The sequence below is a fragment of the Planococcus citri genome, chromosome 2 (assembly GCF_950023065.1).
Source record: "Planococcus citri chromosome 2, ihPlaCitr1.1, whole genome shotgun sequence".
In the NCBI taxonomy this organism is placed as follows: domain Eukaryota; kingdom Metazoa; phylum Arthropoda; class Insecta; order Hemiptera; family Pseudococcidae; genus Planococcus; species Planococcus citri.
The window spans coordinates 48980831-49397624 of record NC_088678.1 but is presented as its reverse complement, the minus strand read 5'-3'; the positions used below and the strand labels follow the sequence as shown (position 1 = coordinate 49397624).

At 33.6% G+C, this 416794-nt stretch overlaps 6 protein-coding genes across 8 annotated transcripts; 2 read left to right on the top strand and 4 right to left on the bottom strand.

Annotated features, from left to right (window-relative positions):
• Nucleotides 1–1843: 1843 nt before the first annotated feature.
• Nucleotides 1844–173983, bottom strand: LOC135836250 (mucin-5AC). Its single transcript, XM_065350964.1, has 10 exons — nucleotides 173412–173983; nucleotides 32264–33586; nucleotides 29149–29624; nucleotides 20136–21073; nucleotides 19188–19497; nucleotides 14104–14174; nucleotides 5897–6102; nucleotides 3389–3519; nucleotides 2801–2959; nucleotides 1844–2677 (listed from the first exon to the last, which is right to left on the bottom strand). Exons 1-10 carry the CDS (start codon nucleotides 173470–173472, stop codon nucleotides 2519–2521), a joined length of 3834 nt encoding a protein of 1277 aa, XP_065207036.1. The 5' UTR covers nucleotides 173473–173983; the 3' UTR covers nucleotides 1844–2518.
• On the top strand, nucleotides 38037–45781 carry LOC135836243 (uncharacterized). Its single transcript, XM_065350948.1, has 6 exons — nucleotides 38037–39550; nucleotides 40996–43570; nucleotides 43673–44299; nucleotides 44389–44795; nucleotides 44894–45234; nucleotides 45306–45781. Exons 1-5 carry the CDS (start codon nucleotides 39310–39312, stop codon nucleotides 45211–45213), a joined length of 4170 nt encoding a protein of 1389 aa, XP_065207020.1. The 5' UTR covers nucleotides 38037–39309; the 3' UTR covers nucleotides 45214–45234; nucleotides 45306–45781.
• A 977-nt stretch (nucleotides 173984–174960) lies between the features above and the next one.
• ytr (yantar) lies at nucleotides 174961–176147 on the bottom strand. Its single transcript, XM_065350947.1, has 5 exons — nucleotides 175953–176147; nucleotides 175757–175864; nucleotides 175591–175665; nucleotides 175436–175521; nucleotides 174961–175340 (listed from the first exon to the last, which is right to left on the bottom strand). The coding sequence occupies exons 1-5, from the start codon at nucleotides 175994–175996 to the stop codon at nucleotides 175141–175143; spliced, it is 513 nt and encodes a 170-aa protein (XP_065207019.1). The 5' UTR covers nucleotides 175997–176147; the 3' UTR covers nucleotides 174961–175140.
• A 177-nt stretch (nucleotides 176148–176324) lies between these two features.
• rig (rigor mortis) lies at nucleotides 176325–182925 on the top strand. The gene is made up of 21 exons (XM_065350942.1): nucleotides 176325–176510; nucleotides 176596–176944; nucleotides 177016–177250; nucleotides 177315–177582; nucleotides 177655–177780; nucleotides 177862–177969; nucleotides 178046–178201; nucleotides 178271–178379; nucleotides 178502–178679; nucleotides 178763–178840; nucleotides 178914–179034; nucleotides 179116–179425; nucleotides 179509–179677; nucleotides 179754–179828; nucleotides 179929–180294; nucleotides 180370–180517; nucleotides 180586–180837; nucleotides 180916–181123; nucleotides 181190–181375; nucleotides 181637–181832; nucleotides 181899–182925. The coding sequence occupies exons 2-21, from the start codon at nucleotides 176597–176599 to the stop codon at nucleotides 182732–182734; spliced, it is 4473 nt and encodes a 1490-aa protein (XP_065207014.1). The 5' UTR covers nucleotides 176325–176510; nucleotide 176596; the 3' UTR covers nucleotides 182735–182925.
• Nucleotides 182926–183054: 129 nt separating this feature from the next.
• On the bottom strand, nucleotides 183055–308562 carry LOC135836241 (uncharacterized). Of its 3 annotated transcripts, none has more exons than XM_065350946.1 (19): nucleotides 308410–308562; nucleotides 258681–258738; nucleotides 240900–241231; nucleotides 233721–233882; nucleotides 223740–223923; nucleotides 211792–211935; nucleotides 201160–201275; nucleotides 194908–195088; nucleotides 187621–187749; nucleotides 187379–187530; nucleotides 185359–185575; nucleotides 185042–185161; nucleotides 184737–184858; nucleotides 184479–184660; nucleotides 184123–184299; nucleotides 183886–184045; nucleotides 183662–183790; nucleotides 183442–183586; nucleotides 183055–183367 (listed from the first exon to the last, which is right to left on the bottom strand). In XM_065350946.1, exons 3-19 carry the CDS (start codon nucleotides 241042–241044, stop codon nucleotides 183184–183186), a joined length of 2649 nt encoding a protein of 882 aa, XP_065207018.1. In that variant the 5' UTR covers nucleotides 241045–241231; nucleotides 258681–258738; nucleotides 308410–308562; the 3' UTR covers nucleotides 183055–183183. The 3 variants fall into 3 exon arrangements, with proteins under 3 accessions (XP_065207018.1, XP_065207017.1, XP_065207015.1); XM_065350945.1 differs by having other exon boundaries at nucleotides 187370–187530; nucleotides 194908–195085; XM_065350943.1 differs by having other exon boundaries at nucleotides 187370–187530; nucleotides 308410–308561.
• Nucleotides 308563–328608: 20046 nt separating this feature from the next.
• Nucleotides 328609–361816, bottom strand: LOC135836239 (uncharacterized). Its single transcript, XM_065350941.1, has 4 exons — nucleotides 361280–361816; nucleotides 329678–329908; nucleotides 328906–329194; nucleotides 328609–328808 (listed from the first exon to the last, which is right to left on the bottom strand). The coding sequence occupies exons 1-4, from the start codon at nucleotides 361367–361369 to the stop codon at nucleotides 328774–328776; spliced, it is 645 nt and encodes a 214-aa protein (XP_065207013.1). The 5' UTR covers nucleotides 361370–361816; the 3' UTR covers nucleotides 328609–328773.
• Between the last annotated feature and the right edge of the window lie 54978 nt (nucleotides 361817–416794).

Here is a 416794-nt window from a genome sequence, read left to right as displayed (position 1 = left end):
AAAACGAGCTCCGTTATTAGGTGAATATAAGGTATTAGCAGGTCTCTATATCCACTTGAAAACGGTTCGCCATAATAAACTAAGGATAGGCAAACCATTCGACATGTTGAAATAGCGAAAACAGCGTTAAATTGGGCCAACAATATGGTCATGTTATTAGGAGAATATAAGATATTAGAAGATCCATGAAGATATTCTCATGGTCTAAATTTTGAACCGGGCCTGGCAGTTCATTAGAGTTTCAAGAGATGGCGCCTCGCAACCATGTAAAATTAAAATTCGAACTTGACACGCGGAGTGGCTAAATTCTAACAGCGAAATTGAAAAGCTGAAGAAATTTTTTAAAATTACACAATTTATTCTTATTCGCAATCGTGATTAATAGTCTGTTTAGCGGATTCAGAGGTGATTGGGTCAAATGAAGTGTCCCAAGGTAGGTTTCCGAACCTGTAGAATCCATTTTTGAACTTGCTTTGATTCGAAAAGATTATTTTGAGATAATAAAAATAAAAATTTTCAAAATAAAAATCTCGATTTAAAAAAAAAAGTGGAGATCGTGATTGCATATTTGAGATGATTGATGATCTATCAATTTGAAATTGAAACAGTGCTTGAATAAATTTCAAAACAGACCAAGTCATGTGAATCCCATTTTTTTTTTTTTTTTTTTTTTTTTTTTTAAACAACATCTTTGGAAAAATAGTTTTTGTTATTTTATACATCCAAAATCCAAAAAGTGAAAATATTGAAAATTGAATTTATGTAATTACCTTTTTGGAATGAACAGGGTGTCCATTATTTTTGGAAAGTCATTTTTTCTGACGCTTCCAGATTCTCCGGATCATTTTTTCCAATTTTCTATACTTACCCCATACTTTAATTATTGAAGAAGAAGTTGAGGGTGAGGTAATTTTTTTCATAATTTCTCTTCGAACCGGATACTTCTTCGAATATAAAAAACAGCTAAACTTTGATTATTAACTTTTTTAGTAAAAAAAAAATTGAACATGCAAGCAGTAGCGTTGCACTCCAAATTTTCGAGGGGGGGGGGGTGTGAATTGAGTACAAAATTGCCGAATGAAAAACCAAGAATGGAGAACAATTTTGACTGACCAAACTAAGAACTAGTACAATAAGAGCAATTATACGCTTTCATTTATTTTATTTCACTTTGAAAATGACAAAAAAATAGCAGAGCCGATGTGGGCCCAGGCAGATATCATGTTGGGCCCCATTTCTAAAATATAAGTCATTTTTAAGTTTTTAAGAGGGGGTGGTGTAGAATGAAAATTTGTGGATTGATGTGGTAGAAAAATATCAATTTTTCCATTTGATACAATATTCATAATATGCCTTACGAAAATAGTTTTCTTTTTTTTTTTTGATTTTTGGAGGCCTCAAAATGTGAAATTTGTTAATTTTAAAACGAGAAAAAAATTGGCCCAAGCGAAGCTCTTGTAAATTTGTACCTATTTAGAGATGCATAAAAACGATGTTTTTTTGTGAGGAGTTCATTTTTTAGCTTTATAGCTTGATTTTTATTGTATACGAGTAGAAATTTTCATCTTGTTCTTGAAAAAGAAAAGAAAAGAAGTCCGAGCGAAGCGAGGGCAAAAGCTTTCGAAAATTTGTGTTTCGAGATGCAAAAAATAATGTTTTTTTTTCATCACAGGTCCTTATCCGAAATTCGCGATTGATCGTTTTTTCAAAATTCCAGGGATTTTCCGTGAAAATTACGAAATTTCCAGACTTTTCCAGTAGAATGGACACTCTGATAAATGAAAGAGGGGAAAGAGACACCTCACATCTTCGATTGAAAACAAAAACAAAACAAACAAACTCGTAACAAAAACACTGATTTTATATTCAGAAAATAGTACGTACAAAAAAAGACAGAGAGAGAGACAGAAAACTTACACATTATCAAGAAGTTTTCCAAAACAATAAATATATATAATGATATGTTTAATTAATTATCACATAACAATAAAACTAGGTACATAAAACACGAGTATTCTTCTTCATTTCACAAAAAAAAACACGCTAAACAAAAATAATAATTTAATTTCTACTATATTTGAGCTTTCAAATTCAAATTTACACAAATACACTCTCACACACATTACACACAACGAAATATTATTTTATAAAACGACGTATAAAAAAAGGAAAAAAATGGTAATAAAATATACAAAGTATTGACAGAATAACGAGAGAAAAAAATCAAATGAAATAATAGTAAAAAAAAAATGATAAAATTCACACATTTAAGTACACAAGGCGTTCATATAATAGGTACTTTTACATAGAGTAAGCGAACTCCACTCTATAGCATTACTTAAGCACATAGCTTTAGCTATCTTTTCATAAAATCTCTTCCTATCTATACAGGTACCCGCCAAAATAGGTCCACAAAAATATGTCCTAAATCATCTCACATTACTTATGAACTTGATCAGATCAAGTATGTCAATGAGAATTTGATATCATCAAAAATAAAAATAAAATACCCAATTGGTTAAAAATTCGTATCGTAATCAGATCTTCTTCTAGAATATCCGCTGCGGATACTTCCATTGTAGTAACTATTACCATTATTACCGTAATATCCATTCCAACCTGATCTCCAGCTATCGTAGATATTCGGCATGCTGCCATCGTGATAATAACTAGATCGCTATTAAATAATAAAAAAAAAATACCATTTAGTACAGATAGGCACATACAATACGCAGGTAGGTAATACAATATTATTAGATATATTATTATTCGAGTACAAGGAGGGAAAAAATCAAATTACTTTTTTGAAAGGTTTTTCATTCCAGACATCTTCCATATTGTATAGATCATCAGCTCCGTAATTTTCGAAACCGCCCATGTGACTTTTATTCAATTCGTTCAACATCTCTTCGGTTAAGGCGGTCGGATGTTTCTTTGAATTTTTATGCCTGCTGATTACCTGTAATTTATCATTCGCAAAACCGTATATAGCTCGTTGACGTTGATTTGGAAATTAACATTTCGTCTATATGCAGATTTATCTCCAACATTCGTAATAGCGGTACCTAAACCTATGCTATATATACAAGACGCAGGTATTTTTTTTCCTTTTTATATATGCCAATGAAATCGCTCTTAGGAATATTGCGATCTTTTTTTCCCTTTCTATCTTCAATCTTGATACTTCGACTTCATAAAGCCTCTTTTTTTTTTTTTATTAACGTAGAAAAATAAATTACCATAAGTGTCTTTATACAGCATAGGCACTTCTCATAGATGATAAATAGATTTATTTTTCATTTTAGTATATTTATATTCGTTATTAAACTTTTAGCACGGTGGCCGCAGGCTTAACTCTATACGAATTCCTCGTCACTTTTCAACTTACCACAGTGATTCCAAAAATCAGCACGAATAACAAGGACGCCAATCCTATAACGATGACTGCAATGGCCCATTGAGGTATCCACATATCTTGTTCGGCCATTCGAACTGCCGGTGTAATTGTTTTCTGAATTACTGAAACAGTCGAAGAAGAAAAAAATACGTTTTCGTTACGTAATCGAATCTGAATCACGTTGATGATATTACCTACTTATATGTACTCGTAGGTAATAATATGAGGTATATTAAGTCGAATTTTTGGATAAAATTTCAAATTTATTAAACAAGTCGTGGCTCTAATCAAACTGCATCGTAACATAACGCAATTGTATCGAGTAAAATGATAACGTAATCAGCCAATAATGATACAGGTAACTAAACCCACGGCTCTATAATCGTCTACATAATTAATAAGCGCATATTCTGTAAGTCATTTTAATTATACGCTTTGTACATTTTTATGATACCGGGTAACTTAATACAAATTCTGCGTGTAATATTTTGGTAGGTGATTTACGACAGCTTTTCTTGTGTATCTAACCCGAGTTATTTTGCCATCTTCAAATACGAGAAAGTATATTGAGCAAATGAGTAGGTATACTGTGAGAATTTTTTTTCAAATAGACTGATGATAAACTCGAATTTTTTTCTTTCGTTAAACCTAATACAGCGTGAATTCTCACGAATTTGTTGAAATTTTAACCATTAATAAGAAGTTTTATTCAAACACGATATCGTATTTTTTTAAACCTCATTATTTAGTGGAAAATGGAAATGTCAATGAGGCATTTTTTTATGTACCTACTATAATATTATTTTTTTTAATTCAAAAATTTTTTAAAAAAACATGAAAAAAAGGGATAATGTTTCAAGAAAAAATAAATAAATTTCAGCTGAAAAAAATGATAAAAAAATTTTTTTTGGTAAATTTTGGTAATTTTTTGTGAATAACTGAAAGTTTTCAGTAGGTAAACTACTGTCATATTCCAAAAAATTGCAGACAATGATTTTTGGTAAATTACCAGTTATTTTTTCAATTAATGCCATTACCTAATGGTATGTATTTTTTGTCAATTTAATGAATTTATCGGCAACTTTAGGTAAATTACCAGAAATTTTAGGTAAAATACCGACCATTTTTAATGATTTGGTGAATGCCTGGTAATTTTTGATAAACTTTTGATCATTTTCGCCAAATTATTATCAGTAATTATTGGAAATATCAATTATTGGAAATATCCAATAAATTGAAATTGTAATTTCAATGAGGTAAATTACTGATAATTTTTAGATCATCTACACTTTTGGTTATTTTGACTCAATTATAATTTATAAGTAGCTTTCAGGGAATTTTAATAAATTGGAATTACAAAAACTTTTATGGTAAATTACTGGTAATTTTTGGTGAAATTACAGGTAATTTCTGGTAAAATTACAGGTCATTTCTGGTGAAATTACAGGTCATTTCTGGTAAAATTACAGGTAATTTCTGGTAAAATTGCAGGTAATTTTTGGTAAAATTACTGGTAATTTTTGGTAAAATTACTGGTAATTTTTGGAATAATTACTGGTAATCTTTGGTAAAATTACAGGTAATTTTTTTTTTGAAATTACAGGCAATTTTTGGTAAAGTAAAATTCAGGTAACTTTTGGTAAATTATTGGTTACTTTTGGACGGTAAATTAATGGTGATTTTTGGTACACTTTTAGTCATTTTTGCTTAATTATTACTTGTGATTTGTGAAGTTGTAAGCAGTTTTCAGTAAATTTTGATGAATCATTGAATTGGAATTTCTGGCAATTTCATAGTAAATACAATATACGAGTAGGTAACTAGTAATTTCTTGGTAAATAATTGGTTATTTTTTGATAAATTGGGTACTGGCAATTTTTTAGTAAATTGATGATAATTTTGTAAATCACGGCTAATTTTTTATAAATCACGAGCAATTTCTAAAAAATCGTTGTAGCCTTAATCGTTGGTAAATTACTGTAACTTTCGGTAAATTATTAAAATTTTCAATGAACAAGATACCTATCAATTCTAATTTTTGGTAAAAATTATTATCATGTTTTTTATGTACTAGTAATTTTTGGTAACTTCCCATAAATTAAAATCACTGACAATTTTCCAGTGAATTATTAGTGTTTTTTTGCTAAATTAAGTTACTAGATATTTTTTTGACATATTACTAATAATTTGAGCTCTGGGAGGATACGTGTCTACTGGTTGCAGTTAATTTGTGAAGGGTGGCTGGGGGGGGGTTGTTTGTAGAAATATACCGAATAAATGATTGAAATAATGTTTGATTCAACAAGATCTTATTTTTTAACATTTTCTGTCAAAAAAAAAATTGATTCTAAAGTTTTGAAATTAAATTTACAATATGTGTGTGATTTCTAGGTACTCGATCCTTGCTTTTTCAGAAATATATTCGAGAGTAGGTACACAACTTGTGAATCCTTAAGAGAAAAAATAAAAACGAAAACATAATTATAAGCTTCAACTTACCAGTGAAATCTGTATGTACAGGATCGATTACAAATTTTCCCAGCTTGAGTTGACGATAATCGCTGTTATTCGATAACGTAAACGTCTCGCTGGTCACCATTTCTTGGACTAGGGTTTCGTGGAAAAGTCTTTTCATATCGGCCGTGTTCACCGTACGGCCAAGATCGCTAAGTTCAACGAAATAATCCACGATTACGCTGCCTTCGCTGTAAATAAAACACAGTCGTTTAGATATTAGAATACATACGACTAAATGAATCACTTATACAAATAACTTGAAATATGGTAATCCTACAAAAATATTTGCTCAATAATCGTTTCAAGCACCTCAGTATCAATTATCAGTACAGAGATTTTCGAAATAACAGCTGGAGAGTAAATTTCTCCAGCTTCAGTAAAATGATGGAATGAAAGCAAAAAAAACCCAACTGATAGAAATAAGAAAGGTACTAATCTAAAAAATCATTTTATTCGAGAGACGATGGACAGTCTTTCCTTTCATAGGGAAACCATCCCAGCTAACTTCTCTGAATATAACTACACAAGGAGCCGGTCGAAAGAACGATTAATTCTTAACGAGAAAGAATTAAAAAGTTAATGACTCATTTCACTGCCTAAACGAACTTTCATCTCTACCTCTCACTTTTGGCTAAACAAATTAACTTTTTTTTTTGAAAAAAAAAGGTTGTTTTGACGAAAGCCTAGCACGATTTTTTGTCCATTAAAAAATATTCAAAACATCATCCAACTCGCGGACTGTTTTAATGTAGCAACGTAAATGAACGTAGCAGCTAAGCCACAACTCCAGAGCCGAATTTCTTCTCAAGAAAACCTGAATCATGCTTCTTAATTTCATAAATATTTTGTACCGAGGAACTGAATTTTTTTAGGATTGAAAAATAACATTCCTGTTTTCAAGATCAAAAATTCTTTGTTGAGATGTTAGTTTGGCGAGGAGAGGAGGGCGAGGGAGGAAGAAGGATAATTCTACTCTCTTTCAAAAAAATGAAAAACAAATAAATAAATAAATAATAAAAATGCGGTTCTCTTGCCAGTTTCTGGTTGCAGAGTAGGTACGAAAATGAGCTCAAAATTGAGCGTTCGTTCACCATTTTTTGCAAAATTTGATTTTTCAAGGAAAATCTGTATTTTTCCTATGACGGTCGCTACAAACTGACATTGAATTCGGACTCAACGACCTCAAAGTAGTCCAATAAAACACTTTTAAATACCTCGTTTTTTTTTAATTGAAAAAATTTTAAAGCGTTACAAAAAAAATACTCTTTACATTTTTTTGAGAAAAAACTTTTTGTCACTGATCAAGAAGAAATTTTGGCTATGGATGGGGGTTTTGGTACGGTAAACTCATTTCTGGCGTTAGAATTCTCCTAAACAGATCCGTTCTCACAGAAATGGACCATTTTTGAGCAAAAATTTCAACCGAAAGTTAATTTGGGAAAATGTAGGTACGTTCTTTTTATGACGTCTCATTACTATGTCGATATCGCTGAGAACGAAGATGAACTCAAAATTGAGTGTCAGTTCGCCATTTTCCAAAAAAATTCATTTCTCCAGGGAAAAGGAGACGATTACTGAAATTTAATACCGTACTCAGACTTTGCAGGGTTCATACTGAATTTTTTCCAAAAAAAAATGCATAAGTTTACACATACATAGTAGCCAAAAACGCTCAAAAAAGTAATCAAAAAACTAACCAAATAGAGGTGACCAAAACATGGATAAAACATTTTGATGTAGCAAAAAAATCATTTAAAAAAACCTAAAACTTTACAAAATAAAATGTTCCGGTTTTAATTTTTAAAAACTTGAATTCCCTACTTGAACTATTTAGCTACGTTTTGTTAAAATAAAAAAAAACAAAAAACGAGATTTTGACAATTCTAGCAAGAGGAAGGACTTTTCGGCAATTTTTGGCAAAAGCAAAACTTGAAAATTCTTTTCAAAAATTCAACTTTTTGTAATTTTTAAAAAATTTCAACTTTTTGTAATTTTTAAAAAATTTCAACTTTTTGTTATTTTTAAAAAATTTCAACTTTTTGTAATTTTTAAAAAATTTCAACTTTTTGTAATTTTTAAAAAATTTCAACTTTTTGTAATTTTTAAAAAATTTCAACTTTTTGTAATTTTTGAAAAAATTTCAACTTTTTGCAATTTAAAAAAATTTGGGTCAACTTTTTATAATTTAAAAAAAAATTTTAGCAATGTGGCTGAAAAGCGAGAATTTTTGTCAATTTTTGAAAAACGAGCACTTTTGACAATTTTTGGCAAAAAAGTGAGATTATCGAGTAATGTTTGGAAAAAAGGAGAGACTTGAAACTTTTCTAAAAACGATAATTCTCTTCAAAAAGCAAAATTTTTATAATTTTAGCAAAAAGCAAGATTTTTTGGAAATTTATTTGACAAAAAAACTACCCTTTTTTTGTAATGTTTGTTAAAAAAAAGCGGTACTTTTTTGCAACAATAAAAAATTGAGTAGAACTTTAGATAATTTTTGTCAAAAAATCTATAGGTTTTCAAGCAATTTTTTGGGGAAACAATGATATTTTTGTCAGCGAAAAAGCAGGACTTTTTGACAATTATTGTCAAAACTGATATCTACTTACTTTTTTACAATTTTTATCAAAATATAAACTTTTATTCAAGGTAAAAAAGCGAAACTTTCGGGAAATTTTGGTGAAATTTTTTAAGAAAAAGCGATAATTTGGCAAGAAACGAGAATATTTTGCAGTTTTGGCTGAAGGCGAGATTTTTTGCTATTTCTGACAGAAAACAAAACTTTTAAAAAACAACTTCATCTCGATTTTTTGAAAAAAAAAAAAAAAACTTTTGATCTCGAATTGTACAGAAATTTCAACTACCTAGCACTATTTTTGGCATGACGAATTCATTCCCTCAGACAGAATTTCACCAAACTGATCCGATCTCTGGGAAATTCTCAAAATTTAAGGTCGAGGGGGAGGGGTCTAAAATTAACAATTCATCGACTAATTGACTTCTTTCGCATTCCAAGTTTGTAAAAATCAAAGGTCATATCATATGATTCATAAAAAATAAACCTCATTACCAAGAAAAGGAACCACAAAAGCCCTCGAGTTAATGAAAACCTGTCGTTATATTACATATAACAAAGAAACGCAAAAACAACAACTGCAACAATCTCCTAAATACTTACCTCTTTTTCTCTCACAATCGCAACGCGAAGGTAAAGTAAAACCTACTAAATACGTTGGTAATTTTCTTAATGGTTGTACGCTTAATTACGCTGCAGTAAAAAGATATACCTATGTAGAATGGAAAACGATGTTTGGATAGAAATTTCAAGAATGAACATCGCGCCGCAGCGAGCTTTTCATCACCCTGGCGATGGCGGTACCTACGTCGCGTCGTCGGTTCATACTACGCGTATTACACCCACCATCTCATGCCTTTGCGTCTTGGAAATTCGCGGCCAAATATGGCTGTACTCGATGCCATGTTTATTTATTAGAACAGAAATACTCGAGGGATTACGGGCACACGCTTGTTCATTTCCTTTCACAAATAATTTGCTATTCGAATACACGCTGTAGCTTTGGTACGAGTACACATACCTCTATAGTCTATCTCTATACCTATAGCTATGTACATTTGGCTGCGCCAAAACGAAAGTTTACCAGCGTAAATTTTCAAACCGGGGTACTTTTATAAATCTCGCAGGGTTCGCCTTGTGCCTCTATGAAAATGTGTTTATCGAATTGCGAATATGTGAACACAATATCACGCCGGAGTACGAATACACTCGTAATAAAATTTTCGACTATAAACCCCTCGTTCGTAGCTGGCAATAATACTACATATATTTACGCGTACACCCCCCTCCCCTCTTCTTTGTTCCCATTCTGCGTATTCGTCGAGAGCAATTTGACTTTATTTCATAAGCGGAAATTAATATACTGCGCTAGTCTGACTTTCTCTGTCTGTTTTTGCTTCTGTCTCACTCGCACAGCCATTTTCGCCGCATCAAATCCATCTCATCCTCGTGTAAGTGTATATGCCACATAGATAGATATGTATACGCGAGTATACGATATACGAATGACTACAATACGTAAAACCAATTCAGTCGTATGGAATTTCATCTTCGACGATGCGGAGAAATTTCCAAAACGAAAACTCGCCCGGGTATTTATGAGAAAGTACATTAAAGCGCCGATATGATTAATCGAATATTTACAAAAAGCTTTTAAACAGATTCAGATTTATTTTCGCGCCCTTTTTCTCTTTACTCGAAGATTTTCTTAATAATGATGTCTGCTCGAGAGCGAAATAAAACCGAGGAATTAAACGTCGTCGATTAAAAAAACATCTATCAAATATTATCAAATTATACGGCGGTTCATTTGAGCCGGCTGCTGTGAAAAATGTCGACGCGTTTATTTCGAGTTCTGAAATTATCACCTTTAGGTGGATTTTTCCGGCGCGAAATTTTCGGATATTGCGCTATTGGTAGGATCAATTTCGAAGAGAACTTTCGGGTGCGAATGATGAATCAGAAATTAGTTCCCACTACATTGATCCTAATAAGGATCAACCGATGAGATTTTAGGAATTGGATTTCATTCGTAGATTTTTTGGCGGATTTTGAACGTTTCAATTTGGTTTTCTTCTCACGGTTCGATCTAAATTTTTCAAAATTATAATTTTTTGGTGAGTTTTTGAGATTTTAGGAAAATAAAATATCTTCAAGAATTGCAAAAGAAAGTTAAAATTTAGGACGAAGCAATCATAAAACAATTGCCATTTTCAAATTCATCGAGAAATTTTAATCTACTTCTATGGGTCGAAAAAGCCTCAAAAATTCTCGAAAATAATGGTTAATTTTTAGGGTCAAAGATCCATATTTTTGAGCGAAAGTAAAAAATCATTGCCATTCTTGAGTTAAATATAAAATTTTGATACTTTTCACTAGCTCACAAGAATGGTTTTAGACCTTAGTCCAAATCATGAAAAGTCACGAAAAAAATCAATCTTTTGAAACTAAAAATATCAGTTTTGAGGGTAACGTAAAAATCATCGTTATTTTTGAGTTTTATACAAAATGTCAATGTACATTTTCAATAGGTCACATAGTTTTTGTCTAGATCGCGAAAATTCACGAAAAAAGTTTCCATTTTTCAAAATTCGAACCCAACGTAAAAATTATGGTCATTTCTTAGGTCAGCAAAAAATCTGAACCCATTTCATCAATCAGTCCCAAAAGTAGTTCAGTCCCAGATAAATCGAAATCCAGCACACATTTTCAGTCACTAAAAAGGTCCACGCCATTCCTCATCCTCCACAGCCTTTTTTCAACTTGAAAAATTTTAGGAGAGCAAGTGAGGGAAAGAAGACAAACATGGAAAATTTCGACCTTTAATTTTTTTCAACAGAAAACACGAAAGTTTTTCAAAAACGGACACAAAAAATTAAAAAATTCTCGACTCTACGAGTACTTGATTTTTTTTGGTGAAATTGCAATTTCAACAACTCAGGAGGTCAAAAATACGAAAAATTGTTGAAAATTCACAAAAAAAAAAGGTGCAACGGACAAACTGTCATAAACACATTAAAAAACAGCAGAAACTTCTTAAAATACTCAATAATGGTTTTAACAACGAGAAGAAAATATTGAATTAGAATATTGGTCAAAATAAAACATTGAAAATCACTTAAAATCGAATGAATGAATGAATGAAATAATTTATTTAAGGACGCTTCAGCATCATAGGCTTTTTTGCGTCCACAATACATTACACTATATGGGCCATCAGGCAATAAATTAACAATGCAAATAAACAAACAAACGAATCAAGCACAAATAGCATAACAAGTAAAAAATAAAGTAACATTGAAAAAATAAAGTTTTAAAGAAGGTCATAGATTCCAGTCTGTTTCAAAAAAGTGAAAAATGCCTGACAAATAGTATAAAATGGGATTACCTGTTAATTTTCAAAAAAATAAATTTGAAAAAGTCGTAGAGAATATTGTGATAAAACAGAAAAAAAAATTGTGAAAATCAAAAGCAAAAATTGAAAATTACGTTCGACCCTGATTATTATAAATGCAAAAAGAAATTATAAAATTGATCAAAACAGTGTGGAAAAATCATAAAAAGTAAAAATTTAAGAAAAATATCATAAAAATTGCTCAAAATATTGCGTAAAATTGTTACGTGTAAATGGAAGAAAATAATATAAAATTACAAAAAAAAGAAGTTTTACTTTCTTCCTATAAGTCTGAGAAAAGTGGAAAAATTTGTAAAAATATCACTCGTGTTTTGTTTTTAGAAAAATAATTACCAAAAAAAAGCACAAAATATCATGAAATATCATTAAAATTAAAAAAAAATAGCTCTACGAGAATTTTTTAATAAACTGATCAAAAAATGTTGAAAAATTGAGAAATTTGAAAAAATTCATAAATAGATGTCATTTGTGTTTTGTAGTAAAAAAGAGGCTTGAAATAGGTATCATGAAAGTTGATCAAACATTTAAAAAAATAAGTAGCTTCAGGTGTGTTTTTTTCAGAAAATGGCCATGAAACGTGACCAAAAAAAAAAAAACAACAAAATAACCATAAATTATGCTTGCAATTATTCAAAAATGTAAGGAAAATCAAAGTATAAAGTCCTATTGAAGGAGGGAGGATCAAGATACTTTTGATTCACTCATTAAAATGGGGGCTTAGCGACACACTGAGGGGTCGAACACAAAATAAAATTATTTGAACTCAGCGACTTCAAATTATTTGGATTCGATAGGTATTTCTGTAACTTTAAATTTTCCTAATTTTGCATGGATTTCCCAAAATTGAGGACTGGAGGAATCGTCTTCAAAAAAATAGCTGAATAGTTGCCCAAGTATTTGTATTCAAAGGCCTCACCTTCCAGCTGAATATATGATTGTATCTGACCAATGATAGCTAGGTTAGAACAGATCTAATCTAATCAAAACTCTGATCTGATTATATCTGATCACTTGATTAGATCTAGTTGAGTCCGGGGAACTCCGAATCTGATCTAATTCCATCTGGTCTGGTCGAATCAATCAAGTCTGATCAGATCTATTTAGATCTCCCTCATTGAATCTGATCCGGTCTGAACAGATCTCTAATCCGATCAAAACATCGATCTGATCAGATCAGGTCAACTATCAAGTTAGATCCATCCAATCACTTTCCGCCAGGGTCACACGTCCGATCTCATTCAAGAACACTAATGGAAGAAAGATTTAAGAGGGTGGGAGGGGGGATTGGATCGAAAAAAATACCAATATTCGAACTCAGGGCCTTCAAATTAATCCCAATCAATCAATCAGCTATTTTTATTGAATTTTAATCAAAATTGGAGGCCCGTTCTTCCCTGCCCCTGTATTCCAATGGGTATCAAAACAAATCATTTTGAAAACTGATTTACCTGTTAAAAAGAAAACGAAATAATTTCCAACAGAAATTATTTCAAATTTTTTAATGACACTTTTCAGCTTTCGTGCTCATAGTGGAATTTCAGCTTTCAAATTCCAGTTTATGGATTTAAAATTCTTTAAAACTCTGCGAATAGATTCACTCTCAAGTTTATCCAGTCATGATATTACTTATATCGTTTTTAGTTTTAAAAGCAACTTGACACATACACAGAAACTCAATAAAAACTGTAGGCAAACATGAGGTTTAAATTGCTAATTTATTGGCCAATTGATTACTAAAAAAAAAAGAAAAAATCCAATACACTGCCACGCGTACTATAAAGTGCAATTTCAACGAGCACAACTTACATTGATACAAAATATAGAATGTACTCGTACCTCGAAACATACCTACTCTACATAAAATCCACCGGCTATAAAATACAGATACTTGCAAAGAGGTAATCCTACGTAGGTATTTGGTACCTTGTGCCGTGTACAAACAATAAAAATTTGTCAATAAATTAGATCACGCCAAGACCAAGACGACGACCAGTAATACCTTTCTAAACAAACGCAATTCTTTGGCTTATTTAGCTCGTTGTACGCGCGTTTAAATAGCAATTAATCTACACTATGTGCTTACTGCCTACAGGTTCTTACGAAAAAGATTCTACGTAGGTAAGGTACCTACGAGTACGATGCAACCATTATGTAATAAATTAGACGCCGTAATAATTAAGGATATCTAATTCGTTTAATTACCTGAATGCGTCTATCGTTATTCTCCTATACCATCTACTTAATGTTTCAGAGCTTTGGAATATGTGCTCGAGCTACAACATGAAAAAAAAACAAAATTTTAACAAAATTAAAACCACACCACAGGTAATTTTCCATAAATATACATCGATTAAGTAGGTAGGTAGTAGGTACATTATGCACATTATAAATAGGTATAGATATTATACGATGTACGAGTAGGAAGAGGTAGTTATTCGTGAATACGGGAGCAGGGTGTGCCTAATGTGAAGATGTTAAGCCTCAAGAGATAGATTCAACCTGGTAATACAGACAGAACGAAAAATACCGAGTGAATACGAAGCTCATCAGTTGATTATTGGATTAATAGCCACAAGATGGCTTTTGGAGAGACTGAAATGTTGAGAAATTTAGACAAATGTGTATTTCAAAGGCTCGATCATCCTTGTATGTATTTTAAATAACTTTCTTAATCAAAGTTTAAAATTTAAAAAAAAAATTGAAAAATTGAAAGAAAATTTCACAAGGGAGGTATCCAAACTAACAGAAAAAAATTGATAAAATATTTTTCAAAAGGTAAAATACACGTACGGACCATTTTTAAATTCAAAATGTGAAATTAAATTGAAACATCTAAAAGAACATTTTTTCCAAAAAGATGTGTAGGTAATTTCTCAAAACTCTGTCAAGTCACAGACTAATATGTAATGTGTTGGCTTTCCAAACACCCCAAGTTTATAATTTTCAAGTTTCACTAATCCCCTCCTCTTCAACCCTCCCTTGAGATCAAGAAAATATGACAAAGAACGATATTGTTGCGTAGGGTATAAATTCGGTATTTTTATCACATTTTCTCAAAAGCGTAAAAATTGAAGAGAAGCGTCTGAAAAAAAATTCTCTAAAGAAAAGACAATAATTATGAAAATTGGGTAAAATAGAGTGAAAGAAACTTGGAAAACTGAACAAATTTCACGGCGATAATTTTTTTGTCCGAAATCAAAATTGAACAAGCTCGATGACATTCGAAGTGAAAATGAATTACCAAAAGTTCGCTCGCTCCGAAAGTTACTCGACTCCTTCAATTTGATAATTGGATAGGAAAAAAAAATCATCGTAAGGAAATTTATTCAGTTTTCAAAGTACCATCGTTCCTACGGGGTCATGGTCAAAAACTTTTTTCGGAATTGGTTTTTTTCCCTCTGCGATGATCTGTCCTTTCAATTTGACAAGTTTTTCCTCGACAATTCCCATCAAGCCACCAGACACTGCGTAAGTATAAATAAAAATGAATAATTCAATAAATCAGCCAAAAATACCAATAGTCGTGTTTCTATCGAGTTGACGAATTTCGTCGCAGTATCTAACCTTGCAATAATTTTACTCGTCGAACTTCGCATTTTATAGATAGGTACACGTCGAATGCTCAATCAAAGAAACATTTCTGATTGCATCAAGGGAGAAAAAACTCTCGAGCACGAGGTTAATTTAAAAATCGCTACAATTTAGCCAAGTTCGTCGCGTGTAACGTTTCAAAGACGAGACAAAAAGCTGCGCTGGTAAAATCCTTTTTCACTATATGCGTCGTAATTTACTTAAAAGGGCTTATATTCTAGAACGTAACACTTTGGTAAACGATAGCATCATCGCAAAAACGAAATTAGGTATTTACCGAGCAGTTTCACGTGAGCTTGGCGCTTGGCTCTATATGTATGGGTGTAATTTGAACAGAATTACAAAGCTAGATTCGATGTTTTGTTCATCGTCGAACGCATACACATGCCAACGAATTTTCATCCATTTTCAAAATACATAAATGGTACATCAGACGTAGATGTTGTAGGTATAGAAATAAGTAGGTACAAGGGAGCTAGATATATGTACATACGAGTACGTATATTACGTACGCATTATACATGGAAATGGATACACGTAGGTATATTACGTATACTCGTAGTAAGACGTAAACTTTCAAATTGGTGCATTAACGTTATTCTACGAATAGATAACGTTATACCTATATGTTGTACTCGTACCTGCGACAATCACCGTCCAGCGTACTGGGATCGTTCGAGTGAGATTTTATATACATAGCTAGCATAGATACCCCCCTCCCCCCAGTCGCTGCTCTCTTATATCTACAGGAACCAATTTTACGCTTCGTAACACAACAACCTAGCAAGTCGCAAAGTTTTCAAAATACAGATAACACCGAGAGTCGTCTAAGGAATACCGACCGGCGACCGTGTTGATTTATTTATCACGTTTCAAAATCACACAGAATGTACAATTCGTCGTCCTGACTCGTGAAACTGTACCAAGAATGTAAGTATTCGAGTATTGGAAAATCCAAGATGAAATCGGTGTCCAGATTTTACATTGCACATTTTAGCAAAAATTAGAATAATTTTCAATTCGACATTTTTCGACATGGATATGTTTTTTGGGCCGAGGCGCTCTTCAAATCTTTCCTTTATTTCTTGTAAAATGTGTGTTTTTCCAAATTCTCATAAATTTTACAATTTTTTCAGTAGGTTTTGGTACCTACCTGTCTAGTTTTTTTTTAGTTTTTTTTTTTTTTTATTATTATTAGAAAAGTCTTTCACCTACTACGTTCGAAAAATTCTTTGATTTCATCAGATTTCAATAGATACGTAAAAACGTTTTCATTTTTTCAATTTTTATTTTGAGAATAGATATTTTTGAAATTTGTTTTGATTCTTTTTGACAATTTTGATAAGGATGAAGAATGATCAAGGGCATAGAAAAATACACCTCCAGGTCAAATTTCAGACGCTGGATTTCAATGTTCGATTTTTGGTAAATTTTTGGAAAATTCAAGTGTGGCCCGTTTCAGCAAATAAAATTCAAAATTTGATCAAAAACCTGAGAATAACTTTTTTTTTTAGTTTCAATAAATTGCCATAAAAGAGCTTAATTTTAAATTAAACACTTATTTCTTCGGATTTACCATTTTCGAGACTCTTTCAATTGATTTGGGCTCAAATTTTGAAAACTCATTTCTGTCTCACTGTCTGTACAAATAAATTCCCTTTTTTGATTGTTTTTTTTGGATAAGAGAGATGATTGGAAAAATTAAAAATCCGCTGGAGGCTCTAAAAAAGCTCAAAAAGACCACCATTTGATTTTAAAAATCGTAAATTAATTTTGTAACTGTTTCGATTTATTTGGGCCCAAATTTTGGAAAATAATTTCTGCCTGTACGAATTCAATCCATTCCTTGAAAGTTTTTTTGAGATGAAGAGATGATTGGAAAGTTCAAAAATATGCTGGAAGCTCCAGAATAGCTCAAAAAGACTAGGGGTACTAATATTGATTTTGAAGATCAAAAATAGACTTTGTGACCCCTTTCGAATTTGGGCCCAAATTTTGGAAAATAATTTCTCCCTGTAAGAATTCATTCCATTCCTTAATAATTTTTTTGAGATGAAGAGATGATTAGAAAATTCAAAAATCTGCTGGAAGCTCCAGAATAGCTCAAAAAGACTACTAATATCGATCTTGAAGATCAAAAATAGACTTTGTGACCCCTTTCGATCGATTTGATGCCAAATTTTGGAAAACTGTTTCTGCCAGTACGAATCTATTCCTTTCCTTGATTTTTGAGGGGGAGGGGTGGAAGAGATGATTGAAAAATTTTAAAAACACTGATGCTCCGGAATAGCTTAAAAAAACGATCAAAAATTTTGGACCATTTTTGTGACTATTTTTCTAAAACTGAAACCCCCACAAATTCACTGGGAGCTCCAAAACGGCTCCAAACTACCACGAATCAATTATGGGGGCCCCGGCTTAAGTATAAACCAAATTTCACTTTTCAACTCCAATTAGATCACATTTTCAATTTTTCATAAAAAATGAGACAAAGCTCGAATATTAAAAATTTTCCAAAAAATCGAAAAATTGAATTCGGGCTTTGTAAGTAAACTTATGTTGTATTTTTGAATCAATTTTCAATTATTTTTCCATCTGGTCCAAAATTTTTCTTCTGGTTGAAATCCCCCCCCCCCCTTTATCTCTTTAATACGTTGACAAGAAATGAAATCGTTGATCTGGACAAATAAAAGCAGCATGTAACGAGTAAAACTATAATATCACGAACTAAAATTTTAGACACTGTGGGGCATTTTTCGAATTTTGGTAATTTAAAAAAAATCAAATTTAGGCCAAAATGTGAAAAAACCAACATCTTACCAAATTAATTTGGACAGCTAAAATTTGGTAACTTACATGGTGTGGATGTGTACCTACTTTTCGACTCCGCGGATCGATTTGGAACGATTTTGAATCATTTTGAACAAGTCTGGAGCCTTCAGGAGATTTTAAATTTTACGCGGTGAAGTTGGTAAGCTAAAATTTACTTTGTACATTGTACCCTAATTTCAACAAGCTGAGTCGCTTGAAGATGGTTTCAAGGCGTTATGGAGGCTCCAGGGAAATTTTGGAAATTCCGGATTTTCAAAAGATGCCATATAAAAACTGTTCAATCAAGTTTAGTGCCTAAGTACGAGTATAAACTGCACGTTTGGTGCTTGTTAGTGACTTCATTTTGTCAAAATCATTTTCTGATGATTTGAAATCGTATATTTCTCCAAAAATTTCACGATTGAACCTTTGAAAAATCCACAAAAAAAATGAAATTCAGTTTGAGCCCAATTTTGGACATGCTGAATCAATTGAAGATGGTTTTGAACCGTTTTGAAACCTCTGAACCCATCTGGAAAAATTCCAAAAACATCCTATCTGTCCAATTCATTTTGAAACTTCTTTCAAATGTCTTTCACTGCGAGAAATTGCGCCAGCTGACCAAAAAAAATTCTACACCACCAACCCCTGCAGAGTCAATGCCAATAATACGGACTTTTCCTCTTTATCGATCTAAGATACCCATAAAAAAAATGTAAAAGATGCAGAGCAAATTATGAGTATAGGTAGGTAGGTACTTAAACCCAAAAGTAGACTGATTTGACATTAAATGACCCATACTCGTATGTATATTATTCTTCTCATAACGTATCTAAATTCTAAGTAACTATTTCAGCAAATAAAAATGATTCAAAAAAACTCACTTGATGTTGCACTTCATTAGCCAAACTCCTCCACTCTTTGGTATTATGATCCAATAACTCCGGCACCCATTTAACACCACTGACCAGTCTGATGGATCCGGCCAAATCACAATCATGGGAGCATATACCGGGAGTAGTCGGCTTACGAGTGGTTGTCGTAGTAGTAGAGGTAGTCGTGGTACTTGGCGCAGTAGACGTTTCGGCTTCAGCTTTCTCCTTAGCTGCTGCTTCCTTGGCAGCTTGTAAGAGTTTTTCTACAGATATAGGACTAGGGGTTGGAGTCGACCAACCTGTAAACTCCGTGCTACTCCTGGAAACATGCACATTGCCAAGAGTTTTAACTATACAAGCTCGACTGAATTATAAAGAAGAAAGTTTGCTTTACTTCGGTATAATGTTTAAGCTGCGAGTTATAAAACTCAAATAACTTTAAACAACTGCTTCGGTGTAAAGAATACTTTCTTTTTGCATAATAATGACAAGAAGAATTTCAACAACTTTTCCAACTCGTTCGCGAGTTTCGACTGCGCGCTGCGTGGTAAATATTTATAATACAATGTCAAAAATGAAGAAAATCGAAAGAATCACGGCTCAACTAACTTTCGAGCAAATAATCCCATACTTAATTAGGTTCAAGGTGAGAATGGAATCAAGAAAAGTTCGTCAGCCGAAATGAATCGATAAATATTTGAGATTTCTTTTTTCGCTATTCAAAATTCAACGATTGAAGTATAGTTTATAACATTTTTGCAGCACGAAATGAAAAATAGATACCTACGGGAAGTCAGATTGTAGATGGTAGAGTAATTTAATGCATTGGAAAAATCATCATAGGTAGGTTACTACATAGTTTTTCTTCACAAAATAGGTTAGGTATGTAAATGCCAAAATTCGAACGTTACTTCATCGCTATCTAATCAATTAAGTAAAATTAAATTATCAACTCACCTAACGGGCCAACCCTTTTGTATATTGGGTACTTGGAATGGTAACAAAGACGACTGTTTGGCCGGTCCGGCGGTTTTAGGAGTAACAGGGGGTGCTGGTTTTTTATTACCACCCGGTCTACTCGGGAATACAACCTTCGAACCGCTGCTGCTAGTTTCCTGCTTCGGTGTACTTTTTGGCACTTCGGTCGAAGAATAATTGGGCGGTAATAATTCGTTGGTTTCTTTGAACTGGATTTTACCCAAAACGGATTCCAATTTCGGTGCACCGGTCGTCGTCGTGCTTTCTAATTTAAATCCTGGAGGTAAAAAGGCGCTTATATCTACTGGTTTAGCTTTATTTAATATGGCAGTAGGAGCAGTTTTTGATTCGGTAGCTTTCGTCGTCGATTCAGCAGACTCCGTTGGTTTCTTAGGTTCGACTTTTTCCGTCTCCGAGGTGTCTTCTGCAGGAGGTTTGTATCCGGGCGGTAGGAACGAGCTAACGTCGTCGAATTTTATTTTCACTTTCAAATTAGATAAAGAATTCGATTTACTTTTGCCATCTTTTCGAGTGGTTTTTTCAGTCGTGGTCGTGGTCGTCGCAGTTGTCGTAGAAGTTGAGCTGGGCTCTGCAGTCTTCGAGCTTTTGGTCGTACTGGCTGGGTTTTTAGGCGTGAAACCAGGTCGCGCCTTGAAACCGTCCGGTAATAATCCGGTGAGATCATCGAATTGTATGGTATCGAATAGCGATTTATTACGATCGGTTTTCGGCTTCGTGGTGGTTCGTTTTGCAGCTGGTATGAATTTCCTGGTGAATGGTTCCTCGTCTGAGGATTCTGTCGTGGTTGACGTGGTTGACGGCTTCGAAGTTGTAGTGGAGATGTTAGGTATGTCTAGTGGTTGTTTATCTTGCGATGGGAAGGCGCTCAAGATACCGCTCGATAGTTCCGATTGTACCTGAAATTGAACATTTTAATTAGAAATTGAAGCACGGTTCTGAAATTCTGAATGTTTGAAACATATGCACATACGATGCTGATATGACTAATAAAATGGGATAAGGGTATCTGAAGTTGAAACAAATTACAAATAACTCCTTATCTAAAAAGGTGGGCGTGGGCTTATGAGGTAATTTTTTGTTTTCTTCAAGTTCCAATTAAGTATAAAGAATTTTTTTTAAAGCAGAAGAAAAACTGACAAGAGGCTTTTGGGAAAGTTCGGAAAATTCGAATTTAGGCCATAAAAAATAACAAAATTAGCGAAGGTGTTCGAAAAATTATGAAATTTCCAGCAAATTTTGGTAATATTTTGTGCCATGAAGGTCTTGACAATGTACCTTCTGCAAAAAAAGTTCGGTAGAGGCACCATACTTTTTCAGTCACTCAATGGCTTTGGCCCCTTGAATGTTTTAGTGACTCATTCGATCGATCCCAGTATAAAATTACCTATCCAAAATACATCACAATTTCTCAACACTGATTACTTTTTTTGGAAAAAAAAAACGCTTCAGAAACTCAAAAAAGCTGAGAATGTAAGCTCCCATTTCAAATAGAATTCGAAAAAAAAAATTATTGGAAAAGTACATTGATTATGAGCTGAGTTTGAATATTGCCTATGTTTTACGACCCGGACCCTCTCAACACCCCTTCCTCAACAATGCACTCGAACATGGAAAAAAATGTGTTTTAGGTGGTGTTTTTTTCACAGCAAAATTTGAAAATACAAAACAGTCCAATTTACTAGATTTTAAACAGCTATAGAAATTTTTAAAAATTTATCAAAAAATACCAGTGAGTTAATTTACTAAAAAAAATGGTCAGTAATTTTAAATTTACGAGAAAATTACTACTAATTTACCAAAAAAATTACCAGCAAATAGCAATTTACCAATAAAATAACCAGTAATTTATGGAAAAAAATTACCAGAAACGTACCGGAAAATTACTAGTAATTTACCAAAAAATTACCAATCATTCACTAAAAAATTACCATTAATTCGCTTAAAATGTTACCAGCAATTTACCAGAAAGTTACCAGTAATTTACCAGAAAGTTACCAGAAAATTACCAGAAAGTTACCAGAAAATTGACAGTAATTTACCAAAAAATTACCAGTGATTTACCAAAAAATTACTAGTAATTCACTAAAAAATTACCATTAATTCACTTGAAAAGTTACCAGTAATTTACCAGAAAGTTACCAGTAATTTTCCAAAAAATTACCAATAATTCACCAAAAAATTACCAGTACCTAACTTACCAGAAAATTGCTAATAATTTATTGGAAAAATTCTTGTAATTTACCAAAAAAATGACCAGTAAGTACCTAGATATAATTTACCAAAAAAATAACGGATAGTAATTTTGCAAAATTAAATCAGAAAAAAAGTCGAGGTTTTTCGAGGGTGCTGAGTTCAATATGTATTCAGTAATAAATTTTCTTTAATAGACCACTCAATACCCCTCCAACCTTCGAATTTTGAGAAAATTATGCTATAAAGTGCGATATTTTGTTTTGTACTTTGTAAGTTTGTAGTCGTCGAGTCAAAATTGGTTTATGCTCATTTTTTAAAAAATTAAATCTCTTTGGTTTCTAAGCATCTCCCTTTCAAAATAATTGAAGGCGATGGAGAACTGAATCAATTTTTTTTTAACTTTACAGAACTTTTATGATTTTTTAAACCATGTTTGACTATTTTCAACAAATATTCAACGTTTTACTATTCACATCTTTTCCTGTTCCAAAATAAATTATTATATTTACTTACATTTTTTTTAAATTTGAAGTGCGATTTTAGCAATTTTTTGAGAGAAACAAGGACAATTCATCACCTTTGAAATTTTTTTTCATCCAGCAACAAATATTTCAAACTTTATTTGTAACTAAACGCATTTTGCCTACTCAAGTTTTTTTTGAAATGGCCCATACTTTATTCTATCTATTAAACAACTTACTAGAATATTTTCGAATATGCAATTTTCTTTTTGATGTCAATTTTGGTCCAACTGGTAAGCTCAAATCACCTTTGAAAATCAATTTCGATTATTTTCTCAATCTCACGTCAAAATTGTCAAGGGAGTTGCAGAACATCAACATGCAAATGACGACAGAAACCTTTTTTTCGAATTTAAGAAGGATAGTAACCTAAAAAGCCATCAGTCACAACGAGATTTCAGCTTTTCAAGTAATGGAAACATTCACCTACCTAAAAGAAAGTTGGGCGATTCGTAGGAAAGGAGCAGTTTCCAAAATAGATTGTTACACTAAAAATAAGAAATTTTGAGAACTGGTTTTCTTCAATGATTTCAAGCAATTATTTACGTATTTATTCCATCCAAGTACATACATTGTTTCATCACTCAAACTCTAATTAAAATGATCCATAATGATGAATTAGAAGAAAAAAAAAGTAAATAGGTAACCAGGTAACAGAAAGTCAAGTTCGAATTCTATTTTCAGCATCAAAAAAAAAACTACGCAACGAAAAACCCTTCCATAAATATGTATAAGTTGAAAATAATATCCGCGACCTCAAAACACCACTCGCAGGCACACAGAGTAATTGTATAAACTCGAAAGCATCGAAGCCGAAGAGACCATTGCAAAGCTTTCTTTGATGAAAACCGATACGAAATTCGACGCACGTTTTTTGGCAAAATTGAAATTCAAAGTTACAAAAGTTTTATCAATTTTGGCGTTTCGTTTTCAAACATCTTACACTGTCGAAGCTTTTGACAAAACTGCGAGTTTCGTACTAAATTCAGCCTCAAGGATTCGTCTGCCTCTGCTTGCTGCTTATTCAACGTATAAAATGTTATAGGTATAGTTAAATATAAAGAGACATGGCAAATTTTAGTTTGAAAATTAACATTATAACACGACGGATACGACAGATAGAGACATGAAGTTTCAATCGAACCTATTAATAATTTCGAATGATAATTTTCATCTTGGGCTTTACATGTACCCCTGTTGACTCGGAGATATACAATTTTCGCTTTCACGACCGAATAAAGAGGCGGTCAAATGAAATTTGTTCGCAGTTGGAGCGAAACGTCGATTACATATTATAAGGCTAAAAATTAAATTACAGTCAAGTTTAACGAAAGTAAAAGTTTCTCTGCGCCGGGGGTTATTATATCAAAGGTTAATTACCAAAGTTGAACGAAATTGAATAAAATATGGCAAAATTTTCGCCAACTAGAAAATATAGTATACTAGGAGAGGACGCAGCCATAACCGTACAGTACGCATTCGAACGCTCGTGAATAATTTCATGGATTAAACGGCAATGTAAACTTTTAAAGGGAAGACCTTTTCGAAACATTTGACGGCTTTTGTTGTTTAAACGTAAAAGATTCAACCATAACAAAAGCTGCTAGCAAGTTTTGACAAGCTTTGATAATCTTCGAGGAAACTATAATAATATAGACCTAACGAAAATAGAAATATCGTTTTATGGAATACGTGATCGAGTTATACCCCTAGACTGGAGCAGGAGCTCGACTCGACTTCATCTGCTGTCCAAACTTGCAACGAGTAAATCTGTTTAGATATTTTCCAAAATGAACATCGCGTTATTCTCTGATTAATCTCCTCGTATAATCGTATTACCGGATGATTTTATTACATACACGGCTGCCCTTCGCATACTTACTTAGTCGCCTCGTGTAAATGTAACAGGTGTTTGCGGATCACTTTTTTCTACAAGTTGACCGTCAAAACTTCTTTTTTTCCAGCGCTCTTGGCAAAAATAACTATAAGGGCGTAGTCGATACAAATATTCATTTTTTTATTCAATTTTTTGCAGCGAATTCTTCTATAAATGATTCTTTTTCTCATTTCGCAAAAAAAAAAAATTAAATGAATAACAACTGCAGGAATGAGAGTGTAGACTACCTATGATGTGAGAATTTGAAACAAGTCCGAAACAATTGTTTCTTATGGGAACGTGGTGCTTTATTGGTATCTAAGTGAGTATTATTTGGATGTAAAACGAGGTCATCATTTTATCTAACCGATGTTTTGTAAAAATACTTATGAGAACAGCCGCGTAAAATATCTACAAATTGAGCAAATTCCCCATTCTTTTGAGACTCAAAAGTAATAACAGGTACAGTGTCCAAGTTTCGTAATTGAATGTACGTACCGACGATTTGTGTTCTATTTCATAAATATATGTCCATCTGTGATTCAATTTACAACATTCAAGGTCAGCCATGCAGAGAGTAATGTCCTCTCGAGACTTGAGAGACGAGATAGAATAGAGCTCAGATGAAACGCTTCCCAAGACGATACAAAACAACTTAAGCAGATACACATTTGAATATCCATTAGAAAGGAGTATAAAAAATGTTTTGAAAAGTTTGGAAGGGGAAGGGTTATCAAAAAAACGAAACAATTTCCTCTTCGAAAGAAAAATTTTCTAAATCATGAATTTTTTAGGTAGGTAGGCATTAAATTGTAAAACGGTGATAAGTATTTTTTTTAAATGTAGTTGGAAATTTTTGTCTCTTTCAATTTTTTATTTAAAATTTTAGAAATTACTCAAGAATGTTGACGGTTTTTTCAAAGGGAGGGGAGGGGGATGGCTCGTGAGAAATACATGCAGATTAATTGGAAAATTTCTAGAATAACTGCAGAAAAAAATAGTTTTTGGAATTTCCCAAAATGTTGTACGTATAAAAATGAGTCCGAAAATTGGGTCATATTACGTAGGATATTGGACTTTTAAAATCACAAAATTTAGTTGCTGTCTCTCTCAAGAAAAGTAGGTACCAACGATATTGCGCTTCGAAATTTTTGAACGCGCATTTCAACATGAAGAAGTGCTGAAAATTTTTTTTTAAATGTATGTACTACAGATGGCCTTTGAGTGAGTACAACATCTCTTCAAATTTCAAAAAATTTGGTTGGAGTTTGACAAATATGAAAAGTAGAAATATTGAAAGAAAAGCCAGTTATTGAGTCACCGAAGGCCTGGGATTATTTAGAGAGCCAAAAATTTTACTAGGAAGTTTTTAGAAGACCACAACGAGCAATTTCCACTAAGAAATTCATTTTGAACCGGCAATACTCTTACTCAACAAAATGGCGAAAAATAAGCTTATCAAGCAGATTTTACTTTAAAAAAAAACAAAAAAAAGTTAATAATCTGAAGTAGGTGGGATGAGGAATTGGGGTCTGAAGAACAAGCAAATGTGTTCGTTTCTTTTTCGAAAATGGCTCTATTTTGAAAATCTACAACTCCGTTTTCCTTCCAGGTAGAAGAATTAAATTTTCTGCAGGACAACGAACTCGAGGTGTGTGTGTGAGAGAGAAATACTCTTTTCTTAGAGAATTTTGTCAACATTTAGACATTTTTTCCACGTTCATCTACTGCACTTATTTTTTTGAGTCAAATACACAAGCGAATTTTGGAATTTTTAAAACGGATATTCTGTCATTTTCGAGCTACTTTAGGTAGGTACTCAATTTTTAGAATGCTGTGTAAAAAGATTGTCAAAAAACAACATTTCCGCACTTTCTTTACATATTTAAGAACTTCAAAATCAAAAGAGAGTATTCGATATGACAGCTTCTTTTTTTTAAAAATTCTGCTACCCAACTTATTAATTAGACTATGGAGCTCAATAAAAAATGGGTGAACCAGAAAATCCACATTTCAATCCCACTTCGTTTATCCACGTTCCAAAATCTTGACCTTGAAATGTTGGTATTTTTTTTAAACCACGAATAATTCCGAATATTATTTCCTTAATTTTCATAAGAAATTATGGCTTATTTCGATTTCCATTAATCGTTGAAAAAATATTTTCACACATTTCTTCGAATTTTTAATTTTAATGTTAAAAAAATCAATTTTTGGCATAAATTATGAAATTAGGTGGATTTCTTTGAATTTTTTTTTGGGGGGGGAGGGCGGGTTAACCTTCAGCTAAGAAATATCTACGACTACGAGAGTTGAAAAGTTGAAATAATGCCGAAAGACCTCAGGAAAAGTTTGGACTTTAAACTAACCTGAAAGCTTTCCACTCCCCACTCAGCTTGTAATTCAAGCATCTACCTATTTACTTAACCATTAAAATGATTGCTATTCGCTTTGAAATTTTGAAAAATTTGCATCGAATTCAATTTGAACAAATAATTTAAATGACACTGGTTATAAATAATTGATCTCAAGGGATACCAAAAAAAAAAAAAAAAACTAGCTCTAGCATACTTGAGCACATAAGTAAATCAAACCACGACTCCATTCTCAATTTCTCGTCATCAAACCGATACCTAACTGAAATACTCCACCATCATCTCGCGTTTTCCATTTCATATTACGAAATTGGAAACTTTCTCGAGCTTATTATCGATGGGAAAGACGAAATCGTAGGGGTCTCTAGTCTCTCTACGTGTTATAAGCTGCCGACTGGTCGTTATCGTTAATAGACAAAAAAATGAACAACCGCAAGAAACAATCGTAATCAATGAAGCATTTCGATTGTATTTGAAAGGGTCGTAATTCACCAAAGGTTGTCGAGTTATAGATGGGTTTGTTAAGAGATAATTAACTGGGATACCCTCCTCATCCTATAGCTAAACCCCAAAATCGCTAATTTCGTCGTTTCTCAAAGGAGCACTAGCACTCTATACTCGTAAACACAGACAGAGGCGACGATACGAAATGAAAAATCTTTAATTTTATTGTCTTCGCTCGAATAAGTACAAGTCGTCGTTTGACGCTGTCGTTTAATTATAAACGACAAAAGATGCCGTTTTTATTACAATCACGTCGTCACTTGCTCATAATCTTCATAACGCTGCCCCATTATTCCACGAATTCCACCATTTTAACTTGACGCAGATTATACCTTACTGCTATAAGTATACGACATACGTGTGTTTCCTAACCTAAAAACTGTAGGTAAAGTGTGTGTACCCCCTCTCTCTCTCCATTTCAGTTTATCCGAAACTTTTTCATACAGATACCTACATATACTTACACTTCGAAAATACCAACGGATGACTAATTTACAAATTTAATCGTCTGCTTTGGCAATTACAATCAGTCCACGTTCAACCAGCTTCGCGAAAGTTTTTACGCTCGAATTTACTCTTCGAGTTTTTCCAGTTTATCTCGAGAAAAAGTGCTCGAGGAGAATGAAAATTCAATGATGAAATGGAATAAGTTTCCTTATCAAATAAAATTTTACCGTGTCTTCTTATTCGATAAGTAATTGTAGCGGAATTTCAATTTTTTACGTACTGCCACTTGGCACTATAAGCCTGCTCCAAAGTATAGATACACCTACCACTTTTGAAGATGAAATAAAGTTCAGCGTTTCGAAATCTATATCTACCATTTTGACGCCGGGATCAAATTTCTTTTTTTTTCTACAATCAAAATGCGTCTAAAAATAAAAACCGTGGAATAATTTTTTTCGAAATATTTCCGATGAGAAATATCATTCCTAAAGCTATGGATTTTTCGCGTTTTAATTCTCTCATATGAGAGATTGAATTACAATCTTTATCATTATTCTATATGCAGCGTTAAAATTGCATCAGATACTGAGAGTATCAAATAGTGGAAAACAAAAAAGCACATTATATGCTCAAGAAGCGTAAAAATGAAAATCGAAGGAACACAGCATTCATCACGCATAAATTTAATAATATCGGTATCTCGTGTCGAGAAGAATAGAAACAGTATCAAATATACTCGATTACCAACGTGCATCTTGTTTGCCATTTTTCGAGCGTTATTGTGACATAAGCAAATTTTGAAACATGTCGGATTCTTCCTCCACCTATCATGGTTCTCGAGTGACGAAAGGCTAAAATTGTAAATGACGAGGGAGGAAAATACCCCATCACCTTTCCATCCCAAGACTAGGCAAACATTCATACATGAATTCAACAGGGATTGTCTACATATGTTACAGAAGAAAGAAGGTTATTCTGTGACAGGACACCCTGTAAAAATTAATCTAAAGTTTTAAGTACCTGGGTACTTATCTAAGAATGAAAAAATTACTAACCTGATCCAATTTATCAATGATGCTTTCAGTAGACAAAGTCGAACTAGTCTTCGAAGTCGTATTAGCCACAATATGGGAAGCTTTTGTGGACGTCTCACTAGGAGCACTATCATTCGGATGTTTCTTATCAACGTGTGTCTTGGCTTCTTTAATAGATTTCGAATCCAATGGCAAAGGATGCTGCTCTTGTTTGATAGCCGAAGATGGTATAAATCTAGCCCCCGAAACGCTTCTACTCGTTTGAACAGATGCAACAATTATCCAACCTTCAGTCGTTGATGGTGTGATATCAGCGTCTTTACGTTCCGTGGTACGTTCTTCGTGTTCTTTGGAGGATTTATCTGAAGACTGTAATACTTTCTTTTTGACTGAAGCATAAGTCGTAGAGGAAGGAGCTATGGTGGTATCTTCTTGTATTTGGAAATCTTCGGTAGTAGGCGGCTCAGTCGAATCAATTACCGCACTGTCAACAAAACCTGAAAAATTACAACGTCTAATTAGTTTGCGAGCAAATTACGTGGAAAATTTCGCCCAAGCTCAACATATTCGACATGTAATTATAAAACTCAACCGAGACATCGTTAAGCGCTAAAGTAAACGTTTCAAAAGGGTTAAATTGGCTAAAGTTCAAAGTACCTACTACTATAGTATTAGCATCGAAATGGATAGCATTTTTGGCGAAAAAAATACATCAAGTATACATACTCAAAGGTAGTAGGTACGTAGGTAGGTAGAGTACCTAGCTCACCTTTCATTATGGATGATTAATATTTTGCAGCATTTTTCTGGTATACTTGATAAACACTAGACTTTAGATAATGAGTAGGAAATAGGTGAATATTTAATTACGAGTAAATATTTTTCATTTTTCTGGCAAAAAAATATTTTTTTGTAGAGAATGATAGTGCTTTTCAACTTTTAACACTTTTTCGAACTTTACCCAACTCATTCCCTTTCACTAATGATGAAATGGTCAAAAATGATCACCATTGATTGAAATAATTGTAAGCTTGGGCCCTGGCATGTAGGTACTCTTAACGGGTATGAAATTACCCAATGAGAATTCCAAATAACTTTTAAGAACTGGGAAAAAATTGCGATAAATTCTAGACATGTTGGATTTTTAAAAACTGAAAAAAGATGAAAATTCAGAATGATATTGAAAAAGACTTTCCTGTTTCAAGTTTTTGAGCATGATTTTTGAGAATTTGAGGAATAAAAAATCAATAAATTATTTATAATTATTATGTCAAACTTTTAAAAGGCGGGAAGGGAACATGAGAGTCTTCTCTCTGAGGAAATTTTTTTTGAAAACACATTTTGGCCCCTCCCTTCTGAAAAATTGCGCTGGGTTACCTTTGGGGTGAGTTATGTCGAAATCCATCCTGGCCCAAATCCCTTCATTATCCTCTTATGCCTTTTGATATAAATATTAGTACTACAAATTTATCACACTGGTAAAAATTGGGAGTATTTTTAACAAATTCACACTTTAGGCAATAAAAATTTTGGTAAATTACAGCCCACAGGTAATTTTAGTAAATTACAGGTAATTTTGGTAAATTACAGGTAATTGTGGTAAATTACAGGTAATTTTGGTAAATTACAGGTAGTTTTGGTAAATTACAGGAAAGTAATTTTGGTAAAGTACTGGTTTTTGGTAAATTACAGGTAATTTTGGTAAATTACAGGTAATTTTGGTAAATTACAGGTAATTTTGGTAAATTACAGGAAAGTAATTTTGTTAAAGTACTGGTTTTTGGTAAATTACAGGTAATTTTGGTAATCTTGGTAAATTACTGGTAATTATGAAAATTATCCTGAAGTGGTAAGTTGGTAATCGAAAAAATGAATTCAAGAAAAGCAATTCAAGTAGCACCATAAATTGAGTTTTATAAATTCCATTTCCTGTAGTGTAGTCAACTTTTTAAAGATCATTCATTCAAAAAAAAAAAAAAATCTATAATCTTGACCCCTTAGAAAAGAAACTGACGAATTTGGAATTTCCCATAATACGAGTACTTGAGAGGAGAATTTTCAGACCCAAGTAAGGACCTGCGGTTGAGATAAACACAGCGGGTGTTTCAAATTCAATATTTCAAAAATTTTTAAAAACCAACAAGAGACCTACTTCACTTCTTAGCCAAAATCAAACAATCAGAATTGAAAACACCAGTGGTTGAGTCAGACACTGCTTCAACCAGTGGCTGTGTTCAGACCCAAGTAAGGACCAGTGGTTGAGACAGACACTGTTTCAATCAGTGAGTGTTTTCACGAGAAGTACTTACATATAGGTAGGTATGTTTTTTGAAAGCAATAATTCCATTGAAATAGAAAACTCGACAAACTAAAAATTTTCGATTGTTTCTCTTCAGAATCGCATTCAAATTCCATTGATAAAATCATTAAAATGAACTCACAAATTCACAATTCACAAACGTTTCAAAAATGTCTCCAGTCTCCTTTCCAAGGCATGCTTTCGCAAGCAAATTATGACAATTATTTCTTTCAAAATTTCGAACACTTTTCTAATTGAGCCCTAATCTAAAAACTTACATCACCAAAAAGTGCTTTAGTTATGCTCAGCGAGACATAAATTTTCCTGTCTTTCTTCTCTCAAAATAACGAATAGGCCAACTTTTTAAATGAGAGTAATCGATTGAAATATTTTACATTACCAAAGCACGCAATAACTTGAAATTCGACTCACGCGCCACCATTATAAAATGTTTTCTCGTATTTTTTTTTCTTTTTTTCATTTGATTAGGTGAGCAAGGTGTACCTACCTTATTTTTCCACCGCACATAACAACTAATTCATTGTGTTTTTAATTAAATTACACCAATGAAAAAGTACACGGAGGTTTTCGTAATTAAGAAATTTGTTCGAGACTAATGTACCTACTGCTTTGGAAAGGTTTCCTCGTCTAGCTTTGATTCTCTTTGTAACCCAACAAGAGTAGAAAAAAATTCTTTTGCAAAGAAAACCGAACAAAAAGCGAATTAAAATAATAGCTCAGAGTTTGAACCGAGAATTATTCGAAGGTGCCAACTTTATTTAGGTACTAGGTACCCATAGAAAACCAAGCCAGACACGAGATTCGTAATTAACCAACCTTTAAAATTATCTTCGGAGACGAACAGATGATCTTGGGACATGGTAACCACTTCGAAATTATCGTTTTCGTTTTCGCTGTCGTTTTCGTTTTCATTTTCATTTTCATCGTTTCTAAATTCAGCTTTGGCTGTGGTCGAGCTCGGGCTTCTAGTTTGAAGATTACTGGTGGTTTTAAGTTTGTTAGCGGGTTTGGTTGTTTTTTCAACTTCGCTAGGCGGTCTGCTGAATTTATTCCTTCCTCTGATAATACCTTGCGCGTTATTTCTAGCTAATATTTGCGCTTTAGAAAGATTCGAGAGTTCGGTGCTCGATTGGGTACTAGTCGACGGTGTGTTTCTAATCCTATTATCTAATAAAATGGGCGGCGAGTACGTCGTCGGCTGAATATTACTGTTAGTTTTGACTCGATTATTTTTGGCCGGCTTAATTTGCACTTCTTTCTTGTCGACGGTTTGCGTTTGAGGCGCAAAATGGCTATCGTGTCGGATTACTTGGGGCGTCGGTTCGTGTTCGAAGATCTGAGTAGGGCTGGATTCGGGGGTAGCCACCAGGAAAGTCTGCTCTTTGGGAGCGAATCGGTTGAATTTAGCGAATACATCTTCATTCGGAGTAGCCTCGGTTACTGCAGGTTTGCCAGAAGTGAATTGCTGAAATGGTACGTTTCTCGGCCTGAAGTTGCTGAAATCGTCTTGTGGGACGGGTGAATTTCGCCATCGGTTATTCTGCGTTAATGGTAACTCTTCGGGGTGACGTGTGGTATGATGAACGTTAACAAAACTATGAGTTTGGAGTAAATTTGGATTATTTGGGCTATCTTGACTACGGGTAACTTCGGATATGGCGACCGGTGGAAACCTGGCTATCTGATTACTTCGGAATTGTATCGGTTGTCTGTTGTCTGTCTGCGAGAATCTCGACTGTGGTTGGATATCGGCTGTAGCATCGTGGAAATTTGCATCAGAGTAGTCTTCGCCGTTCGACGTAAATGATCCGGGAGACGATATCAACGAATCGAATCTCGGATCAGAAGCTGCGACTTCGGTGTTGAAAGAAGGTGAACTGAATTGCTGTTGCGGTTGTTGTTGTTGCTGTTGCTGCTGACGTTGAAATTTATTAGTCGAAGCTAAGGTGTTCGAATCACTGTTCACTTGACCGTTCTGCAGACGAAAATCGGTCGCTCGAAAGGGTAGAAAAGGACCGGCGTTCGTTTGCGGAAAGTAATTCACGAATGATTGCTGAGAGCCGCTGAACTGATTTGCTGGGAAGGATGGGATGAACCTGGCTTGCTGTCGATTATCTGAATTGAAGAAGAAATTTTGACCTGAAATCACAGAAAATAATACGAATTACTCGTTGGTCAAAATAAACTAAAGGAAAGGCTGAATTTGCGGAAATAATTAGACTAAACATAAATGTGAATGGACGTGGGGGGGGGGTGTGGGAAATCGAATCTTCGTAATTAATTAATTATGGAGTGAATCATGCACAGTGTACTAAAAAGTAACACAAAACTCCGAAATTCCCAAGTTTGTGGCTTCTTATCAATTTTTCTCAACGGGTAGCCTTTTCAATCAAGTTTTTGAAAAGGTCGAAATACTTATCTAAAATAAAATTGTACTACATTTTTCACGATAATTTCGATCTAATTTCGTATTTTTACTCATTTTAGTAGGCGTTGGAACAAATTGAGCAAAACAGTGAATTTGGACAGTTTGATCGAAATTATTGTGAAAAGGGTAGACTCGGGGTATTTTGATCTACTGAACACCAATCCAAAATAATTTTTGGCGAGAGGAGTTTTTAATGACGGAAATGATGAGAAATCGTAATTTTTGTGACACGTCACCCTTCAAATAGGTGCTTGAATTTTGAATTTAATGGGCCAGGGATGTGAAATTGTTTTTTGGGGAGGGGGGTGATTGAAGGACTGCACAAATTACGAGTATACTATGCTATAGTGGCAAAAAATCGCGATTTTTTTTCAAAAATGTACTTTGAGAACTTTTAGCTCCGCTCTCTGAATGGCTATAGGAGTTCAAAATTTTTCTGGGTAGTTTCCCACTCAAAGTAAAATTTTTCACAAATTTTTGTGTAAATCCAAGATTTGTAAATTTTTCATCGATTTTATGAAATGTGCTTTAAAAAATGATAGGGTCTAATTATTATGTCTGATCAGATCTAATCAGATCTAAGATTAAAACTTTGATTTGAGTAAATCTGGTCAGGTCCAATTGGATTCAAGGAATGTCAAGATCTGATCAGATCTCATGATTTTCCGCTGAGGTTTGTACTATTTTATGCCATGCCAATTTCACAGATCTTATGATAGGAATCGTAACTCCCAGCAATTTAACAAAACTTCAACGTTTTTTTATTAAACGGAATTTTCAACCATTTTCGAGCTAATCTTATCAATATGCTGCTGATTTTAGAAAATGACATTACAATACTCGGAGCGTCTTCTGGAACATTTTCTGTAACATTTGATCTTTTTTTCTTTTTTGATTTTCAATCATTTTCATCCAAATTTAGCTATTTTTTCATAAATTTTAAAGAATTTTAGCTCCAATTTGTCATTTTATCTACATTACTCATAATTTTTGTGCTAATTTTGCAACATTTCATTATTAATTAGAGGGAGTAATTTTTTCAGATGTTTTGATACATTTTTGTAACATTTTATATTTATACAATAGTATTGTCTACCATTTTTTAAAAGACAATTGTATCGATTTGGCTCAATTCGTTCAAATTTTCAGGAAGATTTTGTCAATATTTTGTACCATTTTCGCAATATTTCATAAACTTTTACTTCATTTTTAAAAATAAATTTTGCGAGTTTTCACGAAATTTAATCGCACATTTTACAATACCTACTTATCAAACGCTTGGAAATTTTGAGAGAAAAAAGGTCAATCGTGCATTTCATAATATTTATCTAATGCTTGAAAAATTATTTCAAAAAGTCAGTAGAAAAATTCACAAATGTTTATCAGCTAAGAAACATGTATTTTTATGATTTCTCGGAAGAATTTCTCAAAATGTAAAACATTGAAGCATTTTTCGAACATCAGCGAAAAAATGGATGCAAACTTGGTAAATTTTAGGATCCAATTTTCTATGCACCCTAAAATTACAGGAAACCCATAACGAAGCATGGCAAACTCGTTCTGAATTTCATCCATGAAATTAGGGATGCTTCGCAATTTATTCAAAATTTCAAATACAAAGGTCAATAATGCCTGGGATATGTTTTATCTGCGTAATAAACCGAATAATCGTCCGGTAAAAATTAGTCTAATGTCATGTTCGGTGCATTTTAAACACCCTTTTCAATGGAAAACCCACATCTTTACATGCTTTTCTTCCGCCTTCCACTCACGCGCGCCAAAAAAACACCCAACATTTTTTTCTCCGCCATTGCGGTTGTGTTGGTGTATAATCTTTTTTTATACGGAATTATTCGGCGCAAAAAATCCGTGTTATTCGGTAATCTTCTTATTCACAATGGATTTCATATTTTCAAATCAATTCAATACGAAAAACGTGACAACGGTAAAGCTACTTCACCGCATCGAGCTATACTATACGATGCTGGTAAAACGTTAAAAATTCTACGCTATTTTTTGTTCGTTCGCTTCGAAAAGATGCTTTATTAAATTCGCCCCGCGCCTTAACCTTTAATCTTTGAAAACCCTCCAGTTATTGTAATATTTGCCGGCAAATATTCCGCCACCATTATCCGCCCTACCTGTACGTTTAACTTAGCTTCGTTTGATCGGTGAAAATCGCTTCGAGAAGATTACACATCGAAAAGCCTTTTTTTATGGTCAATTTCGCATTTACAAGGCGCACGTTTGGTAGGTACGAGTACTTCGCGCCATCATTAAGCAGCGCTTTTGCTTTTAAAATCAAAAAGTAAAAATCCTGCGACGAGCGACGACATCCATTGACATTCTCCGCGGCTATGTGAGGCGATTATCGCGCAATGAAATTCCATTTATCCGACTCCAGCCCGAGATATAATCTAAATTTTTCGCGCTAATGCGTGGTGTACATTAAGATAACAATAATTGCTCTGCCATACGCTCAAACGCAGAAAAATGACTTACGAATGGAAAGAATAATGGCGCAGCGTGCAAATCTTAGCACAATAAAACACCACGCAAAGCTATGTGACCGCGATGAACCACGTTTTGCGACAAGAGATTAATTACAAAAACCTGCTAACCGTCATAATTGCGGCTTAGGAATAATTTTTTATCCCATTTCCTTTTTTCTTCTACTCGTATAGTAAGTTGTAAGCTGGAATAAAAAAGAAAAGGTCGCGATATTACGTCACATTTAAGGCGTTTGTGGAAAAATAACAGAGGGGCGAATTTTGCATTTTTGAGCCCCCAAGAGAAATCAAAATTCTCCTTTCTAAAAAAAAAATTCAACATGATCCTTTTTTCAATACAGAATGCATTCAAATGGTTTTTTGAAAAAAAAATGAAGAGTGATATTCCAAAACTCGCTTTGTCCATTTTTATCAAAGTTGGGTTTTCAGTGGTACCTGGTAGATGACGTATTAACTCACATTCCTACATCATCATCCTACCAAAATGAGGTGTTAAACTCACCTAAATAGCCAATTCACTAAAAATTTAAAAAAAAATAATGTTCCAAAACGCGCTTTGTCCATTGTTATTGAAATTTTTTTCAGCAGTATTTAGTGGATGAAATGTATACCTACACTCCTACATCATAAATCCACCCAAATAAAGTGCTAAACTCGCCTAAAAAGCCAATTTATCCGTTTAAAGGGAAACTGTTTTTCCTCTCTCCTGAAAAGTTGTGAAAATGGACAAAGCGAGTTTTGGAATATCACTCTTCAAATACATTAAAGCGTCGACTTTTTCAAATTTTCTTGGAATTTTGTTCAAAATAAATTTTATTTGAAGAAAATAAATATGATATTACCAGTCTTTCTAAATTGATAAAATCATCATGATCGGTTGTTCACTATCGGTGTCTCATTTATAGTTTTGATAGATGTTGAATTTTGAAAAAGTTGTAAAGAGAAAATGATCAATTTCTAAGCATCTGAAAACAATTTTTGACCCGTTGTTTTTTTTTTTTTTTTTTTTTTTTTTTTGAAATGAACCCTAAACCTGAAATACTTGGAGATGTGATGTTGTTGCATTGTAGTGGGTCTCCCCTCTCCCCCCTCAAGGTGCTATTACAGGTGAGATAATGAAGCCTTAAAGAGGAGGAATTTTCAAAAAAATTGTGGTTCTTTCGCTCCTGTCGCTACCCAACATGTTTTAGGAAAAATGGACCAGTCCCAAATGAAATTATTTGAGATTTTGCATCGATCTATGCTATTGACGTGAAAACCCAAGACCACTTTTAAGGTTCTACTCAGGGGCTGAAAATTTTCAAATCGCTTACTTATTTTTGAATAAATTCGTGTTTTGAAAATTTTTTCTCCACAATAATATTTTGCACTAATTATGACAAAATATTGAAAGATGGAGGAATCGCAGGAAAATTTCAAAAATAAAAATCAACTTTAGACTCGAGTAACTTTTTTTATTCAAAAAAAGTAACCAAAATTCTTCCTTATAATAACCCTATTGCTCAAAGTCATATTCGTTTTCGGGGTGTTCGATTCATATGAAAATGACACCAACATTATGAAAATATCTGAACTTTCAATAAAGTGAAAATTGAAGTGGTGGCAGAGGCACTGGAGGGGTGTGGATGAGGGTAATATAAAATTGGACGTCAGTAGTTAAGGCGGGGATCTACGGACAAGGATTCCCCTGCGGAGTATGCAACCTGCACAACGCAACGCGTGTTCGCGAGACTGGTACAGGGTTGGGAATGCCATGGGCGGGGTGAGGAGGGGGAATAGTTCGCGACGTGACGTTGTGAGGGTTGATTTTTTTAATTAATTAATAATCAATCAGTGTACCTATGTTTAATTAATTTGATTAATTTCAACGATTAAAAATAATTACGTATGTCTAGTTGTATGGTTGGTACACTGGCTACATGCGAGTATTGCAAATTATATATGACCCCCCCCCCTCCCCCTTCGTTCTCGACCACTGTGAAATGCTGTGTAGGTATAACTTTATTCTCACGAGTCTTTTTGGGAAAGATTTGACTCTGCCACACACATAGCCATAGACATACGCGTATTTGCGAAAATCCACCCTATTATTTGTTCTAAGAGTCTTTAATGCTTTTTTTTATAGGCACGACTCTGTGACGCGCATATACTCGTACATGCCAAAATGCAAAGTGAAATTTTTTCCCACAAAGCTGTAGCATTTTTTTTAAAGACTTAACAGGATCGCACATACAATGAGATACTTACAAAGTACCGTTTTTATCTGTCTATGTATCTTAAGTGCTTTCTAATAAGGTTTGAAAAATAAAAGGATGGCGTCTTAAAAATCTTTTGACAAAATTAAGAGAGTTAATGGGAAAGAAAAAATAATGTGAGAACAAGAACGAAAATAGGTATATTCAACAATACAAATTATACATTTCTAAAGACCAGACATTTAGCTGGAAATAAGAATTAAACATGTCTGGACAAATCATCCAAATGAAAAAGACATTAACTACAATCGCCAATATAGTTACAAATGTGTGGTAGGTAGACCACTTTGCAAAAATTAGGCATAGAAAATTCTCGAAAATGTTAGAAATCGTGGGAAAAGATGTGTAAAAGGTTTCCAGGTTCGAAGTGTAGGTGTAGGGGATAGAAGATACCAAAATTAAGGGTAGGAAAAAGAGAAATTACGAATATATAAGAAAGTAGATGGTTGGTGAAGAGATCAGTTGTCTTTTGATTTTTCAAGTGGATATTTTGCAACTAAGTACATATCACATACAAAAATAGTGCTTGTGTGTGTTTTTTTTTTTGGTGCTCAAATCCGAACCTTGATAGTAGATACTGTGATTTTTTTCTAGTTTTTTTTCTGAATAAAATCGGAATAAACTGAACAATTATTTTTCGAAGTTTTTTTTTAAATTTTCAAAAATAAAATGGAAAATTCCGAGAATTTGAGTGGTTTGGAGCTCCCAGTAGACGAAGATGAGATGTTTAATATGTTACTTGATGCAATACCGAATTCGCCACCAGATATTTCAACAGCTGAAATCGATCAGATATTGCCTCAACCATCACCAGGACCATCTCACACCATACCTCAACCCTTACCTGGGCCATCTCACGCCATATCTCAACCCTTACCTGGTCCATCTCAAGCCCCCTCACAAGCAACTGGTAAGTTTTTTCTTTTTTTTTTACAATTTTTTTTAAAATTATGCTTAATGCGATGTTTATGTTTCGAGTATCATTCTGGGTAAAAGTGACAAATAAAATTAAGAAATGTGGATGATTTTGTAAAAAATCTAATTTTTTTCATTAAAAAAATGAATCAAAATTTGTATGCTTATTTCTTTTGAAAAAAATCAATATTACTATTTTAATTTTTTAGAATTTTGAAAATTTTTTTGGTGTTATAATACTGGAAGGTTTTTTTTTAAAAGTGACAAATATCTGGTTCTTTTTATGTGTTCTTCATTTTCAATCTGGGCAAAGAATGGTGAATTTTATTTTTTTTCAAAGTAGAAAAAAAGAAAATAACTGGTTAAATGCAGGCATAGCTTAATGCTTACCTAAGTCATATTTCAAGGTTTTCTGTACCTCTTTTTTCCCCACCCCCTCCCCCTTTCTCGCTATTACAAAAAAATTAATTTTTATCTTTTTTTTATTTGTTAACAGCATTTCACAATTTGACCCCCGAAATATTTTTTGAAATCATAGATCGTCTCCCTGGGGCTTCAATCATAATGTTAGCCCAAACAAATGATTTTTTTTGTGAAATTGTTGCTGAAAAATTCAAAGATGTCTGGAATGAAAAATTTCCAGAAAATTTCAACGAAATTGAAAATTTTATACAGGCTTATTTAAAAGAAAAATTCAAGAAATTCCTTCTTACCATTTTGCATTTTAATAAAGAGACCATTAACGTAATGGAGATTTTTCAAAAAACAAAATATATAAAATCAAAAAATTGGGAACAGTACACTCATGATGAAATTGCTCATGTATTTTCTCTTCCTCATTTTTATACTAAAATGGATTTAATTAAAGATTATCAAAAAGAAGAACATGCTGAAGATTTGAAATACTTTCTTGTAGATCCTTTTTTTGAAAAATGGAAGTTTTCTCAAAAAATTAGAAACGAGTTAAATTTACCTACATTATCTTGGACAGAATTCATAGAGGAAGTGCAGTTGCTGTATGCACCAGCTGAATGCTCTCTCGAGAGTTGGGGGAAGTGGTACAAGGAAAAAATAAAACCCTATGCATCGTGATTTTTTTTAAATAAAAAAAATAGGGCTTGGAAGAAATCATTTTTTCTTTGTGGTCATTTATAAACGTTTATGATCCTTTAAATTTGACATGTAAACTACAAAAAAAAAATGAAAAAACATTTTAAAAAAAAGTGGCACAACTTCGATAAGTATTTAGATTTTATTTATTTATTTTTCAAAATTTTATAAAACAGAAAAATAATTCCAAAAATCAGCACAATTTTGAAACAGGTAATTTTTTTGAAAATGTTACAAAAATTGATTTTAACATGAAAAAAAATTCCAAGCCCTACCAAAAAAAGAAACATTCAGTAAAAAAAAGTTTTTTTTCTTTCTCTATACCCACAGATGAAGAAGTTGACGATTTCTACGAAGTTTTGGGCATAACTTCAAAAGTCATCAGGAAATTCTCTGCCGAAGCAATAACATTGACTGCTAAATTAAAAGAAAACCTAGACAAAGAAAATCCCGAAGATTACTTGAGAAAAGCTCTGGATAAATTAATCAACGAATTTGTTATTAAAGATTTGAATCCTCGTGATAGAGTTGGTTTAGTTATGGGTACTGATTCAGTTGAGAAACCTATCTTCATTTCATACAGAGCACCAAGTCAATTTTCAGCCGATGTAATTATGAATGAATTTTCTAATGTAATTCAAAGCAACAAATCATTCTTGTCAGATGAACCCTTTAAAATAAAAGTAACTAGAGTTAGAATGCCTGATGGTGAAGGACGAAGGAGAAAATTTGATAATTTACCCTATGAACCATTCTGCAAGAAAAAAACCTCGATAATAACGATAGATAATCCTCATGATAATTTATGTTTACCAAGAGCACTAGTTGTGGGTCAAGCTCTGGTACATAAGGATGATAGCAAGAATTCTCAGAATCATTATGATCTCATTATTAAAAAAACTCGAGGAGATTACCAGCTATTGTGTGCTCAGAAATTATGTCGAAAAGCGAAGGTTGATATCAATATAATTGGCGGTGGCATTGATGCCCTCACTAAATTTCAAGAGCATTTGAAAGATTACAGAATAGTTGTGTTTGATGGGGCTGATACTCATGGTCGCATTGTATCCTTCAAAGGTGATTCGACTTCAACGGTTTATATTTTCCTATTCTATCATCGAGAACATTATAATGTAATCACTAGTTTGAAAGCAGCTTTTGGTTTTGATTTTTTCTGCGACCTGTGCTGTGTGGGGTATCATCACAAAGGCGAGCATAAGTGTGAATACGCCTGCTATCAATGCTTAAAATTACCTAAATGTGAGGTAAAATCATTCAACGACATGATAAAATGTGATAAATGTCACAGAGATTTCTATGATCAATTTTGCTATGACAACCATTTACAGCCTGGTCATTTTGAAAGAAATCTGAGTGTGTGCCAAGGTTTGAAATATTGCTACAAATGCAGTAAATTGTATTCTCTTAGATCACTAACTCAGAAGCATGACTGTGAATCTCATGTCTGCTCAAACTGTAATAAGAGTGTACCTCATGACCACGTCTGTTTTATCAAAAGGATCAAAAGAAATACAAAAGCAAGTAATGATTTATTCATCTTCTTCGATTTTGAGGCGAGAGTTGAAGAAGAGCCTTATATTGTAACTCCGAAATATACAGCGAGGCGTCATATTCCAAATTACGCTGTTCTTCAAATGAACTGCACCAAATGTATAAATAACGAAAATGATGATATGTTGGTAGATTGCGACTATTGCGGCAAACGTCACTTCGTTATTGAAAATAAGGAAGGTGACGCTTTGCTACATGATTTCTTCACCATCATTAGAGAGAAAACACCGCCATTTATGAAGACATATGTATATGCTCATAATGGTGGTGGATATGACTACATGTTTTTGATAGAGTACATGGTGCGGGAAATAGAATGGATCCCAAAGCTGATAATGAATGGGTCTAAACTGATTTCTATGAAGTACAATAATATTGAATTTAAAGATAGTTTGAATTTTTTCCATACAAAGCTGGCAGCGTTACCAGATATGTTTGGAATTGAAGATGCTTCTAAAGGATACTTTCCCCATTTCTTCAATACGCAGCAAAATCAAAACTATATTGGGCCCATTCCAGAGGAAAAATACTATGGTGTGAATGAAATGTTACCAAAGGATTTGAAAAAATTCCAGAAATGGTATAATGAAGAAAAATCAAAAAATGTTGTATTCAACTTTAGAGAAGAGATGAGAAAGTATTGCATTGCAGATGTAGAAGTTCTTCGAAAAGCATGCGTTAAATTTCGAAAACTCTTTTATGATTTATTACATTTGGATCCTCTGGCTGCTACATCAACAATAGCAGGTGCTTGCATGACTGCATATCGAATGAATTTTATCCCCCAAGACACCATAGCTCTAATGACGTTCCCATCTTACCGAATGCGTGATAACCAATCGTTGCTAGCAGTAAGATATTTAATGTATTTTGAAGATGCATATGGTGTTGAGCTGCAGTCAGCATATCGGGGATGGGAAAAACAAATAGATAAATACAAGGTTGATGCCTACCATCCTGCTTTCCCAATGGATAGGCTGGGTCCAGTGTTAGATGGTGAACCAAATATAAGACCTCTCATAATTGAAATCAACGGGTGTTATTATCATGGATGCCCTAAATGCTTTCCAAACCGGACTGCTACTGTGAAGTCAAAAAGTGCCAAAGAATATGTGAACATGGACATGAGGTATAAAAATACTATGAAAAAATTGCAACATCTTCAGTCTCTAGTTAGTTTGCCTCATATAATTTCAAAATGGGAATGCGATATTTATGCTGAATGTGCAGAGAACTCATCACTTAAGCAATATATGACCAATGCCCAAATACCCACACCAATATATTCCAACAGAGAGCCATTCTTTGGAGGCCGTACTGAAAACTTTTATTGGTAGGTATATGATGATAGAGTCTACACTTTAGTCAAGAAAAAAAAAACTAGAGATGTTCACTAATGCAATTTTTTTCAATTTTTTCTGTCTTTTCAATGCAGGTATTATAACGTTGATCCAGAAAAAAATGAAAAAATCCGGTATTTGGATGTGAACTCTCTCTACCCCTACGTCAACAAATATGGCCGCTACCCAATAGGTCATCCAAAAATTTTGCTTGGCAACGATATACCATCTGATCTGCGAAATATAACTGGAATTGCCAAAGTTAGATTAGTTCCTCCTAAAAATTTATATATTCCAGTACTTCCCATTAAAGCAAATGATAAATTAGTTTTTGCATTATGCCGTACATGCGCTGTTGAAGAGAATCAACATTCATGCACTCATACAGATGACCAACGTGAAATAATAGGCACATATACATGTGTAGAATTGAATAAAGCTGTAGAAAAGGGTTATATAATCAAAGAATTTTATGAATTATGGTCTTATGAGTCGACAAAGTATAACATTAGTACAAATACAGGTGGTCTATTTGCAAATTATATAGATACCTTTGTCAAAATTAAGCAAGAAGCTTCAGGGTTCCCTCCAAATGTCCAATCTGATGAGGAAAAGCAAAAATTTATCGACGATCTCAAAGAACGTGAAGGGGTAGCTCTAGATGTCGAGAAGATTATACCAAATCCTGGGCTGAGATCTCTCAGTAAACTATGTTTGAATAGGTAAGAGCTGATGGGTTTAATTTTTTAAAATGAAATTTTGCTCGCTTAGGAAAATTATTCTAACTCTTTCTTTTTTTCTTTTTTTTTAGTCTTTGGGGTAAATTTGGACAGAGGAATAATCCGAAACAAGTTACAGTAATAAAAGATGAATCCGAATTCTTCAAGACCTTTTCTAATCCAGCCATTGAAATTAAAGATACTACATTTGCCACAGATGATGTTGTGTACATTCATTGGGAGTATCTGGAGGAATCAACAATTGATACACCGTTTATAAATCCAGTGATTAGTGCACATGTCACAGCTGAAGCACGATTAGTTTTATACAGCTACCTTGAAATTCTACAAGACAGAGTCCTATACTGTGACACGGATTCGATAATTTTTGTGGAACGGCCTGGAGATAAAACAATTGAAACAGGACCATACCTTGGACAGATGGGAGATGAACTGGAAAAGGAAGGGGAGGATGCCTACATCACTGAATTCATTTCTGGTACGATATACCAACTTTACAATAAAAAGAATGCTTTCTTTTCACTCCTAAAAATAACTAGGGGGTAAAAAATTACATGTATTTTTTTATATTTTCAGGAGGTCCGAAAAACTATGCATATTGCATCAAAACTGGCGATGGTTCACTTAAACATGTCGTGAAGATAAGAGGGTTCACTCTAAATTGCAATACTTTGAAAAGCTTAAATTATGAGGCAATGAAAAATTTTATTCTGGCTCAACCTATTGATCATATTAATAAGGATCATAAAATAAAAATAAGGGAAGAAAATAAAATCATGAGGAAGAGACCTTTTCAAGTGGTTACCCAGCCTATGCCTAAAGAATATAAAGAAGTTGTCCCAAAAAGAAGACGTACAGAATCTTACAGAAGTTTACCTTATGGTTATGCAGCTTGAATGAATTTGCTTATGTAACTTGTTAGTTTAATTTTCTGTTTTTAAATAATTTTAAGTGAAAATTATGGATTTTAATGATTCTTTTCTCTTAGGCCTCGGTGCACTACCAACAGAGATTATTATGAAAATTTTTGACCATTCCCGTGAAAAAGATATTTACAAGAGGTTGGCTTATGTCAACAAGAGGTTTCAAAATATTGCTATCGAGAAGATTTTCCAAATCCGCCATCCACCAAACCAACCCCAGTGGAAACACCGTCAATATCTGAACCACTACGCCTACTGGGAACGAAATATACACCGGATGAAGGTAATGCTGGACACAGAGCGCATGGCGTGCGTGTGTAAGACTGAGCCAGGTAGAAGAAAAGAGAAACGTTATATACGCAAATTCCACATCGAAACCCAGTGGCACTCACCTTGGTTTTAACTAATGAAAAAAAAACTGTAATTTATTAATTTTTCTATTTTTTTTCATCTTTCAAGTTTGTTAAATAGTTTCTTATGTCTATGAACCCTTGATTTCTACATGTAATTTGTATATTTGATTAAACACACTGAAAGAAAATGTACTTGCCTCATCATTTTTTTTTGAAAAAAAACAAACATACACAGAAGATATGAGAAAAAATGTATATTTGAAAAATCTGAGCACAAAAGAAGAGCAATGGAAAAGTAAGTATACAATTAAAAAAAATTAAACTAAATTAGTTATATATGTTGAAAAAAAATATGAATACTTCTCAAATTAACATTTTGATTAAATGAGTAAAAATTTTACACACATCTTACAATTATGATATAATAATAATAATAATAATAATAATAATAATACTATGGAAATAATAATCCCTCAAAAATTAATTCTATTTTCAATACATTAAAAAAATCAAAATCAAAATCAACTATTTACAAATGTTCTGTAGAAGGGATTTGTAATTTCATAACCTCAATCATGCTTGGGTCCAAACGTTTAAAGTTTAAAATAAGATCATTTATAATATTCTCACCACAAAAGGTTGTTACTTCGCAATAAATCTTATCTAAATCATCATTATCCTTAACGTATTGTTCATTAAGTGTATTTGCATATACAGATCTAATATTATATTCTAAATTACCAACATCCCTAAAATTTACTTTTTCAAGACAAACATCATGAATTTTATTAAACATTTCATCATACACATCTTTACAGTTATCTGCCATTTTAAATAAATCATTCATTGTTGCTTGTACACAAACAAATAACTTAACAAGATTCTTCCAACTACTTTCTTGTAAAATGATATTATCAGTGTAAATATTTTTATAATAAGCCCTATCCGAAATTATAATTGATTTTTCGTTATAAAATTGTCTAAACTGTACCTTCAAAAACTTATTGATCATCAATACTTTTAGATTTTTGGCTTCATCCTTATTCATATCCTCGAAATAACCGTTGATAATCTTGACATTATCGGCAGACATGAGTTGTTTAAATGTCTCATTTGTTAGGTAGATGCCCAAACTTTTTGGTGGAGAATGTTTGGTAAAGTAAATGGTTGGTTCAAATCCATTATCTAAATTCAAACCTACATGAACTTGCTTGGTATTACTTCGATTAATGGCGTAAACTTGAGTCATAATTAGATTCTTTCGGGGGTTCCATGATTTAGTTACTGGTGAATCGGTCCCGCTTTGATCAGCAGATTCGTTCGTCTCATGTTTTCTTTTGACACCACCATCGATACGTGTTGGGGTAATGAAATCATCAATTGAAGCCATGGTATTTACAGTATGTATCTGCGCGAAAGCCATTGTAATTGAAAATGTTTTCACAAATTTTGTCGAATAAATCGTAATATAGTATGACTGTTATGGTAAGGTACTACACGGCACAACACGGTACGGCACTATACTATGATTTATAATAACGGAACTTCGCGTTTTCAACAATGCAACTTGACACAAGGCACAACCAAACAATAATAAACATACATCAGCCTGCATCTATCGCTCGAGCCAAGACCTGGTATCCCCACTCTCAGAAGGATAGTAAGAGGTGGAAGCTCTTAGCCAATGAGAAACAACCTAGATAACTTGCAATTACTTTTAGTGCCAAGATGTTTTAATAGACTATTCAAGAGAGGGGTAATTTCTGGAGTTTTATGTAGAATTTGCTTTAAAACTCGCTTTCTATTCTTTTCAAGTATAATCCTTGAATACAGGTAATCAACCAATAAATCATTATTCATCCTGTCATTTGAAAATAGGCCTAAGAAATCTTTCATTGTATAGTGGCGTGTTTTAAAGTACAGGTACATGATACAATATTTGCCACATACAGTAGAAAAGTAATCTTGAAGACCCAAAGTGTTATATGTCCAAACCTTGGAATTCTTCTGCATGAATGAAACAAATTCACGACGCATCGGCGGAAAACCATAGCTATCAAAATACTCTGCTTTTTCTTGGGCATCTATATGAATACATACCCAATGACTACCTTTTTGTTTGCTGGTATCTAAATTTACAACTACAGAGCAAGGCAGCATAACTTTTGAAAGAGGTAGACAATCTGCTGCATAAACATTTTCGTGACTGGAAAGAATGTGAGAGATCAAGTCTCTCTTTAACTGTATGGTATTCATAGTCTTTATCGTCGATCTGATGTATAATTTTTAAATTATTGATAGTGTATTCAAGGTACCAGGATTTATACTTTGAAACTGCTACCACAGAGCAAATGTATCCTTTATTCTGAACACTCTCAGCACTATGTCTTGGAAGAGGGCACATGTAATGCAAACCAGAACCTGATAATTGTTTGATAGTGGGGCACCCAATTGTATTCAAATCTAATGTCTTCTTCTTAGTTATTTTTTCTAAAAATTTTGTCCTCTCCACCCCCTTTGAGAGAACTAAACTAGCATTGCAAGTTATATCTTGTATAAGATGTATGGCTTCTTTCGCACTAGTATAACCATTTTCCCATAATATACCATGGTATTTCTTTGATAGCCAGCTTACTTCACGCTGTTTCTTTGTAGATAACTCTTCTAAATGAAAAGGTGATTTAACAATACAGTGCACAAAAACATCCGAATTTACAGATACTATAGCCACTTCTTTCAATATGAAATTATTACAATCGTCTTTAAATGCTTGGAAGTCAACCACGTACTCAACCATATCTGTTCACCTTGTTCGACCCTTATTTTCAAACTAGAATGGAAAACCATAAAAGTCCTACACTTTGATCATAATTTTTTTACCCCCTCCCCCCTCAAAAAAAACTTCTTTTTTTACAAAACCATAACATATACTTATTAAGAGGTTAATTTCCAAAATCGATTGAAACATTCCTCCTTTTGTCTATTTCAATAATATTATCATACTCGGCGTAGAGAATCATGTTAACTGGTTCTTCTATAGCATCCGCAAAACCCAAATCAACACGCACACTGCCATGGCGTACAAGATTCCAATGTGTAGGTAAATGAGCTGTTAGGTCCTGAGTGAGGTCATAACAGTATAGAGCATATCCACCAACATAATCATCTCTGGAAATTGTATGAGTATGGTTGGAGTAATGTATACCTGTACCACCAAACAATGTGTTGTAGGCTTCAGCATAAAGAGAATTTTTATAATCAGGCTTCAATGCTCTAGAAGGAACTTGATGTCCATCAATATACAAACACAGGTAGTTGAGATTATAGTGTTGAAAATTGAAAGGATTAGTTTTAAAATCCCCATTTGTAGCCTTATTATTAACTAAGCCCAAAATTATGCGTTTTGGTAGCTGTCCGTTAATGAGATTATCAACAGTGTAACTACGAAGACCTAAAGCCAACGTTGTAGTTTTCACATCTACCCTTGTAATAGGATATTTTGCGCTACATTTTTCCAAAGTTTTCGAATGCGCTATTAGTATGCTGGGATTCAGCTTCATCTTTCTTATACTCAGTGCTGCATCTAAGAATTGTATTTTATATTCATTGTTGGTGCTAGTCATTAGCGCAAATGAGGCCCTCGAACTAATTAAACGTAATCTAAGCTCAACACCATTCAACAAGGCTCTATCATGATTGAATAGATCACAGTGTAAATGTCCAACCATTTCAACAGCCTTACTGCCAGCAATGAGAGCTTGACGTTTTTTGAAACCATCATTCTGTGCATGCTCGTTCATTTTACTTGATTCATCTGCATAAAACATCACATTTTTTAAATGTGTACTTTTAGAATCTGAATTATAGTTGAGGATATTTTCAATGTAAGCTCGATACGCATAATTTCCAGTGGGAGTTGATATTTGTCTTTGATTTAGAAAGATATCAACTTGAGAAAAAAGAGAATGCATCCAGTTATTTACAGGTGCCACGACATCACTATCACTTATCGCTGTACCATCAGATTTTACCACTTTAACCTTCAAATACAGCAGCGTATGAGATAAATCCATGTATTCTTCACCAATACCGGGCACAGTAAACTCAATTTGAGGTGAGTCATTGTTGAGAGCAGATATAGGCTTATACTCAACCCATTCTCCACGTTCTATAGCAATTTGTGTAGGTGGCAATGCAAATAAATCTAATTCAGATTTTGTGCACTCACATGAATCGATGTGTAGGAATGACATATTGTAGCAGTGTATCTATTTATGAGAAAATATCTCCAGACAGGATTGCGTATTTATCTCTCTTGGCTTTCAAGTTTTGACGGCGTTTCACTACTTTCTTTCTCGGCTTTGAAGTTTTCTTAGTCTTCTTCTGCTTTCTAACCTTGGTATTTTTCTTATTGGGACGTTTAGCTTTCTTCGTCTTTGCACCACCAGCTTTACGCTTTGACTGAGTAGATTTTCTCCGGCGTTTAGTTTTATACCCTTTACCAGTCATGCTACCACCAAATACAGCATCAACAGCTTTACGCTTGAGATTCTTAACCACTTCACCAGTACGATTATTCACAGAATCCTTCAAATTTGTCTCAGGTAAATCATCAAGAACATTAATACCACATTGTAAAAGTTCTTTTCCAACAGCTCTTGCTCCTGATTTAAGTAACGGTAGAGCACCTCTAAAAAGGCCTCCAAGAAAACTACCAATACCATGACCCCTTTGATAAGGAGAGCCTTGAAAGTACGCCATACCACCACCACCAGCTTGTAGTTGATAGTATGCATCGTAACGATTAGTCGGATTTCTTCGATAACGCGCCATAACGCCTAAAATGCAACCGCACGTTCAGCTTCCCAGATAAGAATGGGACAAGATTGCCATTGTCTTTCCTTATATTTATTTCAACTGTCTCAAAATCTCGTTTCAACACGGGTATATAGTAAGGCTCTGTAAATGTTTGACAGATATCTTTTCCAATTTCTCCTATTTTTACTATTCGTAGGAGGGGTGCCATTACATCCCCTATTAAATTTGGTGCTACAATGTCAGAGTATATATACATATGAGGTGGTATACCAAATTCGAGGCTGGGAGGATAGGGAGCTTTCAGGATAACAGTTGTATTGGATGTCTCTTTTAGGCTTACCAAAATTTGGTTATGTATGTTTGAGCTAGAACTTTTGTCGAAGCCTTCATAATCTGTGTATAATATGAATGATACAATATTTTCAGCGTCAACAGGTAAAATAAATCCAAGTACTGTAGCTAGAATTGGACTCAAAGCTATTGTAGAAATTTTCTGAGCTGCATTGACTGCAAAGGTAGTCTTTATCCTATTAATTTTGCTTAAATATTCAAATTCCAAATCGATAGCGGGGATAGATTTAAATTTTTCATTGAGAAGTGATAGGAGGTTATCAATGGTATCATAAATACCATCTGGCATAGATATGATTTTCTTATTTTGAGCCTTATTATACTCGTAATTTACAGTCATCCAAACATCTTTTGTTTTAATGTTAGCAAAAACTGCTGGATATTGAATTTCAACTAGCCCAACTTCCCAGTCATCTTCCTTTAATGAGACTCGATGTGCCAATTTGTTTGTGTAAGATGCTAAAGTGTTTTCTGGGTAGAGTTGCATTGAGGCATTACTAGGTAATGTAATGTAAAACGAATTGTTGAACATATTTCTACTATTTTTTTCAGCTTTACACATTAACTAAATCTTTAGCATTAATCCAAGAGTTGAACGAATCAGGATAACCTCTCCACTTGACAAACACTTGCTTACTGGTTCCTTTTCCTTTAGTTCGCAATATTTTATCTATTTTAAATTCTACATCTGGATTAAACACAACCTTCTGTAGCTCAACTTCATAAAATTTTCCATCAACATGTTCACTACCTAAATCTTCTATTTCATAGGTGGGAAGGGGGTGGCCTATAACTTTTTTAACCTTAAACACTTCTTCTGTGAAATTTGTCTCATACCCTTTTTCAAAAGTTCCCTTTCCTTTCACCAGTCTCACATAATCTCCTACTTTGAATTTTGGTTTCTTATAAAGCGCTCTATTAGTTAAACTCAAGTTACCATAAGTGTTGTGATACACAGTTAGAATATTACCAGGGTTCACATTGTTGGGAGCCATATGTATAGTGCGATGATATGAACTGTTGTATGCATCCACCAAATCTTTCAAAACATCAATATAACGGTATGCATTCGTATAATGCAAGTAACGCCACATCCTAGTTTTCAAAGTTCTATTGAAACGTTCAACAACCGCTGCTTTAACATCTGCGTTTTGAGTTGTAAAATGATTGATATTATTTTTCTTGAAAAACGTTTGTACATCTTCAGCAATAAATTCACTTCCTTTATCCGTTTGTAAATTACGTGGTCTTGATTTTTCATGATGAATGATTCTCTCAAAGGCATCAACAATGTCTTGGGCTTTCTTTGTTTTCAAAGGTTCCACATAGGCCTTTTTACTAAATATATCAATTACTGTCAATAAATACTTCACACCATCATTGTGCTTGCTCAAACTTTGTAAGTCTACCAAGTCAGCTTGCCAAATATCATTGATGTTATTTACTATGTACTGGTTTCTTTTAAAATTTCGACGAGCTGGCTTATAAAGTGTATATGTGTCTTGACTTTGTAACCAATTCTTTATGTCTATTGGCTGTACTTCATGTTTGGCACATTTTATTAAGGGTTGTGCACCAGCAAATGCCACAGGGTCAGTTATATTGTAATATAATTTTTCTAAGATATTTGAAATTCTATCATTATTTGAGGGCGGCATTATTATAAGATAGCCACGGGTGTTTCTTTTTCCCAGTTATGAGATGTTTTTCTGAAAGGGAACTTCTTCTCTGAGCCCGAGTGTGTGGAAAGAGCGGCGAGTTGTCAGATATACGTTCAACTCCACTGTAATCCTCTTCATAAATGGGAGACATTTGAGCCAAGGCTTTCCATCTCAGAGTATTTCCAATGAAATCTCTAGGTACATTCAACTCTTGCAGGGCTTGACCAAAAGCATACCACCCATTTGCTGGCCCTACTGTAGTTCGATTTCTTAGATAATCACTCACCAGATCTGCGATGTTGGACCTAGGTATTCTTTTTCCTTTAACATACACTACCCCTGCATCATCCCAAGTAATAACATCTGTATCTCTTATCCAGTTGAGAAATCGTACTGCTTTTTGCCTAATTGTTTTTGGCAGAGGTGCTACCACTTGATGCTCTGACAAACTTCGACTACTTTCATGTATTGGTTGTTGAGCTTCTCGAGATGGAATAGTTCTTATAGAATTATAATCTGCAGGTTTTTCAACTATTGGTAATACTATGGGTTTTCTTGCTAAATTTGTTTTGTGAAAAAACTTTTGCAAAGTCTGATAGTAAAGGTTCCACTTCTCATGATCATTCTTATGGCCATCATTCAATACTCTCGACATTTCTTTCTCTAACTCATTTATAGTTAATTTTGCTGGTCCTGCTATAGAAGGTTCCTGGGTATACGTCTGTGTTATAGATGATGTAGGGTCTGGGGTTCGAACATTGTTCCAGGCTTCTGCCGGGACAAGCAGCATTTTCTTAACATTCTCCATATCACTATGTTGTAAAATAGTTTAGTAAAGTGTTCAATGCAGCACCAAGGAGAATTGGTAAAAATACTCCGTTACCCGTCTGAACCAAATTTTTACGCTTATGTTTCCAAGAAGATTTTTTTTGAACAAGCGCACGCATTAACTTCTTATAACGAGCTAAATTTTTCTTCTGATGAGAATTCAATGGTACTACGCCTTTTAAAGTATTTAAAACACATTCACAGATAGCATTTACCAAACTAATATCTGCATTTTTCAAAATATTTGAACGCTGAGAGCCATTTACTTTATGCAGAGCTCTTAAGAGCTCAATGTTGTTCTTTACGTTACGAGACATTTCTCTAAACTGATGAATTTGAAAAAAAAAATTGATATTTATTTATTTATTTACGACGTACATAAACATAACAACCATTGTCAGAAGGAAATATATTTGTCCGATAACGTACTTCCTCTGGAGTCGCTTGCTTCAAATCAAGTAAAAGATACCCATGTGGACGTGATGTTGCATCTGTATAGGCTCCTTGCAAAAATTTTGGATCTTCTGGACTTATTTGTCTAGCTAAATGCCGTATTTGCGCCTTATCTCGAGGGTTCTTGAAGTATATAATGTAGTGGGCATTCAAAGAAATATCACGTTGACCTTTCCCTTGGTGAAATAAATTCTGAGTTATGAAAAACACGCTGATATTTTTATGATGACACCCTTTGGTAAATAGGTCCACAACTCTATTATCAGATTCACGCATCAAATCGTCAATTATCACAAGTCTAGGGTTTGTATCTGGAAATGTTCCACTTGGCAACCCTTCTTCAAAACGTATATATGGATGTTGCGAATACCAGTGTTGCCACTCTGCATAGTACCAAACAATTTCTGTGAATTTTGTATCACACATTTCATCTACATGTTTTAAAAATTGCAACACAAACTGGGTTTTACCACACCCCGAGGGTCCTGCCACGATTGCTGAAAAAGGATGCTTCCATTGTACATCCATAGTAGACATTTTTGTTTACCCTTTAAGAACAAACGCTTTCAACCACTTCACATTCATCAATTAATTAAAAACAACTCCGGGCACTTTATTTATATCTAATTGTAAGTACTATGCTGAAGCGAAACATTTTTTTTTACATGGATACGTATAGTGTAGTGGGAATGTTGGGTGCGAAGGGGGGGGGGAGGGGGTTATTACTATGGTTTTATTCCATCCATAAAAATAATTAATCGATAATTAAAACCCTTTCATTAAATCATTGTAATCAAAATCCAGAATCTTCTATCATTCCATAACCATACACATGCCTATAATAATGCACACAATAAATACAGTATCGTCATCGCATTACCTATACAAACGTTTCGAACACAGGTACAGACCCCCCCCCTCGACAAACCATCACCGCCGTTATACCTGCATGTGTGCTCGAACTAGTTCCCCCTCCTCACCCCGCCCACGACTTTACCAACCCTGTACCAGTCACGCGAACGCGCGTTGCGTTGTGCAGGTTGCATACTCCGCAGGGGAATCCTTGTCCGTAGATCCCCGCCTTAACTACTGACGTCATATTCGTGTTCGGGTGGTTCGATTCATATGGAAACGACACCTCGTTTACCAAAAACAATAATTTACACCAGAATCCATTTTTACCCCCTCTGTAAGTTTTTTCAATACATTTTTTCCGAATACAAACGATAATTTTGATAGGTGATGGTCTCTGGTGATAGCTAAACTCTCAGACTACAAAATAAAACAAACCCAGGGTCAATATGTTGAGCAGTTCGGGAGATAGAACTCAATAAAAACTCAAAACGCGATTTCTTCCAAACCATGTTTTTGAAAATACCCCCCCCCCCCTTTTAATTTGCAACGTACGTTTTGCACATTTTTTTATTACACTGAATTATGAGTCAGATCTTTTTTTTTCAACAATTTTGTTCGGTTTTTTGTTAAAAAAGTAACTTTTGATTGAGAAAAGTAACCAAGTAGGTAACTAAAAAGTAACCACGTTATGATACCTGGAGATATCACTCCTGAAACTGGGAAATATTTTGGAACGCGTGGTGTCTAATTTTTAGTAATTATTACCAATTTAGAAAAAAAATTGATGAACTTTCGGGTACTTTTTTCGATTTTTTGAAATTGGCAAAAAATTAGGCACCACTGCGTTCCAAAATATTTCCTCAATTTCAGGAATGCAATCCTCTAATATTTTGCGATAAATAAATGCGAAATATTTGTGAAGAAAAAATTTTTAAAACACGAATTTATCTAAAAATAAACGATTTGCCAATTTTCAACCGCTCAAAAAATGGTATTGGATTTTAACGGTAACAGCAAAGATCGACGCAAAATCTCAAATACGTATTTTCATTTAGGACTGGGCTTTTTTTTCAAGTTGGGTAAGGGCCAGAGCAAAAAAAACACGATTTTTTTCTGAAAATGTGCTTGAGCTCATATCATTCCCTTCAGGGGCACCTCCGGAGCTAAAAAAAAATTTCTGAGTGATTTTCAACTCAAAATGAAGGTCTCTGCTAAAATTGGTTAAAATCGGTCGACCTTTTTTTTTCTCGCGATCCTTGACAAATTTTGAAAATTTCAATTTCGTTTCGAACCAATGAAATTTTGGTTTCGGGAGACGGGTTCAAAAAATTTCTGATCTGAGGCGTACGGTTGTAGTCGTTCCCATGTTAGTTAAATGAACGATTTTGCACATTGCGACTTCAGGGTTAATTGGATCGAAAGTATTCAACTTTTGAACCATTTTCCCAAAAGGTTACCAGACGTGTAGGGGAAGCTGATGATTTTTATTCATACGACAACGCGACGTGGAATTTTTCGTCGAGAATTTTTTTTCAAATATTGTTAAAATTCCTGAAAACATAACAGCCTCCGCGCATCGTTCGCATATAAATGCGAAACTTTTATACATACTAAACGAAAGGTAGCTATACTACCTATTTGAAACTGGAAAAAATAAATTCTCGTTATTATACGATGGTTCGTTTAACGAGCAATATGGCGTTAACACGCGGACAACAACGAACTTGGAATCTAATAAAATTTGTTATAGGTACTTTTGCTAAATAGGTACCTATAACTAAAAATATTGTAATACGATCGGAAGGATTTGGCATAGCGCGATGCTGCATCTGTATGGCGCATTTATAATAACATTAAAAAAACGAGTCGAACTAGTACCATTTATAACAAATTTATTTACATAACAACTTTCAAATAGTTACTACACACAGATATAGGTAGGTAAGGTAACTCTTCGCGGAATACTTTATTTTTGGCGACAAGTTGTTAAAATATATGGTGATGTAGCGAAAATTTGCTCGGTACTCGTTTTAAAAGCTGTCAAGACGCGGTGCGGCGCGGCGGTACGCGGTAGAAATCGCGAGAGTAAAATTCCGCAGTTTTGTTCAAATGTCTGTCTCATCAATTGTGTTTTGACATTTGACAAACATTCGTTTGAATATGCGGTAAAATGTATACACCGAGTGGTAAATTTATTATGAATTGTAATGTCGAAACGTATATATTGTTTAAAGTTGCAGCTTTTTGTTCATTTCAACTTCGAAAGCATTAAGTACCTTACTATAGTTACTATAGCGATGTAAAAAATTGAATTAACCGAAGTGCTTATTTTATCATTCGCCATTATAATTACCAGCATTTCTAGCGTATAAAATAAAAACCAACATTGTACAATTCGAACGAAATCTCCCCTTTTTTCGAATCACTTCGGTCGTCGCGCTACACAATTTTCAATATATGGGCCACGTCGTCGTCGTCGTAAAAAAAAGAAGGGAAAATTGCCTGTAAAATCCCGCCAAAATGTAGCTAGCGTGTTTTTTCGTCATTAAACGAGGCAATTTTTTTTCTTCCAACAGATTAGCACCCGAATACTCGCTGCTGTTTGCCAATGAGCTTTACGAGTTACACTAAACACTCCATAATAAATATTTTCCTACCTAGATATAGGTACTTAGTAGGTAGGTATGAAGAGGTATGTATACATAGTATACTTAACGAATAAAGGACAAACGGTGAAACGAATTTGTGTAAATTAATTAACGAGCTTTGCGAAAAACACCTCGTCCTTTTTTGAATTTTAATATCAAAAAAGGTAAAAATTTAATTTCACTTTTAATTCTTAAAAGATATTCTTATCTTTCGGATTCAACTTCCAAATTATTATACGCATTACGAAATTACAGCGAGCAAAAAAAAATACTTACTAAAAATAAATCCAACTAAAAGGAATTTTTAATTAGGTGTTTATAAAGAGAATTTGCGAATTGTTAGCTTCGTCTCCGTATTTTCTATATTATTAAAGCAGATACGAAAGAACGATCACCCGAAGGGATAAATATTTTTTTTTCTTATTCTTATATAAAAGACATTTTTTTTTTTATTCAAAATATTCCCTAAAAGTGGAAAATTCCAATTCGGAGACTTTGTGAGAAATAATCGTTCTTTTGTCAAACTAAAACGCACAAAATCTAAATTCAGCTTCTGGTAAATAGGCATAAGTATTCATTCGTTTCTGATATTTTTTCGATATGTAAATTTTGAAAAATGAAAAATACGTAGGAAGATATTGTGACTTTAGAAAATTTCGATAGGCAAATAATATGCATTGTAATTTTCGAAATTTAAATATATATTATCGTAGTAGCGATTTTCCCTCAAAACGAAAATAGTATCCTGAAAATTTCATCAGTGATCATTTTCAAAATCCTATACGTGGAATCATCAAATTTAAAAAATTAGATTCATTTCCACAGATGACACGCAGACGAACGTAATTAAAATTTTACTCACTTGACCAAGATGATAAATTTACGATAAAAAATTCAATCAATAAAATTCACCTGAAACAAATAAAAAAAAAAAGGTCACGTTAATAACTCGACTAGCACATCATCAAAAAGTCATTATAGGTAATCAGATAAAATTAAAATGAGTACAATCTACTTATTTACGCCCATAATAGCCTGCTATTGAAAATTGTCTCAATTTTTGCTCATTTTCATATTTACCACAGCTCTCAAAAGTAGAACACGACTTACTCTACATGATCGTTTTTTCCCCCAACATAAATACCCAACTAACGAGGTATTGTGATTGTGATTCCAAGGTACGTAGTGAGTAAAGCTTAAATTGACACAAAACATATTGAACCACAAGGTATTCATTAATTTGCAAAAAAAAACCAAACGAATATTCTTTTGAAATTTTTCAAACGTAACTTTCCTATACTCGTATACCTTTTACACAAACACATCACATATCTTTATAGGGCTTAAACGTTCGTTCATTCATGTGCCTTTTCTCCAAGTATACAAAACACGATTACCTAACAAGTAAATTGAACGAGTAAGGCGTGTGTTGGCATTTTGACAATTTCATTTCGATTGCACGTTTTCCTAAACCCTCTCAATTACGTCGCACTGTCGTAGATTGAATTTCGGTAATCTTTAGACTTCGAACGAGTTTAAAAACAAAAGTTTTCACTTCTTTCACACTTCACTAATCAGAAAAGAGAAAATCCGTTCGAATTGCGCGAAAATAAACATATCAATGTATAAGCCACGTTGGAGTTTGAAATCTTTTATCCTACGCGAGTTGGAGCTACATGCACAACCTTTATACCTACTAAAGTAAAAAAACCTATGTAAATAGGCTCTCTAGCAATCTCGCAAATAGGTTTTTTTTCTTCTTTTTTTTCAAAATCATCGTAGACATTAGGCTAATTTGAGTAATACGTATAATCTGATTACGGTAACCCGCGTTAAGGGAAAAAAGTTTGAATTTTTTATCATCTTTGGCATCGCTCCAAAAGTGAATTTAGAAATTAAATTCTCAAAAGTTGTATGAACTTTTAGTAAAAAGAATTCTGAAATTTTACATCCGAAATGAATACAATTATGCTTAAATATTTTCAACTCTTGAAAAAATAAGTATAAATTTCGATTATATTTATCCAGACCTTTTAATTATGCATAAGCCTTTAAAGCTACGTATAGTAGAAAATCTGAAAATATTCTAAAAACCATTAAGGCATATTTAGCCAAATTCAGTCAAACTACACCATCATTTAATACAAGATATTGGTCATTTTTTTCTTGAACCAAAGCACATCCATCACAGAATAAACTCAAAGTTTGAAGAAAAACTGATGGTCTCCAGAAATTTTGAGAACAAAAGTTGATCGTACTTTTTTCAGAGACTGGAAAAATTGACAAGGAAACCTCTTGAGGTGTCCGCCTCCGATTTGAATGGGACCGCGATTTTTGGAAAGAGCATGCTGTAAAACACCCAAATCCAAATTTTCAGCTGCCCAAGTTCATTTTTCGATTTTTGGCGAATTTTTGAAAATCCAAAATTGACTATTTTGGTGATTTATGCTTTTTTTTAAAAAGTACGTACTTGATCAGTAAAAATGTTCAAAACGAATCCTAAAACTGCTATTAACCCCCCTCCTCCCCCCAATCCAAATTTCGTCATTTCCAGCCATTCTGGAGCCTCCAGCACTATTTCACAATTTCTCCAGAATTTTGAATTTGCTCCAGAAGGCATGAATATGAAATTAGGCAGCTAAAAATCGAGTTGTGTGTTATATTCGATCTGTTTAACGAGTTTATCCACATTTGAGTCGATTTTGGGAGGGACACCTCAAGAGTGGTTTTTTGACCAGTTTTGAAAATAGATGGTCAAAAAACCACTCTTGAGGTGTCCCTCCCAAAATCGACTCAAATGTGGATAAACTCGTTAAACAGATCGAGTATAAAACACAACTCGATTTTTAGCTGCCCAATTTCATATTCACGCCTTCTGGAGAAATTTAAAAATTGCGCTGGAGGCTCCACATCGGTGGGTTATGGCGGAATTCGGTCTCGGAAGGTTAGTTATGGACGAAATACAGCGATTCGCGTAAATTTCAAAAATTTCCTCGCAAACGGGAAACTTTTGATTTTTTTGGATTTTTTATTAGAAAAAAACTGGTCAAAAAACCACTCTTGAGGTGTCCCTTCCGAAACCGACTCAAATGTGGATAAACTTGTTAAACAGATCGAGTATAGCACACAACTCGATTTTTAGCTGCCCAACTTCATATTCACGCCTTCTGGAGCAAATTCAAAATTCTGGAGAAATTGTGAAATAGCGCTGGAGGCTCCAGAATGGCTGGAAATGGCGAAATTTGGATGGGGGGGGGGTAATATCAGTTTTAGGATTCATTTTGAACATTTTTACTGATCAAGTACGTACTTTTAAAAAAAAACAAAAATCACCAAAATAGTCAATTTTGGATTTTCAAAAATTCGCCAAAAATCGAAAAATGAACTTGGGCAGCTGAAAATTTGGATTTTGAGGGTTCAAAACAGGCTCTTTCCAAAAATCGCGGTCCCGTTAAAATCGGAGGCGGACACCTCGAGAGGTTCCCTTGTCAGTATAAAAAAGTACTGTTTTTGGAAAAAATAGTAGGCATTAGTTTTATCAGTAGAGCTGGAATTTTCATGAAGAAATATACCTGATGAAAATATGCAATATTTCTTGCAATTTTTTCACCCAAAATATGCAAAAAATATGAAATAATATTTCAGTTTGAGTAAGGTATCCCTGAAAATGATTTTTCAAACCCAGTGATCAAAAAAATACATTTTTGAACAGAAAATGAAAACTTCATTTCGTTTCTGAAAAGAGTATGCAAACGTTATTTTTGGAGAGAAAATGCAACTTTCATTTTTGACGAAGGGGGAAAATGAAAACTTCATTTTTGAACAGGAAATAGGTACACACAATCGTATAATTTTCGAAGAAAAACTTGAACTTTATTTTTGAAGGGAAAATGGAAACTTCATGGAGCGAAAACTACACATTAAACTTCGCTTTTTTAAAAAAAAACAAGTCTCTAGTGAAAAACTTTCTCGAAAAAAAACTTCTCTACAAGAGAAAAAATCTCTCCAAAAAAATTATCTCAAAACAACATTTTTTTTGACCTCAACTTGAAGGAAACTTTTTATCTAAGAAAACCAATTTTTGAAAAAACTTTTTGAGAAAGAAACTTCGACAATGAATTTTTTTTTGAAAACAAAAATTATCATTTTTTGGCGGTGGAGAGAGACACTTTTACAGGGGAAAACTTGTGAAAAAATTCTGTTTTGTAAACAACTCATTTTCGACTTTGAATTATTAAAAAAAAAAACTTGCTACAGAGGATGGAAGGGGTGTGAAAATTTTCAGGGCCTTCATTTTTTTTTGCCTCCGGCCCAGATTGGCTCTCGACTGCACTGAAGAAGGGGAGTGGATCGTCGAAAAATACATTTTCCACTGGATTTTGACTCATCACCTTTAAATTGTAACTTTTTTTGTTAAATTGAAGTTTACTATTTTTTTATTGGGTTCTTCAGTTCATTTCATCAAATATCTATCTTACTTAGTACCTAGTTCTATTTCCATATCATTAAATTTATTCTTCGTGAAATTTAATTTTGGAATTTTTGTACCTCGTACCTTTTATAAATTATGAAAAAACCCGGTTATTTGTTTTTATTTTAAAACCCCGCAGAAGCGTTATCTTTCCAGACCATCGCTATCCAAATTCATATACTTATAACGATTGTGTTTTTCATAATGAAATTTAAAACTTACTTCAAACCGAAGTTAAATATTTTATCGCGAGTAAATTGTATGCAATAATTTAACTAGTCGTTTTCTTAGAAAAAATAGGTAGCTCCAAAAGTCGTAACATCTAGTTTAGTAAACATTTCGCAGAAGAACTGCGGGCCGGGCCGGTTGTTTTAAAAGCAAAAAAATGAGTCCTCTAACAAACTATATCTACGTTCACGAGTCGTGAATATCGTAAGTACGATCTTTTAGGGTTAAAATGTTTTGAAAATTACGACAAAAAAGAAGCCGCTCCATTAAGAAGTGAATTGTCTTTTAGAAAGTTCAACCAGTAGGTATACCTACCGAGTGCATTTTACCAGGTTGGCAGGTCTTATTAAACTATGTATCGGAAAGTCGTGCCGATAATTTGAAGTAGGTTGCTGTATAGTTCGACTGAATAGGAATTTTTATCGGGTTAGAGCTGAAAATATATTATTTTTTCCAAAGTTGAAAATCGATGAGTCGTAGGGTAATACTTGTAGAGGAGTTTGTATCAATTTGACGATGTTTCTTTTCCGCATAAACGGACAATTTTGGTAGCCCTGAAATACTACATATATAGTGCTCTAAATGGCGGCTATTTATATGAAAATTTCCAAAAATTATTACCGTATTTGTATAGCGAACGATTGGTAATATTTGTTGGTAGATTTGTGCGAGGTAAAAATGGCTATATGTTTTCGTATAGTATACAGGGGGTGTTATATGTTCGTATTTGCAATGTATATAGCGACCAATGAATTAACGAGCCTGCATGATAAATTGGTTGAAAGGTCGTACCGTACTGGTAATTGGGTTTTAAGCGATTTTTGCCTTACTGGACGATTCGATTGAACGAGGGTTTTATATTTTTTATTACATTGATAAATTGACAATTTTTCATGCTCCTCGAAGGCCACGAATGTTTTTTTCTCCATCGGATCGAGTTGCTTTGAAAACGGCCAACGGCAACCACGTCGAACGAAATTTTTTGAGTCCTTTGAGATGGATGGTTATTTTGATAGAAATGATGAAAAAGAAAGACGCGACGATCCAAGCCAAGCTAACGAAAAAATATAAGGTGATATAATAAAAGTCGAATAATTTTCACGAGAATTTACTTTATGGTAGTTCATTTTTCGTAATTTATTCGTTTTACGACGAATGGAAGTTATTTCTCGCTTCAATTTATTTTTCGGTATGTGTCGGTGTGTTTTCCTAGCCCCGACTAAAATTTCATTCTGTTTGTAATTTGTTTTTCGTATACAGCGAAAACAATCTTAAAAATATATAAAAAGAATGTCACATTGAGAAATGAATTTTTCAAAGAAAAATGAGCGTTTTTTTTCACTTGGTGAAAATTTTATTTCATTTTTATGATCGGCGTGCCGCATTGCGTTTTTTTTTTAACTCGGGGAAAAATAGAGAAGAAAAGAGAACACTATATCAAGGTTTATTTGATGAACACCAGTGAGGAAAAATGAGAAATCAACAATGGATGGCGGTTATTTTTTTTCAAGTGCCGAGACGTCATCGTCGAGTTGAAAAATTTCGTATTCATTGAACGATGAAATGGTTTCCTTTGCGGTAGGTTTACTTTTTGGTCACTTGTGCATAATTAATATTGCAAATTCTAAGCGTTTTCCCTTCGAAATTGCAGTAGTTGCGGTTAATGTGGTATAAAATGATATTTTTTCCCCGTCTGCTGGTATCCGGTAATGGTTGTACGTGTAAATAAAATAAAAAAGGCGGTGCATGTTTACTGCGCGATGCTTTTTTAGCGGAATTTTCCATACGATGTGGTATTCAACGAGCGTTTTTTCATTTTTATTCTTGTATAATATGATTTTTGTTATAAATCAGTACGAGAGATTAAAAATCAGGTGCAGGAATACGAGAAGTAAGAAAAAAGGAGACGAGGACATTGAAAATGGTCGACTCCTTGTTTGAGTATTTTCTAGAAATGACCATAAATGGGCCCTTCCTTTCAGAAAATTGATCGAAATAATTTTTATGTCAACAGGGTGGCCGATTTTGACTTTTTCTAATTTGGAGATAGGATTTAAAAAAAGTTGTGGGTGAACCTCAAAAGACAGTGGAGAAATTTTGGGTCTCAAACTTGTTCTATAGTCTTTGGAGGTCCTTCCACAACTTTTTAAACCCCATCTCCAATTTTCCAGAGAAAAAAAAACGGTCCACTCTAACAACCAATTATTGCTTTTTTCTCTACGACCAAAGTTGTTAAAGTAGTGGAGTGGCAAACAGCTGACAGGGGGCAGAGGGGGGAGGAAACCAAAAAATGAACCGCCAAAATTATTTGTACACTTTTCGAATTATATTTTCACAAAATTACATTTCCGAGTCTCAACGTCTTCCAGATCCACAATTTAGGGGGCTGAGTCCCACGCCAGGAGGAGAGGGGGAAGATGGCTTCAACGGTGAAAATAGAAAGTGCTGATCAATATCTAACAGCAGACACCATAATATTGGATTTCTGATCGAAACTCTATCCACAGGAATATTCTCAAAATTCTAAGCCCCCTCCTTCGAGGGGGGAGCTCGAGTGGCTCCCGGTCTTAAATACTTCATTTTGGTTCCAAAATTCATCATACCAAAATTCACGCTTCTTTCATCAAATGCCATTTTTTTTCATTTGCCACTTCACTAAAGTAGATATCTCGAAATTTGAGCAGCAAAATGTTGCAAAATTTTCCAAAATGACTTGAAAATCATCAAAAATGATGTGAAATTTCACCAAAATTGCCCAACATAGACAAAAGACTTTAAAATGATTAAAATGTTCAGACAGAAATTTAAACTGATATCTGTTATCATCAACATTCAATGATTGCCGGAAAATTGATGGAAAATTTGGCAAAATGAGCAATATGTTGTGAGAATTACATAAAAAATTGGTAAAATTACACAAAGTACCTCAGAATGATTTAAAATCAAGATAAAAATCACTGAAAATTAAGTATTAAAAATTGACGAAATTCCTGAATAATTTAATGAAAAATGTGAAAAAACAACAAAGACTATTGTGAAAACTTCTCAAAATTTTAGTAAAAATTCACAAGTAGATGATAGATTATTGAAATTGCATAATTGTTTTTTTACTTCTTTATAATTATTTTTTTGTTACGTAGTTTTTCATTTGATTTGGTGAAATTATTGCCTCATTTAACAAATTTTCCTAATTTTTAATGCTTGAAAAATACAAATTTAGACCATACTCGACTAAAAAATTGTTTAGCGATGATTTTTGTTGTTAAAAAAGAACTGAAAATGCGTATTATCTAGGTATTTTGCTCAATATTTGTGCATTTTTGCGATTTTTCACTTGAAATTCAGAAATTTTCAACGAATTTTCAAACAATTTTTGCTAAGTTTGCTCAATTGTGCTAATTTTAAAAAAAATCAATTCAAGTTAATTTTCAATAATTGAAAAGTCAGTAGGACAAATTTTGTACTACGTATTTTCTATAAATTTAACAAATTTTTATGTAATTTCCATCAATTTTTGACAACTTTCAAGTAAAGGCAAATTAATGGTAGTTTTCTTAGTTGCTGGATGGCCATATGCGAAAAATATTAATTCAAAAATGGTATTTTTTTGGTTGAGTTGACATGAAATGGCCAATTAATAAAAATTGAATTTTTCCAAAAATAAAATTTGGACGATGGAAAAAATTCAAATTTTTCTGAACGTTTATTTGCTCATTTTCAATTTCAAAATTCATCAGTTGAAGTCGCAGTCTAAATTTTCTTTCAAAAAATCACAAAGCATACAAATTTAATTCAAGAAAGATCTGAGCTAGCTAGTAGTATTTTTTTTAGCATGAGTAGGTACCTACATATTACCAACCTACCTAGACAACATTCAAGTACAGGTTTCGGTTATACCTAATTCCGTCACCACAATGTGTCCTCTTTAACTAATACAAAATACACATTAGATAGTCATCTACTAAGCCACATGATTCTTTTTTCTTCTCTCAACGTTTTTCAATATTCTTAATGCTTCGCTCAGGCTCGTGGCTCATCGCATCAATAATTTGTCTTCCTTTTACAGGGAAGGCAACTTTTTCAAGAAATTATAACGAATCAATAATCTTTCTGTTTGTAAAAGCTTTTGTTTTTCATCAAATAAAACTTTCATTAATGAGAGGGAAAAAAGTTTAAATTTTCAAAATACTCGTAACAGGAGGGTCTGGTACGATGCATCAATGACACAAGACATAACTTTCACAACGCGACGATAGGTTTACTCGTAGGGTACTTCGTATCGAAATAAATATTTCAAAACCTCTCGAAGAGTACCTAGTAGGTATACAGTTCACCTTTACCTTAGGTATATACCTTCGATCGTGAAATTTTTACTTCAAATCGACGTTAACGAAATTCTTCGCATATTTATTCACTTCATCAGTATGTGTATTCGTGGGATGACATCACATGGCCTAGATTTTTAAGGTAAAAACACGAACTAGAAAAAAAAGTTCACTGAACTAGACACCAGAGTGTCGCAAAAGTATTATGCATATCTATACCTACCTATAATGAGGGGAGGTGCAACTTTTTTCCAAGAGGTTATCTTGGTATACACACAAAGATTAGAATACGATACAGTCGGCTATTTTTTTATTTTATTTTTTTTTTACCTATGAAGATGTACTGCCTTTGACGAAGAACTAAGACGACCTTGGTCTCAACCTTGATTCTAGTGGGGGCCCGCATCGTTTATGTGCATCTAATCTCGCAGGTTGTTAACCCGGTTCAACGATCTTCCTTAATCGTTGAAATCTTTGTTCTGTTTAATGTGGGCGGAAACATTCACCATGGCGAAAAAAATTATAAATCTAAGGTAAAGTAAAACGCCAAAGAAAGATATTAAATCAACGGTGGCGATATGCACAGTTTGAATTTTACATATGCAGCCAACTCGGTTAGAAAAATTAACATTTTTATTGTTGCTTTATTAAACGATCTACTGCTTTGTACATAGATATGGCCTTTGCATGGCGTGCAAGCTTTTTTTTTCAACTATCTCTATCTCGTAGTTTTATTATTACTTAATGGCGGAAGTTTCGTCGAGTTGTTTAATTAATGTCACGCAGCGAAAAGTTTCGCCAAACTATCAATATTTAATTTTATACTTTGTTTTTCACGTTTTATACTATTTACGAGCGTTTGAAGATTAAGCGTAGATTTAATTGAATCGGGCTTTGGCAATTTGATAAAGTTTTACTATTTTTGCAAGCAGCCAGCTTCTCTCAAAGCTCTGCGAAAACTCAGCTACGTTTTCTCTTTATAGGGTTAGAAATACGTACCAGGAACTAGGCAGCATCACCTTAAGACGCACGAGGAAGCTGGTAACAACGAATTTTTCAGCCCATTTTGTTACGTTCCCCTCTACTTCTCGCGTCAACCACCTACCATGTAATTGAGAAGAGAAATTAAATTCTTGCGTAGGGTAGAAAATAGCTGCAGCGAACGCGTGTTTTTGGTGGTGAATTTTCATACGCGTACGTATACGCGAGTTTTTTCTTCCCTCCTTTGGCGTACACGCTACACGCCATAAAAATATATTCAAATACGAGCATATAACCTCGCCATTTTTCCATCTGTTTAACTCCATATCGACGATATTCTTTCGCAAATCCTCGATATATAGGGAGTATAGGTAGGGACTACGTGTTTGTTGTTACATTCGCAAGGGCATTTACGTCTTTGATGGAATTATATTTCTTCGACTATCAGCGAAAAACGTTCGTCATAAAAAATAAATGGCCGGATTTATTTTCGCCAACGGTTTTATTAGATTTTAGATTCGCGCGATTTTCATTCGTAGTATCTACGCGACCAAAGCGTCGGGGTGGATTTGAAAAATTTACGATTCTGTTAATGAACGTTATAGTATCGCAGATTTCATTAAAATTGCTATCAATTTTACTCGTTTTTATAGTAAAACTGCGCGTTCTTAGAGGAACGTGATTAAGGTGCAAATGTATTTGTACTAAAATTAATGTTAGATTTATGATTTACATAGTAAAGTTTTAGGGTAGAGAGAGGTACGTAATTTAAAAATTACTTTCTATAGTAATCAAAGAATGATTTGTTCATTTTCATTTATAATGAAAACAGTTGATTTGAACAGAATTTGAATTCAGATAAAAAGATGTAATTCTGATTAAAATTTCGATCCCCCACGAATTATTGAAACTTTTGGCAAATCCTAAGATGAGGCATGCGCAATTCATAAAATTGCTAACGAATTGAATTCAGCACAAGAGTCTATTTTGAAAAGTGGCAATGTTAAGATATACTCGTATGTACCTAGTACAGTAGGTAGGTTAGGTATTCTATTTTGATCTTAATCAGATATGGAGAAAAATTTGTTTTTAGAAAAAAGTCCCTTTTGAAGAGATGTGCAATTGATGGTGATTTATTGTTAATTTCCCATAAATCTTTTTTTGTCAGCATTTCTTCAGCTCATTTTTTTTCAATTTTTCTAAAAATCTTCGAGTACAAATTTGGAACTTTCAAAGTCATTTTTTTATTATAGGTATGTAAATTACCAAAATTTGCAAAAATATGATGTGACCGGTTGATTCCTACCAGTTTCAGGTCTTCAAGTTCCAAAATCGATTGAATTCCTCAAAAAGTCGCCCTTAGTTTCAAATGACCTCATTCTGTCCATTTTTTCAATTTTTGGATTTTTCTTTCAAAATTCAGGATTTGGAAGAGCATTGTTGTATCTGAACACAAAATAATTCGAATTTGTCACCCATAAATCAGTGGGAATTGACACATGCCACGCCACATTTTCATAATTTTGTACGTTTTTTTTTTCAAAATGGGAGAGATACAAAGGAGAGTTGAGGAATCAAAGGGTCGACGAAAATAATAAGCGAATATTCGAACTCAGCAAGCTCGAAAATTTAACAAACGACGCGCTACACGTCATTCGAAATTTCTTGGAATTTTAATCATGTTTGGAACGCCTAAGAGGAGGGTGGGGGGGAGCTCGAATGAATCAGATTAAAAAATGAGCATAACAATCAATATGTAGCTTTACTTTGAATTTATTTATTTATTTATGGTTTTGAATTTTGATAAAATTAAGGCAGTATATCCAAACTGGTACAGAAATTTTTGAACCGGACCAATCGGAATCGATAAAGAACCTCAAAATACCCCACCAGCCAAATTTTCAGAGGCTGAAATTCATTTTTTGATTTTTGGCGAATTTTAAAAACATCAAAGAGCCAAAAATAAGAAAATATCGAAATTTTACCAAATCGACCCAGAAAACTAAAATTTGGTTTATACCCTATTTTCAACCTCTCGAGTCGATTGCTTACGGCTTCGACCCATTTTAAAGCCTCCAGCGGATATTCGGATTCTCCAGTTTTCGAGAGAAAAAAACGCTGTAAGTGGAATGAAAATAATATTCAGTATCTAAAAACTTCGAATTTACCATCTTTGAAAGCCATTCGTTCGATTTAGGCACATTTACCATTCAAATATTATTGTGCTGGTTCAAATCCAAAATTTTCTCCAGTGATTGGGGACTTTTGAAAAAAAATCAAAATCCGCTGGAGGCTCCAGAACAATTTGAAACCATCGCCAATCGACTTGGAAAGTCGAAAATAGGGTACAAATAAAATTTCAGGTTTCCAAGTCAATTTGGTTAAATTTTGATTTTTTTCTCATTTTTGGTCCAAATTTGAATTTTTAGAAAATTCGCCAAAAATCAAAAATGAATTTCAGCGTCTGAAAATTTTGCTGAAGGTGTATTGTGCAGTCCTCTGTCGATTCTCTTTTGTTCGGTTCAAAATTTTTAGTGTCAATTTGGATATTTCCCATCTCCCTTCTCAGGAATGCCAAGATAAGTACAATTAAGACTGATTTTTTGGAAAAAAAAGTGTCCAAATTATAATGTCCTTAAATTTTTAAATAATAGTCTCCATATTTGGTAGTCGTTATGGAAAGATGAGCTTTCAGAGTAAAGGTTCAAATTCGAGCTTTTCTGATCAGTGGTCGTGATTATTGATTTTGAAACTCCTGAGCCCACAGACTCAAATTTTGAGAAAATTGAAATAATGATACCACCATTTTGAAGAAGAGGTATCAAACCAATCTTAGGGTGGCTGATGAAAAGGGGGTCTGACGGACCAATCGGCAATCACTGTTGCGAACCTGCATACGAAATAATGCAGTCATGGGTGTGTGCGGGACTGCGTGTGCAGAAATTAGGTTTCTTGAAGAAAGAATTGCATATCTGATCTTTGAAGGGGCAAAAATGTAGACTTGAAATTAACGCAAAAATTGAAGCTCTTTAGGTAATATTTATTAGGTTATCTGAAGGGGGGAGGGGGGATTTTCTACAAATTCAATTCTTTACCAACGTTCAAAATTGAAGGAAATGCAGCACTTTGAAAATTTTCAGCCTGCATAGCTCCTCTAATTTTAATCTTGGGCAACATACAATAGATCACATTTATTCAGTAAGTACACACAACATTTAATTTTCTACAAAATAGGTTATGTATCTTTTACCTCAATTAAACGGGATACGCTTTAAAAAAATCTTATAAACTTGGTCATCACTAGCGTGGGATTCGGAAAATTTTGGGAAAAATTCCCTATTCAGTTTCAAGACCATCAAAATACAATTTTACCCGCACTTAAGTACATCGAATTTTTTTCTTTAATTTCAGTTTTGTTATTCGATCCATCGTATTTCGCAAGTCTCATTCTCTCATTCAAAAATAAATACCCAAGAGTTACATTATTGTTTTCTTATTCGGTTGAAATACCTTAGACGCAGCGTACTACAACCTTGTTATTTTCTTACAAAGACATGTAGGTAATAGGTATCCGCAGGCCTATTCATCTCTTAACCAGACAACGTTCAAAAGCGCAAACTTGCGAAAAGTCACGACAAAAGTTGTGATGTTTTTCACGCAACAAAGACGATGAGAAGGAGAAGAGTTTAAAAATTCGACGAAGCTACAAGGATTAAATAATAGGACACACGAATGTAGGTTTTTGCTAAGGCAACGCTGCGGCGGCAGATGAGAGATGAAGATGAGCGACATCTTTGTATAATTTCTTTTCGCAAAGTCCCCAAGGTATACGTAGATACAATACAACTGATAGAAATGGAATATGCATATTTCCAGGTAGAGTTTATGAGACATTTGGTAGTTACGTCAGATACCTACATATAAGATTACATTTCGGATTATATCGCCATAGTGTACCCGTACCTGGCCTGTCGTCCATGCGTTGTTGTGTACTTTTCTATCTACAAGAGAGCAGAACTCTAGCATTAAGAAATAGCACCCACGTATACGATTTGTTTAATTAAACTGAAAAACTACAAGAGTTTCGCCAATACCACGTATAGGCCGGAGTGTGCGAGTGCGAGATTATAACGGCAGATGGACGAAGAAAGATATCACTAATTTACCAGCAACGTGTAGAGCACCACAGAAGAGCACCATATACGCATGGGAAATCTCGAATAATGATCATTATCGTCATTATCAAAGAGCACTATACCGTTATATGTATAGATACTTATTGGTCACTGAGACGTAACCATGCATTGTCGGTTCTTCTACAACAACTATCATAGACGAAATATTTTCCATATAGATAATTCCGAAAGTGGATTTTAATTAATCCTATAGCTATAGCTACCTAAACCTATTCGTGTATCACCTATATGTAGGTAGGCCTAATTAAAACTATTCGCTTTTATTATAATCATAATATGATTTTCGTTGACACATGAGCTAAATGGCATATCAAGAAGTCGATTAAGTTAACGTAGGTAATCGTTTTTGACAGCAAAGTATTTATTATGAAGAGCCGGGCGCCACATCCATCGACAGCGTCGGTATAATTATACGCACGTACATATTAGAAGAACACTGTGAGCTTAGCTATAGCGAAAAAAGGAATTCGTTTTAGAGACCTTGACTCAATAAATATACACATCTTGTATATACGAAGACCAATTCATTAAAAAGGAATGTCGGAGTCGGGACGAAAAATTTTCCTGCTTTTTTGCACACATATAACCACACCCATCGATGGTTTAAATTTTAGAGAAAAAAATCAACTCCGGTCATGGACGTTGCGCGTTCCAGGCAAGGGCAAATGTGTGACGCTATTATTATATCATTTAACTGCATCATGCTTTGAAAAATTTGAATAAGAGTAGGCGAACAGATAAACAACCGCATAACGGTAATAGATGGAACGGGATTAGGAAAGCCAGAAGTTACTTCTCTAACAATACACTCCACCAAACCGGTTACATGTTTTTTAGTCAACGTCTTCTTGTTTCGATACTCCAAAAAGATATGTACCTATGGCTATGGCTTTACATGTGACGCTCATCTTATGTGTACATTACATACATACCGTGTCCTATACCAGTTCCTTCATCTTTGATAATCGCAACAACTGCAACAAGTTTGGTAATGTTAGAGTTCACCTATGCAGAATACAATATACAAGGTGTCCCATCAAACGCTTACCATTTTCATAATCACAAAAACAGGTATTCTGAACTTCTGAAGAATGAGAACAAATAAATTTTCAACGAAGGGACAATTTTTGGATTTGGATTTTGGTATTACTGTTCTCAGTAAAATTTTGCCAAGTTTTGTTCCAGCAGAAAAATAAAAAATAACAATGCTAAACAAAATATCCAATGAAAAAGTAGGCAGGTACGATTTTTATTGGCTGACAAATGAAATGAAATTTTATTAAAACGTCCAAAAAATTGGAAGCATTATTTCTTGCTGTTGAATAGTCAAGGCAAGACCTTTGAAGAGTTCACAAACGTCGAAAATTCACCTAATTTCAAATAAAAATAAACATTACTTAGGTACTTAATCTGATCAATTTTGAAGCATGAAGCGTTAAGTGAGAAGGGGGGATCGAGAGGGTTAAATGCGTTTATATCTACGTGTTAAAGTAAATTTCAACAGCTAATATGGCCCTGTTTGAAAACCAGAAACTTCCAAAATATAGCCGACGGCTCCAACATGCAGCAACACAGCATGAAATGACATCATCTCCGATCGACTCAGCAGCATGTTGAAATTAAGGGTGCGAAGTAAATTTTAGCATTCCTACTCCATCTAGTAAAATTATGTAAAAATTTCAACTTTCAAAAATCTGCTGAAGGAGGCTCCAGAACAGCTCAAAACAATTCAAAACCGTTTCTAATCGATTCGGCAGGTCAAAAAGTGCAGGGTGACAAGTTATGGTGACGATGATCTTAATCAAAATGGCCCAGTGCACCAAAATTTCACTCTCCTAGAATTTTAAATTTGATTTTCAATTTTTTTGCAAATTTATATATTTTTTCCTTCAACTTAATTTGAGTCCCTTGTGCCCAAAGTACCATCAAAGTATTCATTTCAATTCACAAATCAAAAACTAAAAGACTCTTGAGTAAATTCGATGAAGTTTCAAATTTTTCAAAAACTAGTAGCAGTTAACTTACAACAAAAATGTTTCAAAATGAAAAAAAAATTCATTTGTATTCTCTAAGATTTATTTTTCAGGTATTTTTTGATGTTGGGTCAAAGAAGTCAGTGCTGGTTCCCCTCCTGCATCTTCCAAATCCTTGCGAATATTTTTTTTCTACATATATATACAGTTGAAAAATTCTTCAATTGATTCAATAATTTAATTTCGATCTTGCATACCACTAACGGAAACCGTCGATAATCAGGCACAATCGATCAGAAGGAAATCGAAAAGCCATCGAGCCACATACATGTCACGCGGAAAACCTAATTTTGTACGTTTTCGACTTCATCTTCGATATTTTCAAATAAAGAAATTCCAAAATTTATACCGTGCTTGGTGAAAATCCTCGCAGGGTTTGAAATTTGAATAGAAATGACATGCATTCGAGTCTCATATTTTTATCTACGTTCAAGGAAATCCGCCACAATGTGTCAATATTCAAAGCAACATAAACAACTTTATTGTGAAGATCAGATATTTATGAGTAGAAAAAAAAGTAAAAAAAAAAAAAATCATACGCAATCTACGTGCCATGAATTCTCACCGTATACAAACGATCAGTTCTTATAGTCATATCGTGAAATGGAATCTGGCTTTGGCAAACGAATCTATCATTTAGACGTAATCTGAACCAAAACGAAAATATATCTGGCCTATTGTTTTATTCGGCTAAATGATTTACAGCATTTTCTCAAAATTGGAAATCAAATGTATCTATAGACAATTTGCTAGTATGTATAACGAATTATCTACGTTGAGTCATTTTTGAAGAAAATGTCGATCGTTTCCTACATTGTGATAATTTAATTTAAAATTTAAAGAAAATTACCAGCAACGAAAATGCCTACGATATGTTTCCAAAGTGTGCTAAATCGACGAACCAAACACAAATTAAAATTACCAGATGGTTTTTAACAAGGGGTGAAATTTACCAGTTTGCTTTTTGAGCAGGTAGGTATATAGGATACTTCATAAATGATTCGAATCGCAGGTTTATTCCGCCACGAAACTAAGCCCACTAAAGAACGAAATTTTTTGACTATTGAATCTTTTGCGAGCAAACAATTCAAGCAAGGTAGTCATTAGAGCAAAACATAAAAATGAAACAGATGAGCAGGTCAGGATCATATACATCTTTTCTTTTGGAAAAAGAAATGTTTGATCAACTTACTTATTGTCATGAGTGACATGACACTTTCTTCAACACTTATGACAAAAATTTGCACTCACCTGAAACACAAAAAAGAAATAAAATGTCAACTAGCGGATTGTCAATAATTTGGTAAACAATTTATCTTACACATAATATTATATAGGTACTTTTATTTTAAGATTGACTTGGTTGACTATATGACCATAACATTAGAATACCATTTTTTGAATACAGTTTTTTATTAAGCACATATATAAAAGTCATCTCGTCGATTTATGTACCTACCTACCTACCTATTACGTTACTAACGTAAGTATTAAAATTCCACTACACTTTACATAATCAATCACCCTAGGTACAGGCAAAAAACTAGCCGCGCGAATTTCCATATCCAAAACACTTTACATTTTCAAAATCGTGTACAAAAACACAAAGCCATGTAGATTCTTTTAGGTAAAATTTTAACTGCCTTTGAACTTTTAATTCATTGATGCGCTTTCATCGCAACATGACTTTTTACTCGTACTACTTTCTACTGATTAGTGAAGCGTGTAGACTAAATATAGAAAATATCGATGATTGCGATTCAATCGAGTGAAATAAAGACGCAAAAAAAAAGTCATGCTATCTGAAAAATAAAGACAGCAAATTGCCATTTTTGATAAGAACCATTATAACGTCTTTGATGAAACTTTAACGTAAGTTTTTAATTAAAAAACGTCACGATTTGTGATTTTTCCGGTTAATGTCGAAATGATAAATGTCTCTTTTGTCGAATGTTTTTCTTTGGCCGGCTCGTCCATTAAGTTGGAAAACGAAAACAAAAAGCTGCGGCAAATTATTTTTGATCGATGTTGCCATTTCTTTTTCAAATATTTGTTCTTTTATTTTACAAACTGGTGTAAAGTTTTATCGACGTATTCGATTGCACCAATTAAAATCATATCTCTTTTACTGTTTTTCGAGAGTTTGTTTCGTATACAAGAAATATCTCTGTTTGTTCTTGTTGATGTTATTTTTACTTTGCTTGCTCTGGGGAAAATACTGTTCCTGGTTCAAGTACATACTACACGAGGCTACATAATACATTCTCCAAAAATCAGACGTTCATCGAATCGTAAAATGGCGCTTGAGATGTTTAATTAATTAAGTAGGCACTCGTACGTATAGATAGATTGCAGGTAAATTATACGACGATTTTTTCACTTGCATTGTTTTGATATGATATAACGCAAACACATAGGTATCTATATACATAGTCACAAACACAAATCGATGACCCATCGAGGCACAAATTCGGAGGTTGAATAATAAATCCACTTAATACTACGTTAAGATAACTTTTTAACCTGAAACTTGTCGTCGTTAAAGGACCAAACATGGACATTCACGCCTATTGTTACTAATACAAATAGGATTTGCGCGGTTGTTCGCATGACCTGCATCAACTTTATTTCCTTATTGTTTGCTCTACTTGTCCAACGTACTCCATTCCACCTTAATTTATCCTATGGTCATCTATTTTTAGTATTTCGTTCGACGAAAAAATAAATAAAACACATCTTCTGACAAATTTTTACAGAAAAGTAAAAACTTGAAATTTTGAGAAAATGAAAAATTGAATGAATAGGTACTTGCCAAGTTGTACCATTCGGATTCGAAAATTTTTAATCAAGTCCAATAAAAGCTGAAAAATTTTATGTGGATAGTCTCACAGCAACAAGATTGATGGACACTTTCGAGTAAATTTTTCTTTGAAAAAGCTTCCAATAAAGGAAAGAACTAATATGGGACAAGTTCTCAGTGAAATAAATTCGCAACCTTTTCATTCGGAATTTTTCTTACAGCGCAATTTTCTTTTCTGCTGCCATTCTTTTTGAAAAGTAAATTCCAATGTATCGTCTTTTGAGTAATTTAGTCGAAGCAGTAGGTATAGCCTACGTAAGTATTAGTGGGCTTCTGGCAGACCTGATTCAGTGATTCCCCAAGTGCACATTAATTTATGCCTTTTCAGCTAAGTATTTTTGATAAAGTCGTATATCAATTAATGTTACAGGACTCGAGAGACTGAAATTTTGACGGTATAATTAACTAATGCGTACTGCAGATATGGCTTCGTAATGTCTGCGATTTCAATTTTTTACCATATACCTTTACGTGTACCTATACCTACTTCACTAAATTTTTGAAAAATAAAAATTTACTACGAGGTCGAGGTTTTTATTTTCGTTATCAGAACTTACAGACTTTACTAAATGGAAACGGAATTTAAAAATTTCAAATCTTTAAATAGAAACTAAGCTAATTTTCAGAAGCTCTACTTAGTTGATCAATTCCGCGCAAATTTTTCTAAAATCAATCAAGATTCGAGATTGAACAAAACAAAAGTGGTTAATACTCAAAATATGACCAACGTTTTGAAAACTATTATGCTTATTCAGTTTAAAATAAAGTTTGAAGTCTTAGATTCGACACTCGATGTCTCTTCAGCTTGCGGAAGGGGTCCGCCAACCAACACCAAAACAAGTAAGACGAGTGACGAGTTCCCCACCTCTAGCTCAGCTCCAGCCTAGCTTTAGCTTGGATTTTGGTGGCACTCTTCAATTTGAACGAAACCGAGCTAGATCTAAAAATCATATCCTACAATCTCATAGCCAAAATTTCAAATCCTACGCGCCATTTTTGGGGTTTTGACGAATTTTATTATTTTTTTTTCAATTCAAAAAAGCAGTTTCGAGAGTTATTTTCAAACTTTATCATGAAATATACATTTTTTTGAGCACAGTAAGTCAATGTGAATGACTCCTTCAATTTTAACTTCAACACATCAACAACTACTATTTTTGGGCCATTTTGGAGCCCCCAGCGATTTTATAATTTTCTCGGAGAAGGCCAAAAATGAACTTGGAGCTATCACTTTGGTCCAAGGTCGGAGATGGTTACCCAAAATTCCAAAAAATTTCATTTTGAGACTTTTGGGTCCCTCAAGAGAGATTTGAAATTTCTGGAGAAATTTGAAAACTCGCCAGAGACTCCAGAATCACCCAAAAAAATTCACATTTCGTAAAAAAAAATTTTAAAATCATTCTTGAAACAATTTTTTTGATTTTTTCAATTTTTAAAAATTCGTTAAAAATCCAAAAATGAACCATGGAATCTGAAATTTTGATAGTGAGGGTTTTAGGACATGCTATTTAGATCTAGCTAGGTTTCATTCAAATCTGGGAGTTCTGGTTCTAATGATACATAACTCTGGTCTGGTCATTTTTCGTAAATTACCTGAAATTTTTAATATTTTGAACAGATGATTTCAAAATAGGTATTTTGTCTTAATTTTGAGAACTAAAAAAAATGACTAATGATTTCTAACACTTCGAATTATCCAATTTGAAGCAAAACTTTTAGATAAGTTCGACTTCTAAGAATAAGTACTTACCTATACATATGTAAGTATAAACAAATCAATGTTAAATATTTATATCAAATTCTCAAAATGATTTTCTGACATTTTTTTTCAGGCTTTTAACAACATGGAAAACCTTGATGAGTTCTTAAAATCATGCCAGATAATCTGTTCAATTTTTTAAAACTTGGAAAAAAATCTTGCAGAGTTTCTCACGATGACATTTCATAATCAACTTTAGAAAAAAACACACATCCGCGATTTAAAACTTTCCTCGAAGAAGAGACGTTATACCCCCCCCCCCCATTTTATTCAATATTTCCGTCGTCTGGCTCTTCAAATAATTCTAATCTGAAATGTATGCAATTTTCAACAGCCAACCATTAAAGATTTAGAAAATTCGATCTAAAAAAAAAAAAAAACAATGTAAAACTCATCTCAACCTACAATACTAAGTACACCCGAATGAAAACGTAAAAATTTCACCATTTTCACCACCATCGCATCTTAATGTAAACATTAAACAATAGACGTTTTCCTGTTCTTTTATCCCATTCTTAGCATGGTTTCAATTTTTCTGTTTTCATTTTAAAATCTTTTCTTAGGTATTGAAAAAGAAACGTGATCGATTTGAAAACACTTTTGTTTTATTCTCTACGTCTCAAGGTTGCAAACAAAGATCCTTCAAAAACAAAAAACAAAAATACATAATACCGCATAAGATTTAAACAAACTCGAAGAAAAATTGGAAAACCGTTCGCTCCTCATTCGATTCCCTTCTATACGAGTACATATATCCTATTCTCAGAACCAAATTCCATTTCAACTCGATGTCCTGAAAAAAGGATTATCGACACCAAAGACATATGCGATTTCACGAACTCCCGTGGACATTTAACCATCTAAATCCTTCCAAGATTCATATTTTTTTTCCTCTAAAAGAAAAGCTTCGACTAGGAGCAGATTTAACTTGGAAACGACATAGGTAGGTATAATCCGAAATTCCGAATCACGCGCTGAAAAACGAAAAATATACGTATATCACGATGTCTATGTTGTCATAATAATGCTAAAAATCCATCGAAGAAGGCAAAAAATCTACCTTATTGGTAACTTTACTCGAATAGCGGACCATCGAAGCAGAAAACCAAACATAAAGCGTAATCGCCTGGGTTGCCTTATAATTAAAACCATCGATACGAAAATATTAAACTAGTAAGGTGACATGTTAAAACATTGGCAACTCTGGTCTCTGGTCATCCGAAAAACCGATCAAGGTAACAAAGTCACCCCTCGCTGATAACTTCGCATCTCACATGGTCATATTTCGTCATTATGTACCTACCTAACATGCTTACTTTACTATAATGACTTTTTAATAACGACAACGATAAATTTCTGACATTTGATTTTACTCTTTCGTTGGCTTATTTTTCAGGAAAAAGGAACAAGAACAAAATAAATTTTTATGCCATCGAAACACGTGCACAATAGAAATCGAATGAGTAAGAATTTAATGCAGACGAGACGTCAATACGTGTCAAAAATCATTTAATATTCGTCAAGTTTGGCAACAGCATATCATGTTTTAGGTGGAAAAAAATATAAAAATTATTCAACGTGTGGGTCAGGTACCTGCCTATGCCTTTTCTACCTAGACATTGATTAGGTACACGATTTAGAGCGATGCGATGTCGCAAAAACGCGAACCCATGTTTGCCATTTGGACACACGTATTACGTACTTGTCATTATATTTATGGATAAACGAGCGTATAAAATTATCTCATAATGGAGCCATGTTCCTCTATATATTCCACAAAGTAAAGTAGGTACCTGTACGAGTGGGTCGATAAGTCCGAAAAATGCCATAATACCCTTTACCAATCGTATTTTTATACACGTTTTAATCACCATTATTCTAAGGTCCGCGCTTTTGTCTCGTTTAAACGCCAAAGAGCATATTTGCTTAGTGAGAGAAAACAAAACACACGCTGGCCGGGGGAAAAAAATGGAGAAAAATACCGATCAGTTAACCAATTCGCATTATATCCATCAACCAGCGTAAATATTTGAGTATTCGATATATACCAAAGAGAACGTGGAAACATAGTGCAGTGTGGAGCAGGGGCAATTCCTAGGTTGACGATCACCATACAATGTAAACAATCCCAAAACGTTATTGCGAATTAAAATGATAAACTGCGAGCTTGGTTTTAGCCATTTACATTCATTCTCGATAGTCGTCGGTTCTTTGTGGACTATAAATTACATAACCATGGTCGCAAAACGGTTACCTTTTTCTTTTCTTCCCTTCCATCGTGCAGCCCTCCTTTGACCCATACACAAAATACACAGAAACACCCAACTGACCGCTCTCTCGCTCTTTACTCTATTGTTGCCTGTATCTATAGCCAGTTAATTAATCAATATTTGTGTAATACCATAATATCTGAACCGCAAGTCGATTAAAAAACCATACCCGATTTCTTTTTCTTTCGCGTGTCTGTATGTTTCTACGATGAAGAAAAACCTCAACTCGACTCGACTCGAAATTACGAGTACACCTAATACTACATCAGGCACGTGCTACTGCTCTCGGAAATATCGTCTCGAGGAAATGGAGCCACAGACGCAAGCGGACGTACACGAAAAGTAAAAGGATACAGTAATTTCTTACGTGATAATTTATTCGGAAGTAATTTACGCCCGTGAAAATGCGTAACAAAGAATGCAAAAATATTTCAAGTATTTTATTCTCTACATACTCGTACCGCGCATAAGAACGGTAAGGTAACTGGCGCGAAGAGCTAACTAATTCCTCGAGTAATAATTATTTAAATTTAACACATAAGTCTTGTCGTTTTCAACTCGTGTACCACACCACACGTCCGACAATTTCAGATAAAATTATCCGATTACCGTGATAAAATATTTATCCGCACTATGGACATTATTTAAATGCAATAATAGCATTCCTCTCGATACTAAAATGTTAGGTAGTTGTCTCTATGTCCCTGTCTATATGTACTATAGGTACGAGTAAGTACCTACTATAGAGAGTTGTGTTAATTGTAGCCAGGCTTTTAAGTCTTTTTATTTGAATAACAAAGAGAGCTATTAGTAGAATTTACTGCACACGGTTTTACACGAACGTCTATGTACAAGTCTGAGTACTACCTATATGTGCATTTTTAACCACTGTTGGTGTTGGAAAATTCACGTCATTATGAATTGACCATCGCAAGAAGCATTCACAAATACACCTAATCGGTTGAGAAGAAAAATTTCACAACCCTCTATACGCTGTTTCATAATCAGCATACCTTGCACTAAGTATACAAATCACCACTTGCATAAGATTGCAATTGATATTGCCTTCACTTCAAACACTTGGGTTGTAAATCAATAATGATAATTTGTCATTAAATATTAGTTGATGGTAATTTTGAACAAATTTTATCAATTTATTGTAAATTACTATGTACTTACGTATGAGTAAATATCCAAACAGAAAATAAATTACACATAAAATTCGGGTTTGCAGACAAGAAAACTGGTGTTACAACTTTCAGAAGCAAAACTAAGTACTTTACCTACTACCCACGGGTACCTTTATAAGTGAGAAATTATGGCTAATTTCTTCAAAAACATCTTCACGACAAAGAAGACATCGAAGTATCTCCAGCAAGGCACATTAAAGTATTCCTTCAGACTGGTATAGAGCGATTAATAAGCACGTCTTGCACATCAAACAGACTTGTGAACAATGGAAAAAAATTGAATACAATAATACGAGTACTACGAGTAGTCGAGTAATTTAATTTAATTTTTAATTGTATGAACTAGTTGGATCAATTTTTGACCAAATTCTGTGGAAATTTTCATTTTGAGTTGAAAGTCACTCAAACATATTTTTTTAAACCCCGGAGGTGCCCTCGAAGGAAAGATATGGGTCTTCAAAGAACAGACATTTTTTTTTTGAAAAAATCGTGGTTTTCGTTTTAACCCCTACTCAACACAGATATCTCCCCTTCAAAAACACCTCCGGGGCTATAGAATTTTTTCTGAGTGACTTTTGAATCAAAATAAAGGCCCTCGACGAATTTGGTCAAAATCCTCTAACATTTTTTTCCGGCTCATTTCCATACAATTCCTATACGAGTACTGCAACAGCACCTGCACTTACAAATTTTAATATTTTACTGTTTTGTGGCGAACCGAAAAATGTATTTTAAATTTAGTCATCTTTGAGATTGAAAGGACTAAAACCAAAGACATCCATTGAAGAAGATCAAAGGTTAATTTTTCAGATTCCTATGCATCTTCGTCAATTTTGAAACTGATTTCCACCGGCAGAAAAATTTTTAAACCTATCAGGCAGCTACCTAAATCAAAAGAGTACCTATGGAAAAAAAAAAACAACCAAATTTTCAGACTCCGAAGTGCATTTTCCAATTTTTGGTGAATTTTTGGAAATCGAAGAACCAAAATACGAAAAAATTAAAATTTCATCAAATCGACTACCCGTTTTCGAGATCAACAAAAAGTAATATAATTATTATACGACATTGAAAAAAGTTTCAAATTAGATCGTATCTAACCAAAAAAAATTTTAAATGAACAAAAATTGTGTGAATTTTTCCAGTTTTTAAAATCCTACAAAATAGTAACTTCCCAACAATTGAAAAAAAAAGTACCTGCTACAAAGTACTCGTACATGCTTTTTAATTGTAATAAACACCGAAGAACGCCCAAAATCATTTAGGTACAATTTCCGTCATTTTATAACTTTTTGGATTTTTCCATTCTCAAAAACTTCCATAAAAGAGGTCTAAATGTCTTCTACTGACTTTGCCTACTTTTGGTCCATATTGTATTTTCTGCGGATTTTCGGTTTTTCCAGGTCTTGAAAAACGACCACACAACACAAACATATGGATTTGAGAAATGATTTTACGAATTTTCGCTTAAATCGATGGAGGCGGTCACCAGAATGGTTGATTTGAGTTTATAAAAGTGGATTTTCATTCGATTACTTTCATGTTTTCGTTTTTTTGGTTTTTCGACACAGACTAAATTTTAGATTTTCACTTTATTTGATCTTTTTTTTTTTTTTGATAAAAAAATGAACCAAATTACTTCCAAAAATTAAAAAAAATTAATTCAGCACCTAGGTAAACGTTTATCTGACAGTGTATTTATTTTTGAATGCTTCAAAATTTCTCTACGTCTAAACTAAACCAAACAATTTTTCATCGAATGGGATATACCTTCGAGGAGGAGAAGGGGGTAAAAAGCAATACCTTCGACGCTTTTTATACTCCTCCTCCTCACTTACTAACAAGATGTGAACATCAATATAGTAAGTGAATGACCTAAGATCCTAGTAAATATGTTGGTTTACATTTTGTTTTATAATGTTTTTTCAGTTTTATGGATAAAAATGGCTATAAAAATAAAAAATTGCGCGGACCTACGAGATGAATTATTACTGCTGCTAACCTTTTTGATTAGCAGTTGGTGCAATGAATTACAAATACGTTGGTGGCTGGAGCGTTCGATCGTTTCACGTCAATGAACCGTGTATGAGTTACAAAATAATATTTACACATTGGTGACGTAAACGATACTACCAGTTTTATATCCAGATCTTTAAACAGGACTTTGGGCATTTCGACTCATTATCATCACTAATCAAGAAAGCAGGAAAAACGCACAGAAGTTAGTATTTATTACCTACTTATGGAAATTATCTGTTTACGTGTCCATTAAAAGATCAACTAATCACAATTTATGATATTTCCTAGACTAATTTTTGCATATAACGAAGACTACTGCGGTTGGTTCAACTTTGATAATTCTTTTGTTTACGTTTTTGTGATCCCGTTAAGGCATGAAATTCGAAAGGTTTTAGAAAAATCGGATTATCTTTTTGCATAGGTATGTAATGTCAATACGTCTCTTTTTTTTTGCCACCGGTTATATTTTTTATGGACTCTGAAACGAACATCTATTAATTTAGTCAAAATTGAAACTTAGAATTGATATAGGTAACTTAATAAAAAATATGTAAAATCTTCAAAATACTTCAGTAAACACATTGATTCCATAATGTATCTCAATAACTACTGGAAAATTGAAAAATACTCGTATGTATACCTATGTATGTACTTTATTTATTTTTGAAAATGCTGACAATTTCAACCCTCAGTCCATTTACGAACTATAAAGATAAACAATACTCTACTCCCTCAGTGGATTTGTAATCAAAAATATGACTCTTACGTGACAGTTCACCTGCGACGAGATTTCTTTATACCTATATCCACTTCATGATTAAAATTTTATCTATCGCATTTGCCCAGCTTGCCAAGATGAAATACACGGATATCTTCACTATACGCGAAAATTCTTCAGCGCCCGGTTACTAAGCAACACGACAAATCAAATTTTACGTACACAATTCACTTTGATAATTTATTATCCAGCATAGTGTTTATCAAGCTTTCGTGTAATAATGCCATTATGGAAACAATACATGAGAATATCAGCTTTATACCAGAATTACGAATACCTTCATAAATTAGTCTAAAAGGAAACATCATCGTTTTCAATTTCAACCCTACGGAGATACGTACTACAAAACATTGCAGCTGAGTTCATATACTAGATAGATACATTTATACGTAGACAGAGATGATATAGTCATCTAAATATCCTTCATTTACCTCGCCAAAATTAAATAAGTACATACGAGTAAAATTACCTGATACCTAAAACTATACGTGACTTTTATCAAACGAGATGATTCCTGGTGTTTGGTTTTGGTAAGGAAGTAGGTCCATGAAACGTGAAGGCATAAAAAAAAGGGAGAGAAATTGTTTTTTGATGGTCAGGGATTTTTCTTCTTCATTTTTTCTGTCTCTACTTCCTCGGTTCTTATAAATTGTTGACTTTCATGGACCCAGAAAAAGAAAAAAATTGCAATATTAATGAGTTGCAGTTTTTCTAAGGAGAAAATCCCCCCCCCCTCCCCAAATAAAAACCTGTAATTTTCACTATACCAAAAAAACGGCACAAAAAATTCACTTTGTGTCCATGAAAAATAGGATGGAAGCGGAAGAGGAAAGGATGAGAGAAGGTTGAAAATGCGCGATACTTTAATACTTCAAATAAATTGAAAATGAGGTCTTTAGAGAAGTGGGGGCGGAAGACAGAGGGTTCGACTGAAAATTTGCCGACTGATATAAGCTAATAGGGGGAAAATATGTATCAATTTTGCCGATCAATATTATTTATATGTATGTACCTATCTATTACGTACAATTTGTGAACATTTTCATTTTCTGTTTTGAATTTTTAGGGGCTCAGATGTGAAGTTTCTTATTTTAAAATAAGAAACAAATTGACCCGAGCGAAGCAAGGGCGAAAGTTTTTTAAAAATTGATTTCGAGAGGCCTAAAAACGATACTAAAAAGAACATTTTTTTATGCAGTGTGTAAGTTTATTTTTTAGCTTTTAAGATTTCAGAATTTGAAAGTTTTTTTCTTAGAATGTTAATTTTGAAAAAGAAAAGAGAACAAGCCCAAGTCAGGGCGATAACTCTTGAAAATTTGTATTTTAAGAGGTATAAAAACGATACTTTTTACGCGAGAAGTTTATTTTTTCACTTTTAAACTTAAAAGTCGAATGATATTTTTTTTTACAAACAATTTTGAAAAAGAAAAGTATACAAGCCCACGTGAAACGAAAGCAAAAGCTTTCAAAAATTGTGTTTTTGGAAGTAAGAAAGCAAGGTTTTCTTCAATCACAGGCCCTTCTTTAGCGCAGGCCCGGGGCAAACTGCCCCCTTTGCCCCCCTCCTCGAGGCCTTGACAACCCTGATTCTGAAATTGTGGAGTCAAAAAACTTGAATTATCACAAACAAACATAATCTGTATCTCTCAGAATACGAATTTTTGAAAGCTTTTCCACTCACTTCGTTTGAGCTTCTGTGTTTTTTTTTCAAATTTCAAATTAAAAAATATAAGTACATATCATTCAAATTTTCAGAAATGTTTAAGTCAAAAAACTCACTTCTAATATGAAAAAACATCGTTTTTTACTTTTCGAATCAACCTTTTGCACTCGCTTCACTCGAATCTGTCTGCTTTTCATTTTAAAAATTGAAATTTTTAAAAACTCATCATTCAAATCCAAAATTTTGGATCAAAAGAAATAAACAAATTTTTAAAACAGTTTTTTTCACCTCTCGAATTCCGAATTTTTGAAAGCTTTTCACCTTGATTCGCTCACGCCAATTCCTATCTCTAAACTAAAAAAAAGTCCCTGTTTGAAGCTTCCATAAATTCAAAAAGGAAAATTACAATTTTTTAATGTGCCTTACTTAATTAATTGAGCATTGTATCAATAGTCAAAATTGTCATTTTCATCTTTTATTATTTTGAATTCCATCTTAAAAACTCTCAGTTTATTCGGTAAAATTGGTATTTTTTTCTCACACCAGTCGACCAATGTTCAATCACCCCCTCCCCCCCCAAAAAAACCTCCTGTTTTTTCTTGTCAGGTTGACTTATTTTCGCGATATTAAATAAAAAAGCAAAAAACAAAAAACAATCGTATAACTCGCATTCAAGTATCCGAACTTGAGAAAAAAAACAGAAGGAGAAAGATTCTGAGGGGAGGGGGTTTTTGCAGCCCTATTCGGTGCATCCGCCAGGGGCAGCCTCTAACCGACCCAATCCGCGCCTGTGGTAAACCCAAATTTCCAATTTTGTCACCAAATTCTCGGACACCCTGTATAAAGGTCATCTCACAAAACGATCTGTTGATAGAATTCTTCTCCAAGCGAAAATGTATTCACTGACGCATTTCACAGAATCACCGTATATGCCTACTTATGATCCACAGGAGTAGCCAGGTAACATTGTACCAAGTACCGGTTAAATAATTATTCACGAATCGCGATAAAACCTTAACGAGCGATTGTGCTACCATAAACATTTAACGCTGATCATTTACCAAGGTACAGAATGCGTCCGCCATCCCCATTCAATTTCAACGGCCAACGTCCAGTTTAAGTAAACGAAAGTGAATCCAAGATTAAGTATCGGTATGATCTTCATACAGGCTTTGTTCTGGTTCGCGTCGCGTCGCGCTGGTATTTTTCATTAAACTGAATTCATTATTCTTCGATCAGTCCTGGCGCTAGACCAAATCGAAGTCCATTTAAAGTTAAGTTTCATTTTGTAATATTATACCGTTACATGAAAGAGGTGAAGCTCTCCATCGTACAATGGCAGCTAATCTTCGGTACATAGTACACAACATACACGCGTATATAGATATTTTCCTTTTTGTGTTTGGAACACAATACGGTCTCTACTAAAAGGATTGTCAGAGTCGTTTCTAGGAAAATTATGCGGTCTCCGGTATCCATATATTTATGTATGGTACGCGTATAAATATTATGGTTATTGGTGCCCTAGTACATATTATGTAAACTATTGCAGCATACTACATGTGCATAGATATACTTAAACCATGCCATTTACTATCTCCTCTTTCGCGTTTCAACGAATTCATTATTTTAATTTACAATCTACTCTGTATTGCTAACTGGATTACTCTCTGTTTGATTTGAAATATCGATAGTGTTCTACTCGTATACGTGAAACAGCACACACCGACTAATACGTGTACCTATAGTACCTTACCTACTCAACAGTCAACTTTCAAATCTATGAACTTCATTTCGTCGTTTCTTCTTTTGTTCTTTGATTGTCAGTTTTTTGTTCACATTACGATTAAAAATACTTCCATCTAAATCTATAGCTATCGAATCGATGTTTACGTAATTTGAATCGTTTCCCTGAACGTTTCGCATCAACATCAGGGTATAAGTACGGTGTCCGGAGAATGAAGCCGAATATAGAAAAAAAAATGGACACGTCCATCGTCCAAGTCTATCAACAACTCAGCACACATAATCAACTCGTTAATAGAAAAGTAGTCGAAAGGTCGATATCAAATTGATCTCTATCGATCGATTCGTCATAAAGTGCTGCCAAAATCAAGGCTTCTTCGATATTCAATTTAGGCCTCTCGAGTAACCTTGATTAGTTCGATGAGAAATGATTCGTATTCACGTCTCACGTACTTTGAATTAATGATATGAAAATAACGCCAGAGATAGCAGACGGAGAAGGGTTAGGCTGCACTTAGAGAAAGGATAAATTACAAATTTGCACTACATTTCCTCCGCAATAAGAATAAAAATCAAACTTTTCACCACCGATGGCAAAATAAACGAAAATCTGTAAACGATCAATAATACCTCAACCACACCTCAGCTTCCATGCCTCTGTTTTGGGCAAAAAATTGTTACAATTTTTCAAAATGGCACATAATTGCAACTTGTATCGAATTTTTTACGAGAAATTAATCTGATCCGAAGAAAAAAAAGATTCGATTAGGAGAAAAGCGCTGTTTAGCAACTTTGGCTGTTTTAGTAAAACCTAAAATGTCGTGTCGAATTTCAGTCGGTTAAACGAAAAACGAAAAAGACAAAGATATATGAGGTATAATTTAGAAAACCGAAAATAATATTTTTCCAACTCGCAGAAGTAAAAATAGGCTACGGGGTATACGTATATAGGAAAAAGAAAACCTCGAAATCATCAAAGAATGCGTTTTCTCGTTGTTTTTCGATTCGACGTGTTTTTTTTACATTTTATTCGTCGAACTGAAATAAACAAATCATTTTCCGGATAAAATAAACTCGCGGGAAAGTTTTTATAAATTTCAATCCCGATATATGGAACGAAAGTAGATTACACAATGCAAACATGTTCGAACACCCAAGATTATGCGGTTTTATAAATGCAAATTCCTATACGTTTAAAAATTTTATTTCTATACTTTAATGTTATTCGTTGTTATGTAATAATTTATTTCGATGAGATTTTTTCTGCCACTCTGTATCCGTCGAATATACATACATTAAAGGATTGAGGAATGGCTATCAAACAGTTTTTTTTTTTTTTTTTTTTTTTTTTTTTTTAATACGAGCAGTACATTGCAATTCCGCCGATATACGAATTCATGTATTATGCGTTTTTAGCGCATTCGTTTATGATAAAATCTGCTCGTAAAAACAATTTCGTGTCGAAAGGGTAGCATTTTAATCAGTTTGAATAGCTGCGAGATGTTTATTTTTTCATTTTGCGGCGAATTTAATTTGATTACTAGATCTAATTTACCGTGTACGATGAAAAATGATTAATTATTCGCACTGATCGCGAATATAACTTCGCCATTTAAATTCTCCACCGTACCTAAATTATTATGGTATCTAACGGAATTTTTATTGAAAAAATCACTAATTTTTTCACTACTTCTTTCACTACCTTTTTTCAACTAAATTTCCAGAAAGCTATCCACTCAACCCCTCCCTCCCCTCCCACACACAAAAAATTAACAAAGTCAAATTTTTCACAGGAAAATTTTTAAAAAAATTGAAATTGGAAGAAAATTTGTATATACCTAAAGCATTTTTTAAATTTCAATCAACATTATTTTTAAAAAACAATACAAATGATGAAAGCAAAGCGAGGCCAAAAGCTCTCGAAAATTGATACTATTTTTTGACAAAATTTGTCAGTTAGATATAATTTTGAAAAAAATGTAGGTAGGTACTTCTGTAAATGAAAGTCCCCAATTTTTTATCCTGAAAATGCGGAAAAAGCATTCCTTCATTCGTTTAAAATAGTTTTTTTCCCAAAGATTTACTTACACTGCAACAACGTCAAATTTCATTTTGTTGACGAAGAATATAAATAGCGATAAGGGAGAAGGGTTTTACATACAAAATTTTTATGATAGGTATTTAAAATAAATCATAAAGTTATAGAAAACTAGATCAAATTAACAAGAACAAAACTATAGGGGACAAGGGGGGTATTTCGCTCCTAGGACTCTGACGACCTTGAGACATCACACAGACAGGTGAATGACCCGGCACAAAAGGCTAGATAGGTAGGCCAGTCACCTTCAGAGACCAGACATACGGGTGAATGACCTTAAGAAGCCAGATTGACAGACAGACAGGCAGGCAGACGGGTCAATGTAGAAATACAGATAATCTTGAGCGGCCAGACAAATTGTCGTATGTACTTCGTTACTATAATTTACTTTGAGTTTCAAACAAAAAAACCGAAGGCTTGGTTTTTGAAACAAATTTTTGCTCAATGAGACCAAAAACTTCGCATTTGGATTTATGGTGAAAGAACCATGTAGCTTCCCATTTGAGGGGTTTCAAAAATTGAAATTTGTCTTTCTTCGTAGTTTTTCTGTCGAAGTTTTCTGGTTACATATTTGAACTAAAAATTCGTGATTTCAGAAATTTTGGAAATCTTGAATTTTTCATCCTGTCTTGAAAATTTGGGCACTTATGGAGCAGAGCTTCTGTAATCATTTTTAAAATAGGTCATCACCTAGGAAGCCATTTTTTTTGCAAATTTCGATTACGTTACCTCTTTAATTTCCAAAAAATCCTCCTTCGTAATTTAAAAAGAAAAACACAATTGTGCCGAACAAATAATCCTTACGAAAGCAAAAGTCATTTGAATCGACGATGCACGTCTCTGTCCATTCTCGCTCGTTCCAGGATGCGATGATATGGCGAATGAGTCTATAGGTAAGTAAGCAGCACGCAGAGAACGCACTTTCAAAAAATATTATTTATTCGGCGTACGCTTTATTATTAAAGCAAAGCACGTCCTCGAGATCTGGCTTTCACGTATTTTTGAACACTTTTCAGTACCGTTTCTTATCCATACGCTTAGCAAACTAACTCCGATACAAAAAATCATTCCTGAGGGATTGCCGCGCTGCCACTGCCACTGTTACTCATATAGAATAAAAAATACTCCGTACCAACTCCGCCGCCGCCGCCGCCGCATCCTATCCGTTATGGCGATGCACGAAGGCACCTTCAGAGCCTATTGTTGGTGAAAACCACGACTGCTCGTCATCGCAAATACGTTAAAAAGTAAATATTTGCAACATATCAGCGAAATTTTTCTTGTCAACTTTGTATAATAAAAAGCGTGATACGAGTTTATACGCAGCGGAGGCGATGGGTTTTCTACATATTTTCATATATATGCCTACCTTATGGCATATTCGCCAAAGCAGCTCGATAAAAAGATCAGTTTCGAGCGAAATTACGACAAGAAGAACGACGGAAAACCCCTCGTCGTCGTGTAGTTTTTACTTCGTTAGCAGGTGACGCGACTTTTTCCGCACGCTCGCAAGTCAATTATGCCTTATGATGTCAAGCTGCTTGTAAAAAGTTGATAAAAATGTTACAAAAGGGAAATTTCCTCCTTTTTTCGGTTGGTAGGTACCGTAAATAGACAGATAGGTATCTGCTATCTAGGCAGTAACTGACGATGTTATTTTTTAATGGGTCTAACACGCTATATTGGTTTCGAGTTGAGATTGCAATTTTATATAGCTCGAATGTCCTCAAAGGCGAGTATGAGTAAGTAAGTAAATTTATTTAAATGAAAGTTAGTAAGATCGTGCATCGAATATCTGCCATATTTCTAATTCGAATTTGAGCAGTAACGGAAGGAGGAGGGGGAGTCAGGATGAGCAGAGGGTATCTGAACCAATATCTGGAGAAATAATTTTGAAGTTCTCAAGAAAAAAAAACGAACAACTACTTATTAAGAGTTCAATGCAATTTGAAATTATCACAGAAAAATGTAATAATCGTAGTACTAATTTTTAATTGATGACAAATCTTTCCAAATGAAAGCTTTTCATTGCATTTTATCAAATGACCTCACCTCATCTTCTTACTCATTCTCAATTTTTTCTCAAGGAAAAATTGGGAAAAAATTATCCACACCTGCCCTTATTTTATGAACGAATCTCTTAAAAGTTCATCTAAAAATAGCCAATAATAATAACTCAAAGAAGAGATAAAAGCGTAAAATCATAAAAGCAAACCTTGAAAATATGAATCAAGAAAAATGCTGCCTACACTAACTCCTAAAGCTAAACTATAGACTTATATAGTTTATCGTTATTTGCCCCCCTCATCGTATGGTGTCAAATATGTATTAGTTATCTTTCGACTTGTCAGGGTTTTCATGCCATTGTCGACTCGATGAGTGAAAAAGCGAACATTTTCCAGGTTTAAAATTATCGCTTTAATGTCAGTTCGACGTTGTCGGTTGAGCTCGTCTGTTTTGACACAATTTCAGCTCAATATGGCACCATTACGAGTCATGAGAACATCACAATCTTTATCTAATAATCCTAAACAATATACCAACGTGTGAAGAAAACGACTTTCCAAGCTTTACTTTTTCATTTAAGCCATAAAAAGATACACACAAAAGATTAATCCAGTATAACTATATACAGGGTGTCCAGTAAATATTTGGATACAACTGGGTACAACTGGAAATCTTTTTTTCTAATTCTGAAATTTAAAAAAATTTGAGAGCTTGGAAGTTTGTAAATTGATGAAAATTTTCACTAAATTGTCAATTTTAAACTTTCAAATACATTTATGTATGTACTTCAAAAATCGATCATACCAAAATTTGTTCATTTTTAGACGTACTAAGTATTTATTTTCCGCAATTATATTTTCATTGCTATTTTTCGTAAACGTAACATGTACTGCAAAAGCTATGTACTTCAAGGCTCACTTTAAAATTAACTGGTCAAAAAGCGTTCTCTAAAGTAAATTTGAATGATTAAAAACTTGAAAAAAATTTCAGAATTCACGTCAAAGTGGGGTAGAGGATTGAAATAGAAAATCATATTTGATATACCTACTCATTTTAAACGTTCTCTTTTTAAAAATTGGGAAATGCATGAATTTTGAACGTACCTAATTCATTCTTGATCCTAAATCTTTAATACTCTAATTTCTGAATTTTAACTTACTGGTTTGTTCATACATACAAGTTTAAAATATGCAGCAAAAATATTCATCCAACAATAAAAGAATTAATAAGAAACCCAAATCGTCTTCTAAACAGGACCACAACGTAGATTTCTTTTGAAGTGAACTAGAAACCCTTCATCTAAACAATTAGTACAGTCGTCAAACAAAAGCCAAAGCCGCCAAAGTTTTAATCGTAATCAAGCCTTTTACTTTTTAATTAACTCTGCAGTAATCGTGGAAAAATACCGACTCCTCTTCGCTTTACTGCATCTTTTATTAATTATAGCGGATGTCAATAGGAGTGTCGAAAATATCGCTATCGAAGAAATCAAACGATTTTTTTTTAGAGAGAGTAACATTTTTCCATAATTTTATCGCGAACTGATTAAATATTCAGATCAAATAAAAATGTCGTCTCTGGAGCTCTTTTTCCTGCAATACCTAATGATGATGTAGCGATATTTGATGCCCGTTCAAAAGCTACACAACGACGAGCAAATTGTCGCGTCTGTGCGATAATTTTCTCTGTAGAGTTTTCTCATTTTGGTCCATTTCCTTATCTCGAACGCAATCCATCTCGTGAAAACCGACGTGATAGAGGATTACCGATTGGTAATGTCGATAGTATAAGTTATATTGCAAATACGTACAACTTCGAAATTCTCAGCCAAAAGTTTCCGATGCCACGCACACAACGGTCTAGATAGGATACGAATACGACACGAGAACTCACCTGAAACAAATGAAATAAAAAGAAAAAAACAATTAATATTGGTAGATACTCTAATTGAAGAAAATTCAATGTTGATTTAACAGAAAAAATGCTATAATTTTATCAAAAATGAAATGGAGCTATTATTTCAAAATATTCAGGAATGGAAAGGAAAAATTGGGTATGGTAAGGCCCAATTTCGATGTTTCACCATGATTCGAACCTTTGATGGCATAAAACTGTTATGCAAGGATTCTCACACTGTGGTCAAAGATCACTCATTTCGTGCTGCTTAATAAAAACACCCAAGTAGGTACATATAAAAATTCTAATAAGTAAATATTTTTTTGAGGCTATTGACTTTTTTTTGTGATCAAGGGGGGTTCTTTATTATAATACATAGGTATAGGTATACATTTTTTTTTAAATACAAAAAGTCCTCATAATTCGTTTAAAAATCATCTAAAATTTTACACACATATTTTTTTGAAAATAACTTTTTTTAATTATTTGGAAAACTCAAACGACGATCGCTTCGCGTTTATTCTCATAGTAAAAGAAACAGTTTTGTGAAAATTCAAAAGCGGAAAAAATAGAAAACGAATGGAAGCGAGGGAAACGAGGGAAGGAACAGGAAAAGATCAGAATGAAAATCGAGAACGATGAAAGAAAGAAGGCAAGAAAGATGCGCAGAGAAAAAAAAAGAATTAACTAAGAAATAAATTCAAATAAAGAAAAAAATTTGAAACAAAGAGAAAAAAGAGCTGTAACTGAAAGATGAAAAATAATTAATGAGAAAAACGAAGAATACGTAAGAAAGCAATCGAAGATATAAAAGAAAGGAATGGAGTAAATAAAAAAAAAGTTTAAGGAAAGACGAAGGGAGACATTCATAAGGAAGAACAGAATTGAAATAGTAAGCACAGATTCACAGAAACAGATGAGCTGGTGAAATGACGAGATAGTCAGACAACAGTCATATAACGAGACAGCCGGGTAATCAGTAGGTATAGTGATTTGAGACTTGAGAGAAGAAGTAAATAGCAGAGGGATTATTCAGATTAATAACGATTACTGCAGTTTACCGATTATACTCAAATATTACCTACACAGTTGAGTAACATTACAATTTCACAAGTTTATTAATAGGTAGTAAACAGTAGATATAACCATGTATCTACTTATCTCAGCCATTAGGAAGAGTTATTTTTCCAATTACGTATATTAATGCTATTGCTCTACTTATATAAACGTACAAAATTCTACATGCATATAGACTAGGTAGGTACATAGGTAGTATAAATGGTATCCTACAGATGCAATTAACTATGCTCAAAACAAACACCACATAAACTTACAACTTTAAAACAGTTTAATTCAACTCATCAATGCATAATATGTACTATAAAGATATCTTCAATCCAAAACTTAACCCAAACAAATTGAGATTCTAAAAATTAGATTACATAATGCAAGGAGCCATTAGAAAGGTTGATATCTTTAAACACAAATTAATTCTCAGACATTTTCGAGATGCGGCGCGTAATCGAGTTTCCAGAGGAAAAATATGTACACTGAGTAGATATTACTGGGTAGAAAATTATTTTTCGAAAGTAAGTGCGAGTAGATATCAACCTTAATGAGACGTAAATTTGAAAATAACAAGCAAATGTACATTAACGGAGGTTACCAAAACAACCGAGAGAGAATTTAGCCTTGTCATTGAATATTATTTTAATAGTTTCGTACACTTTATATTACTTATCTACATTATGCACATTATATTTGCAGTCATTTACGCGGTTTAATTTCAGATCGTAGTCTTATTATTAACTCGACGATAATTCAGTTAGTTGACTTAACACGCTAAGTTGAGTAAAAATTACTCGCTCGAATGCGTTAATTCAATAATTTACCACAAAGTGTTCAAGAAATCATTACGCATCGAGTACACACATTATCATGAAATAAACTCGTTTTTCGATTTAAAAAGTTACCACAATCATATTCTGCGAACAAAATTTCAAAAATCAAGAAGAAAATTGGGGTAAAGTTTCCCTTGTAAGGTTGGTTTTAAAACATAGGCATGTTTTTTGCTTTAAAACTTGATAATGAGATATCATTGGAATTCCGCTTGATTTTTCTAAATTATCAAAAGTCTGACAAAATGTCAGAAGTCTTTTTAGAATTTTTTTTTTTTTTGAAATAGAAAATATACTTATACTTAATTCATTTTTTCACTCAAACATAATATGTAGTTTCCAAATTTTCACTACAAGTAGGTAATTTAGCTAAATTCTTCGTATTTACCCAATCAATCTCATTAGTTAAAATCTTTCCCCACAATCAATGATTTTTACCACACCCTGTATGGCTCTATAAGAGCAGTCCAAATAATAAAAGGTACCCAGATGTATATCGATAGAGCTTTATCATTTCTATGTGGAAAATGCTACGCTCGTAGTTTATTGGCTTTTAAAAGTATTAATGTTTCTAAATATAGCATTTGATGGCGTAAAAAAAAACAACCTAAAACGAGGGAAACTTTTCAACGAGCCTAAATATTTTATGGCGCCGTTATATGCGAATATCGCGACGGCATGTGCCAGCATATTGTTTAATATTATAGTGGTTACCAATTAATAATAAAAAAATATCTTCTACGACGCCAAACTATCCCTTTCAGAGTTAAGTTTTTCACCGCCGCTGATGTATTTCTCCACGGATACAAAGGTATGGCGGCTGCAATTCTATCTCATCTTATTCTCTTCCCTTCCCCCTCTTCATTCCCGTCAGTAATCATTTTGTAATTATCAACTTTCTCGGTACCGCGATGGAAGGCATTGCGTATACGAGTGTCAGAAGTAGGTACCTACTGGCAAGAAATTCGTATAAATATTTTGGTCACACTTGAATGAGTTTGACCGCGAGATATAACTACTAGAAAGATGTCATTACACTTTTAATTTCCACACAAAGCGGAGCAAAAAACTCTTTAATCTGTTTGAGATGCCATAAAAGGTTGAAACTTTTCAATTCACGATCACATTTTCTTTCAACCGTGAAACGCTAAATGTCATCTCAAAAAAGAGAAAAACAACACCGCGTATCAGCTCTGTAATTACAAATTTATTATGCAATAATAAACTTTGTATGCGATGAATAACCTTAAAAGTTGCGCGGTTATGTGTGCTTTGAAACTTTCGAGTAGTTTTTAATAATAGACGCGTACACGAGAGCGGCTTATTTTTCACTCGCGATGTTTCCTTTAACCGTGAATTGAATACGTTTCATTGTCTTACGTATATGTGTACAGCTATATGTACGTCTATGTATCTTGTACATGTATGTACCTACATTCACAGCGAGTTCTCAAAACCTTGAATTACTTTCTTCATTTTGTACCACCAATTAAATACGTACGTATAACATGTACACTATACAGGTAATAATGCTCACATATTGGTCTATTTTCAATAGAAGTAGGTACAGAATAAAAATTTCGAACTGATTTGAGAAATATATTTCCTGTATAATTACATCGATTTTCTATATACATCTCAAATAGATAGGTATTAGTACCCTTACGAAATACACGACCACGTTTTTTCCTATTCTTTCTTAAACACATACTAAAAATTCAACCGCAATTATCTCTTACTTATTGGTTGAGCATTTAAGGTCAAGCACTATTTGTCCGCCTACAATAAACGTTTCCACTATTATTTTACACGTATGTGAGCTTTTCCTAATTACTATCGCTGTCTCGATCAAGTTTTAAATCCTTGGGTGCAAACGAACAATACCAAACTGCCTTTTTGAATGCTATCGGTTTCACAAAATCAACAAATTTTCACATCCAGTTAAAGGGTATCGATGTGGTTTTGTTAACTAATTATCCTCATTTCCTGCTTTTCAACTTTGGTCTGTAGGTGGGAAAATTTAAAGAAATCCTCGACCAATGATTTATTCATTTATTAGATTAGATGGGTTGGGTGTTGGGTGCAATGGTTTCAATTATGAGAGGAAAACGAATAAAGGATATTGAAAAGGTGAAAGGGATGGTTTGGTGCTTTGATGGAGAAGAATAAAGAGGGTAAGGTGGAATAAAAAATAAATCCACCTACTGAAATAACTTATTTTCTCAATTTTTTTAATAGAAAATTTTCGAGAAGATAATTTCAATTTTTTGAAAAATCAGGCAACATGTCAACCGTTTGTTCAAAATATCCTTCGCCTTTGCATCAAAAATGGGTTTATTGGAGTCGTTCCACTCCTACCCACTGCGCTTCGAACTCCTCCCCACTTCGTTTCAACATTAATTACTCTTTCGAGGCTCCCTTTCATCAAAAACAGAAAAAACAGCACAAAAATAGAGCAATGTTCTGAACTCTCACAACCAAAATTTCAGCTGCTCTAATTCATTTTTTTTATTTTTGACGAATTTTTGAAAATCCTAAAATTTATTCAGTAAAAATGATAAAAATTATTCGTGAAACTAATACTACTTCCCCGAACCGAATTTCACCATTTTGGGCAATGTTGGAGCCTCCAGTGCGATTTTCGTATTCCCCAGAAGTTTCTCCAGAAGGTCTGGAAATAAATTTAGGCAGTTAAAAGTCAGGTTGTGACTAATTCTTGACCTGTGTTTGAGTCGATTTCCAAGCGAACACCTCAAGTGTGTTTTTTTGACGAGCATATTTTATTAGAATAACATTTTTGAAATAAGCACGAATGGCTGTGTCTTGTCGAAGACCGACCCCCTGAATCCAAAATTTCACCATTTCGAGCTATTTTGCAGCATCCAGCTTGATTTTTGACTTTTTACAGAATTTGAAAAATTTTCCAAAAGATGTGAAAATTAATTTGCCCGGCTAAAAGTTGAGCTGTGGTTTATTTTGTTCGAAGAATCATGTTTTGAGATACTTTGAATTTGGTTGGAAACTATTTTTGATCCAATTCTAATTCCAAAAAAACGTTCATCAAATCTGAATGGAAAATCCGAAGTTGTCTCAAGTTTTTTTTTGTGAAAAAATGTAAACAGCAATAAAATCTCTCAGAAACGATTTTTCAATGTTTTTTTTAAATGGTGGAGGGGGAGGTACCTACTTATTTTGAAAAAAAAATAGTTAGATAAACAATTTTCGGATTAAAGATCAAAATGTAGACTAGATACATACATTGATTTCAAGCGATTTGGTGAAATTTGGTCTGGTAATTTTCAGATTCGAAATTTAATCTAAATTAACAATCTAAATGTTGTGAAATCACATTTTATGATAATCAATTCAAAATTTGCGAATGCCTCGATGTAAGATTATTTTCATCCTAAACAAATACAAAATAATATGTTCAAAAATATGATTCTGACTCAAGATACAAATTCATTCATGTTCACCCAGATCCTGCCATCAATTTTGGTTAAAAATAAAAATCCCAGTATTATGTCTAAAATTAGGCGAATTTGAAATTGAAACAGGATCAATATTTCTAAATTGAAAATAGATTCAACGTTCTTTATTTTGAGTTAAAAAGTTTTCAAAAATAGAATTCGAGGGTCTTTCGATTCAACAAAACTGTAACCAGCGTTTAAAGGTTTATTTTTGAGTACCTAATAAAACATTTTGAAATTATTTCATGTTCAAAACTAGCAAATGCAGAGGAATGCAAGATATGCTCAAAAATATAAATAACGTTCACGATTCAGGATCCAAAGCTTCTCTGCTTGTTTGCAGACTTACTAAAAATTCAGTTACCTTCATTTTGAAAAAATTTCATGATTGGCTCAAATCTTAAGAAGAGTCAAATTATTTCAGAATTTTGAAACTACCCTACTCGAATTCTGTTCGAAAATGAAAAGAAAAATTAAAATATGGCTAGTTTTGATTCTTAGAATTAGCTAATGATTATTTTTTAAAAACATTCAGATTTGAGTAAATTGCTGCTTAATAACTTATGTAATCTAGATTCAAAATCCAAAATATCATAAATTTTTACAGAAGAACCTACAACAATACGAATAAAAATTGACACCAAATAAACAATCCAAATCATATTTTCTACTACACGCTCATGAATTTATCGTACAAATTTCGACCTCAATAACTCGATTTCTCAAACCAATATATACCTATAAGAAGGTATCGCCAACCATATGTTTAAAATTTCATCCGGTACGAATAAAGGTAGATATATTCACTCTATGCAAAAATCTACCCAAGATACTTCCGTACACCTATGTAAATCAAGTAGACCCTTCGGTGATAAACCGCATAAAACCCAATTCGAACCCAGAAACCTCTACGACGACGTGAAAAAAAAAATACAGACCCAAATAGGTACACATCTCAAATTACGAGAACCGTCCAACCGTCAAACATTGCCTTAAAACCCAAACAAACTGGCAAAAATCGCTCGTTTTATAATTTAATAAAAACAATACGCCGCGGCGCGGTTGTTTAAAAAGTGGTAAAATTTAAACACTTTACAGCGTGGAAATTTCAGCGCCGTCCTACTCGACGAATAACATTTTACTTTCTTCCACGTTATATTATCAGGAAATAAAGAGGTTACAGCTCTTATCCAGCATGCTTGTTTAAGCCAGGAAGTGCGTTAAAAGCTTTTTTTTTTTTACCAATGTGTGAACACAGAAGATTTAAAATTAGAATTTCGTTTAGTTAAAAATACCTTAAACGTAGCTTTCGTTGAAGACAAATTTGTGCTGGATTTCTTTTTCTCTTTTTATCGAACATATAAAAAAATGTCACGTTTTGCAATTTTTTGCACGTCCATTTATAATAATTTCCATACTAATAGGCGAAAGGTGTATCTGTATAGGTTACAAAATTACCCTCGATAGTATTTCTAAAGGTAATTAATCCACAGTTTGTCTTTCGTAAGATATATGCTATTTTTTACGTGAAATTCAACCATATACCTTACGTACAGAGCATAAAATACTCTAGCTATACTGCACACTACATATAACAAGGTGTAAAAAGTTCTCTAATTATTTAATAACTCCCATAATAGACAGGTATATTTGTAACACTGCTTGCTTACAAGTTATTTACGTGCAATTATTCGTCAAACGGAAATGGTCAATTGTCGCTTTACGTTGTGTTTTATTGCATTTGCACGTCGTCTGAGTAATTAGTATATCTATACTTGGAAAAGTACCACTATATAGAAATGTATCAAATGATCATAAATTTTCCGCTTCACATTACTTCTAATTCAAATTAAACTCGCACGTTTTTTATTTGAGAAAAAGATCAAAAAAATCATAGAGAAGATCTGCCTACAGCCTATTTGACTAGTTAGTTGAAAAAAGGGCTCATTACGTCAATTTTTCTTTCAAAAAAATACACCTACAAATTTACGGAACTAATTCGGATATACTTTATCTCGAATTAAAATTCCATCGCGGTTATTTCGGTGCCTTTTTACTCTCTTTATTCGTTCCAGTACAAGTGTGAAATGGACACAGCTATTAAACGTGCCAATTAAATAATTACCATTACGTAAACGACTCGCCATTATACGGATTCAATCTGTAGATTCGTCGATTCTGGCGTTGAAAAATTAATTCACTTTCAATTAGCGCTGTATTTTTATAAAAGCACGCACGTTCGTCTGTATAAACATGGCGGACATCAATGGAAGCTACTTGTATAGAAATTTAGGAAGTTCCAGGACGCATTTCCAATGAGCTTAGTTAATCACTGTATAGGTATGGTTTTCGTTATACGGATCACTAATGACCACATCGATGAAGCACCTATAGGTATTGGTATATAGTCGACATGAATGGTGAATTTCTTCTACTTTGATATTCGATACGAGTGCTGGCAAGCGTCGCGTCTATATTCTATGTATTCGACGAACAATATAAAATTTTCACTTCAGCCTCGGAACGTGTTAAACATATTATTCGAAAAGCATTCGAGATGAAAAGATCTACTCGGCGTACATTATTGGTGTTAATTTAAAGTCTAATGAACTGGTTGTGTAAATAAACTTACAAATTCGAATGTCTAGTGACGTGCGAATGACGCGATGACGCGAAATTGCGGAAATACCTTGTATAAATTTTCGTCAACTTAGTAAAATTGTACACATGTACATTATTGTGCTCACAGGTTATACTTTTCGTTTCGTTTCTTTTTCATTTTCTTTGTACAATTATTCTCGCTATTTTTGTATTTTTGCTTTTTGTTTGTTAGCTTTTTTATAAATACAAAAGGATATTTTACGAATGAATCCTTGTATAGCCGGCGGAAATTAGAACAGGACAATTCAAATAAAAATATATACATACCTGCGCAAATAAAGCGCGAAATTCGTCGTTTTTCAAATAACATTTTGTATTCGTCTTGCCTTTGCCTTGCCATTGTGTGCCTTTTAAATTCAACCTCGTTTTTCTTGCCTTTGTTTGAATTTGATTCAGATATGGTTTTTGATCTAATGAGAATATTTACTACGTAGGGAAATAATTGTTTGAGTTTTTCGAGCTGAAGGTGATCATTATATTACTCGAATCGACCAAAAATAACAAATAAAAAATAAATAATTTGGCAAAGAATTTTTCTAATTTTTCAACTAGATACTGAAAATTTGTATTTTATCAATTTCATTAGAATATTACATATAATGTGCTTATCAAGCGATCAAGTTTTAATCAAAATAGACCTTCAGGGCTCTTACTCATATTTTTTTTTTAAGTAACTTTAGTGACCAAAAACGATCGAAAAAGTAATCAAAAAAAATGACAAAACGTGAGCAAAACATTTTAATGTACATATTAGAGAAACCGCCAAAAAAAGAATATTTTACAAAATGAAGTGTTCTGGATTTCAATTTTAAATAAACGTTGAACTATTTCGCAAAGTTTTGATGAAATAAAAAAAAATATATATTTTTTTGGCAATTATTGGCAAAAAATGGTATTTTTTCTAAATTTTTGTCGAAAAATCGAGATTTTTAGACAATTTTTGTCATATTAACTTTTTTGGACAACTTTTGGAAAAATGAAACTTTTTGGAATTTTTTGCAAATACACGACTAATTTTTGTTGGTTTATGAAAAACAGAAAATATTTGGGGAAAAATACTTTTTGACAATTTCAGGCGAAGAAGAGTAACTTTTGGATGATTTTTGAAAAAGAAGTAAAACTCTACAGCAATTTTGTTAAAAAGCAAGAATTTTCTTAAAAAAGCAAAACTTCTACAATTATAGCAAAAAGTAGGGCATGTGGAAATATTATTGGCAAAAAAATGATTTTTTTTGCACCTTTTTGGTTAAGAAACAAAACTATTTAATAATTATTTTTGCCAATTTTTGGCAAAAATGCGAGGTTTTGAGCAATTTTTGTGAAAAAAAATCAAAATGTTGTTAAAAGCTTTTTTTTTTGGTAAATTTTTGGCAAAAAGAAACACTTGTCAATTTTTGCAAGAAGCTGAACTCATTTGGCAATTATTGCCAAAAAATGATACTTTTTCGCAATTTTCAACGAAAAAGCGAGACTTTTTTAAAAAAATTTTTGATGAAAAAGTGAGATATTTGGATAGTTATTAAAAAAACAAAAAATTCAGACTTTTTGAAATATTTTGCGAAAAATAAGCGAAAACGACAATTTTTATCAAGAAACGAGACCATTTTTTCAATTCAATTGCCTATTTTGTAAAAAAGTATTCACCAATGTACTCATTACATCAACAAATAAGAGATCGAATTCGAAAATACTCAAAATACGGTTATTTTTCCAGTAGTGTAGACACAACCTGACCCTTTGACACTCGAAAGGCAATGTGAGAAATTCGACTAAAAAATTAGATTGTAACATTTGAAAAATAAAAATGGATTTCTCAAAACGAGTTCCTACTTACATTTTTAAAGTCATTGGAAGATATCATTTTTCTTGTTTGCTTCATAGGATCCACAAAAGAAAAATCAATGCTCCAAAACACACAGCATTTTATTTAATTTTTTTTTTGAAACTTTGACAAATAAAGCAAACATTTTTACAACAAAATTGAAATTAAAAATATTCAAACGTCGAGTCGCAAAGGTTTCCAATTTAGAAAAAATTAATTTTGGAATTTTTGAAATTTTTGTTAAAATTTAAAAGTATATTACTCGTACTTCTATAGGCAGCATAAAAATTTATTTTTGAAATGCAAACCCTTCTCCCTCTCCCTGTCCCTCTTCAAAACCAACGAGGACAAGCTTACAAACGTGGGTTTGTGGCACTGTTTTTCAAAAAAATAGCTCTACTTTGAGGACCTCTGGCTTCATCTTCTGTTTGGCTAGGAGACTCAAAATTTCTCTAGATGGTCTGCTTCTAGGAGTAAACTTTTTCACCAATTTTTCATTTACTCTATTCTAATCCTGTAGGTATACAAAAACCCCTACAATATGCTGTATTTAATCGTTTTTCTGCTTTGGAAATGGAAAGCCTATTAAAATGAATAGACCTACATTTTGAACTTTTTTTCGATGGAAAATCCTGGTTGAAAGTGATTTTAATATTGAGGTAAACATGCGTAAAGATTTAGGTACTAAAAAGAATTGTTCATTTCTAATTACGTTGACCTATTTCCCATGATACATTTAAATAAACGTTCATAACTACGCAAATAAAAGTAAAATTTTTTTACAACACCGCATGGCATAGTATTTGGTGTAAATCTTCGATAATATGCGAGCTAATCTACGATCGCACGTAACGCAGACAACACGAGAATCTTCAGAGGAAAAAAAATACAAACCAAGCTAACAAATACCAAGAATTTCATACGATTAAGGAATAGACTACGGTATGGTGTATGTTTTTGAGCATTTATAATGGTTTGTGGAATTCGCCAAAGGAAACAGAAACTAGACTCGTATAGTCTGAGAAATACATAAGTATAATACGATTTAGATTAGGTTAAATCTCGCACAATAGATATGTATACTGGAAGTCCTTCTATATTTCCAGTACACAAGCATGCGGTAATTATAAACGGAAAAATTAATTGGTTGGGTTTAGTCTAAAGTGCGACTAAGCCAAGTACACAATAAACACGACGTGGATACAAATACGTCTACGATTGTAGTATATGATACATAAACTATATCGTCGAATAACACGATCTTCGATATAATTTTAATGTTGAGCCTCCTGCCGCCTTCTTGCTGCGCCGTTTATTGGAATGTAATGACATTGTTCGTGTTTCGTCGACGAAAAATAACTTTCACTTATGACGTCGCTGGGCTGATTGCTTTATATCATAATTTGTGTACCAGCGGAAATTGTACTTGTAAAGCACGTTGTTGAGTCGTTAGTTGGCAATTTTTTTTTCATCTCGGAGCTTTGAAAATTTCAGTTCCTTGTAACGTTAAACGCGAGCGACGTGACGTGGTGCCCTCGTCATGCCTCTTTGTTTCGCTATAGGACGAGGTAACATTTTTTTATTGAACGTTTAAAACGAGCCTTTCTTACTATACTAACTTTTTCGTTATTTTGACGTAACGTTCAATTTATCTGGTCGATATTTTATAATTTGATATTAATTCGAATTAATCTCAATTTACCTTACGCCCTTGAACATCTTACCAACTAAAAATTATTCCACTCTCTTAATTTCTTCGACGTGATTAATTTCGCTTTCATTGGCCTTTTAGCGGCGAAATGAAGCTTTTCGTCAATTTTTGTGGTTCTTCTGTTTGCGACAAAGTCTTCATTTACACTCGGATGAAGACGTTGAAAATTCACCCTTAATCGCTTACGTACCTATTTAATAAGTTGAAGCATACGAAAGAAAATTTCATTAAGTTTTCCCTTTAGTTGCAACAATATTCTTCCTTTTTTCTCTTGTCATAACGAATGTTTTAATTACATTTTGTTTTCGTTATGAAATGTGAGGTGCTGTGTTCCTGAGAGAATAGCGAGTGCTAGCTGTTTTTGAAATTAAAGCTATTGTAGAGGTAGGTACATACAATAGAGTACTAAAATGCACGTGTACAGATAAATGATATCAAAATGTAGCAGTTGAAAACCAAGATACAAAATTCACCAACATTCCAAAATTTGGAAGGATAGGTAAATATTAAAGCGGATCACAAAAAAAAATCAGAATGATTTTGACCAAATTTAGCGGAGAGATTCATTTTGAATTGAAAATTGCTCAGAATTCAAAAAAATCGTGATTTTTTCGCTCCAACTCCTATCCAAGCTGTTTTGAGAGCAATAGTCCAGTCTCAAAAGATGTTACGTATTCAAGATTCTGCGTCGACCTAGAGGCTATTGCCATCAAAATCCAAGACCACTTTTTTAGGACTCTACTAAACAGTTGGAAATTTGCAAATCGTTTATTTTTGGATGAATTCGTGTTTTGAAAATTTTTTCTTCTCAAATAATTCGCATTAATTTTGCCAAAACATTAAAAAATATCATTTTTGAAACTAATGCAATGGTGCTAATTTTTTGGTCATAAAAATCGAGAAAAATATTTAGCTAAAAACTTTATAAATTTTTTCGATTTCTCGCAACCAGCAATAATGACCAAAAAATTGGAACCGCTGCATTTCAAATCCGACTAAAATACCTGAATCAACGTCGTATTTTAGGCATCACTACCTTTTTCACTCTTTTGCGTCAATTTTCGCGAGAAACATTTACCGAAGTAAATTGAAGTAGAAGCGAAGTCGCAATTGCAATAAGCCTACATTTTGGTTTCAAATCAACGATGAAAAGTTTACACGGAAGAAAACTGCCCATAAGGAATTCAATCATTTGACACAAATATAATCTCGACTGGAAATATAAAAGGGAAAAATGTGTAACGAAGAAATGACGGCGTGTTTTTGTTTGACATTTTTATACAGGCGTAGATGTAACATGTGAATACATATTTTTGTATATTTCTGAGCATCGTTCGTACACGCGATACGTGCGCGGAATGTGAGAAATATGGTGTCAAAAAAATGACATATCAATTACGTGCTGCAGGTATAGGCCTATATGTATAGCTAGGCTCACAAGACGTACAGCTATTTTCATTCTAAATATGTAGAATATGAATTCAAAACGGTTATACGAAATACGAACTGTGCGAAACGTGTATCACCACGTGTATATTTTGAAATTACCAGACGATGAAAATTCATCAGCTTAGGTGCCTTTCTCATTTCAAAATTGTGATTAAAAATAAACAATAAATTACGGCGACATAAACGAAAATACATTTCGTCGACGAACAGAAGCTAACTATTAAAATTTCTCATTTTACAGCCTAAGTTGAAACAAAATTACGTATAATTATCTTGGTAGCTCCCCAACTTTTACCTATTTTCACTACACCGTGTAGCTATATTTTTGTTTCCTGTGTTAAGTTTTCAGATTGCGAAATTTGAATTAGAAAAGTCCTCGTTTAATTTTCTCATTTCGAATGTTATAATTTTATTTATTTTTCTTTCGCCACGTTTTCCAGTTCTTTTAAAATATGATTCGAATTTAAACGGACGAATAAGCGAACGATTGTAAAAATGAAAAAAAAAGGTTTTTAATTAATGGAAAACGTATAATAAACGTTTAAAATGTATTTAATGAGAATAAAGCCGGATAAGGTGATGAGAAGGCGTCGCTTTCGAGTACGTTATTCAATTTGTTTACTACCTTTTTACCAAGTTGATTTTAAATTGCGTAATAGCCGGGTATTCAAAAGGTGGTTTTTGTACGATTATTTTATATTATATGTAAATACGACGCTGTGTTTGTATTGAATTTTTGGCACGAAGTATACCCATACTTTATGCTATAAAAGAAAAGAATATTTTAACAGAATACAATTTTTATACTTACTAAAGTTTTCCATTCCAATTGTTTGGAAATTAATTTTTTCAGTTTTCTAATTACGACTGCGAAATTCTCCTCGTCTGTCTTAACGATAAAAAAATGAATTCGGAATCCTAAGATTTAATTATAAAAACGAGTGTCCGTGTTTATTTTTTCAGATGTCTTTTTTTTTCATTATTTTAATCAAACTTTACATTCGAGTTATTCGACATTCTGAAAACTTACTAATTTCGTTTTACAATCAGGTTTAAAACTTCATTAAATTTTTTCACAATAATAGTGTGAATTTCCTCAGAGAAAACTATACATCCGTGAAAAAAGTTTGTATTCGATTTTAAATATTGGAAAAAATTAGATTCCGACGGTGTTTCTTCACGAATGTACGTCGTCTGAGAAAAATCTCGCATTGAATCGTACTTAACTACTTATCTTTCAAATTCACGTTTCGTTTCGAAAAGTTTTTTATATTTGAAAAAAAAACGGGAATTGTTAACTGACCTACCCCAAAGTTTTGTCTTGAAGTTTTATGAAGCAAAAATATATGGAGCTTCCCCCCTCCAATTTCTTCGGACAAGGTTTTTTGACCATTTTTGACGAATTTTGAGCGCAAAAGTGGGTTATGATTTTTGGAACTTTTGAAAATGTGCCTTGTGACCCATGAAAATGGTATGAAGTTTCACAAAAAATCAAATATTTCCACGAGCACGTTTTTTGAGCATTTTTGAAGCATTTTAAGCCAAAAATTGGGGCATAATTTTTTGGGATTTTTGAAAATGTGTCTCTTGATCTACCAACCCAGCAAAGTAGGTTACGAGCATTTTTGAAGACTGCTCGAAGATGAGAAGAGCTTTCGATACAGTCAAAAATGTGTAGTTTAGGTTTCACGAAGTTGAATTCAACAGTTGACATTTCATGAAATTGTGCTTTTTCAAAGAACCTCCTTCGCCACTCTCACAGTTTAAAAAATAGACGACTTCCAAAAAGTAGTGTAGCTCAAATTTGATTATGCGATCCCTTCCTAATTTCTGCGAACTGGCAGTTTCACGATTCAAGAACAGGTACCTGTAGGTACATTATACCCACAATATTTCGATAAATGGTTAAAAATTTGTCGTTTACCAATTTCAGTAAACTTCCTAAGTAATCAAATTAAAACTGCGATATCAATTCTTCTGGAGCCATTTCCAGTCGATGGAGGAAGCTCAGAGTTGAACAAAGAGTCTCCAGAATGTCTGGAATATATTTTCAATCGATCTGGTATAGGTAGGCTGAAATAAAATATTACATACCCAACGAGTTTTCAACTTCCTGCATTGTAAAGCAACTAAATCACTGATAATTTTGAATTTTTGCCAGATTGTTTCAAAAACTCATCGAAAATTATAAAATAATCTTAGCAGCTTGTAATTAATAGGAGACCTCTCGGGGTGTGTCTCTTTGATCTGAACGAAAATAAGAGGTTTTAATAGAGCATGCTCTTTGAAACCCCCATAACCAAAATTGCAGCAAACGATCTTTAAATTTTTTTTACGAATCTTGGAAAATCCAAAATTTACTATTTTTCTATTTTTCGCGATTTTAGCTTTTTTTAAAGAATTATTCAGTGAAAATGGTGAAAATTAGTCGTGACTGCATGCCCTCTCACTTCCCTCCCTAACGTTTTGTTTGATGGTTTTTCAAGGATACCTATTCAGTTCTAATACCTATACCAATTTTTTGGAAATTGATTGCTACGTACTTTTCTGACTGTCTACTTCAGCACTTCTCCCTTTTTTTGAAAAAAAAATCGAAAATATGGTGTGATGATGTACGTAAGATTCCTATACTGATTTTAGGTCGCCTTGCGTCTCATGTAAGTATACATACCTAATTACCTACCAAGTAGCGATAAAAATTAATTTTAATTTGCAGCATCGTACGTGTAACATCTGTACCTACCGAGACCTATAACTGCAGCAATTATCGAATATTAATCCTCACACTTTATAATATTCACCTACATGTTCGCATAAATATGCTGATGAGATTATGAATTTAACTTCAGGTCATAGGTAATTTTAAATCGTGGACAATAAATTTCATAAATATACATGAATATCTCAAAAGACATCAATAGGAAATCAATAAATTATAATTTAATTACAATTTTCCAATACCCCTCGTTGAACTTGATCACAAACGGTACGAGAGAAATTATACGATTATGAATTGAAAAATATTATTCTTATCACGCCTAAATACTTATAAGTGGAAACATAAAGGAAAAAATTCACTCTCGTGTAACAAATTGTTCGGATATTACATAGGTAAATTATACAATAAATTGAATTTCAGTTTCACGACACATCTTTCCACAGCATACCACTATACTTGCTATAAGTAGAAGTATACATATTACACGCATTTACATGTATCGTGTACATATTTGAACATATGAATGAGCCTCCCACAGTCGAAGATTAATTTTCTAATTTCATAATGTTCGCGTTAATTTCGAAAGATGTGCTGTAATTTAACTTAATTGTGGTTAATATAATGTCTTGTGAGAATTATATCATTTACATATTCGCACGTAGTATAGAAAGGTGCAGATAGGAGAAATATGCTTATTCAATAATTGAAGATGAATCGATTGATGTACATATTTGCATAGGCGTATTTTTGATTAGCTGGAATATCGATATCAAAAGCAATAGTAAAATTTACGCAATTTCTTTCAACATGAAATTCACTCTACTGTCAACAGAGGTAAGTAATCATTCGTATAGGTGAATTTTTTTTTATATAGGCCTACATAGACGTAGCTATACATTACACAGGAAGAAGAACTATTCGATCTCGTTTTGATTTTATTTTTATATCGGCGCAAATAAAAATTTATTTCCAAAGGTACACCGTAAAGAATTTTTCGCCTGATATCGTCGAAACGCACGTCACATCATTGAGTTTACCATTTTAACGTTTTACTACGTCAGAAGAATCTCTCAAAGGAAATATACACGTGTTTTGAACCTTACATGGAACTTTTTTTTATTTGGTTTTCGGATGGCAATCGAGAGAACTGAAGGCGACGCAGCAAAGATATTAACATAACAACAATTTATATCCACGTAAAGGGTGGAAAAGTTTTTTTTAAAAAACTCGCAGATTTTTTTCTTCCTTTTTTTTTGTCTTCTCGGTCGTGGATTTTAATTCAACTGCGTGTACGCGGCGCGCCTATCCTTTGAGAAAACCGAGCCGAGGTCTTATCTTTTGTAAAACTTTCACGCCCTCGAAATAGGAAATCAAACGGAAGATATTTCAAAAATACATAAACCGGTCGTAAAAAAAAGTGCTAACTAGAATTTAGATGTATTTTTGAAATACTTTTACACGAGGTAAACATCGTTTCTGCGTTCCTCGGTGCGTACCTTTTGCGGTATACTTTAATAGAAAAAGTTTTCAACAATGGAGAAAAAAACTCGTAAAGTAGTGATAGAAAAGTTGTAAAAAATCATTGCACGAGTTATACCTTATTTAGTTACATTTTTACCCACGCTGAATTCCAAGCAGATAAGCAGAATCTGAAATGTTTGCGCGAAAAATTAAAGCAAATTGAAAAACCGACTTGATTGGCGAAAAAGCTATCGAAATAAGGGATTACGGAACGGGAAAAGATTTTAAATAATAGAAAGGATTAAATTTTCATCCTTGGAAAAAAAAGATTTCAATTGAAAAAGTTAAAACTAGACTTAGGGTGAATTTCGTCGTGATTTTCGTGCCAAGTATTATAATTTTCACGACGTGTTTTCGTACGAAATAAGTTTTTTTTTCAGCAACGAACGTTAAATTTTTATACCTTTATGAGAGTTGATGAAAAAAAGATCGTATACAGCGAGAATTTTTGAGTATGTTCCCACCTAGCTTTCAAGGAGTTCTCAAAATCAAAAGTACAATTCTAGAAAGGTTGAAATAATATTTCGAGTAAGTATGCCAAAAAATTATCAAGTACTTGGGTCAAATAATGTTTTTTTCTGATAAGTTGAAGTTGGTCAGAATTGAGCTAAGTGAAGAAAAAAAAGCAACTCTCTACCAATATCTAAGGCAAATTGAACATCAAATCGTAAGAAATTTCCAACAATTTTTCAATGCAAAAAGTCTTGCCATAGGATTAAAAACTCGATATTAAAATTCTAATGGAACGTAAAAATGACCTGGATTCATGTTTGAAGGATGATGCATGAATACTGAATACTTGATCAGTAATTACGTCACTTCATGAATCAGTAACTAAATTCTTCCATAAATCATAAAATGACTTACTTATTCTCTTACATAGGAATACCTAGTTGTATTCTACTACTGTTATGGCAAAAAGTCTTACTCACCTGAAACAAAACAAATTATAATTTTGGATTAGTTTATTTTCTTCGATAATTTGAACATCATCATAAGTACATACGTTGAATTTATTCACGGATTTAATCGGATACATAGAATCTGACAAAAAGATGTTCATGATTCAAAAATGGGGTCCTCCAATTTCGTTCAATAGATATTCTTCAAAAATTCTCATCAATTTTTTGCTATGAGTGTAATTCTTATCAACTTTTTCACGAAATACGTCAGAAAGAGGTCAAAATAAGACAACATGAATAAATTTAAACTTTTTTTGATGTTTGGAATTGAAAATTGAATTTTTTCGAATTTTGATTCATTTTTGTGATGAGATCATTTCTCCGAGTGAAAGGGTTCTTTCAACTTTTTCAACTTTTTCAACAGATACGTGAAATAGGGGTAAGATGGGTCAACTTCATCCATCAAAATTTTTTTTCATGTTTTAAATCAAAAAATCGGGTTTTTCCGCAAACTTTCAATTTTTGAAAAACCAACTTTACAAAATAACGCCATTCCAATTTTTAAATATTTTTTTCAGAATTTTTGAGAGTCGTAACGATATGAGAACTACGTTTCGAAACTTTTCGAACTAATTTTTCGTACGAAAAAAAGTGGCAACACTGATTTTTATGATATCACCAAAAAGCCTTTCAAAATCCCTAACTATGGGAAAAACCGAAAAAGTTCCATTTTGGTAAGTATCGCGGTTATCGAGTAATCCACTGCTGAAATGGATGATATTTCAAGTTCACTGAAAACTTTGACACCCCCTAGCAGCCTTTAAAAAAGGGCTAGAAGACTACGATTTGCGCCATTGATCATCCCTTCGGAAGGGCTTTCCATTGGAGAAATTTCAAAAAAATCGCAGACTCCCCCCCTTACCACTTTTTGGTCGAATTGACAGGGAATTACCCATATTAATAATTTGTCATTAATTTGAAGGATTTCAGTTCGAATACGACTTCGACGTATTTTTTCCATTCAACCTCTTTGAAAATGATCAAAATACTAAACAGTTTGTAATCTACTTAGTTTCAAAATTTAATTTTTTTGCACAAGCTATGCTATATGAATGGCTCTACCTCGTCTTCTTTTGGATGGAAATCTCTTTATCGCCACATTCGAATTCAGAGATATGTCAAATTGTACCCCAATTTTAAATATTTCCGAGATGATTTTTAGCAAAATTTTTCACCCTAAAATCCATAATTTTTCGTGAAAAATCATGTCAAAAAATAGAATGATGTGAAGAAGAGGGAAGGGGATGAGACGAGTTAAGTCCGAGATAATTAGTAAAAAGTAACTCCCAACATTTTTATTTGAAGATTTTATGGGACAAAAATTCGTTAATCCTTGAGACACTTTTCCAGTCCACCATTTTCAAAAAAAAAAAATTTTAAAATAAGGCATGACGCATGACATGTCCATTGTTTATCCCTCATTTTTCAGTGTTTCCCTACTTCTCATATAAAAAAACAGAGACTGGATGAAAAGTGCATTGAGCAATCGAATACAAAAATACAATTTTTCGATTGTTTTTCCGAAAAGAGGAGTTCAGGAGAGTACAGCACGTTCGTACTCAAAAGATGAGTAAATATTCCAACTTGGTAAGTATTTTCAATTTTTTGATATCTCGCTCGATTATGTTCAAGGCCCTCAGTGGGAGAGCTTTTGTCGAGTGTGGTTAAAACAAATTCAATTTTCACAAAATCTGAAATTTCACCTAGATTCATTATGGAACGGACTATAAGTTTAAATTGGGTATAAATTACAGATGTATAGGTGCCTAGAATAATAAAATGAAACATTTTTATTAAAATCAAGATGATAAAAAAAATATCTAATCGTTTAACAGATCTGTTCGTTTTCTCTTCTCAAGACTGCAATATACCGAAGCACTCGATGCTAGGTACTTTCAAATTTAAGCACACTGCCGTATCATATCAAAGCGCCGATAGCAAAACGAAGGAAAAAAAATTATTTCAAATATAATTTTCGCATCGTGACATTACATTCTAAAAATTACTCGGAATATGGCTTCGGGTAACGTTTAAATGACACTATTGTAGTACATTCTCCGTTGTACATGCGTTCTCTGTGGTACTGGTGCAGAGCAGCAAAACAGTAATAGTAGGCAATATAAAAAAAAGTATATATATTTAAACTCTACAGGATGGCAATTCAATTCTTTTATGATCCAATTTTAAACACTGCTTTTTATGACGCCATTTGATAGGAGAGAAGAAAAAAACAGAAACACATCGACATTTTCAGCCAGTGCAGTGGCATGTATCTCTACAGGGTATACCTATGGTACATCGACGAAAGAAAATAAAAGTCTTTACTCTTTACTCGTGTGTAATGTATAGATATAGTATAAATTATTCGTTATTTTTTTTTATGAAAACTTAAACGTATTTGAAATCTTTTTTATCACACCGTATCTTTTTTTTTTCTTCGCGTTTAGTTTTCATTTCGGAAGACGATTTTCAATAAGTTTTTAGCAAAAATATCCATCTGTTATGGAAAGTAAACATGACATTAATAGGTTCAGATTTGTGTGCAGATACGTACTACTCGTAGGTACATATATCGAAGCGGCGAAAGATTTGAACGGACAAGTCAGGTGAAGAAGCGGTACTATTTGTTCGTAACTTTCTCAACTTGTACTAGATATGAAAAAGGGTCTACGGTTCACCTTTCAATTTAATCTTTCTTTTAACATATCTGCCGGAAAGTATATGAAAAAGTACTGCCTTTTTTTTTTACAACGTGGCGAAATTTTATTTCAAAAGAAAACTTCAAATCAAAACGAAAAACTCGTCGATTTTCTTTTGAAATGGGTATTTTTTACGCGAGAGGAAATAAAAACGTAATTAAAGTCGATATAGGTAGTTGGCAAAAGGTTCTTCTTTATAGACGTTATATTCGGTTGCGGAAATCTAGGCTGGCCAAATTGCGCACGTCTAAAATTACGTAAAATTTTAATACTCGTACTTGGCTCGATGGTGATGGTGATGATGATGGTAAAGTATATAATGAAACATAGCGCATATACGAATCGACAAATACTATGTACTCGAAAGCTATTACGCCTTATCATAGTCAAACACATACTTTATAATCCAATCAGTCATCCATGCGTTCCACCATCTAATAAAGAGCCGTATTTGCACATCATTTATCCTGACAGCTATAAAACCATCAGCTAAAGAGAAGGTAAATAATAGCAATACCTATTAACAATAGCATCTGGGCCAATGAGATAATTCTGAAAAGGAGACGCATACAATGGACCATCGTCGCAGATACGAGTATTTTGTAATCTTATTAGGTAAAAAAATAACGCGTCGAGAGTTCTGAAAAATTAGCAATGTGCTTCGAGTTTCGATTCAAATTTTACCTTCTTCCAAAGTACATTGAAAGAAAAATTTTCATCTTGAAAACACTACGCTGCGCCCCGCCCGTTTAATTGTTTTGCGACGTTGCTAAGGCCTGGTTTCCGCGCGTAATACAGCATTTGAACGTATAGTAATTGATGAAAACTTTACAAAAGCTACCAAATAACATAAAGTAATTCCTTTGTGGAATAGTTGTGTAGACCTTATAACTGAGTTAGAAAGTCAAGTTATTTACTGCGGTATCCGATATTATTACTCTTGATAAATAATACGCGCTTATTACTTTGAGAATAGGGTATAAATTGGTTAGACATCCAGGAGGGAAAATTCCATTAATTTATATATTTTTTCGGTACACTCAACTTTTCTAGTATACGTGTAAGGATAATCATATCAAACGGCTCGATGCTCAGATTCAATTCGTGTACCTCGCAGTTATTCGCGAAATTGCCTTAGATAGGTATTTTGGTAGAAGGTAGGTTCAGATACAATCTTCTGTACTACCAGTTGCAGATTTGTACACTGTACAGCGTAAACTTGATATGACCCTCATGGGCCTGCTAAGAACCAAGAATGATGCTGCAAAATGAGTCTTTTCCAGAGATAGCGAGAAACTCTTGGTAATTAATCCTCCTGTCCTCGATGTACTCCACAATCTACACTCTACAATGCCTTATTCAGATCTCTAATTTTAAAGAATGTTGAAAAAGTTACTCTCCCCCTCGCTTTCACGCTTTCTCACCGAAATTAAAACATAAACCTAACTAACTAAGTACTATAAGTATACGAGAATCGATAATTCTAATTCATAGAAAAATTTTTTGAATAGAAGTCAAAATATGTATCATGGAAATTGGCATAATAATCATTGCAGAAAAAAGGAATGTATCACAAATTCACAATCCAACATTTCAGGTGCTTGAAAATAAAAGGCCTGAAAATGCGAAAAATCAACATTTTACCAAATTTACTTGGAAAGCTAAAAATTTGAATGTGTCCCATTTTTGACCTCATTGAATAGATCGAAAACAATCGGAGCTGTTTTGAGCAGTTCTGGAGCCAGCCGCAGATTTGTGAAAGTTTAAATATGTAAAATTATTTGGGTCAAAAAAAAGATCTCGTACTAAATCTCAGCTGATTTTTTCACAATTTTTGTGCAAATTATTTCTAAAAACTCATCAAAAATCCAAAAAAAAATGAATTTTGATACCTAAAATTTGGACTAATGAGGTACATATTTTTGCATGCTCTGTCAATGCAGAGAATGATCAGGTTCGAAAATTTTCTGCCGGTTTAAAATACTTTCCTTGTCAATCTGCGGCAATTTGTTAAAAAAATGCTAACCCCCCCCCCCCCCAATTTTAAATCAAAGTACCTACAGCAAGTTTTCCTAATTTTCCCTCAGAATTGTCTAGACTAATTTTTCCAACTTTCCAGGTGGAGTAGTGGAGTGGGGACGGATTAGCATGTTGTCAGATTTTTCTAAATATACATACCATCAGCGGAAAATTTCATCAATCAATTCCAAGGGTGTTCATTTGCTTAGGATCGTGAAAGGGAAGGGGATTCACGGTGGATTTCATTTTGAAAGTTTGGATTTTATCGCCCTCCTTCGCAGAAAAATCGTTCAATTCAAGAATTATTTCCAGTAAAAATAGATACATATGTATGTATTAGTATTCAAATTATATTTGGGGTGTCAAAATCTTGAGACGAACTGAAAAAGAGAAGGGATTAAATGTCCAATCAATTTTCTCAGTAGAATTTCAGAAATTTTTGAATATTTGGACATTTCACTAATTTATTTGGTACAAAAGCCAAAAAATATATAAAAAGCGAATCTCAGAGAAAAACTCTGAGTAAACAGCACCCATTCAAGGAAATCTACGCGCACAAAAAACTTGGAAAACATCGAAAATTTCTCTGATTTTATACCTTTTTTGGATTAAAAATGGAGGTAGATTTTCTGGAGACAGACGGCATACTTCAGATCGCAGGTGAGTTAAAAAGAAGGGAGAGGAGTTTGAAATGTCCCAATTTGAAAAATTAGGTACGTGCTTCATTCATTTTCAAACATTTTGTTTTCACGTCTTTCGTGTCGTCCCTTTGTAAATTATTCATGTACATAATATTTAAATTCATGTAAAGGTAAGTATATCAAAGTGTTTCTTCATACTTTGAAAAAATTTTGGGACACAAAACTTTCTAATCAGTTTCTGAGGCAACAATGCTCAAAACTGGAGAAAATACTGATCTTAAAAATTTTGGGTAACAAAACCTCGAAATGAAATTTTTACCAAGTATAAAGAACCTTGAAAAAACATTTTTACAGATACTTTTTTGTAAAAAAAAAAAACAACAACGACAACAAACAAACAAACAAACATGAATAGGTATGAATACTTAAGTAAGAAGATCTGTTTGAATTGCTACAAAGCTATTTATCAATTACTTGGCTATGTGTTTAATTTTATTTACAGTTTCCCTGATTTTGAAGCAAAAACTGCAACATTTCCAAAAGGGCCAAATTGCTCACTTTTCTCGGGATAACCTAAAAATTATAACTATAAAACCGTCGAAACCATTGCTAAAATACGAGTACTTATAGACAGTAAATAAGTGCAGAGCTATATAAACCCACAATAAAAAGTAAGAAAATCGATCAAACCACCTCACATTTCAAATTGATCAGATTTTTTATTTCACCCTGCATAAAAAAAACTTGCAAAAAAAAACTCGCTACAGCAAAAATATGAAAAATTTCCTCGACTATTATTCTCAATTGCAAGACATTCCGCGTGCCTTTTAATAATATTCATAATGCAGAACGAGAAACCGCCAACCAAAACAAAATGTGTAAATCGCAGTTCCAAAATTGTTAATCCGAACCGGAACGAAAGCAGGAAGTTTTTCATTTAAAATTTCACCAAGTTAATTTTAATACGGCTGCCTTCGTCATTAGATATTTTTCGAGCATAAAGCTTCGGCGATATTTCAAGTCGAAGCTTTTTTCAAGATTAGTACCCAAGCTCAACCTTGTATATCTGTAAGACGCATCGCGTGCTGGACTTATAAATCAGAAATTATTAACAACTTTTTGCAATTAATCTTAATTTCAAAGCAGCGTTTTCATTCGTTTTTAAAAAGTATCACCAAAAAACTCAACTTGGTACACTTGGAATAAAATATAGTAAAAAAATTTCAACGAGACACTTTATACCTACTTCGGAACAGGGATCTAAAACACAGCAGTGGCATACTACGAGTATATTATATGGGTACGTAGGTGCACATAATTTTCAAAAACCACTAGTTTTTCTTTGTAAATATAAATATATATCACAGAGACAAACTTGGAAGAAAAAGTTTTATACATTTTACCGTTGATTTTCATTGATGTAAAAGCTGAGGCTTTTGAACATTTATAAAGTTTATAAAAAGTTTATCATTTTTTTTCTCTCTCTTTTAAAATGTAACTTTCAACCATGGTTTAACTTTTTTTTCTCCCCCGACGTTAATGGAAGTTATAAAAAGAATAAAAATTGGTAGAAAATTGTATACTATTTGAAGTTTTTGTGCTCGTTTCGCATTTACATCTTTTTAAACATTTTCACCTATTAATTTAATTTCCCGGTGGGAGATTTTTATACACTGAAGTATTACACGAGCGCCGTTATTATCAATTAGTACCTTTATATTACATAGGTAACTAAGAGGTATCAGTTTTACAGAATTATTTAAACACCGAAGGATTATAAAAATTCGTCGTGTTTCGCCGGCGTGTTTTTTTTTTTCGTGGCGGGTACCTACTCTTTTTAAAATTAGTTTAACAGAAGATGAAATAAAAAGTGAAAATATACATTCGCAGGTCGACAGACGTGCTTGTGTTGTAGGCTCCGTAAATGACAAGAATTTCAGCACGTTTACTTCTCTTTTTACCGATTCGTTGTCACGCTGTTATGCATATTTAAGTAGCGGATGTGTTTTACTTTTCAAGAATGTATAAGTACATAAACGCAGCTAATTATTAAATTGTCAACCATGTAAAACTGTACACATATAAGTAAGAATTCGTGAAATTTCTTTACGTATCCATCGCACGTATATTTAATATGCAGGTAGCTAGATGTGAAGGTAGAGTTACCGACGATCCCTCTACCTATCGCGTGTAAGTATATGTTGGTGAAAAATTTAATTTAACTTTAAATTACATTAGCAAACTGATGTTTTCTCTTGGATTATCCTCGTTATGTGCTTATGCTGTTTGTTTTAAAAATTGGTATTTTCAAATGAGAAATGTTCGAGTAGATATCTCGCCGTCAAGTTGGGCCATTGTAAAGAATGTCATTTTCAACTTTTTTGTCAGGATTTGATCAAATTAATGTAAGTAAGTACTCAAAGCATTCATCAGACGAAAAAATGAAGGAAAAAAAGTTGGTAAAAGTAATTAATTAATTTACAAAATTTCAATCAAAATTAAGTTTTTGTTGTTGTTTTTTTTATCATTATAAAATTATCATTTTTTTGTTTTTTTTTTGGTTTTCTAATCAATAAATTGAAATTTCATCATGTTGTTCCTGATAAGCATCCTTTTCTGAACTAGACAGTTTTTCGGTTTTTTAAAACATGTCTTCAATTTTTTTTTTTCAGTTTCATTTTGTTTTTCTGATTTTTTTCAATTTTAAAAAAAGCTTCAATGGTCTGAAAAAAAATGTATTCAATTACTAAATGCATTTTCTATTATTGATTTCTGTCTTTTATGGTACGTATGTATTGAAAATTCGCCAAATTATGGTATCTACTACAGGGTGTCTAATAAAACTCCCACACAAAAAAAATCATGATTTTTTCATGACCTATTTTTAACATGTTTACCAGATGAAAATACCAACCCCCTCCTTCCTAAAAATATTAACTTTAAGCTGTAAGGAAATCGAACAGGATTTCCATTTTTTACGGGATCAAAAATTAAGTAAGTACTCGAATGGTACTATTTCAGTTTTTTCATTTTTCTGATTTTTTGAACAAATTTTTGATTTTTTTTCATAAAATAAAATTTTATGGGCTTCTTTAAAAAGTTTCAAGTGTGTTTCGAGCAAAATTCATGACTTTTTCATGACTTTCATGACCTTTTATGACCGTTAGACACCTTGTACTAGAATCAAAGAAGCAAATTCGTATTTTTATTTTATCCTACTTTAAAGAGCTGAAATTCAGTTTAAGTCAGTATACCTTATTTTTTACATGCCAAGTCAACTGAAAATAATTCTATACCATTTTGGAGTATTCAGCAATTTTTTGAAAATAGGGCCGAAAAAAGGATACAATCATACCAAACAATTTTCACGTTACTTACATACTTTAGTAAGATTTTGATGTTTTTTTTAATTTTAGGCTTAAATTTAATTTTTAAAAAATTCAAAAAAATGTAAGAAAATTTTTGAATTTTTTTTGGTCAAAAACCAAGACTTTTCGGTAATTATTGTGAAAATTATATTTATTCGCAACATTTTGTCAAAAAGGAGAGACTTTTGTACAATTTTTGAAAAAAATTGAGACTTTCTGGAACTTTTCACAAAAACCGTAAATTTTTAGCCTTTTTGATGAAGCACAAATTCATGTCAATTTTTAAAAGAGCGAAATTTTTTTACAATTTTGGCAAATATCCAGCAGGACTCTTTTGGTAATTTTTGGTAAAAATTGGTATTTTTTGTTTTGCAAAAAAACCGAGACTTTTGGATATTTTTTGGAAAAGATGTGAAATTCTTTAACAATTTTGCTAAAAAGCAAAATTTTTTTCATCACTTTAATGACAAAAATAATAGTTTTTCGCAGTTTTCGTCGAAAAAGTGAGATTTTTTCAATTTTTAGATGAATAGTTGAGATTTTTTGACAATTTTTGAACAATAAATGACTTGAAATTTTTTCAAAAAAGCTACAACTTTTAGAATTTTTTAGAAGAAAACTAGTCTGTTTGGCAATTTTAACAAAAAGCGAAATTTTTTTAACTTTTGCCAGAAAGCTGGACTTTTAACATCAAAAAAAGACGGGGCTTTGTAACCGTAATGCTGAAAAGGCAGTGTATGTACATAGTTGGAAAAATATGAAACAATATAGGTATTTTTTTTCAATTTTTGAAAATTTTCAACAAAAAAAAAATAACTTTAGCAACTAAAAGGATGAAAAAAGTAACTAAAATATTATTGAAATTCTTTGCCCCCTCTCTCAGCCCTATCGAGTAATTTTGAAAATTAGTACCTATTTTTTAAAGAAACTTTTTCACTCTTCTTAGGTAGACATTGAGAAAAACAAGAAACGTTTTGAAGAATTAACCAGTCTGTCTAAATCCACACAAGAAATGCCGTCTGCTAAGAATTTTAAAAATCACAGCATCTTTAAGCGGCAAAAAAAGAATTCTCGTTCACTTAAAGGGCCTTTTCATTCCAACAGACGCTCGAAAATGCTCGGTCGGGACACCCTGTATGCTCCTTTGTAGCTATTTAAACCCGCCAAGTGTGGCGGTTTTTACACCTGCTCGAAGCAGATACACCAGCACCTACCTACATTTGAAATTTACGAATTAAAGATAGTCGCTACTTTGAAATTTAAATCACTTTCGTCTCGGCGTCTCCACCGCAACCGTCATCATTCGCGAACAGCACGCGACCGCCAAATTTTGAAGTCGTCATCGCGGTGATTATACGAGTATGCGGCGCAGAGTTCGTCTTCGTATTCGTAGGTATTATGGTAGGTACTTCGTTATCTCATCGGCAGGAGCAGCCGGCAGCGACGACGGGGTACAAGAATCTCGTGCTAAATCGTTAATTTGAAAGTGAAATTCACGAATAGCGCGAGCATCGACCACCAACGTTAAAATTTTGTTACATTGCCATACAAAAGCGTTTGTATTCGAGATGATATTAGAATAATTCCCTTTTTAGACGTCATTACATACAACTCGGTATGCAGCTTCATTTACAAAACTCGGCAAATTACTCCACCAACAGAGTATAATGAAAAGACTCCCTCAGAGATGTCCCTTTATATGTAGTACATACTACGTACCCTCAAATCATTCGATGTTGCATAATTATCACATTCTACGTGTATATAAACGTTTCTTTTAGCACAATGAAACGAAATAACGATGAAGTTAATGCCAATTGATATACAAGTCCACGTACCTGCTCGATTTATGCATCAAACTAATGGCATGTTTAAAGTTAATCACGTAAACGACATACTTAAAAGTACAAAGGTACCTTACCATTGTGAATTCGTACAAATATACTATAAAGTTCCGGTACAATTTTAGAAAGTATACGCAAATGATGATAGAAAGCTACGCTTAATTAAAAATTTACTACTCGTATTGCTTGAAAATCGCATCAACAGTACGGACGCGACGGACTAAATTGGTGGGAAATTTCCATTAGGTAGGTATCAACTACGAGTATAGGTACATACATTACAGGTAAGGTGCCTAATATGAGTGAGTATGGTGCAGAATTTAATCAAAACCGACATCCATATTACTTCTCTCTTGATCGAACAAGTATAAAGTCACTTGGAGGAAATTGAATTTGCCTCGAAGTCAAATTTACGATCATCCTATGCTTGCTCAAAATCTAGATTAAATTCGCCTGCGTACCCACTACCTACCTATACTATTGAAAAACTTCAAAGGTTTTGTATCCTATTAACCGCGCCCAAGTTTACAATTCAAACCACAAAACACACAACCCGAGAGGTATTTTCCAAATTGAACCTTTCGCACTTGGCCAATCTTAAACATTCGTTTAATGAAATCGTGCATACTCGTATAATGGATCCGTTGTTGACGAGCTCTCCATCGCCACAGTTACTAAATCGCGAAACGAAGTTCGTCTTGTTGATTTATTGAGTAAAAAATAATTAAAAAGTAATTTTTTTGGTCAAAGAAGAGATACCTACTTCTTAGAAATTTTGCAACTGTAAATCTACTCGTAGATAAAAAGAATGGAAAAATTTGTGGAGGTTTTCAAAGGATTCGATTCGAATATCGAAAAGTTTCCTAGAAAGCCTCAGAGCGAAATGAGCTTGCTTTTTTCACAAAGATAGTAAGATGATCCGCAAGATATTCGTAAGTTTTCAAATGATATCAAAAGAAAGAAAGTGGTGCACCCACTGACTTTAGAATTTGATCCTAAACCTATCCTACCTGCTTCAACCCCTTTGGACCTTCTCAGCCCTTCCTTCAACCAGTATACGCTTAAACATAGTCAAAATGTTGAACAATTTGCAAATGACGAATAGTACGAAGGTAGCTCGTTCGTCAGATCTAAGAGGATTGCTGAGTAAAACTTACTTCTTTTTCGTGAGTAAAGCTGTAGATGTTTTCTACACTCGTATTATTCTTTATAAGCATATATACGGGAAATTCTTACTCACCTGAAACAAAAAAAAAAAATAAAGTTTTAGATTAATTCATTTTAATTAATTAGGTATTGTTTTACACTATTAAAATTGAATTTGCCCATTTCAGCTCAACTTTGAAAGCCCATACCTCAAGACTGAAGTGTACGAGCTAGGTTGAACTCCAAGGAGGTTTTAGAGAAAATGATTGGAAGATTCAAAATCAGTGATAAAAATTCGGAAAGCTTGAAACTGAACTTTCAAGATTTAAATTTGAAAACTACTTCCGAAAAAATTTTTAAAAATGTAATGAAAACCTTTTCAACAACGTAGTTCTCAAAAATAGATTCTTGACACTCCTTTGGAGGAGGTACTACGGTCTTAAATTTTCTTCGAAATTTCAAAGTAAGTAATAAATAAAAAATAAAAGTAATTAAACTTCCTGTCCCAGTGCCACCTCTACAAACAAGGTCAAAATGTCAAAAAAAAAAAAAAAATGTTAAATTTAAAGAATACGGAATTCTTTTTAATCATTAGATCTTTGCGCGCCCCTTCAGCTCCCCGTTTTTGAGAACAATACACGAAAAATTATGGAATGACGTATCCATTACATTGATTTGCTTCATTAACTGGAACACATTGAGTTTGAATTTCCATCCTTTAGATTCAAAGTGTTCAATGACTCCTGATCCCTCATAATTTTCCAAAAAGTTGACCCAAAGAAGGAACGTATTCAACAGGCAGAAAAAATTTTGCATCGGACAAAGCCAGATCAAAAAAAGTGTGCAAAAATCACCAGCCAATATTTTAGGTGCCGAAGAGCATTTTTAGTTTTTGACGAATTTTTGAAAATCTTTAGACTAAAATTGAAAAAAATAAAAAATAAAAAATGAGCGCAAGTCTCCTCTCCGAGGAAATTTTTGAATCATGGATACGTTTTTCGTTGAAGTTTAACGAATTCTTAAAATTCCAAATTGAAAAAGGGCTCAATAAAAATGAATTTTTGAAATGGAAGTAGGGATTTTCAAAAATCAGAAAATAATTTTTGAAAGTTTGATACGTACGTACCTAGTAGATATAATTTTGGCGATTCATTGATCCCCCCCCACCCAAGTCTGGCATAATTTCAGAAAATACACAAGTTTTTTTTTCGAGTTTTTGACATAATGTCAGAGAGTCATACAGATAAGATTTTTTTCTGATTTTCAAAAAAAAACTGACATAATGGAATAAGTCAGTAGGTTGTTTTTTTGTTTTCAAAAGTCACTTTCTCACTGATTGATCGATCGGTTTTAATTGTATTCCAAGTTTTTGAAAGTCGACCGATTTTTTTCACGTTTCCAAAAGTCTGTCGTAATGTCAGAAATTCGACTGAATTTTTTTTCCAAAGCTAAACGGCGTCGCGCGAATTTTGGAAAGACCCCCGGGCGCTAAAAAATATATCCAGCCAAAATCAAAATTTCACCAAATTAAGCTAGAAAGCTGAAATTTGCCACGTACTCTACTTTCGACCGCCGGAGTCAATTAGGAACTATTTCGAACCATGTTAAGCAATCCTGGAGCCTCCAACAAATTCTGAGATTTTATGGCATTTTTTTTGGGGGGAAGTCTGAAATCTCTAAAAAGCTGCTGGAGGCTTCAAAATGGCTCAAGACTGTCTTCAATCGACTCGGCATGTGAAAAATAGGGTGATAAGAAAATTTTAGTTTTTTGATTTCATTGGGTAAAATTTTGTGGAGATTTCAAATTTATAAAATCTGCTGGAAGCTCCAAAATTGCTCAAAACCGTTTGAAACCGATTCTAATCGAGTTGTAGGGGAGATGGTCGAAAATGGGGTGCATACCCAATTCTCTACGTCAATTCGATGACATTTTGATTTTTTTCATCATCAAAAAACGAAAAACGCACTTGAGCAGCTGCAATTTTAGCGGCTGATGTATTTTTGCATAGGCCTGCTCATTCAATTTAGCGTTGTCTGGTTTAAAAAATTTTCTGCACATTGGGATACCCCTTTTGCGAGATTTCTTTCTTGCTTCAAAAAAAAAAAATAAGTAGCCCCATTTTGAGAATGAACCACATACTCGTATACCTATCTCCTTCCCACAATGAAAGTCGGAAATATAGGTTCATTGAAAAATTTTCACTATTCAACTTTTAACATGGAGACGTAATAGTCATCATCAAAATTTCAAAATTAATTTCCAAGCTTAAGGATCGTTTATAATGCTAATACTGAAAAACATAAAATAAAATAATTGAAAAGTTACCCTGTAGCGTTTTTTAATTAAACCGTTTATAATCAGTAATTGAAATTTCCGTGATTTTTGATTGAAAAGTTGGTATTTGTATATTTGTATTTCAACTTTTAAATTACGTTTGCTATAGTTTTAATTATTATTAAAAACGAGCTTTAAAATATTAAACATAATTTTCAAAAAATAGATAGGTATTTGTACTGAGAACCTTCACTCAATATGTATCAAATTTCAAAACATTTGATCAAAAATGGCCAAGACCAGGCGAAATAGGTGAAAATCATTTTGAAGCCACATTCCTCTTTTGATCCTTTCCCAACACATTTACGTAAATTCTTTTCACCTAAAAATATTAAAAATTATATCGTTTTCGTTCTAGTTTTTTGAGCAGCAAGCTCGAATACAAACTCATTTTTTGATACGACCAAACCGAGAACTCTTTCCACACAACAAGTTAAATTCCACGACATTCCTAGGGAAACAAGTCGACGAACGACGAAATAAACCCGAAACCGTACATTTCTATATTAGCTAGGTACCTTTTTGTTTGTGAGCTATGTGTACACGATGGATGGTCTTTTAGTGTACAGCGAAATATTGTCCCATAAAAGAAAATACCACAGGGCAAGGAAGGATTGATATGAAGTAGTAAATTCTTTGCTCTTCATAATATACGAGACGACACGACGTCGTTTTTCTATCTCGTACTTCTACACCATACGAAGGTAAGTCTAGGTAACTGGGAATTTAATACCTATGTATATGTACAAAAGGACGAGTATTTTCGAAAGTGTACTTACTCTTACAGTATATGAATCTTTTACTGGCGAAACAAACTCTTTCAATAACCAAGAGAAGGTTAGTTGACCACTCGAGGGCGACTGGAATTGAAACACCGCAACTATTCTACGATCGAATGCCTTTCAAAAAGCTTCGCGTTTCTGTTTATAAACGACGAATCATTAATTTAAATCCCACCGAAGCGTCGTTATAGCGACCTTTTTGAAGAAGTTTACTTTAGAAATTCGTGTTCCTGGAGGATTAATTCAAATCCTTTTATAATATTTAACGCTAGCGATCGTATTCTTTCGCGAAAAGGAAAAGTTGAATAAAATTGACTCCGTATATACGCTTCTCCTATCAGATTTCAATCACCGCGTATTCTTCATTACCGAATATGTTGCAAATATAATTAAACATTTTTTAAAAGGGAAAAAATCATCATTTTCGCTTTACACTCTGGAGAATGAGAGAGAAAAAAAGGCTATCTCCACGTGCTCGGTTGTATGTACTATGCTATGTGTAACTTTAACACGCAGCTTTTGCGTCTTGTGTAAACAAATGAGTTTCGCTTAGTCGAGCATACCGATACTATGTAATTTATTTTGTTTCGAATTTTTCCCCCTTCTGGTTTTTTCTTTTCGAATTAATCTTGTTGCGAGCGCGGTAATTAATCAATTTCTAATTTAATAGCGAGTATCGACAAGTTCATTACAAGAATAAAACATTCAATGGGGTTGTAAATTTCGATCGAGATTTATCCGGTGTAGTATGTCGGTGGTGCCGATGCCGATGCCGATGCCGATGTCGGGTTAACCCGCGTATTCGAATTTAACAAATTGTGTGACGAAAGAAAAATAAATTTATTACATAAACTTTACTTTCTGCATCGCTTGTTTTGAATAACGCGCTTTCATTGTAAGAGCTATTTGTTTCTGTATACAACGTTACCGCAGTATAAGTATACGTCGTGCTTATAAAATTCCATTTACCAAACAGGGTGCTTGTACTTTGGCGAATTGAAATGGATACACGTGTATTTGCTGACCCATCGAAAATTGAACGGATATGATCAAAGATTGGTACCTACTTACATGTAATTCGAATCGAAACTCGTCGAGTTGAACAAATTTTTTCCACGTTCTTTTGATATCTACAGAATTTTTTCACATCTATGAAATGATTTTCTAAATATTAGGACTTCTTCGTCTGCTTTAATTTTTGATTTTTTCAGCACGCTTGAAGTTTCATAATTCACGTTCCTATGAATTTTTTACGCGTTTATTGATGTTTTCTTAACCTCTGTATTATCTAATGGATTTTTATTGAGCTTTCTTTTCGTGAATTCTATCAAAATTTAGTAAGTTTAATTTTAACAGAAAAAGAAATTAGAGCCGTCAAGATTCCAAACAGGCCCAGAGAAAATTCTATTTGCCTCTTCGTATCACTGATAATTCATCATTCGCCTCGAGCCTTTCATTTTCGGCCGCATATTCGAATGTACCGATTAGTAGAATACAATAGCACCACAGGGGGTAAAAACTGTATCCGAATGTCCGAAGCGAAATGATCGCAAATGTCCCAAAAGGTGTATCCGAATGTCCGAAGTAAAAAAAACCTTGTATGACTAGGGATTCCCAAACATATCTGGGTTTTGACGAATATGGAACCCAATGGAAAGTACAACAAACTACATACCTTGCATGTAGCATAAAAATACCTAGATAAGCGTAAGGTCGATGAAGATGGGCTCATGGAACCCCAAAATAGATTTATGAGAGGCCCCACTCCCAATCCTGGAATTATGATCGACTGTATAGCCTAAGCCTTATTGCATTTTTACTTCAGGAAAATCAGGCTAAAAACCATTGAGAAGGCACAAAAATGTACTTTTTTACAGCTGAAAAGTCTAAACCCCTAAAAGGCATATCAAGGACCCCCCTCAAAACGCACATGCAAATTTTCCAGCCTTCCAAGTCGATTTGTGAGGTTTCTCTTCTCCGAATTGCTCTAAAAAGTTGATTTTGATTTTTTTGACCTTTATCGCCTGCTTTTGTTTCTCCCTCTCAAGAATTTGGACATACCTCAATTTTTCAGCCAAAGTAATCTCCACTCATATTTTTCAAATCCAACGTAAAATCACACAAAATATGAAATTCCTCTGGCTAAAGCTGAAATGTTCTTATAGTCCAAGAAGAGGGGGAGGGATGAAAAAAAATTATTTAAAACGTATGTGCCTATAATCTTGATTGAGAACTGAAGAAAATTCTAAAATATCTTTCTTGATCTTACAATTACGAGTAGATCATTTCATGACTATTAGGTATACCTTTTCTCTGATATCTAACATTTGCCTATAAGTAGGCTAGTACGATTCATTTTAATAATCTCCAAATTTTCAAAACGTAAACCTAAATGTTCTTTTCTAATTTCAAAAATCAAAACAATTTCACAGGTAAGTTTTCAACTATTTTTTCAAATTTTTGAAATTGACAAAAATTATTTAAAAATTGGCACCACTGCCTAACAAAATATTTCCCTGGTTTCAGAAATGATATCTTTCTACAAAATATTTGGCAAGAAAAATTTTTCGAACTAGGTAGGTACATTATATTCAACAGATGTACATACCTAGACCTACTTTAGAAACCCCTGTAAGCGCAAAAATCCAAACGGACATTCAGATACACTTTTTGGGACATTCGCGGTCATATTGCAACGGACATTCAGATACAGTTTTTACCCCCCATGGTTCTACTGATAACCACTAATCGGTACATTCGAATATGCACTGTCATTTTCCGTGCCCACCGAAATCAGATCCGAAGGAAAATTCCTCCGTCTGCCTCCCTTCTCTACGTTCCAACTTTGGAAATGGATTTTGGCAGTAAAAAATTATTTCTGCCCGCTTCAGGGATGTCTAATTAAGAAAATTTACTGTTTCAGCCAATTTGAGCCATCACATCTCAAGTGCGTCATCCTTACTTAATTTAGAAGTCTGAAAAAATCCACCACTTTGAAATTTGTCAACTCGGGTGGGCGTTTTTTAAATGGGTAGATGGGGCGATTTCCAGACGGGCACCTTGAGTGTTTTTTTTTTGACCACGAAGTACAAGAAAAAAAAATCAAAAATTCTCTTTCGAGCCATTATGGAGTATCTAGCGTGATTTTCAATTATTCGAAAATTTTCAAATTTCCTAGAAATTAAGTTGTAGAGCTAAAAATCGAGTTGTGGCTCATTTGCGACATTTTTTATGAGTTGATCCAGTGACCCACATTTGAGCTGCTTTCCAGGCGGACATCTCGAAAACGTTTCTTAAAGTTGACCACAATAAATGAAAAAATTCAGAACGTTCGTGGAAAATTTTTGAAACTTGTACGAATGGCTGTATGTATTCAGACCAAAACCGATGCCTCCAATTCAATGATGGCTACAAATAGAAAATTTGAATTTTTTTCATAAATATACTGGTTCGAAAAACCAACTCGAGAAATCCTGAAAATCGCCTCAAATAAAGATAAGCCCATTAAACAGATTGCGAATCACATGTTCGTCTACACATTGATAAAATATTTCAAAAATGCAAAAATTTTCATTTTTTAGGTTTCTGATGGTACTTTTGCAATAAGTGTAAAACTTGTAATTTTTTTCTCCAAAATGAAAAAAAATGCCAGTCTAATTTTTTGATATCTATGTTATTCTACATAAAAAGGACTAAAACTGAGAATTTTTTCAGAATTTTTACATGGGGGACATCATGGTTATGTTTAAATTATAAGTTTTAAATCGATTTTTGTAGGGTTCTGAATGTGGCAATACTGATTTTGACATCATTCGTCGATTATCCTCTCAAAGTACTACAATTTGAAAAAAAAGTTCAAAATTCTATACCACATACAACCGGAGCAATGTGCAACTGAAATTTTTCATTTTCGGCTCATTTTGGAGAACTTTGAAGTGTCACAGCTCCGTCAAAAAAAAATCGAAAAAATGTTCGGTTTGCGTCATTTGTCATCGTTTGATGACCTCTACACATGATCTGATTTTGAAAACAATCGAAGACTCCCTCGTGCAAAAATCCGTCGATTTGGCATGGAATGACCCTCGGACCATGTCACCAATTTTCAAACCATGACCAGTGATCTGGTTTCTCAGCGCAACGATGAAAAAGAAAATTAATTTTTGGCGGCGAAGGAGTGGCAGGAGAAGGTTACCGCTCCTTTGCAGAGATAACTCGTGAGCTATATACTAATACATACAAGGAATAACTTTTAGTGTAGGGGAGGTCATCCTACGCAAATCCTTTGACAATCAGCTTTGCTCTAATTTCTCACACGTTCAAAGTTATAGCTGAACAGAGTTAAATTAGATACCATAGATTTTCATCGCGATTTCATTCTTCACGGTTATTTCCGTCGTGAAATTTATTCGCTGCGCAGTTTCTAATCAAGCTATATTGTTCGAGAAAATGTCGCATGTCGTCTGACAAATGTAAACATGGGTGAAAAATAAAAGAACTTTTGTTTAAAAAGTTAAACAACTTGTTGCCGATGTTTACCGTACAGAAACTACGCTACAGCTTGACGTGTCTAGTAATGGGTAAAAGTTGATGGAGAGCTTTGCCACGTATAAAAGTAAAACCACGAATTAATCATTCGCGGGGCGATTGTAGCCCGGCTCTGCTCTGTGCTCTCGCGTATACACTTTTTGTAGCTGCTGGTGACATTGTGTAAGAAAATTTTATTCACCTACTCGAGTATTCTTTACTTATGACGTTTTACGCATGATTAATGATCAAATACGAATGATTGAAGAAGATTTACACCGAGTACCTACTTTACCCAAAAAAAGTACTTTTTCGTCGCGATAATTCCTGTCGTGTAATTTATTATTACCACGGAGTAAAAAAAAGCGCAAAATTTGTTACTCATGCCTTTTTTTTTGTTCCAGTTTTACGCGTAAAAAAGTTGATAAAACTTTTTTTTAAAATTTAGCGCGAGTAAAAGGAAAAGTCGATAACAAAAAAGCCTCGTTGAAGCTCGAGGCGATTTAAAAACACCATAGGCTATTCTCCAGCATCAGCATCGTGTAGATTTATTCTAAACGATTGTTCGTTGGTAAAAAAAAGAACCGATCTGTGCGTAGGTCTACATGGGTCCGACGATGTAGAAATACAACGCTACGTAGGTATTTATTACCACGATAGTGGGACTGATTTCAAAAAAACTGCATGCGTTAAGAAAGCACCTCTACACGTACACACGTAATGTCGCACGAGATGAAGGAATCTGGTTTGATCTATATCGAGTTAATACCCATATGACTGTCAGCTTTGATTGAAATGGAAGGCTATGCAACTTAACACGAATCAGGTATGTATTCATTGGAGAGTATACGAGTTCAATTGTCGAGAAGCTAATATGGTTAAAAAATTTAGACGAATAGTAAACCACAAATACCACTTCCTCGTGACGATGTATAAAAGTGAAAACTTCAACTTGCAGGAAAAATCATGCAGAACCAAAGGTGAGGTGCACGATATTCAATAACAGTTTATGGATTCTCAGAATTGTAAATGATTGATTGAAACAACATTCGATACCTATTTTTTTCTTCTTTTGTTAGTTTGAGTTTTGAATTATTAGCTGATCTTTTATTTTTACTATGGGAGCAATGCTTCTTCAAAAAATTATCTCAATATAGGTATTAGATCAATTTTTCAATTTAAAAAAAATATATATCCCAGGCATTTTTTGAGAAATGTTTCTCAAATGTCAAATTCTACAGTATACATACTGTAGAATTTGAAACAGTGAAATTTCACTGCTTATCGTTAGCAGTCACGACATTTTGCCTTTTTAAAAGCAGTAGTTTTTTACAGCAAAACAGTGAAAAATCTACTGTTTTGCAGTAAAAAACTACTGTTTTTAAAAAGGCAGAATGTCATGACTGCTTAGCAGTGAAATTTCACTGTTTCAAATTTAGAGAGTAGGTATTATATCCAATGGGTGTGTTTCCAGGATTTTTAAAAAGAGAAACAAGGAGTCTAATTAAATGTCAAAATGAAAAAGAACTTTAGGACTTCGGTCACGACATTTCTCAACCACTTCAAGAGTTCTTTATGGGAGTGAGAGAGGAGAAGGGGGGTAGGTCAAAATTTTATACTTGCACTAATTTATCGTTTTTCCAGTGTCTTCAGATATTCTACGATTTTTCTGAAGGAGGGGATGTCAAGAATACTTCAACTACATATTTTAAAACACTTTAAAACGTATCTCTTCTTTTAGGGGAAGGGTCAAAATTTTGGTATATTCATTTTTCGCTTTTTCAATGGCTATATATATTTTTTTTTGGGGGGGGGAGTTAATAATAATTATTTTATCTCGTTTTTCAAATTTTTGAAATTTTGTTGAGAATTTTAAACGCAATTTTCATCGTATTTGGTTATTATTTTCAATCTACGAAACGTAAAGTTCTGAAAAGTTGGCTTTAAGTTCACAGTTTAGATTTGCGAGCTGAAAAACGGAGAATTGTGCAATGATTTTTTTTCGAAATTCAACAAGGAAATAATATACATATAAATATAATTGAAAAATTGAAAGTTCGACTGGGAAATAAGAAAAAAAAAGGACTTTTTGGCAAAAATCAGGACAAAAGTAGTACTTGCAGGATCAGTAAGACTGTTAGATAGTCGAATGCAAAATAAGATTATCAATTATGAAAAGGTCGACCTTTGAGACAATTTTATGGAAATCCTTTACTTTACGAAAATTCAGATAAAAGTGCAACCCAAGTAAAGCAAGAGCAAAAAATTTCCAAAAAATTGCTTCAAAAAGCAAAAAAAACTTTATTCTAAATTTAAATCAAATTTTCATCCGCTTTGGGAGGGCAATTGGTTCATTTCCGTGTCCTTGGCTACGCCATTGGTTTCATCAGCTTTTCCCATTTTCAACCGTTTTAATGACACACTAACCTATAAAGCAATATTTTTAAAAAATTCTATTCAACTTTGCTGTTTTTTTTTTTCATCAATATTTTATAGATGATAATGGATAGATACCTACACTGACTGAATTTTTGCGAGATTTTGCTCAAATTTTCATAGGTATTACACATTTTTTCATCTTTCAGCTGTTTTTAATGACCTTGATGCCATTATAACCAATTTCAACGATATTATTATGTTTCAAGAATTTTTGTCGTGTTTTCCTTCACGATTTTAGTGGAATTTTTCCCAATTTTTAGAAATTTTATGCCGAGTTACGATATTTACAATTATGTATAATATTTTGTGCTATTTGCAAAACTTTATTCAATTTTGATGATATTTGAGCAATTTTTGTTAATTTTCAACAATTAGATAACACAATTTTTTATGAGACTTCACTCGAATTTAGGAAAATTTCATCAGCTTTTAGTCGTTTCTAATTGCTTAAAGGTGATTTTAATAAAGTTTCATGCAATTTCTGCTGAATTTTGCTCAATTTTACCATAATTTTATGAATGTAAGTATGATGACTTGGATGAATTTTAAACCAATTTTACAGTTTTTATGTACTTTGATAAGTTTTTGAAAAATTTTATTAGCTTCATTTTTTCAGCTCTTCTTCAAGAATTCCTATCCATGAGCTAAAAAACCGAATTTCCACGCTTTTTTCAACAGTTATTGCTAGAGCGATTTTTAAAAAAAAACGCAGTTTTCAAGTTTGTGCCATCATTGAAAGCTTTATCTTAGCTCACTCAATAAGAGACAGGAACTTTGAACGCAAATTTATTTGAAGAATAGTGGACATATTATCTGTTTTTTTAGAGATTTCAACTTTTATCCCTCTCCATTTCTTCTGAATCTTTGAAAATGACGTAATGTAACAGGGGGCGAACCATTTCTAATCCTCACATGGAGCAATTTTCCAACTCCTAATTCGTCATTAATACTCCACGCAGCAATTAGGTAGCCTATATTTCTAAAATACAGCTACTTAAACACATATTAAATAGAAAATGCATTAATTCGACTAACCAGATTTGGAAAACTGCAGAGAAACTTTCAATATGAAGGTACGCGTACCAAAAAGCGAATAATTTATATCACGTAAAACGTTTCTGATCCGACAACTTGATAGATTTATCGGCTTAGCACCATTAATTCAACGCTGTATCGAAGCTTTTAGCATTAAAACTTGGTTTAAGCTTTTAAAAAACTTTATACCTAGTTTGGAGTTCGGTGAAGTATCTGCTCGTAAACAGACGTGTTTTGCGTGTTGTGCTCTCTAACGTTAAGGTTATTCGGTTTTACAATAGTGTTATCAATTGTGGGATAAATCACAAACAAGTGCGAACAGTGTTAGTGTTTGTATTCGCATTCGTACATACAAGTACGTATAACCAGCCATGGATGAAGAATTTATGCAGAAATTTAATAGCTTAATCGAGTCTGTCAATACAATTAAAACTACAGTATCAAATTCGGACTTAAAAATGGATTCAGTGTTGTCTCAGGTAGCCGATATCAAACAAGAAAATCTGGAGTTAAAGGATAAGATGGAAAAACTTTCGTCGGAAAACCAAGATTTACACAGGCGAGTAACTGACTTAGAACAATATAGTCGTAAAGAAAACATTATAATTAATGGCATCCCATCTAATAAAGAAGAAAATATTACGAGCATGGTTATACAAGTAGCTGAAGCTTTAAATGTGCCGTTATGCGATTATGATATCAGTGTTGCACATCGCCTGCCATGTAGCCACGGGAAAATACCACCTATTATTGCTAGACTGAATAATCGCTCGAAAAAATCGCTGCTGATAAGGAATTCTAAACGAATGAGGCTGAATGGTGCAGCATTAAACCTTGATCCAGCTGTTCCAATATTTATCAACGAACATTTAACCACCACCACCATGTCTTTATTTCGCAAAGCCCTCGACCTAAAGAAAGAAGGTATCATCACACAGGCTTGGGTAATAGAAGGAAAGGTGTACATCCGTGAGGAAGAAGATGGCATAGCTCGAAAAATCAACGACGAATCCGAGCTTACTTATGAAGTAATCCAAAATCAAGATAATCACTCAGAAAAGTCAGAGGGGTCATCGTCTCAAAAGGAACCAGCTGCAGCAAAGAAACAACCTAGAAGAGAAGTCAAAACCCTATCCCAGCTTGGACAACGTGTTTCAAACAGAAGAGGGAGGGGTAGCAACTCTAGGAACAGGTCGGGCAGATAGTCTCCGGACTCCGATTGCCCAGGAAAGTCTGGTCAACGTGGGCAATTTGGACCGAATAAATTCCGCCAAATACGTCAGTCAAAAAGCTACAAATGTATAGAGTATGCCTGTGTCGCCAGTTTTAATGCAAGATCATTAAAAGATGATCAGAGAATACTAGATTTGATCGATGCACAGATTCAGAACAAAATTGAAATCTTGGGTGTGGCAGAAGTAAAAAGGATGGGGGAAAAAATTATAAAAACAAAAGAAGGATACCTATTTTGTTATAGAGGAGACATCCCAGGTCAGAGGGGAGTGGGCTTTTTAATAAATCCAGAGTGGTCTAAAAAACTTATAAAATTCAAAGCACCTTCGGATAGAATTGCCATAGCGGAGTTTGACCTGGGTGAGAAGAACAGTCTCTCTCTGATCCAGGTGTATGCCCCAACAGCAGCATCAGAATTGGAGGAAATCGAGGAGTTCTATAACATACTCTCTGAGTGTTTAGATACTTATAAAAGCAACGCCAAAAGCCTTACAATAGTTATGGGGGATTTTAATAGCAAAATCGGACAAAGAGAAATAGGGGAGGATAAGGTTATTGGTCCTTACAATTATGGTACAAGGAATGAAAGAGGAGAAAAGCTAACCCAATTCTGTCACGAACATCAACTAAAAATAACAAACACTTGGTTTAAAAAGAGAAAAGGGAAAAAATGGACCTGGATCTCCCCAAATTTGGAAACAAAAAACCAAATTGACTATATTTTAACCCATCAGAATGAAAAATCAATCAAAAATTTTGATGTGATCAAAAAGTTTAGTTTTTTCTCGGACCATAGACCTATAAAATGTGAATTTGATACAAACTGGCGGCACAGACACAGATACAAAAAGAGACAAATTGAATCTAAAACAAAGTTGGAAATAGCTGATCATAAGAAGTACCAGTTGGAGCTTAGTAAAATGATAGAATCAACTGGCGTTGAGAGGCTCTTAGGAGAGGGTTCTGTAGATGGGATTGATGATTGGTTGGAGGATAAACTGGTTAAATCGGGTTTAATGGTAAGCAATCTCCACTGTACTGGGGGGGAAAGGAAGGTAACAGAGCTGGGAGTTGATCTAAAAAATTTGATAAAAAAGAGGGATAAACTGAGGTATAAAAAAGCTAAAACAGCAATTGACAAAGTAGAACTGAACGTACTGTGTAAATTAGTTAGGAGACATTTGAGGGAAAAAAATAAAGAAAAGGAACATAATCTAATTACGAAAATTTTAGAGTCTTCAAAAAGCACAAAAAAAATAAACAAGGTGAGATCACTTGGGACCCAATGGATTACATATATGTGTGACCAGGAAGGTAATAGAAAATACTCCAGAAAAGAAATAAATGAAGTGGCTACCAAATTTTACAAAGAAATTTACGATTCATCAAATAACAACATAACGATTCTAGAAACTGACCATCTGGAAACACCAGCTCCTTTCCTCAGCTCAGAGGTGGAGGAGGTATTAACAAACTTGAAAAACAACAAGGCCTCTGGGATTGATAATATCACGAACGAACATTTAAAATTTGGGAAGGGACCAATACTGATAGGCTTTTTGACAAAATTCTTTAATAAAATTCTTTATACTCAAACAATTCCAAAAAAATGGAAAGAATCAGAGATCATCTTAATTTACAAAAAAGGGGATAAGCACAAAATTGACAATTATCGACCAATAAGTTTGAGCCCCACTTTGGCCAAAGTTTTCTCAAAACTACTGGAGAATCGCATCAGGGGGGCTCTTCTACAGCAACAACCCTGTGAACAAGCGGGCTTTCGGAAGGGCTTCTCAACGTCGGATCATCTTTTCACGATCAACCAACTGATTGAAAAAGGTGCAGAATATCAAACAAGCCTCCACCTCGCCTTTATTGACTTCAGAAAAGCCTTTGACTCCTTGGAACACCAGTTTTTGATAAATGCCATTAAAAATCAAGGTATACATCCTATCTATGTTAAATTAATTCAAGAAATGTACACACAATTGAAAGCAAAAATTAAGACTGATATAATGGGTGATTTATTTGACATTAAAAAAGGAGTAAAACAGGGGGACCCTCTATCTCCCATTCTATTCAGTGCAGCTCTGGAACAAATCTTTAGGAATCTATCTTGGGAAGGTATGGGGGTCAAAATTAATGGGGTATTTCTAAATAATTTACGATTTGCGGATGATATAGTCTTAGTTTCTGAAAAGCCTGAAGAGTTGATTATAATGTTATCGGACCTAGCAAAGACAAGTAGGGAGGCAGGGTTGATGATTAACTTTGGAAAAACAAAAATTATGTCCAAATGCACTTCCCTGGAAGAAGTTAAAATTGAGGGACAACATATTGAAAAAGTTGATGAAATTGTTTACCTCGGCCAAGTCATATCATTAGAAAACAGTATGGAAAAAGAAATCAACAATAGAATAGCAAGGGGTTGGGGTAAATTTTGGTCCTTAAAACATATTCTGAAGGGTCAATTTTCTACAAAAAATAAAAAAGAAATTTTTAACAGCTGTGTTGCACCAACTATAACCTACGGATCTCAGACTTGGACACTCACAAATAGTCTAATCTCAAAACTAAAGACAACACAGAATGCCATGGTCAGGTCAATGCTAGGGGTGTCGAGAAGGGAAAGAATTAGAACATCAGAAATTTATAATAAAATTAGGGGTCTAACTGATATAGTGTTTGATTGTAAAAGAAAAAAGTGGGAATGGGCAGGCCATATTAGTAGGGTAAAGGATGGGAGATGGGGGTACAAACTGTTACACTGGTTCCAGACTGGTATAAGAAGGCCTGGAAGGCAGAAGGCGAGGTGGACGGATGATATCACTGACCTTCTAAAACATAAATTTTTCGAAAGAGTAGCGGATAATCGGGTCGAATGGGCTCGGTTGAAGGAGACTTTTGCTCGACAGGGGGCTTGGCATCGGAGATGAACATTTGTATATGTAACTGTTTACCTGTATATTACGTGCCAATAAAAGTTTTTTGATTTTTTTTGATACCTAGTTTGGTAATGACAGTGGGAAAACAAACGCGTATGTAGATGATTAACACAGCGTGAGTAATGTAGAAGTAGCATTATACGTAGGAGCAGTATCATCATCAACATCACGAGGAAATGCACGAGACAGACGTTACATCTAACTATCGTTTTCACAGCGGAATTTTTCGTCAAAATCGAATTGCAATCGCGTTAATCGCGCTTTAGGATATTATTTTGATTGCTCGGTTGGAGCAATTATTGAGTTCGACACAGCGAACCGAATACCACCTTTACCCACCTATTCCATAATATACATACAGCAGGCTATCAAATCTAAAGCGAGAGTATGTATAGTTTCGATATCACCCTCAGGCGATGACTAATAAAACATTATACGTTTATAGAGCGAAATCCACCATCTCTGTTACTTATTTTTTCGGCGATTTTCTTCGCTATACTTACATATTCGTGCGCATAATAATACGTTATTTATCACATCTCGTACGATTTTAAACTATCCAACCACTACTTGCTTCATGGCGGATCAATTTGGGTAAACATTGAAAGTGATAATAAAGTGGCATACACTACGGCGCGACAACAACAACCGTTGGAAATTTATCGACAAATTCAAAGTACAACTTTGAATGACAGCTCCGAGTGATGGATGCTACTAGTTGAAAAATCACCTGTCTCCGTTTTTCAACAACAAATAATTCAATCGTTTGCCGCATCACATCGATCCGCCTAGCTGCGTTTCTCCAATCTCCAGCACAGCATCTGCGACGTGTACATTTACTCTGCAATAATGAGCCTTGACGAAATATAAATCGCCGCGGTGCGACCATTTTTAATTTTTTAAAAGCTTCTTATTGCCGGTCCGAGGCACCGATGTAATTTTCATAATGCGTACTGAAAAAAAAGTACTCATTACGGGCAACGCGTGCAAATCGAATATTATTTTCTTAAATATTTGCACAGCTCCATATATTGACCTATTTATGCGTGTAACAATTCAGAAGAGAGGAAAAAAAACGTTGGTGAAACCTTTCACTACATTTTATTCTTCGTAGATATCCACTCCATGTCTATAACACACACGTTTACTACATAGCAAGGCCGTTTGTTCGTCATAATAATCTTGCCTACACGGTGCTCTTTATAAATATAAAGCGAATACTTTTACTACGGTTAAAAAATTACGCCGCCCTGCCCGGTATGTCCTGTATTGGAGACTAGAGGAGGTTCATCATACAATTAATGCGTTACATTAGACAGTTTTATAATTCGTTGCAATTCGCACGTTCGTTGTATTAATCTGTTAATAACCTGTTGGTCACTCGGAAACCTTTAATTTGGCGCGAACCGGTTCTTTTCAAAGTCTTCTATAAATACGGTTTTTGAATTTTAATCATACCCATTACGCAGCCCAAGTTACGCGATCGTTGCAAGTATATCGCAGAAAAAACGTGATTGAGAAATTTCGAAAATAAATTCATCTTCGAATTAGGTTCAAGATGCAGCGGAGTTTATCATATAGGGTCAATGGTACATGCTTCTGGGTATATAAATCTATAATGATTTTTTTTTTTTTGCAGTAAGATAAGAGGTTTTTGAAGGATGCGGAGATAATTATCCATTTTATCAAACTATAAGCTTAAATTATAAAATGCTTCAGTCTTTCAAAGAACGTACATACGAGTACATACACACTAAATTTCAAACATTGAACTACAGATTGAAAAAATCTGTCAGCTCCACTCAAGTGAAAAATTGATTTAGGTACATTGCCAGACGTATGAGAAATATAAGAAATAAAAAAATTTGTGTTTTTTGTGTTTGTCTTTCAGTGTTAATGCATTCACCCCCACCCCCCCCCCCCAAATCACCAACGAAACAATCAAAAATAAAAGTTGAAGAACCTTGTGTCAAAAATCAGCACGATTTCAAATGGAGTCTTGAAATTTTACTTAAAGTATTCATTATTCGATAGTTTGCTTTTTTGTAGATTTTTCCTAAGGGAAAAACTTCAAATTTTTCAACCTATGTAGAACACCCGAATTTTGGAATTTTTCATTTTTTACAGTTCAGGTGATTTTTTGATGTCCACTATCATGTATAAATGTGAATTAGTTTTTAAATTGTTATTATACTTGCCATCTTAAGGAGCATCACAAAATTATAATACCTACATGCATTGAAGGAAAGAACTGTTATTTTGAGAACTCCTTGAACGTAAAAAATGGACTTCGAACTTTTTTAATGGTTTAAACACAATAGTACAGAAGTACTAAAGACTTCAAAAGATGAACTTGACCAGAACAAATTTTCAATTGAAAATAGGTAAATATCATGAAAAAGAAAATTTTTTAAAATTTTTCAAAATGTAAGCTCTCCATCACAGTGTAAAAAAAAGTCACCCTAGTAAGCAAAATGCAATCATTTCAACTCAACAGGATCGTCATAAAATGGTTTTTATCCTTTTTTGGGGGCGGGGGAGGGGTTTCAAAGTATTATTTCTAGTAAGAAAAAAAAGTGAAATAAATTAACAAAATCCATTTCAATCAAAATAAGTAATTTTGACATTTCTAAAAATTGACTTCTTCTCCCTCCCCTGATAGTTCAATCGGGTGGAATGTTCAATTTCTACACTTCAAATTCAAATTTCTTCAAAAATACAATTTTTTCACGATAGATTTGGAAAATAGAAAGAAAATATGATCAAAAGTTCTTTTTTAAAAAAAAATTAAACTTCACAAAAAAATTCAATGTTTAAATGTTTTTGAAAAAGTCATTTTTGGAAGAAATAAAATTGAAATTCATAATTGCCTCAAAAATATTTTTTGCGCAAACCAATGTTTCTACTTATGTGAAAATTCAGCAATTTTTTTCAAAAGAAGAAAATGTATAATTGTTTAAAAGAAAATTAAAAGTAAAAATTGCCTCAAAAATATTTTTTGAAGCCGAAAACCTAATTTCCTTGAAACAGATCAATTTTTCCTTGAATAAAATTTTGTGTTTTTCTAGAATATTTTGAGTAACATTTTTTTTTGTTGCAGTGAAAGTTCGTTATAATTTCATCAAACACTGTTAAATTTGAAAATAATTTTTGAATCAAATTCATCTTAAAAACTAACGAAATATCATAGAATCCAACACTAACCATAAAATGTGTTTCATTTTCTATGTGCATTGTTATTTTTCAAGATGGTTAGAATTTGGATTTTTTTTCAAAAAAAGGGGACATAACATTTAAAAAGTATGCTCGGAAGTTGAAAGTGAACAGGAAGATATTTCTAATTCTTTCATCTTGGGAAATTGTTGGGTTTTCAAAAAAAAAAAAAAAAAAAAAACGAGTTCAGGAAGTAAGAAGAGAATCACAGCAGCAAAGTAAGGATAGTTAACTTTTCACCTTTGAAATTACTAACCAAGCTAACTTTTCCTACAAAGAATGTGTAACAGTAGGTACTTCGGGAAACTTTCCACTAGAACACAAAGCCTGTAGAAATATGCAAATCATCACAAAATTGTCAACTTTTACCAAGGCTTCAAATCCTTAGGGGAGGAACAACTCACCCTTCTCTTTAATACCTACATTCTCATCAGCAAATTTTTTCGGCAAAATTATGCGAAAATGTCTCGCTGAAGAAAGTTGGAGAAAATAATCTCAAGGAGAAGGGTGCCAATCGAAGCTCACGATCGCTCAGTTTTCATAATCATCACATTCACTAGCTCTTTAGATCAACAATAGAGAAAATTAACTATACCGAATATTTCCCACCCTCTTTCATCTGTCTGAAAATCTATAAAGTTTCATAGATACCTAAATTTGATTACATGAAATCAGTTCATCCACGAGGGAACTGAAAAATTAAACTTTTAATACGTTCGAGCACGCGATAAAATTGTTTCATTTTATAGAATTTTGCCAAAATCATTCCAACGCTAGGCAAATTCGATTAAAACGAATAAAGCTGCGAATTATTTCACACGACTCGGCTTGATCGAATTGAAAAAAAAAATCACCGCTGAGACTCGACGTGAAGTCTCTTTTTTTTCTATAAATTTTGGGAGCTTATAAAGGAAAAAAATTCGTTTCAAAGAAATAGCTTTCTAACAAATTACAATTATTTTTTCTTTACTCGTCAATTCGGCTAATCGTTCGGACAAAAGAATTTGGCAGGTTGCCGACGTGCACCAGATGAAAGATAAAGGTATAGCACGATTTCACAAAAGGGGTAATTATATAAGAAACCATTATCGCCGACGAAACACTCGAGAGTATTTTTCAATTTTAAAATTAATTCATGCCAACGAACCGACCGGCGACCTACCCAGCCCAGCATTGTATTGGCGATTTGTGAAAATGATACCAACACTAATTCCATGTTCGCGTTGTATTCTTATTCTGGTATACTACCTTCTATAACATAGTTCTATTATTTATTATTAAGGTGAAAAATAAAATTGAACCATTTCTGAGTTAAAAGAGCTGCTCGCATAATAGGTTAATTGAAATTTATTACGTAAAGTCCTATCAAGTTTTTCATTAATTGTTTTGGAATATAGGTTCGTATTTGTAATTATCCTTTCATTCGTCATACCTCGAAAGTGTCATTTTAAAATTTGTATCAGTTCGCTGAAAAAATAATATGTATTTAGAAATAAAAATATAGAAACCATCGTTGATTTCAAATGCTTTGTGACAATAGATGAAATTTCACGTCAATATAGTGGAATCCTATCCGTCATGATATGAATACAATACAATACAGTACTATAAAAGTATCTGTATTCGGTATGCTATCTACGCCATTTCACATTATCATAACCTATTCATATTTAAAACAGGAGTCGAATAGGTTTATTTACACACGAGCTATCGTTGCATTAATCTATAATATCTTTCGCATCCACCATTTACAGATAGGTACCATGTACCTAGTACCTACTACCTCTACCTACATCCAATGCTCGAAATTGACCATTAGACTTAATTTTTTCACGCCACATGAAGTAATCGGAATTTTATCATTGAACCTCCATTAAAAAACATCTAAATCACTCGACCCTTTGAAATGAAACCTATCTTCATTTCATTCAATGACAATTTACCTCGATTTTATGACACGATGCAGATCTTTTTTTCAGCAAAGGTTAAATTTTTCAAAGAACAATAGCCTACAAAAAAGTTACAAAATATTTTCAGTGAATTTGATAAATAGAACGTATAGAGAGAGAAAGTAACAGTGAGAAAAGTATTTATGAGAACATTGCGAATCCGAGCATGAACACCAATGAAAACCGGTTATCGTGTTCAGAATTGTTCAAGTATGCGACGGTATGTCACCCAATACGAATTTTTACATTTAATGAGCAATTTTTCCGGGTAACTTATCAACAAGTTGAGATCTTCAATGAAATATCGCTCTATATAAAATTATTATCGCATCCATAGACGAAAATATGCAAGCAGAAGCATCACGGTAGCATGTTTCATACGTAACTCGATCACGAGATGTACAGGATGTCTCATCAAACATCAGATATGCTTCAAGATTTACGTAGGTATATTCAGGCATAACCAGGAAAATTGAAAAAATATAGCGTGCCAGCAAAACAGGATGCCTATCTCGAAATTTCAAGGAGCAGCTATTTTGAAAACGTTAAAGAAATCAATTTTTCGGCATGAATTTTGGAATATTACTGGTACTGCAGATGACAACGAAGACTCGTGAAAAAATTGAACACCTTCAAAATTGTGGGGGGCTATTAAAGTAGTTTTCAATCGAATGAAATTTTAAATTTTGTTCAATTCGAAAATCAAATACGAGTCCTATAAAATGAACAGCAAAACAAGGGTAAATGACCTCATATCATCAAGTGCAAAAATTCGCTTAAAATTACAAAAAATAGCCTGAATTTATCAAGCTTTAATCGCTGTGATGGTGATTTCGACTGAGTGAGGAGGTGCCATTCAATAATGCTCCTTTTGCAGCGATCTTCCTTTCCTTCTCAGAAGTTTTCAGCCAACTTGAATTTGAAAGGACACCTTGTACGAAGATTTATCAAATCTCGAAAAGACTTCTATAACGCAATCAACTTTTAGAATGCGGAACAAAAAAAATTCTAAAATATCTACAGGCCTGTATCACGTAAAGCTATGGTACTTATTCGAATCCTCGCATTTACACTTTAAACGTCGGTGTACAGGTAAAAAGACAAAACTTCACAGCCCGCCAAAAGGAAACGAGCATTAATGTAATGAATTCAATTAACATATTAGAGCGCACTCAAAAGCCAAAGTACTTATAGCGAACTTTATTACGTTAATTTCAAACATCTAAAAGTTTACTCTGTCATGTAAATTATCATACGGAGCAGTCTAGGTTCATCAGACCTTAAACAAAATTGAATTTTATTCGGCCCGCCGCATATGCAAAGGTACCTTACCTACATATAATACTCTTCGTTCGAGCATTTATTCGGTATATTCGCGTAAAGCGCCCTGTGCCAAACCAAAGAGAGTATACATATCGTATGCATAGCGTACATATTTCAAGAAAGTGAAATTTAGTCTACACCACTTTGGTACAATGTGATGAAGAGCGAAAATCTTTAACTAAAGGGTAATTTAGATAAAATGTGCATATGGTAAAGTTTTACGAGCCTCTAAAGACCGAAATTATTCATGGTAAGTTGTTAGCTTAAGGCTATACTGTATTTATTTCGATTAAATGTACACCGTCAGTTATACAATGAACCAACATTTTGCGTAACTTTGTATACAGAGCCTCAAATATACAAAGTTGGATACTCAATTTTTTCTATTATTTTGCATGTATGAATGACGAAAATGAAAGAATAAAAATGAAAATCATCCCACTAACAAAGTAAGATTCTCAAGTCTCGTCATCCAACGAAAAAAAAATACCAAGAATTTTTTTTTTGTATTTCAGTAAAAAAGAACAAAAAATGGTCTTCAGATTTTAAATGACGCTTTTTACTCACATTTTGATTTTTTTAAGTTTTTTATTCTGTTTTTTTTCATATTTTATGGAAATTCAAATTTGAAGCCATAAAAAGAGCACAATACAATTCAAATTTCTGAGTTTTTGTTTTCAGAGAAGCTGGAAATCATCGAACTGACTCTGGATTAATTTTTCTACTCGCGCATGTACATTAATTTGGTCTCATTTAGTCGCAATCAAACACCAACAGCCAATTCTGTAAGTCTTCTTTTCTTCCATCAATTTTCAAAAAAAAAAAAAAAAAAAAAAAACACTCACGCATTAAGCGTGAGAATACCGACTTTTCTCTAAATAAAAATATTTTACAAACGAATTGATTCGTTTTTTTTTAAACACTTGTACAGCAATTGATTTGTTTACAATCGAATAGAATCATTTACAAACGATCGGGGATTGAACAAATTGATTCATTTCTAGGTGAATCACTCGCGAACGAGTTAATCAATAGTTACTGAATCATTCGCGAACGAATTGATTCGTATAAGTGACTCGTTCGCGAACGAATCGATTCATTTACTCAATTTTTGATGAATCATTCGCGAACGAATTGATTCGTATGAGTGACTCGTTCACGAACGAATCGATTCATTCACTCAATTTTTAATGTATCATTCGCGAACGAATAGATTCGTATAAGTGACTCGTTCGCGAACGAATCGATTCATTCACTCCATTTTTGGTGAATCATTCACGAACGAATTGAATTATTTTTTGTGAATTATTCGCGAACGAATCAATTCATATGATTAATTTTTGGTAAATCATTCACGAACGAATTTATCAATTGTTAGTAAATCATTCGCGAACGAATATAGTTGATAAATTTAGTCGCGAATGACTCGATTCATTGAATTATTTTTCGTAAATCATTCGCGAACGACTCGATTTATTCAATTTATTTTCGTTGAATTGTTCACGAACGAATTGACGGGTCTGTTAATCAATTGCCAATGAATCATTCATGTATTAATTTTTCATGAATCATTCGCGAACGAATCGAATTATTCGATTAATTTTTGGTAAATTATACAGGAACGAATTCGAAATAAGAAAATCGATAAATTTCAACATTTTCTGTCAAAAATCCATTTAATTAATATTTAATTTTTGGTTAATTATTCGCGAATATATCGAGTAATTATCGAGTCCAAAATTGATCCGCGTACATTCGAAATAAAAAAATCGATAAATTCCAACATTTTCTGTCAAAAATCGTTAAAAAAATTTTTAAAAAAATTTGCTCCTGGGGTAAGATTTGAACCGTGTACCACCCGCTCACCAAGCCAACTCCTTCGCCACAGGTCCACCGTTGTACATTTCCAAAATGCAATTTTAAAAGGTATACATGTTGACTACCTATTTGAAATAAGAAATTCGATAAATTTTCATTTCTATTTTCGTGAAATTGATCGATAAACGTATCGTTTAAACGTACATTGTATCAATAAAAATATCCTCGATTTTTTGTCGAACTCGAATTTCCAAAAATTCATCCGCGAATATTCGAATTTCGAAATAATACGAAAATCGATAATTTTATTTGGTAAAATGGCACATTGAAAAAATCATCAACTTTAAAAATTAATTACTCAAGAACAGCTAAACCGATTTTGATGAAATTTAAATTTTCACCCGTTGGATACTTGCCTAACATTTTGTCATCATCAGCATGTTTCAAAAGTTCGCAGATTCAGCGTTTATCGAGCGACAAAATTTGCAGGGTGACTTTGCACAAAATTCATTAAAAATGAAATTTCTCAGGAACGGCTGAACCGATTTTGATCAAATTTATAATCTTATAACTAGGTTACAAGCCCGATTTTTTGACATAACCATCATGCTCCAAAAGTTCAAAGTTTTCGAGGTTATTGAACTTTAAACTTTTTTTTCACAATTTTTCAAAATTCAATATCTAGAAAACGGCTGAACCAATTTTGATGAAACTTTGCATACAACTAGGCCTTTACCGTCCCTACAAACCAAAATTATCACCACGATCCAAAAGTTTACAGCTTTTGAGTTATATCGAAAAAACCAAAAAAAACTTATATATATATATACATGTAAAAACCATACATTACGAGATCCGTTTTATATAAAATCGGGCATTGCGAGATCCTGAGATCCTTTTGCCGGATCTCGCAAGTTCTTTCATATGCCACGGTACTCGCGAGATCCGGGGGACCCTGTACACCCATTTTCAGCCGGATCTCGTTTTACCTACTATTTATATACTTATATACAATTTTTGAAAATAGATAAACGACGCATCTTGCGAGATCCACCCCCAAATCACGTTCGGGCCGTTGGTGGATCTCGGTTTATGCGGATCGCGAAATTGATGGCGGCAATGCATAGAAAGGCACTGATTACACACTGGAACGTGCGTTCGAACGAAGTTGTAGGGTTATTATTTGAGTTTTTGGCATTTTTCGAAATTTTTTGGGGTGGATCTCGTAATGCCTGTGTATATGTCGGATCTCGCAATGTACTCTAAGACAGTATATCTATATATAGCCGCATACAGGTAAACTCATAACGTTTTGTATAAAATACAAACTCACGTCCCATCTGTAACTTCGTTGCTGTGCATGCGCTCAACGCGTCACCCCATAGGCCTGATAGTACTCGATGTTAGGCCGCGTTATATTCGTTAACTTGATTTTTGGGTGACCTGTGGAGAGTATCTCATTGCCAAAACATCAATTTTTCAGAAAAGCTTTTTTTTTAAAAGTCCCATACGTCTCTGTTTTTCGCAAATAGCTTTTTAACAAAGCATCCCACAGAAAAATAAACAGCTCTAAGCAGAAAGGAAATTTTATTTTCTACAATTTCCTTCATTGCATTTTTTTCCTAGGATGCATACTTTTCCCGTTAAATCAATGTTTAGACTGAAAAACACGAAAATTCGGACCTGCATAATCAACTCTAAATTAAAATTGAGCAGTCAAAAATTTATTTTAGACGATTTTTGACCACACCATGTGAAAGAGGACATCTTTAACCACCAAAATCACCAAAAAGAACGTAAAAAACGTAAAAAATGACTCTTGGCAATAAACACCTTTTCCTCATATCCTCATACCTATTAATTAGGCTATGTACTCATTTGAAAATTGAGTCAAAAGAGAAAGTGTATAAACAGCAATCTCACATCCCTGCTCAAACTTTGCCAGTAGACTCCCCACACCTTGTAGATTCATATGGCACATCATCGAAAAGTCACGTCCTAAAAAGGTTACGAGTTTGTCAAAACGTTATGAGTTTGCTGGTTAATCAAGAAAAAAGTTACGAGTTTACCCCCTAGAATATTTATCTATATATATATAAACCTTATATAAGGAAACCTGAATTTTCGGGAATGGTCGTATCGCGTGATCCCAGACCCTCAAAACGTAAAGAAAAGTCACTCCCCGACCCAACTTCCACCATCGCAACAAATACAGTACTCCACTTTTCTTAAGAAAAGTCGGTAAAAACTACAAAATACATATTTACAATTTATTTTAGCCCACGCTAATTTCTCAACCCACATTCGTTTCAATTTTCAAATCAAGCACACCTCATTTTGAAAAAATTGTTTAAGAAAAAAATGAAACCCCACATTCTTTAAAACATTGATTCCGATAAAGAAACCTACGCGCAAATACACCAAAGAAAAAACTTATAGGTAGTCTGCTAAAAGCCACCTTCCCATCAAACATCAAAGAAAACTCAACCTTTACTATTTCTTTAAAGACGTATAGAACTCCACAAATTGGCGAAACTGCTTAAAATTGTCTGATGAAAAATTCAAACACTAAGAAGTTACCTGATTGCTATTTAAACGCTAACGAAGGTATTACTCTCGATTTTCGTATCTTTTGGATTTTTCAACAAATCAACATACCTGCAAAAAAGCAAAAAAAATACGCAAATATTAAAACACAATTTCGAAACAAATCGCTGCTGTGAATTATTCATCGAATGTAAATTATTTCTGCCATCACGACGCGAGGAATTATTAATGAAAAAGATTTTTCGCGACAATTTCGGGGGGTATGCTGAATGCAGTGAAATTCTTTGATATAAATTAAATCGATGAGCAGACGTTTCGCGTTTGTGAAATATCAGCTCAACTGAATGTTGAAATATTCAAAACGTCGCCATCGAGCTGCGTTCTGCCTTTTTTCCCCTACATTTTTGTATTTAAAATTTACGCTTTTTACCCGGGGCAAATGTGCGCGCATTAAGTAAATGACATATAACATTATCGAAACGATATAAAAACTCATCCTTTCGGCGTTTTCGTATACATTATAGTCTAACCGAAACCCTGTATGGGGAAAAAACTGCACTCAAACGATAAAAAAAGAACGAAAAAAAGGAATAAATTGTAATACATACGTAAGCAATCATTTCCTTCTGATATTTCACAGAATATTGAAAGAGCATCTCATTAAGCAAAACGCTACACCATTGAGTCTAATCAGCGAACTATTGTTCACTTCGATAGCTTAATAAAAATCAAAAGGTACGCAGATACACTGAAGTTATGAATTTTCTTTAAAAAAACGATTGCAAATCAGTTTCACAAAATAATACCTATTCAATTTATTCTGCATAGCAGAAGAATTCGAATGCAAAGATTTCCGAAGCACATTCTTATTTTTTCTGGATATTTCTTCAAGGAATCGTATGTACGAGTACCTACCTACATTATATTGATTGATCAGGTTAGAAGAAAATTAATTTTTTTTAAAAGTTGGAAATCTCAGTTTGCCGGAGGCTCCAGATCGGTTTGAAAATGGTGGTAATCGATTGCAGGGTGGAGGGGGGGGGATCGATTTACAAATAATGAGCTGCTCAAGCTGAATCATTAATCTAGAGTTTTTGAAATTAGCAAAAATACACCCATTATTGGTATACGCAGGGCTACATTATTTTTTGCAAAAAAAATTAATCTTTCAAGATCTGAATCTCAAAATTGGTGTCCATGTAGAAGTCGACCTCTCAATCTCTCATCCTTCCCAGCATTGATTGAGACCATTTTCGAGCTGATCTAAAGTCGCCAGAAAAACTTGAATCTTTTCTATTGAAAAATATGTAGCATTCCTAAAACTGAGGAGATATTTTGGAATGCAGCGGTGCTAATTTTATGATAATTTTTGCCAACTTCAAAAAATCAAAAAAATCATATGTAAGTTTTTGTCCATTTTTTAAAATTTTTTGAAGTTGGAAAAAAGGATCAAAAGATTGGCATCACTGCGTTCCAAAATATTTCTTCAATTTCAGGAATGATATCTTTCAATATTTGCCATGAAAAAATTTTCAAAACACGAATTTATTCAAAAATAAACAATTTTCAAATTTTCAAATTTTCAACCGCTCAGTAGAACCCTTAAAGTGGTCTCGGATTTTGACAGCAATAGCACAGACAGATCGACACAGAATCTCTAATACTTTGATACTGGAACATTTTTCCCAAAACAGGTTGTGCAACGACAGGACCGAAAAAATCACGATTTTCTCAAAAATGCCTTTTCTCTGAGGGGCCCAAATCTCCCATCCGAGGGCACCTCCTAAAATTTTTGGTGTATAACTCTCAACTCAAAATGAAGGTCTCTGTAGAATTTGATCAAAATCTGCCGACTTTTTTTTAGGTGATCCACCCATCCTCATGTATTTATTAAATTTGAGTAGATAGTTTCTTTCATGGACAATTAGGCACATAAGATCCAGCTAAACAAACTTGAAAAAGTTTCGTTCTACACCAATGACGGACGATTCCTTCAGACATACGAATCCGGCAAATTATTCATATACTCGTAGAAACAACATAGAGATTAATTTTTAAACTTTAATTAGATTCAATTATCGAGCATACAGAACAATCGTAATTAAAGAAATGTAGGTAGGTAAGATGCCTACTTGTATATTATATACCGTTCGACTACGAAGTAGAAAATTAGCAACATTCGAACCATACAAAAACATCGACTGATTACATCTATCATCGAATTGAACAAAAAAAACATAGAGAGAGAAAAACATGCAGTACTAATGAAACTTTTCCACTGTTAATTTGCAGGTAGGTAATTCAATATACCTATGTACAACAAAGTGCAGTTTTACGAACATTCGCGAATAAAAAACTCATACCCTTTTTGCCCAATTGAAATTAATCTATCGTTGTATGGACTTTCAACGTGAACGGATTATTTTATAAACGAGATTTTTACAACCAGATTGCAGACGGTACGAATTACGATTCGTTATTGAAACTTTGAAATTATTACGGGCCATTTCGAATACCCTCGTTAATTTTACGCGCACACTTGCATATTATATCTCTTTTCTCTACACGTATATACGACTACAACCTAGCAATCGGACCCAGACCCAGACCCAGACTAAACCCAAAACATCGCATGTATTGCTCCACGATCCTGCGGTAATACTGTATACTTTTATCCGCCAAAGCCGACATTTTTTAATCCCTCGTCAACTTTTCTAAATCTAACCCAAAGTTGGTAATTGTTTTTTCAAAATTCCAATATACTACACGTGGAATCTGATAAATCGTTATTTTTTTCACACGATTAATCACACGTTTCGCGGTATGGTTGGTCTACACTCTCCCATTACCTCTTGGTTGTAAAATTATATTTATTAAATGCTACCTCGCTTACTTAAACGATGACTAGCGAAGTATAACTTGTATGTATGTGTACTGTGTAGTGTGTACCCAGACTTGTCTACTTTTCTCAAACTTTTTCTCTCATCGCTGGTTCGTCCACCGAGTGAAATAATTACACGGTGACAACACAAAACACACCGCGAGAAAATTTCATCCATCTCAACAAAATAAGTCTACTGACCTATAAAGACCGGCAGCCGATAGATTAAATCTGTTTTTCGAAAATTAACATTATTCATCGCGTTAATAACTGGGAGAATTTTAATTTCCATATAAGACACTCGCAGGTACCTAACTTTTACCGCCACATTGGGTAGCGTCGCGTTCGCCTACCTATATGCTTTGCTTTGTAAACAATTTAAACCATGATCGATTTCTTTAAAGAGTCGATTAGTCGGATAATTAAGTTTTTCGTGTAAAAGCAGAGTTCATAATATAAAACGAAGCTGCGCGTTTCTCTCTCTCTCACTCTCATACACACACACATAAGTGATGCGAAACATAAAAGAAGCCATTTTTTACAAAAGCGCGCTCTCGACTCGAGACCTGATTCGAGCCTCTTTGACGACGCCAAAGTTCTTAATATATGAGTACTTCTTATCTTCCAAATTGAAAAACACAATGAAAAATCGCTTAAATACCGTTAATTACTTCGTGCTTGGTCGCTTTTAATCACCGAGAGCTTCTTCGATATAATGTGCTCCTTATACAAACCGGGTTATTTTTTTCGTCGTTTTAAAAATGCTGCAGCTTTTTTTGCTGTTTCTGCATTTTAGTATGGCTCAGCGACGAGAAGAAAAGAAATCACTCGAATGAAAAAATCAAGTCTTCAGTCATCGTCTGAAATGAAGCGAATTTTTTGCAGAATGATGGATACCGCCGCGGAGACATAGATTGCGATTTTTTTAACGTAAGGTTTTATATAAAGTATGAATTTTCATTTTTTCAAGCCAAGATTCTATTTTTCTAGTAGTCATTTTGAAACCAATTACCTAATACTGTGGAAGTATCAATTTTTCTCATTTTTTATTCCCAAAACAGTCGTTCCTGATTTAGGTTTAGATACTTAAGTGGGTACTTAGACTATCAAAAATTAAAAACCGAAAAATTATTCAAAATAAAGCAAAAATATTTGAATTGAGTGAAAATTGTTTAAAACCAATTCAAATTTTAAAAAACTGATTCAAGCTGCAATTTCTAAAAGAATTTATATTTATTAAAAATAATGTATATCTGACGAAAAATCACGAATAACGTAAGATAAAAAATCCTTAGTTTAAATTCGAATCTTATCACAGCAAGAGAGAAAAAAAACATAATACGGATTTCATCAGCAGCGACACAATAATATGAAGTAAAACACGTATAAATCCATCAAAGTGGTTTTTTCTCACAGAAAAACCGCAAGCAATGGAAATACGAATTACATGGCAATTCTATGCAAATTCAGAGACCGAAGTCATTGCACCAAATTAACACCCATTCGCATAAAATAGTTCGACAAACATACAGCAGCATAAGAATTAAACCATGACAAAACATTTAGAAAGCGAACCGTATATACAAATATACTTTTAATCAGCATTGTGTGTGAAAAAAATATACCATATCTCATTTAAATATACGCACAAAACAACTCTATCTTTTTTTACGCCGTTGCGCTGTTCCAACCAGGGCTAATTAAACAACACAGATAATATGAAAAAAAACCTCCTATTTGTAGGGTCCTCGGTTTCAAAAAAATTACAGAAATATTTTTGCTTTTTTTTAAAGCATGCTAAATATAAGACCGAAGATATCTCAAGAGTTCATTATTTAAACCGACAGAGCATGCAAAATTAAGTATGTATCTACATTAATTATAAAAATTTCAGACGCTGAAGAGCATTTTTCGATTTTTGATGAATATCCAACTTAGGTCGAAAATGAGAGAAAAATCTAAATTTTACCAAATTGACCCAAAAAGCTGTAATTTGACAGGTGTCCTATTCTTGAATGACCTCTCAAATTGATTGAAAACGATTTCGAACTATTTTAAGCTGTTCTGGAGCCTCCAGCAGATTTCTGAATAATGAAGATTTCTTTACAAAATTTTACCCAATGAAGTTGTAAAGCAAAAATTCACTTTAAACCCTAATTTCAACCATGACGAGTGGGTTGAAGTTGGTTTCGAATTGTTCCAAACCCTCAAGCAATTTTATAGAAATTTTGGTTGCTCAAAAAATGTCATCAAATCTGTCGAAATGTACTGTATAGAGACTTAAAATGCGTAACGACCCAACCTGACCAATTGCACACCAATTTTCCAAAATCGGTTTCTGCCGGCTTGGAATTTTATATTTTTCAAATTTTCGATCATGAAATCGCTGGAGAAACATACGTTTCTGAACCGACAGAAATCGATTTTGAAGAAATTGTGTGTAATGAACTAATGAGTCAAGTGGGACACTAATAACAAGCATGCAATCGAGTTTATATGGACTGAAGTTGATTTGAACGGTTTTCATGAAACTTTCTAAAAAATGAGATTTTTAAAATATGGCTGGAGATACCAGAACAGCTTTAAATTACCTGTACTCGATTCCGTATGTTAAAATTATATGAGTTATAGTAATTTTAGCTTTCCTACTTCATTTTTCAAAAATTAGCTGGAGGTTGCAAATCTGCTCAAAATGGTTCGAAATTGTTTTAAGCGATTCCAAAGTGACCAAAAATAGAGTACCTCTCAAATTTTTTCGATTTTTAGTAGGTACAAATTGATCTTGAAAAAAAAATTCACTAAAAATCAGAAAACGGATTTAAGCATTCAAAATTTCGGCTGGCGATGTATTTTTGCTTGCTTTTTCAATTCAACTTTGTCTAGTTCAGAATTTTTCTACCAAGTGAAATACTTTCCATGTAAGCACAGGAAAAGTGAGCCAAGGATCCTTAAAATAGGACCATTTTTGAAAAAAACATGTTTTTTTTGCTACTTTCAGAAAGTGCCAGCTATGTAGCGCGTCCATCTCTTTCTCTTCCTCTTGAATGACCGCGATTTGAAATTCTACACCATCTTGACCCATTGACTTTTTGTTTTTTTACTCGCCTGTTCCATGTAGTTGGAGTTCGAGAAATCCACATAAAGAAGTAAGTTTGTACAATTTGGTCGGAATCGTCATAAAAAGTATGGTAATTCGGGGCAATTTCAACCTCTCGAGTACGTTAGATTTACAAAAGTGGAACTTTTCAGTGAACCAAATTTTTCACGACTCGAATTTCGATATGTGGAGAGAACCTAAATACCTTAAATTTTTCAGATCTGGGAATTGTTTTCGTAAATCGACATTCACTTTTTGGTGGGACGTAGTCGGAGAACGCTCCGAACAAGTGGACCCCGGTGACAATAATAGACTTTTCTCAAGCTATCCTCCTTCTCCTTCGTAACCCTAAAACATATAGGTATCCCTATGCAGAAAAACAAAGGGAAAAAAAGGCCCACACTCGTTGTAAAATGTACGACGTTTCATCGTATAAGAATTACAACCATCGCATTCGAGCTTTGAAGAAAACGTTTCGAAATTTAGAGGAATTTATTGTAAAGTAGATCGGTAATGTTGCTTTTCCGTCTTTTCACGCAGTTCGGAGCTCGTTCGCAGTCGAAATACCATCGAGTAATCTTTTCCAAACGATTACAAATCGTTTAGCAGCGCCATTTACAAATCAGTGAACTTTTTCGCGCGCTGTTTTCAGACTTGACAATTATCGAAGCTTGTTTCATGATGGTAAATGAGCAAATTTCAGCCTCGTCTCGGCTATACGATAACATACCTTTACACATTAACGCGCCGAATAAAACAACAAATCATTTACATACAACCAGGCCAGCTTATCTAAAGACCATTTACAATCTGGTAGCGTTTTAGCAGCCGGCTCGGTTGTTTAATTATTTACACATTGCTAAAATTTGTCCATTTTTCAAACGACTATTTCAAAGTGTAGCTTATATCGAATTAAACGTCGTAGAATTGAAAGGTTCGATCACACAACAAAGGGGAAAAAAGCCCATTTCAATCGTTTGCTCGTACTCGTGTGCTTTTTTTCTCGCGTAAACCTTTCGAAAAAATAAATAAAAAATTTACCATTCCCAATAATATGGAAACGTTTTCTCGAATAAAAAGTCCATTGTTAGGTAAACTCGACCGATATATTTTATCGCAATCCTTTTTCAAAATAACTTCACCATAACAAGAATTGGCAAAGATTAGCCTTAAAACGTTTCAAACCTATAAGAAGTTAAATACATTCTTAAATTTTCAATAGAAAGTATAAAAAATATATCAACTTGGCCCAACACGAGGAAAAATCAACCTCGTAAGAATCTTTTATCAGCATCGCAAGGCAAAAGTGGCGGTAACTTGAGAAATAATTTTTTTAGAAATATTTCTTTAAAAAAAAAACAGGCTAGGTAACTAACTGAATTATTTGGCAGTCGAGTAAATAAAAACTCTTCGCCATTACATATAAAAAGATAGGTACATCGAATCAGCAGAAAGGTAGGTACTAGGTAGATAGGTAACTAGGTATATAGACGACGAGTAAACCGAGCAGATATCTAAACAAAATAAATACCCGAGCTCCACCTTTTTCATCGTATAACATTTCCAACGAAAAGAAAAGATCGCATTAAACGTAAACACACACACGAATATACCTTTGCTGAAAAAGCAAATTTTTTAAAGCTTGTCAAGAAATTTATCTAGGGAACAAAGTGCCATGCCGTTAGACCGGATATTTTTTATACGTATTACATTGGCAAAGATAAATAATTCATAACAACTTTTTTTTCCTTCAAATTTTCAGCACTAAAGTGTAACAACTTTATTAGCATTTTCACTTTGTACGATACACGTGGCGCATTATCCGCTTATCATTATTCGCAATCCCTCACTAAAAAAATATCCACTCACACAACCTCCCATAGATCTAATTTTTTGTTTTAAAAGCTCGTCCCATTTTAATGACCGATTCGAATATAATTCTCGGAGCTGATTTTTTTTTACCACAATTCAGCTCGAGATTTACGAATTTCCTTTTTAGGTTAGTTACAAGCAACACAATTTCTTCCATTTTTTTTTTTATAAAATTTATTACGTCGAGGTTTCCTTTTTTTATTTCATTTTTTCATTTCCGTTGTCTTATTGTTGTATTTTATGATGTTTTCATTGTCGCTTTCGTGTTCTTTTTTCTTTTCAAACTCAACCAAGTTTTCTACGACGCGAATTGATTTAATTACCCATGAACAAAAAATACTCGCGATTCTTCATAAGCACGTGTAATTTCATCAAGAACTGATGAAATGAAAGTATAGATACCCGCAACAAAACAGATGAATTGACCGCGGGCACGTTTTGACATAGTTTCTTAAATAATATCATAGATACACGCTAAGTTTTGACTAAAAACAGGTTTTTTTAAGAAACAGGTAGAAAAATTATTCATTGATAATTAATATGCCAATTTTTGTTCGTATTAGTAGTTTATCTTCCTACTCAAATATTGCAAATCAGGCAAACGTTACAAAGTTCGACGCACAAAACATGACAGTCGACATTTTTCGAAAGTAAATAGAAATTTTTGGCATAATTTATACTATGCGTTGTTGATTTTTTTTGAATAGTTTATCTCATTTATTCGAATTTAAAACGCTTTAATCCTTTTTTTTCGCCCATGCATTGTAATAGGCACTTGGTGAAAATTTAAAAGTTTCTACAAGATTTGTAAGATAAATATTATGAGACTTTTTTGAATATTTAGAAGAATTTCGAATTAAAATAACATAAAAGAAGATAGGTAGGTAGAGGTACCCTACCCAGTTGCATTGTTTAGAAAAGGAGAAGTTGGTTGTTAGATACATTAGGCCAAGGCGTTTATTAAGGTTGAACTATGGAGGAAACTGAAAGGGATGGAAAACTTCCGAAAAATTCAAAATGCAGTATTTTAACAATTCTTTTCAAGGAAATGGAAAAGCAAAAACATTGTACATTAGATCCTCAATTTTGAAAAATGTGCAAATTTCATCTTGAATTGAGAATTTCAGATCCACCTACGTTGGTTATTTGCATTCTTATGCCTCCCCAATCATTTTTTTTTTATTAAATAATTTTTTACTGGCCGCCTTCGTTGTTTTTTTTATTTATTTATTTCTAGAATTAGAACACATCGAAAATTTTATAATTCCAAGGCCAATTTTCCATGAAAAAATCTGATAAAATTGAGGTAGAAAGTTGATATTTTGGTTTACAAATATATTTTTGAACCCCAAAAATTATTGAATTCAAAACTTTTCAGTTTTGGAAAAATTTCAAAAAAAAACCAAAAACCAAAAACTAAAAAACTAGCCCAATTAAAGTCAAATAAACCTTATTTAAAAACGTTAACATTTTTCAAAAATTGAAAATATCTTGAAAAAGTTGGGATTAAATTAGGTATAAAATCAAAAATTTTATCGAAACACCATTTCGAGGCGATTCAAAGATAAAATATGGCTCTACATAGCCTACTTAGGGGATAGTTAAAAAACAAATTTTGTTTATCAAAAATGTAAAAAAGTTGAAAAAACAAATTGAAAAATTTGGAAAAAAATGAAAAGAATTCAAATGGCCAAAAATTTAGATAACCAATCAAAAACGTTTTCAAAATTTAAAAATTTGAAAAAATCAAAAATGTATTTTAAAAAAATAAAAATTATTTTAAAAAAATAAAAATTATTTTAAAAAATAAAAATTATTTTAAAAAAATAAAAATTATTTTAAAAAATTTCTCAAATTTTCCAGTGTACAAGCTTAAAAAAAATGCAAAAACAATTAAAACAAAAATACAAAATTTTTATAAAACTTCTAAGACTGAATTATTCATCAAATAAGTATATCAAGACAGAAAAAATAATATTTAACAGAAATGTCAAAAATTGAAGTTTTCTTTCAAATTACATATACTTACCTACCGAAGAAAAATCAAAAAAATTGTTCAGGTAAAGAAATGAAATAAAACCTTCGAAGTGTCCGAAATTTCAAAGAGTTTCAAAAAAATTTTCACGTAGAAAGCCCAGTACAAAAACATTGTGACAAGTCGAAAAAATGCCCCAAAAACGAAAAAAATCATAATTTCCAGAAAAATTGAACATCATTCACTCGATAAGAGTAGAAAAAAATTGAACAAAAATCTTTACAAACATGAAAAAAGATTTTGAAAATATTTTAAATTGAAGAATTCAGTATCAAAACGAAATAAGGGATTGAAAAAATGAAAAAAATTTTATAAAATCATGAAAAAAGTGTTGGAATTAAATTGAAAACCTAATGTTATCAAGACAAAACAATTTTATTTTTAAAAATGTTTTTGAACTTATTAATTTCTTTTAATCAAAGGCTGAAAATTATTCATAATTTGACACATTTTTCCAAAAACTCACTGAAAAAAACAATCAAAAAAAGCGAGGAAAAAGTCTCAAAAACCAAACACATCATAGAAATCATTTAAATCTCCAGCATCCTCTCTCTACAAACCACCTAATCACCGTGCAAATGCTACCCGAAATTACTCTCATCGCCATATGTCCAACTACAAGTCAATCGATTTGATTACCTGGGCACATAATTTGTGCTGAGAAATTAACGTCGGTGATTCCTGCATGGCCAAGTCGTATCTTTAAATTACCTCTTTTGAAGGAAATCATCGCATCGTCCAAGGTACCATATCGGTCGTATAAAAAAATACCATCCATTTTCGTTATGAAATTACCGCTGGCTCTGAAAGTAGTTTATTATTCAGTTTACGAGATCGAGAGAGCTATAGAGAGACGTTGGAGGTTCGACGTCGAGAACAAGAGAAAACACAGTACGAACGTGACAACGCAACATTAGCGAGAAGATGTCGAGATCGATTTTTATCATTTGAAATTGCACTGCAAAATCATTACAAATCGTCATCACGGTCGTGAAAAATTAACGCTTCTGAAAATTTAACACTTTTTATTGTAAAAAATGCCGCAGTATTAGTAATACTGGCAATTAAACGCAAATTCGCTTTCTTTTTCGATCGCAAACGCATGCTCGTCTAGTCTTAGGTTTGGTACGTTTACGCGTTAATTTTTTGAATGATGGGCTTCTCCGAGAGCGATTTTCAGCTAATTTATCTTTACGTTTTTTGCCTCGTCTGTCGATTTTCTCATCTGCGGCATTCGATCTTCTCTTGGTAGCCGAAGGATAGTCGAGCAGTTTGCGACGTTTGATGATCACGATGATCCAAGATATGAGGATTTTCATCAGCCAAACGAGCAATCTGATGATTAAATATGCTAGGCAAAGCGTTATTAACGTAACGATTGCTCCAATAATGTATCTGTATTTATATAAAAAGCGTAAAATTCTCGTCAACAGAGGTGGAACATAATCGGGCGATCTATCACCTCTTTTTACTTGACATTTATGCGGTTCGACTTTCAGGTGCTGCCGATTTTCATTCATTTTCAAGAGAATACCTCCGCGTACTTTCTTATTTATCGTGTCGATTCGTTTATTATGCGTAAAATCAGTTCCATAGTAAAGTAAAATACACACGTATACGCGGATATCTCTAAAAACCCCCTCGCGTATAGTCACACTCTAATATATCCGAAAATTAGCGTCTTTTCGATGTAACGAAAACAATGATAAGCATCGTAAGTAATAAGTATACACACACGGGTGTAATTACACCAACACTGCACGAAGCGGTAATTTAACTTTGTAGGCTAATCTAGTCTAGAATTAAATATTTACTTTACTTTATTGTTTTGTTGTATATACACGAAGAACAAACTGGACCGTGAAATGTTCCGCGACAATATGCGAAATGTCTTGCGTAGGTACCAGGAAGCTCTACGTCTATAACGCAGCTCTTCCAACGTAATTATTTCTTCAATTCGTTTATTTATTTTCGGTTGTTCTGTTCTATTTTATATAGGTAGGTATTCAAACACCCCTCACGGTTATTATTCTGTTAGAATCGACTCATTCAGATAAATAACGCCGGCACCTTCTGTCGACGACGCATCAAATACTTCCGTTTTTCACTCGATAAATTAATTTTAAAACGTTTTAGCACCCAGCATGAAATGGAAATCTTATTTCTATGGTCTTTTTAACGCGGATGTATTGCTGCATCGACTCGACTTTACTATTGCTAATTACAAAATACCTAATCACGTGTCACGTAACGTACATACAAAAATTCCAATCGTCATTTTAAATTACCGTCGTCGTCGTCGGAGTTTCGTTTAAAATAAAGCTCGAAAGTCGAAACGCTGTAGGCTTTTTTGTAAATACGTATAAAACTAATCGTTATACATAAAACCTTAAGTAGGTACTGAACGATGAAGTGGAATAATATCGTATACAAATAGCGATTCTTCGCACAAATTTTCATACTGAACTCGAAAAGAGGTGATGTCTTTTTATGGAGATAATTCGCTGATAAAATTTACCCCAATTTTACAACGATTTTAGACTCAAAAGAGGCACTGCCAAGTACGTAGGCAGGGAAAATATTACCTTCTCGGTAGAGTTTGGAGTTTGCTTCTTCATTTTCACGTTTACCTAATTTTTCGACTTAAAAACTTGTCAAAGAAATAAGGTATAGTGTAGTTAGAAAACAGAAAGACAAACTCAATGTAAATGCAGTATTATCAAAGCCGAAATTTCAAAATTTTACCTACCTATAAGGAATAAATTTAAAAATTGTCCAAAATTTGTGAAAAAAAGGTCTCAACAATTTTTCAAACAAGAAAATTTTCTTTGAATGCATCACATTCAGAAGTGGTGGGAGAGGAGTATGATAAAAATCGAAAATGCAGAATTTAGAAGTGAAGGGAATGTGCGTCTTTCATCATCAGTTATTAACGATCCAAAAAATTGAAAAAATGCACTCAAATTTGAAAATTATTGAAGTTTTTAATGAATTTGTGAGAACTAAAAAATATAATTTTTTCTATACAAATTCCATTGAAGTAGAATTTTATAAAACGAGAGAGCGCGATAAAACCCGAGAATATGGGTTTTCTCTATCTCAAATTTTTTTTCAATTCGATAAATCTACCATAGAAACAAGATGCTGAGAGGGAGGGGGAAGAGGGTAACGTTGTCAGCTCAATCAATTATTAATGATCCAAAAAATCAAAAAAAAAACTATTTTCAATTGTACGAAAAACTTTCAAAATTTTCGATACGTCTTTTGTAATAAAAATTCTTAGACTAAATGCAAAAAATTTTTTAATTTTGCCAATATAAAACAGACAGGGATTCCGAATTTTTTAGGACAAAATGGAGCTAATTGTTTAATTGTTAGATTTTTTGTTTCAATGAAAAAACGTGCCACAAAAAATTGTAATATTATTTTCAATGTCTCGTGAAAATTTCAAGCGTCAGGAACTGAGCAAGCTGAACTAATTTACACACTCAATTTTTGAATTTTTAGTTCAATTTACTTGGTGGTTCCATATCGCTGGAGTTTTTCTGTATGAGATCAATTTCGGTGAATCCTAACAATTTAGCCAATTTTTAGCTCAAAATTATTTTTAAATGCTCAATAAATTCTAGTCAAAAATATGTACATGCTACTTTTTCAAAAATCCCAGAAATCATGATTCAATTTTTAGCTCGAAGTTCTTCAAAAAAGTTCGAAAATTTTTTAACAAAAAGTTTGATTTGTTACTGAAATTTCAACTCATTTAGACAGGTCACATGCCAATTTTTCAAAAATCTCAAAAGTTATGATCCAATTTTAAATTTGTATCGCCCGCATTTACAATTTTCTGTTTCAATTACATACATTTTTTTTTTTTTTTGAATCCAATCAATTCTATGTTATGTTATCAAATTAAATTAACCCAAAACAAGAAATAAAATATGTGCCCATTAGCCCTTGATTCCAAATCTGTCTAATAAACAAGACTTGCTAATTTAAATTTTTTAGGAAAGGTGGTGAGGGAAGGGAGCAAAGGGAAGGAGATGGCAGAAGAAATATAACAAAAAAGATAGGTAGGTACTGTCCACTGAATCCTTGAAAACTATTTCAAGAACACTCAGTACCTTCCATCCTATGTACAAAATTTCAACCTTCCAAACCTATTTGGAGTGATTCCAGTTTTGATGATTAAATTACTATACCTCGTCACTTCTCCAATAAAAAAAGGCCATCTCTAACATGAATCAATATCGTAGAGGTTTTTCTAACTGACGTAATGGGAATGAGTATTGCACGCGTGTATACTTATAAAAAACAATTGATTGAAGATTGAAATACGTGACAACAGAAAATGTATTTTCCAATAACATCATATCTATGTATTTGTAATAAGAGGAGCTGTTTAACCTCCTGGATGATATCGATGGAAATAGGTAGATTGAAACAAAAATTGAAACAAAATTCTCAATTCCAAAAAATTATTTTTTGATCCAAACTAGCCAAATTTTTGAGCATTCTTCGTACAGGCAATCATCACAGGCATGGCAAAAATTCAAATAAATACAACATCATAGTTTTTCTCAAGTGATCATACCAACCAAAAAAATGTTTTTCATTTAATTTTGACCCATCAAGTTCATTTTTCCAATTTTCGTAGCATTCTTTAGGTTCCACCGAAAACTCGACCATTTTGTACAATATTCATTTTTGGGAAATGCTCTAATCAACTTTGGGACTGGAAATTTGATACATAAGTACATATAAGTAGAGTTATGACAAAGTTCTTCCAGGAAAAAAGCACGCGATTTTATCAATGTTACGACCGTATTGAGCAAAGCCCTAGTGTTTTCAAAACAGACATTCTCGATTTGAAAACTGAAAACCTCGAAGTATTTAGTAATTTTATCAAATTCAACGCCTTTGTAGGTAACATAAACGAATAGATGAGTATGTATTTCTAGTACCTAGATAGCTAATATATTGGTAACCATCACAAGTACCTCCACATAGAGACATTACATTACACTCGACGCACCACATTCATTATTTCGTTACGTACTCCGTCGAAAGGGAAACTCTTGTAAGCTACATATAAACATTTACCTACCCCGACGGTGTCGGCAAAATGATATGAGAATTTACATGATAATACGGTCTCATCTTATTTATGGCTGCGTGTACATGACGGAACAACGCTCGAATATACTACAAGGCGTCATATTATTCGTATAACGAGCTTATGTTCCTCTTTCGAAATCATTAATTTTATGAAACAGCAAATTTGATCCTAGTATAGTGTACCTGAGTCGGCAAACTTTACCATCGTTTTTATGTTTTCCTTGTTTTTCACAGACTATAATACGAGTACAAAACGACGCGACGCATTCGTTTGACTATACGTAATCTGTATTATAGGCGTACCTATACGTTTGCGTATGTTTGTACGCGTATTTATATTGAATATATGCTAATGGTTGGAATGAACGAGAGATTTATCGCTACACTAGGTTAAGGGTGATCGGAGAAGTTTCACATTTTCCATCGTTTTATTGGTAAAGCGATTCTACCCTTCGGTACCTCTACCTATATCACCGAGTATATTCCTTTTTTTTACCCCGCTGCTCCTCCAACCATTAAGGACAAGCACATATGAGGCGAGCAATATGTGTTACATTTTTCTTTGTCAATCTTTCTCGTATAGTTTTTTCTTTTTAAAATATGTATTAATCTGTTTTATAAGTTCGAAACCATGGTGGAATATATATATCGGGAAAATGCTGTCAATTGAAATGTTTGACAAGGATATGTTTTTGGGCTGAGGTTGGTGCAAAAAAACGTCAAAAAATGAGTGTTTTTTGGGGGAATTATTTTAATGACGAAACGTTATCGTAAGAGTGTCTCTATATAGGTAAAGATTTAAGGACACATATCCCTCAAATTTTCCACAGTTGATCCAAAAACGAAGTGTCTTTCCTCCAGCAAACACTGCAGGACAGAAGAATGGGGCAGAAGGAATGGGAAACACCTTAAGATCTGATAAAAACAAATAATTTATACTTTAAATAAGAATTACAACACAGTTTTCCTATTAAAACAGTAAAACCTCCCAATTGCATTTTATACCTGCTAAAGTTGATTTGCAAAGATCTGATTATATTTTTTTTTTTTAGGAAACTGGAATTTCCAAACAGTCGCTGAAAGTTCTAAAACAGCTTAAAAATGTCTTCAATCGACTCGGCATGTATAAGATAGGGCATAAAATAAAATTTAATTTTTCAACGTCATTGGGTATATAATTTTGTGGAAATTTCAAGTTTCCAAAACCAGCTGGAGGCTCCAGAACTGCTCAAAATGGTTCGAAATTGTTTCCAATAGATTCAGGGGCTCGAAAATAGGGTACATACCAAATTTCAGCTTTCTAAGTCAATTTGGCAAAATTTTGATTTTTTTTGATTTTTGACCAGCACACTTGATTTTTAAAATTCATCAAAAATTTAAAACTGAATTTTAGCATTTTTGTATGCTGTTTCGATTTAGCTCTGTTCAGTTCCAAAATTCATCTGCTGGTTGAGATGCTCGGTTTCCAAATTTCAAATAGGAAAAAAATTAATTGACATTCGACAATCAGAGAATTATTCCTTAATGAGATATTAATGAAAAAATAATTTTCTTTATATCAAACGATCACATCTCACTTTGAGAGTCCTTGAAATAATCTCATGTGCCATAAATTACGACAATTTTTCCTTTTTGAATTTTTTACACCAAAACATAAAAAGACCCTATTAACATTTTTTCTTTCTCAAAACGAAATCATCAACCTTTGCAAAAGTTGGAATAAATCAACATAAATTTAAACCCATTTAAAGTAAATAATTTAACCTAATAAGTCAAATAGATAGGTTAGGTACTTGAGATGTAGGAGGATATGATATTAACTGCAACATAAATCGAATTCATCTTAATGATACATATTACGATATTACATCAGATGGAGAGATGCGAACACACAGCGAGAAATCGGTTCAAGGTAAAGTACGGACGGATTTGGCGAAGGTTTTTTTCATCCTCTTCGCCATACTCTGCGGACCATATCCACGCCTAAGAAGCTTTGATGACCAATGTATTTTAATCATATCGATAACCTTGGTGTTGGGTTGAAACAATGAAATGCCAACAAATGTATATCAGCTGATTAACTTACAGATACGCTCAAAATCTTGGCTACTTTTTTGCTAATCTCTTGCGATAGATTGAAATGAATGACACGTAAAATTGGGGGAAAAATTCGCTGATTACTTTTATCGTCGTCAAGTTTATGTAGTAGATAGCTTATTAATGCGATCCTCGCCTTCATCGTGAAACGAATAGAAAATTTTCTCGAGTGTTTGAACTCTGGAGTAATAATTTTATCATTATTCTTTTCTACTGTATAGATCAATATTCACATTTCGTGTTGAATGACAACTACTTGTATCATATTTTATACAAGATTCGTGTTGCATGCAGAAATGCATTCATTAATACGAGTTCAGATAGTTATGGTGGGCGTATCTTATTATACGAAATTAATAAGCGTGCATATTCCCTACTAATCGTCATAATGCTTGGAGAAAAATCATCATTCTACTTCTCAACGTTTCATGAATCACGTTAAATGATGCAAAAAATACGTAACTTTTTTTATCAAGGTTTTTTCGAACGTCATAAACGCAGGAGAAAGCATAGAATCATAGGGAGGAAAAAAAGGATTCACCAAATTTTTTCCTTCGTAAATTACTCATTAACTTCACCTCGCAAGACGGAAGTTTTCGAGGTGAAATGCTGGTTTAAAAAAAAATCTACGTATATATTTGAATTTCTAGCAATCAAAAAAATTTACGAGCAAACCAGCGTATTTTTTTAATTATTGAAAATTCTGCCTACAGAAAAGATTAAATGGATTAAAGTTCATTCGTTCGTTCTATTTATAAAATTCATGACGATGATTTACAATTTTCAGTCGTCAGTGGAGAAGGATGAGTTTGAGAAGTAGGATGAATTGATTTTAGATTATCAAAAATGATTTTCCTTGAAAATAAAAATCAGGAAATCTCCACCTGATGTGATTAAAATTTTTTTTCAAAAAAGTCACCCATTCGCTTTCTAAATCCTTTTTTAGGTATTCGCCACCTTCTAACAACCAAACGATATCGTTCCATGTCTTATGCAGAACGATGTCATGTCGCTCCTATATCTATACAATGGCAAAATGTCCGCCTATATCGCTAAATCTCTGTAAATCTGTCTATATCTGAACTATATTCAGAGACATTCAGAAATCTGATGAGCTATTTCTACCAGACATCGTACTGCTTTACTATATACCACATAGATATCTGAGGGATATAGTTTTGATATCCAGGGTATATCATTTGATATATCGCAGGATATCTAGCCTATGTCTGTAGATTTCGTCAGATTTCTAGTTGATGTCCATAAAATATATCGTATGTATATCTTTCTTGTGAATTTTTGTATAGAATTTTCAAAACCACATTGGTAATAGAATGTAAGTCTCAAAGAGAATACAGTGAGTTACAAAGAGTAATGTTTGATTTATGAAAAGTTTTTTACACTAGTGATATAACAGATAATTATTCACTTCAGTAGCTTTTCTTTTAAACAAAATTATTCTCTATAACTCACTGTATTAGCTGAAAGACTTGCATTCTACACCAATACAATTTTAATAATTCTACACAAGAAATTGACAAGAAAAAAGTACTTACATATAAATTATTTCAAGAAAATCATATCATTTTTGAAATCAACAACCTCTCTCAAGCCTCTCACACTCGCTTCACATTACTATAGCCAAAAGGTTGCAGAAATCCAGCTCACTAAAAACCTAAAAATCAAAAGCCCACTAGCCAGGGACCCTCACTTAGGGGCACCACCGGCCCAGGGAGGTGGTGCCGGCGATGAATTATTTATTTCTTGTGCCAAGTGGGGTATTATGAAATAATTAGTTAAAGTAAAATAAAGTACCTCAATGAAATCAAAATTGTAGTCTAATTGGAATTCACATTAGTAACTTCATTTGGTTCCAAAATTCATGATTTTCACATTTTTAGTTACACAATCAAACACAAACACACATACACTAATTTAGAAAACACATCTTAAAAATTCCAACATCTTTAAAAAACAAAAAACGGACACACTCATGAAACACCCAGGTGAACAGTTTGAAAATAAAAAACCATATTTGTCACTTTTCAGCCATCTTTGATACTAATTTATCTCTACACAAGGCACAAGTTACAGAAAACAAAAACAAAATTATAGAAGAAATCGTTCTATATCTTGGGAAATCTATAGGATGACCCTACTTTTACACAGAATCATCACAATATAGCAACAATAACCTGGAGATATTGCAAAAAATATATATTTTTCTAGATATCCAAACGATACCTACAGAAATCATGATAGAGAAAAAGGTGTTGAGGATATCAATAGATATACCTGCGACATAATCGATATAGGCAGACATACATACGATGTCATTGTACAAAACAGAATTTCATAAATCGTTTGTAAATCGTGAAATGCTATTCAGATATCCTAGTGACATAAAAACGCCAAGTTTGGTTTGTTAGGGATTTGAATGTGTGATTTGAAAAAGTTTTTTTTATTCCTTTAAAAATAAGTACCTACTCTGCATTCTTTCTAGAAAAAAAAACATCGATTTTATTCCTACGATAAAACAATTAAAATTCACAATAAATATCAAAATGATTTTTCAATTTAAACGTAAAAAATTAATTCCACGTCAAATAAATGATTAGACTACCTTGTACCTACATCTACCATGCTTCATCATAATTCAATATTCGATTCTCGTACATTTAATACACGTTGCAATCCAAACAGGGGTAAAAAATGTCAACCAAATGAAAAAATAATCGCAACCGACATTAAAATACCAACGCGACCAAACAAACCTGAAGAAAACCGCAGCATAATTTTTACACGTAAAAAAGCACCTTTCAACTTATACAAATTCAACGTTTACTATACTATACAAAAAAAATGTCAATAAAATCGTAAAAATAAATCCCTTTTTCCGGTTTGGAATACGAATCACGTGTAAATATTATAAAAAGCGTGGAAAATTAAATTTTTTAAATACTCAGGTAGTAGGTGCCTCTGTTTCAACGAGTGAAATATTTGAATACGACATCGTCACTTGGGACAGGAGAAGAGTAAGGAAAGAAGAGGAAAATCTAGAGATGTAAATGAAGTAGAATCGATGTATTAAGAAACCGCCGACACTATTTGTATTATTTATGGTGAATTTTGGCAAACCTCGAGCTCTTTTCATTAGCGATATTTACTTTTTGCTGAGTAAGTATTTCATTTATAATTAAAACTGTAAGATAAATCTTTACCACGTATAATGTTTCATCTCACATCTCGTAGGTATAGACTTCAATCGTAATGCGGTAGCTTGTATGTGTTTCAGTCTACATTTACTTAAGGGTTATTCAGCAAAAATGGTTTATTTAACGAGTATAAAATATTTAAACGCGAATACCTCCATTTGCATGGCCTAAAATACCACGATAGCTTTATGAAGAGACGCCGCCATCACCATCACCATCATCGTGGAATTCGAATAATAAGCGTATCGTATCGCGTCTTATTGTATTCAAATTCTACGTTTTTTTTGCTTCTTTCTCTCTTTTTTTTCATACCAATGTCTTTAAAGATTCGCTGATTTTGAATTTGAGGGGAAAAATCGACACGACGTATTCGCGAAACTGATACAGATACCATTTCAATGTCTTATTGTATGCGTATTGCGTACCTACAAATATATAAGATAGGAAAAGTTTTCGTCAAATGGACCTCGTTGAGGAAATGGTGCGCTGTGATAACGATAAGGTAATGAAATTCAAACCGAGTATTTGAATTTTGTTCCACAAATGTTCTAGAAGACGAGGAGTTGTTTTCCCTTATGTGATTAGGTACATGGAAAAGACATTTCAATTTTTTCCCTTATTCCTTATCGAATGTACTGCTTTAAAAATAGAAAATACCTTACAGACGAGGGTGAATGTTTTCACAATCATCATCATTTTGAAGAATTCTTTTTCAATTCGTATATTTAAGGAATTCTATCGCGAATCACGTAGTCTACCGGCGTTGAAATATTTGCAAATTGATTTTGAATAGAATTTCATGTTTTTTATCACTATACCATACATAGAAAGAAATTCAACGAGACAATTATTTTTTTCCCGAATGCCTACATTTTTTCATAATTTGAGAGAAATGTTGACAATTTTCAGAAATAAAATTCAAAAAGCAAACCTTTACTCATTCCGATCTCAGAACCAAATTTTGAACAAACTGAAGTTGGTTTTTTGCGAATTTTTGAAAATGGTGGAAACAAGTTCGACATTTTAAATCGATTATGGTACGAGTAGCTGAATTCCAAATTCGAAATGACGAGTCGAAAATGTGTAGATATTTTTTTTACAAGTTGAGAATCTCAATTTTTTTTTTAAATTCCAAGATCGTCATTTTTGTAACAAATTATCTACTCAAAACTTCTACTCCAGCAGTCAAATTAATGATAAGATTAAAGTTTCAGCAGCCGAAGTTGCTTGCAGTACCTTCTAGAGTGATTTTAAATTACTGAAAAAATGTCAACTTTTGCTGGATGCTCCAGATCTGCTCGAAAATGGTAGCAATCGATTAGGAGGATCTACTTTAAGAAGCAAACGAAATTCCAAGTAAATGGCAAAGTTTAATGATTTTGGAATTTTATTTGAAATTAGAGATTTTCAACTTACAAAAAAATACACCTCACAACTCGTCACCTCGGATTTGCAATTCACCTGTCCCAATCGATTCAAAATGTAGAATTTTTGACAGCATTAAATTTGCAGTTGTTGAAGTAGATTACAACGCCTCCTGTATCGATTTAAAATTACTGGAGAAAAGTCAACTTCTGCTGGAGGCTTCAGATCAGCTCGAAATCGCAAAATCAACTTTGGTTACTCGAAATTTTGTTCTGAGGTCTGTGTGACATGCTCTTTTAGTGAGTCAAATTTCAACTCAATCGGATTTGAGGGTTGCGAAATTTCACGCACTACAGCTCTGCTTATCTTCATTTTTTCCATAGAACACCTTGATTTTTCCAAAAATCGATTAATTACTCACATGTTGAAGGGGATAGAATCTTCTCAATTTTGTCATTAAATAATTTTTTCAGGATGGAGGAGGGGACACCCAAACATTATTGATAATGAATAGAATTTTAGAAACAAAGTTGTAAAGCATAAGTTTCCACTACTTTGTAGAATTTTATCATTTTTTTTTCTTTTTAGGTAGGTTTGTTCTAGTCTTATTTAAAGAAAAGTTATAAAGCTCAACTTTAGGCGACAACTTTTCTTTTCAATGAGCTTTCAATTAGGGCACCTAATACTTTCGATTAACGAATTCGTAAGATCATTATTCTATATTATTCTGCGATTATTGTGCCAAATTTTTATCATGCTTGGAGAAGGTAATTGGTCCTTTCATCATACCCTTGGCTACTTTACTGTCAAAGAGAAAGAATTGATTTTTTGCAACACGATCAAAATAAATTTTGCTCATCGAATCAGGTTTCAACGAACAACCTCAGCACACCAATCAAAGTTTGGTGAATCTTGGGTACCTAAGTAATTCTTCAGTAATTTTTCAATTTCTTTAATTTTTATCGAAGACATTTTCGAAGTGAACTTTACTTACATACAAGGAACTTTTGAAGTGAATTCAACAGCCAAGAGGGCCTTCTGAGATTACCTAACCAATTTCAAAAACCCTTTTCATCGATAACTCACAAAAAAAGTTCTATGATTTTTCAAGAGACTTTATCCAAATTGCGGTTGACAGCCTTGACCCTTCCAATAAATAGATTGGATAAAAGTAGCAGTAGCTAAACAGATTAAATTAGTCATTACGTAATCTTAAAAGTGTCTACATGTCTCATTAAGTCATTTTCAACAAGTTAACGCCCAATCAATCGATTGCCTGACTGCCAATGCAACTGCACATAAGTTGAATGTGTTCACATTTAACCCCCAGCTACTTCCTATACCTACCTCAAAATCTCATTTTCACGATTACAGGTATAATTTTATAATGCTTCGGACAGGTGCTAATTTGAAATAAAAACCATTCACTCATAATAAAGCAGAATGTTGATGCAAGAGTGAAACGAATTGCTTCTTGGTGTACAAAAAAATCGATCACTGGATCCGGTGCAAATGCAATAATATCAACATCAACGCATTCAACTCTTATAACGAATGCATAATTCATCCTTGAGCAAATTACATTAGGTATCATTTCAAACTATTTAAATCCGTCTTTCGATATCATCGACCGAAAACGATGTATTTTATAAATCCGGTATTTATCTATAGATGTATATAGAATGATCCAAGATGGAAAGATGATGCTGTTTAATTATACCACTCTCCAGTCGCGTCGCGTCGCGATGACATTAAAAATCTTCCATAACGCCGAAAAAGAAAACACAATCCATACCAAACTATTTGAAAATAATTTTCTTAAGTACGAGGAAATGTCAAATAGCAGTTTACGAAACGATTATCTAATACTGGATTACCGTATAGTAGACCATCTTTCGATGGCAAATTAAAATATTTGAAAGAAACCGGTTTACCTTGTTGAGAATTCGCAGTGTAAAGGACAGAAGTCAGCACCAAAAAACCAATACACAGCATTCTTCGATCAAATTAGAAATTCGACAGAGGAATATGGCTGGAACTACCTGTTGAAGTCGTTGATTTCTTGCAAATGCACAAACACGAATTTTTCACACACCATAGTACGCGCCACAATCACGTTACCGATTTCATGTAATTATTATTGATTATTAATAATATTCGAACGAGAACGATAACGAATACCGAACGATTTTTGCACTATTTGTTTCATAAAGATTGAAGATCTTCGAATTTACACTCCACAGGTGTCGGAAAATATCGAAACGTTGTCGGCGAGTTGTCCACTGATGCTGGAGAACTTTCCGGTAGATAACTGGGAAATTTTCAATTACCACTGATACATGGAATGCATTCTAAATTAAGATGGGGTTTCCGAAAATTTCAATTCTTATCAGTGCACAATTAAAAGAACGCGAACTTAAATTTCTTACGAAAATTATCACATCGCGACAGACGAACACAATTCAATACGTAACATCACACTGATGACTGACGTCCCGCACATTATACAAGAAGTCTGTTTACGTTTCAACAAGCGAAAGTAGACGGCTTGCGCATGCGCTCTAGCACGTTCGTGTTGCATTATGAAATATCTGACGATCAAGGATTCCAGATTCGCAGCTTCCAGCGCGATCATGGAATAATTTTTAGATCATATATTTTACTGGAAATAATAAAGGCTCAAGCTGGTTTGCTTGATGCAAAATGCAAATGACGTATTGCGAGCAATTAGTAAAATCATTTCACGGTTGAGGCTTTCCAATTCAAAGGCTGCCTATGAGAATTTACACCTTTGGAACTAGTAGGTAATGAATACGCAAAATGATTGAATAAATATAAAAACGTGCAGTAGGTATAAAGGTGAAGACATAGATTTTGACTGTTCGAAAGCAGAGATTCTCTTCATGTCACATCATCTTGACGACAGACATAGGTATTGTTCAATTTGTCACATTACCAGCACTTTATTTGATAGTTATTCAATAAAATTTTCACCGTTCTCGGTTTCTTGGAAAATATAAAAGTGAATAGTTGCTAGGAAAGTGAATGTTATTAATTTTCGAGTAAAATCAACTTCAACGTAAAAACATCAGAGATGCCAACTTGGGACACACTTTGAAGCCAATTTGCGCCAGAAAAAACTGACTCAACCATAGAACAATGTACCAAAGTGGATTTGTAACTTTAATTATGTACCTAGACCTACCTATTCAACGAATGTATCAAGTTGAAGCTTTTGTATCATGGAGTGAAAGTCTCAGACCACATAGATTTCTGATCTAATGGATGCTCCACACTATACGACTGAAATATCAACTCTAGGAATTATCCAAGCACGACTTGGAGTTGAAACAAAAGTTAGATCGCAAATTTTATAAATTCTCATTTTTGTCAACAATTCTCAAAATTTTTCAAAATCAAAATAAGCTTTCCTCTTACATAGTAGATTCGTGTTGAAGTATTTTTAAATAATCAAAGTCTTAATACACCGTAATATCTGTATTTCATTTTGTAAAAAACACGACCACAATAATACGTTTGTGTCAAATGGATGTACGTATTCTTTGGGATATAAACTATAAAAATTAAAAATAAATTCAATGAATATATAATTATTTACAAAACTAACGATAAATATATTAGCAATACGAATACATGAAATAATCACGCAACAAAATCCAAAGGACGATTGAATCCACCTTTCCGATTCATATATTGACGGTACTTTCGCTTCAAAATGACATGAACTTCTCCAACATCGTTGCCTTCAACCTTTTTACCTTTCGTAGTATCAAAATTACAAAATCCCATCATTTTCATCATTTCTTTCTCTTCATTCGATAAATCTCCGAGATTTGTGTCAACTAAAAACAACATTATCGATATTAATTACAACAAGAATACGATTAACGTAAAAATTTTTCTATAGAATAGACAAAGTGAAGTTGAAAATACTAACGTAATTTTTGAGGAGCATATGAACTTGACTGTTTACTATGTTTTCTGTCTTTAGACCTCTCTCTGGATCGTCTGCTTTCAAATGATCTGAAATCAATCACATACGTTAAAGAAGTTCAGATAAAAATAAGGTTCAATGATGAGCTTTTTCCATACCTATTACGAGGAGACCGACTCCTGAAACGAGGCGAACGAGATCGATGTCGTCGAGTGCGGTCACGAGATCGAGATCTGAAAATATTGAACGACGAGAATTAATTCATAGCTTATTAAAACTTGAAAAAATGACAAAATATGACGTGTATCATGGGATTCTGCTTACCTGCTCCGTGCTTCGTGTCTTCTACGATCACGGTCACGATCTCGATCGCGGTCTTTCTCTCTTTCCCTTTCTCTGTCCCTCTCTCGTTCTCTAGAGCGAGATCGCGATCTGAAAATTGAATGAAATTATTAAAATTGAATTAAAATCATGAACTTTGAATGATAATGTGTGACTGTTGATGAACTGATTTACCAACCTGCGTTTATATCTGTCTTTGCTTCTTCTCCGAGGAGGTGACATAATTAATCAGTAGGTGGATTCGTGAAGATCAAGTCGATGTTATGAATTCACAACACAATGGTAAAAATGTTCAGCAAATACTTCAAATATGCAGAAATTGATGAGAAATTTTGAAAAATTTGCGAAAGCAAAATAAAAATCAAAACAAATTTCTGAATTTTGTTTTTTGATTTGAATTTTGATAACACCGACATGGGTAACATTCTGATAACACAAAGACGTTCTGACTTTTCATTGGCTCATGAAGTGTTCTCATTATGACGTAACACATGCAGATGCAGTGTTGTTTCACTTTTGAGCAAAATTTTAATCATTTTTTCGCTCAAATTGGTAGCTTTGTATCAAACACATCTCTGGATCACCGTAGAAAAATACCGCTAAACATTGAAATGACTTGATTGTTTTTGATTCGAAATTAAGCATGAAATATTGTGAATAACAGATAGCTTTTCGATTTTTAAAGTGCTGTAGACGTTTCTAAACATCGGAAACTATCTCTCCGAGTATAATTTTTGTAAGTATTGTATTTCTACTTGTGATTTTATTGCGTATTCTGTGTTAGACAATCGTTACACCACATGTGAAATTCTATTTTTCAGCATGGTTCTTCAATCACAAAGCAAGATGGATCGTTTCAATTTCTTGCCCTCTGTGAATTGGAACATCTCTCACATGCTTGTTGTGAGTGAAGATGGTACAACTTGCGCTTTTGGTAGCAGAGGAGATATCATAATCTTGAAGAATGTCGATAAAGATAACCTGAACGAATATGAAACCAAATTCATTCCGAAAGCGCATAAGAATTTCAGAGTTATGGGACTAAGTTTCGTAAAGATCGAATTAGAAGATGAAATTGTCGAATCTTTGGTTTCTTGCGGTGACGATGGGCGTATTAAAGTTTGGAACATCGAGACTGGAACCACTACTCATAAATGTTTGTATAAAAAGGTGAGTTATTCGTGTAATAACAAGAAAATTTCATGTTATATTTTAGAATTGACTCATTTTCTTTATTTTAGAACGCTAATACTGGTATGAAACTTGTTGATCTCGATGTGTTTCCTCAAAATAACTGTGTAGTCACAGCAGCGGAAAATGGCAGTGTGCTCAAGTGGCACATTGAAGCGAACAAAGCATGGATTTACAACGTGGATCCTAAAATTGTGATAAATTGCGTAGCTGTGTGTCCACATGTTGAAGATTTAATCGCTATTGGAGCTCAATTCGGATTAGTTTTGATTTATAGTTTGAAAGGTGCGTATTTAATCGAATTAACTTATAAGTGTTTCTCCGAGTAACGAATTTTGTATTGTAACAGGCCAAGGCAAATTAAGACATCGAATTCGTTGCCACGATAACGCGGTTTTCTCGGTATCCTGGTGTCCAGTACCTTACAATGCTCTTCAGCTCAGCAAACTTAAAGAAGATGCTGATTTTGATGAAGAAGAATGGAAGAAGAAAGATAAAACGTTGCTTCTCGCTTCGTGCTCAAAAGATCGTAGCGTTTATATTTGTAAAGCTGGTACTAATGGATATTGTGAAGCTGTCCTTACGTTACCATCGAAACCCGTTACTAACGCTTCTCGGTATTGTACTAAGCACTTTTTATTGAGACGATTCTCCAAGATTGTGTTTTTATAATCACTTTTTTTTCGTAGGCAAGGGAATATTCCGAATTCAGATCGCGGCCGTTATCTCAAGTGGATTTATCCTTCGGTTTTGCTCACATTTTCAGATTTTAACGAAATGATCGCTGTTTATATGTTCGCGAAAAATGAGCAGAAGTTCGTATTATGTACTTGAATACAAAAATTATTTCGTGTCGGTTGTGTGTAATATTTTTGTATTTTATAAATTGATTATAGGTCAGATCCAAGGCAGAAAATGAAGGTGTCGAGTGTTAAATTTGACGTGAAACCACTTCATAATGTGCATAAGAGAAATATTAGTAATTTTGCTGTTCATTTGAACAGGTAAGGAATCTGTGACCACCGTATATCCAATATTACTGTATAATACATTTTTTTTATCGTATCATTCTTTTTCTAGTCTCGAAGAAGTGGATTTTAGAGTATGGTCTTGTAGTGCAGACCGCCTTCTGGTCCGTAGTGGGTATCGAGTTAATTATAAAGAAAGAACAGTTATATTACCTCTGGTCTCCGGTTATATCTTTTGCATGGATATAAGTCCACAAAATCCTGATTTGTAAGTGAATAATTTTTCGAATTATGTATTTCTATCCTACAATCTAAAATCTATACTTACCTTTTTCAGACTAGCTATCGGTACCGGCGACGGAAAAATATATGTTTGGAATTTGAGTACGGATAATTATGTCGATATTTCCACATTATCGAAAAAGATCGATAATAAAGTAATGAGTGTAAGTAAATTATTTTGCTGAATTACATATTTTATGTCGATAACTGACAACTGTGTATTTTGAAGTATATCAACTATTTACCACCTTCATTTTTTTATAGTGTTTTTTTTCTGTATCTGTAGATTCGTTGGCATCCTGTTTATGAAGGCGTCCTAGCATTTGGTACTTACGAAGGTAGAGTTGGAATTTTTGATTTATCGCAAGGACGAACCATACCAACTTTATTCAAATTATTCCACAATAAACCAATTTACAAGTTATGCTGGGCACTTCCAACAGTTTCGCAACGTACGAGCGAAAGTATGTTCACTTGAATGTACAAATAGGTAGTTATTTAAAAAAAAAAGAAATAATGAAAAATATATTTTTTTTTCGATTTATAGCACAAGCAAAGGAAATGCATTTGTTTGCTGTTGGTAATGGAGATATACTGCAGTTTAATCCTTCTAATCCGAATGAAAGTGCGTATCTTTTTAACAATTGATAAATTCATTTGAATGTATTGAATGTTTAATAATTGTTGTATTTTTCTAGTGCCTGTAAGTTTAAATGCTGAAGCACTTGTTCAAATAGATGAGGCTAGCAAGTGTAAACATAAAAGTGACTTATGCTACGATGCAGACAGAAAATTAGTAGCTATTGGATTAAGCAATGGGTATTTGATAAAAATTAAATTCATTTCTTATTTGATACTTGAAAAACTGCAATCTTAATATTTGTTTTCTTCGTTTTCCAGCGATGTTTGTATTTGCTGTGCTGAGTCTTTTAAATTACATCATACGATCACCGAACAACCTAAAGCTATTATGTCTCTCGCTTGGCACCCGAAAATTGTTTACGACTGTCCCAGTGAAACATCCCCTTATTCTAACTGGTTAGCTACTGCCGGAGAAAATGTAATCGTTTATAGCATCAATCCTGAGAGTAGCGACAGTCCGAGAAAAATAGCCAGTTTGGACGTTCATACCAGTAGAGTATTAGGTGTTTCTTGGAGTCCCCATATGAATGGACGTCTTCTCACATGTTCAGCTGATAACACTGCCATTGTAAGTAGATGAGGTACTGTTTTAATAATTTTTTTTTTTGCCAATTCATTAATTGATCATTTTTATTTTAAATAACGATATAGATTTGGGATGTTGTAAATCAAACTATTATTGGTCGTTATTCCGAACATTGTGCTCAAGTGCTATGTGGCGTTTGGAGTCCAATTAATAAAGATACAGTCATCACGGGATCGGCCGATTTTACGTGTCGTATGTGGAGCATATCGAAAGATACAGTGAATAAAATTAATGGTATTTATCCAGTATTTTTTTTCGTTTACGATTATTACGAATTTACCGATTGTTAATCGATCTCTTGTTTTATTAGATTCTAAAAAGAAGAAAGATAAGATAATTGAACCAACGATTTTGAACGCTTCTAGTCTCAATGAAAGTGTTACGAGTAAGTTTTCCAACACTGACCAAGAATTACAGTCCATTGTCTGAACTAACTTCATTTCAAGTATTCTAATGCTGTTTTTTTGTTTCGTTGTAATTTTTAGTTGATACACCTTCGACGTCATTTGTGAAAAATTCTAAAAGTCAGACTCTGTTTCCTTCTGTGAATCAAGATTTCCATCAAAGTCCTTTGTTAGAGAGAATATTTGCTAGTGCTGTACTAAATAAGTTATCTAGCGACGAAGTCCTAAACAAATCATCAACTTTGGACAAAAGCAACGAGGAACCAGTGAAAGTTACGTCAGATGATTCCAAAGCGATAGACAATGGAAATCATGATGAAGATGAAACCAAATCGATGAATGGAAAAGTTGACCAAAAAAGTGGACCGGAATCAAAAAGCGTAGATTGTGATTACGCGCAAGTGTTCGGTACTGACGATGAATTGTTGAAATTGGTTCTACACGAGGGTACGTAATTCTCAAACCGATAGTCTAATTAATGATAATCTCCTTTGTTCTTTTAATACGATTTTTTTTCAACAGAAAAAGCATTGGAATCTTCCGGAAATACGAGCGAATTTTTGATTTTAAATCAGGCTCGTTTCGATTTGAGCAATACAATTAAAGAAGCTATTAATAAAAATCAAGTTACCGAACAATTATTAGCTCTGGCGCCTTCAGTTTCTCCAAAGTATGCGTTATTCTGATCCATTTTATTCTCAATTTTTCCGGTTTAATGATTTATTCCTTGAATTGTAGATTATGGAGAGAAGCTTGTCAAGTTTACATCGAACAAATGATCAAATCTGATAATATATTCCAAGCAGTCAACTATCAGTTAGCTCTAAGCAAAGACGACGAAGCTATTGAATTATTATGCGAGAAAAATCGATTTAAAGAAGCTTTCGTATTAGCTAGATTACGTGCGAAAGATGAATCTGTGAAAAACGTTCTGGAAAGGTGGATCAGTTACTGTTACAATTGCGGATTGTATCGACTCGGAGCACATTGGTTAGTACTGAAAATTTTAAAAACTGCGTTGTAGGTTCAATTTAGGTATTAACTGGTTTTTTGTTGTTGTTTTTTCAGTTACATGTATCTTAACGAAGAAGAAAACGCTTGCACGATTTTAAATAAGTCCAAGCTTTCCAAAGATACAATCTTGGCGATAAAATTATTGAAATTTTATCAACCCGGCAGAGCCAAAGAATTAGCCATCGAATGTTTTAAGAAACATTTTTCGCAGCTTACTCCTACGGATGTTCAAATTCTTTTCGAGGAATTCCCCGAAATTAAGGTATCTATTTTACGCAACCTGATACAATTTTCACCATTCCTGCGACTTAATAAGATTTTTTTACAGTTTTTAGAACCTTGGTACTTGGCGTTCAAGTATTTCAAAGAACAAGCTCCAAATACTGCTGATGTTACCAAGTGGTTGCTTGGTATGTTGAGTGAGAATTCTTTGACCGTTTCAACAGCTGATGTAAATTACGAAAAATTACGTGCTGCTGTCGTGGATAACACATTTAACATGAATTATGATCAGGTGAGATTTCCATAGTCGTACTATTTAAATTTTTTTTTTTAATCAATAAAGAAATGAGGTTGATTTGAGCGGCGTTGCGTTTTTCAAAATGAATGCTTTTGGTTTCTAGAAATTCAACTTTTATTTTAAAGGAGCTCAGTAACTCGTCGTGACTCGTGAGAAATTTTAAAGCTGTCAAAATCGCCTCAAAAATTAATTTTATTGATTCGATGATACGTGCACGTTTTGTACCTTCAATACCTAATATGTTTTTGTCCACAGCTGATGACATATGTGAGTGCTCTGGCAGCTTTATATGTTAGTGGAATTTCCAGCCAAGAAAGTACGCCATCTGCGTTACGTAGTTTTATTCGAGGACTATCTCATTGCTATAATTATAAATTAATCAATAGTAATAGAACCTTATCTGACGCTGCTTATCCATTGATGCGTTTGCTGAAACTGATGTTCCCAGAAGGTCAGTATCAAAATAATCCGTTCGCTTCGTCCAAATCTTAGCGTATTAATTTTTTCTTTTTCGCAGGTTTATTTCAAAAATTCAACTCAGAGCAAGAGACTGACGACACTAACAAAATGTTGTGTAAAAGTATCAAAGCATACTATTGTGATTTTGTTTTCACCTGGCTGGTTCAATGCGAAGATTTACCAAAATCATTGAAGACCATAGTTGATCAAAATGAAGAATTAGGCGATGGAGATAAAAATTCCGAAAAGCAGACCCTTCTCAATGGTTTAGAACCTTTTAAAGATCGTTTCACCGTAATTTGCGATAAAAAAACCAAACTCCAAAAGGTTGTAGAGTTATTATCGTTGTACATTGGCGACGTACTGGATAGCGCTACCGTTGCCTATTTTAGAGAATGCGTTATGTTGAAAAAACTTGAAAATTCCCTAACCTCGAAAACCAGCTCGCCAGACATAAAGAAACCCGATGATATTAAAGCTGGCCGACAATCATTCGGCGATACAAGATCGAGAAAATCTTGGCGATTATCGATCGATGAATTGGAGATCGAAAAAGATTCATCTATAGCTGGTCTATCGTTGGATCGTAGCAACGTTTCAGAAGCGTTGGAAGATCTCTCAATTACGGATAAAAAATTGACAACAGATTTGAACGGAATAGCCTCATCGGGCTCTTATTCGAGCGAAAGTCAAATGGCCGAAATTAAAATGTTGAAAGATCTCATCGACGAATTCGAGAAACAACGAATATCCGCTCCTAATCCGTTCTATTTTCATTGCATCGCTAAAGAGTATTTAGAAAATAGTAAAGGATTAGACGACGAACTTACTTCCAAGTTGGAAGAATTGATAATGCGTAATGCACTGAAATGCGGTATTATTGATCAAGACTGAATATCTTCGTAAGAAAGGAATATTTCCGGTATGGCTGTTTTCTATTATTACTTTTAAAGTTTTAATCTTTTTCCTGTGAAATTTTTAACAAGTTTTTTTTTTCATTTTTTTTTAGAAGCGTGCCTTTTTTCATTTTTATTTTAATAATTTATTTCATTCTGTTACGATGAATAAATATTTTTTTATTTAAAGTCGGGCGTTTTTTTTTTCACTGGAATTGTACAAGGAGTAAAATTATTGTGTTCACGAATGAAAAATCTGTCGAGTTGTGAAAAGTTTCACGCCGGAGTTTTTCCTTCCACCATCAACAAAGTAGAAAATTAAAAATACCGAACGTTTAATCGAATGAACGAATTATATAAACATAAAAAACATTCAACATTTTTATACGACTAGATTGTCAACTTATTTACAAAAATAAAAATTAATAAAAAATATAACAACGAGGTCTATTTACACGCCAAAATGAAAAAATAAAACATAACATGACTAACGTTTAAAAAGATATGAAAAATTTTATAGGAACCCGAATTGGCGGAGACTTCAGGAGAAGATAATCTAGTATTCGTTCGCACTACTTGAGATCTCCATTTTATTTGGAATTGCGGTAATGTTCTAGTCATAGCAGATAATCTGAAATTTAAAAAAAAGAACGTAAAAATTCTAGTTTTATCTTATGATATTTTTAAAAAGTCATTGATGCTCACTTAATCGCTACTATATTTAATTTCCAAGGTAACTGGTAAACTTTGCCACTGTCTCTGGGACAAAATCGTTCTAATAATCGTCCTGTATGGTCTTTGGATTCTTCAACATACTCGTAAATAGTTATGTTCCAAGCCGAACAAGGACCTTGCCAATAACATCATAATTTTTAGACGATTCATAATAAAATTCTAGTAGGTATTGAAGGTACATAATACTTACGATCCTGTAAGCTGGCGATTTCTACGAATAATTCTCTTTCAATGTTGGAATTCAGAATCCACGTACATACTTGATTATAATAATAATTTAATACAGTATTTTGTTCCATATGAACGGGTGAAATCGCACCTGTAATGTTCACCAAACGTCATTATCAATTGACAAAATATAAAATTCTACGAAGATTGGTAAGTAAATGCGCTTGAATGATTCGTGAAATTTACCAGAATGATGATTAATCAGTCGATACCCGCAGGCACTATCGTAAATGAATCTATATTCAGCCTCAAAAGAGAATCCTTTTTCAGCCCAATTGTATTTAGCAACTGAATAAATAACCGTAATTGGAGACCAACTACGAATAATTATAGGTAACCATTCTTCCTAAATTATGAACAAAGTAGGTACGTTTAGTTTTATTCAAAGTGAGAAAGTTTCTTCACTGAACTTTCCACACTTACTTTATACGAACCACAAATGCATGATAAGGGTACATTATATTCGTTTAATATGAGCAAATGGTCGTAATCACCGACGTACTCAAATTCACGTTTGTTTTGCGTATTAACGCATTGACAGCCACTATCTCCACATTTTGTGTAACAAAGTTCAGACGAGAGCCTTTGTAAGGACATTATCTGGAGAAAAAACACATTATAGGTAAGTATAAGTTCGAAAAAAAAATATCATGGAGTATTGATTACCTATATTAATTGAAATTATATGCATTCATCTTTAAAATTAAAAAAAAAAAACAAAAATGCCCGTTAAAATGAAAACGTTTTTAGAAATAGGTAACTGATCCAAGTATACCTACTTTTAAAATAACACTTTGATTCGCCGTCGGTACAAATTTCTGCGAACATCTCAAGGGTCCTTCTACATTCCAAAATAAATGCTGAGACCCATGATTATGTATTCTACCCATCGATGAACTAGTTAATCCAAAATACGTAACATCACATAGAGTATTAGGCTGCAAAGTACCTTCAGCGTACCCTGTTCATAAAATGAAAAAAAAAATTACCAATCTCATCGTCACTTCATCAATCTAAAATGAGTTCAATATTCTTACCATCTAGAAAACTAAAAGCACCATCGATGTATTCCATTTCAGGCTGCGGTATCGGCTTATGCCTCTTAAAATGAATACTTAAATAGTTACCCGTAGATAGGAAAGTTTGTTGTTCGTGAAACCTAAGCGAAAAAAAACCACACCATAATTTCTCATCAAATTAATATTTCCAAGCCGAGTAATTCGTTATTAAAATTAATTTTACGGCACAAGCTCGCAAGTGTAAAGTATTCAAAATTTATGGAGCTGAGAGATGAAGCACATTTTTCTTAGCAAATTGTCCGAATTACGATAGTAGGTATTACCTTCCTTCGGAATTACGCGCATGCTTTATTAAAGGGCTGCATAATTTTTTCAACAATTTGAACGCGCTGGATCGAATGTCTCCGTCGATTATTTCGATATAAGAATGACACGAAGAAGCGCTGCAAAGGGTAGGAAAAATGTTAGCATATTACATTTTAGTATGTTATTTATGCATTGAACACAGTATGTATGTATGGTAGGCAATGAGCGAAATACACCATAAAGCAACAAGAATACGTCAGATTTTTATATCTTGGAATTATTCCAAAACGTTCAGACAGACTCAATGGTGCGGAAATTTGAATAAAACGCTTACTTTATTTGATAGTTGAAGAGGGATATGTGTATTAAATCCGTTGGTTGTCCGATAAATATAAGGATGCAATTGGTACTCCATGGTAGGGTTCTTGTATCAAAATGACCGGATCGAGTTATATTTCCATAGAAAAAATTTTGGCACGGTTTTTCACCCGATACCGAAGGTTGATGGGTATGCTCTCGTTCTACTTGTCGAACGGTGACTTCTTCTTGAGCTGGAACATTGAATGGAGAGGTTTGACTTTTTTTTTCGGGTCGTTCATTTTTGTAGCTTTCGGTGTTTCATTATTATTATGATTGGTAGGTTAGGTAATTCATTTTTACTGATATTTGGTAGTACAATAAGTCATAAACATGGGTTACAACTAAATGTGAAATAATTTTCCTTCAGTAAAATTGAAAGGGACAGAATATGTACTGTCAATGAAGAAAAATTATTCATCAAAATTAAACTGTATTTTTTCCATCATATGGCCTCAAGAATTAAAAAGCCAAAGTTCACTTGCAAATCCCCTCCTCTTCCCCATCCATTCCCACAATTTCTCGGTTATAAAATCCGTAAAAGCTAGCTAATGAATTCTGAGCGTGATAAAAGATCATTCATGATCAACTGTTCCGATGTTAATTCACGAGATATGGCTCGATAGTTTTTTTACGGCAAACTGGTTATGCAATTTTATTAACACGAATGACGACAAAACACGCTAATGCGAATTTGGCTTTGGCGAGATCTTCGAGAGCAGCGTCGAGAAAAACTATGAAAAATATGATTTGTATCACGGATCTCGATTCAGTGCTCGAGAAAAAAGATTCGACTAATTTACCTACTTACAAAAATTGATGATTAGTGATCATCGTAATTTTCGAATAATTCGCTGCTTTATTTTTGTGTTTGCAAACATGCAAACAAATTATAATCTTCAACTTCTTTTTTCTTTTTTAATATTTTTAAAAAATTGCACCATCCAGATTTTTAAAAAATCCAATTTGAAAAAATGCAATACATTAATACTCCAGAAAATTGTTTCAATTTAGAACTTTTTTTTTTTTTACAAATTCTGTTAATAAATTGCATAAAATAATGATTAGAAATTGCTACAAATTCAAAAATATCAAGAATATTGAAAATGGTTACAAATTGTAGTGAAACTTTACAAAAAAAAAATGCTGAATCATTTTATTAAAAGTCATAAAAACATTTAAAAAATAAAAATGAGCGAATTGTGAAATTTTTCTGATAGACTTTGGGAAATTTGAGTACAATTTCACACTAAACCTTGTAAGCATCTACAATTTGTTAAAAACTAAAAAAAAATTGATCAAATATTCATCAAAAGTAACACGAAATTTTGCAAAGACTGTGCACAGTCTAAAAAAAAAATGAAATCCGTTAAAATTATTTAAAATTTCATAAAACTTCGAAAAAATGTGTAAAATTTCTTTAAAAAAAAAAAAAAAAAAAAAACATGAAGCATTATTAAGAACTTAATGAAGTGTCGTTAGTTGAAAAATATTTCAGCATTTGAGTAAAAATAGCAAAACCGCTTTATAAGTTCATATTATCTTACTACCTAATGTCGTTTTCCAGAAATAATCTCAAACAGATATGTGTGGTTCCAAACCCTTCTTAAAAATATGTTTTTCCTACTAGCTTATGTTGTTCTTAAAAACACCTTGAAATGGAACTTATCCAACAACAAAATCACTTACTTAATAAACAATGTTCCTCTTGGTCAACCTTTTTTTTTTTTACAACTATGAAAACCGCAATTTACTCGTATATAAAACTGACAAGCTCACTTAAACTGTTACGATTTCTTTTCAACTAATATTGTTTTTCAAAAACCACCCCAAATAACTTCGATCCTCTTTTCTCCCTCTAACCGAATCCCAGGAAAAATTAAAAAAAAATAAAAATAAAAACAAGAAACCAGACCAAACCAATACAAAATAATATAATAATCTTAATAGGTAAGTATACGGAAATAATTGATGAAAAATGTGCTTACAGCGCTTACTAGATTTCTCCGAGGAGCTAGGAATCCTATTTGGATTTTTTAGAGTCGCTGTAGAAGTAACAGGTGTCATTTCAGTTGTGGTAATCGCGCCAACAAATTCCAATTTTGCTACAAATCCGTTATAATCATACGGAGGGATGGTTGCTCCTGACCTATAAATCAATTATGCCATTATTCTTGTCAAAGCCACGAAACTTTTTGTAAAATAAAATAGCAAAATAACAAAATGAAGGATAACTTACTTGAATTCAATCAATAAATTAGGCCCTGAGAAAACCAAATCTTGTTTTTTATTCGAGCACAATGTGGCCAGAAGGGTACTGCTTGAGGTTGGACCTTGATAAACATTGATGTAATCTGTAGCACAGTTACTGAAACACAAATACATAAAAATGATAGGTAGGTAAATGTTATACATAATATTATGTAATTTAAACAATTCGTGGGAAGAGCATTTAGGTAGGTACCTATCTTTGAATCAATTCGAATTTTCAAATGAAAAAAAAAAACTCAATATGGCCTATTCATGTGAATGTACAGTTTATTTCGGCAAACTACAAAATGAAATGTCATAAATGCTGATCTCGCGAAGTTATGACAACCTATGACGTTTGAATTGAAACATTACCTGCTTACTTTACTTTACCTCGCTTCATTATAAACTCAACATTTCAGTTAGCGACGAATTTAATTAGGTACCTACCTACCTACTCTCGCAGCTATTTCATTTATTTGTAGATAAGTTTAAATTGAGACCGACGAACTGAAATATCGAACTAATAACAACGCAACACTTTTTCATTATTTTATACTCGGTTATTTATAAGAAAGTTAATTTAAAACAAATTTGTTCGCCATTTCCGCTCATTTTTCGTTACAAAAACAAGAGAAAATAAAACTGATTGAAGTCTTAATAAAAGAAAGAAACATTTTACCCGGGCGAAATAATTCAAAAAGCAAATATCATGATTAGAATTTGGTGGGATTTTTCTTTTGAAGCTATTCTACGCTTAATAATTCGCGTATAATTGCCAAAGTTTGGGAATTTATTTAAAAACTATACCATTTATGTACTACTTTAATGGTACCTGCTTGCTTATACCTATACCAACTACACTAACTAATAAGTAAAAGTAATTTCAAAGTTATAGGTATTTATAATCGAGAATTTAACGAACCGAGTAATATGATTTCTCGACTAAATTGAACCTACCTGCCGTAAAAGTATAGGAATGAGAACCGATTTGTTAAAGGAATTTAAATTAATTTATCGGCTCAAAAGAATAAACACAAAGCATAGAATTTTATTTAACAAATTTTTGGGCTATAATAGTTGGCTTCATTTTCGCGTCTTCTTTACTCTTTCCTTTGAAAGAGATTTTGCGACGGATTAAAAGCAGATATTCGAAATGATAAGCCTGCTGTACCTACTACCTAATATCAAGAGGTAATACGCGCATTAAGTTTCCAAATAAAATCTGCGGAGGAATAATTAATCGGCGAATTTCGTCAAAGTTAGTATCACACGTAGTAAAAGGAAAATGTTGACGCGAAAAATTACCTGGCTCATATCGAAACGTACGTAGTACGCCCATTTTCACAATAAGACTATGCATAAATTAACAAATTAATTATCCGGAAAAGCATAGCTAAAGCAAGAAATAATCAACCAGATACCAAAGTAACAGAACAAAAGATTCGGCGAGTTTCTGAGATGCTAATTTAAATTAATCCATTAATTAACGAATTCTCATTTATTTTGTACGGGCAAAGTCGACTATTATAAAGTTACGTGCGATTTTAACGCAACAAAAACTCTTCATTAATATCGCTCTTTATTCTCTTGTCTTATAATTTGCTTAAAATCAATCTACGATCGATAAAATTTCAATAGACTCTGCAGGTACGAGTATAACCTTTACTTCTACACATTAGCAACGTGGTAGGTATGTGAGTACATTACCTACCCATATAGGTAAAAAAATTATTAGTTATGAAATTTTTTCACAAAAAAAATGTCCTGCGAAATTTTGTCTATGTTTTTCAGACACATTACCGCACAAAATTTCAAGACGAGAAAATTTTGCAACTGCAATTACATTTTTTATTTAGGTATGTACCTACCTATAGCAATGTAAAACATTAATTAAACGCTGCCTGCCTATAACATTAATATCTTCAGTAATTTACTTGCGCAGTACTAAACATATAAAAGCTCTTTTGAAAAGTTTATTTTAACTTTATAATGGGCTAATTTTATTTTGAACTCGAGTAACGTTTGTTAACATTTTTTCGACTTGGCTACCGTAGTTGTACCTAGCACCTACCTACTTGAAAAAGTGGTCTTCGTTAACGGAAGCGAAAAATATTCACTGCCGTGAAACAATTTCAAATGAAAGTTTCATTCGATGAAAATCCGGTACTCCGGTACGGTCTTTTTTTTTGGCAAGATTTGTTTATTTTTACTTTCGGTTGGATTTTTTCTTTGTGTGTGTGTGAATCATGAATGTGCATGGTTATTATTGTTGCACGAAGGTGAAAATTCGAGAAAATTATGTTTTCCTCTCTGGTGTATTTTGAAATAGGTACGTAGAACTACGAAGCTACGAAGCTGTAGTTTTACTTATCCTACCTACCTATTTGAATTTTGAAAAAATTAACATTTCTAGAAGGAAATATTTTTACACTTTTAATTGGTCTAAAATTTTAATTCCGTTTTCATTCGTTTTGTTATTCTTTCTCACTTATAATTAAGAAAATAAAGAACTACAAACAAAACACAAATGACAGAATAAATTTCCAATCAAAAATGAAAACTTGGTTGACTTTGTTGATTTTTAAAATAAGTAGTTGAATAATTTTCAAAAGCTGCTTCAATATGAAGTAGATACCTACCAAAGATTCATGAATCATGAGACAAAAATTTGCTGGAAAAGGCTGATTATTGATTAATTGTGTTTGAATAAATATTAAATTTTTGGTCTCATGTCTTTTTAGCACAGAAATGGGATCCTCTAGACCCTATTTTCTTTATTACTCCCACAGTAAGTAAAAAAAGTGTATGTTTTTAAAAATTAAATTTTTATTTTAGACATTCTTCTTTTATTTGTTTTACGCATAGTTTCAAACTGTCTTTCCTGATATTTTCAACATTAAAAATATAAAAATTCACAAAAATTTTGGATTAATACTTACAGAATTTTATTTCTTTTATTCAATTTTGGTTTGAAACAAGATCCAAAAATATATTATTATTACCTATGTAAATGTTTTTTTTTTTTTTTTTTTTTTTGAAAAACATTAAAAAGTAGTTTTTTTTTACAAAAATGGACCTGAAAATAAACATGTTTTTTCAAAATAAATGAATAAATAAATGAAAATAAAAGAATTTTAAACACTAGGTATCTGTTTTTTTTAAAATCACTTTTTATGACTGTTTTAAACTGATGTTTGAAAGGTCAACAAAACATGTATGATACATATTAGACATTAAAAATGAAAAAAATTAAATTTTTTTGTAGATTTTATTGATTTTAGTTTTTCTTGTTTTCTTGTTGAATTTTGATTGGGATACTGAAGGCTCAAAAAATTTAAATTATAAAAAATTTGAAATTCGGTTTCATCACATTTTTTGTTAGTCCAGGGTTCAGAGTTTTGATTTTTTCTCCTTTTTTTTTTTTTTTTTTTTTTGAGTAAAAAAATTCCAAAGTGAGGGTGATTATAACGACATCAGAACTTCAGAAAATTTTCCAACATTTTCAAAGCTTTGAAAAGTGCAAATTTGAACAAAACAAGTAAAAATTCAAATTGAAAAAAAAACTTTCAACATAGTAAATAGGCTAGGTATTTTTAAAGAAAACTGAGAGCTGTTTTCGACACTGAAACAGATTGAAAAACATGCAGTGCACAGTGCACCTACAGTTCGCCACTTGTGCTTTTTTCATGTTATTTTCACGTCATTTGACTGCTTTTGGTAAAATATTTATCTATATTTCTTCAGCCAAACGTATATTATTATACATTTTCAAACTATTCAATAAACAATACACCACTCGACTATACTTACTCGAGTGAGAGTAAACAGCAGCGTTTTAGTTGCAGAGATATCATTGATAAAAAAGTACCATCAAGTTTTAAAGTGTATATCTGAATAGCCTACCGCAAACTAATAAAACAATTTAACGAATAATAAATAAAATGAAACAATAATGAAAGCATCGCATATAATGTTGAATGTATCAAGATTTACGCTCGGTTAATAGAGAAATGAAGTTAACAAGAGGCGTTCGTTCATCAGCTTAAATCCTATTTAAACATAAGGGCGTACTTGTGTGATGGAGAAAAGGCGCAATTTTTTAATACTAAATTTCGTTGAAAAACTTCTATCTTTGTGTAAAGAACGCTAAGAGTTTTGTTAAATGGTGTAAAAATATTCGTACTACAGCAGCCAGCCAACGATGATGAAAGATAGCTATTTTTTAAACTTGTATATAGTAAGTATAAAAATAAAAAATAAATTAAAAATACGACTAAAAAGCTTGGTATTTTTAAAAAAGTTATACCCGAAATAGACAGATAGACGGTGCGGGGAAAAAAGCATAACGGAAATAAAAAAGGAAGTAATAATATGAAAATGATTGATGACGTAAAAGAAACATTATTTCTTTCCGTTGGTAGCTGTTTTTTCTACGCTTTTCACTGTACTCGTATACTGCGGTATACGGTGTGGTACTTTTTAAAAGAATTTTTACTTCTTGGTATGACAATTGTCTTAGCATTAACGAGCATAGTTTTCTTTAGCCTTATTCATGGTCTTCTCCGCTAATTAAAGCCGAGTCGAGTTCCATTATTTTGCGTTTTCTTCGTTATACTATGGTTCGGTTGCTGTCTTATTAGAAGGCTTTTAACTAAGATGTATAACATTTTAATGTTAATGTTGTTAATGTGTTTCCATTTACAGTTGGCCGCGTTTTTGCCAACAATACTTACAAATGCGCCGTACCATAATTTGCTTATGCTTTTTTATATGTTTGTTTGATTCTCGCGTATATTCGAGGGGAGTAATTCCATTAGCTAATTTTACAAGAATTGCGTCCGTCGAGCCGCCGACTGGACGTCCTTTTCGACGTGTTTTTTCAAACGGAACCTTTTCGAGGTGTTTAATGGGTTATAATGCCGCGAGGCGCGAGTTTTAGGGGTTTTTACGTATACTGAAGGCAGTGTTTTTCTTCTTTGAAATTTCGACAACAATATTTTCATCTCTGACGAGACTCTAATTTAATTTTTTAACATATTTTTTCACTGTGTAAACATCAACGTTTATTTATCATACGACTAATATCAAAAATAAGGGACTGGGTTTGAAGGTAGAGGTGGAGGTAAGTTGTAGCATGGGTATTAGGTCGTTAGTTAAAACCTGTCAATAATTTACTGTAGAACATTAATGTGGTTATTCTAATTACGAATTTAATGTCAAAATATGATATTGATTATGCATTATAAACTGAAACCAAAGAGAAAATAGGTATTCACGTGTGACGTAGGTAGGTTATTTTGGTGAACATATATGTACCTACATAAAATAAATGTCAGTCTAGCTCCCGATGAATTGAATATTATAGTTGATGGATTTCTTACAATGTGCATCTGTATTATGGAAATTCAATTTGACTGAATGACGGAAAAAGAATAAAGTAGGTATCCGTTTTTCATAAATTCGTTGTTTTGAAATGGAAATTTAATTTCGATTTCAAGAAGATGAATAATGGTACCTACCTATAGTTACCTATATAATTTTGTTACTTATTTCAATGTTTATTTGATGAATCTTTTTTTTTTTTTTTTTTTTTTTTTTTTTTTTTTTTTTTTTTTTTGTAAAATAAGTAGATAGGTATATTTTTGAAGAATTGTTCTGAATGACTGAAAAATGAAAATAATCAATTTTTTGTTGGCAATTTTTACCCAATATTTTACCATTTTCCATATTTAAGCGCTAGGTAGAAATGACAATTCTAAATCAGAAGAATGGTCAATAAAGAAACACTTTTGCACATTGGACCGCTAGGTCAATGACCTTAAAAATTCAGATACACGGGTCAATGACCTTAAGAAGGAGCCAGACAGATAGAACGACAGACGACCTTGGAAAGCCACATAGATGGGTCAATGACCTAAACAGGTCAGTCAGACGAGTCAGTGACCTTGAGAAGCCAAACAGGTAGGCAGACAACCTTGAAAATCCAGACCGACCAGTTATAGTGACCTTAAGAGACTAGATAGACAGGTAGACAGACGAACTTGGGATGGTGGACATGAAGGTCAATGACCTTAAAAGTCCAGGCATGCGGGTTAAGACCCTTAAAAAGTCAGACAGAACGATAGACAACCTTGGGAAAGGTGGACATGTAGATCAATGACCTCAAAAGTCCAGACACGCGGGTCAATGATCTTGAAAAGTCAGCCAGATAGACAGACAGAACGACAGACGATCTTGGGAAACCGAACAGACGGGTCAATGACCTTAAGAGACCAGACAGATAGACAGACAGACAGACAGACAGGTCAATGACCTTAAGAGGTCAGTCAGACAGACAGACAGACAGACAGATGCATAGACGGGTCAATGGCTTTATTGAATCCAGATAGCCACTCAGACAACCTCGAGAGGTCGGACAGGCAGACATACGACCACGAGAAGGCAGACAGGTAGGTCAGTGACCTTAAGAGACCAAAATTGAGTCAACAAAATGTGCTTGGTTAGTAATTGAATGGGTTTAAAAAAACTGAAAGTATACCTAAGTATGCAGTAGGTACATAAGTACCTAGGAATAAATATCAAAGAATTCAAGTTTACATCATAATTTTCAATTTGAATTTTTTCATAAAATAATTTCCAAACAGTCCGAGTTTAATTAAAAACAAAAAAAAAAACACTCATTGAAAATCACAATTTTTGTGTCACTAAATTTTTACACAGATTTTCATTGCTTTTTTTCTCTAACAAAGACCATGCATTTTTCGAGCATACAGGAAAAATTACTTTCTCCCTTTAGTCGAACCGGCGAAAAATAATGAATGAAAAAATGTATCGGAGGAAATGTTGACAGCGCGAGATGAAAGGTCATCTCGTCGCATGATGACTTTTAATATACGAGTACTTTAGGAAAAGTGTTAATTATTACACCGGCGAATTTTATGATGCGAACGCGACACCGCTGATTCTATATTTTTCATTATCTATCTGTCGTATTAAAAGTTTAAAACACGATGGTATTGTTAGAGTTAGGCGAAAAACACCAATAAAAAGTTCAAAAGGAAACCACGACCACGAGTTTCGCACTCTTTCAAATTAATGCGCTGCGGCATTTTATTATTTTAGTTATAAAAGTCGTTATATTATTTTTGGTGAATAGCCATAGTTTTGCAGCGAGCAGCGAGCAGATGGGTTATTGTACGAATTAATATCTAGTAAGTATATAGAGACGAGTATAACTTTTATATCGTTTTCGCCATTCATTGGTTGTACTTACTTATGTGGTAAGGATAACGTGGTAAATACGATTTTCACTTTTGTTCTCAGAGAACTCATGGTGATGTGGTAACGACAGGTAATATGCGATGGGTATAATCCTGGAAATCCTGGACTGGCTAGGACGCAGCCGGTAGCTTCTTTGATGCAGGAAAAATCTTGATACAGCCAGTCACATCCTGCTGAATAAATTAAATATGTAGATTTAGTATTACATAGATGTTGGAGAGAAAAAAAAGTTGAAAAATTGGCTCATTGGTTTGTCTCTTTGCATACCTACCTAGTAGAAATTTGTAAACAGTAACGTAGGATTCTTTTATTTTTTTTTTACTAATAAAACCGAAATAATTTTTCTTCTCAAAAAACTATCTAAAACAGGCTTAATTTTCTTCCCATTAACTAAAACAAGGGTCTTCTACTCATAAAAGCCATTTTTTCAGTTTCACGAGCTCACCTGCTACGAAATTTTCAAATATGTATGTTAATTTATTCTCTTTATCACTTTTTGCGATGATAAAATCCTTCCTACGGAAAGAGCCAGCTACTACGGCCTACAACTCGGGTAAAAGAAATAGCTCACCGTGTAGCTATTAAAATAAAATCATCAAAACGTAGAAAATATCAAACATCGAACAGGTGGCTGTTCTTCAAAAATGGTTTACCCTGGAAATAGAATTCACGTAAACGCGAAAAATTTCGTTTTTTAATAACTGCGAACCACCTAAAGGAATTTTCAAGTTTTCTTTGCTTATCAACATAAATATAAGACCATAGTGCAAAAGGCAGAAGCACATCACGCAATCGGAAAGGCTGCCAGGATGAGAGGGATGAGAAAATTTTTCAGCAACGTCGAAAAACATTCTTCACCTCGAGTACAAACTTATCATTTAGTTCGCCTTTAGCTATATATGATTTGAAGTTTCAAAGCAAACTTTTCGTTTCAAGTGAACGATTTCGTAAGCTTGAAGCCTATTCTGTTAGCATATAAGTGAATTACGGCTGCGAAGATTCCATGTCGTCGTCACATAGCTATGTAAAAGGTTCGTCGCATCCGGGAGTCCTCTTCCGATAATATTTAATTTTCAAATAGACTAGGTAAAATAGTCTCTACCATATGTGTTGAGCGAACGCTGTACTCTGCTCCTTTTTTTCACATCGTTGATTTCATGTCGTCATTTTTTTCAGCCGTTTTTTTTTTACTTTTTTAAAGGGGAAGCTTTTTTATATATGTTTTAAATTTATTAAATGATTTGAATTTTTACACGTGTGTGTCTGCTACGTCGCGTCGCGTCGTCGTGGTACAGTGCTAAATCAAAAATACTGGTTCTTTTTAACTTAGGTAAGTATACCTACCTATGTCTATGTACGTTTTCCACGTGAGATGGTTTTATATTTGATTCAGAAAACCGTTCAAGGTAATTCAAAGGACTCATAAAAATATCATAAATGAATATAATGCGTAAGAAATTGATCCTTATTCAATCTGTTTGGATACGATGGAATAAGGAATCATATCCAATTTACAAATTGTTATTCGTTATTATAATCTCGCATTCTTTTTTGTGTTCTGGGTACAATTAATTGATTAGAATCACTTTCAATTGAAGTAATTGAGTATGAAATACTTTTGAAGCTTTGAGACACTTTTCTTCTTTTTCTTTTTAAAAAGAATTGAGGAAAACACTGAAAAGTAAAATTCGGATTACATTAGATCTCAAAAAATCATATGTACTTAACACTCATGACGAAAAAAAAAAGTTTGCAATATTGCAATATTGTAAGTAGGTACCTAGGTATCTGTCAAATCAAATTTTTAATTTTCATTTCATCATGTCTCGAAATTTCTTCAGGTAAGTACATATCTTAAGCCAACAAAATAGGTACCTACACCTATCTACATATGCATATTAGCAAAGGAACCTTTCGAACTGGCACGATCCAATTTGAATGAATTCAAATGATGTACATATGTAGATTGGAAGAGCATGCTCTAAAACATCTGTACTGCACCCAAAATTTAATGTGCGAATGCATGATGGTTATCTTCGGATTTTTGGCGAATTCTTAAGTAGGAACTTTATGAAAACTGTTTCAGAAGTGATATTAAAATTGTTTGATCGTATCCTAGTTGATTAATAAACTGGAAAAGTTCAGTAAAATAATCGATCTTTCCCTTCGAGTTTCTTTCGACTTGTTTGCTTCGAGTTTTTTTATCGAATTTTTATTCTTCGTGCTTTTTACATCGAGTTTATTTTTACTTCGAATTATTTTGCATCGAAGTTATTATTATTCGAGTTACTTCGAGCGTTTTCGTCGAGCTATTCTTCGAGTTGCTTCGACCGATCAGACCACCACTGACTGGGTTTACAGGAGCGCGCCACCACTCCCGGCCAGTAGCGAGCATGTGAAACGATATTATTAAGTGTTCACAAAAAAAAATTTTTCAGGTGAAAATTTTTTTATGATTTTTTAAATTTTAAATGACGTATTTATTGATTTCAGTCGATTTGTAATGATTATTCCTCTTATTTTCAGTGTTCTTAGTTATGTAATTTTGATTTCAAGGATGAATTGAAAGGAAAATCTTACTGATTAGTTATTTTTCGTTTTGATTTGAATAAGTTGCTGTGATTGTTTTTCTTGTAGGTTCTGGGAATCAACTCATTTAGCTATTTCAAGTTTTTTTTAAAAAAATAACCAGATTGTTGTGAAAAATCTGCAACATCTTGCTTAATTAGTAAAGATGCAGTGGGTTTTAATAGCACTTGAGTTAAAAATATTTGATTTGATTAAGTAATATTTTTAAAATATTGTAAATTAGATAAAGATATGATAAGTGAGCATTTTTATAATCTACATACTCGTACAATACATGTTAAATAGGTATCTGCCACCTGGATAGGAATACTTTTTTGAAAAAGTTTGCTCGTGCTTCATTATCTTAATTTCTTTAAATAATATTTGTAAGCATAAAATCTAAAACTTTGAAATTTTTTTTGAACTAGAAAATCTGAAAACTTACTGGATGCTTCAGAACAGCTTGAAAGTTCGAAACCAACCGTCACCAATCAACTCAGGAGGTTATAAATAAATCATTGGCCAAATTTCAGCTGTACGGTATTTTACATTTATTTAATCAAATTTTGATGTTTTAGGCGAAATTGAAAAATGAAAATTTTAAAAAATCACCAAAAATTGAGAAATGAATTTCATTTTAGCAGATGAAACTTGTGCTGGTGGTACATCTTGGAATTTTCATGTTTTTCACGATTACTTTTTGTTTTTGTCTTTTGTACAAAAATGTTTGTACCAGTTGGCGGTTTCAAAAATTGTAAATATGTAAGTAAAGAGGAGAAGGTACAATTATGGACCCAGGTACAAATATGGACCCCCCCCCCATGGTTTAGTGTACAACTACTAGCGCTACGGTCATGCTGGGGTACTAAAAATTATACTAGTAAGTGTAGTATCGATGATACAAGTACTCATTTCGGATCCATGCAAACTTGGGTGTCTCTCACCAGCAATTGTTTTTTTTGCGCATTATTTTCTTCCCAATGGAAAATTTTACAAGTTTTTCATTCGGTAATTCATCAACTGCAAATAAAGTTTGGATAAAAAATTATTAGCGAATAAGTAGCTCACAATGTGTACTTTCAAAATATACTTTCATATTTGTCTTTACTTTAACTGATTTTCATAATTTTTTTCATTTTTCATAAACTGAGCCGATTTTTTGCATGGGTATAAATATGGACCCCCTAAATTTTTTTACCTAATTTTGATTCAGTATTTTTTAGAATGTCGAGAAAAGTGTTATTAACAAAGAAGACAAGTCCAACGTGTCTAAAATGGGACCATGATTTTTTCATTTTTCACAAACTTAGCCAATTTTTTGCATGGGTATAAATATGCACCCCTAAATTTTTTTTTCATCTAATGTTGATTCAATGGTTTTTAGAATACAGAGAAAAGAAGACAAGTGCAAAGCATCGAAAAACATTTTTAAATACAGTTTTGTACAATTTTCTGAAATATTTATTCATTTTTTGAGGGGGTCCATATTTGTACCACTTTATGTCACTTTTCTAAATTCCAAATTTCTCTGTGAGTTTTCTACAAACATTTTTTTTTTTTTTTTACACAATATACTAGAGTCTTTGGCCTTTCGAATGGTATATTCGAAAAAAAATTTTGATAATTTTTTCTACCCTTTGAAGCCAAAAAGCTAGAGGGGGTCCATATTTGTACCTTCTCCTCTAATGAAATTTTTAGCAAATCAAAAATTTTTGAGCTTTAAAAACTTTTTAAATTTTAGAATAAGAAAAAAATGATCATAACAAAATTTGTTTCATTTTTGACGTAGTATCCATTTCCACATTCATTTTTTTTCATCATGATTTTTTGAAATTAAAAATCATTCGTAGACCCTTCAATTTGCAAGTTGGGCAGAAAGTCATGATAGGTAATTTTGTTCAGTTTTCAAAGTACTACCAACCCCCATGGTCAAAATTGGATTTTGGGTCTTGAATTTTTAAAAAGTGTTTTGCCCCTTCAATTTTGAGGATGGGCCACATCTTCACATAACCTTTTTTCATAGTTGTACCTGGTTGTATCCAAATCTGAAGTTTGTACCACCACTCCTGTATAAACATTGAGCATGATCAACTGACTGGACCAGACAGGGACCAGACAGGAACCAGACAGGACCGCACTGTTTAAAAGCTCAAAACAAAGACCTTGATTTTGGAGTGACAGCAAAACCAGAGAGGTCCAACAAGCCTGGTTGATATGTAGCTAAGCGGAAAATCGATGTGACCAAGTAAGTAAATGACTGTCGATACAGCGTTTTCAATTTTCATCATTACAAGAATGAGGTTCTTCGAACCTCTGGATTGAAAAAAGATCGGTTTTTGGCGCGGTTAATATTTAGAAAATATATTATACGGCGTTGTTGGCAATGGTACCTAATTTAGAGGTGCATACGTCTCTTCTCTCTTTGAATTTCATCCTACACTAGGACGACCCGTCTTTACACGAGAATATTATATAATCGTGTAAGTATCTATGTTAATTCAAGTGGGAGCACAAATACTTAAATTTGAGACAAAAAGGAACAGACGCATTCTCGAAAACATTTAAAGGCTTTGAGTAGGCCTAAGTAATTGTTCAACAGCAACACAACTCAACGATGATCTACAGTGACAAAAAAAAATTACGTTGCTTAGCTTTACAGCTAGTATACCAGCTGAACATTCAAGTAATCCTTTATAAAGGTACGAAACTTTTTACAGTGAAAAAAAGTACACGTAGCTCTAACAAAAGAGCAAAAAAATGTCGGTAATTTGTATTCTACGCGTTAATCGTATGACCTTATTCAAAAGAATATAAGAAAAAAAAAAAAAAAAAACTTAAAACAGAAATTTCGCCAAGTTCAAATTCACTTTGGAGATACACTCGTTTCCGGTGATTTTCGGAACCATTCAACTTGTAAAATGTTCCATTGTGTTGGTAATAACGGTTTACTTGAAACGATTACCGCTTCCCGTTTATGTAACAAATAAAGACTTCTGGGTTACTTCTTTTCTTCTTTTACTTCATAGGTACCTACTCGAGAAACGTCTTGCGTGAATTTTTATTCGATGGTTTCAATGAATTCGACCTCGGTTGAATTTCTTTTCTTAAAAATTACTTTCTGTAATGTAAATTTAAGGAAGCTATTTTTTTACCCTTTAATGCACCGAGGATAGGTAATATTGGTCGTTGCGATTGCGTTTCAGTCTCTCGTGATGTTTTGTTAAAAGTCACCCTATGGTCAAGTAGACTTCTTTGTATTTATGGAAAACGGTGTTTGGCTCCTTTTTTTTCACATTCTCGTGTAGATAAAAACCAAGTACGCAGATTCGAGTGCCAATGTTGCTGATGTGATTTTATTTCTACTTTCTATTTCTTTTTACCATACCCTTCTAGTTTTTTCTTTCATTTTTTTTGCATTGATTGTTTTTTTTTTCATTTTTTCACTCTATTTATATTTTTTTGCATATTGTGGAATTTTTAGACTGAAAATCGTACTCAGGGGTACTCAGTTTTTAAAATAATATGAGAGAAACTTCAAAAAAAAAAAAATCATCGAGTATGTAAATTGGAAGTTATAAATGAAGAAAAAGAGACACATTCTCAGATGAGAAACCTCGAGCCAATCCTTCAAAAAAATGTTATAAAACAATATAATACATCTATGATAATTACTTACCAGTATTTTCAATACGTTTGCCACCGACTGGTCGAAATCCAACACCTTGAGTATTGTTATAGGGTGTGAAACTATAATGAGCGAGAAACTGTGACCTGGCAGTGGCTTCTTCAATTCTACACAAAAAAAAATTCAAACATCATTTCAATTAATTGGCCATGTTCATAAAATGTCCAATCCACGATACCATCAAAACCAGGCATTAGTCGCATATATTATAAGCTAAAAAACCGTCTCATCGGATCTCTTTTTTCACGAATTTTTACGAGTAGTCTCGTTAGACCAAAATAATAGAAAAATTTCCCATCCATATATACGAGGAAAATACCCACCCGACGATTTATTCAAAGGATACGCCAACTCTATACTAATTACGAGCAAGAGAGATGGGAAAAAAGTAAACGTAATTAAACACAATAAAGATAAAGAGCACGACCGTCATCAACATCAAGATCAGCAATAAAATATAAATTAGTTCTAATCTCTATTATCAAAGGATCGAAAACGTAACGCCAGTTGAATTACCTATTTTTTTGTTGCCAAAGTAAAACTTTTCGCTTGAAAGGACCTTCGAACGTAGTTTTAAAAAAGTTGGTATTGAAATTTTTTGATTGATTATGTAATTTATAGAAAGTTTCTGGTGTAAGTAGACTACCACGTAATCCAGATAGAAAAGTTGCGATGGGATGTATAAACATTGATGACAAATGATATTAACAAAAATCACGCTCGGCGAGGTATTTTTAGGGAAAACGTTCACTTTTACAATCCGTATGATAAAGTGCGCTTTGAATGATGAAGATTGAACGTGGTACATTGTACATTCAGGTCAGTGAAGCTATTGTTGAACGGTGATCATATCGTAACGTGGCAAGAATCAATACAATTTATAAACCGCCTGGAAACTATTTCAACCGTTTCAGCATGTAGAAAACATATGCACTTGAATAGTGCATTCATAGTGGGTAGAAGTAGGTACCTACTCGTACCACACAAGTGCAATGTACCTACATGTACATTTACCCCGAATCGAAACAATATAATGTACATATAAAAAATATGTTACCATTAAAAATTTATTGCTATTTTTGCAGCAAGAGATATTTTCCAGCGTTGCTGGATTCCGCAAAGAGCAAGAAAAGAATTCATATGTTCATTACTCTAGTATAAAACCTCACATCAGCAAAAATTAACCAACGAACGACGAAAATTAATTTATTTTCTACGTCGATTAATTTTTTTTTTGGTCAGAAACCATATTTGCACGCCGTGTTGAGGTCGAACCGCACAACGAATCGAAGCTGGTCAAGAAATAATTTATATCCTAAAATTTAACGAAATGAAAGGGTGCAGCTGTAGAACGTTATTATATGAAATCCTGCAGTTGTTCCATGTTTTTTTTCTTTCATTGCGGGAGAAAATTTATAATCGTAGGTTGCTAAAAATATATACCTAATACAATATTGCTGAATACTCGAAATTGAATATTAAAATCAAAAATCTGCAAGAGAAGGTAGAGACTGATTTACCTACTTTTTTAATCGAGTCGATCAAGTCGTTCCGCGTTCTGAAGCTATTCAGTTGTGGCATATTTAAACTGCAGATTTTCAAAAAGTGTCAAAAAAACTGTCTAAATTTATGCATTCATTCGTGATTGATGCTCCTAAGTGAACCACTTAATTGATCCAGAACTGCTCAAAAGGGTTTAAACCCGTTTCCAATCGAATGGGGGGGGGGGGCGAATATAGGATACGGTTTTTTGCATGTTGAGGTGGCTCCCTGGTTAATTCAATTATTCAAATGTAAAAATTGCCAAAAATTTCTGAAAAATCTTTTTAAAAAAAATCACTCCTCTTCATTCTGAAATAATTTCTTCGTTGAAAATAAAATTGGGAAAAATTCCATGTTTCCTGATATTATTGATGAAAAGTCATGATATTTTGTTCAAATTGCTAGAAAATAGAAAAATAGGCTCACATTTCGAAAATTTAAATCAGAATGGTGAAATTTAATTTCCTCGTTAACATCCCTTTTCTCATTATTTTATACTAAAATTTGAAAAAATAAAAAATTATGGAATACTTAACGAATTCACTCAATTTGAAATTCAAATATAAGTTCTATTTTTCCATCAAATAGCGCGAGAAATTTCACCATAACTGCAAAAATCAACGCATAAGTTACATTATTATAGGTTTAAGTAGGTACGTATTTATGTATAGAGACCATAGGAATACAAGGCCTATATACTTGCAGAGCAGCTCGTGAGCTGCAAAGGAAACGCCAGCGAGCCTTGTTCGGGTAACCGTGAAAATCCGAAAATAAAGCCTATAATACATAAGTGATGAAGAAATGGTGAATTGTTCAAATAGCTACCTAAAGTAAATATTTTACAGCTTCCTTTTTGTCCGAGCGTAAAGTAGGCTAGAAAATATGAAAGCGAAGGATTCCCAATAACCGCAGCAAGTTTGATTTCTGCGAATACGTACGCAAACATTGCAACGATGAAAAGGCGAAACAAAACAAAACAAAAAATACATAGCTGGGGGAATACAGATAGAGTTCGATGCCACAAACCAGTGATAATTAAATTACCACTATACGTAAAAAATTTTCGCACACTGGCAAATATATAAGAGGTGAAATTCAATTTTCAAGCTCACCTTTCGATGATAAACTCCAACGTGAGTAAACGCGGCCAGGACTGTACCTGTAAGTTGGTTGATTCTTGAAAATAATTATCGTTTTCGAAGTGTCAGCTCTCTACTAGGGACAATAATATGACAATAAAGTCAAGCTAAGAAACTTTTGCCATCGCCACAGAGTATTTTCCGCATACTAATAAATCCGTACTCCGTACCCGTTCCCATCTGTCTCACCTCTGCGACGTTGTTGACAAATGAAATTTCGTACGTCCGCGTCGAAACAAAATTAACGAAATTAAATCCATTTCAAAAACAATTTCGGCTACCTTCTCGTTCACCAATTTTAGTTCCTTTAACGAACACAACATTAGAGGAAAAAAACTCAAAAACCGCCAGTTATGGCGACAAAAAAAAATTAAAACAGCCTTATGAAGAAAAAAGGAACGAAGTGTTGAAAATTCAACTAAAAAAAAAAAAAAAAAATGATAATTACGTCGTATAAATATCCTTTTATGTTATATTTACCCCGTTGGCAACATTCGAATAAAAATAACATTCAAACTCGGTTCCACTCCATTAAATGGTCTGAAACCGTGAAAATGATAACGTTACAATTTCTCTCCACTTCTTACTCCATTACATACTCATTGGTCTAAACGTCTCGAATAAATATTAAACACAATTTGTAAAATCTTCCTTTTTTTTTGTCTTTTCAACTTTAGAGCATCTTTTGAATTGTGATGTAATTTGTTACTGATGATGTCTAATGAGTCATTAGCTTCTCTCTTTTTTTTTTCATTTCAAACTTTTATTCAAAGGGTGATACTTATTATACCTATTTAATTTTCTTTTCACTGTTTCACTCCTCAAATGTACCATTATTATTTGACAGCGTATTTTAAACGAATCAGTTTTTAATTTCTCTTTGATAGACTTTGAACAAGCCTTGACTATTTTTTTATTAGTAGGTATAATTTAATACCTACATTTTAAAAAAAATACATAGGTATATAGTTGATGAACCGTTTGCTTTCTATCGTGTATTTCCCCCTTCGTTTATTAATTAAAATAGGTAGGTAATAACTGTAATAAGAAAATGTTACTTTTTTTTTTTTTTTTTTGTAATTTGGGACCTTATGGTATTGTGGGATTTAGGAGGTTCGTATCATGAAGATAAAAAATTCTAAATCAAAACCTCTGAAAACTTTAACCTTACCAATAATCAGGTCTTTTTTTGGTATTTTCTTCCTTGCGGTCGCCACTGTGTTGTGAGAAAAAAATCGAAGTAGCTTACCTGAATTATTTTTTTATTGTTCAAAAAAATTGTTGACTTTTTCGAAATGAAAAAATTTTATCATTTTTTTGGCTCTTCAAGTACCTAATGATGTTTCATAATTCAAAAATTTCAATGTGACAACTTTGACAGATTTTGTATTCAAATAATTTTAACCTAAAAAAAATCAAAATTTTTTGAAAAAGGTGCCAATTTTTTTTTATTTTTTAAAAATTGTTTTATTTTTTTAGTTTTTATGACAATTTTTCAATATCTTCGAAATTTTCTATGGGAGAACGCAGTCCCCCTCCGTGCTCCTCCACAAAAAACCCTGCCAATGAATGATGGGAATTGGGCATGTCACACTATTTTCAAGTTTTTCCCTGATTGTCTAAAGGCAGAGTGTTTCCAGCTGTTGAATTATGCCATAAATCGGGTACTTTAATGGACCGTTCTCATATTTTGCATTTTTTGGAGTGTCCCCGAAATATTGAGATGCCATGAAGGGAGAGGGGAAATAAAAAACTTCGAACTTTAGCCGGCCTCCTTCTATGGGTTGAGGTCCAATTTTGGTTTTTGAGGTCAGATGGTTCGCACAATTGATATTTTTGACATTTTTTTTTTACTTTTTTCGCTCCGAATGCTTCAATCTTGCATACCTACTGTAGGGGGAGGGGGAGTGTAGATGATCACGACTCAGTTGGGAAAAAAGAGTACGTGGCTCTGGCCAATTTTAAAAAAAACAAAACAAAGTAAGTACTTAATTTAAAAAATGGATCGATTAATTGACCACTTTTGGATGAAATCGAAAATAAAAAAATCGATTTTTTAAAGAAAATTGCTATTTGAGTGGAGAAATATAATTTCGGTCAGTTATCGTCAAACAAAAATGAAGATGACAAAAATTAAAAATGAATCGATTTTTGGAGTTCGATTAATCGATTTTTGATCAAAATCAGATTGATATTTCATTACGAAATGATTGATCATAAAAGCTCGAAAATAGAAAATGAATCGATTTTTGGAGTTCGATTAATCGATTTTTTTATCAAAACCAGATCGCTGTTTCATTTCGAAAATGATCGATCATACAAGATCAAAAATAGAAAATGAATCGATTTTTAGGGTTCGAGTAATCAATTTTCAATAACGATCGACATTTGATAAGGAAAGTCAATTTTTTGGCAAAAATTGATTTTTTATTTCGATCACGTGATATCAAAAATCGAAACTCACTTGATTTTCGATTATTAATTTTGAACACGATTGTTCATATTGTGTAATCAAAAATTGCAAATAACTTGATTTATGATTATGATCGATTTTTGATCGAGTATCCGATTAAAAATTTATCCGAAGGAATCTAGAGTTCTGCATTTTAAAGGTTGAAATTTGCTATACAAGGCTTTTTGATGGCACGTGATTCCATTTTTGAAGATTATTTGACCTAAAAATCCAAAATGTCACCCTCAGGAAAGGCTCCATTCAGAAAGTTTCCAAAAAATACAATGTGTCTATCATAATAGGTATTGTGTTTTATTGTGTACCTATGTATGTATTCATTTTGTGAACATTCGTGTTAATAAAATTGCATAACTAGTTTGCCGTAAAAACGATGTTGAGCCGTTCCATTATTATTCTGTTGGTAAGTAACTATTTTCAACATCTCAACGGTGTACTTTCTGTTTTCTTCAGGACCGATTTTTAGGGTACATTTTTTGATTTGGATAGGACAATAGATGGTCATTTCTCTATCGTTCTTTCCCCTCCCAAAATTCAGTACCTATTTTCAAGTTTACTAAGAAATTGAATTTTGATGAAAATATTACGTTAAAATTGAAAAATACAATGATGACGTCGCACGAAGATAAATACACGGGGAAAAAATTATGCAATTATAAAGCAGCAAAATAATCTGTTAGGTAGCGATTTCCTTTTAGGAGGAAAGAAATGCGTGCGTATTTACAAAAGGAAATGAATTTTGCAAAAATGCCAAAAAATAAATTATTTTTCAAAACAACTAAACACTAATGGAGGGGTTCCATATTGCGGTCGATTGAATATATAGGAAACAAAACAAATGGTTATCATTTAAGTCGCACAATGTGCCTTTTACATCGACCTTTCCCATGGATTGTAAGATGGCTGGATTAAAGTTCGATAAAACGATGCAGAAGGAGGTCAAATGATAAAAGATAACTATTACTACGCCTTCACGATGCCCATCTCCGTGTATAGTATATCGTTGCTAAAATACATCGCCGTATACTAACCCGGATATATGTTTTCGGTACAAATGGGCCGAGTCGAAATCAAGTTATACGATTGAGTATTTTGATGTATATTTTATACGACAAAATTCTTCATCGTTGACTAGTAGGCAACTTATCTAATAACGAATTATTTTATTTTTCGGCCGATATTTATATACTTTGGGAATCTTACTGCAAAATATCGTCCATAATTTGACTCGGGTTTTGAAATTTACCTATTTTAGCTCGATAAATTTTCTTTTACCGTCGAAACGTGACTTCGGAGTGGATTTGGAGATTATGAAGAAATATTTGCCATTAGGTTATGACAAGAGTGCAGTATAAATTTCACTGTTTAGTTTTCATAACGGAAAATATTTTGCAGTTTTTTTTCTCTCTCTTCTTTTTTTTTTTTTTTTTATTCTCTCGGTATTATTTTTAAAAGGAAAACACGTCTTCGCGCCGATATTTAAGTGGATACTGGAATACTACTTGAGAAAGTTTTTCTTGTTCAAAATTCAAGCAACTTTGCGATTATTAACACTAACGAGTTAAGGAAGGGATTCCTCATCTCTGTATTTTTTTATATGTAAATTAAATTTTCAATACAGTGTAATTCTAATGCTTAGCGAACTTCTTGTTTTTCCCCTCTTATTCGACGAATATTTTTGTGGCAAATTTTCGTAGTTTTACTTTTTACCGCAGTTATTTGAAATAATGACCGGTTTTTTTTTCATCGCGGAGTTTCATTTAGAATTTTTTTTCTCCCGGTTTAATTTAAACGCAATCAACATTAATGAGATGGGGATTTAAGTGTTTCTCTATCGCGATAAATATTCCAAGATAGATATTCGAGTACCTCTAAATGGAGATTACCTACCCGATTTTGTATCTGTCACTGTTTGAAATTTTAATGCAGACGTTGTCAACGCCATCGCCACTGCGCCGCAGGCTTGATATTTTTCCTCCGATGGGAAATATCGTAAAAGAAAATAATGCCTTTATATTCAATTTTCTACCGAGAAAATATTTTCTTCGATATGAAATTCAAACGAGACCTGTTATCTGTAATACTTATACATACCGTGCTGGTCAAACTTTCACCAACTGTGAGTTTATTTTTTACCCAACTCGAGTGCTGAGAAAAAAATTGATTTGTAATTTTTATCGAGTAGGGATTTTTTTTTGGAAAAGTTTTGCCTCGCGTGATGTCATCGTTGAGGTTATTTTTTTTACTTTCTTGAATTCGTTTTATGAAAACATAAGGGTTATAAAAAATACCCATTGGATGTTTTTGAAATGAAAAAAAGTTCCTTGATGAGGTGGAAAATTCGTGTAGACCTATTGAAATTTTCATAATAAGAAAATATTTAACGACCTACGCTTTATTTTTGGGTAAATTACCAACGAAACTATAATTAAAATTCGAGTAGTCAAAATTGAAATTCGAAACGAAATTCAGTCTAAAAATTAGTGCCTCTTCAACCTTCATTATTGAAATCGAAACTTAACCTATATAATAAGCCTTACATAACGAGTTTATTTCGCAGCTCCTGTGCCTCCCTTTCCTTCTCTCGTCTGTCTCTCTTTCTGGCTCCGTTCGATTGTGAATTTATTACACATTGATTTTATCTGACGTCCTCGAAGCATTGTTGAATATAGATTTTGGCTTTTGACGTACCTATGCATCCTGCGTACATAGAGAATCCCCCTGTTCAATCATTTTCTTTTCAACGTAGGTATTTGAATATTTTTTGTATTCGCAAAGGAACGTTTGGAAATTGCATAGGGATGAATTTGACTGGACTATTTACTATACAGGGGAATAAGGGAATTACCCAATACGTACCTACCATTTTTAGAAGTTGGGTATTTTTCTTTTATGTTTGTATGGTTTGGCAGTATGGAGTGTCCGGAGAGTGAATGACTATAAGCTGAACATTTGGATAAAATCGAGATCTGATGAAAAAGAAAAACTTCAGATGAACATCATGCCTATATGGGTAGGTACCTTACCTATCTTTAATATTGAAAGGGCAAACTAGGAATGCGTAAAATTGAATTAAATTTTGGTAAGTACACGTAATTAAAAAATAATGACCTTTGAAAGCATCATTTAAAAAAATTCGATATGGCCATTGGATCGCAAAAAAAAAAAAATGTTGGAAGATTTTTATCAGATTCAGTGGATGCCTTAATTTCGAGTTGAAAGTCACTCAGAAAAATTTCTAGTTCTGGAAGTGCCTCTGAAGGGGAGATATGGGTCCTCAACAAATTGTTTTAGGAAGAATGGTCCAGTTTTAAAAGATGATATTTGAGATAGACCGCTCTTAGGGTTCTACAGAGCAGTTGAAAAATTTTCAAATTGCCAATTATTTTGGGTAAAGTGTTTTAAAAATTTTTCCTCCTGAAATATTTCGCACTAATTATGTTAAAACATGGAAAGATATAATTTCTGGAATTGAAGAATATTTTGGGAAAGCAGTGGTGCCAATTTTTTTGGTCACTATTGTCAATTAAAAAATCGAGAAAAATAGCCATACCTAAACATATCCAATTTTTTCGATTTTTTGAACAATAATGACCAAAAATTGGAACCACTGCGTTTAAAAAATGATATCTTTTTATGTTTTGGCTGAATTAATGCCAAATAAGTATTTGAGAAAAAAAATGTAAATAAACGAATTTTTCCAAAAATTAACAATTTGCAAATTTTTAACAGCTCAGTAGAACTCTAAAATTGGTCTTGGATTTCCCATTTTTCTCAAAATATGTTGTGTGAGAAAATGTCTGCTCTTTGAGGACCATAAATCTTCTATTCAAGGGCATCTCCAGAGCTAAAAGTTTTCCCAAGTGAATTTCAACTCAAAATGAAGGTCTTAACATAACTTAATCAAAATCCTGCGACAGATAGTCATTCTGAAATTTGTTGAATTAAAAGCAAAACATCTGCTCGTGGCTTTTTAAAGAGAGTACGATACATGAATCAATAATTAAAATTTGATTTTAAAAGGCTTAAATTTGAGTTGTGAAAATGACAACTGAACTTTTCATAAATAAGTAAGTAGGTACAAAAGTCTAAAGTTCACAGCTACCATTTTAATTTTGAAAAAAAAACGCGGAATTCTTTTTCATTCTCGTTAAAAAAAAACTAATTTTCAAAATGGGACCTCGAAACTTGGGGAGGAAGGTTTTTCCCCTTTTCAGGATTCCCCCCCCCCAATATTAGCGTTTGTGGACGCCTAGAACGAATCTAATGTTTGAGAACATAAAAAGTATTATAATGATTGGCCTAATAATATTTTCAACTTTAGTAGGCTCTTGTCACGACTTGAATTTATTGTCCCAATGCGAAAAATTTTTGAGATTTTTTCCCAAACCACTCAACAAACACCCCTACCAAAGTTGTAAGTGCTGAAGTTCTTTTTCGATTCATCCAGAATAATTAGAAATTCCTACAAAGAATAAGCATTTAAGGCCAAGTGCAGAGGACTTTGGAATTACCTGAAAATAGTTTTTATTTCAGAAGGAGTTGAAATAAATTAATTTTGTATATTGGCATTTCCTACTTCACTTTTTCTAAAATACGAGTAAAAAAACACCATTCAAAAATATGCCAAAAATGCAAAAACGAGCTTTCAAAGGTGAAATTTTGTTGTTTTTTTTTCTCGCGGAAAAAAGACAAAATATTTCATTAGAAAATGATAAAAAAAGTGCTTCAACTCATCTTCGATACAATTTCGTAGCTTAATTATCTGCAAGCCTTTCCCTTTTTCTTATCGCTTCAAATAATTGAACAATTTATATAGGGATATCTTATGTATCTTGTATCCGTACGATTCGATATCATAATAAAATTGACCTGAAATGAGGCGAAAACGAGCATGACAAGCCACACTGCATTAAAATGGAAAAAGATGGTCGAGCTGCGTTTCGCATCTGATTTGATACTTAATGGATAATAAAATCTATATCTACAACACACAAAAGACCACTAACAAACTTTTCTAAAATGATACAAGCTGCTGGATTCAAACAAACGTAACGAATTTAGCGCTTGAATTTACCATCATTGTTGAAAACTTTTCGTTCGTATACGAGTAAATCTTATTTATTTACGAATTTTTCGGTATAACTTTGCATATTATTTAGATGCCTTTTTTTCTTCTAAATTATTACATTTGGTATTACGTATCACATATTTCAGCATATTTTTTTTCTCTTCGTTTGCGATAATTCACCATTTCATGTATTGTATTAAGTTAAATCAACATATAAGCGATAAACGATGCAGGAAAAAAATATACTTTCGGGTCGATTTAAAATTCAAATACATTCTTCGGTATATTCGCCAACTCGACTCATATTCCGACTTCGTATATTTAAATTTATAAAACTGCATATACTACGTTGGTACCTATTGTTAAATATGCGTATATCGATAGTAGATCTAGGTACCTACCTGAATGTTAACGTAGCTGTTCCTTTATCGGCGAATAATACAACCGGTGGCGCGAATCGTTCATTTTCGCCGCATATTTGCACGCCTATTGATCCAGATTTTATATCTACTTCGTCGACCAAATGAACGTAGCCGGACTGACACCTAAAAACAGCAATGATATTCGATTAAATTGCATAATCGCGTAGGTACTTTTGGAAACATTGTAAAATGAACTCTATAGATAGCTAGGTACATTGAAAATGCATCCCTTCGGCATTTAAACCTATTTATACACAATCGTCTGCGCTATTTTATTAGCCCCAAGAAGTCACGTATTATAAACTTTGTTTTCTCAGAAGCTAAATTAAAAAGTTTTAAATTAAATTAGATACTATTTCAACTTTTTCAAGTCTACCCCAAAGTATATACGCTCAGGTAGAGGTATTACGTGTACTTTCCTAAACGAAACACGCCGCAGAGAGAGAAAGAAAAAAAGAGTCCTATAAACTGATAGTATCTCAACAACGAAGCTCTCGAACAACTGCAAATAATTTTTACAACCTACAAAATTAGTGTAAAAATTCTTATCGACTCTTTTGAGTAAGTACGTACATTGTGCAACGTTCAATTTTTTCATCGCTAAAAAACATCAGGTAATTTTAATGGCAGATTGTAAGAAACTGTTTAATTTCACGGTACCTTTAGATACACTCTTTGCTGTTTTGTTCAAGTACGGCAACTCAACTCGAGCTATAGGTACCGAGTTTGCTGCGTACAACGAATTTTCTAAAGACTTCAAAGCGTACGAACAGTTCGATTTTCTCCAAGGGTATTCTACCTTATATAACGACCTTTAAGTTGGAAAATTCTCATTCAAAGATGCTTTTTCAACGACGTATCTGAGAAATACGTATTTTTCTTAACGTAAAAATGAGCATAAAAAAGCGACGTAAGATGAAAAAAAGATTCTATTTTTTATTATGACGTCATGTCGTGATTAAAATAAAAACCGAAAAGAAACTGGACTGACTGAAAGATTTTTTGAATAGAAAAAATTGTTGAAAAATTTCTATAGAGAACCAAACAATTAAGTTAGAGAATTGTAAAATTATATAACTTTTTCCCCAACCTATTCGAGTAAGTATACAGGTACCTACTTAATTGGGAATCAAATAAGAACCTTCATGTACATTGTACAATATGTACCTAGGTTGAGTCCATTAAATTAGGCTCGTCGAAATGTACCTATACAAACTTGCCATTTGTCTTGAACGTACATGAATTTTCACAGGCAAAGTGGCTAATATTGAAGAAGAGTTAAGCCATTTAATTCAATCACTTCGGCGGTATTTTCCCAATTCCTTATAGACGCTTTAGATAAAGTTACCATCAGTGACGAGAGAGTTTTTCTGCTAAAAACGGATTAAGCTCTACTTGGGATTCTGCGAGAGAAAATAGATAAAACGGTTTAGCTTTTCTCTCCGTATTCATCTTCGAAGAAAGAAAAACACAAAGGATTTTATTGATGATGAAAAAAAACAAACAAACAACAACGCCGAATATCTTTTGGAAAATAGAAAAATCATTCGAAATAGACCTAGATGTTTAACGATAGCAAAACAAAGCAAATTATTATAAGTTAATTCGATTTCAGTTTATAATTGCATTGATTTAGCGGCTTTTACGTTCATTACCATGAGGGAGCACCTCATTTAGATGATTGGTGTCGGAAATTAAAGTCCGAGGGGTTTTTCAAAAGTTGATACGTATACCACATCACACTTTCGGCATGCGTGAAGTGGACCGGACGGGGGGGGGGGGGTTCCAAACTTGAAACTTTACCAGTAAATATCCAACCAAAAGTTACCAGAAGATGACTTGAAATTACCAGATATAAATTACCCAAAAACTATCAAAAATTTACAAAAAAATTATGAGTAATTTACCAAAAAAATTACCAGTAATTTACCAAAAAAATTACCAGTAATTTACCAAAAAAATTACCAGTAATTTACCAAAAAAATTACCAGTAATTTACCAAAAAAATTACCAGTAATTTACCAAAAAAATTACCAGTAATTTACCAAAAAAATTACCAGTAATTTACCAAAAAAATTACCAGTAATTTACCAAAAAAATTACCAGTAATTTACCAAAAAAATTACCAGTAATTTACCAAAAAAATTACCAGTAATTTAAAAAAATACCAGTAATTTACCAAAAAAATGCCAGTAATTTATTTTAAAAAACTACCTGTTTGGTAATTTACCAAAAGTTACCCGTAATCACCAAAAACTTATAAGTGATGGCATTATCATTTGCAGTTACCTAAGAATTAATAAAGTAATTACCCAACAATTACCATAACTTTGCCAAAAGGCTCTTTGTGTTCAAGGAGGGCTTCAAAATATTGTATTGAAATTTTTGAGGTGGGTGAACGGCGGGGAATCAGTTGATTTTAGTTTGCAAAAAGCTCTTGAATGTACCTATCTATGAGAAGATTATTTTTAAGTTTTGAAAAATTTTTACGAGTGAATCCTGAATAAGAACATACCTATCCAGAGAAAACGTTTTTTTTAGCTTTGAACGTCTGAAGTAAGTATATCCCTCAAAAACGACGAGTGAATATTGCTAATGATTTTTCTCCACGTTATTCCTTCTCAAGACATCACATCCATAAAAATTCGAAAATGAAGGCTGTAAAATCGCTCACCAGGACAACAACAATTGAGATGAAATTACAACTTCGAACTTACGACGATTTACATTTCATTGCTTCGAAAATGGAAGATGGACAAACAGGTCAAATATTACCTACCTACCTGCGAGTTAGTTAAATTTTTACAACTCCTGAGGGTGAAATAGTTGGTTTATTTATTATCAGATAAAACTACGAATGAGAGGAGTACTTCATTTCATCTCATCCCCTCGAATTTGTTCCATAAAGATAAGAGAGTTTCGCCACAATACCATAAAAACTTTCCTCAGCGCTTTAGAATTTCACAACGCATGTATACTTTTCTTTTGTATTAACCGTATCTCTCAGCTTAATTGGCTGTCCGGATCAAGTTTTTTTTTATATAGGCAATAGAGTAACTTCGAAATGTTGAAAAAATATATAAGGGAAGAATCACAATACGGAGACATTTCAGTCGACGATATTTACTGTTACGGTACCTAAATCTTATCAGACAAACGTGTCGGTGAAATGTCTTCATTTCCTGCCTTTCGAAACCATTTGACAGAGATACCTATACAGAAAAATTATACTGCAAAAAAAAAAACTGGTTTCGATTTGATCGCATGGTAAAGAAAATTTCAAATGCTATGTCAACGTCATTTTTTGTGGTACAAAATTTTTTAATTCTGACTCTTTCTAAATGAAATTGTCAGTTTCCAATTTTTTAATTAATCTTTTCCAGAAAATGAACTTTAACCAAGATACATAACTTACATAAGTATTTGCTGCTATCAAAAGATTAGAAAAAATTAATACTTCGCTAAAGGCTCCCCAGCTGCTCGTAATATATGATTGATCACAATCACTCAAAAAATTGACTTTAAAAATGTGATTCAACATACTCCTCACTTTTTAGAATTGTTAGATGTACCTAGCAGAATTTTTAATTTTCAAAAATTCACCCCCTTGGCTACAGAGAATTAAATTTTGAGACAATTTTCACGAACTGTTGCCAAAAAATCCATTCAATACAACAAAAGGTTCAAAAGATTTCCTCGTAAGTAACTTTCATAGCATTTTATTCAATTATGTACCTATTTCAGGCGCGATGAAATTCATATTAAAGCTCAGATATAAAATAATTTTCTCCTAAAGAATACATATTCTACGCTAAATTCTAATTTTAAATACTACAATAACCGCAAAATGTTTTCGGCCTGGTAGTACGACGATGGCATCAGGACCATAGCATATACTACATGGAACCAGCACTGCGGGGGGAATTATGAAAACATTGTCGATGTAAATTCAACCTTTACAAAATTAGGTATTACCAGCGGTTAGTTAAACATTCGCAAAATAATTTAGCCTCTGCCTTGGAATAATTCAGAGGCTCGGTTATATCGTATCGTACGAGTATATATAGAAGGTGTACGAGCGTATCATATCTATCAAAGGAATTCCAAAACGTTGTTAATATTTTAATACACGTTAATCTAGGTATAATTTTTTACCAGCTCCTGCTAAGAATTACGAGTAGTGTTAAAATGGTATTAAGTAAAAAGGTAATAAAATATTTAGCCATAAAAACATGATTAATATATACGCGAACAAAGCAGTGGCCAGGGAATAAGGGGTGAAGGAGAAAAAGGACGACGAGAGTGGAGTCTGGGTTACAGTTGAAACAACTATAGCCTAGGTTTTGAGATGAGTACAAGATACATAATTTGGTAAATCGAGTAAAACGAAAATTAATATGGCAAGCGTGTGCTGTTAACTTATTAGACCAAGATACAAATAACATAAATTAGAGTGAGAATGTGTGCGTGTACATTGGCGCACCTCATAAATTAAACTCGAAAATCGTGTGTGCCTGTGTATAGTGTATATGTGTTTGCAGCATCGGACGCCTTGTATGCTACACCTTACCTACGAGAATACCTTCGTTTCTGAAATATTGTATAGGTAGTTGTGTAGTATCTCGCCTACTTGTACTTATACTATACATCTACTATGTGTGTATGATTTTGAGAAAAGCAAAAGGACCTGCGAATGTGTATTAGAGAGGAAAAGTACACATACGTGTAAAGAGGGTTGCGTTCATATACTCGTATTTCGCTGTGTTTATTCGCCCAGCACAATGGCACACAACATCGGTATTCAAAATACGTGTTTTCCCCTTCATTCGGATACGTATACTACCTCATCCACTCCATACACTAGTGCGAACAATACATGGCGTCGTTCTCGCGCGTCTGTCTACGTATTCGTACTATATTCTCTCCTCTACTCTTGGCAAAACGAACGATCTGTTACTAATTTATTTTCAATATTAATCACTACCATAAATCAGACTAACCGGCGATACTTAATCCAGTAAACATAATCTGAAGCGTGTTTTCGCCTGGCACCGCGTCGATGTGCATCACATTCCGCGTACGTACCACCGCAAAATGAACCGCGAGAATGAGTCGCTGATTTATTGCTGACGAGAAAACAATCTGCTGCGGTGGCTTTTTTTTACAACCTCTAAATTTCCTTAACAGAATTATTTGTTTGTTTGGGTTTTCTCTATTTATCTTGGGTCTTTTTATGCGGATCGCAATGTACCTATTTATGTATGTGACCCGTTGAGTGATGCCATATAGGGACCATATGTCGGAAGAAAAAATTTTGAGATGGTAGGTACCTAATCGTAATTTTTAAAAAAATATGCAGAATTATAAACTCTGCGAAACGATATAAAATTGTGAAAAAACGAAAAGAGAATGGTGATCATATTAATTTCTCAAAATTTGCCAAACAAAACAACGCGTTTTCAAAACTTTCAATCATACCAACGTTTTTCTCAGCTTTTTAATTTTATGACATAGAAAAACTCAAAATTATTTCTGTACCTATCAGTGTAAACCATTTTTTCAATCAATTTTCACCATTCGAAAGCTCAATTAAAAACAAATTCCGACGATCTGGTCACAATGATGATTACAGCTTGTATCTAAGTTGACTCGACTAAGAGTATGGAAGATGCTGCGGTCTATACGATAAGAAATCCTCTCCTTTAAAACTTTCATATCAGGTAAATTTATAGATAGAGGTACTACACCGCAGCTTAATAATGTCCCGTTTGTTGCGGCGCAGTAGAGCTGGCCATAAAAGCAACAGTTTCTTTTTTTATATACTTGAATTTCACGACACATCTGTTGATGAAATAAGAAAGACAAGTGTCGTTACGTATAGCTACATAGTGCCCAAGTTTATAACCCAAATTGCCATTTTATATAACGAGATGGCTGCCTATAAAAATACGTACTCTTCATTAATTCGCTCGTCCGTTTTTTTCCTGGCTTTACCCAAATATTTTTCTAGTCTGTTCAAGAGTAAGTGATCAGTTTAGTGGCTGGAGCATGTGGCATATCGAGAATAATAATTTTAAGGACTCTAAAAAACAAGGAGAGGCGTGACTGAATGAGAAGGAGTTGGCCTTTCTTTAGTGATTGGAGAAATTAAGGGGGGAGTGGAGTGAGAAAAAATATGTACCTATTTTAAATTTTGACAAAAATTGGCGAGAAAGCTTGAGCCTCCCTCCTTAAAAAGTATTAATTAAATACTTCTTTTTCGGAAAAACTTATTTTGGATTTGTGCTCAACCGATTTTTTTCAAAATCAGATCATGTGTAGAAGTCATTCAAACGATGACGAATGACGCAAACAAATTGGGCGAGGGGGAGGGGAGATTTTTTCACATGTCTGTCTACTCTACATATTGGTGAAATATTTCAAAAATTACAAAAATATTCATTTTTTAGGTTCCTGCTTTTGTTTAAAACGGCGGCGAAATTTTTTCAATATGTTTTACTCTTAAAATTATAGCACGAAAAATGGCATTTTTAGCCAATTCGTTGACAAAATGGGGAGAGGGGGATTTTTTTCACGTTTTCGTCCACACATTGGTAAAATACATACCTCAAAAGTGCAACAATTTTCATTGTCTAGGTTTCTGATGGTAATTTTGCAACAAGTGTAAAAACTTGTAATTTTTTTCTGTCGAAAATGAAAAAAAATGCCAGTCCAATTTTTTGATGTTATCCTACATAAAATGGACTAAAATTGAGAATTTTTTCAGAATTTTTACTCGCCGAGATCAATGGTTACATTTAAATTACCTATATATAAGTTTTTAAATCAGGTTTTTCAAGTTTTTGAAAGTGGCAGCACTGATTTTGATATTATTCGTCGATTACTCACTCAAAGTACTACAATTTGAAAAAAAAAAGTTCAAAATTCTATACCACGTACAACCGGAGCAATTTTACCTCTGAAAATTTTCATTTTCGACCATTTTAGAAAACTTTGTCGAATGAAACCCGAGTTCTGGAAAAAGTGGGTTTAATAGAAGTCCGCCATTTCTGTTAAGGAGATGTAAGCAAACAATTTTTTTTGTGCTATACGAGCTTCACACAACACACTATCAACACACACTTGCACCCTTTCGTTGACAAGAGTAGACGAATGATCATGAAAGGCCGGACAGGTGCACAGGTCAATGCTCATAAGAGGCCAAACAGGAATACAAACAACCTTGAGAGGCCAGACAGATGAGTCAATGACCTTAAAAAGTCAAATGGAAGATTGACAGACAGACACACGACGACCTTGAGGGACCATGTATGTAGACAGGTCAATGACCTTCAGAAGGCACCCAAGAAGCCAGGCGGGCTTGAACAGCCAGTCAGACGGACAGAGAGACACAACTTTGGGAAGGCAGGAAGCTGGGTCAATGACCTATAAAAGGTCAGACGACCTTGGTCAGCTAGACAGATGACCTTGTGAGACCAGGCAGAAAGGCCAATGACTTTAAGAAGTAACACATGAGAGAGGCCATACGTAGACAGACGATCTTGAGAAGCCAGACAGACGGGTCAACGTGACATTAAGAGGCGTGACAAGCAGACAGACAGCCAGACAGCCACCATGAGAAACCAGATTGGCGGGTTAATGACCTTAAGAAGCCAGACAAACTGATATATGATCTTGGGAATCCACACAGGTGGGTCAATGACCTAAAGAAGCAAGTTAGATGAGCCAGTGACCTTAGGAGGCCATATACATGAACAGACGACCTTTAGAGGACAGACGAGACGGGTCAGTGATCTTAAGAGACAAGACAATCAGACCGACAGACGACCTTGAGAAATGAGATTGGCAGGTCAACGACCTTAAGAAAAAAGAACAGGCGGACAGATGATCTTGGGAATTCACACTGGCGGTCAGTAGATACCTATGCTGCTAGGACATCTATTTTAAGTCGCTTTCTAAGAAATTTTCAATATTGGCCCAGAGTGATGATTTTGTTTTTACTGGTAGGTAAGAATAGGTTATAGACGACGTGTCGGTCAGCAAGCTAATTCACATTCACAAGTGAATGATTTTGTTTTCTAAATTGGATACCACAATTAAGTACCTACTTATTCTATATTTTCATAAAAAATTTTCGAATACCTACACATGCTGCAATGCTGCCCTTCAAATTTCGAGATGGACATTACCTAAGTCTATTCTACTTTTCTCCCCACTTATAGGTACATGAATCTAAATCACAAGTATGGCGAATTGGCGATGGCTTTCGTTTCATTTTGATAGAATGAGGAAACTGTAGCGTAGCTTACAATGGTACAAAACACATTGATAGTTATAATAGGTATCTTTCGTGAGCTAAAGAAAGACCGATTCGGCTTCTTGTGCATCATTAATTGCCGCTTTTAAAGTACCTCTAACCGATATCCGCTGTAAACGAAGCTTTTCTATTTAGATTTTCAAAGGTACCAATTTATAGCCCATCTACTCGTTGTATCGGTTTCACTCGGCTGAGGAAAAAAAATCACTTTCTTGTTTCCGCTCGGGTATTGCGATTAAATGCGTGGAAATTATTTCTCTTTGTGATACTTACAAAACGCGGTGGTAGTTTTTGATAAACCTCTTAAAATAGGCTTTCGTCTTACAAACGCGAGATTTTTTTGAATCGTATTAAGGTATTTTAACACAAATCGCAGACGTTTGGTAAAAATAAAATGATATTTTACAATTTTCATAAACAAATAAAAATACGCGATATTCTCCTGTCAATAGGCCTACTAAATTATGTAAAAAATTTCAACCTGTATTTAAAAATCTACCTATACTATATACCCACAAAAGGAAGCTAAAAAAACTCTATTTTTAAAAATGTTTAAAAAATCCACTCGGCAACGTTTTGTAAAAAATATTCGCTAAAAATTGATTCGAGTTTTTAAATCTCGGTCGGAAGAAATTTACGTTTCGCAATATCGCCAAACCGAAGAAACGAACGACATGATTTCCAGTTATTTTTTCCTTCGGCCGTCCATTAATTCTATTTAATTTTATTTGTTCGCTTCGAAAAATTATGTTACCGCAACGTCGTAAAATTCGTTTAAATTTTATTTTGGCCAAATTCATCGTTTCGCTGCCATCGCGCGTATATATACACGACAAAACTCCGCTGCTCCAGATCAGTTTAATCCCAGTGGAAATAATGTGAAATGTATAAGGCTTAATAGCAAAATAAAATGGGATTTGAGTGAAAGTCAACAGAATAAAGGATGTATAATACAAATATCGTTGCTTTCCGGATCCCTTGGACTGCGAGAAATAAAAACGCATAAATATAAAATCAGTTTTCAAAATCACTTTATGATGATAATTGCGATTATACGTGGGAGCATTGGCGCTGGCTGGCGTTAACTTTGTTGCTGTGTATATAGCGTTTCATTTCCTTTGAAACGTGTACATGTATTTTTTATTCCGCAATTTTTTTACCAAATTGAAATACTCGTTTAGTCTCGTACATAGTACAATAGTGTATAATCTCGCTCTAGCTGTAGAATGAAAGGATGCAGTGTTGCCAACTCACCAAAATTTAAAATAAGAATAAATTTCATCAGATTTACGACCTTTTTTTTACTTTTGGTTACAGCGTAGCAAACTTTCAAAGAATCTGGTTTTTAATCAAATTGTAACTTTTTTATGGATATGTAAAATTTATGATTTTTTTGAATTCAGCTGCAAAAAATTTCTCGTAGATATCTTTGTAAATATTTTCGAAATATTGCAATTCTCGTAAAACAATAAAAAGCAGGAAAAAAGAAAAACTTTTCGAGATAAAAGAGATGTGACATTTTTCCAAATTTCAGTGGTAGGCAAGGTACTATTTTAATGCTGAAACAGCGAGAATCCATCATTAAGTGACTTCACTTTTTATTCCAGATTGTATTTTAGCGACTGGTCGACAATCGACATTAGGCCAACTAGATTTTTAGGAACTGATCATTTATTCAATTTTATTCATTTTTCATCACATTTGAAATGAATTTATCAGAAATCATCTAGCTGTAATTTTTAATTTACTCCAAATTATCCCAGTAATTTACCAAAAATTACCCTCAATTTACCAAAAATTATTCGTAATTACTCAAAAATTACCCGCACTTTACCAAAAATTACCCGTAATTTACCAGAAGTAACCAATAATTTACCAAAATTACCAGAAATTTCCCGTAATTTACCAGAAATCACTCGTGATTTACCAGAAATCACTCGTAATTTACCAAAAATCACCCGTAATTTACCAGAAATTTCCCACAATTGACCAGAAATTACCGGTAATTTAGCAGAAATTACCCGTAATTTACCAGAATTACCAGAATTTTTCGTAATTTTACAAAAATCACTCGTAATTTAACAGAAATTTCCCGTAATTTCCCAGTAATTTTCCATAATTTACCAAAAAAAATTTAATTTACCCAAAATTCCCCACAATTGACCAGAAATTACCCGTAATTTACCAGTAAACACCGTAATTTACCAGAAAATAACTGTAATTTACCATAAAATACCCGTAATGTATCAGAAATAAACCGTATTTTTTTTGTAATTGATTACCAACCTCTCAGCAGTCAGCAAGCATCTCTCTGTTCTCCCAATTTCGGATTTTTTCCCCAAAAATTATGCAAGAGCTTGGATTTTTATTTATTTTTTGAATTAGAACCATCATTTTTTTTTAGCACTTCTTTTTTTTTCAAAAAGTTTGGTCAGCAGACACCGATCGATGACTCAGATTCAAAAATAAATATTTAAGTACGTATACCTATAACTATACGTATCAGATAAGTAGTTGAGGTTTCGAAGACGCCAATTTGATCCTAAAACATCCTCCTTTTAGTGGTAGGAGAAGTTTCAAAATTTTGATAATTTTATGTATGAACATTTCTCGAGGACTCTGATTCAGATTATTCTTGCATTCAATATGCAATCCTAGGCATAAAAAAATTCCCACGAGGAAATTTTCGTCTCAAAAACCAACCAACCAAACAAACAATACACAAATTTATTCCATCTCAAAATACGCCACAAAGTAGGTAGGTAGGTATTATACGCCTACGAGTTACGAGCCTACATATGTAATATGGTAATATAATATTCATCATCCTTGTCTGGCATTTACATCTTTTGAATAAGAACATTTTGACACGAATGCATACAAAGGTAGGTATATATTCAGGTAGGTACGTGGGTAGTCAACCAGGTATACTTGAAAAATTTCAACTAAAAAGATGTTTCGGTTATAAGATAAACGTTCTTTCTATTCAAATTCGTTTTTTTTTTTTTTTACCGAAAATAATGTCTTATTTAAAAGACCCTCGAAAGTGAAATTTTAAAAAATACTGCACGTTTCGATAAGACATCATTAGTTACACGAATGTTATGTTTATAAAGGAAAAATCTTTAAAACGTGCGAAGCGTTTCAACGTGTATCTTTAATCGTATTTCTTGATTTGAGAAAATCTATCAAAATTTGCATTCGACAACATTTCCACTCACCATTAGTTCGCATGATTGAAAATTAAACAATTTTTTTACTCTTTTTCTCTTCCTTAAAAACACGCTGATATTCGCGCAATGATTTTTTCTCTGCAAATTTTACTCTTCTAACTAGTTAAAAATTGACGCCGTTGTAAAGCGTTGTTTTTTCACGCTTCATTGGTATTCGAAGAATGTAAATGGTTTTACAACGTTAGGCTAAATTGATGAAATTTTTAAATCGGACGAGTTAATAAAGCTAGTTTAAAAAAAGAAATCTGTTCATTCCGACGTTGAATACCAAGCGTGCTAGCAAACGCGTGAAACTTTTCCACTACGCCGAAATACGCAACAACGTATACGAGTAAGAGTATAAAGTACTAAAGTATAGAAAAAAAATCACTATTTACCCGGTTCCGTTGAATCGTCCCACATTAACCAGACGATATATCTGCAACTCTAATCGATGGCCCGGATCTGGTTGCAATAAATACCAACACAATGCGGGTCCTTGTAGAGAAGGTGATTTAATTTGACCAACAGTACTTCTCGATTCGGAAAATATACTTTGCTGACTTATCGTTACGTTACACACTGTAAAAAAAAATGTTTCCATTATCGTGAAAAACTCTTTGATAATGTAATTTATATTGTAAACGGATTGCGTAGGTTGGGATAGGTGTTCTATGCTAGTACTACGTGTTTTTTCCCTCCCTTAACCACACTTTTTCGGTTAAACAATCCATCAAATCTATCACACGGTGCGCCTTTTTTCCGTGTACCTACCTAAATTCCAAGCTGAATTGTTTTTGTTGGTTTTACCAAAAATCGTTTTATTTTTACACTTTTAAATCTCTCCGGTGACAATTCGAAATGGAAACGTGGCTGTAGAGGTCTATACATACATATACTATGCAGATTAACTCGCGCACAGAATTCTAGTTACTTTTTAGATTTATAGGTATGCTTTGTTGCTTTCCCATTATTTTAGTTAGACCTGGAACATTTCTCAAGTAAGTACTGTGAAGTTTGAGGAAAGCAAATCGTACCAGAATTTAGATTCTGGGGCAATCCCTCGACTCCATTATACCCGTCATCACCCTGAATGACCATTTCCTCGAACGTTTGTTTTTTTTATAACGACCACTGAATTTTCAAATTCTACTTTCCGAGTTGATGTTCCCCGAACGACATTTCCCCCAAATTAAAAATCCCTAAAAACTTAATTTCCAAAATGTAAGAATTTCTTGAATTTTAATTTTTAGTACCTAAACCATTCAGGCAGTTTTCAGAAATAAAAAGTCTTCCCTGGAATTTTGATGAAGTAGGATTTTTTTTGAATTTTAACAAACAAAATGTACCTAAAGACTTTTTGGAAAATTATGATAAGAAAAAAACGAGTCTTTTTTAAAAAGGATTTTAACAAAAAAGCAGTCTTTCTGGAAGCCTAACTTTGGCAAAAAAACAGGATTTTTAGGATTGTTATCTACTAGAAAAGTAAGATTTTTGCGACAAAAATAGCAAGACTTTCTGGAAATTTTGATAAAAAAGAACCAGTCATTCTGATATTCTAACACAAAAAGATTTTTTATGTCAATTTTGATTTACAAAATAGGATTTATTTTCAATTTTGGCAAAAAAAAGACTGTTGACAATTTTGAAAAACTGTTGGGAATTATTAGCGGAAAATTACATTTCTTCACAGTTTCTTTTTTCGAGCAGTGAGACTTTTTTAAATACATTTCTTAGATTAAGAAAACGACATTCCTGGGAGATTTTTGGCTATTTCAAGTGAAAAAGTGAGACTTTTTAATTGCTAAAAAGCTAGAATTTCCGGCAGTTTTTGACCAAAAAGCAAACTTTTAGGCAAACTTTTGGAAAAAGTATGATTTTTTGAATTTTTTTTTCCAAAATAAACGAATTTGTGACAAAAGAATGATACATTTTCAAACATTTTTGTTGAAAACGGGAGAGTTATGTGTTATGTGAGATTAAATTGTGAGATTTTTTGCCATTTTTTTTTGTTTGTAAAATAACAAAACCGTGGCATGATTTTTAAAAAAATCAGGAGTTTTTGAAATTTTTTGCGCAAAATTGGAAATTTTTAACAAGAAACGAAACTATTGGCAATTAATTTTGACCAAGGGTGAGATTTTTTGCTTTTTTTTTTAGGAAAAAAGCGAATCTTTTTGGAAATTTTGATAAAAAAAATGATCAGTAATTTTTATTTCTGACGAAAAGTGTTTTCTTGGAAATTTCGATTTAAAAAAGGAGGCAGCTAATGCAGATAATCGACTTTTCGGTCAATCTTATTTTGACCATGAAGGTGAAAAACGTAAATAATCAAACATTGCTGGTCAAAAAAACATACCTAAGATGTCCGCCTGGGAACCGTCTCATTTGTTAGAACTTCGCAAACTCAAACTGGCCAAAAAAAAGTTATAATTTGATTTCTAGTTTACCAAATGAATTTTTGCATCTTCTGGAGAAATTGAAAATTACGTGCTGGAGGCTCCAGAATTGGGATGGAAGTGATATTATTTGGTTTAGTGATTTGATATTGATTTTAGAATTGATTTTCTTCACTTTTATTGAAGAACTACAGATACATTTTTTTTTCTTTTTAAAAACATACTTACCTAAATTCTCGAAAATCACAATTTTTGGATTTTCAAAAATTTGTTAAAAATTGAAAAATTACAATGAGCAGGTAAAATTTTAGGTGTGGCAATTTAATTCAAAAATCGCATTTTCATTTACTAATCGAAAGTGGATATCGTGAGTGGTTTCTTTGCCTGACATTTTCATTCATCTTTGCATCCAAAAATATACAGCTGACTAATTAAGAAATGAAGAACTCTACAAGAGAAATATGTAAATTTCGAAAAATTTACCCAAAATCATATTACAGGTACGTACATATTGATAGATGAATAAATTATCTCCTGATCTGATCACACTTCAATTTTAACTATAGAATCACTTTTTGAGGTTTTATTTTTTGGGTTCAAGTTTTCTATGAAACTTTGTAAGATGTTGGGAGAATGTTATTGGACAGCTATAATGGAAATATATATAAATGAGGAATCAAATGTGGTAAAATTTTCCTCGATAGAAATGTTGGCTCATATCTGGAAAGAAGAAGAAGAAAAGAGAAAAGAGACAAGAGGAGACAATTCTATGGAAAATCAACAGTTTAGTACAACACGACTTTTGTTTGTACATGTACATGTACATAATATAATGTTATCAAGAATTTAACCAAGTACTTATATTGAAAACATTCATTAAACGTCGATAAGCACACGCCGCTTTATTCAATTTATTTCGAGAAATTTGCATTTTCACTTCGGTTTCCTGTCACGCAAACAACGTAAGTCAGCTAATTAAAAAATATTAACACTATTTCAATAAGAAATCTCGTCTCACAGGCTCGACATCGGAAACCATTACACTCGACATCATCGAGAAAGTAGATATATTTACGCGAACGAAAATTCAATATTTTCGCATCCTTTGGAGGAAATTATCGACGAAAATGTAAAATCGCATCACGCAAATTCCAAAGGCGAAGTCACGCCTTAATAGTTTAGTTGAAGTAAAGAAAACACATATTTATAGGTCGGCGTTCAGTCTCGATTCCGGCTCAGGGGATTCAATAATTTATGCATAAACGCTGATAAAAACAGATGTTTATAAGGTATAAGGTAATTCACTTCGAAAGCGCCGCGTCGACTGTCGAGTTCACGAATACGAACGTAATTATATTCTCGGGAGGCTGAAATTATATTTTCAATGATGTTGAAACGTCTCCCACTTAAGAATGAAATTTCAACTTTTAAAATGCTTTTAAGTTCTCGAGGAATTTTTTTCTCACCTAAAAGATCGATCTTATTTCAAAAGCTTTGACATTTTTTAAACATAAAGCGCTCCGGCTTGAAATGAAAAATATACCGGGTGGTTTATTTTCCTTCTCGCATAATAATTCACCTATACACAGACGCACGTTCGCGTTCGTTTACCGAATAATGAATTTCTGATTAAAAATTACCAACAAACTGCCAGAAAAACTAGCGTAGTTTTCGCAGAATTTTTAATGAACTTTGCTGGCTCGAGTTTTCATTCGCATGCATTTATTAACGTGTACGCCGAATTATCTATTCTACGTATATGACCACCCTTCATCGTTGCTGTATATCTCTATATGGCATAAACGTGAATACGAAATTTCGTCCGTTCTTTGCCGACAACATCGAAGAGGCAACAGGTAAATAAAATGTTATTATCGTTTTATTGTTGCCGATTCGTCGAAAAAGCCGTCAGCTTTTTACAATATGTCCTCCGTTATTCATTATATATTCGCCCCACTCCACGTGCTTTTACACCCTTTGCCTTTATTATGCGATATGTTGAATGAGACTAAAAAGTAATTGTTTGTTTTATTAAATCACATTTTTCAATATTCGCTCCAACGATGGAATCATTCTAGCGTGAATAATTTCGCGAATTTTTTCGTTACGTACGTAAACAAGGGTACCTAATTTTGCAAACATAACGTAAAATCCGTTTTAGGCTTCGTTGAACTAAACTTGAACGTGTTGGTGAAATGGGAAATCATACGTCATGAAACAGTTTCAAGAAGCAAGTTGATTGAACTGATAAATTTTTAAAAAATTGCTGATCAGTATTTTGCGATTGATTTGACTTATTCAAATTATAATCGTTTGTTTAACTGGTCAACTCAATCTGTTGCTTTTTGAATAAATTTTGAATGTATTTCCTATTTTTAAACATTTTGACTCCAAGTTTTTCATTCGAGAAATGCTTATATGCCAAAAAAAGTAAACAAAAATAAACCCTCCTGGCGCAAAACTCACAAGAGATCTTTCCGGTCACTCTGACATAAATTTTTCCTATTTTTTTTGTTACTGGATCGTGGGGACTCAAGAGGATAGCTCACAAGAAAAGTTTAGCTGCCCAGTTGAGTAATTGAAACTGCTACAGGGCGCCGATTTTGAATTTCTCAAAATGGTAGCTCAAAAACGTCCCAAATGAATGAAAAATTGAAAGGCCAGTAATCACTTCGGAAAATAACGTTTCTGGTAGTATTTTGACTACAGTAACTTCAAGTAAGAAAATACAATTTTTTTAGTCCAAATTTTTCATGTTTTCTCATTTTGAGACACACTTGCTCCCAATTCTTAGCTTTTAAAATTAAATTCTCAGAAAATTATTCCAAATTGTAATATTTCTTTTTTGAAATGAAAATTCTCTCATTTTGATAAAAAAAAAGCTACGATGGCTTGAAAACCTTTTCGTCGTTGATACCTCCATTTCTTCCTAATTACTGTTTCACTACGTTTGCTTTTAGGATTAAGAAAGAAGTACCTATAGCCTACCATAGATTAAAAATTTAGGTAGGCATAGCTAAATGTAGGTAGGTAGTGATTTTGATGCTAAATGTGAAAATGGGTATTAAATAATTCACTATCGCATTACGTTGACAGAGTGACATTCTATACGCGTACAACATTCGCATCGAACTTTAATTGACCGATGACAGCGGATCTCCTTGCTATGCTTTTCCAGGTCTATGCCTATCCCCATCATCCCATTAACCATCGTCGTCGACTAAAACGTACACCTATCTTCAATTTACATCTCGAAACGAAACAGCAGCAGCGCGAAGAATACTCGAACGAATTCCGTGTCGCATTATTTAGGTACTAAAAATACTATGTAGCAAAACGATGATAGGATAAGTGAAAAAAGTAGGTATTATTCTCACGTAAATTTTTTCTCCACAATTTCGCGCAGGCTTTTTACATTTGGCGATTTTATTTGTAAGTCGACTGCTTATATTAAAGAAGATTATCTTTCTTGCTAACGTTGTCGTTTTCGTTACAACAACGACGACTACGACGACGACGACGACGTCTCGGCCATGCTCAACTTTTATATATACGTTCAAGTTGAAACGGTGAAATGTCGCTTTCTTCACCGGTCCTTTTTTAATAATTAACTCGGTAAATGTTGATTTTTCAAAAACTTTTCCTTGTCCGTTTTAACGCCCGGCTTCTTTCTAACTGTCACTTCGTTTTCATTATCGCGGTTGCCATAATTTGCTCGACGCCTCTATTCTTTATCCTTCGTCGACATGTTATTTTTAATTATTTTTTCAACTAGTAAGCCGCTTAAAGCTTGTCTAAATTCTGATAAAAACCGAATCAGCATTCAACCACCGTGTGCTCCTAAAAGTGCATCGATGTGTTTTAGCTGTCGTACGTTGTTCTTACTCGATATATTTTTTTTCAGTTGTTAAATTTGGTTGGATTTTTTGATTTTTTTTCCTCTCTGAAATGTGCGGTTTATATGAAAATGATAGTCGACGAGTTGATTCTCAAATTTCGGCATATTTCTGCAAATTTTATAGTCACGTGTTGAGTTGGAAAATGTAGATATTCATTTTTGGACATTTGAACCATCAGTCGATGGCTTGGTATAAATACCACGTAAGTCCAAAATCCTAAATTTTCAGGAGAACAAAAAAATGTTTAAAACATTCATATCTTGTTACTTGCAGTTTTAGATTGCATTATTATATTTTAGAGGTCTTGATGGTATGGCCTGATGATATTTTATAGGTTGATCAAATATAATTAGTTGGTTAAAGTGCTTTGAAAGGACATACGAGGTTTCTAGAGACGACATACGAGATTTTCATCGTACTTACGTACGACTTACGTGGTTTTTAACAAGGACTTACGAGGTTTTCAAATTTACAATTGATGAAATTCTAGTACTTACCTCGTATGTCGGACTTACGAGTTTTTTAATGTTGGATTTTCGCCGATTGAAGCGCTAAGATGCGTTTTAGACTTACGAGGTTTTTAAATTCGGATTCCTCGTTTTTTTTTACTAAAGAAACCACAAAAAAAGCATTTTCGAAAAAACCTGGACTTACGAGGTTTTTATACCAAGCCATCGCAGTGTTTCCTTAGGTCTCCAATTTATATAAAAAAGGGAAGGACTCGGACCTTCCCTGTTTCAAAACATGCTTTACCAAAAAGTTTAATCCAAAAAATAAATACACAACTGAACTCAGCATCGCCGAATTTGGGAGATTCAAAATAATTATCACAGGATGTTGTCATATAATTTCAGTTTTTTTCCTTCCAAAATTGAAGGAGTGCAGGGCATAAAGACATTGAATCAAAAAATGACTAACCATTCAAAGCAGTACTCTTAAAAACTTGAACGACATAATTCTCTCAATTTTCATTAATTTTGACAATTTTTCGGAACGGGGGAGGAGGAGGGTGGGATTGAAGGGCCTAAAATACATAAACAAACTAACGGTTGAGGTACCTCAACTGACACTTAAATTTTTTGACGGATAAAAATGAATTGAAAAGGTAAATTTTCGCAGCTGAAATTCATTTCTCAATTTTTGGATGATTTTTCAAATATCAAATTTTACCCAGTTCCCGTGAAAAAAATTCAAAATTTGATCAAATGAAAGTAAAAAGCAAAAATTTGAGTTATACTCCATTTTCGATCTCTCGAATCGATTAGTGATGATTTCAAGTTATTCATAAGCCTCCAGCCGATTTTCAGATCCTCCATGTTTGCGAAGGATTACTTTAAATACTTAGGACCAAACTGAAATTCAGCACCTAAAACTCAGATCTACCATTCTTGCGACTTTTTTGATCACTTTTGACATATTTTGTAATTTCAAAGTTGAAATTATTTCAGAAAAAAATTAAAAAATTCTGGTTAGCGAATGTCACGTAGTTCACGGTGTCGAAATAAGGTAAACGAATGCTTTATGAAGTTATTACATTTTATTTTTATCACACACGACACAAATGAACAATTTCGGACAAGATGGTATTAGTCCTACGACCCATTTTACGCGACTGGTTTTTATCGATCCACCGACGGTTACTCGTCGGTGGTCGATTTCCGCTGAAACTGCTGATCAGCAGTTTCAGCGGGAATATGGCGTGATCGCCTCATCGAGCTGTGTGCAACTTTGTCCATACAAAGTTGCACGATCGGCGGATTTTGTATCCGCTGATGCGATGGCGTGATATTTTAGCCATCGCATTGGCGGATGTTTTATTTTTCAAGAATCAAGAATCAACCAAATTTCATTCGACGACTCGTGTTTTCGTGAAAACACGAGTCGTCGAATATGGCGCGATTTACGACGCCACACGAATGAGTTAACGAAAGAAGCGGGAATTTGATTCGTAGGTACATACTGCTGTTTTTAACATACCAAGTTGTAAATTTTAGTGTTACACGAGCAGAATTTCATTTTGAGTCCATTTATGGGCATCATTTTGTAAAAACTGTGGAATTCGAAAATCCATGAGAGGCTTCCAAACGGCTCGAAACTATTACTAATCGATTTAGAAGGTCAACAATAGGGTAAAAACGAAGCTGCTGCAGTCATGTTGGTTTTCTTGTTTGCAAATCGTAAATTTTTCATTTTTTTCCTATTTTTTTTTCAAAAATATCATTAATTGATGGAGAAAATTTTGGTTTAAAATTTTGAACCAGCTCAAACGGATTTTAAAAATATGTGCTAAAATCGATCAAAAAATCCGGTATAAACCAAATTTCAGTTTTTTACCTTAATTTTTGCCAATTTTCATATTTCTTTGTCATGGGAAATAAGCCAAATTAAAAATTTTAAAAATTCGCCAATCATCGAGAAATGGATTTCAGCAGCTAAAATTTTGCACTGCAAGTTATACCTATATTTTGAGGTCCATTCCCTGTATAGACAAATATTTAAACTTAGCGCATCCAATAATCAATTTATGCCACTTCATTGTATATTTTTTTTCCCTGAATTTTTGATAAAAACTGAAGGTCCTAACGCAATCACCTCCCCCAAGGGCGAGTTCAGATTCTCTTCTGGAAATAAGTGTATTGCAAAAAATAGTTTGATTGCAATTTTATATTTTGGTATTCTCATGAAAAGTCGAGCTTTCACCATGAAAATTATTCAAATTTTGAACTCTCGCAATATTTCAACTATTGGTTTTTGAATCGCCTATCCAGTTTATTTGAACCCTGTAAGTGAATAGATTCGCTGCAAACTCAACTGGATTCAAGGTATGAACCTGTAAAACTTGACAGTTTCTTAATAAGCCGGTATTCAAAGCAACAAATTTTGGTCCTTCGGGCCGGATACACAAAAAAAATCGGTACATCATCAAGAAAATCGCCTCCAGCTCTCGATGACGGCAGAAACACCAACGAAATGAAACTATGGAGGAGTAGGTACCTACATAAATAATGTAATTTGGAGATGGATGCTTAAGAAGTATAAAATATCAAAAATCTTCAAATTTCAAAGCATATTGATAAGTCATAAGTCAATTAACACTGAATATGGAAACAATGTTTATTTCTTCGAATGAGCTGATTTTTGAAGGACCACTGCTCCTTGTTGTAGGTAATTATGTTTTATAGGTATGTACATACAATATTGTCGGCCGTCCGGCTCGAAGGACCAAATTGTATCTCGATTGAATGAAATAGTTGTACTATGCAATTTATTTGAGGGTAGGTACTAGACCTACCTACCTAATTTATAAAAATTGAAAACTTGCAGTCAAATACGTAGGTATTTTACTATCTTACCCATATTTTTAAGCATACTCAACTGCACACTTCATTTTTAGCCATTTAAAACTTTTTATAACAATTTTATTCCGTCGTAAAAGTTTTGAGCGTTAATCCATTAATAAAATGATTCGTTAAGCATCACAACAAAAATATCGAATATCTACCTTGGAGCACATTCCACAATTAAAAGACTTCTACATTCGAGACGATCAATTTTTGAAAGTTTTTTAATTACCTTCAGTTTCTGTACATTATGTACTCGAAGTATTACGAGTAGAATATTAAAGTTTTGGTAGGTAACCAGTCTTAAATATTCTACATTCCTGCATTAGACGTTTAGTAAAACGACTAGAAAAACAAGACGTTTTCTTAACTGGCGTTTTAATAAAACAGCCTTACTTATGTACTTGGGTACTTTGAAACAATTAAAGTGAGAAAAAAAAGACAAATGAAAAAGCTCTAATACTTAATACTGTGTGGGAGGATTTTTTAAACACACACTAGCACGATTCACACGCATTTATTTTCCTTAATGTTATTTCCCAAGTGCATATAAATTGCACAAAAATTGGACACGAGATGACAGCCATTAAAAACATCATAGTTCATTTGCAAGTTTATCTTTATAAATAACAAAATTAATATTTAGAAAATGCGCCAAAACAGCAGCAAAACTTTTTTCAACATTGGCAAATTTACGTTTGTGAGAAACTTTCAAGATGGTATGTAATTTACAAACTTACTATTGTTGCAGTATTGCTGTAGGCCGCATTGAGCGCACTTATTCGGAGCCGAACTTCCGCATTGACATCCTCCAGGCTTCACACAGCAAGCGCAATCCTTTCTAGAGGGATTGAACTGACACTCGCATCCTTTTGATTCTTTCGTCCACATGTCGACTTGATCTGTAAAAAAAAGAAGGGTAAAAATCAGTACTTCCATATCTATAAATTCGAGAATTTCTATTTATTTTTACTTAAACGAAAAACATTTTCTAGAATATTGGACTAGTACTTAAACATGAACTACTCTCTCGATTTTATTTTTCAAGAACCACAATCGCATTCCAGTTTATTTACGAGTAAAATTATATACCTAACATTGAGAAAAATTTAAACGGCGTTAATTTGTAAACTATACTACTACTGCTTCGATTGGAATAAATAAATTAGTTTGGTAAAATAGGTAGTTACAAGTATTTAAATGTTAGTTGTTAGTTATCATTTGAATATTAAATTATTTACACGATGGAAAAAGGTGAAAATTTTTCAAAACTTAGTACACCACGTTAAACAATATTGCCAAGTTTTGAAATTCAAATTCGCCATCACACCGAATAAATTACATTAAAACTTCTACTCGCTGGTAAAAGTCGAAAAACAAAACAAAGAAATATGAATTTCAACAATAAACTTAGCAAGGTATACTTTGCTGATTTTAACATTGATTAAAATTAAACCAACTCGAAAGAAGAATTTTTTGGGCTTATGTTTATACCTGTATCTGCTCACAGATTTGCTTCTTACTTTGAAAGTTATACTGATTTATCCGCGAAGGAGATGAGGGAAAAAAAGAATTTTAAAGGATTCCATTCAATAGCGTTTTGCTGTTGTTTTGTTTTGAATAGGCGCTTAATTAAGAAAGGCCTTAAGAGAAAAACTTATTTTAAATTTGGTGTCAGTTTTAAAACATCGTCGTCGCTGGTTCGTAAAAAAGCTCCCTAACCTGCTATAACAATTCACCAGTGAAATTTAATCCGTAATTGAAAACTTTGACTATTAAGCTTATCTAATTAAAATTATCAACCTATGTTAATTTCAAACATTATTATGCCTGAAACAAAATGGCAATAAATTAAATTTCACTTTTTAGGGTGGATTTTTAATCGGTGTTTTTTTTAGTTATTCTATTTTTGATCAACAGAATGCGAACTGTGAATTATTATTATTTTAAAAAAACCTAAACTTTGCCACACGTGGGCGAAAATTTTTGTGAAAAATATAATTTTCAATTCATATACCTACGAGTACCTACCTAATCCCACACAATATTGTCCTATTTACATTTTTTTAATATAGACGGCGTCATATTTAATCATTAGGTACCTATTTCACTGTTTGATAAAATTTATTTTATTTGATAGAGTTGGTTGAGTTTTATTCCCACCTGTCCGCGAATTTCTTATTCACGTCATTTTGTGCGAGCATCAGCGTGAATTTTCAAGCAACGATGGTAAAGAAAAAGGCCTCGGTATAACAAATCTCGTTTTTTTTCCTTTTCTCGCTGACATGAGTAATGCAGCCATTTTTCAAAATTCTCAGCTTCCTGTAAATAACTATTCGTTTCACTTTCTTGCCCGTTTTAACGCCATTAATTTAAAATCAAGACTGAGGTTTGAATTTCGGTCATAAATATTTTTTTGCTTTTTGTACCAGGGAACGAGGCAGCGACGACGACGGTGATATAATTTTATAAAAACATTTTTCATTAGGTACTAATTTACGGTTATTCGACGACAAATTACGTTATAATTAAAAAGTTCCGTCGAATTATTTCGATAAGAACAGTTTTAAAAGCCGACGTGTTCAAACAATAGACGAAAAAATTATTAAATTTCAATTTTTTTTCAACGCTTTGTTCTTGGTATATTTTTTTCTTTCCTTTTCTCTCGACACGGCGCGGCGGTTGTAAAAAAATTTAAATGTTCGTTCTCGCGAATTTTCGATTCAAATTAAAATTAGCATGAACGTCACGTTTGTAACGTAAAAATATTTCTTTATTACGGTGTTACCCTACCTTGATTTCATTTTTTCCTCCATTCTTCGAGTTTTTCATTTAAGGAAATAGATTTTTTATTATATTATACTCAAAATGAATTATCATCAGTTTGAAGCTATAAAAAGAGTAGAAGGGAATGAAGAAAAAAAAGAGTAAAAGCCACCATTTTAAAGCGTACTAAACAGTGTGAAGGAGTCGAGTTAAGATTTTACTAAAATGAAGGGGTTATTAAAATTTGTATCTAATTTTTATCTCAGGATTAAAACTTTCACTTTAATTGTTTTATTGCGACCAAGCCGACAAACGCCTTTAGGAGAAGATAAATTGATTTTTAGCTTTATTTCACTCGGGACTTTGTAAAACAATTTAAAACTAATTAAAGATTTATATTATCGACGATTTTTTTTTCACAAGAGAAGATAGCGTCTGAGCGAAATATTTTATCGTTGACTTATTTTTACCGATACAGGAGGTAGGTACTTGGGTACCTAATTCTGTGGGCAATTTGTTTCGAAAGTTTCAATTTTTATAATTTATACTACGCGAGTTTTTAGCGAACAGAGATTAAGTGGGTGGTATTGGCATTTTATAAAACTTTAAGATGAGATCAATTTTGAATGTTTATGTAAGTACCCACACAAAACAGAAAAACTTCTCGTTCGTTGAAAAAAATATTAAAATTCGTGTCATGCTGTACATACATGAGTCAAATGTGAAAATAAATTATGATTGCCATGCGTAGGAAGTCATTTTAATCAATATCTACCTAGTAAAACTAAATGAGATCGTGATCCAATTTTTTCGCACAATCTATGGTGTTTATAGATACCTAGGTGGAAAAATTTGCTAAGTAATTCAAGTTAATTGGTGATGAGAAAAATTCTTCGGTTATTAATTTTAAAACTTTATGAACCCCTAAGAACAGGAAAAAATGCTTGTGAAAAATTACAATCTCCAGAGTCGCTTGTAGAGGACTAAAAGTGGTATCGAATTTCAAAGTCAATGAATCAGGGAAGTTCAGAAACTCAACCTCAGCTGTTTTTGAGGAGAGGAAGGGATGAACTCTGCACAAGTGACAGTTCAAGAATAGGAAATACACATTTTTTTTTTGTTGCAAGAATGGCTTATTACTAGTTACTTTGAAGATCTTTGGCTCAGTCAGGTACGGCTAAGGAGTTCAAAATTGTTCTGGGGAGTCTTCCAATCTTCCATTCAAAGCAAACTTCCTCAGAAATTTAAACTTTCTTTTGGTCGAAAATTTTGAATCTGAAAACTTAAAGGGGGGGGGGGGACTTCATTATAGATCGAGATCCAGGATCTATCTTATAATGTTCTTTTGGTGTGGTCAACATAAGTTTTTCTTCAACTATTGCTCCCCTTTCACTCAAACATGTGTTGTTTTTTTTTCAAAAACAACAACACAAACTTCCCTAATTTCCTTCTCGAGGAATTCAGAAAAACTGAAGAGTTTGAAAATTACGCTGGAGACCCAAAAATGATGAAATTCGGTTGGAAGAGTCAATATAAATTTCAGAGATAATTTTTATCGGACAAAATCGTGTCTCTCGTTTTTTTCCATTCAAAATCTGAGACTAAGGGACTACTGGCAGATTAAATTCAGAAAATTATACAACCTATTTAAACTAGTTAACCTCATTTCCCAATTTACAATTTTTTCCCTCAAAATTATGAGTTTGTAGGGAGGTTGATAAGTGTCAATCAAAAAATTAAGTGAATATTTTGAACTCAGCGTTCTCAAAAATCCTGAAAACATCGCGTCACACGTCATTTTTAAATTTTAGGTATGGGAGGGAGAGGAAGAGAAGTTCAGGGAGACAGGACAGAAAAAAATAAGTTGACATTCAAACTTAGTGGATGGTTTTTCACTTTTGCGTTTTTCTCGTTTTTGGACCTTTGGGGCCTTTATTGTTACTCCAAGGGGTATTGAGACGCCATTTTGAAAATTAGTTTGGTACAAAGAGAATAGGTAAATGAATGTCTATACTTACCTGTCTTCGCCGTAATTTTTGTCGAATTTTCAAGTACTTTTAAACTTAAATTTAGAACTTGCCATGAAAAGTTGAACTACTTTCACCTTAAAAATTATTCAATTTTGAGATTTTAAAATTTCGCATCAGTACCTACTGATTTTGATTTTCATTCTGTTGTTTAAATAATTCGTTAAAAAATGAACGAAGTTAGAAGACTCCTATCGACTTTCTTCTTGGTTCGAGTTCTGCCTTTCATTCGTTTCCAACCTATATACTTGATCATTTGTGTTAATAAAATTGCATAACCAGTTTGCCGTAAAAAGGATATATCAAGCTATTTCAACCATCAAGCATCTTCCGTTGAAAAAATCGTGAAAAAAATTATGCTGGGAGGTCTCTCTCTACCATCTTTTTAACAAATCAACTTTTAAAATGGAATTTCGATCCTTCACTGGAGCAAGGGGCAAAAATGCTCCCAATTTCCACCAACATTTGAAAAAAAAAAACAAAAGTGAAGAAGCACATTGATAATTGCTAATTTGAAGGTGCTGAGTTCGACGATGAACATATTATTTTTTCGATTCAAATTTTCTGGAACCATCCATGTCCCTCCCCCTCCACAGTCCAGACCCTGAATCCAAGTGAAAATGACAAAAAATTAAAAATGAATTTTTGAAAAAATGTAATGTGTGTCAGGTTGATTCGTACAAAATTTGAGGTTATAATTATAATGAATTTAAATAGGTACCCATTATTTTCCTGATTCAACTGCTCTGCGTCTTTTAGGTCTCCCTCTCCCATTTTACAAAAAAGTGTCCAGCAAAGAAAGCCCTGAAGGTATAATTTAAAAAATAAATAGATAGGTATCTGCTGTAAATAACTGAAAAGAGTTATTTATCCTACATCCAATTATTTTCATCGTTTCATCTCCTCAATACTTGGCTCCTTCATTTGCCGCATTGCCCTAATAAAATCACGAAAATCCGAAAAATAATAAAAGTAGGTAAATACCTAGCTTTTTTCCTCTTTTACACCACATTTTGAAGTTTTATCAACGTGTTTATCGTTACACGTCGCGATTAAATGAATGCGTTCTGATACGACGCCAAGAATACTTCTTATTTGGTAGTCTAAAACGATTAACCCCTTAATATAGGCTCTGAAAGTTGCATCTTTATAAGTTGTACAGCCATAGAAAAAATACCAAAGCATAGAAACAATAAATGTCCAAATACACATTAAATTAAATTCTCCGCATACGAGGGCATTTCTCGGCTGTTCTATCGTTGGTTTTGCATATCCTAAAAGTTGGCTACGTGTACTTACTCGTATTTGAGTTTCCTTAACTTTCTATAGCACAACTTAGGTTATTACTTGTTTCGATTTTCAATGAGTATGTGCAACGTATACAACAATAGCGTATACCTACTTACGTTTAGCGAGGTACGTACGTATATTTTCCCTAGATGCTTGGTACGGTACACTTCATCTTATGTATAGTGAAAAAGGGGTTCAGTAAAGTACGTACGTATACCCTGTTAACCATGTCAGAGTGTCAGAATGTACATATACCTACGTATGTGTATCGAAGAAATTGAAAATACTCAACATTCGTTTTACATTCACTTACGTTTTACCAATAACATTGTACATATATAGCTTCATGGTCCCAATTACATACCATAATAGGTAGTGATATACCAACACCTACAATATGGGTCTAATTATTTGCACGTGTGTTTCCAAAAAAAAATCATCATAGGTACCACGTATGGGTGTAATCCTTTCGGCTGGTAATAGAGAATGTGTATTTTGAAACTCGCTAATTTTCAAATCACATTTTAATCCCAATCCACCCTATATTTGAACGGTTTTAAAAGGGATAACGTTCGAATAATATTGCAAGATTTGTTTGAAACCTGCTATGTTATCAAAATGGCATTCGCGCGACCTCTTATAGAATTAATGATGTTGCTCGCTGTTGCCCTCGTGTTATTACACTTCTAGAGCTGTGCTGTGATTCATTGCAAAATTTAATAGCGACCGTTGATACATCTCAATTCTAACTAAATAATTTACACGGTTCATTTGGAAATTCTATATGGAATCGACCTCCCCGACGCGAAATAACCACCGGTGTCATTTTTTTACCACATTAATTATTTCCATCGCGCCTTCATTTTAATAAAATATTTTCGGCCACGAATTATCGAGCTGAGTGAAAATTGGATTTTACGTTGACATATATTTAGACGAAGGTAAAAGTCTAAAAAGGTGTCGAATCGAGGCGAAATTTCATGAATAATTCTAAATGAAAAAAATGGCGTTTCGAGCGAAAAAATACAGATATTTTGATATATTTTAGCGTCGTCGGGTACATTTTTATATTATTTATTTTGGCGTTGAATCTGCGTTCGTGTTATTTTCTTATTTCGTATTGCATCTGCAGAAATGAATTCTTATTTTATACAGGGTGTTTCGAAATATCTCGCATGGCAAATTTATTTATTTATTTTGTTTCAAGTGTGTAAAGGATCTTGAAATTTCCTAATTTCGAGATACCGAGTAAAAATAGGCAAACAATTTTTACTTTTGGTTTTTATCCTGGATTTAAAATAAAATTTAAAAAAAAAACAAATCTCATAAGTTTCATCAATTCTACGCCGCAATTGAAATATTCTGCACGTATTTCCTACTTCGATAAACAATACTGGTTTGTTAAAATGATTTGAAAACACCACCACGGTCCATTTGCGCTGTCAACAAAAACAACCGAAACGTTCCCCTAATTGTCGTCGTCAACGCAACGACACTCGACAACGCACAAGTTGCACAATGAATATGTAAAAGAAAGGAGAAAAAAAACAATTCCAAACGAAAGGTCTAAAGGAAACTGAAAGCAAGTTAAGAGCTCTAATCGAACCATTTTAATTAACATGCTAATGGTCCAGAAGAATCGAAACGAAGGTCGCATTTTCAAATTAGAACGAAGGGTTGAAAGCAGTTTTATGTTAATACTTCATTAACGCGCGACCGTTCCCGCATACGAAAGGCCTTTTTCCACTTTGCAAAATTGTTTCATAAATCAACTAAAAAGCCGCGCGCGTCATTCTTAGGATATATACGAAAATAAAAGCTACCTTAATTACTTACTATTTCCTCCAACGTAGATAGGTGACCAGTTCAATTGCCCAAGCATTGTTGCTGATATCGGTATGAAAATTAACGTTCCGAGAGAACACAGAATCAATACATTGGAGTACATTTTTTGCCTAGTGAGGTTATGTTGAATTATCATTTATGTGAAGAGGGAAGAGGAGGGAAGATGAAGCGTTAGATAATTGGTGATATGAAATCACCGATGGGTAATCGTGGTTCCAGCGGCATGATGAAGCGATTGTTTCGAATAAAAATGTGTCAGTGATGCGTGTATACTGATTACCGTGTTCTCTGCCCCGGTAACTAGTCTCTCATATCAGCCAAACCTGAAACCAAAAAGGTATTGATACAAATTAATTAATGGAACTGGGAACATGGACCACATATGTAAGCTGATAGGTACCTACATATAATGAGTAAGGATATGTATAAAGTACCAATGTGATACCAAAGCTAAACAGAGCGATACCTACAGTGAAAGTGAAGAATTTGATTTTGGGTGATCGATATTGTTTTAAAAAATAATCTTTGTTTCAGACACCTAGTTTGACATTTTACATATGAATTTAAACTTTCAAGCTACCAAGAAAGTATAATCATAAATCATAGCTATGTGAATCAATATCGACGTTTTCAGAACGAATTTAAAAATTTTGAAAAAAAATCTAAAATATGTATCACTAAGATGTCACCAGACCCACTAATATAAATGTTTTATGTGTTAGTAACTTCTTGGTGACTGCAGATTCACCAAAAGTCACCCAGATTCACCAAAACTCAACCAGGTACAAAATCGAGCACATTATGGTCATTGCTTGGTGAATCTGTCACCTAAAAGCCACCTGTCAGTGAAATTTGAATTTTTTATGAGCTGGTGACTTCTTGGTGACTGATTCACCAAAAGTCACCAGGTACAAATTCGAGCACATTATGACCAGTTCTTGGTGAATCTATCACCAAAAAGTCACCTGACAGTGAAATTTGAATTTTTAATGTATTGGTGACTTTTTGGTGACTGATTCACCAGAACTCACCGGGTACAAAATCAAGCACATTATGGTCATTGCTTGGTGAATCTACATACTTATTACTTTTGATTTTTCAACAAGAAATTTTAAATCTGACAAAAAATAATGCTTTTTAAGCTAAATTCCTTTCCAGGTCGGGTCGTTTCCCCGCTTCACTCAAAACGCTCCTGAACCCTCACTTTTTCTTTGGGATAACTTGCCTCTTCGAAACAGGTAGTTTTAAAAACGGAATGGCTTTTAAAATGTCGGTTGAGCTTAAATTTTTTTGATCAGGAGGGTCAATGAGGGGGAGAGGAGCTCCATCGTAGACCAAAAATTGATGGTCTTAGAAAAAAAATGCAAATTGGGCATACCTATAGGCAAAAATCATCCCTTAGTGAATGAATGCATGTAAATTGGTCACAATTACGTCTTTTGAAACTCTAATGTTCCTGTTGTTCTGCTTTCGTCATACTTTTTTTCAGCAAAAATCGCTAAAAAGCCCTGCTTTTTACAATTTTTAATCAAACTTTGAAATCTTCACTTTATTCTTTTTTTCTCAGAAATCAAAACGTTTCAGTCTAAAGATTGTTTGAAAAAATGTTGACCTCACTCCCGCTCTTCAAAAATTGAAATAAGTATAGGTATGTATTAGAGAAGAGAACCTTTGAAAAAATTTTTTCCTCCTTTTTCATTAATTTCTTTACCTTTAAAACTTTATAGCAATACGTATTTATATTATCTTTCTTTGAGAATTTTGTTTTCAAAATTCTTTAATGAGTAATTTATAGAACTGAAATCAAAAAATTAAAAAAAATCTCCCTCTTTCTTTTCAAGCAATTAAAATATCTAAAAAATTGTTTGCTTTTCCGTTTTTCAATCAAACTTTGTAATTTTTTGTGTATTTTCTATTTCTTTTTGAGTTTCGACTTTTCTTTCTTTGGTAATTTAGAACTGAAGGCATCTTGCATATACAATTTGTAAGTTTCATATTTCTTATCTCTTTCTTTTTGAAATTTCAGTTCTTAAAAATGTTTTCTCAATGTGAAGAAAAATTATGAAAAAATTTTGAAAATTTAAAAATTCTGAATTTTAAAAAAAGTTGAAATGTTTTACTTACTGAAAAAAATCTGTAGAAAAATTGTCCCCCCCCCCTTTTAAAATTAATTATCATGAAAAAATGTTCTGCTTTTTGTTCTTTGATCAGAGAAAGGAAGGAACCAGATAAATATCCTATAACTGAATAAGTAAATTGAATACCCTGGGGGCCAAAAACTAGAGAAACAAGGCCAAAAATTCCATTTTTTTCGAATCTTAATTTTTGAAAAGCACTTGTGGCACTTTGCTCTAAAAAAGCCAAGTACATACACAGATAAATTAACAGAACGTTTACAGAAATACTTATCCGCCAAATTTTACAGAATTCAGATCTTTGAGTCATTATTTTAAATTTCTCAAAATTCAAAAAAATCAAATTGGGACTGAAAAGGAAAAAAAGTCCAGTTGAATTATAGAAACTGAAATTTAGAACGTATGTTCTGTTCTCTATTTACAAAGTGAAGAAATTGATGTTTGGCATTTGAATTGTAAGATATTTGAATCTTCCAAGAGATATGGCAGCAGTTGCTTCAGTGATGTGGTTACCTAATTTACAATTAAGTCACACGAAAATAAATAAATTACCACTACCACCCACGTATGTGCTCAAAAAATTGCTCATTGCTCAAAAAAACCACACACACCAAACAGCATTTTAAAAAAAAAGTAAAAATAAAACGGATTAATCTGCAACGTCGTAATGGTGATAACCTTAAACTACTACACGCGGAGATTTGCTCATCACAAAACTGAACAAAAATATGTACATCTGAAATCCTCGAGGAGAGTATACCTACCTACTAAACACGGTACAGCTTTGATAAGCTTCACTAAAGCTTTATTGCTGCAAGGATTACCAAGCAATAGTGTGGCAGTGACGTTATTAAGGTGTAAAAACATTTAAAAAATCCATTTCCATATTTTTTTACGAGCGCTTAATCGAGATATAATTCGATATGTTAGGTATAATAGAGATGCCATTGGAAACGAAAAGCTCGAAAAAAGAAAGCTCTTAATGTATTCAAGTTGGCTAACACGTAAAAGAGTAAAATTTTCATGAGTACACCACAAACGTACTAATCATTAATCAAAGTTTATTTTACTCGTGTAGTCTCTCAACTCTCTAGTGCCATGTTTTAGGGTAGAGGATGTGCAATGTTATCATCTCATATCTGTCTAGAATAACGCCGCGAGTATACGAGTGTCATCGAGTAGGTATCTACTCTAATGCGTATTTTTTGTCGTATATTTTTTAATGTTTATTTTAGGCATGCAACATCTTCGGCTTACCATGTTCTGTGAAATAAAAGCATCATTTCCGCATGAAAAAAGACGACGTTTTGTACCAAAAATGCCTTACATACGTATAATGTTAGACGATCTGCATTCGCTATAACAAAAATGTACCTAGTACGACTAGTCGACGTAGTTTGGAAATTTATCACGGGTACGTTACCTACGTTTAAATTTTCTAAACCATGTAGAGAATTTGCATTAAAATTTCCAAATACTTATGAACAAGATTACCGTGTACATGAATTATTCATGGTATGAATCAAACAGCATCGGAGGTAGGTATACACAGGTATTATTATCGTTGTTAATTTGTCTTAATTTCTGGTAGGTAAATTATTATGCATTAATGATTTGCTTGTTGAACGTATAAGTAGATATTTGGATTGTTTTCTCCTTCATTTTTATCATTTCGTAATACATAGGTAAATACTTTATTATACGACTAAAGCCTACTTCTCTTTTTAATCTTCGGGTGCGTACTTGAAAGAGGGTAGTTTTTTAATCCTCCATTATTTTTTCGAGTTTGTGAAATATTTCATTTCGACCCGAAGAAGTCGTTGAGTTTCGAGTGTTGTTCTTACGAAAACACTTTCTCCAGTATACAAGTTCGAAGTGGGGATGTTTGGTGTTTGACGATCATTCCCTTCCCTAGTTTTGAAAAGATTTCCCCATGGTAATGATTGGAGTATGAGGGAGTTTCGAGTTCTTTTTTCGATACCGTAATATTTTGGCATCAGCATTTAGCAGTTTGAAAAGCAAGCTTTTTCCGAATAACCGCCGTCACATTTTACTTTAATAAAACCTCACAGTTTAGAATAAAATTATGCATATCGTATATACCCAACAATTAGAAAATCAAAACCCTACTCAGAATACTGAATTTCGATTAACAATAGCAACAAATAAATTTAGCCACCTTTTCCTTGAACCGTAACTGATTCTCTCGGTAAGAAAATCTTAGGCGAGCGAACTAATTGAAGTGCTATAAAACACCAGCAGCCAGCGTCGCGTCGTTAAACCAAAGCTCAACAAACCGCAACACAGTTTTGACAATATCGAATAATTAACTTCTTAAAAACATCGATATTAACAACAGTACGCTTTGTAAGAACTTCCTCCCTGTCCCTGTGCCCTGGAACTTTTCGAATCACCCCCATATAATACGAGTATCTCGGTATCTTCGGAAAAACACTGCACAGCTCAGTAGGAAACGTACTCTATAGTAGTATTTGGCTCAAACGAGTCACATTTTTAATGCGGTTATACACGAGAAAAAGTACGATAAACAGAGCGTGTTATTTTAACTCCATTTATTTCAGTTATAAATACCCTTTTGTAGGAATCAAGCGTGACTCATTATCCGGCGACTACTCCCAGCACAACCCTGTATAAGTGTATATATAGCGGACACTTTAGTTTTTAATGACCGGTCACTGTAGTATTATTCTCGAAATAAAGTAGCTTTTTTGTTTTATTCATCGAAAAGGTCATAACGTGAAAATTCAGTCGGGATACATTCAATTTTACGTTTTGATTGTCAATTGAATTCCTTATATTACAGCGATACGAATACCTGTTCATGTTTGGTTGGATAGGTAGTACCGGTACGACAACATACCCATCAAGATAAATTCAAATTGAAAACATTATTGCATTTTTTATCCAATATAAATGCTGTTCTGGTTAAAGTAGAAATCAAATACCTTGAAAATCAACTTTCTTTCGCTGCGATAGAAAAATTGCCACGACGTCAAAATGAAGTTTAAGAAAAACGTCTTTTACTCGCGTTATAAGGGTTGAAGGGATTCTTCGACGAAATTTATCTTCGAGTTGAAATCTAGAAAAATGTAAGGGTGATGTGGTGATCTGTCGTCCACCAAACCGCACACATAAAATCTTCGCCATTGAAGGGAAAAAATGAGCGCCAATTTTTTTAAATTTCACCTTATTTGACGTTGGTAGGTACCTATAGACCAGTATCTATCTACATCATAAGAAGGTGAATTTTTTTTATACGTGAGGTAATTTCAAATATACCTAGGCTCGCGTATATTTGGTGCGAAAAGCGTCAAGTCTGATAGAATGGAGCAAAAAATGAGCTTTCGTAGTAAGTAACTTGAACTGGCAAGTTGAATGCTCAAATTTATCAAAAATGGCCGGACATTGCAAAATTTAATGAAATGTCAAAAAAAAGTCTCATAAAAATTATACTTCAAAACCAAAAACAAAAAAAAAAGATGAGATGCCAACATTTTTCCAACAATTGTTGAGAATAACAAAATTTGATACAATCAAAAAAATCCTGGTAATAGGCAGTGAAGATATGAAAAAATTTGCTCAAAGTTGCCAAAAAATTAATGAAACCAACTTATACCTAAATGTTATAAATAGTTGCAAATTTAGAAAAACGATATAAATTATAAAAATGTTGAAAATTAGATACAAAAATTGATGTAAAAAAAATTATAAGAGGTCATAAAGACGGGTCAATAACATTAAGAGCCAGACAGGCGTCTGTGGACAGCCAGACAGGCACTCAAATGACCTCGAGAAGTCAGGCAGGCAGACAAACAACATTGGGAAACCATACTAACGGGTCAATGGCCTTATAAGGCGAGACAGACAGACAGACAGACAGACAGACATACACACGACCTTGGGAATCTGGACATGTGGGTCAATGCCCTTGAGTGTCTAGACATCCGGTTCAGGGACCTTGTGAAGCCAGACAGACCGGCAGACAACCAAGAGTAGCTAAACAGGTGTTGGTGACTTTGAAAGGTCTAGTACATATAAACAGATAAATGACATTGGGAAACCATACTGACAGGTCAATGATCTTGAGACACCAGTCAGGCAGACTGACACCTTGGGAATTAAGCTAGACAGGTACGTCAGTGACCTTGAGAGACCATGTCATGACAGGTCAGTGATTTTGAGAGGCTAGACCGACAGGCAAACAAAGTTCGAAAGCCAAACTGACAGGTCAATGATCTTAAGAGGCAGATAAACAGATACCTATATGACTGTGGAAAGCGGTAGGTCAGTGACCTTGGGAGTCAAGACACCCGTGTAAATGACCTGGCATTGAAAAATTAAATTAGTTAAACGTGACATAGGTACCTAATTACATACAATTACCTACCTTCCTCCTAACCAAACTTGATAGTTTCAATCCCACGTAGGTATTATTATCATCAGAAATTGGATTCAATTCGTCCCCGAGTGGCTTGCTCAGAAATTATGAATCAGTCAAGAACGACTGAATCACTTAGAAATCAAATCTGACTTATAAGTCCCATACACTATAAAACAAAACAACGTATTCTTTACGCCATCGATGAAATCTGAGAGCGATTCGTTCGCAAATAATTTCCTCAGAGGAGAAAATAATATCGTTCGCGAACGAATTAATCACTGAACAATGAAATTAGGTACCCGGTACCCATAGATGGACTATGGACTGATGAAATTGGACTCAATTATTGTCCGAACATGATTTGCTGAAAATCGACAAATCTTTTGAGAACACAGATAGGTAAGTAGGTACGAGAAATCAGATCTAAATCACAGATTTGACTTCTTCAAATCCATCAATAAGAACTGATGATGATCTTTGCGTAAATGATTCACTAAGAAATGAAATAATCTTTCACTATAAGGATGTCTGGTGAGTGGATGTCAGAACTTCAGATTTGGATAATATTTTATAAGAAACAAATATTTCTGGCCCCTTCAATTTCAAAGTTGGGCGAAATTCGTAATAACAAAATTTGTTTATTTTTAAAAGTACTACCCATTCCCAAAGTCAAAAATGAATTTTTTGAAATTTTTTTTCAAATGTCGGTTGGCCCTTAAATTTCAGAGATAGGCAACTACCCGGTTATATGTATCCAAATCTGAAGTTTTGTCATCCACTCACCAGAAACCCTGTAGGTACATATATAATTTAATCATGTAATCACTCAGAGTTTTTCAACGGATGAAAAAAAAAACTAAACTTTTTACCTACCTATCACTCGAGCCTTGCATTCGCAATTCAAAATTTGGTTCTGAGTTGTGAGTGACATGCTCTCTCCGAGAGCCAAATTTCATCTCAATCGGAGTTGATAGCTATTGAAAGTTCACTAGTTAAGCTGATTCACTTATCTCACCCCGTGATTTTGGTGCTTTTGTATTTATTCTTGAACATCATTATTACCTATGTACCTACTTAAAGATACTGAAAAAATGATATGTTTAAACTCTTTTCCAGAAATTTGTTAGAATAGTACAGTATACAGTTTTTAATAGGTAGTATAGATAACTCTAAAGTAAACTCAAACTGAAAATTTAGCTGTCGAAGTTAATTTCCACTCGTTCAGCAGTTTAAAATTCCTTGAGAAAATCGATGTTGCGCTGGAGGCTTCGAAACGGCTGGAAATTACGTAAAGCAGATTTGGTAGGTCAATAAGTTATCAAATAGGTAAGTAAGAACTGAAATTTTAACAGTCCAAAATTTCAAAAATCAATCTACCTATACTTACTCATTTTCAAGACCAAAATGTTTTTATTTCCTGGCACCTGCTCATCTATATTACGAGACTTGAAGCGACGTGGGAAAAATCCCAATCAGCAAAAGAGTTAAAATTGAAAAATAATTTTCATTTTTAATTTTAAATAGTAGCATTCCATTAATTTGAGCATCTGAACTCTTGGAAAAATAGCCCAGAAGTACCTCAGGCGTTATTTAATTACCTACGTTGAAGGAAGATAATTTGAGAAAAATACGGCACTGCTGTAGTAGGTACCTACTCATATTCGAGTTTCATACACCATCTAATTAGGGTAAGTTATTCAGCTCTTCGAATGCACCGTGTACATGAACATAGTTAGGTAGGTAGTCATATTTCAACCCCTATAACGTATCACACGTACGAGCGGAAAAAAAAACATATCTATAGCGAATGTGAAAAGGTTTTGAAAGCAAACGTATACATAGGATAAAGAGGTTGAAAGAAGCATCTTTATAGCAAGACCAACGAAATTTTTCTAACAACGTCATTCGAACAGAAAAACTCCAAGCTAAAACACCTTTATCCTAAACAACGTGTTCTTAAAGCAAACATACGTAATACCAAAAAAAAAAAATATTCTCATAACACAATACAAGAGCGTATAGGTAAGCCAGATATTCAATTATTCGAAAAAGTGTCGACTATAAGCTCTCTCTTTTTTTTTTTTTTTTGCTTTTTTGATTAAAGAAAATTTACGATTGATACGCTTCAATAAAGTAGGCATTGAAACATGAGATTCCAATATAAATTTGATCAAACGGACTGAAAATATCGCTAATGAATAAGTACATTCGTCTCGACACGATAATGTCGTTTTGTGATGAAGGTCGATTTCGCTTCTCTTTGTTTCGGGCAAAAATGCCACGGGTATTTACTTTGGAGACTGCATTCTTGTAATTATCATTAAGTCTTTGGCAACATTTCACGAATTTATTTCATCAAATATTTAGATTACCTATAATAATTTTCTTCTTTTTATACGAAACGTGCTGTTAATTCGAGCGAATAATTTTCTATGAGAAACTAAGTAGGTACCTACACGAGACTCGCAAAAAAAGAAAGTTATGCGTTTTTTTGTTGTTGCTGTAAATTTTCAAATGTATTTGAATGTTTAGATACACGAGAGTTCAAACAATGAGACACTCTAAAAGAATCACGTAGGTACATTATATGTACAAACCAACCCTTCTGGACGCAGTTGGCATTATTTTGACAATATCTACGCAGAAATGAGACTCGTCGAAATGTCAGAAATGGTATTGGCACCAGCATTTCAAAGATTTTCAAACATTATTGTACCTAACATTTTCAATATTATGCCGAACAGGTAAAGCTCTCAAATCACATATTTGATAGACAAAGGCAACGATGACATAACGAGGAGATGAGACTTCAGACTTTCACACTTGAATGGCTGAAAAAATTTATTTTAAGGGAAAAAATTCAGCCTTCGTAAATTTAACAAGACGATATTTTAAAATAGCCTGTTTGCAAGGCCACTAGTTACTTTTTTCTACGTCTTTCGGTATACCTTTCTATCCATTTCAAAATTTTAACACGTATTTTGAATTAGGCCACCCCAACAAAAATTCGTTGAATACAATTTCTTTGTAATTCATTTTTAACATTGACAGTTACTTACTTATCCAAATCACAGTGTGTTCGAAAAATCTGTACCGATATTCAAAATATTTTTACTGCGGAGAATGGACTTTAAATTTAATTTCAAAGAGTCCGAATTTGAATGACACCAATGGCGAAGTTTCAATCTAAGGAAAATTAAAGGGAAGGGAGAATGAAAATTCAAAAAATACATCTACTCTCTCAAAACTCAAAAGTGAGGTCGTTGAGTACCTACGAATAAGTATGTAAATTTATTTTTTAGATTCGATCCAATTTGAATTCTTACGAGGGTTTCTCCGGAGGTACAATTTTTTCCAAGTGACTTTGAACTCCTTCTAAAGTGTCCGCTGAATTTGTTTAAAATACTTCAACATTTTTTTTTCGCGATCAATTTTGAATAGGTACACTTGTTTTGTTCAAGTCAAAACTTTTTGTTGACATAACAGAAGAATATTAGGTAATGTTGATTGAATTAGTATAGGTACCTATCTTAATTTTTCAGCTCCCCATCTCCCAAGTATTTTTCAAAGTCATTATAAACCCCTACAAAATCAATTCAATAGGTAGGTATACACAAAACACTCGATAAAAATTAATTAGCCCAAAAAAAATTGCCTCAGGAAGCACCGCCGTAGCTCCACAGGCATCATGGATAGTGAGAAGCTTCCGAGAATACCGCAAATGGTAGATTTATGTGTGGAAATTCACGCAGTCCGGAACGTGTAAAAAATACTTAATCTACTTAGATTCGATTTTCGAGGGCGTTTCGTATTCGTATAGAGACGAGCAAAGCTTCATATAAACGGTCTAAGCGAAAAACTTTCCAACCGTAAATCAGTTTAACATATTAGTGAAGTTTTCATTCGAAAAACCATTATATATAGTGTTTTTGGATCACATCGGTACATCGAGTTGCTTTTTAAAGGTATACGAGTAGTATTTATAAGGTGCTCACACCGGTCGACGACGGCGGTCGGTTGAGCACTTACTTCGCAAATGTCAAAGGTGTCAAATTCGAAACAATTTTTACGAACGCGTTAAAAGAATAATATATGGCTTGTTTTATGATTTAAGTAGCCGCGCGCCTTTAAATGTGTGACGGTAAAAAATAATAGACAGCAAAAATATGGCCTTGTTATAAATATTGAGGTGTGCTTGTGAGCTTTGCAACAATACTTCCGCATTATCCGCGCGATCTTTTTACGAGTCCCAATAGACTTTACACTTTTCTGCGATGGTAAAAGACTGATTTATCGGCGTAGCTGAGGATAAACTCGCTACGTATATTTCTCTTTTTCTTCGGTCTTCGGTGCCGTAGACGATTATTTGGGATTTTCGCAAACAAACCCATACGACCGATGAGGGTACAGATCCGTAAATTTTACACATCGAAATTAAATTATCATTGTAATGAATTGAAGCCGGAGCCCTGAATCTTGTCTCGTTGATGTTTTCGTTCATCTGTATGGCCTACGTCTTACTAAGTACATATTATGGTATGGTGTATGGGTCGAGTCGCAGAATCGAGTCTCGACTGAAATGTCTTTAAATATGAGTTATTTGTCATTCTTATATGATTTTTGGTGGAAGTTAAAACTTTCAGAGCTTTTATTTTCACAACAATTCAACATTCAGAATTTAATATACCATGTCGTCTTCCCCCAATTGTACTACCTATCATTCATAAGTAAATACCTACCAGTAATTTTTCATCGGTCTACATTTTTTAGACCAATTAGTCCTGTGCGTTCAGAGCTTGGACAATTCATTGATGTTTTGAATCAGGATTCAGGATTCGTATTGCGTTACAAAAACTTAATGAACCGTTTTCATTTTCGAACTGATTCAGTAAAATTTCGTCTCTTTTCGGTGATCTAAAATCATCGCGATTTGGTGGGAATTTTCCCTAATTTTTTTTATCCATTAGGTACCTACATATGCATTTGAGATTTACGATTATAATCAATTCAATTTATGTTATCGAATCAAAATGTCGAATTTATGATATAGGTATAAATAGGTAATTAAATTTTTAGCTGCCGATGCAGAACTTGTTCACAATGTCATCTGGAGAAATTTGAAATCACTGGAGAAAATTCAAGTTTTCCAGGTGGATTCATATTTACTCGGAAATGGTTGCATTCAACCGATACGGCGATTCCATGCCAAAGCAGCCAAAATTGTAGGGTTGCAATTTTTGGCGATGCGAAAAATCAGTTAAAAACGTGTAGCCTATAATGAAAATAAAAATATGAAAGTAAGTGAGAACCTCTTGAGGTGTCACCTTTCGATTTGAACTGAACCGCGATTTTTGGAAAGAGCATGGTCTAAAACCCCCAAAACCAAATTTTCAGCCACCCAACTTCATTTTTTGATTTTTGGTGAACATTTTTGAAAATTCAAAATTGGCTGTTTTTGGTGATTTATGCTTATTTTTAAAAAAAGTACATAGGTACTTGATCAGTAAAAGTGATCCAAGTAAGTCCTAAAACTGATAAGTGATATTAATTCTTTAAATCCAAATTTTGTCATTTCCAGCCATTCTGGAGCCTCCAGCGTGATTTTTAAATTTCTCCGGAATTTTGAATATGCTCCAGAAGGCGTGAATATAGAGTTTTGGGCACCTAAAAATCGAGTAGTGTGTTACACTCGATCTGTTTAACGAGTTTATCCAATCCACATTTGAGCTGATTTCAGGGGTGACATCTCACAGTGGATTCTAAATTCTGGAGAAATTGAATATCGCGGATGAGGTTCCAGAATGGCTGGAAATGGCTAAATTTGCCCAGGGGGAGGTTAGTTCGTGACAAAATACAGCGATTTACGCAAATTTTGAAAATTTTCTCAAAAAAGGCGTACCAGTAGAGATTGCGCCCTTCACTTCCACCTAAAGGGAAGAATTGGACCAGAGGGAAGTGGCTGCACTGCTGTGTAGTAGTTTCCATAAAGCTCTTTAATACAAGTATGGAAATAGATTGTGCTCTTAAGATAGTAAACAAATTTTACATAAGTTTTATGTACTGCGCACGCATCAAATCTGTCCACATTGTACAACGTTGAACCCCATTGGTTGCCCTACCGCGTGACGCCACCAACCTGCCATGCGCAGTACATGAAACATACGTAAAATGCTTTGACTATCTTAAGAGCATAACTATTTCCATACTTGTATTAAAGAGCTTTAAGTTTCCTCTACAGGCAGTGTGATCTATAGGAACTAGTTTCCAAGCCACTTCTGAGCTATGTAGAAGTCTTCTCTTTAGTACTTCGACCATATATAATGGACGAATAATTCAAATTGGAGTAGGTATGTGACAGCCACATTTTGGATGCAGAATCCACAAAACGTTCTGCACATGTGCCAGTTCACTAGTATTGGTAAAGTAGTTGGTTGTGTTACGAGTGAAGTCGACTGTGTAATAATTGCAACGCTGAACCATCTCTCTCTCCAGGTCTCCACCAGCACCTGACCAATCAGGACACTATATAAACATCATGTTTGGCGCGTGAGCAGAAGGTTTCCTGGATTCTGCATCCAAAATCTAGCTGTCACATTTTGCCTCATTTTCAAGGTTGAATTATTCATCCATTATATATGGTCGACGCTTTAGTATTATAATTAACTGTTGATCCATTCGCATGTGATTGTAATCTCACAGTTGGGGAAATCGTTTTAGCCAGTATGGCAAGTACATTTTATATACTTAAGCCTTTGTTTTAGTCAATTGATTGTATCATCATCATCATCATCATCATTGAGTCATATAACCACTCGAGGTGGTATCGCATACAAATCAACGCATACCCTTATGCTGAATTGGGTATTTGGGCTAACATCCTTTATGTTGGTATTGCCTCTACTGCGTTGATTACGTATCCCATGGAAATTTATTTTCAAGCTTCCACTAGTAGTTTCCCGCTTGCTTACTAGTGACATCTACACAAGCACCTTGGAGCTCGCTGGGTTGTTTAGAGACCCTGAGCTCCTCAATGTTGATCTCTATAGATGCTCGAACCAGTGTAAGCTTTTTGATTCTGCTAACAGTTGGCGTGCATGATCTGTTAGCTCAGCTAATAACTGGTGGTCCCTCTGTACTTGGCGTGTCACACCTTCGTGTATTCTTATTGAAGTGTTTTCTACACCCCAGAATCACCTATGAGCTCTTGAGCCTAGGAGGTGAGTTGGGTTCTGCTCAACTCACGTATGTGAAAGTAGACGTCATCTCTCTTTAGGTAGAAGAGGACTGTCCCCTACTCTACAACAGAAAACTTTTGATTTTTTTGGATATTTTTATAATGAAAAAAGCTGGTTAAAAAAACCACTCCTGAGGTGTCACTCCCAAAATCGGTTCAAATGTGGATAAACTCGTTAAACAGATCGAGTGTAACACACTACTCGATTCTTAGCTGCCCAAACTGGATGTTCAAAATTCTGGAGAAATTTAAAAAACGCACTGGAGGCTCCAGAATGACTGGATATGGCAAAATTCGGATTTAGGGAATTAAAATCAGTTTTAGGACTTATTTGGATCATTTTTACTGATCAAGTACTTACCGTATTTTATTTTTTTTAAAAAGCATGAATCATCAAAAACAGTCAATTTTGAATGTTCAAACGTTCGCTAAAAATCGAAAAATGAAGTCGGGCAGCTGAAAATTCGATTGTGGAAGTTTTAGATCATGCTCTTTCCAAAAATCGCGGTTCAGTTCAAATCGGAGGGTGACAACTCAAGAGGTTCTCTCGTGAGATAAAATTCTGGAAAAGTTGTCTATTTTGCTTCCCTTAATGAAAAAATAATCCTCCGCGGACCTCGAGCTCTGACAATCAAAACCCGTTAATTATAATCCAGATATTCTAATAGCAAAATGAAGAAAGATTTCAGAATTCGTGCAAACAATTCGAACTCACGCATTTGCTGAAGTGTAACGAATAGCTTAATGTTGATTTTATAAAACAGCGATAGGATGCTGATTGGAATTGGTTTACATAGAGCATACCCGTACAATGTTAGGAACTGCACATAGAGCAAATATTTACCAGAATATGTACGTGTTAGTATTGACACTGCTTCAATCAGCGTGTTATTTTTCTAGTTATGTTAATATAGGCGATGGTGAGGTATTCCTATCCATTCGTTTTTTATTACTGCTCCAATAATCGTACCTAGACCTAGTACATGGTAGACATGTAAGTAAGTACCTATGAATAAATTATTTCAACGATTGCATATCTCTGCTAATACATATAATAAGTGTTTCTCTTTGGCTAGGCACTTTTATTACAGGTACTCGTATTGTAATTTTGCAAGTGATACGAACTTATAAAACTACTTATATTTTGATACGTGGGTATTCATCAGTTGGAAATATATTTACATTAAAAGTTATTGTTCGAAGAAACAACTCGATATTTGTGTTTATATTTATACCTATCTGCAACGTACACTTTTATGGATACTTCAAGTTCAACATTGTATAGGCCTATATCCCATTTCACAGTGATTTCAACCTGAATGTTTTTTTCTCTCTAACCAAACAATGAGCCGAAATCGTTTTCAAGATGCTCAAAGCTAAAAGCGTACAAATACTTGTCGTATTATATAACTGATTTTTTTTCCCTTTCTTCTTGTAACAACGAAAACCGTAGAAAGAACAGTATCTCGTACGACGAGAGAAGATGCGTAAAAATAAAGTAAATCGTACCGTCGAAAGTTTTTATCCGGTTAAAGTGTGATTTTACCGAGAAAAATGTCTTTTAACATGTGCATCCGATGAGAAGGTGGTCGAAGCAGTTTATCTTTCGCGGCTAAAAATCGCAAAGCGTGGTTGGGCCACCATAAAATACACTCGCGTTTGCCACCATCCCCTTTGTTGTACTCGTACAGCTTCGTACCCCTTGGTAGAATACTGCTGCTGTGCAGTTCGTCGTATCGTCGTATACTATACGTACCATAGTCTTGACATATACGAGTTATATTAGTATCTAAACTGCCGGTCAAAGCGGAGCCACAATTTGTCAAGCCAAACTTCTATAAACTTTTTTTTTTTTTGAAAACGAACATCAAATGCGGTATTTAATTTCACCTAAGAGGAAATCGCGTGTAAGTTTTGTTTTGTGATAAATGTACAGCGCGGGCTAATTTTTTTATTACAGTCGACCGCGTATGGGTTATAAAAAAGTTATTCTCCAGTGCTTTTCAATAAGAGAAATATAAAGAGAGGAAATGATCGAGGAAAAAATATATAATTCTGATTTTTCGCCAGATTTCCTCAATTTCTTTTGAAAAAATCTCACTCTGTTTTTTGCGATAATTTTACTCAATTTTTCTAGATTCGATTTCATATGGCCATTTAAGTTATAAAAAATTGCGAATTTTGGTGCAAGAAAGCACGCTATGTAAATCAGCATGGAAAGAGAAAAAACTTTGGAAAATTTGACTAGCTGAGTTCAAATATTACAATTTGAAAAAAAAAACTATTGAAATGAGCCCACTCTTAAAATAAAACCTCCTCTAGTCTTTCAATCTCTTATTACATGGAACCCTCAAGATTGAAAAATTCAAAAAAAAATAATAATAGGTACGTAATACCTATCTAGATTGAATCAAAGTCAGTGATTTTTTTTTGAAGATTTCCTATTCTTGTGTCAGAATTCTTCTAAATAACACTTTTTTGGAAGAAAAAAATCGTCCTCAGCCCCCCCTCCCAAGTGTTAATCTTGTACAGAGCCTCAAAAAATTGGAAAAAAATAAAATAAAATTGATGTCTGTGTTTTTCTCTTCTGGAGAGAATTTTTTTTGTAAATAACTCCATTTTCATAGAGAAACTTCCCCTTAGGCCCCCAAACTATATTGGTTCATGGTTCTTTTCTAAAAAAAAAAATAAATTAAAAAAAAGCGTTCACCTAGGTATTGAAGTTTGTAAAAATTTATTTCATTTTTTTCATTTTAGATCAAAATTGTCTCAAACAACCTCAAACTTCTTTTCAAGAAAAATCTCCCTTTGGTATCCATAGCATACCATACGTTTTGAGAAGGGGTACAAAAAACAATTTTTTAACAATTTTTTAAAATAATTTCAGACATGGTCCTCTCCATTTTGTCTACAGTTCTTCAAAAATTTTCAATCTCTCTCTATCTCTCTCTCCCTTTCAAAAAAAACCTCAAACATTGGACTTTTTTTGAAAAAATTGCATATATGTATCTACGCGCCTCTGTCTGTGACTATTTTCTATGAAAGTATCAACATTTTTGGACCATCTTCTGCTGGGATAAAAAATATTGAATCTTGAGCACACACGAAACACATTTCCACGCCTCTCCTCGAGAAATTTCAAAATTTTGCAGAAATCGAAAATCGCGCAGGAGACTCCAGAACGGCCACAAGGGACAGTTTTCGGTTTTGGGGAGTTGATATTAGTTTCAGGACTTTTCATCATTTTCTCTAAATAAGTAGGTAAAATACCCATGTATTTTTTAAAAGCACAAATCGTTGAAAATGGGCAATTTTAAATTGTTTAAAATCCACCAAAAATTAAAAAATCAATTCGGGCAGCTGGAATTGTGGTTATGGGGGTTTCAAATCATGCTCTTTTCGAAAGTCGTGATCTCGTTCAAATCGCAAGCGGATACCTTGATAAGTTCTTTTTTAAAATATCGATATCAATCAATATCACAATTCATAATGTATTATTTACCTACTTGAGCAAAACGCAGAAAAGATTTGGAAATTTATGTTTCAAAGTGAATTTTCATTTCAACAGAGTGGAATTTTTTGTACAGCATTCGAAGCTGTGCAAGTTGAGTCGCATTCATTATTCGCTTCAGCTCAAAATTGAAGGCCCCAAAACAGTTTTAAAATTTAAGCACTTAAAAATTAATTTTGTATTTCTGAATTTTTCAAAAAACTTAAGCACCTTCAATCTATAGTTTATGCAAAATGAATACACAACTCGACTTGAGGAATTTTGAATATTCTAAAAAATAGACTACGTTCATGTTTTGCCCATCTTCGAAATAGAACTGGTTTTAAATCTACAATTGAGGAATAAAACCAAGAAGAATCAACTTGAAATTGTTCTTAACTTAACCCCTTCAGCTCTTTGCGTAAGCAACCTAAATTACACTTAAGTAATTTGGGGTTTTCTATTACTAGAGAAAATATTGAAGTTTTGAAAAAGTTTAATGGTTACTCACATTTGTTTATTTCAGTATGAAGCTGCTTCTTCGTTTTATTGTACTTTTTAATAAGAACCTGCAAAAAAAATGATAAAAAATAAATTAGGTACTAAACTAAGATTAAATTTCATAACCTACTCAACAGAGATTTCAAAGGCAAAATTAGTAATTGAAATCACCATCAAAAAAGATAATCTTCAAAGAATTTTTTCTTCTAAGAAATAATTCACCTACTTAATATTAAAATGGCAAGAACTGATTGAAATTTCTAACCACACCTTCATTGATTTTTCTACATTATTTGAATGAAAAAAAAAAAAAAAAAAAAATACAATTTTGATGTACGAATAACATAGACGCTTGTACCTAGGCAGCAGGTACATAGGTACATTAGCATACTAAAATACCTATATTTTGAAACTATGAATACTCTAATGTAATAGAAATTGGTCCACACAAATGATAAAATGAAACATATTATGACATTTATGAAAGAATCTCCCACAAGACCACATACCTATTACCTACAATATATATAAAGTTAACCAATCAAATAGAGAAAAAAAGGAGGTAGGTAGTAGGTACATAGGTACTATATCCGGCACAGTCATGGAATGTTTTCTTCTTTTTTAATCAAAATGCTGCGTACAAAGAAGATACATAGAATTGTGTGGCAAAAAGCAAACAATTTTTATTGGCACATATATTTCACGATTTCAGCGTAAACAAACGTACAAACGAGTTGCGAGCTTAAAAATAAAGATATGCTAGAGTTGTACGAGAGATTTTTTTCTTTTATCTCGACACATTGTAAATTACAGTTTCGACCTAAAAATGAAAGATAACCGGTAGAATGAATGGGTACTCTATAATCGGCATTCATACAATGAAAAAGTTAGCACAATGTTTGAAGAAAACTTGCACCTTGAAGAAAAGCTACTCACATAGCTTTACTGGTAAACTTTACAAATTAGGTACCTTACGTTCAAGTTGTTTAAGTTAATGAAATTAATTCGATAATGTGTAAATTTTCACGCAAACTTGAGACATAAATGAGCCACAAATTTACCTAAAAATTGACAAACTTTTCACTACAACGCGAACGACGTACATACATAATAATATAGTAGGTACACGTAAGGTATACTCAGATAAAAAGGTAAGTATTTTTTATTTTATTCCCTTCTTTTTTTTTACGTACACACGTATCTATGAACATAAGATGGAACGCTGTTCAGTGCTCGTATAGGTTAACAAACTTGAGCTTTGTATAACGGATAAACCATCACCATTCACCAATTCGCCTTAAGATCTAACCGAGAGTTGCCCGAAACGGGATTGAAAATATAACAAGATTTCGAAATCCGCCATATCACAACTAAAATCATCCCCTATAGATGGAACAAGTTTTTTTTTTTTTAATACGGACGCATTCAATTTTCCCGCACTTTATTTCCAACGACGTCGTCTACTCGCTGTCTCCTGATTACGTCATTTTTCATATAATAGAGATAAATGTAGACTGAAAAAGAGATAAAATCCTATTTTTTGTCCATAGAAAAACATTCATTGAATTTTGATTTCTTCGTCTCTGTCGTCTTACCCCTTTCGGATATTTTTCTACATCTACACGCCTGTGCCAATCAATTGCAGCAGAATGTAAAAAAGTAAATATTGTAAAAAAATTTACGATATTATGACTCTTTTCCTCCTTATTTTTCCTCTTTAACACGAATGGTATATTTTAGATTGTAAACTATCTTTTCTTGGTGTCAAGTTTTCAACACTGAGCCAGGCAACGTGGTATATCTATATTTCGAGTATCTCGCGTTGTGTTTTTTCCTTTATTTCTTTTTGTTTCAATAGCTTTTCCAATTTGTTTTTATTCGCATGGTTTCGTTTAGGCCTTATCGGCTGCTATGTGCCTATACTTCCATGTATACTGATTTTTGTCAATGGAGAAGATTAAATTTACTAGCAATTTTCGTTCTGTCTCGCGTTCTATTTGTTATTGTCGTGTAATCCTATATTTTGGGGCGTATATTTTTCATAACGGGATAGGTCTTTAGTAGGGTTTGGACAATGACAATATAGTGATCACAGGGATGCAATTTTTTTAAATTTATTTCTTTGTTGCGAATATATGTATCATCGCATTCTGTAGCAGTAGCATGAGTTGGGTGTAGTTTTCATAAAATTTGGGTAATGAGAGGAGAGAAACCAGGAGAATGGAATGGGAGGAGGCATTTTAACTTTTTGCTATCCAAAGGACTCACATCTCTATAATGCATATAAGATTACTGAGAAGACTAGTGAGTTGAGCAGTCAAATTTTTAAGGACCTGCTTATCATTAAATTGCTCCGCACTCGTTTCAAACGAGTCATTGCAGTTCTTGTTAGCTGAAAGTGGCGATGTATCTCAGTTTCACATCTACCAGATATTCTAAATGATGGATCCAAGAATGAAGAATCACTTCACAACTTTGGTTCCATCATCTTGCGGTACTTAAGTCTTGCTGGCGAGTTGTTGGTTGAATAGTCAATTGTCATAATCTTTGTTTTTGTTCTACATATCAATCAGAACTTCAGAAGGTCTATCTTACACACTAGAAAAAACACATAAAAACTATGAGGTCTCATTTTTACACAGCTATCAGAGCTGTGGGTGCGAAACAATTTTGGGATTGGATTTCAGTTTTGGGATCAAAATTTCTTCAATTCGAGATTAAATTTGTTTTAGTTTTTTTCTTCAAAATTTCTATTTCTGTTTTGGAATTGAAAAAATTGTTTTAATTTCATATGATTGGAAAATGTTGGATTTGTTTTAGTTTTGTTCTTCTAAATTTTCTATTTCTGTTTTGGGATTGAAAAAATTGTTTTAATTTCATATGATCGGGAAATTGAGTAGTTTCCTAGACAGTTTTCTGGTTGTAAAATACGTCTCTAACGCAATCTATCTAAACAAGCGCGGAAAACAGTGAGGAAAGTAACTGTTTTCCACGTGTGTTTACAAATTCTAAATTAACAATTTTTAAAAAGTTTAGCATCTAAGCATTTTCCTCTCATATGAAATTAAAATAGTATACACAACAGGATTGGACAGTAACACGATCAACTTGTGCGATTTAAGTCGCATGTGTTAATCACATACTTTCCGCGCCTGTCACATAATGTACTATTGGTTCTGGGACGAATCAGTTCAGGTTTTGGGATTTTCATTTCAACCAATTTTAAGCCCAAATTGAATAATGGACCCTGCAAGGGGTCTGTAAAATAGGAGGTTTTGACATGGGGAATCTAAAGGTGTAATTAGTTTATAGACACTGGAACTACAAGATGCACAACTGCAGGTCACAGCAGTAAGGGGTGTCATGTAAAAATTTGTTAACCATTTTTCCAAATGGTTCCTGTAGAGGCGCTGATCATCATCTCCCTATGGGCAACGCGGGTGTTGGTGCGACAAGGGGAAGTATTTGTGAGCAATAGTTTCAGTGGTATACTCGCTAGGGGCGCTGATCGTCGTTTCCCTACTGGACAATGTGGGTGTTGGCACCGTAAGGGGAATGGGATAACTTTTTACCAGATCCCCTAACGTCTGTGCCCACCAGTTGTTTATCTTGTAGTTCCAGATTTCCAGTGTCTATAAATTAGTTTAATGTTTTAAATGCATTATTTTGCTCAATTTGCTCTGATTGGTTGGTGTATAACTGGTTTGAATCTCGCGTGACCTCGAGATTCAAATCAGCAAATCAGATGCTTGTGGTAAAATTTAGTTTCACTCCAGACTGCTGGGAGGATAAAACACCATTTTTCAATGGAGTGGCCAGTATTGTCAGTTGATAGTATTTTCATAATAGGTACATGCAATGAAGCATCGGTATAACACACTCGATAAATGTTGAAAAACACTAGAATTACAACAAGTTCAAACTAGCATTGAAGAAAACATACCAATACATTTGAATGTATTTTTTCCCAACTTGTTTACGTTTTAACGCGCTATGATTGGAGAAAAAAAAACACCCAAGGGAAGGAAAAAAGCAACCGGTATTTTTTCTTCCCTGGGATCAAGTATTTTGTTAATTATTTAAGTAAATCGGTTTGTTTCATTGCATTTATTATGAACAATTTCCTACAATGCAAGAATTTAAGTGGAATCATTACGTATTGAGTGCATCTGATTGTTGAAAGAGTGAAGTGAGTGAAGCAAATACACGAAATATGTAATTATTCCAGTTCGACCCTTGTATAGTAGGTACATAATATACTATTGATACCTGTATATATAGATTGCCTCCGTACATTATGCAGCCCATGACATTTCACTGACTTTTTGCGGACTGACGTTTGGTTTGCACTAGCAGAGGCGCGCTTGATTTTTTCCATGTGTTCTCAAAGCAGCTCACTGCTGGGCTATGGAAAGATGGTATATACTCCATCGGGTTGGAGAAAGACTTATATTTAGGCTTGTAATTCAATTTTCAATATTCAAAGAGGGCTCCCCACTCGAGTGTATGTTTTTTAGATATTCCCCAGACTTTTTCCTCTATCAAAAAAATGTTTTCATTCACTTCCAGAGAGGTGAGAAACTTGAATAGCTCGTGCATGCAATGCCAAGTTCATAAAATCGGATAATGCAGGTCTTTAATGGTATTCTGCCTCATATACACACTGCGTTGGCTTGTTTTTGAATGTCTGTGACGAGTGAAAACAGAACAGACTTTTTGCAGCTCGGTACTGGACTGCAAAAAGTCCAGATGGGCCGCAAAAAGTCTGAGGTTTATCTAGTATGGGCTGCGTAATACCACTTCTCATGTGTATGGGTACATACAGGTCTTGTTTCATTTTTTGGGGTATGGGTATGGGTACAGAATTTTATGGATTTTTGTTTAGGTATTCGGGTAATACGGGTGTGGGTATAGGTACAGGTTTGAAGCCCGGATTTTTTCAGTTTCAAGATCAAGAAAAATGATGATTTTCCTTTTGGGGTAGGTTTTGGGATTGGATTTGAATTGGGATTAATCAGTTCCAGTTTCAGGGTTATTTTGAACCCATCGCTCTCTGCAGCTATTTTTGTAAACAGTGTAGAAGAGATGGTATGCAACCTTCGCAAACTCCTTTTTCTGTATGAACTCTAGACATTAGCTGATCCTTTCTCATACAGTTGTTTGATTAGCCAAACCAAATGTTTTGGACCACCCATCTCCAGTAGGATCTTCCACAGCTTCTGCCACTGAACACAATCAAATGTTTTTTTTTTCATAACACTGTAGTAACATGCTCTCAAGCTTTCTCAATGAGCATTCTGAGGTTGAAAATCAGCTCTTCTGTGTCCCTTCCTTTGGTAAATCCTGACTGTTCTTGAGGGATTTGAGACTGCATCAGCACAAACAAACAAGCATTAGATAATCTTCAGAAGCACATCGCTTGAATGTGAGATCTGCTTAGTCTACCATATCCAAATTATTAAATTTTATCAGATGTGATTTGAATTTTGATTCTCAATAAAATGTATTATTCAAATCACCAATTTTTGCCAAAATTAACCTAAACTTGTTATCAATATTTTCTCTTAGCCACAATCATCTTTCAGTTCCGCTTTCCTACTTAGTTCATCAGAATTTAGTGGGATGGACTTAATGGTATTTTTTAAATTCAAAGGAGGATGAATTTTCATTTTCTTACCTATGTCTTTGACTAATTTTTAGTCAGAGCATGGGGAAGTTATTGTCTTTTTTTTTTTTCAATTCATGTGCATATATTTCATTTTGTTAATTTTATGTTATTATACCTCTACTTCTGTTCTCTTTCACGTATAAAATATGATCTACATATTCCATTCGAGACTTGTTTACCCATATTAATTAAAGTAATGGTTTAATTACAAGCTGAGTATCCTTACTCGGTACAATTTTCTTAATATACGAACGAATAAAACGAGCAAATACATAATAATATCAACCTATTCAAATATGCTTTATTCGTTTCTGGAAAATATACTTAGTACATAAGTCTAAGTATATAACCTAATACTCTTTATTTTCTCAACAGCGAACTCGACTGCGTATACAGAGCGAACATGTGTAAATTATATTATTAAAAGCTATGAATTAAAATGCACAACCTAGCGCGGCTTTCCATCATATAAGGTAGAAAATTAACTGGAAAACTGGCGATGCATGAAACGGAGAACGCCTGCTTGTTTTGCGAAAGACAATCTAAAATACTAGTGTATTGTAAAAGTGTAGATATACTACAGTACTGGAGAGGCCGGAATGCCAGCGCAGAGGGTAAATAACAAAGCGAAAATTTCTGCACAGCGTTAAAAACAGTAGGTACGCAATTGAACAATATACCTACTCTGAAGGTTCTTACTTTAACAACATTATTAAGAAATTGTAAAACTTCATTGTTTTCCTTTTCATACGCTAATTTTTTATTCACGATGAGCAAAAGCTCGAATCTCGACAGTCGAAGGTAACGTTTTGAGGCGCTGCTTGCGGTTTTTGTATCCAATTTCAATATATATGTTCAGAGGATTAACTGTTTTCACAAACGATTCAATATGTAACGAACCTTTGACAGCTTTACAATCACAAATATTTCCACATTGATGAGCTAAGATGAAAGTGACACGAAACACGAAGAGCCTGCGAGCAAAAGGCAAATACCTGCAGATTATATCTAAATTAGGTACCAATCTAAAGTGTATTTACGTCGAACAGTGCGCCATAAATCACCACGTCTTTTATTCGCAATTTTTTTCGCATTTTTGTACGTAAGCTTAAATTTGAATAGCGAAGTTTTGCCTTTTGCCGCTCGCAGTTTTCATATCGAATGCAGCATCGTTGTGTGAAATATACTCGTTCAAATCGAACATATTTTCGAGGTCAGATTTTGCTCTATAAATCGAAATTTCATCGCTATAATAAAATAGGCATCGTTCTCTTTGAGGTAATTTTTTCCACATATAGACGAAGTACGGAGTACCTACCTATGCAGTATCGCGTAATATTTCATGCGAATATTGGCATTTTCAATAAGTTGAAAAAAGTAGCTTTTCATATTAAGCACAGATGGCTAACCTTGTTTTTTTTTATGTGAGCCTCATTTTAGTTTTGAAAAACTCGTGTATCGTGGCTGAATTTGTTTGAAATAAAATCCAATCAATTTTGAAACAAGTGTGATGAAAATTACGATTGTAATTTTCTATGTTTGGAGACTTTTTTTTTACAATTTTCATCGTGTAATATCAAGTTAATCCGACGATGAAAGCGTTTATATTCGAATTCATTATGGGAGTAAATTTTACATGATTGAAATGTAACAAATGTTGCCAACATGCCTATTATGAAGAAGCCATCCTACAATAATTATTTCTGAACACTATTGATAGAGTGTATTAAGCCGAAAATTCCAGATTAATCACACTTCACTGAATCGAATATGATATCTTGTGTGGATTTTAGCAATGTTGTAGTTGGTGACCTATCTATTTCTCCTCTTACCTGTCAATTATTCATAGGTAATGTGATTCAAATCTAAATTTTTTCTCAAAAAAATACAGCTATATTTCATCTGCAGTGTATTGTGTAGGTACACACCTACCTATAAAAATATTTTTTCAATTGAAAAGATATCAGCGTCCAGAACAAAAGTATTATAGGTAAGGTTTATTTACAACGTAAACGGTTCGAAAACGTAGAAACCTACAGTCCTCATTATTTTCTGTTCGTGTTGCATTTCTGTAGTCTTGCTATCTACCTTTGTTATTTGTAGTGTTTATTTTGAGTATCGCTAAAGCAATATCAAAAAGCAGCTTAAATCTAAAACTATTCTCTTATTTGAACATTAAATTGAAATTTTGTTTATTTTTAATTAATTCCGTATATTCGCTTAATTGAGAACAAATGTTTTGCTGTTTTTCGCCATTTGAATAAATAAATAGGTTTCTATTTTGAATTCGAATGGAAAAACACGTTTGAAGTATTGTTTTTAAGAAAATGTGGTGTTTGGGATTTGTAAATTTATTAGGTAGTCGAATTTTTGATGGATAGATAAGATTGGAAAAAGGAGTGGATACTTTTTTTTTTGTATTACGTTTCGAAATTGCCTTGAAATTGTTGTCATTCAATAAAATTTAAAAATTAATATAATAATCGTCGAATATATGAAAATAGCACTGTTAATTGATTACCGTCCCTCTCAAGAGAAACCGAAACCGAGGCCAGGAAAAGGATATTCTTCAGACTCAAATTCAACAGTGAGTATCTTCTGAATAGTCTTAAGTAGATCAAAGAAATTTAAGTACATTTTGAAAGACTATAGGTAATAATAAAGTTTTTAAAAAATTCAGTAGATTCTCTAAATTAAAATACGAATACGTAATCGATGAATAATATCGAATTCGATAACTTATCGATTGTCAAATCCAATTCAGATTTGAAAAGATGGTTAAAAATTATTGATTATGAAATACATCCGTATTACGAGATACGTATTGTCGCTATCATAAGACCCTCACATGTACTTCCCTCTTTTTCCAAATGAATCAATATCTTTTGCCGCAGTTTTCCTCTCTATATTTTCACAGATACGGGGGAGAAAAAAATAGAGGAAAACTTACACGGTTATAGCGCGAAAGGGTGAAATTAAATTTTTACAAGTATACCACACGCTGTGTATGCTTTTTTCATTCCTTCGACATAAATCTTTACCATTTTCCAAGCCCATTACGTATATATGTATGTAGTTAAAAATTATACAAAAATTTAGTTAGAAACTGAGTAGAGATATAGTCTATGTGTGTGTGAATTTCGCAATGTTTGCATTGAGCATTTAGGGATAGAAAAAATACCCACTATTGGGAATTCGCGCCACTCCGAATAATAATAAAAATGAACCTAAAGCTCTCCATAAAAAGTAAAATGGGTTTTCGATAAAAGTAAAAACCCAAATGCATTGCAAAGTTGGTCGTAACTATAAAACCGAATTTTTTTCCTTCCTTGTTTATAAACCAACTGCGTCCTTTATTACACCTTTTATCAGGTACAATATGAAATTCAATGTTATACAACGAGTGTAGATATTTTACCCGACCACATTTTCTTCGATAATAACGCGCTAAATTTACCACTGACCTGAAATTTGTTCCTTGAGAAATGAATTTTAAATTTTTTTCAACAGAAATACAAATATATCGTGCATAGGTGATGATGTCCTTTTTATTCGTATTTTTAGATTTGTAAAGTATCTACGGGTATTAACTCGATACAAAAGGTAGAAATATTCGAATATGCACATCTTTTCGAAGTAATTCCATTTTTTATGAGGAAATAATATTTTATAATTTTATTTTTACAGTGATGCTTTCCATTGTTGCCATTTTTGAAAATACTTGAAACAAAACCCCGAATAATTAAAAATTAAGCAAGAAATTAAATCACATCTTCCAGGTTCTCCAGAATAACATAGAATTACTTTTGCAACTACGAAGGGAGATGATTTGGAAATTGGAAAGTGGGCTGCACAAAAGTCAAGCTTTTCAATGCCCAAACATGACCTCATCTGTACAATTTCGGTGTCTATTGGGTACCTACTCAGCTTCATTTCGGTGCATTAAAAAATGCTGTTTGCTTATTTACATAGGTAGGTAGTTGGACGACGTCTCTAAAGTATAATTCGACCAGTTCGATATCCTAGCGCAATACTCATTATAATTAAAGTTTAGAGTTGGGATTGATGCATAATACATGTCTGATCCGAATTTCCAAGTTATTCCCTAAAGAATAAAGGCGTATATAAATGAAACATAACGTCATAAGGAGAACTGTTTGAATTAAAGCTTTCGTTTTCATAAGGTCTCTAATAAGAATTGTCGAAAATACTAATTTAGAAAACTATATTTCTTTGAAATTTGAGGTGATACTAGCGTTTTTTTTTTGGTTTTGGAACAATTTCAGATTTTTTTTTTTAGCTATTTGGACGACTGATTGGGAGATTTTTTTTTAAAACTTGGGCTTAAATTAAAAATACTTGAGTATCTTTGAGTAAAAATAGATTTTTTCTTTCAAAAAAAGTTGCCTAAAAACTCCAGAATTGTCTCAGGTTGTTATGTAGGTAATTTTTTTGTTTCAAACAATTTAATTCTACTCAAAAATTTACAAAAAAAAAAAAGAGTTTAAAGGCATCGACTCGAAGTAGGTGTTCTTTTCACTATCTGCCACCAACGTAAATTCACCAACTTACAAAGTATACACTCGTATAAATTAAAAATCGTGTATTTTTATTTTTTAATTTTTCGTCAAAATATTTCTAACGTTGGTAAATTGAACATCAAAAAGGAATTACGACTACGACCGTTTAAAAATTCCACTTGAAATGGGCTAAGATAGGTACTTACATATTTCTACAAACGACATACATACTTCTTTCTCCACTTTATAAAAACCTAAAATTTCACAACACCATAATTTTTTCCAACCGACGTAACAATTAAGGTCAGTCTGGTGCTTATAGGTGGGTAGCTCTATAGGTAGGTACTTAGAAAAAGGTCTTAAAACACGTAGCAATGGGCTATACCCAAAAGCAGATTCATAAAGTTGGTTTAAACTTTGGCGTTCGTTTTATAGCTATGTTTTTAAAATTTTTTTACCTACTTGGCCAAAGGAAAACGACTACTTAAAACTAACACCGGCACTTTGACGTTTATATTTGCGGTCTCTCATTGCAAATTCGTTCGTTTTCTACGTATTCGAGAGTAAAAAAAAAAAAAAAAAGGATATTTAGGTAGGTAGAAATCAACATAGTGGAAATTATTTAAATTTTATACTTCTTGAAAATAAATTACTCGTAGCGACATGGATACTGGATAGGTATCTACATCTGTTATTTCCCATTATTATTAAAGAAAACAATTTTTAACGAAGAAAAACATTAACGACCTTGTGACTTTTGAAGGACGAATTAAGATTTGCGAAAAGTTTTCGAAAGATTTTGTAAAATGTGTATTCTAATAAAATTACGCGAAAATTCGATTAATGAACGAAATAGGTACCTACTTTGTTATTGTTTTTCCAATTCTCGTTTTACTACGCTTCAGAAGAGTAAATACGTTACTTATACTTAGGATCTGAAGGCCATCATAATATGTACCTACCTATATATATTTTAGAAATGCAAACGAATCAAAAAAGACCTTGAGGGCACTGATTGTGAGTTCAAATATTCCGTGTGTTTTTTTTTTCAGTAGGTTCCCTCGGTTTCCCTTCAACTCACTCAATTTTGAATTTAAAAAAAAAATGTTAAAAAAATGAAAAACCATTTGGAGCCTTGTGAGCAATCGCTCCAAAAAGCGTTGTATAATTAACTTCAGCTACTAAGAATTGTTCACGAGTTTAAAATCTCAAAATGTAAGAAATTCTAAAATTGTCAATTTTTGAAGGTACCTACTTACCTAAATCTCTTAAAAATTTCTGCTCTCTAAAGTCGATCCCCAAAATTTGTCGAACTCATGATTAAATTTTCAGTAGGCAAAGTTAATTAAGTACAACGTCTTCAGGAGTGATTTGAAATTGCTGGAAAAAAGTCAACTTTTTCTCTGATTGAGAGGGAAAAAATGTAATTTTGATTGGGTAATTTTCAGTAAATAAGAACAAAGATGAAATACGTATGACAATGCATCGATCAATCGAAAATCGGTGAGATCGATTTTTGGAGTTTGATATTAGTTTTCAATTATGATCTGTGTATTTTTGATCAGGAGGTCCAAGTCATTATACTTCAATTGATTTTGCATTTCGAACATGATCGATCATATGAAATTAAAAATCATAAATTGATTTTCAAATTTCGATTAATCGATTTTTGATCTGGAGATTTGAGTCTGGGTCACAATTGACTCTTAAATAAATCGATTTTTGATCATGATCGATTTTTTATTAGGAGATCTGGGTACGAGGCTACAATCGATTTTTTATATCAAACACAAAGCATTACAATATGGAATCAGAAATCACAAAAAATTGATTTTTGGAGTTCTATTAATCGATTTTTGATAATGATAGACGTTTGATCAGAAAGTTTTCAAGTCTAGAGGTATAATTGATTTTTTATTTTCAAAATGATCGATCGTATGGTATCGAAAATGCCCAAAGAATCAATCGATTTTTGGAGTTTGATTATTCGATTTTGGATATTGATCGATTTTTGATCAGGGAGCCTACGTCTAAGATGATAATTGATTTTTCATTTCAAACATACGATCGATAACGTGTGGAATCAAAAGTCGAAGTAATCGATTTTTGGGATTCGATTAATCGACTTTTGATTATAATCGAATTTTTATCAGGGGGTCCAAGCCTTAGGACACAATTGATTTTCATTTCGAGTATGATCGTGATTCGTATGGTATCGAAAATCGTAAATAAATCGATTTTTGGGGATCGATTAATCGATATTTGATAATGATCAACTTTCGATTGGAAAATTCATTTTTGAGGCTAAAAGTGATTTTTTATTTTGAAAATAATCGATCATACCTAAGGATCGAATCAAAAATGCCAAAAAAAGTCGAATTTTAGGATTCTATTAATTCATTCTTGATCAATGATCACAATCGATTTTTAATAGGGAGGTCTAAAATGCTGAATTATTGAGTTCAAATGAGGTGATAGGGGGAACTGGATTATTAGACCACAAATCTAACTTATAGATGTTATGCGACAATGTTTTCTCAATCCTTTTCCTGGCTTCTTTACTGAAAATCAGAAATTACTTTATGAACCTAACCGTGTTCATGACCAGTAGGTATTATTAATGGAGAAAAACGTTTCCATTAGACTCTTAGGCACCTACGTAATAAAATATCGGAAAACCTCAAGGTATAAAAATAGTCAACATTTGTAAAAAAAAATGTCGTATTAGCGATCTCAATCATTTGAAATTCAAATTTCGATAAACACGAGACGACGAACAAAAGCTCAGCGTTATGTTTTATCGCGTATAAGATTGGTAGGAAAATGCAGAAAATGCGAAAGTAATTTTGACTTATATCCGATTCGAGTTAACATTATTCGCAACATAAATTCTTAGAATTATTTTACATTTGATACGAGAAAAAGAGCATTCGAAGAAGAAATTTCATTTTACCGAGCTTTTACGCAACGTCGGTCGACGTGGAAAAAAACACAAGCGAGATTTCGTTGGTTGCCATAAAAATATGAAACTTTATAATCCGAAAGAGGCGCCATCGCCAATACCGATGGTTATTTCATCACGTAATGATCTTATTTACCCATAAAGCCAAACCACGTACATAAATCTATATAATTTCCACCGCTACCTTTTTATATTAGACCTGTTGAAGGGAAAACCATAAGTGCCATTTTTCAAACTCTCTTTTCCCTTATTAAAAATGAATAAGAACGTTCAAGTTCCACCGGCGCGGCAAACGGTTTACATTCTTAACACGGTGCTTTTCTTAAACAGGCAAAAAAACATGTCTACGTTGTTAATAGCGCAATGTGGTTCGTATAGTCGTACAAACTTGCACATACATAAATACGAGAGAATTTTCGCTAAAAATAATAAAAAATTAATCGAAATTTTTCACGCAAACTTGGTTTTAACTTTTCTCAAGGGGAATTTTCCTTTTTTTTGTCGTTACATCGTATTCGTAAACGAGATATATTCGGCCAAAATTAAACCATATCAACAATAAAATAATATTTTTTCTCAACCAATAGACTCGAAATAAATATAAAATGTTGTTCTTTTTTTTTCATTCGCAAACTTTTTTTATTTCGTACAATCAAAATTATTAGTTTGTAACGAATGCGAGATTTTTAAAGAATTACCAACATATCGACGTGAAATTTCCTCCATTCTGATTTTTTTTACGCTCGATTTTGCTGTCGAAATGAAAATATTTTTTTTTGTCAAAGAATTAAATTACAAATTGATGCTTATCGCTGTACATTTCGATTGTTCTGTCAGCTGTTTCGGTTTCTTCAACTTTCTAATAATGTTTCTGCCAGTTTCTTAATACCGATGGGATTGCCATCTATAAATCGAACGAATTTTAAACTTTAGTTTTATTGAGATACATCTGGGAATTTTTTTTTCTATTTTTGTTCGACAATTTTTCACAAACTTGCGAAGGTGTTGGGCTAAAGGAAAAAGTATATAAAACCTCAAAAGTGCGGTAAATCAGTTGCTTTTCAAATACGAAGTCAATATTTTATCGACTCGAGAGTGAACTACCTTCAAGCAGAGTTTAACCAGAGGCTTGAGAAAATTTTAGCAAAATTATCTAGGTCGTGAAATGGTGCTATTTTTTTAAGGAATATTCCACATTCAAAACTCAAATGGCCATTGGAATGTACTATCGATACCTACACTTAAATTCTCAAGGTAATTACTAATTAGTAGTAATCTTGAACTATTCTAAAGACTCTACAGATTTTCATAATTTCTAGTTTTCCAAGAATACGAAGTAGCCTAACACGACGCATGATCGTTTGGAAGAAGTTCTGCACCAGGAGCACCTCTGCAGAAGAATCACCAACATGAGAAAGTATCCCAACCGACACAAAAATTTTTGACCCGAACAAAAGGAAATCAATAGAAAACCTCAAATACACCATCAGCTAAAATGTCAGTAGCTGAAATTAATTTTTCTATTTTTGACAAAATGAAACGCTGACTTTTGGTTTATACCCTATTTTCGATCTCTCGAATTGATTGATGACGGTTTCAAACCGTTCTGGAGCCCCCGGCAGATTTGTAGATTGTCCAGTTTTGAAAAAAAAACGCTATAAGTGGAGGGGGGATGAAATGAAGTACCTATAAACTCATATTTACCATCTTTGTCACCCTTTCGATCGATTTCAGTGCATATTTTCACAATCTTTGTGCGCCAGTTCAAATCCAAAATTTTTTCGAGATAACTATTTAGAAAAAAATGAAAGATTCATCAGCCTTAAACGAATTTTGACCCCCCCCCTCACCCTCCCAAAAAAACAACTACTGGAAGAAATTTTCAATTTAAACTGGCATGAAAATAATTTGAAAATATGCCTAAAAATTGATCGAATAAGGGTCACAAATATGGTGAATTCGTTTATAGGTGAATTTTATTTTCAAAACTGGAGAATCCGAAAATGTGCTGATGCAGACCTCAGGACGGGTTAAAACCATAATATACTCGAGAGATCAAAAATAGCTTGTACACACTGAATTTGAGCTCTTTTTTGTTCACACGTCCACGAACGATGATGTTTTTAATTTATTTTTCAAAAAATAATCACTGGAGACAATTTTGAATTTGACTGGCATAAAACGATTTGAAAATACATATGTGCCTAGATCGATCTAAAAGGTCGAAAAGGTGATGAATCTGAGTTTACTAGAAGTTGAATTTCCAACATTCAACTATGCATTTTGATGAAATAAATATGGGCAAGTTCTGCGCCAGGAGCACCTTCTGCAAAAAAAATATAATATTAAGGACTTATCTCAACCGGCACAAAAAGTTTTGAACCACACAAAAGGGAATCGAAAGACTCCAAAATACACCACCAGCAAACATTTCAGGGGCTGAAGTTCATTTTTCAAATTTTGGCAAATTTTTGAAAATTCAAATTCAGCCTCTTTTTTAAAAAAAAATCAAAATTTGATCAGATTGATATGAAAATCTGAAATTTGGTTTGTATTCTATTCTCGGACTCTTAAGTTGATTGGAGATGATTTCGAACCGTTTTAGAACCCCCAGTGAATTTTCAGATTCTCCAGTTTTTTGGGGGGAGGGGCTCTAATAAGGTTAAAATGAAAGTTAGCTCCTATCAACTCGAATTTACTATTTTTATGACCCTATCGATCAATTTTAGGCACATATTTTCAAAATCTCATTGTACTGGTTCACACTCAAAATTTTAGAATTCTTTTTTTTTTCAAAAATAATCGCTAAAAAAAATTTGGATTTGAACTGGCACGAAACTATTCTGAAAATATGTGCTCAAATCTATCGAAGTAGTCTCAAAGATGGCAAATCCAAGTAGGTATGCAGGAGCTAAATCATACATGTATTTTTATTCTAGGTAAGTATTTACAGATTTTTCGAAAATTTGAGAATCCAAAAATCTGCTAGGGGCCCCAGAACGGTTCGAAATCGTCACCAATACGCTCGAGAAGCTTGAAAATAAGTGACAAACCAAATTTCAGCTTCCTTGGTCAATTCGGTAAAATTTTGATTTTTTCACCATTTTTGGTCCAAATTTGAATTTTTAATTCGTCAAAAATCGAAAAATGAAATTCAGTAGATAGGTAGGTACCTTGAATTTGAGCTGGTGGTGTATTTTGAGGTCATCTATCGATTCCCCGTTAGGTTCAACAGTTTTTGCGCCAGTTGGGTCTTGAAATTTGAAAGGTCAAGTTTCTTACGATGAAGAAAGTCGAAAGGAGGAAATAATTCACACGATTGGAATAAGTGATTCTTGTAAATATTGTGGATATTGTGGTAATATTGGTATAAGTAGGTAGGTGAAATCTAAACATTATAAAACGCTAGGATTTATCTCAATTTCTTAGCTTTAACCATTATTAATGCGTACTGTATTCTAAGAAAGGGCTATATTTTCCCCAAAAGAATTAACGCACGATTAAAAGCCAGGTTAATAAGTGGAAAGCGTATAATAGCATGGCGTGCCTTATCATATTTGTAATACACATTGGTTTATTTAGTAATGCAGTCGTTACTCGCAGCCGTCTGCGTAACTTTCCAGCTGTTGCTATTATTTATGGTAGAGTTGTTTTTACTCGTGTTGTTATGGTAATTGTTACGACAGGCGCCACACACTATCAGCCAAAGAGTACACACGAGAGTTTTCCCCCATTATTAATGACTCATCATTTCATCAAAATCAAAAACGAAAGCTTTCCAAGATGGAGCATATTTTAAAAAAAACTGCATACACACGTACCTCTACAATACGTGGAATAGTTTTTATAAAATTGCCCCGACTAATGATCGCCTGTTATCGGAACAATAAAGTGCAAATGTAGAGTAATTTTCCATCCGCTCGAATACATAAAGAAGATAGTTTTACCGATGTTTTCCACTAAAGAACCATTGTTTTGGAGGGAAAACCCACGACGAGGAGAGGAAAAGAGGGAAAAAATCAGTAAATATATTTCGCTGTTACAGGCGGAAAAAAATTCACGAGAAAATTCCCGGTGAAGTTCAGTGGAAAATACGGTTGTATTCTCCAGGGAGGTCTTCCCTTGTTTCAACAACTATACGCGTATAACCTTTACGTACCTTGTTTTATTTTCTAATGTCATTGCTCGCGTTTTTTCCAAACTTTGTATGTGAAGACATTATACGTATACCTTTACGAGAGAGTGTTCCAAAATACGAGTATATGGTTTAGAAAAAAACTTTCTTTGAAGTCGATGAAATAAGAAGCCATTTTCTTCTCGTGTGATTTGACACTTTGGTTTAAAAAGTAATTAAGAACGTAACGTTTTTGCGACGTGTATTTTCAAATATTCACATTCTACTCAACTGTTGTTGTTGTTTTGATGGTGTGAAAACCAAAATGTTTGGAAATTCGTCCTTGTATATTGAATAAATTAAACACATTCCTTAAAACTTACTTACTGCATTTCACACTTTAAATATGCTGAAACAACTCTCTTGCGTGGAAGTGTGGAAAAAATACGTTTTTTTTTTCTAATTATGAAACAAGAAATTAGATAGGTACCTACCTGCATTTCCATTCTCATAATGATGATTGATTTCACGCGTTGAGCATTTCGTACCGTTATTTTTTCCTGATTCCGCATTCCATTTATTTAATTAAAAATAAGCTTAAAAGATTCATTCCAAGGAGTCTTTTTGTTGGTAATTTGTTTAATTGGAAATGTAAAAAACTATTTCATTTTGTTGTATTAGACCAGCGAAGAAATTGTTTACCCGTTGGCAGAACTAAGTATTTACCTTTGGATCTTTATAATACCCGTTTCTTTGTTCGCATTAATTGTTTCTCGTCTAAAAATGAGAATCTGAAGTCTGTCGAAAAAAATTGTTCAAATGGAAGTAGGACAAATGCTGCAGATAAGTAAATACCAAACTAGGAAATCTTTTGGGCTCGTTGTCGTTATTTTGAGATTTCTTTACAACTAATGGGTAAGATATGTACATATATACTTGCATCAAAAAGTATCTAATTGAATAATGCATCAAGATATTTGGTGAATAAAATATGTGATAAACATGCACGGGTTAGGTTATCAGACAAAAAAATACCTCGTTCCAGGATGATCTGATTTCCACAATCGGAAAAAGATCAAGCATAATTGAAATAACTTGTATATTGTTGCAGCATAAGCCAAAAAAATTCAATGTACTTTGGCTCCTGGCGCAGAACTCGCTTCACTTAATTTCCCATGAATTCAATGGCGAGGAAATGAAACAGCTTCGTCCATCACCTAATTTGCCTTCTTTCGTGACCAGAATGTTAATTATGAATGGGTTTCAACCTTTATATCTATCTAATTGAAAAAACCAAGCCCCCCCCCAAAAAGGTATCAAATCGATTTTTGAAAATTGTTTAAAATTAAATGGCCTCATACAGCATACAGCTTACAAAAAAGTAAATAACTAAAAAATCGTATTTTAGTACTGTAAACAGCATGAAACATTGGCTGAGCATTTTGTTTCAGAGTCGTTTCAAAATTTTCTCAAATTTTCAACTTTGATTGTCATTTGAGAACACTAGAATGATATTTTCGGAAAAGTATTGTCCAATTTCGTGAGGTTACTGAAAAGTATTGTTCGTCCAACATAGGTTGAGCCAAATTGTGACAATCGCATTTCTGAAAGTCCAAAAGGATTAACGGAAGGGGTTTTCAAATTGAAATTCATTTATCTTGATTTCTTTTCAATATCTTTTTTTTCAGCCAATCAGCCATAAAATAAACATGCAAAAAATACATAGCGAATAATTTTTACTAAAATTTGAAAAATTTGTTGGAATTCGGCTTAAGTACACAAATGGAACAATTTGGCTCAAGCTATGTTGGACGGACAATATCCAAATTTGATTTCTGAGAATTTTTCAAAAATTAAAATTGACTGCATGCATACCACCAAAAACTTCAATGACTCCAGAATTTTTTTTTAGATTTTATTTGGATCTAGGGGTTGAACAAATGGAATCAGAGGTCAACATCTTTCAAATTTTCTACTTTAACCATTCTCCACGAGGGCACAGGTTGTTGTCGCTAGAGGTAGTCTCTAGGTAGTAGCTCAGAACATCAAGAGGAACCAGTACCTCAGGACAGATGAGAAGGCGAAGACAACACCAGGGGTATTCTGCACGTCCGCGTCATGCGGGGTGGTAACATGTTGCTGTTCGATGGACTTGGAATCGATAAACATGGCTAAAGCAGAATTCTCCAGTTGCGGTGGAACAACGAGGATGAGTGGCAAGTCGAAGGCCAAGCCTCTTCATAAATACGGATTACTAACAAGAATGCATAATTATAGAGCTGCAGAACACCAACAGCTCACTCGTTCCAGCCCCAGGGAAGCGCAAGAGCCATTAGAGTGAGAAGGCAAATATCAGCGCCTAAAAACTGGCAAATTTGGCTAAGGGAGTAAACCCCAACAGAAAATCATGGTGGAAGGCAGCAGGAAACCAACACATTACATTTCCCTAGAGTTATATGGGCATCAATTTAGCAATGGCCCTAAGTCTCCATCAGGCTGATCCTCATCCGCCAAGGCAGCCGGATAGGGTGCTAAGAATATGCGGAGTCAAAACAAGGCGGAACAACATCAACGTTGCAACCTGGAATGTAAGAACTTTGTATAAAATTGGACAGCTTGCTAGTTTACAGAAGCCAGGAGATTACAAATCAACGTATTAGGAATATGCCAGACGTGATGGACTGGAAACGGTAGAAACTGGGCAGATAAATACTAAACGATCAGATATCTATGCTAGAAACCGGCTAATATAGATGGAAATATATGCTATCTCCTGTAAAGTAGTGCGACTACGACGATGACTTTAACCATAGTTTGTAAAATTTTTCTGAGGTGGCATATTGAATGAGTATTTATTTTTTTTTTGTACCTATATCAAATAAATGTTTCGGGAGTGATTTCAAATCAGGTTTTTTTAGTTTTTTAAAATATGTAAGTAGAATTGACTGAAGAGTTGATTTAAGGTAAAGTGGGGTAATTCCAATGGCAAAATTCAAAATTTTAGCAATTTCTCATTTTTTGGATTTCCTGTAGGTACATTTTGGGACAAAAATGATGAAACAACTTAATTCCTATGTCCTTCAGCTACACATTTTGACTATATCGAAGAGTGATTTGTGCGGAGACTTCATACATATAATTGAAAAAACATTTTGTTATCGGAATTACTCCATTTTTGGGGTAATTCTGATAACGAGTTTTATATGGAAAGTAAATTATCCTACGGTAATTCCGAGCCAGTAATGTTGAAATATACCATTTATTGCATACTTAGGTTTTTATTTCATGTAAATTGAATCATTAGAACAAAAATTAAAATTTTTTTACAAATATGCATTTTGAGGCATAATTTTTGAAAACTAGACTAACTAGAGAAAAAAGCCCCCTTTTGAGGGTTTTCTTTGATCATTTCAACCCCCCAAAACAATACTACATCAAAACAGAGAGAAAAACATTACAGGGCAATTTTGCTAGGGCTATCGGAATTACCTCGCGGCATGAAAAATGATCAACATGTTTAATAATTCAATACCTCACCAAACAAATAATTATAAAAGCGTATCCATCAAATTTCAACTTCTAAACAGAATTTTTCAACAAGTTTTGAATGGTAAAAACGAGTTTCAAAAATGCACTGTTTTTTGCGGTAAAAGGTTTTGGACATTCAGATTTTGAACACTGCACAGACTTGGCAAAACGGAGCAGATGGGCCATCTGATCATTAATGGGTGTAGGTAGATTAGCACTAAAACTACCTACTTTCTTCATCATTTGTGCCAAAATGTGATTTGCAACAAAGCTAGGGCTTGCTATCGGAATTACCCCACTTTACCTTACTACAGTCCCTCTGTGGCATAGTAGGTAGAGCCGCGGACCTCCGTTCACGAGGTACCCGGTTCAAACCCCAGCTACAGAGGCAAGCTTGTGCGTGTAATTAAAAAATCTTTCGTGCAATTATCAACATTACACGCCAAGTACCGTGGGACTACCAGTTTAGCCGAGCTAACAGATAATGCATGCCATCTGTTAGCAGAATCAAAAAGCTGAAACTGGTTCGAGCGTCTATAGAGGTCAACACTGAGGAGCTCAGGGTCTCCAAACTACCCGGCTAGCTCCAAGGTGCTTGTGTAGATGTCACTAGAAAGCAACGGGAAACTACTAGTGGAAGCTCGAAACAACGTCGATTCCCTAGAATAATCGCAGTGGCAATAGGCATACGCCTCACCCTGTTAGGGTACCACAAAAATGCGATTTCCAATGTCCTGTAAAGGATAAGGAACCACGACGACGACGACGACGACCTTACCTACATATTATTAAATAGAGTTGACCCAACCCTGCAAAATAAGCTCAATAACTCCACTCAGCGTAACGACCAGAAAGATAATCAAAGTAGGTACCTATAAACAAATTTCCATAGTTTATCTCAAAATTCACTGTTTTTAAAAAATGAATATGCATTTTCAAAAATTCTCTGCAGTCAATGAAAAATCTCTGACATAAAAAAATTGATTTTATGTGCATGGTGACATAGGTACCTACCCATGTTCGTAATCCAAATTTCAGTTTAATCAGACTTGACGAACGCAGAGCTTCCTTCGTAAATTAGATTATTTTGCGATTGCCAGAAATAAAATCATCCAAATACTCACCTATATCGCTAACTTTGAGTTCAAAACACTAGAGCAGACATTTTCGTTGCTGAAAGGAAAATTTACGCTTTGTAGAAGGGCATGATTTTTAATTGGATCGTCTTCAGATATCAAGTTTACCACTTATGATATCATCTATAATATAATATCTGTAAAAACATTTGGGATAAATTCGAGTAGGTAAGTAGGTAGGTACCTGCCTGTCTAGCATTATATAAATCAAGATATAGTTCATGTTTCAAAAACTTACGAAGCCAAATGAAGTAGAAAATTAACAGACACTTCTCTCTCCTGTCTTAGCCTAAAGAGCTAGCCTCTGGTCATCCACACGAATACCTACTTTCTTTCACTATAGGTAGTGGGTTGAATTACCCAGCGTGCCATATCTTTTCACAACGATGATCATTTTGAGGAAACGTACCCATCACGACAAATAATACATACGGTATAATTTGTAAGCCAACAAAAAAAAAATTGTAAAAATTTCAGCTCATCATTTCGTATCATATCGTTTCACACCTGTCTGAAAAAATTTCTTTACCGTTAAATGAAACATGTAATATCTGGTGTTATATTTATCACAAGGTCTTTATGGTATAGGTACAGCCTACCATATACTACATTGAGAATCCCCCGGGTAATTTTTTTCATATCGAGTAACAAAAATTTATTTCGATACGGGTATCAACGCGGACCCTTCTACACTATAAATAATTTATTAAACCTTATTCTTTTATCAGCGTCAAACTTACAAGTTGTTCCGCATGATTTGAACTTTAGCCGAGCGGTAAAGCTTACCGATATTTTACCCGTTACCTAAGGATTTATTTGAAGCGAATTTTAACGAAAATCACCACTTCAGCGATTCGCTTAAATGGTAATTTTTCGTCATTATATAACGGGTGGAGGTAAATTCTACAATAGGTAGGTGCTCTTTCGACCCGATCGTGTTGATATTTAAATAATACACACCGGAGATATCTTAGTATAAAACTAAAAAGCTAGTAATATTAAATCGCAAATACAGTCGCGTATATATATTTTATCCTATAAATATCCTTCCTGCTGGGATATCTCTGGCGCTGGCGTGCGTTCAACACGCTGTAGCTTTCGATTGAGGTTTTATATAACTCCGATACACAAGCCGAAGTATACCGTTTGAAATCCCATAAGAAGATTACAGTTTGCTAAGATATACACATACCGTATATAGGTCTAGGTATATCCTCTCTCTTATACCAAAGAGTTATATTCCACCAAGCTCGAGTTATTGAAAAGTTAAAATTCAAACGTGCTGTAATTTTCACCTCTTTTACTATACTACATATAGCTGCGTCGCTCGTAGATATACACGTTAATCGAAAAGAAACTACGAATATAATTAAAATGACGCCGGCAGCCAAAAGCTTTAAAATTTTCGACACAAATTTAATCTCTCTAAACATCAAAGAAATTTAATATAGCATTTTTAACGCATCCGGTCGAGATCGTTTGCCTCGAATAATATTAAAAAGCAGAGATTTTTTCCCTATTTGCATCGCTGCGTCGCGTCGTTTATTTACAGGCGTTAATTGCCACCTTATCGCCGAGCTTGCTATAATGTCAATACAAAACGACGATGTTCTTAATTAAAAGTAAATCGAATTAAATTTTTCGAATGGAAATCCTCGGTAAATTTTAACTGTCTATGTGTTATGTATCCATAGGCTTTTATAATAATCGTCTGACGTGAATGAATGATTCGTTTTACAATTCTAAAAATACGCCCACTTTTCAGAATTACGTAAAGCCATATATCTTTAAAAGTATACGCGTACGAATAATGAGCAGAGAGAGAGGCAAAAATTATAATATTCCTATATATTTGAAACGTTACTCTGTAAGTAAAGTATCGCGCAGAGGGTTTTGGAAAAATGAAATTATGCCTCCTCGAAATTTCTGTCATGCACCCACATATTGCTTGAATAACTAGGTAGGTACTTTGGCTCATCGAAAGTTAAATTAGAAAACATGGGAAGGCAATGTTCGTTGAATTTGAATTTCTTAGGAAATTTTTTCAGCATATGTATACCCACGTTTCAATTAAGTACGTGGATAATAGATAAGTTATCTAGAAAATTACTCGAGTAACAGAAACTTGGCGTTCCTACTTGTAGGTGTGAAATATGCTCACATATCAATCGTTGCATGTTCCGCTGCTAAACGTATTTCAACGCCCGAATACCTCATCGTGAAGCAAATCCATTAACACGAGCGACTTGTACATATATAGAAGACCTTGTCAACCTAAAAATCACGAGGAAAGCAATAAGATTAATACGAAGCGACGACGTACGCGAAATAGGAGAGTATTCTATCCTTGTATACAACTTCTCTATCGAGTAGGTAAACGTTGTGAAGAGAAATTGAAAAATTGAAACGTTCTCTAGTGTAACTGGATGGTATTTTATAAGTGAAATCCTATACTCGTACAAGGATTACAACTACAACCAATGATAAAAATTTTATCAAACTAAAATTGCATATAAAATCGATTGTTTAAAAACGCGAAACGTTTCCTCTATCCTCTTTAATCTTCTTAATAATTTTACGAGGGTGACGACAAAAAAAAGAAAAAAAAATCACCGAGTAGCATTTTTAATGAAATGTATCGTCGAGGAGACAACTCGTCTGGAAACTATAAATCGAAACCGATAATATTTTAATAACTTAATAGCTTCGTAAAAAAATTACACCATCCCCAAGTACATAGAAACACTAATAGCCCTTGTTATACCGAAATTCGTACAATTTGAACAATATGCAGTAAATTTAACGAGAACATCTTCTCCTAAAAATAGAGTCATTGCAATCAATATCGTAAAACTCGGTAATAAAACCGGGAACAATATTTTACTTAATGTACGACGCATAGCTTGAAAACTTTGCAACTTTATTTGAAACTTTTTGCCACAGTTCCGATTACAATTTCATTTTATTTGTTACAATTTTTCCCTATTTTTTTCTTTCCTTTTTATTTTTTTCTATCCTGATGTACTTCGTACTGTATAGTACTGATATTTTCTATACATACAAGTAATACTACATTTTTACTTCGATTTATACGTGTTGGAGAATTTTAATGATTTTTATTTCGATACTTTTCAACCAATGAGCTGATGAAAAAAAAAACTGCTGCAAAGTGTGTATATAGGTACTTGGACGGTTATATATATGGCATAGATATATTTTTTTTTTCATTTAAACATCCAAGTTGGCCGTGCTATAATTAAACGCGTGTCAAGAAAACCTTACTAAATGAGTTTTTTCTTTTTTTAATCAGAACGAAATAATTTTCTTCTCGAGCGTGGAATTCAAAAAAAAAAAACTGTTATTATTTTTTTATAAAGAATAAAATCTGCTGAAAGTAAAAGGCCTGAATGGATTTTTTCCTCTGTAAATCAACCACATGCTAAGTAATAGAACACGCATGTACAGAATTTTCCAGTCATTTTCGACCTTGTTATACTTACGATTGAATAATAGACTACTTGCTTAATGTGGTTTTGAATCATTTCAATTTATAAATTTTCTAACTTCATTGTCCTGTCAAATATTTTTTTAGTGCATCAAAAATACCTCTCAGAACAAGACCTTCGAGCCTGCAGATTATATTTCAATGAAGAAACGAAAGAGAAAGTTTTGCGCCAAGAGCACCTCGTTCTGTGAGTTGAAGTTTAGTCATTTTTTGTTTTTTCCCGGATTTTCTCATCTAGTGGTTAGAAAATTGTAGTAAAATTTGTCATGTGACATGAGTTTCTGTCTATCTCGCAGAACCTAGGAAATTGTGATTTAGGAATCCAATATCTCATTTTGAACTAGATCAATTACGCTGTAATTTGACAGGTTCCCTTTTTTGATTTAAAGTAGAAGTTACGATGAAAGTTTCTTTCTGGTGCATTGTACTTAAGTACCTGTGAGTTTATTGTATTCCTAATTTTTGGAAGATAGTTATTTTTCCCTTTTACTTCACAAAAAATGCATCAGAATGCTATTTTTCAACATGCAATGATGCCATTGAAAGAAATATTGGGAGACGAGTTCTGCGCCAGGAGCAACTCAATTCAAATTATTGAAGTATTTTGGATTCAGATTACCTTCACATATTTCCCCCCATTTTTTTCTCACTTTTTTCCATTTCTTGAATTTGAAAATGTTTCACCTTTACCATCCTACCTCTAAAGGAAGGGAGAGAGGGGGTAGGGAGAAGTTGTATTGTTTTATTGTCGCAACGAACGGTTGCAAAAATAGGTGAGTTTAAACAGATTCATTTCACAATCGGTCCAAATAAAGATTTTTGAAATTTTTGAAAAATTAAATTGACCCGTCTGTAGACTTTAAACAAGGTCAATAGCCTCGAAAAATATTCAAAACTCTTTCCGATTTCTAACTTTGAGTACGGTTTGAAAACGACTGAATGACGTTTCAGAAGAACTATTATAATATTTTTAGATATTATGGGTACCTACCTATTGATGATTAAAAATGTTATCTTGGCAGGGGTTTCCAAAATTTTCAACTTTGATCACAGTTTGAGAACCCCTGAATGTAATTTCTGGAATACTATTGTCCAATTCCTTTTACATAAAGAGAGGTACTGTTATTTGCAAACAATATTTAGGCACCATTTTAAAATTGTGGTGAGACACGAAAATGGTCTTACCTATATACTTAAGAGAAATGCCCCAACCTGGGACATACATTTTTGAGCCAGACAACCAGCAAAACGTTTGGGGTCAGGAATTCATTTTCGATTTTTGGCGAATTTTTGAAAATTATTCATAGTCCCATTTCTTGTGAGAAAAATCAAAATGTGATCAAATTCACATAAAAAGCTGCAATTTGGTTCGCGCCCTATTTTCGATCTCCTGAGTTGATTGTCGATAGTTTCAAAATGATCTGGAGTCTCCAGCGCATTTTTGGATTCTCCAATTTTATTCAGCGCCTATAAACTTTGGATTTATCATCTGTATTGAAAATCCTTCGAACGATTTGGGCATATATTTTCAAAGTATTTTCGTGCCGGTTCAAATTAAAAATTTTCTCTAGCGATTATTTTTGAAAAAAAAAAATGAAGAATTCTTAAATTTGGGAGTTGAACCAATACAAAGGGATTTTGAAAATGTGTGCTCAAATCGATCGAAAGGGTCACAAAAATGGTGAATTTGGAGCTGATAGGTGCTGAAATTCATTTCCACTCTACTTGCAGCTTTTTTTTTCTTCAAAAATGAAGAATGTGAAAATCCACTGGAGGCTTCAGAACGGCTTAAAACCCTCACCAAGCGACTCAGAAGGCCAAGAACTGGGTACATACTAAATTTCAGTTTTTTATGTCAATTTTGTCAAAATTTGATTTTTTTTTACAATTATTTAAAATAAACCGAATTTGAAATGTCAAAAATTCACTAAAAATTGAAAAATGAGCTTCAGTTCCTGAAATTTTCGCTGGTTGTTTATTTTGGAGTTTTTAGATTCCCTTTTGTGAGGTTCAAAACTTTTGTCCGGTTGAGATATTTTCTTATTAGTTTGAGATTTTTCTGCAGGAGGTGCTCCTGGCGCAGAACTTGCCTACATTTATTTTGTTAAAATGCATAGCTGAATGTTGAAAAATTGTGACGATGTACACTTTTTTAAAGAAATTATTTCATTTTTGAAGGTTCACACAGTATGACCTGCCACAAAATGAGAACATTTCCTGATTTAAAGAATAAGTTATAAAAATAAACTTGGAATGAAAAAATAATAGGTACAAAATAAAGACTTTGTTGAAATATTTGGAAACTTATTCATTTGCTCAAATGTAAAAAAAAGCATAAAATATTTATGAAAAATAAGATCATCAGATCTTGAAAAAAAAAAATTGATTAACAAAATAAAGATATAGGCATCTGTCGAAAAATGTGAGAAAATGAAATATGAACTTGAATCCGAAATATTTCCAGTCGTTCTATCAAAACATACACACAATTTGTAAACGTGAAATGAACATTTTAGCCAAACCCAAGTTATGTGACCCTCCCATCGACATCTTGAATTTCAAACACAACCAAATGAAAAATTTTGTTTAATTTTTTCCCCATAGAATGAATCGTTGTTTTCTCTTTTTAAATCAATTGAACTAGATTGGTCGAAGTACGAGTAGTCGAATTAGACAAAATTTATAGCCCATCGATTCGAAATTAATAGCTATTCGAATGACCATTGCGAATTAAATTACGACTCTGCCATCTTTTACGAGGACTTTTTTGGCAATGAGAACTGCAAAATTATATACTTGTATTGGAAATGATTCGCTTATATATTCTATCGTATACTCGTACTTCATATACCTACCTCGTATTTATGTGTATTAAACTATTCTCATTATACACAACTTGATCGGAACAGATACCTACGTGAGTATTCTGGCGAATAACAGTTGCAAAGGTGGAATTTTCAATAGAGTTACCGACACTACTTATCTATGCATCGTTGAAAACGCCAAAGTAATTTACGAGGTGGCTGAAAGAAGCGGTTTGAAATTAACCCCAACTTTCAACCCATAATCACACGTTAAAATACCCATATACGAGTACCTACCTACGTACTACTTACAGTCGACGAGTTTTTATTGTATTTGTGAATGGGTAAGAAGTATAAAACTACTCGTAGATAATATTCAATTATTCACAGAGATCTTATAAAAGTTGATTCCCAGTAACTTATTAATGTAGGTACCTACTTATCTATCTACTAATGACTAGGTAACAAGTAGGTATATTTTTATAAAACACCCAATTTGCGCATTTAATTAGCCTCAATAAACAAAAAATACACGCGTTTCTAGTACGGAGCACAAGAAGTCGAAAGAACTTGGAGTTTCAACAAGAAAAAAAATAACAATTTGTTAAAGTACCAACGGTACTACGAATGAAGCGAAAAAATTATGCTTATTACGTTTGTAGATACATGAAAATATAACGATGTAGTTCATCTCATTTAAACTAATGGCTGTTACAACAAGGCAACAAAATTTCAAAAAAATACTCCAAATCGATAACTTTTGTAAAAGAAACAAATTGTACATTTTACTGCACACCTTGAGATGTAAAAAGTTGAAAAAAATAATACCTACGTAAGCATAGGTATCTAAAAATCCTTCACAAAAGAATCCAATCATTCGACGCTTGCGAAATAAAAAATATCATTTTTTTCTTTCAAATTTTAATTAGTTTGTCAATTTAATTCATTTTTCGAAAGATATATAAATTGCAAATTGTATTGAATAAACAGCGATATAATCTATACGATATAATTTCAAAAACGAATCCGATCGCGATTTGTTACTTCAATTATCTACGTACGAATTATGTGTAGGAGGAGGAAGGAGTCTGCAGTCAGGAAATGGACGTAGGTTGTAATGAAGCAGATAATTTGGAAGACTGGGTCGATGTCCATATCAACAGTATCCCTAATACCATTGAAACCATTAATAAAACAAGGCCGATAAAATTTTAATCAACGTGAGCCCAAAATCGTGTAATTATTCTGCAAACACGCGATACAACCATACAAGAGACATTTTGCAACTCTGTGTTACGGGTATAATTACTTTATTTGTATTATCATCTCATCGACGTCGCGTCGTTGTTTTTACACTCGAACTATGTGTACATTTGGATTTCATTCTTTGAAAATTGTGTTCAGTATTTTGTACGAAGGGGCCTTTTCGTTGCTTATCTTTAAGGATGATGAAGGCAGTAAAGCATGTTATAGTATTAAGATTTTAACAATTTTTGTTCATTCGACAACAACTGCGAATTATTCTATACCAACCCTTGAAAAAATTCTCTCACATAGGATACCACTTGCACATTTTCTTGGCTATCGACATATCACACATGGTAAAAATATACACATTCTCATCTCCGCAATCAACATTTCGTTTTTCGTTTACCTATACGAGAATATTGGAAACTGCACGAAAAATTCACCATGTATCAGATTAGCATTGATTTTTCATGTTAAGGGGTTATGGAAAAAAAGAGGAGCCACCCTCTTACTCCGCATCGCCAGCTTTTTATTTTACAGTCAATATTATGATAAAATAGCAGCAAGTTTTTTCTCAGTTCTTGGCGCTATTAAAACAAAAATGTAAAGTTTATCACATTTTCCGCTTTTCTTTTCTTTATTGTCGAGGAAAATATTTTTTTACCTCATAGAAAGAAAAGTTTCATCTTGAAAGTATGATAGTCGGTATTTTTTTCGACGCTACCACTCACTTCTCCGCGGTGTATCCGGTAATAAAAATAAACCAACATCGAAATATTTTTCTGCGAAAACTCCATTGATTTTTTCGCCAGCAGGTGTACGCTTTAAATTCTTTTAAACGGCAAATAAAATATTTGGCTTCGGGATTCGTAATCGTAGTTGTTTTTGCGAAATTACAGGGTGTTCCAGAATAACCTTTCACATTTTGGTAACCACTGATCTGTGTTCAAGTGGAGCTAGGGGAATGGTAAAGGCGGTTCTAGGTAGCCAAAGCATGCCGAATTATGTTTCAATAGTTATTTTTTGCCCTGGAGAAGTAGATGGCTGTACAGTGTGCTTTTACTGTGAAGGCCTTTTTTAAAAATAAAGATTCCTGTAACTCTTTACTCCTTACTCATCAGTAACGAAGCTCATTTTTATCTAAATGGTGAAGTGAATAATTGGAATGTGCGCTTCTAGTGTACAAAGAATCAGTTGATAATACTTGAGAAACATCTAAACCTCCGCCAAGTTGACTGTTTGGTTGGGCGTGGCTAAATTCGGTATAGTGGGACCATGTGTGTTTAACGAAACAGTAACGGTGAGGGGTAAGGCAAAATGTTAAACGAGTTTCTTGTTCCAAACTAAAAGACAGACGCGATGTAATAGAGTTACTTACTTCCTTCCAACATGTTGGAACTACCAGGGATGTACACATATGTTTAGCGCGTGAGCACTTCGGTCATCAAATAATTTTGTTATGGTCGACGTGTTGAACCAGAAATTTAATGGCCACCTTGATCCCCTGACTTTTCAGCCTGCGATTTTTTTTTATGGAGTTATTCCAAGTCAAAAGTGTATTGAGATAAATCTAGGACTCTGAAACAGCTTCTAGGTTCATGAGTCGCAACTGATTGGAAGAGAAGTGTTCAATAATTTGAAAAAATGTTTGGTTGAATGTGTGAAAAATGAAGGAAAATATCTCGATGGAAAAATTTTTAAAACTTCATTTTTAATGAAAACTCAAATATACGGTCTAAAAACGGCATATTTCTACTTCATTTTGGTTGTAAAAGAATTTTTGTAAACATTTTTCTCTCAGAGTAATAAAAAAAACAAATGTGAAAGGTTATTCTGGAACACCCTGTACAAGGTAAAATATTTTAATTGCTTTGTAATAGTGAGATGTTACTTTAATGGTACTCGAAATGGAGATGAAAAAAATCTGAATTAAAAAAAGCAATATCGTTGAATTTTTGTAACGAAAAGTACGAGCGAACGAACCAAGAATTCCGCTTTGAGCGAACATTTTTCTTGAAAGTAAAATATTCCGGTGTGTTGGAGTTTCCATATTTTTAGTGTTTTTTTAACCTTTAAGAATTTCCTATCGTTTGGTAATTTTTCATTTTTTTTTTTTTTGGTTAAAAAAAATCCAAAAATAAACATTGATGAACTTTCCCTGTGGAACTTGTTGATTTTATATGGAACACTAGTTTAAATTCTCAAGAAAAAAGGTTTTTATGATGATAGTCCTAAATATACAGGATGTCTTATTAGGCGTTTGCCAAATTCGAACATAACAAAAAATGAAGAGAAAATACTTGAGAAAAGATTGAATACGAGTTTTAGGAATAATGTTTCAAAACTTCAAGAATGACAACTTTCAAAAGCTTTCAAGGGTGGGAGGAAGGTAAAATACAACGGTCCTGATGGATAAAGAGGTAATCCATTATACTCTCACCACTTCCAGGGCAAATTTTATATTTCTAGAGAAAATTGAAAACTTGCTGAAGGCTTAAAAATGGTTTAAAAAACAGGAAGTTTTCAAAACAGAGGAGGGAGGGAAGTAAAATGAGGTACCTATCTAATTATTAACTTCAATTCATATTTTGAAAATTCGCTTTAAAAAATCAAAAAACGAACTTCAGCACCTAAAATTTTGGTTACATGCGTTTTAAAACATTTTTTTTCAATCTAGCTTGGTTTTGTTGGAATCAGAGAACACCAGTTCAACAATAAGTAGGTAGTATCCTTGTGAGGACATTTCGCACCACTGTGAAATCATCTTGTAGATAGGTACGTGAAATTAATTGCATTTATGTATACATATGGCTCACTCGTAACAAGCTTAAGTAGATCTAGATATGCGAGAAAATGTCGAAAAAATAATCCTTCTCTGAACCCATATCGTGCTCACGGAGAAGAAACACGAGTGAATCTCGCACGTCGCGTTGAGAAATTACGCCGAGACAAGCATGCAAGGTAGGTATCTTTGAGCAATAGCAAATTCATGCAAACTCGAATAAGGATATCCGGCTGGATGCCATTTCGCATACACAATAGTGGAACTAAAATCCCGCACCCGGGTAAAGGAACATCGACGCAATTAACAAATAGAATGTAAATAACAAACGTACCGCAACAATTACCATGATACTTGTTCAAGTGTGTGGAAAAGAGCCTGACAAAAATAATGTACAGAAATTTGAAACGCATCTTCTATGTACTCTATAACGGAATATATTAAAAGCGAGTTCCTTTATGTAATTCAGACTCCCAATGGTGAATCCATTTTAAGTTTATATTCAGTTTCTGTCTGCTAGTCGAAGGCGTATTTCAAAACTTAAGCTCATTAAAACTAAACTATGCAACCTTCTGTTTAATCCGCCGTCTTGTCTGTTCCATGTTCAACATTCTGCTCTGTTTTCTTTATATACCTACTTCTATGTGTAATTACTTGCCGATATTACGCGTCTTATTAGGAAATCTTGTGCATTTCAAAATGTTCCTATATTACTCGCAAGTTAGCCTGCATCTTTTGCCTTTTGAGTAGATAAGAGGAGAGTCAATATGTTTTCACAATAAAACTTTAGACTTGCTGGTTAATAGAACTAGTCGAGAGAAACAATTTCTTTTTGAAAGTTCAAGGTGATAGTAGAAAAGTTGAGTTCAGATTTCAAAAAAATTTGATAAAGATTTTGAATCCTTGGCATACTTTTTATCTTTCTGACATGAAAATTTATTAAGCTCGAATTAATTTTGAAGAACTAGAAAATTTTTCAAATAAATTATTCCACATAGCAATTGTAACTGAAAATTACTAAAGTTGGGTCCTCCGATCTTGCTAAACTAAAATTACTTCAAATAGTACTTATCTTTTTTTTTCAATTTGAGTGCCCCTACCTAGATAAGTACTATAAGTGAATTTCCAAGAATTTTCCAAAAGTCGGAAAATCAATTTGGGTATCTAGAATTTTATGTAGGTACCAAATTGTAGGGAATTGAGAACTTCAGACTGTGCTCTTTCAAAAACTTACAGTCCAATTGTAGACTGACACTTTGAGAGGTTCCTTTGATGAGTTAAAAATTCCAAGTATTTGTTTTTGACCATTTGACCAATCTACTTCTTTGCCTATTTAATCCGCATCATCATTCTCACATCCACTGGCTAAAGGAATAATATCCCTTTTGACCATACTTCCTTTCAGTCGGGTTACAATGGAATGGGTTCCAAGACATAAAGGGATTGAAGGAAACGAATCAGTTGACAAAATGGCAAAAGAGGCAGACTCACTTCAACCCGTATCAAACATACCTAGGTACCCATTCATATTACTGATTTTAAAGTTGTTGTGAATGATTACTTATGCTCAGAATATGGTCTAATAACTGGAATCACATCAACTCATCTAATAAACTCAGATCCATCAGACCTTCAATTAAATACTGATCCACCTACCAAATCAACCGCCAAGAGGAAACAGCTCTGTGTAGAATGCACATTGAACACTCAAAACTCACACATGCCCATATCCCAGAAAAAAGACCTCCTACATTATTTTGTACCAATATTCATCTACAACATTTTAATTAGTGATGGGATATTATTGATGTAATATTGATATGTGAGTGTACTGATATTTTATTGCTATGAAAAACCCGATTTCAATACGTATATCGGAAAATTTTTGAAAATTATGCACAAATTCTGTAAATAAAATAAATTGTACGAGGAATTTTTTTTGCTCTTTTTGAGCATTTTCAGACTGTTTTAAGGCAAAATGTTTATTATGTATTACAGCTAGTAATGGTAGCCATGGGCCATATTTGTAGAATGATGAAATGTTGATGCATTGCATCATCATTATTTTCAAGCACCAAATACTTGAGTACCTAGCTCATCATTGAGTTGTATAACCACTCAAGGTGGTATTCCGTACAAATCAACACGTACCCTTATGCCGAATTGGGTATTTTGGGCTTACATCCTTTATGTTGGTGTTGCCTCTATTGCGTTGATGATGTATCTCATGGAAATTTATTTTTGAGCGTCCACTAGTAGTTTCCCACTTGCTTACTAGTGACATCTACACAAGCACCTTGGAGCTAGCTGGGTAGTTTAGAGACCCTGAGCTCCTCAGTGCTGACCTCTATAGACCCTCGAACCAGTTTCAGCTTTTTGATTCTGCTAACAGATGGTGTGCATGATCTGTTAGCTCGGCTAATAACTGGTAGTCCCCCGGTACTTGGCGTGTAATGTTGATAATTACATGTAAGATTTTTAATTACTGAAAAAACAAAGAATACAGAATAGATACAGCTTAGAGTTGATTTTAGTTTCTCTTATCATCAAAAGTCAGCTGTTTTATGGTCTTTTTATGAATGTCAAAAACTTACAATATAGGTATATCGATATGAGTAAGTATGAGATCTGCAATATTTTTATGTTACCTAAGTATACCCCAAAATATCAATAATATCCCGCCACTAATTTTAATTGACTGTCCAAAATAAATATCATGAATTAAAAAATAAGTTCAAGTTATTAAATACATTATCAGAGATTCTATGTGATGACCCAGAGACCATTGCCAACCTGTTTAAATTCCTACACTCCAGCGGACTTCTGACACAACTGTAACCTTTTTACCTGCTGTGCCTCTAGCCTTTGTAGCAGAACATGCATGTTAATGGAAAAAAAGTAAAGAACTGAAATTTGAATTAACCATAATATGTGAAGAATAATTAAATAAGCTATTAACATTAGGGTGAATCACAAGAAAAACATGTTGAAGGATGTTGACCAAATGTAGTGGAGACCTTCATTTTGAGTTTAAAGTCACTCAGAATAAATTTTGTGCTTCGGAGTCACCTCTGAAGGCGAGATACAGGTTCTCAAAGTGGGGAAATTTTGGAAAAAATTGTGGCATTTTCGCTCTGACCTTTGCCTATAATCTGTTTTACAGAAAATGGCCCAGTCCTAAAAGATATTATTCAAGATTCTGCCTCCATCTAGCATCTAGACCATTACCATTAAAATCCAAGATCACTTTTATAGGGCTCTATTGAGTAGTTGAAAATTTTCAAATTGTCTATTTTTGGGTAAATTCTTGTTTTGAAAATTGTTGAAGATATGGTCAGATGTAGCAGTGAGCAAGACTCTGAAGATAAGGCTTGTAAACACTCTGGTTTTCTCAGTTTTTCTCTATATGTCAGAGACTTGGACAGTATGCGAGGGAGACAGAAGAAAAATTTATGCGCCTGAGATGTGGTGCTGGAGGAGAATGGTTCGGATCCCATGGACGGAGAAAAGGACTAATGTGTTGGTCCTGGGGGAAATCGCTGTCCAGAAAAGGTTATTGACAGTGGTACTCAGCCAAATCCTCAAATATTTTGGACATGTCACAAGGAGATGCAATGGAGTCCGTGTTCATTCAAGGCAAGCTAGAGGGAACAAGAGGACGCGGACGATCTCCCACGAGATGGACAGACTCCATCTGAGAGGCCAAGAACATGTAGGCTACGTACCTACGCATATAAGTTTAGGCAGGTAATAAGAACATTTTTAAGGTGAAAATTTACACACACTCATCGCATACATGTAGGATCAGGTTGGCCAATATCTCACTTATAAATTTCTGTGGCCTTCCTTCGATACTTCTACCACGTGTTTGTGTACACAGAAGAGGAAGTAAGCACCTCTATATGTATAACGTAGATCGTTTTTCAAGCCCTCGCCATGCAGCCACGCACTGTATAAATCTTGAAGCATTCGAGGCTATCTGAAATAATGGCCTATTTTAGGTGCGTATCTAACGTTCATTACTATCCTCGGATACACCGCAAAAGCTGGCTTACTTCCTTATCTTGAAAATACGCTAAAGTAATTCTATTACATTCGAGTCAATCTTGATGGATATAATCGCATCCTTGCCTCTTCCACTTTACGTGAAATTACTCGTACATTCCACTATGGTGAGATTTTTCGAACCATTGCACGACTGCTTTAATAAACATTAAATTTTTCACTCCAAGTATATATAGAGTACTTACTACCATAACATACGTATACCTACCCACCTACCTATCTATATCCATCCATCCGACACTACGCAACCTAAACGTAAGTATAATACTCGTACTATATTTTTTGAGGATACTCGAATCCATATATCCCTCTTGCCGAGCATATATATAAATTAATTCCATTTCATGAACATTCTTCGCGAAAGTATTTGAAAGGATAAAAAGCATATAACAAGAGTCCTCTCTCCTTATAACACTACATCTTCTAGACAAGTTTCAAATGAGCTTTACATGCTGTCAGTGTAAAATAGGGTGGTTTAAACGCGTACCATACCTATACGCGAGAAATTCCAGTTTGGAAAAACATGAAATTTTGACATGTGGAATTGAGTTTTGGGGTTGATACGAGGTGAAATATTTGAAAGGTAAGGAAATTTACACAAAACGGCAAGAAAATATTTTACGTAAATATTACACGAGTAAGTATGTGAAACGGCGCTTCGGTAAAATTTTCCACATACCTAAGAAATTTTTGAAGAGAAAAAAAATCAATTATTGAAATTGAAAATTGAAAACTTTTACTGAAAATCGTAGGAATAATAATCAATTATCCATCACATGTCTTTTTATTTAGATAGGTATGATAATCAGCACGGAAAAATATAACCACCTGATGAAACGCAATTTTCTAATTAAGGCCACGAGGAATAACAACGCTTCGATCAGAATCTCAATGATTAGAAACCCAGTGACTTGAAACTTCAATATTCAAGACTCTCGAATTACTTACTTAACTCCAACTCGCTATACGTAATAACTCTCAACTTCATTATCGAAGAAATTTTCAAAAAATAATTGGAAAGATGTAAAGTTTAGAATTTCGTGTTAGATTCGAAACTAGAAATACTATACAACATCTTTTAATAAGCTCGTACATATATCTAATGAAAATGGTAAGATAATCTCGCGTACATATCGTATGTTTACAATACCAACCCTATCGCGTTTAAAGGTACTTTTGCAAGCTCGTCAAAGGTGAAAATTGCGGTTCGATATTGCGTATGGGTATTATTTTACATACGCGACAATATTTCCTTTGTGGTAGATATCTTTTTTATTTATTTCTTTTTCGAAAAAAAAAGAAGAAAATACACGCAAACCGATATTCCACAGTATTACGTTTACTATCGACGTGTAAAAAGCCTATAGAAAAATGTCCTTTATCTTCGGTTCGTTATTTACATAAGAAACGATATAGAAGAAAAATAAGGGCCAAATTGTGATTCAAAGAAACAATAAGTTTCAAAATAAAGCAGTCGGAAAGGGAAAAGAACCACCCTTTCTGTTGCAATAGCTTTGAACTTTGAGCTTAACGGTAGCACCCTCGTTAGAAAGAAGCACGTGCTAATACATCTTTTTATACAAATTGTGCAGTCACGCTGTAAAATTACGCGGTGCCGGATTTACCGCAGTACTGAATCTCAGACTTTCCACTCCAAACACATACATATACATACCTACCTACGCACTTAACGTACCTAAATACGTTTGGTATGGTATGTGCATAGTTGAGGCACATTTGGTTGTAGGGAAAAAAGTAAAACTTGTGTGAAATGAGTTAACTTGTGGTAGATGGAGTTTTTTGTACATACAGGGTGGTCGAATTAAAGCTTGAAAAAATTCATCTAGTTTTCACAGTCTTTTATGAGGAAGAATGAAAAATGCCAATTATCTCTCCTAATAAATAATTCAGTTCATTTTGGATAATAAAAGTGACCCTGAAAAGTTCAACTCGTGAAAATTGAGTTCAATTCATGCTCAAAACTCTTTCTTCTTCATAATGGAGATTAACAGAAAAACGATGAAAATTGTTTTTCATCCTTTTTCAGCATAATCTATATATTAATAGCAAAGGCGTTTTTTTGTAGCCGTTCGTTTGGAAGAACCGCCAAACCGATTTTGATCGACGATGTCTCAAAAAAAAGCTTTTGACCCGTAGATGTGCAGGTTTTGGTCAAAAGTTCAAAAAGTTTTGAACAAAGCTTTCAAAAGCTTCAAAAAGATCAAAAATTGATACAGTATAAACAAGCGTGACGATGTGTACGCAAAAGTAAGTATGGTCCACCTAGAAAGAGCTTTCCAAAAAATACTTTTTCACCATATTTGCAAAAATTTTGAAGAAAGCTTAAAGCTGCAAAAAATTGAAAAAGCTTAGATATGATTTAAAAATATAATAGCAAGGCAGTTTTTTTGTGATCGTTCGTTTGGAAGAACCGCCGAACCAGTTTTGTTCGACGATGTCTCAAAAAAAAAGCTTTGACCCGTAGATGTGCAGATTTTGGTCAAAAGGTCAAAAAGTTTTGAACAAAGCTTTCAAAAGCTTCAAAAAGCTCAAAAATTGATACAGTATAAACAAGCGTGACGATGTATACGCGAAAGTACGTATGGTCCACCTAGAAAGAGCTTGCCAAAAAATACTTTTTGACCATATTTGTTAAGTTTTATAAAAAGCTTAAAGCTCGAAAAAGTTGAAAAAGCTTTGTACATGACATAAACAATTAGAATTCTTCAATACCCCATAAACATTTTAAATTACCGAAGAGGTCTACCTAGAAAGTGCTTGCCAAAAAATACTTTTTGGCCATATTCGTAAAGTTTTTAAAAAAGCTTAAAGCTCAAAAAAGCTCAAATGTCAAATTTTCCTTATATTATTGTGTAATATGTCGATTGATATGTTTTTGAGGTCGTAGAGTTCAAATCTGGAGTCATTTTTTTGGTGGGGTTGTGGTATTAAAACTTCGGAAAGTTCTGATTAAAGCTTTGAAAAGCTTCAAAATGCTCAAAAAGTTCAAGGCAGTATAAATGACTGTGTCGATGTATACGCGCGAGTATGTATGGTCTACCTAGAAAGAGCTTGACAAAAAATGTTTTTTGACCATATTTGTAAAATTTTGGAAAAAGCTCAAACCTCGAAAAAGTTTAAAAAACGTTATACATGACATAAACAATTAGAATTTTTCAGCACCCAATAACTATTTTAATGTATGTATGGTCTACCTAGAATGTACTTGCCAAAAATACTTTTCGACCATATTCGTAAAGTTTTGAAAAAAGCTTAAAGTTCAAAAAAGCTCAAATGTCAAATGTTCCTTATATTATTGTGTGATATGTCGATCGATATGTTTTCGAGGTCGTAGAGTTAGAATTTGGAGTCATTTTTTTGGTGAGGTTATGGGGTGAGTCATGGAGGAGCTTAAAGCTTTAAAAAGTTCAAAAAGCGTCATACTTCATAAGAACAATTAAAATTCTCCAGTGTCTAATGAATATTTTAAGTATGTATAGTCTCCCTAAAAATAGCTCCCCAAAAAATACTTTTTGACCATATTCGCAAAATTCTGAAGGAAGCTTAAAGCTGAAAACAGTTCAAAAAGCTTCAGATATGATGTAAAAATTAGAATACTCCGGTGCCCAATGAATATTTTAAAGTATGTATAGTCTACCTATATCGAGCTTGCCAAAAAATACTTTTTGACCATATTCGTGAAATTTTGAAGAAAGCTTAAAGCTGAAAATTTTTTAGAAAGCTTCAGATATGACATAAAAAATTAGTTTTCTCCAGTACCGAATCAATATTTAGAGTACTCATAGTCTACTTAGAAAAAGCTTGCTATAAAATACATTTTGACACGTTCGCAGTTTTGAAGAAAGCTTAAATGAAATCCTAAAGCTTAAAAAACATGAAAAAGCTTCATACAATCAGTATTCTCTACAACTCAATAATATTTTAATTTGAAAATAGCTTTTAAACTTTAGTTGTGATAGTTTTTATCAAAAGTTGAAAAGTTTCTGAAGGGAGCTTTAAAAAGTTTTTAAAAAGCTCGAAACAGAAAAACAACGGTGTTGATGTACACATGAAAAAGTGCTATTTTTAGCACATTGGGTATCAAAATTTCATTTTTTTGAGTTCTGGAGTGGTTATATCTAGCATCTCACTTTTTCATCAACTTATGCAAGTTTTGGACTATTTGGGAAAATCTCTACCGTTGTATGTAGGAGTTGAGATTTTTCAACTGAGGGGTTGCATTTTTTTTGTGAGTCCTTGAGAAAATTAGAATCCGTTTTGAGGAAATTCCTAATTGCATTTTGGCTCAGAAATTTTGAAATACAATTTCTAAAATTTTTTCAAGTATTTTGTTAAATTTTTTTCAAGTATTTTGTTAAATTTTTTTTTCTTTAGTCCAAAAGGCTCATAAATCTGAGGGGTTTAATTTTTTTGTGAGTTCTTGACAAAATTAGAATCACATTTTAAGGAAATTCCTAATTGCATTTTTGACTCTGAAATTTTGGAATATTTCTAAAATTGTGTCAAGTAAGTATCTTATTGAAGTATTCTCCAGTACCGAACCAATATTTAGAGTACTCATAGTCTACTTAGAAAAAGCTTGCCATAAAATACATTTTGACACATTCACAGTTTTGAAGAAAGCTTAAAAAAGTTCCTGGTCTAAGTTGAGTGAAAGTTTGAAATTTTCAGTCATGTGGTATTAGATCCAATCCGATGTGTTAGTTTCATTTCAACTGTAGGAAAAAAACGAGTCTTTTTGGAATTTTTCATAACAAAGTGATAAGTAGGTAGCCTAATTCGCAATTTTGCCTAAAACTGGAAAAAATGAAACCATGACTTTTCAGGCAATTGTTATAAGAAAGATGATACTTTTTCTCAATTTTTGTAGAAAAGTACCTAGGGCATTATTTTGATGAATGATAAAGCGATGACAGAGTGATGCTTTTTAGGATATTTTAGAGAGCAATTTACGCTTTGGGTTATTTTTGATGAAAAAATAAGAATTATTGAAATTTTCGCTTTGAAATAATTTTTTTTATGTCAATTATTAAAACAGCCATAACCTTTCACAATTTCCGGCAAAAAGCAATAATAACAATGTTGGCAAAAAGCAAGACTTTTTGGGAATTATAGGCGAAAAAAAAATACTTTCAAAATTTTCAAAATGAACAATTCACGTCTAGAGGAGGAGCGCAGTATGCGCGAAAAACTGGTTATCTAGTATGTGATGACTGATATGACTTTAAAAATTGAAAATATCACGAGATAAAAAACAGCATTTTTTGAGCAATCTTGGCAGGAACGGGGATGTTTGACAATTTTTGGAAAAAATTACCCTTTTTGGCAATTTTACCAAAAATGGACACTTTTTAAAAATGTTAACAAAAATGGAAACAATTGTACTAAAAATAAACGCTTTCTTGGTTATTTTGCCAAAAATTGACGCTTTTTAACATTTTTCCACAAAAAATAATGACCCTGTTTTTGACAACTTTTTCAAAAATGAGCATTTTTTGACTCAGACAAATATGGCAACAACAAAAAAAAACCATAATCTTACAAGCAAGTTTGTTAAAAAACAGGACTTTTGTTTTGAAATTTTGGAATAGAAAGAGTAATTTTTTAAACGTAAAAATCACTTTTTTTGGATGTTTAGGGTGGGGAGGGGTACAAAAAGTAGTGGACTTACAACTTTCGAGAATTAGTGTCCACACAAAAAAGAAGTGACCAAAAAAGTCCTGTTTATCTCACAGAAAAATTTGTAGTGCCAACCCTTCTTTTATCAATAAAAAATATCGTGCTAACACCTTATCTATCGTTTAAAAATGCTGTGCTTACTATCTAAATTGTGGATGTCGTTCTTGAACCACTTTTTATCATTCACATGACTATCGTGCAAACCACTTTTCTTATCGTTCAATTATGACAGAAAAGTTTTAAATTATGGATGGATTATGGGTACATGTTTTTTGCTTGAAAGTTGATTATAAAAGTTAATCGTAATCAACCCAATAACAGTATTTTTCATGCATTCAAAAAGTCTGACAAAATGTCAAAAAGCCATTTTAGAAAGTTTGGCATAATTTTAGCGATTTATTGATTTTTTCCCAAAGTACATACCTATTAATACTTTTTATTTTACATAAAATATTAAAATGTTGCTACTTTTTCAAAGTTTTTTGAAGTTGATCAAATTCTTTCCAAATTTGAAAATTTTTGGAATGACATCAAGAACCTTACGATTTTTTTTCAACCTTTTAAAAGTGGTCTTGGGGTTCAGCATTTCAAAAGTTTTGAACCGATTTTTTCCAAAGTTGGCAATTTTGAATTTCAATGATGAACTTTCAACTCGGAAATTTTCAAACGATGTTTAAAATAGTTAAAAATCACTGTTTTTCAAACAACATTCCTCAAAAAATTTTCGGTCTCGCTCCGTTTGGGTAATACTTCAGACTTCTCCTAATATTCCTAAATTTCGAAAAACCTTTTTAAAGTCAAAATCACCTCATATTTCACCGTTTTTCATGCATAGGTACCTACTTATTTTTCAATTTTTTCATCTTTTTAATAAAAAATTAATTAAATTCGTGAAGTAAATTCGGTTGAAAATCCAGAAAAAATGAATGTGGATCAGTCAAAATGGGTACCTACATTTTTTCATTTTGATTACTTGATGAAATTAATTTTCTATCGCAGAAGTTTAAAAATAAAAAACTTTTTGAAAATGAATTTCGCTATTTTTCGACTTTTATTTACCAGGAAATGATTTGCAAAAAAAATTTCTTGTCAAAATCGGACATACCTAATAAGTTGTTTAAGTTGACTAGGAAATATTCTTCTAAAAAATTGAAAATGATCAAAAATTGTACAAAGCAATTCTTACTCATGTAGGCTGACTCTTCAATATAATTTGTATTCACATACGTATTCTACGTCGAATAACCTTGTTTTTCAGTATGTAGTTAGATTTAAATACAGACACGAATATTGAGATGGCACGATGATGTTTAATTTATTCTCCTATGCACGTACTTACTTATTGTGCCTACTGTATTGAGAAATATTGTGTTACATACGAATGAAGTTCGGGTATGTACCTCTACCTATGTGTATGGTAAGGTAGGTAAAGGGGTAAATTCGAACAAATAATCGAATTATACATCATCCAAGTGAATTTACAAAATACAAATCCTCCTACGAGTATGTATCCTATGTTCGTATTCGTACAGCGTATTTATCTACTCTTTATTGTAATTGGTGAGTATCGATTTCGTGTGCTTAAATTAAAGTACCTACATACCACGAATTCAAGTACACATAGCTATAGATAGAAGTTATAGCACATATCTCTACCATAAAATCTCGAAGAATTTTTTTCTCCAATTTTCACGTCTCATGTTACAAAACAGATAATCCTACTCAAAAATATCTCATAAATCTTACGACTATCATAGCTTTATCATGTATATTCTTATATGCTTGTATTTCTACAACTGTCTATAATAAAGAACTTCAAATATGTAACTAGTTCTCAATGAGGTACTCGAAACTCAAGAACCCTAAATAACTCCCTCACTAAAATCCATGAAAATGTTACACTTTAGCAGCAACAACAAAACGAGTATTAATCGAATATCTGCCAGAAACGTTAGAAAAAAAATTTTCCCCCTGTAGAACGATCAATTTCTTAATGTATTTTCAAAATGAAAGAAAAAAAAAGTATCCGGAATGTTATTTAAGTTGAAAGGAGGTTTGACGGTTTTGCAGTTGAAGCGTGAACGCGCCAAGGCGTAGTGCAGTATTGTTGTTTGCTCTACCGTAAACAATGATTCTCGGTTGGCTCTATTTTCAGAATTTCTCATAGTAGTATTAAGATAACTTCCTGCTTCGATTTCTCACTAGTCTTCTTAAACTACCATTATTAAAGTTTATTACACCGCTATATACACCGAAAGATGGCCGTAAAAAAAAGAATCAATTGAAATTTGCAAACCTCCCTTCCTTATACTTATATCGTCGTAAAAGATATGCAAAAATATGTTACGATGAAAAAAAACACACATTTTGGAAATTCAAATGAGAAAACAAAAACAATGGTTTAACTTCTCTGCTAGCATAAGAGTATCATCATTGATAAATGTACTTCAATTTTCGAAATTTTTCCTTCGCTTCGGTTCTTCCAGATACGAATATGTAGATAACTAGATATCGTATTCTTTACTATATGTACTTACACAAGTAGTATTAAAAACACATGCAGCTATATCCAGGGCTTTTAATTCATTAATTGTATAAAGTTCGCTATGTACGTAAATGTATAACCTTATTTGTTTTATGCTCGCGTGACAATGTAAACATATTCTGAAAAACTTAATTTCAACCTATTCATCTTGATTTTTACCCCCGACTAAAGTGTACCATCGCATGCTAGGTATTTATCACTTTTTTTCATCACATTGCCACCAACCATATTTCATTTTGGGAAACGTTTCGTTTTGTCTAACCTAACCAAAAGAACGAATTGTATTCCACTTTACTTTATCGTTCGTTTTAAAGATTTAATAAGTTTTTCGATGTTTTTCACTCCGATCTAAGTATTAGAATACTCGTAAAAAGATACTCTTCGAGTTCTTTATTTTTTTCCCCAGTTCGCGAAATTATTTTGAAAAATTCATCAAGTGTGAATTAAATTTCTGCTGGCGTGTTTTTAGCCATAACAAAGGGATTATAAATTAGCGAATAATTTCGCTAGAAAGCAGAACAATGTTGCTTTTAAAAGTGGCGAGAATTTTATAATTGTTATTTCCTCGGTAATTATGTAACAAAAATGCACCACCTCTAAGCATGGAATAATTAATGGCGTAATGCATGTTGAATGTAATGACAAATTAAGCAATTAGAATGGAAATACTTATCGCTAGGTTGTAGATATAAAAGTAAAAACTTTCGTATGATGTGAGATTAGGTAGGTTAATGAATTAAAAAAACCATCTAATGGTTTCAAACAGGTGAAGGTGAGAATATGCGGTGATTTTGTTTCTCTTCTAGCACTATAGCAGGCACGAGATAGGAAATACTGTATAATTATGTGCCACAATACAGAGGTATAGGCATGTGAATATTCAGAAATCAGGAAGAATTAAGAATCGATGTTTCTATTTTGGTGTTAATAAATTTGCATACTCGGTTTGCCGTAAATACGTGAAAACGAATGACTAATAGGTAGAAGTAAAGTAGCGTGCTCTGATTTCTCAAATTTTTTCGCGAGTTCTGTTTCATCGAAAAGCTATATTTGTCATTTCGGTGGTTATCCTCCATCTTGTGAAAGGGGATGAGAGGGAGCTCGGAATTTCCAACTGCCAAATTTTGAAGATTCATATCTCAAGACAGATTGAATTTAGAACCAATCTGTTCGTGTTTTTTTTTTTTTAAATAGGTATGCTAATATGTAGATATTTGAGATTCTTCGTCAATCCATGCTACATATTTAAGTCAAAATACAAGACCAATTTTTGGGTTTTATCAACTGTGTGGTTGAAAATTTGCAAATCATTTTTGTTTTTTTGTTTTTTTGAATAAACTCGTGTTTTGAAAATTTTTTCTTCGCAAATATTTCCCATTAGGTTCACCAAAAAAATTGAATGGTGTGATTTCTGAAACTGGGGAAATATTTTGGAACGTAACGGTACCAATTTTTTTTACTCATTATTGCCAATTTCAAGAATTCAAAAAAATTTAATATTTTTGGTTTTTTCTTAATTTTTTGAAATTGGCAATAATGACCAAAAAATTTGGCACCGTATAGTTTAAGGAATTATATATGTATTTCAATTTTTTGGCACAATTAATGCAAAATACTATTTTAGCCCAGTCAATATGCAATTTGACCCAAACATAATTACAAACAAAGGTTTTTTTGGTGAATATTGTCTAGGGTGGTGTGCTGAACAACATACTAAAAGTCCCCGCCCCTACCCCACGAGCTAACCCCCCCCCCCACAGTGGATCAAAGCCCCCCCCCAAAATCAGTTTTTCATCAAGAACTCCTGAAATATTGAATTTTGAGTAAAATGAGCCCAGTGATCATTTCATCTCCTCCCCAATACCTATCAAATGAGCTATCGACCAACTCCCTAGCCTCAAGGGGGTGGCGCTACGACCCCTCAAAGTGATGTGATTTCATTGATTTTACATTTTATGATTTGGGACTTGTAACCTGTTCTAATTGATAGAATGAAGTCAAACTTGGGGAATGGGATTCTTTTGGGAGCTAGAGTTGACCTCTGGAGTGGGGAGGGTCAAAGTTGAAAATTGCAGAAAGGTCATTTTTTTGGAGGGGCATAACATGACCCCAAATGGATGAAAAGGGTCCAAAATCATACCATCGGACAGTTCCCTATCTGTGATCAACATATCCAAATTTTAGTTTCCTAGGTCATCCCCACTCCTTTTAAGATGGAAAACCCGAAAATAGGGGCAAAATAAGGGGATTTTTAGCCTAATTCCGCTTTAAATGGGGTGGGGATGACCTAGGAAGCTAAAATTTGGATATGTTGATCACAGATAGGGAACTGTTCGATGGTATGATTTTGGACCCTTGTTCGATGGTATGATTTTGGACCCTTTTCATCCATTTGGGGTCATGTTATGCCCCTCCAAAAAAATGACCTTTCTGCAATTTTCAACTTTGACCCTCCCCACTCCAGAGGTCAACTCTAGCTCCCAAAAGAATCCCATTCCCCAAGTTTGACTTCATTTTATCAATTAGAACAGGTTACAAGTCCCAAATCATAAAATGTAAAATCAATGAAATCACATCACTTTGAGGGGTCGTAGCGCCACCCCCTTGAGGCTAGGGAGTTGGTCGATAGCTCATTTGATAGGTATTGGGGAGGAGATGAAATGATCACTGGGCTCATTTTACTCAAAATTCAATATTTCAGGAGTTCTTGATGAAAAACCGATTTGGGGGGCTTTGACCCACTGTGGGGGGGGGGTTAGCTCGTGGGATAGGGGCGGGGACTTTTAGCATGTTGTTCAGCACGCCACCCTAGACAATATTCACCAAAAAAACCTTTGTTTGCAATTATGTTTGGGTTCGCCCATTTTTTTCTGCAATTTGCCTGGGCTATTTAAGTAGATATTGCGAAGAAAAAATTGTCAAAACACGCGAATTATCCAAAAATAAGCGAATAGCAAATTTTCAACCACTCGGTAGAACTATAAAAGTGGTCTTGGATTCTGACAGCAAATGACCTGGGTCGACGCAAGGTCACAAATATTACGTACCTATTAGAATTGCTAATCTCTTCCATAACAGGTTGGGTAGGAGTTAGAGCGAAAAAACCATGACTTTTTCGAAAATGTCTCCTCTTTGAGGGCTCATATCTCCCTTTCAGAGACACGAAACACCATCGAAGGTTTCTGCTAAATTTGGTCAAAATACCTAGGTACCTGTACTATGAAGTTTTTTTTCGTGATCTACCCTAACCTTCCTATCCTGGATTTTTCATCGAAAATATTCTCGAATCATGCACATTTCCTGTTAAAAATTCTAGAACGCATTATTTCCTTTGAATGACCCCCCTGTAATAAGGTCAAGGTTTTATGTCTTACCTAATGTTCATCTTTGCACAAATTCTTACGCTTTGGAGCCAAAAAAGCCAACAAAACCAGAATTCATGTTTCTATTTATGATTTTTCTATTTTGGCCCCAATTTTGAAGGCCATAACTTCCCCTTAAATGAATGATTTATTATAAAATGCCTTTCAAGTCTAAAATGATTCGTAATAAAGCAAGATCACTCATCAGTTCATAGTTCATCCAAATTATGCTGAAAAAGAAAGAAAAAAAATTGTTGGCCACCGAGTTATTAACTGCTACGTAGCGAATTGTAATCTGATTGGTCAACATGCACTCATAGTACCCCCTTGTTCATACAAAAGCAACAGCTATCCAAGCGAACGTGAATTCGCGAATATGGATTCGACTCGATAAGTGTTAATTTCACTATTATTTGAAACTTCGATCCATGCAAAATGCAGATAATTATTTTAGCAATAAGTATTTCTGTACGATAGGTATATTCGTAGATTTCAATATCAAAATATTAACAAATACTTAACGAGAATACTACGATGATTTTACTAATTACTCGTATTAGCTCGTTTCATTTCTAATCGTTACTATAATTCTTGTGTCTATAACATATCACAGTTGAAAGTTATTATCTATGTCGTTGATTTACATCACCTAGCTGGATATTTTCATGGCATTGAATTCGAAATTTTCCATTTATTCTCGTTTTGCAACATTTATTTAGTACTGCATTTTTCGATGAAACTAGCAATCAGATTTTTTCATTTAATTTTCAAACAATATGAAAATAGGCGAGCATATTATTCAGGCACACCTAAATTGGAAAACAATAATCATTCGAATTTTCAAATTTAAAATGGAAAATTTCATTGTTTCTCGCTTTGCCTTCTCTTACAGCCAAACTAAAAATTCGCAATAGGATTTCGCCATTTTTTCCCCTCCGAAACCTCATTTGAAAACTTGCAGCAAAAAATTTTCTACTGAATAGGTAATTTTTGAATAAGAAAATTTTGATTCGCTGATTAGGCACCAACAATTTTAAATGTAAATTTCAAACTTGTTTATTCGCCGGATGTAGCTGATACGAAAGGAAAACGAAATAAGTAATTTTCAACTGTTGAAGTGGAAAGAAAAACTCATTGTGTTGTGCTTGAATTTTTCAACAAATCTGCCCACGTAAAAAAGTACCGAACATTTTGTACGCAGGTAAATTTTAATGGGTTCCATTTTTTTACATTGAAAAAGGTTCACGGTTAACACATGGCATGGTTGTTGTTGGAATTGAAAAAAATTGTTGATGGAAAAAATACCGGCACACCTGCCAACCTACTCATTTGTAGAGCTCGATCATTAAATACATACTCGAAAGAAATGAAAAGTAAAAAAGAAAGTTTCAAACTTTGATGAGTTTATAAAAAAGATTAACGTGATAGATAAATTCATCGTGTTTTTTTTTTCGATAACTTGGGTTCCCTTTTATTCGAGTTCTAAGTATCTGAGTAGAATGAGATTCAAAGGAAAACATTAGTGGAAAATACTCAGATACTTAGTATGTACATTTCTCGTGTTTTGTTTTTTTTTTTAATTACAAAAACCTTACAATTAAATTTGATTTTACCGTCATTATTTTTTTTATGGTTTCAAATTTGCTTCAATGAAGAATGCTCACGAAGAATCATGAGGGTATTAGAAAAGCATGGCTACAACATTTTGTGAAGCCACGTGCGAGAAATTTTCAAAATCACTAAAATTTGCCAATTTAAAAATACTTATACTAAATAATAAATACAAATAAATAAATTTACCCGAATCACAGACGAATAATATAAAACTTCACCGCAATTAGCAAAAAAAAGCACACACCGGCCGCGCAATATTCACGTAAACCCGGCGAAAACGAGGAAATGCACGTGGTTCGGTTAACGCAGTACAAAGCAAAAAGCCTAAGTATAATACAACAGGAGCAAAGCCGAAATTATACGAAACGCGAGATCAAATCAGAAACAACTCCGCGCAGGAACCACCCATACGCGTGTTTTGAACCGTTCGGCGAGAATTAGCGTTAAAATTACCGCTAAAAAGTATCCGATAATCTGAGAATTTTTTTATGTGGAAATTTTTACGTGTATTTGGTACAGATTTTTTTAAACAGCGTGTTTTTCTTAAAGAGCATGAGATATAAATTGAAGAGAACAATAATTGAAGAAATTGAACTAGGTATTGCGAATTTAGGGTAGGTAGATTTTTAGATGAAAAATAGCTACCCCCCCCCCCCCCCCTAGGTCAATTTAAATGGTCCCAAGAATGCATTTAAGAAATACAAATTTATTTTTTATGATATGAAGAGACGTGAAGAAAGATTAGGAAGTCGAAACTCTCTTTAGACAAATTCAGATTCCATTCTAAATCTAAATATCAAATTTCAGCTCCCCTCTTGGATAAGTTTCAGTAGGCAGATAGTCTCTTTCAATTTTTTAAAATCCATTTCTTCAAAATATTTAAAAATTATACCTACGTTGGCCTCCTTTTTCTCACAAAAAAAAAAGAAAAGAAAAGAAATGAAAAGAGGAAAGAATTATTTTCCAAATGAAAATAATAAGATGGTAGGTATCGTCCTTGAAATATTTCTATGGGAAATAACAATAAACAGCTGTTCGAGCATTTTCTTTATAATTTTGGAAAGCTTCCAATATTTCACAAGAAAATTACTTTGGCTCGTGTTTGCTTTCAATTTGCGCATTAATGTTGACAAAGTAAATATTAATAAATTCGCTAACAATGAACAAATATTTTTTGAAACACTAATTTGCTAAAATAAAGAAAGATTGACTATTACGTCAAATGTGTATCTGAAAATACGTAGGCCGTATATCTACGAGAGATTATATGTAGGGCAGCCGATAATCTCCAAATCGAGTAAGCAAAGTTCATAATTATGTTTATGAAAATAGACCTTCGAAGTTTTGATTCGCGATGTTCTCATAGGAAAAGTTATTTAGAAAATAGATCCGTGGAAAAAATATATATAACATTTTTAGGATTAAAAAAAAACAGCTCACGTTCATGCTTACTTTGAAATAGAATAATACAGATACTGATTTTAAAAAATGAAATCCTTCTTGACAAAAGTAGTCAGTTTATACCTATGAAATTTTAAAAATTCATAAATTTTACGAATCAGAATAAAAATGAGAAAAATTGGATAAAATTGACCAGAATGAACTGTCTAGATTAATAAACAAGGCTTTTTATTTAAAGTTAAAAGACGGTCGATGGAGAAAAAAACAATAGAAAGAAAATGGCAAAAAAATCATTTATGAAGGACAATACCGAACACGTGTCAGACTATCCTGGTCATTTGAATTTGCTTATAAAAGAAATTCTCAGTTCTCTCAGCCATTAATTTCATTCCCTTTTTCAAATTAAAACATGAAGATGGAAGACCCATAAGGCAGCTCATAAAAAATTTCGCTCACACAATCGGTGCTCTGTTTTGATGCCAGAGGGAAAAATCTTGGATTTAGAATAGCCAAATTTTTCAAAAAAATGTGTAAAAAAATATCGAAAAATGTACGAGTATTTACTTGAGCAGCTAAAACATGAAGAAGTTTTCAATTTTTTTTCCATGTCAAATAATACGTAGTTGAATAAAGAGAAAAATATTATAAATTGCTCTAAAAACTGGACAGCAGTATAAAAATAGGCTGAATTTTGTTACGCCACATTTCTGAAGCCATCTTTCAGGTAGTCCATGTTGGTTTCACGCACTTTTCAACGGTATAAAAATCATTTTAGATTTTTTTCTGCTTAATTATGCCAAAATCCAAAGCGAGTTATTCCAAAAATTTATGGGTTAGGTATTTTGAAACATCTAAATTCTAAAATCTTTGTAAAACCCTTAATTTTTTTACTATGAGAATTGTGCGAGATACTCTACAGGGTCTCATTGCTTCATTAAAAAAAGGGAAAAAAATGCAAACTCAAATGAATTTTCATGGTTTTGTTTTTTTTTTTAGTACTGAAAATTCCCAAAAATCGGTTGTGTTAAAAAATCCTTTGTTTTGAAACATTAGAAATTAATTTCAAGTGTTTATGCTTAAATTGATCAGAAGGGCCATAAAGACTGTATGCATCGAGTTTATCGGTGCTGAATTTTTCAATTCGATCATTTTTATGGTAATTTTTCCTCAATTAAAAATTCTAACAATTTTCTAAAGGCTGCCGAACGACTTTAAATCCATCACCAATCGATTCGAGAGACCCTAAATTGAGTATACTTAAACCAAATCCCAGTTGTCTACCTCAATTTGACCAAAAATTGATTTTTTTCATAGAAATTGACCAAATTCAAACTCAAAAAATAAAAATTCACCATCTGAAATTCGCCTTGGTGTATATTTTTAAATTTTATTTTCTTTCTATTTTTCTGCGTTTGATCCAAAAAAAAATCTGTCGGTCAAGATGTCTTCATTACAAGGATTTAGTCCCTACTTATCTTCTTCAGGCAACTATTGATGCACTCGTGCCGCGTGATTTAAAATCTCTACACTTCGGCTGCATTTGGAGATAAAGTTGCGCAAAAGTTATGATCTTAGGGGTTCAAGTTCAAGAATAAGGATAAACAACTCGACGTCATATTTCACGAACGACTCGGACGCAACATCTAAAAATGCTCCCTCCGAACAAAAAGATCATTCGTTCGAGAGAGGTATCTGGTATATTTGTTTGTTGAAAACTCTTAGTAATCACTCCGTCACTTCCCTTTTGACGAAATAGCGAACCCTATAAAAAGTCTATAAAAAAATCATAAAATATACTCGAATCGTGGAAGCTTTTACCATTTATTTCTACATTTAGCAGCACTCATAGGCGTACGTTGTGTAGTCCTAGTAGTCCTATATGTGGCGTGACAGTAAGAAAAATGTTTTGCTTTCTGTAACGATAAAAAAAGATAAGAAATTAGTTGTATAGGTACCTCTACCATGCAACCCCGACATACATCATTAGCCACCCTATATACGCTCTACCACCCTAAACTGAACAAACCCCCTTATAGAAACACCCTCGTATCTACGTTTAAATTACATATTTCAACAGATACTTGGTTGGTGGATTCCCCTCATCATCGTGTTGATCTGGTGAGGTGTAAAACTCACACAGTGTACATTTACGCATTAAGCTTTTAATACTATTTACGTCTATTAAGTATCACCTTTGAAACAAAGTTATCTTCTTTACCTTTATTACCTCATCGCTATGAGTCTCTATCTTAATTAATTCAATATTATGTTAAAAATTCGTTCGACTGATTTATCGTTATAGAAATTCAATTCTATAAATCATTGGATTGGAAATTTCCCAAAGCAGTCTTTGATTGTGCGAGGATTAGCCTTTCTGTTTTCAGAGTAAAAATCAACGTTGACACTTTTGCTATGTAATTTGACGCAGAGCAGGTCCACTAACTTTAAGTTAGGTACGTTTTGTTTGGCTGGTAGACGAAGGAAGTTTCAAATACACTTGGGATTTGGGATGAAACTCGTGCTTCCATCAACTTTACTTGTATTCAATGCTACATCGATCGACAGTGCTGCAAAACATCCTCCAATCAACCTCTCGTAATCATTTCGCAGGAGAACCGGGTTGAAAATTTGCTGACAAATCACCATATTGAAAAATGATGTTTTGATATGCGGTTAAAGAGGAGTTGATGAAGTGGTGTCATAAAAATGTTTGCTTCGATATGTCTACAAAACAGCTCTTCAATTTAAAAAAAGTTTTAATTTTTTTTTTGGAAAGTTGACAAGTGCTTAAATCTGTGGACGACCAATAATACGTTTTATGGGCACTTTTAATTAAGTGTATGTGACCCACTCTGACAAAATCAACCATTTCAACTAAATTTCAATAAAATATATTTTTTTTTCCAAAATTTGATCTTTCAACCCTTAAAATTCATTTTAAACGTCATTCTTTTGGAAACTTTTTTTCATCAAAACGGTCGATTTTGTCAGGGGTGGCTTTGGACTGGACCACATCCTTCCTCAAAAATAGAACTCAAATTGTTAAGACAGAAGATATAAATGGAGAATACCATTTCTCTGAACAATATCCAGTTGAGCAAGGAGTTCCACAAGGGTCAATATTAGGACTTCTGTTCTTCATCTATTATGTCAATGACCTTCCAAAAAATGTAAAGAGTAACTTGATCCTATTTGCAGATGACACTACAGCACTGATTCCTATGAATATGGGTGTCTCAACACAGCAGGTTGTGGATTTTTTAGTAGTATGGTTCAGAATAAATTAAATTAAATGTTGAGAAAACAAACCTAATATATTTTGGTCACAGTACATAAAATTTAAATTTGGAACTGTCTATGATTAGCGCTTTTCTGAATGAAAAATTGGTAAAATTGCGGCAATTGCTTCCAACAATACTAAAACTTATCAACTATTTGCACATTTTTGAAAAAAAAATTGTAATGAATTATTTCAAAAAAACAAGAGAAAAAAAACTGAAAATAATAGTTTTAGTTTTAATGTATGTAGTTTCAGTTTTTCTTCATTTTTTCCATTTTCTTCTTTTAGTTCATTTTGGTTCAAATTGTGCATATATTTAAGGGAGGACCTTATCTAACATGGGTTTGAAAATAAAACCTTCATTTTGATATGAAACAGGGTAGGATTTGATAGCGATTTTTTTGCTTTTTTCTTGCTTTTTATAGCGCTTTTAAAACGTGTCTGATGGCGCTTAAAATCCTATCCCTATACCTATCCCACATTTCACTGGTTTTATTTATAGCATGCATTTCTACTCATTTTCTGTAAAATAAATGAATATAATAAGAAAGGAGAATTTGCTGACATTAAGAACTGATAAGAACTGGTAGTTGAAAAGTAACAACTAGTAGTGATCCAGCACAAACTAGTAATCAGAACTGATGAATCAGCAGTGAATCAGTATGAACTAGTAGTAACACAGTATTAATTAGTAGTAAGTACTGATAAATTAGCAGTGAACCAGTATGAACTGGTAGCGAGGTAGTACACACTAGTAATAAGTACTGATGAATTATCAGTTAACCAGTATAAACTAGTGGTAAAGCAGTACTTACTAGTAATAACTGGTAAGAAACTAGTAGAGTATTTTCACCTACTACTAGTATTTTTTCTATTAGGGTTACTAAAGTTGAATGTCTAACATTTTTGGGAGCATAATGTACATCAACTCCAGTCTAACTTGGACACATAGACTATCTAGCTGGGAAACTAAAAACTACATATCATCAATAAATTATCTTCTTTGGCAATTAAAAGGTGTCACCAATGTGCAAACTTCAAAAATGGTGTATTATGGATTGTTCCAGTCTAATACCCTATTGACAAAATTATGCTGAAAAGCATGCATAACAGTGTGTGATTTTGGACTGGTGTAAAAGGGTGCATTATTGCGTTAAAAATGTACATTTTTGCATGCTAAACAGAAGCAATCTAGCAACCAAGTATTTTCTAAAATGCACCAGTGAGTAACAATTTTTCTAAGTCCAAAAATTGATAACATTTATGCAAAAATAACCTCTAATCTATTAAGCTGCGAGGTGGCCGAGTGAGTTAAGGGGCCACACATCGCAGGAACCTGGGATCAATACCCGCACACAACGGAAATTTTTTAGGTAATTTTTTTTCAACTTTTTTGAAAAAATTATCTATTAGAATGTCTTAAAATTTACAATTAATCGGTAGATAGTATTGCCAGTGAGTTTGAGCAATTTTTCTGCTAAAATTTCCGCACTTTTTGTACATATTTTTAGTTTACTTTTAAGCATGCTATTCACTGGCTGAATAGTATGCAATTTTTTGAAAAAGTCCAAATTCATGCATGTGTGTGATATGCAAAAAAGCATGCATTTCAGCATGTTGTACGCACAATTTTTGTCAATAGGGTATGGCATATGGCTTGATGTTTTGGGATGCAAATATCAATCTTATGCAGAGAATTTTTGTAATACATACAAAAACAAGCAATTATAATCATCTATCGAATGCAAGTCACGGAATCATGCAAGAATGTCTTTCTTTCAAATGAAATGTTAACCTTACCTAGACATGTGCGCCATTAGGAAATTGCATGGTGGTGGTGTGAGGTCAATTTTCATCAGTGTGGCGGTGTTTCAACAGGGTGCGCCAAAATTCACACCGGTTCTAAATGGATGGTGGTTTGGTGGTGTGAACATGGTGAATGATGATTCAGATGAAGTATTTAGCCAAACAAACCCATAGTTTTGCTTGTAGAATAGGTAGGGAAAATTATTGGTAACAGAGGTTTTGAGGGCCCCACTTTCATCTTTATCACTATTTGACCCAAAATCTAAAAACATAAAAGGGACTTCAATTGGAGAGAATTGAAATTTTTTTTTTAATTTGACATTGGTATCAAAATTTGGGGTTCAAGGGCTCGAAGATCATTTTAAAAGGCCATTCTCTACACCGTTTCACGCCAATAAGATATTGGTGTGTCAAAACTTGAATTAAGTATCAGCAGCGGCGAGCCAGTGTGAAATCGGCGGCAAACATGTCCAACCATACCCTGCTTATACATACCTACACCTGATAGCCCAAATTGTGAATAGCACACACAATTCAGGACTAAATTTTACCAAACTAGTATAGACTTAATGGCTGCAAAAATTTATAACAAAATTCCAAATGAAATCAAAATTATCAATTGCACAAAATTATTTTCTAAAACTCTGAAAAAATGGCTGCTAAAAAAAGCATTATATTCAATAGATGAGTATATGGACGCTGTTACATAACTGAGTGCATTATTATTTTTAAGATGCCTATATAAGAATTAAATATGTGTGCTAATCCTCCTTAAGTATGTATACCTCTATAATGCTATACATGGCGCCTTCATTTTATTTTATTACTTATTCATTTTTTTATGTATCTTTATCATTTCCTATAGGTACTGTTAGTACTTGTAAATAAGTTGACTTTGTAAATGCAGCGTATATATGCTGCCTATTGCAAAAAATAAATTTAATTTGATTTGATTTGATTTGAAGTGCATTTATTAAGCTTGGATTTTTTCAAAAAAATGTTCCAAATTTTCGAAATATCTATGTCATATGTCATATGTCATTGGGCAGCCATCACTCTGGGATGATTCCCTCTAGTAACACATTTTGAGGAAAACTTTTAACATGTTATAAATGGTATTCGTAAATGAAGAAAACAAATATTTTTGAGCTCAAAATTTCAAAGTGTAGTCTATTTTTTGACCTTTTTTATAAACACATATTTTGACAAATGCGTGTCTCTAAAAACTAAGTACAACTCACATTATCAAAATTGAACTTATAAAATGATTTTAATAGGTATAAATGAAGTTTCTAGTTTACCTAACAACTGAATGGTGCTTTTCAAGAAGGTCCTATCGACCGATAGGACCTTTTTGAGGAGTTCATGAAATTTGAATCTCTGACGTTTTCTACACAAGATGGTGCAAACCGCAGCGCTCCATGTGGTGTTGTTCACAAACAGCAGCTATATGAAGTTGGCTAGGAAACGCAACTGGAAAATGCGCGCATTACCTTCTTCTCCGAAATGGTTGATCACAACTATACCAGAAGGCACTCTTGAGTAGTAATTTTCAACGCAGAATTCAAATTTTGAGTCAATTTTGCCCCTCGACCCCAAGGGGGGGGGGTGGTACCAAATGAAAATTTGGGGAAAATGTGAAAAAATCGAGTATAGTGTCGAAATCTTGATACTTTGGGTTAAAAACAACGATTTTTGAGTCAATTTACCTCGTAGCCCCCCAGGGGGGGAGGGTGGTATCAAATAAAAATGCGAAAAAATCGAGTATAGTGTCGAAATCTTGGTACATTTGGGCTGAAAACCCGATTTTCGAGCCAATTTTGTCCTTCGCACGCCAGGGAGGAAGGGGGTGGTACCAAATCGAAATTTGGGGAAAACAGTGAAAAAATCGAGTGCGCACTCACACATGCATGGCTAAAGTATGAGATGATACAGATTTTCGCAGGTTTCCGCAGGTAAATCGATCGCAGTTGTTTTACATACACTAAAATGCATAATTTTTCATATTCGTCGTTTTGGGGAATGCTGGCGGAAGAAACTTCTGCCCTACAGTATTAAAGATATTACATTAAAGTACTCAATTTTTTCACTTTTATCCTAAATTTTGATTAGGTACCACACCCCTCCCCCCGGAAGCCGAGGGACAAAATTGACTCGAAAATCGGGTTTTCAGCCCAAATGTACCAAGATTTCGACACTATACTCGATTTTTTCGCATTTTTATTTGGTACCACTCCCCCTGGGGGGCTACGAGGTAAATTGACTCAAAAATCGTTGTTTTTAACCCAAAGTATCAAGATTTCGACACTATACTCGATTTTTTCACATTTTCCCCAAATTTTCATTTGGTACCACCCCCCCCCCTTGGGGTCGAGGGGCAAAATTGACTCAAAATTTGAATTCTGCGTTGAAAATTACTACTCAAGAGTGACTATTTCATGTTTTTGGTGGGTTTGAGAAGGAATAAAATCGATTTTTAGGTGAATAACCGCAAGAAGGTCCTGTCGTTTCAAGAAGGTCCTATCGAGGTCTCTTTTGTAAAGCGCTCCCATGGAAATGTTGGTGGTGGAAAAAAAATTACTACGCAGGAAATAAATAGTGGAAAGATGCTTCTATTCAACAAAAAAAAACGGAGCTCGCTATATCATTTTAAACCAAAATGGCAAAACACTGAAATATAAAAATGCGTTTTTCTCAAAACCAGTTTTTTGTCGATAGGACCTTCTTGAAAAGCACCATTCAACTGGTCATTATAATTTTTGCATCAAGGCAATTTTTAAACCACATTTTGGAAAAATCAAACTCTCATGAAAACGAACGTTTTCTATTGAACAACTGCAATTTTTTTTAGAGATACTTTATCGGTCCCCATGTTCTGGTGAAAAAATGACAAAATTGGTGACTGAGTGATCGAGATTGCACTTACTACATACGAGTAGAGCATTAAAATCTCTCAATATACTATCGCGAAATTGATTTCTTATTTGGTTGTAGGCAACGCGTAAGATGATTTTATGGAAAATTATTAATTTTCTAGTTGAAATAATACACGAAGCGTGTATCAGAGGCGACTTTCTTCTCGTGAGAGGGTAGGTTAGGGTGGTATAGGGTACCTTACCTATCTATACGTACATATCTCTTATACTCTCTCGTACGTAGGAATATTGGGATATTTAAAAAGAAATTACACGGCGCGGTGGTGTAAGATTATTCGTTAGGATAGAGGGGTTGATGTTAGCATGTACAAACGGTAACGATGAAATATGAACGTAATAATTTGCGAACTCGGCTAAAGTAGCTGAAAATGTTGCTAACCGTGTTAAGCACCAGTGTGGTGTATAAAATTCGCACTTATCAGCTTGGCGATGTCTGCTCATTACGGTTCTACTTTAAAAGTGCTTCTTAAACAGCGTAAAAAGTACATTTAAAAGTCTTCGTCGAGGGCGAAAATTACGCCGTTTTCTTAACTACGCCCGAAGCTGAGTTAAATTTGAGAATTTTTAATCGCCGACGAGCTGCCAACGTAGGTACTTGTACCTTTCACAAGGTAGGTATTGTTTTTCATATTGTTAAAAGTGTGTCTATGTCTACCTATACTCTCTCCTGCTTAAAAATAATGTCAGTGCAGTGTGCAACTAGAAAAAATATAAGGCGACAAACACGATAAATTGCACGACACGCAGTGAGATATTTTTCAACGAACGTGATTCGGGTACGTATATCAGCGATTCGATATTAAACTAGAAAAGATATGGCCGTTTACACATATGTACGAGTAGGTGACAAAGACGTTGAGATAAATACGTTGGTAAACTTCGTAATGTGAAACTGGTTAGAGTACAGAAGCATTTACCTACTCGTAGTCGTGGAAAATCTAATTTTTACCACTGCCAGACTCGCAAAATACGTGAAAAAAAGACGTAAATAATTATTTCGCAAACGTTACAGAGAATTTCACGTAAGAAACGTATGTATGTACTCGTATGTATGTATAAATTATTTTCATTGCATTAATACGTACGTAGCTAAAAAGTAAACCTACAGTAGGTATGTATTTACTTACCAACGAACGCCTGAAAATCATAAATCTGCACATTTCTGCCTTTCTAGTAGACCAGGTACACGTTGACGAAAAATATGTGCGTAAATGTCAAACGTGTTGCCTACGTATTAATATTACTACGGAAAAAATTCTCGTGTACCTGCCTAGCGCCGCGCCTCCTGCCTCCAAAGGAAAACGAAATTAGAGAAATTTCTTCTCTATCCCTCTATCTAACATATGTAACCTTTCAACGACCATTTATTCTGCAGCTATTTTTTCTGTTTTTCACGAATTTTTCTCGACTGTCGTCTCATGTACATGGTTATTAGAGCAAGTTTTTTATTTTTACTCGAAATACGAACGATAGATTTTTTTACATTCGCACTAATGGGAGCACGAAAAGCTCGAGGGAATCAATTTGCTTGCATTTTTAACATATCTTTTAGTATTTTGTTTGCGCATTTCGTTCGATGATTTTTTTTCTTTTTTGCTGAATAGGTATAGGCATTGATAAGTCGGTAGGTAAGTACGTTCAATTGTGCAGAATAAATCGTAAGATTTTGAAATGGAAATTTGGTAATTTTTGGTAATACCCCCTCTCCCGCCCTACTACAGAGCGCGTAAAACAGGAATTGTTTGTTTCCTTAATTTTGCCAGTCAGAGCATACAGAAATGATGATTATTAGTCAGAATTGTGGCTTACAAGAAAACTTCTTCAAGCTTTCGTTTGAAATTTAGAAAATTCTTAGACTTATCTTATATGGAAAGAGCATGTTAAAAAACTCTCAATCCAACATTTCAGCCACCGAAGTTCACTTTTCAATTTTTTTACAAATTTTTAAAAATGCTCAAAAGAAATAAAAATGAACAAATAAACAAAATTTTCAAAATTTGCTGCATTATTGAGTTAAAAACCTGGAATTTCGTAACTAGTTTGTGAAAAAAGATGAACCTGTATTTTTTTTTACTTCTCAAAACACAAATTTTTGAAAGCTTTTGCTTTTGCTTCGCTCGAGCTGATATTGTTTTCTTTTTCAAAATTGGAAATCTAAATAAAACAATATAATTGTGATCTATCACGAGAAAACTAGGTGAGTATCCAAAACGTAAATTTTACAGGACGGGCATTTGAAGTTTGGAATCTGTGTTCGGCGATCTATGATTCGCAGGTCTGTGAAACTTGGACCATTTTTGGCCACCAGGGGTGCCAACATGACCTGACATTTTTTTTCAAAATCAGGGTTGCCAAACGCCAATAGTCAAAATTTCCCTAAATCGATTTTTTCGGTTTTTTTTTTAATTTTGCGCCAAAAATTTCGCGAAAACTACTAAGAATGAATTATTAATATAAAATAAAGTTATTTATAGAGTTTTTAGATTTTTGCAAAAGCTTGTTCAAGGTGAAAAGAGTTGATTTTTTCAGCTTAAGCCTCATTCAAATTTCAATAAAATGGCACTAATCCTTCAAATGTAGGCCGATTGCCCCAAAAAATTGCATATTGACTCCCCAGAACATACTTTTCAGAAAAATCACAAAAAAAAATTTTGAACTTTTTTTGTAGTTGCTCTATTATTTTAACCTTAAATTTAGGGTCAAAAGAATCGTTCGCGAACGTTTTAACCACCACCAGCGGATTCTGCACATTGAGTACTACCAATATCCATAAAAAAACCAAATCGATTACCTATTTGGATTCTAATAAACCTGGTTTTCTCGTGTCAGATCACAATTCAAATTTTAAAGTTTTAAAGTGAAAAAAATATAAACTTCTCGCATGGAAAGTATCGTTTTTATGTCTTTTGAAATACAAATTTTCAAGAGCTTTCGCACTCACTTGAGCCTGCTTTTTTTTCTTTTTCAAAATCAACATCCGAAAAAAATAATTCAAACTCTATTTTTAAAAACTAAAAACTTCTTGCATGAAAAACATTGTTTTTAGTTCTCTCAAAATACAAATTTTCAAAAGGTTTCATCCTCATTTCGTTCGGGTCTGTTCTCTTTTTTTTTTCAAAATCAACTTGCGAAACAAAAACATCGTTTTTAAACCTCTCAAAATCAAATTTTCAAAAACTTTTGCCCTTGCTTCGTTCGAGTCAATTTTTTTCTTGTTTTACAATTTAAAAATTCATATTTGAGCCCATAAAAACTCAAATTAGAAAATTAAAATTTTTATAACTCATCTGAATATGATATAAATCGGCAAAATTGTTATTTTTTCCCGATATCAGTCGGAAAATTTTTAATTAAACCCTCTCCCTCACCTCCTCTCAAAAAACTTCTATATTTTAGTTTCGTCTTTAGAAATGGGGCCAAATTACATATATTTTGCCTCGGGCCTGCATTGACTCTCAATGGCCTTGCAGTTTTCTCCAGAATTTTCAAATATTTCCACAATAATTATTAAATATCAACTTGAGAAGCTAAATCGAAAAATCAATTTGGCCAGCTAAAATCTGGTCTTGGGTTATGGAGGTTTAAGACCTGCTTATTCCGAAAATCGTGGTCTCGTTATACCTTTTCCTGGTTTCAAAAAAATGTAAATGCGGTAACTATCCTAAATTACCCAATTATTTTTTGTGAAAATTTTGGAACAGTCTTGATAAATTGAAAATTCTATTTTCTATAACGCATTCGGCGACCTTAAATTGACGGAAATCGACGAGTCACTTCGTACATTCATAATTTTTCTCATATTGTGCGATTGGGTATCAGAAGTGTATAATAAATCTTGTACAAAAAATAAAAAAAAAAAAAATGAACGAATATCTAAACTCAGAATTCTGATCACTTTTTCAATATTTTGACCCAATAACACTACAAAATAACGAAATGCGATACTATAGCGAATAGTGCGATTTTGTCCTTCTTCTCCTCCTCATAATCCATCGATGAACTACAGAAAAATTATTCAATCTCGTGCCTTAATATACGTGGAAAAACCTCAAAATATCGGCAAAAACAAAACGAATGCGTCTTTTGTCTGCAGAATGCAATTTCAGCTCGATACTGCCGTTGAAAAAAATAATAAAATGGTCATTCTCCATTAGACAGAAAGAGCGCAAAAAAAAATATCTCCTAAATAATAACAGAATAATTCCGAATGCTTGGAATAAGTTCAAATATAATAACGTGGTACTGGCAAAAATAAAATAAATACCATATTCGTAAAGTTTTTAAGGAAAACTAAAGCAGACAATACGACTCCGGTAGCCGGAAAAATGTCCTTTTTTATTGCTTCCATTTGCAAGAATAATAAATAAGTTACTAATATACGAGAAAATTTTATTTAATAAAAAAATCTAGGTATTTCACGAATAAAAATAATGCTGCTGTGCCCTGACGAGGGTAGATGATGGGTAAAGGTGTAAACATTCCCTCTCCTCCCTTTCATCATCAAAAGCACATGAACGCGTTAATGACTGGTAGCCTACCTATAGCGTTGTTTTTTTCGATATCGTAAAAAAGATCACATCAACTGGAAAAATCTGAAGCTTCGCGTGAAACAAAGACTATACCGATAGGGTAACATATCAAAGTTGTATTAATAAAAAAAAAAAAATTCCCCGCTATATTGCTGTGGTTCTGGAAAAAATATGAATCCATCGAGTTGCTCATATATTTAACAAATCCATTCCCTAATGGCAAAGATTACACGAAAAGCCAAAATGCAAAATGTAAAAAAAAAAAAAAGGTTAATGAAATCCTGTCGCTTAACATATCATAGTTATATGGTACGCGTAAAGGGACCTTCATAGAAACGTAAATCTTGCACAAAACGACCAATGTTATTTCACTGACAAGAAAGATGTCCCGAAAAAAAAATACCCCGTCTCAAAATTGTGTGCCAACGTTGTCATGGTAACACCTACAAGTCTGCAAGATAAACGTAAAATAAATAACGCTTCGAGAGATCAGCCCCGTGTATAATGGTACTAAACCATCAAAAAGAATCCTATTATGGCCATTGCCCACGCCGCGACAAACCGTTTACGCGGTTTTCATTGTTGACAGCGAATTTTTTTAATTTTACCAAAATAAGAATCTTTTGTTTTTGGTCCAAATGACGAATGACTGCGAAAATTGCGTTTATATATTACATATAACAAGATAAATCGTTCTTTTTTCCTACACTCCTCTCGGAGGAGCTGTGAACCGTGAACAATTTGCATTAGAAAAGGCATCATCGTTTAAATGTGTTTTTAAAATGCTAGGGTTTTTTCCTCCTCCTCTGAGCATTGAACAGGCCGAGAGTATAATGTGGCGAAATGTAATATTTCGCGCAAAAACTGTGACTTTAATGGAATAACTGACTGGTATCAAATCTAAATTGACTTTGTTGTATGTACTTACACAGCATCTCTGTGATCGTGATGATGCCATATAGCAAAATTATACTTATTTATTTGCTATTCTGACACGTAGTGTATGCTTTGAAAATGTTATGCATGCAAAAGTGTATGCATTATTTTAAACCTTTAAAAGCTAATGTAACGTTATAAGTGGCTAATCTTGAATCGAATGAATTTCAAAATTTGTGACAAATAATACCTATCCAGATGTTGTAGAGAAATTGCTGGATATGTACTCGACAACAATGTACGAGAATTTACAAGCGCGAGAATTTCATGTTTTGACAATAGGTACTTCATGAAATTGCAGCAGCGTTGTAATTGGTTTCACATTTACAAGATTCATTACCTGCCTACTGAATGTTTAATAGGTACCTATACAATACGAAGATATTTTATAAAAGTCACATGTGATGTGCATTAACACTTCTATGTACTTTCGTGAATATTTTAGGAACCACTCTCAATTACATTTACACGTGGTAGCTCACTTCAAAAAAAAATCACCTGAACCAAAAAAATTGAAAACATTTTTTTTGAAGCAAGATCATTTCCCTCGAACTGATAAACATTGGGATTTTTTTCTAACTTGGATAAAAATCAGCCTAAATTATCCTAAGTATTTTTTTCAACTTTTAAAAAAAAACTGGTCGATTTTAGAATCGAAACTTTTTTTGAATTTCTGTAAAAAAAAAAAAAATGAAGACGTTGCTCCAATTCTGGATAAAAAATCGGGACTTTTTCAAATTTCTGGCAGAAAATTAAGACTTGATAAAATTTCTGGTTAGAAAATCGAGACTTTTTTCGCATTTCTGGCAAAAATTAGGACTGTTTTCGAGCTCTGATTGAAAAATCGAGAGTTTTTTTGACAAAAATCGTGACACTTTTGAAATCCTGAAGAATAATCAGGATGACTTTCTTGACATGGGTCAAAATTTCAACAGAAAACCAAAACAGTTATGATGGAACATTTCTAAGCATTTGAACAATTTTGGGTCCGAAATTGAGTAAATGATCAGGGATTTTCAAACCAGTGCAGTGTCATGCAACTTCTTAAAACCGGTGAAAATTTTGGGAAAAATTCAAATAATTTTATCAAAACATTTTTGAAGCATTTTTGAAAAATTTTGGGCCCGAAATTGGGTAACGATTTCAAGTATTTTCAAAACAGTGTCAAACATCTTCTGAAAATCGGTGAAAATTTTCGGAAGAATTCGAATAATTCTGTCAATGAGTAACCCAATGATTTTAAGGATTAGTGTCATACGACTTCAAGATTTTCTAAAATTTTTGGCGAAAATTGGTACCTATTTAAAAAAGAATTTTTTGGCTAGAATCAGGACTTATTTATCAGTTCTGGCAAAAAATCAGGACTTCTTAAAATCTCTAGTCAGTTAATCGAGACTTTTTCGCATTTCTGACAAAAAAATCAGGACCCTTGTGAAATCCTGAAAAACAATAATTCTGGATTTCCTTGACTCTGGCAAAAAATCACAAAAAATCAGAGTTCTTTTAAATTTCTGAGAGCATTTATCTGGTTTTGACTATCAAGAACTTGAAAAAAATTATATTCAATTCCAGACGTTTGATAGACTTTCAAAAACAAAAAAATTGCTGATCTCTGAAATTTTTAGATGTAAATATTAAAGTGGACTTTTAGAAAGGTACAGAGGTACTTTTTACCAAACCTGACTTATAACTTATAAGAACCTGAAACAAATTACTAAATTACATGAGAGGCTCGTAGGTAAACAGACGCCCTTGAGAGGCCAGAAAGATATAGGTCAGTGATTTTGAAAGGCCAGAGACCAGATATTGAGTATAAAAATAAAATAAAGTAGATACGTAAAAACATTTGGTAGATCACAAAATTTCATTGCATTAAGCAAAAATGCAAAAAGTCTCCTTTTCATGTTTTGTAAAACAAAAAAAAAGTAAGAAAGAAACTCTTGAAAATGGTTTCATTTTATCCCTTTTTATGACAATTTTTGCAAAATTGACGAACCCGAAATTCTACTGGAGGATTCAGTATCGGTCAGAAGTTCAGAAGCACCCTCGATCGATTTTAGGGGACGAAAATGGAGCATGATGTAAATTTCATCTTTCTACCTCTATTTGATCAAATTTTGATTTTCTCATGAAAAATGAGCAAGATTTTAATTTTCAAAAATTAGAGGTGAACTTTCCTTGTTCTGGGATGACAATTTTCAACTTTAATCGAGACCTGAAAATTAATTTCAATCCTAAAACATCTGGTCAGATTTTAAGTACCTATCTACCTACAGTCCTACACCTCTAAAATACCCACTTATATAACAGAACACCTACCTTCATATAAATCCGCGTGTAAGGAAATTCTAGAATAGTTTATCGACTGCGTCAAAGATTAGTTACAAACCATTAAATACTCACCTCTAATATCTATCACATGGATTACTCGTAGGAATAGGTTTAGATATCTTAAAATGTCACATGATGCTTCACATTTGTATTTCAAAGCAAACGTCGCGCTCTCGCGATTGCCTGTATTATACAAGTAGGTAGCTGCTACTTATATAGGCATAGGTTGTAAGAAAAGCGTTCTACCATCCAAGAGAGAGAAAAAAAACACATTTTAAAGCTCGTAAGCTTCTCAACAATACAGACATATCCGTAATGTAAGCTTATTTCCGGCCAACTTTACCCTTATAAACGATTAGTAAACAAAGATCAAAAGCGATGGATTTTCCATTTACTATTCAAGAAACTGTTACTCGTTGTATGAATTATGTATAAAGGTAGAATAACATACGAGAATTACATCAGCATTAGATATAATGGCCTTTGTGGGATTAGTAATGGTCGTCAGAACCATGGTTATCCATCATGCTTTAAGGGTTGACCTAACTTTAAACATGTTATGCACGATTGATTTGGTTCATGCAAAATTCGTTCGCTTAAAATACTGTTTTTCATTGTCCTTACATACCTATCTATCTACCTACCTACCTACTTATTCATTTTCTCGTATGAAAATGCTTTCTTATTTTCAGTTCAGCTTTCTAGCTGAATTTGGTAAACTTTTGATTTTTTTGTTTTTGATCAAAATTTAATTTTTAAAATTTTTCCAGTCTGCTAATTCAAATGACTTTTTTTCATTTCAAAAATACTTTTCAAATATTTTTGTTTGGTGGTTTATTTTGTTGAAATATTTATAATCAAGGTTGTACAATGTACATCTTTTAATTCATTTTCAAATCTAATTTTTTTCTTTTCGAATTAGATAACTATCTGCTTTTTCAACGTTTTACATTTTTCAACAGCAAGTACATACTTACATTAACTGCTTTTTGGTTTTTTTTTTTTATCAAAAAACATCAAGATGTAGTCATTTAAAAATTTAAAAATGTACCTATATTTTAACAAATTTTTTAGTTTTGAAAATTTTTTGAGTTTTTTTTTGTGCTTTAGACCGGTATACTTTCAATTTTTTTTCAGTTTTTAAAACAAAAACTCTTTTTTTTAATAGATACTTCGTAAGGTTTTGATTTTTTTTCAAATTTTCTATGTTTTTCATTTTATTTTATGTTTTTTTGTGTTCATTTTCAATTTTCAGGATTGTAAAAACTAAACGCAGAAATAATTTACATAGAAATTGGATTTCGTCATTTTTTAGGAAATTTTTTCCTCTTTTCACGAAAAAAGCAATGACAAATCCAGTCATTTGAAAGCGCATTTTTATTACAGATGTATTACGAACCGCTATCTGTGTTAAAACAAGCAAAACTCCAGGTACGTTTCTTTCTCGCAGATATGGAAAGCCGAAAGATAGAACTTTTGGCTTCAGCTTTTTGCTTCTAAATATTAGGTATAAAGCTTTTAGCTTCAGCTTAAGGCTTTTCAAATTTGTAAAGCTTTCTAATGACTAGCTTCATAGCTTCCAAAAATCCTTTGATTTCGGCTTTAAGCTTTCAGCTTTCGACTTTTGGCTTTTCAAATTTTGTTCAAATGAGAAGAATTGAGAGGGAACTTACAATTAAGAGTACAACAAAAAAGCGAAAAAACTGAAGAAAGGGAAACGTTAGAAAATAACTGAAACTGAAACTGAACCAGATAATAAATATGCAAAAAATCCCAACTAGCTGAAAAATGAAGCTTTTGGTCAGCTTCTAGCTTTTTAATAAGAAATCATACAGCTTTGGCTAGCTTTCCATCCCTGCTTTCTCCAATTCCGGTTGCTTTCCCTCACTCGTACGGTTTTATGATTTTACAACTAAGAACATACCTACTTTTCAAAACATCTCACCCCTTTTAAAATACCGCATTGCACCACACGAGAGATAAATTTAATCGAAAAAATTGAGAAAAAAACAACCACTTTTTAAGTAATAGCTGAACTTTTAAAAGTAGAGCAGCGATTTGAATAAGAAGTACAAAAATGATGCGACACACTCGAAGCAAATCGCAACTTAATTACGAAACTTTTAGTAGGTACCTAGACGATAAAAAATGAGAACTCACATAGGAAAACATCATGGTTAAAAACCACTAATTCTAAATAAACCCGTTTCCGAAAGAATTGGAATCTTATCCAAAGATGTCAACTTGAATAGGTTGAAAAATTCTAAAAGAAAAATAGTTCTTTACAGAAACCCATAAAATTATAGGCAGTTTGCGTTTTAGTCTTATATAAAGAGCACCAATAGCGACTTCAGACAATTTGAACAGGTGTGTCAATTTTCAAAATTATGAAACGAGGTTGTAAAATTTCCACTCCACCTCCCCCAAAATTCTCATTCTGGCCCAACAATGTCTTAAAAATTAAAGTAAGAAAAATAAACAAGGTTCGCCGGACTTGGCAAAAAAGTTCTCGTGGTAGTATATAGTGTATAAGGTAATTTATAGATAGCTCTGTGTGGCGGGCTCTATACATATGATTTTTGAGAATTAAAATGTTAAAGAATTGAAAGTAGACTTTGAAGTTTGAAAATTCATCGCCCTGCAAAAGTAAACTAAAGAAAAAAAAGTTGCATCAAAAATACAAAATTGAGAAAAGTTACCTGTTTTCTTCAGTGGAAAATGAAATAATTATACGTCTATGGGAATTATTGTAAATTAGTTTTTTCATTTCAAAATATTAAAATGCCTAGAAAATATAATTTTTTCAAAAAATTTAAATATATTGGATTGGACCAAAATGTTTTTAAAAATTTCACGCGTTGTTTTTTTTCGGGAGAATGTCATTGTTCCCTCGGAATTTTCCTAGTAAATCGAAAATTTATTTTTTTGCTTGAATGTTTGTTTCTCATCTCTTCACATTTCGTGTAAGTTTTACTTCAAGTTTTATTATTATTTTTTTTAATGTTCAAATCAGTCAGTCAGATCGTTTTACATTTGCTTGTCTGTTGTGAAATATAATTTATCAAAATCCATAATTTTTGAAAAAGATTCTTGTCCAAATGAATAATGACACCAATAAGCAAGAAGTTTACTCGTATTTCTCTAAAATACACCGCTAGCGGCAGAATAATAAAAGAGAAATTTATCGATTTATTGATAATATTACACAGTAAAATTTTAAAATAGTAGGTATAGTATAAAAAATAAATATGTTTTTGTAATCCTTAAATTTATATCACAGTCATTATGTTTCTTTGAGATTTGCGCTGTTCAGTGAACTCGTATCTATCAACTATGACCATCTGACTTGATCATCTTGCGCTTTAGCTGCGGAAAAAGAGAAAAAAAATCATCAGTTGTTATTAAAACTAATTACCAACTTGATAAATTTACTTATAGGTAACTTCTATCTGATGCTTTTTACCTTGCACGAAATAAATGCATAGAAAAATCGTAAAGCTGAAAACCAACGTCATGGTTGTAATCAATATGGATAGTTGATGTCTTTCGCAGCAACATTCCACCGGTTTCATATGTTTCGGAATTTTTCTTTCCATTCCATTGACTAATGTAAAATGTGTCGATGATGCTAGAGACTCGGTATCGTAATTTTTCCCATTCGAAGTAACATATTCGTGATGTGGAGTAACGTTATCGAATTTGAATGCTGCTAAATTGGCTGCCGTCAGCAACAGCGTGTTTGAATTGGCACTCTGTGGTGAAATAAAATCATAAAATCGTATTAAATATATATTTTTAATAATATTTTCAATGTGTTTACAGCAAAAGATTAGGCATAAATGTTCACATTTGGTAACTTTGTTTGGTGTAGTGATATTCAAATTGAAATCTCGAAATGGTAAATTTGTTTCAGTTCAGGCGCCAAAATCAAATCTAAGCATGGGTTTCATGGAGTGACCATAAATATTCAATTCAACCTTAGTTTAGACTTTGGTTCAAATACGAGTAGGTATGTTTATTTGGTAATATTTTTTGGTGTAAAAAAACGTTACCAAATGTGAATATTTTTCGTACCCCAACGAAAAAGATATAAGACGTTTTATTGATATTATATTTTTGCTCTTGTGATTATTCTACTGATCTACTCGAATCCTCATTTATCAAAAAAATGTAAATTGAAATCATTTTCAATTAGATAGTTATTAGTTGATTTTTGAAAAAAATTAATAACGTACTTTTGAGCTAGATTTGCTGGATGTGGTTGACGATGAAGATGAATTCATTTTTTCATTCGTTGGCGATGGCAGTGCTATAATTAAATTTGACGGATATATCGTTCCATGTTTTAGGAGATTTTCTACCGTAATTTCATTCATGCTTTCTGGTTTCACTAACGTTGGTCGTGGTATAATCCATGGCATAAGAGCAGTGTTACTGTTGTTGTCCAAATTACCTTCGTAATTGTTCTGAAACAAAAAATAAAAAATCATGAGAAGCTGCGGTGGGGAGATTTTCTAAAAATTCAGTGATCTAATTGTTAGTTGAATAGACGAAATTATAAGTACATAATATTCTTTCTCTCCCCTTCGAGGAATATCGATGCAATTTTACATACACTTGAATTGAAATCATTGCATAACCTTGTCTTGTGAGGAGTAATTGAATGAATATGAAAAAAATCCCCCAAATTGTTAAAATAGCAGTTCAGATGGGCTCTCAAGTAATTAATGAGAAGTTCACACTTTGGTGTTTGGATTTGAATTATTATTCAGTATCAGTAGAGTAAGTTATCTAAAGTTCACCAATGAAAATCGTTATAATATGTACCATTGTACCTATATTATAATATGTACTGTGATTTTAAAGTGCATTAACTGTAGGTTTTTTGTGAAGTTGGAATTTTCCACCTCCCACCCGCTAAAGTTGTTATCTCAGATGGGAAAATAATTCTCATTTTTAATTTTTCTCCTATCTGCAAAAAAAGTGATGCCACTCAAGTTTTAAAACATGAAAAAAAAATTACCAAAAAAAATCAATTCATCAAAATTTGTTGTTTCTGCCTTTAAAGTTTTCTAAATATGTAATCCCATTCTGAAGAAAAAATTTTCTCCGATCCTCCGGTCCTTCAAACCATATTGGCTCCCTAAAGAGAAGCCCCAAAAAGTTGAAAAAATCACAAAAAGTGAGAATAAATCAGAATCAGGGAAATTTTTAAAAATTTCATTTCTACATTGGAATTATTGTTCTACATTACCCACTTTTCAAGAAAAAACTTTCATTGGACCTCCAAATGATGTTGGTCTTCTTGTGTGGAGCCCTCTAAATTTGGAAAAAATAAAAAAATATAAAAAATTGATGTCTGCAGAAATTTTTTGAAAACTTTTCAATTTGCAGAATATTTCTAAATGAACACTTTTTCAAGAAAAACCCTCCCTTGGTTCTCCAAATGATGTTGGCCCTCTCGTATAAAGCCCCCAGAGTTTAAAAATATCAAAAAAAAATCTAAAAATTGATGTCTGCAGGTACTATAAATTTGAAAATTTTTCATCTATGTTCTAAACCTGTCTTTTTTCACTTGGGGGGGGGGATGTTAATTCTTGAAATTTGTAAGTCCATAATTTTTTGTACCACCTCCTCACCATAAACTACCAAAAAGAATTGATTTTCGCCTTATCTGTTTAAAAACTCCTCTTTTTGTTCCAGAAGTCCGGTTTTTTTGACAAACTTGCTTATAAGGTTCTGTTTTTTTTTTCTGCCAAAGCCCAAGTAAAAAAGTGTCAAAAAGCGTCAACTTTTGGCAAAATAGTCAAACAGTCCTGTTCTTGCCAAGATTTCCTATAAAACCACTGCTTTTGCCAAAATTGTCCAAAAATTTCAGTTTTTTCTCAAAATTGTCGGAGAGAGCTGGTCAACTTTCGGCTTTTGAAGAAAAGTTGTAATTTTGATAAAACAGTCAAATAATCAGAATTCTTGCTAAAACTGTTCATAAATATTTCACTTTTTTGCCAAAACGTCCAAGAAGCATTGACTTTTGCTTTGCATGCTCAAAAAGTCTTGTTTTTGTTTCAAATTTTGCCAAACGGACCAAATCCAAAGAATTAAAAAAAAAAAACAAAAAAAAAACATGAACATAAACATAAAAATATATAATTATTTTATATTTTTTGAAGAAGGGGACGTGTTCCACTCGTGAAAATTCCAACTTTTCGGATTTTAATATTTTGATGGTGGGGGGGGGCTCTTGACATGGCTTATTTTTACCAAATGGTTGGAGAAAGTTTTCTCATGAAACCCGACATCTTTAGAGCATCAACAAATATTTTATTACAAGTAATTATAAATAAGAGCTCTCCTTTCTATTTACAAGTTAGTCGTAGGTGGCGATAGGGGGCTAAAATTGATACATGAGTTGATTTTACTCAAGTATATGGACTCGACTGAGGTGCTGGAACTAGAAAGTTCACAACTTTAAATATTTCCTCTGATAAGTATTTCGATTTTTTCATATTTTGTAAAATTGAGGAGGATCACCGGCACCACTTATTTTTCATCGAGGGGACCAAAAATTGCATGGCCTTATTTTCTCACCTGAGGTAACAACTTTTGGAAGTGGAAGCGTACAAAAAATGAAAACAAATTTCACCGAATATAAAACCCTAACGTTGGTAGGTAGAGGTACGTTGCGTTGGGTGGTTTGAAAATTCTATAATGTAAGCATCCGCGTGCTTCGTTTATGCGAAATTCCTTCCATGTTAATTAAATTGCCTAACTAGTTCGCCTCAAAAACGATACCTACGTTTACAAAGAGTGTGAAATTACATGAAATTTTTGCCGGAACTGTCGTTCGTGTTCCCCAATAATGTGAAGGATTTTCAATTCCTCCACAAATGAATAATTTAAAAGAATTTTAATACGTTTCAATTTTTTTTTATTACGACGAAAATTTTTTGAAAAATAACTGAAAAATATGTAGGTAAGTATTGTGACTAAATTCATAAATGTGAAAAAATCTTTTTCATGAATAAAATATCAAACCACGCGTATTTTTTGTTTTAAAATTTCGATATTATTTATTTCCGGTGATCAATCGTATGCATAGAAAACAAACATCTTTCCCATATTAAGCGATAGAATTGGCGAGAAAAGAAATTAAAACTTGGCATTAACCAACATTCAGTTGTGGTGGGTCGATGTTATGTATATCTTCCTTTTTTTTTGTTTTTTTTTTTTTTGTTAATCAATTTTTACGTATAGTGTTATTAGGCACATCGAACATACGAGTAAATACTCGTACACCGCAGACGCGTCGAATGATGAAATTTTGTTGATCCATATTTTAATATCGATCACGCGTAGCCGTTTGTATGCTAATTCAAAGGTGGCGAAAAAAATTACATAAACGTATATGTAGGAAGTTGTATACATATGTAAAGGAGTGAAATCACCGTATGAAATAACTACTTAGGCTAATTAAATTTGCGATACTTATAAACATCCATACTTGTATATATGAAATCGTCGCAGACCTATTATCTTCCGCGTTTCAAATATTGTAATGTGTACAATATAATGTGATCATCGGTGATTTAGTAAACGAAAAAATTCGCTAGTGTAAAAATTTCGCTCGAGAATTATGAGGGCGTTTTCTCGACGATACTGTCGAGCTTGTGTGTGTTTTATCGAAGCGTTTTTTTTCTCTCCTTCTGTACTTTTAATTGATGGTTTGCGTCTGAGGAGTGAAATTCATTCGAGAGGGACGTCTCGGTACGGTATAGCGTAAACCGGATTATACAGAGAGACGAATTAATATAGCGTGCTATTGAAGTGCGGTATGGTATGTCAATGCTGCGGTGCACTTCCGTGCACCACAATCGCAGTATCGCAGCTTCTTCGGCTTTGGGTCAAGGGAAAATGCGATCCTTTTAGCGAGAAAATTTGTCTCGAAGTTTGTTTGCTCTCAGTTAGCTATGGTACACGACGCGCGATGACCGAAACTTACTGCTGGTGTAACTCGTCTAATTGGTGAATATCCGCGAATATTTTACGCGTAGGTAGCGATGGCTCACGTGTGTTGTGACTTCGGATGCGAGATTTTTGAATACAATGGGCTATAATGATTATAATTTGTATTGTTATTTTAGCGTCCATTTTTAAATGCACGAATAAAGACACCCACTAATTTAAAGATACACGTATTTACGTCGGTATTCTATTCGTTTTATTTATAATGATAATTTTTGTAGCCCGACGCATATACGTACGTAATAGGTACTTGCCATTTAAATGTTTGATTGATAAGAATTAATCAGTAGGTACGCTTGTCTAATGTCTGTACTACCGGTAACGTGAGCAAACTGATATACTATATGCTAAGGAGATGATCGGGCGCTCTCGTATATTTCAATGCCACAATTCGGCATATCTGCTCGATGTCGTACGCACGAGTTGCTATTATGATTGATTGATCCACTGATCGATCAGTCGATGAGATTCGCTTACGATGAAGGATGCGTAACACGGTGTCTCGAACGATGATAGCGTAACGAATTAACCAAATACGAAGGTAAAGTGTCGTTGAGTAAGCGCTAATCTACTGTTTGTGTTGAATGCTGAAATACACGATGGCCTATGGTGATCATAGAGATCTTCTTTTGTTCTCTTTCCCTCTCGTTTCATTCAACTGTTTAATTACATCGTGTTTATGGATGAATAATTTGGTGTGTTTTTTCGACAAGTGTTCTGTTGTGCAGATTTTTATGTTTTTTCATAAGATTTTTTTTCAATGAGTTGAATCTCTTACGCAGAAGTTCGATATTTTTTCTTAATTGAAAAAAGGGCGATTTTTTTAGGGCGTTTTACACCTAATTGCATTGAATAACTTTTAATCAAAATTTCAGTTTTGTAAACATCTGTGGAGATGTTACTAATTTTTATTACATACGGCTGAGGACATAACTTGACCATTGGCACACTGTCTACACATTGACCTTCCTTGATGACACTCAATAGGGGTTCTAAAATTATGAATTTGCAATATTATCACTATAGCATAAAAAATCGTGTTGTGATTGGCGGATGATCTGTATACATTCGTGAGTTAAGGCCAAACTATGCTGGCCCCGTGTAAAAAAAACCAGGTGTATACCACAGTAGTTTACTAGGTGTATACTATGTTGAATACTATGTTGAATACTATGTTGTATACAAGTCATCAATTGAAACACGTAAACCACTGGTATACCATGCAAATTACTACTGGTTTGGAAATGCAAGTCTAGCCCTTTGTATTGTTTTAAAAGGCTTGAAATGCACATTGTGTGCACAGAATAGCAAGAGTTGATGTTAAAATGCTACCTAAAAAATTTTTCAAAATAAAAAAATTTGTGCCCTGGGTGGGGATCGAACCTACGACCTCCCGAACTGCATTTAGTATTCCACTGCCCTAACCACTGGGCTACCATGTTCGGTGATGGAACTGCTGTTATAAGCGTTTATTTGTTTAGGAAATTTGGACTTAGCCAAATTTTGGTGATGTGATGATTTTTTTTTGATTTTTTTAATTTTTTTTTTGTAAAAATATTTTATTGGGTGACATTTTACACATGATACCAAATTGTACACTTTGTTTGCGGACGCTTATATGAGGATAGGTGATGTGAGATGTACATTTTTTCAGTGAAAATCAGGTGAAGGGATGGGAATGACATAAAATATAGTGTATCCTACTTGAATTTTTGAAAAAAATATGATCTGAAAACCTGAAAAACACCTGAAAACCTTGATAAAAAAATAATTTATGAATAATATTTCATTTTATACATAACCAGTACACAAGAAATATGTATTTTTCTGAATGGATAGCATTATTTAGTAATTTTAATGTTTTTTTTTATAAAGGTAGGCCAAATGTTTTGTTCTTGGGGCTTTTTATAACTTTAAAAAAATAAAATAAGTACCAAATTATATATATGAATTGAAATTTAAAATGTTATGTGCTTAAAAAACTTCAAAGTTGATGAAAATAATACCTCAAAAAAATTATGAATAACCTACAACGTTTGGACATAAATATCTTATCCTTTAGCAAAGTAAACAATGATTATTTTGTATTTGGTATAACCACAATAGGTAGGTAGTAAAATTTACTACCTTACATTTACTAGTGGTATTACTACATGGTTTTATTTTTTAGGTAGTAAAACATTGTCATAAGATGGTAAACCACTGGTAAATTTTACTATCCTTCATTTACCATTGATGTGCCATGTTGTTAAATTTACTAGATGGTAAACCAGTGGTAAACTTTCGCATTTACATTTTCAGGAAATTACATACCAGTAGTAAATTTTACCTTGTGCATTTACTAGTGGTATACCACAAGTTGATGGTATATTGACAGTAAACCAGTGATATACCACCTACTTTGTGGTAAACTTGTGGTATATATCTGGTTTTTTCTACACGGGGCGCTCAAGTAACTCTCTCTGTTATTCTCATCCTATTAAAAATATAAAAGAAACCGTTGAATTTGAAAATGTGTTCAGTTCTAACTAAGTAGAACTTTTATATGGAAATGGATAGCATTTCGTTTTGAAAAAATGTCATAAATATTCGTCTACAGTGAGGAAGGATTTTATTGAGTTGGAAAATACACATTTTATTTGAAAAAATGAAATAAAAGGTCGATAAATAGGTAATAACAGATACCCCCTCTTTTCTCCCTCCCTCAAATCATGATTGATAAATTAAAACTGGGATTTTTATGCAGAAATATGATGAAAATTTGTAATATTTCATGCAATTTTTTTACCCAAAATGTGCAAAAAATATGCAACAATTTCAGTTCGAGTGACGTATCCTTGAAAAGGATTTTTCAAGCTAAAAAACATGAAAACTATTAATTCAAATCAAAATGAACCCAAAGATCAAAAAATACACTTTTCTTTTTAAGAAATAAGCAAAACAAATCATTTACAAAATCATAAATTATTTCAGGAACAAATTTTCATGATAACATTTTAACAGTGTTGTGATTTTTTGACAGAAAATCCTTACAAATATCAATTTTATAACAAATTTTATTGGTAAGTATACAAAAAAAAAAAAAAAAAAAAAAATACCAAGGAATTCTCAAATATACAAAAATATTTAAAGTTCTCCAAAATGGCCGAAAATATAAAATTTCAGTTGCAAATAGCTTCGGTTGTAAGTGGCATAGAATTTTGAATTTTTTTTTCAAATTGTATGTACATTGAGAGGGTAATTGACAAATGATGTCAAAATCAGTGTTGCCACTTTCAAAACCCAAAAAAAATCGATTTAAAAACTTATATTTTAAATATAACCACGATGTTCACGAGTTAAAATTTTGAAAAAATTCTCAGTTTTAGTCCCTTTTATGTAGAATTAAGATATATCAGAAGATTAGCCGGGAATTTTTTTTCATTTTCGAGAAAAAAAATTTAAAGTTTTTCACTTATTGCAAAAATGACATAAAAAATCTAAAAAATGAAAATTTTTGCATTTTTGAGATATTTTACCATTGTGTAGACGTAAATGTGAAAAAATCCTCCCCCCCCAATTAGTCAACGAATTGACGAGAAACACCATTTTGACAACAATTACATAAATGTTGCTTTTAGTGCATTCAAAAATGTGATTGGCCGTTTCATCTGGGTAAGTCAAGAACAGTTTGCATGCACAACATTTAGGTATTTTCAATATTATTCAACTACTATTCATTGTATTTACAAATTTTTGTATGTTATAATTTAACTTTTTAAACATTGTGCCTAATTACTTACTACTATTTTTTCATCGTCTTTTTTCAATAGTTTAACACTGTACCTATGGGGGTTCTCCAAGTTCCCATGCTTGGGAAACAAATTGTCTTGAAAAGTATAATAGGGTACCCTGCCCAATTGACCGAATCACAAAAAAGTTGTGCTTTCAAAAAAAAAAATCATTTTGGAAAATGGAAGTTTTGAAAAAGTTCAAATACCTACTCAATTTCCAACAAAACAAATGAATATAAAAATTGGAATTTTTTTCAAAAATAGCCCAACAACATTGAGTAAAAAACACTAGTCAAAAGCACTTTTTGAAAATATTTTCAAAATATCTTTTTAAATTTTAGGTTCACTACCACTCTACCAATGTGACATCTTGGGTATTACATTATCGCTAATCCGAAAAGGTTTAAAATTGTTTAGGTAAGTAAACGAATCGAAAATCCTGGAAATATTTGTTCGTCCGAACAGGTAAATTTTACTCGAAGTACACGTGTTTGCAGTGAAGAAAAGAACATAAAACATAATGAGAACATTGACGAAACATATGTACCACACATCAGTACCTACATTCGAGCACAGGAAAAAAATTGGGTCGATGCGTGCGATCGATCGCATTGACCGAATCATCGGGTAAAACACAGCGCGCCACCGTCGGCAAGTATTGCATAATTTAATTGTGAAAAAAAGGAACATGATCGATCTTGAAATCAGGCATATTCGTGGAAGAAAGAAAGAACTAACCGATAATTAGAAACGTCTTCGTTGGACAAATAAAATATATAGGCGAATGTTCTTGAAAGACGAAGGTTCGTATACAAGCGAATCTCCCATAGTGATTACTACAAGTTCTCGGGCCCGTCAAAAAGTTGAAAAAATTATCACGATTTACTTGTATGTACGATACATGGCCTACGAGTAGCACATGTACCACATAATGTATCATGTATCCACATGTACACGAATAAAGTAAGCTGCTGATAGACTGAAGTGTACGCGAGTATATCATCACATAATGACTCACCTTTGATCGTACAAGATTTGCATGGTGGTTTTCGGATTCTACGGGTCAAGTTTGATGTACTAAGATCCATTGAAACCTCCCACACCCTTACCCTTAAAAAACAGGGAGGTGCAGTAGCCAAAAATTGGCATATATTTTCAGAATTTTTGCGAAGGTAAATTTCATGGTTTCACAAGTTTAGTATATCTGTCGAAATTTTGGCCAAACGGTGTTTTAATGTCAATTTTTGAATATTACGGATCCAAAATTATAAATTTAGATCCGGAGGAGGTTCCTGTATCTCTCTCTCGAAGGGGTCCAAATTTCAAACACTCCTCCCTCTTGGATCTTAAAAGCAATGTTATTTTTGAATTCAGCGGGGATGAATTATGAAAATGATCCCAAGAAAGGCCAGATAAGCAAATTTCGAAAAGGGGCCGGAACCCTCTGTGCCCCTCCCGTGAGGCTTGGCGAATGTCTCCAGTGCTTGAAAATTTTGTTTTGGGGGTCCTTGTACATCATACCAAGTTTCATACTTCTATCGCGATAATTATGCAGTTTATTTAAAGGTACCAAAAAAAATTACAGTTTGCCACACTGGACTATACTGACGATCCACTAAAGTACGTTTGAAATATTTGTTGCCTCAGGCGATCTGTACACGTGATTTTAGTTCCAGAGTTTGTATATATTTATTTTTTTTTCGCATTTAGTTACAAATACTGTCACGTATTTTTTATTAATATTATGCCGTTGAAGAAGGTTAAATCAGTTTATTGCTTTTATATTCCATTACCTTACCCTTTCATCGTGTACTCTCCCTTGTACCTCAGTGGTCGATGTGCCGATGGCTAAGAATACACGAATACGTGTAGTGGCGTTGGCCTAGTGCAGTGCAACGCAGGATGATAGTGTCGAAATTCACGCCGTTTAGAAATCTGTAGGTGTACATGGTATCCTTCACCGTGGCCTTGTTAATTAATGTACTGCTGTATCGGGTATAAATAATAAGCCAACGATGCGAAAGTAGTGGAATTTAGAGAAAAAATATTAGGTACTTGTTCGTGTGAAGAAGCGTGTGTATCAAAACATGGCGCTGTCTGTTTAAAAGTAAACTCGAGAAAAAAGACTTTAAAATGGTGAAATTTGTAAAAATCTGACGAATGAAATCATCTGATCTAATATAATTAATATGTTCCTAAAATGTCGAGAAATTCAGACATAATGATCAGATAACCACTCGTATCAATAAACCTACAAATCCAATTTCTGCATATCTTGGGGTTTACCATTTATAGGTACCTACCTACATACATACATACAACTACGTGATTGGTGCACGTAATTCATGAGGTTTATATGTAGAAGAGAAATTTAAAATGTGCTACAATTACGATTCAATTGATGGCAATTCCGGTTTTCCGGAGAATAGGATTGCGAAATTTTCGCACCATTCAGATACGATTGCAGACCTTTGAACCCGATTGAAGTGACGATCTGTATTAGACTTCATTGTTTTCAAGAATAATTCGGTTACGAGAGTGCCTGATATGTATTACGTATTAGTTCTGATGCTTATTAAAAGATAATTTTAGAGTTTGGACTTGGAATTAATTCCGCGGAAGATTACTTCGTGGCCCTCGAGTTGACGATTTCGGTCTTTAACCCGTGTTTACTGAGTACAATTTTTCTTCCTTGCGAAAATACACCCGGTTTGAAAATATGTACTCGCGTTTTAATTGACCCGCGGTCGTGTAGTAAGTATTTGAGATGGTTGTCTCTGGCTATTCAGTGGCTGACTGGATGGTTTATATGGGTTGGTTATCTACGTATATCTTGGTCGTTAAATCGTCTGATGTGTGTAGAAAAAATTCATTTCCATTTTGATCTACAAATTTTTTTTATTTAGATTTTCGTTTTTAATCTCATTAAAATGTTTCCTACGGTTTGGATCGTGTTAGTTTTTAAATAAAGACCTTTTTTTTAGAAGTAAGTATAACTATAACGATATCTAGCTATTTATAATTTGGAATTTTTTTCACGATCATAACGTGCGAAAACTTTCAGTTCAGTTAACTGTTAGATATATATATTATACTATTGTATAATATTGGGGTATCTCGATGATTCGATGGAATTATCATCAGAAATCGAATTTTTTCAAAAAGCAATAAAAAATGATGTTTTCTGACCGGATGGCCGGATCCGGCCCATGATGGTATGAGTAGATTTGGTATTCAGCACAGACATGTTTGACCAAAATTTGAGCTCCTGAAATTTATTGGGTGAGCAGATTTTACTGGGTTTTCAAATTTTCCAATAGCTTGAATTATAGCAACCAGATGGAAAGAAAATTCGATTTTTGATGATATGTATAATTTCACATCCACTCAAGTTCACATGGTGGGGAGAAACGGTCATTTTTTTTGAATTTACAGAAAATATGAGAAAACATGATAAAAAATTCTGTATCCTGACCGAATGGCCGGATCCGGCCAGTGATGGTATCAGTCGATCAGGCTTTGGCCAAAATTTGAGCCTCTGAAGTTGATACGGTCCCCATTTTTTGATTTCAAGCGTTCGTCAAAGATTGAAAAATCAATTTGAGCAGCCGAAAATTGAGGGAGGAGGGTTTTTTGAGGTCCGATCGAAGATTATCATGTTGGGTTATGGGGTTCTCTTGTTAGTATACAAATGTTAAATTTTTTCTACCAATAAAGCCAAGCCTTGAGATACAAATTTAAATTTCGGTTCATAAACTCCAGTTTCCTCCCCTCTCCAGCCTCCCTCCTTCCTGTCATGAATCGACCATTTTAGATCAGATGTTTACCAGCTGTAATATCTTTAGAAAATGTTGATGTTTTTCTTACACATTGAAATTCTTGTAATTCAAAATTGTCTAATTGTGCAGTAAATAGGTACCTCGAAAATTTCATTCTGACTTATAGCTGACTTACTCTTTGTAATATCTACCCATTTTCAATAAACAATTCCAGCAATTTTTGCATAGGTAATTTTAACGCCCGAAGTTTTCAAATAATTTTCAGTACATATGTTTTTTTTTTCAATTTTGGAAAATTTTACGTAACGTTGAACGACATTTTATCAGTTTTAGATTTTTCAACTTCTTTTCTGGCCATATTTTTCTTGTATCAAGCACACAATTTTTTACTGTATTTTGAACAATTTTCGAGATGATTTTACAAAATTTTAGTTATAATTTTGGACCATTTTATAAGTTCTTTTTCCTATAATAATTTGTGTGATATTTTGTGCATTTTTTTGTATTTTAAGCAATTTTTCTCCCATATTTGAAACAATTTTCTTAATGATATTTTTAGCAATTTTTTTCGATTTTTCCTTACAATATTATGACGACAAATTTTCCAACTTAAATTGATCAGTGATCAACATATTTTTTCTCTCTCATTTGAAACTACGATTATGAAGCGTTTTAAAACTAGTCACCTTTCTTAAAATTTTGATAGAATTATGTCATTTTTCAGCGATTTTCAACTTACCTACTCGTATTTTGATTAGGTATTGATCAATTTTTCAAATTGGCTCTCTTGATTTATCGAAATTTCAAATTTTAATTGTGAAAATTCTACATTAGAAGTGTACGTAAATTTTCAAAATGTTGACCTCTTTTGAAAAAATTTTCGTTACTCAACGAAGGGAAAAGTCGAAAAAATGGTCATTATGTGACTATGTGTGTAACGTGCTACGTTCCACCTCCTCCTATATTGATCAATGAATATGATTCAAGATTTTCTGTTGTGATCTACTTACATATTCGATGCAAATTGCATTATTCAAGCTCATTGCTACACTTCTCTCAGCAAAGTAAATAAACATGCAACGCACGTTTGAAATATGTACTCGTAGCATAAGCATTAGACAGAATCACCTACTCAGATACTACACATTCGCACGTCAAACAATCATCGAATATGGCAGCAATAAAGAAGTTCGCACGTTAATAAAGCCATCGCAAAATCAAATTAAGTAATAATAAAGTTCACGTTTCTTTTCTGTTCGTCTTGATAATACCGGCGGCTCGACGCGACGCTTGAATGTATACGACGACGTGCCGCAGCGCGGCGTCTTCTGATATCGTATATACTATGTGTAAGAGCTTTAAGAGCTAATAAATACGTCACTTGCAAAGAGAGATGATTAAGCATATTAAGATTTCGACGCTGATAAAACGAAATTAAGAAGAAGAAAAAAAATGGTACACTGTCAAGGAGGCTGATGGTTGATTACACAAGCTCGGTAACATGTACCTACCTATATACTCGTTCGTGAACTCGACGTCGACGTCGTTTTGATGACGTAGAGAATGGCCCGTGTGTTAGATTGCCTTTTGCGGTGTTGGAAAACAATTTTAATTTGTTTAAAAATATTATAAAATTCACGTTATATATGCAAATTATCACGTCCCTAGAAGCGTTTTTTGTGTACCTATTCGCGTACTATTTTGTTTGAGCCAACTCCTCCTCGTGAACCGCCAACCGGCGACAACGAACGGTTCTTGATAAGTTCATAAAGGCGTTGCACATTTTAATTGAGTTTTTTTTCTCTCATTTACTTACTTATTCGTCTGTGACCACGCGATTCAAGTTGAAAAAACTCTAATGAGATGTCGGTTTAGATAAGGCTGCAGTGACTTTGAAAACTATATTCGATGGGCGATAATAAAAACCCATACAGGATTTACCTGCCATAAAAGTTCCAGTAGCAAGCACATGATTATTGGAATAGAAAATCATCGGTTTAGTATCTCCAAGCAAAAGAACTGCTATTGGATCGTTTGATTCAAATACAAGTAGGTACCTTACCTCCGTCTTTCGACCGAAGAGTATAAGCCATACCAGACACCGCTGTGTGCCTATAACCTTCGTATAAACCGAAAAAAATTACTAAAAAAAATAGGCTACGATGTCTCGACAAGCGATCACCGAATAGGTATAATGTGTATTTGTATAGTTAATATGAGAATATCAAGGCAGGCCAGAGAACAAAGTAGCAATTATTCGGACATCCTCGCTGTAACTGTTCACCTCTATCTACCGAACGTCTCCGATGAAGAAAACGAAAGACAAGTTCACCGCCACTTTTTATAAACATTGAACATGTCATAGTCCGTACAGTGCATGTGTTGTGCAAAAAAAAAAAAAAAAAAAATGAAGCACGCTGTTCAATTAATTACATTTCTTTATACGAGACGATGATGAATAGAAAGAAGACCATGTGCTCATGATGAAAGAAACACTCGAAGAACGCTCGAATTAGTGAAACTATGCAATAAGAGTTCAGAAAGATGAGTACATCACGATGTACAGCTTGAAGACATGTATCAAAATTACATTGTATCAAATTTTTTCAAAGAATATAAACATTGTAATTTTTTTCTCTTCGTAATTGAGACTATATTTGAAGTAAATTGCGGTTAAAATAGATACCTAGCCTACGAATACAAAGCGAGCGAAAATTAAGCGATTTATCCTTCGCATATTTATATTAAAATAGTACCTGTACCTGCCGAGATAGGTAACGAAGAAGCGCCGCGCTTTCATTCAAGGATATCGTCTACAACGACTTGACAGGTGTCAGAATTATCATCGAAATGCTCCATTAACTCGTCAACGGCAGCGAATTTCTTTCACTCGACGAGTAATTCGCGTATTTTGTTTACGTTTTGGAATTTTGTTTTACGAAGTCCAAGGTCGTCGAAATTTTTCATTGAAAAAAAGTTCAACGAGAAGTCGATATATTATATTGGCCCTGTACCAGAATTTTTTCATCCGTGTTTTTCTAGTCCACATAGTTTGCTAATTACGAGTATTTAAATAACACTGTTGGAAAGAAAGATCAATCACGTGTTAATGTTTGCCATCGTTTTCTCACTCGTATTACGTAATTACGAAAAACGTCAGGAAGTGGGTGGGTTTTTTTTAATGTGTTTTCCTTGCTCTTTTAAGCAAAATTTTTTTGTGTCCATTTGTGACGTAATTATACTTAGTTAAACGTCTGAGAAGCAATATTGCGAATTCAGCTTGTACCAAGAAATTTTGTATTTATCGAACGAACGTGTCGATGTCGATGCTAATTTGCATCTGAATTTTTATAAAATTTGGGTTCAGTCTGTGCAGTGTGCATATCCTGGATGAATCATTTTTCTTGATTTTTCCAACGCTGATGGAATTTATGAAATTAAAATAGAATAATTTCTTATAAATTTTCCGAATTTTTTCCGATCTCATATCTGTAGTTGTGATTTTTCCTATGGATTTTACGTTGTTAAGTACTGTTTAAAATCAAAATCAACTAAATGCATCGATGACCATACAGTGAAATACGAGTAATTTGAAAAATAAGCATAAAATTCCGAGTATTTTTCATCCTATTTTTTTTTTTTTTTTTTTTTTTTTTTTTAGTATATTGTTGGAAAACATTGGCACTTTGAAGATAATTTCGTGCGCAATTTTTCACTCATCTACTTCTAAGAAGGTTTCAAAAATCATTAAATTTAGAGGTGTTTTGAAAATACTGAGTTTGCGGATGGCATTTGATTTTTGAAATTTTATGTTTCAATTTTTAAAAGGAAGAGCGAAATCAGGATTTTTAGGCTTGAGAAATTGTAAAATTTGAGCTTACTTTAATTTGTATTTTAAAATTGTTTAAGAAAACAAAGATGAAATTACTGCTCAAATTGGTTCATAAAGCCAACCTGTGTTTGAATAAATCCTCTTCACCTTCTCCTTGAGTAGTATTGGCTTAATATTTATAGTTCCTGAATTACATTCTAATGAATTTTTCTTTCTAACAAACCTACGTCCAAAGTTCACAAAAATATATTTTAGGTTGGTTTTGAAATCTGAACAATTTTTCAAAAAAGCAAAAAAATATTGAATAAAACTTCACTTACGCCCTTTTTACAGGAAAAAGGATTATTCTTAATATTTTTTCTTTCAAATGACCTTTTTTCCTTCATTGTAAAAATTTGCTTTCAAATTATTATGAATGAAAAGGCTCGAGTACGTTGTATTCTACGATTTTCCGAACCCTTCACCTTCAGAAACACGATTCCTGGGACTAATAATTATGTTTCTCATTAGCCCCTCCCCCTCCCCATATCCTTTTTATGCATAACCTTTGAAATCTTCCAGATTTGCTTTAAACAATATGTTGTGGGAAATCACATTTTGGGGGGAGGGGGTGAAAGGTAAAAAAACTGGTTAGAATTTAATCAAATTTTGTGATTTGGTCCTCCATTCCTTTATTTGGTCAAAACTTCCAAAAAAATTCAAGTTTTTAATTTCTTAAAATGATTTTAGACTTCTTATTCAAAAACTTGTCAAGTAGGTACCTACTTGAAGAATTTCTGATTTTTTTTGAGTCCCTTACTTGATTACTCCTTGTCCAATATGAACTATTGTACTCTGAAAAAGTTCTATACTATTGGGGACAAATTTCGTTTTGGAATTCGTAGTCATTTTAACCGTGAAAGTTATTTTAAAATTTCTGAAATAAATTGGAAATTCGTTCAAAAAATGAAGAAGTTTCTAAGGTACCTAACTTTTGGGTGAAAGTGAACATCTCAGTTGCTTTTGAACCAGTATTTTTGAAAGGTCCATGGTTGTGACGAGTGCATATGTAGAGATGTGTCTTTAGAAAAAATTATATTTTTTTGATTTCTCGTTTTACGAAACGAATTTTCTTGTGTGTCTATATTGTTCCATTATTCAACCTTTTGAAGTACTACGTTTAGGCACACAATTTACGTCCCCGGAAAAGATTCCACGGATTGTTTTGAAATCACTCCGAAGGAAAATCTCAGTATCGTGATCATTTCCGTGGACATGTCCACGGATAACCTTTAATAACTTGTGTAAAAAATTCTAAATTCTCTCATTTTATGAAAATAAATTAACGAAAAAGGACAAAATTAAGGTTAACAATTGTCATTCTTTTCGTTATCCTCGGAATAACAAAAATTAAAAGTGAGGAAAAATGTTTTAATTATAAATTTACGAACCGGTTTACCGTGCATAAAAATGAAAACGACGGCGCGATAACTGAAGGAATTTTTGAGGAAGATTTTATAATTTAATTTACCATACACGTTGGTAATTTTATACCTTCCATATACATGCTTATCACCTATTATACCTACCTTAGCTATACGATTTTTGCTTATGTACCTACCTATACACACTATACAGTGTTTCCCTACTTAATTCATCGAACTTGAGCTCGAACCTTGCAAATGTTCGAGCTTCAAAGAAAAAACGATTAATAATTTTTCGTTTATGTGAGATATACCTACTTACCTAACATATGCAACAGAACACGATTGTTAACCGGCTCGAACGAGTAATTTACGCGAAGTCGTAAAGATCGACGAGTAGGTAAATTAATTGCGATGAAAATTTGTTTTAAGAAGCTTCCAATTACGAGATTACATCGTTATCATTTCCTTACCTTGTGCGTTTTTTTCTTTGCATTTACCCATTGTCGAGGGAATAATAATACCTTTATAAATAATGTCTTCGAGAGTGACCTTTTTCGTTGAATTATTATAAAAATCGTGTTTTGTCGGTCGGACGAAGATAGTCATTGGTAATGTTTTGTCCAGCTTTAGTGCTTTTTGCTCAATTACGATAAGTGGAAAAGAGGTATAGGAGAGTCACATACATATGATGCAGACTCTCGTGAGTATTCACGAACTCAGTACGTACGAATTTGTTTCGTTAATTTCTTGCTGTAATATTACTTATGTATACGCGTGCTCATTAACGTAGTAAAAAAAGAAAAAAAAACGCCTATTATGACACGTATACTCGTATAATCTTTTTTTCTCGTTGGTAATATTTTTATAATACATGAGTACGTAACCTTTGCTGCGAACAGAATTGAATTTAGGTAAAGTCGTGTGTAGGTATGTTCATTGTTGAAGATCATCAATGGACAGGAGGATGAATGGAGGAGAGGGAGGGTAATGCAATATTATGAGAATGTAAGAAATCCAGCGAATACGACGTCGTCGATGGAAGCTCAGCGCTCTGCGACACAGCCATCATGATGACGATGACGACGACGTCGATGCGAAATTATGATGGAAACTGGTTGAAAGAACCGTGCATGGCTTGACCATCGTGATTGTACATAATTACCTACTATCAAAATACCATTGCGATCGCCATCGCTGCTTTCGGTCCCTCGAATTACGATACGATCGTTATTTCTTTATTTCTTTTTTTTTTTTTTGGCGTCAAAGACGGGCGCATTTTACCTCGCTTTATTGTGTATGACCTTTTTTTATTAAAGGAATTTAGGTAAAATCGTGTTTTTGTTGACAATCAAAAAATCTCGTTAAATGTCACATTTAAAGGTCGTTTCATTGGTCGTATATAATGAATGATCTGTCAATTGTAAAACGATTAATGATTAAAACATACTCGCATGATGATGGCTACCTGCGTCTACGTTTATGGTGGCCGTGTACAGAAGAGAGGAGACTCAGTGGCGACTGGACTGGGCGGGTTGGGGGCCCTTGGCGGATGAACCGAATGGGTTCCTCAAAATTTTATTTCCTCCCTCTTAAAAATCTTTCTCGTTTTGATTTTTGTGCAATTGGTTTTTGTTTTTGTGTTCTAATTCAATTTCGCGAAAATTAATAAACGTGACATGAACAAAACTAGAGGTGTCCTTATTGGTGGTAGGAGAGGGGAGGGGGGAGGGAGGAGAGACGAAAAATTTGCGAAGAAAAAGAAATATCAATTTTGCCGTATAAAATGACGAGTTTTTAAAGTGAAATAAAAGACGAAGTGACAATCTTGCCAATCAGTGGCGTAGCCAGGATTTTCTCAAGGAGGGGGCAAAACCAGATTTTTAGGCATGAAAAATCAAAATGAGGGGTAATTTTCTGAAAATCTATTGTAATGTGTGGTGATTTTATGAAAATGAAGGCAAAATTACTGCTCGAGCGAAGCGAGAGCGAAAATTTTTTGAAAGAATGGGTCCAAACAACGAAAAAACGTCCATTTTTGCATGTTTTCTTTCAAATTTTCGCTCTCAAGGGGGGGCATGGCCCTCTTCGCCCCCCCCCCCCTTGGCTACGCCACTGTTTCCAATGGATAGACACCTAAAATTCGCATCAGAGCTTATAAAAAATTGTTTGTTTCCTTTTTGAATTTATGGAAGTTTCAAAAATGTTTTTTTGCATGGTTTAGAAATAAGATAGAAAATTGGCCTAGGCAATTAAGCGAGGGCAAAAGCTTTTAAAAATTTGTATTTCGAGAGGGTCATTCCACCTCAATTCGACCAACGTTTTTGAACGGTATGCTTTTATACCATTTCATGTGTCACACGACTGAAACCATTTTTTGACTTTTACCCCTTTTGGAGAGGTGCTGGGAGGGGCCTTGGATGGGTTCCAATCAAAAATCTGACGTCATATTCGTGTTCAGCGTCACCTAAAACATACAATTCGATATATCACATGCCCCAGATTTTTTTTTGAAAATTTTGCCAAAATTTGGGGGAGGGGTGCTTCCTCCCATTAAAAAATCTCATCTTTAAAATTAAAAATTTCGAAAAAGCTTCAAAAGACACATCTATAGAAATTTTTTTTAGAATTTTAAATGGTAGTTCCCACTTAAAGCGTCATTTTGAAATTTAAACTTTCAATTTGAAAGTTCAACTTTTTACTTTTGAAAATTTCAAAATACTTAAAAAGTTCAAAATGCAATGCTTTTTTGAACTGTGAAATCAGTTTTGATCAAAGTATCATAGCTTTGGAGGCATGCGCTGCTGAAGTTGAGTGTATACCTCGAGACAATGTGAAAATAATTGAAGCCCCCCCCCCCACTAGTCGCCTGAGGGGCTATGACTAAACTTATTGCGGATTTCTTACTTGTTGGGTGGGTAGGCATTGTCAAAAAAATTGAGCGAAATCGAAAGACATGACTTTCAAAATCGTTTTTTTTCGGTCAAATTGACATTGAATGGCCCCAGAAGTAAAAAAAAACAACGTAAGTATTTTAAAAATTTGTTCACTTCTTTAGCTCAATAAATTGCTCTATAGTAGACTACTTGTTTCAGAAACTGGTTTGATAATCAAAATCGGAAAAATAGAATCAAGAATGAGATTAGGTACGGTCAAAGAATGAAGAGGTGAGATGTTAATCTCCCAATTTCTGGGTATCATAACCAAGATTTCAGATTTGCGAATTTCCTAAAATCCCCGAGCGTTTGCATGAGAGATAAAATTAACTCATGATTTATCTGTCATCTGATAAAATGTTATCTTTTTCTAGAGCTTTGAATATACTGAGGATGCAGAAATATTTTTGTCACAGTGGCAAAATATTACGTACAAATTATGAAATCGTGATTGAATTATACATATATTTGAAGAGATAGAAAACCACGCTCTGCTACCATACGATGGTATATTTTGATCCAAATTATGTCCCATAAAGACGATATAGCCTCTGATTCTTCCACATTTCCTTAAATCAATTCTGCGAACTGATATGAAAAATTACGCAAACATACCCTGAGTTACCCTCAATGCGCCTATGTTCATAATACATTGCAAAAAAGGAACTAGAGAGAGGAGGAGTAGATGGACAGAGAAGCACGTTCGCGTATGTAACGCTGACTGGCCTGGCCTGGCTGTAACAATTTTTCGTATCGTAGAAAAAGTTAGGTATTCTTTTTTTATAATTAGTCTCGGAATTGGCGATAGGTCGAGACGCATCGATGGCGATGATGATTTATAATGAAGATATCGCATCTCACGGTTTATGAATTCTCGATCAGGAAGGACACAGAGCGCGGTTTTAGTCACGTCTTATTGCATATTTTGTGGATTTAAAGCGGTGTGCAGCGACCTTAGAACGAGAAAAATCGGATCGGATCGGATTTCGAGCAGGCATAGAGCAGAGCTGTGAGCTCTGTATTTGTATCTGCTACAGAAATGCGCCATCGTGGACTAAGAAATTGCCACTGAGTTAACGAATTCGTAATTGACCAAGTTGCATAGTCGAACCACTGATGACGGTGCAACGTTTTTTATCTTATTTTTTGCCTTATGCTTAACTGCAGATCGGATATGCTGCATGGTGGTGGTTTTTCGTACATCTTTTTCTCATATTCGAAGGTCGCGTCTGGTATGTAAATTTATGAACACGGCTTCCATCGACCAAGTACCGAGTGTCGTTTAAAGTATAGCATCCAGTATATTGGCAAAAAAAAACAAGAGGTGATCGGCGATCGCGGAGAATCAAGGGCTGCAGTCTTGGTCAGAGTATAGACTTGGGAATATGCTCGCTGGCTGATCTCTATTGTCATCGCTGCCACTCCTCGGAGTTAGGTTAAATTACGCGATGCTCATCGAATGAGGTTAACTACTTTGTGAAATTTTGCGAGTAAATGTAACGAAATACATCTCGGTTGGTTGCAGGCATAACGGCCACGAAGACGTGGTGGCGTGCCTGTCCAAACGTACCTACACATATACGAAAACCTGAGCCTCGACGTACTCGTACATAGACGTACCTCATCGTATTGTCCATACGTGAAGTTGGTGCTTGGACATCAAGTATAGGTACGTACTTATGTGCGTATAGAGGTAGAAAAAAGAAAGAAAGAAAAATGAAGAAGAACGAGAAAAAAAACACCATTTTAAGAATTGGAATTCCATACAAGTGCACAATATATACCTCGTTGGCGCGCGCTCTGCGTACACCGCACTGTAATCTAAAACACTAGTTGTTGACCCGTGAACACAATGAATGTGTTGAATACAATTAGCGATTCAAGGTTGCTAGATCCCAGAGACAACTTGATGAACAACGAAAATACATAATGATGAAATCGAATTAATGTTGTTTTTTTTTTCTTATTTAATCGATCCACCATACGCTAGATACTGGAATTGTAAATTCATTAAAGGATAGAAGTAGCTTGTTGATAGGCATATTATAGGTTATATACCTACAGGGTGTGCAAAAATATCGTGAATCCCAAAGAAAGTGTTTCATTGAAAATACAGGGGTCGGCATAAGTTAGTATTCATATTCGAAAACTGATGCGTTCTTTTTAACACCCTTTTGTGTGTAATGAGTAGATGGAAGGTCTTGTAGGTAGTGCGTTGTGTTCGTGGAAGTCCCACCAACACTTTGGTAATAATAGTTTCATTCTCCGCTATGTCACTACAGAAAAAAAATTCATTTTTATTTGAAAAAATTTTCGTTTGTGCAAATTGGAATACTAACTTATGCCGACCCCTGTATAGGTAGGCAACGTTGGTGGAATGTTATCATCTCAGTCCAACAACCAATCATTTATCATTCACTGTGACCAACCGAAATATTTAGCAGAAAACTGTCTTAGGGGTAGGTACACGATATTTCTACGCACCCTGTACATGTAGTGGGTACCTAGATCTGCCTTTATCTACTCGGTATAACTCTACAAAAAGCAAACTTGTAAATTCTGTTTTGCCTTAATACTTAATCGAGAGACGCGGCGGCGGCTCTGTTTGCAAACTAGGTCAGCAACGCAGGTTATAAATTTTCGTGTTCGAGTGATTTTAACGAGTAATTGATGTATTTCTTTGTTATATCGTTTAACCTGATAATTATAGCGGGTGTTGGGAAGTCTTCTGCGTACGAGCAGGATAACCTTAGAAGCATTTTAATAGATTTAGTTTTAAGGTTACAAGAAATTGGATACTATCGGTTTTACTATAGCTTTTCATAGTCATACAGGCATCGAGCAGTCGTTCAAATTTCAGCCGGAATGGCAGAAAAAAAGGTGATAAGGTCATGTACACAGATGGTAATCGGATTTGATGTATATGTAAGTGCTTTTTTATCGAAGCGTATAATAGTCTCGTTTTTCTCTCTGTCGCTGAGGCTGAATGCTCTTGCTCGATTGGTGCTGTATGTACCAGTATACCCCAGTATTAGAAGTATCGAATATGGATTCATTAAAAAAATATAATTGCTTTTCCACATCGTTCTACTCGACCGATACGAATTAGTTTTAAGCCAAGGTTTTTAACATTTTGATAACATTATTATTAGTTTTATTTATAGTACCTATATTGAGAACGATGACGATGTGTACCGTTTGTATGGAGACGTTGTAAATGGTTGTATAGAAATTAATTCGATCGAAACTAACTTCATTGCGAACGTCCGTTCACTTTCTGCTCGCAAATTCCATCGTGAAAGAAAAGTTGTTATAAGTTATGGGTGCACGTTTTTGGTCGAGTAATTGGTGTATTATTGTGGAATTGCTGCAAATGCCCGCGAGCGAAAAGATGGGCGATTCGAAGAAACTCTTAATTTAGTGATACTTATTGGGATGATGATTCAGCTATTATGTTGCTTGACCTTTGCCCCGCATAACTTTGTAAAAAAGTAGGTACGCCGGAAAAGACGTAATTCTGTTGAGAATTTTTTTCGCACTATCTTTCTCTTTTAGGTACCTACTTTTCTCATTCACGTCACATCGCACATCAAATTAGATGATTTGTAATAGATTGGTACCGAATCTCCCCCCTCCCCTGATACACACATACTCCAAGTCGACCAGTGATAAAAAACTGATGTCATTTCTGAGAAGGTTTCCAATCTGAGTAACATTTTAAATTTTTAAATGTTTTCAAATCAAGTTCAATACTTCAACATTTTTTGATGGTAAAATGGTATGGGTGTTTCTCATCTCCTGTTATATCAAATCCTAACGGAAATTGGGCCGAAATATGACACAAAATTTGTCGGAATTGTGAGCTTTGTAGAGAAGGTAACTAATAATAAAAACATTTTTACTTTGAAGCACGAGATGTAGCATAGAACTTTCTTTCATTTTGGAAAAAAGAAGTGTTTTATCATTCAATCAGATGTTGTAATATGAAAATGAACATAAAGAAAAACGGTAAAAATAGTGCACAAAAATGCAAATTTATCAGCGAGTTTAGATGGATTTGTGTTCTTGTTTACTATTTCTCTGTGTGTTCATCTTTATATTCCAACATCTGATTAAGTGATCAAATGGTTTTTTTTTCAAAATGAATGTCCGAAGTTCTATACTATAGGTATAATACTTACATTATTAAGTATAGTTACCACCACTTCAAAGCTCGCAATTCCGCCAAATTTTTTGACATATTTCGACCCGATTTCCTACAAGATTTTTTATGAATTGATAAAAAAAAATCCTCTCTTACGGTCTAAATTTTGAATTTTTGCCACAAATTGCTCAATTTTTTCCCAAAATACTGAATTTTGTTTTCTCATTTTTTTTAAATTAGCTATCAAAATGTTCATTTTCTACCAAAAGAATAGTCTAGAAAATCATCATCATCACCATCTCACAAAATGTTCAATATTTTCCAAAATGCTCAATTTTTGCTGAAAATTTTCAATTTTAGTCAAAAATGCTCATTTTTTGCCAAATTACCAACACTAATTTTCAAGTTAAAAATTCTCGATTTTCTTCAAAAATACTGATTTGGCTAAAAATAAACATTTTCAACTAAAAATAAGAATTACCTAAGTACCTACTTATCTGCAAAAATGCTCATTTTTGCAAATGTGCTCAATTTTGTCGAAAATGCTTGTTTTTTGCCAAAATGTTCATTTTTTTCTGAAAATGTTATTTCTCTGCCAAAAAAAGTTCATTTTTCTCTTCTTCAACCAAAAGTTGGAATTTTAGCAAAAATTATAATTTTCTATCAACATTGGCCATTTGTTAGAATGGAAATTAAGGATTTGAGATTTTTTAGCACTTTCATTTTCCAAAATGATTTTTCTTTGAAAGCTCAAATCTAGAGCACCTCCAAAGGGTCAAGTTACTGATGAGAATCAGCGCGGAATCGAGTGAGAAATGGCGAAAGCGTCCCTGCCCCTTCTACAACTTGGAAAAATAGGCGTTTGAATTGAAAAAAAAGTATTGACATTTTTGGGGGGGGCGCTGTTTTTGAAGATGATGAAAAAATTGGCTCATTTTCTTAGTAAAAAGAGACACTAAAAAAAATCTGGAACAATTATTTGAAAAAAAAAATTAAAATAATAATTTTCGGTTTAGAGGTAACTGACGTAAAGGTTCAAAAGAAATGTTTGGGAAAAAAATTTACGTATAAGCAACTGAATAAAAATTAAAAAGAAATCTTTTTGTAAAAAATGTAAATTAAAATGGCTGTTTGTCTTTTTAATTCTATTCACAGAAAATGATCATAGAAAACGAGGTAAAAACCGTAAAGTAGAAAAAAATTTTAAAAAATAATATGCTCTAAAAAAAACTTTATAAGTTGGTAAGTTTTTTGTTGTAATGATAATTATTGTAGCATTTTTTGATGTCCATTGATATGAAAAATTTCAAATTTGAACGTTCAATTCTACTTTTGTTTTCATAGTGTAAGTATAAATTAAGTAGGTACCTACGTGAAATATATTTTCGTTAATAAATGATTGTTGTTGCATGGACCTAAATTTAAAAAAAAAAAATCCAACTGGGTTTACTCGGGATTGGTTGACTTTTGGTTTATAATTTTTTGACTTGAAGATCCATGTGCTAAAAAGTAAGTAATTAGGTCAAGTTTTAGATTAATTTTTTTTTTTGAAAAATATGCCAATATTCGATGATACGATCGCTTTTATTGATTCACCTAATTTCGAAAATTTCTTCAAAATGAGGTGCAATCTTTTTTGCCCAACACCTCTGTGCAATATTTCGAAACAAATTTTTATTCCATTTCCGAGATATTTAGCACACACAACATTAAACTTACGACTTTGATGTCACGACATCAACAAGATCTGGCATGATAATCAAATCGATCAATGATCGATAAAAAACCAGCATGCAATGTTTGGCTTGTACGTAACACGTTTTTCTCTGTCGAAGTAATAATGTGACGAGGGCAAATGGGAAGAAAAGAGCAAAGAAGATGGCGTGTCTCTGGACAAAATTTTTTTACCTCGCGTAGGTACCTACGTCTACGTATCTCTCGTTCAAGGCGATAGAAAAGTAAAATTCTACTAATTATTGCGAGTTGAAACGAAGTGTGATTTTGACGACGTGACCAAGTTGACAGGTACACCACACACTTTTATAGGACAGTTAAGTCTTGACAAGAGGCGGCGGTGATGGCGGTGTAAGATGGGTTTTGGCCGTTTGGAAAGTAAAATTACATCATTTCTTCGTTATTCGTATATACCTCTAAACACCCATGTACATAGACATAGTGTACCTACACCACACATACAGGTTTGACGAATGTTTTATCGAACCGCGTATATTACAAACGAATTACCGAACACTAAATAGGCAGGTAATACTTTTTCCGGCCCTTTTTCAATGTAACAGCTACCAATCGTACGTAAGGTCTATAGCTAGACGTGCAGGTACGTATAATATATAGACACAGATGATCGTAAAAACTATACCGACGACGATCAGGTGAATAATATATCCGAAATTTGATATAGATGTTGGCTATTTATTCTTGTATCTAGTCGGTGCATTATACCTAAACAAGTTTCGTTTATGAATCACGACTTGAGGCGTATGATTTGCGTACTCGTGTTATACCTGCCTTGTGCCCAGACTGCCTCTGATATATATTTTGCAATAAATAAAGCAACATTTGGTTAGGATTTATTTGAATGAAAAAAAATTTTTACCGTAAAACCATCACCGCAAAGACTGGTCTTCAGTGCCGGTAAAGTGTGTGTGAGATGAGATCATCTCAAAGATACACCGCTTGATATTTCCCTTCGTAATAGAGTTACTCGTAGTTTCGAATTTCTAAATAAGGAAACGAGTTGACGAGCTGAAGAATATAAGTAGGTATACGACGCGACGAGTATACGTCGTCTTCGCCGGTATCGCGAATCGTAGCTTATCGAATTTTCGCAAATTTTTCTCTTACTCTCTCGCAAATCACGCTTGGGGGCTTTTGAAACAAAGTGCTCGAAGATACGAACTGCGAGCCGACGTCTATTTGTAGCACGATGTGAATGAGAGAGAGGTGATAGTGAAATGTGTTTCATTATTAATCAAGTCTGTTAGGGAAATATGTAGCTGATCGTGGTTGGGTTAGTGACCCTGGTGCATTACATATCATACATATATGTACCTATTTAACACGTTATGCTGGTATTCTATTATCTCAGTTCCAATAGTATTGTTACACCGAACGGTTATTTTCGTACTGGTATTTAGGTGCGCATATTTGGCAGAAGAAAGAGATGATTTGCATGATTTTTTCTGTACCAGGTCAGTCGACCAGTAGAATTAGCAAAAATTCAATGCTAACGTTGCCCTAAATTTTGCTTTCAATGGTGGTTCATTTCTTGAATGTATTTTAGCTTTTGAAACCTGTGAATGATTCAAATGATTGTTTCGAAACAAAAATATGATGAATCTCCAGCTATACTTATGTTGGCCATACTTCTGTAGACTATGAGGTTAGTTACCTCTTAGTCTCCTCCCTACGGTGTTGAACAATGGAAAACTTGTTTCGTCCTTCATTTTAGCCGCATTTCAGTGTTTTAGTTTTCATCAAATTTTTGAACATTCTCTTAATTTTTTTCTTTTCGTAGTGAAACTTCACTTTACATTTTTTTGAAATTTGTAATTCTGAAAAAGCACATACACAATTACACATTTAACAATGTGTTTTTGAAAAATGCACTGAAAAAAAATTTATTTTCCATTTTCAAAAACTGAAAGATATTATTTTCAAATCTACCAAAATGTGAGAAAAAATTAAGTCACGTTCAAAACCGGATCACTCATTTTTTTTCACACCTTCCTGAAATGTGTTCTATTAACCACTTGGCCCCAAAAAATATCCACTATTACCTGTTCAAAAGTATCAATACTTATTGAAGATAGCAGCTCTTGCTGCAGATTACGTCACAAGCACGTTTAAAAAGTGACCTTTTATAAAAATGGGTACGTGATTGTATGTAAAGAAATTCTCAAACTACGGTTACCTACTTGATCCCAGGGTCAACTCCGTACTGGAATAGGGATTATGCGGCCCAATTTTTATTAAATTTCCTATATAAATGTTTGAATTTAAAAGTTGATAGCGTATGTAGTCTCATTCACGAATGGACTAACTTGATATTATTCAACGAATCAAATTGACATTTTGTTTTTTATTTTCGCATCGATTGTTATGGTTTTTTAAAAAATTATTCGTATGAGTAGGTAAAGGTCGATATCCATTATCCATGTTTTCAGATTTTGAGTAAATTTTTGAATTATATGCGCATTATGACTAGGTGTATAATGCTAATTTAGGAAAAAATTCAGCCTGTGTAGAATTCCAGCTCACTACTTTCTCAATTTCAATGTTATTCAATGGAATCAAAGTTGTTTTAGCTATTTCTACGACTTATACTGATTTTTGAGTGAAAATTGATCAAAACTTCAGTTACTGCAGCTGTTTTTTTTTTTATAAAAATCAATTTAAAAATTGTTTCTCACGTTCTTGGATGTGAGTTCTTTAAAGATCAAGTATGATGGGATGATAATATTGTATCAAACATCAAAGAACATCTTATTCATCATTTTTGTGCCTTAATTATTTGTGAGGAAATCTATTTATTGATTTAGTCATCTCGGATTTAAACAAAATTTCGATAAGCTACAAAAACAAATTTAAAAAAAAATTAAAAATCTGATTTCCGAATAAAATTGTTTGCGACTCTCAGTGCATGCTGTTATAATTTTTTTAGTGAGAGCAAAATCTTTCAAATTAGGTAGGTAGCTAGGTACTTCATTTTGGAAAATAATTTTTTTCCAAAATTCTAGGTACCTATTTGATTTTTTCAAATTTTTGTCAAGTCACTTAATTCTTTTGTAAAGTGTCAAAAGTGTGTCATTTTTTGAGGCTGTTGTTGAGAGACCATTTTTTTTTCTCAAAAATTATAGTGTTCAATTTTGGTATGAAAACTTTTGATTTTTTTCAGTTTTGTGTTACAAAAATGTAGGTAGGTATTGAAAGTTTAAAAAATATCAGCCCCCTCCCCTCCCCTCCACTTCCCTCAAAAAAATTAGGATGTAGATACAAAATTACCTTCATTTTGTAAAGCATAAATGTTTTCATTTGTGGAGTGTACGATTAGTCTTTTTCAAGAAAGCGTTGTTTTTGAGATATTTCGAGCAGAAATTAAAAGGCTGAACTTGATTGAAAGGTTTTTTCAAAATTCAAGTGTAATGTATCTTTTTTTTATCGCATAACTCGCACACGTTGATCGATGCCTGCGATTTTTTATTTATAGGTAAATAGCCCGCACGATATCGTACATTGTACATCTAAGTATAACGTGCAAGGTTAAGTATTGCGGAATTTTCGTAATTATTGTAACCAATTATTATGATATTTTATGTTGGGAACACGACGGATTTCTTTATTTATAGATAGATATACCGAGCAGTGTTCTAAAAAATATGATGAAGGTGGCACGTATAGTAGTCTCTATAATACGGATCCCTTTTGGTGACCTTTACCGCTGTGGTCAAGGCCGTACGTACTCGTATATTTCGTTGGTACGCTTCGAGATTAAGAATTTCATCAAAACCTAGTCCGAGAGTCGTCGTCGTGGTCTTCGGTAGGTATGCATATCTATGAATTTATAATCACTATATGGTCTGCGAAATGAAATGACCCATTTGGAATAATTATTATTTTTCATCTCGTCGGTCGTTGAATTCAACAGACACAAGTTCTATATTATAATTGATCACACTGTTAGTCACTTTGAGCTTGCAATTCTACCCACTGCCAACCTAGTTCCTGTGTAGGTAGGTGGCCGATTATCAAGATTTTCTATAATTTACACGACGGCTTGGGCTTGATTTATTTCGCGAATTGATAGCTTATGTGGTGTGTTGATGCGAGAAGGGGCGAGTAAGAAAGTGGTGAAGTTTTATATAATGATCGAGGAATAATAATGAAGATGGTATAATAAGAGCTTGATGTCTGCTTTCTCTATTTTTTCCTGTATTATTGGAAGGAAGTGGAGGGAGAGGGTGGGTGTTGAACATCCTTACCTTTGTATTGACTTTATTTCTGAAAAATTTCACATTTATATTCATGCCTTTTGTGATCGAAGTTTTTCCAAGTGATTAGTTGTGTTAGTTTACAGACGACAAGGTAACCTTACGTTTTGAAGAACCAAATTTTTTTATAGCAACTCAAAGGCAACCTTGTCTAAATTCATCTTCAACTTCAAAAGCTAACCAAAAGTTGGGGGATGATTTTCTCCTTCAGGAAGAAAATTTGTAGGCATGCTTTTCGAATAACTGCTTTCTTAAAATTTGATTTCATCATCATTTTTATAAAATAATTACTTACGTTATTGCGAACGATTTTACGAAAATTATTTTCAATTTTTTCATTGGTTACTAAAAACTTTGTTTTGCCCTCTCGTTTAAAAAATTATAGCTACTCCACAACTCAACTTGAGGCACTATTTTAAAATTCCAGCCATAGTAAATTTCAAACTGAAATTCAGGAAACTCCAAGAGGACGAAGATTGTTAGTATAGCTAATCCATTTGTTCACTTTCAGATCGGGCAATGATCACCCGATTCAAGACATTGAACACAAATGATCACAACATGCATATTTTAGTTCAATATCACGACAATCATGGGTGTGTAAGTAAACATCGGATCGACGATCACGATACTCGACATTTTGATGTAAAATCACTTAACGATTATGCTTATCCATCGATATATACGATAGAACATCATTAGATTACATCACGATTAAAACCTATAGTTTCTATTTTCAGTCTAATTCTTCAAATCCGTTGAAAAAGCCTCTGTAAGATTAATTAGCGAAATTCTGTCTCATTGACAGATCTATTTATAATTATCAGACTCAAGCAGACACTTTTCGAAGTAGGTACTTCTCTCGTACAAGTTTAGAATAATTTACCTTCATCGATCACCTTTACTATACGTATAAAAGCCAAACGATGCGTAGGTCTTTATGGGTATCTAGGTCTACTATCTACTGTGAAAAATTGAGCCCATATAGCGCTACCTAAGGTCAAATTTCCTATTCGATTGATAAAATCCTGCAACGTACTGTAAACAACAACACGACTTGTGATGGCGAACAGTTGTATGCACTACAAGGATTATTGCCTCCTCTGCATAAATACAAATAATATTCTGTTGGTACTGGTGACAAGAATGTAAGTGTGCCCAGATCAGATCTACAATACCTACTAGGTGACTTAAGTACGGATTACTCTAAGAATTTAATGAATATTACAGTCGAATTTCAACAAGTTATAAAAAAAGTTGCATTTTATTTTTTGCTTTCGCATTTATCGAACCAGTTTCACTATAATACAGTATAATGAAGAATACTTCCTCGTGTACATCGTCCCTAAGATGAAATACGTCAATTTTTTCTTCAGATTTTTTATGTACCTACGAGTATTTAATAATCTAGTCGTCGTTATTATCACGACAAACGGGACACCTTATGGCTTTTACAACGGATTTACTAAATGCGTATAGTCGTATAACTAGATAATTAACATATCATCTCTGTTTTACGAGATGATAACGTCGAACGGATAGGTAGATATTATTACGAGAAATTAGATTAAATGAAATTTGTTTTTGGACTGGTGAAACTTCCTATACCGAACAAGCTGTTCACTTCCGCATTTATGGACGACAGTTCTGTTATTAAGAATATTTCTAGTTGAGTGAGGGTGGGGACTGGGGGTGCAATGGAGGAGTAAAAAAATGATACTATGATAATAAATTAACGAGAATATCGCACTGTGCTCTGTGTACAACGTGCCATTTAAGATATAGGTAGGTACGTAAAATGAGATCGACTCTGACGACTGCATGACTGCATGTGTATTGTCACAATCATGTAGGAAGAAAATTACGTTACGAAGAGAAAAATTGTTGGTCCCGATGAAGAAAAAATATGATTATGATGAAAGAAATTGTATAATAGTTACCTGTAACCGGTACGAATTGACGTTATCGTCGACTGATGGAATAGTAATAATGATATTTTCCGAAATACCGCGTTCACTTTCGCGTTCCATACTACGAAAAAATAGCGATAATGTAACTATCGAGAAATTTTTGCCGAATCGATCTCTCCCGAAATAAACACCGAACCAAAACACAACGTACGTACGGTGACAACACGAAAAAAATTATTAAGTTATGAAAATAACCGCTAATGATAATGCAAAAAAGGTATAGGTATTCTTAAATCACTCGACAAAAAAAATACAGAACTTGCGTTGCACACAACACAGCTGATTCTTATCACTCGACAAACAGTGCTCTCTCGGTTTCGGCGACGACGCACAACCTTAACCGACTAACACGCGATTGTAGACTGTTTGCGGCGTTGAGACGACTAAACTAAAGAAATGACCTCAGCGACGAGAGGTTTTAACCATCGCTAACTTAATGGAGCGACTCGCCAAATGAATGTTAAGTCGCGTTGTGCCGGCTGCTGCTGGCTCAGGAGGCTGGCTGCTGGACCTGGACGCGACGACGAAGACCAAGTCGCGCGTCTCCCACCCTTTGGTAGCGTTCTGCACCGGGCGATCTCTCAAGATCAATCGTATGTGCATGTACGTATGTATGTGTTTACGTAATATACCCTGCACACCTCTCCTCTATGTCTCTATGTATACGCGAAGTGATAAGGTTTTGGGCGGTCGCGGATCACTCCAGCCGATCAACTTGTGACGTCATATTAACGGAATCTTGTGATTGCGGATTCTTTTGTTTTGATAAATTTAATTTAAGGTATACGAAATATTAGTTTTGATGGGTGTGCGGCGGCGGAGGCGGGTTCGACCGTAGGCCGTAGGCGCCAACGATCGCTCATACATCCGGTTCGCGATTTTGGACGCTTTTTGAAACATTATTTTGATTTTTTTTTTTGAAAGAATCGATTCGATATCATGAATATTTTATTTAAATGGGGCATTTACTTCCTCTACGTGAGTAATAATAATACATACATACCTACCTACTACATAATAATTTCATTTTAATTTAATTAATCGTTTGAAATGAAATTACCGACAAAATATACATAAAAAGTGAAATTGACAAACAGTGTGAGAATTCAAATTTCTTAAAAGGAAACGTCAATTAAATCGGGGAATATAAATTAAATATTGGGAGTCAGCAAGTGGATTTTTTGTTTGTTTTTTTTTTATGGTGAATTGTTGGTGAAAATATCATCAGAATATCCTCACGGCCCTTGAAAATTTTTTTGAATGCCTGGTGACTCCTTGGTGAATTTTGGTGACTTTATGGTCATGACCCTAGAACATTTTTTGGAATATCTGGTTCTGGTGACTTCTTATTGGCGACCCAATTCACCAGAAGTCACCAAGTGAGTTTTTGACTTTTTTTTATGCGAGTTCATGATGAAAAAAAATCAACAGAATGCCCTCATGACCGTAGAAATTTTTTTTGAATGTCTGGTGACTCATTGACGAATTCTGGTGACATCTTGGTGACCAATTTACCAGAAGTCACCAAGTGAGTTTTTGACTTTTTTTGGTGAGTTCATAGTGAAAAAACTACTAGAATGTCTTCATTACCCTAGAATTTTTTTTTGAATGTCTGGTGATCCTTGGCGAATTCTGGTGACTTCTTGGTGACCAATTCACCAGAAGTCACCAAGTGAGTTTTTGAGTTTTTTTTTAGGTGAGTTCATGATGAAAAAATCACCAGAATGCCCTCATGAACCTAGATATTTTTTTGAATGTCTGGTGACTCATTGGCAAATTCTGGTGACATCTTTGGTGACCAATTCCCCAGAAGTCACCAAGTGAGTTTTTGACTTTTTTTGGCGAGTTCATAGTGAAAAAATCACTAGAATGTCTTCATGACCCTAGAATTTTTTTGAATCTCTGGTGATCCTTGGCGAATTCTGGTGACTTCTTGGTGAACAATTCACCAGAAGTCACCAAGTGAGTTTTTGACTTTTTTTAGGTGAGTTCATGATGAAAAAATCAACAGAATGCCCTCATAACCCTAGAAATTTTTTTTGAATGTCTGGTGACTCTTTGGTGAATTCTGAGGACTTTTTTTTGTCTTGGTTTATGGCAAATTGTTTGTGAAAAAACCATCAGAATGTCCTCCTGGTCCTTGAAAATTTTTTTGAATTACGACTCCTTTGTGACGGATTCACCAGAAGTCACCAAGTCAGATTTTGACTTTTTGAAAGTTAATTTCTGATGAAAAAGTCTCCAGAATGTCCTCATGTACTTACAAAGAAATTTTTTTTGAATGTCTTGGTGACTCCTTGGTGTATTCTGGTAAAGTGGTGACTCTTGGTGACATTTTCACCAGATATTGCTAAAAATTGTGAAAAAGTTTTGTTTTCTTGGTTAAAATTTTAAAAATTGCCAAAAAGTCTTTCTTATTTATTCCAGAATCACCAAATTTTTCTTTTTACAAAACTACAAAAAATTTTGATTTTTTCCAAAAATTACTATCAGTTTTCTTTTTTTTTTGAAAAAATTTTCCCATCACGTTTCTTTTGTGAAATTCCAAAAAAAACTAGCCCAATTTTGGAAGTGGCGCCCTTAGGAAGGGCGAGTGGTAGAACTCGGAATATACAACCTAAATTTACTTGTTTCAATGTGAATAGTAGATCATAATCAATCATGAAATTTCGTTCGACGTCTAAATCGACCGTATTTTCAATCAAAATACCAACCAAAAAAAAAACGTCTTTTCGCGACTTTTCAATCACTTATTGGTGAGGAGGAGGGGGATTAGTAGGGGTCAAATCCAAAAACCAAGTACTCCCTTTTGAGTGCTACCCGTTTTCGGGTAAAATGCGGACTGGTGCTTCAAAATGACGCCACTCTGGAGGACCGCAGGGGCACGTGAGGGGCTGAAAATTTTTTCAGAGTCATATCAATTCAAAATCTCCAACATACGTAGCTACTCAATTTCAGCAAAATCGAAGACTATACATTTTTTCGGATCCACCTTATTGTGTATTCAAGTTATTTTTTCCGATTTTTTTTCGTGCAAGGATCGAATTCTGAGGTACCCAGATTCATTGCAGCGTAAATTTTTTGTATAATGATTTTTTTTACGACGAATAATATTTTTTAATGCTGGTAGCGTCGTTCGGTAGCGATAAGGAAATAATTGCAGGGCCCTTGATGATAGGCAGCAATCGAAACGTCGACCGTGACCTATTCTTATGGCTGTCGTTTACCAACAAAATGCTATAACTCAGGTGTACGTCGCGAATTTATTCATTTTGAAGATTCTTCATTTGTGTTGTATGATTGTATTCGGTATATGGTGTAAATGTAATTCTCACTCTCGCATTTGGCCATATGTGTACCTAACTACCTATATATTATGCGATGTTTTATTTATAATACGTAGGTACGTTATTATTTGTTTGCATTACGCAACAATTGAGTGACTTGTGGTCGGTTGATAATTTCTCTTCTTCGCTAAATGTATTCTGCATAGTAGACAACGATAGGATAAGTACATACATAGACATAATACCTAAGAGCTACCTACGGTGATAAATTTTTTTTTATTAACTCGGACTCGATTGAAGTGAAAATAGATTAGACATTTGTAGATGATCGGAGTCCTTTTTTTTTCGCAGAGCGATGTTTTTTCGCATACAAATTGAAGTGCTTAGAGAGAATATGGTACATATTATGCAATATGGTCATTGAGTAATTTGATGATAGAAATTAGCCCTTCAGGGATCAGTGTTACGAGATACAGTATGGTTGACAATGTGTAGTCGAATACGTACAGTAAATGTAATTAATTTACCTACTTGAAACCTTGATCTTGTTGTCTAGTAGGTATTGGAATTTAATTATAAGCGAATGCATACATAATATATGGTACCTATATTAAAATAACGAAATAATAATAGCTGGATTTATTACACTTTTGGACAACAAAACTTTTGGAAAATTTGAGAAGTTTATTGATTTTTGGATTTTTCTTAGATCTTGGATTTGTCGCAAGTGATTCCCTTTTTTGAAAAAATCCTGATTGCGTTGTACCTGATACAGCGTTTCTTTCGTCAGCAAATTTTAAAAATTGGTACCTATATTCTATACCTATTCAATTCAGAAAGTCTATTCTACCTATCGTGGATTGCGTAAAGATACCTAGGTGGTTTTTTCGCGAATCCGTTCCCTCCTCTGTTGTGATCAATGATCAACTCGTGGTTGTATGTACCTAAGGTTAAAATAGCTACATATGTACTAGGTAACCGGTTGCATTGCATTGCATTGCATTGCATGTGGATTGCACGAGGCATTCTGGACTCTGGCACGGTCCGCCCGAAGAGTTATTGAAATTGTTTATTGTATCAAACGGCGAATTTTTTCTTAAAAAGGGAATGCGCGCCGTGATTTTATTCGTATGCAGTGGGAGCGACGATGATGAAATTTTCACGGATCAGCCTTGATACTGGACTGGAGCAGTGTACTGCACGGAGTCGGAGACGCGTACCTATTTATTATTATTGTGTATCGAATAATTGTGATGAACTTTAATGTCCTCGAGATTAGCGCGAATGAATAAAACGCGCGGTATTTCCGAATTATATGTACCTATTGTACGTGGTGGTTTGTCGCATTCCATTGGTGTGGGATGCTGTGGCGGATCCGCGAGTCGCATAGCGCAGCTGCCTAAAAATAGCCCAGTCGGAAAAACCGCTTCGAGCAAACGCTTCACGCTGACGTATGCGGATCGTGGATCGATGGTTGTATGACTATGTGACTGTGAGGTCAGACTTTGTCGTGTTATTTGGGCAGCGTCGCCTGGCTGGCATGGCAGGTTCCAACATTATTACGCGCCATTGATTAAGTATTGCTGAGCTCTGAGAAGTTGTAACTGGAGTAGCGTGGGGCGACTTTTTTTTACCTGTTTTCTGCGTTTTGGCAGGGCCAACTCGAAGAATGTGGTTTTCATGGCGATAGTTTGTTTACTGTGGTAGATGCTTGGGCGACAGTGCAATTTCACCTGTGTGCTGTGTAGCTAATTAATAAATAGAAGCCGAGTCAATCGCTTCGCCTCGAGTGTTTGTTTACGCGGTGTGTCTTGAGGCTTTTTCACGGAGGTACCTTACCTTCATTTTCAAGTGGATCGAGGTACCTAGCTGAGTACTTTTGTCTAGAATTTAAAGACGAGATGCAGAAGAAGAGACAAATTGCACATTATTTAAATGGTGGAAGATTTAGAAGAGAGCTTTGTGACTTTTAAGCATCTAAGATGCCCTAATGAAACAGCCAGACTTCGAGGGTACATTTCTCAAGACTAAGAGTAAGTGCATGGAACGTTCGGCAAAAATGTCTGTGGGATTTCAAAACAAATTACCTGAATGAGGAATATTGTAAATTCAAAATCGATACTTAATTTTAAAATCCCAAACTCGAATTTTAACGTTGAAAGCTCATGTACTTCTCATGATCCTTGCAACAGTAAGAAGCTGCATTTGAAAATTTGAATGGATTATGGTGAAGAATTAAGTACGTATTTCCTTCTTTTCAACGAGCTGATTTTCAAAATAAGATCTCAATTTCATTGAAGACTTTTCATCAGTTTTGAGCAAACTAATCTTTGTATTTTGGAATTTTTTCTGATTTATTATTTTCAATATTTTAACTTTAATGAACGGGCTTAAAGTAATCGAAGGAATATAATAATATATAAATCTGAAGAGGGAAAGTTATACATAAAATAATCGATTTAAAAAAATTGCTCATTTCATTTTCTCTGTTTAATTAAGTGTCTACTCGGGTATTCGTTGCTGTGAATCAGTTTCTATACTAGGTACTTAGGTACTTACAAGAGAACCTTTTGAGGTGTTACCCTCCGATTTGAACGGGAGCACGATTTTTGGAAAAGCATGGTCCAAAACCCCAAAAGACCAAATTTTCAGTTTGCCCACCTTCATTTTTCGATTTTTAGCGAACGTTTGAAAATTCAAAATTGACTGTTTTTGGTGATTTATGCTGTTTTTAAAAAAAGTACGTACTTCATCAGTAAAAATGATCAAAATAAGTCCTAAAAATGATACTAATTCTCCAAATTCATATTTCACCTGCATCCGGCAATTCTGGAGCCTCCAGCGCAATTTTTCAATCTCTCTAGAATTATGAATGAATATACTCCAAAAGACGTGAGAAATGGCGAAATTCATCCTGAGGGGGTGGGGGGTTAGTTTTGGACGAAATACAGCGATTCGCGCAAATTTCGTAAAATTTCCTCGCACACGCAAAATTGTTTTATTTTTTGGATATTTTTATTACCTACCTATCTACTTATTAAAAAAGCTGGTCAAAAACCCACTCTTGAGGTGTCACTTCCAAAATCGGGTCAAATATGGATAAACTCGTTAAACAGGTCGAGTATAACTCACAACTAGATTTTTAGCTGCTCAACTTCATATTCATGCCTTCTAGAGCATATTCAAAATTCTAGAGAAATTGAAAGGCTCCAAAATGGCCGGAAACGGTGAAATTTCAATTTGGGGAATTAGTATCAGTTTTAGGACTTATTTTGATCATTTTTACTGATCAAGAACGTACTTCTTTTAAAAACAGCATAAATCACTAAAAACAGTCAATTTTGAATTTTCAAACGTTCGCCAAAAATCGAAAAATGAAGGTGGGCAGCTGAAAATTTGGTTTTTGGGGTTTTAGACCATGCTTTTCTAAAAATCGTGCTCCCGTTTAAATCGGACTGTGACACCTCAAAAGGTTCTTAGATAACTTTTTACCTAAGTATAGATTTTTTTCGTAGAATCAGGGTCTACTTTTTCTGAAAAATCCAGATAAATAATATGGAATTTGGTGAACTTGGAAAGTCAAGGAAAATCTTTATCCACACGATAAAGATGATGAGCTCTAACAAGAATTTCCAGGGGAGGGGGGATAGAGGTACATAGTAGTACAAGTGTATGTCTATGTAAATTATGTTTTAGGTATGTTCCATGGTTAATAAGGCGTTCAATTGACCCCTTATCTCATTATGTTGTTAGCGGCCAAATAGAACAGAGTACACACGTGCTACGTGATGAAGATTCTTGGGGCGTAAAATTTACGCAATACTGAATACTACTAATATCGTTAACATGACTGCGAGTACATTAGGTACAGACAGATATACAAGTGTGTGATAGATATACTGCACCGCGAGACATCGTGCTATTTCGTCGAAATACGTACTGTGCAATGTGCACTTGAATGCTTATTGAATGCGACTGTAATATTTTAATTATTCTTCGAGATTTTAATAGAGAGACACGAAATCGAACCCTATGAACCGTTTGTGCGAAGGATAACGTTCACATAATGCGGTAATTTCATTGTTTTATCATCTCGTCGTAGTCATTTTATTTTGTGCTCCATCTCTTTCTATTCTTCATCTCTCGTATATGTATATTTCTTACCTGCGTTTGTCGACTCCACTCAACGAAACACACGCAGCAGCTAATTTTTCCATAGACTACAGAATATTATACGTTATGCAGATTTAATGAGGTTTTCTTGACACTCGGTGTGAATAAGTCATTGTCGTATATTGGAATTCAACTGGGTCAATGGTTATATTGTTTTTTATAGATATGACAGTTTGCAGTGTAGGGTAACTGATCCATTCTGTTACTCGTTGAGAATTTTTCGAAACTTTTGTCACGTATGTAGGTACTTACCTACAGTACAAATTGTGCGTCGTATTCGGCCGCCATCCTTCTTTAAATCACAATATGTACCTTATAACAGAATTTCCCGGCAAATTACGTCATCATTGATAAGTACTTCTAAATGCATTCGCTCTATGTGAGATCATTTCCGAGGCTCAACAATTTGAAAAAAAATTAAAACCATTATTTTTGCAATTCTTCTAAATTTCGACCTTTTGGATGATGCTTGGGGTGAAGATGACGTCGAATCAATTAATGTAAACATTAGGCTTTTACTTACTTTTATTATAAGTAGCTACTTACTTGGTGATTTTTTTTTCTAATTTTGTTTCCACTACTTTAAAAGTTGTTATTTTGGGTGAGAACATCTCGCCATGAAATTTTCAGAGAAATACATATAGGTATGTGGTCTCATTTCACAACATTTTGAAAAAATCGCAGTAGGAATTGTGTTAAAAATTTTCTAAACTGAAAACTTTCTATAGTTCCAACACCTCAATTTATTGGTCCCTGTTTGGATATAAAATCAACTCACCTATTAATTTTTGCCTTCTCTCATCCCCATCAATGAACAAAATGAGGAGCAAGAGGGGATCTTATTTGAATCTATATTTTATACATAAAAAAGGTTTCATTCTCCCTCCAACTCCCTAAAACTGTGGTTAGTTAACCCCAAAATTATCATTTTTTGGGTTCCAGGGGTTTCCAAAGTTATGAATAAAAAAATAATTTTAGGAACCACTGAGTATTATTTTCAAACACCTTTTTAGCGTGAAATCTGTTTGAATCCGATAAACGTTATGTGAGGCGATTTTCTTATTTTCGACCGTCGGGGGCAAAAATAGGGGTGGGAGGTGAAGAGGTTAATTTTTGGAAAATTTTGGAACCACCATTTTGAACCTATACTCCTTTGAACCTCACTAAAAAGCTTTATACAGTTTATTAGCATTTGAAAGACGTCCATCTTATCAAATTTTGAGCTCAATAAAATGTTGAACCGGTAGGTAAGGTACTGAAAAATCATTTAAAATTTTTTTGTAATTTCGATATTTTGAGAACCGCTGGAAATCTTGAACTTTGTTTTTGTGTTCGGGTTGAAAATGGGCTCAATTGATAGTTTAGATCCTAAAAAAAAAAAAAAAACAGAGTGAGCTTTTAAAATTGAAGTTGTTTTTGTGGGCAAGAGAGACTGTCAACGTGGCGAAAACAGCCGTTTGCCCTATTTCAAGAGTTCGTAATCCTAGCGACATCCGTATTGTTTTGCGAAAAAACTCGAAGGCATTTTCAAATTCTACGCACTTTTTCAAGTAAACTACTTCCCCCGATTTTTGATTTTTGACGTTTCAAGCGCATAAGACTAATTTTTCTAAATACGAAAAATTCAATTTGAACTTCGGGTGAACGTAGTTCGGCGCCACGATTACGTGGTGGAGTAACGCCAGCGTCGCGCGCTCTGAGTTTTAAAATATTACCTATACAAATAAAAATCTTCCGTATGCGCTTGAAACTTCAAAAATCAAAAATCGGGGAAAGTAGTTTGTTCAAAAAAGTGCGTAGAATCCGAGAATGGCCTTGGTTTTTTTCGCAAAAGAATACTGATGTCGCTACAAATTCTTGAAGTAGGGCAAAAACGGCCATTTTTGCAACTTTGGTCATCTCTCCTGACCACAAAAACAACTCAAATTGAAAAACCCCACTATGTTTTTTGTTTTAGGGTCTAAAGTATCGATTAAGCCTATATTTTCAATCCCGAACACAAATTTGCAGTTGCCAAAGTGATCTAGATGAAAAAGTTTAATTAAACTCCCTCTATATTCGTAATTTTGAACCATTTTTTTAGGCACCCCTAAAAAAGACATTTATTTTATGCATATTTTTTCAAATAAATTGAAGAATTTACATTTGAGAAGCACAACATCAAATGCTCGATAATTTTTTATTTGGGTTTTCCTAGAACGTTCATAATTGAGCTTTCTTGTGTCAAATTATGAGTATTTTACTTCGTTAAAATCGTGAAAATGTGATTTTAACGCCTTTAAAATTCTTATTAGTTTTTTTTAAACTCCGGTTCATTTCTGGATATCTCGACAAAAGTCAGAAAGCCTAATATAATTAAACGATTTTTTTTATAACGTTTTACTAAATGGGTCATTCTGTAGATAATAGGGCTAGGTGTATTTTAAAAAATAAAACACTTCAGAATCAACCATGTTCTGTTGACATCAACTGACAATAATTTGTAAGCTGGTACTCAATGACCCACTATCAAAATCTCACCTCATCCTGTCTGATATTTTTTAAACTTAATTTGTCATTTTATCCAATTTGAATCTCGCAAACGACACTACACATAACGAATAATAGGTAGGTAGAGGTACAACATGGTAATCCTTGGCCATGCCACATCGCTGTCGAGTTTCTTCACACCGCGATTGAAACAATCGAAAAGACAAAAGGTGACTTCGCAGGGAGCCCAGCAGAAGTCAATGTTTCGGCAGGTACATTTGCAAAACGATTTAGCGCAACGATACCTACCTACATAATAATTGTAAGTGGCATTATCCGAATATAGATCGAAAACATAATATTATTCGTAATATGGATAATTATCGATGAGTTCCCGTATCGCGTCTTCAAGGTCATCGCAAGCCAACTATATATGCAATTATTTCTTTACATAATCTTTTCGCCCAGATACATTCCTACGTACACGCTACGCCATAATCAGCAAATTTTTTATTCACACTTGCCGGTTCGGCTATAGGTAGTACACAGGTGCGGTTCAATACACGCTGCAATAATATGGGTATTTATAGTGCATCTATTGGGGAAAAAAATTCGTTTTTTCAAAAGCTCACGCCGATACATCTTACGAAATTTCAAATAACGCCTCGAGTACCTGCAGATAACGTTGTTCGCAGTTTCGTAGAAGGTCGTCGATGTACCGCGATGGTAATTTTTTTCGTCGTTCTCAATTTTCGATCGAACAATCACGATTTATCATTTTTTTATTCGTCGATCGAGAAATATTCACTTTTCTCACGAATATGTCGAAATTCGATAATTCAATTTTAGCGCCAAAGCATGAAGTTAGACGGCGCCTAGCTACTGGGAATGGCAACTACACCGAATTTATTTTTCCAATAGCCAATGGATGACGATAGGAAATCATCGATATGCCGACGTATTAACACCTTTTCATTTCATCTTCATAAAATAAATTATGCAAACACGCGCGTCGTAAAATTTTGCGCGCATTTTTTCCATTATAACTTACGTTAAAAAATACATAATTGGATGAAATTATATTTACACGAGAACCGCCAACAACGTGTTTCGATGACAAAAAAAAATCAATCCGGTTAACTGGCGCGATATTACGCTCTTGATTTCAAACTCCTGTACCTACACTCGTTTACATGGTCGGAATGCGTGTTTAATTTTATACGTATTACAAACTGGCGTTTGGAGTATGTTTGGTAAATAAGGATTCGATTATATAATATTTCATTAAACGAAGGCGACGTTAATTCGATGATTTAACAATGTAAAGGCTACTCGAGTCGAGCCAATTTTAAACTTGTGCTGTTAGATTTCTTCCGGTACCTACCGAACGTCGCGTTAGTTATAGTCGCGAGAATGGAACCTCGAAATTGATCGTATTCCAGGTACATATCGAATTTCAGCGGATACATCACACAAGGTCTTGACCAATAATTTCTGAGTACATACTGAATCACCCACAACGTCAGTTTAAGCTTTTCTTCAAATATCCCGTAATTCTTCTGATTAATAAGTACAAATAATATAAATTAGTTTTAAGAAATCGTAGATCGTCGTCGTCTACAGAACAAATGCACGTGATGCACAAATGAAAACTTGGCGGAAGGTAAGACAGATCATACTACAGAGGTTCGACTTCATTTATCTGTATCCAATGGCATCGTTTACAAATTTAATTCTAACCACGAAACGCTTCATTAGAAAATATATTCGGGTCTGTCTATTTAACTGCCGTGTACTCGATTATACTTGACACAATACCGTACACTACAAACGTGTAAGGTGCAACACAAACGCCCCGGGTGCGGACTAATTTCTATTCAGCCTTCGGCCAAGATTACGTCTTAATTTCATCTCAAAAACCAGGAAGGTAACCGCAAGAATGCACATAGGTACCAAAAACTCGCAGTGATGTACCTCATTTGCGACACTTACGACATTGGGTCTACGCTTACATATAGATGGGGGAGGGAATGTGGAAAACAATTGCAAATGTGGTTGATGTTCTGTACTCATTTTTATCTAATTTTTTTGACGACTTTTATAATGATTTCATCATCATTATGTAGGTATTATGATGGACAAAAATTATCTCCACCTACAGTTCTTAGATGGTAGGTTAGCAATAGCATTGAATTAACGCGAAATATCCAGAAATCTTCATTTGCAAAGGTGATCTTTTCAGAACAAAATCCCGAAAAAAATGGATTGGAATTGAACAAAGCTATTCTTGGAAGGAAAAAGTTTTCAAATAGACTAACGAATATTTTTTTTAAATGTCAGCCTTTTTTGAGGAATTTGAATCACTTGCAATTCGAAGTTATGCATAAATTTGTTATCTTAGAATTGATAATGATTAGCGATGGTTGGTGTAATTATTCATTACTGTTTCGATGGTTCCTCTCATAAATATCACCTAAAGGGGGAGATTTATTCGACTCCTAGCTAGCTCAGATGGGAGTTCTTTTGAGCAATCAATACGAATTCTAAGTCATCAAGTACAGAAATGATCAACATTTAAATACCATTTATGTACAAAGGATTTATTCGGTCAAGACATTCACTACATCTACATTATTTATAACATATTGTAATATGTTATTTATTTATTAAATGCATTCAATCTAGACAGATAGGATAATGCTTAAGGCATTTCTCCTGGCATATCATGGTAATTATACAGGGAATTGATACCTTACTAGCCGAGCAGTGTATGCGAAATAGGTTCATGATGACATGAGTGAGGAACCCATGCTCCATCCCTCATGTCTATTGACATCATCTATTAATTACGATAAGGCTATAATTAATACAGTGGGGACACCACCATGTAAGTTCACACTTACCGAACACTGCTCACTGTCACACCACCTCTTTTCCTTAGCCTACCCCAATAATAGTGGCTGTCGGTGGCTGCTTTACGAAGAGACACACGTATCACACGCTTCATTCAAGATGTCTAGGAATATCTTGATATGACCGCAAAGGTTATAATCGTCGGATTATCACCTCAGAGAAATTAATTAATGACTACCAATGATTACGATTAAATCAAAATAATATCTTAAACACACACGAGGTGGGTTAACCTGAAAATAATATTACTTAGGCCTAGGCCTGTTTTCACATACAAATTACTCCTTGACCACATACTTCGACGAGGATCTTGCCACAGCCGATCGCAAAAACCAAGTGATGATACCTTTCAATCGACAGAAGCTCATGCCTCCTTGACTATTGAAAGGTATTGTTCACTCCCTATGTTGTAATATTTTCCCACGCTACTAGAACCCTCTTTACTAAATAGCAATAAATCACATCGCGTAAAGGGTTACCCTAAGATCTATCACCTAGCAGGTGGAGGCAGATTGCACCATAACAAATTGGCAATTGAGATAATTCGGCGACTTGAAAACTTGAGCTTTTTCCTTTAAAAACTATCGCTCGGCTGAAAAGATTTTCTAGATAGGTAGTTACCTATTAATTTTTATTGATCCGGTAGAAATAATTCAGATTTTTACCCACATTTGAGAACCTTGGAGTCAAACCCAGAATTCTCCACTTTTCACCATTTCGAGAAAAACGCAAAAAACTGATGAAAGGTGGGTATGGGTATCTGTAGTAGCTGGTATCTGATCTCACCTCCTATATGTAGTGCTTCGGGTAACAATCGAATTGACAAAAAAAAAATTTCAAGTCTTTCCATAGCAGTAATTCACGATACCATTTTGGAGAATTCTGGTTTTGACTCCAAGTCCGTAAAAAAATGTTTAAAAATGTCGAAAATACATGATAAAATGAGGGATAATATTCTAGATTCAAGTCTGTTGAAAGTATCTTAAGGTTGTTTACAGTCGACTGGAATGAAAAAAATACATAATCATTTTTGAAGTATTTTTTTTCAAAGTTTGACTCGAATCCGGTACTTTGGACTCCCTAACCATCATGGTATCGGATGGGGTAAAATTTAGAATGGCAATTGATATTACCTACTAACTTTACCCAAAACGACCGTAATCTCATTTTTGAAAATTTTGGACATTTTTCGGAGTTGGACTCGGACCCGGTACATTGGACCTCGCTGACTGCGTCATTGTGTCAGGTATTAGGGAAAAACGGAGAATGGCAATCGATGCGCACCTACTATAACTGTACCCAAAACGATCACAACCTCATTTTTGAAAAATTTGGAGAATTCTGGGTTTGACCCTAAGCTACTCATTTTTCAACACTTTTAAGGAAGCAATTTTTGATAAGAACTAAAATGCGTCTATTTTCACAAAATAATAAAATTGCTGACCTTGATGTATTCTTATAGTCTTAGCCAATTCAACCAAGTATACATATTCTACAGTCAATATATTACGTACTTAAGTACCCTTATTTTGCGCTCTCGCAACTTGAGACAAAAAAATCGCCTTCAGCTCAAATAAAGTTGCAATTTACGCACAAAAATCTGATTTTAAAAAAAGCACCCTGATAACTGACTTAATCGCATTGGCTAAACAGTTCCTTGTTCGATGATAGATCTTAGATCAACGATAATATCACGCGTTGATGCAAATATTTTCGCGGCAGCTTCAGGCTAGAGAAAATAAAATTAGATCCTGTAATTAATCCGATCTCGAGCACTTATAAGTATTGTTACGCGATTTCAAATCATAAGACCGAAAAGCATTAATTTTTCCTGCAGCCTGAGGAGTGTGTACTACTGGTTCGTTAACAATGGACCTCGCGCCATAACGCCAGCTCCGGGATCACATCCCCGTATCATTAGGACAATGCACCCCGCATAGCACATTCTTGTTCTACGACTGGCATGACACTCCCCCACGCATCCGGGTCAGATATGCAGACGGCGACCATCGATGACCATTGCATTGAAAACGTATTAAGTAATATATTATATGAGGAATTAAAAAGAATGCTACCTATGCGTTTTTCATACGACATTGGCACACGTTGTCTCACATATTTTTACAAAAAATAAAAGTAAGTAAATCGCGTAAGGAGCAAATAAATCTATCAAAAAAAAAATTACTAGGTAAAAAATTTGAAAAATTATTTTGGATTTTTAAACAAAAATTCAAGTCTTAAAAAATGCATCATTTTTCTTCCACTTGAAAAATTAGAAATGAAAACACGTAGACAAAAAAATGCAAAATTTGCTGAAATGCCGTCAATTGAATTTTCAATTTAAAAAGGCATATACATATACTTGATTGGCAAGTAAAATCTTGAAATTGTCTTAAGCTTTTGTAAAAATGGCCACGATAAATTTGGATATTTCAGATTTTGAAAACACGTAAGAAAAAGGAGCGTTTACTCGCACTGAATCAACTAATACATACCTATACCTTAGTGCTAAATTCCACTTTTTGCATGAGATTTTCACAAGTCCTTCAAAATAATGCATACAATATTCATTTACGAATAGTTGGCGGGTTTGAGAAATATTCGACCTATTTCACGAATCAGAAATGTCGAAAAATGTAACCATTTTTTATAGCATCTTTTCTCGTTTTTTGAACTCTTCTATCACTAAATTATTCCAATTTGAAATCGACAGTTCTGATCAATATCAAAACAATGGAAATTTACTGCACATATGTATGTACTTACATACCTACATGTATTGAAATCAATTAATTTCATTCTCGTTTTGGAAATCAGTTGAGCAATTCTTTTTCAAGAATTAATTAACGTTATCTATTAAGAAGAGAAAAATCACATCGCACTCGGATTAACCGATATTTTAAAACGTACCTAACAGAAGAATTCGTCTGCATACTTTTTCTCAAGAGCTACAGTAGACAGGTACACACGCAGTCATACATGGTGCCAAATTACAGACGAACAGGCTACACTTTCGTAACATACCGCAAAGATAATGAGTAACAATCGATTAGCCAACTATACCAATATACGATAGGTCACTCAAACTATTGCACTCAATACTAGCAAAAAAATTGCAAGTAAGCGTGCCATTTCTCTCGCTGCGAATCCTTAATGCCTTTTGCCTATACAACCTATAAACAGGAAGCAATCGAGCTGTTGATTTATTTACTCGAGCTCGTCTTAATTACCACATAAAGTGTGTAGGTGTACGCAAAAAAATGAAAAAAAAAAAAACAAATCTCATAGCAAAAATTGCCAGCATTTGAAAAAAAAAATCGTTTCCTTTCGCATGAACGAGTGACAACGTCATTTTACAATTTAATAATTCGAATACCTAAGTACTCGTTCGGGGTTCATTAGTTGGATAGTTACAATTGGGAAAAAATTTTAATAACTTGCTCCACCAAATAAAATATGATTAGAGTTAACGAGAGGTAAATCTACTAGTACACGTAAGCGAGTACATACCGAGAAACGATTACTCATCCTTATTCTGTAATTTCGTCGCGACCATGTAAAGAATTTTTTATTTTTATTCGTCACGTCTGCAGTTGAGATTCTAAATTTATCCAGCCAGCTCAAAGAAATGAAATTGTTTCACCTCCGAGTAACGGATTACTCAATACCCTTCTCCAGCAACGGAGACAAGCGAGGTGGGTAAAGGGTAGACTATCATTATTAGGTATACTATGTATAGAAACCAGATTTCGTACCAAGTCGTCGTCGTTATTCACGAGTTCAAGGTGGTATGTTTCCCGTTCTGCATTTGTGTATACACGTATGTAGATTTAGTCGCATACTTTTACCTGCAAAACACGTAAAATGTAGGTGGATTTTGCACTCATTGCCAAGGGCGTCGTCTTTTTTCCCCTCCATTTGAAAATATTTGATCGGCGGCGCCACCGTGTTGCTAAAAATGTTAATTTTTGCGTAAACTGGTTTCCAAATATAACTTATACCGGAACTATGGGCTAATTTAGTTTTTCCATCAAAACTTTTCCAACTAGTTGGTCGACGTGACGACGCCAATACTCGTATCTTATTTGCTGACGCATAATCCGTCTCTGTGACGCTTTGCATTTAATTAGTCAAAAGGCAAAAAAAAAACTCATCTTTCTGGGTACATTCTTCCCATCTGCAAATTCTTTCCAATTTTCGTCAAACGTCGTATCGGCTCTGTTCCATCCGGGTACGGGATACGGGTTATTGAACATGACGTATTTTCCACTTGCCTTAGCATACAAATGATGACCAACAACCTTTTTCATAGGTATTTCTACGTCATCGTATCATTTGCAGATGAAAGAGTACCTATACCTTATAATTGCATTCATTTCGACGCATATAATTTCGCGTTATTTTCGAATTGTATGATTTTTTTCAACGTCGAAAGTGAATTTATTTGATTACGTTGGCGAGGTTCGTTGACATCGAGGGCCAATGCACTCGAACACTGACTTCTAGTACCACCATTTCTAATATTTTATGCTAAAGGTTTGGTTAATTGGAGCCCTCAATCCGAACACCCAAATAGCCATTGAAAGAGAACTGTTTATGTCAAAAAGTGATTTGACAGGAGAATGTGATATTTAATTTTCTAATCTTGAAATAGCTTGCTATCTTGATGGGTGATTTTTGAATGGTTTTATTTGATTTTTTGAAGATATGAGAGATATTTTTATATGTATTGCGAAATTTTTCATGTATAGGTATAAATGTCAATTTTTATCGATTTTTCTGATATTATTTCTAATGAGTTTCTGAATAATTTTCCAGAAACTTTTGAATTTTTAGTGTTTCTTTTTCAAAGTATTTTTTTTTTTTTCAATTTCAAAGTGGATTTTCGCATATTTTTTAGAGGGATTCTCCGAAAACTGAGAAGTTCGCCCCACGATTTGCTACATGTGTACTTTGAAAAGTATATAATTATCTAAAAAAATCCCAAGAAGAGAAAAAAATCGTAAAAAAGTCGGAAACAAACGACATCGACATTAATTTATTTGTTGGCATTTAATGTACCTACTTATTTGTTCTTTAAGTACCTACACAAATATGTGCTCGCGAGTAAATTCATCCGGATATAAATTTTAATATGTATTTATCAGATCATAATATAGGTAGGTCTAGGTACACACGTACGTATGGCACGCCACGCTACCGACTTAAGAAGATGCGATAAATAATTCGAATTGTAAAAAACGACCGGAGTCAAAGTACGTACAAAAACAAAACGACGAATCGAGAAATAGATACACTCAGGGTGAACGAGTCACTCGTGTAGTCAAAGGCAAAAGTTGAAGGTAGCGTCATTGCGAATAAATGAGGCATGGCTGCATCCTTATCGTATGTGCATAGAAAATTTATAGCAAAAGTAGTGAATCATTAAGACAAGGTTCGCGCCTGTTTTGTTTCACTATTTCTATTTTTGTCCTGTGTACGTTTTCTGCTATGATGAATTTTGTGAATCTGATTTCATCATTGTAGTGCCAAATGAATCGAGTGATTTGATAAGGCAAAAGTCAGGCCTTCAGGAAGCCCAACATAGGTGAAATACCCCTGTCTTCAGAACATTGCTGGGCATCTTTAAAAAAATGTTGAACCCAAAAAATTTTCCCTCCCCTACTCTCTTGCCTACAATGGCGAAAAAACGTTTTTTTCGAAAAAAAAATCATCATGCTTCAATGAGTTTTGAACTACAAATTTTGAATTCACTCAAAATATAATACAGAAGATCGACATGGGTTTACCTACGTGAATTTTTTCAGCGTTTTTTGGCTCCTCCAGAGGGAAGATATTGTCAAAAGAAAATAGTAGAAAATCAAACAACCTCTTGAAAATCCCCATTTTGAGTCCATGGGCATCCCTTTCCCCAATTAGGGGGGTAGGGGAAAGAAGATTCACAATGGTTGCCCGAAAATTGGGTTTCTCGAGAAAAATTCAATTTTTGGGCAGCCCACCTCCTCGAATGTGGCCTTTAGAAGGGTTAACTGTAAATAAGTATAACTTCATATTCGTGTTCAGTGGGGTTCGTTGCAAATATTTCACATTATTGATGCCAAAATATGCATAGGTATTGAAAGATATCATTCCTAAAAATGAGGAAATATTTTGGAACTCAGTGGTGCCAATGTTCTAAGTTTCAAAAATTTGAGAGAAATCTCTAAAAAGTTGTGAAATTTTTACGACTTTTCAAAGTTGACAATAACGACTAAAAATTTGGGTTCAACATTTTTTCGTGTGGTACCTGTCTTTTCTATATCACTTTATACCTAACCAGCAATGTTTCATTGAAATAGGGGCATTTCACCTTTTTTATCAGAGAGTTCCTCTACCTACCCTTTCAAGTACATATATGATTAGAGTAAAAAGCTATAATACCTAGTTTATTCCTCATTTTCGATTTATCGAGTCGAATAGGGACGGGTTCCAGCTATTCTAGTCTCCTTGTGAGGGTGCAGTTGGCAAAATTTGAGAGAATTCAGTCATAACTTCGTCCCTATTTTTGTTCGATGAATTTTGAGAATTTTTATCCTGGAAAATATTCAAAAAAATGTAGCAACAGCTTTCATACAACCACGTATGACGTACATTGTGCCCATAATCTATTAAAAAAATACTTGCTGAAGCATTTACAAATCCTAACATTAAACTTGAAGGAAAATGAGCCAATGGAACCAGATATTTTTGGAGATCACGTTTTACTATTTTGATTTAAAACCAAGTTTTGATCGAGTTTTGTCCTCATTAGGATGAAGTTGAAGATCGATTAGTACCTACCTCCTTACATTGATCACTTTTGTGGAATACCTAAGTAAAAGATTTTGTTTCGCATCTTGAAATTTAGTTTTTGCGAAAAAAATTATGTTTCTCACCGTAGAATTCAAAAGCCTATTAACTGGTGTCTAGTTCGTTATTATTTCCAACGTCACATTGTAGGTTATTGACCAAGATGAGACAGGTGGGTATAAGTATCTTTGTATTCTATTTCACCAATTGAAATACCAATCATAATAATACATACTCGGTGACGTAAATTAATTTTTATCTTCGACTCGATCTGTTGTCTATCTGAATACGACATCTGCTGGAATTCGTGAATCATTCAAATGACTATAGAACGATTTACGTAATCCATGTAACATACATCGTTTTATACTTGACCTCGTCTCGATTCGCAGTAATGAAATGAATTTGGCCATATACGAATGTAATCTATTTCCTACTTCTGAAATCCTACTCAGCATCCATGCATCCAATCTAAAATGCCTCTTGTCTCTTACCTCTTAATTCAGAAAAATCCGAGAATTTGTGATATTTGTGGTTAATTTTTTCACAGTACAGTGGACATTTAGCTATATCTCGTATCTTACAGGTAGGTAAGCATGTAGTAACAACAACTAGTAACTGTATGCAATATTGATCTTGAACCTGTCTTCCATTTATGTAAGAGTATCAGTTATGTATATAAGGTGATGTGATGTTTCGCTTTCACTGCAGTTCAGTAAATAAATGATATGCATAGGTACATGTACTTATTCGACTCCACGTAAGTATATATAGTATAGAGCAGGTACGTCTACGTAACTTAATGATTACCATATTGAAATGATGTAGGTATAGGTACTAGACGGTAGGATGTGGAATATGTCGCGTAAACATGAAAGGGAGAAAAATGCTTGTTCCTTAATTAATCGAACTTTTACAGCTGATTCATAAAATTATGAAAACATGTACTTGACCTTGATGATAGATTACTTGATCCGTTTGCTTAAAAGCATAGCATGCTGATTCAAAAAAGGCGTAGAAATGTGTTTTTCTCGTCAATTTTTCAAGAGCCAAACACTTGTACACTTGCTTACTCGTTGACGAAGGTTTGAATGTATTTTGGCCTAAATTAGTATTCGTTTGTTTTGAATTATGTGCATATTTTATAGTTGTAAAAAAATCTAAATCATTTTTTCGTGTTTTTCATTAAGAGGAAAGCGTGACGTGAGTTTTTTTTTTTCTTTTTCTATGTGATCCTGTTCGAGTATTTTGGCAATATACTCAAGTATTTGATCTCGTTGCTGTTTTTCAATACTCGACGAACCGGTCGTAAATAAGAAATTGACGTATTTTTGAGCGTTTCCCCCTATACTATATTAATTTACGTTTTGAATTTCGCAAAATATTTAAGTACTTATACTTTAGTTGGTAAACAATGTAAACATCAAATAATGTTGGTCTATTTTTTTATTCAAAGTTTAACAATAGTCTGGACTGACAAGATACGCGAATCCAAATTTTGCGAAAGGCTCAAGGGCCATTCCACGTCAATTCGACCAAGAAGTGGTAAAGGATGTCGACGATTTTTTTGAAATTTTTCCTATGGAAAGACCTTCCGAAAGGATGACCAATGGTGCAAATCGCAGCCCTCTAGCCTTTTTTAAAGGCTGCTAGGGGGTGTGAAAGTTTTCAGTGAACTTAAAATATCATCCATTTCAGCAGTGGATTACCTATACTCGATAACCGAGACACCTACCAAAATGGAACTTTTTCTAATAGTTAGAGGTTTTGAAAGGCTTTTTGGTGATATCATGAAAATCATGTGTCGCCAATTTTTTTTTCAAGTACGAAAAATTAGCTCGAAAAGATATCTAGTGCACCTTTATCAGCTGGACTGAAGTAGACTAGGTAATAAGTAAGTTCTGAGCTTTTCGAAAAATGCAAATTGAAAAGGGTATTCCCGGTTAAGATAGGTGAAATGGCCCTGTTCCCAGATTTGGAAAATCATGATGGATTATTGTTGGGTACCTCCAATAAAAATTTTCGAGCGGAATTTCCGCCCCCTAACCCACCCCCCTTGGTCAAATTATCGCAAAAAAAAATTATTTTTTGAAAAAAACTAGTACTCCTGAAAAAAGATGGTGATAAGCAATATTTCTGATCATGAAATTTTCCAATTGTAGAGTTTTAGGTTTCGAAGTTGGAAAGTTCAAATTGGTTGAGCTGATAGGGTATAGATGATAATTTTTTTTTCAAAACACATAGGTAATTTCAAAGTAAATCTAAAAGCGAACAATCATGATGAAATTTTCGTTTTTACATGTACCTACGTAGGGAATTATCGAGGTTTGTAGTTTATTTACTCAACTCTTAAGAAACGTCTTCCCTTCTAATTTTTGAAAAAATTAATGCAATCTGGCATGTAATACGTACTTACTTATTATAGCTTAGGAAGTATTCCAGATTTCAAAACTCCTCAGGAGCGAATTATCTCAACCGAACTCGACTTTTATCGCCATCTTCTCGCTCGCATAATCATACACGATTCATCAAAGTGCGTAAAGTAAACCAGAAATGAAAAAATGATGCAAATTGTTCGTTTTAAGAGCAGGTAGGTATAAAATGCTGCAATATTTTCTTACGTGTCATGTACATAAAACACGTACGATAGCGACAATGTTGCAAATTTTGTGCAGCGATAAAGATTACTCGCAGATAACTAATTATCTGAGAAAAGTGACGTTCGTGTCATTCGAATCAATCGGATATACTCGTATGGGCGTATCGTATATACTCCGTTGGTCAATTCATTCGCGTATTTAGAGATAGGTAATAGGTACGAGTATATGTACATGTGTAGGTATTTATGTGGACGTGAACTGGATTATTATGTCGTTCTGCGTATGAGAATTTCATCATCGTTGGAACTTTCTCGGAAAATAAACAGGTGAGGTAGGTTCTGCATCGCGTTAAGCCTTGGCCTTTATTCTCGCCAATTGATCGCCCAAGGTTGATAACTTCCTTGGAAAATTTTCGGTTGCCTGTAGGATTTCCAGCGCAGAGTTGAACTCATGATGGTCACTGGTCATTGGTCAAGCACCTGTAGCAGGATTGTTTAGATACTCGTCCAGATGAAATCACGCGACCGTGTACTACTCTTAATGCTGGAATTTCATTCGATAGATACCTACGTTTGTTTATGCAGTAGAGATCATTTCTATTCACGTGAGTGGAAAATACGAATATTTACGACATGTTTTGTTTATCAATAATAAACGACCACTGGACGAGTTTCCGAAAGATTTTTTCTTCATTTCGTATTTCCACGCGACTATCAAATTAAATATAGGTACGTCTGTGGTCGGGTGTAAATTTCCCATAGTTACTCGTACGACGAGCATTTCGAAACAAATTAATTTGGATGGTTTTTCGACTATTTGATAATATATTAAAATTCTATTCGAAGGTCGATAAAAAATGAAAAATATGTAAAGTCAACGCATGTACCGGTACAATATCTACATGAATAGATATAAATAAATACATATAAAATTTTAAAAAACATTGACCTAGAATTAGGTATCTTTTACGATATTAAGCGTAAAATTTTTAACTATGATTTCTTAATAGGTAAATAAATACATACCAGATTTAACGAGTTTATAACGCCGAAGCTACCAAACAGCATGAGCGAAGATGAAGATCCCACTGTCGAAAATTCATAAAATAATATGTTTATTTATCCAGCGACGATTTTTATGTAATAGGTTCATTCGAGCGCTCTCAATTTTCAGCAAAACTGAAAATTTTCAGTTTTGCTGAAAATAAAGGTGCCTCCACATTAACCAACATATAAAAATCACATATTTTTGGTGATAACAGCTGACCTCCTAATTTTGAAAAACTGCCAGTTTGAAAATGTCATCTATCACCTACAACTCATAAATTTCCATTTATTTACAAATTTTCAAACTTTTCCTTCATTTTAAACACTTTAATTTTTCAATTTAATTTAAAATTTAAAAAAATTAAAAAATTGAATTGGAATGTGCGGCTCATAGAAAAATGAGTCGCTGCTATTACATACAGCATGTGTGGAAGCACCTTTACTTTTCAACAGAATTTTCAGCAGATTTTCAGTTTTGCTCAAAATTGAGAGCGCTCGAATGAACCTACTGAATCAAATTTGGCGATGTGTACTCACTCGTATCCCAATAATTCAATATCAAAACGTAAACATCATAAAAATGAGTTGATCGCATTCGATTTCGCTATGCATTCCCATAATGTCGTACACGTGAGTCAATCTCGTGAAAAATAAATTATCAAAGGAAAGGTAATGAATTTTACAAGAATATTAAACATTTCGAGGAAATCACACGTTCATAATATTTGATGCAGATTATTTTGTTTTGAATTATGCAGTACATAAGTATATTCTTTGTCTGCTCTGCGTGCAATCAATTTAATCAACAAAATGAGTCAGCTTATTTGCTGGATGTTGTATACGTTTTATTATTACGAGTTTGGGAAAAATTCAAGATTCATTTTAGGCTCCCCAAAATCTATAAAATTTAAGCATTTACCTACTTGTACCTTATTTACTCATCAACTACGTATTTTTTGTGAAATGGAAGTAAGTATAAGTAAACGTCACAGATTTTGCTGTAGCCCGTCAGATATTGGATTCAACATGTTGGTATAGGTATCATTTTTCCCAAAAATTTTCAATTATTCCATTTTACCTATATTTTTAATTTTGAAATAGGCTATTTGTTTTCTTCTCGTGAAAAAATTGAAATTGGATGAAATTTTAAAAATTTTGATCACTTTGTCGAAAGAATGTTTCAGAATCAAATTTGATCGTTGAATTATTTTGTAGAGTAAAATTATACACTTATTTCTCTATTTTTTAAAAATATTTTTATACATCGCATCGTGGTAAAAGATAAATTTTCAAGGATAGGTACTCGGAATCCTTTCTTGGAACTTTTTCGATTAATTACGAATTACGATTAACGATTCTAAAAACTATGTGATGCTGCCCTGGAGAAAATAATTTTTCTATTACTGTAACAGAATCGTGGTCGTATTCTAGACAGGCGAATTATAAAACTCATTCCAAGTATTGTTCGAAAATGAATTTGAAATATTTCATTTCGTTGGGCGAATCTATTTCACGCCTACCTTTCAATAATACACTCCATCATAAAAGTCGTATGCTAAGTAGAATTCTGAATATAAAATCCGTGAACTCGACTCATTCCACCAAAAAAAAAAAAAAAAAAACATCACAACTTAATTAAAATAAGAACTAGGAACACCTTGATGAACTTCTTATCTTTCACAGAACGATTTTGCGATTAACGAATTTCAATTAAGTTAGATATCATTGAAATAGTAAAAAAAAGAACTTAAAATTTTATTATCGCACAAATTTGTTTCACAGTTACTTAATTTTAAAAAATAATGAAGTAAAATTTCAAAAAAATTATGGTCCTTCAACAAAAAAGTTTTTCAAAATTATAGGTAGGTACCTACCTAATTTCTCTCACCTCTCAACTGTTATAGCCAAAGATGCAAAAAACGAACGGATCTTGCAAAAATTGCATAACTAATTTTCGTTTTGACCCTCAATAACGAATACAAATGGTGTAATTTTTAAGTATATAAAAAAGTACCTGTACGAATATGCTATCTATAGAGGTTCAAATTCGTGCAAAATTTCAACTCATCACTGTCATTATAAAAGCGTGGAAAAAACCACCCGATCGTATCTACCACCTATAAATTAGTACTTTGATACGAGAATTTTCACCGCGTGCAAGGTTATTCGAATTTCGACCCATTGTTTTCACGTGTATCAGCAGAAAAAACATTACCTATAGATACACCCAGAAGAAGAATTTACAAAATTGCACGACATGCAAATATGTATTTCGAAAATAAATTGCACATAAATAAGCACTAATTAGCGGATAATAAAGCCGGTATAAATTTTTCTCCTGTATAGGTAGAGGTACTATATGTAACTTATTCCCCAGAAGATACATACTTAGATAAATCATTTAACGTTTGGATTAGAATTACAGCCACAAAAAATAGTATGTACTCGAATAATCGTTTTTTAAAGCCAATTAATTATTATTTCTTGAGTTACCTAGTAGGTATTTTTATTAAAATAATAGATCACGATATCAAAATTAAAACACGTTTTATATCCGTCCTTACTTCTATGTACGGTATCCGGTGCGCACTGTACCATACGAGTAGGTACATGCTAGTACCACATACACCATCTAGGAGGATCGTATTACCTCGTGTGACAAATATCGTATTACTTTATTTTCATCTTATAAGGCTAACGCCTGCACCCAGAAGACGACCGACGATCGTTCATTCATGGATAAATTTTTTAATTCAAGTATATGTGCCTACCTTCCTATAGTTTGAGTTCGGTTCCTATGCAGTGTCACAACTAAAATGTCCATCGATAAGTATCCGATGTAGTCGGGGAGCCCGCATAAGGATCACTTGCACCCCCTGCCGATCCTCCGGGACAACTTTTTTCTTAAAGAGGGAGTCCTAAGGAACATTTCTAGCCCTTGTCCTCAAAAAAAATGTGACCCTACTTACAAAATGGCGGCCATTTTGATTGACAGGTCAGCCGAAATCACAGATTTTGCGTTCCAACATAGAACTAGCATAAAATTTTTTAAACTGTACAGAAGTAGATCGAAAGAGCAGCCAAAAATGCATCACCTGTTAATTTCAAGTGCTAAAGTGCCTTTTTCGATTTTTGGTGAATTTTTGAAAATCAAATTTAGCCCAGAAATGAGGGAAAAATCAAAATTTTATCAAATTGACTAAGAAAGCTGAAATCTGAGATATACCCTATTTTCGACCTGCCAAATCGTTTGGAAACTGTTTCAAACCGTTTTGACCAGCTCTGGAGCCTCCAGCAGATTTTTGAAACTTGAAATTCTCATAAAATTTCATCAAATGGAGTTGGAAAGCCGAAATTAATCCTGCAAACTAATTTCAATATGCTGTGAAGTCGACTGCAGGTAAATTTCAAGTTGTTTTGGAGCCTCCAGCGATTTTTAGAAAATTACTGGAGCCTCCAGTAGATTTTTGAGACTCGAAATTTCCACAAAATTTTCATCAAATGGAGTTGGAAAGCCGAAATTAATTCTGCAAACTAATAATTTCAATACGCTATGAAGTCGACTGCAGGTAAATTTCAAGCCGTTTCTTTCAAAAAGTCACTGGAGGTTCAAAAATTACTTGAACCTACCTGAAGTCGTCTTCAGAGGGTGTTAAAATTGGAGTGCATAGTTAATTCCAGCTTTCCATCTCCATTTTGATGAAATTTTGGGGAAATTTAAGTTTCAAAAATTTACTGGAGGCTCCAGTAATTTCCAAAAAATTGCTGGAGGCTCCAAAACAACTTGAAATTTACCTGCAATCGACTTCACAGCGTATTGAAATTAGTTTGCAGAATTAATTTCGGCATTCCAACTCCATTTGATGAAATTTTGTGAGAATTTCGAGTTTCAAAAATCTGCTGGAGGCTCCGGAACTGGTCAAAACGGTTCGAAACAGTTTCCAAACGATTTGGCAGGTCGAAAATAGGATTTATCTCAAATTTCAGCGTTCTTGGTCAATTTGGTAAAATTTTGATTTTTCCCTCATTTTTGGGCTAAATTTGATTTTCAAAAATTCACCAAAAATCGGAAAAGGCACTTTAGCACTTGAAATTTTAACAGGTGATGAATTTTTGCCTGCACTTTCGATCTACTTTTGTACTTACAGTTTAAAAAATTTTATGCTAGTTCTATGTTGGAACGTAAAATCTGTGATTTCGGATGACTTGTCAATGAAAATGACCGCCATTTTGTAAGTAGGGTCACGTTTTTTTTTAGGACAAGGGCTAAAAATGTTCCTTAGGACTCCCTCTTTAAGAAAAAAGTTGTCCCGGAGGATCGGCAGGGGGTGCAAGTGATCCTTATGCGGGCCCTCGGCCAATAATGTAGGTAGGTACATACATACCTACAACTAGGAAAATTAATCATGGCCTGAACATTTTGATATTTTGTTTCATTAGAAGTTATATATATATTATTATTATTATTATTATATATATTAAAAGATGTTTGATGGAAAACCTTGATAGAGTCCGCCAGCCTTTTCTACTGAACCGATTTCAACGATTTTTTTTTTAAAACGTTCCTTTTGACGTGTAGATATGTCATCAAGGAAAAAAAATCGAAAATTTTAAAATTAAGGGCCGAAAAAATTGAAAAAATACGTTTTCTATTGTGTTTAAACAATAGAATTTCGAATAGAAACCTTGATAGAGTCCGCCAGCCTTTTCTATTGAACCGATTTCGACAATATTTTTTTTGAAACGTTCCTTTTGACGTGTAGATATGTCATCAAGAAAAAAAACCGGAAATTTTCAAATTAAGGGCCGAAAAAATTGAAAAAACACTTTCTCTATTGTGTATAAAATGCACGTTTTACAAAATACAATGCGCACAGACAACAATACACTCAGAACGTTGTTATGTGGGCGTGTCTACAGCATAGGGGTGTTGAGGAGGGAATGTTGTTGTTGTGTTGCGAGTTCATTTTTTACAAACTGGAATGTGGTGTCTGTTAAAATAAAAAGGAGAGGAGGTTCTGCACTTGAGATCATTTTTAGGTTAGAATTTTATTTCAACAGTACAAATTGAAATGTTTAGTGGAACTGGAACAAATCTTTGTAAAAAAGTTGAAGTGAAGATAGAGAAAGGGTTCAGTACAGTGTAGCCAGAATTCTCTCGAGGGAGGGGGCAAACCCAGATTTTTAAGCATGAAAAATCGAAATTAGAGGTAATTTTATGAAAACCCTTTGAAATGTATGGTAATTTTATGGAAATGAAGGTGCAATTACAGCTCAAGTGAAGTGAGAACATAATTTTTTTGAAAAAAATGGGTCCACAAAAAACGAAAAAACAGTTCATTATTGCATGTATTATTTCAAATTTTCACATGCGGGGGGGGGGAGCTATAGCTACGCCACTACTGGTAGGGTTTCTATTCTTGGGATACAAATTTGACTACCTTACCTCAGATTTTCATTTAATAGGAATGAATCTCATTTTATGTCATAATTTTACAAGAATTTCAATTATTTTTCTACCCAATTTTTACGTATAGAATTTCAGAAATTTTACTCCTACAAAAAATGACTATGTCAAGTCAGTATAGGTAGTTATACCAGAGTAAGTAATTCAACACTCCAAATATAAATCTGAAGTGAATAGTCGGAAGTTTTTTGAGAAAAAAATGTCGTTAATTTCATTTTAGAAATTGATACAAATATTGTTCAAACTTGAATTTTTTTCTTGAAAAATTTGATTTTTAAAGAAATTGTATTTTAGAACCAGAGTAGAATTCGCTATTGACATATTTTAGCTGATTTGCATATAGGAGCAGCCCGAGCGAAGTGAGGGGCATGAGTTGAGTTGTCAAAAAAGCGAGCCCGGCCGAAGGGGCGAGAGGCCTGAGCGAAGCGAGGGCCAGGGCGAGCAGCACGAGCGAAGCGAGTGCGCGAGCCGTTGGGGGCCTGGGTCGCGAAGCGACCTAGGGGGCGAAGCCCCCTAGTTAGAAGTTAAGAACATTTTTTCCCAAGTACATGACTTTTCATCAAATATCTGAAAATCGTGCTTTTATTCTGTAATTTTTTTTGTTCAAAAGAATCATACCTACTTATCAACTGATGATTTAATATTTTCTCAGATTTTAAAATTACCCAAGTTTTTGTTTTTAAAATAAGTAGGTTGGTAGTTGAAATCTTATTTATTTTCATTTTTTTTTTTTTTTTTTAAGGCTTGGTTCGACGTGAAAATTTTTTAATTAACGAAAATCTGACTATAGATATTTAACCTTTAAATTGAAATTGATTTTTGGATGCTTCCTTTTATAGTCACGACATCACACAAATCTTCATCGGTAATATTTTTAGAACTTGCTCACGATTGTTTTGATATAATAAAACCCTTGAACTAAGGAGTAAGGATGAAATAACAATCGTTCGTATGCCTATAACTCGTACACATGTACGATATGTATGACCTTTTGTTTGAAAAGTCACTGACACGTATTATACTTTATTAATTATTCCGTATTTATGGAATTTTTCCATTTTAAGAATATAGAATAAAAAGTTTTCACTTAACGTATGACTTTTAAAGGTCAACACCTAAATATGCGCGATGTGATTTTAATGTGGGTAATTATACCTACGGTCTCGGAGGATTCTGTACTTGCAGGCTGCTGTGAGATGTAAGCAAAGTCAAATGATGAAATTGTTTGTTGAGACGAATATAGGTAATAAGGTATAGACTGCGCCGCAAGGGTGATGTGGAAGGTGAAATAATAAAAATGCGTACCTACGTCCAGTAATATACTGCGTACCTAACTACTCGTATAATTTTACCATTAAAAGCAAGTATTTATTTTTTGTAGCGAGTGGAACATAATGACATATTGTCCGAATATTATGGAAAAAAATCTGAAGATATTGTAGATAAAAATAAACTCTGGGCACGCATTTCGAACAAGACCCTGACCAATGCTACTTTGGTGTACGCGACAGGGACGTCTGTCCACCGTTGTTGGTCGTCGTAGCTACGAGTACCTACGACGCCGATGTGCACTTTATAGCTGAGTAGATAAGAAGTCGCCACTACTAAAGGGCTTATGATGAGGCGCTTATATCAATTAATATAAAACGGAGCTAATGTCATCGCTGGTGATCTACCTTGACAGCATGCCATTTGGATGGCGGTATTTATGATAATTTGCGAGGCGCCTGTCCCTGCGCCCGTAAACCAGTTGATGGACCGCATGCTACACACGGCTGTGTTTGAAATGAAGTTTCCAATAATATGTACTGCGCACAGGCAATATGTATGGTACCTATACCAATACGTTGTATAGAGATTCTTAAGAATAGCTGCATAGTATGTTAAACATGACACCGAAAAAAATGAAGAAAAAAACGTGTAATCCTTGATCGTTTCGAATTACAAAATATGTATGTATTAACACCACTTTGCTTCATTGTTAATACAGAAAGAGAGAGAAAGAGAGATGGCAAAAAATGAATATAAACTGAAATTATCTCATATCGGTACTATTGAAGACTCACGAACGAACCTGGACATAATTATTAGTCAGCCTGCCTCAAATGATCCGCCTCTCCCTCGGGTATGTGATGAAAATAAATCGCAAATCGATTGAAAAAAATAACCATCGAAGGCGTACTCGAGCACAAAGTAGCGATTTTTTTACCAATTCTTGCTTTGGCGCTCCTGCATCGAAGTGATTTTTTTATAATATTCCAATTCATTAGTGATTAAGTTTTTATTAGTTTGAATTTTTTTCCTACTAAAATTGCTGAATTCTTTATATTTCGTAGACTTCCTGTACTCACTGTTGACCTTGAGTACGTGAATACATTTTTTTCGAGACGATTTACCACGCTGGTATTTTGAGCACTGTGTCTTTTATACCTACTTGGTGAATATTCGTAGCGATGTTGTCGGCCAATGGTCTATTATTGGTCAAAAAAAAAATTGTTCGGTAGGTATGCTTTTTCTAGTCAAGAGATGACTGATAATTGAATAGGTGCCTTCCTACGTAAAGAGAGCAACGTAGCGATGATTTTGAAGCCGGATTTGCTTTCCCAAGTGTTTACTTTGGTTGGGAAAATGCCTATAGAAGAATTTTGAGCTTTCTAGCTCTTCAAGTAGCTGGCCCAAAGTCAAAGATCCTTGAAGTGGAATTGTTTTTGAAAAATACTTGGGTTTTTTCATCTTTCGGGCACCCACCCCCTCCTCCTCCAAAACCTAATTTGGATAGTTTTTTCATTGTCACTTTTTGAAAATATGGAATTTCTAAACCATGGCTGGAGGCTCCATAAATGCTTTAAGCTATCTCCAATTGACTCAACATAATGAAATTAGGGTGTAAGTAAATTTTAGCTCTAGCCCTGCTTCATTTGGTAAAATGGTATAGCAGGTTAAGGGATTCAAATCGGTCCTTGGCAGCTTTTCAGTCGAAAAACTGAGCTCGAAAGATGACTGAAATGAGAAAAAAAAATTTTTAATTTTGTACCTTCATAGCCATTATTTTGGGAGTGAAGACCAAAATGTGTTTTGTTTAGTTAATTTTCTCATTTTTGGCCAAATTGAGATTAAAAATTCGTGTTTTCGAGAATGTGTTCCTATTGAAGAGGGGAAGCCTTCAAATTTTTTTCGAATTTTTTTGATCATTTTTCGCTGATTTTGGCATTTTGCAATTTTTGAGTGGCTCTTTTTGCTATAAAGTTTCAGAAGTACAGCCACCATTTTTTCACAGAATATGTCTAATTTATTTCAAAATGTCACATAAAAAATTCGAAAGTTTCCGAGCCGTGTAACATTGTCAAAAAATAAATAAATAAATAAATAAATAAAAACCGCGGACGTCAACAATCTGACTGGCCATTTTCAAAAATTCACCAAAATTCGAAAAATCAACTTCGACAGCTAAAAATCTGTTTCTGAGGTCTGGTTGATTTCTCTTTCAGCGAGGTAAATTTCAGCTCGACGATCAAAGTTGACACGAGTTGTAGAAGTTCTCTCGTAGGCACAGGCACCTATTTGGCTATGCCGATTTTTAAGCAACAAAGTAAGATCAAACAGTGATATTGGAATTATTTTCACATAAATTAAATTGAACCAAGAAGTAAGATTGCTGATGCAGCGATAGATACCATCAGACGTATTAAACAACGCTGGCACATTCTGATGGTGAAGTTTTATCATCTCAAGTCAACTTGCCGGTTGGCTGTAATAAAAAGCAAACACCGTGCGAAAAATAGGTAGGTATATAAATATCCTCGTTTAGAACATTAAATCTTTTGCGAGTCGATTTTGTGATGTATTTTATATTTTTGTTTTTGTTTTATCTATTTGTATACGGTCTGAAAAACCAGTTTCCAAAGATATGACCTTTTCTTTTCTTCTTTTTTTTCTTTAACAAGTAGAAAATTTCTTCAATGTCGTTGACTCTTGTTTTAAATGCAAAGCGTTAGAAAAAAAGCATCGTTTAGCGGTAAAGATGGGCTAGCTGGTTTATGTTTGTGTTTTGGTTTTGGTTCTCAGACCACAAACTATAAACATAGTGACGTTTGAATATGCCATATTACAGCAGCCAGTTTTGACATCTTGTTCTATTTACTGACCTTCGAAAAATAGACTGAATTGAACATCTCGTACAAGCATACGAGAAGGGAGTAAGATTTTTACTTCAGGTCGTCGTCTTTTTAAACACAGGCGGCGATCTACCACAAAGTAATTTGAATAATTTTGAAAAATATCTATATTTTTGCAGCCGATTTGATTTTCCAGCTTGTTTTTTCGTCTTGAAAACAGATTAAACGCCGGTGATAAATTTTTTAAGCGGCGAGGTTTACACTTTGCGATAAAATGTACCTTTGTTTTCATTCCATCGAATGCCGCCAACCGCATTCCAACCGAGGCCGACTGGTTCAAATGAGAGAAAATCGCATGCGAATGTGATGACGGCGGCGACGACGCGAGTTCGATGATTTGAAAAATGACATTTTCAACGTGATTTTTTCTTCTTTTTTTTCAAATACTCGGCATATTATTCGCGATCCATTTCTGTCTGAATTAATAATAGACTGATTGAAATACAGTTGGCGGCATTTACCCGGCCGAGGAAAAGTTGAATATGGTTCGTGCGTTAGAATCAACTTGGATTGAGCAATTTTTTGAATACATATATGAAAAATAACATACGTCGTACGCCAGTACAAGTTGTAAATCGCGTGGTTTATAACCTTCGACTTGTTTTATGAGAACTGCTTCTATTTCAACTGGTCAAATTCGATCGAAGTATATAAATGTACTATACAGTTTGCTGATGGATTAAATAGAGAAAGGATGAATTGAAGAATACGAATACTCCTAACATGAAACTAGCTAGAAAAATTAATATTCTTGATTTTTCGTTTTATTGTCCAAACACTGAAAATGATAATGTTTTTTATCACGAGAGGAGAGATGCAGATATATTTTATGTAGAAAGAAAAGAATTTTGTGTGCTTGAATTAGGTTCGGAAATATTGCAGCTTCAAATTTTCTTTTGACAATATTTCCCCTCTGGAGGGGCCAAAAAAAATTGAAAAAATTGACGTTGCTAGACTCATGTCTCCTTTATACATTTTGGGTGAATTCAAATTTTTTTATTCAAAACTCGTTTAAGTATGATTTTTTTCCCGAAAAAAGTGTTTTTTCGCCATTGTGTGTAGGGGGTGGGGTGGGGGAATTTTTTTGGCCTCGAACCTTTTTCTCAAAGGAACCCAACAATGTTTTATCAAATTTAAAAAAATCCGAGGACAGGAGCATTTCACCTATTTTACCCGGGAATATCCTTTCTGAAAATCAAAGGGTCAAATATGCAAAAAAGTCAAAATTTTACTAAATTGACTCGAAAAGCTGAAATTTGATATGTAGCCTATTTTCAGCACCCCTTCCCTTCCTTCCTCCCACCCTCACTCCCTCCTACTCTTTCGAATCGATTGGAAACTGTTTCGATCCATTTTGAGCAGTTCTGGAGTCTTCAGTGCCATAGATTTTTAAAGTGAAAATTTCCATAACATTTTACTCAATCAATTTTAAAATTGAAATTCACTAAATACTCCAATTTTTATATGCTGATTCGATTGGAGGTGGTTTAAAGCCGTTCTGGAGCCTCCAGCCATGTTTAAAAATTCAAGATCATCAAAAATTATACCATAATATGGTCCAAATCTACTCAAGCACAAACATGATTGGTGCTTGTTATTGTCCTTTTTACTACAAGTACATAATTACACACCAATTTTCCCAAAAACGGTTTCTCCCAGTTCAGGATCATATATGTATGTAGTTTTCAAATTTTTCAGTGATGAAATCTCATGGATAAATAAGTGTGAGTATGGCTCCGTGCGTTTATTCGTGCCAAAGGCCATTTTTATGCGTATCTATCTAGTTTTTGAAAATCTAGAATTCCCAAGATCTGCTAAATGCTCTAGAACTGCTCAAAGCAGTTTGAAACTGTTCCCAATTGATGAGGGAGGGGGGTCTACAATATGGTAAGTGTAATATCTACATATCAAAGGGAAAAAATATGTGGAGTACATGTACAAAAGTTGAAAATTAATTCTGAGTTTTCGATTCTATAATGAAAATGATCTAATTCTCATGATCAAAAAAAGCAATTTGATTTTTTCAACAGCCATTATGCCCCTTCAATATGATCGATAGGCAGCATATCTGTCTCTTTTTTGTTCAATAGTAGACCGTCCTATTCCTTGGCTTTGAATTGTTAAATTCGCATTTTGCAATTGAACCTCATCCTTCCATTCGTCTGTCCACGTCCACTTGAGTTAGGAGGGGGGGTGAGACTAGAATATTGAAAATCGTATTATAGAATGACAAGTTCCCACATAAATTTGAAGATTAATTCATCAGAGAATCGTCTCGAATCACCAATAGTATTCACTGTCGTTTTACAGACGAGCATTAGGCAGGTATACTGTAAAAACGAAGGTATAATGTACTCTCGAGATATGCTATAAGTTTATTAGTACGAGGTCGTTTCTATAATTACCGATGGATATACGAAATGTAAAAAATAGCTTTTGTCGTGAAACGATAGTGCGCAGCAGTATCCTGATAAATGATAAAATTACACGCTTCTCAGCAGTCTGCCAAGAGAATTCCATAGTCCATGTCTTCTCATTATAGGTAAGTATCTCTATATCCACTTAGTGCCTAGACTACCTAAGTACGTACCTATCTACATACAGTACATGCATACTTTGACTAAAGCCCATTCCATATACCTCCATTAGAATTACGAAAAGGTAGATAAAAGTGACGACAAATTGATACGTTATTTAAAAAGAGACTTAGAACGACGACAATACTGTGCAAGTGTGCAGAGATGACGACGTATCAGTCGCTGTTAAATTTGAAAATGTGTGTGTAAAATTTTAATGAAAACATTGATACTCGTTATGTCAAAAATATAGGTATGCAGATCTATACTCGCATACACTGTGTATGTTTTAAATGAGTTCACGATCTCAATAATGAGTTTTTGAAGTTGGAAATTTTCGGTGGGACGCGAATGAATAGCGCGCACACCGAGAATTACGTAATATATGGAAATCGTTCGGCTAATGAGTCGCGCGCGGTATTTGCATTCATGTACAATGTAAATATACACAACAGATTGATTCTTATTGCAGGTGTATAAAGAGAGAAGGAGAGAAAAAAACACGGAATAACCGAGAATTATTTTCGCCCAGTGAGATGATGTTATCCATCATCATCGCGGGATGATGCGGTATTTTAAAAAATGGTCCTGCTAAAAATTTCCGCGTACGTTTATCGTCTCTTGTATGACGATGTCATTTCACCTTGAAATGATTCCATCGTCGGTGAAGATAATCTGTAACATATTTCTATATTTAAAAGACGCGTAATCATTTTGGAATATTTTTTTCTCCCCTTTTTTTCGCGATTCTTTGTTATATAAAATTAATTGACTAATGGATAGCCCAGCACGCATTGTGTGTAAGCAATTTAGCCCAGTCATTTTCGTCGTCGTGGTTCCTTGTCCTTTACAGGACATTGGAAATCGCATTTTTGTGGTACCCTTACAGGGTGAGGCGAATGCCTATTGCCACTGCGATTATTCTGGGGAATCGACGTTGTTTCGAGCTTCCACTAGTAGTTTCCCGTTGCTTTCTAGTGACATCTACACAAGCACCTTGGAGCTAGCCGGGTAGTTTAGAGACCCTGAGCTCCTCAGTGTTGACCTCTATAGACGCTCGAACCAGTTTCAGCTTTTTGATTCTGCTAACAGATGGCGTGCATTATCTGTTAGCTCGGCTAAACTGGTAGTCCCCCGGTACTTGGCGTGTAATGTTGATAATTGCACGAACGATTTTTTAATTACACGCACAAGCTTGCCTCTGTAGCTGGGTTTGAACCGGGTACCTCTTGAACGGAGGTCCGCGGCTCTACCTACTACGCCACCGAGGGACTTCCCAGTCATTTTAGATTAGGTAATTTTACCCGGTTTTTGACCAGTGTATCGCTTGAACTGACACACTATGATTTGAACGATCGAAAGTACCTACGTGTTGAAAGCTCTAATAAAAGCTGAGGTTTTCAAAGGCTCTAATTCAGAAAATCATTGACCACGAAATCAAAACATTTCTCAAAATTTTGGAGCCCAGCAATCCCTCTGCACTCCTCACAGTTATATCTAAACGAGAATCAGCGCCTTTGACAAACCGGATTTTGAACCTATACCTACATATATTGCAATTTTCATAATTTTAGGGTATTCGATATGATGAGTTCAGTTTTGACTTGTGGGGTCAAACTGCTTTTAAAATCAGAATCGACGCCTTCAAAAACGTCTTTCTCTTTCATAGATCAGTTTTTCAAAAAAATACCAACCCCCCCCTCCCCCTGACACATTAAAAGAGATGAAAGGTTCTTTAAGTTTTTACTCGGTGGTAAAATTTAAATTCTATTGCAATTTTTTTCTTAGCACTTGGGCATTTTTTAGCCTACCCAAATAATGAAGTCCCTTTTTCTCTCAACCTCTAATCCAGCATTTTGTGTGCCTTTTCGGTCAATTTATGTAAACCTGTGATAATTTATTCATCTTTATGTGGAAGATCTCGAATCTGCAACCATTAAAACTTCGTTTTTGAATTTTCAAATGAATTTTGAAAATTTTAAAACTACCTACTGTGCATGTGCAGAATACTCGAGAAACAATTATTTTTGAGAATCAAAAAAAAACGTCGTTGAAATACTTGAATTTCGGTCACAAGTCACAACCTATGTCTTCGGTCAGCTGAATTAATTTTTCGTATTTTTTGAAAATCATTTTGAATTTTGAAGCCCTTCTAAGATACCTAATACTGAATACACCTCATGTTCGTCTTATTTTTTGATACTGTAGAAAAAATATCTAATAAAAACATGAAAATTTAATCTTTAAATGGCGGAAATCTTCTCAACAACTTGTCGAATTTTTTTTATAGTCGCTCCCACATTCTTATACCACGAGCGTACTAAAAATATTTTTTAACCGCTGACTGAAAAAATCATGCTAGGTACCTACCTACGATTTTTAACGATAAGTTATTCGCAATTATTACTGCCTCGCTAAAATACTGTAGATATACGTAGGTATGCGTTAAAAAGGAAAAAATACTCGTACCGGTTGCCTCGGGTAAATATTGGGCTAAATTTAATTATTTATTTTCAAAACCACACTCGTACGTATCCGTTTACCAGCAATGATGGCTATGATGCCATAACGTGAGCTGAAGCTGGAGAACGTCTCGAGTATATAATGCATACAAAGTACTCGTAGATACCATACCTACATAATGGCATACAAGATCGCGTAATTACTCAAACGCCCCCTTCCCTCTTTCATCCTTACCATCTTCCAACATATCAGGCGAAAAATCAATCAATCATTGTAGGTACATCATTTTATAAACGGTTGTTAAATTTGATGGACAACTTCACTCTTGTTTTTTTTTCTATTTTCAATTTGGTTAGATCACGAGTGTAGGTAATGCGGGGGATTTTTAGTTTTACATCTTCTGTAGGTAGGTACTTATTTTGACTCATACCATAGACCACGTGTATTTGTAGACGAATGATGACGTGCGTAGATAATTTAACACGATATCATAATATTTATAGGTGTTTGGCAACGTATACCTACTTGAGTGTAATTGAAAAATTCGTATTTTCATTTCAGGCTCTGTTCATCCAAAAAACAGCATTTAAAGTGCGTCCTCGCGATGTATCTAGTTGTCAACATAGCGAAACGCCATTTATTCGTTGGAATCAAAGACCAGCCGTCGATTATCGATGACTACTTGCAGCATGAAATCAAAATTGGAGGAATGTACATGGGTCTCAGACGACAGGAAAACGTTTATAATTAATTTAGAAATGATTTTGTGACTATTCAAACGTATCTATTTAGATGAACGAATTTGATCTTCCAACCCTCTTATGAGTGAAAAGTATTGACGGATGGATTTTCGAATGAGTATGGTCTCCATAAAGAGGGTAAAAACCACCTTTCCTAGGTAGTTTCAAAATCTGAGAAAAATAATATTTCGTAAGGTCCAGTGAAAAATTGGATTGGGATACTTGCAGAATAATTCCAAGTTCAAAAAGAGTTCTCCGTGAATTTTGAAGTAAAACTTAAGAACATTTAATGCCTTATGAATTTCATTCCGCTCAAATTTAGCTCACGAAAAGAGCATACTGTCCAGACTCAGATCTCAGAACCGAATTGATAAAAAAAATGATCATAACAAAATATGTTTATTTCTTGACGTAGTATTCATTTCCGCACTTATTTCATTTTTCATCGCGATCTTTCGAAATTGAAAAATGAAAAATCATTTTTGTAGCCCCTTCAATTTGCAAGCTAGGCAACAAGTCATAATAGGTAATTTTGTTCATTTTTCAAAGTACTACCGGTCAAAATTGAATTTTGGCTCTTGGATTTTAAAAACATATTTTGCCCCTTCAATTTTTAAGATAGGCAACTTGTTTATCTTACCGTTTTTTTTATTCATAGGGTGGAGGTACCCGGTTTTATTCAAATCTGAAGTTTGTACTCGTACTACCACTCCTCGGACATCCTGTACATCTCTAGTTTGAAAACATTTCACTTTTGAACATGAGATTGAAGGTCACAAAATTTTCACATGGTTGCATTGAAAAAATTTGTAAAACTCAGATTTTTTGAAAAAATTTGTATCGATTTTCTTTGAATTGAAAAATTCTTATTCAAGTTTCACGACCAGCGAGAAAACATCTTGTTGAAATCAGGTTTAAAAATTTTAATTTTAGTCCCACATTTCTAAGTACCTATTTTAAAAATGTTCGAATGAGTTTTTACAGTTTTATTCGCTGCTTAAATTTAATAGAAATTCTCCATTCATCCTAAATTAGAGCGATGTTTAAAAAAAATCAAATTCCAATCATTGCTTCTTTTACTAAATTTTTTTAACCTCAAATATTTGGATTCCCCCTCCCCCCTACCATTTATTATGGTTTTTGAAAATAAAACGGAAAAAAATGAAAAACTTTCAAGTTGATATTTCAAAAATACCTCCAGCTAATTAATTCCATCGCGGGTCAACATGATCGATACCTATTTTTCAAGTTCTCATTTGAATTTCTCTGTATGGAAACTAATAATTAATCCAGTTAGAAGAATTTCCCGATTTCCACAGAAAGTAGGTACTTATCTACGACCTACGTAAGTATTGAATCAATTTCAGTCTGATTTTTCACTCGAAACCATCTTCTGAAATTAAAAAAAAAATGCATCCATGCATTGAGCTTTTTTCTGGCGTCAAAAAGTTGATACCTAATTATATAGCTTGGTTAGGTATAGATAATTATGTTTGATAATGACGAAAATCAAATTGAAAAAAAATGCAAACATTCTATCTATTCATCAGTCACTGTCAAGGCTTAGATTGTCAGATTATTGCATTACGTTCAACCTAAAATTATGTAAATAGATTCGGGAAAATACTACGTGAGAGAGGTGACGCGAAGATTTTTTATTATTATGTAATCGTCGTCATAAGATGAGATGTTTGTTTTAAATGACGATACATGGGTAATGATTTTGATGGTGATGGATGTTTTCTTCTCTCTCAAAGAATCAATATATTAAGGTGACAAGAGTATACGATACTTGTTGGTAACTATTGTTGTATGCTAAAGAGAGAGTGTTAACTTATGACCTTTTTTTCATGCCAGGTCAACAAAGTGGAGAATGGTGGTCAAAATTAGTCGTCAGCGATTCTGAAATACCTACATAAGTATCTATCCGTAAAGTAAACCCCGAACCATCTAAATTATTTGATTTGGATGGAGAAACTATAGAGGATTGGGTGAAAAAATGATGTACCTACCTACAAATGATCAAACACAACCCGAACTCGGATTTTACCAACATCCGAAGAACAGAAATAGCAAAATAATTATTCTCAAGAAGTAAGTCTCATAACTCATTTAATTAAAAAATAGGTAAATTTAGCATAGATTGTTCTTCGTTGGAGGTCGGTCGTGGATAAAAATCACTTAGTTTCTTAATCAGTTTTCAATGAAAAACATCACGGAAGAAATTAATTACTGTGTATTTTTAATCAATGTCACAAAAATTTAAAAGCTCAAAATCCTATCGTTTAGTAGCATTATCTGAAAAATACTCTGATTGGTAGAGTCTTACGGGAATAAACACTCGTGCGAATTATTAACGCTCCAATGATAGGAAATCTTTATTCGATAATTTTATACCATTTCGAAATTGTAAGTCCATTTTTAAAAGTGGATATACAAAGAAGAGTCCCTAGGTAATCTCGGTTTTGAAGTCAAGTCGAAGAAAACTGACGTAGTAATATGCGTACTTAACTGCAGTGTATTGAGTGGGTGTTCATTTCCGGGTTTTAAAATTTCTGTTTTCCAAAAAACCTATTATCATTTGAGTAAATTTCTTCAGAACGATGATTGTTTTAAAAAATTATAATCGATTTTAATTTGACAGGGAAAAATCCGTACTTTACTTTGTCCATTATTTGGCAGTTTTGAATTGAAAAAACAAAAAAAAGCGAAGGAACAAAAAGTGTATTTTCTATTAGTTTGTACCAAACGAAAAAATATAAAAATGGAACAATTTTCAGAAAAATGAAATTTGCACATGTCATGAAATTTCGGTTAGATCGATTTTAAGGAAAACGTTCAACTCAAAATGTTTTCCAAACATTGAAATGCTTCCTCTTCAACGACTTATTTTTCCAAGCATTCTTATGATAAATGAACGTATGATATCCTATCTTTAAAGTGAGGCACTGTTCATTCCTTACGTTTACTAATTTCAAATTGATGAAAATAATGAATCAAGTGTTTGAAAAGAAAAAAAATCACTCCCCTGTAAAATTTCACTTTTTTGAGATGTATAATCTTATTACTGCAAAGGTGCGATATGTATAGGTAAGTATACAATTGTTCAATCCAGTTGGTATTTTTTTTTTGTTTTCTTAACTGTTGTAAAATTGTTAATACATGTACCTTTATATTTAAAAAAAATTTTTGGTTTCCATTCAAAAATATTATTTGTTGTGCTTATTTCAATGTAAATTTATATTTCTTCTATTCAAAGCAAAGGTGATTAGGTGATTACTGATTATACTTTAGAGAGGTGATACTATACGAGTACACCTATACTGCTATACAATGTATTCTTTATTGGTAGTGTTGGTGTGACGTGACTTGGTGGTGAGAAAAGAAATCATGTCAAACGAAGAAAATCTGAGCATACGAATATTTCCGAACAGATGTGCTCTTTCGGATTATTATTTGCAGTTGCTACTAAAAGAAATTAAAAAATTAAGTAAAAAAGCAAACAAATAATTTGAATGGGTGACAATCATTTACTTGATAGTTGATACATTTTCTGACTCTACTTGAAAGTTGAAGAATCTTGAACCTAGAAAGATTTTCAAAATTTCACAATTTGATTTACATGAATATGAAACGAGAAATTTGGAACAAAGCATCAGTGTGTAAAAAAAATAAAACAATAAAAATGATACCTAACTAAATGATTAAAGCGACAGTAGATGGCGCAGTTGTCGTGGTCCAGGCATCAGGAGGCCTATTATGGAATCGCGTTACCATAACGAAATTCGTTAGGGATTCGTTAGGTACCGCTTTCGTTAAGTTCCTGTATTATGAACGATTCGTTAAGATTCAAGTTTTTCCCAATTTTGCATACCACATATGTCAACTTTAAATTGAAAATACACAACATTTTCAATGAGCACGTGCGTGTTTTTAGACACCAAAATGTTTGTAATTTTATCCTCTTTAAAATGGGCCAAAAACATAACAAACGATACGTCACATGGTATTTACATTTTTTTGCGATTTTGGATCATAAAGGGGCGGGGGGGTGGCGGTTCACCACGTTAGGGGTACGATGTTTCAAATCGGACATGAAATTTGCATTCAGAACCAAAAAAAAACAATTTTTACGCCTCAAAAGCTGGATTACCATAGAAAAAGGTTTCATGCCCCCTCCATTTCATTCTGATTCCACCATAGGGGGAGAAGTTGCAAACTTATCCCATTGGTTGAAACAAATTATGAGAAGGTATCAAATTTAGCATCTTTCAAAACCAAAATCATTACACCCTCGCCGGAATTCACCCTAAAAAATTTGAAATTAGAAAATTCAGGTACTTGGAAAATCACTAATTTTGATGTAATCTCTAGAAAAAAAGCGATTTTTGGGCACTTATTATTGGAAAAATCCAGTATACGAGAGGTGATTTGGAAACAGCATAAAATTTCGCGTCTTTTGAGCCCAAAACCATTTTTCTGAAAAAATTTTTAGATAGAAAAAAAAATGGCTAAATATAACAGTTTTTTTTGCAAAATTTCAACGTTTTTGGCTGCTAAAACCAAAAATTGCAAACCAACTAAAGCTCAGTTGCAAAAAATTTTCGATTCTTTCAAAAGTCTACACTTGGTGTCACATTTTCTTGCATTTGAAATTTTTTTAACTTACACCCCACTTTTTGAAAGCCAAGTTTACCATTTTTTTGAAAATTTCAAAATTACAAATTTTTTCTCCAACTTCAACAGCTTATAATTACATTATAAATAATTGTAAATTCAAAATTAAGTACATTAATAGAATCTACATCCCTTCAGCTTTCATTTCCATGTTTCAGAATTTTCCTACCTACTATTTAACTCACGCAAACTTGAAATGTACAACACCGCGCACTTATCAACATTACCTTCACCATTTTTCACATTCCTAGAACATTGAAGTTCCTCTATCTGTAATTCCAGGAAAAGTGGGTGGGGCGAGTTTTTAATGATTGTATGTGTTACTCTAAAGTATTTTCAAGTAGAAAACAAAGGTTTCAGGTGCATCCGTCAATTTGACTTTTTTCCTCCTAAATTCTGCTCAGGTCCCACTGTGAGTCGTGAGATTCCGACGGACTCCTTTACATAACGAAAGGTTGGAAGGTGTCGTTATCGTAAAGAAACCTTCGTTACGGATTATTGCGTTTACTTATGTCAACTTTTAACATAAAATAGTTGAAATTTTCAGTGAGCACGTGCGTGTTTTGAAATACTGAAATGTTCGTAATTTTATCCTCTTTAAAATGGGATTTTCCCCAAAGCTGTACCTCTCACCGTTCAAAAGTTCTCGAAGTTTGAAGCTGCGAAAACAGGCATGCAAGAGGTATGTATTGAACTTCAAACTAAAATTACTCAAAATTTTGAACGAACATCTAGGTATTTTAATATCGCAAAATGTTCGTAATTTTATCCTCTTTAAAATGCTTCTTATCCGAAAGCTCTACCTTTCATCGTTCAAAAGTTCTTGAAGATCAAAGTTGCGAAAAGTGGTCACTTATCAACACACTAAAAAGACTGATAACAGTAATAACACAATTTGACCACTTCCTGCAACTTTGATCTTCAAGAACTTTTGAACGATGAAAGGTAGAGCTTTCGGATAAGAAGCATTTTAAAGAGGATAAAATTACGAACATTTTGCGATATTAAAATACCTAGATGTTCGTTCAAAATTTTGAGTAATTTTAGTTTGAAGTTCAATACATACCTCTTGCATGCCTGTTTTCGCAGCTTCAAACTTCGAGAACTTTTGAACGGTGAGAGGTACAGCTTTGGGGAAAATCCCATTTTAAAGAGGATAAAATTACGAACATTTCAGTATTTCAAAACACGCACGTGCTCACTGAAAATTTCAACTATTTTATGTTAAAAGTTGACATAAGTAAACGCAATAATCCGTAACGAAGGTTTCTTTACGATAACGACACCTTCCAACCTTTCGTTATGTAAAGGAGTCCGTCGGAATCTCACGACTCACAGTGGGACCTGAGCAGAATTTAGGAGGAAAAAAGTCAAATTGACGGATGCACCTGAAACCTTTGTTTTCTACTTGAAAATACTTTAGAGTAACACATACAATCATTAAAAACTCGCCCCACCCACTTTTCCTGGAATTACAGATAGAGGAACTTCAATGTTCTAGGAATGTGAAAAATGGTGAAGGTAATGTTGATAAGTGCGCGGTGTTGTACATTTCAAGTTTGCGTGAGTTAAATAGTAGGTAGGAAAATTCTGAAACATGGAAATGAAAGCTGAAGGGATGTAGATTCTATTAATGTACTTAATTTTGAATTTACAATTATTTATAATGTAATTATAAGCTGTTGAAGTTGGAGAAAAAATTTGTAATTTTGAAATTTTCAAAAAAATGGTAAACTTGGCTTTCAAAAAGTGGGGTGTAAGTTAAAAAAATTTCAAATGCAAGAAAATGTGACACCAAGTGTAGACTTTTGAAAGAATCGAAAATTTTTTGCAACTGAGCTTTAGTTGGTTTGCAATTTTTGGTTTTAGCAGCCAAAAACGTTGAAATTTTGCAAAAAAAACTGTTATATTTAGCCATTTTTTTTTCTATCTAAAAATTTTTTCAGAAAAATGGTTTTGGGCTCAAAAGACGCGAAATTTTATGCTGTTTCCAAATCACCTCTCGTATACTGGATTTTTCCAATAATAAGTGCCCAAAAATCGCTTTTTTTCTAGAGATTACATCAAAATTAGTGATTTTCCAAGTACCTGAATTTTCTAATTTCAAATTTTTTAGGGTGAATTCCGGCGAGGGTGTAATGATTTTGGTTTTGAAAGATGCTAAATTTGATACCTTCTCATAATTTGTTTCAACCAATGGGATAAGTTTGCAACTTCTCCCCCTATGGTGGAATCAGAATGAAATGGAGGGGGCATGAAACCTTTTTCTATGGTAATCCAGCTTTTGAGGCGTAAAAATTGTTTTTTTTTGGTTCTGAATGCAAATTTCATGTCCGATTTGAAACATCGTACCCCTAACGTGGTGAACCGCCACCCCCCCGCCCCTTTATGATCCAAAATCGCAAAAAAATGTAAATACCATGTGACGTATCGTTTGTTATGTTTTTGGGGACGCTGAATCCGAATATCGACTTCGTTTTTCGATCTGGCCTTCTCTACCCTTTCCACCCCCTCCCCCACCCATTATGATCCAAAATTGAAAAAAATAATACCATGTGGCATATCGTTTGTTATGTTTTTGGGGATGCTGAGTCCGAATATGCACTTAGTTTTTCGATCTGGCCTTCTCTACCCTTTCCACCCCCTCCCCCCACCTTTTATGATCCAAAATTGAAAAAAAATAATACCATGTGATGTATCGTTTGTTATGTTTTTGGGGACGGTGAATCCGAATATGGACTTAGTTTTTCGATCTGGGCTTCTCTATCCGTTTCATCTCCTCCCTTGCCCTTTCTTCAGCCAAAATTCAAAAAAAAATTATTAAACCATTGGACATCCGATTACTATGGACAAAACCTAATAATGGATTCGGATTCAACGCCTCAAAAAACGTATATGAGGATACCCATATTGGTTTATAAACCCATTTTATGATTTTACCCCTTTCCTCCTCCTTTTTCTCACCCTCAGATGACCATAGACAAAAAACTAATATTGGATTCAGATTCAGCGCCTCAAAAAACATATATGAGAATACCCATATTGGGTTTTAAGTCTATTTTCATGATTTTACCCCCTCCCTCCCCCTCTCCCCACCCCCTGATGACCATAGATAAAAACTACCATCGAATTCGGATTCAGCGCCTCAAAAAACATACATGAGAATACCCAATTACCCATATTCGTTTTTAAGCCTATTTTCATGATTTTACCCCCTCCCTCCCCCTCTCCCACACCCCCTGATAACCATAGATGAAAACTACCATCGAATTCGGATTCAGCGCCTCAAAAAACATACATGAGGACACCCATATTGGTTTTTAAGCCTATTTTTATGATTTTACCCCCTCCCCTCACCCCCCTAATGCCCATAGTCAAAAATTGATATCATATTCAGATTCAGCGCTAAAAAATACTTCTAGTCAGACATATTCCAAAATTACTACATTCAAAGGGACTTTTTTCCTCCTAAATTCTGCTCAGGTCCCACTGTGCGACTGCAACCTCTAAAAGGACTACAAAACAGTGACCGCGGCACGCTACCGTTAGGCGGCGTTTACACGGCGAAGTGGTTGGTACCTACGCGATAGATTTTGATTTTAAAGACTATTTTAATGTACTTACGCATCTGTTCCAAGTGTATTAAGCAATGGAGCATTAATATAGCGATCATTCCCGCGGATATTTATTCACATTATTTACCAATCATTTTCAATAACATTTAAAGGGTTATTTAGAAAATAAAATATGGCTAATTTTGATTATTATTCTAGGAAGAGTGAGTGTCTATTTTGAACTGTTATAAGTTTATAACTCATACATTAAAATATAACGCCCCACATCTTTTTATCCAGATCGGGGACCCCATCATTTTATGGTACCATTTTGTAGAGATTTTTATCCTCTTTCCAATGGTATACATTTTTTTGAAGTCCGCAAAATTCTTCATGGCGAAATTTACGATTTAACGAGCTGATAAAGGTAGCTTGATTTGGGTCACTGTTTTGTCAACCATAGACTTTGACTCGCCGTAGCTTTTAAACAAGATCGACGACCCCATTGACACCTCAGAACTTTTGAACAAGATCGATAAGCCCAACATTTTATGGTGTCATATTGTGCAGGATTTTATGGGCTTTCCAATTTACAACTTGACAGTGGTAGCTTGATTGGTCACTTTTCTGTCAACATTAAACTTCGACTCGCCGTAACTTTTAAACAAGATCGACAACCCAAACTTTTTATAGCATCATTTTGTGCAGAATCTTATCAGCTTTCCAGTGGTATAAAATTTTTGCAAATCCTCGAAATTTTTCGTCGAGTAAAGTGCATTTTTCCGAGACGAAAATGGCGATTTTGGGCTATTTTGAACTTTGCCCCCTCAGAACTTTTAAACCACATCGGGGACCTAAACATTTTATGGTGTCATATTGTGCAGGATTTTATGGGCTTTCTAATGATATGACATTTTTTGAAATTCTCATAGTTTTTCATCGAGTAAATTGCATTTTGGCGAGATGAAAAAGTATAAAAATGGGCAAAATAGCATTTATTTTGGAAAAAAAATGAATAAAATCAATTTTTGAATGTACTGCCAAGTAGAAATTTTTGAGCCCCACACAATGATACCAAAATCTAAAAAATTCATTCGATAGTATGAACGTGAATGCGATTTTGCCATTCCAGCGCTTTAAATCTTTCCAAAAATTGCATCATGGTATTGGTAGCTTGAATTGGTCACTTTTTTGTCAACCACAGACTTCGACTCGCTCTAACTTTTGATCGAGATCGACAACCCATACATATTATGGCATCATTTTGTGGAGATTTTCATCAGCTTTCCAGTGGTGTAAAATTTTTTGAAATCATCACAATTTTTCATCGAGTAAATAGCAATTTTTCGAAATAAAATCAGTGTTTTTGGGCTATTTTGGACTTTGACCCCTCAGAACTTTTAAGCAAGATCGACAACCCAAACATTTTATAGTGTCATTTTGTGCAGATTTTTATGGGCTTTCCAATGATGTAATATTTTTTGAAATCCTCATTGTTTTTCATCGAGTAAATTGCGTTTTCGTGAGATGAAAAAGCATGAAAAGAGGTAAAATAGCATTTATTTTGGGGAAAAAATAGCTTGATTTGGTCACTTTTTTGTCAGCCATAGACTTCGATTCGCCATAACTTTTGATCAAGATCGACGACCCATACATTTTATGGCATCATTTTGTGCAGATTTTTATTAGCTTTCCAGTTGTATAAAATTTTTTGAAATCCTCACAATTTTTCATCTAGTAAATAGCAATTTTTTGAGATAAAAACTATGATTTTGGGCTTTTTTGAACTTTGACCCCTCAGAACTTTAAAAATAGATCGACGACCCCAACATTTCATGGCGTCATTTTGTCCAGAATTTTATCAGCTTTCTAATGATATGTAATTTTTTGAAATCCTCATAGTTTTTCATCGAGTAAATTGCAATTTGGCGACATGAAAAAGTATAAAAATATGCAAAATAGCATTTATTTTGAGAAAAAAATGAAAAAAATCAATTTTTAAAAGTACTGCCCAGTAGAAATTTTTGAGCTCTACAAAATGATACCAAAAACTGAAAAATTTGTCGGGTAGCTTGTTTATAAATATAATTTTTCCATTCCAGGGCTTCAATTTTTCAAATTTTTCAAATTTTTCGAAATCCTCAAAATTCTTCTGGGTGAAGATTGCAATTTTATAAGCTAAAAGTTCATTGAGGAAAAATTTTGTGTAGGTACGCATTTTTCTCCATAAATGGAAGTATGTGCATACAATAGAAGAGTTGATTAGTACTTACAAGGGAACCTCTTGAGGTGTGCGCCTCCAATTTGAACGGGACCGCGATGTTTGGAAAGAGCATGTTCTAAAACCCCCAAACCCAAATTTTCAGCTGCCCAAGTTCATGTTTCGATTTTTGGCAAATTTTTTAAAATTCAAAATTGACTATATTGGTGATTTAGGCTTTTTTTTTTAAAGTACGTACTTGATCAGTAAAAATGTTCAAAATAAGTCCTAAAACTGATATTAACACCTCAAATCCAAATTTCGCCATTTCCAGCCATTCTGGAGCCTCCAGCGCTATTTTTCAATTTCTCCAGAATCTTCAATTTGCTCCAGAAGGCGTGAATATGAAGTTGGGCAGCTAAAAATGGAGTTGTGTGTTATACTCGATCTGTTTATCAAGTTTATCCACATTTGAGTCGATTTTGGAAGGGACACCTCAAAAGTGGTTTTGGACCAGCTTTTTTCATAATAAAAATAATCCAAAATTAAAAGGAGGCACAAGAAAGGCTGGAAATGGCGAAATTCGCTCTCGTGGGGTTAGTTCATGACGAAATACTGCGATTTGCGCAAATTTCGAAAATTTTCACGCAAATGGGAAATTTTTGATTTTTGAATAGGTATTCATTTTGAAAAAAAACTGGTCAAAAAACCACTCTTGAGGTGTCCGCTCCAGAATCGACTCAAATGTGGATAAATTCGTTAAACAGATCGAGTATATCACACAACTCGATTTTTAGCTGCCCAACTTCATATTCACGCCTTCTGGAGCAAATTCAAAATTCTGGAGAAATTGAAAAATCGCGCTGGAGCCTCCAAAATGGCTGGAAATGACAAAATTTGGATTTGGGGGGTTAATATCAGTTTTAGGACTTATTTTTACTGATCAAGTACGTACTTTTTTTAAAAAAAAGCCTAAATCACCAAAATAGTCAATTTTGGATTTTTTCAAAAATTCACCAAAAATCAAAAAATGAACTTGGGCAGTTGAAAATTTGGATTTGGGGGTTTTAGAACATGCTATTTCCAAAAATCACGGTTCCGTTCAAAACGGAGGCGGACACCTCAAGAGGTTCTCTTGTTAGTTGAATAAAATTGGGTGAAATTCATTTTTGAAAGTACCTCGACTATCTAGTTGAAATACACAATGATACCAAGGTTTGACAAAAATTGAGAAACATGAATTTTTTGCAAGGATAATTCATTTCCTGATATTTGAATAAAAGTACACAATTATGTGTTGTTGGGTAAATGCGTTTCTAGTCGATGAAAATATTATACATTAATCAAGAGTCCAAAATAATAGATACTCGTAGTTGTATGTGTATGTATGTAGTTCAGTTCTTGGAATAAAAAATAAAGGAACTGGAAATAAATACCAAACGTTTTATTCAAATGTGAACTGCGCAATGAAAAATTATCAATTCCTTTGAGAAGTTTAATGATAGTGCATTCATCCATTGTGCACTGAATGCAGAATGCCAGCGAATCTATACTGGAAATGACACTCAGCAGGGGGGGTCAAACAAAGCGCTACGTATTTCTCCTTTTGACAAGTCTTGTTATTTTTCGCTTTTTTACAGCTAGATTTTCTTATATGTATTCTTATTATTGTTCTGTTGGAAATTTTAAATAAAATACATTCTAATTTTTGCAAATCCTTGAAATTTTTCGAGAAGAAAACTGTGATTATGGGCTATTAGTTCAAAATGGTCCATAATCACAGTTTTCTTCTTGAAAAATTGCAAATTTCTTGATGAAAAATTCCGAGGATTTGCAAAAATTTTATATCATTGGAAAGCTGATAAGATTCTGCACAAAATGATGTCATAAAATCATGGGGTTGTCAATCTGCTTCAAAAGTTACGGCGAATCAAAGTCTATGGTTGACAAAAAAGTGACTAATTCAAGCTACCAATTTTATGTTGTAATTTTTGGGAAAAATCAAAGCGCTGGAATAGAAAAATCGCATTCACATTCGAACTATCAACTAAATTTGTCTGTTTTTGGTATCATTTTGTAGAGCTCAAAAATTTCTACTGGGCAGTACTTTTAAAAATTGATTTTTTTTCATTTTTTTCTCAAAATAAATGCTATTTTGCATATTTTTATACTTTTTCATGTCGCCAAAATGCAATTTACTCGATGAAAAGCTATGAGAATTTCAAAAAATGTCATATCATTAGAAAGCCCATAAAATCCTGCACAATATGACACCATAAAATGTTTAGGTCCCCGATGTGGTTTAAAAGTTCTGAGGGGGCAAAGTTCAAAATAGCCCAAAATCGCCATTTTCGTCTCGGAAAAATGCACTTTACTCGACGAAAAATTTCGAGGATTTGCAAAAATTTTATACCACTGGAAAGCTGATAAGATTCTGCACAAAATGATGCTATAAAAAGTTTGGGTTGTCGATCTTGTTTAAAAGTTACGGCGAGTCGAAGTTTAATGTTGACAGAAAAGTGACCAATCAAGCTACCACTGTCAAGTTGTAATTTTTGGGATAATTTCAAGCGCTGGAATGGCAAAATCGCATTCACGTTCGAACTATCGAATGAATTTTTCTGATTTTGGTATTATTTTGTTGGGCTCAAAAATTTCTACTTGGCAGTACTTTCAAAAATTGATTTTATTCATTTTTTTCCAAAATAAATGCTATTTTGCCCATTTTTATACTTTTTCATCTCGCAAAAATGCAATTTACTCGATGAAAACCTATGAGGATTTACAAAAATTATACATCATTGGAAAGCTGATAAAATTCTGGACAAAATGACGCCATGAAATGTTGCGGTCGCCGATCTATTTTAAAAGTTCTGAAGCGTCAAAGTTCAAAAAAGCCCAAAATCGCCATTTTCGTCTCGGAAAAATGCACTTTACTCGATGAAAAATTGTGAGGATTTCAAAAAATTTCATACCACTGGAAAGAGGATAAATTTCTGCACAGATTGACGCCATAAAAACATAGGGTCGTCGATCTAGATCAAAAGCTACGGCGAGTCAAAGTCTATGGTTGACAAAAAAGTGACCAATTCAAGCTACCCATCATCAAGTTGTAATTTTTGGAAAGATTCAAAGCGCTGGAATGGCAAAATCGCATTCACGTTCGAACTATCGAATGAATTTTTCTGATTTTGGCACCATGTTGTAGGGCTTGAAAATTTCTACTAGGCAGTATTTTCAAAAAATAATTTTTTTCATTTTTTTCTCAAAATAAATGCTATTTTGCCTATTTTTATACTGTTTCATCTCATAAAAATGCCATTTACTCGATGAAAAAATTTGAGGATTTACAAAAATTATACATCATTGGAAAGCTGATAAAATTCTGGACAAAATGACGCCATGAAATGTTGCGGTCGCCGATCTATTTTAAAAGTTCTGAAGCGTCAAAGTTCAAAAAAGCCCAAAATCGCCATTTTCGTCTCGGAAAAATGCACTTTACTCGATGAAAAATTGTGAGGATTTCAAAAAATTTCATACCACTGGAAAGAGGATAAATTTCTGCACAGATTGACGCCATAAAAACATAGGGTCGTCGATCTAGATCAAAAGCTACGGCGAGTCAAAGTCTATGGTTGACAAAAAAGTGACCAATTCAAGCTACCCATCATCAAGTTGTAATTTTTGGAAAGATTCAAAGCGCTGGAATGGCAAAATCGCATTCACGTTCGAACTATCGAATGAATTTTTCTGATTTTGGCACCATGTTGTAGGGCTTGAAAATTTCTACTAGGCAGTATTTTCAAAAAATAATTTTTTTCATTTTTTTCTCAAAATAAATGCTATTTTGCCTATTTTTATACTGTTTCATCTCATAAAAATGCCATTTACTCGATGAAAAAATTTGAGGATTTACAAAAATTATACATCATTGGAAAGCTGATAAAATTCTGGACAAAATGACGCCATGAAATGTTGCGGTCGCCGATCTATTTTAAAAGTTCTGAAGCGTCAAAGTTCAAAAAAGCCCAAAATCGCCATTTTCGTCTCGGAAAAATGCACTTTACTCGATGAAAACTCATGAGGATTTCAAAAAATTTTATACCACTGGAAAGCTGATGAAAATCTGCACAAAATGATGCCATAATATGTATGGGTTATCGATCTTGATCAAAAGTTAGAGCGAGTCAAAGTCTTATGTTGACAAAAAAGTGACCTGAAGTAAGCTACCTGTTTCAGCTCGTAAATTCGCAATTTTCTCCATCAAGAGTTTTGAGGATTTAAAAATTTTTTATATTATCGGAAAGCTGATAAAATTCTGTACAAAATAATGCCATAAAAACATAGGGTCGTCGATCTAGGTCAAAAGATGTTGCGTGTTAAAGTTTAATGTATGTGTTATACACTTATAACAGTTCAAAATAGACACCCACTCTTCCTAGAATAATATTCAAAATTAGCCATAATTTTCTAAATAACCCTTTAAATATTATTGAAAATGATGTGTAAAAATACTGTGAATAAATATCCGCGCGAATGATCGCTATATTAATGCTCCAATTACACTTGGAACAGATGCGTAAGTACCTACATTAAAATAGTCTTTAAAATCCATCGCGTAGGTACCAACCACTTCGCCGTGTAAACGCCGCCTAACGGTAGCGTGCCGCGGTCACTGTTTTGTAGTCTGTTCACGGGTTGCAGTCGTGAGATTCCGACGGACTCTTATGTAAAGAGCCAAAAACTGGTCAAACCACTTCTTAACGAACGGATAACGAATCGGTAACGAATTTCGTTATGGTAACGCGAGTTCATAATAGGCCTCCTGTCTGTGTGCAGTATAATCTTGCGGTGATCCGCAATCTTTGAAAATAAAATTAAATAATGAAAATAAAATCATGAAAAAATTGATACCTACTTAGAAAAAAAATAAGAAAACGGTTTAAATTTGAATAATATATAATTATTACATTTGAGGAGTCGGCCTGCAAAGTGACCTAACTGCAAAAAATTGATTTCGAGATAAATGAGAAAAACGTGTCCTAGGAAAATGAAGTCACATTTTCGAAATCTGTTTTCGGGAATCGAAAGGGTCAACCCTCACTCACTTAATCACCTTTTCGTTTCTGAAAAATATGAACACGGGTTCGCTACAGGGTGCAACAAAAATGAAAAATGCTGCAGTTAGGTCACTTTGCAGGCCGCACATACGTTTTTTTTTGGTTTTTTAGTGATATGTACGCAATTTTCTCCGGTTTTTCATTGCGTATGTTATTTTTTATGAAAGCAAAGATTTATTCATTCATTCATTCAAGATTTTTTTATGTACAGGAAGCTGGGTAGCTAAAACTGGAGTTGCGGCTTATTCTCAACTTTCGATTTTACCATTTCGAATCACTCTGGAGCCTCCAGTGCGATTTTCGATGTCTCCAAAATTTTTGAATTTCTTCAGAAGGGGTTAAAATTAATTTTGATTTCAACAAACAGTACCCTATGAAACACATTTTCGGAAAATCGTAAAAATAAGGTCACTTTGCAGGCCATGCTTTTAATTTTATCATTTTCAAGGAGGGGGGAAGGGGTGTTACGAGTAAAACTGGATGAAGGTGATATATTCCTTTTGTAGGGCATGTCCTAAACTATCAAATAGCGTTGCTATCTCAAAAATCATTTTTTTGCGGTTAGGTCACTTTGCAGGCCGACTCCTCAATTTATTTTAAAATTTTTCCATGAAAATTGAAAAAATAAATTTGAAAAATCCAATAAGCCTATTTCATTTTTTCAAGTACCTACGACTTATCTAGCAGCTATTTATACGTAATTAATTGGTGACGAAGAGAGCTGTGCAAGGGAGATTACAATACGATATCTTAAATGAGCTATATTTCAGGGGTAGATGAGTGATTATTCACCACTCGAAAAATTCTAAAAAGTTACTTATGGTAGAAAATACACTGAACAATTTTTTTTAAAGTTTTTTTTGCTTTTTTTTCCAAATTTTGGTCTTCTCTCCACATCGATTTAAATTTTCAAAGTGGATGTTGAGATCAAAAAATTGAAAAATTCGGGATCGATGTGCATTACTACGAACATATTTGCAAGCGATAAAAGTAATTCATGTTAATAAATTTGCCTAACCAGTTTGCCGCAAATTGCAAGGAACGTTTTCTGATTAAAAAAACAAATTTTTAAATTTGAAAGCGAATCGAATGACAATACGATTTCTGAGACAAAATTCTGCAACTGTGGTCATTTTTTTAGAATTTGCTCAATTTGAGCTCGAAATTGAGCCGAATTTTTTTTTGAGAAAATAACGA

Excerpts from the sequence above, each read along its gene's own strand:
- LOC135836243 (XM_065350948.1), top strand. The coding sequence starts at position 39,310 with ATGGAAAATTCCGAGAATTTGAGTGGTTTGGAGCTCCCAGTAGACGAA. Across the intron at positions 43,571-43,672 it reads CGTACTGAAAACTTTTATTG|GTATTATAACGTTGATCCAG; the intron begins GTAGGTATATGA and ends TTTTCAATGCAG. Across the intron at positions 44,300-44,388 it reads AGTAAACTATGTTTGAATAG|TCTTTGGGGTAAATTTGGAC; the intron begins GTAAGAGCTGAT and ends CTTTTTTTTTAG.
- LOC135836250 (XM_065350964.1), bottom strand. The coding sequence starts at position 173,472 with ATGCTGTGTATTGGTTTTTTGGTGCTGACTTCTGTCCTTTACACTGCG. Across the intron at positions 33,587-173,411 it reads CACTGCGAATTCTCAACAAG|GTCAAAATTTCTTCTTCAAT; the intron begins GTAAACCGGTTT and ends CTGTGATTTCAG. Across the intron at positions 6,103-14,103 it reads ATAACGATAGACGCATTCAG|CGAAGGCAGCGTAATCGTGG; the intron begins GTAATTAAACGA and ends TTTTATTTACAG.
- ytr (XM_065350947.1), bottom strand. The coding sequence starts at position 175,996 with ATGTCACCTCCTCGGAGAAGAAGCAAAGACAGATATAAACGCAG. Across the intron at positions 175,522-175,590 it reads AGTCGGTCTCCTCGTAATAG|ATCATTTGAAAGCAGACGAT; the intron begins GTATGGAAAAAG and ends GATTGATTTCAG. Across the intron at positions 175,341-175,435 it reads ATATGCTCCTCAAAAATTAC|TTGACACAAATCTCGGAGAT; the intron begins GTTAGTATTTTC and ends TGTTGTTTTTAG.
- rig (XM_065350942.1), top strand. The coding sequence starts at position 176,597 with ATGGTTCTTCAATCACAAAGCAAGATGGATCGTTTCAATTTCTTGCCC. Across the intron at positions 179,035-179,115 it reads GCTATTGGATTAAGCAATGG|CGATGTTTGTATTTGCTGTG; the intron begins GTATTTGATAAA and ends TTCGTTTTCCAG. Across the intron at positions 181,124-181,189 it reads AGGAATTCCCCGAAATTAAG|TTTTTAGAACCTTGGTACTT; the intron begins GTATCTATTTTA and ends ATTTTTTTACAG.
- LOC135836241 (XM_065350943.1), bottom strand. The coding sequence starts at position 241,044 with ATGATAATTCAACATAACCTCACTAGGCAAAAAATGTACTCCAATGTA. Across the intron at positions 184,661-184,736 it reads TGCTTTTAGTTTTCTAGATG|GGTACGCTGAAGGTACTTTG; the intron begins GTAAGAATATTG and ends TTTTATGAACAG. Across the intron at positions 183,368-183,441 it reads TTAAATATAGTAGCGATTAA|ATTATCTGCTATGACTAGAA; the intron begins GTGAGCATCAAT and ends TTTAAATTTCAG.
- LOC135836239 (XM_065350941.1), bottom strand. The coding sequence starts at position 361,369 with ATGGAACGCGAAAGTGAACGCGGTATTTCGGAAAATATCATTATTACT. Across the intron at positions 329,909-361,279 it reads TCAATTCGTACCGGTTACAG|AACAATTACGAAGGTAATTT; the intron begins GTAACTATTATA and ends TTTTTGTTTCAG. Across the intron at positions 329,195-329,677 it reads CCAGCAAATCTAGCTCAAAA|AGTGCCAATTCAAACACGCT; the intron begins GTACGTTATTAA and ends ATTTCACCACAG.